The sequence below is a fragment of the Lacerta agilis genome, chromosome 5 (genome assembly GCF_009819535.1).
Source record: "Lacerta agilis isolate rLacAgi1 chromosome 5, rLacAgi1.pri, whole genome shotgun sequence".
NCBI classification, from domain to species: domain Eukaryota; kingdom Metazoa; phylum Chordata; class Lepidosauria; order Squamata; family Lacertidae; genus Lacerta; species Lacerta agilis.
The window spans coordinates 58,081,359-58,652,971 of NC_046316.1; the positions used below are offsets into that span (position 1 = coordinate 58,081,359).

The 571,613-nt window shown below is 41.2% G+C and overlaps 15 protein-coding genes across 29 annotated transcripts in view; 8 read left to right on the forward strand and 7 right to left on the reverse strand.

Moving 5' to 3' along the window:
• Positions 1-1,885: 1,885 nt before the first annotated feature.
• On the forward strand, positions 1,886-13,492 carry AGXT (alanine--glyoxylate and serine--pyruvate aminotransferase). Its single transcript, XM_033150055.1, has 11 exons — positions 1,886-2,749; positions 3,781-3,973; positions 5,315-5,379; positions 5,655-5,755; positions 6,569-6,639; positions 7,363-7,447; positions 8,501-8,596; positions 9,090-9,159; positions 11,839-11,934; positions 12,597-12,725; positions 13,086-13,492. The coding sequence occupies exons 1-11, from the start codon at positions 2,483-2,485 to the stop codon at positions 13,191-13,193; spliced, it is 1,281 nt and encodes a 426-aa protein (XP_033005946.1). The 5' UTR covers positions 1,886-2,482; the 3' UTR covers positions 13,194-13,492.
• A 4,916-nt stretch (positions 13,493-18,408) lies between these two features.
• Positions 18,409-67,791, reverse strand: ARMC8 (armadillo repeat containing 8). Of its 4 annotated transcripts, XM_033150056.1 has the most exons (23): positions 67,515-67,790; positions 62,828-62,904; positions 53,658-53,729; positions 44,108-44,250; positions 43,928-44,025; positions 42,665-42,757; positions 39,624-39,683; positions 36,266-36,346; positions 33,963-34,038; positions 33,783-33,873; positions 32,577-32,637; positions 30,775-30,975; positions 30,162-30,257; positions 29,052-29,134; positions 28,485-28,566; positions 27,363-27,449; positions 26,663-26,755; positions 26,240-26,389; positions 24,714-24,809; positions 23,905-24,000; positions 21,766-21,838; positions 21,248-21,341; positions 18,409-20,470 (listed from the first exon to the last, which is right to left on the reverse strand). In XM_033150056.1, the coding sequence occupies exons 1-23, from the start codon at positions 67,557-67,559 to the stop codon at positions 20,437-20,439; spliced, it is 2,082 nt and encodes a 693-aa protein (XP_033005947.1). In that variant the 5' UTR covers positions 67,560-67,790; the 3' UTR covers positions 18,409-20,436. The 4 variants fall into 4 exon arrangements, with proteins under 4 accessions (XP_033005947.1, XP_033005949.1, XP_033005948.1 ...); XM_033150058.1 differs by lacking the exon at positions 53,658-53,729 and having other exon boundaries at positions 67,515-67,791; XM_033150057.1 differs by lacking the exon at positions 39,624-39,683.
• A 5,119-nt stretch (positions 67,792-72,910) lies between these two features.
• PPP2R3A (protein phosphatase 2 regulatory subunit B''alpha) lies at positions 72,911-100,383 on the forward strand. 4 transcript variants are annotated; one of them, XM_033150060.1, is made up of 15 exons: positions 72,911-73,453; positions 76,747-76,830; positions 78,009-80,387; positions 86,344-86,604; positions 87,473-87,576; positions 89,754-89,856; positions 90,478-90,552; positions 91,188-91,274; positions 91,758-91,914; positions 93,376-93,424; positions 94,424-94,513; positions 95,898-96,073; positions 96,996-97,114; positions 98,252-98,358; positions 99,694-100,383. In XM_033150060.1, exons 3-15 carry the CDS (start codon positions 78,438-78,440, stop codon positions 99,788-99,790), a joined length of 3,375 nt encoding a protein of 1,124 aa, XP_033005951.1. In that variant the 5' UTR covers positions 72,911-73,453; positions 76,747-76,830; positions 78,009-78,437; the 3' UTR covers positions 99,791-100,383. The 4 variants fall into 4 exon arrangements, with proteins under 4 accessions (XP_033005951.1, XP_033005953.1, XP_033005952.1 ...); XM_033150061.1 differs by lacking the exon at positions 72,911-73,453 and adding an exon at positions 74,330-74,760; XM_033150062.1 differs by lacking the exon at positions 76,747-76,830.
• A 10,145-nt stretch (positions 100,384-110,528) lies between these two features.
• Positions 110,529-125,980, reverse strand: MSL2 (MSL complex subunit 2). Its single transcript, XM_033150064.1, has 2 exons — positions 125,695-125,980; positions 110,529-113,122 (listed from the first exon to the last, which is right to left on the reverse strand). Exons 1-2 carry the CDS (start codon positions 125,837-125,839, stop codon positions 111,462-111,464), a joined length of 1,806 nt encoding a protein of 601 aa, XP_033005955.1. The 5' UTR covers positions 125,840-125,980; the 3' UTR covers positions 110,529-111,461.
• Positions 125,981-141,140: 15,160 nt separating this feature from the next.
• On the forward strand, positions 141,141-253,220 carry STAG1 (stromal antigen 1). Of its 2 annotated transcripts, XM_033150065.1 has the most exons (34): positions 141,141-141,347; positions 182,457-182,583; positions 194,845-194,947; positions 206,760-206,924; positions 208,840-208,936; positions 216,359-216,435; positions 217,511-217,715; positions 218,753-218,904; positions 220,127-220,200; positions 220,865-220,988; positions 224,578-224,676; positions 225,239-225,318; positions 226,455-226,562; positions 227,201-227,315; positions 228,284-228,401; positions 230,345-230,448; positions 233,133-233,225; positions 233,323-233,412; positions 233,697-233,900; positions 234,568-234,638; positions 235,024-235,111; positions 235,840-235,920; positions 238,350-238,442; positions 239,421-239,595; positions 240,120-240,259; positions 241,144-241,245; positions 241,573-241,721; positions 242,780-242,908; positions 244,747-244,952; positions 246,850-247,021; positions 248,043-248,153; positions 249,807-249,921; positions 250,897-250,977; positions 251,064-253,220. In XM_033150065.1, the coding sequence occupies exons 2-34, from the start codon at positions 182,555-182,557 to the stop codon at positions 251,085-251,087; spliced, it is 3,774 nt and encodes a 1,257-aa protein (XP_033005956.1). In that variant the 5' UTR covers positions 141,141-141,347; positions 182,457-182,554; the 3' UTR covers positions 251,088-253,220. The 2 variants fall into 2 exon arrangements, with proteins under 2 accessions (XP_033005956.1, XP_033005957.1); XM_033150066.1 differs by lacking the exons at positions 141,141-141,347; positions 194,845-194,947 and having other exon boundaries at positions 182,459-182,583.
• A 5,198-nt stretch (positions 253,221-258,418) lies between these two features.
• Positions 258,419-278,438, reverse strand: PCCB (propionyl-CoA carboxylase subunit beta). Its single transcript, XM_033150068.1, has 15 exons — positions 278,240-278,438; positions 274,723-274,842; positions 273,448-273,516; positions 272,047-272,103; positions 270,617-270,730; positions 269,196-269,306; positions 268,420-268,528; positions 267,212-267,332; positions 265,976-266,057; positions 264,888-265,011; positions 263,611-263,718; positions 262,147-262,247; positions 260,897-260,995; positions 260,340-260,433; positions 258,419-258,864 (listed from the first exon to the last, which is right to left on the reverse strand). Exons 1-15 carry the CDS (start codon positions 278,414-278,416, stop codon positions 258,743-258,745), a joined length of 1,608 nt encoding a protein of 535 aa, XP_033005959.1. The 5' UTR covers positions 278,417-278,438; the 3' UTR covers positions 258,419-258,742.
• Positions 278,439-283,404: 4,966 nt separating this feature from the next.
• On the forward strand, positions 283,405-287,480 carry SLC35G2 (solute carrier family 35 member G2). The gene is made up of 2 exons (XM_033150069.1): positions 283,405-283,670; positions 285,801-287,480. Exon 2 carries the CDS (start codon positions 285,819-285,821, stop codon positions 287,055-287,057), a length of 1,239 nt encoding a protein of 412 aa, XP_033005960.1. The 5' UTR covers positions 283,405-283,670; positions 285,801-285,818; the 3' UTR covers positions 287,058-287,480.
• Positions 287,481-291,239: 3,759 nt separating this feature from the next.
• NME9 (NME/NM23 family member 9) lies at positions 291,240-302,338 on the forward strand. Its single transcript, XM_033148168.1, has 7 exons — positions 291,240-291,306; positions 294,702-294,759; positions 296,413-296,516; positions 299,077-299,148; positions 300,821-300,937; positions 301,701-301,833; positions 302,334-302,338. The coding sequence occupies exons 1-7, from the start codon at positions 291,274-291,276 to the stop codon at positions 302,336-302,338; spliced, it is 522 nt and encodes a 173-aa protein (XP_033004059.1). The 5' UTR covers positions 291,240-291,273.
• Positions 302,339-305,818: 3,480 nt separating this feature from the next.
• VPS8 (VPS8 subunit of CORVET complex) lies at positions 305,819-389,542 on the forward strand. Of its 3 annotated transcripts, none has more exons than XM_033150071.1 (47): positions 305,819-305,842; positions 307,264-307,512; positions 309,394-309,462; positions 309,851-309,981; positions 310,370-310,463; positions 311,272-311,304; positions 312,011-312,065; positions 312,536-312,541; positions 315,754-315,878; positions 317,842-317,928; positions 319,083-319,150; positions 320,855-321,008; positions 321,099-321,158; positions 322,089-322,196; positions 322,670-322,750; positions 324,781-324,951; positions 326,086-326,160; positions 326,657-326,692; positions 327,537-327,627; positions 328,268-328,314; positions 329,178-329,267; positions 329,638-329,684; positions 330,415-330,637; positions 332,399-332,488; positions 335,777-335,828; positions 336,975-337,017; positions 338,354-338,426; positions 341,614-341,733; positions 343,886-343,957; positions 350,198-350,317; positions 351,250-351,306; positions 353,251-353,333; positions 354,259-354,343; positions 354,640-354,738; positions 357,561-357,650; positions 359,035-359,081; positions 361,939-362,080; positions 363,298-363,387; positions 364,426-364,468; positions 366,506-366,609; positions 367,692-367,773; positions 368,835-368,917; positions 375,515-375,595; positions 379,175-379,344; positions 379,992-380,160; positions 387,284-387,364; positions 387,707-389,542. In XM_033150071.1, exons 2-47 carry the CDS (start codon positions 307,354-307,356, stop codon positions 387,854-387,856), a joined length of 4,236 nt encoding a protein of 1,411 aa, XP_033005962.1. In that variant the 5' UTR covers positions 305,819-305,842; positions 307,264-307,353; the 3' UTR covers positions 387,857-389,542. The 3 variants fall into 3 exon arrangements, with proteins under 3 accessions (XP_033005962.1, XP_033005961.1, XP_033005963.1); XM_033150070.1 differs by lacking the exon at positions 305,819-305,842 and adding an exon at positions 305,862-305,906; XM_033150072.1 differs by lacking the exons at positions 305,819-305,842; positions 312,536-312,541 and adding an exon at positions 305,862-305,906.
• Positions 389,543-394,376: 4,834 nt separating this feature from the next.
• C5H3orf70 (chromosome 5 C3orf70 homolog) lies at positions 394,377-417,408 on the reverse strand. The gene is made up of 2 exons (XM_033150073.1): positions 416,991-417,408; positions 394,377-396,702 (listed from the first exon to the last, which is right to left on the reverse strand). The coding sequence occupies exons 1-2, from the start codon at positions 417,196-417,198 to the stop codon at positions 396,146-396,148; spliced, it is 765 nt and encodes a 254-aa protein (XP_033005964.1). The 5' UTR covers positions 417,199-417,408; the 3' UTR covers positions 394,377-396,145.
• A 10,154-nt stretch (positions 417,409-427,562) lies between these two features.
• On the reverse strand, positions 427,563-450,026 carry EHHADH (enoyl-CoA hydratase and 3-hydroxyacyl CoA dehydrogenase). Its single transcript, XM_033150074.1, has 7 exons — positions 449,865-450,026; positions 443,145-443,248; positions 440,398-440,573; positions 439,952-440,063; positions 439,035-439,139; positions 432,850-433,191; positions 427,563-429,028 (listed from the first exon to the last, which is right to left on the reverse strand). Exons 1-7 carry the CDS (start codon positions 449,936-449,938, stop codon positions 427,758-427,760), a joined length of 2,184 nt encoding a protein of 727 aa, XP_033005965.1. The 5' UTR covers positions 449,939-450,026; the 3' UTR covers positions 427,563-427,757.
• Positions 450,027-451,713: 1,687 nt separating this feature from the next.
• Positions 451,714-490,667, forward strand: MAP3K13 (mitogen-activated protein kinase kinase kinase 13). Of its 2 annotated transcripts, XM_033150075.1 has the most exons (17): positions 451,714-451,840; positions 455,397-455,526; positions 465,305-465,450; positions 466,378-466,607; positions 474,303-474,877; positions 476,280-476,463; positions 478,229-478,420; positions 478,538-478,696; positions 478,871-479,029; positions 480,028-480,136; positions 480,997-481,106; positions 483,560-483,676; positions 484,395-484,532; positions 485,781-486,492; positions 486,681-486,751; positions 489,225-489,522; positions 490,300-490,667. In XM_033150075.1, the coding sequence occupies exons 5-17, from the start codon at positions 474,376-474,378 to the stop codon at positions 490,399-490,401; spliced, it is 2,853 nt and encodes a 950-aa protein (XP_033005966.1). In that variant the 5' UTR covers positions 451,714-451,840; positions 455,397-455,526; positions 465,305-465,450; positions 466,378-466,607; positions 474,303-474,375; the 3' UTR covers positions 490,402-490,667. The 2 variants fall into 2 exon arrangements, with proteins under 2 accessions (XP_033005966.1, XP_033005967.1); XM_033150076.1 differs by lacking the exons at positions 465,305-465,450; positions 466,378-466,607.
• A 5,909-nt stretch (positions 490,668-496,576) lies between these two features.
• On the reverse strand, positions 496,577-506,114 carry TMEM41A (transmembrane protein 41A). The gene is made up of 5 exons (XM_033150081.1): positions 505,884-506,114; positions 502,523-502,676; positions 500,603-500,764; positions 499,511-499,649; positions 496,577-498,699 (listed from the first exon to the last, which is right to left on the reverse strand). Exons 1-5 carry the CDS (start codon positions 505,982-505,984, stop codon positions 498,476-498,478), a joined length of 780 nt encoding a protein of 259 aa, XP_033005972.1. The 5' UTR covers positions 505,985-506,114; the 3' UTR covers positions 496,577-498,475.
• Positions 506,115-506,424: 310 nt separating this feature from the next.
• Positions 506,425-524,096, forward strand: SENP2 (SUMO specific peptidase 2). 3 transcript variants are annotated; one of them, XM_033150078.1, is made up of 17 exons: positions 506,425-506,518; positions 508,259-508,314; positions 509,561-509,670; positions 510,755-510,830; positions 511,907-511,988; positions 512,114-512,270; positions 514,092-514,195; positions 515,661-515,743; positions 518,072-518,117; positions 518,835-518,895; positions 520,243-520,407; positions 520,740-520,871; positions 521,815-522,018; positions 522,123-522,202; positions 522,682-522,766; positions 523,381-523,476; positions 523,877-524,096. In XM_033150078.1, exons 1-17 carry the CDS (start codon positions 506,502-506,504, stop codon positions 523,937-523,939), a joined length of 1,617 nt encoding a protein of 538 aa, XP_033005969.1. In that variant the 5' UTR covers positions 506,425-506,501; the 3' UTR covers positions 523,940-524,096. The 3 variants fall into 3 exon arrangements, with proteins under 3 accessions (XP_033005969.1, XP_033005968.1, XP_033005970.1); XM_033150077.1 differs by lacking the exon at positions 506,425-506,518 and adding an exon at positions 506,720-506,856; XM_033150079.1 differs by lacking the exons at positions 506,425-506,518; positions 520,243-520,407 and adding an exon at positions 506,720-506,856.
• A 3,278-nt stretch (positions 524,097-527,374) lies between these two features.
• The window catches only part of IGF2BP2 (insulin like growth factor 2 mRNA binding protein 2), a 57,528-nt gene continuing 13,289 nt past the window's right edge, over positions 527,375-571,613 (reverse strand). The window contains exons 3-16 of one of the 3 annotated variants that reach the window (XM_033150082.1): positions 553,986-554,034; positions 550,374-550,425; positions 548,238-548,301; positions 546,578-546,850; positions 542,655-542,789; positions 540,506-540,628; positions 539,754-539,889; positions 539,368-539,496; positions 537,318-537,386; positions 534,515-534,631; positions 532,948-533,022; positions 531,505-531,636; positions 531,118-531,231; positions 527,375-528,988 (exon numbers count right to left, since the gene is read on the reverse strand). In XM_033150082.1, coding sequence (XP_033005973.1) covers positions 528,863-528,988; positions 531,118-531,231; positions 531,505-531,636; positions 532,948-533,022; positions 534,515-534,631; positions 537,318-537,386; positions 539,368-539,496; positions 539,754-539,889; positions 540,506-540,628; positions 542,655-542,789; positions 546,578-546,850; positions 548,238-548,301; positions 550,374-550,425; positions 553,986-554,034 — 1,594 coding nt within the window. In that variant the 3' untranslated portion in view covers positions 527,375-528,862. The remainder of the gene's footprint in view (positions 528,989-531,117; positions 531,232-531,504; positions 531,637-532,947; positions 533,023-534,514; positions 534,632-537,317; positions 537,387-539,367; positions 539,497-539,753; positions 539,890-540,505; positions 540,629-542,654; positions 542,790-546,577; positions 546,851-548,237; positions 548,302-550,373; positions 550,426-553,985; positions 554,035-571,613) is intronic. The other 2 variants (XM_033150083.1, XM_033150084.1) reach the window with 2 other exon arrangements.

Genomic DNA, 571,613 nt, shown 5'->3' on the forward strand with positions numbered 1-571,613 from the left:
TCTGCTCTCTTCCTAACTTGGGTAGCATAGAGTGTCTGTATTGAAGGGAAGCTAGCAACAATTACCCTTTCTGCAATTCTTACTGCTTGTTGGAGCCTTTTCTTGTCCATCTTGGAGGCTGTGCCATACCAAGCAGTAATAGATGGTGCAATTGAAGATTATTGGCGCTCTTGTACAACAAACCTCCAAACTTTTTGCAAAAAGGAAAGTGATAAATAAATGCACAGGAAAAACAATTGCTTGATACAATGTTGTCTAAATTCCCCTCAGACAAATCAGAATGAATGTTGCCATCTTTGTGCAAACCAAACAAGGGTGAAGTTCAATAAAACAACTGTCTGGAGGTCCCATTGGCCCCAGTCCAATGCTGATCACAGTCAATAGATATACTAGGTTTCATCACCTCAGTCTAGAAATAGGACCTTGTCTTGTAAGGGAATTTTACAGGGATTGTGGCAAAGCAGAAAAAATTCCACTTCCCTTTCTCTCCCCTCATTGTACTGAGGTTGCTCGGGCTCAGCTACTATTTACACTAATTGCATCTTAAGATTTAGTGTCAGAAGTATAACGTATTCCTGGACACCGCAGAGTTAGATGCAGACTTTTCTGGAAGCTTCTGGCTGTTGTGTAATTGACTGGACAGCACAACGCAGGAACTCTGCAACTCACTGGATAACTATATACAGTATTTATTGAAGCAACTAGTATCCATAAGTTACTATTTACAGACTTTACAAAACAAAAGAAACAAAACATAAAATCTTTTCCTACTCTGTCTCTCTCTCTCTCTCTCTCTATACTGACCACTTTCTCACACCAACACCTGCACCACACACTAACCACAAAGCTCTCACACAGAGCTCAGTCTTTAGGACTTCATTGACCAATCACAGGTCGTTGCTAAGGGTCTGAGAGAGAGCAGATCTGGGCTTTCTGCCAACTACTAATTGCTTGGAGATAGACAGCTGCATTTCTGCATGTAGGCAACTCTGAAATCTCTAACATTGCATTCATGAAGTTAATGTCTAGTTTGGCCCTCAAGTTCAAACTATTACAGAATTTGGCCAGTTCTTCCCCCTCCTGTCCGGTCACCATTGTTCTATTACTGCATTGAAGCTAGGGGCAGGGGGTGGGAGGCAGTGAGGTTGCTCAGCAATCATATGAGAGCTCTGAGAACTGTAATATGGACTCACCATGACACAAATGCATGCATCTCAGCTACATACATTTTTAAAGCTCAAAAATAGTTGTGGTCTGGCCATAGAGAAGTTGTTGCACTGCACATTGAAACTCAGATATTTACAGTGGGCTATTGTCTACTGACAGCTAAAGGTGCTCTAAACTGTGATCTTAAGGAACATGTGCAACTTACATTTTTATACTACTCGTACTAGGCCCAGGGGAAAATAATTAGTGAAGTTGTAGTATCTGTCCCCAGACTACATGACAGTCAGGACACAGTTGTGTGTAGCGAATTGTTGCTGGTCTCCTATTAATTGCCTTTTGCCACTTTCAGCTTTATAGTTACCTGGTTACCTCAACGTTCAGAAGCAGTATACCTCTGTGTAGCAGCTGCTCTTACAATAAGTCTGCATGGTACTTATTTCAGTTATTAAATGCACTCATCTGCAGTTCCCATACATGTCAGGGACTGACAGAATGCTGACGAGTGCATACAGGGAGAAGGGGGGCTGGTGTCTGACTCAGGAGAGGGGCTAGTGATTTGTGGGGAACTGTACCAGGCAGGAGGCAACAGTCGGAGGCAGAGGAAGCTTCAGAGCTGAAGGGTGGATCACAGGATGGGTCGGAGGGAAAAGAAGGAGCAAGTCAGGCAAAAAAAGGAACACAGAATAACACACAGGTCACCCTATTTCTTGGGAGGGGGGGGCAGATTTCTTCAGTCAGGCTCTGCCAATAAGCAGGCAGGCACAGTTACTTGTTAATCCCATTATTAATCTAGAATTCACTGTTCCTGGCAAACTACAACCAGCGACTGCTCAACATACCAGTGTTAGACAACAAGAATAAAGAATAAAACTTCAATTTCATATAGTTTCAGTGATTTAGGACAGAACCAAACATAATGGTCCAGTTGTCCAGTTTCTCTCCATTCTGTGAGGGAAGCAACTTCTACAGAAATTGAGGCAGCATAGGAAGCTTCTCCGTGTTGCCCAAAGAACAAGGAAAATAAGTCTCCTCCAGATCTTTATTTGCATGATATTTAACTTTCCAGCTTCTAACAGGTGTAGAATTCCCAGGCAAGGAAGGCCAAAGGCTTTAGAAAGCACAGAACTCTCTGGGAGAAAACCAAGGAGTAAGTAAGTTGGAGGTTGTGTTCTAGAGATAAGCTCATATTCACAAGGAGCCTGGAGACGAATGACAGTCACTGGAATATTTTTCAGAAGAGGAGAGAAACAAGAGGGAGGTGTGCTAGCATTTATCTGATCTAAGATCTGTTTGTTTTGCTCAACCCCAGCGTGCCATGTATTTAAGGTCAGGGATGAGCAGGGTGTTCCTAGTGCTACAAGCAGCAGGTTGGACTCCTGTTCGGCGGCCTCTGGTTTTAACTCAGTGTTGCCGCACCATGGCTTCTCAAAAACTATGTCTGCCACCTCCAGCACCTCTGCTACAGCCACTGTCTGTTCCAGACAGGTTATTGCTGGGCCCTGGGCCCTCCAATTGCCCTCCCCGGATCTTGTCTGCAGGCTCTCGACAGCTCATAGGACACGTCCACAAAGAAATGATCCAGGTAAGAAATAAAATCCTAATTCCTTGTGTGCTCCTACTTCAGCTCCTACTTAATGCTTTTCCAGCTTTCAAGTATCACCCTATTTAATTATTCATTAATCTATGGATTAAAAATTTTTAAATCAAAAGTAATGTTCTTAACTAATACAATCTAGATTTATGGAAAATCATTATTATTTAGCCACAGAATTTCTTGATAACCAGAAGCATGATTTTCTTCCTCTGTGATGGGACTATTATTTCTGGGTATTTCCCCATTTTTAAGAACTTGATTCTACTGACCTCATGTGAGTCTCAGGCTTTCCTCTGATCTAGATCCACTAAGCATATATAAAACTTTGAAAACCCAACTCTTTAAATCTAGACAAACTTCTGCTGTTTAGATCTCATGGTGCTTATTCCTCTGTATGTCAGTCAGGAAGACAGATATTCCTTTGAGATCCATTACCCAGAAAGGATTGCTAACTATTCATGGGAGTGATCCTAGGCTTAGTAGCAGGCAAATATATCACTAAATTGGAGGCATGTAATTTCTGTGTATAGGGGAGTTCCACGCTGACTTGCATTTTGAGGCCCCATGAGAGAGGACTTGTATATAAATACAGACTCCTTCTGTATTTATGACGCTTGAAATCTGCTCTATCAGACAACCTACTCATTCTCATCAGGGTGTGTGAGGCTTTAGGATTCAACATTTCCACTTACACAGGAGCATGGCTGTTCATAAAGTGAGATTAATCAATGTATTATATGATGTAAAGAAATAAAGAAGCAAGAGCAGGATCTCAATTGTGGCTGAGTAACTCTACTGTGGGAGTATTCTCTCCCATAACAGTATTTTGGACTTTGTTCAGCCCTTTCTGGATGTTGTTTTTTGTCCATCAAAGTGTATAGAAACTTTTAATGGGTGCCACAATGTTATCTCTTCCTCCTATGAATGCCACTGTCAGAATCCACAGACATAAATACACTTCCACTGCCAGCTTTGGGAAAGTTTCTTTGAACACTGATTATCTTCTCTGTTGCCCTCAGATAATGGATGAGATCAAGCTTGGAATCCAGTATGCCTTTCAGACACAGAACCCTCTCACATTGGCTGTCAGTGGCACCGGCCATTGTGCCATGGAAGCAGCCTTCTTGAACATGGTGGAGCAGGGAGACAAAGTGCTCGTAGCTATGAATGGATTTTGGGGTGAACGTGCAACTGGCATTGCCAAAAGACTTGGTATGTTTTTTGGAACCTTTTCCTTCAAACTTAGCATTCCTTTATAGTATTATTTATTTCATTTATTCATTGCTTACTGCATAAAATGTTTCAAAGTGAGTTGTAAAACCATACTGGATGCAAAATTTGAAACACCAACCACCACCACTCATGTAAGGGTGAGAATAATGGCTGTATAATATGAATCCAGTGCAACAGGATGTATTGGGGCTACTGCAATCTGCTGTGCAACCAAGCCACAAAAACCTTCTCTTGTGCATGCCATTCTGCTAGTGCGACTTGTACGCCACTATGGGACTGTAGCTTAAGACTAAGTTGAATTCCTCCCAATTTGTTTTTAATAATCAAACGCTTCTTTCCTGCTCCAAGTTTAATCATCATATACTCTGGAACATGAATGGACTTTGGCAAAGGTGCTGCTATGTACTTGTTAATACATGACTCATTTCAAACAGAAGCGCCTGTGGCTCTCTTAACATAACTTGTTGTGAACTGCTCCCAAGTGAGAAGTGATTTGCTGTCTTCCCATCAGTCCACCAGGAATGGTACTCCACCCCTAAACCTAAAACTTGCATTCTCATGTGTTGACTATTTTGGTGGACTTAGTTGAGCTAAATCAGGGGTAGGGAACCTTTTTCACACCAAGGGTCTGATCAAGAGCTGATTCATTCACTGCAGGTCAGTTTTGACAGGTGGGCAGGACCATACACCTCTCAAATCACCTGATGTCATAATGCCGTCAGGTGAAAATGTCAAAGGAGCTCACTGTCATAACCAGTCAGCTAAACCAACAACCCAGAGTCTTCAACCTGTGTCTAGATTGTAATTTCTCCTGGTCCAAACCACTTTTCAAATATAGTTTCAGGGTGCACTGAGACATACTCAGTCCTTATTAGCCACAATAATGCACACATGTCTAATTCCTTTTCAGGGATCAGCAAAATCCAAACTAGTTAAGTGAAGCCCCTAAAAGCTGCTTAGTCAGTCCGTCTTCTTTTAAATCCAAGGAAACTGAAACCCAGTGAAATTACTCTATGAGTGATTTTGAACCAGTCACTATCTCCCAGCCTAACCTACCTCAGAGGGTCATTGTGAGGATAAAATTGAAGTACCAGTGGGGGAAACCATGTACATCACTTTGAGCTCCTTGGTAGGAAGGTGGGATATAAATATAATAATAAATATAGAATAATATATTCTACCTTCCCCTAGAAGGGCTTTATTATTATCTAATTGGAATGAATCTTGATGCTTCCCAGGAGCCTTAGGAACAGTTTTGTCCTTTGCTTCTCCTTTAACAAAGTTCAAGTAACATGATTTGTAATTCATTACCTTTTTTAGGAGCAGACGTTCATCAGCTAGTAAAGGCCCCTGGAGAGTGTTTCACTCTAGAAGAAATAGAGAAGGTGAGTTGTGTGAGCAAAGTAACTGAAAGTAGCAGCAAAGAGCATGTTTATTGGGAGAGTTTGTATCCTGAAAGGCAGGATATTATATAGATAATTTAAATACATAAATACAGCTCTAAGTGAAACCTGCAGTCTATGTCTTTCTTATGTAGATGGTTGGGACAACCAGTTCATAGCAATTTAGCCTCCCACCTACTAGGAGAATATTACTGTTCACCTACTCCTCCCCTGTTTTTTTGTCTTGTCTGACTCTTCCCCCCTGTTGCCTCTCCTAGGGTTTAGTGACACATGCTCCCTTTTTATTTTTCATCACACATGGAGAATCCTCCACTGGAGTGCTTCAGCCCCTGGATGGCCTTGGAGAACTCTGTCACAGGTTAGTGGGTCATGGACATCAAACACTTATTTGCCTCAGAAACAAAGGCCTCAAGGCTGCAATCTAAGCTGCCTGATTTACCCATACCTCATCTTAGTGTGGATTGTGAACCCCTTGTGCCTCCGTTAATTCCCCCTTGCCCATGCAACATTCTCCTTCAACTACTGCTGTCCCACACTTTTCTTTTCCCTAAATCCAAAGATTCCCTATGCTTAGAAAATCTGAATAAGAGAGCTGTTATCAATTGCTTAAACCAAATGAAAGACAGAAGGAACTCCACATCTACTATATCTTTTGGAAAGTTGTTTGTTTGTTCACTGTGCATTTGGACCTCTCTTAATATAGCATAACTAAGTTTTCTTATTACTCAAAGCTCAGTGTTTATTTTGTTTGTTTGTTTAAAATTAATATTCAGTCAACCACAGGAAAAGTACAAGCCTCCATTTTGCTCATTGTGAAACATGGTAACTGGTTGGATAAGGATACTAACATTTACTCTTACATTATTGTGCACTTCCTGGATACCCACATCTGCCCAGAATGGAAAAGAGAGAGCAGCAGGGGAAGACCAACTGAGTGTGTGTACGTGGGGGGCAGGGGGAGGGGAGAAACCCAGCCCAGATGCATTCCACCAAGCTCTGCCAACTGGCACCAATGGCTAACAGTGGAATAGCAATGAATATGACTTAAAAACAACACAATGTGTGGTAGTGGACTTGCACACAGAGAAATCTGATCTGGATGACCTGTTTGCAAGTTAAGCCCTGCCTTCCAAAGCACACTAAATCTCTATTCTTTCCTTCCTTGTTTTAGATATAATTGTTTACTACTGGTGGATGCTGTAGCATCACTGGGTGGAGCTCCAATTCTTATGGACCAGCAAGGTGAGCAAGATGTAACAATCTGTCATAGTAACACAAATGTTTACCATTGATGTGGAAATGGTTTGAGGTTCCTAATCATCTTTCCTTCATCATCACTGGAGAAGGCAAAAGATAGATGTGTATTTGCTAAGAGAAAAGGAATACAAAAGATAGTATAGGAGATGCTCTCTGGCTATTGCCACATTCTAGAGGACGAGTAGGTAAATCTGAAACTAGTATCCAAGCTTCTCCCTAAGTATATGAAAGCCTTCCCCAACTTGGTGTCCTGTAGATGTTCTGGATTACAACTCCTATCAGCCCCAACCAGCAAGAAGTGCATCCAAAACATCTGGAGGTCACCAGGTTGGGGAAGTAATTTATGACATTAGTAATAAACAAACAAGTATCTTGCCTAACTTCTCAAATTTTCCTTCCATGGACTACTTGCTGAGGGTCTTGGTAGACCATTTAATATTTTTCCTGCTTGTTATAGCAATTGTAATGCACTGTGTTAGGTGCTGTATGATTTTTTGTGTTTTTACAGACATGCAATGGAAGCTTGTGGTCCACAGGCCACCATTTGGGAACCACTGCTCTATACATATTGCACTTACATTGTCTTTATTTCATTTTTAATTGCCACAACTTTCCACAAAGAATCCTGGTAGTACAGAACTGAACAGGACATCTGCCAAAGTGAAGGAACACTTATTAACATTTTTTTCTCCCCTGTTGAGCACACAGGAATTGACATCCTCTACTCAGGCTCCCAGAAAGTCTTAAATGCACCACCTGGTGCTTCACCCATTTCTTTCAGCCAGAGAGCAAGGTAAGCAAAAAAATATTTGTTTTGGGGAGATGTTATTTCCAGCTGGATGTTAGGCAAGTCAGTGCTTTATAGGAGACAGTCATTGAGATATGGGAAATGATAGGAGGCTCATTTTCCTCCTAAAGACACTGAGCTGGATCCAAAAATTGACTTCCATGTGCAGAAGGGGTCCTCAGTTAACCAAATAGGTAACTGTTTTACACCTTGGCACTAAAGTGTTGTGAGAGAAGAATGAAGCTCATCCAAAAATGCTCTTCAGCTTCTGCAACAGCTTGTTTATGCTCTGCATAAACTCTACAAATTATCAAAAATGTCATGGTGTTTTCCTACCATTCAATTCTTTGGGTTCAACTCACTGAACTAAGTGAGCCCCACATCTCACAGAATTCAACCTCTGTGCCTTCTTGCAAGCTCCAGGTTCAAGCACCTCATATTATCTACATTTTCCTGCTTGTTTCTAACAAAGGGGCTAAGTGAGGCCACATGGCATTGAAAATCCCACATGAATCAATTCCACTGGGCCATACTATTATATACATCCCAATCTCCCAACTGTGAGTAGTTAGTTTCCATGGAATGAAAGTCACTGGAGACTAATGGCATTTGTGATCTAAAGCTGAATTTACATACATCTCAGCATGAGATGGAAAGTTCACAGCATTACTGCTCCAATAGTCTGCTCCTCCACTCCTCAATGCCAAAGTACTGGATTCTCATGGAGAGAAAATCAATACCTCTATGACTCTTCCAGGTTCTGTTCTGGCATTGCCACTCCATTGCTCTTTCACACACACATTGGCACTATTTAGTCTATGTGGAAACTAAATATGTTGTTGGATTCCAACCCCCATCAACCTCAGCCATCATGGCTAATGGTTAGGGATGATAGAAGCTGAAGTTCAACATCTGAAGAGCCAGTTTCCTCTTCCCACTTTACTGATGCTGAACTGTGAGGTTTACAGCAAATACACTAGGGGTAGGAGGTGTACAAAGAATGTGATTCACTGGTAGATTTCCTTCAGGTGACCAATATTTGCATTTCCATTTTGTCAGGAAGAAGATTTACAGTAGGAAGACGAAACCAATCTCCTTTTATCTGGACATGGAGGAACTGGCTCAATACTGGGGCTGCAATGATCAACCAAGAAAGTGAGAGCTAATTCTATGGCTTCTCATTCTCCTCACTTTTAAAGTAGTTTCCTGGTCTCAAGAAATGGACCAGGCCCTGGACCATTATTGAGCAGCAGATCTGCACTACCATTCCTTCCCCCAATCCTTCTATCATATGGCTGGGAAAGCAGGTGGGGTAAGAGAAAATGCTTTGAATGGAAATATGGCAGGGAACAGATCATTCTCTCACATGCAACTCTTGGGGAGAGAGAGAGAGAGAGAGAGCACACTTGCTGCTTGCTTACAATGAGTCATTCAAAGCACAAAAACAAGAACTGGGCAGTACCTAGTTTGACATAGGCTTCAATTGAGAATATGACAATACTTCCTCGCTTCCCTTTCCTGTCACTATTTTGTTTTGGCATGGGGGGGGGAGGCGTTGATAGGTGGGATATATATTGTGAAGTGGTTTCTGATAGATTGGTCCATGCAAACTGAGCATCTCCCTTACATGTTGCATGTATCTTTGCAGGTATCATCATACTGCACCCATCAACACGTTTTTCTGTCTGCGAGAAGGCTTGGCAATTCTTGCAGAAAAGGTCAGTCAGTGTGGGAGACTGAAAGGCCTACAGGCTGAAGTAGTAGAGAAACAAAGGAAGATACTGAAATCAAGATATTTCTGCTGCTTAGTTAGGAATGGGCATATTAGAGTAGATCCAGATATTATACAGCAATCATATTAGACATGACCCCATTAGTAATAAACTTACAATGCAGAAAAAGTCAATGTGTAGAAAAAGGTGTAGTAGATTAATTTTTGCCCTGAATGTCCATTCAGGACTTCCCAAAGTATGTCTCCCCTATGTATGAAGCACCTTAGTTGTCATAGAAGGAATATAGAACCAGTATCACCCTTTCTTGACTGGAAGCAGAATGAGGACTACTGAAGGCTGATGCCTGCCTGATGCAATCCTAACCCTGCTTACTTGAGTGTAAGCCCCATTTTATTCAACAGGACTCACTTCTGAATAGACATGGTTAGGTCTGCAGCCTTACTTTCTAAGCAAGCCCTTGGTTTATTCCCAACTGGTAAGGAGTATATTACTTTGTATGATGTGGACCCTAAGAAACAAATGAGTACCATACTAATTTTAGAGAGTTTTTTTTTTTTTTTTTTAATAAGAATTTATTGACATTTTTACTTATAACAACATACAACCTTAACCACACCTACATTTATACACATACAAAACAAATACAATTACACATCTTATACAAAAATTGCCATGATTTTTCTTCTTAATTAGACATCTACAAAAAAAAAAAAATTTCTTTTTCCAATCTTGACAGTTGACTTCCCCTGCCTTTTCACCTTCGAGTTTATATCCATAATCTACTTTTTAACCTCTTCATTTAAAAAAAATTAAACTTAATTATATATATAGAGTAAAACATTCATCTTAATCTTCATCTTAGTCTTAATCATCTTAATCTATAAACTTAAACCACTTAAAATGACTTCATTTATACTACATCCTTATAAATCCTCACAAATCATCCTCATCAAATCTATCTCTTCTATCCTTTGAACTGCTGCTAATAACATAAAAACTTGAAATATCTCTTTTCATATTCAAACAAATAATAAAACAAACTATTGTTGACAGTGTTCACCCTCCGATTTCAAAATACCATAACAGATTGCTTTAGATTTTACTTAATACTTCACCCCACACCCCCTCTGTCCATTCTTCTTCTCCTGATGGCATCAGCACTGAACTTCCATGCAACTTCCCTCTCCCAACGTCCACAGATCCAGGCACAGTCCAAAGCTCTCCTTGCCACGAGCTCCGAGGTATCCAACTCTCCCTCTCTCAGCTTCTCCGGTTCTTTGTAGCATTCCTTTTCTTCTTGTAAATACCTTAATTCTCTGTCCCTGGCCCCCGAGCTCACACCTCGGGGACTGGATATAGCAAATCTTAACATCGCCTTGGGGCTGCCACCCCCAACAAGCGAATTTCTTCTCCGAAGTAGCTCATTCATTTCTTCCCATCTTTCCATCCATCCTCTCAGCTCTTTGACAAGATTTCCTTCCAAAGTGTCAAAAGTTTTGTTAGCCTCCTCTGTGGGCAGTTGGTTCCATTTCAGACCCCCACACAAGACTTTGACTTTTCTGTAAATTAGTTCCACCTTCAAGGCAGTGAGCCTTTGTTCATCTGTTAATCCAGAGTTCAATACCAGTTCAAGGACGAAACCCAGCATACTGGCAGAGGAGGAGGAAGTGGGTATCATATTTCTTCTCCTGTCTCTTTGTTCGTCGCCATTTTCCTAAGCTGGAGCGCAAACACCGCAACTTTAAACAGAGATATTTTCCGCTAGTTAGCTTCCCAAGAAAAAAGTTTGCCAGTCTCATGTATCGATTTTAGATACTTTATAACCAGTTCTGTGGCAGCAATCCCTCAAATTGGTTAATTTCTTAGGCTCGAAGGGAGGGAGGCAGGCTGCCTTTCTCCTTCCCCCCGGATCGTTCCAAAAACACGATTTCTGCCAAGATTATTTACTCACGACCACCGGGTTCGTTTAGCTCCATTCTTCACAGGTAGAACTTGGACGCTCACCGCGGGCTTTGCCGCCGCATTTGCATCCCGGTTGGGGCATATCCCCGTAAGCCCGGCTCCGTTGTCCCTTCACCCCCACTCCCCCTTTACAGGGGGGTAGGGGAAGGGTTCGGAGCCTCCGCGGGCACAGCCGGGGAGCCCAGGGTGCGGGACGCTCTTCCCGCACCCCAACCGGAGCCGCGCGCTGCGGTAGCGCGGCTCCTAACCCCCGGGATGGATCGGGCGCCTCGCAGCCGAAGCAGCCCCGACCACCCGCTATGGCGTCGCCAGCCGGAAGTCCTAATTTTAGAGAGTTTTTGGATGCTAGCTGGTCAGAACTGACAAAGCCAATCTCAATTACAAACCTATCATTTTTTTTTTTTTTTAAAGATGAAAGGGTAGTATCCAACTAAATAATTCTGCTAGCACATACACTTTTGGCTGCACAATGCAACTTCCTCTCCCTGCTCACCAAATAACATATTTAGGGGGCACATGAGAAGAGAGAGAGAAAATTCCATTGCACAGTCAAAGGTACTTGTGATAGCAGAACTGTTTAGATAGTTAGATACCCACCCACTGTGTCCATCCTAATATAATATGCCTGCTATGTAGAGATAGTTGTATTTGAAATAGTTTTTATTTCCTACACATGAAAATAAAAGTGCATTTTGTATACAGGGGCTAGAAAATTCCTGGAAGCTTCACAAGGAGAACAGCCTGGACCTGTGTGCTGGGCTACAGAAGTTAGGCCTCCAACTTTTTGTGAAAGAACCGGTAGGATGCAAACCACAATAATTAGCTCCACATTCTGTGCTGAGTAATCACCACTGAAGTGAACAAGAGAACTAAGTTGTATGTGTGCTGCTGCATTTTATAGCACCTGCTGAGATGGATGGAGAAAGGAATAGACAATGACAGTAATTGCAGGCCTGTTGAATATTATATACCGAGGATAGTGAGATATGAGAAAGGAACCAGAGATAAGCCAGAGAGACTTTGTTCTAGCAACATCAGTCTATTAACTTAGGCTGGCGCTAAGGCAATAGTGTTTCCACAGCTGAATGTAGTTTGAAAGCAGGATAGTTGATCATTTACTGCATGAACATCTCACTTTTCAGCACCAATCAACATGTAACCAGAAATGATAGGGAAACCAAAATGTACAGGACGGAATGTGAACCATATATGAAGCCAACTTTTAACATTCAAAAACCATTCTCTCTAGCCTTGCACAGAATCAAGCTCACCACAGACAAATGGTCAGTGAGTGCAGATTCCCAGTGTGAGAAGGTCCCATGCAAGCAAGGAGATAAGTCATTAGGGTGAGGGCATTTCATCCAGATGGTGCAGCTTGCTATGAATCCCGGGAAATGGAAGCATTTACATGCATTCAGAAATTACTTGGGTGCCTTTGGCTCATTCTCTTTATTTTTCAGGATGCAAGGCTTCCAACAGTCAACACTGTCTTTGTACCTGAGGGATATGACTGGAAGGAAATCACTGACTACATTATGAAAAGGCATGCGATTGAGATTTCAGGAGGCCTGGGTGCTTCAGCAGGCAAGGTAGATACTGTCTCGGGGCAGGAAATGAGAAAATAAACTAAGGTGTTTGAAGACAGGACTGTCTGGTTTTCAACAAAAAGCAAAGCATTTTGTAAATATTTTATTTCTCTACATACCTGCCTTTTACTGCTTTAGTTTTGTGTGTGAAAGCAGATGAATACAAACATGTAATCCCCCACCCTAGCCTCTGATGCAGAGGAATTGAAAGAAAAGTGAATCAGTTATTTATACCTCTAATTAGAATTAACCTTATTTACATGGTTTCCATGCCATTGAGATACTGAACTCAATCACTTTCTCATTTAGACTAAAATGAGGGCTGGAACACTTATTCGATTTTTTATATTATCTCATCACTAGGTTCTCCGAATAGGATTGATGGGCTATAACTCCACTAAATACAATGTTGACAGAGTCCTCCATGCTCTGGAAGATGCTCTCCAGCACTGTCTCAAGAACAAGCTATAAGATCTCACCCCGTTGTTTTTTACACAGAAGATCCAGAACAGTCAGTGACACTTAAGACATGCAAGGTATCAGCGGCACATCCTACATAAAGCGCTTTCCCTTTTCTTTATTCCATAATGTACCTATAGTTTACAATTCACAAGAGTAAACTTTGTTTTCATTGCATGCTATATTGTGCACGCTTACTAGTGCTGTTATGCCCTTTGTATTTTTTTTCCAACAAATGTGTGCTCCCATTGTGCAAGTTGTTATATGCTCATAAACTCACACATATGTCTGGAGGTATGTAAATAGAAGAGCCTCTGTAGTTTCTGCCTCTCATTTTGCTGTTGAATCATTGTGTGAAAAAGTCTTGAAAGGATAAGGAAAGAAATACAAAGGCTGGAACCAGATGCCAGTTTTCAGAAGAAAAGCCATAACTTACCATGAAGTAAATGCACTTTCAGTCTGACCAAACAGCTCTTAAACTGTTTTTTGAAGAACTTAAAAAATGAGTGCACATGTGCCTCTAGCGTCAATGGTGTGATGATGCCACCTTTCAGTGTCTGAAAAGGCTACAACATGTACCTAGCCTACTGACAATAGAGTAAATTGGATGAAAGCTGGGGGGGGGGAGGGCGGGAATCACCCCAAGATGTGACTGCATGTTAGCTTTAGACCAAGTTTAAAACAGAAGACGTATCCCTAAGCTACCTGTATGAAGTACAAGATGATAAACATCAACTCTCTCACCCCATGCTGCTTTTAAGAAGTTTGAATACACAACTGATGCCTAGTAGTCTAAGTCATTTACACCTTTGGGACTTTCCCATGAATGTTAAGTTATTGAAAACGAACCAGACACTGTTTGTGTTCTGACCTGAAGTCCACTTTAGAAGATAATTTTTTTCATATTTTTTTGCCAGTTCTCTCTGAATATGGAAAAGCAAAAGGAAGCTGTTCCTCCAAGAGACATTTAACTGCAAAAACTCAACTTCCCAGCCTAAAAACTATTTTACTCAGAGGTACTATGCAAAGTAACTTCTCTCATGTTCATTTGCCTTGATAGAAATGAAAAGCCTACATTTATAGGTTGGGAAGGGGGAGAGTGCAGCAGTAGCTGCTCTTTCTGCATCTCACTCTCAGTCCTACTTAACTTAGCTGCTGCTGCTAGCTCAACCCCTGGAAAAGATTTTCCTATGACTTCATCCTGATCAAGAACTATGTCTCTCCTCCATTCATTCTACTTTGGATTATACCTGGCAAGCAACTCTACACATGCAAAATGCATGTTTACAGAAGAGTGTGATTGCATTTTTCACATCTGCTCTACGAATTCAATTTTCATTCTATTCTAAGAGCACAGTTCTTTATAGCAGGCATGCACATCACCACCTGGATCTGGCTGATAAGAAGGGCACTCACTGCTGGATCAGATCATGGGTTCATTCTGTTGTCTACAGCAGCCAGCCAGATGCTTCAAGGAAACCCATCAGCCAGGCATAAAGACATTAGCCTTCTTTCAGTGTTAACAGTCGCCAACAGGTTTTCCACACCTATCAGCTGATCACCCATTCCCACCACCCTTCTGAGGAATACCCCTCCCCACTCCCTCACTATATTTAAGGGTCTGGTGACTTCCGTTTCAGTGTATCTGAAGAAGTGTGCATGCACACGAAAGCTCATAACAAGAATGGAGAGGACACCTACATACATCACCTTGAGCTCCTCGAGGAAAAGGTGGGATATAAATGCAATCAATCAATGCTTATAGTTTAGAAAATGGGAATTCTTACCATGAATTTTTATTTCGGGATCCAGATGGAGAATATTCCTCTGATAAGGATGACATGCAGAGTCGTACAGTTCTCTGCCTCCTCTCTCAGGGGATAAGCCATCTCCCTCACCAAATCAAGTGGCAAAGCAGACAACCCCACACCCCTAAACAAATTCACTCAAATATGCAAATCAGCAGAGAAAACATGAGAACAGGAAGGAAATGATACCCCAGGCCGAGAAAATGCAACTAGTCAAATAAGGGGCACCCAAACCCTAAAAAGCCCCAAAGACACACAGAGACACACTGGTTTGGGACAACCCCCCAGAACCCCTTACTTCCTATCTCTAGAATGTCCTGTCTCTAGCCACAGACCACCCCACCCCCAGAGGCAGAAATGCTGGGAGTCTAAATAAAAGTTCACCCCCAGCAGACTCCTGTAGGAGAACAACTACTGAGGGAGGAGTAATGACAGAAATAAAAAAGGGGGCAGCATGTGCCCTCAGACCAAAAGAAATAGTGCCCACCCAACTTGCCTCTGCTGAGTGTTAAAGTAGGGGGTCAATGAGGCCAATAGCCCCCAAATGGAAGCAGACCCACTACAAAAACTGAGAGGGAACTGTCAAATACAAAGCAGAATGGAGCACAAAGGATGGCGGGTGTGTGTGGAGAAAGCCCTGCTCCAAAATGGAACTCCCACCTAGACAATTTATCAAGGGACCCTCCTCACAGCTGCCCCATTTCCTCAAAATGTGTGAGCTGAGTTTGCCAAAAATATGGGTGATCTGGGTTGTGGGAAACCTGGAATGACCAACCAAAAAGGGAGGGGCCAAAACTGGGTGATCTAGCAGAGAATGATGATCTGGAAAGCCCAGGCAGATGGTGTAGGAGGCTGCAAAGCAACCCCCCCCCCACAAGCACTCACAGATATTGCGCAGTCAAAGCCTGTTCTAAAAATGCTGCTGCTACCTAGTTTATTTGCAGGACATGCCAAAAACTCCAGAAGCTGCTTCACAGAAATGTGGCTAAGTGGACACTTACAAAAACAAAAACAAAACACCCTCCCACTCTGTAGCCACCAATTATCCCAGAAGGGACTAGAGCTGGAAGGGGAAAAGTGGAAATGTGCTGAGGTAAAAATATAATCCAAACACTCAAAGCAAACCAGAAACACACTCACAACAGTTAAAGAAAAATGAGGGGAGAGGTGGGTGAAAAAAGGCAGGAAACTGACTAAAAAACACAGCCAAAGAAGTGGGAAGACAAGCCTCTATGACAGCCTATCAGGCCCAAATCTTCATGGACCAGTCAGTATCAATTTGGGGAGGGAGATGGCACCTCCTCCTGTACAGAAGGCAGAAGACTGTGTAAGGACCCACCCTGTCAACATCAGGGGGAGGGGTCATTCCTATCAAAGGAACTGTTTACCATCTGGATCCAGCAAACGTGCATTTCATTTGGGATTGCTACATGTCATTGTTTAATGTTGTTTTTTAATGTTTAATAGGCTTTTACATTTTGAATTCTTTTCAATAAGATGCTGGTTCCTTATGCATGAAAAACAGAGTAAATCTGATAGATTTTTGGGAGAGAAGACTTAAAAGTGAACTTATGGTAGTGGGGCCAAGACTATTTTCTCTTTGAAATGGTTTTGATTACCGGTAATCTCCAGCATTCTAAGTGTATGCTTGAAGACAAAGATATACTGACCCTCAGGTCAGTTTCTCCACCATGCCCAGGATCCAGTCAGTTTGTTCAACTACACCAACTGGAACTCAGCCTCTGGAATGGACAGAACGTCTCTTTCACTTTTGTACCCTTCTTTCAAGATACTATAGTTTGGACTGTTCTGCCCGGACACTGAGGTCTAGCACCAAGGGCCTTCTGGTGGCTCCCTCACTGCGAGAAGCAAAGCTACAGGGAACCAGGCAGAGGACCTTCTTGGTAGTGGCACCCGCCCTGTGGAACGCCCTCCCATCAGATGTCAAAGAGATAAACAACTACCTGACATTTAGAAGACACCTGAAGGCAGCTCTGTTTAGGGAAGTTTTTTTATGTGTGACATTTTAATGTATTTTTAATCTTTGTTGGGGAAACCCAGCCACATGGGCGGGGTACAAATAATAATAATAATAATAATAATAATAATAATAATAATAATAATAATAATAATAATAATAATAAATAATTTGTACCCCGCCCATGTGGCTGGGTTTCCCCAACAAAGATTAAAAATATTATTATTATTATTACTATTAGGACTATATATGGGGACGCGGGTGGCGCTGTGGTCCAAATCACTGAGCCTGTTGGGCTTGCCGATCAGAAGGTTGGCGGTTCGAATCCCCGCAACGGGGTAAGCTCCTGTTGCTCAGTCCCAGCTCCTGCCAACCTAGCAGTTTGAAAGCATGCCAAAAATGCAAGTAGACAAATAGGCACCACTCCAGCGGGAAGGTAAACGGTGTTTCCATGCGTTGCTCTAATTTCACCAGAAGCTGCTTAGTCATGCTGGCCACATGACCCGGAAAAACTGTCTGCGGACAAACGCCGGCTCCCTTGGCCTGTAAAGCGAGATGAGCGCCGCAACCCCAGAGTCGTCTGTGACTGTACTTAACTGTCAGAGGTCCTTTACCTTTACCTTTTATATGTGTTCAGTCGAGTTGGAATAAATATAATGGCTCAAGCAGCCTGGGGTGTAAGTGGTGGACCAGAAAATTTTGAGGTCACTTCAAGTTCCTAAGATTCTTCAAATAAAAATGTTTTCCTTAATAAAATGATTATTGGGTCTTGAATTATCATAATATTCACAAAGCTTAAGTCATCTGTAAGTTTCGCAAAGCTGAGGAGAAACAGCTTGGATGTCTGCAAGAGGTAAATGGGGGGAATACACCAGAGAAGGTGTAGTATGGATCAGAATAGTGTTTTTTTTCTTAAAAAATTGTTTAGGGGTACTCTCATTTTGATTCAAGAAAATGACCATTTTATAGTTCAAATAGGGAAAAATAGATACAGTAAATGGACAAAAGTACAAAGATTCAAAAAATGTTTAGGGGTATGCGTACCCCCAGAAAAAAGCACTGAGAACGAGTATGAACAGCTTTGCGACATGAAGCGCACTTTCTTTTTTTAAACTCTGTCCTACATTACAGCACTCCCCAGCATTCAAAGCATTCCCCCCACACCAAATCAGGAAGAAATTTACACAATTGTGACTCCTAGTTTCTCAGCAACTATAAACAAAGCATTTAAAGTAAAAAGCAATAATTTTCACTCTGTGTGTCAACTTGTAGTTTTATGACCCCAAACATCATGACATTTAGAAGAATTTGAGATGAAGCTAGTTATCCTCAGAATAGTTGTGTAACAGACTAAGTGTATATAAACCTGAGTTTTACTGCCTTTCCTAAGATTGTAATCTTTCCTTCAAGTCAGGAAAAAAACCATATCAATAGGGCCAAGTCATTTTAAATATGTTCTCCAGTAAAAGGTCATTTTTTATTTACAGTGTTTTCTATTTGTACATATTTATAGCAACATCAAAAAAGTATTCACAATGCTTCACTGAGTGCAAAATGCCACTTCATTATCACCTACCATCCTAATATTTCACCCACCTTTCCCCAACATTACCCAGATTGTCTTAGCATAGTTTATATCCTTCTTGCACATATCGGGCCACACTATTAAAAAGCAACCTTCAAGTGTGAAGATGAAAATTTGCACATCTCAGCTGTATTCAACACAGTTTTAGGCATATCTATATTTCAAAGTAAATGGATATGCATATGAGTGATGGAGGCATGACAGCAATATTGGAAGTGCAGGTGTAATAATAATCCAGAGTGCAAAAGCAGCAGCCAGGCTGAGGGAGCCTTCCCTTCTTCCCACCCCTTATTTCTAGGGAGTGGCTTTGGACAAACCCGACAAGGAAGTGATTTTTCTCAGTATTATTAAGGCTACAATCACGTTAATGACTTAAATAAGGCTTTATTTCTGAGGTACTAGTTGGCAGGTGGGCGCACACCGTGCAGACCTGCAGAAGTCCAACCCCAACAAGCTTGTAGCAATGACACTGAGAAATGGCATCACCTACTACTATCCCTGAAATCACTATTACTTGCCTTTCAGAGTAAAGCAATACATTAAAGACTTATATAAAAATTCTGGTGTCGTTTTGTAGCCTCCTTTCAGTTTATTAACCAGCCAGAAGCCCAAACTCTAACCTTTGCTTTGACTATAAATGTGATGTGCCTAGTTATTAATTATAAATAAAAGTTTGGGATGACCAAAGCTGGTGAGTGAAATGAGATTAGCCTCTGACTGGTTCTCTTGTCCCTTGACATGAACAACTTTGGACTGAGCCCACAGAAAACTTACTGGTGAACTAAGAGGCCCAAAGAAGACAGTAAGCATTTTTGCAGAATTGAAAACATCCTACTAATCATTTTGTTCTTTTGCTGGAGGAAGTGTTTTGTCCCATCATCATGCACTTCTGGAAAAATAAAAAAGTAAAAAGATTTGGTGTCTTGTTTTTCACCCAGATCTTCTGTGGGGCTGTCCTCTCACGTTCATCACTGCATGGTTTCAAACAGCAGCTGCCAGGTTTGTTTGTTTTTTACTTTAATCAATCTATCATCACAGCTTCAAGTCATCTAAGAACAACACAGCTTTTTTAACAAGTGTAATTTCTCTGAGGCAGCAGTGGCACTGGCACGGGGACTGTATTTTTCTTGCTGGGTAACCCAGCAGGTATGATTTCCACAAATTCAACCTTGCTGTCAAGTGTACTTAAGGCTCCAACTTGGGTTCTCTGAATTTTGCTTTCCCAAGTCCAGGGAGCTGGCGCTAGTAACACACAGCAGTGGGAGGCTAGCGTTAGTCACATTACATGTGCTACCAGTCATCTAGATGTCACTTCATTTTGTTTCAAAAGAGGAAGTACAGGTACATTAAGCTGAGGTTTAACAAATGCATATATTTTACTTAAAAACATTCATCTGATCAAAATAAACTTCATGGGACAAAACTTTTTAAATAACATTTCAATTCAAATCGTATATAATTCTTTAAAGTTTTCATACAGCAAAGAATGGTTAACCCTTGAAAATCTGTAGAAAAAACACAAAAAGGAAAACAAAAGCTCTGAGGTATCACACCCACCCAGACACAGCCACAACTGGCTGTGGTATAAGCAGAAAATTGTAGGCCCAAAGGAAAAAAGATGACTGATTGTTCTAGTAGAGTTCAGGTAGCTCAGGGAAATAATCCCAGAAGAGTCCTCTGAGTAAAGGAACTACCTCAATAAAGTCCTCAAGTGCATTGGAGACCTGATCACTTAAACTGCTCCTGCCAAGCAGCTCCCTGCACCTGAGAGAAATGCAGCCCAAGGTGCCTTGTGCAAAAGATAAGGAATTAGGCGCGGCTATTTCCCGTTATTCCTTATTATATAGCTTTGAGAGTTGTACGGACAGTTCGACTTGTCTTTGATCATGCAAGGTACTGCTGGAGTGCTGTCTTTGCCCTGTAAGGAAAAACACTGTCAGCCACTGGGATGACAAAAGTACACTTATAAAATACAGGATCTTTAACAGTGTTGCTATGCAAACAGCCAACTGCAGTAGTGGAAAACTGAGTCAATGAAGTTTCTCACATAATTAATCAACATTTCTCCTGAACTTCTCTAATGGCTTGTCCAAAAAAAAATCTGCTTCCTTAAAAGTCTGTTTTGGACTGAAATCAACCACTATAAACCAAGAATCACTGGAGAATTTTTGCTGAGATTTGTGAAGCTTCTGCACCAATAGTATTTCAAGCAAGTGACTGCTTTAGGAAGCCAACGATACTTCAGTTAAATATGATAAATAGAGGAATAATAGAAAGGGATACTTCCAATAAAGCAGGCTTTTAGATCACCCTTTAATAATTTGCACTGCTTATTTGCAGTTTGTGGAGGCATAAAGACATGCCAGAAAGATATATAAATTTCAGCCTTTGTTTGAAAGAGGAAAAGCCCAAACTCCCATGGAGAACTTGCCCCTGTAGGGTATGAAGTCAAAGTTAAATCTTCTGTAATATTTCAGACATGTTGATTAAACTATCTTTGAAAGACACAGGGCAACTCTAAGGTTTGCAGGAAAATTAAACAGTAACAATATCCCATTTACAAGAAGTGTATTTTCACTAATAGATCAGCACAGTCAAGTCCAAGTATCTAATCTTATCTGCATAGACCACTGCAATGAGTTTTAAAAGTTACCAAGCTCCATAAAATTTGGTTTTGGAATAGTTTTATACTTACTTATCACAAAGATTTGGATCTGATGACTGACTCAATTTGTGTAGAATATCTACTATTCCAATATCTCTGAGTTTATCCTGACGGTCTTGGGAACCTAAGACAAAAACACTGCATATTGTTAATGATATTTTCCATGCAGTTTGTCAAGAACAACTAAAAAGTTGCAAGGAATGTAATACAATCCTATGCAAAGAATTCTTACAGCCAGAATACCACTTTGCTCCAGCTCCCATGTGCACACACAAAAATGCAGTATCTTATCCCATGTGTTCACTATGTGAATGAGGATTAGGAGATGAAGACCTCCTTTAATGTCACAATCAATTAGGTAAATCAGTACTAGAATGCAGGACCTTCTAGTGGCAGTCCCTTATTTCTGAAACTCCCTGCCAAAGAAGATAAACCAGATCTGTGCCACTGGGCCAACTAGGAGAATTGTACATTTTGCAGTTGCAGTTTATTGACTTTGAGAATTATAAACTTACATTTTAGGGACAATACAGATAAGTATATTTTACCTTCTTCTTCATTCCATATAAGATTAGATACACAAAACATGGCAGCCAGCTGAAGTTTAGCATTCGAATGACTCTAAAAATGAACAGAAAGGTGTTTAGATATTAGAATTGAATGTTTAAAAATGTGTTGTTTCTCTCAAAATTACCACCCTTCAAGCAATCAGAAACAACATTCACAGCGTAAGGAGGGTACTACCAGCCTTCAAGAGGAGGGAAGACATTATTAAGAGGGTGCATCTTGTGCTCTGAAAAATTCAGACGTTTGGAGGAAGGATATTTTACGTTTTATTTGGCAAGGAAAGAAACCAAGGCTAAAGTATAAAGTGCTAACTGATTCCAAAGAAAGGGGGGACTTTGGACTTCCAAATTTGAAACTCTATTATTTTGCTTCGGATGGATTGAAGATGGGGTTATGTTGAGAAATACGGAGATCCTAGACATAGAGGGGTGGAATAACCAGTTTGGTTGGCACTCATATTTGGCATATGGTAAAGTGGCAATAAATAAAGATTTCTTAAATCGTATAATTAGAAAGCCCTTATATAAAGTTTGGGAAAGCCATCGTTGGTTACTTGAACCAAAAACACCCTGGTGGGTTTCACCACCAGAGGTTATAGGAATAAAAAAATAAACATGGGAAAGATCTGGCCAACTTATCATGAGATAATAATAAAAGAACAGGGCATATTAATATTAAGGGCATATGAGGAGATTAAAAAATATTGTAGTAGCTGGCTCCAATATTATCAGATAGCAAATTTGTTTAAAGAGGATAAAAAGGGTTTTGAACAGAGAATTTCAAAGTTACAAAAATAATTGTTACAATTGGGCAAAAAGATAATATCAACAATGTACAATTTATTATTGGAGTGGGATTTAAAAGATGAAGTCATTAAGGAAGCAACGATAAAATGGTCGCAGGACCTGGGTAAAACAATTTATTTAGACAGATGGGGAAAATTATGGACCCAAGATATAAACTTTACCGCATGCTACCTGATAAGAGAAAACATCATGAAGATGTGCCACTGATGGTACTTGACCCCAGTGAAATTGGCCAAAATGCACAAAAATTATTCAAACAAATGTTGGAGATGTAATGCAGAAGTCGGAACCCTAATCCATATGTGGTGGGGGTGTAGGCTAATAAAGCAGTTTTGGATAAAGATCCATGAGGAATTGAAAAAAAATCTTTAAAATTACAATTGATAAAAAAAACCAGAAGCATATTTACTGGGCTTACTGACTGATGACATTCCTAAGGATAAGAAGAATATATATTTTATATGGTACTGCAGCGGCAAGACTTTTAGTTGCAAAGAATTGGAAAACAACAATAGTGCCAGAGCTGCCGGAATGGAGATCAAAAATTTGTGAATTTATGATTATGGCAAAATTAACAGTGTCAGTGAGAGGAGGGTCCACTCAGAAAGTCAATAAAAATGGGAATGTGTGGAAGTATATATGGAGAAATTTGGAAAGGTAAATTAGCTAATAGCACATATCACAGATTATATATCGCAAGGTGACTGAATAACATTATGAAAAGTATGGATATATTTAGGAAAATTAAATAACACAGCAGAATAAGATAATATAAGACCAATAAGATCACATATAGGTGAGGGAAGTAGGGAGGATGGGAGGGGGGAGGACGAGGGGGGAGACTGAAATAATATAGGAAGAAATATCAGAGACTAATGTAATACAGGATATTTGATTTGGTTATTTGTATATTTTTTGTTTGTACATTTTGATGTGGTTTTCAATAAAGACATTTTTATATAATAAAGAAAGAAAGAAAATTCCTAAGTTCCTATTGTGCAACTAAATGAGAGCCACAAAGAAAATCAGTATTTCACTCTGAACTGTTAAAAAGGTAGAAAACCCATCTTTTTACCTGAACATATGAAGCTGTCTTACAGTATGTCAGACCCAGCTACCAGAATCACTATTTGAACTAGCAGCAGATCTCCAGAGCCTCAGATAGTGTTCTCAAGTACTATCAGAGAACCTTTTAAATGGGAGATGCCATTGATTATGTTAGATCACATACAGAAGGTAACACTGAGTTGTGGCCCCTACACAAAGGATTATGTATATGAATGGCAGAAATGCCTGTTAAATAAAATTACATACCATGTAATACTTTATTTTTTGCAAGATATCATCATTTGTCATAATAAGTTCTTTAGCTGTTGTTCCATCTGCTATGTTGGCAAGTATACATAACGTCTGGAGGGGGGAAAGGGGAGGACAGCAATAAAAGGCATTGAAAAAGCAGTCAATTGTAAAGTTATAATGACAGTTTCAATAGTTACTTAACTGAGGCCACACAGTGTTCCTAAAAGTAACTTAAGTGTCAGATCTTGTCCTGGGGCAAGCACACTATTTTACACCTGCTCCAGAGACCCCTTGCCAGCCCCCACAATGGGTTCAGGGCGAAAAGGTAGAGAGGGAACTTGCTCCCTCTCCCATTTGTCCCTTGCAACTATCATCAGGGCTTGCCTTAGGCCTCCTCCTTCCTCACATCTCTCCCTATAGCTCTATAAATCACTGCAGGGTTTTGTTATTTTTACTAGGTTTATTAGCACACTGCTTTCTTACTTAACTTCCTGCCCCAGCGAGCTAAGAGCATCAACCTGCTTATTTCTTTCTGCTGTCTCAACATTTCCCTGGCAACATGTATGTCAGTTTTAGAAATTTTGCCTGTGCGATTTTTTTTTTCCTTAACAAGGATGAGGAACTCTTCAGAACCCTTAAATCTTCACCTTCAAGGTCCGCATGTCTGGAAGTTACCAGTAAGATTTATGCAAACATCCTTAGAATGCTCACCAAATCCAGGTTTTCTAGACATAACATCTACTTCTTTGTTCAACAAAGGTACACACCATCCTACCTATTATGTTATATATATATGATCAAATACAAACAATGCATACAAGTACCTGCTCTTTGACTTCTACATTGTGCTCTCCTTCCAAAATGAGGGTCACTGCTTGCATGATTTGCTTCCCATGAGTACTTATTATCTGATCTATGTGCTGCCAAGTTTCAAAATATAGCATTAGCAAATAATCAGTTTTTTAAAAGTCAGACAAATTTCGTTAAAAAAAACCCCACCCACAACAGAGTTCTTATTGCACAAGGTAATCACACATGCACTCGAGGCTGGGCTTCCCTCGTGCTTGGTCCGGAGGCTGCAGTTAGTGTATTTGGCAAGGACTGTCATAAGGAAATGTTAATAGTGCTGGAAAACCACATCCCTCTACCGTCAAACAAATCCTGCAAAGTACATTTAACAAATCAAAGGAATTAGAAACTTCTCCTGGAAACTGGTGGAATTTAAAAATAGGATCATTACACAGAACAGCTTTCTCGAAGCTGATGAGTTTTTTTAGGTTAAAGGAGATGACTTTAAAAGGGATATATACAGTGGTTTACAAAAAAAAAATACTCAGCAGGCCCACTGAAATGAATGATCATGACTAAGTAACAGCCATTAATTTCAACAGGTCTACTCTGAGTAAAGTTTAGTTGAATGCCACCCCTAAAGTTTAAGTTGCACTTCGTTTAAAGAATGAAATTTCTCACAATCCACTTAGTCAGATCTGGAGATATTGGGTAGCATTCTAAGTATCTATTCCTCAAGGCAAGCATTTCTGCTTTCCTGATGGAGCAGCCTCCTCTATTCATCCCCTTTGTGCTGCTCTAGGGGTTCTCCTGACCCTACAAGAACCAGGGGGTGGGGAGCAGGTGGGACCAAGAGAGGGAAAGCCCTGTTGTGCTAGTAGGACTCATCATGCTGACTCCTGCTAACACAAGTATTTAGTTGAATCCGGCTCATTGCTTATAAAGTTTTAAAACTAATCTGGATAATTTCATAAAGAGTAGCCTGTGGCAATTTTTATTCCCATACCTAAGAAGAATTTTTCTGTTTAACTACTGTACTCTTAAGATCCCTCTCAACACCAACATTCCATGAAGGATCCAAATGAGCAATAATCATGTGTAATTTGGTGTGTCAATTAAGATCACATACCAGCTCAACAAAAATTTATGCTATTTTTCAGCATTCTACCAATATTTCCACAGTCAGTACCATGGATATGTAACAAGTCAAAGATTAACTTCCTTTAAAGATAAAGATATTTGTATTTACAGCCTGATTCACAAAATACTGCATCTCGCAAGAATGATCCCTCTGTTTATGACTTTCAGCTGAGAAAGCTTTTACTCCACAAGGCTCAGAGGATGTGGTACTAGGGATTTAGGAAACACTTTGCTCTAGTCATTCCCATAGCTTTCTTTATATTGTAGATTGATCAAGCTGTGATGAAGGTGAGTGCTGTGTCCTCACTCCAGTGCCAGGAATATGTAATCATACAAGTGAAATCAATTTATAGGAACTGTCCACTAATACTTTTTTTAAAAAATAATAATAATCAAAATGCTGTTTCATTATTTTACTTACCGGGCGAGTAGACAAAAGATTTCTAAGTAGTCCCAATGTCTTCATTAGTACATTTACATCAGAATCAGAGAGTAACTGGAATAATTGCTCTGTACTCAAGCCTCGTAAGATGTCTGCTTTGATCTTCTGTTCTGCTTGAAATGCCATATTCTAAAGACGATAGATAAAAAATAATCATCCCAATTTTTTTTCATTACAAAGACTGTTGCAATCTGCTACACACATAGAAACAATTATAATGTACAAGGAATGTACAAGGAACAGCAAGCAAGTTTCTCCATATCACTGAAAGCATCCTATGGCTCAACAAGACTTTTAGTTTAAGATTTTCCCACTGATCCCATTTTCAACATAATTATGATGTCATCTTGGGGAAAGGAAACGGGGTGCAGCCATAGCTATCAGATTAACATTAATTCTTACCATTAAAGCCCAAACTCCATTCACCCTCAAGGCAAGATTGTCGCTCTGGGTTAAACTACAGAGAAGTTCTATGGCTCCTGATTCTAAAATAGGCTATCAGGACAAAAACAAAACAAACAAAACCACAATCATTTTTAAGATAACCTCAGTTATAAATTTGCCATACATCCAAATACAATTATGCTACTTTTAGGTGCCAATCCATAAAATGCACACTGGTTTTTAAGGTGTTTACTTGCAGTTTGGAGATTTATCACACAGCTTAGAAATATGGGGTGATAACCAACTAAGTAGTGCTAAGAGTAGATCCATTGAAATAAATAAATTTAAGTGACTTTAAGTTCATTTATTTTGATGGGCCTGTGGAGAGTATGGCTAATGCTGGATATCACTCATGATATAAATGTAGCTGAAGCAGGTGGGTAGACTACCAGAGAAATGCACTCAGCTTGTGCCATATCACCCATTAAATTATATTTAGCAGTATTATTCCAGGTGCTCAACAGCCTGGTAAATCTGGGCTTTGAGAAAAAAATACTTCTATAGTTGGAAATCAAAGCTGGAAAGGACCACAGAGACTTCAAATCCCAAGAAAGAACTCTATCCACATCAGTCCAGTGCCTGTTGATTCAGGACACACTTTTTATATCATAAAAAGAACATAACACAAATATATTTTTTCTGGTTAAAAAAACCAAACCTCTTTGCTTGGAGAAAATTCCAAGAGAAGATTGCATAGAGTGGAAGATGCTACCACTAAGATTTCATCTGGAGCATTCTGTAAAACCTAAGGAGAGATGGAGGGAAAACAACACTATTATTATAGTGCAGAGTCTAGACCTGATTGTGGGCTGGGTGAGGGGCTTATACACTGAAGTTGAATCTTGGAAAGATGGGGGACTTGCAATTGAGTAGTTCTACTGTCCAAAATACAGGTAAGTTATCTGTTTTGGATAGGGCTGCACCTCACCTGAAGATTCAGGTATGTTAGTCTGGGAATACTGTACTCCTTGATCTATTATTGTCACTGGAGGCTCAAGTAGCCTCGGTGACCAGGACGGCTTTTTACTAGCTTTGGCTGATGCATCAGTTATGACTGTTCCTGGATAGGGGTAGCTTGGCAGCAGCAGTCCATACACTGGTAACCATGTGATGGGAACATTGCAGTGTGTTCTATGTGGGCCTGCCCTTACATTTGGTCTGAAAACTGCAGCTACCACAGAACGTGGCAGTGCCCTTCTGGCCAGGGTTGCCTTCCATCAAAAAATTAATATCATTTAAAAGAACTGAACTGGCTATCATGTTACTAGGTCAAATTTATACTGCTAGTGTATAAAGCTTTAAACAACTTGGGACCAGCATTATCTGAGATAGCATTCCCACCCACCCCTGCAATATACCTGCCCCTTGTTTTATGGACCCCACTGCCAATTTGAGTTACACAGGCTCTGACATTGTGCAGATTTCATCCAATTCAGAAAAGCTATCCCTATAGGCTTTCTCAGAAGGATGCTTTGATTTGCAGGCAGTCTCTGGCTCCTTTTTCATAACTGTTTTACCTGGTTTTACATATTGCATTTTTATTGTTTTATTTGTTGTTGTTGTTCAGTCGTTCAGTCGTGTCCAACTCTTCGTGACCCCATGGACCAGTGGTATTGTTTTATACCACTATGTTATTTCATAATAACTTAGTAAAGTGCACTCCTGATTGTTCTGTGGCAAGCAAGGCTTGCTGTCAGTGTCAATCAGTTGACAGTGAGCACTTCTGAAGCTGTCATAATAATGAATAACAAACACAATTATTTTTCAAGCATACACATACCTTCATTAAAGGTTTCCATACAGCATGGTCTTGGAAACTAGTTCGGAGTTGCTGCACGGATCGTGACAAACTGTGCAAACATCTGCAAAAGAAAAAATGTAGTATTAATTACAAAGAAGCCTTTTCCAAGGTTCAGAGGATCCCTGTTCAATGGGATGAGGGCAGAGACAACTTTTAGCAGTTGTAACTCAGTTTTCAGAAGCCGTTGCCGCCCAATTTTCAGGAATTCCCCCTTCCTCTCACCCACTACAGCCAGGTCCCTCAACCCTTAAGAACGGCTTTTTGGGTGACAGACAGAGAGAAGAAAGGGCAAGGAAGTCTACTTCTTTCAGACTACTTCAACAAGTTTAGTGCTGAAGCCAACCCACTTCCAAGATCAAAAAGTAATAACGCAAAAATTACTGAGAATTATCTGAAAATTAATTCGTCTTGTTTTTCAAGCCATAGTTATTGTGGATTTGTAGTTTTAATTGTTTTAAAATCAATGTATTTCCTAGCTAATGAAGTGAAAAATAGTAAGGCAAAGCACCCTGGATGTAAGTCTACTCACATAAGGTAACTTCATACCTGACTGCAGCTAAGCGCACCTTGATGCTAGATTCAGACAAGCCATTCACAATCCGATCCATCATATTTTCAGTTTCAATTATCTGAGGGAAAAGTTATGAAATCAAATCAGTTAGCTGGAACATGTGGCGGTAGAATAATTCCATCTCCAACATAGAACATGGCATCTAGTACATTTAGCTCAATATTCTAAACTCTACAGAGAACATATAAAAATGTTACCCAGAAGAAAATTTATTTTCCCAAAATTGAAATTTATGGGGGAAATGTTTCATACCTGTATAATGATACTTAGTGATGCAGATTTACATTTCAATATGTATAATATTTTCACAATATTTTTGGGAATATTTTCAGCCATCACCTTTTCATATGAAAAACTTCATGCTGCAAATAGCACATTTGGACACAGGCTGCAACCCATTTTGCATGGGGGTTCCATTCCTGGCTCCTGTGAACATCAGTGGAGCACGCACAAGTCCACCTTGCCCTGTTCCACCCTCTTCCACGTCCAAAAGGACCTGTAGGCTTGTGGTCAGGCATCAATTTGACGCGTGCAAAAAGGTCACCACTTATACTATGTTTTCTTTCTGGCAAAGAATGTGGTAGGGTCTCCTAATGAACTTCCTTGAAGTCACACCAATGGAAATGCTTTCCCTTCTTAGGGTGTACTCTCCCACCTCAACCTCACTGGATATGGTATGATTGCACATTCATACAACTTTTCCATGAGTGACAACAGCTGAATGGCTATCAGCTGCTAAGAATGGTGACTCTTGTATATATCTAGACCCCTGCCCAATAAAGATGCAGAAAGTTAAGGAAAGGTAGAATAGCAAAGAGGAGTTTTAAAATATGCCTTGCGAAAGTGTCTGAAGGTCAAAAAAATCTGGGGCCTGACTAACAAAGGATGGAAAGCAAGTTCAGTAGAGCTTAAACAAGCAAGAAAAAGGAAGGCCACCAACCTGTATCTCAGTGTACTAAGTCTTTTGCCAAGGACACACAATCACTGTACTTGTCTGGAAGGTCAGGGCAACTGCTTTGACTGGAATATATCACTTCCTGTCTGCAAGCTACTGGTACTGGAAATACATTCACAACAAGACTCACCTTCTTTCTTATATCTTCATCATTCGCTCCAAGTGCAGCATAGAGCTTGAATGCAGCCTGGCGCAGTTCATGAGCATGCTTTAGGTCATGATCAAGCTATTAAAAAATAATACTAATCAAATTCAAGTTATACTTCAATTGCAACCTTTTGGCTATTGATATAACAGTGCCTACTTTCCAATGTCTAAGTAACAAGCGAGTGAAATAAACCAAAGCCTTGGGCAATATACTTTTTAGGTCCCTTCCGCTACCAACTATTAGAGTCACATTTGCACCTGTCAATGTTTGCTGTGTTTGTACCAGTGAATACTGTTCACAGTTTATACAGCTGGCACCATATTCTGTGTCTTGCCCCAAGTAGTACTCATTCATTTTTGTTTAGTGATCCAGTTGGGATCTTACAAAGAATGTACTAATTACAACACCGAACAACCCAGACAAAAAGGCATTTGATTACAGCAACAAAGAAAACTGGGATATCTTATACCTCCTTGCATCTAATTATTAGCCAATCAATGAGAACTCAGTGCTTAGCTACTATATATTTTAATCTTTCACACACAATCTCCCCACATACTTTTGGGAAGTTTCTGAATGTATTGAAAAGACATACCCTTTTTATATCAGTGATGGCACTCACTGAACTCGGATATTTGAAGTAGTCAGCAAGCATTGCAATAAGGTGGTCAGTAATACTGGCGATTCTTTGTAGCTCAATATCTGCTTCAATCAAATAGGCAAGGGTTTCTGCTCCATCTACTCTCTCCTCTAGTAGCCTCTCCTTACTACACATCCGCGCCAAACATGGTAGTGTCTGGAAAGTACAAAAACTATGATTTTTTAAAAAGTAAATCATCTATACATGCTTTTGAAATTTGTTAGGTTTGTCATTTAGATGAACTTTCAGATAAAAAAGACATTTTCTAAGCATAGATCTTCTCAGAGATCTAGACAAGTCTCTGTACAAATGCAAAATTTAAAATAGCCACTGCCATTAGTGTTCCTGCACCATCAAAGTAACTTGTACAAACAATACAAATTTATATGCAGCTAGGAACCCTGCAAAAAAAAACAAACCCAACTCCTTTCTAATATCCACTTAGACTTGGCAAGGTTTACTTGATCTGCCATACAGAGTTTCATGATAAAAGGCCAACTGATTTAGCACTAAGATAGAAGAAAGTTATCAAAAGCAAACTGGCCAATAATTCACTTATGGTAGTGGTCATAGGGACTGAAACAATCTACTTCCCCTGCAATAACTTTGATAAATAAAGTGACACCAGAATGCATGGTAATCTCCCTCCTACAGGCAGCCTTCACAAAATCAAGACCAAGACAAGTACTAATGCTTAAAGATTAACAGTTACAAAACATGATTTATCTACTACAGGCTTGAATTTAATGACTGGGCTGCTAGCCACAGATGACCAGGCTGATGGAAGAAGGGTGGATCTGTGCCAGCCATATAGGAATGAAAGCCCTTTCTTCTGTGAACACGACAAAACTGTATGGGATGGCAGAGGAAGAATACATCACTTTGCCCCTTCTTCACCCTTTTGCTTGGTACAAGTTTTTTCTTCTTCTTGCACTACCCTATGCCTTCCTGATCTAGTGAATAGAACCCAGAAAGGAACCTATTTTTTGTTCTGGTACAGCAACGTAAGTGAATCACTTAGCAAGATGCAAATCAAATACTGTATGTGTAGTAGGGAAAAAAATTTCACTATTCTCCTAAATGACAAATTGATATACAATTCTGCATTTTCTCTCCTGATCTGCAAAGTGCAGAAGAACAGAGGTATTTGTTCATGCTCTGGGACCATCCAGAATAGCTGCTGGAAGAGGGCTATAACCTACTCTCCACACTATGCTGGTCTCCGACCGTAATAAATTATCTATCTATCTATCTATCTACTCTCCACACAACATCAAATCCTTTTCAGATTGCCCTTCGTATCATTCAGTCTACCCTCAATTCCTCAGTATGATTCCAAGGCTGCCCCATTCCCAGGATGGGAAGTACCTCACATAGGAAACTACTGTGCAGCAGAACCATCATCCAAGGCAGTGTACTCAGCATAGTGAGTTCTAAATCAACTTGACTTTAGCCAAAACCTGAGAAGCTGATAAAGGTATGTTGTATTGATGATAAATATGCAAGTTTAAAAACAAAAACAAAAAACCCTTCCGCTGCAAAAGACTCTTCACATAGAACACATTGCTGCAGTCCATACGGTTAACAAGGATATGCCAACAGAAGAGGAAAGAGGGTGTATATTTCATAACCATACTACCAAACTCTAATCACCACCAAGTAGGAACAGTTTTATTAGTGCTTCCTAAATTCTTAGGCGAGACCCTGGTGCAAAAAAACAATTTGCCTAAGTACAGCTGTAGGCTTAATCACCTTACCTTTAACACAATGCAGGTATCATCAGTGCAAATTGCTCCAGCTCTGCACATGTAAGTAAGGCTACAATGAAACATCAAAATGCTGATTAACTGACACATGTAATATATACAGAGAATTGATATTTTTTAAAAAAATCATTAGAAGGCTTACACTTCCTTAGAGAGAACTACAGACCTAATTTACCCATATTGTCAGAAGTATAAAGTATATTTTAGATTTTGTTATGTTTCATTGCTGGATGAACCATTCAGCAGTTAAGGGGACACGTTTTAAAAACAAATGAAATAGTAAAGCTGTGGAAAGCAGAAGAAGAATATCATGACCCTTGTTAGAGCAGATATAAGCTGGTGGGGAAGAAAGCTATACCAAAGTGGAACACAGGAAGCTGCTTTATAACAGGTCAGAGAATTTTTTCATCTAGCCCGTAGTCTATTCTGACTACCAATGGACCACCAGAGCTTTAGGCAGAGACAGCCCACTCCCACTACCCCCTTTAACTATAGATGCCAGTAACTGAAGTTGGAACTTTCTTCATGTAAATCTTCTACTCTACCACTGAGCAAGAGCCCCCGCTGGTAGTGACATAGTAGTGTGAGTGATCAAGTGGACACAACTACATAGTTTAACTATGCACTCTGTGAAGAAGTACTTTGTTTTGTTGGTCCTGACTCTTTGCAACATTCAGCTTCACTAGATGTTCCTGAGTTCTAATGTTATGAGAGGGAGAAAAATTGCACCTGTGTGTGGATCCAGGAGCATTTCAGAGAACGTTACCATCAGCATCCTACCTAGCAATCTAAAGGTCACTTCCTGGGCCTTACAAGTACATTTGCCCATGTCATTATGCCAACATGCACCAAGATCACCAACTCCTAACAGGTTATCTAGACAATAAGCAACATCTACAACCTTACATGAGGTGGGCAATCTGCATGCCCAGGTATTAAATGCTGCTGCTGCTGGCACCAACAAAGCCCAGCCCCCTTCCTCCTCTAGGCAGGGCAGGGAGAAGCCAGGAGGAGGGAGGGAGGAGGCGGTGCCGGCGCCATGTGAGGGAAAGAACGTGTGTGCTGGCAATCCATGCAGTGATTCCTGGACTATCTGCGGGCTGGATCCAGAAGGCAATTGGGCCTGATCTGGCCTACGGGCCTTAGTTTGCCTACCCATGATTTAAAGTGTTACTCCTTGAGCCTGAAGAATATTACCATTTGGCTGATGTGAGCTGCATTTCAATAGGCTTGTCTCTTTGTAACATCTTCACAAAAATCTGTGGTAATAATTCTCCATCCACCAACACTGAAAATGAGAAAATTGAAGTGTCAGGAAATAACTAAATTGTAATTACTTTGTGAATCTGCATACTGACAGCAAAGTGCTCAGCTTACCATTTACGAGAGTCAATGATACCTGGGGGTTTTCAAAGGCTAGAACTGCAAAGCATTTCAGTGCTTGCATTCGAACCTGTATAAAAACACACATTTATAAATTTATGTTTTATGTAAGGTCAGTCAAAGCTACTATCACTTAAAAGATTTGTCAGAAGTCCACTGAAAATGTGGTGCAAATACAGAGGAAGTCCTTTAAAAAAGCTACGAGGGCTAAGTGATTAAGAGCCACAGTTCTCAAACTGGGAGGTAGCCCTGCCAAAACAGAATCTGAATCATCACTAGAGCAGAATTAATCTTCTCCTTCACTCTGAAACTTTTGTGCACTCTAGTTTGCGCAGAATGAGTGCTCACCCGTGTCTCCCTGCTTCCTTCCCAATCAGTATAATGAACGAGTCTCCTTTTTGCTGAACAAGAGTTAATACTGCCAGTCCCACATTCTTCATTCTCCTCCCTTCCATTTGACATGCTGCAAGGGCCTGTCAATCAGCTTCTTCTTTGACTCTCTACCCTTCCTTGCATCATAATTGCATTTGATACTTGGGCAGTTACTTCCCCACATAATGTAAACAGGCTGAGTGCAGCCTAATTTGAGAAATGACCTTTGGCTACTTATAATGAGTCAAAATAAAATGCCCACAAGGTTTCTCACTGCCAATTAATATAAGGCTAAGCACACAGGAGATTTTCACTTTCCAGAGCTATCAGGAAACCCCAGTTTCAGGCAACTGTAACTCTACGAGTCAACGTCTAAATGTACTGAACAGAATATATTTCTGATTAAAACTACAGGATGTTCCATTACGAAAGAATGCAACGGAAGCCTTAATATTTGGAACTTGCAGAGCATTTGTATCCAGTGAATTATCCAGTGAATATTTATTATACAATTTGTAGCAAAGGTCCTCACATCCTTTTACTCAATTTACAAATAAAATCAGAGTTGCCAATGAACTTTGTATAAAGCAGATTTGGCTGGTTCAAAAAGGTCATAGGAAGCTACTTTCTACTAAGTCCTTTCTACTTGTCCATCTAGCCTAGTATTGGCAATTCTGACTGGGAGTGGTTCTTCAGGGTCTCAGGCCAGTCTTTTACTTCACTTGCCACCAAAACAACCAAACTCTTCCTAGAGGCCTCTTCATCCTAGTACTTCCCCAATAATATCTGACGTGGACCAGGTTCCATGCTAGGAGCATGATCCAGAACTGTTCTAGATTACATGGAATATTTTTCAAACATCACGAATCTGAGTAATTACCGGTAATCTAATTTTTACAGGTTAATTTTAAAACTGAACAGGGGAAGCAAATCAAGACCTTCCTACAGAATGATGTGCTGGGAGATGCCAGATACAGAGTTCTCCCTGCGCAGTCTCCCAAGCAGCATGCAGTGGGGATTTACTTTCAACCCCCTTCCTCCATTTTCCTAAATATTAAACATAAATACTTGAATTCGATAAAGTACAACCTTATTTTCTATGTTTTGGAAAGTTAACTTTGAGGAGGTCTAGTTTTCTTTTATTACTTCATGTTATGTACTAAGTAGTCGTCTTGGGCCAAAGTTAATGTTATTCACTGAAGGTAGAAATGACTCAACTCAGTATACACTTTGCTTTGAAGAATTTAATTGTTTGAATCTCTTCTTAATTCTGCCATTGGCCATTTCTGCCATATAATTAATTTGTAATTTGAAGTTTCAGGCACTAACTACCAGTGCCCGTTAAAACTATCATCTCCCAGGGCACCAGATGGAATAAGATGAGCTGGTTTGCCATGGTTTCTTTGTTGGTGATGTTCTGAGTAGTTTATCTTATTTTTGTTTTCTTTTTGGAGGTTGGTGTACTTTTCAATGTTACAAGGTTAATTGCTTATAGCCATTTTAAACATTTCTACATTTTAAATTTGTTACAAGTAGTTGGTATTAGGAGAATAACAAAACAATTAAGTAATGATTAAGCATGCTACTTCATGACAGGAATAATGTTGCCAGGAAGATGCCATCAGAGAAATTTCTTCAACTTTCCTTTCCTCTACCCCTTTCCATGATGTTCCCTTCTACTCTCCCACTTTCTTCCTTTTATATGCCTCTCAAGTATACAACAGAAGAGCACTTTATAGGAAAATATGCTTTGTGATGTTTCCCCATATCTATACACACACTGCTAAAAGTGAAACATTTGCAGTCTCTTCTATACCAAAACAGCAGCTTCTGCTGCACTTACTTCTTCACTCCAGCAATGATGCTGCATCAAGATTCAAACTAATGGCTTACTTTACAGAATAGAGGTTATATTAATGCCTTACTTTATAAGATGTAGAAGTTAACAGGTGAGCAATATTCTGCACTGCTCCATGGTTAAACAGGACTGTCTGATGGTCTGGACCCTATTAAAAAAGAAAAAAGCCATTGCTCCTTAAATGTAAAGGGAGAAGAGATAATTATTTACTGTACATAATGCATACTAAATTGAAAGGTTACTCATTTTCCAAGTTTATTATTGTTCATTCCAAGTTAAGAATAGACTGGATTTTTACAGCATCTTCCAAAATTGCTACCAAAAGAGAGTCAAGCTAAATTTTAAAGACAACTCCAGTAAGGACTAAGATGCATAGTTTTCTGTTGTGCTGCTTTTCCATATAAAGTAGCAGCCAATTTGAGGGGCCAGAACTGCAGGGAAATGTTTAAACCTCCACCAATATCCCAGGAAACTGCCCCCCCCCACCACCACAGCTGTAATTTGCTATAGAAAAGTAGCTACATGGCAGCTGGGTGGTTGTGGCTTCCATTAGATAAGCTGTGGTAACTGCTAATTTAAAAAAAAAAAAAACCTGAGACACATACCCAAAACTGCACATTTAATGCAATGTGCAGTTTAGCTGTAACGAATTTCATTCATTAAAATTGTGGGCATTTTAAAAAGACAAGCAGCAAAATATGAAAGCAAGCTTCTGATAAAAATCCAGGCTTGAATCCAAAGTTGTCTTGAACAAAGTGCTGCCACTCTTAGCCAAATTCTTCCAGTTTTCCCTTCCATTATAGACCCCCCCCCCTGCCCATTATCTATCCCATGCTACAGAGCGGCTTCGGGGGAGCACAAGGGGTGGAGGGGAAGGGAGCCAGAAAAGATGAACTGTGCAAGTGGCCCTTCATTCTCTGGATCCAACCCATACACCAGATATCACACAGTACAGTGCACTGGATTACCACCTCTTGTGGTGTTGAGGTACCTTGAACCCTAAGATCTGAAGCTGCAACAGAATTTGACCCTCAGCTTTCCCTTTATTGCAGGAATCAACTCTAGCTTTAGTGGCTAAAAAGAAATTTTGATGGCATGGCATATCCTTCAGCAGACACCAGGATCTAGAAGTTTACTCTAAGTACATGATATTTTGGGTGAGCAGAATAGCTTCTAGAACCCCACAGGCCATTTTCTTACTTGCATTTTAATATCCTGGTTTAGTAATGCAAGAATGTACAGACAGACTAGGAGTTGTAAACTGAAGAAGAGATCCAAAGTGCTTTGTAAGATGCGCATCTCAAATGGACAAATGATCATTCCAACTTCAATGATAATTAATTTTCATAACTTTTTTTGTGTCTACTTTCTGATAACGCTCCCCCTCCCCCAAATGTAATAGTAACAATATCAGACCAGGTGACAATACTCCCATTTTTCATGTCTAAAGTGGAAGCTTCATGAAGTTAGTAAAGACAACTGTCTACTGGAGACAGAAAATACTGCAAAAGAAAGCTAAATCCACAAGATGGAAAAAGGAACACAGATTGCATGAACTTTGTGGGAATGTGAGAAAAGAAAGCCTTTGAGCTGACAGAGAAGCAGCAAGGAACAAGGATGGACAGGCATATACTGGGAATATTAAAGCATTTGTATCCCGCCTTTCCACTGGAAAATGCTTAAGAAGGTTCATAATTTGCAATTCCCCCCCCCAAAAAAGTCAGATAGTTTAATAAACCTATCCCCCCTCTATAAAAGGCACAGGCAATAATCATTCTTCTCATGTGTGTCTTACATCTAATATCATAGAATGGGAAGCCTGTAACAGAGTTTAAACTGTGCAGCAAATATCCTGCCAGCTCGCCTACCAACTGACATTTAAAAGCAGTATCCTTAAATAGGAAGGCATGAAAAAAGGAAGAGTCACAAGAAATCCCAATATATATGAGTATAATTAAAGTATAGTGTTGTCCATTTGCTGTTTTTATTCTCTTCCCTATGATATTGTACCTATCTGTGGCATTTTATATGTGCCTGTTTTGTTCATTTACAACTTTAGTCTCAACCCACCCTTTTAATAATGGGTTCATGTATTTCCTTTCTCTCCCTCCCCTCAACAAGTCGGTGTTTTAGATATTGTAAAGATTATGAAAAAGTTCAAAAATATAAATTTATACAAAATAGTCAAAGGCAGAAAACTGCATTTGAAAAACATGTGCAACTAGATGGCCTCAAACATACTAGTCATCTTTTTACCCAATTTGTTTTGTTGCAATAAATATCAGAAACCAAAAGATATGCAACTCCAATATGGTGGTGGTGGCTGCCTAAAAAGAAAAAAAATGTTGTTTGGCTAGTTTATCTTTCCTGTCTCCATTCTTTCAACCTCATCCTAGAGTACCTTTTTTAATAGGTAGGTTGTAAGCCAATGGCTGGACTTTCACAAAGAAGCTTCTTCCTATGTTCTTCCTTGGTGATCACTCGTAGTCGAGTAAGAATATTTTACACAATACGACTGAACATAAATTATAAAATATATGCCAGGTTAAAACCTACCTAGTCCAAATTTTTATGATACAGATAAACAATTAGATTTCAGAAAGACAAGGTAAAATACCTATTCACCCCATCAGAAATCGAGGCACTAATTATGTTACTTTACACAACGCATGGTTGTAGTCAATTTAGACTAGTGCAGAGTTTCCACCAGTTTCATCACAGTTTATTTTTGCCACCTACGACGATTGCCCGTCACAACAACATAACGATTTAAAACTTTAGAGTAAGTTGAGGATGTTTGATTCCTCGGTTCTGCTTTGTGTTCAGAGTCTAATGGATTCTCATACTGGGAATAAGGGAAGAGTTTCTTCCCTGGCCAGTTGACTACTGAACCCTCCCACCCCAATTCTGCTCTAATGTGCAATTAGGTTCAACTGACTGAGTCACCCAAAGTCATCTTCCGTAGACACCTACGGAGTGATGTAAAGTTCTGCTCTATTTACAGTACATTGTGTGGGGAGTTGATAGCTGGAGAGCCTTGGCTTGAGGTTGACAATTTGGACTTTATGGCTATTTGTACTCTTCTGGTGCTATGAACATCAACATCCATACTACAAAAACCAGCCCTCCTTCATTTACCACTCAACAATGTTGTTTCTGCCACAATCTTCTCATAAGGCTGGTGGCTCCAAATCAGAGCAGCAAAACTTTTCTCTTACTATTAAAAAAAAATGTGACTCGATTAGCCAATAAAATATATACACAAAATCTGGCTCAAGTAAAAATCTGACGTTATGCAACAAGTAACCAGGTTAACAGCTGTGAAGAATCTGGACTTTTAAGACAGACTTCAGCTACTACCACTGACAATTTGTTTAGTTAAAATGCAATTAATATACCATTTTGAAGGAGGAAAAAAAACTTACATTGGCACATAGAAGTGGCTGAGGCGAGGATTTAAAGCCGCAGCTATGCCAGTGTCGGAGCTGAAGAACAGATATTAAAAGATATAAAATTAAAGTCAAGTATCATTTTCTCCTTTTTAACCTGCAACGTATCTGAGTACTGTGGGCCTAACTCCATTCCCCTACCACCCTGTCCCCCCACGTGGTCTCTCAAATATTGATTTATAAACTGAATTTTGATCTTTGCCTGATGGATCTATGTCCAGTATTTTATACAGTGGACCAATCTAGGCCCCACTGTGCATTCAGGAACTACTACTGAATATAGAAGACAGAAACACATTTCTATAGAAAGAATACATAAATTTCAAAAATCAGATGCACACAGTGATTGAAAACTAGTGTAACGGCTATGAAACTGAGTAGGAAATTAAAAAAAACACCTAGTTTTAGCATAAAGTGTCTCGAATCGGGGATTAGCAAAAGGTAGATTGGAATAAACTGGTAGATCTGTGGGTGAGGTACAGTGAGGTAGAATTTTGTCCTTATTCTACTGTTTGTATTAAAATTTGTTGTTATGTCACTTTGAGACTTTTGTTTGCATACAATGACAAACAAATGTAATAATAATTACATAAAAAAGAAGACTTTTAAATAACAAAATTCTCTACAATGACTGGGTTAGCAATAATGGATTACTATATTTCAGCCTCAATGTTCTTCACTAGTAAAATACAAGTATAAATTGGCTGCCTTTTGTCAGGTTTTTGTGCAAACTCTATTGCTCAGTTTTTAAATCTTTTGTTAGTATCCCCAATCTGTAATTATTCAGATGTAGATTTGCATGTGTAGTCTCCTGAAGGTTCAATAAGATAATAGGCATTCCCCTACAATTTTGCAATTGATTTCAAATGATTTCATGGTTTTAGTAAAAACATAAAAGACTCTATAAAGCATTAAGCAAACTAGTTTATCCACTTCAGTCCCCAATTTGAAACATAGGGAAAATATTCACCTACCTTCCTACAATATTTCTGTTGTAAGGATTACAATGTAAATGAAATTTGGAGACTCTAAATGCTAAATAAATGTTATGCATTATTACAGCACAACCACCAGCTGCTTGACAGTCTGTCCAAATATACTGTCTTGAACTATTTCTGAAACTCTGGAGAGCATAGTTGCAGAATAAAAATGAAGAGGGGAAAAACCTTGATAAGCTGCAAGATACTAAAAACAGATAAACTGACTTTCCCCATCATTCTAATAATATTTCTGGAAACTTTAAAATGGTATATTGTAACTCTTGCAATTTTCTGTATGACCTCATCAATTCACTACTTTTTTTCATTTGTGCTAAGATAATCTATATGCCAAAACATAAGACTTAGGGTGCTAAAAATTATATTTTGATCATTCTTATTCACACAGCTTTCAAAACGTCACAAGAAATTATCTCATTTGCCAATGTTTTGGGTAAACATTTTAGGAAGCATTTTCTGTTCAATTAGCTCTGAACATCAACATACATATTTTTTTAAATAAAAGTTATACTTGTGAAGCCAGCTATTTCAGGAAGTAACCTCTATTCAACTGCCAGACAATATATGGAAAACTTGACCCTGGTAATTTGGGAGTAGCAACTCAAACAGACTCATTTCTAATATGATACACATTCCTTGAAAAAATACTTAATTTGTGTTCCAGTCAGACATCAGCTGCTACAGTTTATTTGTGCTCTGTAACCTTTGCATCTGTTTGAGCTATAATTGCACAAGACCCTGAACAGCAGGACATTTTGTATCTGTCACACAAAACGGGCTGATACAGGCATGCAGAAATAGCAAGGGGTAGTAATGTTCTACTTCCATGATACCGCTTCAGACTGCAGCAGTGAAATCATGCATTTGAATGCCCCCTCCTTGCCTAGTTTTGTCACAACTGTGGATTTAGGATTGCCTCTTCCAAAATTAATCTGGTTCTGAATGCATATGAAGAGGAACAGTGGCGTAATTTGAGATTTCTGGAATGTCAAATCTTCTGCTCCACCAGACTCAATGCAGTAATTTATCTTCAGTATCAAGCATGGGCCTTTCAGAGCTTGATGGGCTCATATGAGTTGCCCTAATCACAACCTGCACTAGTTCCAGACACAAGCGGGGCATAGGAAATGGCAGGGTGAACAATGAGCATCATAGCCTTTATAGGACAGAGATGGGAAAGAAAAGGACTCAAAGATAACAGCCCAACTTTTAAACCAGGGTGGAGCAAGAATATAGCTATGCATAGTTGTGTCACTTTACTCAGAAACCTTGGGACAATGGCTACATCTGTCACACATTTGTAGGTGTCAAATACTGGATACACAGATGAGATAATGCCTACAGAAGAGCAGACAGAGTAGGAACAACTCTCCAGAAAAGTATTTATATTGTTAAGATTTTGGACTGTGAAAATGAGGTTTGAAGCATGTACCACATAATTTCTGCAGATAGTAACTTCCAATTTTCAGGCAGTCAATTTCTTAAAAGATAGGCAGACACACACACACAGAGAGAAGTTTGTAAACAAAAATAAAGCTATGGTTGGTTATATCTGAAATATATACAAGTTCTCAAATACTGTCAAAAAATTGTCCATGATAGCCTGTTCCTTTGATCTCATTCAAGGCAGTTTAACTGTTCTACAGAGTGAAAAATTAAGGAATGGTTCATTCACGCTGTGCTGATTTGAGAGCTTTAGTGAGAAACCTTTATATACAGTCATCCTGAGAAAGGTTTGTGCCTTGCTAATTTTTTAATGAAATGTGTATTTTAACTCATTTTGCTGCTTTTATTTTGCTTTAAGAGCAATCCTGCTTAGCCCTGCAAGCAAATCAAAGAAAATATTCCACGTCTGGTCCACTGTTTCTCTCTCTCTCTCTCTCTCTCTCTCTCTCTCTCTCACACACACACACACACACACACACAGTTATCTTAACAAAACAGTATTTTTAAAGCCCACCAAAAGGGAATACTTGGGTTTTACAGACCCCTGTAGAACGTTTCATGCTCCTTTCTTACTTTGCAGCAATGTGAGAAGATCTGACATATGTATTCTTGAGTATATCGAGACCTGCTGAGCAGTGCCATGAGGTGGGGAATAACTGTAGCATCCTAAAAGAATCAGGAGAGAAAGCTGAACATTACAACTAAAATTTTCAACACCAGCAAGCAGTTATTGTGTATATACTACATGCACTGGGTTATTCCCTTTGTATAAAAGTAAAATCAATGGGAGATACCCAATATCGCATGAGCAGACTTTTACTCGCACAAAAGGATTTCCCTTGCTCTCTTCATCTCTGCAGCCCTCCATGCCCCTTCCAAATCTCCTCCAGAGGATTCCCCAGAGAAATGCTCTGCTCTTCCATCACATGCCACTGGCTGACAAGCTCTCCAGCATCCAATCCCAGAAGCAGACCCAGATCTTAGAATAATGAATATTTATTCACTTCTGGCTGCTCACTTTGCACCATAACAAGGAGGAGATCTGCTAACAGTAGCAACTCAGAAAAAGCAGACACACAGGAGGCTCCAGGGAAAAGTGATCTGGGACAACCTAGCTCTTCCTTTCAGAAATGGAGTTTCTCAGATTTCTAATAAGTCTCTACAAGCTGTACGTTGTCCCGTTTAGTAGTTTCCCTTTGAAAATGAACATAGGAACCTTTAATCCTATAAATCAGAGTTTATTTTCTCAGATATCAGTATTACGCTGGGTTAATGTTAACCAATTTTCCCACTGCAATTGAAACAGGTTTCTTACTAGTTCACATAAAGAAATAATTTGTGAATACATAATCTAGTAATAAATATCTCCCAAAACATAACACTGAATAAAATTGCCAACAGTTTTGAGTTAAAATAACTCAAACTCATTTTACAACACAGATAACATTGCAGTGCAACGTTTGTGTTTGCTTTTCTTCTTGGTGTTTATACTATAGCTTTCACAAACCTCTCATAGGGGTGAATAAGAGAAGATCTCACAAGTTTCTGCTGCAACAGATGGCAGTAGTGACAGGCACTTGCTGCAATACAGTTCATTTTTTGAACTGCCTTATATATTAGGATAGCAGATATAGGTCCTTAAGGGTAAATATAGCAAATACTCCACAGAGTGGCAGAACTTTAGAAATTCTTTCTAGCTTCCAGTTCCCGTGAAGCCAATTCTCCATCACCATCGTTCAAAATTCTTTCAGCAACACACTCTCCCACACATGTTCTAAATGAGCTGCAATATGTGACCAGCTATTGCAGAAAACATACCTGTTGCATATAACTTACCGTGTACAATAGTTCTTCAGGAGTTACAGGGCTGGTAAAAATGGTGCGAAGACATCTGAGGCAAGCTTCAATAAATTTAAGATCTGGCGACAGTAACCCTGTGAATACAAGTTGAGAAACTTTTTCCAGTTCTCACATGCTGTGCAAACAAGAGGATAACAATAATGAAAATGAAGGTACCTTGTAGTAAGGCTGGTATGATATGGCAGTCCAGAAGAGATTTAACATTGTTTTCTGTACCCATTGCAAGGCTTCCTAGCACCACTGCACATTCAGTTTTCAGCTCAGTGCTGGAGGTTTCTTGCTGAAGCAAGTATAGCAACCTATACACGGAAACACAAAAGAAAATTTTGACTTAGCAAAGCATAATTCAAACAAAAAACTATTATATGTTAAAAGTAAGCAGGTACTACGGAAAGGGAAAACACTGCTCTACTCAGTGTTAGCCTAAGTTGTGAGTTAAGTATTATACACAGAAAGGACACAATCCTACTCTGGAGACTGTCCAGTCTACATAAGATGGACTAATGGGGATAAGGAGACAATATCAGATACCAACACTAAGGAATAGAGATGTAAGAACCAAAAGAAAATGGAAGACTGGTAAAAGCAGGGTAATATCTAAGGAATCAGAATAGCTCTCATTATATTGTTCTATAAGAAAGCATTAAGCAAAATAAGTTTGAAACCTTAGAACGAATCTAGAATACATTGTCAAAAAACAAACTAAAAGGGACTTCCAGATGCCCATTTATAAAATGGGATATGCTACAACACAACCGTAAAGAAAGAGCTGGAAGATTTCCCCCCTCCCACTTCTGCTGAGGCATATGCAACTTGTTAGAAAACAATTTTTTTTTAGCCCTGTCCAACATGACAACATGCAACGCTGATAGAGCTGTCACATAACCTAGTTACAGTCAATGCTGTTGTTCTGCTCACAAAGCAGACTTCCACCTGTGGAACAGAACTTCTCCCTCCTCTCCCCTAAAGTTTCCTGCGTAGCCTCAAAATTGGCCATGCCCACCTGCCAATCAGGTGATGTCATAATGACATTTAAATTAGGCCATACCACTGGCCTGATACTGATCTGGCCTTTGGAGCCAGAAAAGTTCCCAACCCTGATCTATGAGATTCATTCGCAGACATACAGAAAGTACTCCTTTATTCTAGACATCAAATTCCATTAAGACTTAAAGGTTAAGGTACCCCTGACCATTAGGGTCCAGTCTCAGAAAACTCTGGGGTTGCGGCGCTCATCTCGCTCTATAGGCCGAGGGAGCCAACGTTTGTCCGCAGACAGCTTCCAGGTCATGTGGTCAACATGACTAAGCCGATTCTGGAAAACCAGAGCAGCGCATGGAAACGCCGTTTACCTTCCCGCCGGAGCGGTACCTACTTGCACTTTGACGTGCTTTCAAACTGCTAGGTGGGCAGGAGCTGGGACCGAACAACGGGAGCTCACCACGTCGCGGGGACTCGAACTGCCGACCTTCTGCTTGGCAAGCCCTAAGACTTACACTGATACAAATGATCTGTTCACAACAGCTGGAATTCACTTTAACTGTAAGCAATTGATGCTACTGCTTTATTTCTTTCTATCATATAAATTCTGTCTTTATTTGGGAAGATGGTGCAGTTATTTCATAAGATGTTCTTTCAACTGAAGGACTTTTAAATCTAAATGTATTTTCAGATGACTACTTTATCAGTCACCATGACTAAGGATCAGTTTTACTTCCCTCATCTTTCTGAGATGTAGATCAGAATTTTGCAATGCAATCTTATCCATGTTCACTTGCAAATCCTACTGAATTTAATGGGTATGACTGCATGGTAAGTGGGGTTAGTTTTAAAGCCTTACTTTATTAGGAATGTATCCCATTTCAGAGGATCACACAAGTTCACCAGAATGCCCTCTTCCCGAAACAGCTCTGAATGCTGCCTGAGGTGCCTAATTCAGTAGCTATAGTGCCATGTGCACAAGCCTTGTATACAGCCAAACTGCCCAAATCAACCAAATTAACATAAAAATATGAAACACTGAATAATATTCGTGCCATTTTTAACTCACAAGAACTCAAAGTATCACCGTCAAAGTGGCTGGCTTAGGTTTGCTTGTCTAAAAGCATGTACAGCTAAATGTGTAGTTTGGCTGTCAGTATCCTGCCACTTCAGACTAAGAGAAAGATTGGGGATGGAAGGTGAAAAGCAAAAGCTGTTGCAGGTAGAATGCCACTGTAAGATACCTAACACCATACCATTTATCCAACCTTCTTAGTCCTGTGCCACCTCACTACTCCTGAAAGTCAACTGTATGACTTTCCCCCTTTAACAAGGAAGGAAGCCAGAACTGAGAGAAGCTTCAAAACCTTTGAGACTTAATCAGCCCCCTTTTGGCCCAAAGAACTAGATAGGGATGCAGAACTTTGTTTGGCTATATTCTTAAGAGAACTAGCCTAATTTGCACTTCTGAGACTAATACATGGACCTGAACACAGTACTTTGGATTTTGCACTTCTCAAAATTTTGTGATACAATTCACTGCTCAAGATTTACACTAAAATATGCATTTAGGATCAAATAAGTTTAGAAATACATACATCAAGATAATTCATATTTGCATTTGGATTTATTTTGTGATAATAAAATACGTATTTAAATATGAATTTTCACAGAAACTAATAAAAAGCAGATTAATGCAGAAACAGAAAGGAACAGAAACTGACACAGACCAGAGAGACTGATCCATTCATTGAACTAGAACATACAGTCATGGCTCTCTGCCACCTTCATATAAGAAATGCTTGTAATACATCATTTATCCTCCTAAAGCCACAGTTTCATCACCCAGAGAATGGTACACTGAGGAGTACAAAACACCCCAACAGAAAGTGATGATGGGGTCATAACAAAATCTGACCCATCTGATCAAACATTCAGAGGTTCAAGGGTTTGGAAGCAATATTCACCAACTCAGATCGACAAGGCACTACACAGAGTCTGGCTAGATAAACTGCTCAAACTACTCTTAATGTGTGCCAAGAATGTGTGCTACTCTTAATGTGTATCAAGAAGATAACTATCTACAAACATTTGAAAGGCTGTCATATAGATTACTCTAATTTGTTTCCTGCAGCCCAGAGGAACTGAACCAGTGGGTGCACAATTATAAGAAAAACAATTTAGACTAAATATTATGAGTAACTGATGTCTTAACAGCTTGTACAGTAGAATAAACCATTTCAAAAGGCTGCAGATTTTTCTTTAGCAGCAGAGATTGAAAGTCATCTATCAGGGATATGGTGGTTGTAGATTCCTGATTTGGCAGAAAGTTAGAAGAATGACCATTAAGATTCTCTTAAAACTCTATAATTCAAAGCCCTATGACAGTTTTCCTCTACTTATAAACATAAGAATACAAACATAACATCCTTTAATCACTCAGACTAGACTTCCGGTTGGACGCTGAGCTGCACAGTCGGGAGAAACCTCGGCTCCGAGGTTTCTCTATCGCTGAGGGGGGAGGGGGAGTCACAACTGCGCTGCGACCCCCGAAAAAACTCCAGGAAGGGCGTCCTGGAGGCATGGATCCAGCCTCCCCTACTCTTCGGTAAGCCCTAGTAAGGGCTGCTGGAGCGAGCGGGGTTGTAGGCTGGGTATTGTGGATTAACACTACCTCTTCAGCGAGAAGTAGCGGCTGCTGGCAGAAGGAGTGCTCAATTTCTCCATGATTAGGATTTATTTGGACTCTGTAAGTACCCATTTAACAAAGAAAAATTCTTTTAAAATTCGGCTTGGAAGGGACTCTAAAAAAAACACGGAGGTTGGTCCCTGACGGTTGATACAGGAAGAGACAGTGCGATATTGTATCCGAAGCTGCTGTCAAAAGTTTGAAACAAAGAAGTCTTCTGTAACTGTTTTTCCTGTAAAAGGGAATTTGGACTTGAGATTTGATTTGACTGATTGGTTTGGGAATACCCCTTTTTCTGAGGTCTCGGAAAATTTGGCAAGAACAAAGTAAAATGGCGCCGAAGGCAGAAAGGAAATAAGTTGTTTTGACTGGAAAGTTGTTTTTCGACCTTGAGTATGGCAAAGTGAAAATGGACGCCGGAATTTCAGGAAAAAAGCGATTTCACAGAATAAAGAACCAGAAAGCTCATACCAAGAACCAACTTAGTTGGTCTCTAAGGTGCTACTGGAAGGATTTTTTTTAATTTTTAATTTTGTTTTGACTATGGCAGACCAACACGGCTACCTACCTGTAACTGGAGTTTTCGTGTCGAAAGCTCATACCAAGAACAAACTTAGTTGGTCTCTAAGGTGCTACTGGAAGGATTTTTTTAATTTTTTATTTTGTTTTGTTAAAACTACTATGTCATAAAAGATTGAACACAAATGCAGCAGGTCTGCACTAACTCATATGCTCTGGGTACATGAACATGTGTTGCAGCATTTTAATTCTTTGGCTCAGGTAGGTATAACTGCACAGCCTTTCCCCAAAACCTACCCTGCACCCCAAGAGTAAGGAACAGTAGTTGAAAAGAAGACTGTCCTAGGTGGTAAAGGGAAGAAAATTCAATATTACAGCAATTCCAAGCCATCACTTCTACAGGTAGTCAAACTCAATGCTTATTCCAGAAACAAGAGTTGAAAAGGTTGCCTGTGATTATCTTTCTTTTTTTTAAGTAAACTTTAGTATCTGCAGCAGGTCCAAACAACTCCAAACACTGAGAATGAACAAGCCTAACAGGATAAGCTTAATGGAAGAAGTCACTCAGTTTATCACTATGGTCAGTTTCTCACACCTAGCATATCAAGTAGAGTCTTGCACAAACTACATAATAGCATTATAGGCTTTGGTCATTATAATCAACTACTTTGAAGTCATTAGAATCAATAGTATTATTATTTTTAGGTATCTCCCATAAGATTATTTTCTTTGTGAAGAATCTAAAGGCACTCTGATCCTCAGAACATTTTCACTAAGAGTATGTCACTTAAAATAGAATCATCTGCTTGAAGCTAAGCTGGTCTGGTCTGGGCAGCACCAAGATCACCTGGGAATCACATGCACACCACTTGAGTTGCACAATGGAATAAAAGTGGGATATAAATGTAATAAAGTTAAAAAATAAAGAGTATTTGAAGACAGAAGTCCAGTGTTACATATGCACTACAGGATTCCATTCACCTGCTAATCAATTTGAAGTGTTAGGCAATCATACATTGACAATACTGACAAATTGCCCTAGAGCAGGGGTGGCAAACTTCTAAGAGACTGCGATCTACTCACAGAATTAAAAACTGGCAGTGATCTACCCCCCTTTTTAGGGGTTCGGATCAAAGTTGTTGAGGTTTTTTTTAGAGAGGGGGTTCGGGAGGCTGAAGTTGCTTTGCTTATTTTAGGGAGGGGGAACGCCACATTTTAAAAGTATTTTGGGGAGAAAGAGAAACAGCAACTCACAAAAGGATCGCTGAGGGGGAAATCAACCTTGGTTTGTAAACTCCGTCTTCCGTTCTCCAACAACCGAGGGCGGGTCAGGCTGAGGGGCCGGGGCCAGAAGGGGGCATCGCAGGGATCTACCAGTAGATGGACATCCCTGCCCAGCAACCTTCAAGCTAAAACCTTTCTGGGCCCTTGCTTATTCTCCCATGTCCTCTCAGCTAAGATGCAGGAAGAAGCAGGAAAATAATGCTGGTTGCTTGCATCTTTATTAGTTTATTGATACAATATGATATGATACGATAATCTTTATTGTCATTGTCCCATACAGAACAACGAAATTGAAAAATCTACATCAAACATGCAAAACCTGACAAGCCTACTATCCTGAAAATGCCTGTCGACTCATTCCCCATCTCACCTATGCATAATTACCTGTAATCTCCTAAACTTTAATACCCTACCTGGTTAGCCCCCTAAAAACTCTTGATGCCCCTCTGAAAAGAAAGGAAGGTCTTGAGAAGATCATTAGAGGAGGATACCCATTTAGTTATGCTCTCCTCATACTTCCACCAAATTAGCTACCTATACATTCTTCACAACTTCAGAGGGAGAGGGGGGGGAATGAAGAGGGGCAGATAAAGAAGTGGTGGTAAAGATGGGGGGGGAGCCCTACATTTTTAACCTCTCTTTAAAATGAAGGTCAACTACATGTATTGTAAGCCAGTGTGTAAATATACACAGATGCAAGCACTATTTGCTTATGAATCCTGTTCCCTTACAGACGATTCCTCTTTCTCCTACTACACAGTAGGTGGAGTTGTTTTCTAAAGTCTAAACTGCAGAGCCTAGGGCTTGCTGATCAGAAGGTTGGCGGTTTGAATCCCCACGACGTGGTGAGCTCCCGTTGTTCGGTCCCAGCTCCTGCCCACCTAGCAGTTCAAAAGCACGTCAAGTGCAAGTAGATAAATAGGTACTGCTCCAGCGGGAAGGTAAACAGCATTTCCGTGCACTGTTCTGGTTCGCCAGAAGTGGCTTAGTCATGCTGGCCACATGACCTAGAAGCTGTCTGCGGACAAACGTTGGCTCCCTCAGCCTATAGAGCGAGATGACCGCTGCAACCCCAGAGGCGACTGGACCTAGCGGTCAGGGGTACCTTTACCTTTACTACAATTAGGCCAGGCTTTTTAACCAAGCATGGATGATTATCTCCTATAATTTGCTTCCACTTCTGCTGACAAGTGTCATTTGTGTTTAAAAATTACATGACACAAATTAACACACCTACATAATTTATTTTTGCATGAATTTTTCTGCTAGTAATGAACTTTGGACATTTGCCTGTTTCAGCATAGCTTCTAAATGCAATCCTATGGTATTACAACGGATAACTGCGGCTCAGGTGTTTCATAGAACTGTAGAGTTGGACAGGATCCCATGGGTCATCTATTCCAATTCCCTGCAAAATACACAAAGATGCATTCTGTGTGTATTCTTCAAAGAAAAGTAAACACACTTTCTGGCCTAACGTCAGGAGATCATGAGATATTTTTAAAAGGTTACTGCATAGGCCTCATGAATATTGCCACCATAACCATCTTTCCTTTCTGATTAATAGCAAGAACATGCTATTTAACATCTACATGTAGCCACAGTGGCCTTTCATCAGTGGTTTTGAAGGGAAGTGTTACCAATATGCAGATGACACCCAACTCTTGCTATCATTGTTCTATCTGAATCAGAAGAGGCGCTGAGGTGCCAGACAGGTGTTTGCAGGCAGTGATGGGTGAGAAATGGCACAACAAACTGAAACTAGGTGGAAAGATGGCCTGTTCTGGATGCAGTTGTATGCCCCTGGAAGCAATCACAGCTTAGGGGTACTCCTGGATCTAATACTGTCCCTTGAGGCTTAGGTGACCTCAGTGGCTAGGAGTGCCTGCTTCTAGCTATGTCTGGTTCAACAGCGACAGAAGAATCTCTAGAAGTTCTACTGTGTGATTAAAACTACATTTCAATATAGCTCACTGCAGATTAACACTTCCAGATCTCTTAATTATGGATAAGAGACAGGATGCATACCTGAGGCTCACGTTCTACCCTTCCTCAGCATTGCATGATTCTTTTCCCTTCTTAGCGCTAAATCTGCACTGTGCAATATTAAACATAGTTTGAAACCAAGATTAGAAGTAGGTATGGTTAATATTTGACAATGTACAGATGCAATGTTAATCATAGCTAGCAATGAGTGGGCAGGATGAGAAATGCACCAATCCAAGAGGGAAGAGCACACATGTCAATCACTGAAAATTCAAGTCACAGCCTACCAAATATTTAGACATCATTAGTTGGTCAAAAAGCTTAAGTGAAATCTGATCAAACAGATGCCATATTTTCCAAAAACAGCCTCCTTCCAGTCTGCTCCAAGTAAACCTCAATGGTCATGAAAGAATGGCAAGTTGTGATTATGAAGAAACTGACTGATCAAACCAGCATAACTCAGGGTCTGTCGTTATGGTGCAGCCCCAATTCACTGCTCTAGAAATATTGGACTATACTTGTACTGAGCACTTTCAAAACAGATTTTTCAGAAGACTCATGGTGTACAGTTTCTTTAATTACTTTTATATTCTGGTAAGCCAATAAATCATTAACAGTGAAAAACAGATGGTATTATACATTAATATACATTTGCTAATGGATTCACAGCTGAGTTATGCCAAATAACACTGCCTTTCTATAAATTGGTTTGTTTTCAGTGACTAATTCATAATAAATAGTCCCTGACAGTCTGATATAAGTTATCAGACACACAAAATTCCTTTCAGACAAACAGCCATCAGTATATTGTGTCCAAGTTATCAAAGCAGAGGTACACATAAATGAGTGGGGTACTGCATTTGTTTTAGTAAGGCTACAAGAATTCAACATAAAGAATCAATTTGTGGTGGCTGTGGAAATTGCACTCCTGTACAGTGATGCTATAGCAGGAAAGAAAAGCATGAAGATTACAACAAAAGTCAACATCCCATAAGCTGTACACATTTCCTTTGCCCAGCACAAGTCAAGAACCTAAGTGGCAGCATTCTTCTTTTATAAGTAAATTGAAACTGCACCAGGTGATACAGTACATTAGTTTAAGAGTTTGTTTTGAAAAATTTCCAAACAAACTCTTGTATGAAGGTAAATTTACAAAACAAAGCTTCTTGAATTGAATTATATTAGAGGAACTTTAACATGGACTGATTTCAAAAGTCATGCCACCTTATGCAGAAATTATGTTTGTTTTTTAATAATAACATCTAATTCATACAGAAAAGGCAGTGTCAGCAAAACCTGACAAAATTCTGAAAGATGGCCTAGTAAATGTGTGCCTTCCATGGAAAAGAGGCACAATTCAGTTAAACTTGCATATTGTATCTAAAAATACATGCTCATGTGTCTTCAAACATCTATTTTTTAATTATCATAAAACTTAACAGAGATTCATGAAGTGCCTGTTCCAAGTAGCTGAGGTATGCTGATTATGTTTATAAGTGACAGTTACTGAAATTGATGTTTATACCTTTATGGGAAAAGTTAATACATAGCAAAATCTAATACCCACAAAATAGAAGAAAAAGGCACCAACCAGTAAAAATGCTAAACAATGTTCTAAGAAATTATGGGGATAATCAGCATCAAGTAGACAGACTGAAATGCAACTATTTTGATGTTTTACAACTAAAGGGTTTTCCAGAAGAAATAAACCAGTTCCCATTCTTTTTTTTTAATGCAACAAGAAGCTAGGAATTCTAAACAAACTGCAAAAGGGATGCAATACAAGACTACAGTCAGCAGGTCTCAGAGTCCTTATGTTTATTCAGGGCTATAAAAAACTTGGTATGACCTACAGAAGGCATTAAACTTTGCAGTCCAAACTGGAACATCTTACAGGAATACAAAAATTATATGTTTTGTTATACATTTCTTATTTTTGGTAAGTGGGATACAGAGAAAACTTAAAGCTGTTTCAAATTGCATTGAATCTTAAGAGGCTTTACTAAGCAAGTGTGTTTAGGAAAGTATTTTCTGAGAAATGTGGGTATCACCCATAAATCCCAACTTTTGTAGTATAAATGTGTCTGCATAATTAGTTTTATACTAGGAACCGGACATACTAATCTCAGTTACAGTGGAGAAAACACAAATGCAATGACAGACAGTCAAATTAAAGTGCCAGTATCTTAATAGCTTAACTTGAGACCTGCTGTGAATCAGTGAAAAGGAGAGTAGCAGAGGACATACCTTGGAACTGCTCCCAAAACAATCAAGTTGGCTTTTTGTTTGTTGTTTCCAATTACAGCATTTTTCATATCTCTGTAAATCCAGAAAGAGAAAGACCCTAGTAAATTATGCTGAGGTACTGAGGGCTCAATTTTGCAGAATTTAGTTCCACCAAAATCAATAGTCTCTTAAAAAGCTAAGCACTAAAAAAACCCCAAGCAACAGTCCCCACGACTTTCAGTAATGATTTGAATCTCTGGTATTTTTCTATGACCCAGTTATTAAAATAACAGAGATGTTCATTCTCACATAGTGGGGTGAGCTGAGGTGAAGAAATAATTGACGAGGACAGTTATCAATATCAGGTTGTCAAATATTGGTCACGGAAATAAGGATGTACAGAGTCAATGCGCAGTCAATGAAAAATGGAAAGGAAATATGTAATAAGATGAGAACCTATCTTGTCTTGAATTTAAAATCACAGTAGAATGAAATACTGAAATATTTTCCTCAGTGGAAATTACAGTCATACAAAGAAAGCTTCCTTGATGCTAATCTTTATGCCAACCATCAACTTTCAATCATATTTATGATGCAGCACCACACACCTGTGGCCACTCTCCTCAAAGCTTTTCTAGCCTTTTCCAGCAATCTCCTCAGTCCAACTTCAATTCAAACATAGTGAAATGTAGACTTATTTCCTATCATCATCCTACCTTTTCTGCATTTATAGAAAGGATATTTGCCTACTTCTTTCTATATTTTATCAGTCAATTTGATACAGAAAAGGAATTAATCTTTTGGAACCAAAGAAAGTGATGATGTTAACAAGAATTTTAGAGGACGACAACACTGTTCGTTCCTCTAAAAACAATTGACAGTACAATTCAAATAACCCTTCAAATATTATGCAGAAGCAACAAAGAATGCTCAAGTGACTCAGTCTTTCCACATCTTTGAGTAATGAGGAGATGAACATCTAGCTATGATAGTACATTTATCTCCCCAAGATGACACTGATCTCTTACGATGACCTTATTAACTTAGTAACTGTTTCCTACTTGAAAGCTTTCCCATCTTTTCATTGGAAGAAAAAGTTCATCAGTTTTAGACTTAGGTAAATATTTTAATAATAAAATTACAGTGCCAAAGTTTCAAACTGAAGGACTACGTATTTTCTAGCATACCATTGCTAAATTTTGTAGAGTTGTGAATTAAAGAGATTAAGGTTGTAAAACTAAACACACTTTCAAGGGAGAAAGCCTCATAGAAGGAAGTCCCACTGTGCTCAGAGTAAGCCCTGTACTGCAAGTCTTTGGATAATTTGCAATAGTCATGAGCTTTATATCATTGAAGTAGGTCAGCCCTGGCCACCAACCACAGGGGGAGAAAGTAATGTTACTCACTAGCAATACTCTTAGCCTCACTCCCACCCCATCTACCCTGATACTGAGGCTGCCAAAACCACATGGTACCTATAGAGGGACTTTTGAATCCCAGCAGAAGGGGAACACATGGGCAGGGAGTCCTGTAATATGAAATCAGCCCGTGACGAAAAAACAACATAAAGTAAAAGCCTTTGCGGATGATTTAGTTTTGACATTGGAAGACCCGGAGGAAAGTACCAATGCTGCACTGCAAGAAATAGAAGAATTTGGCCAACTCGCGGGATTTAAATTAAATAAGAAAAAGACAAAAATGCTGGTCAAAAACATGGACAATGATAAAATTAAAAAATTAGAAGATCTAACAGAAATTGAAGTAGCCAAAAAAGTCAAATATTTAGGAATTTGGTTGACGAATAAGAATATTAATCTTTTTCAAAATAATTATGATTTGGCCTGGAATAAAATAAAGGGAGATCTGGAAACTTGGGAAAGGTTAAAATTATCACTACTAGGAAGAATAGCGGCAATCAAAATGAACGTATTACCGAGAATGTTATTTTTATTTCAGACAATACCTATAATTAAAGGAGTGGCAATTTTTAAAGATTGGCAAAGGAAAATTTCAAGATTCATTTGGCAAGGAAAAAAACCTAGAATTCGATTTAAATTACTAACTGATGCCAAAGACAGAGGGGGGTTTGCACTGCCGGACCTGAAACTATATTACGAAGCGTCATGCCTATGCTGGATTAAAGAATGGATGACACTACAAAATACAAGCTTACTAGATCTTAAGGGCCATGATAACAGATTCGGCTGGCATGCATACCTATGGCAAAATAAGATTAAGGTACACAAAGGATTCGGTAACCATGTTTTCAGAAAACCCCTTTATGAAGTATGGGAAAGGTATAAAAATTTATTAGAAAGAAAAACTCTGTGGTGGCTTTCACCATTGGAGATGATGTCTCTAAAGAAGACAAATATGAGAGAGAACTGGCCAACATATGAAACGCTACTTAAAAAGGATGGAGCAATTTGGAAATTAAGACCATATGAAGAAGTTAAAGAATATGTAAATGATTGGCTACACTATCATCAAATAAACGATCTATTCAGAAATGATTTGAAAAAATATGGCTTTAGTGATGTTAAATCAAAATTTGAAATTGAAATACTTAATAACAATCATAAAACATTGTCCAAAATGTATAAAAACTTGCTGGAATGGGAATTGAAAGATGAGGAGGTGAAGTCGGTTATGGTTAAGTGGGCAAGGGACTTTGGTTATAATATTATGATGACAGATTGGGAAAGATTGTGGAGAGAAGGGTTAAAATTTACGGCTTGTAATGCGCTGAAGGAAAATATATTTAAGATGATTTATAGGTGGTATATAATGCCAGCAAAATTGGCAAAAATGCATAAAAGTGATAACAAATGCTGGAAATGTAAAGAAAAGGTTGGAACTTTCTACCACATGTGGTGGGAATGCCAAAAAGTTAAAAGTTATTGGAATGAAATTTATAATGAGATGAAAATGATATTAGGATACAACTTTGTCAAAAACCAGAGTCTCTATTACTGGGCATTACAGGCATAGGAATTAAAAAAGATGACACAAAGTTATTCCAATATATGGCAACAGCAGCCAGAATCCTATTGGCCCAAAACTGGAAACAGGAAATATTGCCGACGAAAGAGGAATGGGTTTTGAAAATGATGAATTACGCGGAGCTAGATAAAATGACAGGGAGAATCAGAGAACAGCGAGACCAAAAATTTATTGAGGATTGGAAAATTTTTGCAAATTATTTAAAGAAATATACACAATTGAATACGTTAGTAGGATTACAGGAAGCTTTGTAGTAAAAAATAAATATTATTGTATGATGAAATAAACATTAACTATATAAGACATGAAGATTAAAGCAATAATTTATGGAATAAATATAAAAACAAAGGAATCTGTATTGTTGAAACCAGACGGAAGGATTGATGGAAGTCCAGGCCTGAAGAGGCCAAAACACTGAATGCTTAATATGTAATGAACTGTAAATATATTGTATATTTGTGAAACTTAATAAAAAGAATATGAAAAAAAAAGAAATCAGCCCGTGACATGCCAGAGATTGTTGTATCTAAAATTGAAAAATTGCAATTCCCAGCAATTGATCTTTGTAGCCATACTACTCCCATGCTGCAAGCAGAACAATGCTTTTGATTATCTTAAATTTCATACTGTTTTAGAATAATAAAGTGCAAGATTATGCACGACTGTATCAGTAACTGGGAAGGTGTGTTGATATGTTGATGTCAGCTGAGAAATTTATTAAACAGTTTTACACTTAACTGCTTTAATTTTTATCTCCTTCGATTTTAAAATTGTATTTTATACAATTTATATATGTAATATTTTGGATAACAGTAACAATACTGATATTATGGGTGACATTCAATGATGTCTTCCTACTTGTGCAACAGAAATTCATTTGTGCAATGGGACTTTAGTTTCTTGTTTCCCTCTCCAGCTCCCCATGTACTCCCAAAATCTGCTCAAGGGTCTACTAATCCTCCAAATCTGATTCTGGGGGCATGCAGGGAGCTGGGAGCAGGAAGGAGAAGCCGTGTTGCTTGAGTGGACATTCACAAAATTGTATCTCACCATATGCAACTAGGTCACTAGATATTACTTCGTTCAAAGTCAACTAATGAGTTCATGGCTAAAACAGTATTTGTTTCTGGGACCCTCAGCTTGTTATGGGTCCAGGACCTAGATAACTAAGGAAAAATTGTGTCTTGTTCCATGAAGATGATGGAAGACATGTGGCCAGAATGAGTCCCTTTTCTTCCTATGTGATAGAATTCCACAAATATCAAATACATTCTGGATCTGAATATCAAAGATGAAGGAAGTACCAGGATATTGTTAGGATTCTTTTCCCGTGTTGCAGTCATGGGATTTTTTTTATCACATGAAGGTGTATGTTTTCATTCCACATTGTGGGAAGTGATGGAGACAGGATGTTTTTATTACTGTGTTTCCGTGATGTAGGATTTTTGTCCTTTGTTCTTTCTCTTTCCTGTTTGATGCTGATGAGGAAGGAACTGAGTTAGAATGCTCTGAATGTATTACAGTGGTACCTCTGGTTACGTACTTAATTCGTTCCAGAGGTCTGTTCTTAACCTGAAACTGTTCTTAACCTGAAGCACCACTTTAGCTAACGGGGCCTCCCGCTGCTGCTGCACTGCCAGAGCACCATTTCTGTTCTTATCCTGAAGCAAAGTTCTTAACCTGAAGCGTTATGACTGGGTTGGCAGAGTATGTTAACCTGAAGCGTATGTAACCTGAAGCGTATGTAACCCGAGGTTCTACTGTATATGTAAATAAAGTAGTTTAGCTAAAATGCTGCGCTACTGAGTCTGTTACGCTGACTGCCCATACTCTGCTGTTCCTGAAGTGTGCTGATGCCTCTGAGGCATCAGTCGCTGTGATGTTTGGGCTGGAGAAAGACTTTGAGTCTCCCGAACGACCGACCAGGAGGGAGAGTACAGGCATCTGTCTCTGCCGGATTCCTGATCATGTGTAGGACCTCCTGACAGATATACAGTAGTTTTACCAATGATCAAACACAATTTTATCTGGCTAAGTACAGCAAGAAATCTCTATTCTATATACTGATGAAGCCAGAATAGCCACTGCACAAGTATCAAGTACTGTTTAAGAGAAAAATGACAATTGCAAGTTCTGGCACAAACTGATTTGCATCCCCCAACTCCTCCCCATTCTGTGAAGAAAATGGAGGCATTTAATGCATACTAGATATAGGCATGTGCTGTTAAAGAATGGTGAACAGAAGTCATCTGCTTCTGCATTCATAGTGCTATAAGCTTCATTACAAAACCTATCTGCAATATACATTTCCTAATATCTACCTACTGGCAATAAATTTGACAGCTCCACACACGTAAAATTAGTTGTAGTCACCTTGTGAAAACATAACATTATATTTAAACCAAAGTGACACCTTCAAACAAAGCATTTTGCGGTCCTAAAGAATGTAGATCCAGTCAAGCTATGCTCATATGCACTTGCAAATACGGCACATGAATACTGCTTCTGAAGTCTCATAGGTGAAAATCTCTGGAGCAAAAAGTTCCAACTAGACCAATTAAGAGTTTAAATGCTTTGTTTTTGGAACACAGACAGCTAAATGTAGGTGAAATCAAAGTGGTGTCCTAAAGGCTATTTTGCTTAACCAAAAGGGAAGGAATTTAGAGCAATATTCCACCTAAAAGAAGGGTGGCCACCATTTTTACTCCATCACAAAATGGGATATGATAACATGTGTAATACTTTTCTAGTTTTATAGCAGTATGGCATATACACAAATTAATTAACAAAGTCATTGGTCACTGAAGTGATTACATGCTCTTCTAGAACAAAAATGAAAATATTTTTCCCCAATATACTGAGATTTTTGTTCTACTTCAGATTTTTTTTACTTCTGCAGATGGAATTTCACATGAGGATAGCAATTTGGAATTCAGTAAGTCACTAAAACATGCAGAATTCCACACACACATATGACCAACATCACAGAACAAGAAAAGGCAACATAGAAAAGATAGCATTATTCAAATGTTTGTGGACAAAATCTTACAAGTGCTCAACAAATGCGAAATATGTTTCTATGTTCAGAGAAAAAGACATGGTGGTCTTAAGACACTACACTCGCAAGTTTTCAGAAAAGTTACAAGATGTGAAAAAATAGTGCCATATAAATAAATCTCTTCATTATAGGATAGCTATACTTAGTTCTGATAGATGAATAAGCATGCACTATCACAGTGGGTGGCGCTGTGGTCTAAACCACAGAGCCTAGAGCTTGCTGATTGGAAGGTTGGCAGTTCGAATCCCCGTGACAGGGTGAACGCCCGTTGTTCGGTCCCAGCTCCTGCCCACCTAGCAGTTCAAAAGCACGTCAAGTGCAAGTAGATAAATAGGTACCGCTCCAGCGGGAAGGTAAACAGAATTTCTGTGCGCTGCTCTGGTTCACCAGAAGCGGTTTAATCATGCTGGCCACATGAACTGGAAAAACTGTCTGCGAACAAATGCTGGCTCCCTTGGCATATAGAGCGAGATGAGCGCCGCAACCCCAGAGTCATCCGTGAGTGGACCTAACGGTCAGGGGTACCTTTACCTTTACCTATCACATACCCCAAACAGGGAAGCTTCCACCCTCCAAAGTAGGAAATTCAGTTTTTCTGACAATCATAGAATACCTATTAAACATTTCAGTGCAACGAAAGCTGACAAATATCTCCTTCTTTCAGCATACCTGCCACAAAACTAGTTTACATTGTCAGTTTACCAGAGGTACATATTTTGATGTATATACACTAATCCCTTATTAAAGTGTCTGGAGAAACTGGCTAATAGTTTAATATACTAAAACAGCTGTAACTACCAAATGTCCAAGGCTTGGGAAGGAGAGGAGCATTTGAATTGTTCTGAGATTTGCATAAAGAGCTGGAGAAGGGTCAGAAGATTATACATTTTAGGGCATTTGTACATCACTCTTCAGCCAAAAAGGCTCCCAGTTTACATACAATCCAACAAGACAGTCCCTACTCATGGGCTTCCAATCTAAAAAAAAAAAACACAACAACATACATGGGCAATGAACAGAAAGAAGAGGAAAATCAAAATCAAAACTCAGGCACCAATTTCTAAACAGTTGTTCCTGGAAAATTTCAGGGGCATAAGGCGTTTGATGGAGCTGGACCTCCAGCAAAGCTGATGGGATGAGCCTTCTGCTTCCTATCGCTTCCACTTAGGCTGCCCAATGGAATGGCTGCCCCTAGGTGACAGTTGAGGGGAGAGGACTGATGGAGTTGGCCTGTCACAGAACACCTCATGGAATGGCTGGAAAGCATTACTCATTTGAAAGCTATGGGTCAAATCATGTGGGGGACATAGTATCCTCAGTCACATGTGCTATTAGTTTTCCTCCTTTGTGTAATAGTGTTATTTGCAGGAGTGAGATTATTTTTTAACAGATTGGTGAAAGAATCAAATTGAGAAATTTATTTTCTTGGTTTACTTTTCCTGTTCTAAAAAGAACAGCAACTTTTGTTTCAACCTCTCACTGAAATCTTTCCAATTCAGATGGTTACTACAAGAAAGCTAACTAACAAATGGTGGCAGAAATTAGCTTCCCTCCCAATTGCCTTTCCTTGTGTGTCATGCCCTTTATGTTGCAAGACTGAGGGAAGGAACTGTTTTATTGCTGATATTTGTAAGCCACTCTGGGAGCTGTTTTTTGGCTGAAAAACTGAATAAAAATAGTATAAATTAATATATACATTGGTTTGCTACTAAGAAGTATCTTTGTACAACCTAGAAGTATAATCCAGACCCTTCATGGTCATGCCGCCCACAAGCATGAAAAATTATTTCTTCTTAAACATCGTTTACTTGAAGTTTAATCGTTTTGTCCAATGCTGCACCTGTGGGATTCTGCTGCTGAAAAAGGACTTCTGTATCCTCCCCCCTGCCCCGGCCTGGGGTCTTCAAAATCTGTTCTAGGCCGAGCCTAACACTGGAGTGCTTATCTTCAGAATGCAAGGGGATAAAGGCAACAAGAGAGGAAGAGGAAGCTCCACGGAACACATAAAAGTCAGTTGCACCAGCAGAGCTGCAGCACTGGATATAGTCCTAAGCATCCAGACCTTTCCAGAAGCAAGGACTAGTGGATACTAGGCAATGTTATTTTACCAAGAGATGTAAACATCTATGATACTTGGCTTCTAGAGTCATAAATATCAGACTCTTAGAACCCAACAGAGCACAGGATTTGGAGGGCATAGGAAAAGAATACAAGAATAGTTTCTCCTTCTCTGACATGTGAAAGAGATGCTAAAGCTTGAGGCCTGCCATATCGAATTCACAACAGAGGAAGAAACGATAGTTTCCCTCTTGTGTCTGAACTGTGCTACTATATTATTTATAATAATCAATTTCATAAATCAGAGTCTCCAAAAACAACACCAGTCTTACCTCATTAGCCTCATTTGGACTGTATGCTGAATCAGTTTAGCATTATGAGAAGGATCCTGTGTGAGTGTCAAATATATGAGCTCCCTGTCCCAAATGGCTTTTTTGTTTTTGTTTCCCAGTGCATATAAAAGTTATGCTTACACTACTGTAAGCCAGCCCCCCCCCCCAGCTGCAGAGGCAGGAGGAGAAAAACCTGGATCCAGCCCTAGCCAGCTTCACTCCTGTGGCTAGAAGAGTGCCGGCAGTGTGGGGCTTTCTTCCCCTGGAAATGGTCGGGCTGCTTACAGTTGCATCCATATCACAAAGTGCAATAAAATGAGGTGTATCTGTATTTTAAAATATTCTATGTAGGGATTCTCATCCCAAGTGCATGTGAGTACTAGCATGTGACAGCAAAGGAAGAGATTTATATCAGGCTTGGAAGATAAAGCAATCAATACAATTCAGAAAGTAACTTAAGAGACCTTCATACTATCAAAAGAAAAAGATTAACAGTGCTATCCTAACCATATCTACTCAAAAGTAAATACCTCTGACTTCAATGCAGTCAGTACTGCAGCCTTAGTAAAGAAAAGAATTGTTACCTATTCTACATGAAGGTAGTATCAAAATACATTTCATCAGTAACACTTCAAGTAAGTGATGCACAGCTATATACCTGTAAAAGCAAGCTATGGAAAAGCTTCCACACAAACCCACAGAACTAATGGCAAGATAACATACAAGTAGATATTACTTACATGACACCCTGCAGGACATTTTGGGGATCAGGATCAAATAATCTGTCAACATAGTGGCGACTGCTAGCCGTGACTTCCTGGAAGCAAAAACATTTACAGACATTTAGCATTCTAGGAAGCTAACACACTGATGTAATTTAGTATTTTGTATGCATTTTCCAAGTAACTCAGAACAACCCACAAAACAGTAAGCAATAGCCAATTGTGCCTGTGAAACAAACTTCTGCACATGCAGCAGGACTTCCCCTCCCTCTCTTCCCTGCTACAGACCCCACACACCAACCTAGTAGGGGGCTTCAAGGGGGGACAGGAATTCTGCTCAGTGTTGCATACCACCCCATTTATAAATACATTGGTAAGCATGTTTTGATTCTTTGCACTGAAATAAACCATTATGCTTAACAATAATTCCTGTAAGAAATATAAACCTATGCCAGTTTAAGCACAAGCACTATAGACACTCAGGAGCCATGCTTAGTTATAAGCAATTATCAGAAATAGTCAAGATATTGCTTTCAGATTTATTAGATGAACATCATCCACTAGTGAGCTACTGTTCAACTGAAGCCCTTCTAAAAACATTCCCTATGTGTACAGTACTTTCCAAGTTCACAGAATAGATATGAAGAACTAATTTCAGAATGTGCATAAGTATTTCCAGTATCTTAAAAGACATTTTGCTCTGCAGAACCTGCTTTTCTGCTGATTTTTTTAACCCCTAGTTTGATATTAAGTCTGTCAACATTTCTTAGATTATATGCATTTCCAGTCAGATTCTATACATGTATAGTCAGATGGAAATCCTATTAATCCAAGCAACTTGTTCCAAGCAAACATGTGAAAGATTGCACTTTAGTTCCTCCTGGATTGTTAGCGGGCTCTGCATAATTAGCTGAGCTCTTTTGGGTGAGAGGAGGAAGTTAGGCTTAAAGCAGGGGTTGGAAAGGTTTACCTCGCCTGGGCCGGTTCACTGCAGCAGAGATCCCTCCGTGGGCACGCGATTTCCAGCATCTGCACAGACACGATTTCTGGCGCCACGGAAGCGAGTCCCCATGCCTTTAGCGCAGTGCGCAGGAACTCACTGAGCGGGCGGCTCAGTTCAGGAGCTGCTCAGAGGCTGGTTAAACGACCCCCGTGGGCTGCTTGTGGCCCATGGGCCTTAGGTTGCCGACCCCTTGTTTAAAGAGTTGGTTTGTGTGCTTGCAGGGGGTTACAGGTAAATTAGCTGCAGACAGCCACTCTCCTTATTTCTCAGCAAGGGGAGGGCAAACAAAGCAGCTGAGAGACAGTGTGAAATATACAGTTTGCTGGTTTGTGGGAGGGCTTTGGAGGGAGGGGGAGTGAGAGAGCAAACAAAACAGAAGAGCTGGTGCCTGCAAAGTACCTGCAAAGTATCCATTCAGCTGAGCTACCCCCTGGGAAGCTGTCAAGTCTCCACCTTTTGTTCACAGGTATATTGCCTTGTTGAAACACTTTTCAATGCCATTTCAATACCAGTGATTTCTTGCACAGCCCTATGGCTGGCAAGCTTTTTCTTACTGATCTTCCCATAGGTGAATCTGGGATAAGTTCTGGAGGGTTTCCACAGAACACAGTTTAAAGCCATTGGCCAATAGCATACAGATTATACTCCAGTTTCACTTAAAATCCAATTATTTCCCCAACAAATGACTAGATCTCTTTGCCAAGACATTAAAGATTCTAGACAAAAAGTTAATGTGCAAATAACTTTTTCTTTCATAATTAATATGCACATAGCTCTCATATATATACTTTCAAGACCAAGCATGAACAGAGAAGTTGGCTACTACATTCAGCATGCTATATCTCCAACTCCATCATCTTCCTTATTTATTATTTCACATGCACTAAGTCTGACTATTACCTGTACATAAACCAGGGTGCATCTCCCTTTTCAGGTGCCATGAATTAGAATGGGACATTTGATGACTGAAGCAACTGGAAAACTCTGAAGCTGGCATTACAAATTTAAAATATTTTCCAGTGCTTGCTAGAGGTAACACTTCAGCATTTGATGCTGCTGTCTATGAATCTGATTTTATTGGGTTATTACATACATGAGCCCATTCACTCCTAAAATCAAAGTGCTCTTTTGATTTTATTTAATATTTGTATACTGCTTTTCCAACAAGCAAGCCAACCCTATCTCTTACCTAGGGTATATGCACTCCCCTGCCATCTCTCACCCTGGGCATATGTGTGTGTGTGTGTGTGTGTGTGAGAGAGAGAGAGAGAGAGAGAGAGAGAGATTCCACCAACAGGCTCTCACCTTGGGGCAGCCAACATACTGAATAGTCATTTAACCCCATATTGTAATAACAGCCTAGAGAGAAAATGGGGAAACACCCTCACCCCATTCCCATTCCTGTCACCTATGGTGGAGGAGCAAGATCCACAGGAATGCAGAAAATCTCACAGTGGAAGGAGTGCCACCAAAATGCCTCTAGACTTCCAATTTGTTGCTATGCAGCAGGAAGAAAAGATAAAAGGTCCTGCCAGAATTCTGAGGTGGAACTATCCAGAAAATTTGGGATGCAGCAGCAGAAGAGATTTTCTCCAAATCTTTTAATCTAAGTAGCAGTTCTCTATCTATGTGGGTAACTTAATTAGCTATCCAGTTCTCTGAATAACTGACCAACAAGCTCAACCTTGATGGATAAGACTTCAAAATAGAGAGAGGCAGACAGAAACCAGCCTATTCAATGCAGATGTTTTATAGATAAAGTATTTTTTACAAAAAGCTTTTGGCAAAATAGCAGCACTATTAAGTTTACCATTAATAAAAAACTGCCCATAATTCAACTTAAGGTTTTACTTATTTCTCTGCAGCTGATATTTACCCGTAAATGTGGCTATATGAATACCGGAATTATACTTCTCTGCAACTTTTAGGGCCTCCATCTGACTGTCTAAGGTAGCAATTTTTTAATGATGGCTCATGTTTGTTGGAACCAAGAGATATGTACCAGGATTTCCAGAAGTGAAAAAGCATCAAGTAAATAGAAGATCTGCAATAGTCTCAAGCAACAAAGTATGCAGCATCTCAGAGACTAACTATTTTAGTGCAATTAACACTTTGTAGACTGTACCACCCTGTGACATCTTGCAGGAGATGTGTGCGGAATGTTGTGCAAACTGCTCTTATTTTAGGGTTTCACCATCCAGATAAGAATCATAGAATCAGATTTTGATGGATCCCCAAGGCTCAGCTAGCCCAACCCCCTGCAATGCAGGAATCTCAACTAAATCACAGAAAGACACTATGAGACACTAAATTTAAAAGCTTTACAAAGTTTGTTCAACTTGACTGCCCCGGTTTTTTAGTTTGGATCAAGCATTGTTTTACACATCAGAACTATCAAAACAAACTTAAGATCACTACATTAGGTAATAACCCTTTCCTGCAATTAAGAAATATTTTTCTTCTTCTATCAAACTAGGCAATGCTTTCTGCCCCAAGCTAATTCAAGAGGGAGATCCTATAAAATTCTAGCATTTTGCCAGAAGAGTAAAAAACTTTGATTGGGTTTGTAATCAAGCCTGACTGCTGCCAGGGAATGAGCATGGAATCATAAATGAGTCCACACAAGCAAGAGACAGCAAACCAGGATTGAACAGAACAAGTTGACAGAAGTTGACACAGCCCCTGGCAAATGTAATCAAAATTTTCAATTCAATTTCTTACTTGGGTGAGTTGAAAGAAAGCTTGTATACAAGCCTCAAACCAGATAAGTTAGTTTAAATTCATTCACTTCTATTGGTTTTAACCACAACTCACTTCCTGTGCATATGGTTCAACAAGCAACAGAACATGTAGCTACGGAGAAGAGAGTCCCTCTCAAATGGTGAAAGTAGGAGGAATTGCCAGTTTTTGTAATGTCCCTATGGATGGATATTGAAACTGGAAGAAACTTCTTCTTTAAAAGATCTGGACCTACAAGTCCAACAAGTTAAGTAGCCAAGTTTGCAATTATGCTTAAGTCACACAGTACACCTCCAGTAAGATTGGACAGCTGCAGCAGGACCTTCATGAATTTGGCACATGGGCAAGAGAACACAGAGTGTGCATTTAATAATGCTACATTTAGAGGGAACAATCGCGTTGCAATGGGGACTTTCTTTTGTGCATTGTGAAATACAGTAAAAATTAAAAAGTAGTAATAACCACGCAAGGCCATAAATTGTACAGGAAAATAATGCAGCTGGGAAAGCTATTCACTCCCACAAACGAGGCCGGGTGCCATCATGCCTGTGACATCTGAGCAGGGATTAAACGCAGAAGCGGTCTGACGCGGCACGGCTAGCCGTAGCCCTGCCTCAGAGAAGCTCTCTCGTCCACCCCACCCCCGGCCGCCCTCTCCTTCACACGGACGTCCGCCAAGGGGAAAGGGAGCCAGTGCGAAGACGAGGCCGCGGGCGGGCGGGCGGGGGGAGGCGAGGGCGAGGACGGGACGGGCAACCAGCGAGGGCGGGACCCGCGACGGGCAACCTAAGGAGGCAGTCCCTCACTCGCCCCGCCAGGCACCGCACGGCCAGACCCGCCGCCTCCAGGCCAAGGTAAGGGAGAGCCATCCCACAGAAGCCTCGCCGCGGCGGACTCCCTTCCCCACGACCGGCAGCTGCTCCGGCTGCCGCCGTTGCCGCGCCGCCCCAGGCCTCCACTCACCGACAAGACACTCATGCGGAGCGGCGTCTCCAACACACACGCCATTTTGGTGCGCGCCAGAAGTGCTAGCCGGTCAACCCCACGCGAGAGCCGGAGCCACGACTGCTGTTACTGCCGCCGCCGCCGCCGCCACTGCCGCCATGCGCGGCCACATCGCCGGGAGAAGAGCGAGGAGAAGGGAGTACGCCCCGCTCGGCTCGAATCAGCTAACGAAAAAAACAAACTGCTTCTCCGTGAGGCGGACACTGCGCACGCGCCAACGGGGACTGGTCGGCGGTGAGAGATGGAGGGCGGGATTATTTCCGGAAGTACATGGATTTACTCCCACCTGCTTGCGGAATTTAAGGATAAAGAATCGTTACGCGCCAGCTCTACTTTTAGAGACGGTTCAGCGCTGGGCCAATGAGAAACGGAGGGAGGCTAGCTGTGCTTCCTGCTTTTGCGCGTGCGCAGAGCCGAAACCACCTGTCCGAATCTGTCCTTGGACGTGAGTGGGAGGAAGAATTGAACGATCGCTGTTTGTGTGTGAGCGACACAGAATTTCACCAACACCGGACCATAACCCTATAAACTCTTCCATTGACTTTCACTCAGTGTTCCTTGGTTATGGTTACATGTACGGTAATTTCCAGAATCCATACGTCCCCTTATGTTTTATGGTTAGACAGATTGGGTGCTGTACAAAAGTGATATGGACTGTGTTAAAGGGCTGCATCAACACTAGAGGAGCAAGGGAGGAAAAATGATCAAGAATTTTTTCCCCAAATAATTTTTATTAGTTTCCATGTAAATACAGGAACAACATACAACTACAGTAACTTGCCCTGTGGTACATTGTTTCATATGCAGTACATAGTACACAAGCAAGATGATCAATAATTTGATGAATAGCAGAGATAGGCCAATAGTGGAAAGAGAACACGATCCCTTCCAAACATGTACTCCAACTCTGAAGTGAATCCCACTGTTTAATGGGTTTCACTCTCAGGTGAGTGCACAGAGATTGAAATTGTAGGATCCTGGGAGATGAATGGATGCCAGGTGTTATAAAATGATAAAGGGCTCATCATCTGTATGGCTGCCCGGATCTGGCTGGTCAATTTCTAAGCCAGAGCAGCAGACTGCACTTGAGCATATCATGAGTCTATTGACAGGCCTGTTGCAGAATGCAAACAATTAGCTATTACTAAACAAGCAGCTACCAGCAAAAAATGTCATTTAAAATAAAAAACACCCCTTTTGCACAGAACTCCTCTTCCACAAACAACTGTATTAGATCTAAAGTTTGTCCTTGCAGATACAGGAGAAGGGAAAGGAAGAGAGGGTGAAAGGAAGTGGCAGTCTTCATGTGTGTGATTCCAAATTGTTGTCTGGCTTGGAGCAGCAGACATTTTAAAATTATTTAATGCTTTTTTGCGAATCTGGCATATAAAAATAACTTCTTTTTAAAGAATGTGCATGTACCCTATCTAGCTAGTTATAACCCCAGCAGTTCAAGCAATGCAACCAGCAGAGTTTTGAACATATGAGCAAACAAAACTAGCTGCAAACATATGCTTAGCATAGACCTGGAGTGCAGAGGTGCAGGGAATAATGATGATACAACTAACAGAGATGTGACCAATTTTCAGTTAGTCAGTCTTCAAGATCCCAAGACAAAGCAGGGCCCCTCTTCCTCCTCTCTTTGGTAAATGGATGTGTCAACCCATTTTTAATTAATTTTTACTGCACTATGTAAATCTAGTAAATTTTAAAATTTTCAATGGCCACTAAGCACATGCTCAGTCTTTTTGAGTCTGTATTGTGGGAGGCAATGTTTTTTGCTCCTTTAGTATTTCCCCTTAAAGATTTTTACTTCTGCAATCTTTGGGGTTTCTCAGCATGCTGATACTTCCTTCTTGTTTCTCAATAGCTCCATGTTGGCTATAGAGCCACTGTAACTCTAATTTGCTATTAGAGATTCTGACATATAGCAATTTACCATAACCCATAAGATTACCACAGGCAGATCTTACTTAGCTTTGCTGCTTCTAAACTGGTACAAATATTGAAGATCCTGAAAATTAATTTAAAAAAAACAGCTATGATATTTTGCTATATTGTGATTGGAGAAGCAGATTGTGTTTCAGGTAGGGTCCACAACATGCATTATGTCACACAACCTTATGAGAAAAGCACAAGCAAACCACTGAATAAGAGAAAGCTGAAGTTCAGACACAACAATGTGACAAGCAAAACTTTTTGAAAGCTATGTATCATTCTTTGCTACTTCCAAGAAAGGGAATCAAATTAACTTAATATAGTTTTGGTACCCCTGAACTAAATAATTAGTTTCTGAACAGATGGGAGGTCCTGACAAATAGTGGTTGTTGGGTTTAAAAAAACATAACCAACCTGAGCAAGTGTCAGATACTAATTGCAGGTAGGAGATCTGTGCATGTACTGTAATAATGTCTTGCTATTCATAAGCTTAATGCAGGCATTCACCCTAAAATGTGGACCAGAGAAAGTACAAATGAAAAGGTAGAACATACTGACAATAACATTATACTGTTGTTTTTAAACCTGCTATCATTATATAGTATACCTACAGTTAATGTTCTTCGTATGAAACTAAGATAAATAACAATTTCTCACAGCATACAATTTCCCACAAAATTTAGGACTGGGATATTTTTTATGCGCCTGACAAGTTTTTTCTATCACACATACTTTCTTTTGTTATGAACTGACCAGATGTTCCGGGAAGAAGATCCTGATACATTGCAATTTCTAGGTCATAACTCATTGTGCACTAGGACACATATACCGTATATCATACACATGGTGTTTCTACAAATTAACAAGGTGATATTGATTTAGTTTTTTTTTTGAAAACCAGCTTTAATATTTTGTTATATATGGCCCAAAAGGCAGGTTTTGTTCCAGAATTCAAACATACATCAATTTTTGTTAATCCACAAGACTGGCACAAGTGATGCCATGAGCCCTGCAGTGCTGTTGGGATCAGGTTTGGATTGGCAAACTCTGGTGCAGGAGGAGGAATAAACAGGAGAACTGAAGGATGAGAACCTGGGCTGGAGGCGTAAGGGGATTTCCCCTTTCCACGCCAGTTTGAGCCCCTTCAGAAGGCGGAGCAAGGTGCCAGCTCTCCTCCCCAACTGCTTGGGGAGGTATTGGAACAACCAAGGGAAGAGTGAGCTGGGAGTAGCAGGAAGGTGCAGTCTTGTTGCCTAGAACTGGGCCTGACCGTCACACATGGGATCAGACCCCAAGGAGCAATCCCCGTATTTCCACAAGGCAAGTGAGTGTACGATGCCTCGTCTTTAAAAGTTTGGTGGGCAGGATATGGAAACTGGAGAGATCTTTGTTGCTACTGTCCCATTCTGAACTTCTTGCTCTGCTCTTGAACTTCTGAACCATGACGCCTGAGCCTTGTGTCTGCTGCTGAGACAGTACTGTTATTTGCCTGAATAAAGTTTTGCTTACCAAAAAAAAAGGTCTCTTTTTGTGTGTTTTAGTGGCCAGGACAGCCACTGTCTTTTTGCAATGTTTGAACTACTAGAGAATAAGCTACTGTCCCACAGATAGATACTGAGACGGTGTTTTTTTCTAATATTATTTTCTATGCAACAGATCTTGACAGATAGCAGTTCCTATCAAATCATAAATTGGCATAGTATGTTCTATATGATTTTGCTATGACTAGAGCTAATACAGGAAATCCTAACAAGTAAAACAAATGAACAAATGCCAGCTGTGGTGGTTGCTACACATACGGTAGTCTGAGAGGGAGCCTCTTAACAGATCCAGAAACATTTTTATTTATGACCAGCTGTAAAACCAGTACTGTACAAGTACATCCTATCTAGATTTGTTATTTCTGGACTGGAGCAGCAGCTATTGTCTAGACAGAAATACTGACAAGCAGGGCTACTTCACAACAACTATAATATTTTGGTTCACCTGGACCGGAAAGGCAAATGATGTCCCAGGGAAAAAGATCCTAAGGTAGCAATTTCTCACAAGCCATGAAACTCATGAGCATTCTGTCTTGCTCTGCTACTTTGGAACTGGAGAATGAGGTAGGCTATCGTCCTGACCAGAATTCCCGAAAAACCAGCTATCATGATGTTGCTTAGCAGTTTGCCCTCTTTTTTTCTTTCAGTAATTGCCTCATCTTGATTACTACTTTGGTTTTGCTTTAAGTGGTCTCTGATGGAAGTTAGGGCCTTGGCAAAATAGTCTTTTTGTTTCTTAATGAAAGTGGATGCCTTCCTGGTCGCCTTAAATCCACCCTTTAGATTTAGAAAGTAATACGAGTTTAGAAGATAATACACCCCTGACAAAAAGTAGGCTGAGAGTCAGCTAAAGGCAGATTTGCAGTTTCAGTTGGGATACTAGTCAGAGATTGTGAATTGGCTGCAGCATCCCTGAGGTACAGTTGTTATCTCTGATGCTGCCTTTGGAAGAGTGCCTGTTTTGCTTCTCATCCAAAGGAAACTAAACCTTGCCCATAGAACTTTTAACTGCTTGGGAAAGTGGCAGCATATAACAAAAACTTATGAAGTAAGATAAGAGATAAAAATAGTACACTAGGCAGGGGATCCTGACAAACAGCAATTTCTGAAAACCCATTAAGATAGGTGCAGCTACTCACCTATCCACTTTTGTTCACTACTGAACTTGAAAAGGAGTGTGCATTTTTTCTTATTCTATGTGCATGTATTTTGATAAAATGTAATGCATATCAAGTGGTTTAGTAGAAAAGTAATGTGTGTGGTTTTTTTTAAAGAAAATAAATGGCAAACTAAGTTAATTGGTACTTTGCGATGGAGATGCTCCTCTCACTTCAGTAGCCCTGAGCTGGCCCAATGCTTATTTGTTAAATATTGGTGCTGAAACTCCAGTTCTTCATGCCTAGCTGAGTAACTGAATTTTTGGAAGCACCAAGCTTGAGCATTGGTCATGGATGCATGATCTGGACTAGCCTACGGCTTATTTCAGGACACAGAGCTAAATCAAACCCAAGTTCCTTCTTCCTACCCTATATATACAGTACTCACACCACTGAATGGAATAAAGAACCAGGAGCCTATTCCAGCCCTATGGGGAAGGAGCTGATGAGTGAGTACACAAGATGGGTGCGGTGAGTCAAGCAAGTATGAGCCAAATAGCATAGGGCGGATGCACTTCTGGAACAGGCCTGGAGTCAAAACAGTCAGGAAACTAGCTGGCATTTCACAGATGCCAGACTCAAGGGTTCCATGATCTGGATCCAGAACTCCAGAGTCATGTGGTTTAGAAGCGGATAATGAAAAGCCCGAGTTTCCTTCCCCGCCTGGTTTCTGAATCTTTCGAGACCCGCCGCGACTCTTTTCGAAACTTTCCTCTGCTGCAGAGCGCGCTTCCAGCCGAACTCCACATTTTTCTGCTATCGAGGGCGTTGGCCTTTTGTTTAAACGCCCACCTCAGAGCCTGAACTCCGAGAGAACAGCTTGTCTGAATCTCCAAGGCCCTCGAGAGGGCGGTTTCCCTTGGACGGGGCAGGCGAAGAGGACGGGGGGCTCGGCTGCAGAAGTCTCTCCCACCCCACCCGTCGTCCCACTGCCGCCTGGGGCTTAAGGCACGGGACACCGAAATAGTTTCAGGCGGGAGCTATGCGGGGCAGGCGGCGTCCCTAGAACGAAGTCGCAGTCAGGCAGGACTCTTATGCTGTACCCGTGGCCCGGCCCTCTCTTGGCAGGGAACCGCCGCCTTCGCCTCTCCCCTCCCCTCTCCTCTCCAGTCCCACTTGAGCGCGCTCGGCGGGCGCCCCCTTCGTCGCGCGGGAGGGACAGGAAAAGAGGCAGAGCCTCCCTGGGCCCGGAGGAGGAGGAGGAGGGCTGCATCCGAAGAAGAGTGCCCCACGATGGGAGAAGGAGTCGCCCCGGCGGCGGGTAGGTGCTCAGCTACTGTCCTGGCCGCCTCCGGCGCTGACGGCCAACTGCTTGTTATTAATTGCGCTCAACAACTTAGGAAAGTGGCGCCGAAGAGACAGATTCCCCCCCCCCCACGCCCAAGCCTCGTCCGCGGTCTGAATCCATGCTGCGTTTTACTTTGGTGGGATAGGAGGCGGGGAGGAGGGAGCGGCCGGGGCCGAAACAAGAGGCACCTCAAGAATTCCCAACGCCTTCCGTGGCGCTCGGGCGCCTCAGCTGTCCCCAGCAGCTTCTGCGTCCGCCGGGTGAGCGGGTGACAGCCGAGGCTCAGGGAGGGAGCGGGAGCCGCTTTTAACGCCTGGGGAGCGCCGTCGATTTGCCTGCCCCTCGGTCAGGGCCGGCTGCAGGTTTTGGTGGGCCCTCGGGCACAGGTGCCCATGGGGCACGGTGATTGCAGCTCGTTTCTTGTTGCGCCCTTGCTCCGCGCTCTCTCGCTCTCTTTCTTCCTTTCTCTCTCCCTCTCCTCCCGCCCATCGCAGCTCCCGTCCTGCCTTTCCCCTATCTCCTTTACACTTTCTGCCTTTGGGTCTCTTATTGACACTCACAACCTGTGACTGCTCCGACACGCACACGCTGCAGCTCCTTTTCACACACCAACATCCGCTGTCTTTTCTCTCTTTGCACCAGGTCTCCCTTTTGCCCACCTATATATCGCAAGGACTCTGGGCGAGTTCTCAGTGAGAGGGACGGCTGGAGGAGAGCTGCAACTTTTTCGTGCTCCTTATTACTATCTCCCTTGGTGCAAATGAGGCAGAAGTGTTGTTTTGCTTTTCCTAGGCGTCTTTCCCAGCTTGTAGAATTCTCTGAAACAAAGTCCGCATATTCCCTTGACAGAGCTGCTTTGAGGCCACAGAGAATATTTTCTGAGACTCCTGGGCTTTTTGGAGCTGGATGGAGCCGTTGCTCAGCTCCTTGCAGGCATCTCAACTTAGGACATGTATGATCACCCTAGAGGCTCTGATGATATCATAGGAGCCTCTGGAACAGTCACCCATTTTGCTGCTTCAGAGATGCCAAGAAGGAGCTGAGCAACAACACCCTTGTGATTGAAGAAGCCCTCAGGGCTCAAAATAAATGTGCTACATTACTTCTTCCTACACTCCACCCAACAAGAAATAGACCTTCAACAAGAAGTCCCTGTGAATGTTGCTGGAGCTTCTGGGGCAGCCTCATTTCTTGATATGAAGCTGCTGGGAGGAGCCAGATGTTTGCTGCTGCCATGCAACTCTCCCACTGAGAAGTGGGAAACTGGCCCAGCATCTCAGGTTAGCAATGGGTCCTCGGCCCGTTGTGGTGCCACACCTTGCCTATCAATAATAATAATTAATAATGAGACGTTTGGTTTGAAGCTTGGCTACCAAATAGTGGTATTCAGGATAATCCAAAATATGATGATGGGTCATAGTGAATACAAATAAACTGGGACTGCCAGCAGGCCTGCTAGGCAGCAGAAGCAGCCTATCAGCAGTGGCACAATAATCAGCAGCCTGTGAAGTCTTGTCACGGCAGTGGGCGGCGGTGGCAGAAGTGACGGCAGCTTGCAAGGCCTTGTTGTGGCGGTGGCAATAGTGGCCTGCAAGGCCTTGCGGTGGTGGCAGGAGACAGAAGCAGAGGTGGACTGCAAGGCCTTGCTGAGGCGGGCTGCCACAGCTTCTGCCACTGCCTCCAACTACTGCCAGGAGGAATTGCAGGCCTCAGGTACTTATTGCCACCATGGTGAGGCCGCGCAAGCCCCACTACTTGTGTTGCCACAAGGCCTCACAGGCTGCCCCTAACATTGCTGAAATTTCCTGCCACTGCCGCAAGACCTTGCAGGATGCGACTACTGCTGTCACCTCCTGTCACTGCCGCAAGTCCCTGCAGGCCTTTGCCGTGAGGACTTGCAGGCCACTGCCGCTTCTGCTGTCAAATCCTGTCACCACTGCGAGGCCTCGCAGGAGTACACTGAAGATTTGGCTACAGGATGTGCATTGTATTTTATAGAAGCAAGAAGATACAAAGATAAATAGGCAACAGGTATAGTAAGACAGAGACTGGTGTTTGAGTTCGGGTAAGGAAGAATAGGTCATGTGTTTTGAGCCTGGAAAGAAGTGCTTGAGTTAGACTTGGGAAATTAGGTACTGTGTCACAGATCATAAAGAAGCAAAAGGCGTCAGTGTTCATAGACCACATATGTTTTAAAGTTGGGCTTCTAGAATCTCTGGATTTCCTTGGAAGCTTACTAAGAATGCGTTTGTGCTCAGGTTCTGCTTCTGAACTTTCCATGGGCACCTTTGCTAGGCTTTGCCCATGGACCGCTGGCTCTTACAATGTACCTTGATCAGAAAATGTAAAATACTTTGTCCTCTTATGAGTCCTGCAACATGTAGGTAGAGGGATATTTAGGTAAATATTCCAATTTGTGTAGGGAAACAGGCTTGGCCAGTGTTCAGTGCAAACTGAGCATGAACAGGAACAGTCATAGAGTCATAGAATCATAGAGTTGGGAGAGACCCCAAGGGTTATCTAGTACAACCCTCAAGAACTACAATATCAATAATTTTGGGAGTAGCAAGAGTCAACACTATGAACTAAGTAAGACAAATTTGATGCCTCAACACAAAAATGAAGTGTTGTATTCACATAAAGAAATCAGCCCTGAGTGCTCACTGGAAGGACAGATCCTGAAGTTGAGGCTCCAGTACTTTGGCCACCTCATGAGAAGAGAAGACTCCCTAGAAAAGACCCTGATGTTGGGAAAGATGGAGGGCACAAGGAGAAGGGGACGACAGAGGATGAGATGGTTGGACAGTGTTCTTGAAGTGACTAGCATGAGTTTGGCCAAACTGTGGGAGGCAGTGAAAGATATGCATGCCTGGCGTGCTCTGGTCCATGGGGTCACGAAGAGTTGGACACGACTGAACGACTGAACAACAAATTCACATAAAATAGATTCCTAATCTGGTGTCTTCATTTATAGATTTAGAAGCGCGCGCGCGCGCACACACACACACACACACACTTCTGCTTCCTGTTACCGGTATTCTTCTTTCCCTAGAAAAATGTGTAACAAAGAAAAAAATAGATAATGGTGATCCTTGCCTATATTAATAGTTATTTTGAGGGATGGAGATCTATTTATATATAATCTGTGTTGCCATGTGAATATTAATTATCATTTACCTGTGGAATACAATATTGTAACACTGTTGTGTTTCCTTCTCAATTTTCTTTTCTCTGGCTTCCTCTATGGTTCATATTTACCTTGGCAGAAAGAGTTGTGAACATGTTGAGCACTGGAAAAGAACAAGCAGAGGATGCATCATGATCTCCAGACTCACTGTCACAAAAAGCTGGTGTGTGTGCAGCCTTCCTGGCCCTCAACATGCCTCCTTGCCATATTTGGTGTGGGAGCTGGACACGGGGCAGAGGAACTAGGGCACTGAAAGTACCATAAGGAGGCATGCTGATCAGTAGGGAAGTGGAGAATGCATGTTTTGCTGGGGGTCATACAACAGTAATGAGAGGGAGTAAAGACAGTAGAGGTAGATGAAGTGGAAAGAAAGGAGGAAGACAGAACAAACAAACATCAATTGCTGATGCTGCCAACTGATCATTGGCAACGACTGGTGAAGGAATATGAGAGCACATGATGCAGCCACCTTGCTAAGCAAGATTTGGGCTGGTCAGTGTCTAGATTGAGAGACCATGAGAACTGCTTTGAGCTCCATGATGGAGGAGAGGCAAGACAGAAGTGCACTAAATAAATAAATAAATATATACACATGAGCAAGAGGAGGCCATAATCAATCTGTCCCCAGGCGGTAGACTCATAGAACTGTAGAATTGGATGGAACCATGAGGGTCATATAGTTCAACCCCCTACAATGCAGAAATCGTTGCAGTGTTCTTGGTCTGTTAGGGGGGGAAATCAAACAGGGATAATAACATTATGACTTTGTCTGACCAAAAACCAGAAAGCATTGAGCAGGCTCTAGAGTTTCACAGAGCGCTTCCTCATAGTGGATGTTAAACAATAAATAATAATAAAGGGTAGGAGGAGATTATTATTTTTTACTAATAAAGAGCATGATATTAGTTCAATCTGCAGGTTTGTCACAGTCTTAAAATGATGATTCAAGAAACACTTTGGAGACTAAGGCTACTATACAGAAGTATCTGTGTCAAAGGAAGTAATAGTACCACTTTATACTGCTTTGGTCAGACCACACCTGTGTATGCTACATGACTTATCATGCACCCCCTAAACAAGCCTGCCAGCCTCAGAGGCAGTGGAAGATGCTATTGCATTGCCAGTTTTAAAAGTATACCGGTAATTCCGCTAGTAGTCCAGTCAGCTTCTGTTAATGGAATGGGGGGACGACCATTTTTTGCCCTGGGCAGAAAATTTCTTAGGCCAGCCGTAATAAGCATGAATAAGATTATGCACTATAGCAGTAATATATGTATAAAAGATAAAGTAGCAGGTGAAGTCTGATGGCAAGTTCAATATTTTTACAATTTGTCATTGCAGGTATCTTTCACATTAATGGAAGAGTTGAATTGTTTAAGCACACTACATGCTTTTTGCTTCTACATGGCATCTGAAACTCAATACAGCAAATCAAGAGAAAACAATTCCTTCTTTTTTTCTTCAAGTGGGCTGAAGTTCTACAATTCTACCTCTAACATTTGTTTAGACTGAGAGAAGGGGAGCAATTTTTCATCAGTACGGTACTTTTTGTGTGGGAGATAACTTTTCAGTATCTCAATAAATAATGAAATGTAATCAGTGTGCCATAAATTAGCCTTGCACATTTCACTGGTTAAGTTAAATTTCTCACAGACAGCAGCTAACTTACAGTTGACAATGGATTACTTTCCCCCCATTGTAAGATTATTTTCTTAGTTAACAGAATCAGTCTTAGCTCAGTTTATAGTGCAGCCAATTAAAATTCTCATTATGGCAGTAACCTATAGACGTGTAATAACAACAGTGAATTGTTATAGCAGTGTTGTGATAGATCGTCGACTTCAACATGCTGTGCATTACTGTACGGGGGCATGTCAGGTATTTAAGCAAGGAGTTGCATGCATAGTGGCCCACCACAGTGTTTGTGCAGAGCTAATTAAAGTCCCTGCACACAACCTTAGAGGTTCAGATTTGACCCACAGACTTTCAATGCCTGAAAATTCCCTTTCTTTGGCTGGGGATGAAGATTATCATCAAATCCTTCCTAGTAACCCAAGGCTCAAAAAGGGGTCTTCAGTTCAAAACACTGCAAGTCTGAAAGATATCACTGGAGAAGCCATAAATCTCGCTAGTGGGAAAATAAAAGAATTTTCATTTGAAAAACTCAGAAATTCTTCCAACCAAGTAACCTATAGAAAGGGAAGAAAAGTTAAGTCAGACCCATTCAGTAGAAGGTCACTAGATTTTGACTTGATCTATGGCCATTTCAGCAATGATGAAAATTCCCCTCATCCCTTTGGCCTGTCACATAATTCCTCAACAGATGAGAAATGGCAGGTCAGCAGCACCTCAGTAGAGGGAAATGTGAATTCTACAGTTTCCTTACCAATGCAGACTCTCTATGAGGATAGCTTTCTTGCACAGATTTTGGAAAAGCACAAGCTGGATGGTTCTAGTGGAGATATTAAGATGTGCTTGGACATCTTGCTCAAATGCTCTGAGGACTTGAAGAAGTGTACTGATATAATAAAGCAATGTATCAGGAAGAAATCTTCAGGGAGTGCCAGTGGAGAAAGTGGCAATGATTCCTTAGCCAATTCTGAAATGATATATATGAATTTAATGTCAAGATTTTCTTCTTATATTAAAAAACTGCCTTTTGAATTTAGACAGTCTGGGCTAACTGAGCCTGGTGACATGGTAGAACTAATTAATAGCCTATCTGCTTTGCAGCAGTCTAATTTTCCTCCAGTATTTGGCAATGAACAGCCACCTAGATACGAAGATGTTGTGTCCTCCCCATCCTTTGTGCCAAGGCAATCTCTCACTTCAAACTTACGAGGTAACCAGAACAGCACTGACACAAACTCCTCAGCAAAACCTACCCACACTCCAATAGAGATTTCTTCAAAAGTTTTGCAGGAAAACTTAGAATCTACAAATGATGCTTCTGCGCTACCTCAGTTACTATCTGTAAACCCGTCAGACTGCATTTCTCCCACAGAAACTCTGTACATTATGGAAGAATCGGATAGAGAAAAGGCATTGGGCAGCGTATCAAGTGTTAAGAGGAGAGGAAGACGGGTTAATTCAGACAGCAATGAGCAGAAAACAGAAAGGGCAGACTCTGCTGGAAATTCAACTAAAACATCACCTACTTTATTTCAACCTGTAATGCTGCCCCAAACCTCCACCCAAGCAACCTCAGACACTCAAGGATTGGATTGTACTGTTCAGATTTCTAAAGGTGAATCCAGAAAAAATAATCAAGAGGAGATAGACAAACTTCTCCTGGATTTGGAACATTTTTCACAGAAAATGGAGATTACTCTGAGAGAGACTACCACTAAGACTAATCCTGCATGTTTGAAGCATATTAGCCAACCTTTGACTCTGGAAAATAAAGACAAAGTCTGTTCACCTATAGACAAAAGTCCTTCTCCCTCTTTATCAAAACTCATGGAAACCAATGGTCATAAAATGGAGGATGAAGACAAAACCCTTTTATTGCGAATTCTGGAGAGTATTGAAGACTTTGCCCAGGAACTAGTAGAATTCCAAATGGGCAAAGGAAGCTTATCAAAAGAGAAGGAAGTGATGCACATTCTTCAGGAAACTTTGGCCACTCCCTCCATCACAGCTGCTCAGCAAAGCTACATAGGTACATCTGCCAAAGAGCCTGTCCCAGCACTTATTCAACAGATGCCAGAGGTTATAAAGGTAAGAATGCAAATTTTATTTATGTAACAGGGACCATGCACACACAACAAATTTCCCACATGAATATCACTTCTGCATAGAAAAGTACAGTATATATATGTTTATATACTCTTTATGTATGTGTGTGTATACTTGTATGTTTCACTCTGTGTACATACAATGTGGAGTTTGCCGTGTGTGAAAGTGTGCATGTAGGCTGTCTGTAGATTATAGGGATTCTTTTGGCTATTTGGGGGTGATACTGTAAAGCAGGCTTCCTCAAACTCTGCCCTCCAGATGTTTTTGGCCTGCAACTCCCACGATCCCTAGCTAGCAGGACCAGTGGTCAGGGATGATGGGAACTGTAGTCTCAATACATCTGGAGGGTCGAATTTGAGGAAGCCTGCTGTAAAGCAACAATTGCCTATGGGGTACATTTTCATTTTTATGTCCTTCCATAGCCTTACTAAATCCAGTTTTATAGTACTTCAAGCTGTACCCTGCAGAACAACTTCCAGAAGTGTGTGGCCACTACTGTTGCAACAGATGTGTGCAAAGTCTGTTGTAAGTATGGCAGGCTTCACTTGGATAATGCTCACTATGGGCTCATCCAGACTTGTTTTTGTGCTGTGTTTCTTTGCACAAGTCCATGTTTTAAAGCTCCATGTCCAAGTGCTCCCCCACCCCCAGTGCTTTCTCTTTGAAAACCCACTCCTTACCACTGAACTGGAGCAAACAGCAACCTGCAAAAAACCTGAATTGTCGTTTGTTCCAATTCAGTGTTAAATACAGGTTTTCATGGGGAAAGAAAAAGCACTCTGACACTGACCAGGAAAGCATTGACCTGTGCCTAGAAAGTGCAGGGCAAAAGGTAAGTGTGGATGAGCCCTGTGTGCTCTTTCTCAGCATTCAGAACACATTCTGGAATTGTCTCAAAAGTTATGGTATTTTAAATTATTTTCAGTACACAAAAGTTGCTTACTAATTTCTGGTCTAGTTTCATATCTCCTTTAAATTGTATAAGAGAGGCTGGAACTGTAAAAACTGAATGAACATGTTCCCCTCTCCCTGGAATGCTTTCCCCATTACTTTTCCACTGTTATGACTATACAGTATAGTAGGATCACTACTTTAAAAAATTGAGTTGAGCTGAGTTGTTTACTTTACCTAAAATGTGAGTAAGAGGTGGCATGATAGAAGTTTATAAAATTATGCATGGCATAGAGAAAGTGGATAGAGAAAGGCTTTTCTGCCTTTCTCATAACACTAGAACTCAATGACATCTAATGAAGCTGAATGTAGGAAGAGTCTGGATGGATAAAAGAAAGTATTCATTTGGGCAGTGCATAGTTAAGTTATGGAACCTGCTCCCTCAGTAGGTAGTGATGACCACCAACTTGGATGACTTTAAAACAGGATTAGACAAATTCATGGAGGATAGGGCTACCAGTTGCTACTAGCCATGATAACTATGTTCTGCTGGTACAGATGGAGAGAACAATGCTTCTGAATACCAGTTGCTGGAAACCACAAGAGGGGAGAGTGTTCTTGTGCTCAAATCCTGCTTGCTGGTTTCCCACAGGCATCTGGTCGGCCACTGTGAGAACAGGATGCTGCACTAGATGGGCCATTTCCTTGATTCAGCAGGCTGTTCTTATGGATTGTGAGATTTCAAATTTATGCGCTTGGCAGTCGGCTAGTTGAAATCTCAGCAATTAAATGCCCAGAAGACAAAGAGGTTTAAAGATATTTTGGCACAGAAATAGCTTTTAAACTTTCTGCTTTGCTTACCGGACTCTGGGAAACTCTTGCGCAGGCTCTGGTGCTGTTAGTGAGGTCTCGTGGGGTCGTCCAAGATCTCACAAAAGCCTCCAGAGCCCACATGAATGTTTCCAAGATCCCAGTAAGCAAGGCAGAGAGCTTAAAAGCTCTTGATTACCAGGCTCCAAGAAACTCTCTTGAGGTCTCTGGAGGCTTTCACAAGATCTTGGATGGCCCCAAAATATCTTGTGCTGGCTCAGGAAGGTAAGGCTGCTGGTGCAGGGACAGTTCCAGGGGGTTGTTTTGACTATATATGATTGTGACTTTACACATTGCCCCCCTGGAATGTTACCCCTGCACAAGAGCAAAACACAGTCTTACTGTATACTATACTATACACTGTATACCAGGGGTCAGCAGACTTTTTCAGCAGGGGGCTGGTCCACTGTCCCTCAGACCTTGTGGGGGGCTGGACTATATTTTGAAAAAAAAAAAATGAACGAATTCCTATGCCCCACAGATAACCCAGAGATGCATTTTAAATAAAAGCACACATTTTACTCATGTAAAAACAGCCGGCAGGCCCCACAAATAACCCAGAGATGCATTTTAAATAAAAGGACACATTCTACTCATGTAAAAACATGCTGATTCCCGGACCATCCGCAGGCCGGATTTAGAAGGCGATTGGGGCCGCATCCGGCCCCCGGACCTTAGTTTGGGGACCCCTGCTGTATACTATACAGTGGTACTTCGGGTTGCAGACACGATCCATTCTGGCGTGCCGTTCACACCCTGAAAAGTCCACAACTCAAGCGGCAATATCGCACATGCGCCAAAGCGCGATATCGCACTTCTTTGCATGTGCGAACCATGCAGAATGCTTCTGTGCATGCACAGACCACGCAGAGAAATCTGGAAGTAAACACTTCCGGGTGTTCCGCATTTGGAACCTGAAAAAACACAACCCACAGCTATCATAACCTGAGGTATGACTGTACAGTGTATAATACTCAAGCTAGTGATTTTGGATTTTGACTAGTGCCTCATAGCACAATGCGGAATATTGCTTCCATAGTCCAAAGTAATATTTGGGAAGGTCCATAGCAAGTGTTGGGCTTCTGCTTTGTATGCAGAAGGGTTCCGGATTCAATCCCTGGTGTCTCCAGGTAGAGTTGGAAGAAACTCCTGCCTGATATCCCGGAGAACCACTGCTGGTCAATATAGACAACACTTAGCTGAATAGACCAGTGATCTGAATCAATATAAGGCAGCTTGCTGTGTTCCAATGATAGACATACTTGCTTGTATACAGCCACAGTTTCCTGTATGGAAATGTTATCAGACTGTGGAAATTAATCATGTGTGATGCTCCTATTTCAAAACACAGGGATGTTTTCAAAACACAAAATGCAATCACTATGTGTGATGATTGAAAGAAGAAAGTAATTGAAGCCAATTTTTATTTTTTTGAAATATTGAACAGCATATAAATGCTTTAAAATAATTAAATTTAGCATAAGGATAAGCCTTTGATTGAAAAGTGGTTTCCAGCAAAAATAAGTGAAAGAATGATGCATTAAAGAAAATATTTAAATAATTGCTTTATTATGCTTGAATTGATTATCCTGATACTTCCAAAAAAATAACCACCTGCAGCACAATCCTAAGCATATTTATTACAGAGTAATTATCAAAGAACTCACTAAAGCTAATTTCTGAGTAAACATGTATAGGAATGCATTGTTAGTGCTTTTGAATGTGGAAGAAAAATGCTTTATAACCAGCCACGTATTTTTTTTCTTGTGCAGTCCCTTTGAATTGTAGGAAACAGCTATTTTTTTCCTTAGTAAGAGAGAAAGGTGAACAATTAAAGAGTCCTGAGTACTTTTTTTTCATAGTTCAAATTAGAAAAATGTGTGATTGTGCGATGGGCACCTCATAACACAATTTTTCACACAGGTCTAAGCTGCAGCATGTTTTTGCTTCCAACTTAGGCTGATGGCTGTACATTCGCACCTCAAATTTCACCTCTGAAGCTCATAAAATAAGAACTATCTGGGAAGGTGATATATTTAGCTACTTCTGCAGTATGTCTAACTTTAGCACCACTGGTAGTAGATGTGGGTGCTTCCCTTCCCACAATACCTCTGCTGTATCACAAGCCAAGGACAGATTGTCTGACTGTCATGTAGCCAGCAGGGACATAGATTCTGGTGTAGATCATGTCTCTTGATAAAGAATCGCAAAGAGACACCCAGAGGTACTCGTACTCGGGGATTATTTGACTGTCGGGGGGCGGGGGGGAGGTTCTTTGGCCTTGTTTCTAGGTACAGTGACTGAACAATCTTTGCTGTAAGTAAGAAGAAGGCAAGGTATGTTTCACTTAGAATTTGTTGACCATAAAAAAACCAAACTCCAAATCAAGAAAATAGCTCATTGTGGCTGAAGTGAACAAGGACCTCTGCTGGGAAGACAAAAGTTTGCTCAGGAACTAAGCCAGAATGATGATCAAAGAAACATCTCTGCGAAGGGACCCAGATTTACGAGGAGAGTTAGCTTTCCTTGCAAAAGGCTGTGATTTTGTTCTTCCATCCCGCTTTAAGAAGAGGTTGAAGTCATTCCAGCAGGCCCAGGTTTGAACGTGCTTTTCTTTTTATACGTCTTTGTATCTTTTTATTGGATATGGGGACAGAACTGTGTCTCCCTCAGGCTTTTCTATTTTCAGAAGGTTATTTGCACCAGATACCCATAGGTTTAAAAATAGGCCTTCCAGGCTTAGCACACAAATGTCCTATTGGTAAACAAGAGGAAAGAGTTGAAAACTAATTTTCTCTTGAAGATAATAATATTAACACTAATAAAGATTATTAGTTGAAAAGTGTCTGCCACTTGCTGAAGAAAGAACAGCTCCAGTGTGTTTCTGTTTGTTATATGCTACATACTTTCCTTAGTGACCCTAAATGTCAGCTGTGTTGGGAAAGCTTTGTTCTACTCCACTGCTGAGAATATGTTTTAAAGGATAAAACCCAATGACTGTGGGAAAGGTCATGTATGATTGTGCTACAGTATTCTGCTTGTTATCTCTAGCTGCTAAAGTGCCTTCTGATAGTAAAAAGCAGGAAAGGGGTCTTAAGTTTTTGCTGAGAGCTTAGCTTGACATTAACTGGGGAACTTGTAAATATAAGTCTTATGATGCAAACAGGCAGTTTTTGATTCAGTCTGCCACGGAGACACCTGCAAGGAGATGGGTCTGCAGCAAGCTTTGCATCCCCTATTATTATTTGTGCATCACATTTTGGTGTTCTCATAAAACATTGGCACAAGTGGTGTGAACCAAATCATCTTATTGGCAATTTTGTTCCTCTTCCACTGTTCCTGCATCACAATTAGAGCCTCTTTGGGAAATTTTGTAATTGTATACACTCACCTAGCCGTCTTACTAATTTCATCTGCACATAGAAACCAAAACCTAGCTACCCAGTGGTCTTGGAACTGAGCAGCTTTATTATCCTAACTTAACAGTTTCCCAGACAGGATCCAGTTACAAAAGAAATCCTGAAATAAGCTCCTAAAAGAGGGGAAATCCCTCAAAACAGCTATCAAGGAGAGGCACTTTTCACCAGATTTCCATCCCACAACAGAGGTGGCAGAAAACATAAGGGGAGGTGGGCAGGACACTGTTTGATTGGTAAGCAGAAGCCAGTCTGGCTGAGGGGCACTCCAGACATCAGTGCCTTGTAGCAGAAAGATGGGGTGTATAAATCTTCTAAATAAGTACAAATGTTCTCCTATCAGATTATTATTGGGGCCCAGTGACTTTAAGCTACAAGAAACCTGTCCACTTCCTTATAGAGCTTTGAATGGATGCTCTTTTAGGAACTTAGGAAAGTGCAGTACCAGAATGTCCAGTACTAACAAAAAATTACGCATAGATCAGAAGTATACAGAGAAGCTTCATTATGCCAGCTCCACTAATCAAAATATCCTATGTGTTGCTCCTGTATGTGTTTATATATAGCTATTGTTGCCAATTAGCCAAGGTTTCAGGGGTTGTATGCCCCTGAGGGTCTTTTGGATTAATTAGGTGGTGGCACATATGTACAGCTTACTTTAGATACTTGCTCATTAATTTCTGTTTATCTAAAGGGATACACACACACACACACACATTCTATTGTACTATTCTATTAATTTTTATGCGTTATCTTTCTAGGTCCAAAATAAGCAGGAGAAGAAACCTGTGACTACATCCCCAGTGCCTGCAATTTCAGCAGTCAGCTCACAGGCACTTCTGCCTGCGAATAAAGTAACTGTTGGTACTCCCTTGTCCATAAACATTCCACGTTTCTACTTCCCCAACGGACTTCCTAATGTCTGCAGTAGTCATGAGGAGACCATTGCCAAGGTTGAGGCAACCTTTTCTGAGTTTGAAGATGAGAGAGTTCCGCTTAATGAAATGGGGAAAATTGCAAAGGTAAATATTATTGCCAGGCTTTTGGGACTTACGGAAGGTAGAGGCTCAGTACAATATCAGCAAATGGTTTCCAAAGAGAAAGCATACTCCAAGATGAAGTGGCTTTTAGATGAAGTGACAAGATGAAGTAATAAAAATGAAACTTTTCCAAAAGGAATGTTTCAGTCTATTTCCAGTCTCTGTCAATTTCACATGTATTTATTCATAACTCCATTCTACCCTACTTCCACATTAATCTACTGCCTTAAAAAAAACACTGTAAAACTGTAAATAAATTCATATTTAAATATGTATTTAAATCACAAAGTATGATTTAAATACATATTTTATCTTAGTGTACTCATTTCTAAATGTATTTTATCTAAAAATACACATTTTAATGTAGTTTAATGTAGTTAAAAATACACATTTTAATATTTTTGAGTCAAGAGCAGTATCACAAAACTAAAGAGAAGTGCAAACTCCAAAAGAAAGTTATGTTTTGACCTGTACATTATTGCAGGAGGTGTCAGGTTAGTTCATTTAAGAATGTGGGCTGAACAAAAGTCTCTTCCATCCATTTGTCTAAGGGTGAGAGAATAAATCTGGGCCAGCTTGATGCTGTTCATACTGCACATGGTCTCATTCTGCTTTTAAGTGGCTCATATGAAATCAGTAATACTTACTTCGGAGTAAAAAGAAAAAATGGATTCAGATATTAATGTATTGGGTCCAATTTTTAAAAATCTGGTTTAGTTGGATTTTTTTTTAAAGCCAAAAGTTACATTTTCTTCATCTTATTTTCTGTTAAAATGTCATCATAAAGATGAAAAAATGCCCATGCCCGAATGCTAGCTAGCTACATTCTGTCTTATTGTGTTGTTCACAGATATGCTGCTGCCCTCTGTACTGGAAAGCTCCCATGTTCAATGCATCAGGGGGTGAGCGGACAGGATTTGTATCTGTACATTCATTTGTGGCCATGTGGAGAAAGTGAGTACACTGTGTAAAAATATTCTTCTGGAAAAAGCAGCACAGTATGCCTTTCTTTTGCTTGTTTATGTATTCTTTTCTGTGTTTCCACTGTGCCCTTTAAATACAGCTCTCCTTTTTAAAAAATACTGTCTCCAGTTTCTTCCTGTTAATGTATTCTGTATTTATTGACAAATGCTAGTCCTGTTTGTTGGATAAATCTTGTAGTCCTACAAGTTTTGCATATGTATTCATAATTTTCTATGCCAGAAAGGCCCATTGTGACAGGAGTGGGCAAACTTTCGGCTTGTGGGATCTGCTTTGTTTTTCAACTTGTGGTCCACCAACCAGAGCCAGGTGCAAAATAATGGCCCAGGAATGGTGTAGAATTGAGGAACAAGGTGCCTCTGAGCACATGCTCATGCCAGAATGTTGTTTTTAGTATAAGAACTGGAGCTCCCACACAGATCCTTTCACACATATATCTTCCCCAGTTGTCCCCCAGCTTTCTTCATCTCGGCAGCCTAACTTAAGCGGGAGGACACTTTTAGTTATCTCTATTGTAAAAAATATGCAAGCTGCATACCTATGTTGATCTACAATCCATAGATCTACCAGTAAATCCCAGAAGGTGATATCCAATCATGGCATCCTATATGCACAGTGGACTTCCACTCCTGCAAATGGGACTTCCTCTCCTTCTACTTACAGCTAATCACATGACCCCAGAACAAGCTCCAGAGCATTGGCAGAACCTTCAAAGCAGATGGGGAAGTTTGGTCATATCTGCTGGTGCCTTGTTGAATTTCACCAACTGGTCATAATTTTTCTCCCAGCCATTCCTACACCTGCCTTGGAATTTCTGGTTTAATTATAACATCTGTCAGAAACACATCTAATCTTGAGTGAATACTTCAAGTAAGGGAGCTCTGTTTAGCAGTGCAGTGCTTAACCATTTTCAATATTATAAAAATTGCATACCTAACAGCTGGTGGAAGCTTGACTATGCCACCCGCTCCTCCCCATGTCAGCTCCTCTTGCCCCCAGAAAATGTTCCACCAAGGATCATGGGGCCCTTCTAAATGGCAGAGGGGGCAGAGCTGAGGGGGAGATGAAATCTCTGAGGCAACATTTGCAAGCAGAGACTGTGCTTAACTCTGGATCCATAGAGAGTCATTGAAATTAACAAGGACCTTACTGTTAACCTCAATAGAATATAGGCGATTCTTGTTATTGAATGTCTGTCTGAAGTTGTATTACTTTTACTTACAGTCAAGAGAATAAATTGGATGCAGACCACCAACTAATGACATCAGCTACAGCATGCTAATGGATTTGTGTAGTACTTATTGAAGACATTATCACAAATTGTGTTGTACATTATTTATGCTTATATACCAAAGAGTATATATAAAGTGCTGTGAAAATATGATCAAAAGAGTACATGTCTATTTTGGTCCCAATGCATGAATTAGGAAACTAATCCACCTGGCACAGAAGCCAAAACATTCATGTGTACAACTGTTCTTACATTACTTTATGCATGCTTTCTGGTGCATGAGGATGAATCTGTGTACATTCCACATCCACAATCAGCCTTCAAGGCTGACCTAGAAGTGGCACTAAGTATATCACTGGAAATTGCAACTCTCTTTTTTTACTCTATAGTTATCATTGTGAAGCAACTCCCAAGCCAGATAACTTCAGGTGGCTATTTTTGTTGAACCACAGCAGAAGAAAGGGTTAATCTTTCTTTTCTTGTGCAGAGCAGTCATGATCCCAATTGGGACCCTTGTCATGGCTATTTAGAGTATAAAAAGAGAAAGTGAGAGTCAACTTCCAGATATGTGTTTAGCATTATGTCTACTTTGATCCTTAATGTTAATACTATTATTATTCACCGTATTATTTTTGCGTCATCAATATACATGGTGCTTTATATGGAATTTCATAAGCATAAAATAATCAGATTCCCAGCCCCCAAGAGGTTTACAGTATAAAACAGATGATGTGAAAGACAAATAGAGGTTGCAGAGGGTGAGATAAGTGTACAAATAGGTGAATGTGAACAAATGCAGTTGTAGCTGGGAATGAGAATTAAGGGGTTAAGCTGAAGACTTCACAAAGCTGTGTGATTTTGATTCTTTGGGAATTCAAATTGATAGGAGTACTTTTACAGTCTTATTTCTCCTTTGTAGGATACTACACAACTGCCATGATGATGCATCAAAATTCATTTGCCTTTTAGCAAAACCCAGCAGCAACTATTTGGAACAAGAAGATTTCATCCCTTTACTGCAGGTTCGTGTGACTTGCTAATAAGTGTCATTTTATTAATTAGAGAAAAAACGCTTTACATAAGCAAGTCATCCCTTTCCTCCTCAATATACTCTACCCAGAGAGCCACAGCTTAATTCACTCACTGTGAGCTGAAGTTAAGCAAAATGCAAATGAAAGCTAGTCTGGGTCTGCATAGCAGGATGCCCTATTGAGAGAGGCACTGACGGGATCTTCAGTGAGGAGGAGGTTCCATGTGAACACACACACTGGGAATTCTGCTTATGTGCCTCTTGTGAATGTGGACTGAAAATACGTTGTTGCCTGCTATGTTTTATTTTTCTGTCTTTTAAAGTAACTCAGAATGGTAGCCTAGCAGATGTGCATTACCTATGAATCTTAAAGGTTTCATTAAAGATGGTAGCTTTTATAATGCTGCTATGAACAGTTGCCTGCGCAAGTTCTCCTTGTGGGCTTCCCATAGGCATCTAGTTGGACACTGTGAGGACTGAATGCTGGACAAGATGGACCTTTGGTCTGATCCAGCAGGGCTTTTCATATGTTCTTATACTCTAACTGCTGACAGTGTTGTATCATATCATTTCTCTTAACTTTTCTATGTTACATAATTTGGATATCTTTCAGGATGTAGTCGAAACTCATCCTGGACTGACATTTCTGAAGGATGCCCCAGAATTCCATTCCCGCTACATTACTACGGTAGGTTAATTTCATGTACAAGATGTCAGCATTTGTCTAAGAAAAGGTTTGTGATTAATTTTGAGCCGTGCTCAGTGTTACCAGGAAAGTAATTCACATTGTCAAATGGCATAATAATGTTTACCCCTAGCATCTTGTTCCCTTCCCTACAGTCTTTGTTAAGTTGTCCACAATGATAGGCTAGTAATACCCTATAGTATGCAGGGCTGTCTTTGAAAACTGCTTGGAAATAGCAATCAGTCCAAAACGCAGTGACTAAGTTACTAACCAGAACTTCTGGAACTTCTATTGCTGCACTGACTCCTGGGCTGTTTCTGACCACAATTCAAAGTGTTGGTGCTTGCCTTTAAAGCCCAACATGGCTTTGGATCTGAATATCTGAAAGACTTTCTATACCCGTATCAACCTACTCTTGCCCTGAGATTACCTTTGGGTATTTTAGATCCCTCTGAGACTATATGCATATTTTTGTTGTTTCCTATACATGTAGTCCATTTTGTTGATTTTAAATATTGGTCACTGACTGCTGTCAGAAACAGGATGTAAGACTTGTGGGACTTTGAGGGTTTTTTGGTTTTTTTTTAAATCACACAGATTAAGTCCAGTTTTGAGACTTGTATTTAATCTTTTTCCAGGTTATTCAAAGAATATTCTATACAGTCAATAGATCCTGGTCTGGGAAAATATCCCTAACAGAATTGAGGAAAAGCAACTTTCTGCAGGTATGTTATTTTTCTTTTTTTATTCCAATGAGCAACAAGTATTTCTTAAATACTTTCCGTGATAGCCGTTGTTACACAGAGTAGATCAATTGAAATAATTGGACTTAAGTAAGTAATATTAGTTGTTCCCATAGCTTGTTCGGTGTTTTCAGTTTTATGGCTGGATTTAGCAAAAGTTACTAAAAGAGGATCTGGACAGGTTTGTATATTTCTAGTGTTGAAGGATGATAGATATGACACAGTAAGGATTATAGTAGCTACATAAGCATATGGTCACAAAACTCTATCAAGTATTAATTTTGCTTGTTTGTGGATTATTAAAATAATCACAAAGTAAAAGTTTTATGTTTCATACAGTTCTTTTGCTGTTTAAGGTATGTATTGAATAATAACAAAGACTGACAAGATATCATTCTAGTCACAGTTCTTGGTCTGCGCCTTCTGCCTATGGAAAAGAGAATGAATTTGTTCTCATTTTTTCAGACCCTAGCTCTCTTGGAGGAAGAGGATGACATAAATCAAATCACTGATTATTTTTCCTATGAGCACTTCTATGTTATTTACTGTAAATTCTGGGAACTGGACACTGACCATGATCTCTACATCAACCAGAAAGATCTGGCTAGATACAATGATCAAGGTAAGCAAAGCAAGAGAAGCACTGGTGGTGGTTGTTACTAATATAAAATAAATATTCTCTCATATGTACTTTATGGGCATCCCAGATTACTAAACTTGATCTCTCTTACTCCATGTTCTTACAAAAAAACAACAACCTTGCATATCTCTTGCTGTGCTTCAGTCATGTCATTACTGTATTATGCAAAATAGACATGCAATAAAGTAGTCCATGCTCTTGGGAAAATTGGATTGCATATAGCTTTTCCCTGTTCAGTTGCTGAAAATGCTAAACTTAAGGGTGGCTAATAACACAAGGCTGTGTCTATTATGCCATAACCTTGTAGGGAAAGAGATGTAAAAAGTTAAAACCATGGACAGGCACCATATCCTTTACCATCTCAAACATTGCTGTAACGCTGTGGGTTGATTTTGGCCTAAATCTGCTGTGGATTGAAGCATTAAAATGTTACAAAGTGCCTTTCCTATAGATGGTCATCAGTCCAACACACCAGGCAGGACACACTCTTGATGTGATCTTTTTCCCCAAGTGATATGAGGATGGACTAAAGATTGAGGGACTGCAATGTGCTCCCTTGCCATGGTCAAACCATTATCTGGTTAAGTTTGGGCTGATGGTGCAGTTCCCTCCTGTAAGGGTGGTGGGCCTGTTTGGATGGATTCCCCTCAAAAACTGATGGAACCTGATGTGTTCCTGAATGCTTTTTGGGGGGGGGGGTCCAGTGGAGAAAGCTGGTGATGTTGTCGAGGATGTTTTGTGAGATCAGGTTCACCTTATGCAGTCGACTGATGCACACAAGATACTTGTGGCTATGCATCCAGCCACATGCCCCCTTGATCCTTGCCCCTCCTGGCTTATCAAATCTAGTAGAGGGGGGCTAACTAGTTGGGTCCAAAGCGTAGTTAGCGCTTTCCTAGGTGATAGCGTGGTCCCTGCCGCGTTGAAAGAGGCAGTGGTGCAACTGCTCCTAAAGAAACCAGCTCTGGACCCTTCGGATTGGAACAGGTATCAGCTAGTTGCCAATACCCTTTCTGGGAGAGGGTGGTGGATAGGGCCATGGTGGAGCAACTGCAAACATTCTTGGAGGACACAGGTTATTTAAATCCATTCCAATCTGGGTTCAGGCCTGGTCATGGAATAACCTCTTACCCGTATCTGGGAGTGGGTGGCAGTTGTTGTGGCCCATTGCAGCCAGCCGTCGGGAAGCAACAGAATGACTAAATCAAAAGTATTTAGAATCAAAACCATTTTAAGGCATTTATTTGATACATAGTAAAAACATGGCCACTGAGGAAAATCATTCTTCTGTTGCCTTTTGCACATGATTGAAAGCAATTTCTCATATGATTATTCTTCTGCATAGATATCACTTGTGTATAGGGAAAAGCAACAATTGTTAGAACTATTGCAAAAACATTCAAGAACTGAAACTGTTCCTAATCCTTATTTCTTCATCTACAGCTCTGTCAAACAGGATTATAGAGAGAATATTCAGTGGAGCTGTGCTTAGGTAAGAAAGTAGGGAACAATTAAGATCGAAGGAAGAAAATTAATTTTTGAAATAACAGTTAGAATGGGATTCAGGAAGTTCAATGTAGGATATAATCACTTTGATTCCTTGTCTGGGGGTGGCTTCAGATGTGCAGCTTACATTGGCTTTGTTTTAAATCATTTGGAGAAGGGAGGGAAAGGTACAAAACTCAGCGGTAGATCTTGCTTGCAGAAGGTTAAAATCTCTGACATCTCGAGGTGGGGCTAGGATTGTCCCCAGGTAGAAACCCTGGAGAACCATTGTTAGTCAGTGCAGAAAATACTGAACTAAATGGAACAATGATCTGACTCAGTTTAGCTTCCTATGATCTCATTTCCTAAGGCACATGTAATGCTCACATTGGCTGCCATGGGCATTATTTCTCTTTTGAATTATCTCTGAACTACATTGTTGAGAAACAAAATGTAAAGCTCAATTGCACTTTTTATTGTGATGTGAAATTTCCCTGACTCTTACACATCATCTGTCAGAAAATCTCCAGGAATGATTTCTGTCTTCAATTCAGAATAAACTGTTTTCAGAGCTTGAGATACAGTGGATTGAACACACATGCTGTTACTGAACTATAAACCTTTCCCAGTCTGTATTTTAGATACATTCATAAGGAAGCTTTATCTTCCTAGAATGTCAGGGAAAGGTTGCCACATGGAGACTTTGTACAACATAAATGATTATATAAACAGCCCAAAATCTTGCTGCTGAGAGAATGTGGTGTACTTTAATTTAAAAGTTGTCATGTTTGGGTTATTAGTTTGCAGTTTCTGATCTGCTCTCTAGGGAACTCTTGCAAGTTAAATAGTATTGAACTTCAAAGAATCAGAGAGTGGGTATCCAGCACTAACACATCCATGGGCTCTCTAAGGAACTGAAAGTGAAATGTTGAGGTGTATTCAGACATCTGTTTTTTAAAAATCGCCATGTGAACTTCAGCGAGTGTTTGAAATCTGTCTGTTTCAGAGGAATTCAAGTGCACAAAGAAAACCACATGAGCTATGCAGACTTTGTATGGCTTCTAATTTCTGAAGAAGACAAAAGAAGTCCCACAAGGTGAGATAAGTCATCCAGAAATTTGGAGTAGGTAGAGTGAAGGAACATATATACGTTTGCAGGTTGTTAAATGTCTATGTTATGTAACTCCAGGGGCAAACAGCAACTGCCAGGAAGGCATTCTTGACAGGAAAATATGGGGAAAGGATAAACCTCTGTATACAGTACAGCTGCAGCCAAATGAGACTGCCCCATGGTTGCTTTTTGTTCTTGTTCCTTCTCCTAACATTTCCTGTGCACTCTGCACACATATATAGCACTTCCACAGGCTTACAATCTTGGCCTCATGTGTCACTTGCTAATCATGTGCTGGGGATAGGGAGGAATGAAAAGAAGGAGATATTGGCAGTCACAAGCATGCTGTTTAAAAAACACAATGGAATGATTCAGCCAACACAAGTGTCTTCCACTAGTGTGGTGGGGCCTTTTGTCCCTCCTTCTCCTCAAGCCCCCATGCCCAATTGACTCTGGTGGGGTTGGGGAAACACTCAGAACAGCACTTAAGGGAAGGAGGGGAAGATTGTTCTGTCTGGCAAGTGAAATGCTTGCACTGATGTGATGATCTCCTTAGTGCTATGTTGTATATAAAATATAAAAATATTAAAAAACGAATGTAATATGTAGATGTGTAATTGCCCATAGAGACTGAGTGCCCTGGCTGTCACTGGATGAAGAACTTGAACTAGGAGTCAGTTCCACTCCATTGCAGCCCTTAGGACCCTGCAACCCCAGGGAAGCTTTTTGGGAAACATAGAGGGCTGAGGTGGGGTGGGAAACTTCCCTTGTCCAAGTGCTGCATTGGATACCACTTTATGTTCAAAACTGTCCAAAATATATTTCCCAGTACACTCTAACTGTAGAGCTAAAACAATACATGCAGATGCCAGGGACACTGACATAAACTGATTAATGCTACTGTAGGAATGAGCTGCAGTGTTGCTCTCTCCACATGGCCCAAGGCGGCTTTACTTTTGTGGTAGAAAAAGGAGTCACTCCCCAGTGGCTACTAAGCCATGAAGATCAGAAACACATTGTTCTGATAGTTAGCCTCACTGTTATAGCATCACCTCTGCTTTGAATTTATCTAGACATCTTCTTTATCCTGTATTTTGCTGCTAAAAGTGAACATCTTCTCAGTTTGTAATTTCTCTTGAGGATGGAGAACTAATGCAGTTTGAGTCACTGAGCTACTGAGGGTATTTTATATCTTAGCTCATGCTCTAAATTTCTAGATAGAAATTTCCAGTGCAAGCCATTATAAGGAAGGAGTCTGGACAAAGCTTCACTGTGCATATAAAAGCTGTCTCAATAAGGGTTCTTTGTTAGAAATATTGCTTGCCCCAACTTTGCTACAAACAAATCTTATTCATTCCCCTTTCCCTAGTATTGAATACTGGTTCCGCTGCATGGACTTGGATGGGGATGGCATGCTCTCCATGTATGAACTGGAGTATTTTTACGAGGAGCAGTGTGAGAGGATGGAATCCATGGGCATTGAGCCACTGCCATTCCATGACTTACTGTGCCAAATGCTTGATCTAGTGAAGCCAGAATGTGAGGGTAAGACTGATTTATACAACAGTATTCATCTACACCATTTCTTGGGAGTATGATTATCTTTGATCTCCCAGATATATTTGATCTCCCAGACCCCTTTAAAGAGTTACCATACTCTGTCTGCATCACTTCTTTGGCAGTCACCAGCAGGACACTTGATCCAAGGAGATGATAAGATTCCTTGTGTATGGGAGACCCAGAGCCAAGTAGTGATCTTTACTAACCTCCTGGGCTTTGCATCCTCAGCCAATTCCTTAATTAACATTCAAAGCAATAGCAAAAAAAATGGTAGAGATCGGTTCCCACCACCACCAAACAGGCTTTTATTTTCACTCTCCAGGCATTTAGAGGTGGCACAACAATTAGGTGCAGAGGTTCAGAGCCATGAGCTGCTAATGCCACTAATACAAAAATGGCTTTATAAGGTTCTGTAAATGCATGGTGAGCCATAATGTATCTGTGTGATCTCTCACCCACAGACCTGATAGTGATGCCGATTAAGTCAGTGCACACTTGAAAGGCCTTGTCCACAAAAGTATTTGAGAAACGTATTTCAAAATATGTTGACTTTGGGGGGTGAACTCATTTGAATTTTCTCCTGGTGATCAAGCACTAGGGGAAACTTTGTTCACAGCAACTATCTTGTTGCAAACTGCTTTTGAGTCCAATTTTTTTTAACGGTTTATATAAATAAACTCTTCATCATCTCACATGCTGATTCAAACTCAGTTAACAAAATTGTCAACCTGTGTTGAAAATAGATCACCTAAAAGAATGGGTGAATCTGGCCTGAAAGAAATCATCTCCCATTTCTTCATAAATCTTTAAATACTATTTACCATACGACCTGTAACCCAGAAGCCTTGACACCCCAGTCCTACTGAGAACTGCTAGACTGATAATAAAATATGTTCTGGTTTTGCAGGAAGGGTAACTTTGCGAGACTTGAAAAGATGCAGAATGGCTCATGTATTTTACAACACATTCTTTAACCTAGAAAAGTACTTGGACAATGAACAGCGGGATCCCTTTGCTGTGCAGAAGGTATAAAGCAGTTCCAAAATAGTGATTGTTCTGAGAGTTCTACTATGGAAAGGAACAAGAGATGGATACTTTCATGAAGTTCCCATTAGAATTTATTATGGAATATGGTGGCAATGGTCAAAACTATGTATTTAGAACAGAAATTTTCCTAAATGTATGCTTAGTAACCCCAGAAAATATAAGAAGAAGAGTTGATTAAATTTGCTTAGTATCTGGAAAGGTTGTGTAATATCCCATTATATTATTCTTTGATCAGGTACTAGGACAAGTAATGACAAGACATTTCTGCATCTTCAGCAGAAATTAAATGATTAAAACCCTGCTTGCTTGGTGTCATAAGGCCTTTGTACATTGGCCTATTGCACATTATTATTCTTTAACACTTAAAATGATTCTGGTAAATGAGCAGCATACATAAATGGTAAAATCTGTATGTAACAGTAACAGTTTCTTCAGTACATATTTTGGAGGAACAGAAACATAGACTGTTTTCACTTATCTTGAATGTGATCTTTGGCAAGTTTATCCAATTCAGTGACAATTATTAGATGGGATATATAATGTCTACAAATTTAGAACATCAAGTAGGATACAATAATCTCTTTTTCTGGGCTTAAATAGCTAACATTCTTAGAACTCTTTAAACTGGAAGGGACAACAAGAGGTAGCTTACCTACTTATCCTTTCCCCTCATATAGCAACCCCTATATCCTTATTCACCTGATTAAAAAACAACTATTGGTGAAGAATCTGTAACTAGAGAACTATGTTGCTTTTATTTCGCTTCTGAAGTCAGTGGTCTACTGTAGACAATAAATGCCTCAGTCCAGTGTTCTGGGGCATTAAGTTAAAAGTGTATAAAGAAATGTACACAGAGGTATAGCGTATGAAAAATAATTTGTTTGCCCTATTTCTAGTTTTCAGTAGTTGTACTCTTCAGAGTTTGAATTTCCCAACTGCAACGAGGTTCCATGCAGTTTACCAGGAAAGTGAATGGTCAATGCCCTGAGACTCTGTGTGTGTGTGTGTGTGTGTGTGTGTGTGTTCAAAGGCATCCTAGCCATTGCAAATATGTATATTGTGAAAGTGACTTGGTTTGTTCAGTTTTGCATGTTTCCTTCTCACATATTTATTTAGGATGTTGAGAATGATGGTCCTGAACCCTCCGACTGGGACAGATATGCTGCTGAGGAGTACGAAATTCTTGTTGCTGAAGAGTCTGGCAATGAACAGTTACAAGAAGGGTGAGTGTCAATATCTGCAAAATGTGGTTATAATTGCTACTCCCAGAAGCCTCAAAACTCGTATGTTTGAAGATGAAAAGTTGTTTTGAAGCAAAACTAAAAAGAAAAACTGTTTAAAACAGAGAAAAAATGTTTATGAACAATAAAACCTGATGGGTTACTAAATAACTAATCTTGGAATGTCACTGCAATTCTGTTCAAAAAATAAGAGGAAGTGACTATGACAATAAACACATATGACATAGTCATTTAGGGTGTCAGTCCTTAGTTGATAGTTATACTGTTTGCTACTGTATCTACAAAATGTCAAAGCAATTAGCCGAACTGTTCCTAAACTATGCTGGCAGAAATGTTACAATCGCTTTTTCAACCAAAGGATTTGTGTATTATTGATGAATTCATATTGCTAACTATGTAGATGAAAGCTTCCATGGCATATTTAAAGCATGCCCTGAGGCAACTCAGCCTTGGCAGAGAAAGGATATGAGCCTTGATTTCCTTATGTTTTAGTTTATAGTACACTACCAGGCACTGACACAGAAAATTGCTATGACTTAAAATGTGTCTTTCAGGAGTTGGCTTTGGTAAGCAAGATTGAGTGAAAATAAGCAATGTTTTATAGTAGTATGGTTATTCTGGAAGCACCTTCACGTCAGTGAAAGTACTTTTATTCTCCAGGGCCAAACTCTGAAAAAAAGCCTGTTCTGTATATCCTGTTCTGCCCAGCATACCTCTGGAAAAAACTGCATTTTAGGGACCCCTATTCCCCCTCTCCCTGGCAACCGTCTCCCACAATGAGCAGCACAGATGCATTTGCCTATACCTGGGGATTATCTCCAGCAAAAGAGGGTGTTCCGGTTTGCGAACATTTTTTTGAAGCCAAACATCTTATGCGGCTTCCGATTTGAGTACAGGAAGCTCCTGAAGCCAATCAGAAGCCGCACCTTGGTTTTTGAACTGTTCCAGAAGTCAAACGGACTCGCGGAACAGATTTAAGTTTGACAACCAAGGTACCACAGCATGAGGACAGAGAAATCGGCTTCTTTTGCATGTTGTTTTGAGCCTTCTACAAAGTGTATAAACCTATTAAGGTGATAAAGTGAAAAATTGGTAAGCAGTGGTACCAAATGCTTTAGTATGTTATACGTTTAAGATTTACATGGAATCATCATGGCCATTTGGGTCCACTACTTACATTTCCGCCCTCTACACCTGTATAAATACCTCAGATTTATAGCTCTTTTACTTACTGAACAATGATCTAAGTAAAGGACCTCAGTTATAACTAAACATGTAAACCATCTGCATTCTTAATATCTTTCTTCCTTTTTGTAGATCTTTTGATGATGACTATGAAACAGATGAACTCTTATCACTACCTGAAATTGAAGAAAAGTCAGACCACTTAGTTATCTCAGATCTATCAACCTAAACATATTGAAGAAGTGTCTCCAAGGTCTGTTGATATTAAATGGGAGAGTCCACAGTTCTTACATTTCAGGAATTACTTCATTCTTTTCCTTGAGAAAATAACCAACATTTGAAACCATAACACCATATTTTTTAAAAATAAATAAATTACTTGCTTCTGCAGTTTGGTAACTTCCAGCAGTATGGTAATGTGTGTGGACATGGGCTTCTGCAGGCATATTTAGAAACTGTAGAGAAGCTAGGAGGGCTACACTGTACAATGAAACATGGAAAGGGTTGAAAAGAGTCCATGGTCATAGAAAACCAAAGAATTTAAAACAAGTTGAAGAAATTATTTCCTGCCTCATGGATTCTTTTCTCTTCTTTTTATACTTAGAAATTGAACCTTCAGCTTCCTTCTCACCTTGCTACATAATTGTGACAAAAACTACATGTTTTTCTAGAAATGTTTTCAGATTACTCCACTGGATAATCATCACAGGAAGATTGTCAATGAATAGCCAGGAGGAGGGGTGTCCCAAGAGTTTATTTAAATCCAATATAAAGCTACTGGATTTGTTTGTTTTTTAAAGTTTATTCTAGAAAAATCCAGGCTATTTCATCTTAATTGCCTCTCTTCACAGAAGGAGCTTTCCTTTTCTTACAGCTTTGCCAACAAAGTACAAGAGCCCCTCGTACATGTTTAGTCTTAGTGAATGCGATACTCCTACAAATCTCTGTATAAGATCATGGCACATATATCCTCACATAATCAAGTGGTTACTGCAAGGAAATAACCCAAAATACTGCTGCAAGAAATAGCATAGCTCTTTCCTGCATTGTTCACCTTTTTTAAGTTTTTAAAACTAAAATCTAGGGTGTGAACCTCTCATGAATGAGAGGTGCAGGGTATATGCCCTACCAAATATTAAACAAAAACCCTGATAGGGCAGCAAAATTGACTGGAGCTCAGAAAGCTTCAGTAAAAACAATGACACCCTCACCGCCCCAAAACTTCGCTTGTGGTTCTTGCTCTTTAGAAATTAAAACGCTAGATTATGGTGTTCCTCCATTTGCACAATGGGGGAATGTTGTGTGGCGCTAAAGCAGATTTTAGAATTAGGCACTAAATTTCTTTGAAAGCCAGTGAGATTTGCATCCCAGACTTAAAAGCATTGCCTTGGTTCAAGCCCATTTAATATAAATATAGTTTGTGCAGGCTAAACAGTATGGATTGTAAGTTTGAATACTTTGGTATTTAACTTGCTTTTGTCTTAATTCTATATAAAATGTGTTAAAATAATAGGAATAATCATGCATTGAATTATAGGAAATTGTTCCCACTTTTTTCAGATACAAAATCAAATTTAAGAAATGCCAGCATACCAAATTTAACTTCCTCTGCTATAGGTTAAAATTGTACTAGTTTTGGAACCTAATTTCAGTGCCAGTCCTGGAGCATGAATACTGCATTGTATAATAATCTGGAAGAGTGTATTTGAGCATCTGTCTTGATGATGCAGGAGTATGACTCTCGTTTACGGTGTGAGGGCTCTGAAGTTCATCTCGGTGATTTGCCTTGGTCACAAACAGAAGGGGGGCTGTACTTTACCCTGCGTTCTTTATCTGTATGCATGCATACACATATACACCATTTTATGGAAGTGCCAGGTGCAGTTACTGAACACATGCTTTGCATGCAAAAGGTCCCAGGTTGAGTCTCTGGCATCTCCAAGCTGGGCTGGGAAAGAATCCCATATAAAAACATGGAAAACTGCTGCCAGACAGTTCTGAGCCAGATGGACCAATGATCTGATTCAGCATAAGGCATGTTCTTGTGCAGAGCGCTTTTTCCGCACTACTAATAACTTAAGCAAAACCGTTTGTAGTTGGAATTAGAGAAGTGGAAGTTTTTTGGTCAGAGGCTTGTGGTGCTCTCTGTAATAACAACAAATTAACATTTTTAAAGCTGGTTTTCAATAAACATGAGTTTTAAATAAATAAATAAATAAATAACCTCAATCAAGTTTTAATTGCAGACCAGGTATTAACAACAAAGCTTATAAGAAGGGTTCTAGAATGAAAATCCCTTGATTTACAGTCTGATAAATGGTGCAAATGATAAACAAGTATGGGGTTTATCACTTTTTAAAAGGCTACTGATGATAAAGATAAAAGACATTAAATGCTTTCATTTCCATGTCATCTATACCATTTATATTCACACTGATTTTTGTGTGTGGGGGGGGGGGTGGGATTTGTAATTTTAGGAAAATTGGAGGATCCCATAATTCTGAGTTGTTGGAAGAAATACTCAGTTCACAGCTCATTTTCCCCAGAGTATTAGATTTTATCTCATGGCATTTGTGCTAGCTATACAGTTCACAAGATTTTATCCAAAACTTTGATTCCATGCAATTCTTCATTAATACATCAGTTGGTTTTATATATACTATTACATATTATAGAGCAAACATTGGAGAAAGGAGTTGGAGAAATGCAACTTTTTTTTTAGTATGTTTTAGTGGAACTGACACCTATTTCACCATGATTTTTCAGCAACTATTTTAAGTTAGCATTATTCCACATTAGAGTGGCTATTGTCATGCTGCAACTGCGACGTCCAGCCTCCCAACGCAGCTGCGTACTGAACAAAACTTTAGACTAGTCTCATGCAAGTTTCTAGACTGGTCTGCTGCTTGGAAAAGTTTATTGCACTCCTGTTACAATTCCAATCAGGAATGGTTTAATTTGTCAATATGTTCCTCACCCTCCTCCACCCATGCCATGTAGTTTGGGTGAATAACTGTATTCTCTAGTGAATCTAAACATAGCATCTTAAATAAGCACAGGCTTCACATAACGCGTTTCCTTGGTGTTCCCATGATCTATTTCACGCCATTGCTAATTCATTTAAAGAGTTGCTCTGCTACACTGGTGCTCAAGAGGCACCCCTTTTTAAAATCATGCATACTTTTTAGCTAAAAGAGCCGCGGGTGGCACTGTGGTCTAAACCACAGAGCCTAGGGCTTGCCGATCAGAAGGTTGGCGGTTCGAATCCCCACGGCGGGGTGAGCTCCTGTTGTTCGGTCCCAGCTCCTGCCAACCTAGCAGTTCGAAAGCATGTCAAAGTGCAAGTAGATAAATAGGTACCGCTCCGGAGGGAAGGTAAACGGCGGTTCCGTGCACTGCTCTGGTTCGCCAGAAGTGGCTTAGTCATGCTGGCCACATGACTCAGAAGCTGTCTGCGGACAAACACCGGCTCCCTCAGCCTATAGAGCGAGATGAGCGCGCAACCCCAGAGTCTTCCGCGACTGGACCTAACAGTCACGGGTACCTTTACCTTACTTTTTTAGCTAAACACAATTATGCTTATTTTCATTTTTGTACTGTAAAGGGAAAAAAAAGGTTAACTTGAGCTGCCATATCTTACTTGCCATAAAGTAAATGGCAGAGGCAATTATTAGCATCGTTTCACTTGAAGCCAATAGTGTAGATATGCAGATAACTTTAGTGAATAATTTTATAAGTGGTTATCACTTACATTTAGCACTACATTTGAATAGGAATGATGTGTTAATAGGTCAGCTGTATGCAAATTTGTATTCAAAAACACTGTAAAAATTTCTGAATTGTAAAAATAAAGGAATGTTCTTATGGAATATTTGTAGCCTAATTGGAGCATAACTAGGAGCTAGACTCCCTGTATTTTATTCCCAGTTCTGCAAAGCACCTGCTATGCACCACTAGTAAAGCTTGTTGAAATTTGCACGTGTGCAAAATACCTTTTGGACAACAGTCTGTAAAGATATTTTTGGTCAAATTTTGAACTTTTTGTTTTTATCTGCTCTTAATGCTGTATATCCGATTTCTTGTCTGAAGAGTAGAAATACCATAACACCTACCTCATATGAAAGGGGTTAGTATAATTCAGTCTGCTATATTGCAGAAATTCCTTTCAATAAACTGCTCAAGCAATACTTGTTTGGTGATGCACGTCCTTTAATGCCTATTGGGACAAGGTCTGTCCTCCATTGGTTAAAGTGGGATGAGAGAGACACATGGTTACTAAAAATGAATGCTGCAATTCGTATCAAGTTTTTAGGCAGTGTTTGTGTTTTGGAGGTGCCTCATGCACTTTGTAACTGATTTTTCTACTTTATTTGGGCCGCCACTAAGAGGCAGTATTGTGCAGAAGGCAGAGCTGAGCTGAGTATCAGGTTCATTCGTAAGAGTGGTTTTTTTGTAAAATTGGACAAAACTGTCTGGATTTAACACAAAAGCTCTCCCAAGATCGCTCCAAGAGCATCTTGTGTTTAGCTTAAAATATATAGCCTTAAAAGACCAAAAAGTGCATCCACAATGCCAAAATAACTCTTGGGTCTAAGAATATCTTTGAGTATCACAGTATGTGAAGTCTATGCAAAAATATTTTTAATGAAGGTCACAGAGACGATAAACACTAAATAATTTGGAGAAATGCTTGTAATTAATGTTTATTCATGTATTTTAACATGCTTTGTTGTTATGTGTTAAGGTTTGCAGGAACTAAGATGTACAAAAAAAGTTGTGAAACTTGTTTGACACAGTTGTCTGAGGATTACATGTGCTGGGCAAGGCTTTGCCTTAGCTATTTTCCTTTGTATTTCCTTTTTTGCAATTAAAAATATTTTTAAAAATAGTGAGACTCATTAATTTCCCCCCACAATGTGGTGTATCTCAGAAACAGAAATAATTAAAAAGAAAAGATTTGGAATGGAGTCTGAAATAAGTGAGGTTGTACGCCACAGAATTTACTACCACATTTAATCAGTTGGAATAAGAGCAAGGCTACAGGATAGCAAATGAACAAACCAATCTGGACTGGTGTGTAGTCTGGTCTTTGTGCCAAATCCAATCTATTTCAACTTGATTATGTTAAGGTTTTTTTTTAATTGCATGCTTTTTGTCAGTTTCATTTTGGTGTCACACAGATTGCTATTCATATAAAACATTAATGCCCACCATCTTGCAATTCTAAAACAGCAAGCCCCATTTATCCCATAATTTGGAGCATAATTAAAATAAACATGCATAGGATTGCAATACACAAGTTATTACATTGAATGCCATTTTTCAAAGCAGCCCTGATATCAAAGGAGTGAATATTTGGAATACTTCTTATTTGTTAGGCATGTGTGCCAGTGATATACGTAAGTCTGACCACCTCTCAGTCATTAAATGTGGTGCCATAGCATTAAAAAAAAGCTCCACACTTCTGAGGAAGTGAGTGGGTTCCAAGTTAATTTTAATAAGCTGGAGGTACATATGCCCAAGATTCGGAGAGCTCTTCCCTCAGTGTTTCAGATTCCGCTGTGTCACTCGTAATATTTGGTATTTGGGAATATATATTACAAGGAATCTAAGTTATAGAAAGTCAGTTATGGGAACATGTGACAACAAATTACTAAATATGTAGTTAGATGGGTAAGAATCAATCTTAGTATCATGGACTGTCTAATGGGAGTAATGATGCTTATTTTTCCAACATTATTGTATTTCTTTCAAACCCTGCCAGTTTGTGTCCCCAAGAAGCAGCTTCAGAAATGGCAAAGGAAAGAAAATTTATCTTTGGTTCAGCAATGCCCTTGATTAGGAAATCCATTTTATTTAGACCAGCTCAGGAAGGGGTCTCTTAATGTTGAGATGTATTATGAGGTGAACCAAATAAGAAATGTGATACCAGCTGTCTTATTTTAGAAGACAGAACAAAACAGTGAGCCCAACTAGAGAGCCAGGTTATTGGGTGAGTTAATGTTAGAATAAAACAGCATTCGTTGTGTTAGTTCAAAGACCATAGCAGAAGGAATCCCGATTAATATCCCTCCTTTCTGAAAGCATAAATTCCACTCACTTTTCTAGATCATAAATCATTTTACTATGGCAATGTTCAGAGTCTGGAAGCATAGGGCAGGGTTGTTAATACCGAGGTTATCTCCCATGATTTCATCGGCATTTCAAATATTAATTCCTTCTGAAACTGGCAGTCAAGAAAGAGTGCTACTTGCCAGCTCATGCAATTTGAGCAAAAGCTGTTTGATAGTCTAATAGTGATGAGAGATACTGTAGCCAATATATTAAAATGGCTATTAATGCTGTTTATTTGTATTGGTATTAAAAAATATTGTGTACCAGATTTTTAAAGTGTTTCTTTTTACAGATTGTACACTATTAAATATAAATTAAAAAAATCAACTGTGGAAACATGGCCTTAACATCATAATCAAGAGGACTGTAATACATTGTAGTCTAAGCTGCCCTTTAAATATCTGGCAACTGCTAGGAAGGCATAATTAAAACTTCTCCATTGACAGTATTTAACTCTATGGAGATTATCTTACATGTACCCAGACTTCCCCTCTAAGTTGGAGTTGACATGTGGGCACTTGCCTCCACTTGTAATGGAATTGTAAAGAGGTGCAGGAATTTTGGGTGCAAGTGTTTCAGGAAATTAGTTTCATCACAGGCCAATGGGTTCATCTCTTGCCATAATTGGCCTTCCAGGCCAGTACAGTACTTACACTTATAATGGAAACAATTGTTAGCCATTTATTAGTGGCAGCCAGATCTCTTGTGGCTAGACATTGGAAGGATTTGAAAGAGGTAAATACTGAGCATTGGTACCAAATCTGACAAATTGTACTTCTAGAAAAACTGACCCAGTTAGTTAGTGTGGAGAGGTCAAAAGGGTTTTTTAAAATTGTTTATAAAGTAGAATAAAGTTACTCGCCTCCTTTGGCATATGCTCATCTCTGGGTTCTATGCTTTGACCGTTTGTCTACAGTCGTGAAAATCTCTCCAAGACTGTTGTTGGACTGTTGAACATGTGAAGAGGAAAAAATCAGACTGTTACCTTGGTTGCGATACAGCTTGCTCTGCTGTAGTTTGCTCAGTTGTACTTACCAATTTCCTTTTGTGCTCTCCCCGTACCTGGGATATGCAATATCAGAGGGTTAATTACATGTTTGAATGTAAATTGGGGGGTTATTATCATTGTTATTATTGTTTTCATTTATATTTTCATTCTGATGTTTATGTGAGGTTATATTGTCACTTATGTTTTCTGAAAATTAATAAAGATGTTTATTATACCATTCTTCCTTTCTGGAAGGTATTCAGCTATGTTTTACTTAGGGTAGACTCATTGAAATTAATGAACATGTCTAAGTTAGGTCCATAAAACATAGTTGCATACCACCAGTAAGCATTTCCGAAATACAGTAAGCACGTAAAGAATTGCTCTATAAATCTGGTCAAGTTGGATTACTGCCTGTGACTGCATCATTAACTGCAGATACCATTAGCTTATAATAAAGGACTTTATAAGCAAGGTTTCCAGGTTTAAATTAACTGGAGTTTCTTGTTATGACAGACCAGGGAGCTGTGGTTAAACTATGGTTTCTTGGAACAAGCCAGGATAAGAAACCATGGTGTCACCCTGGCTTGTTTCAAGAAACCAGAGGTTAAGCAGTTTGTCTTTGATGGATATAACAAGAGACCAGAGATTAAAAATGGAAGCAGATGCTTCACATCTCCTTGTGGCTGCGCTGCAAGGAGCATTATGTGACACCAAGGCTCACCCAGGTTTATTCCTGTATGACTAAACCGTTCCATTTACACTGGACTATGGCGTCTCTCAGCATCACAGACCATCAAAGAACCTAATGGAATTGGTGGCACTGCTTTGAGATGGTTGTTTCTACCTACTGAAGCATTCTCAGAGCAACTGTTGTCATAACCAGTCATAGCCTAATTTATTTCTTGCCCTATTTATGTACAGCGGTTGGGTAAAATAAGGTTAGTTTGGAGTGAAATGCCAATATATTAGCAACACCCTGTTGTATTTTTAATTATTAAATTTCTTCAATTTCATCAAATCAGTGAAAAGTCTTGGCTCAAGCAGGGGAAGTAGGCTCACACTCCCCTAGAGAAAAAAATTGCACCATGGAGTACATCTCCTGGATAGCAATGGGTGGTAGGGGTGTTGCTTTTGAGCAATTAGGAATGTAGCAGCGAATCTTCTTCAAGAGGGAGATTCGGCTACCATCTATAATGCCTATGTAGTACTCTTTCTGATTTTGAAATATTTACAATATTTATGTATGAGCATATGAATATAAATGGCTGCTGGATCAAACAAAAAACCCATCTTGTCCAGCAGCCTATTTTCATATAGTGGCCAATCAGAGGTCCATGACAGCGTAACAGCTTTCTTTCTGTGTATCCAAGCAACTGGTGCTCAAAAGCAGTGCCTGAAATGGAGGGAGAACATACATAGTCACTGATGACCTTATCATTCATGAAGTGGTTTAACCTCTTTTAAAGCCATCACTACATCATGTGCTGTGTGCTGTGTAAAGAAGTACATTCTTTAGCCTGTCCTGAATCTTGATTTCTGCACAATTGGACTCCTTTTGGGATCATACAAACCTGGTCCAATACTGAAATCCAGAATTAAACATGTTCAAGTGCTCACAGCTGCTCCAAAGTGCCTTTTTCTGCCTTCTTCATTTGACTCCATGCTTGGGTTTTAGTAATTTCCCTATGTGGCAGTAATTTCTGTAGCGCAGTGCAAGTGTTTTTTATTCTGGGAAAAACACTTGTGCTATACTTTACAAACATTATTTTTCAACCAACAACTTTTTTTTTTTTTAAAAAAAGAAGATAATGTATATGCAAAGTAGCTCAAAGTGATCCTCTTGTTCCTTCTGGCAAATGACTATAGAAGCACCTCTTCGCTAAAGCAGTCTAGGAAGCAACATAGAAAAAATGGCGCCCAAGCACAGGGATGCAAGATCATTGATTTGACAGTCCTCTTATTACCAACATATGAGTTATCCCCATTGCTTTATTAAATTTTTGAAGCTGCAGGAAATTAACAAAACAACTTTTAATGAAATGAAACAAAAAGTCTCCTTTAGAAACCAAGTATTCAGAGTATTAAATGGTATCAAATTGTTTCCCTGGGTAGTTTAACAAAATAAAAAATTAAAAACTGGCATTTATTAATCAGCTCAATTTTTAATACACAGTTTAAGAATGTTGGCAGTGTAGAAGAAAATTAGTTTTTAAAACAAACCTGAATTTACCACCAGCAATACATTAAAGATCTGGAATCTCCAATAAGCAGTTCCAAAGAACAGTTGATCTTAATCACCAGCTACTGGAATAGGCTACTGTTTAGTATAGCTGTGAGATAGACTGAAATCATTCCCACATTTGGGGACCAAGGCATACTCATGACATATTGGAGCTCCAGAACTATACTAGTAGCAGTCTTGGGGGGAAAAACTTAACAGTTCTACAGACATTTGCAGAAAATACCCAGGCAGTGGGAATAGCACTCCAGGCTTTTGGTTTGTTTGATTAGTCTTCTTACAGATACTGAAATAATAATTGGATTTACACTAATAAGTAAAGGTTAGAACACTGAAGTAGATAACGGCAGATCCCATTTGGTCCACACAAAAATCACAAATATTTAACTAATTATGTTTTAATAGGACATAGTAAACCTCAAAATTAAACACAGAATTCAGGAGTTTGGGCTGGCAAAAAAAAAGAGACGAGAATACTAAAGAGCATTTTCCACCATTTACTCTCATTATCAAAAATATTTTTCAACTCTTCTTGCAAAACAGAAACAAAAAAAGTACATACGGAACACGTACATCACATCCTTCTTTCTATGGCTTTAACCCCCCCCCCCAAACACACACACCCTGCCCTACCCACAGAAAAGACAGGGGGGAAACAAACCAAAAAGCCAACAAAAACGCTATTTGACCACATTCACATAAAATGACACCATGGTACACTACAGAACAAAAAGGAGGCATCATCCAATTGGTGTCCAAAACCTTTTGCTTACTTTTCAGACCTAGTAACCATCATTGTACATGCTTTGTGCCAAATCCAAAGTGTCTAATGTCATAATTCCCTGGCAATGTCACTTAATGAACAACAAGATGGCAAATGTAAAGGAGTTTTAGAAATTCTGGCATCACTTCTCTTCAAACAGGCTAGTGAACTATTGTCCTTAAAATAGCAGGGTAATCTTTTCCATTCTAGTCAGCCCATAGATACGCAAATTGAGGAACTTAAATGCTAGACCAGAGGTAGCCAACATAGTGACCTTCAGGTGATGTGGATCACAACTCCCAAGAGCCCTAGACAGCATGGTCAATGGTCAGGAATGATGGGAGTTGCAATCTAACATCTGGATGCTACCACACTGGCTATCCCTGTTCTAGGCACACATCTCAACAATAGGAGGCTTGATACAATGGTATATTTTCAATTTAACAATTTGCTGTTTCTTTCATGGTATAATTGGAAATAAGCTAAAAGCTTGTGTATGGAGCAGGATGTAGAACAGCTCCGGTGGGCTCAAAGATTAACTTGCAAAATCCACCACACCAATTCCATGCTTGGCGCATCCCTACTGTTCCAAACTTGGGTACACAGCAGCATGTTAGTCACTTTCAACCAATGCCCTGCTGTGTCTCATCTTGGTGTATCCAGCTGGTGTCTAATCCCATCCAGGACTCCACCCAGATAGGAGCAGATTTATGCAAGCAAGGCTGGGGAAAACAGGCACTTAGATCTTGAACTAGTAGCTGCATGGGAGGACCTCAGCAGAAAGTCAATGCCCTTACAGTGTCATCATGCTGCTATTATTCCAAGCATGTTTGTGTGAAGGGGGAGGGGGTATGCTCTTGCCAACAGCTAAAAACTAACATATACAATGATGTCTCAGTAATTTTGGCATGAGAATTAAATTGCTTTTATTTTGTAGCTAACTAGCACATTCCAAAATATACATTACCTATTTCATAATGAACTCCACAATAATATCTTGAAGATTAACATTTACAGTATGACACATAATGCAAAAGACTAGTGACACCAATCTGCAAATTCTTCCAAAAATAATAATAAAATAATAATAATAAATCTTCAAAGGCTGCTTCATGACAATGGAACTTCTATTAGTATTTTTGAAATATTACTCTAGAGAAAAAGAAACATATATTTGAGAATCTTGAGTATTCAAATCTGACAGAAGGGCCCAGTTTCATAGTTTTCTTTGCTCCAGGACAGCATACACTAGATGGAAAAGTAAAATAACTTTAATTTTTGAATAAGTTTAAAGTGCTCAATTACTAATCTCCCTATCCACAATAACGTGGTATTAGAAGACTGGCTGTGACATTTTTACTACATGAGCTTGACGCTGATTTCCTGCAACACTGACTCTAAACATGGGTACATAATAAATTACCACAACTGTGATGGACTGACTAGAAACCATTGCTGTATATTCAATCAATCTCTGATTAAGCACAAAGCATGAACTGGAACAAGGTCAATATTTGCCCAAAAGTAATTGTGTATTATAAATCATTTACATTAGCATTTGATCTGAAACTATGAGGTGCTGTAAGAACTAAAGACAGTTTCAGGGTAACTCCGCAATTACCGTCAAACTATTTCCCAGACACTAACACACAACATAGCAATGAAAAACACTTGATACAAGTGATTTATATGCAGGAGCTCCGGCAAGTTAAACAGAACCATAGCTGCCCTCAAAATTATAGCAGTCCCCCTACCAAAGGCAGGAGAGAAAGATCAAAAAGAAAAAAATTGACTCAGCAGTCATATCTCATGTCTATAGCTTCGTCCAAGTTCTTATCATCGTTTGTACTGGCAGCTAAAAACGTTGCTACTGGTGACCCTGTCATATTAATTACACTGGTACTTGTGCTGGCATTGCGCACAGCAATGCTTGTCACATTAATGCCCAAGGTAAGCCTAGTCTGCTCCAAAGCCTTTTCTGGCACTGCAAATGCCTCCAGTTTCTTCTCCCCATTAGCCATATATGAATTTTGGCAGCCACGGCATATGCAGTCTAAGCAAGCTTTACGGTTCGAGTAACAAGGACAGCGTTGGCCACGACATGTAAGAACACTTGGATTTTGGGTGGCTCGACCACATTTGCACCCCTTCTTTTCCTGTGGCTTTTTGTACACCGTTTTCGTTAGACCGCCTGGCACATGACTGCTAGCTCTTGATTTTTTCAGCATTCCTGTTTTGGATTTCGGATGGGGTTTCTTGGCGGTGTGGTCTAGAGTCTTTTTCATGCCTTTGTTTGCTAAGAGTACAGTTTTGCCTATCTTAGGAGCGGTGCCTCCATTTGGTACAGCTGCTACAGGCTGCAAAGACATCTTTGTATCCTGTTTCACTGTTACCGGGGCTGAGGCTCCCAACGTTGGGCCACGAAGGATGCTGGAAATTGGAAGAGGCTGAACCTTTTCACTGTCACTTTCGGAACGCGATCGCTTTCTATTTAATTTTACCGCCTTCGGTGTCGCAGCTGTACATGAAATCCCGTAAGGTGAAGCACCCATTGACACGAACATGCTATGGCTAGGTGGTGGAGGACAAAGCTGCAAAAAAGGGCCGTTGGATATATTGGTTTCCAAGCTGTGTTGCAGATTAGGACCACAGACCTCTGCGTTGGAGTCCAAGCTCCGTAGCACTTCCTCAACACTAAGTAGGAGAGAATCACCAGGTTTGGTGTCTTTGCTGAAACTGCAAGTATCACTGCTTACCGCACACAAGTCACTAGGAGAAACTGCATCACAGATAGGCTGAAGACTGCTGGAAATAGCTTCAGTTTTTACATACTGTCCAGGGTGAAGATTGCTAGAAATATTGTCACTTTTTAAGCACTGGCCAGGTTGAAGATTGCTAGAATTATCGTCAGTTTCTATGCACTGTGCAGGGCTACATACATCAATTGTATTTGCATGTTCAGGAGAAGGAATATTTGCTCCAGTTTTATCTACTGACAGCCCATTGCAATTGGGCAACCCATTAATAGTGGAGCCTTTCACATCAGACTCATATGTGCTTTCAGGAACAGAAGAACGGCATGCTGGAGGCTCATTAGCATGCTCTGAGGTTGAAGGTGATGGGGAATGTGTGATACACACTGCAACGGCTTCATCAGATGTTTCTTCTGTATCTTCATGGAGTGCAGCGCCATCTTTAAGCAAAGTCAATAGATCTGGAGAAGTCTCAGCAGCTTTTTTAATATCCCGTGCTAGTGGTGTTTGTGTAATGTACTCACATAGTTTTTTATAGCAATTCACTAGAATGCTTAACTGTTTATTTTCTTCAAACTGCTCATAGTCCTTGCACCAACTACACGATGGTTTCATCATCATCTTCTGGCCTTTACAGGTTTTGCATACATAATGCTGGCATGTGGAATTGGTGGGTGCAATTGGATCTTGCAGCAGATTTCCTAAAATGAAAAAAAGTATTTTAAAAACTCAGATCTGTCACCAAACAAATATTCTCACTCTCAGCCATATTCACTTGGTTTTGTTACAATTAAAGCAAAGCTCAGGAGATTCTATACTTCTGCAATCATTGACAAATATTTGCTCATATTACAGAATTCTTGCAACCATCAGCAAATGACTGATCAAATCCCGCTCCTCCCATGTGTTCTCTGGTAGTTGCACCAAACTAGTGCTTACTAGAGTAGTATAAGCCCTTGAAAAATGCCCTGCACTTTTTTGGGCAAGGCATAGTAAATTCTTTGGCGTAAATTCAGCAAGGTGGCACAACTCTTTTAATATACAGTACTTATACCTTGGCAGCAGAAATGTACTGCCCCTGCTGGAGAACTGGAGGTTTTTTGAATTAAGAATTTCACTGACTTTCACCAATCCTATTTTCAAATGGGAAAGGAAATACACAACATTGAGTCACAAGTAAGAAAAGAAGAACAGAGGGCTACTTCCCACATTAGTTTTGTCAACAGAGATTAACAATTAGGTGAAAAACCATGTATTCCTTAATGTTCAAAAGGTGGCAAATTAGTGGGGTAGTTTTCATATATTTTTATCACTTTTTTCAAACATCAATTATAAAAATAACACAAAGAATACAATGTCTGTCCATCACCACTTGCACATCTTCCTTCACTCACTACCTTGCAGCTCAAAAAACCAGGAGACGGGAAGAGATTACCGCACCCATCTGAAAAGCTATCAGATGTATCGGCTTTTCAATACTTTCAACATGTCAACCAAAAGATACCTGCACCCGCTATTCAATACTTTAGCTATAGTTGTAATATAAAGCTGAAACGTTCTCATAAATTCTTCACATGGAGCACATGGGAGTGCAGTCCCAACATGCAAGGCTGGTCTAGCTTATGAGAGTTCCAACGGGTCCACAAGAAATGGACAGAAAGTTGGAAGGGGCAGAAATCACACAAACAGTGAAGGATGAACTGTTGCTCTTTCTCCACTTAGTGGCTAAGTTCCACAGTTTGTCTCTCTTCTAACCGTATCCTAGGGATACGTAGCAGGCAACTAAGAAGAGAGGTAAAAGGCAGAGGAGAGGAGAGGAGAGGAGAGAGAGAAAGAGCCAGCAGTATCTACCTTCAAAAAGAAATTACCATCCCCTCTAATGTTGCTCTCTGCCTCTTGGCAGGGAATCCTCCAGTAAAGAGCTCACATGTTGACAAGTATAATGTATATCTAGGCAATTAATGTTAAACAAACAATAAGAAATAGCAGTCATCTGAGTAAAATGATAAAAGATGCTTGAAAATGGTCTGTGTGTATCACACACACACAAACACAGATAGATATAAAGAACTTGACTGTGCAAGTCAAAGGACCTGAAACCCTTCCTCAGAAAATACTACAGAGAAAATACTACAGAGGCAGTTACCTATTCTGTATTAAAGAAAGGAAGAAAAATAAACAATAAATGAATCTGCAAGTTATTAAAATGAGAAGAGCTTGAAATAAAAGAAGCAGCAGGCTAAGAAAAATCGCAAGTATACACACAAAAGTCAATTAGGGACAATTCAGTCTCCAGCTACATCCTCCCCTCCTGTGCACACACAGCTTGAACATGTGCATTTCTGCACACAGGAACAGACGATCATCCACTATGTTATTAATTTAAGGGGAAACAGTACATTTACTAAATGCCAACAGTAAGTCGAGCAATATAATTATTAAAGAAAGCAGGCTTATTAGCAGCTTGCAATGCCTGAGCACAATCTCCATCCCAGTTTACTACATTTATAAAAGTATAACCACCACAAAAGTAGTAGAGATTTGGTGAACAAAGATACAGATAAGCTCTATACCTATTCTAAGAGCATAAATGAGCTGGAAGCAATCTTAGGCAATACTACTATTAATGACTCACTGAATTACAAACAACAAAACCCTGCTAATTGAGAGTTGAAATTTTAATGAAGGCAAATCAACTCTCAATTTAAAACACTTATGGGCAACCTGTGGACCACATGTTGACATCATGAATCTTCTTCGGTTGTTATTTAACCAAATTTGCTGCTACCACAGCCAATATAACCTCCAAATTTGCCATGATTACCCCAACCAAATATCCACTGAATTTAACTGCCCACTGCCTTTATTTAATCCAGCACTATTTCCTGCTGCCAACCAGAGTGCATGTGGTAGAATGTCTACATCAAGGTAGTCCAATTTTTCATACCAAGTCAGTTGCTGTGCACGGGGGTGGGAAAGGCAAAAAAATGTACACCCACCCCTGCCCTCATGCTGCCTTCCCTTAGCCAGCTAAGCAAGGCTTTCGGAAGGAGACACAAGGCTCTGGCAGGGTCCTAGAACCCCATACCTCCTTCCCAAAGCTCGGAAAGTGAAAACTAAGCTTTGGGAAGGAGGCAGGTGTACTCTATGACCCTGTCAGAGCCCTTGCGTCTCCTTCCCAAAGCCCAGTGCCTCCTTACCCAGCTTTTGAAAGGCAGTGGGGAGTTTTTTCTGGGGGTGGGGTTATCAAATGTTGTTGAGGGCTGCCAATAAAAGGTTTGAGGGTCACATGAGGCCCTCATGCCATGGGTTGGACCGCCCTGGTCTACATGGTGGTCTACCAAACACACACTATGGTCAGACATTGCAGCTGACTCAAGATCCCAACAGTTATGAGGACGAACTAGGGAGCTGCGCCACATTGTAGTTCCCCAGTGGGTGCTTACAGTGGGTGCTGCTCCATCATGCATCCCACAAAGATAATCTGGTCTAGGAACATGTGCAGAGGAGGGCGACCAAGATGAACAAGCCTTATGAAGAACAGATGAGGGAGCTGGGTACATTTAGCCTGGAAAAAGGAGGTTGAGAGGAGATAAGATAGCTATCTTCAAATAACTAAAGGGCTGCACATGACGGATGGAGCAAATGCCCACAAGAGGTGGATATAGTGTTGGATCAATCCATCAACCTTTGATGGATGATTTAGAAGGATTGGGTCCGGCATCACTTTCGCTGCGTGTGTGTGCCAGTATTCATACTCAGCAGAGTTACATCTCAATGCATCTCCTTCCTTGGAAGTATCTTCGGGGTTGAAGGTACAAACAGTAGGAAATAAACACTCAAGGATGCCATAAAGTTTCAGTCAAGTGTAGAAGTTTACTTGATTGGCATAAAAGCATATTGGTAGCTGTGGTCAAGACATGCTTAGAGTCCAAGACTCTCTCTGCTTCTCTCACCAAAAGACGCAAGCAAGAGACTCACAGCAAGTTACAACAAGTTACACAGAACCACTGTGATCAGTACTTGCTGTCATACTGCACATATCCAAAGAACAGTTCCCGCAGAAAATATCCTTGCATAGACAAAACAATCTCAGCCTTCTGCTACTTCTTGAAACAACTTACCTGTTACTGGAACAAATGATTCTCTCTTTCACACACAGAATAGTCAACATATGGGCGCCCCTTCCTTGACATTTTTAAAGCAGAGGTTGGCTGATCATCTGCCAGGTATGATTTAGTCATGTATGACTCCACTAGATGACCTTCAGGTCCCTTCCAACTCTACGATTCTATGTCACAACATCAATTAGCCAGCTTCAAAGGAAAGAAACACGAGTGCACACTAACCGTGCTCCCAATTCTTTATTTTCTGCCTTTGCAGTCCGGCTTGAACTCAAGCCAGGTTGCAAAGGAAGACCCCTTTGCAAGCATGGATTGGCTACATTGGGACGTTCAATTAGAAACTTTTTCATTCAGTTGATTCCTGCAAAGTTTGCTGCCCATGCCAATTACTGCTTATAGTTGCAGCCTCCCTCAGTGTACTTTAGGACTCCTGATTGTCCCCTTGTCTTTACTTTCCCTACACCTGCTGTCAGTTAGGCGTGGTTTTCAGGAAATGGCCTCACAACCAATAGCAACTCTGCTAGGTCTAATTTGGCTACTAGGTTGGAGGTTCCCCATCCCTTAACCTGACCTAAAGGTAAAGGTAAAGGTACCCCTGACCATTAGGTCCAGTCGCAGACGACTGGGGTTGCGGTGCTCATTTCGCTCTATAGGCCAAGGGAGCCAGCGTTTATCCGCAGAAAGCTTCCCGGTCATGTGACCAGCATGACTAAGCCACTTCTGGTGAACCAGAGCACCCCACAGAAACACCATTTACCTTCCCGCCGGAGCGGTACCCATTTATCTACTTGCACTTGACATGCTTTTGAACTAGCAGTTGGGCAGGAGCTGAGACCAAACAACGGGAGCTCACCCCATCACAGGGATTCGAACTGCCAACCTTCTGATCGGCAAGCCCTAGGCTCTGTGTTTTAGACCACAGCGCCACCCGCATCCCTGACCTAACCTGACCTAAAAGCAGACTGAAGGTAGTTAATGACGTGCTAAATTTTGTTTCAGTGCATTGTATCAAAGTTAAGTTGGAACTTTAATAAAAAGCTGAAAGCATATAAATCAAGTGAGGACACCAGACTCTTTCTGACCCAAAACATACTTTTCTCAGGACCTTCCTCAGAGGAACTGTGAGCATAGCAGCATTCCACTCAAAGAGGAGAAAGGGATTTGAGACTGCCATCACTATGACCTGAACACTTATACATACTGAGGAGCTGACTTGCGAGAGAATTCCAAAAAAGGGTAGCAGGAGAGGAACTACCGGGTAATGGAAAGTGAGGAAGTGAGAGGAATGGAGCTGGCAACTGTTAAGGAAAAGCAGTCTTAAAACCGGTAGTAAGATTCAGTGCAGGAAAATCACATTTAGTATCAAGCATCTCCTAAAAATATATACTATATAGTTTTCAATGCAGATTCTAATTCTAGTTGTAAAAATTGTAAAAATGATCCTTATTCTGGTTATAAAATTTGAGTCCTGAATAAGAGCATTTTACAAAATTGAGACTGGAAAAGGTGAAGTTGGAAAGAAATATGAGAGCCGCAAGTCTAGCAGACAGGGAAAGTGAAGATTTGGGAGTAAGGGTAGGCACCCTTCAGACTTGCCTTATCAGCAAAAGATACACACTTAGAACTAAAATATTCTAAGTTCAAGTTTGTTTTGAGTACCAAAACTGAATTCAGCTCACAATCCTTCTGTGCAATAATTGATTCTAATTATCCCACCACTAGATTTTTCTTAATTTCAGCAGTATATTTTGGGGGGTCATTTTGCTGTTGCCATTGTTAAATGACCGAGTCAGAAATCCTTACCAATCTACTGTGTCATCCAAATACATGTATTTTACAGTAGATCTGGATTTACCTTCTGCCTACTCTGCCAGTACAGAAATCCCCCTCTCAATTGCTGCTCAAGGGACTATTTTGTTTTGAAGCCTTTGGCAGACACTGACCAACCATGCAATAAAAGATGGATTTTCCTCTAAAACTACAGGAGCTTGTATTTTTTAAAAAAATACAATATTGATGGAAAATATCGCACCATATCTTACATCACATGAAACAAAAGGAAAGCTACCTATTATGCATGCAATCCTCCTAATTGCTCATACAGTATTGTTTTCTTTTAGCTTGAAGTTTTACAGATTCCAGGCTTTGTTAAACTGATACCAATGTGAGAACATCAACTTCCTCAAACAGCACTTTAAAACTTCTCTAGAGCACTGAACTTTCCTCCATTTGCCCCATTTGATTGAAAGAGACCCACCAGTAAACCCCCTTGTGCAGGATAATGTGACATTATGAAGTTATAGCCCTGCTGCAACTAACACAATGGATTTTGCAGCAAGATTGAACTGCCATGTTTGCCATGTATATATAATGTGTAACAATTGATGCTGCATCACCACAAAACTGTCACTGTTGCAACTATGACACTGAAAGGTTAATAAACAAGGGAATAGCAGTCACTAGGTTAATTAGGATCCTCCCCACTGTCTGGTCACATTTCCACTCATAGAAAAAAAAAGGTGTCATATCTACTACACTCAATGAACAGCCATTGACACAAATCTGACACTTCCCTCCTCTCACACATTGCAGCACAGGATTCCAACCAGTTCATTTAGCAACCACAACACAGAACCAGCAGTGTATGAGCTGCATGAGATCTGGGGATTAAGATGCCCAACATGTGCCTACATCACTCTGCCCTTGCACATATAATATGCAGTAGATTAGGAGGGTTATGGTGCAGTTCCACATAGGTCATATTACGCTGAACCCTAGAATATATTTTAGGCAATTGTCTCTAATCTTCCACTCTGTGCAAAAGTTTTTTTTAGTCACCAATTGAAGCAAATTCTCAAGAACAAAATAAGTACACCACTGGTCTTTTTTATGTGATCACAGATTAACCATGTATTCACTAAGAAACAAAACTATGTTCATATGCTGCAAATCAGGCAGCTGACACACTGGTCCTGTTCACATGTCACAATAAACAGTTAAATCATGGCTTATTGTGAACAGTAAGCTAAGAACAAACCTTAGCTTTTATTTGTGTCTTATTTGGAGAGACACAAACCATGAATTCTTGTTCACATCTAATCTAATCTAATCTAAACCTTGTGGTTTGTTTCTGCAGCAGGGTTTCCATTGTTGCATTGGATCTCTCTGTTGTGCAACACTGAATGCAGCCTCATAATTCCAAATATAAAATATTGCTCTTTGAGTGTAAAAAAATAAGTTCTCTCCCCTACAGGATGACATAGTTGTACCAAATGACAAACAAAACTGTTCATTTCACTGAAAGGAGCACACTCTTTGATTCTGTTTTATTAAAATTTACATACTGCTTAATCAATGTGTGTTTCTGTAACAATAATAGCCTTTGAAATTTGGTTCTAACATGCCATCAATTCCATTCACCTTACATTTTAAACTGTATCCAAATCTCCATGACATACCATGCATCCTAGACAGAGACCTAAGGATTAGCATTTCCTGAACCCATGTTTGAGGTGGTGATTTGCAAAAGAAGAGTCATTACTTCATCTTGGACTTTGTTCAGTACCAGGTTAACTATCATAAAAATATTGTTTGTGTATGAACAGTCATTGTAAACTAGGGAAGAGCTGGTATTCAACACATTTTTTACCAATCAGTCCCAAGCAGAGGGTCTTCTCAGTAGTGGTGCCCTCCCTATGTAACGCCGTCCCATCAGATGTCAAGGAGATAAATAACTATGCAACTTTTAGAAGATACCCGAAAGCAGCCCTGTATTGGGAGGTTTGATGTCTTATTATGTTTTTTATGTGTTGGAAGCCACCCACAGTGGCTGAGGCAACCCAGTCAGATGGGTGAGGTTTAAATAATAAAATTATTATTATTAAGCAATTATGGCTACGCTATCATACAAATTATCAGTTCTTCCACTTCTAAGAATTATGTGTAATTGAATTTCATTAATAAAAATCAATGTATTTCCATTTACCGGTACTACTAGAATGTCCAGCTCCAACACAAATATCTTTTCCTTACTAGTGTTTCCAACTTAATTACTTTGAAGCCATTTGGAACAAAAGGGAATGTGTTAACAGACTTGAAAAAGGAGACACCTGGGAACTTTCTTATTGGCAGCAGGCCCAGTCCCAGTGGCAACTCACTTGGGGTCCCTTCCAATTCTACAACTCTTATTATTCTAGGAGAACCACAGCACCTCAAATTGTTATTCATATGTCCTATAGCAAAGGTAAGGTCAGGACGCTCCAGCCTATGGGGCAAATGTGTCCCCTCAGTCCCATCTATCAGGTCCTCAATCCTGACCCTTTGCCACTCGCATGGACTAGAAGGAATAACATGACATAAAAACATGGAAGCTATGTTTAACATAGTGAGCCTTACTGAAAGTATATAGCAGTTGAAACAGCCCTTTTAAAGCAACCACAATAAAAGGAGGCCACATAGGATTTCGACCAACTGTGAAAGTTAAACTTGATCCTGTCAACAACATCAAACAGAATGTTCATATTGATTCCAAAATTGAAGCATTTAAAGTTTAGTGAGCAATCCTACAGTAGATAGGGAATAATATTTACTTTCAGAAAAGACCACAGAGCATTTGGTTTACAATGGAAAAAGTAATTTTCTAAAACCAAATTCAAGGCAGCTGATTCTGCATCAAGCAATGGAGTAACAGAACCTAAGTAAATCAAAATACACTATGTATTCCATTCAGGGGCAGAGCTACCTGCCCCAGCACCCAGAGCAGCGCAGGGGCGGGGCTAGTCACCCACATGGCGAGCATCCCTAGCCACCCGCTGCCTGTGCAGAGACCGTGGGGGCGCCACTAGCCACCCACCGAGAGAGTGTGGGGGCGCTGCTAGCCGCCCATGTGGAGAACGTGGGGGGTCGCTCGTTGCCCAAGCGGTGAGCGTCCCTAGTGGTTTGCCACCCGCGCAGCGAGCATGGGGGGGTGGCACAGTGATGTCACCCACCCTCATGGCTGACACCTGGTACATACCACCCGCCCCACACCCGCCTTCCTCCACCAATGATTCCAGTCAGGATTATTGCTAACCTACATTGGTCTGAGTCTTGTGCTTTTATATTCGTTTCCAGTAGGCTTGTGCCAGCAAGAGCACCTGAACCAAAAAAAAACAAAAGCTGGATGTCTAGAAGAGTTTTTCTTGCTCTCAGATCAATTCCTCTTTGCTCTCTGGCATCTACCAAAAGTTTAAACATGCCCCTCCCCCTCCCATTTGACTGGTTACTCTCCCTTCCCTTCTTAGGCTATCCACAAAATGATGGAACAGTGAACTGTGGTGGATGTGCTTCTGTGGAACATAAAAGTAAGTGTGTCAAGGAAAAGTGACAATGCAAGTAGAAAGAGGGACATGGGGCACACCATGAAGACCACAAAAATAAGGCTCCATGGCAAGAATCATTGTGATTTTTACAAGATATGCCCTACTGGAGAACTAGATAGCTCAATTGGTTAGAGCATGATGCCAAGGTTGCAGGTTCGAGCCCCATATGAGACTACTGCATATTCCTGCATTGCAGAGTATTACGACTAGATGATCCTCAGGGTCCCTTCCAACTCTACGATTCTATATTCCACGCAACACTGATTCTATGATTCTATGTTGGCATCTGTCTGTCACAAAAGACAATGGAGTATGACTCCAGGATGAAGTCAAACCATTGCATTAGCAGCACTGAAGTGACCTCCCCAGGCACAAGTCTGGGCAGTGTGTATGGAGGTCCTGGGCTGCCCAGACGACAAGACCCCCATCTAGGCCTCACTGATGTGGTCAAAGAAAAGAAAAGCAATACGTTTGACACCAGCTTGGCTGCAGGAGTTGCCAGAAGGAGGCATACAAGACACCATCCAACTGTCTTATTAGAGACACCACTATGGATTTGTGTATGGTTTACTTCTTAGCCTTTTCTTCTCCCAAATATATCCCTATGAAACATCATTAAATTACAGTCGATATTGGTTTCTACTGATTGCACTGTAAAAACCAATGCTTGCCAGAGCTACCATGGGACATGGATTTGTTATGAAGATCTCCATTTTGTACCATGGTGGCAGTGACAAGCATTGGATCTGTGTAGGCATGTGTAGGCCCTTCTTCATGTGCCTCCGCCACAAGAGGTCTGGAGGGTGGCAACACAAGAATGGGCCTTTTTTCCAGTGGTTCCCTGTTTGTGGAATGCTCTCCCCAGTGAGGTTCACCTGGCACCATTATACACCTTTAGGCACCAGGCAAAAACACTCCTCTTTAACCAGCCTTTGACTGATTTGTATCCAATGCCCTTTTAAAATGTGTACGGGGGGTGTTGGATTGTTTTTGTTTTGATTATGTATTTTGTGTTCTTATATTGTGATTTTATCTTGTGAACCACTCTGACACCTGTAGATATATATACAGATTTTAATAATAGTAACATTTTTATAGATCAATCAATGGAGACATATATCATCCATCATTTGATGGTGTCTTAGGGGAGGTTCCATATAAAAATCATGAAAATACAAGAGGATCTGTTTTTAATCCAATTTCTACGTTTTCTCTTTTTCCATGCCCCACAGCAGCTATTTTGAGACAGGTGCCCACAAAATTCTCTCAGGATTCCACATACCCACAAGTCCAAAAGGTTGAGGATCACTGACCCATGTGCTAGCTTTGCCAGATTTTCTCACCAATGTATCTGTTGTGTCAAATGCCAGCACTACCACAAGGTTGAATCAGTTGCCTCAGGTACAAAGAGATCCATGGACATAATGAAAAGGACAGGTATTTAACCATATAGGGTGAAATCCAACATAGCATTATGGCAATCATTCTGCCAGTGCAATAATTTCTGCTCATGCAACAAAATGTCCCCCCCCCCTCCTCCCAGCGCACAACCTTTAAACCTGCTCTAAGTGTTCCAACCCCCTGGAGCAAAGTTGGGGGGGGCAGGGATTGCCACTACACAAGCATAAATCCTTGCACTGACAGGACAGGTTAGTAGAAAATCACCCATATTATTTATTCCCCTTTCACAACAGAGTTTAACACAGAACTTATGTTAAACTTTGTTTAATTCAATGTAAACCAATGGCTTTAATAGAATGCTTGATCATAGCAATAAGAAATGGATGTGTGGACTCAGTTTTGGGAATGACAAGTTATGCACTGCAGAGGACTATGAGCTACCTGAATTCTCTGCCTGAGATGCCAAGGTGCCTTGAGTCAGCTCCACTCACTTATTTACTGTAGATGAACTTCAGAAGTTATATATATTTTTTAAAAATAATACCTTCAATGTAATTGATAATTTTTTAAAGGAATGTGTGAATGAAGAGCTAAGGACCTGACACACAGTCTAAAATTTGTTCCCTCTTGCAAAAAGCAATCCCAGTCTCTCACAAACTCTGTTCTAAATAGTTGGAAGTTAAAATATTTAACCTATTTCTGCTAATTTTAAGATGCAATGACCACAAGATATCAGTACATTAATCAAGAGTGATTACAGAATATGTTACAATGTCCCTATGCAATTTAAGACTGTTTACATTTTTCTAAGTCTGTACTCCTATGCTCAACCTTACAATGCAGGTTGTTCAATAGTACTTTGGTTAGAGTGTTTCTACACATGAAGTTCTGTTATCCAACTACCAAAACAAACTGAACACCATCAGTACAGGGATGACCTTACCCCTCCTTCCCAGTATACAACACCTTCCCTCAAACTCAAACTCTACTGCCTTGTTCACCAACTCTGAGTAAACAAACAAACAAACCCGTGTTGCAAAATGTGAATCAGCAATATCAAAAGCAACACAATGACCAGAAACAAATACAATATGAAAAACTTTATGAAATGATTCAAAACATCAAAACTAACAAACTGAAGTCTCTGGATGTCTCTGAAAGTCCTTACAAGCTGTGAAGCTTTGTATAATCAGCAAATGTCCAATTCTGATTTGGACATTTGCTGATTTCATAAAGTTTTTCATATTGTATTTGTTTCTGGTCATCGTGTTGCTTTTGATACTGCTTGTTCACCAACTCAGCAAACATTATATATATATCACTTCAAATGTGTTGTTACACAAAGCAAACACACATTACATAATAAAAAAAAATCCTTCCAGTAGCACATTAGAGACCAACTAAGTTTGTTATTGGTATGTGCTTTCATGTGCATGCACACTTCTTCAGATACACCTGTAACTACACATTACATATTTAGCTTCCAAATGCGCTACTGCCAAAACTTTTAACTTCACAGAGTAACAGACCTACTATACACATATGCCTCAGTCTAAACTTATGGCACACTAAAAGTGTTAGCCTTATATCCTATGCACACTTACTTGGGAGTAAAGGTAAAGGGACCCCTGACCATTAGGTCCAGTCATGTCCGACTCTGGGATTGTAGCACTCATCTTGCGTTAATGATGGAGGGAGCCGGCGTACAGCTTCCGGGTCATGTGGCCAGCATAACAAAGCCGCTTCTGGCGAACCAGAGCAGCACACGGAAACGCCATTTACCTTCCCACCGGAGTGGTACCTATTTATCTACTTGCACTTCGTGCTTTCGAACTGCTGGGTTGGCAGGAGCAGGGACCCAGCAACGGGAGTACTTGGGAGTACAGGACCATAATAAAGCAAATCAACATAGGCTATTCCGCTTGGGCGAACAGGCAAAGTATGGAACCCAATTAGGAAGAGTTATAAAAAGATTATAAAGTTTTCAGAAGCCCATCTCGTCCACAGAGCGGCAAAGAAGGGACATGTGAATCAGGTTCTTATTGTTGTCTGTGTTCCTCTCCCTCCCGGGGTGTCCCTGTCATTTACAGCATTTATTCAAGGAGCCGACAAGCCCAATCCCCGGTCAGTTTCAAGGAGGACGGGCTGCGGGGGGAGGACTTTCACAACTTTCGGGAGGGAAGAGCGAGTCGCCCTGCGGGGCGCGCGCGCCTCTCCGCTGCCAGGCGAGGTTTACCCGAAAAGGCGGCGGAGGCTTTGCTCCCTGCCCATTTCCAGTGGGTGTAGCGAGTGAGGCGAGATCGAGCCAAAGGGACGGACGACGGAGGGAGGGAAAAGGAGGGTGCCGGCTCGCCCGCGGCCCAGAACAATAGAAAGCGCCTCACTCACCGCACACACAGCAAGAGAGCGACTGCCGGAAGTAGGGCAGCAGCTTGCCGATTTCGGCCAGGCACTGCGGGTCCTCTCCGGGGCCGTAGTTGAGCACCAGGCGACTGGCGGAGATGTACAAGGCTGTAGCATTCACCGGGTTCATCGCAGACGCTGAGGCCGACGGCTCCGGGCTGAGAAGAAAGCGCGGCTCCGCGCCCGGGCAGGGCAGGCCGAGGGGCGGCTGCGCTCCTAGCCCCGCATCGAAGCGCCGTCAGAGCCAGGGCCGGAGCCGGGGCCTGCTCCTCCTCCTCCTCCCCGCCGCCACCTCCCCTTGCCTGCCCTCCCCCGCCGCAGCTCCTCTTCGCGCCGAGCGGCGGCGGCGGCCCAGGCGACTACTCCAGGCGGCCGGCCATGCCGGCCTTGCTCGCTCGCCCTCCCGGGGCGCCTCAGGCGGAGGGGAGGCCCCGCATGCGGGGGAGGGGCCGAGGCAGGATCCGCGAACCCAGCGCGCAGGGCGACGGCCCGGGCCCGGCTCTGGTAGGGGCGGGGGGGGGGAGGCGCCTCCGCCCGGAGTTTCAGCGCCGCCGCATCACCGCGCGGCTCCCAGGGCCTCCTCCGCGGGGCCAACGGCTTCGCTACTCCCGGCCGTTCTCGGCGTAAGAACCATCCACCGCACCCCCCCAGCCCCAACGTCAATAGCAACCGTTAGATCCAACCGTCACTGCGTAGCCATCACCGCGGCCGCCTGGGTTCGCCACTGCGCATGCGCAGCCATTCCCCCTCTCTATCTCTCTCCCTCTCTCAGCACACCCACCCCCTTCGCGTCTCGTCGGGCGCCCGAGCCGTATTTCCCAAGCGAGCTGGGCGGGGCTCGGGAGGCGCTGAGCGAGCCCGACCAAGGCCCAGTGTCTTCCTTAAAGCCGGTTAGCCGTACCGCTGCCCCTGGGAGAGACGCGGCGCTCGGGAACGTAATCCTCTCACCATTACCAAAACAACGCTAAGCGGCCCTGCACGCTCCTTACGCCAGGCCTTTGCGAAGCTTCCTCGGCAAACGCAGAACCTGTTTTGAATCTCGGCGCTCAAACTGGGACGTGCGAAGGACGGCTAGGGAAGTCTCTGAGCCACCACAGAGTGTTGTTGGCCCGTCGCCGCTGCGAAACACGCAGGCAGACGCGGCCTCCCTGGTTGGGCTCGTTCTTTTAGTAAGTAAAGGCACTGCCGGAATAACCAGATTGGCCTTCTCTAAGTAACCCAAAACAACCTTGCACGGTTAATAAATACTATACTCTCTAAGGAAAAACATAAAAAAGTTGCAGTCCTGCAATGATCCGGTGCACGTTCACTCAGAAGTTCGTTCCGCTGAGTTTTAGGGGATTTACTCGCAAGTAACTGAAAAGCCATACACGTGTACTTACAGTTGGTCAACACCTTTATTAAAAGGTAAAGGGACCCCTGACCATTAGGTCCAGTCGCAGACGACTCTGGGGTTGCAGTGCTCATCTCGCTTTACTGGCCGAGGGAGCTGGCTTACAGCTTCCCTGGTCATGTGGCCAGCATGACAGCCGTTTCTGGCAAACCAGAGCAGCCAAACAAAATCCCACAAAATTGTGGCAAGCTTCGAATCTCCCTAAACTATTAAATTATTCAATTTGTCGCGCAAAGCAGAAAAACAGGAGGAGGGGAAATAAAAGTTAAAAAATCTGGCCAAGATCAGTTTGGATTATTGTTTTTAATTTTAGAATATGGTAATCACTTTTTTGGACACAATCCAGTCTACCATAGTCACCACCCATCTGCAGAATATTCCCATAGATGCAGTAGAATCAGATTGCCATAGATGAATGGAATGCTATGTGAAGGCAATAGATTTTAAAGTGTTATGAACTGCCCTGGAATCCATTTTGAAGGGTAGCATATCAATATAATAGATTCAATAGGAGGACTGTGCATTTCCAAAATTGCCAGCCAGCCAGTTGTTTATCTCCCCTCAATATCAATTGTACTGCTCATTGAGTGGAGAAAATCAATCAATCAACACTTATTGGCATATATAAAATAAAAACAAAAACATACAAACCACCTGTATATATAATAACTCAACAACATACAAGACAAAAAGGAAAGGAGAAGAAAATAAGGAATCCTCAGAAGTCATTGTTAGATAGGCCAGATGTACTGGCTTTAATTTCATAGATCCTATTCAAATAATGAGCCATAACTCTAGTGAGTTCAGGGGAGTCATCCCTCAGCAGAAGCTGGACTGCAAGTTGTTTGTTGCGGAGGGCCCTGAGCCACATAAAGGATATTGATGGGCCAAAATCAAAAATGTTAGAGAGGGCAATCCAGTATCATGTGGTCCATAGAGTCCAACACTTTCTGACCACAAGGGCTGAGTCTGTTCTGGTAGAGGATGCCTTTGAGCCTTCCGAATAGCACGGAAGACGGAAAGGCATTTAAGCGGGCCAGCATAAATACTCTACGATATAATGGTGTAACAAAATCATAGAAGTAGTTAGGCATCAGTACATGATGCAGCGGCAGCCCTAGAAAGGCAGGAGAGCATACTGAGGGCTGAGAAGGGTGGAGTTTTTGGAATTCATTATCTAACAACCTCTGCTTAATAAGTGCAAAAATATGTGATTCCTCAAATGACAAGAGGCAATCCACTGAAAAGTCTAGTTGCCTAAGTTTAAAGATAATATCAGAGAACCAAATAAAGTTATGTTTTATCTTTTAGTAGACAGGATAGTAAGCTTTCTGGTTCTGTGTTAAAATGGATTTTCAACCAGTATTTAAAAGTGATGATCCAACCTCTCGTTTCAAGAAGGTGCTGGCCCAATTCTGCACAGATAGCCAGATATGGAACACATTTTGGAACTCCTATAATTTGCCGAAAGAAGGATGCTTGGACTCCCTCAACTTTGTTACTAAAGTTGGTTATCTTACTAAAGTTGGTTAAAGATTTCTTCTGAGTGTAGCATTGGCCCACAAATGGATTGGCAATAGATTTCAGTCAGTGGGTTTTATGAGTTTAATCAACTTCTCCATCATATCTTGAACACATATTCCAGGAAGGCAATATACCAGTACCTCCTGAGATGATATATCAGGTCTGCACACAACTGCTTCTGACCCATTACTTGGTGGACTTAGAAGTTTTGCTGGCTACATATAACTTGTGCTATAACCTGTGTTGCTCAGTATATGCAGATTGTCTGACAGAGTAATAACCCTATCCTGCTGCTCCATTTGATCCTTGCCTGTCCTGGTTATGAAGTGAAAATGGTGAGAATCTTGGGGGAAAGTGAGCATATCATATTGGAATATATGATAGCAAGGGATGTAAAAACAGCATAGTCAGATATATACACTAGACTCTTGGAAAAATCAGTATCAAAAAGCTCAATATCAAAAATTGATATCAAAAAAGTTGGATAGGAGCAATGACTAAGAATTCTGAAGGTGTTCCAGAGGGATGACAAATTTTGAAGGGATGTTCAATAAGTATTCTAATGGAAGGGAAAATTGGAGACATCTAATGATGCCTATGTAACTGTATAGGCCTACAGGGAGTTCTCTGATGAGCTGAGACCAAAAACACACACAAAAAAACCCACCATGTATAGGGGATGAAAGGAACATTTAATCAAGGATGAATAGCCTGAACCTGTAAGGATGATGTCAGATATTGTATGTCATGCCCTGGCTTGGTTTCCTTGTCATTGGAATATAAAACGGGGAATTTAGAGAAGGAGATGGAATTGCCCTCCGGGCCAACCCTAGATGTTCCTATTAAGGCAGAAGCACGTATGCAAAAAGAGCCCACTGAGTAACTCCCAGTCTGAGGAGGTCATCTTGGCCGATCTTTTTCTGCAGGCCCAGATTATAGATCCTGAGCTTTCACAGCCATTGCCCACCCTAGACAACCATTAGCAGGACTGGCAGCAATAGCAGCAGAAGATATGTTATATGCTTATGATAATACTTTAATCTCTAGTTAATTATGCCTGTTTGAATGCTCATTTTATATGTGACTTGCTTTAGTAATATTTTCTTTTGAAATGTTTCAGATTTTTTGGGGTCAAGTTTTCCATGTCTATTATTATTATTATTATTATTATTATTATTACCCTGCCCATCTGGTAGGGTTTCCCCAGCCACTCTAGGCGGCTTACACGTTTAAGTGTGCAGTCTGTAATGGGCCTCCTTTGTAATGTTTTATTTTGAATGTAAACTTTATATTTTACTTTCTTCAGTTATGTTTTATTCTGGATTGTTTTTGTTTATTTTCCATAATTATGTTTATTTTCCATAATTTTAAACAAATTGTCACCAAATTAATACAAATTCAATACAAATTTAAAAACTAACTCCCCCCCCCCAAAAGGCCCCTCTATTTTCCACCCTCCTTTGCTGCTCCCAATAAAATAACTTTTCCAACTATTATTTCAAAATACATTCATCCCTTCTCCCTACACATCACCTGTTCAATTACCAATTTCTGCTATGGCTTTTATACATTGTTATAACCTGTCCTCAAAATAGTTGAGAGGAGTAAATCTTCCATCTATCTATAATAGTCGTTCATCAATTTTCAAACATTTCCTTCCAATACCTCTTGAGTAACACTTTGTCTGAGAAAAACAGATACTGCTTCCTCCCAGACAACATACACACATTCCTCCCTAACATGGCCTAACATTGCTGCCTGACATCTGTCCCCAGTCATCAACAACTCCGCTACATGGGTGTGGCATGCAGAAGGTGAAAATGAAACCCCTAGATTTTTTTTGGTATAAATATATAATAAACATTCTCCCCCTCTAACACTGCCAATCTCCCAGTGTCACCCATCCTCCACATTTCACCAAATTTAATCCTCAATTTTATATACAACCATCTTATTAATAAACAATCACAATCCATATCACTTCTGTCTGAAAGTTTAAAAAGCCATCAAGATGGTATACATGGTGGTCCATCCTGTTCCTTTCACTGTTCTTTTTTCCAACTTCAAGCTTCAAGGGGGGTGGGCTGATGTAATCTCAACAAAATCCAGATCTCCTCTCCATCCTCCCCGCTAAACTAATAAATCTTCCTGCAGTCCATCCTGCCGATCCTCAGTTCCATTACATCCAACTCCACAGTTTATTTTCTTCTCAGTGCTTAACAAACAGTCAATCCAGTTGTTACCAATCTTTTCTTATTTACTATTTTCATTTCACAATATGAAGTTCCAAGGGGTGCTGAAAATCCCTCAAAAGTCCCTCAAGGTTGTTACTCTCCATCGTTCAGGCAAAGTCCTTAGTTATAAAATAAATCCACTGCGAAGAGGTATCTTTAAAGTCCACTCGTCCTGAAAACTTTGAATTCCATTGCTTTAGATCCCCCCCCAAAAGACTTAAAATATTGCCTCCCCTCCCCTCCTTCCACCGTTCAAGCAAAGCAGAAATTTGTTGTTGTTGTTCAGTCATTCAGTCGTGTCCGACTCTTTGTGACCCCATGGACCAGAGCACGCCAGGCACGCCTGTCTTTCACTGCCTCCCACAGTTTGGTCAGACTCATGTTGGTAGCCTCGAGAACACTGTCCAACCATCTCGTCTTCTGTCATCCCCTTCTCCTTGTGCCCTCAATCTTTCCCAGCATCAGGGTCTTTTCCAGGGAGTCTTCTCTTCTCATGAGGTGGCCAAAGTATTGAAGCCTCAGCTTCAGGATCAATCCTTCCAGTGAGCACTCAGGGCTGATTTCCTTCAGAATGGATAAGTTTGATCTTCTTGCAGTCCATGGGACTCTGAAGAGTCTCCCCCAGCACCATAATTCAAAAGCATCAATTCTTCGGCAATCAGCCTTCTTTATAGTCCAGCTCTCACTTCCATACATCACTACTGGGAAAACCACGGCTTTAACTATACGGACCTTTGTTGGCAAGGTGAAGTCTCTGCTTTTTAAGATGCTGTCTAGGTTTGTCATTGCTTTTCTCCCAAGAAGCAGGCATCTTCTAATTTTGTGACTGCTGTCACCATCTGCAGTGATCATGGAACCCAATAAAGTACCGTATTTTTCGCTCCATAGGACGCTTCGGACCATATGGCGCACCTCGTTTTTAGAGGAGGAAACAAGGGAAAAAATTTTTTTTCTGGTTTTCCTCCTCTAAAACCCATGTTGTTTTTTTTTGAGAATCAGCTCAAAGTTTTACAGCTTTTTTTTGCAAAGGATCAGTTCAGATTTGTGCAGCTTTTGCAAAGGGGGAAAAGCATTGCTTATAAAACAGTAAGCACCAGTGCAGACCAGTAAGCACCAGTAGAAGCCAGTACGCACCAACAAGTAATAGGAAGCAAAAGGAAAGCAAACCAGTACAAACCAGTAAGCACCAGTACAAACCAGTACAGACCAGTAAGCACCAGTAGAAACCAGTACGCACCAGCAAGCAAGAGGAAGCAAGAGGAACACAAACCAGTAGAAACCAGTAAGCACCAGTACAAACCAGTACAGACCAGTAAGCACCAGTACAAACCAGTACGCACCAGCAAGCAAGAGGAAGCAAGAGGAATACAAACCAGTATAAACCAGTAAGCACCAGTACAAACCAGTACGCACCAGCAAGCAATAGGAAGCAAGAGGAACACAAACCAGTAGAAACCAGTAAGCACCAGTACAAACCAGTACAGACCAGTAAGCACCAGTACAAACCAGTATGCACCAGCAAGCAATAGGAAGCAAGAGGAACACGAAACCAGTAAGCACCAGTACAAACCAGTACAGACCAGTAAGCACCAGTACAAACCAGTACGCACCAGCAAGCAATAGGAAGCAAGAGGAACACGAACCAGTATAAACCAGTAAGCACCAGTACAAACCAGTAAGCACCAGTAGAAACCAGTATGCACCAGCAAGCAATAGGAAGCAAGAGGAACACAAACCAGTATAAACCAGTAAGCACCAGTACAAACCAGTACAGACCAGTAAGCACCAGCAGGTAATAGGAAGCAAGAGGAAAGTAAACCAGTACAAACCAGTGAGCACCAGTACAGACCAGTACAGACCAGTAAGCACCAGCAAGTAATAGAAAGTAAGAGGAAAGCAAACCAGTACAAACCAGTAAGCACCAGTAGGTAATAGGAAGCAAGAAGAAAGCAAACCAGTAAGCATCAGCAAGTAATAGAAAGCAAGAGGAAAAGTAACAGAAAGCCCCAAATGGCTGAAAAACTCAATTTCCCAGGATCCTCAGCCCTTGCAAAGGAACTACTATGCAAGGGGCCTGGGCGGGGCAGGAAGGGAGCTAGCTCCCTTATCTCCCTCCCCGATCTCCTGCAATCAGCTGTTGAGCAGGTTCTTTTCAACACTCTCCCCCCCTCTTGTTAGCCTTTAGCTCTTTCTAAAACAGAAAAAGCAGGATCTGCCTTTCCTCCCTGGGCAATTTGGCTCCAGGGACCATGCATTCGCTCCATAAGACGCACAGACATTTCCCCTTACTTTTCAGGAGGAAAAAAGTGTGTCTTATGGAGCAAAAAATAAAATCTCTCACTGCCTCCATTTCTTCCCCTTCTATTTGCCAGGTGGTGATGGGACCAGTGGCCATGATCTTAGTTTTTTTGATGTTGAGCTTCAGACCATATTTTGCGCTCTCCTCTTTCACCCTCATTAAAAGGTTCTTTAATTCCTCCTCACTTAGCGTCTTTCATTCTTTCCAAACCTTTCTAAACAGATTTTATCCTCCAGCATAAATCAGGAACTTTTCAGGGGGGTGCCTCGTGTCCAAATTCAAAGGTGTTCCACAGCTTACCATGGTAGCTTGCTTGGGCTGTCCTTGGACAGAGCCATTGAGCCCAGTGCCCTTACCTTTTTGTCTGGGAGACAGAAATTTCCATCCCCGCTCACAAAAAAGGATGACTGTGGGTCGTGCCCTTTCAATACCCTCAAAAGGTTAGGGGAGACATGCCCCTTACCCCCATTAATCTCCGTCTGGGACCCCTCCTGGGTGTCAGAGCACCGGGTTCACTGCAAAACAGGAAGTCTTATTCTGGATTCTTTTATTTGATGTTTTAATGTGTTGCAAACCACTCTGAGATTTTTTATTAAAAATATAAAGTGGAATAGATGATGATGATAATGTTTCCTCCTCTGACTTGAAGAACTCCAGCTTGGAAGCCTAGTAGAAGTCCGTCAGAGGTGACAACTGCTAAAGCAGACTGGACCCCTTTAAATTAGGAGGTTTCTTTCACAGAAGGCAGAGCTAACTACTCAAAGCTGCAGCTCTTATTTAAGGTTCAGTCTGAGGTTGACTGATACTGAAACGAAATTTGAGTTATGCTCTAGTGGAGTCTCCAGCCTGAACCATGCATAGAACTGTCCAGGGAGCTGTTAAATCCTGAAGTCTACCCCACCCTGCCCATACCTAAACTCTTACCTTGGGTCACAAACTCTATAAAACTGAGGTTGTTCTTGTTACAGAACCATTTTTAGTCCAATTGTGTGTGAAGGAAGCCCCCTGGCAGCAGAGAATTACCGGTAGGTGTGCTGCAAGCATAAATTGCACAACTGATGGTGGAGAATACAGCCCTGCATGGCCAGCTCCAGGCAGCCCATACTGCTGCCACCTCTAGTCCAAGCCAAATACCTTCTAGGGGGAAGTGTCTCATTAGCCTCCCAGACAAATTTGTTGAGAACCCAATGAATGTTTCTTAGCTTTTTGGTCCAATTGCCTTCCAGCTGATGGATTTTCTGGCAGACCAAATGGAAACCTGTTTTGCCTGCCATATGTGTTGGAGCCTTGCCTGCTTCCTTAATGATTATGCCACCTTCCTTGTGGAATTTAAATGGGCATTTGAAGAGCCACATCAGAAAGATACACCCAGTTGGTGGATCTGCCCTTTATGCCAGGGAATTGAGTTTGTGCTTGACTGTGTCAAGTACTGCCCAGCACCTATAGTAGAATGAGGCAGCCCCCACTGATCAATTTCAGGAGGGCCTGGGGGATCGCATTCAGGATGAATTTACTTAGACTGATGTACCTACACACAGCAGTGAGTTGGGGGTCACAGCAATCTCTTTCTGAGTAGTTGACTATTGCTGTGTCATGGGTAGTGTATGTGGGGGGTTTATACCATTGTTATTGGGGTGTTGTGAAGTGTGTGTTGTGGTACAGGTATGTTTGCTTTTGGTTTCTGCAGTTATTGTGTTGTTGACCTGCTGAGTGTACATAGGATCTTAGTCCAGGTATAGTGGCAAAGGGTCAGACTGTTATACTTTTGAAGAATCTGTTAGTGTTTTTAAGAAAGCAAGTCTCAGTTCAGTGGAACTTACTCTCAAGTAAGTGTACCTAGGATTGCAGTCTTGAATGTGTGATTTCTCCTTAGCCCAAAGCACACTGGAAATAAAAATTATTATTGTAAATTGTTGTGCACACACACAAGTTTGTTGCTGCTTATTATACCAGGTGGTTGCCCTTTGGTTTCTCAAATTGCAAGAAAATTAATGTAACTGAATGTATTTAGATAACAAAAGTTGCAGAAGAGGGCAACATTGTGAGAGTGCAATCCCAAACCCTAGGTACATCACATCCTAACCTCTCCCAGCTGGTCTATCACTCACACCCCACCCACAAGTCAAACTGGCTTTAAACCAGTATAAATTATTTACCTTAGTGCATCTACTTATGCCAGCTGCTAGTTTAAATTAAGCTAGCACAAGCTATACCAGTGTAGAGGGCAAAGGGGGGGTATATTAAGGGTGGGAATGGATGTGCTGGGGAATGTGAGAGGGGTAAACAGAGTTATGCTACATCCTAACTCAGTTAATTCACTGGTCCTGCTCCAGAGCTCAGTGACACTAAATTCAAACTTTCACTCCACTACCAACCCCAACCCTGGCCAGAAGCCAGTAGGACACAGCTAAAATTTCACAAGATACATGCCAGTATCTGCCTTATTAGTATTGTTCTGCTAGTTGGCAATATTTATTTATTTGAGGCATTTTTAACTCTGCTGTCAGTTGGAATTGATCCCAGAATAGGTAAAGGTAAAGGTACCCCTGACCATTAGGTCCAGTCGCGGATGACTCGGGTTGCGGCGCTCATCTCGCTCTATAGGCCAAGGGAGCCAGCGTTTGTCTTCAGATAGCTTCCGGATCGTGTGGCCAGCATGACTAAGCGGCTTCTGGTGAACCAGAGCAGTGCACGGAAATGCCGTTTACCTTCCCGCCGGAGCAGTACCTATTTATCTACTTGCACTTGATGTGCCTCAAGCTGCTAGGTGGGCAGAAGCTGGGACCGAACAACGGGAGCTCACCCCGTCACAGGAATTCGAACCCCTGACCTTCTGATTGGCAAGCCCTAGGCTCTGTGGTTTAGACCACAGTGCCACCCGCGTTGAAATTGATCCCAGAATAGCTTACAGATAAATAAAAACCAAGACAATCAGCTCTCAGGCAAGTGAAGAGGGGGGAAACCAACAAACTCAAGCATCAGTTTTTATTGTGGAATGGCTGCTGTTTGCCAATGGTAAAGGAAGAGCCAAAGATGGTTAGTCTTTGAGAAGAACCAGTGGAATAGCCCTGCTTCCCTTCTCTCCCTTTTCTGTAGGATGATGGTTCTAAAGAATGTATTAATCTATTTGCACTGAACTGTTTCTCTTGGAATAACCTCTCCAGATTAATCTTTCTGTGCTACAATACGGGCATACTGCTCCATCAGGTAAAAACAACATTCACTATTGTGCAAGTGGGCTCCCCCATCTTCTCACCTTGCTGCTGTAGGATGAATACATTCAGTGACAGTCAATTGTATCTATTTCACTGGCAGAGATACATTTCACCAACAATTTATACATTTCACCAACAATTTATAAGAGAAATCTCTCAGTTCAAGAATAAACCTCTCAAATGTTTTTTTTTTTAAAAAAACAAACAGCAAATAAACCAATTTGTTATGGCTCTATTGTATGGCAAGAGACTCCAGAGTTCCCAGCTCTTACCCAGGGTTCTGTTTTCTTGATATGAAAGTCGCTGGAGATAGTGATTTCTTCAGGATATGTCAGGATATATGGATTTATTTTACACATATATACAACCTGAACATAGGATGGAAGGGCTCACAGCAGTAACACTCCAATACATCTTGTTTCTCCTGCCTAAACCATGGTAAAGTCACTGGGTGTCTCCTCTCAGCATCAGCCCAATCTCACACACAAAACGGCACCCCTGACCTATTTTTCTCCTTCCTGAAATGACCTGGTATTCAGTCAGGTGAGATGGGAAAAGGCCGCCTACCCTATGTAGTGATGGGGGAGGGGCCTCAGGAAAGCCTCTGCCCTTCCTTGTTCTCCAATTTCTTTGGTGGTGGTTGCCATCACCTCATAAGGAGTCTACAGTCTATCTTCATTCCAGACAAGGGGGGTGGGATCTGGAGATGCTCAATTAATGATTAAACCCTGGGATCCCAGACCAGGGTACCTTGCAATTTACTCAGAACATAAATGCAGCTCTCTGGTTCTCTGCTTTTCCCTGAGAATAGAGCAAATTCGTGGCTTTTTACCAACTTTTTACCAGCTCTTTACCAACTTCTCATTTTATTTCCAAACGAGTGAATCAAAACAGCCTAGGTACATGGGGATTCCCAAATCCTGAGACTACCAAACTTGCACCGACCCTACTAGTCCAATTATGAAACTTTGTTAAGAATATGAAGAAGAGTACAATAAGGACAAACAGAATATTGAAAGCAAAAGGAACCCAGTATCTCCATAACCTGACTACTTTTATCCTGTTCCTTCACTACTTACAAGTAAACAGTGTGGTTAACTTCCTCAGGTGATACAGGCCCCATGATGGAGGGGCCAAAGCTCCAAGGGCAGTTCAGTTTTTAAAGGCTCTCTCCCCCTATTCTTGGAGGGAGTAGTTCTTGATTGTTTCTGACTAAGGAGAGTCACAGTCTTGTTGGGTGTGAGAATCTGTGTCACATTTCCCAGGTATGCATTTTAAGGCATCCTGGGGAATTTGCATACCTTCTCCCATTTTCTCAATGGCAACATAGCTCACTCTTTAAGATGCTGATGAGGGTACTTTACCAGTTCAGCAAGTTTCCTGTTGTAGCTTCTAGCCTACAGAACAGCAGCTCTGGAACATATCTACCTGTCATGAAATCTGTTTAAACCAGCTGTACTCAAGCTTCTGTAGGAATCACCCAAACATCATGAAGCTTCTGCTTGTTTCTTTCACACAGACAAGCTTCCAGAGCCCTCTTGAATTAATTAGAATAGGAAAGATATCTACACATCAGATCTACTCTCTGTACCAAGAAATGCAAACTGACACAATCTAGTCCAGTGGTTCCTAATTTGCTAATTACTGAGGACCCCCTATTTTTCAAAAATAGCCCTCCGAACCTCAGAAGCCCAGTTAAGTCACCCCATCTGCAGAGTTAGCAGCCCCTCACCTCTTCCTTGTGAAGTGTTCCCTCGGCTGCCTCTCCTCTTCCCTCTTCTTGGCAGGCAGCTCTCAGGCAAGCATTGCACACAGCAAGCACAAGAAAGGCCACTGTGGACCTACCTGCCTGCCTGCCTGCTCAGACTACCACTTGTCCGTTCACTCCCAACAGCAAGGGCTGGTGGTCTGGCTGGCTGGGCTCCCTCACCCACTTGCTTGCTTACTCTGAGGCTGCCTTAGATCCTGGCAACCAGCACCCCCTGGCCAGCCCCAGAGGAACCATTTGCCTGGGGAGCTTGTAGCCAGGGCTGCTGCAACAAACAGCCATGCAAGACTTTGGGAGGCAGAGACATGAGAGGGCATCAGAGGAGGGAGGGTGGGGAAGAGGGACAGAGGCCAGTGCTGCCTGCAGCACCCCTGACCATTATTTAAGGCACCCCAGGGTGTCACGGCACACTGGTTGAAAACCACTGGCTTAGCTATTTTTCCTGTTGGATTCCCAAGATGAGACAAGAATCCCAAACTCATACGGCAAGATTCACTGAAAACCCTACCTACAAGCTATGGGACAGCCTATCAAACTTGATCGTCGTTGAAAGCAATTGGAAGTACTTTCAGTTAAAAAGTAGAGAGCATGTAATTTGTAATGATAAGGATGTGAATCTACCCCATGGAGCAAGCCGTTTGTGTGTTCCCTGCTGCCCCCCCCCCCAATTGCAAGAGCCCTAAGAAACTGTGTTAGAGGTTTTTGCCCAATCCCAGCTCACTTGCCATCCAACAACTTTTTCACAGGTTTTTCCCCTACCGGCAAGCAGGTACTGGTTGTGAGCAGAGGATGGATGATGCATGGAAGGCTTTCACTGTGCAATTAACAATATAGGCGAGTCTCTGGCAGGGGATGGTGCCGCGGACCCCCTGGGTGTGTTCTGCAGACCCCCAGGGGTCCCCAGAACCCTAATTGGGAACCACTGATCTTGTCCAACCTCTCAATCCTATAACACTTCATTTAGACTGAGCTTAGCTAACCTGTGGTACTCCAGATGTTAATTACAGCTGTTATAATCTCTGGCAATTGGTCGTGCTGGCTGTGGCTGATCAGAACTGAAGTTCTAACAACATATTGAAGGCTACAGGTTAGCTACCCTGATTTAAATAAGACTTTCAATCTGTTGTGATTAATACAAGAAGAGATTGGTCTCTAAGAGCAATCTGTATAAAACACTTGTGAAGAGCAGTTCCATATTCTATGTGACAAATGTGCTTGCTGTATGTATACCAGTTTCCCACAGCAAACATGTAAAGTGGGGACGACATCTTAATGCGAAAATGCATTTTTTAACAACTGTGCATGTGCCCGAGTTCCCAACAACCTGCACTAGTTGTTAAATGTACAAAGCAGTACAAGGAAAAAAGAAAAGGAAAAAAATAGTTGACAACTGAGTCATACAGACCCTACTTTTTCCAGTAAATAATGTCTGGGACTCTGCTGGATCCACAGCTAGCTGAGCAACCCAAGCAATTGCTCACAGCAGCAGTATTTTTGTCGCTGCTATTAGAGCACATGATTATGTGATCAGAGAGAGAATCCCTTCCAGGGTGAAAGTTGTAGATTATACAAGGCTGTGCATGCTTCAATGGTTGTGCCCCGCATCTTTATATAGTTACTGGATTGGAGTGCACAACACAGTCAATTGTGAAGCAGCAAAATATATTGGACTGCCTCTAGTTGGGGCAGTGTTGGGAATGGTGGCTAATGACATTGTGTAAGGGTGTCATGGGGCTGACAGGCACAGAATGTGTAGAGTAGATAATTCTATTTATTGTTAAAAGTACACTTACAAGTCAGGGAAAGGCATGTCCACCAGTCTAATGTCTGCTGCAACAGAGGTTCTGCCGCTGACCTTGGCTTATGTATCTATCTCCTGCAACTGAGCTGCACACAAACAGGTGTAGACTCCAACTGAATGTAACCTTCTGCTCTTCCCAATCTTTGCCTGGTCCTAGGAGACAGTGGAGCAGCAGATGGAGACAGGAGGAAGAGATGTGTGGGAGCTCTTGATTCTACACCAGCCTGACCTATTTCTCCCTCCTTACTATCCAATCCTCTGCTGTCTATGATTAGAGGACACACATATTCTAACAACTATTGTAAGTTACTGGAGGGGGAAAAAAGACTAAATAAAATATGACCCTATTTACAGGTAATATTCTAACCAGGCTGCAGTATACAACATGCCAGGAATACTGTTATCAGTTCTATGTATCGTTTTAAATATATCAATCTGAGGACAGAATATTGGGTTCTGGTCATCACATAGCCTGAGTGATATAATCTGTTCTTAATCATTTCCCAGTCTTTAGTAGGTAAATTCATGTTCCTAAATTATCTTTTTTTTTCTTTGTAGAAGTTATTTATTAGCTTAGTCACCTGGGACCATTTCTGATTCCCTCCCTCAAAACATACTTTTCATGACAACGTTTGAAATTAATGCGGGAAACTGCTAAAAATAGAAGTTATTCACTTGCACTTTAAATGAATAACGAAATGCCTTGAATATGGCTTTTGGTAGAAGAAACGATCGTAAATATTTATTTTTTCTGTATGCATCCCGCGTTTCCTGAACATATTATAATAGCGATTACTGTAAAAATAAATAACTCCGTCTGCGTTAAACGCTTTGGGCCCGTCATTTACAGTACTTGCGCAGCCATAAAGCTGTCTGCTCCCTCTGCTGTTAAACTCGCGAGCGGCAACACAGCTCGCAAACACAAGAACGCTTCGAGGACGCGCATTAACCCTACCCGGAGGCGCGCATAAAAATGGCGGAGGGGCCGCCCGACCACCCCCTGCCAGGACGGAAGTGTCACGTAGACCACTTCCGTCCGGAGGTGGACTCGATGCGCGCGCAGACAAAAGGTGTACGGTGAGTGAACGGGGCCAGAAAAGTAGCGCGCTTGCGCGCACATTTTCGCGCGAAAGCTGTTTTGGGCGCCTTCCCCGCCGGGCGGGGCCTGCTCGAGTAGTGTGCAGACGCGGCCGGCAGGAGGCGCGCTGGGTCTGGTTGGCGACGGCGGCGGCTGCGCCATTGGCGGGTAGGAAATGCCGCCAGATGGCGGTTTAGGATTGCGGCTCTACTGAGGTGCGGCCCCCGGCACCGCCGCTTGTTCGTTCCGGCCCGGCTTGGCCCCGGCCCGCCTGGACCCTTCTCCCGTGGCACCGTAGGATTCCCGGGGGCGCTGGCCCAGCTGAGGTAACGCAGTCAGCGCGGGCGGAGGGAGGGGGGCTCCGAGGCTGAGATCCAAGATGGAGGCGCGAGGGGCGGGGGCAGCGGGCCCGCTCGCTCTCTCTCTCTCCCGCTCGCGCTATCTCCCTCGCTCCCTCGTTCGCTCACACTCTCGGGCCGGGCCAGCGGGCGGCAGCCAGCGCGAGAGCGGGGAGGGAGGGAGGGAGGGAGCGGGCGGCTCTCGCCGGAGGAGGTGACTCCTCCCGGGTGGCGGCCCTCGTTCCCTCCCGGCCCGGCCCTTCTTTTCCCTCCCTGCGGGGCCGGGGTGACAATGGAAGGGCGGCGGCCCCACGGGGCGGCCTCGCCTCCCCGACCCCGCCAGTGCCTTGACTGGGCCCGGAGCCCGCTGCTGTGCGCCCGCCCCCGCGCGGGGCCTGCCCGCCTTCCCTCCCTCTCTCGTGCGCTCTTTCCCCGGCTCGTTCTCGGCCGGGCGGCGGCGGCGCTGAACGGAAAAGGGGTCGATCGCGCTGCCCTCGCTTTCCCTCCCGGGGGTGGGTGGGTTGTGTGCCACTGGCGACGCCGTGGATGAGGAGCCGGGAGAGGCAGAGGGCCCACATAGCGGGGACACAGGGGTGGCGACCGTGAAAACCGGTGGCGGGCGAGAACGTTAGCAGGGCAGCGCCAAGGCGGTGGAAGGCGGAAATGGGGAGGCCATTTGGGGGGTAGCGTTGATCCCCGAGGGGGCTGGCCGAGGCGGAATCAGAGTAGATGCCTAAAATAGCGGGTCTGAGTTGGACTGAGCCGTTGTGGGAGGTATCGAGTGTTGGCTCCTGGTTGCAGCTCTGGTTCTTGAGGCGGGAAGAGCTTTAGGGGCAGTTTTCTGGTAAACGCTGGTTTATACTGTAGGATGATGGGTTGACGCTGGGTACAAGTTGGAGTAAGTAGAGAGTGGCCACTTAGGATGTTTCGCTTTGGGGGAGTGGAAAAATTGGTTGGTAGGTGACCAAAGCAGTAAGCACCAGAAGTTTTGTTTTGGTGTTTAAGATCACTTTGGATCTTTGTGTTCCTGGCTGGTGACATAACTTAAGAATGTTCTACAAGTTGTATTGACTGGAACACAGGTCATCTTGTGCTAGAGGGCATAGCCTGCAGGAAGACTAGTTGTGACTATGGGACATGCAGCAACTAGTGGATCATATAACAGCAGTAGGGAATGCTAGAATGGGAGGGAGGAGGGACATATTACCTTGCAGGATGGTTTTCTTTACTGATTTGAATAGGCAATGCAGTGCTAACTTGAGAGGAAAACATGTGAGTCAAGTGATTGGCCAATAAAAGTTAGCTTTCATTTTTGTATAATCTTACAACCTTGTACCAAAGAAATTTTTTTCTCCTTTATATTATAGAACATTTTGTTATTGTCAAATAGCAGAACATCAACTCATATACACTATAAACTTATTCACCACACTTTTTTGAGGTAGTGCTCTTCCTAAGGTTGAAGTATTGTGTATTGTTAAATAGTCAATACTTTTGAACATGTTGCAGAATCTCAATGAATATTGTGAGTTTTGATGAATAGAACTAATATAGATAAATACTTTGCAATTAAGAAGTTGATTGGAATGTTTTTGTTCCATTGGAGGAGGAGGAGGATATTTTTAGATTTATTTTCCTTCACCAGAAGGTCCTAAGGTGGGTCACTACAATGTAAAATTCAGAAGTAAAACAGTTTAAAACAAATTACAACCACACCTAGAGTGGGTCCTAAATAAATACGTAAAGTGTGATAAGCTGTTCATGTAAGAACCAGAATGGTTTCACCCAACTCTTGAACTGTTGACGTTCCTCTGAAAATGATTTGAGCAACCACCCATTGGAATATTATATGTTTAACCTTCTGAAAATTTGCTTAAAATAAAATTCTGGGAAATTTGTTTAAATGCAATCTTGGACATAGCTCAAGATTCCAAATTAATTAATTTTATTTGCAGCTTATTTGTTTAAAACTTTTTAACTCTGCTTTTTAGGACAAAAGTTTTCCCCCAATGTTCTGCTCAGAGAAGATCTGTTGAAAATAATGGACATATTGGGACCATTAATTTCAAACTCTTAAATTGGATACAACCTAAAGACCTCACAAGATGACTTACAACCAGCAATTTAAGAGCAGTACAGCGAACAATTCTAGAACAATAAAAACTGAATACCTAGTGGCACCTTGATTAGAAGATCCATTTAGGGGTGCCACATTTTGGGCTCACACAGGGTGCCATATTATGAAAGATTACCAAAGTCCGCCCTTGTTTTGGGGCCAAGTCAGCTTCTTTGAGAGAAGGGTACAGCTGGGTAAAGGTAAAGGGACCAAGCAATGGGAGCTTACCCTGTCACGAGGATATAAAAACTTAGTTGAGTTTGTTGTTCTTGTACCTAAAGCAGGCATGTCCAAAGTCAATTTCGGGGGCCTAATAAGGCCCCAGTGGCAGTTCTTTTCCTGGGGTAAAATCCTAAAAAAAGCAAAAAGCTCAACAACTTCAACCCTAAAAAAAGCTCAAGAGCTTCAGGGTAAAATCCTAAAAAAAACAAACTTCAATTCTTAAAAATGTCAAAAAAATTATCCAGCCCTCACGGCCCTTCACTTCATCAAATCTGGCCCTCTTTGAAAAGGTTTGGACACCACTTCCCTAAAGGATGTAATTGTAAAATCAAACAAGGATTTTAAACTCCCATTTAAACGTGTTAACCTGAATACTTAAGTGTGTGTATGGCTTGAATTCATTTCAGTAGAGCTTCAGGGTTTTTTTCCTGCATTGTGTCGAAAGGTTGCAATCTGGATTTCATTGACATTACCAGTTCACGTTGCCATTTATGGAGCTGCATTTCTATTTTCCCTCTCCCCCAACCCTTCAGGTGTGTAGAAGTTGCATCAGTGAAAGCAGTACTAGATGATTTTGGGCCAGGGCTAGCTGAAATGCAAAATTATCTCTTTGTTGTTACTTAATTTGCTTCCTGTGCAATCCAAAGAACATTAGAAGAGGCATGTAGGCCAAAGGTCTATCTGGTGCAGCATTCAGTTCTCATAGTGGGCCAAAGAGATGCCTGTGGGAAGCCTGCAAGCAGGACCTGAGTGCAATGGCACTCTCCTGGCTTGCAGTTCCCAGTAATTTGTATTCAAAGGCATACTGTCTCCAGCAGTGAAGGTAGGACAAACTCATTGTGGCTTGTAGCCACATTTGGATGTACGTTCCTGGGTGGGTAAACCATAGTAGAGCAAACTAGGAATGACTGTCAGCGTCATGCTCTTTTCTTATCTATCCCCATGCCTCTTCCCTGTTTAGCTTATAATACAGTTCTCTTTTGTGTCTAATATGAGGAACTGTGATTTTAACAATCGCTTTATTAACCAGAATATTAAACCATTAATATTTTGTTAGACTTTTGGGCTGCTGCTATTTGAATAAGCATCATCATTCAGCAGGGGATTGTCAACTACAATATGGCTTGTTGGTTTCTGGTGGATATACCTGATACTGTTACTTATTTGTCTATCAAGATGTTGCTCTACCACCCTTTGCCAAAATAGTTACAGGGTGTTTTCCATCAGAACACGGTAATACAAAAAACACAATACATAAAATACAAATAAATAAATGAGTAACATAACTAGTAAATTCAAACATGTTTGAGCATTTCTTTTGCACAGTCTTCTAAAGGAATCTGTTTGGTTCACTTTTTGAACTATATTGTTGAAACACATTATGGGAAAAGAAAATTATATCTATCATAACTTACTTTATTTCATTGAATTTTTAAAAAATACCATCTTAAATTTTAACACGGTATAATTCAAAAGATATTACATGATTCAAAAGATACTCAAAAGCAATTATAGTGAAACTTGTAACTCAACTCAACTTCGTGCACAGGAAGAGAACCTATTATCAGATGATCTTGCCTAGTTATTCAGTCAAGGCTTGTGATATATGATTTGTTTAATGATGATTAGTATTAAAAGAATTGTCCAAGACACTAATTAATTATGTAGCTGTTCCCACAACATTATTGTAAAGATGAGGTTACCAGCGGTCACCAACTTTCTTGGACGCATGGGTACATTTGGAAATTTGAGAGACTTGTGAGCCCCACCACAAAATGGCTGCCATGGTAAGTGTGCCCAGTCAAAAAGCACACTATATGACACAGATGGGGTCTCAGCCCCAAATGCCAAAAAGGAAATACTTGACCCCACTTCACATAGTAAAATACCAATTTTACTGGTGGGGTTCAACTTGCCCATGAAACTGAAAACAAGGCTGCAGTCCTATGCATTCTTATATGCAAGTAAGGTCCATTTAACTTGGTGTGATTTATGTCTGAGTAAAACTATGTAAGATTACTCTGCATTTCTCATCCACCTCTTGGGTGGCCAGATGCAAAGTACAGGTCCTGAACAGCATTAGAAATTTCCCAGGTGCCAGGCATGTTTTGCGATAGGTGTGGGTGCAGTTGTGACCACTTGGGAGATCTCTGTATGCCAGGTAGGCAACTGACATTTCCATCTGGCTGGCCTGCCCAGCTTTCTTAAGCAGGTAAGCAGAAGAGCTTATTTATTGCATTTATATCCCACCTTTATGAGTACATGGTTCACCCACTCCTCTGTTAATCCCTACAATGACCCTGTGAGGTAGATTAGGAGGCTGTAATGGGTCCTAGGTCACCCATTGAGCTTCATAACTGAGTTGGGATTTGAACTCTGATCTCCCAGGTCCTAGTCCTACACTAGAACCACTACACCACACTAGCTTTCTAGAATACTTCTGCTATGGGGCAGCTATACAAATTAAATAGGTAAATAAATATGGGGAAAGTAAAACATCACTTAGACAAGGATCTGAAATATTTTCCTTGAAGCTTGAATTTGTTTTATTCTGGATTGTTTTATTTGTTATTTTAATGTGTTGTAAACCGCTTTGAGATTTTTTTCTTTAAAATATAAAGCAGTATAGAAATGATGACAATGATAATAGTAATAATAATTATTACTGTATATTCTGGCGTATAAGACTACTTTTTAATCCAGGAAAATCTTCCCAAAAGTCGGGGGTTGTCTTATACGCCGGGTGGAGAATCTGCAGTCGAGTATACCTCAAACTATATTTTAACTGGAAAAGTTGGGGGTCGTCTTATATGCCCAGTCTTATACGCTGGAATATACGGTAATATTCATTCCAGGAAAAAAAGGCTCTTAGACATTTTGTTGTGGCGACTGTAACTGAGGTGCCATTTGGAAATTACCGGTATTTTATATATCTGAGTTTCTTACACTAGTCCTGAACCTTGGACAGTTGCCTTAAGTTCCATGACACGCAACACCTGCTGAAATTCCCACTCCTACAAAGTATTAAAAGTGAAGGAGTCCTGTCTTACTCTCCTATCTTCATCTGTCCCCCTCTTTCCTAGGGCTGGAATCAAAAGCATGCTCACATTGGAGTAACTTAGTGGGGCTTGCTTCTGAGTAGACTTATGTATAATTGTTCTGTTCATCCTAGCCACACACAGTCCCCTCTACACAAGCATACTTTTTCTGTGCAGTGACTAGTGATGTTAAATTCTTGAGAATCTTTTGGAGAATATTCTCAATTAAAGAGGCATGTACATTTAAAGTTGCTGTGTAGACGACACAGAATTTACAGTTTGTGGAGAATATTCTCCAGAGAATTTTCTAGCAGAGAATATTCTCCAGAGAATATTCTCACCTTACATCACTAGCAGTGACAGAGGCACACTAGTTTAACACTGATTCATTTGCTTTTTCTCATTGTCTTTTTCTGTGGGTTCCAAAGCTTGCTCAATCAGAAAGGGAATGGAGCGGGTGCAGACATTGAAGGCTGAACAAGGAGGGACTGGGACCTGAGCAGTCAGGAGAGTAATTGATGAGCAATTCAGCACAGAGGAGAGTAGATCACCTGCTGGGTAGCACTGCATGCCTTTGGGGTGCTGTGGTGCTTTTTCACATCATGTTGGCAACTCCAGAAGTTAACTACAAATAAAATGATCGGTTGCATGTTGGGTTAGTCTGGAGATCTGCTTCCACTCAGGGATAATTGTGAAAGTCCTTGATATGCCTTTTAAAAAAATCTAGATATTTATTTTGATATGCCTCCATAGGTATGAAACAAGTTTATACTATGTTGCCACCAGACACCAACTGTACATGCTTTTATTATGCATTAACAGGTTCACTAACACAACTCCTTCCACCCCAACTCAGCAGCTGATTTGCTGATGCACTTACCTTTACCTGCTGAAACACTGGCCAGGAAATCCAGAAATGCAGAGATGAAGCCATCAATTGCATTACTTGAAAATTTACTGATACGTCTTGTCTTTTTAAAAGAATCTTTCTACCTCACTTTCTTCCAGTAGGTCCTTATTCCTGTTGCCTTTCTTTTCTTTTCAACCAGCTCTCCCCTCTTCCCATTTGCTCTTGCATACTTCTAACTCTTCTGCATCTTTATTTTTGCAATGTGCAGTGAACTGTGCAGTTTACTCCTAACAATTCATTCTAGTAGGTCTTTGCAAGTGCCAGTAAGGTTTTTGCCTATTGCAGGCAGAACTTAAAACCAAGGTATGCCACAAGTTAAGACCAAAGTATGGTACATTGCCATATGTCATATGCCATACATATACAAATACAATGTGTATACATCAATCCCTTCTGCTGCTCAAATGCCTTGGTGTATTTTGCATCTGTTCTAATGAGCCAGAGAACATGCTGCAACATTGAATGGAAGAATCAGGCAAGAGCCCAGCCTGACTGTGATAAAAATAGGTTCACATGCCTCCTACCTGCTATCCAGTTGTGCTGCAAACCCCAGTTGCTTGCACTGTGTATGATGAAGCATTCCCCCCCCCTTCATTAAAAAAAAAACCCAGTGGCTTATATATCAGTAAAAACTTACGGTAAGACAGTACCTGTATGAGGCTTAAAGGTAAAGGGACCCCTGACCATTAGGTCCAGTTGCAGACGACTCTGGGGTTGCGGTGCTCATCTTGCTTTATTGGCCGAGGGAGCCAGTATACAGCTTCCGGATCATGTGGCCAGCATGACTAAGCCGCTTCTGGTGAGCCAGAGCAGCGCATGGAAACTCCGTTTACCTTCCTGCTGGAGTGGTACCTATTTATCTACTTGCACTTTGACGTGATTTCGAACTGCTAGGTTGGCAGGAGCAGGGACCAAGCAACAGGAGCTCACCCTGTCATGGGGATTCGAACTGCCGACCTTCTGATCGATGGGGAAGGAAGAGGGGGAAAAGCAAATTCAGGCATAGTTCTTAAAGTTATAGTTGTTTGATTGCACCTTTGTCCAAGGCAGTGGTGTCTAAACGTTTTTCAAAGAGGGCCAGATTTGATGGAGTTAAGGGTCATGAGGGCCAACCAAAATTGTTGACCTCTTTTTAGCATTGAACTTGTTGAGGTTTTTTAGGATTTTACCCCAGGAAATAAACTGCCACGGGGACCAGATTAAACTGATCGGTGGGCCAGATTAGGCCCGCAAATGGACTTGGACATGCCTGGTCGAAGGAGTTCAGGATGATGGCTGTGAAGTTAACCCACTTTGTTCAAATAAGAATTCTAATGGGACAGGTTAAAGAGAGATAGTTAATGGCCTCGGGCCACCTGGTCAACTCTATGGCTGAGCTGGGGTTTGATCTCCAATCCCTCTGTTTTCATATTTAACTCTCAGTATCAGAGATCAGAGCTGCATGTACACTGAGTCCAATACTACATGTGAGTACTGGATAATGTCCTCCGCGCAATCATGAATTCACAATAGTAGTGATACTATGTGTTGATAGGATGGTTCTGCAGTTCTTCACCACACTAGCTGCTGATGCTCAATATTGTGTGCCACATTTGCAGTTACAGTGCACCTTGGTCATCTTAACATGTTAAACTTTCCCTTTTCTCCAGTTAAAATTAAGCTTCATCTACCGTTCCCTTAAAAACAGCCTTTAAAAACCACATGCTGTATCCCACATACACTATGAAGTTCTACCATGCTGTATTAAATGCTACAATGAAACAAACTAAACCTTTTATCTCAGGAAAGGTGGTAATTTATCAAAAGCAGATGGCTGTGGTGGGTAAGAATCCTATATACAGATGTACTCAACATGTGTAAGCTGCACTCTTTTCTCATGTGAACAAATATATAACTAATGAAAACTGCAAATACCAAACTACAGTCATACCTCGGGTTACGTTCACTTCGGGTTGCGTTTTTTCGGGTTGCGAACACTGGAAACCCGGAAGTGTTTACTTCCGGGTTTCCCCCGGCGAGCATGCGCAGAAGCGTTCTGTGCGGTTTGCGCTTACGCAGAAGTGTTCTGCGCAGTTCATGCATGCGCAGAAGCACGATATCACACTTTCTCGCATGCACAGAAGCACCGCTCGGGTTACAGACTTTTCGGGGTGTGAACGGCACCCTGGAACGAATCGGGTCCATAACCCGAGGTACCACTGTAATTGATTGTAGACTACTGTTTGATCATTTGTGTTTACCCCAAAGTAGCAAGCTAGTATACTCAAGGTGTATGAACGTTTACTTGGTAAATAAGCCTGTTTTAGAGACTGCATTAACATAGGATGCAAGGCAAATTTGAGGGGAAAACACTTGTTTGGTGACTTAACTGATGATGTTTATTACCAACATGTAACTAAAGTGTCATCACTAAGGGGTTGAGCACATATTTTGCATACAAAAGATCCTAGGTTCAAGCCTTGGCATTTCAGGTGGGATTTCTTCTCAGCCTACCAGAAGCCAAAGAGAACTGTTGTCAGCCAGTGCAGAAAATATGGAGCACAATGAGCGAATTGTTTGATCTGATGCAAGGCAAATTCTGTGATATTTCAATTGTTCCTAGCACAGGTACTATGCTTCACAGTTCAGTATGAGATGATTGTATCAATTGGGAGGATGCAATGTGCTAGTCTATAGCCCTATAATGTAGTTCCCCTTGCACAGGGAACAGACATCTGTGTGAATTACAACTAAAAGATCCTGTTTAGTAAAACTTAAAAGTACGTCGATAGAACTCTTAAGATAACTGGAATTGGCTTCTCTGATTAACCAGCTATTCTGGACTCTATACTTTGCTGTTGCCAGAAAGGGTTGAAGGGGTTAATGGAGGGAGGCTGACATTTTAGCTGTGATTGAATAGCTATTCAATGTTGTAGAGTCAAAAGGCCACTGCTTCACCAAAGAGGAGGACTGTTTTTCAGAAAGCCGTCCTTCTATTAGCAAAGAAAAGATCTTACAGAATGATTAGTGGGTGCATGGGGGACACCTTTTTCAGTTTTTAAAGTTTCTGATTGAGACAAGTCAAGAAATAATCATTAAGTAGAGTGTAGTTGAGAATTTATGTGCTAACACAGGAGGTTTAGGGCATTGGACTTGAAGGAAGATTTCCCTTGGCAGTTGTTTATGCCATTTCATTCCTTGGTGTTTTGCTACCTAATATTAAGATATACAAATGTAAGGAAAAATTCCCAGCATCTTAAACTGTGGTCCTCTACTTTTTCTCTAATATATGGAAGGTATCTTACTGTTACACAGGATTTTTCTGTATTTCAAACAGGAAAGGGTCACCTTTATTAACACTTACATAACATTCAGAAACCCTTGTAAAATGCTCTGGGTTGAAGCATTGCAAGTACAAATGTGCATGATTCTGTAAGTAGTGCAAATCCTGATGGCTGAATGCTGGGTGAAAAGGCTGTTCTAATTATTTTTGTTGGCCTGAACCTCTGATTCCTTCCTGCTGTTCTTGTGGGGAGAGAAGGTCTCAAGAGCAGTAGGTGAAGAAAAACTCCCTTTTGTCATTTTGGTATATAATTTTGTATTGCAGTTCAGCATTTGTTGAACCAAATTGATATGTTAGTATCTCCAGACTCTGGATCATATTTCAGGCAATGATTCCTGAGGGTAACAATATCTGTTCAATGTTGCATATGCTCCTATATTACAATCATTGCATTTTAATTTTTTCCTAAAATAAACAATCTGAGGCAGATTATTCTCTTTTACAGATAAAATGCTAGAACAGTGAGAAAGATCAAGTTGCTTAGACATGGGTTTTTCAGAAGGGGTTCATGACCCTCAAAACAGGGTGGATTGATTTACCGTATTTTCCTGTGTATATGACACCCCCATGTATAAGATGCGCCCTATTTTTGGGGACTCCAAATTAAGAAAACACCCCTCAGCACTATCTATATATAAGACAAGCCCCAATTTTAAACCTAATTTTTTGGTTAAAAAAAACCCTAGTCTTATACACGAAAAATACGGTAAATCACAGTTATCTACCTGGTAAATGAGCAAGAAATGATGCTGATTTAAATTGACACTATTCCTAAACAATTCCTAAATCTGACCACTAAACCATGTTAATTTACTAAATAAAGTACTGCTTATACTTAACATATTTTTGTCTCACTGTATACATTTTACACTGTTTCCATTTTTAACCTGTAGAGGTAATGCTTTTAAAATATTCCCATAACCATATTGTGCCTTTTTTACAATGGGCATCCATGACAGTTTAAGGTTAACAGTGCAATCTTGCCTACTAAGAAATAAATCTCATTGAATTTACTCTGTGGCAAGTGAGTGATTGCATCTTAAGTACGGGAATATAAGAACATGTACAGTTAGTTACCTTTCCTCCGATTGTTACTACTTTCTGCTTCACTCTCTCCTGCCCTAGTTTCACCCTGTCAAACAAAAAACGAAATATCCCATGATTGATAAGTTAAAGTAAGGCTTAGTAGCTATTTGAGAGACTAGAGCAATTCCATTTTTTCATGTGACAAATGAAATGCCCATGTTTGGTAGGTAAAATGTAAATATTCAAATTATGAGGAATTGTTGGTTTTTTAAAATAGAAAAATCTCATTTAGCTTTGTGTATCTGGTAGAGATTGGTTCACCTTAAGCCCTAATGGTTGGGCTAACCTGCTTATATCCAGACATTTTTTTATTAAGCTATTAGAAGAGAAACTTGGTAGTTAGTTTTAATCATTTTAAGTTAACTTTTAATGATTTATTAAAAACATAAAAGCAAAATGCTGATTTATATCTCTGTGCAACAAATGCAACATGAAGAACAAGGAGGGGAGAATTAGTAGTCAAGAAGAATGCCATTTTTGTTGTGCGCGTCTTTCACATTTTAAGCTTCACTGAATAGAAGTGGCAAAAACAAGGTAAGATAGGAGCACCAGACCTTAGATGGTCACTATGTACCACATGTGTGTGTAATGATTTTCAGTAACTGAATTGTTTTCAGAAAATGCTTTAGCCTGTGAGTTCTGGTGGCATGTTCAGAGAATATTGGTTAATGCGAAGTCAATCTTTCAAATCAACAGTTGACCTTGAAGCTCACTGTGTGGTATTGGACACAATCTGTCTAACTGACCTCACAAGTTTGTTTGGAGCCTAAAAGATTATAGCGAGCGTTAAGTAGCAAAATGGTGTCATAAAGGAATTGTGTTATAGCTGGAACAAATCATTATTTTTCTTAATTTGTAGCATGTCAGTTTTTTCTGTGCTAGGCAGATATGAAGAATTGCTTTGGAATACCATCAGTAGTATTTTGGATTTGGAAGGCAAAAAATATGGCAGGCTAGATGTAATCAACTGGTAGATAGTAGTCCTACAAGCATTAAAAGCTTCCCTAAGCAGGGCTGCCTTCAGATGTTTTCTAAAAGTCTGGTAGTTCTGTTTGACATCTGGTGGTAGGGCGTTCCACAGGGCGAGTGCCTCCACCAAGAGGGCCCTCTGCCTGGTTCCCTGTAACTTGGCTTTTCGCAGTGAGGGAATGGCCAGAAGGCCCTCGGCGCTGGACCTCAGTGTCCGGGTAGAATGATGGGGGTGGAGACGCCCCTTCAGGTATACTGGACCGAGGCCAATTAGGGCTTTAAAGGTCAGCACCGACACTTTAAATTGTGCACGGAAACGTACTGGGAGCCAATGTAGGTCTTTCAAGACCGGTGTTATGTGGTCTTGGTGGCCGCTCCCAGTCACCCATCTAGCTACCGCATTCTGGATTAGTTGTAGTTTCTGGGTCACCTTCAGAGGTAGCCCCACATAGAGCTCATTGCAGTAGTCCAAGCGAGAGATAACCAGAGCATGCACCACTCTGGCGAGACAGTCTGCAGGCAGATAGGGTCTGCATACCAGATGGAGCTGGTAAACAGCTGCCCTGGACACAGAATTGACCTACGCCTCCATGGACAGCTGTGAGTCCAAAATGACTCCCAAGCTGCACACCTGGTCCTTCAGTGGCACAGTTACCCCATTCAGGACCAGGGAGTTCTCCACACCTGCCCACCTCCTGTCCCCCCAAAAGAGTACTTCTGTCTTGTCAGGATTCAACCTGAATCTGTTAGCTGTCATCCATCCTCCAACCACCTCCAGACACTCACACAGGACCTTCCTTGCCTTCACTGGTTCTGATTTGAAAGAGAGGTAGAGCTGGGTATCATCCGCATATTGATGAACACCCAGCCCAAACGCCCTGATGATCTCTCCCTGCGGCTGCATGTAGATGTTGTAAAGCATGGGAGAGAGGACAGAACCCTGAGGTACCCCACAAGTGAGAGCCCAGGGGTCTGAACACTCATCCCCCACCATCACTTTCTGAACACGGCCCAGGAGGAAGGAGCGGAACCACTGTATAACAGTGCCCCCAGCTCCCAGCCACTCAAGACGGTCCAGAAGGATGTTATGGTCGATGATATCAAAAGCCGCTGAGAGGGACTTCCGGCGAGGACGCCATTGCGGGCGGCTGAGGGTCGTTTCGGCAGCGAAACGACCCTGGCCAGCCTTGGGGGTAGGAGCTCCGCTACCGCACAGCGGGCTCCGCAAAACCGCGGGTCGAGCGTCCCGCGGCATGGGCTCTCCAGCGAGCCCACTATGGCGCTGAACCCTTCTCCCGTTCCCTTTGTAAAAGGGGCGCGGGAGTGAAGGGACAACGGCGCCAGGCTGTGGAGGTATGCCCCAACCAGGCTGGTGAAGCGGCGGCCGCCGCCTGCACTGAGCGAGTTCGTTCTACCTGATTTGGAAGAAAAAAAGAAACCCGCAGGCTGTGAGTACGGAAATAATTGGATCTAAATTCTTTGACATTTGGCGCTCCGGGAGGTACGTTAAAAAGGAAGCCCGTTCCTCCCTTTGTTTAAAGAAGAAAATAACTGTTTCTGACTGTGACTGCTGCTGCAGTAGTGGATACAAAGTTTCGATGGAGTGTTTCTTTTGACAAGTGAGACTGGCTGAATCCCTTTTAGGGGAACTAAGTTGGTGGAAATATTTCTTCTTGAAGTTGTTGGAATGCAATCTTTTCACCCTGACTCCGGGGAAAATGGCGGCGGAAACTTATGGTTAAAGATGGAAAAATACTGAAACCTGATACCCTATGCCTACTTCTACCATGCTTGGTTTCGTTTTTAAATTGGCTTTAGACTCAGGACTGACCCATGAACAAAGGATTATTTTTTTGAAGTTAGAATTACTAAATCAGAAATTAAATCTGTTGAACCAGGATGTCGAGGAAAAGTTATATCCCACAGGAAAGACTCTTGAGAACTTTGTTAAACTGGAAGAAAACCTTGGTAGGGAACTTGAGGAAATTTTTGAAAAGCAAAGTACACTGTCTATGCAACTCTGAGAAGATGGAAAATCCTGTTGGGGTGAGAGACCCAGGGTTAGAAGACAATTTATATCCAGTTTCTGGGGTGAGAGCCCAGAAATGATGGGAAGAAGATTTGTGAAGATGATTGGAACTATGAAATGGAGATGCTGGAAGGTGATGATTTGTGTATCCTGAAGCTCCCTGCAAGGACATTTATGGACTGCATCTGGACCTGTGGATTTATAGAAATTAGAGGACATTCTGGACAATGGTGTTGGAGGGAGATGGAGAAATGTCTGGGGGGAGACCCCGAGATGGCGAAGGAAAATGGTCAGAAAAGGGATAGGGTGAGAATATTTAAAATATAATTAGGATGGCTTATTATGGTACCCTGAAGTCAGTGTGTTAAGAATTTAAGATTTTGAACTAGTGAAGAGATATGTTAATTTTCTTTATTAGCAGCAGTTTAAGTGAAATAAGATGTATGATTTGAGTTAAGAAGTAATAGGTTATTTTGAAGTAAAAATAAATATTAAGAAGTATGTTTAGATTTTTTGGATGATTTAAACTTTAGAGATGAGAAGTTATTAAAGTAAATTAGAATTGGAACCAAAGGAGAGAAAATGGGGGAAGTCACCCAGTACAGATTCAAACAAGAATTTTTTTTTTTTTGTTCTAAACAAGAAAAAGAATTATTGGTGTTTTAGTTGTGGTTTGTATTTGTCTTTCATTATGTTTTGATTGTTGTGTTTGTGTTGTTGTATGTGTTTTGTTGTTCTTTGTTTTATAAAAAAACCAATAAAATTCTTATATATATAAAAACAAAAGCCGCTGAGAGATCCAGCAGAACTAGGAAACAGCTCTCACCTTTATCCCTAGCCCGCCAGAGATCATCGACCAGTGCGACCAAGGCAGTTTCAGTCCCATGATGAGGCCTGAATCCCAACTGGAAGGGATCCAAATGGTCCGCTTCTGCCAGGCGTGCCTGGAATTGACCACATAAGTTGCAATAAATAATTAACATTTTATTTTATTTTATGAAGAGATGAGGCAAGTTTACCTTTTTCAGCTGTGCTATTTTTTGTAAGCGTTGAGCCTCTTCCAAGTAGTAAAAAGGAAGATAACCCATATAAGATTGGAAAACCTAAATTGTGCATATATGATAATTTAAGTAATTTCAGTTGACTGATGGAGATGATTCTATATTAATATTGTTATGGTATAACTCTGTACCGTGTTTCTCATAAAATAAGACGTACCTGTAAAATAAGCCATGGCAGGATTCTCAAGCATTTACGAAATGTAAGACATACCCTGAAAATAAGCCGTAGTGCTGGGTGCAGTTCTGGAGGGCGCCAAGGAAGAGGCGAGGCTACCCGCACCTCCGAGCCTCCTTCCCTCTGGAGGAGCCGCCCTCCAGATGCTGCCCGTCTTCTTTACCACAGCGCCGCACGGAGTGAGAGAGCCGAACCGCGGCAGGAGGAGGAGGCCTGCTGGCTCGGCGCCCGGAACCGGCTGTTGTTGCAGCGCCGCGTGGAGCGCCCCGAGCCAGTGGCCTCACCTCCGCCTGGCCCGGCCGAGGCCTGCCGGCTTGGCGCCCGAAACCAGCTGCTGCTGCAGCGCTGAGAGGGGCGCCCAGCAGCGCCTCGTGGAGTGCCCCAAGCCAGCTGCCTCGCCTCCGCCTGCTGGCTCGGCGCCCGTAACCGACTGCTGCTGCAGTACCGAGCGGAATGCCCAGCAGCGCTGCGCGGAGCTCCCCGAGCCAGCGGCCTCACCTCCGCCTGGTCCGGCCAAGGAGGCCTGCCAGCTCGGTGCCCAGAACCAGCTGCTGCAGCACCGAGAGGGACGCCCAGCAGCGCCACGCGGAGCCCTGAGTCAGTGAAGTGGGTATCTCTCCCCCCCCCCCGCCCATGGCTAAATGGTTTTTAATTTCTGTATTTTATATTCTTTCACCACTTTGACACAACACTTTGGACAAGGGACTTGCTAGGCTGTTCACCAGGCTCCAGAGGGACTCTATTCTTGTATGTTAAACTACCGGTATTGGGATTGGGACTAAATTACTCCCCCCCCCAAAAAAAATACTTGCCATTGTATTTGAATTTCCTTTGTGTTAAAGAAAAAAAATAGTTTCGCAGAGAACGTACATAAGCTGTGCAGTCTTGGCAGCCTGCACCCACATTTAGTACTCTCACTTGGTCCGTTTATAAATCGGCGGTAATAAAAATAAGACATCCCCTGAAAATAAGCCATAGTGGAGTTTTTTGAGGGGGGAAAAATAAGACGGTGTCTTATTTTCGGAGAAACACGGTAGTATAGTATCTGGTTTACAAATTGAAACCAAAATCAGATTAGCAGCAATCATTATTGATAGTAGAGCAGTAGAGCAGACTCTTCAATAAAAAATATGGTAGTAATCCAATTACAAAGAAGCTAGAAATACATCTGTCAGGGAAGTGCCACCTGGCCCGCTGAGGGGAACAGAGGGTCCGTTAGCATACAGAGAGCCCCAACGCCAATTCAGCAGCAGCACCTCTTCCAGTGGGGAAAGCTGCCACACCTCCAGTGGGGAGGAGAGGGAAGGAAGCAGCCAGGTGGGGAGGGGCTAAGGGATGCCACTGAGAGCCCCAGCGCCTCTTCTAGCCAGGAGCCACGAGCAGGGAGCCTGGCGGGGAGAGGGCTTGGGGATGTTGCTGAGACCCTGCGCTCACCTCGCCCGGCTGGTCAGGAGGGAGGCACGCCACTTCCGGCACCCCAGTTGCGCAGAGAGGTGAAATGCAAGGAGGGTAGGAGGAGACTTGGGGTGCCAAAATTATTATGCTGGGGGAGAAGCCGGAAGGGGCCACTCCCGGATTCTGCCAGCGACTGAGACAGACATGGTTTTGGTAGCTCTGCACTGTAAATAGTTTGCACAATAAAACTGCAAAAGACTGTTTGGGCTCCTGCTCCGTTACTCGTGAAGCACCTTCACGCGAACCTTAAAACATCTCATATTTAAAATGGCAAATGTTCTTAAAACATGGTGTTTGGATAGCTATGGCTGGTGCTTTGGTGCATGAAACAGGATAAATTAATGCTTTACCTTCAAAAATTCCTATTTGTATTCAGTTTAATAGTCATCAGAATTCCTTTGGAGATGCTACAGCAATGATAAAGAATATTCATGCATTCATAGACCCACAATAGAGTCCTAATATTATATAATATTGGCAACAAAAGGTGGATTGTTTTTTCCCGAAATTAGAGATTTATATGCTGCCTAGTTAGTTGGTCTTCTGGTTTTTGAAAAGAGGAAATAAAACTTGTGGTTGAAGCTTGGACAGAGTACCATTCCAACTCATTGAAGTCTATGTTGTGAATATTAGAGATTCGCTTAGTACAGCCAAAAATGATTGTCACGGAATTGGGACACTGTAAAAAATAAGACATAGTTTCTTCAGTGTTTCCCAACTTTGCAGAGAATTTTTGACCACCTCATTTACTTTACTGCTTGTCATGGAAGCTAGTTTGATAATTAGAGAGGTTTCTGCAATACTGCCGGCTTCAGCAATAACATATTTTCCCAGTGACTGCATGTTTGGATTATTTTAATTTGAGACACACTTGTAGTCTCTTTCGGCATTGTTGAAAAATTGGAGAGGGAAGAGGATTCTTACTCCATGTTGGGTGGGAAAAACACCGTTCCCTTTCTCTAATTTTTCTCACTTGTGTAAACAATTCAGGAAATGATCAGCCTTTCATTTCATGCTAGGCTTGCAATAATTCTGGAATTCAAGAGGAAGGGCAGGGGCGGAATCTAACTTCCACAAGCATGGAGACATTCAGAAGAAGCAAGAAAGTTGCAAAGTGAAAGTCTTCACATTTTCATGACTCCTCTGTACATGAGAACTTGAAACGGGTAGAATGGGGGTAACTTCAAAGAACAGTTGGCTATTTAAGAGAACTTGAATAGAGGTTTCAAGTTAACTCAGTGGAAATGCACCCTGAAGCTAACTTTTTATCTACAGATTAAATTAAAATGGGCTTAGTAAAAATGGTTGTTGAAAATATTGGGCTCCAGCGGATCTGAAATGTAAAGCACTGCCTACCTTGGATGAATATTGGTGAAACAGGCCTGTGTTAAGGTATTGCCCTAGTCATTTGTACTAGTCATTCATCATAGATAGATACACTTCAAATTATTATAAACATGATATATTCAGTTTACTGTAGAGGATATACTATATTTTTATACTATCTGTGTTAGATGCAGCATTTTATTATGTGGAAACTTTAAAAATTGCACCGAAGAATGTATGTGAAGATTACACCATAGCTTTCTTCAGAACTATTCATTTTCAGTACAGTTATGTCTTCTGTGTCATGAAAGAGACTGCCCTACTTTATCAAACAATTCCTTTCGCTTTGATTTTGTACTGGAGTGTAAATGACATTGTGTGTGTGTGTGTGTGTGTGTGTGTGTATTGGGGGTGGGGGGAATCTTCACAAAATAAGGTGCTTTTTGTCCTACCGGTAGTTACCAGCGCCTGAGAAGTGAAGCATGATTTGCATACGAGAAAACATCTGCTTGCTTTCATGATACATTAAAGTCTTGTTTGCTTTGCATGCCTTCCAGCCCCCACACAATCATGACAGATTTTATGTAGGCAAATAGTAGACCAGAGGTTGATTTTTAAAAAAAGTTCTGGTGGTAATGGAAGATGTTGAAATACAATAACAGTATCAAATGCTCAGAATCCACCATGCAAGTAAAAGAACCAAAACAAAACAAAAACACCAGAAAACAATGAAAGTCTTTAAAATATATATAGATGATCTTAAGGTATTGCATATAGTTTTAAAGCAGTGTTCTGGTTCTTTGTTAGCCCAATGGTTTATAAGGCTCTGCTTGAGCTAGGAGGAAGGAGGCAGTGCTCCTGGTGATAAATCTGCTGAGTAAATATAATATTTCTACTGAATGTGTTACCCCTGAATTACACTAAATATTTCAGCTTATTTTACAAAAGCCAAAGGCAAGTATTAGACTTTTCCAACAACGTTTTGGTCTTGAAGCATTAAGCAAGTATAAAGAGGCAGCTTACATTCCGAATCCAAAGAGTTTAGCAATCCAAAGTTTAGTAATTGAAATTATAAACTTTTGAACAGATGTATCAAGACTTTGAAAATATTATGTTAGCTGGCCTTCTCAGAAAACCCGTGTTTCATATATACACAGTCTAACAGTCCCATGAACTAGGATCTTGAGTACGTGATAGTGACATCTCTTGACAGATTTATCCAGTGACTTACTCCTACACAGATTTTTACATGGGGACAGTGCTTATCGAATCTACAATCATAATATAGAGAGTTAATACTGCCATGAGTAGTTGCTGAGCAAAAAATATATGAATGTTTGAATCAATCGCAGTGATAATGGCCACATCAGATAAAGCGAGGTTGAAGTTTAAATATTCAGCAGATGTGCATCAGCAGTTTGCAGTTGAATACACAGGAGTCTTTGTCTAATATGCTGTGTACCTTTGAAGCAGTGCTATCTCCAAACTAACTGCTGTCTTCATTTCAATTAAGGAGAGACATTAAACATTTTAGGTGAGTCTTCTGTTAACTTTTAAAACAAGTAATAAAACAGTCAGAAAAGCAACATCAGAACAATGGGGGAAAACATTGCAAATTCTGCTTTAGCTATTTGAACATGCCTTCTGATAGTTATCCTCTAGCTTTTCCTTGTTTTCTTAGAAGTTTGGTTTACTAGAGTGACATGATTAGAGATTATGGAGCGTTATGACTTGTAGAAGTCAGTTGGCCCATAACCTATGTTACGGAAATTACCGGGTCGAGAAGGCTCAGCTCCCGGTCCTACGGAGGAAGCCCGTGGTTCGCTGCGGAGGCAATGGAGACCAGCCGGAGATTGGAGCAAAAGCAAAGGAGTTTATTGCGCAACAAGGTTCAGGAGGATCCGAACCCCGAACAAAGGGTGTCCTGGACTTTTAAAAGTTCCCGCGACAGCCCAGAATACACAGCGAAATACATCACAGAAACGTCAGAGATGGGGAGGGGAGAGAGGAGGTTACAGTAAATTTACATAGGGGAAAAACAAGTTTTGCATATCAGGAAGGATGGCAGGAACCGGTGAATGGATCTAGGGTGGGTGAAATACACATTGAAGGTTTCCTCTGCGTCAGGACAATAGAACGCTCCTAGGAGGATGTCTGCTGCCATGGTAACTGATGGACGGGTGCTTGACTGGATTATCGGGAGGGGTGCATTTCCTCCTGCAGCTGGATGAGGACGTGACTCGCCGCCTAAGGGATTATGAAAGCTGCTGAGTTGAGAGTCCAAAAATAGTGCAATATCGAAATACTATACTTCCGATGATCGGAGGATGGCGGGAACCGAGGGGTTAGAAAGGTTATTTTATTAGGAGCAGATAGACACTTGAACCAGGCAAATCGGACACTGCGTTCAGGAGTTGTGGATTTTTACAATAATAAACATTTCGAGCTGTCAAAAACGGGCCACCCAGCGTCTAAATTGTCCATTTGATACATTGTTGCAAGTTATAATTAATAGTTTCCCCAACTGGTTACATTTTGGTTTCGATTCCATTGTTCTCCCAGCAGGGAGCCTGTCAAAACCCACTTAGTGTTCAGTCAAGCGTGAAGGTGATGATTGAATCATAGTAGCTGAGCTGAACGTTCCATTTTGCAGGCTGAGCTGAATGCATGCTCCTGATTGGTGGGTTTGCCGTTCATTGAGAAAATGGAGCGCGTACGGAGCGCTGTTTGACAGGAGCGCTCCTCCGAAGGCAGATTGAGGCTTGGGGGCGCAGATCGGGACATTTAGGGGAAACCCTTTATCGCGAGGGTTTTATGTGGTGCTTGTGCGACTTGTGTGGTGAAGGGGGTACCCGCTCATCGTCGGGGGGGCAAAGAGAAGAAAGAGGCTTCCAGGTCTCGCATTTGGCAGCGCGGGAGTCCCGCGAGGAGGCTGCGCGGTGGGGGAAGGTGGTGGCTGGAATTTTCCCTAACAGTCCCGCATTTGGAGATAAGATTTGTATCTGGTTCGCAGAACCACAAATCCTTTTCTCCACACCTACACCTTCGAGACTTGGTACTCACCTTCCCCACGCGCCTCGGCTGGTCGTATTCAGGGAGAGCGGGCCGGTCATGGTTGGATGCCAACATCGGGTGCAGGCACGGTGGGCTGTCAAAAGCCAGCTGATCGGAGAGTATGATGAGCTGTCACACGGCTGTCAAAGTGGCAGGTAGTCACACTGGCGAGCTGTCAAAGGTGGCCAACGAGGAGACAGGGTGTGCTGTCAAATAGCTGTCAAACAGCTGTCAAACGGCAAGCAGGTAGACCAAGGCAAGCTGTCAAAGTGGTAGGTCCGAAAATGTGGAGAACTGTCAAACAGCTGTCAAGAGCTGTCAATAGCGGCAAGTCCGAAAATGGTCGGTGGGAACGATGTACGGGGACTCGGGAATGGTGAAGCAGGAACTGGGGTGCGATGGACAGGAACTGGGGTGCGATGCTGGGGTGCGATGCTGGGGTGCGACGAACAGGAACTGGGGTGCGATGCTGGGGTGCGGTGATCAGGAACTGGGGTACGATGCTGGGGTGCGATGCTGGGGTACGAGGAACAGGAACTGGGGTGCGATGCTGGGGTGCGGTGCTGGGGTACGAGGAACAGGAACTGGAGTGCGATGCTGGGGTGCGGTGCTGGGGTACGAGGAACAGGAACTGGGGTACGATGCTGGGGTGCGGTGCTGGGGTACGAGGAACAGGAACTGGGGTACGATGCTGGGGTGCGGTGCTGGGGTACGGTGGGCTGTACCCCCGGGTATACGAGGGGTGGGAATTGAGCGCAGTCCAAAGGGGAAGGGCTTCAAGGTCCTGTTGGGGCTCTCCTTATGTTCTCAAGTCGGAAGGAGGGGCTTGAACGAATTGCGGGTCAGTTTGAGCTGGCAGAGGGGCACGGAAAGGATTTGGAGGGTGTGACTCTGCGGTTGGTTGGGCCACCGAGACCTGGGTGCCTTGGGGTGGCCAATTCCCTTGGGGATGAGGTGGCACCATTTGCTGGTTCTCATAACCCTGGGCCCAAGGGGGGTGCGAAGGAAAGGTGGAGTATGATGAGTTTCCTCCGGGGAATGGGTAAGAGTTGGTCTCAACCCATGGGCTCCCCGGGTATAAATATGGGCAGTTTCGTCTTAGGTGCCCTGGTTGAAAACACAGATGACAAAGGCCAGTGGATGGGCCCCAGGGTCGTGGCATGGATGGGCTTGCATTCAATCCTCCCCCTCTTCCTCGCCCCCTGCCTCCTCCCCTGGCCGGGAACCCTGGAGCTGGGAAGTAAGGGGTTTCCATACTGAGGGCAAGCACTGCCTCTTCCCCTGCCCTGGTGTCCATCCTTTTCTTTTCGTCCCGGTTGTTAAAGACGGACTTGGCGATGGACAGTATTTCGCTAAAAGTTTTCCCATCGTAGCCAACTAGGAGATTTAAGGCTTTCCTTATATCTGGCGATGCCTGGTCTTTGAAGAAGCCTTTTACTATTATATCATGGTGCGGATTCTCGGGGTCTATTCCGCCCCATGTTTTAATAGCCGCCACCAACCGGGAATAATAATCCGACGGATGTTCGTTGGGCCCTTGTATTACAGTTTGGACTTTTGTCCAATTTATAGAGCGCTGTCCTGAAGCTTTGATGCCATCCAGGATGGCCCTTTTAAACAAATTCAGGCACCAGATGCCATTAGGGGTATTGTAGTCCCAGGCAGGGTTGGGTTCGATCCGGAGATCTCTAGGTGTCAAGGCCTCCACCCCTTGAGGTTTCCCTTCCTGGTAGTTTTCCTGATTTAGGGCTTCTTCAGCCTTACTGAGGATGTCAGCCTTTTCAGCCTCATTGAATAGGGCATTTAAGAGTACGTGGACATCAGTCCAAGAAGGGTGATGGGATGAGAAAATGGTAGCAATTTGCCGGTGGCACTTGTCAGGGTCATCTCTCAAGGAGGGCATCGTGTTAGCCCAGTTGATCAGATCGGCCGTGCGGAAGGGTTGATGGGTATAGATCATACGTGGGGCCCCATCCGGGTCTGTCGGTGGTATGGGGAAAGCCCTCAGTGGCATCTGGAAGGAGGCTGCTTGGTGATTATTTCCCTTTTTTCCTTTGGTACTTTCCTTGACAGACTGCCGGAGAGCGGATGGGGGAAAGGTGCCATGGTCGCTGACAGGAGTTGGAGTAGAGTCAGGACCCACAAGCACATCGGGCACTGCTAAAATCCCTCCCTGGCCGGTGGGATGAATCAGTAATTGGCCACCCTGAGCCACTACTTGGCTATTGGGACTGGCATCATGTTCAGGTCCCTGTGTCCTGGCCCGATCCTCATAGGGGGGTGGCGCAGGACCTTCCTTTGGTCTCTTAGGATCCTTTCTAGGAGGTTTAATCACGGGCATCTGGAGCGTTGGGGACGGGTTTAGAGTCATAAGGACTTGGGATACAGCCTCGAAAGTCTCCAGATAATCAAGTTGACGAGGCTTTTCCTCCAATAAGAGCTTCTTTAAGGTTTTTAGTTGATCCTGATGGAAGGATCCCTCCGGTGGCCAGCGGAGTTCTGATGGTACTCTCTCAGTAAAAGACGGCCAGAAATTCCTACAAAGATCTTGCAGCTTCTGTCTAGACAAAATCTCATGGTCCGGAATTATCTTCCAATGCTTCATGACAATCGCGAGGGGAGAGTCGGGTTCCGGCTGGGTAAAAGAAGGCTTTCGAGAAGCCTTCTTCCCAGTGGAAGTACGACCATGCCTTGAAGCCTTGGCACCCATCGTTCTTTGGGGTTTAAGAGGAACCTGGGGTTTTTGGGAAAGGAGGGACGGGAAAGGTATCTTTGTAAGTCGGGGTTTCTCACTAAGGGAGTGGGACAGGGGGGTTTCTTAACATAAGCAAAGTACAGTACACGACGTTCCAATAATCTAGCCTGGTCCCTTGCGTTCACTAGTTCGGCTAGCGGGGCGGCTGACCAGGGGGATCTACTCTAAACTACCTCTTCCTTTCCTTTTTCCTGGAGCTCCCTTTTCCTCTTCCTTTCTCTTCCGTTTCTTCTCATCTATTCCTACTTCTCAACCCCCATTTCCACCCATTACAGGGTACCCCCACCTGGCAACCTCCTGCCTATCGTTAACAGCTAAGGAAGGGAGCCCTACTGGACGCCTGCCACAGCAGTGCCAGATCGGGCAGCCCTTTTGATAGGGTTAAACGGTCCGGAAAAAACCTCCCTTGCGTTCGGAAGCGGGCTCACGCACGACCAGCGTGTTTTACATGGCCCGACCGGGGCGGCTGAGGTTTTGGATAGTGCAGAGAAGTCCTTTGCCCCTTGGCAGCTGGCAAAGTAGAAAAAGAGCCCAGTCCCTTGCGTTCGTTAGACCAGCTAACGGGGCGGCTGACTGGGTATTGGAGAAAAAGAGATAGAGCTCAGGACTCCCCTTTCGAGTTGAGCAGCAGTCCACGGGACAGACTGAGAGACAGGCAAGAAATGATAGGCAAGAGAGCAGTAGATTGCGGTTGCCAGGCTTACCTCCCCCCTCCCCCCAATCACCAGTGCACTGGATTTATACTTACGCGTCTTCCACCGCGATCCGCTGGATCGTTGGAGACGAAGCCGGCTGAACTTTGCCTTTGCTCCCCGGTTGGCTCCCCTTGAGACCTGCAATTACCGCCCGGAGGATGGCCAGGGATCCGTCGAGTCTCCACGGGAGAAAAGGGTCCCGTTGCCGGCTGAAGGCTCGGTGGGGGTCCCCAGCCACCACGGGAGAACGCAGGTCCCGGGTTTCGGCACCAAGACTGTTACGGAAATTACCGGGTCGAGAAGGCTCAGCTCCCGGTCCTACGGAGGAAGCCCGTGGTTCGCTGCGGAGGCAATGGAGACCAGCCGGAGATTGGAGCAAAAGCAAAGGAGTTTATTGCGCAACAAGGTTCAGGAGGATCCGAACCCCGAACAAAGGGTGTCCTGGACTTTTAAAAGTTCCCGCGACAGCCCAGAATACACAGCGAAATACATCACAGAAACGTCAGAGATGGGGAGGGGAGAGAGGAGGTTACAGTAAATTTACATAGGGGAAAAAACAAGTTTTGCATATCAGGAAGGATGGCAGGAACCGGTGAATGGATCTAGGGTGGGTGAAATACACATTGAAGGTTTCCTCTGCGTCAGGACAATAGAACGCTCCTAGGAGGATGTCTGCTGCCATGGTAACTGATGGACGGGTGCTTGACTGGATTATCGGGAGGGGTGCATTTCCTCCTGCAGCTGGATGAGGACGTGACTCGCCGCCTAAGGGATTATGAAAGCTGCTGAGTTGAGAGTCCAAAAATAGTGCAATATCGAAATACTATACTTCCGATGATCGGAGGATGGCGGGAACCGAGGGGTTAGAAAGGTTATTTTATTAGGAGCAGATAGACACTTGAACCAGGCAAATCGGACACTGCGTTCAGGAGTTGTGGATTTTTACAATAATAAACATTTCGAGCTGTCAAAAACGGGCCACCCAGCGTCTAAATTGTCCATTTGATACATTGTTGCAAGTTATAATTAATAGTTTCCCCAACTGGTTACATTTTGGTTTCGATTCCATTGTTCTCCCAGCAGGGAGCCTGTCAAAACCCACTTAGTGTTCAGTCAAGCGTGAAGGTGATGATTGAATCATAGTAGCTGAGCTGAACGTTCCATTTTGCAGGCTGAGCTGAATGCATGCTCCTGATTGGTGGGTTTGCCGTTCATTGAGAAAATGGAGCGCGTACGGAGCGCTGTTTGACAGGAGCGCTCCTCCGAAGGCAGATTGAGGCTTGGGGGCGCAGATCGGGACATTTAGGGGAAACCCTTTATCGCGAGGGTTTTATGTGGTGCTTGTGCGACTTGTGTGGTGAAGGGGGTACCCGCTCATCGTCGGGGGGGCAAAGAGAAGAAAGAGGCTTCCAGGTCTCGCATTTGGCAGCGCGGGAGTCCCGCGAGGAGGCTGCGCGGTGGGGGAAGGTGGTGGCTGGAATTTTCCCTAACACCTACCAGACATGGGCCCACCATCTGTTGGTGCTTCACCACAACCAGTGTGATCAGCAGAGTATGCACAACTCCAGCATGGTCTTCCAGCAGAACACCAAAGTTTTTCTGCTTTTTAGTAGTCAGCCTTTTCCAGAAACTCAAGTTAAGAAAACTCCTTTCCCGCTCAGTTGAGTTTAAAGTATAAAGTTTACATTGTGTTAAGAAACAATCAATATCTAAACATTATTACTACTGTAATAGAGTTCTACTCGCTAAAGTGAGGATGGATGAGGCAGCAAGCCAGACTTTCAGCCTTGTACTGTTGCTAGGTTACCAAGTGCACCTGGCATTCTATCTCTAAACAAGATCCAAACAAGGGGGATATGCTAACTCAAGAGATAGACCAAACAATTAGTGTAATTTCATCCCCTTTTCAAATTACACCAACATGGAAGAACATTGTTGGTAGCATGCATGTTTAGGTACTTACATAGTATGTAGAATTAAGGTCTATTGACCTCTGTTAATCTTATTTCTGTGTAATGAGTTTATAATTGTGATACAGCTTTTGTAGCCCCTCTGTTCTGGCACATTTCTTTCCAGTTCAAGGAGCTAGTCCCAGTATTGAATCCACTGAGTGAAACACCCTGGTCTAAGTAAGTACATCTGCTTGCACATCTTCTGCACATGTAGCTCATGGAGCAGGAGGAACTGGAGCTAAATCTGTTTTCCATACAAACCTGACTCTGGACGTATCTCTAAACATATCTGCAAATGGCTCCTGTGTGTTCAGGGAATAAACCCTTCTGGAATGTGAATGCTGGGGGGATTTAACTCAAATGTTGCGCTGGGGAGCTACTTCCTGAAGGAACCAGTAGAAGTTGAATTTTTAATTATTATTTTTTGCAGGTCCATACTTGTAGTTCCCTAAATTGCACACATGCTTACCTTGTTTTGCCTGCTTGTAGGCTCCAACGTAGTATATTGTGTTGCATAATATATTGTCAATGAACTGTCCCACATGTTAGCACTTAATAATCCTAGACTGGTATATGCTCAGGAAAAAAAAACTTTCTGGAGTTCTTTAGAATATATATTTACCACAGCCCAACGTATATTACATTTTTACTCTTAACTCTGTATTTACAGAGAGTACATACCGGGTAAGTGTATAGGTGAGATAAGTGGAATGCAAGCTGGGCTGCAGTAAATATATTCACATCTGTTTCTCATACAAACATTTTCACTCTCGCTTTTCTTCATCTGTATGAACAATTGGGTAGTATACATACATACTTCACAAGATCCTATTATTGGTCTTTAAATGAATGTAAAATACATGCTAAAACATATCTGGAGTATTGTAGTTTTCAGAAAATGAATTAGATTAGATAGAGAACACGCCATGCAAGGCTTTTTATCCCCCATTATCTACATCTGCAGGTTTAAGCAGCTGCAGTAGATTATCAGCATTTAAGCTGAATAAAGATGATGATGATGATTATATTTGTAGGCTGCTCTTCTGACTGGGTTGCCCCAACCACTCTGGGTGCTCCCCAGCAGAATAGTAAAAACACGATAAAACATCAAACATTAGACTTCCGGTGCCGGCGCCATTCTGTGCAGTCGGGAACCGTTTTCGCGCTGAGATGGCTCCGGTGTTTTTCGGGTTTGGAGCTACCGCAACCGTGCTGCGGGCTCCGTAAAACCACTGGTGGAGCGTCCAGTGGACTGGGGTTCTAGCGGGCGCCAGACGTGCCGCCCCGGTTCTCAGGCAGCCCTTGTAAAAGGGAGGCTTGAGTGAACCGGGCAACAGCACGGCGCTGAAGAACCAATGCAGACCGAAGACACAAAGCAGCGGGATCTGCCAGTTTTGAGCGCTTGCAATTTCCTCAATCTGGATTTAAAGGAGGACTCTGTAAGTAAAAGAGCTTGATTTGGATCCTTAATTTGTTTTAAAAATTTGGCTTGCGGAGGGAGATTAAAGTGAGGAAGTCCATTTCTCTCCGTTGCGATAAGAGGACAGTAACGTCAAAGAAGCTGAAGCCATTTAAAACTTGCTTTGAAGTTTAACTCTGATTTCGTGTAACTTAGAGTCCCCTGTTTCTGGGGTAAGATTAAGACTTTGATTGATTTCTTCCTGTGGATTATAAAGTATTACACTGATATTTTTAACCCTCTGGCTAAGGATTTGGTAATGGCGGCTGCTGACCGGCTGGCGCAGCTGGAAAAGTACTGAAACCTTATCACTTCCGCCCAATTAATTCCCACGGACTCTGTAAACCCAACAATGACACCAATCCAGGAGAGAATATTGTTGGAACTAAGACTACTTCAATCACTTCAGCAAAATCTTGCACAAAAATTTATCCAGATTGCAGCAACTTTGGAAAGCTCTGCTTTATTCCCACCTGAAGGCGAGGAGGGAGTGAGAGTGGACCCTGTGGAATGTTTGGAGGATGATTTGGCACAGGCTTTTAAACAAGAGGGGCTTCCCTTGTGTGAGAGGCAGGGAGCCCCCAACGGGAACATTATAGCTGGCTTTTGGGGTGGCAGCCCAGAAGTTCAAGATGTTCAAGAACAACAGGGAATCCAACAGAAACTTGAGAGTGGGCAAATGAAACTTTGTTATGACTTAATTGAAACAAGTTATCAAGAAGAATGCTACACTCTGGAGAAGAAGCTACTTTTGAAGGGAAGTGCAGAAGTGAAAGGGAAAGAAGTTAAATCAACTTTGGATGAGATAATAGGAGAAGGAGAATCTGGACTGGTGGCATGTGGGGGGGGAGGCTGTGGGGGTGGGGGAAAGTTGAAGAATGGGAAACAAATGGGCAGGAGAGGGGTGGGGTAATGGGTGAATCAGTAGAAAGGAAGGATTGATCACGGTATCCGACACCAGAGGGAAAATGGAATATGAGAATGGAAGAAACATTTAGGTATAGGTTAATATGGGTTTTTAATAGATTGAGAATTGGAATCAGAAGAAATATAGGCTATAGCATAACAAAGTTAAGAAAGGATATAAGAGGTAGTGAGGGGTAATTTGAGGTTTGTTTTATAGAAAAAGTTTTATGAAGTTAAAATGTGCTGAAAAGAATAAGGATTAAGATTTAAGATATAATGAGTAGGATTGTATGATTAAGATGTGAGGGTGAAAAGTAGATATTACAATGTTACAAAGTTACTAAAAGAGGTGTGGAAATGAACGCAGAGGAGAGGACGGGAGGAGGTCCCAATGGAATGTTAAAAACTGGGAAAAGAGAATGAGATTTTTGTTTTTTGTAGTATAGGTTTGTATTTTTGCAGTTTGTAGTTTTGATATTTGTTTTCTTTTTTTGTTTGTCTGTTATTGTTGGTGTGATTTGTTTTATTGGTGTATTTGTTTTATTGGAAAATTTAATGAAAAATTTTCAAAAAAAACCCATCAAACATTAAAAACTTCCTACACTAAAGAAGTGTGGGATGCAAACAAAATAGTAAAATAAAATGTGGGAGGATAGAGAAAGGTGGCTTAACTATTATTGGCTTTTAGAATATGGGAATGCTAAATGGAAGCTGCATAACCTATTCAAGGCATTTTAATTCTATGTAACAGTCTTAGAATTTATGGCTGTTATGTTAGCTTGTTTTGAAATTACTGTGGAATGAAAGTAACAAACTTGGGCTTAAAATATTTAATGTTGAAGAGAAGGAAGTCTGTTTCTAAACAGTTGGTGATAAATTCTCCATACTCATCTACTGAAATTGAGATTAGAAGATATTGGGTTGGAAATAATTCAGTGGCAGACAAAGAAGTAGTTGCCAAACCTTAATTTGGTTAACTTCCAAAATTTGGGCATTGCGTCAACTCAAAAGGTCATGATTTTTTGTAATTTTATTTGTTGAGACTGACAGAAGGAAACCCCAGCAAAATAGTTAGGATACTTTAGCTTTCCAAATGGCTGTGATATTTGCTTATATATGTTTATCAGTGTTAATTTGCTCTTCCGTCTTAAATCAGGTGATAGAGGAGATAGGGTAGCAATAAAAAATAAGCATTTTTCTATGTGCCAGCATTAACATTTAAGGCATCTTGGGACTTCTTGCTCTGCTGTAGAAGAATGCTGACACACAATTCCTGGCAAATTTTCAATAGTAGTTGTCTGGGTGGCTTACATGCCTAAAACAAAATTCAATGTTAAAATGCAAATATTACATAAAAATAGCAGCATACTAATTTATATTTAGAGAGAAACTTAAATACTAGTTCATAGTATAACTGAAAATATATAACATAGAAAGAAGGGGTTAAAATTCAAGCTTTTAAGAACACAGATTTTTAAAGGCTTTTGAGAATGAAAAGATAGCGGTACAATACTTACCTAGTGCTGAAGATGACTCTGGGAGGCCAGTCCATATCTAAGGTGCTACCACTGAGGCAGCTCTTCCTTTGCTAGACATCTTTGTTTTGTTTCACTTGTCTCTGGTCCTCAGGATCTGAACAGGCAGGTAGGCAGGCATATGTGGGAGAGGGCATTATTTTCAGTTCATGTGAAAAAGCATAAATGAAAATGGGTTAAAAACTGTCAAATTGCCCAACAACATGTGAAACAGAAACTAACAATTTAACTCCTCCAGCTCTGCTAGGCAGACTCCAGCATACTGCCTGTTTTAGCCCAAGCAAGCAGCCTTTCTCCAGCCTCCCACCATGCTTAAGCCTCATTTTAAAGATCATGCTCTTCTTACGCCTCTTTACTTGCTAAGGGTTGTATGCAGTGCTACACTAGTGGGGTCCCACTGGAGCAGTGAGACAACCATTTCCTCTCCCACTGCATGCCTCCAAAATCTGCCTCAAGCATCTGCAGCTGCTTTTGAGAGGGGACAAGAGAGGAGGAAGAGGAATCTTTGTTGTGTGCACAGAAGTCAGTTGTGCCAGTGTATGTTGCATACAGCTCCACGTTTTTAGATCAGCTTCTTTCCTTATTCCTCTGCTTACCTGACCCTTCTCTTCCTTCCTTGATCTTTTCTTACCTCTATGACTTATGCAGAAAAATCCCTAAGACAGAAAATCAAAGAATAAGTATTAAGGGGGAAAAGGAGCAAACAGCTTAAGACTGATAGGTCCCAAGGCACACAGAGGATGCTTAATATGGGTCTCTTTGATTACTAGTCCCAATGGATCCATGAAAGGGCATGCTCAAAAGAAAAGGCCTTAGTTAATCTAGAGCAGGCATAGGGAACCTTCGGCTCTCCAGATGTTTTGGACTACAATTCCCATCATCCCTGACCACTGGTCCTGTTAGCTAGGGATCATGGGAGTTGTAGGCCAAAACATCTGGCGAGCCGAAGGTTCCCTATGCCTGATCTAGAGACACATTCTAGATCAGATAAGGAATTCTTGATGAGAGAGTCTGGAGCATAGCTGCTATTCTAGCATGGCTGCTGTGAAATCTGGTCCTTGGGGAAGTCTCCCAAGCCACTCCCTTCTCTTACATATATTAAGGCTGTGTCTGTTTTGTATTTTTAGTTACTGCTAGTGTGAGGGTGGTGTTTTTAAAAACTGATTTTATTGTTTTTGTTACTGCAGTTGTGTAGTGCCTTGAGTGTTAATTTCACTAGAAAGACAAACAGATTTTTAAAGTACAGTGGTACCTCCGGTTGCAGACGGGATCCATTCCGGAGGTCTGGCCGGATCCCGAGGTTTTCGCAACTGGAGGACCGCTTCTGTGCATGCATGCGTGGCAAAACCCGGTAAAATACTTCCGGGTTTGTCACTTTCTCATCCCGAAGTTTACGTAACCAGAGGGTTACGTAAATGGAGGTACTACTGTACATGCAGTAACTCATGATGTTACTGTTGCAGGTCTTTTTTAAAAAAATGAAAATACTGTAGCACAATTCTTCCTCCATAACCAAATGTGTATAAAATAAAATAAAATAATCCTTCCAGTAGCATGCACACTTGTTTCCATGTTTCATTTTTACTGGCTTGACAAGATCCTTTACTCTCACTGTGGAAGATGGTCAGTTCCTTAGCAAGGTTCTATGTTCTATGATTTTGATCTCTAAGTGAGGAAGAGAAAACTTAATATATGCCATGTGGATCAGGAACAGTTGCATGCATATTCTTTTCTACAAGTTTGCATTGCAGATTGTCTAATTTAATTTGGCTGAGATCATTGCAGTTTCTAATTATATATTGAGTTTTGCTTGTGCGATGTCCTCATTGCAGAATTCTTGGAGACCACATTTAAGACTTTGGTGTCAAACCATTCTTAAACTCTTAGATAAGATCTCACTACTAGAGAACCTTTTTTGACTTATGGTAGCCTGATATTCTCTCTCTCTCTCTCTCTCTCTCTCTCTCTGTGTGTGTGTGTGTGTGTGTGTAGTAAAAAGACATTCTGTTCTGTCTTAACAAATTATAATCCTACTAAGTATTGTCACAGTAATAAAATAATGCATACATTCTAAATAATATTTGTGCTGCACATGACAATTGCTATCATAGGGATTCAAATTTAGATTTATTAAGCTAGTAGGCTTTCTTTTTGTTTCAAGCATAGCTGCCAGGATAAGGCAAACAGTTTTTGATTCACGTAAGTTAGAGCTGAAGGTAGCTGATAGGAATATTTGTTGGTGCTCTTTTTGTCATCTATCTTTTCCTCTGGGGAAACAGCACCACAGCCAAGACATCAAAAGGCCAGTTCTTGTCACTGATGATTATTATATAGGGAAAGAAGGGATTTGCGAAGAGAGGCATAAGGGCACAGATCTTTGTAAGTGGCCACTTGCAATAGATAGGTATGTATGTTACATATTTTGTGCTGTGATGCAGGTTGTGATGTTAGGATTAAAGGATTACCACAGTGATGGGACGCGGGTGGCGCTGGGGTTAAACCACAGAGCCTAGGGCTTGCCGATCAGAAGGTTGGCGGTTCAAATCCCCGCAACAGGGTGAGCTCCCATTGCTCGGTCCCTGCTCCTGCCAACCTAACAGTTCGAAAGCACGTCAAAGTGCAAGTAGATAAATAGGTACCAATCCGGCGGGAAGGTAAACAGCATTTCCATGCACTGCTCTGGTTCACCAGAAGCGGCTTAGTCATGCTGGCCACATGACCCGGAAGCTGTACGCTGGCTCCCTTGGCCAGTAAAGCGAGATGAGCGCCGCATCCCCAGAGTTGTCCGCGACTGAACGGTCAGGGGTCCCTTTACCTTTACCTTTACAGTGATGGTAATCACAACGTGTTCATTTAGCATTTTGTTGAAATGCCCCAATAGGCAGAAAATTATGTGCTAGGTATCTTAGGGGACTGAAGGGAGGCATTTCGTTTAAGACTTGATTGCTAGCTCAAATTTTGAACAAATTAGGAAATAAATTTACTATATTTGTTGCCTGTTTTAGACTATGTGGAAATTGATTTGAAAGCATAATCTGCGATAAATTGAGACATACTGAGATTCATATTCAGTGAGGTTCCAAGAACATTGCTGTGCAGAGATATAAAGCAACATTGCATTAGTAAAACTGCAGAAAAGTACTTACAAGGTGATTTAATTGATTTTCATTATAATTTGGGTTTCTTGCCTTTTGCAAAATATTAACTTTAATGATATAACAATTGTTCCTGCTTCCAAACAACAACAAAAAAGGATTGAAGAAATTGTGTGCACCATGTTCTTTGAAGAAAAGAGAGGGATTATACTGGATGCCATTCAACTAATTTTACTGAGAGTAGATCCATTGAAATCAATGAACATGACTAAGTTATTCCCATTAATTTCAGTGTGTTTCCTCTGATTAAATTTTAGTTGAATAGTACCAGGATTTATCTTGGAGTTGTCATCTTCCTCCTGTAAACTGTTGACTTTGGTTGTTAATGTGATACTTGTCAAAAAGACTGGAACTCAATGGCATCCCCTAAACTTGGGAACACAGCAGTAGGATGGCCACCCTGTACTAAATGTCCCCTTTGCTTTCATGCTAATGTAAAAAGCACTTCTCTTCAGAGTTGATGTGTGAAGTTATAGATGGCTGTAGTCAAGAGCTCTGATTGGTTTCTTTGTTTCTGGGTTGCCTCCTAGTAGCATGATCCCTGTGCAACTTGGGGCCTGAGTACTTTAAGGACTTACCTCTCCCATGCTTTTATATCTGCAGGGAAAGTCCTGTTGGTGATGCTTTCAGTGGGTGAATCCTGTGTAGCAGTGGCATGAAGCACAGTGGTGGCCCTGGCTTTTGAATTTCCTCCTGATTGAGATTTGGTTACCTTTCACATTAGCAATGTTTAGGTATATTAAAAACATTTGTATTTCACTAGGCTTTTCATTACTAGTTTCTCATCTTTAGTAGAATGCATTGTTTTTTAAAGATTGTCATTGGTCTCTTGATGATTTTAATTATTATTATTTTTTAAAAAAATATTATGCTTTAGTTTAAAAAGTTGTAAGTAATCCTGGGGCAGGAGGAAGGCTGGGTATGAGAAAATGATTTTTAAAATAAATTGTATCATTAATCTTTCAGTGTTTGTATAGAATACAAACTGATTTAGGGCTGTATCAGATTTGTTCTATCTCCATCCTTAGCTTAGCACATTGCATTAGAATATATTTTGGAAATAACAAGCGTCACAAGATTTCCACATGCAAAATATACTTCCTGTTGGAGTATCTTTCATTTTGAGCTATTATGAGTTGTGCTTGCTAATGACAGGCATGTTATATCCACTCTGATGGTACTTAAAATGCATAACATGTATTGCAGAAAGCAGTGGTTGCTATAGCAACTTCCTAGTAGGTCACAGGCAATGTTGTGTATATATGATCTGGCTGTTAATGCACGCTAATATGCCTGATGGAGAGAGGAGAAATATAGAAGCCAGGAATGAGAGTGATGAAACCTCATGGAATTCACATTGGAAATCACTGTAATTTCAGCAGCGATGGTAAATTGATCTATGGAATGTGGTATGTTAGTAGAATTACTGATGCTTAAATACAGAACCAAGATTTTCTAGAGTCTCCCCTGCAACAAAATAAATTAAAGCTATTGGAAATGAAAGGATAGTATGCATTTTATGTGTATCTGGTCATTCATTCATTCATTCATTTATTGTTCTTAGTCAGGAGTCAGCAAACTTTCAGTAGGGGGCCGGTTCACTGTCCCTCAGTCCTTGTGGGGGGGGCGGATTATATTTTTTTGGGGGGGAAATGAACGAATTCCTATGCCCCACAAATAACCGAGAGATGCATTTTAAATAAAAGGACACATTCTACTCATGTAAAAACACCAGGCAGGCTCCACAAATAACCCACAGATGCATTTTAAATAAAAGGACACATTCTGCTCATGTAAAAACACGCTGATTTCCGGACCATCTGCGGGCCGGATTTAGAAGGCGATTGGGCCGCATCTGGCCCCCGGGCCTTAGTTTGGGGACCCCTGTTCTTAGTGATTAAAATTTCTTTATACCTTAGTTTGTTCAGCTTGTACATTGAGTTGAAGCTATTCTTTTTGCTTGACCCCTGAAGATCAAAGTACACTGATTCAGTGCATGAGATGCTATGATGTTGCATTTTAAAAATTGAATCTGGGCCACTGAATGCAGAACACTGCATGATTGAGCTCTTGATATATAGAGCAGTTGGTGTCCTGGAACCATGACATCTATTTGTTTCATAAGCTAGATATTAAAGCAGGGTTATAAATAAGTATGGCCAAACTGCGGGAGGCAGTGGAGGGTAGGGGTGCCTGGCGTGCTCTGGTCCATGGGGTCCATGCTCTGGTCCATGGGGTCACGAAGAGTCGGACACGACTGAATGACTGAACAACAACAAATAAATAAGTATGAACCTTCTAAGGCTGACTGCAGAGAAAATGAAGCTCCTTCCTCTGTAGCCATAATAGAAATACTGGTCTGATTTGCAGAAACAAACCTTGAGTTAACCATGGGTTCTCCAACAGATGATCAAACAAATCCTACTTCATTTCTCCAAAGTTTTGTTTTGTTTTCCAATTGCTCTTGCCTCATGCATTTGTTGGTGGTGAGCATCTGGGGTGGGACTATGTTTAGGAAAGGGTGATAGATTCACATGTAATATCAAGTCATAGTTAAACCGAAGTTCATAAGTCAACAACAAAACATGCCTTAAGATTGTGATTTGTTGGCAGTAAACACAGCATAGTTAGAAAGGTGTTGGACAGGGTTCACACATAGCACTTAGCCATAAGTGTTCAATGCAAACCAGGCCATATGTCTCATATTTATTTTTTAAATGACTTATTGCTCTGCTGGTTGGTAGAAGAGGAATGGATCACACCCACTTTCTTCTGCCAGTTTGCTTGCCCACTTGCATATGCTAGTCCCCTGTGTGTAATTGCTGGGTGAATTGCTAAATGCAAGGATTTATTAAGATAACTTTGGCATAGGCACCAAGTAAAGGGTAGCAATATTTTCTTCTGAGAACTCTGTTGGACTGTAGTCATTGGTATGACTTGATCTTCCATTCTAAATTTAGAGCTCTCAGTTAAGGTGCATAATGCTAACTTTGTGATGAAATACTTTCCTCAAGGGTTTTTCTGCAGTACTGTAGTATTACATCTAAAACCAACAAATAGTAATTACCGGTATTTACTGTCCTCTGGTCATTGAGAGGGGTAGCTTACCATGGGGGAGCATAGCTTCCGTGATATTGCCATTATTTTCAAAAGCTGGATGTGTTGCAAATTTAAAGTTTTAGCTTTCTGGGTGTGGCTTTTACATATATTTTTTTCATTTGGGCATGTTTGAATCATTAGATAGTATTTATTCATTAAAATTAACAATATATCTGTATTTTAGGAGGAAACAAAAATACAGCAACGTTCAATACAATTTCCTAAGATGAAAAGAAAACACAGCTGTAAATCATAAACAAAGTAGAGCAGTTTACAAAACAAAGAATTAAAAATTAAGAGTTAGAGCCCAGAAAAACTTGCTGTATACCTAGGTTTTTTACTGGTGTTTAAAAGTCATCACCACCTCCCCCACATAACTGAGGTAACTGAGGGAGGGTGTTACCACTGAAAAGGTCTCCTTCATGGTTTCTCCAGGTGACAATCCATTAGATGTGGAACAAACAGTGTGTCTCATCAGAAGTTCTTAAAAGATCAGCTTCTACTGTATCAGGGGAGGGCTCTGCTTTGGTATCCTGGTCCCAAGTTATTTAGTGTCAACAACAAAAACTTGACTTGACATTACATAGACATCTAGTGTAGGTATTTCAGCTGTTGTAATATGTATAAAGCTTGGTGTCCCTCTAAGAACTCTAGCAGCCACACTTTGCACTAGCTGTGACTTCTGAAGCAGGTGCATTGTGGTTTTCTAATAATGAGCTTACCACTGTATGCACCACTGTGGAAGGGTTATCCCAGTCCAGAAACAGCCATAGTTAGAGCACCAACTGAAATTTGTAATGGGAGCTCTGAACCACGTGACGTCACCTGGGCCTTTGACAACAATGGATCCAGGAGCACCTGCTTTTTCAGAGAGAGTGTACCACTATCCAGAGTTGTTACACTATCCAATTCTTGTACCTAGGAATCAATATTTATTTATTAGCCCCATCTAGTGCATGACTGCATACAGGCACTGGTTTAGGACTTACTTCGCCAAACCTTTATTAAACATTACAAACACAAGCCATCATAAAACATCTATATATGAAATTTTAAAATAATACTAATAAACAGCCATGTAAACATATGTAATAACGAGGATTTTCATTGGAGTTTCCTCCCACTAAATAGTGCCATTCACCACTCTGAGAGATACTATTGATAAAAAACCTAGCTACCCTTGCAGTTACTTCTGGGTTAATGTCAGACAGATAGAATCTGATATTTTCATTGTGTTGTGATGTTAGACTACCCAAAAAGTGGATAGCATAGCTGGTTGTACAATGGACAGTAGAAAAGAATATGTTATACTATGTCTGGCATATTTTAAAAAATCTGCAATGTCTGTTGTTTCTGAGGAAGTTTAAATATCTGCCTTTGACAAAAGCGGAGGGGAAAATATTCAGTTGAGTGAACATAAAGGGCCTGCATTGGACTGGAATTACTAATTTTGAAATATAAGCGACCCTGTTATCACTTGCATTTAAACCATAAAACTTGGGAGAGCAAATTTTATTTACAGCTCACTCGATGTTTTGTTTTTCAAAATACTGGTTTAGGAAACTGATGGAAATAGAGCAGGATATTGTGAGCATACTGGTGACAGCTTCTCCCCACCTCCCGACTCATAATGGCTGTTCACAGTTGCCTAATCTAGATACTAAATAGCATTGAGGATAAAATTACATCCTCTGACGTGCCACAGATCAACCGTCAGGCAAGTGAGGCACAGTGACCCATTACCAGTCTTTGGAACATATCCCGTAAGTAGGAGTAAATCCACCATAAAATGGTGCCCCAGCTTCTTGAGATGATTCAGGAGTGTTGGAAAATGCCCTGGGGGTGCCCCTGCAGCCCTGAACTCCGCGCTTCCTCTGGTATGCACAGCTCTGGAAAAGGCATTTCCCTTCTTCTCCAGTGCGCTTCTGCGACATATATAAAAAGATATATGCACACTAATCTTCTAGCATAACACAGCAAGAAGCACGAGACATCGTAGAGCTAATCTATGTATTTATTTACACACTATGTACAGACAAAGGAATCATGGCGTCCTCTCTCTCCACCTCCTAGAGGGAAAACAGGACAAGTAAAAAGCCAAAGTACAGTACAATAGTATATACAGCGGAAGAGATAAGACTGTCTTCCGTTCCCACACTCTTCCCAGACAGGCATGTGGTTTACACCAATCTCACCGGAGGCGTGAAATACTAATGAGGATCTCTGGTCAATGAAGACAAAAGCTGCTAAGAGATTTAGGAGAATTAACAGGATCACACTACTCCAACCTCCCCCCCCCCCAATACATCAGGGTGATAAAGGCACATTCTGTCCCCAAACCAGGCCTGAACCCAAACTGGTAAACATAATCAGTTTCATCCAAGACTGTTTGATGTATGGTGTATAGATCCATTCTTATATTGTGGAGGTTAAATTATTGTGCTAGGGTCAAAAATAATATAGCAGCCACGTCATTTTGAATAGCTGGAGGGAGCATCAAATGTTGCCGTTGGATCACCCTATTATAAAGTATTTGATACAATACTGCATGGGAATTCATGGAACTTGAGGGGAAAGAGCATTAATGCAAGCATTGCAAGGTGGAAGAAAGGCAAAAAAACATTGCAAAATGAAAGAAAACAATAGTTTTGCTACAAGGCAAACATAATGCTTTTGGGAAAACCTTAAGGAATTGCTGTACTGCTTCTGATGAGCTAATTAAGTTTGTGGTTAATTGTGGTTATTGAACAGTGATTTAAAAGTATATGTCACCAGGCTAAGCATGCTTCATACTAGCCTCTGAATAATCCCCCCCATAGGCCATATCAGAAGTTTGAACTGTGCAGTGTCCAAATTACAGTACAGTGGTGCCTCGCAAGACGAAATTAATTCGTTCCGCGAATCGTTTCGTATTGCAAAAAATTCATCTTGCGAAGCATGGTTTCCCATAGGAATGCATTGAAATTTAATTCCCATAGGAATGCATTGAAATTTTTGTCTTGCGAAGCACGACCATAGAAAAATTTGTCTTGCGAGTCACCTAAAAAATCACAAAACCCTTTCGTCTAGCGAGTTTTTCGTTGTGCGAGGCATTCGTCTTGCGAGGTACCACTGTATGCTGGTGAAGTGCAGTGGCCTGGTTAAAAAGGTAAAGGGACCCCTGACCATTAGGTCCAGTCGTGTCCGACTCTGGTTATCATACTGTAATAAACCATAGTTTGCCTTAAACCAATGGTTTAATTGTGAATGTGTCTCTCCATGCTGTGTGGGTCCCCATGTAGTGCCAGCATGGCTCAACAAGCCATAATGTTTCTTGTTGTATTATTCAAACACAGATCATGGTTTGTTTCAAACAGACCACAAACAATAAGCCAGAAATAAAGGTTTGCTGTTGGTTTATTTTTGGCGTAGCATTCGTGGTTTGTTTGAAACAAACAAGCTAGAGTTCACGTTCAGTTAACATGACAAGCAGTGTTAGAAAGTGGGATAGAAAAGATAGAAGCCAAATGGTTTCTGTGACCTGGGTTGTGGGCACCAAACAATGTCTAGTTGCCCCTGTGGGGGGCAAGCGGGCCGGCAACACTTTTAATTTATTATTTTGATAAGCATGAACTAATACGCAATTCACGTAAGTGACAAATTGTTAATATAACATTTTTAGCAGAAATTGTTAATACATGTTTAATTTGGTGTTTACAATAAAAATATTGGTATTGTACTTCAGTTTTCAAAACACTCCACTCTTTATTGTAAAATTCCTTAACATATTGTTTATGTTTAACATATACTTGGAGGCTTCAAATTGCATACATTTCAGTAATCCTTGAATGTCAAGCCAGGTGCAAAAAATGGCACCCAGGCTTTTTGAGGTGCTTGCAAATGGAGAATCTTTAGCAAAAGGCACCTGGTGCCCTGCTAATTTTGAACCCTAATGACGAACCATACTATGGTTTCAGTTACAGGTAGGTAGCCGTGTTGGTCTGCCATAGAAGTGTGCATGCACATGATAGCTCATACCAAGAACAAACTTAGTTGGTCTCTAAGGTGCTACTGGAAGGAATTTTTTTTAATTTTTATTTCATACTATGGTTTATTAGAACTGTATGGTCACCATGTGGCAGGGAGAGAAGCCATGCAGAAACTTGCATGGCGAGGGATGGGGGGGTTCACAAAAAATACATGGCTTAAGACAAACTGTGGTTTAACATATGCAAACCAGCCATATATAATTCATTTCAAAGCCTAAAAGCAGTTCTATCTTTACAGGCCTTTTTAATGGTCTACTTTTAATATCTGATATGCTGTGTTTTAATGTGCCTTGTATTTCTACTTTTAGCAGTTTTTAAACTATTTCTTTTAAAATTATTGTTTTAATTGTGCTTTAGAATTTTATTTATTTGGATTTTTAAACTCTACCTTTTTATATGTCACGCAGGGAACAATTGTTAATGGACATTTCATATATAAAATGAACAAATAAATATGCATTTTTCACATGAGGTTATGATTAAGATGCTGTGAAATGCTTCCCATTGGTTTTGTGCATTCAGAACGCTAAATATTATATTGACCAGAGCTAGAAGAACATGTACAATCCTGACTGAGAAATCTACCCACTTTTTGTACATTCACAATGTGGAAGATCCTCTACCTCATATTTGGAAAATACACATGACTTTGATCAATAGAGTCTTCTCCCTACCCTCTACCCTTTGGTTTATTGAATCTGCAGTTTCATTTCAGAATTATGGTTCTTAACTACCTTTTTTATTTAATAGGCTGGATTTGGAGATTTCTTGAAAATAATTACGAGATTGGCTGATAAAGACGTCACCACAAGATACTCGTTGGGTTTTAAAACATAGTGGCCTACATCATGATTACTTCAGAGTTACCAGTCTTACAGTGAGTAGTTCATTTTCTTTCTTCCTTCCTTTAAAAAAACAACAGCCAAATATTCAAAGTGCATTGGTTACCTTTTATGGTAATTGAAGTTCTTACTGTGTGTTTGGTTCTGATGACATATAGCTCTACTTCTCCATAATAATATTGAGTGCGCTGGGTGAGGGCCAGTGAACTGAACTTCAGCCCTAGGAAGATGGAGGCACTTTGGGTTGATAGTTCCCGTGTCCACAAGATGGGCCAGCTACCTGTTCTGGATGGGGTTGTAGATCCTCTGAAAAAACAGGGTTGGGGGTGGCCCTGGATCCATCTTTTTCACTGGAAGCTCAGGTGGCCTCTGGTTGGAGTGCCTTTTACAGCTGGTATGTCAGCTGCTGCTGTTCGTGGTTAGGGATAGTCTGGCCACAGTGATCAATGCATTTGTAACCTAAATACTTGATTATTGCTGTGTGCTCTATGTGGGGATACCCTTGGGCCTGGGTCAGAGTCTCCAGCTAGTACAAAATGCTTTTGCTAGACTGTCAAGAAGGCAGACTATCACCAGCGGATAACTCCAGTGCTCAAAAGTCTGCACTGGCTGCCTAAAAGGTAAAAAAAAACAAAAAAAAAAAAACAGGTAAGGCTGCCTATACACTGTTGGGCCAGGTTGAAGGTACTTGTGTTAATTTACAAGGCTCTTAACAATTTGAGTCCACCTCACTCCTTTATATCTTTAAATGATCACCAAGGTTTTCATGGAAGTCACTGTTAGTGGTCCTCTATGGCTTGGATGCATGGCTCGTGTCTACCAGGAGCTGTACATTTAGTATTGTTGGCCCAAGTTTATGGAATTCCCTTCCAGCTGAGGTCAGACAGCTCCCCTCCATACTGAACTTTCCAGCAACTACTGAAGTCTATTCCAGCAGGCATTTTAATTGATGTTAGATTTTATAGTTTTAAATGATTTTTAAATTTTGTATTTTTGTAAACCGAAGTGAAGTGGATATATATATTGTGTAAATAAATAAAATAAATTACCTGAGTGAGGTTGAGGTTTCTGAGAAAAAGTAACCTTGGGTGTGGTGCTTGTACAAAGGCCCAAGAGTTTCAACTTCAAAAATCCCCACTTGTGTACTGTAAACTTTTTTAGGCAGGAGGCCATGCATTGTTATCTGTGAGATGGCATTCCGGGACAGGGTTTATATAATGTGTTTGATGTGCTGCAATTGGCCGTAAAGTTGATTGGAATCCTGCTCTGTTGGGGTGGAGAAGCAGGAGTTTTTGACTTTTCATGGGGTTCAGTGTGACTTCATTTTTTACCCTTTCTCACTGTATCATTCTTTTATATGATAGCTACATTAGGGAAGGCAATCTGAGCCGTACCTCCATCACCTTTGGGAAAATAGAAAATTCTAGACTTTAAGAAAGCCGACTTCAGAAAATTTAGGGAAATGCTGGGTGTGATCCCATGGTCAGTAATACTAAAAGGGAAGGGACTTCATGATGGATGGGAGTTTGTTAAAAGGGAGATATTAAAAGCACAACTTCAAGCAGTACCAATGAGACAAAAACATGGAAGGTGCCTAAAGAAGCCAGGGTGGCTATCTAAAGAACTTTTAACTGATTTAAGATTTAAAAGGGATATGTACAGAAAAGGGGGAAATCACCAGAGAGGAATTCAAACAAATAGCCAGCACGTGTAGAGACAAAGTCAGAAAAGCTAAAGCACAGAATGAACTCAGGCTTGCTAGAGAGGTTAAAAGCAATAAAAAGGGCTTTTATGGGTATGTCCCTAGCAAAAGGAAGAACAAGGAAACAGTGGGGTCACTTAGAGGAGAAGATGGTGAAATGCGAACAGGAGATAGAGAAAGGGCAGAACTCCTCAATGCCTTCTTTGCCGCAGTCTTCTCCAAAAAAGAAAATAATGCCCAACCTGAAGAATGTGGATCAGATGATTCAGCAGGGGAAACACAGCCTAGAATAAGTAAGGAGGTAATACAAGAATACTTGGCTAGTTTAGATGTATTCAAGTCCAGGGCCAGATGAACTATATCCAAGAGTATTAAAAGAACTGGCAGAGGTGATTTCAGAACCATTGGCAGTAATCTTTGAGAATTCCTGGAGAACAGGCGAGGTCCCAGCAGACTGGAGGAGGGCAAATGTTGTCCCTATTTTCAAAAAGGGGGAAAGAGAAGACCCAAACAATTACCGCCCAGTCAGCCTGACATCAATACCAGGAAAGATTCTAGAGCAGATCATTAAGCAAACAGTCTGTGAGCACCTAGAAAGGAACGCTGTGATCACTAAAAGTCAGCATGGGTTTCTGAAAAATAAGTCATGTCAGACCAATCTGATCTCATTTTTTGACAGAATTACAAGCCTGGTAGATGAAGGGAACGCTGTGGGTGTAGCCTATCTTGATTTCAGCAAGGCCTTTGACAAGGTGCCCCATGATATTCTTGTAAAGAAGCTGGTAAAATGCGGGCTGGACAATGCTACCATTCAGTGGATTTTTAACTGGCTGACTGACCGAACCCAAAGGGTACTCATTAACGGCTCCTCTTCATCCTGGAGAGAAGTGACTAGTGGGGTGCCACAGGGTTCTGTCTTGGGCCCAGTCTTATTCAACATCTTTATCAATGACTTGGATGATGGGCTTGAGGGTATCCTGATCAAGTTTGCAGATGACACCAAATTGGGAGGGGTGGCTAATACCCCAGAGGACAGGATTACACTTCAAAATGACCTTAACAGATTAGAGAACTGGGCCAAAGCAAACAAGATGAATTTTAACAGGGAGAAATGTAAAGTACTACACTTGGGCAAAAAAAATGAAAGGCACAAATACAGGATGGGTGACACCTGGCTTGAGAGCAGTACATGTGAAAAGGATCTAGGAGTCTTGGTAGACCATAAACTTGACATGAGTCAACAGTGTGATGCAGCAGCTAAAAAAGCCAATGCAATTCTGGGCTGCATCAATAGGAGTATAGCATCTAGATCAAGGGAAGTAATAGTACCACTGTATTCCGCTCTGGTCAGACCTCACCTGGAATACTGTGTCCAGTTCTGGGCACCACAGTTCAAGAAGGATACTGACAAGCTGAAACATGTCCAGAGGAGGGCAACCAAAATGGTCAAAGGCCTGGAAATGATGCCTTATGAGGAACGGCTTAGGGGGCTGGGTATGTTTAGCCTGGAGAAGAGAAGGTTGAGGGGTGATATGATAGCCATGTTCAAATATATAAAAGGATGTCATATGGAGGAGGTAGAAAGGTTGTTTTCTGCTGCTCCAGAGAAGTGGACACGGGGCAATGGATTCAAACTACAAGAAAGAAGATTCCACCTAAACATTAGGAAGAACTTCCTGACAGTAAGAGCTGTTCGACAGTGGAATTTGCTGCCAAGGAGTGTGGTGGAGTCTCCTTCTTTGGAGGTCTTTAAGCGGAGGCTTGACAGCCATCTGTCAGGAATGCTTTGATGGTGTTTCCTGCTTGGCAGGGATGGCCCTTGTGGTCTCTTCCAACTATGATTCTATGATTATCTGAAACAGATAATGCTGAGTCTATTGCCTTGTAGAGATAGAAGAAACTTGCATATGTTTTTAAAAGTTCAGAAAAATAAACATTTTTGGGATGTAATTAAGAAGTGAAAATACATTTGGATATTAGTTATACAGTTTGCTGTCAGTCCCAGGGACATCAATAGGAATTGCAGCTTCCTCATATGCATGCTTATATAAAAGCTATAATTCAATTGCAGGGGGTTGGACTAGATGACCCTTTTGGGTACCTTCCAACTCTACAATTTTATGATTATATGAAATGTCCTAATAGCAGTATCTCCCTGGGTGAGAAACAGAGGAAGTGACTGCAGTGAAATCCTGCTTGTTCTCCTTGATCTCTCCACAACTTTTGTTATTGTTGACCATGGTATCCTCCTAGAGTGGCTCATGGAGGGGAGGTTGGGGGCACTGTATTATAGTGATACCATTCCCAGATTTAAGGCCGTTATTAGAATGTGCGGGGTGGGGGGCACGGGTATTGTTAAAGTTGGTACCCTGCAGAATGCCACAGAACATTTTGTCTCCCATGCCATTTAACAATGATGATAAAACTTGTAATACTTGGCATCCAGAGTTCTCACATTTGTTTCATTGATCTACTGTCAGATAAATGAATTTTTTTTGATACTTAACCATTTAGGCTATATATCACAATATATTAATCTGTTCCTTTAATGTAGGGGCTCTAGATAGTTTTCATTTCAAGAATGACTTGCCATATGGAGCTGCTGTTTAAATAGCACAAGTGCCAAGGCCCCTCTAGGAGCATGATAATCAGGTTTTTGGGCATTTGGGATCTTGACCATAGCATTTTAAAATGTCAAACAAGTATAAAGAACATTTTTTCTGGTTTAACAGCAAATTTTCCAATGTTCTATGGAATGCTTAATTTCTGAACCTAGTAGGCTCATTTTTTTCTTTGTCTATAATCTTATGCTTCTTTTTAACTGGGTTACTGGTGTTTAATTCATCTTTTTATTATTTGTAAGCCACTTTGATTATTTTTATTGCAAGGCAAATAGAAATACAAAAAAAGAAGAAATACATCCTTAATCCAAAGTGCCTGTTGATGGGTAGTGGTTGCTCAATATTGTGAGGGAACAGTACTCAGATATTGATTCTGAGACCTTTATTTTTTACAGGTCAGAGCTGTTTCCATTCCCCGCAGTTCAGTTTCTTCCATATAGTTATGCTATTTGTCTTGCTGTCTATTATTTAACAAAGCTTAGAAAACTATTATGTAACTTATGCAAGCTATATTCATTTCAATGTAAAGGACACCCTCAAAACAGTGTTTAAAAAGTTACATTAATTATGCTTCATTTATGGATTTTAAAAACCCACAACAAAAATGTGTATGAGTACTGATTGTTTCACTGATTCCTGTTCCTGACCACAGACAAACATGAACTGCAGCAATTTCTACTTCCTTTGCTGTAGGAATTATTCAGCATGAATAATTAGAGATAAAGAGTAGGCACCTAAGTTTTAGGGCAGATGTACCTGCTGTATTCGGGCAAGTAAAAAAATCGCAAGTCTGTTTTAAAGGTATATTATATGGACACAGCATCTTAGTTTGTTCTGTTCCCTCTTACTGAATAGCTACCGTGTTTCTCCTAAAATAAGACACCGTCTTATTTTTTTTTCGCTCAACAAAACACAGTATGGCTTATTTTCAGGGGATGTCTTATTTTAACCGTGTCGCATCGGTACGCTGCATAGCCACGCCTCTCCAGGCTGTTTTAATGGGAGGTACCACGTCACTATGGCTTATTTTCGGGGTATGGCTTATTTTTGGGGAACAGCTTATATTTCGCAAATGCATAGAAATCCTGCTATGGCTTATTTTATGGCCATGTCTTATTTTAGGAGAAACAGGGTAGACTAGATATACTTGCTGGATGGACTATGGTGAGTTTCTCATGACTCAGTAGAACAGTTCAGTTGAATTCAATGCACGAATCATTCCCATTGTTTATTAGGTGTCCCCACCTAGATATGTCATATTGGAAAGGAGAGAATTCCATGAGATTAGAGAATCCAGTGGTGTGAGTTTGGTACTCCAAAACGAATCATATACAGGGTGAGTCTTTTAAAAGAGGCCCTGTGGAATATGTGTACTCTGTATCCACGAGGCCTCTTTTAAAGGACTCACCCTGTATATTCTGCTGCTTAATACTAATTGCTAATGGTACAGAAGTTGGCAGGGTATCTACCAGCAGATAAACTAGGGAATAAAATAAAATTTATTGGCAAGGCAGGTGTATATAGACCTGGATTCTCATCAGAACTGCAAACATTTGAGATACAGGGGCCACAAAGCCTTTAATACTGCTGTGAGGGTAGGTGAACTGCAAATTGAAATAAATGTTCCTAATCACATGTGTGATTATGCACTTTGATTGTGATGAAGAAATTACACTCAGTTCAACTATTTAATTTTTTATCATTACATTTATATTCTGCCCTTCCTCCCAAAGGAGCACAGGCAGCATACATTCCTGTGGTTAAAAACCAATACAATTAAAAAAACAAAAACATGTCAAAATGGCTAAAAAAATAAAATTTAGTGGAAACGTGCCATATATGTTCAGTTTTTTCTTCAGAATATGGGAATTTAAAATCATGTTATTTGTGTTGCGTAAGAGAATAGCAAGAATATGGTTGCTACAAGATTCTGTGATCCACAGTGCATTTTTGGTCTTGCTTGGTGTATTTCTTCAAGCAACTGCAACTGGTTACTCTGGAGAATATATAAGCAAGTTATTTTCTGCTAACAGCAGAAAAATGCTGCTATTGGACAAAGAAAGACAGCAATCTGCCTTTCTGGAACTATCAGATTGCAGTCCCGTCCCCCCCAGAAAACCCTTTAGTCCTATTCTAGTGATTCTAGTCAAAAGGTTTCTTGATGTACAATGTGCATGCAGTATATGAAGCAACTGAGAAGTTAGTGTTTGAGCTAGTTTAAATATTTAGTGGGAATCTGCTCCAGCTTTTGATAAAAATCAGTACTTGTGCCTGTTAGCAGAATTACCCTGGGACATTTAGTAGTAATGAATGTCAGCAGAAAGTCTCTTTGGTGTTAAGGAGTATAGGTTCTAATCCTGACTCCACCCACATTTAGAAGGGCCCCAATAGGTTTTCAGGACCCAAATTGTTATATTCTATTTTAGTATCCTATGAAACTACAAGCTACCAGAGGCATATAGTCATAGGTATGGCACTCAGGATATCACTCCCTGCTGCTTGCTTCCTAGCCTCATAACTGCTTTAGTCTTTTATATTAAAATCTGCTGTAATATTTTAAATGAAAAAGTCTTAAATTTAATAAGCTAATCTCTTGGTTAAACAAGTTGTGAATTTACTTCTCTGCCTACCATACATACTCTGTTGCTGAACTTGAACAAGTGCTGAACTTGCCTAGTGGTTTGCCACTGGTGCTGTGATGATTTGTCACAGAGGCTCCCTCCTGTTCACAGAGCTGTGATTCCCTCACAAACTCCCCCTAAATATATACCCTTTACCTTGTCCATCCAACTCCTACTATAGCCAATTGGGAAAGAGTGCCTAGATTCAAAGGGTAATGCAGTTGCTGTACAGTAGATAGCTTGCATTCCCAGGTGACTCAGCTGAAAAAATGAACAATTAAATGTGTGAACTAGAAGTGATTAAAGGTCAAGTGAGTTATTTGGGAAGCACAGCATGGGCCACTTTTGTCTAAACCTTACACTTTTCATTATTAAACCTTTTTATGTTTTTCCCAGGGATTGTAACTTCATCATTTGCTTACCGAGGTAGTCATACCAAAAATTGTGACTGCCACAACGCTTTGTCATGGAACCAGAGATCAGGCTTATTTTTTTCCTTTGCTCCTCAGTTTCTAGTTCAAAGCTGGGCAAAGTGGTGGGGACTTGTTGCCTTGGCACTGTGCCACTAAGGTGCTCAGCAACACAGCAAATAGCTCCTAGCCTTCCCAACTATGGTGCTAGGGAGCGGGTTATGATTGCTGCACCTTTGTTGGGACCATCCCCACCCACTCAAGCTCAGTTTGGAGGAAGCCAGGAGCTCATTGTAGAATGGCAGCATGCTTTCCATTGCAAGTGTGGTAATGAATGAAAATGTGGACCCTCATGTTTAGCTAAATCTGCTTTGAAAGCCTCCTTACTGCAGCATTTTCAATTTTAGTCTGTTTAACTTCGCTCAGACTTAACAGCTAGAGCATAACTGAAGAGGATGTAACTTGAGAATATTGTCTCCTCAGTTGTTAAAGTGCTAATCTGTTTGTTATAATGACATCAGGAATTAGGTGTATATTATATGAAGTGGCCATGAAAGCAAGAAAATATTTTTAGAGTTAATAAGTTTGGATTCTTCTGTAATGTTCCAATTAGTCTTGTATGCTCCTTACTGCCTGACCTCTTTCTGTGAGAGTAGTCTTAAACAGCTAAACCCGTCTGTTTTGCTGATAAAACAATTGTGTGGCTTTTATGGCTTAAATCTCTATATTATAAGCCTTGTCTGTGAATAAAATATTTTTTACTTTACACATCTTCCAAAAGTGACATGCAACAGTTACAATACCCTATGTAGAAGGGTTTTTGTTTTTTAACAAGGCTTACACTGCACGGGGGTGTAGTGAGGTGGGCTTATGTGTGCTTTGCTGATGTGCGCGGGAGTCAAGAACGTAAAAACTCAGAAAGCGTTCAACTGGTAATCCATCATTAGAGAAACATATCTAACAATGAGAATAAATTGATCTACTTGGGAAACAACAGGGGTTGAATCTACTGATAAACTAAAATAACCTGCCTGTTTGATGCTGCTCAGTATTGCTTCTTGATCTGTATTAACCATCAATTGGATACTCACATATGGTTTTGGAGAAGTACAATGGCTGACCAGAGCCTTTACCTCCTTACTGATTTATGTGAGCACACAGAAAGGGATCAATTTTGGCAATTAATTCAAGCATTCCAAGAAAGTTAGCATTGTTTGCTGAACCAAATGCTTCAATAGCTCCCCTAAACCCAAAGCCACATTCTGCCAAAAGGGAAATCACTACAACAACTCACTGAAGTATGTGCCTCCAATAATCCTGCTCTGCTTTGATTTGCTCTTCAAGTTTTAATGTGAGCGTTTGACCACGCTTTCTTGTTAAGTTCGTTAGCATAGAGTTCATATGATTTTTAGAGCTTCCTTGGGTTTGAACAAGATAAGCATGATGCCAGTCATCAAATCCAGTAGAAGCTAAAGTTGTAGTTGAGGTAGTTTGGTTAAAGAAAAGTTTGCACACAAAGCAGTAGACCATTCATTTTGTGGGAGAATACACTAGCCATTCTCAAGGGTAGGCCATTTACTTTGGTGTAATAGAATAAATTATTTGAGCAGAATTGGGCTGGGTTTTTCTATGTTCACTTTGAAGTGCTAAAAGGTAGACCTTTCTCAATCCAGAAGGATATTTCCTTGTTATTCAGTGTGGTCCATAAGCCCATGCCATTATTGTCTCTGAAATTACTTTACCATGAACAGTTGGTATTTTTGTGTCTGTAATGCTAGGATTTTCGCTGAGATAATTTACTTTGTTTTCCCATTCTTTAAGATAGTAATGAGCTCAAACTGCTTCTTTTGGTGTAACTATCTTGTGACACGTTCCCTCAGCGCCTTGTGTTATTCCTTTGACTGTAGATCCTGTCACTTCATTGTCACTTTCTCCAGATGTTTCTGTACTTGTAGTGATAGTTATTGACAACAGTTCTCATTGAAGTTCTTGGGAAGCTGTGTTCTGTATGTGAACTGGTTGTTCTTCAGTATGCTCAGACTGCTCAGTATAGTCTACCTGATTTTCTTCTGTTTGTAAAAAAGAATGTTCTGTATATGAGGGATTCTGTAGGGCTCTTTCTGCATGCTGTACAAAGCCATATGATGTGATTGGCTTTAAACGTTGGAGCATTTCCTTCTGTTCTTTTTTTGTTTTCATTTACTAGCACCACTTTTATATCGCTTACTCATTATTTTCACAAAAGTCAAATTTAAATATTATTGTGATTCACAATGATATAAAATTATCCTCCCTTGTTTTCAAAATGCACACTGTAATGATAGCCAGTGATCTGAGCACTTGTATTGCTCCATAGGTGACATTATCATTTGATTTTGAGTAGCTTTAAAGCAGGTGTCAGGAAACTTTTTCAGCAGGGGGCCAGTCCACTGTCCCTCAGACCTTGTGGGGGGACGGACTATATTTTGAAGGGGGGGGGAATGAACGAATTCCTATGCCCCACAAATAACCCAGAGATGCATTTTCAATAAAAAGGACACATTCTACTCATGTAAAAACATGCTGATTCCCAGACCGTCCGCAGGCCGGATTTCGAAGGCGATTAGGCCAGATCTGGCCCCCGGGCCTTAGTTTGCCTAGCCATACTTTAAAGCCTCCATGAACTTTATTAAACAGTAAGTAGGCACCTGTGTAACTGTTATGCAGTCATAGACTGATATATCATGTGTTTAATGTTGCTAAGCAACTGAGCCTAGGTAGTAAAATTTGCCTTTTTTTTAATGGCAAGAGTCCAAGTCCTCCCCAGATTATGAGGCTTTGGGCTATAGCCCACTCAGACTGCATGTAATTCTGGCACTGTTTTCAACTACGGTTTAATATGATGTGTGAACCAGACCAAAGTCTCATTTAGATAGCTCTCAATGCCAGCATTTCTCACACTTGTCTTAGAAATTTTATACATTTCCCAAGGTGTTACATATTGTACAGAAGCCATTTTGTAGCACTGCTCTCGGAAATCCAAATCAGCTATAGATCAATATTCTCCAAATTATGAACAATTTCCCCCTCTCCCCTCCCTTCTATTTTAATATGAAAGTATTAATTGAGGTACCAGTTTCGGGCAAGAATGGTCTTTCCCGAACCCTTTACTTAGGCATTCATGAGTGCTGTGGCATAGATTTATATTACAGGTAAAATACCATTTTGTTTTTTGGCTTTGGGATAAGAACAGCTTGCAGCAATGATGGAGCATCCATAGCTCAGTGGTAGAGCATGTACTTCACATAGAAAGGGTCCTATGTTCAGTACCTGGCAGCTCCAATTAAAAGGATCTCATAGTAGGTGATGGGACAGACCTCTTCTGAAACTGTGGAGAGCTGCTGCCAGTCAGAGTAGACAGTACAGTGGTGCCCCGCTAGACGAATGCCTCGCTAGACGAAAGGCATTCGCTAGTGAAAGGCTGCCTCACAAGACGAATTTTCCTATGGGCTTGCCTCGCAAGACTAATTTTTTTCCGTCAAACCGCTATTCTCCCGTTGGTGCTTTGCAAGACGAAAAATTCACTATACGGCAGCACTCGCAGAACGAATTATTTTCGTCTTGCGAGGCACCACTGTACTGTACTACAGGTATAAGAATAAATAGTCTGACCAGTTAAAAGGTTTCCTAAATCTGTGCTAACATTTGATGTGTGAATAAATGCCTTGAAGGGCTTTCTTCAACCTACTGAAACAGCAAGTAACAAGATCCCTGGAATCTCTGTAGCCCTCCAGATGTTGGTGGACTAAAGCTTCCATCATCCTTGGCAACTGTTGTATAGGATAACATGTTGATAGACATTTAACGTGGGCTTAAATTATGTCCAGGCCTGATATTCAAAGTAGATTGCTTATGTACCCATCAGAACTGAGCATATAGCAAAATTTTGGTGCCTGTGTCAGGGTGTAGGCTGTTTCCTCTTGCTCTGGGCCTTTTCACCATTTTCAGTTTTGTTACTTTTAGTTGTTGGTTATTGTTGTTTGAGGTTCTTAAACCAATTATTTGCTCTGGGCAAGATCTGAACGGTCTCATCACTTCTGTATAATCCTAATGTTGTCAGCTGTAAAATGAGATGGCTACTAATTTCAGTTTGTATGCTATTTGTGAAAGTTTTTATCGGAGAAGGAGAGGAAGTTACAGTGGGAGTTATATACAGTGGTGCCTCGCTAGACGAAAATAATTCATTCTGCGAGTGCCTTCGTCTAGCGATTTTTTCGTCTAGCGAAGCACCAAGGCAGAAAGCAGTTTTCGTGCCGGAATTTTTTTTTCCCCGTCTTGCGAGGCAGCCCCATTGACTTTTTCGTCTTGCGGGGCAGCCTTCCGCTAGCGAATGCCTTTCGTCTAGCGAGTTTTTCGTCTAGCGAGGCATTCGTCTAGCGGGGCACCACTGTACCAGGCATAGGGAGCAGCATGGTAGAAGGCAGAAGTGGGAGAATGTAGCCAAAGCAGTAGTAACCTGATGATTCGTATGGAAACTTCATTTGTTTTGGGCAAACATACCATGTTTCTACAATGCTATTAACAAGAATGTTGATTTTGATTTCAGTAGGGGTTTTTTTAAAGTTGAATTTTTTTAAGTAAGAGGAAAATGTGGTTAAAGATGTATAAATATTCATCATGCCCTACCTGTCTATTATCCCAGTCAATTTCCACCCCATATTCCAAGCATTTTAATGTCATGAACACGGAACTGATCCAGTTGCCTGCTGCATCGTCCACACTCCTTCCTGTTAGTAGTCATCCTGTGAGCTGAGAGCTTCACTTGCTAGACAACATGCATTTTGGGACCAGCTTTACTAGCCCCTTAGTTTTGTTTAAAAAGTAGAGTTGGAGCCAAATATTTACTCAGTTATGCATTAATAATTTGTTTACTAATTTATTTTTAACTGGCATTTTCCTTCAGGGATTCTACAAATGAAACTACTGCACATTCAGATGCTGGTAGTGAACTGGAAGAAACTGAACTGAAGGGGAAAAGAAAACGCGGTCGTCCTGGCAGACCTCCAGTATGCCACTTATTTTTTCTTTGAATACCTGTTTTAAGACTGTTCTTGCATTTCATTTTCTTAATTTCCACATGAAGTTTTCTTTACATATTAATCTGTATGAAAGCTTGCCATGTAATTGGTAAACAAGTAGTATTGGATGCTTTAGTGCAGCAGAAAGCCAGCTTGTAAGAGAAGTTAACCTTTCATATTTTGTTTTGTGTCACATAAATATTATTTTAAGTATTCAAGCAGGTTTGATATGCAAAATGTTTGGAAAATACTTTTTTTTTCAAAATATAATGTTTGCAAAATATATTAAGATTGTTTTCTGAAAACTGCAAGAAAATATTTTGCTTTTGCTGGGTGAATTGTTTACTAAGGTTAAAAACAGTGTGGCACGCCAGCATCTTGCAAGTGGATTTCTGCTTATGCTTATGTTCCTCTCCTCCACTCTGCAGTCTCTTGCATGCCCCCCAGATCTGTTCTGGAGCAGTGGGCTGTCAGGCAGAGAGGGAATGCAAGAGGCTATGTGGAAAGGAGAGGCAGAAGAAATTGCATTTCACAAGTGGAAATCTGTTGCACAGTTAGTTGGGTATTATTGGATGTCACCTATAGCATAATTCATGTTGCTTAATTATTATAATAAACCTGTTATGGAAGATTTGGTTTCTCAGTTGTGCAGGAATGCTAGAAAATGGTTCTTAGTTAAAGGGTCTCTAGAGCACGATTAAATCAGCTATGCAGATAAACCTTTACTCTCATGAATCCTAGGCTGCTCTTGCTACTTTCAGTCTTTGCTACTCTTTTAGGTTCTTATAAATTTCCTCATGTTTCATCACCCTCTCTCTTCTTTAACACTTTTTTTTCCTGAGCTTTTTTCTGGCACATGGGTGGCTTATTGCAAGCTTTACATGCTCCTGGAAGCCAGATTTGTAGTAGTGTGATGTTGAATTCCACCTTCTGTGTCTGCTATGTACATTTCAAGATTAAATACTTATTTCAAATTAACAAATTAGTGTGTATGGTAGTGTGCCTACCTTTGTAGTGTGGAAAATTGCATTTGTTTGTTTTAGGGGCGGAGCAGAGAAGCTTTAATTGTCAGTGGAGAATGCAACCCCTTTAAAGACTGTTTGTGTCATGGAATATCTGACTTATTTTGAAATGCAATTTGGGATTGGGACTTGTTTCTTGCACTATAATCTTTAGAAGCTAATTTACATTTTTTTGGCATTGAATATTACAGACTGTGTAATGTGCTGAGTTTTTAATATTGCAAGCAGCTACTTTTCTTTGACTTCTGTATGCACTACAGGCACACACACAAGTTACGGTTGCTCTCAGCATCCTGATATATGTGCGCCCAGTGTACATAATGACTTTGTTTAAAAAGTCATGTAGTTACTTCAAACGTATATGCTGTGATTTCATTATTTGGTCTTTAAATTGTTTTAATTTGCGTGGTTTAAATTGGTTTAAATTGACATTAAAATTTCTATAGTAAGGCATGTCAGCATGTGCCTTGATAAGAGCTAAGCAAATGTACTCAGTACTTGCTGGAATAGCAGTTAATACAGCCAAAGTTGAGTGCTTCTAAGTCTGATACTGTGTGCTGAAGTCTGATTCTGTCCTGTCCCCGTCCCCCGTCCCCCCCCCCGGTTAATTGTAATAATGTAGTCTGAATTATAAAAGTGTTATTCAAAATGCCTACCCCTTGTTAAGGGAAAGAGCAAAGTTTGCTTGTTAGCAGAAGGGAAAACAGATACTTCTTTCATTTGCATTTAAATTAGTAGCTGATCAGGAGTTAACTAAGTTTTACATGACCTAGAGTCTGCCCTACGTCTGAATAGATGCAATTAGTGCAAGAACCCAACAGTCTCAAAGTATCAGTATACAGTTCAACTTGAGACAACTGTTTTTTTCTATAATGGTGGTATTAAACTGGCTTAGAAGTATAAGTTTGTGTAAGAAAAAAATCCAGGACTCTAGAAGATGACCCTGTTGTTTAGTTATCACTTCTAAAATATGACACACGACACTCTGAAGATGCTTACTGTGCATGTTTTAAAGACTTTCCTAAAGAGCAGACTTTGGTGGGCAGTTGTTTATAACTATTGGTTCAGTCCATTTGCATTAGAATGTCTTGATGTAATCATTTTATTGTTTACACAATATTGCACACAGCGCAGGGAGAGGTCTGGTGCAATTAGTGCCAATAATAAATGTCATTGAAGAAGTCAGCTCAGTGCTTAAATCTTACTTGACTTAAGAGACGTGACGTGTGTGTTTCCAATTAAAATACACTCAGTGTTTGGTAATAAAAGTTGGAGATGAGAAATAAAGTAATTTCAGTTGCTAGCATTCATGCATGCACTGTTAACATTGAAATAATATAAAATAATGCAACTCCCCCCCCCCCTTTGCAACACATGTATTATGCAACATGTATGTTATTTTAGTGAATACAGGCATTGTATTTGGCAATGTTTGACAAAAATAGAAACAGAAAATCTGGTTACCGCTGGAAATTCTCAGGCTCTACTGCCAGTAATGGTTAAACAGAGAAGAGAGAGATGCCATACAGACCTTTAGAAAGACTCTGAGGGCTTACCGTATTTTTTCGTGTATAAGACTAGGTTTTTTAACCAAAAAACTAGGTTTAAAATTGGGACTCGTCTTATACATGGGTGGTGCTGAGGGATGTTTTCTTAATTTGGAGTTCCCAAAAATAGAGGGTGTCATATACACAGGGGTGTCTTATAGACAGAAAAATATGGGTTTTGTTTCAGGAAGCTTATACATAATGTATATTTTTTGCTACATTGCTCTGTGAAATTACTTTGGTAAATTGGTTTTTATATTCTGTGGTGGGTGGGTGTTACTGCTGACTAGTTTGTGTACATGTAGAAATTATTTAGAATTAATACTGTGGGTTAAACCACAGAGTGTAGGGCTTGCTGATCAGAAGGTCGGCGGTTCGAATCCCCACGATGGGGTGAGCTCCCGTTGCTCGGTCCCAGTTCCTACCCACCTAGCAGTTCGAAAGCACCTCAAAGTGCAAGTAGATAAATAGGGACCGCTCCAGCGGGAAGATAAACGGCGTTTCCGTGCGCTGCTCTGGTTCGCTAGAAGCGGCTTAGTCATGCTGGCCACATGACCCGGAAGCTGTCTGCAGACAAAGGCCGGCTCCCTCGGCCTATAGAGTGAGATGAGCGCTGCAACCCCAGAGTCGGACATGACTGGACCTGATGGTCAGGGGTCCCTTTACCTTTACTTTGTATTACTGTTGCATTTCTAAGTTTTTATTATGTAATCTGCCTTGAGAGCTTGGAAAGACAGCCTATAAATTTTCAAAAGAAACCAATGAAATAATATAGAAGTCCCACATTTTCAGATATGTGTTCCTGGCAAACATCCCATAAAGGCTTTTGCCAGATCATCCCTTCCCAATTTCACCTTCTAATTTGGAGATCCTCACCTCACCCTCCAAAACAAAAATGTGTATGAATGATACAGAGACTAAAATGAGTAAAATGGGAGAATTTAATTATCATATGACAGCATGTAACAAGGCAAGTGATACTGTATCTAGACTTTGAATGCTCCTTTGCGTAACAGAAATCCTGAATATCTGGCCAGTGGTCAGCCTTTAAGCCTTTTGGGAGGAAACATCAGCTTAGTGATAGAGCATATCCTTTTCATGCAAAGGTTGCAAGTTCAATCTCTACTGCCTCCAGTTAGAAATGAGATAGTAGGTGATTGGAAGAGCTTATTTGAACTTAAAAATCAGCTACAAAGGTAGCTCTCTTGGTTTATAAGGGAGGGAAAATCCAAAATCCGCTGGGTGATACCTTTATTAGGGCTAACCAAAATGCCGCAAAAGCGTGGAAAGCATTAAAAAAGAATATTAAAACATAACTTTTACTGATGATAAAAACATATAAAATACCCAAAATATTCTGTATACATGCCCAGACGAAAAACTCGCTAGGAACAGCATTCGCTAGCGGAAGGCTGCCCTGCAAGACGAAAAAGTCAATGGGGCTGCCTCGCAAGACGAATTTTTTTTTAAGCAAAAACTAGCGGTTTGCATTGGTGCTTCGCAAGACGAAAAATTGCTCTACAAAGACACTCGCAGAACGAATTATTTTCGTCTAGCGAGGCACCACTGTACACTGATTGGAAACTTGCAATTCAACAACCAGCAGAGAAACAGCTTCTTCACACTGTGAGCTTTCAAATAGGAAAATATGCAGTGCAAAATGCTTCTTTCAGACTTTCAGAGGGAGGAAGCAAAGAAGTAATACATTTACTTATTTCACATGAATCTTTTACAAGTTAGCTGGGAACAAATCCTTTGTATTGGAAATCTTGTCCATACTGATAACAACAAGAAATTTCCTGAATAAATATTGGGGTGAAGATAGTGATGAGTAAGGCTGCTTGTCTTTGAACTCTGTGGCCTGTTCAGGTGCTGGTTTGTTTTTATTTTGAATAGTCAATTGATTCAGCAGTGTTAATTGCAGCATACAAACAAGGAGCCCATCTGTTTTACTTTTACATGGGATTAAAATCATGTATTTTAATTGGAGTGAATCTTGTTTATTGGAAGGCTAGTTATGTATTATTAAATTCACAGTTTTTCGACAGCTGGCTTAGTTTGTTCTGAATTGTTGGTCTTTGAGTGACAAGGCAGAGCAAAGTTTGCGATTTTTGCAGGTGTTGTGAATGGATTGGAAGTAACAAGGCTTAAAGTGAAGAATAGCAAGCAGAATGAGTCAGGGGCCCAAAGAAATGGAGGCAGGGATATTGATGGAAAACAGAACTCAGAATGTTTAAGAGGTCTGAGTTGGATATTTGTTACTCATGAGCTGGAGTAACTGAAAACAATGTATCCTAATGAAAAATGCTCAGTAACTTTGATAACCCTTCCCGCACTTATTATATGCATGTACTTTAAACTGCAGTTTAAATAAACACACTCTTTTAATAGAGCATAAGGAAGGAAATTATGTATTGAATATATGTAACTATCTTGCTGTATTTTGTTATGCTGAAATGTAGTCTTCGCATACTTGATACATATACTTGCAATTGTAAGTGCTATCAGATACTTAGACCAAACACTCTACTGCCACCACTCTGTGAGAGGCTTTCATCAGATAAATAATATCCAAGGGAATATCCTTTTCTGTGTTTCAGTCAGCATGGAATTGGATTGGTTAGAAATACAAAAGGGAGGGAGAATAAAAGTATTTCAAACTGAAACAAGAAAAAGTAATGTTCAAACTGAAAAGAAGCATGACAAAAATAACTATACCATTTATAACAAAGAATACATTTGCTATACCCAGGGTATAAGGAATGGCAGGAGCATATAAATGTTTGGAGACGAAAAACAATATCTGCTGATAGATTGTATATGTATGCTGGCATGTTTGCACACAAGATTGCTTGATGGCTTTAAAAAATGAGGGGGTATATGGTATATATGAATATTGCAATAAAATGGTGGAGAAAAAAGCTCATGTTTAGAGCAATATACAGTGGTACCTCCAGTTGCGGACAGGATCCACTCCGGAGCTCCAGTCAGATCCCAAGGTTTCTGCAACCGGAGGGACCATTTCTGCGCATGCGCACGGTATGGTAGAGTGCTTCTGCTCATACGCACGGGGCGAAACACTTCCGGGCTTGCCACTTTTGCAACCCGAAGTTTACGTTACCCAAGGGTAACGTAAGCCGAGGTGCTACTGTATATTCCACCTGAAACCCCCAACGTGTCCACAATCAGGTCATTGATGAGGAAGATCTTATTCATAGCCAACCTGGCATTCAAAATCAACAGCTGCAGACCCAAGGGCTGGCTGATAAGACAGCCACAGTTCCCTAGGTTGGAGTGGGGGCTGGTACATGACACACAGTCACTAACTGCTTGTGCTGTGTGTCCCTTACTAGGCCTTTTTTAAAAGAATTCAAATTTGTGAAAATTGACCACATCCACTTTTATACCTTAGGACCTCTACACCTCAGCCACACAGCAACTTTGACATGCAGCCCCCAGAGAGTTGACCATAAAAAGGTTAGCCACCCCAATGTAGAGTCTGAATCAGGTCTGCTAATCTGAATTGCTTTTATTGTGTATTTTGTGGTTTTTATCTTGTATTTTTATGTTGTAAACCGTCCTGAAACCTACGGATGAAAAGCAGTATACAAATTTAATAAGTAAATAATAAATTGAGTCAGTCTGTGAAAGGCAGTATGAATATAAGGTGTATTGCAAGGGTGTGAAACCTACTGCCTGCTTAATGATTAGGTCAACCAGGCCTCCCAGCCAAATCACACCTATCTGCAGTTAAAAGCATGAAAGTTGCTTTTGGCAGGCATCTCTGATCAGCTGATCAATGGTGCTTGAAAAGCCCCAAGTGCATCATGTTCCAGGCACCTGACTATTAGTTGATTGACAATGATTTGGAAGTGCTGCTCAATGCGCTTTTGCAATATTCCTTTGGATACCACTTAAAAATTTCATATAGTGTTATACAAGTTTTTTAAATACATGAATGTTCTGTTTTTTAAAGGAGAATTTTTTTTCCTCTTCAAAGGAAGCAGTTCGTATTCAAAGCCCTTCCCCAGCACTATAAACTGTTGTCTCTGGAGAGGGGGAAATAATTCCACTTTTAGGAGCATTTATCACTCGGCAGAGACTTCTAAGGGCTTGTCCCTAACTGACAATGAGCTGGCTGTCAACTAATGGGAGCCTCTTTGAAGGCATGCTCCCAGGGCTAATAAACTGCTTGGCACTAAAAGCATGTCTTTAAAGAAAGTTGTTCTAAACAACAATTAGCTAACCAGCAGTTATACTAACCTTCTTTGAGCTTTGACAGGTGTCAGTCACCTGACTATAACATCAGGTGATTGACAGGTGTGTGATCCTGCCCACCTCCAGAAGTTGGCCTGTGGGAGATGGGAGTGGGTAAGGATCGAGCCTGGCAGCTGGATCCAGTTCCTTACCCCTAGTTTATTGATAAGCTACCTACACAGTAGAGACACAAGTTGTGCAGACCTTGCCTATATTTTGGCACCACTTGCCTTGCTCTTTAAAGTCAGCTGTTAACCAATTATGATAGAAATAATGGCACAAAAAGTAGAATTTGTCTTTGATAAATTTGGTATTTCACAGATTGTGCTTGGCTGGTTCAGGGCTGAAGTACATAATGTGCATCACTTGATTTATGATAACTGCCAGCTGCTGAATGGACAGTAGATTATGCAATCCAGTTTTATTGAAGATAATTGTTTTTGAGGAGGTGTAAAATTCTGCCACATGTTATATGTGGGTCCATTCGCACATGCAAGGCATCACTTAATGCATGGGTCACCAATCTTTTTAGACCAGTGGGCACATTTTGGTTTTTTAGAGAGTGCTGTAAATTCTAGTCATAAAATGGCTGCCATGGGAGGCATGGCATAAAATCAGAGAGAATACTGTCATAGTGAAGCTTTTCGCGTGATTGCATTTCCATACTGGAAAAGACAAGCTGTTTAATTTCTGCCTGTCGTACAGCTACTAAAGGCACACAAACCCCATTTTCCCCCAATGACAAGCCTCAGCCAAAGTCTAGGTTGCCGTCCTATACCCACTTACCTGGGAGTGAGCCCCATTAAACACAAATAGATGTCTGAGGAGACATGTATCCTGTTGTACTGTAGGTTAATTATACAATGAATTCTTAATAACTCCCTAGTCTTTAGCTCCTGCACAACAGAGTTTTTATATTTTGCATTTGTGTGTGTTTGTCTTGTTTAATAATATTTGCAGAAAATAACTTCTAGGAACTACCTGATCTCAAACAAATCCACCACAGAAAAGATGCACCCTGGCTGCTTGGGGCAGAAGTACTACTACAGAGTTTTCAAGAACTAAAATATGACAGTAGCAGGAAAAGAAAGTAGCAGGAAGAAACGGCAGTTGTTTGAACCCCAGGGATTCCTATTGCCTGGTGTCCAAAACAACTCACTTATCAATTACAGGTTTGACTTACTGACAAGTAGAAGCAGCCAGATTGGCTCATTTCAAAGAAATTGCTTAGATAGGGTACCTGCATGCTTTGCTTCATAGCTTTGTTTTTAGGAGGGCTAGACACCTTCTTTAAAAAAGAGTAGTACCCCAAAAGTTCAGTGTCTGGGGTCTCTGCCAATGAAGGCATTTACAGGCACCATGGCATCAATGGTCACTGTACTGATGACTCTAATTTAATGTTTCAGTCATCAGTCTTTTAAATTTTATTGCTTTCACTGTGCTAGGCATCATGCAGATTACAAATCAAAGCAGGCAAGTCCTACCAATATTTCATATTACAACAAAATAAGATAACAAGATGGGGGGTGGGAAGGGGAAAAGAAAATTTTAAAGTATCAACATGAACAGAAAATTATCGCATTTGTCAGACAGCAACAAAGTGCTGATTTCCATGTATTAAAAATGCTGTCAACAGCAGAAAGCCGAAGAACAAGCTTGTGAGTAGGGAGGGAATGGCAGGAATAGAGAGGAGTTGGAGCATGTAATGGTTAAGAAGTAAAGATTCAATCTATGTTAAGTGCAGGATTGAATAGGCAGCCAATGTGAGGTACAGGAAAGAGGAGAGAGATTATCATTGCAAGACCTGGGAAAGGTTGGCAATGCTCCAGAATTAACAAATCAAAGGCTGAAGGTGAGAAACTGGAAAACTTGCCCAAAATACAAGAATCAATGTGTGAAATTAAGCCTGACCTGGAGTTTGGCAGTATTCTTAGAAAAAAACTGAACAAATCTTAGAAACATTATAAGGAAACAACAAGATTTAGCACTAGAATGAATCTGACCAGGAAAAGACAGTGTTGAACCTAAAATAAGAGGAAAACTAGAAGGTGAAGAGAAACATTGTCAATATCTTTAGAAAGTGAGACATTAGAATTAGGTGAAATAAATAGTAATTCTGTCAGTAGTCTATTGCTCAAGTTCATACAGAATGGCCAGGCTATGATTTGGCTGTCAAAAACCTTGATGTCAGCTTGCAGGCTCCCTCCCTCCCTCTGAAGTCAATTTGCAAAATATAGTTTGTCAGCTTTGATCTCTTGTGACATCCAAATTGCCAAACCATGCTTATGGCTATTACTCTACCTACAGAAGTGCCACACAGATGAAAATCAAAATCAGACAGACTAGATCTAACACATGGTTTGGCAAGATATTACAGGAAACTGAGTAAAATACAGGGATGAGAACTTGATGTAACTTGAGAAGATTTGGTAAGAGTGAGGAAAAAATGTTAACTGAATGAAAGTAACATTACTGCCAAAATAATAATTGAAACTGGGGGAGAGTGAAGGGGAAATTTGAGATGGATGTGTCTGAAGCAGGGAATTAAAAGCATATACTTTGGAGAAAAAGCAGAAGCATAAACTCTAGAAGGAAAAAAATAGGTAGAAGGGCAGAAAGAAAATCAGCATAGGAAAGAGAGGTACCATAGACCAGGGGTCAGCAAACTTTTTCAGCAGGGGGCCGGTCCACTGTCCCTCAGTCCTTGTGGGGGGCCGGACTATATTTTGGAAAAAAAAAAATGAACGAATTCCTATGCCCCACAAAAAACCCAGAGATGCATTTTAAATAAAAGGGCACATTCTACTCATGTAAAAACAAGCAGGCCCCACAAAAGACCCAGATGTGCATTTTAAATAAAAGGACACATTCTACTCATGTAAAAACACGCTGATTCCCAGACCATCTGCAGGCCGCATTTAGAAGGCGATTGGGCCGCATCCTGCCCCCGGGCCTTAGTTTGGGGACTCCTGCCATAGACTTTTGGTTGCCTTGGGGCTCAGTTGGAGATACCTTAAGCTGGTAGTTTGACCAACATGACAGAGAGCAAACAGTAAAGAGATTTAAAAATACCCCAGCTACCTAAGCACCTGAGTAGGCTTGTCTGAACAAAAATGTTTTTAGCAGACACTGAAAAGTTCTTATGCCAGAGGACCACGTGTTCACATTGCAAAGCAAAGTTTGCTTTGCATTTCAGACGTGAGGATGTAAAATGGGCATGCTTGCAAGTGGTTGGTGCAAATGCCATTGGATAACTACTTGCACCTCATCTATAGTGATGAGGACTTAATAGAAACAGAAGTATATATCAGGATTTTTATTTCTAAGTTGAAAACAGCCCCTTCATGGACGGAAGAGGGGTTTTGGGTTGTTTTTTGCTCACGGAACCTTTGAAGCAATGCCAGGATAAACTATTCATTGTATTGATTATAACATGGGTTGGCAAACTAAGGTCTCCAGGCCAGATCAGACCCAATTGCCTTCTGGATCCGGCCCATGGACGGACTGGGAATCTCCACCTGGATCTCCAGCATGCACATTCTTTCCCTCTCCCTCCCTCACACAGCGCCACCACCTACTCCTCCCTCCCTCCTCCCAGCTTCTTCCCGCCCTGCCTAGAGGAGGAAGGGGACTGGGCTTTGTTGGTACCAGCAGCAGCAGCGCTCAAGTGGCCATTTTAAGCAGCCCCTCTTCGGAGCCCTTTCGCGTGCTGCTGATCGTCCCTCTGCCGCCGCTAGCCCCAGCCGTTCACAAGACACAGATAAGCAGCCACCAGGGCTCATGGTGCTCTTGCATCATTCCCCCCAAAATATAGTCCAGCCCCCCACAAGGTCTGAGGGACAGTGGCCCCCCTGCTGAAAAAGTTTGCTGACCCCTGGATTATAATATCCCTGTTTGTTTTTCTATTCTACTTTTTGGGTTTTGTAGCTGGAAATAAGGCCATAATACATGACCAAAATGTTCAACTCGAGTTTTGTAGCCTTCTCCCAATTTTCATTTTTAAACTTTGTGATCATGGGCGTTAGCTACCTAAACAAATTTAAAGTAGTGCCTCTTTACAAAGTACTTCATGGTTAGTGGAAATGTTGAACTGGGAGAACTATCTACTGTGTGGCATTCCTTTCATTCATACATATATCCATCCAGGTTTTTTAAGGGAGCAACCAACCAGGGTTGTTGAGCTTTCTGCAAAATAGCTTCTCCTCTTCGCTGTGCTGCCTGCTGCCTCTGGTGTGCAGCCGCTACACTATAGAGGTGCCAGAACTCAGTTCCAGTGAGTTAAGGCTTGAAAGAAGCCCTGCATCTATCCATCCATCCTGCTCTTCTGAGATGAGCAAAGCTGCTTATGAAAATAATAATAAAATACATATTATATATGTTTAAATCTAATGGCTTTGATCCAGAGCTAAGCATGTCAAAGGATTGGCAGAAACAGACTTTCCTTGTCCTGCTTCTCTCCCTCAGAACTTCCTCCCAAGAGCTAGAACTAAAGAATAGGGAACCCTGTTATTCTTTGGTGAGGAGGGCTGGAAAGGAATGGGGATTTCTCAAAAATTAGGAGGCGATGCTTTGTGTGAGAAGCTGCCTCACCAGGGATCCCTGCCATACTCATTCCATTCTATAAGTCCCTCTGACCCTTGAAAGAAGTTTTTTTTTGGAGATTGAGGAGCTAGCAGCAGGAGCAAAAGTCAAGTTCTGTCAGCCACGTTTGGCATGTTTATCTCTGGATCCAGCCCTGTGAACTTAAGGTAAGCAATTGGTTTGTCATGTTTTGCTAATGTCTTGAGATTTTTTCCCCTTTGAAATATAAAGCCATATAGAAGGGAAATGAATAATGAAGATGCATATTTAAAATGCACTGTTTTTCTTGCTGATAATTCAAAACTCTGGACTCTCCGTAATACAACTTTAAGTATAAGGAACTGAATGATATAAAGACATCAAAGTTCTTTCTCCTGCTCTTCTGTTTCCCAGTCTGCCAATAAGAAGCCTCGAAAGACTCCAGCAGAAAAATTCCGTTCTGAAACTGGAATAAGAGGAACAGGTCGAGGAAGAGCTAATGGTCACCCACAGCAAAATGGAGAAGGGGAACCTGTCACTTTGTTTGAGGTGGTGAAGTTGGGCAAAAGTGCTATGCAGGTAAAATTATGGGTGCCTGTTGCAGGCTCTGTTAAATTTTAAAAACTAGATTTAGAACCCTAGTACATTTCCAGAAAAGTATTCTGGTAGTTGGCACCACAAAGTACTTGAAGGAACAGCTGGGTAAATTCCCAGTAAGGAAACACATTGACCAAGTGCAACTATAGTGGCTTTATGCGAGAGGGTGGGGTGGGGTTATCTTGATTATATGGGAATAGGGAATCTCAATTAGTAATGAGTTTTAAAGGTATTCTTAAGAGATGATTCCTTTTTGTTACCAGATTACTGGTTGTAAACCAGTATTTGTAACTTACTATTGTTTTCTATTGAGTCCCTCCAAGTATGTATTTATATCTTAAATAAATAACAAATTCTGTGATTGTTGGCATTCACTGCAGTTCTTAAATAATTATTTCAAACAATTAAAAAAAAGGTTGTGAAGGACTTTTTTTTATTCCAAACCAAATTAAAATGTACCGTGGGGTAGTTAAATGTACCCAAACAAGCCCATGTTATCTAAGTCTATTTCCTTAGATTAGTTTTTGTTTGAAAACCCCCATGGGACTTTTTAAAGAATCCCAATTTATTCTATTGGCACAAAAAGTACCCCAAACACAGGAATTAGTATGAAATTTCAGGGAATACTTTTTGTCACAGCCGTTTTTTTAAATTGTATGAGAAAAAAGCAACTTGCAATGGTAAATGGCTGAACTTCAGGGATGTTATTTACTACTGTGTAGGTGACTGTATTGTGGGTCTACATATGTGTAGACCAGATTTTAGACAAAATCATTGGATGAAACTATCAACATTTTGAGATACAGGTGGGTAGCCGTGTTGGTCTGCCATAGTCAAAACAAAATCGAAAATTCTTTCTAGTAGCACCTTAGAGACCAACTGAGTTTGTTCCTGGTATGAGCTTTCGTGTGCATGCACGTGTATCTATATATATATACACGAAATATATATTTCGTGTGCATGCACGTGTGTGTATCTGAAGAAGTGTGCATGCACACGAAAGCTCATACCAGGAACAAACTCAGTTGGTCTCTAAGGTGCTACTAGAAAGAATTTTCGATTTTGTTTTAACATTTTGAGAGTACAGTAGAGGTGGGGTAGTAATAGCTAAGGTACACAGCAACTGAGGGCTAGTGTACACAGTCTTCCTAAGGAAAAGAGCAGCTGAATATACGTTTGAGGCAGCTGTGCAGACATATCAAAATTAATAGGTGGGCATGCCACATTTGAAGAGATACTATTAGGCCATAATATACTTTCATTAACTTATCCAAAATGCTCAATCCGCCAAATAATGGGAAACCTTTTAAATTTGACACTTGGACTCAAAATACTGTGTGCACAGTAGTAAAAAAATAGTTGCTCTATATATGAGCTACAGTTTTAGTATATGTGTGTTGAAGCAGACACTGTGGGATATGGTTTTGATCAGTAGGTTGTCCAGTTTCTCTGTGTGATGGAAGAAAGACTAAGGATGATATCCAACCCAGTCATTCTCAGAGCAGACACATCAATGACTTGAGTTGGATATCATCTAAACACACTTCCTGAAATAAGATTGCTTCCCCCCTCCTTTCTTTGAGTTACTGCTGACAAATTAGAACTATTCCTCACATTAGTTCTGCATGCTTATAATTTTTATTGTAATTCTCTGAAGTCTGACCTAAATGAAATTAACTGGATTCCTTGTGTACACTCAAATTTATACCCCCCAAGAGTTGACTATGGATAAATGTGGCCTTTGAACTGAGAGGGTTAGCTCTCTTCCCCTCTTGCAAGGGGTTCTGTTTATACAGATGGGATGTCATTTGCACTTTTTGAAGAAAACAACTAAAAGGTTTTTTAAATAAGAAGTTCTGATATGAATATCTGAATATACCTTCTCTTTTATTGACAGTCTGTAGTGGATGACTGGATTGAATCATATAAACAAGATAGGGACATAGCACTTCTGGATTTAATCAACTTCTTCATCCAGTGTTCAGGATGCCGAGGTACAGATAAATGATAAGAGTTTTATAAAACTGTTCTAAATCTGTATAACTCATCATCCAATGTGTTTCTTGAAGGGGGAATATAATATGTGGTGTGTTACCTAAAACCTGGATAGATAACTTGTATATTACAGTATGTATTCATGTGTTTTCCTGTATGAACACATCTATACAGAGAATGGTAATAAATAAGCAAGATGTTTGAAAGAATAATCAAGCTTAGGTATTAACGCTTAGGTACCTGGTAAATATATAAGAGCTTTATTTAACTAGAATTGAGCTGCCGTATTTTGTAATTTTCTTTCTCCATAGTTAAGAAACTTGTTCTTCAAAGTTAAAGAACTAATGTATTTTAAAGGGCATGGAAAAGAATATGGAATGAGGTATTTTCATATTTGTGGTTATGTAGCCAAAGTTACACCACCACTGCACAAGAGAATTATTAGCAGATTAGTGGCAACCCAGAGATTGTCAAATGTTTTAAAAAAAACACCTTTTAGTAAAACCCAACAACAGGGGTAACAACAACAACATCATCAACAACAACAACAACAATGCCCTCTAAGAGGTCAATGACACGGAATCTTGTGTGAGCAACAGTTGTGAGGAAACTGATGTTTTGGTGGGAAGGGGGAATGGAGTGCTTTGAAAGAAAGGAAAAAGTGACACATAAGATATAAAAATGTCACAGTAGAACTGTTTCATCGTCTAGATATGCCATTTTCTGGTCTGAACTGAGAAGCTATTTTAAAATGTCCCCAGGGATGGAACAGAGTTTTTAATGCAAGTTTTTAATGTAGCTAGGACTGAACCCAGTCCTCCATATCCCCAAATGGGCCACTGAGGGTTGACCCTGCTCAGTGGGCAGACTACCGAGTGACTGTTGGGGGCGGAGAAGGAAAACTAGGATAGTGTGGATGGAATGGTTGGAAAACTAAACAGAAGCACTTCAACGTTGCAAGAGTTTTGTGGCAAAATCACATTTGTCTTTTGTTAATTACTGTTCATTCATATGACAGACAAATCAGCATATTTAGATAACTCTGATGTAACCAATAAGGGTCAGGAGCTTTTCCAGAGTCCCAACATTAAAGGTTTTTTTTTTAATCTGCATTTCAAAGTCAAAAGAGAATCACAGTCTCTTGTAGTTTAATTATTATCCTGAGAATGTGCATCCACGTGCATTATAAACAATTCACTCTTGGAACATACAATTTTCTTGAAGGTTCCTGGTATTTTTCTTTTCCCCATTTACAATGTCTTGTAATTTTACAAGTGATGGTTTTATTATTTCATGTGTTTTGTTCTCTTCTTCCCTTCCTTCCTCAACACATTAGCTGAGTTTGTCATGCTGCTTCACATGCCAATAAAACCAGGTTTTATGGCATACTATATTTTGAACAATGTAGATTTAAATCATTTTAATTCAGAAGCTTCAGAATTCTCAGCAATATTAGCTGAGCTAAAATTATCTGGTTGAAGCTAGGGCTGTAACAATCTGCCTGCTTTATTAAGTCTCTTTGTTGTTTTCGTTTTGTGTTTTAAACTGCCTGGCCCTTTTTCAGAAGTAAAGGAAAATACAGTTATCCAAGCATTGTTCTATTTTGTTGAATTATATGACTGAAAGCATACTGAATAAGATCCAGTATGGGGGAGAATCATAATTACAGTAAATCTATATGTCATTCTATAAACTAATCTTAAATCTAGGCCATTATCTTTTGGCTAGTATTCTCAGATAGTTTCTGATTCCAGTGTCTGGTAAAGGGACACCACTGTATCTACAATACTTCACTTGGAATTAATTCTTTTGCTTTGCTGGAAATATGTCAAGCCAGCAATCAATGAATAATTGTTTGATTATTGATCCTATTATTGCTTTTCTATTATTGATAGCTGGTCTTGCTACTAATATTTGAACATTAATAATTGTCCTGTATTATTTAAAAATAATAATACAGTTTTACCTAGGACAATTAGTCACTTTTATGGTTCTCCAAGTTATGTAGCACTAATACAGACTTGGAAAGCGAGAAATTACATAAATTTGAATTCTTAGAAGCCAGACACTTAACTCACAGCTAATTTAATACAACCAAGCTCATGTTCAGAGAAAGGTCATTGCAAGACTGCATTTTACCCAGACAAAATCATTTTTGTAAGGAATATGACTTTTAAAACATTTTATTAAGAAATCCCAGTGGAATAAGACAGGAGCAAACACCTGGAACCAGATAAAGCTAATAACTGAGGATATGAAAACATGATGGCTGTCACATGATTTTATACCCATTATAGTATACTCACTTTGCTTAAGGGTAAGCACTGTGGTGGTGTTCTGTGTGGTTTTCTGTGTGATGTTCATACATTGCTGATTGGTTTTTGAGACTAGCACATGTTGGACATAGAGAAAAGCCCACAGAAGGGAATTGGCAGAAACTGACTTTGCTGTTTCTCCTTCCCTAGCACCCCATCCAGTCTCCAACTCCTGTTGAATGGAGTGAGTTGTGGTGTAGGGGGAAGGGGGATTCCTCTCTCCCCCAAATCAGTCACAGGTATCTTCCATGAGGAAGGGGCAGGGAAATCTGCTTCTGCTAGCCCCCTACTGCAAACCTCTGCAAAATCTGGCCCAGAGCCGTCCCAAATGGGCTCAAACCCAGAGAGTGTAATATGTGATTTGTTTGTTCAGAGGGGACTCTGGGACTGCCAATACTGTACTGTATAAGCAAAGCAATGAGCTAGATATGTGCAGCCCCTACACATGTTTGGCTGACATAGGACTGAAATGTTTAAATCTAGTTTTAGAAACATGACTGACCCATACATGTTAATTTTTGTTTTAAAATTATAGCACAAAAGTGCACCGCCCACAGGACTAGTGTTGTATTTTTACTGTTGCAATGCAACTGCAGTTATTTTCTCCTCACATTTATCCTCCACGATTCCTGTTCTGTCAAGGTAACCAGAACTTCCGAATGTTTAGGAATATCAGTTGATATTCTAATCCTAGTGTCTTTCAATGGTAAATATAGAATGCTGGGCAGATTGCCAGGCTATAAATAGTGATCGCCAAGTCAAAGGAGAATATGTAAATGGAGGACTAGGCAAACCAGAAAAACAAAACAAAAAAAGCCTCACAAAATGATGGCGATAATTTTTTTTAGTAAGATTTTTATTGAAGATTTTTCATAATACAGTAAGATAAAATAAACTAATAAAAACAAAAAGAAAAACAGAGACAAAGAGAAAAGAAAACACCAAAGGAAGACAGAAAGAAAAAAAGAGGAAAAATAAAAAGGACTTCCAATTTTCCATCTGTCAGTTACATAAAAGAAATCATTCAAAATATTAACTCTAGAATGACATCCAACTGATCTATTTTTTTGTTAGGTAATATTTTCCAAATCTTTCAACCCAGGTGTCTTAAGATTAATTCATTTTCTGTTTTACACAAAAAGTCCAAAAGGGGTTCTCTAATTATTGTTATTAATAAATCTAACGTTTCTCTAATTGAATATATCAGCTTTGTCTTCAATAAATTCAACAACCATTCCTCCATATTAAACAATAATAAGTCTTTCAATCTTTATTTCATAATTATTTTCTTACTTTATATTCATTGGCACCCAGTGCCATATCTTCCATTCCCATTTCCTGCTGTATTTGCTGTGGTTTTACATTCAGATTTTTTTTTTAAATGTCCCTTTCATTTACACTTCTTCTATTCTTTTTCCAAGAAAAGTGCCAGAGGTTTGGTAGGTTTCCCCCCTAAATTCACTCCAAGATGTGCACAGAGTCCTTTATCTCTGCCAGCTCAGAATGTCTCTAGACTTCTCCATCCATCCATGGCTTCATCATTAATATTAAACTCTAAGCAGACAAAATGTGAGAGCCTGTTAAGAAAGTTCAGCATTTATAGTTACTCAATTTGCTTTTGTGTGCACTTCTATTGTGCTCAAGCAAAGTCCCCCCCCCCATTTATTCTAATTAGGGCTGTGTCTTGAGCAGTGCTAGCATCCACATCCAGGCTCTTCCAGTTAAGAGGTTTCATATTTGTCCAAATAAGCACATACCGGGGAAAGTTTGGGACTGCTTGCATGAAGAAAATGCCTTGTGTGACCCATGCCTTACTACTTATATTAATGAAATAGGTCTAACCTTCCTTGTGTGTTTACATTGCTGGTCCTAACTTGTCAGGTCACAGAAATGTTCCTTTGTTTTTGATGTTACAGGGGAAAAGAGGGCAGAAAATGTATGTTTTATTAAACGATTGTTACTTGACCATTTCCTTTCTTTATACAGTGGTGCCCCGCTAGACGAAAATAATTCGTTCTGCGAAAATTTTCGTCTAGCGGGTTTTTCGTCTTGCGGAGCGGCAATGACAGCCGCGCTCCGCAAAACGGGAAAAAAAAAAAGACGAAAATTTTTCGTCTTGCGAGGCAGCCCCATAGACTTTTCCGTCTTGCGGGGCAGCCTTCCGCTAGACGAATGCCTTCGTCTAGCGAGTTTTTCGTCTTGCGAGGCATTCGTCTAGCGGGGTACCACTGTATTATGGCAGATTTTGATGCTATAGAAATCTGGTTGGCTCTTTTCTATCTGCAGAACTCATGTGTGGGAAGCTAAATTAGTGAATTTGGACAGACATTTGTACTGAAACATCACTTGGCTATATTTTTCTGCACATGTAACTTCAAAAATCTTGATATTAAACTTTCTGTCATCATGATTGTCATCTACTGTCTGGGATGATACTCCTTGACTATTTGCTTCCAGCTTCCAGGGCCAAGAGAGATACATTATTGCATATGCCTTCCATTGTTAACTGCTTTTCTCTCTGGTCCTTTAATGTGGTGCTAAGGCAGCTCCCTAAGATTTTAAGGACTTAAGTTCAATTCCCCTTGAGTTTATTTTAATTAATATGTTTCTGAGTGCATATTTTCTCAGAAGATTATCAGATTTGTGTGCTCTGTCTATGGAACCAAAGTGGTGCCAGTTCTAGGACTTAATGACAAATTAAAAACTGACAAATCACTGGGCATCCATCCAAGACTTCTCAAAGAACCCCAGTGTGAAATTGCTGACCTTCTTCCAAAAATAAGTAACATCTCTAAGATAGCTTCTATAATTGAAGACTGGAAAGTGGCCAATGAAACATCAATTTTTTTAAAAGAAAGAAAGAAAGAAATGCAGGAGAGATCTGGAAAATTACAGGTCAATTTGCTTAACATCTATTCTTGTAAAAACTAGTAGCAAGCATTGTTAAAGATAGAATTATCAAGCATGTAGAAGATTGAGTTTCAGAAGCAGAACCAGCATGACTTCTGCAAGGATAAGTCCTAAGAGTTGTTGTTTTTTTGAGAGGGTCAACAAGCATATATTAGAGGTGATCCAGTCACATTTCAAAAAAACTAGTCATGGGAAAGGAGAGGATGTTCTCTTGTGGATCAGTAATAGGTTAAGCCACATGAAGCAGAGTGATTATTATTATTATTTATTGAATATATATACTGCCCTGTTTGGCCAAACTGCGGGAGGTAGTGAAAGATAGGCGTGCCTGGCGTGCTCTGGTCCATGGAGTCATGAAGAGTTGGACACGACTGAACGACTGGACAAAAACATACGGCCCTATACCCAGATGTAGATATGAGTCCTCCAAGTATCAGTATTCAGACTTGCTCTTGTTAACTTAATCATTAATAATAGAGAATTAGGAGTGAGCAGTAAGGTTGCCCAGTTTTGATGACACCAAATTGTTCAAGATGATACAAAAAGTGATTGCGAGGAACTCCAAACTGGGTGAATGGGCAGTAAAATGGTAAATGAAGTTAACTCTGTGCAAATTGAGGGGATGTACATGGGACATTTCACATATATGCCAATGACGTCTAAACTAGTGGTGATTGACTAGGAACGAGGCTGTGGGACTGTAGTGGATAGCTCAATGAAGACATCTACCCAGTGTGCTGAGCTGTGAAAAAGGTGAATTGCATGTTGGAGCTAATTATTATTTTCATTCCATTCCATTAATGAATCATTATTAAACAGAATAGGAATTGAAAATAAAACTGCCAATATCATAATGCCATTATACGGTAGAGCTATTATCAACATGCTTGATAATGCCAGAATATGGTAGAGCTTGGAAAGTGTTCAGAGAAGGGCATCAAAATTATCAAAGGATTGGAGAAGTTCTCCTATGAGGAAAGGTTACAAGATTTGAGACTTTAGGGGGAAAGGCAACTAATGGAGGATATGATAGAGTTGTTAAGATTATGCATGGTTTGAAGAAAATAGATGGGAAGAAGCTTTTCTCATACTGGAATGTGGCGGCATCCAATGAAGCTGAATGTTGGAAGATTAATGACAGTACTTCTTCACATGGTGCACCTTTGAAATTTGCTCCCACAAGATACAGTGATGGCCACCAACTTGAATAAAAGAGGACTAGACAAATTCATGGAGGATAAGGTTATCAGTGGAATGAGGGGTATATTCTGTTTTCACTGTTGGAGGAAAGATGCTTCTCAATACCAGTTGCTGGAATCAGAAATGGGGAGAGTACCATTGCGTCCAGGTCTTGTTGGAGGACTTCCCATAGCCATGTGGTTGGCCACTGTAAGAGCATTAGGTTGAGCTTGATGAACCTTTGGCCTGATCTAACTGGGCTTTTCTTACGTTCTTAAACATTAAAACATCAACATTTTAAATCAAGCAGCTTCAAATAGAACATTAGAACTGCAGCAGTTTAAAACAGATTCAGAGTAATCAAATATTAGTTATAAAAGCAGCTTGAAATAAGGAGGTCTTTAAGGCTGGTTTAAAACCATCCTGATGACAGGCCCTTAATCAGGGTATCTGGAGGCAGTATTAAGGGCAAGTTTATATGGATGCAGATAGTCCTTAGCATAACTTGATCTCAAACTATTTAGAATGTTAGAAATCCGCACTAGCACTTTAAATTGGGCCTCAAAACCAACAGGTAACTAACGTAGCTGGTACAATATAGATATTATATGCTCTGACTTCTCGGGCCCCAATAAGCATCTAGGCTTATGGTGGCCAAGTACCAGTCAAAGCTTCTTTAAAGGCAGGCCCACATAGAGCACATTAAAATAGTCTAGTATAATCAGGCTGTTTCATAAGCTTCAGCATTCTTAGTAGAGAAGATGAACAGCCAATCCTCAGAAACAGACACAAGTCCTCTCTTACTGTTTCACTGGTGAAAGGCTGCACTTATATTTCCTGTTATACACAAGTTTTATTGCTGGCTACCGGACATAATCAGTACAATGGGATTTGATGTGACTCCTCATTTGCCATAATGTTCTTTAATAGGTAGTTCAGAATATCTAGATATGCAATATAGGAAAAACTTTTAAGTGGAGTAAAATATGTATGTTATGCTTATTCATTTTATTACAGGCACTGTAAGGATTGAGATGTTTAGGAACATGCAGAATGCAGAAATAATCAGGAAAATGACAGAAGAATTTGATGAGGTATAGTATTAAACATTCTGAAATATTTTGAGTTATAGGTAAAAGTGTGCTAAGAGTTCTCCAGGATAGGACCAGATTCAACAAGTCCTGCTCACACAATGTGGTTCTCCTTCCCCTGCACCCCCCCCCCCAAATTGCTGAGTGGTGATGGTTAGAAGACACACACACAGAGAGAGAACAGTATGCAGGTGAAGGAAAAGAGAGACAAGCAGAAATGATTTTGTTGATGAAGCAATCTCCCTAGCACTACTATGAACATTAAATGGCTTCTGTTGTGTCTACCCTCCAAGCTCCAGATTGAGAGGGCACACAGAGAGCGTTTTCTGTAGATGATTTCAGGCACAGGTACCAGAAACAGGGTATTGTCTAGGAAGAGGCATTCTGTTAAGTATTGGGGTTGCAAACCTTGTAGAGTTTCATAGACCCAAACCAGAACCTTGAATTGGGTGCAAAAATAAATTGGAAACCAGTGCAGGTAAAATAGGTCAGTGTGAAGTGTCCATAACACCGTGTCCCAATTAATATTATTGCTAGATTTTGCATCAGCTGAAGTTGCTAGATCATCTTCAAAGGCCCCCCCCCACAATGTATTGCAGAAATTAAAAAAAAAAAATGGGAGATTGCCAGAGCATGGATCAGTGTAGTCAGGTTATCCACTTCAAAATAGGATTGCAGCTGGGATACCAGCCTTAGTAAAAGGTACTTTCTGCCACTATCACTACTTGAGTCTCTAATGATAATGGTGGATCAAAGAGCACCCAAGTTGTGACTGGTGCCCATTGGGACTGATAGAGCAGAAGGCGGGGAGACCAGCAGTGGGTGGAGCCAGAGCCAAGGACAGGAAGAGCCAACATTCTAATTCTAATTTTGTCTCAAGCATCCTCCCTGTTGAATATTTTCTAATCTAGAAACCTTTTTTTTGTCTTGATACAATGTGAGTGAAATGTGATCTTTCCCCTTAAAATATGTTTCTTACACATAGCATTCTCTCAGTATAGTAATTGTATGTAAAAGTTGAGACTGCTGAAATCTGAACTTATGTTAAAAATAGTATGTGCATTTTGTCTTTCTTCAGGACAGTGGTGATTACCCACTTACAATGCCTGGGCCACAGTGGAAAAAATTTCGATCAAATTTTTGTGAATTCATAGGAGTTCTAATACGACAATGTCAGTACAGCATCATTTATGATGAATATATGATGGACACAGTGATCTCACTTCTGACTGGTTTGTCAGATTCACAGGTCCGAGCTTTTAGGCATACCAGTACGCTTGCTGGTAGGTACATCTTAAAGGAAAGTATAATGCTCCTTTGTATAAGAAGCTAACTTATCCTTTTATGTATATGTAGCTAATTATGTTTTGTAAGCTGCCTTGGGAGCACAGAGATGAAAGGCAGTATATAAGCACTTTAAATAAATAATAAAAGACTATAAACACAATGAAGACAGTACCGCTATATGAGCTGGCAATTGTTTTCTACATTCAGTTGGAGCCACTGACTTTCTTCACTGACTGGGAGAAAGGAAATGACAGGGACAATACTGAGGTGGGAGAAAAACTTGTTCTATGACCAGACATTGCCCCATTTCTACATGTGTTCACTTACAGGTCCTTTGTTTTACCAGACAATTTACTACCGCTTGGAGATTGAGGTGGAATTTGAACGTAATGACAGAGTGTTGGGGGGGGGCATATGCCTCAGACTCCCACACCCATTACTTACTCTTATGGCAAAGGCAGGAGATTAGAAGATTCTGTTTCTTTATCAGTAAACTGAGGTTTGCCATTACCCACAAATTATCCCAAATCATTTAAATCAGCTTGCCACATTTATATGCAAATAAAATGTTTTGAGCAAACCAGCTTAACATGTTTGGTTGCATCTGCAAGCTATGGTTTGTCACTAAGTAAAGTATGCGTTTCTAGACACTTTTTCCAGATGAAGGAAAGGGGGGGTGGAGCATATGTGCTCGAAGAGTGCATACCTGCTTCTTCCTTATAACCACCAGCAATTAATTCAGCCATAGATTTTGAAATTTAGGAGCTGTTTGTCTAAAATGTAAAACAGGTCTGCTATTGTCTATGGAAAGGAGATCAGATACATATGTATTGGGTAGATTTCACCTACAGTTCTTTGATGACATTGAAATAAGACTTTGAGTGGAGACTGGAAGAAGCTATATATGGTAGTCTTGGTTTTTATTTTTGAAAAATTAAGTTATTTTAAGCATGGAAACCAAGCAAAGACAAGCAATTCCCATCTGGTTTCAGGGACTAAAATAGCTGCCCTTTTTATTGTACTTTCTTTCTAGCTATGAAGCTTATGACTGCTCTTGTGAATGTTGCCTTAAACCTGAGTATTCATCAGGATAATACACAGAGGCAGTATGAAGCTGAGAGAAACAAAATGATTGGTAAAAGAGCCAATGAAAGACTGGAGCTTCTCCTTCAGAAACGAAAAGAGGTAAATCAATAGACCTACACTGTTCTCCTTGTGTAGTACGTTTTCCAGAAAGCTAGTTGAAGAAGTTTTATTATATTAAGCTCCTCTGAAAAGGATTCCATGCACAGAAAGGAGAAAAATCATTTCAATGGATTGGACTTGTGAGGAAGTATCTGACACATTTGCATTATGTATCAAGAATTCATATGAGCAGTTCATGTAAGTCATCAGCATGGGACACAAATTAATTTTTCCATACATTCTGTTCATTTGGCAGAACGCTTGAATGAACTATGGAATAGTAACAGAACAAATGGTTTTTTAATCAGCCCACTTCACAAATTAGCACTGAGTGGGAACATTTCATTTTTTAATGCCGTGGACAAGAAATAGAAATTACACTCACATGCTCCCTGCTCTCTTGCTAGGCTGGCCTAGTCCTCTCAAAGGAGCAAACACGATAACTTAAGGAGCTGGCACAAGACTAGCAGCTTGAAAGAAACAGGGAGCTTTCAGACAGCCCTTGCAGCACTTGTTTGAACTGAGCAGGATTTAACCTTCACTCATCAGCTGATGAGCAGAGATTAGATCCTGCTGCCTTGGCTGTGCAGGTGCACAGCCAATGTGTAAGTTAACCCTGTACTCTCACCCAACAACTGATGTCACCAGTATTGTCAGCAGGTGGGCATGGTTATGGGGAAAAGGCCTTGTAGGATGTACTGGACCCCCTGATGGGCCAAGACTGGCCCGTGAGCTGGAGGTTCCTCATTCCTGATATATAGCTTGGGTCATATCAGTGTTCAAGAGATCAACTAGGATATCAATAGGAGCACTGATCCAGTTCAACAGGAAAGTCTCCAGGAAAATATTGGGAAACCAGATTCAGAACTCTGCTTTGATAAACTAATTTAAAAGGTCCTCCCATCTCTGTAGAGTATAGAGACTGCTTCTGCCATAACCTTAACCTTAACCTCTGTACGTGACAGAGGAGCCACCTGATTTCCCCCACTCACAAATCATCATCCTCTTACCCGGAATAGAAGACTAAAGTCACAAATATGATCTACCACGTGCTTCAGGCCAGATGTTAGTTAAGTTAGGCCCATGATTTACAGGTTTCATTAGACAAGGGGGTCTCCAGTTCAGATATTCAGAAAAAGAATACATCTAGGAACCAATTTTCTATTGGAAATGATTATGTTATTAATCTGAAATTAATAGGTAACTTTAATTTGCATTTCAGCTGCAAGAAAATCAGGATGAAATCGAAAATATGATGAATTCTATTTTCAAGGGTATATTTGTCCATAGATATCGGTAAGTGGAACAAGTGCATTCTTAGATGTAGGTAGTAGTAAAATATGTTAAGTTTCCATTTTTGCTTAAAATTTATGAATGTATTCTACAGTAAAAATGGCTTTTCTGACAAAAAATGGTGAACACACCTAAAGCTTGTTAATACATAAATGTAGATTTTATGAAAGCATGTAATTGTAAATTGCTTTGGGCTGAACATTGAATTATTTTTATTAATTATAGATTTTGCATAGTTGCATTATTGATACACTTTGCATATAAGGTTCAGAATATAAAATAGTAGGTTCCTGCCCCTATGGGATTAAAATCTGACATGGGAGACAATAGAGGAAGAGGACAGAGATGATAAGTGAAGGAAGAACATAATTTCAGTTATGCACACATAGGCTTAGTTATAATGGGATATGGAGACTAAGGGATCAGGCCAAAGGATTCATGGAAAATTTAGATTTTGAAAAGTAAGAAATGACATTATTGAAGTCTTAGGGGAGATAGTTTTTGGCATGAAAAACCTCAAGGGTTAAAGGGCAGAGTGATTTCAAGGGCAAAATTGTGATATTAGAGAAGGTTAACATTGTGAAAAATGATGAAAATTTGCTCTCTATATATGTACACACACAGAGAAGAACCAGGGAGACAAATTATTTTCTCCCTTTTTTCTCAGTGATGCTATTGCTGAGATTAGAGCTGTTTGTATTGAAGAAATCGGAGTATGGATGAAAATGTACAGTGATGCCTTCCTGAATGATAGTTATTTAAAATATGTTGGTTGGACGCTTCATGACAGAGTAAGTTTTACATGCGCTAACATAGATCTCCAGAAGCATGCTCTTTTCATGTGCTATGTTCTCATTTAAATGCAAAAAGAAAATTCTGCATTCTTCATATTTATTTCTAGTGATATTGATAGTTAAATTATATTCATTTGTACCTGATTTTCCTGATTTATTTATGTATAACATTATTCATAAGTGTCTTTCTTCGTATTACTTTTCCTCATATGTGTTTGTGTGTGTGGGTGTGTGGGTGTGGAATCTTCATAATTGTCAGAAAGAAATGTAGCAATAGTGATTGAATTTATGTTCCAATTTAGGCTACTTCAAATTTTCCACTTATGACTGGTTCTACTAACTTATATGGATCAGTTTTCACAACTGTGAAGTAATGGAAGTTGTTAAGTTTTAACCTGTTAAAGAAAAATCAGTAGTGCCAGATTGAAGACATTATGTGTTGTATTGGTTTATAGTCTGCAGTTCATTAGCACAGTTCTTTATATCGGGTATTATAGCAGCAATCCCAAAAACACTGGTAGTGCTTCTGAAAAATTAAACTGAGGCTCTTGCCAACATGCATATTCTGTCTGCATTATTGGCCAGCAACATTATCTTGTTGGCTAATAATCATGTTCTGACAACCTGAGGATGTTGATCCATGTTTGAAACTAGATTACAGGCAGCAACCGTCAGATAAGTGCATGACCATACACACATGCATCACACTGAACCTGGAAGTGACCCAAAAACGTCACAAACAGGGGCGGGGGCAGAACAGGTGCTTGCAGGCTTTTTCAGTGGTGTTTCAAATATACGTGATTTCTCATAAATGTGCAGTGCCTTGGAACATAACCCCTATGTAAACTGGGAGTTGCGTGGTGACAGAACAAAGTTTTGAATACCAAGTTGATTAGTCATACCACCTTCCTTACAGTGCTCAAGCACCCATGCCCTGAGCTGCTTGTAGCAGGAGAATTAAATCAGTTGGTACTGGTGGTCTGTTATTTAAGGTGTAGCTCTTCCAGCAGTCCCCTGTTGATCCCCTTTAATCTGGAAGCAGTAAAGGATGTTTCTGTGGTTACTCAGCAGCTGTATCCAAAGTTAACTGTTTCTCCACCTGTGTTGTATGAAAATATCTGGAACTAAGTTGCGCCGTTGCTGTAATTGCTGTTGCCCGCTTTACCTTTACCTCTTATATTAAAATGATGGCTATGGCTGTCAGTGGCACGGTATCAACTGACAGGCTTGCTGTTCTGATTCTTCTTGATAGCTGCAGTTGCCACAGTCTGTCTTAAAATGTGGATGCTTTCTCTGTATTTCAGCCATAATCAAAAGCTTGAATATTGTTCTGGGGAAAATATTGTAGGAGTTTGAATTAATATATAGTAAGTTTTGCCTGATGGTACATATTTGTTTCAGTTAGAGAACATGGCATTTCAATTTTTAAAAAGAGCAGTAATCATAGCAATAATGATGTCATTGCCAATAGTGCTGCTGAGGGAAGCAAAACCTCAGGAAGGCAAGACTTAGGAATGGTACGTGTCGTGATACCCAAGCTGTTGAAATGATACTGCACAGTTCCAAATAAAAGAATTACCCTTCCAGTCCTTGTTACCGTATAGTGTTGAATTGCTTTTTATAGTTACTTTTGGAGAGATTTCTACACCACACTTCAATAAAATCTCCAGGGCAGCAGGAATTTATATATTTTGCCAATCCAATTATCCTGGGAGGAAATTAATTTGTTTGTAATGAAATCTGTAATCATAGTGGATAGATGTGATTTTAGTGTTGTAAGTCATCCCAAGTACTTGGTAGAAAGATGACTAATATAGAAAATAAGTTGTTGTTGTTGTTGTTCAGTCGTTCAGTCGTGTCCGACTCTTCGTGACCCCATGGACCAGAGCACGCCAGGCACGCCTATCATTCACTGCCTCCCGCAGTTTGGCCAAACTCATGTTAGTAGCTTCGAGAATACTGTCCAACCATCTCATCCTTTGTCGTCCCCTTCTCCTTGTGCCCTCCATCTTTCCCAACATCAGGGTCTTTTCCAGGGAGTCTTCTCTTCTCATGAGGTGGCCAAAGTACTGGAGCCTCAACTTCAGGATCTGTCCTTCTAGTGAGCACTCAGGGCCGATTTCCTTGAGAATGGATAGGTTTGATCTTCTTGCAGTCCATGGGACTCTCAAGAGTCTCCTCCAGCACCATAATTCAAAAGCATCAATTCTTCGGCGATCAGCCTTCTTGATGGTCCAGCTCTCACTTCCGTACATTACTACTGGGAAAACCATAGCTTTAACTATACGGACCTTTGTTGGCAAGGTGATGTCTTTGCTTTTTAAGATGCTGTCTAGGTTTGTCATTGCTTTTCTCCCAAGAAGCAGGCGTCTTCTAATTTCGTGACTGCTGTCACCATCTGCAGTGATCATGGAACCCAAGAAAGTGAAATCTCTCACTGCCTCCATTTCTTCCCCTTCTATTTGCCAGGAGGTGATGGGACCAGTGGCCATGATCTTAGTTTTTTTGATGTTGAGCTTCAGACCATATTTTGCGCTCTCCTCTTTCACCCTCATTAAAAGGTTCTTCAATTCCTCCTCACTTTCTGCCATCAAGGTTGTATCATCAGCATATCTGAGGTTGTTGATATTTTTTCCGGCAATCTTAATTCCGGTTTGGGATTCATCCAGCCCAGCCTTTCGCATGATGAATTCTGCATATAAGTTAAATAAGCAGGGAGACAATATACAGCCTTGTCGTACTCCTTTCCCAATTTTGAACCAATCAGTTATTCCATATCCAGTTCTAACTGTAGCTTCTTGTCCCAAATAGAGATTTCTCAGGAGACAGATGAGGTGATCCGGCACTCCCATTTCTTTAAGAACTTTCCATAGTTTGCTGTGGTCGACACAGTCAAATGCTTTTGCGTAGTCAATGAAGCAGAAGTAGATGTTTTTCTGGAACTCTCTAGCTTTCTCCATAATCCAGCGCATGTTTGCAATTTGGTCTCTGGTTCCTCTGCCCCTTCGAAATCCAGCTTGCACTTCTGGGAGTTCTCGGTCCACGTACTGCTTAAGCCTGCCTTGTAGAATTTTAAGCATAACCTTGCTAGAGTGTGAAATGAGTGCAATTGTGCGGTAGTTAGAGCATTCTTTGGCACTGCCCTTCTTTGGGATTGGGATGTAAACTGATCTTCTCCAATCCTCTGGCCACTGCTGAGTTTTCCAAACTTGTTGGCATATTGAGTGTAGCACCTTAACAGCATCATCTTTTAGGATTTTAAATAGTTCAGCTGGAATATCATCACTTCCACTGGCCTTGTTGTTAGCAAGGCTTTCTAAGGCCCATTTGACTTCACTCTCCAGGATGTCTGGCTCAAGGTCAGCAACCACACTACCTGGGGTGCATGAGACCTCTATATCTTTCTGGTATAGTTCCTCTGTGTATTCTTGCCACCTCTTCTTGATGTCTTCTGTTACAATTTTCTATATCATTAATGTTTAAAAATTTCATTCTGTATTATATGAAATGAATGGTTAGGTCATTGGTGCATGGTTTTCTTGAGGATTTGATTACTTTTAATACTTTTGAATATGTTTTTATTTAGCAAGGCGAAGTGAGGTTGAAGTGTCTGAAAGCTTTGCAGAGTTTGTACACCAACAGAGAGTTGTTCCCCAAATTGGAGCTATTTACGAATAGATTTAAGGTAAGTGTGACATACTATGACTGCACAAAAGTTAACCTTCTTTTAAAGTCATGTACAAACAAAATGTATCATAAAGCTTACATTTGTATAAATTGTTCTAGTTGCCGAGATGAGCATTTTTGAGCACTATAAGATAACTGGCTTTTTAAGGTTTAAAATCTCATATGGAGCGTACATGCCATAGTGTGTTACAGTCCAAACTTGGTACTTTATTACTTCCCCCAAAAAAGTTTACGTAATAAATTTCATTGGCTTATGAACAGGAATTTGCTATGGTCCACATGCTCTAGCAGGGCCCAGTAGGGTTTATATCTTGCCTAGCAGCCACCGTACTCAACATCCACTTCATACATACTGATGTATGACTTTTGTGTTCAATTTTTTGTACACCATTGCGTGCAATACTTTTGATATATAGCTTTCTGAGGATGCTTTCATGTTGTTCCTACAGTGTTTTGAGGGGAAACAGCTTGTCATGTTTAACCGAAAAGTTTGCCTGTTAAGACTATTTAAATGTCTTCAGCTGTTTCTTTTGAATTCATGTGTGTTTCGTCTTTCTCAGGATCGCATTGTATCAATGACACTTGATAAGGAATATGATGTTGCTGTAGAAGCCATTCGATTAGTCACATTAATACTTCAGTAAGTATGTTTTAAAGAAATACAATTTCCATTTGTCAACAATATATTATACTTACATTGTGTGATGTAAAGTAGTGCATTATCTAAATAATTATTATTTTACACACTGATGCTCCACTATAGCTATTTTTGTATTACAGTAATCTTCAAATTTTATTTATTTATATTGCATAAAATGCTCTTTGAGTATCTCTGCCCAAAATGTTCAAGGCAACAGGCTCACCCTGTTTGTGAAAAGAGATCATACAAATGAAAGTGTACCTGATGCAGTTCCATCAGTTTTCCATGCTGTGTTTGACGTAAAATTACTTACTTAGGGATCATAATATGTTTAACTGCTGTGATCATTTCTGCACATCAGCAGGTACAATTCTCTCCTTTTCTGATGCTTTGCAATTAATTAAAGCACCTTCCTCAGGCTACAGCTTAGGCCTTGTTCATACATGGATGTACTTGATAATTTTAAGGGATGTTTTGCATTTGTAAGAGTCACTACAGATAGCAGTGTTACGTCCTCTCAGATGAAATACTTCTCAATGGAGAACATTTGTGCAGTCAGCTGCAAGGCATTGCTGTATTTATACCACTTGATTACTTAGTGCCTTTGTAATCAGTGCCTGCAGGATACTCGCCTGAGTTAATTAGCTACTTTCAGTTAAATTCTAAATTACTTTAGTATAAAGAATGCTGTCTTCAGGGGAGCCATGTCTGCTTAGGAAAGCCAGCACCTGTTCTGTAAAAGTACTTTGAGGCAATAGGCTGCGTCCAGAGATTTTGTGAGCAGAGTTATGGTCACTGAAATGACAGTCCCAAAGGATGCTAATGTATGAAGGAAGTAACTTTCACTGATTCCTTTCCCAATGCAGCCCCTTGAAGCCCTAGAAAATCTGCTCCCTAGATTGACCTGGACACCTGGTGTATTCTATAAAACTAATTTTTACATGGACAATAATTGTTGGTTTTAAAATTACATGGTGTATTTCAGCATCCGATGTCATTCATGTACAAGACCTTGGTTGAATTTTGAATGAGACCTAGTTAGGTTTTCGTATATTATCTGTTCCAAATGTAATTTTAGGTAGTAGTAAAGCTGTAGCTGAGTGGTTTGGTTCAGGAGGTATGTTTTTTCCCCCCAGTGGAAGTGAAGAAGCTTTGTCCAATGAAGACTGTGAGAATGTTTATCATTTGGTGTATTCTGCACATCGGCCTGTTGCAGTTGCAGCAGGGGAGTTCCTTCACAAAAAGTAAGCCAATCTAATTTGTCTGAAGAAAATAGCAAAATATTGAGAAGAATCTAGAGAACTACTGTAACGTTCACGTGATGGTGCTTCACGAGTAACGGAGCAAGAGCCCAAATAGTCTTTTGCAGTTTTATTGTGCAAACTATTTACAGTGCAGAGCTACAAAAAGCATGTCTGTCTCAGTCGCTGGCAGAATCTGGGAGTGGCCCCTTCCAGCTCCTTCCCCAGCATAAGAGTTTCGGCACCCCAAATCTCCTCCTACCCTCTTTGCGTTGCACCCTTCTGTGCAATTGGGGTGCCGGAAACAGCGTGTTTCCCGGCTGGCCCCTTCCCCTTCCTCCCCACTGGAGGTGTGGCTGCTCTTCGTGCTGGAAGAGGTGCTGCTGCTCAATTGGCGTTGGGGCTCTCTGTATGCTAACGGACCCTCCATTCTCCTCAGTGGGCCAGGAGGCAGTTCCCTGACAACTACCATTAAAGGCATGGTGTTTAAATGACTAAATTACTTTTATGCTACTTGCTTTTAGGTTATTTTTTAAAAGTTCTTTTCTATAAGACTTTATTTTATTTTAACAGAAAAGTGGCCCAAAATGTTATTTGTAAAACTGAGCCAGAATATGAAAAGTACTATCTTCTGTTTCTAGACTGTTTAGTCGGCATGACCCTCAAGCAGAAGAAGCACTAGCCAAAAGGAGAGGACGGAACAGTCCAAATGGGAATCTTATTAGAATGCTCGTTCTTTTCTTTCTTGAAAGCGAGGTAAAATTATGCTTTAAATTCCTTACATTTTGCAATCTCTTTCTTTACAAAAATTGTGTCTAATAAACTTGTTAATTTCAAAAAGTATTCTGAGTCTCTTGCTTATTTAGTTCTGGAACTAAGATATGCTGATATCCCACCTCATGTTAAGCTACAAATATTGTTTAACTATGGTTTAATGTGCACTATCAGCATTCTAGTATACGCGGCTCAGAAGTCCAAGCATTGTTTCTCCCTTGGAACAGAAGAGACAGGTTCCTTGATACAACTTTTTTCTCCTTCATTTTTTAAAAAATCATTGCCCATGCATAATTCTGTGCAACTGAAAGCTGAAAGCTTGCTCATTTCATTGCATTATACATACATATTAATAAAAGTGCTATTCTTTTATTTTGTTGTAATGAGACAGCAACAGCTACCTGTTTTTGATCTAAGTAAAAAATAAATTTGAAACTGAATATACTGTTTCAATAACATCATAGTCCCTTTTATAGTATACCATGGCTAATATATGAATGGCTAATTCATTTTTTGTCTTCATAATTGCACTAAGTTTAATTTTTGTTTAATTTATCACAGAATCAAATGTTTTCTTCAATCAGAAAGTGTTTCTCACAGATCGCTTAAATCACATCAGTTTATGAAAATGTAATACATAATACATGACTGTCATTCTGCCACATGATTTCTACGAATTAACTGAAGCAAAAAAAAAAATTAATACATTAATTCATAACAGTCAGGCATCCTTAGTGCCTCATAAGACCCATGCACAGGGCTTTTACAAGCAGTGCTATCAAACTCCCTATTGGCCAGCCATGTTGCATCAACTACAGCAGGGTAGGATTATGATGTCCATATTCTTAATTATTGCACCACTTAACATTCTTATAGACTACTACTGACAGATATTGATTGGTATATGTGTCTGAGAGACCTTCTGGTCAATTATTATTCATTATTTCTAGTTGCATGAACACGCAGCTTACTTGGTGGACAGTTTATGGGAGAGCTCCCAAGAATTGTTAAAAGACTGGGAATGCATGACAGAATTGCTGCTGGAAGAACCTGTCCAAGGTGAAGAAGGTACGTATCACATTTATTTTATGAAATCAGCATAGCGTAGCCTGCTCTCTTCCATTTTGGGGCTCTGGAAAAATGAACACAAGTTGACAGTTGCTGATAGTCAGCAGATCACTATATTTTTACTGCAATACAAGTTAAAATTAGAATTTATCTTTATTTTTAAATACTTAAGCTTTCAATTGTACTGTCAATTCTGACTAAGTGCAAGGACCTTGTTTTCTGTATTGTGAAGTGGCTTGTAGCCTTCTACGATCTTGAGAAGAATAACAACAATTTATCAAATCATATCCCACCCCTCTAATGTAAACACATCCCTTGGAATGACTTAAAAGACAGGGTTGGCAGTTAAAAATAATTAAAAACATTGTTTTTCTCTGAAAAAACAGTACTGTAATGCAGGGTGGTCCAATTTTTTATACCAAGTAGGCTGCAAGAGTAATTTGACATGGAACCTGAGGGCTGCACACTGCCTTGTCATACAGGGGGTGGGGGAGAGAATGACGCCAATATTTGGCAGGGTCCTTGAGCCCTCCCACCTCCTTCCCATCTTGTGATAGGTGAAAAGGTGACTTAATTCCACCTTATCTAGGTGGATACATGCTTGCATTTCCCTAGCTTATTAATTGTAGTTACTTCCAGTCCCTGTTAAGATAATCACTCACTCAATCATAGCTGCTGCCACTAGGACAGCATATGCCACTATGGTGCCTTTAGAGGTGTGTAAAGCAGTTTTGCTTTACTGGTACTCCCAGTACTTTCAGTAGGCATTAAAAATTGATGCTTATTCTTCAGTTGAAATAGTATTTGGAAAAAGGGTGCTACAGTGCCCTTCTTCAACAGTTTTCCTTTCACAGTCATATATCCCACCTTAGTTAGGGCACTGTTATACTTCCCAACTAGATAACCTTCACCGGTAATGAGAAGGTTCCATTGGTACTGATCTGAAAGGTGGTTTTCCATTGCCGTTTTCATCAGGACTTCACTCTAGTTTTTGGCTGAAAAATTCACTTTTCAGTTAGGATAAGTGTTCTGTATTTTTCACGTACTGCTAGCTATGCTCTTAGCCAGGCATAGGCAAACTCGGTCCTCCAGATGTTTTGGGACTACAACTCCCATCATCCCTGACCACTGGACCCGTTAGCTAAGGATAATGGGAGTTGTAGTCCCAAAACGTCTGGAGGTCCGAGTTTTCCTATGCCTGCTCTTAGCTGTATTTTTTCTTAGCGATATAGGTATTTTTTCTCTTTGGACATTGGTATATCATTCCTGGGACCCAGGTGGCGCTGTGGGTTAAACCACTGAGCCTAGGGCTTGCTGATCAGAAGGTCGGCAGTTCGAATCCCTGCCACGGGGTGAGCTCCCGTTGCTCGGTCCCAGCTCCTGCCCACCTAGCAGTTCGAAAGCATGTCAAAGTGCAAGTAGATAAATAGGGACCGCTCCAGCGGGAAGGTAAACGGTGTTTCCGTGCACTGCCCTGGTTCGCCAGAAGCAGCTTTGTCATGCTGGCCACATGACCCGGAAGCTGTCTACGGACAAACGCCGGCTCCCTTGGCCTATAGAGCGAGATGAGCGCCGCAACCCCAGAGTCGGACACGACTGGACCTGATGGTCAGGGGTCCCTTTACCTTTACCTTTATATCATTCCTAAATGAACTTTTCAGGTTTGGTGAGTAGATAAACTGAATTATGGGAGCTTGCTTCCCTCAAGTTCTGTTACTACTTTCAACTACCAAGTGGAGCCATTTCCCAACCTAATGATCTTCTATAGGCAATGGAGAGCCACCTTTCAAATGAATTTCAATGGATTGGAAAAACATCAAAGAGTGAACTAATCAATTGTAAAATGCTCACAATGTTAAACAAAGATTATGGGTTGTGATACTTTCATAGACTAGTTGTCTGCATTTCATTGGCCCACTTTTAAATTCTTGTTCTCTCTTTAGCGATGTCTGATCGGCAGGAAAGTGCACTTATAGAGCTGATGGTATGTACCATTCGACAAGCCGCAGAAGCACATCCTCCAGTGGGCAGGGGAACTGGGAAGAGGGTAAGTTATATTATTTTTCACAAAGATCTTTTGTTCAGCCAAGTTATATTTATTTTATCAGCATGCAATAGCTCCCCATTAGAGAACCAATAATTCAAAAACACGTGTTGAGAAATAGTATTTTAATAAAGACTATTAACACTTAAAATAGTATGTCATTGTCCTTTTACAAGGAAGCTCTTGTGACATGCGAGTTATTAGGATTGATTTCCATTGACCAATGACAATTCGCCATTGTTTCTCTTCAGAATTCCCAGGGAGATTAATGGCAGGAGAATACTGGGGGATTTGCTGGAGGCAGCAGTAGAGATGGTTGCATTGACAGAGGTCTTGCACATACTGCTGCATCATGTAACTCATAGGCCAATATATTTGTTGGGGCAGGAGTGTAAGTGGTCAGCTATGCATTGCAGCACCAATGCACTCCAGTATGGTAGTTTCTTTTTTATTTAAAACAGGTTTCTGTAGCTTATGTCTTTTAATGCCAACAGCAGAATTTCTCATATCTTCTGTCATGGTTTCTGATATGCGTTCACTGTCCTCCCTAATACTGGAAACCATGTGATGGGTGTGCTGTGTAGAAACATCATGTTTGTTCAGCTCATAAGGAGTCTCAGCAACCCTGTTTTTTAGTGGTTTCAACTTAGTCTACAACTCACCACAGACTCTGTCCTCCAGTTCCTAAGCCTACCTGCTGTGGAATAGACTGGGACATGGGGCATCCCCCTTGACTGGAGTGCAGACTGCTCCATGAAATGTTGTGGCATCTTGTGAAGCTCGCTTTGCAGGTTTTCTGGGGAGAATCCTTTGATGCTGATCAGGAATACTCTGAATTGTGTAGGCCAGAGTTGCATTCCTCTGGTTTAGAAGAATAGATCCCAGCTTATTGGATGAAGACATAATTTTGGGTTCCACTCTCAAGCAGTTGTTGTGAGTGGCAATTTCCTTGAGATTTTTTCCAAGTCATTCATTTTCTCCCTGCATTGGGTCGCATTGTGGGTGGTAGCGCTGCTGGCACATCTCAGAGAGATGACATATTTAAAATTTTGCTCTTAATTTCTGTGAGGCTGTCTGCTAGAAATCAAAGGGTACAAGGGACTGGATATTCTGGGTCTCTTCACCATATTGGGCCGTACTTACAAGTGCTTCCTTTGATAATTAAGAGTGCCCTTGAATGCTGACTTAAAAAAAAAAAACTTTGAACCTCTAACACTAAATTATTGCCTTAAAAATAATCCAATTTAACATGTACTAACATTAAGTCAACAGGGTTAGGCAAGGGGAGTAGGGTTGGCACAACAATGAGACTTCAAGGCACCACATGAATGGTTTGCCATGTTATTGACTAGAAGGTGCTAATTACTCTGAAGTAGCAAACAGCTAGCAACAGGCTTTTTGTCATGCTTTGATGGAGCTGCTTTTTAGCTTCATGGGATTTCATGGTGTTACCATCAGAAGTGTGATTTTTTTTAATCTTAGTCATTTTTAAATGTTGGCTATGACAGTATTGGTTCCACCCAAAATTATTATTTCCCCCCTCTTTGGCGGTTGCTGTGCACCTCTCCGCTGTACTTTGTTACTTTCCTACTCATCCCCTTATTGATATTATAGATGTTAACTTGACAGAGGGTACTGCAGTCGCTTTGCCTTGCAGTGCAGCAGCTGTGAAACAAAGCTGTCTGCTTTGCAAGGGAGGGCTTGTGAAGGGTGTGAAAGGTGGAAAAGATCCTGTGGCCAGGCAGAGTGAGGAATAAGGTCTTCCGGAAAAGTGACACCAACAGCTTAGTTTTGGGATCCCATTTCATTTTCCAGCCAATTTTGCCTCTCAGCTTTGTAGATTGGCAAGTGACTTGAATGGAGCAGTCAAGCCATGGTTAGGGAAGATGCCTCCTGCTGGAAGGATCAGTCAGGGTTCTCTGAAGACTGACCCTGCTTGTTGTCGGTGGTGGTTGGATCATTTTCCTCTGAAAAATATTCTTCTCATTTGTAGCTTTTCTAGTGTTTGCTTTGTGTCCATTTATGAGTTTAGTGACCTTTTGCCTCCTCTTCCCACCTTTCCTTATGTCATTCAGACTGCTGTGAGTGTTTATCTCCTTTCTCAAGGTCTTCAGTGGTTTTTTCCTTCAGTTTTTTCCCCTCAGACTTTACCCTCCATCTCCCTATCTACTTCTCTTGTATATGCCTCCATGCTTGTTTTTTTATCCTCACCATTGCTGGTCACTGGTTGAGGAGGGAGAATGTTTAGATCTACCCAGCTGGGTGCAAGGAAATCTGCTATTGGTGACTTGTGGTGCCCAGAGTTTGGCACACCCCACGTATTAGAGCAAGGTCACCATTTTGAGTATTTGTGGGAGAATCATCAGCATTGGACCCAATAGATCTGTGGTACCGTGTTATCTTGTAATGCCTGGCCAAAACATAGCTTCATTTAATGGTTTGTTAGAAGTTAACAAAACATAGTTAGGCTACTGAGCAGGAGTCCGATGATCAAACAAGCCAATTTTAACAATTTAGATGGTTGCCACACTAATATAGTGCCTTCCCTGGTCAGCAAGTGCATTTTGTGCGACTTAGATTAAAAGATACTAATGGACAAAGTTCCATTGATGCCTTTTTAAAATGACTTTGAAACGTTGCAGCCAAGAATTGTACTTTGTTTTGTAATATACTTCTAATTTTTATAGGTTTTAACAGCAAAAGAAAGAAAAACTCAGATAGATGATCGAAACAAACTAACAGAACACTTCATTATTGCACTTCCCATGCTACTGTCAAAGGTATATTCGCTGAAGTGTTATTTCCTAATGCTAGTTGCATAATTGCTTTTTGTAACCTGGGTATTTATTTTCCCTTTTTACCTCTCTCTGTTACCAGTATTCTGCTGATGCTGAAAAGGTAGCAAACCTTCTTCAAATCCCTCAATTTTTTGACTTGGAAATTTACAGTACAGGAAGAATGGAAAAGGTAATAGTATATCCAAATAGCTGCTCTGTTTAACTTTCAGATGCCTGAATATCACTAACTCATATTGAAGTGTTTATATTAGATAGTTGTCTAATGTTGCTTTTAATGTATGATATATTCTGTGTTCTTTGATACTCTGTTGGAAGCTGCCCAGAGTGGTTAAGGCAACCCAGGTGGGGCACAAGTAATTAATTATTGTTGTCTTGTGGTACTTTCATGTTTAACTAACATATAGGAATTTATAATACTGTAATAAATGACCAGATTTCCTCGCTCTTCCACAGCATTTGGATGCCTTGTTGAAACAGATTAAATTCGTTGTAGAAAAGCATGTGGAATCAGATGTTCTTGAAGCCTGCAGCAAAACGTACAGCATTCTGTGCAGTGAAGAATATACCATTCAGAACAGAGTTGACATAGCTCACAGCCAGCTCATTGATGAGTTTGTGGACCGATTCAACCATTCTGTAGAGGATTTGCTAAATGAGGTGCATTTGAAATCTCTTAATTATGTACTTTTTTGCTTGTATCCCAGAAAACCAAATGAGAACTAAGTTAAGTATTGGGGGTGTAAAAGGCAGAGGGCCCAGACACAGAGGTGGATGGGAAAAAACATGAGCATATTTAGTCCAAAGCATTTAACTTTTATATCACTGCCCTTCTATGATATAAAGATCTATGGAAACTGTATCACTCATGAATCCTTGTACCTGAGATGCAGCTATGGCAGAGCTGAACATCTCCTGGGCATAGCTGTCAACCCTCCCTGCTGTTTCCCAATGCTATAATAAGAGAATTTCCCGCAAAAAAAAGGGAAAGGTTGACAGCTATGCTCCTGGGAATTCACAGGGAGGTCTCCCTACTGTAGCAGTGAGTTTGAATGGGAAAGGGAATGGGCAGCTTTTGTGCTTGCCACATCTCCTAGCTAAGCCTGAAGTTTGGAGCGAGTTTTGGCTCAGTTTGTAATGGATTCAGGGGTTTGGAACAGGGAAAATTCGTTTCGAAAATGCACAGGATCTCAATTCTGATCTTAGTTGCCATCACTAATTGTAGGTAGGCTATACATGTATGGATTTAACCTCTTAACACTGTACCACTGTAAATTAAGCACAGTATATAGTGTTCAATCCTTGATCCAGTATATTCTGTTTCCAGGGAGAAGAAGCTGACGATGATGACATATACAACGTTCTCTCCACTTTAAAGAGGTTAACGTCTTTCCACAAGTATGTGCCTTTGACATGTTGTTAGCCAAATCAATTGATGTAGTTACATAGCCAAGTTACACGTGATGCACAACATTAGAGAAGATATGAAAAAGTGATATGTAGAACAAAGGCTGAAAAATGCTAAAGAAATTGGAAGGTTTAAAGTCATGTGTAGTACTTAAGCACATATGTTGGAAATACTTCATGAAAAGTTCAGTGCCTCTGAGCAAGATGGTTCTGAAACATACCCATTCTGACTCAAATCCTTGCTTTAAGAGATGATGCACGGTTGAGTTACTAATCTACCTAATCATAGCAATGATTTTATTGTAACAGAACAATTTTTGTTAGGTTTATATTTGGTATATTGATATTTTTTATATTTTTTTACTACTACTTTCAGTGCTCACGATCTTACAAAATGGGATTTGTTTAGTAACTGCTACAGGTTACTGAGGACTGGAATTGAACATGGAGCTATGCCAGAACAGGTAATAATGGCAATGTGTGTTTAGTTTCTACTAAGGAACTTAAATTCCCCCTTCTAAAAGTAAGTGCAAGAATAAGATTAATTGAGAAATACAACCTCATTTTTTGCAGAAATGTAATTTAAAGAATTCTGAGTTACACAGTACTTCAAAAGGAATCCACAAGCATATAAAATGATTAATTTTTGTAGACAAGGCTCCAACATGGAATGTGTCTCCCCTAACTGTAGCAAGGTTTAACTTTGCATTCTTAGAAGGGAGCCTGACTCATTGTGATTTATATTTTGCACTGCTGATACAGCAATAGGCAGGGTTGTCTTTATCTGTAATGAAGAATTTGTCAATACTTCACAATTAAATGTTTCTCCAACCACCTAATGCTTTCTTGTAATTCTGTGATGCCTCCTTGAGGTCACTTGTGGTGACGTTGATGTTGTGCTCTAGTAATCATAGCAATGTTCATATTATCGAACTAAAGCATTTCTAGTTTGGGAATCAACTGGCTGAAACCAAAAGTCAGAATGCTCAGTAAATGTTTCTGTACTGTCTTTTTTCTTTTCTAGCTTCAGATATAAAGTAAATGGCCCCTAAAGTATACTAAAATAGGGGGGATAAAAAACAACACTTTAAAAGTGGGTTATATAACCTGCTGTTTCCCCCCAAAAACTGTTTATGTTCCGAATTGCATAACTTTGCACTTCTGTCTTCATTTTATGTTCATTTTGTTTCAGATAGTGGTGCAGGCTCTTCAGTGTTCCCATTATTCTATTCTCTGGCAGCTGGTAAAGATTACAGAAGGATCTCCTTCAAAAGTAAGAAACATTTGGATTCCAATCTTTCTGAAGGTGTTGTTACTCATTTGATCCTGCTGTGATCTCCACTTTGTGTCCTTCCATGTATCATTGCATGGTTAGTTTTGTTTAGTATTTCTACAATGTAGCAACTCGTACAGCTGTGAACGTAAGTGAGGTACATTGAGATTTTTAAAAGGAATTAATTTGAGTCCAGGATTTTCCCTATATATTAAGTGAAATATTAATGCATTTGCACTTGTTTTTGCTAAAAGAGCAGAGTTTCTCAGACTAGCATCTCATCTAGACACTGATAGAAAATGTATCCCAGGCTGAAGCAAAGTTTTCATGTGCTAGTTTGCTATCTTAGCTGGAACAGAGAACAAGATTTAACTTCTTGAATGTGCTTCAGAAGCCATTGTTAAGCCTTGTCAATTTGATTTATACATCATTCATAATCTCAGATTCTTGTACGAAGGCCTTGCAGCTTCCTCACAGACTCACTATAACTACCCTCTGCATATCAAGTTCAGGAACAGTTACCATGGAAAAATCAAGATTACATTGCATTTTTCTCCTATTACTTCTTCATGTGAATTAAGGCCTGCCTCTAAGGGAATGCTTGATAACCAAATTATCAAGCTACCTCTTTAGTCCTTTGTATCATCTGTTATCTTTTGGACACTAAGTGATGCCTGTCCTGTTCTCCTGTGCTTTTTAGTGGTTTTTTAAGAGCCTGTTACAGGTGGGTAGCCATGTTGGTCTGCCATAGTCAAAACAAAATCGAAAATTCTTTCTAGTAGCACCTTAGAGACCAACTGAGTTTGTTCCTGGTATGAGCTTTCGTGTGCATGCACACTTCTTCAGATACACTGAAACAGAAGTCACCAGATCCTTAAATATAGTGAGGGAGTGGGGAGGGGTATTGCTGAGAAGGGTGGTGGGAATGGGTGATCAGCTGTCTTAATACAATATTAAGTAGCTGTCTTAATACAAAGAAATTTCAGAAATAGACTGGAAAGAGAAGTGGCTGAATTACAACTAATCACCAAACTTAAAACCACGGAGAAACCTGGTCTGAACAAAGACATTGGATTCTTATCTCATTATACATAACAAAGCTATCTTTAGCCATCTCACCTCTTGCCTTTCCCTGCAAGACTAATTACAGCCTTTAAGAGTCGTCAACAGGTTTTCCACACCTATCAGCTGATCACCCATTCCCACTACCCTTCTGAGCAATACCCCTCCCCACTCCCTCACTATATTTAAGGATCTGGTGACTTCTGTTTCAGTGTATCTGAAGAAGTGTGCATGCACACGAAAGCTCATACCAGGAACAAACTCAGTTGGTCTCTAAGGTGCTACTAGAAAGAATTTTCGATTTTGTTTTAAGAGCCTGTTCATGGTTGCAGCTCTTATATTCTGACCCTTTCACTTTTAACTTGCTGGCTGTGTTTTAGAACTATAGACTATTCTATTGTTTTTATTGATGAAGCACCCTTGAAGCAGAGGATCTTTCTGTTATTTTTGTTTGTCTAAGTGCATATGTAAAGGTATGAACTTTCCAATCAAGGTATTAGTCATATCTGTTCAGGGAGCTTTCTAGTCTTCAGCAAAAGTAACATTCATTCTCTGTGTCAAACCTCATTGCTCCCTGATGTCGTAACTTGCTAATTTTGAGAATGTATGTGATTATGATGGGCTTCATGGTTAGTAAAGCTTCCTGTTTTTGCAGAGTTAAGGCCAGAATAAGTGCATCAACAGTCTCAGAGGAAAAGATTCAGGATTCTCATATTGTGTGTGTGTGGTTTTTCTATTTTGGTTTTTTACCTCATGGGGAGCAAAGCAGCTTGGGAAGGGGAGAGGATTGAGTAGCCCCATCTGCTGAAACTGGCAATATTCCACAACTTTTTCACTTTAAAGAAACACACACAAAACTCCCAAATATTGTATTGTTAGATTATAGAAATTATATTTTTCTGTCCCCTCATACTATATGTCTGCTTAAACAAAATAAAAAATAAAAAAATCCCTTTCAGTAGCACCTTAGAGACCAACTCTCTAAGTTTCTCTCAAGTTCTTAAGTCTCTCAAGTTTGTTGTTGGTATGAGCTTTCGTGTGGATGCACACTTCTTCGGGTACCAATGTCTGTTTATTTGGGCTCTGGTTTTAACAGGTCTCTGTAACTTACTGTCATGTTACAATACAACTTTTAAAAAGTGATTCTGAACCACCTTGCAGGACTTGTCTAGGCCAAAAAATTACTTTATTTATAAATAGTGTAATTTGGTTTAGTTTTCTTTTGTCTTTCTGTCTGTCTCAGTAGCTGTCTTGATGTACTGGGGCTTTGTTCAGTAATCCTACTATAATCCTTTTTATTTTGGTCTTGACTAGACAAACTTTGATTAATATGTAAACAATTAATTCCTGTTTAATATTTGCTCCAGGAAGATTTGTTGGTGTTGAGGAAAACAGTGAAATCATTTCTGGCTGTTTGCCAACAGTGTCTATCAAATGTAAACACTCCAGTCAAAGAAGAGGTAAAAGAAATTTCAACAAATTTTCAACATGTCAAACTTAAGTAAATATTTTAAAGCTGTGTTTTACACCATGTTAAAACAATATACACACACACATTCCTTGATTAATATGAATAATAAAGTCATAGACATGTTAAATTTTGCAAAAGTGTTTTGTTTTTTGCCTCCCAAAGTAATTTTTATTTGTTGTGAACTTTCACAGAGGATGAATATAATTAGCCACAGAGTCAAAGATGCTTTCATTGTGTGTGACTAGATTCTGGATGAAGATTAAGTGTCTTCATTGCAAAGAGCTTGTTTTTATCATGTCATGCAGCACAAAAATTAGATTTCCTTAATTTTCATCAGAACTTTAAATGTATAGAAGGAATTAATTAAAATTACTTGCAAGTAACCTTGAGAACTAGGTGTCATTTCAGAATTCAGTGGACAATTCATTTCCTTGCTGCTTCCTTCCTTTTACTCCCATAAGCACTCAAGTTTAATGTAATGTCAAAACCACTCTCATTGAATTCAAGTTCATACTGTACTTTAAAAAAACAACAACTAAGTGTCCAATCTAGAATAATTCATGATCTTATGATCATGATCTATGATCTTATTTTTAAGCTGCTTCTGAATGGTACATAGGCATTGGGATGGAATAGGAATCTCTTTAGAGATAGAGATACATACCTATTTATAGTAGCTATTACACACCCTTTCTTCAGCTGGGAAGTAATGGCAAGGGTTTATTACTCATGCAGCTTTGAACCTTTTAAACATGTACGCCCCAGTTATTGCTGAAGAATAACTTGATCTAAAGCAGCTTTCTTTAGTTCAACATTGCCCTTTATTGGCAAATCTCCTCTGCAACAGCTGAATTGTGTGATCCACCAAATATTTGTGTTGAAATCTCATGCTTCAGATTGCTGATTTGGAATCTGAGCCTTCCTTGATGTCTACAGAGTGATTGACTGCAGTTATTTTGTGTTCCAGGCTTTCATGCTGCTCTGTGATCTCTTGATGATTTTTAGCCACCAGCTGATGAGTGGAGGCAGGGAGGGTCTTCAACCTTTGGTGTTTAATCCAGATTCAGGACTCCAGTCTGAACTCCTTAGCTTTGTAATGGACCATGTCTTCATTGACCAGGATGATGAGAACCAGAGCATGGGTAAATGTTTGTTATCTTGATTTATACTTGCACATAGCTTCAAAAACAACACACCTTACCCATTTATCATGTTTATTTCATCTATGGGCTATAATTTCCCCATATTTATCTTTCCTTATCTGTGTTTTTGTCCTCCAAACCCCATTTCTAGGTTACTTTATGGGAGTGTGAAATGTAGTATTATTAGTAATTCATCTGTTTCACAGAGAGGATGAGCATACCACAAGCTTGTAAATTAGAGATTGAGAACCTGTGGCTTTCCAGATTACTCCAACTCCCAATAGATCTAGGCTGTATGCCCAGTAATCAGGGGTGATGGGAGTTGTAGTCCAGCAACATCTGGAAGGCCACACGTCCCCCATCACTGTTGTACATTGTATTCACCAAATTGCTGCCTGACTGTGATCCCACTTAAACCATCCAGTCATATTTTAGTGAATTGTATTGAGTGCCAGTTGTATTTGTGAAATAGGGTTCAACATCAGTTTCCAAGGTAACAAATATTTTACTACTTTAATGTCTAGAGGGAGATGAAGAGGATGAAGCTAATAAAATTGAAGCTTTACACAAGAGAAGAAACCTTTTGGCTGCCTTTAGCAAACTTATAATTTATGATATTGTAGACATGCATGCCGCAGCTGATATCTTCAAACATTATATGAAGGTATAGTTCCATAATTTTTTCATTTCTCAAAATAATATCAGATTTGTGCTGTGAACTGCATTAACTTCCAGCATGTGGTTTTGCCTTGTTTTGAATGATACTCTTATTGGACAGTGTTAGTACTTGGTCTAGTCTTAATTATCCTTGAATCCTGCATTGCAGGGGTTGGACTAGATGACCCTTGGGGTCCCTTCCAACTCTATAATTTTATGGTTCAATGAATCCTGCAAGATTTTTTAGTAATAATACGGCTGAAATATATTGGTGTGTGGGAGTGATTGCTAACTCTTTGGCCCAAACAATGCAAAACCGACTAACCCTATCTATAGGAAGCTTCAATTCATAGAAATAGAGTGCCACTCATGGAAATAATCCTTCCATGAGCAGAGTTCTTATTCTATGTATGGAAGCTTCTTCCATTGAAGGAACAAAGAGTGTGAATTCAGCACTCTGATTGACATCCAATGACACATGCTAGGGCTTCCGCTTCCTCTCCTCCCCCAATGCAGCTCATCACAAATCCCTAAATTCACTCTAAATTATTGTCAACTGAAGGGGAACAAAATACAGTGGTACCTCTGGTTACGAACGCTTCGGGTTACGAACTCTGCTAACCCGGAAGTAGCTGCTCCTGGTTGTGAACTTTGCTCCAGGATGTGAAGAGAAATTGTGCATAGGAGGTGCGCACACAGTGGGAGACCCCATTAGCAAAAGCACACCTCAGGATAAGAATGGTTTTAGCTTAGGAACAGACCTCCGGAACGAATTCAGTTCATAACCAGAGGTACCACTGTATAGAAAAAATGTACATAAAATTGAAGATAGTCAAGACAAAATGTTGCATGTCACAACTAAAAGAGTGTTTTTTCCCCTCTTTCTTTTAGTACTACAATGACTATGGGGATATAATTAAGGAGACATTGAGTAAAACAAGGCAAATTGATAAAATTCAGTGTGCAAAAACCCTCATTCTCAGCTTGCAGCAGGTAAGAATCTTAGGCATCAAGAATTGTAACTTGTGAAACAGTTCTGAATTAAAGTGGAAGTCCCCCCCCCCCCCCGCCAAAAAAACTGCTACATTTATTGCTGTTGATCACTTCTTTTTACTGCTGTGTTTGATGTAATTGATAGATTTGTTGTCTATAATCATTATTTAATAGTGATATTGGCCTATAGTTTTTTACTATAGTGTTGAAACAAATTCATTTAACAATAAACATTTATTACATGGCAGCTGACACCCATGTATATGCTGCAGACTTCCATTTGAAACACTTGTGTTTAAAATTTTAACCATTCAATTCTTTCTTTAGCTGTTTAACGAGCTTGTTCAAGAGCAAGGTCCTAACTTGGACAGGACATCAGCCCATGTCAGTGGTATTAAGGAGTTGGCCCGAAGGTTTGCTCTTACTTTTGGCCTGGACCAGATCAAGACAAGAGAGGCTGTAGCCACGTTACACAAGTGAGTGGCAAATGATACATTAAAAGCTGTGTGAGAGGTTTTTGGTGTGGAATCATGTCAGTTTGTCAAATAATAAGGGCAATTTGCTGTTCTTTCTATTTATGAATTCAGCATATATGCTTATGAGAAATATGCTGGTGTTGGAGATAAATTTATGTTTGTGTTAGGTTAATATTTTAAAATCCTTGACTGAAGAGCTTAGTCTACCTCATCAAGGATGTGGGATGTATAGCAATTCCATCTCCCTCTCTAGACACTGTCAGATTGGGTGGTAAACTGGAACATTTGACTTCTCGTGCCTAAAGTGACAGAAACTGTCTCAGTGGCTTGGAATGCCTTTTATCAGCTTTGACTAAGAGACCAACTGTGGCATTACATAGACAGATAAATGTCCAAATAACAGCTATTCATGCCCTGGTGTCCCACTTAAATTGCAGCAGTGCATTATATATGGGGATGCCTTTGAAAAGAGTCCAGAAACTTCAGCTGGTCCAAAACCAGGCAAGATTTATTAACAGGAACTGACCGATATGCCTATGTTATGTCCCTCATTTTTCATATGCAGTGGCTGCCAGTATGTTTCCCAGTCCTATTCAAAGTTTAGGCATTAACTTTTAAATCCTAAATGCCTTTGCGACACAGGGTACCTGAAGGATTGCCTCCTCCTATGTATACCAGACCCTAAAGTCATCTTTAGAGGCCCTTTCCCACATTCCCCTGTAGAATGAAGTTTGATGGGGGGGGGGAGACTTAAGGGAGGGCTTTTTCAGGGGTGGTGCCCTGATTGTGGAATGTCCTCTGTAGAGAGGCTCACTTGACACGCTCATTATACTTCTTTTAGTCTCAGGCTTTTAAAATTCTTAAGCTCCTTTCGTGCTTTTTTAAAGTTTGTTGGTGGTGGCTCAATTATTTATGGTGGCTGTTTCCATTTACTTGTTTTGTTTTGTTTTTTTGAAATATGGCTTTTATGTTGAGCTGTTCACTGTACAGAGAGTATTAGTTATTGGGCAGTATATTGTTGCAAATAAATCAGTTATGTCCTTTGAATCTTATTACAGAGATGGCATAGAATTTGCTTTTAAATATCAGAATCAGAAAGGCCAAGAATATCCCCCTCCTAACCTTGCTTTCTTGGAAGTGCTTAGTGAATTTTCTTCTAAACTCCTGCGGCAGGACAAAAAGACAGTGTAAGTACTGTTTTGCTGATTGTATGTTTATTTTGTTGTTGTTTATTCAATTTATATACCACCCTTAATCTGAAGATTCCAGGGCAACATTAAAAACATGATCACAGAAAAATCTTAACGCCCCCACCCCCGCTTTTAAAAGGCCATAGTTTAATGGTTGGATGCCTGGCTAAAGAGGAATGTTATTGATCTGTATACAGGAAGCTAAGAATTATCTGCTGTTTGAAGTTACATGTAATGGCAATTTCTGTAACTGGCTTTGGAATCCACAAGGGTTCAAACTGTTTGGATTCAGGGAACTATGGATTAGCTATTCTTAAAACCATGTTCCCATAGCATTCTGTCTCATACTCTGAAACAATGTAGGCAGGTAATAAACAATAATGTACCTTGATTCTAGAAGAGGAGGCTTATCCTGATCGCTTCTCCTCTTTGTGAGGGTTGGGGGTGCAAGAGTTGAACTGCTTCTACAAGCTAGGTCTTTAGGTTCAAGTCCCTTTAGTTTGTTTTTGTGCTAGCCTGAGGATGCTGAAATTGTATTCTGACTATGCATAATGCTTTAAAAACTGCTGCTTCTCCCTTTATTTTATATTAATTTTTAATAAATTATTTGCACATAGGTTTTGCAGATTTTTAGTCCTTGTATATATGCTTAGTACATTTGTGAACACAGTGTAAATAATATTAAAAGGTAATTTGGCTTCACAAAAACAATACAGTGGTACCTCAGAAGTCAAACAGAATCCGTTCCGGAAGTCCATTCGACTTCCAAAACGTTCGGAAACCAAGGCGCGGCTTCTGATTGGCTGCAGGAAGCTCCTGCAAACCAAAACACTCACTTCTGGGTTTGTGGCATTCGGGAGCCAAAACATTAGACTCACAAGGTGTTCGCGAACCAAGGTACGACTGTATTGGGAATAAATCTACAGTGGTACCTCGGGTTACATATGCTTCAGGTCACATACGCTTCAGGTTACATACTCCGCTAACCCAGAAATAACGCTTCAGGTTAAGAACTTTGCTTCAGGATAAGAACTGAAATAGTGCTCTGGCGGCGCAGCAGCAGCGGGAGGTCCCATTAGCTAAAGTGGTGCTTCAGGTTAAGAACGGACCTCCGGAACTAATTAAGTACATAACCAGAGGTACCACTGTACTTAATTTGTTCCGGAGGTCTGTTCTTAACCTGAAACTGTTCTTAACCTGAAGCACCACTTTAGCTAATGGGACCTGCCACTGTACCGCCAGAGCACGATTTCTGTTCTTATCCTGAAGCAAAGTTCTTAACCTGAAGTGTTATTTCTGGGTTAGCAGAGTATGTAACCTGAAGCGTATGTAACCTGAGGTACCACTGTAATCCTTATATAGCAGCTTTGGTTGGAAGAAGACACTGGGCAGTTGACGAGGATATATTGATTTTTAAATTAATAAATATTATTCTCTTGTATAACCTTGCACAGCCCGAGCCTGCATATAAATATTGCTAGCTGCAACAACCAGAAAATTTCTGCTGCTCTTGTGGATGGAAAAAAATGAAACCAAGTAGCTAAGGGAGTCTATTTCATAGTGTTTGTGTGTGCAGTTTTGTTAATATGTTACATGTGCACATGGGAATCCCTATATGTGTCCACCCCCAAATACATCAGTTTTTAGCTATTGGCAGGAAAACTTTATCCCCCTACAAACAGTCAGGGTAAATTTCCCTTTGAATGTAGATGACCCTGGTATAATGCAGAACATCTGATGGCTAATTAAGGCAAAAGTGATACTGTGATTACAAAAGCTATTTTATTCATTATTTATTTATTTATCCTCTTGCTGTCTTCTCTCCCTGCCACCAGTCACACTTACCTGGAGAAGTTCCTAACAGAACAGATGATGGAGAGGAGGGAAGATGTATGGCTTCCACTGATTTCCTACAGAAATTCATTAGTTACAGGTGGGGAAGATGATAGGATGTCTGTAAATAGCGGAAGCAGTAGCAGCAAAGCCTCTTCAGTGAGAAATAAGAAAGGCCGACCTCCGCTTCACAAGAAAAGAGTTGAGGGTAAGTATGGGTTTGAAGAATGCCTGTTACTTTGTGGACCAGAATTGCACCTGACAAAAAAGTGAAGCTTTCTTTGACTTCATGCTGTTGAAATAGACCTCGGGATATGAGAGTGGCATCTCTTATTGGAGCATCATTTGACAGCAAGGGAGCTAAGGGTTGAAATTTAAACAACCCATTATTTAGGCAGAAAAATAATAATAATTAAAAAAAACTTTCCAGGCCTTTTAACAGAAGTTAGTCAAAGCTTTCCTGGAGATTCTAGTGGCTTTGAATCTTATTAAAAGTCGTATTTTTAAAGCACTTTCATGAAGTTACTTCATATTGTGCATACCGGTAGGTAGCTTCTAGTATACAGATCTTTGTTTATAAGATTTATTACCCACCCTTCACCATAGGGTCTCAGGGCATGTTACAAAATATTCAATTATAAAAACAAGTAATAGAGTTCTAAACAAAAAGAGAATAAAATAGATTAAATCAAAGAGATGGATCCTACAAAACCAAGTAACTGTCAAAAGCCAGGACATAGAGGTATCTTCAACATAAGTCAGAACTCTGTAGGGAGTTTGTGGGAAGTTCCACGATTTAGGAGTTGCCACAGAGAAAGCCCTCTTCTGGGCCACTATTTCACTGCACTTGTGCAGGTAGCAGAACTACTGAGAGAATCCTTCTGCTGATCTTAACACCCAATAAAGTTTGCCAGGATGAAGGTGGTCTTTCAGATATTTGCAGTCTTTTGTCCGATCCTTTTGTACTTGAAAGTTTTATTGATACAGTATAGAGAACAAATTGGCCGGCCTCAAAACTATAAAAGCAAACATTGTGGTATATAAATTTTGTTTTCTCTTAGGTAAGATTCCCAGGATGGGGAAATCATCTGAGATTAGGCTGGGCGAGACTTCTTACAAATTTATCTTGTTCCCAAATATTTCAGCTTGAGATTTTTGAAAAACTGAATAGACCAAATCTTGTAGGGACCTTGTCTTAGTGTAGCGATAGAGGTAATTGAGTAAATGTGTGTACGCATACTTCTACTGAAGGTACATCAGATGGGTTTGTTTCCACATGCAAGAGGAAGAGGAAGTAAGAGCAGTGAGAATGTAGAAAGCTTTGCAGATTTTTTTTGAGTAATCCTAAAAGGTCAATATACTGCTTGTATCAAGAAGTCAGGTAAATTAGTGGATTTGGGGGAATGACACAAAATTCACTTGCCAAGATCACCAGATGCTATATTTATATATTAAACAGATTGGTATGAAATATTCAAAAAAATTATATCCTGCAGAGCAGCTTGCTTAAGGTTTCTCAAACAGTTGGGTAGGAGATTGGGGTTCCTCAATTATTAATATTTTGTTATTTTGCAACATCTGTGCAGCTTTTCAAAACCGGTTTATTATGAAAAGGTTATAAACAAAGAACACAACAAAGTAACATAATTAGAATCTAGCACAGTAAGTTTAAGAAACAAAAAACATAAAAAACATAAACACGCTACCAGTCAAAGAAGATAAGCCCTTTGACTCATGTCTCAAATTAACCAAGAGATTTATGTAGCTGCAGAGGTGGAAGGAACCATGATGCAAACACCATATGAAAAAAAATCCCCTATAATGCTGAAATCCTAATGCCTACAATAAGTCTGTGAAGAAAAATAATTATGCAATACACATTTCTCTTGTAGCGCTTATGTCTTTTTAATGGCACAGAAGTAATACATTAGAGCTCAACCTGAAGAAAAATGCTAGCTTTATTAATCTTCATTTGTTCAGTCAGTGTGACAGAAAACAAAACTTTTATAAACTGTTTAAAATAAATGGTAAATTATCTGCACAAGTTTAAAATGGCAATAGCACTAAACCTTTGTGATGTGTAATAGTTTATTATCTTTTGTCAGATGAGAATATTGAAGGCTCCTGGCTGAATAGAAATGACAGCATCCAAACTCCAGGTGCTCTACAGACTCCACAACTCACATCAACGGTGCTCAGAGAGAACACTCGGCAAATTGGAGAGCAAATTCAGGAACACGAGTCAGAACCTGGATCTGAGCAAGATTTTTTGCACAAGTATGTACCAATTCCAGTGCCAGTGTGGTGTAGTGGTTAAGAACGGTAGATTCATAATCTGGTGAACCGGGTTCGCATCTCCGCTCCTCCACATGCAGCTGCTGGGTGACCTTGGGCTAGTCACCCTTCTTTGAAGTCTCTCAGACTCACTCACCTCACAGAGTGTTTGTTGTGGGGGAGGAAGGGAAAGGAGAATGTTAGTCGCTTTGAGACTCCTTTGGGTAGTGATAAAGCGGGATATCAAATCCAAACTCCTCATCTTCTTCTTCTTCTTCTTCTATTTAAAATGCTGCTAGAATGAAAATTCTACCAGAAAAGCTTAGTTTAAAAGCTCACTTTCATAAAACTAATACAAATGTAGTCTTCCTATGCTTTGCGTTTTTGAAATGAAACAAAGGAATTTGGCAAGGGGGTTTAGTGCAGAGCTTTCCAAGTATTCTTTTAAGTTTTTTGTTTAGAAATATCACCAATTTGTGACTGGCAGCACAACTGCCCCTTCCTTCTAAAAGACACTACAAAAGATTTCCAGGGGAAAAAAAGAACTTGTGATAGACAATGCAATCACATTCCACATGGCAAAAACAACCAGGGTAAAATATTGCATTTTTTGAGGCACAAAATATTGTGCTTTGAGTGCTGCAAGCTGGAAAGGTGGAGCCAGTAAAAAAAAGGGGGGGTATTCTACTTTACTATCATGTTTTTATCACTTCATTACTCCCAGGAGCTATGAGTGGCATACATTGTTTTCTTCCCCGTGCCCTTTTTATCCACACAAAAACCTAGTGAGGTATATTAGTCTAAGACATGCATGGCCAAACTCGGCCCTCCAGCTGTTTTGGAACTACAGTTCCCATCATCCCTGACCACTAGTCCTGTTAGCTAGGGATGATGGGAGTTGTAGCCCCAAAACAGATGGAGGGCCAAGTTTGGCCATGCCTGGTCTAAGAGATGGTAACTGGTTCAAGGTAACATAAAAATATGTCAGGCATCCATCCTGTGACTGAATGACCATATTCTTCAGTCCTCAGATGCAGATATCTTGGCTGGGCCAACAGAAATTAGAAGACTTAAGTCGAAAGGACAGGACGGGAATGAGCTACATGAAAGGACGAAGTGGTGTAAGGCATGCAGTGTAAGTATTCAGGTCCCAGTGCTGAAATAAGTTAGATATAAACTAATAATTCAGTGATCTGTAAACAAAATTTGGTTGTATTAGCCACTTGGCTTCCAGCAACTCTAGAAAGATATACAGTGCACACAAACAAAGCTATGAAGTGGAATAAGGCTTGCCACAGTATGCGTAATAACTCTCATTTGGATTGGTAAACACTGTTGAGCACTACAACTGTACTGTATACTTGTGTAACAGTGATGGTAGTCTCTTCTGCTGATTAAAAGTTGCATTAATGTGACTTGTTGCTGGCCCAAACAGAATTAAAGTACATTAAAAGTATCAAGAGCATACTTAAAGGCTTAACCACAGTGGTACAGTAGGCCAGTTGTGTTGAGCTAGTGCTTTATCTGCATCTCAGTGGTAAAAAGCTTTTCTTTTTTATTATTTAAAAATTGAGATGAGGCATTTGTACTTATGCATCCATTGAGTCTCATAATTTTGCAGACCATGCTTCTATAGATGCAAGGAGATTTCCAAGAAGTTGGGTGGGTGTTCTTTCTTGTGGAAATCAAACAGAGGTCCATATGTTCATGGATAACGAAGTGGTAAATGGAGACTGATTTACAGTGGTGCCCCGCTAGACGAATGCCTCGCTAGATGAAGGCATTCGTCTAGCGGAAGGCTGCCCCGCAAGACGAATTTGTCTATGGGGCTGCCTCGCAAGACGGGGGGGGGGAATATATTTTCGTCTAGCGAAAACCGCAGTTTGCATTGTCGCAGAATGAATTATTTTCGTCTAGCGGGGCACCACTAGTTCCTTGTGGAGAGGAAGAGCAAGAGCAGTAACAGTAACAAGCTTCCCTATCTTATGCTTAAGGGAGGGATGATATCTCTGATGGGGGACATGTGCTCCTTCTGGCGTAGTTTGTCCATCTTTGATCCCCACCCTGCACTCAGCTCTCACCTGTGACTCCTAGAAACTGTCAGGCTGTGTCAGGAACAGCTTTGACTGGCCAGCTAAGCCAGATGACGGTAACCTATGGGTCTCAAATCCTTGGTGAGTTAGGGACTCCTCTGCATGTAAAGATAGGCTCCAGCAGATTGAGCGGACAAGACCAATAGTGGGTCCAGTGGTCAAGAAGGCAGTTTCTGCACATGCTGTAGAGGGGAGTGAGGGGTAGATGGCGCATGTCAAGATGTGAACGTAGCCCATGTACGAGAAAGAAGACTGATCCTAAATCTCTGCCTTGCGGGATATCCTCGGGAGAAGAAAAGGCTAAGGGGTAAGCCCTACAGAAATCCAGAGCGGATTCCCAAAAAGAGTTGGATGATGCCTTATATTCCTCCTTCTGGCAACTCCTATAGCCAAACTAGTGCCAAACATATTTCTCTGCTTTCCTTTGGACCACATCAGTGAGGCAGAGAAGATAGTATTGTCATTGGGGCAGCCAATGAGCTCCTTAACACATGCCTAGGCTTGCGCCCCAGGGAGGTCACTTTATTTCTGCCAACACAGTGGTTTCACTTCAGCCCCAGAGCCACACCCCATTTTCTCTTGATATAGATGGCAACAGTATCTTACGCTTTAGTCAGTATCTACCCAGTAAGACCAACAATTATATGTTTGATCTCATTACCAACGTATTCATATTCCTTTTTTCTCCCAACAAGGCGGGGTCTAATGGAGGATGATGCTGAGCCCATCTTTGAAGATGTAATGATGTCTTCACGAGGCCAGTTAGAGGACATGAATGAAGAATTTGAAGACACCATGGTCATTGATCTGGTCAGTAAATCCTCACTTAGAGGCTTTTTGCAGACATCTGAAGGCGAGCATGTTTTAGGAAGATTTTAATATTTGATGTTTTGGTGTGTTCCTTTATACTTTGTTGAAAGCCTCCCAGAGTGACGGGGGTACAAAATTTGCTGCTGCTGCTAGTCACATAGGAGTAATAGGAAATAAAAATAGTATACATTACTGTACTCTTTTCTCATTTGAGCACTAGGACACCTCCTCTGAGCTGGCTGTCATGGTTTTGAGATGAGATAGTTCAGGGGGCTTGCTTGTCCAGACTTGCCTTGGGGGGTGTGGTTCACAATCTGTTTCTCTCTCTTTCTCTTTGTGCTTTATTGGTATGCTGTGTCTTCTTTCATATTTTATTGCTTGGTCCCCGTCCCCCTCATAGAAGGTTGATTCTCACTTGGCCAAAGGCAAACTGATATTGGGGGGGGGGGGGGAGAGAGATTAATACAAAGCAACTTTCTTTGGTGTGACATTTCCTGCTTTCAAGCATTAGGATAAAGGAACACAATCTCACTTTAGAAGTGCCCAGGTCCCTAAACAGAAACACCTTTCAAGTTAAGATCAATAGTTCCTTCTTTTCCCTCTCCCTGTAGCAACAGCAATATTAGGATACATAAAGTGACATGCAATAATATTAATAGTGTGCAGGATACAGGAACGTGCCCACTGTACCTCAAAACTGGTCTTCCAGTGACACCAATGGGCTCCCCCCCACACACACATCCTGAGCTATCTCTCACTTCCATATTCAGGGATCTGTTGTTGTTGGATAGGTGTTGCTCCTGACTGAAGTGGCAGCAAAAGTTGCCATTTGCACCACTCACTGTTCAGATTGCTCTTAATTCACATTGCCGGTAGTTGCTATTAGTGCTAGGAATAGACAAAAAGTCCTTCCTAACGCTTGCTGTTTTGGCTGCTCCTACTGCCTCTGACAATGACAAAAGATTTCTTTTCCAGCCCCCTTCAAGAAACAGACGAGAACGAGCTGAATTGAGGCCAGATTTCTTTGACTCCGCAGCTATCATTGAAGATGATTCGGTAAGATTTCACATGGTATTGTTTGCCACTTGGAGCCGCAAAGGATTCTCCTGTGCGTAACTTTTGTTCTCAATTATCTTTCCCAGGGATTTGGAATGCCAATGTTCTGAAGTCTGGCGAAGACACTATACAAATGTGGAACTCTGTTCTTTAGAGCTCAAGGCCTATATACTGTGATAGCTTATATGAAAACCACATTTTTGATGTGATTTGGTTTGATTTTTAACCAAATTATTAAGGTCATTTCCTTTTTGTAATGAGAGAGAAGAGGAGCTTCTTTAATGAAACAAGGAATATTGGCCAGTCACCTCAGAAAGGCTGACCTACAAATCATTTGTTTCCCTGTCCTTGACAGTCCTAATACAGGTTTTTTTCCTGGATGGGGAGAAGCTTTTAAATTAAAACAGTTAAAAAATAAACACTGTTCTACACGTTTTCAGAAAACATTGAAAACAAAACTTTTTAACTTTATTTTTCTGCTGTACAACTTCAAAATGTTTTAACATTTGCCTTTTTATGTTTTAGAAGCTAGCCATTTTATTAAATTTATGCCTGTCTGCCATTGACCAGCAGTGATGCTATCAGCAGGCCATCCTGGCTGGAGAAGTGTTGTTAAACGCACTGGATGTGACTAGCAGTATGGTACACTTCTGGATCCTCTCTGACCATTGAGAGTGGAACACTCTTGCAAAAGAGGCTAGAAGTCAGGTGTATGCATCTCTGCCAAAAAGTCAGATTCTGAAAAGAAAAAAACCCCAGATTTTATACTTCTGAGAAGATTTATTTTTTATTTATAATAGGGCATAAAGTAAGAGATGTCCATAAGCCACTTTTCCAACAGACGCTGTGTAACATTCATTTTATATAGCACTAGGGGAACACACAAACAGCACATTTTCTATTGGTACTTGTTCTGTGCATTTTTAGCAACTTATACCAGCAAATAAAATATTCTCAGAAAAACAAACCAGTGGTTCTAAAGTAATCTATTTGCTGTTTCTACTACCTATTTCATGGCCTGTCAGATCTGAGGTACAAAAGCAGCAACTTTCCTGAGGAACGCAAATCACCGGGTGGGGTGGTGGGAGGAGGGAGACAGGAGTCACACTTGCATTTTCAAAGCAATTTTAACTGTACCATAGAGAAGTGTCTAACTTTCCATGCCGTAAATACCCTTTTGTGCTATTTTTGTAAATTAATTTTGCCAGTTAGATTTACTGTATGTGCTGCATAGAAACTTGTGCTTAGATGGTGACGTTCTTAAGCTTACAATGGAATACAGCTACATTCTCAGTGTTAACTGTGCATTATTAAGAGTAATTATTAAATGATTTTCTAAAAAGCAGAACAATCCAAAAAAACAATCAGCTAATTATTTGTTCTAAGATTTTTTCAGTGTCTTCAATGATCTGGACTTTCACTCTGCTTTGATATTATGATTCTTCCTGGTAGCTGCTAATGTAGTTAAAGGACTGATTTTGTTCCTCGGAGGTGAGCACAGCTCCTGTTAATAAGAGCATTTGTAAAAATGAGGCCAAACTAATCTTTTTGGAGTTTAAATGTTAGTGTGCTTTAAAGCAGATCTAAATTGACCCAGTTCTAATATACCTGCTTCAGAGGTGTTTTTTGATAGCAGTTGCAAAATAACTCTAACCTACCTCCCATAAAGGTCCTTTTATTGAATTCAAGGTGCATCCAATGCTTACTTGCCTTTTGGGAGACAAAGACAACATGTAAATCAAATCATTTAGTTGGGATTTCCCCTCCTAAAAATTGTACAGTACTCAAATTATGGTTGCCAAAAACATCTAATAATTCAAGCAAGGCAGTTGTTTAGGAATTGAAAAGTTGCTAAAGTCACTGAATTGGTGCTTCAGGACAAAGTACAGGTTCTCCCAAAACAGTGGACACAAATGGTGCAGTAGCACTTCAGTTTAGTGGGCAGAGTGGCAAAGCTGCTGGTGGTTTAAATCCATCAGAGATAAACCTTGTGCTCCACAGCCCTTCATATGGAAAATTGAATTTTAATTGATCCTTATAGAATTCTGTAAAACAAAAGCCATTTGTTACCTCCAATGGGTTTCCAGTTCAGTTTGCGGTCAATAGGTTTTTAAAAATGTGTCTCCTTGATTGGTTTTGCTAGTAATTCTGTAAATTGTACATTTACAATTTGAGGTTTTTTCCTTTTGTACAATTTAAAACTGATGCTTCACTTTTCCTTTAATAAACTCCTCAAAATCACATGTGCAGTGGAGTCCTTTCCACAAAAGCATTTGAAGATGGGTGCTTTCTGTTTGGTCTGTCTTCCACTAAATATTTTCCTATAGTGAAGCTTGAAAGTGTGCTAATCCTGCTGCTTGCCCAGCATTCTGGGCAGATCAGACATTGAGGGTTTTTCCTTCTGCAGTAAGAGTGAATATGTTTCACCCTTAAGTGAAACATTTCAGCATCTTTAAAACCTTACATTTCCCCAAGCAGTTGCTGTTCCTGACCCATACCTAATGTGTAATTCAAGTAAATAGATTCAGAGCATGTGGAGTTGAGATTGGGGCTGATACTGTGACCTGTAATGTGTGTAGAAAACTTTGCAGAATCCAGTTGATGGTACAGGATTTAGAAGTCTCCTGCTTTCATTGAAAGAACCACCTCCTCATGATTGTGCAATAGGTATGTACAAAAGCCCTCCAGAATTCAGTAGACATTCCTCATTTCTCCTGTCAATACACTTATTGCTCAAGCCTCTCCCTGCCACCACTTTGGTGGTTATTTATACAAAGGAATAACAAGTTCAAAATAAGCATTTAATAAGTCAACTTGGAAGATATGTGGTTATGCTGCACATTGAAATGGGAGTTCCTGTAAGTGAGACCTTACTTGACAGCAAAAGAAAAAGTACAGAATTCAGACAATCTTTTTTGCTGAAATCGGACAGAAACTTGAGTTGGGTTTCCACAGTCTGTCTCGTTGTCTGAGTTGATGAAGTGAAGTACTTTGTTGTTTTCTCTACACCTGGCAAACACCTGAGAATGGGACAACTTACCATCACACGATAGATTGTAGATTGGCTTTGACAAATATTATATGGCTTCTGGTTCCATGATGTAAGATTGGTGGAGTGTAAGTTAATATTTATTTATTTATTATTTTTTTAAAAAGATCTCTCCAGATATGTGGTCTCCTATATTTCTTATTGGCAGAACACCTGTAGCTCCTCTGTATCTTCTCTTGGGTGGGCAGAGGTAGAAGATAAGTGCCTGGATTTTAGCATTTTTGGCTACTTATTTCTACCAGTAGAGTCCAGAAGCCATGCAACACATTTGTACAGCAACTTGATGTCAACCACAGTTGATTCAATAGGTCTACATAAAGTACTGTTATCTATTTGGACTCTTTAAATTCACCCTCTGACAAAGGAAACTTCCCTGCCCAAAGGGTGCAGCAGGTTTACACTGAGCAAGGAGAAAAATTATTCAACTTCTAGAAGTAGTAATCAACTTTTCTATTGTGGCCCTATCCAATCTATTCATTGGCAACAATAATTGTTCTCTTAAACACAGATTATAGAACACATTTCGGAATTCTGTACAATTGTGATAACCCATATGAAAAAACAGCAAGTGTCTGTTGTAAAGAACATCTGCTATTTTTATAGGGTTGTTGAACCCTGGACTGAATATTGATACTTGAGTGATAATATTGGAACAGCAATGCAGTGGAATGTTTGTGGTTTAGTGTCCCACTTTTAGTCATAACTTTCTTTTCTTGGTTCCCTAATAAGTACAAATGTCCTTAGGTTTAAATATTACTTTTAATTTTCATGCCTGCAGCTTTAGTAGTAGCATACATGTTAGGTGCTCTACCGCTGCAAAATGTCTCTGCCCTAAAAGGCTGCCAACCATAGACAGGAAAATGTGGATGAGATTAAAGGAGTTAGTCACAAAGATGCTCTAGTCTTAACAGAGCTCATGTGCTTTTGCCTGGCATTACTAATACATCAGGTGTAAGGTGCCTGTTTGTTGTCTTGGAGATGTCATTTGGAACAACTTGTGACAGTATTCTCTGGCTGCATCAGCCAGCTTTATCTTGCCTTTTTGATATTGTCCTGTCCATCACTAGCTGCTACTCTTATTAGTTCAATTAATCTTGAATGGTGCAAGTATGCTGGCAGGTGGTCTTGTCCAAATTAATTATCCCAATGTGTTCATTAAAATGCTCGTAAATGGTAATCCTTTCTGTTATCGGAACAAGATGAGGAATGCATCCACCTTCTGCATACCAAACAGGAATATTAATATTGCTGACTTGTTAACCTTGTTTCTTTCTGACCTCAAATACATTGTTATGAGTCCATGCTGTTCTTGTTTCTAGCATATCCACTGTCCCTAACCATGTCAATTACATAGTCTCTTTTAACCCTGTTTTGTCTATGGTTAATAACCATTACTTACCAACACACTTGTAAATGTGTTTCAACTGCTGTCTTAACTCGCCCTCTCAATTACAAGAGCTCTGCAGAGATGAGGTGGACTTAAAGGTGGGACTTGTAAATACTTAGGGCTACATGAATACCCGTTTGTATAGTTCTTCTCTAAATTGTTTGTATTGGAAATTTATTGTAGTTTTACTAACAATTACAGAAGAATCTTGGAACAGATTACTCCAATATAATAAACTGTGACCAATTTTTTTTCAAATTACCTTTTCATGGTCTTTGTATTGTGTGTGCTAAATATCTACTTCATCTGAACCAATTCATGTAACACAGGGGGCCTTCTAGTCTGTCCATTATGGGTTAGAACTATTGCTATTACTACTTTTCTGTCAAAGACTTTGAATATTTTTTAGCCCAGTTTTCTGACTATCTTTTCCCCTCACACAAATCCCAGTTCGGTCCTGGATATGGATTCTGAAGATCCATTACTGGCTAAAACTAATTTTCTTCCTGCTAAGTCTGGCACCCCTGATTTTAATAGTCAAACATGTCAAACAAAATGGAAATCCTCACTGCAAAAGAAACTGAGAAGTCTAGGCTTCACAATGCAGGCTCTGATATGAGAAAGCCACACCCACAATTAAGCAACGAATATGGGATGTTCAGCTGCAATGCCACATTAATGAAATGACAAAGTATCTAGAAATTAAAGATAATGGGAGGGGGTTTATTCCAACAAGGTATTTATCCAAAACAGAAATACCCAAATTTAGAAGAGCTCTTGCCCTTGCCAGATTTAATATCTTTCTATCAGCATTACTGCAGGGCAGATATGAAGGCAAACCATATTCACAGCGAACATGCCTATGGGGTTTGAAGGAAGTTGAAACTGCTACTCATGCCCTGCTACACTGTCATTACTACAAGGCTATACACACTATATTTATCACGCCAATCATGCAGTAAACCCCAAGCAGAACTGATGATTATTACTTAAAATACTTTAATAGAGGACGGGGAACCAGAGATTACTTAAAAGTGGCTAAATTCTGTGCTACTGCTATAAAATTAAGGAGACAAGCTTTGAATGAATCTAACGGCCAATGTTTTAAATTAGTGATTAAGGTTTTAATTTACATACTTTAGCTGTTTTATATCTGAATTATTTATTGTGTATTAGCTCATAGACCTTAAATTTTAATCTATGTTTGTATGCTCTCTGCTGTTGTATATGTTGCACTCTGGTCAGTGACTGAAATAAATTGATTCATTCGTATTTTCCCCTGAACTACAGTCCATCCCATTAAGGAGTGTTCCTTGACCCTCAGGAGAGGAAAGTAATACTTTCTCCATCTGGCTTCCATGGGTCTCTCCCTGCATCTAACCCAATGAATGATTTTCTATGTTACTGCTGCTTATTAAAAGAAACCAATTTATTTATTTATTTTTTAAAAATGAAGCTGGTGTATTGGAGCACTTCAGTGGCGCAAAGCAATCTGAACTACTCCAGAAGCTTTGGGTCCAGTCAAAGGATGCAAAAACAGACTTAAGAATTGCTACAATTCACCACAACCACAAAAAAAATGTCAGGAAAGGGGGAAGAAAAAGTGGGTATAGAGTTGGTATTGGCCCAGGAGGATGAATGTGGCACTGCCCCCACCAACCTCAGCCTGCCCTAATCAGTCAAGAGTTTGGCACTTGCATCAGGGAAGAAGATGGGCTCTGCCTTCACCTACTCTTGGCCTCCTGCCTTACTTATGGTTTACTGGTCCCAAAAGACACCAGCCACTACTTACAACCAGCTTACAACCAGGGAAAACTTTACCAGAATTCTCCTTTTTGTCCTGGGGATAAATGTGAAGTTGTCAGTTGGCGTTAACTGAGCAGAAAACAGAACAAAAAGTTTTTAAAAGCCTCGCTATTTTTTGTTCATCACAACTCCCCAACAACTGTTTTATTTAGCTTGGTGCACCTCTACAGCTATGCTATGCACCATTTTCTTCATACAAATCACACACATGTGACATCCCTCCCCACCTAAAATTCTGCTGGATACTTTCTATTAGAAGGGGCATCTATGTCAGCAAACTTCAGTTCTGACAAAAAGTAAAAATGTTATATACCTAAGTTGTTCGTTTCCCCAAGTATATGAAGCATTTGACTGGTAAAAGCAACCTGCTTCCTGAAGTGGGATCATAACAGAATTAATTTCTGATGTGCAGCTTTACTTATAGCTTTACAAGACAGGTTTGTTTAAAAAGCACCACACCTGGATATTACTAGTTGGGACAGGGCAACGCATCCTTAAAAACAAAAACAAGTCTGCTAAGTCATACTCAAATTAGTCCTGCTGAAATAAATTGATTTCAAGTGGATATCACCTGGTGTTTACTAATAAGTCACCTTTTCAGGAATCAAATTTAGTGCACACTACACTTATATTCTGAGCACAAAATTTAATTTTTAGAAACATCCAAAATGTTTTCTAAAAAGGTATGAGACCTCTGCTTGGCTTTGTAACCATGAAAGTAAGGGATTTAAGGTTGTAGAAATTGGCAAAAGGTGCCTGCTCTAATAGATACAACAGAGAAATTTGGCTTAACATCTAGTTTCAGATGGCTGGAGACTATTTTCAAGGTATATAAGGCCAGAATGAATGAACCTCTTTTGGCCTGTGTGGTTTTACCTGGCATAAAGGCTTCTCAATTAGAAGTATTATGCATAGGCACAAAGGAGAATCTTCTCCCACAAGCCTTTCAGAGGCCTAAAACAATCTCTTATAAAGGTAGTAAGGAGAATAGTCTTGTTAGGTAGCTGATGAGACCAAAATCTGACAGATAAGAAATTTATACTGAATAACATCTGCATTAGAAAACCTTGAAATTCTGTAATATTTTCTTGCGATGAATACCATGCAGGTAATTTCCATCTCCCCTTGCAAGAGATAAATCCTGTTTTGCATTATTATCCTCCGAATCTAATCCACAAATAATCTCCCCACAGACAATCTTGTTTAAAGGAAACCAAATAGTTTAATTCCATATTCTCTTAGACTTCTGTTGCAATATGCTGGCTTTACATTTAAGTATGATTATCTATTCTGTCTTTAGACTGTCAAAGATCAAGTTACAATATATCGTGACAACTTCCATATGTTGTACCTTTTGCTTAAATGTACAATTGATTCCTTGTCTACAATCTCATAGTATCCCAACCCTTCTAGAATATAATCCATTTAAAAATTCCACATACTTCAGAAGATTCAGAGTCAGGATTTGAGTTGGGCTCCACTGCTTTCCCAGCAACCTATCATCCCTTTTCCTTAAAACAAATTCAGAGAGGAATATTGGCATGCTTCTTCCAGGGGTTGGATTGTCTTTTGCTAGCCAGGACTTCCAAGTCACGGCAGATTCGCAGTCGAGTTGAAGAAGGTTGGATGATGTCATCAACAAACCCTGTTATAAAACAGGTTTTACAGTTTATTCCCATTGCTCTGTGACTGCTTCTGCAGCAAAAAGCATCATGTAATCATTTAATAGGTTCACATTAGCCTTCCACCAAATCGAAGTTGATGTTTTGTGCAAGCTGCTCCAGAGGAAGCCATGAACTGCTAAAGTGTTGCATATCTTATTCATCAACTTAAATACAAACAAATTCATTTAAAAAAGGATAAATAAGGATTTTAGGGTGTATTGATCACCAATATTTGATTTCATAATTTAAGTCCACAGAAATGTTTCATTTTTCCAAACAAGCAAGGGAGGAGAAACAACCTGTTAAGCCAAACATCTGGAATATAGCTTTGCAAAAACATTTGCCATCATTCTGATTACATTTACATATGAAAACTGAACAATTTTACTGCAATTCTGCAAGTTCTCATCTCTCACTTTTAAGTTTTAAAAGAAGAAAACCACTTCAGAAACACTGCAAAGTATGCTGTTCAACACAGAGACAATTTTACTTCAGAATTACTATAAGTTTGAGGTCTCATCTCAGATGCATAACCTCTAAGCAAAGGGATCGTGGATCTTAAATAAATGCTCTGATTAAACAATCATGCCATAGCTCTCAAAGGCAGAGGATACATCTAAAAATAAGTGGTTCTGATCTGGGCCTGATCATGAAACGCATAGCTATAAATGTTAAAAGAGCATTGGTGGCCTAGTAATTTCTGCTTTGCATTCCGAACAATGCACCGTAATACTTATATACACACACCAATGCATTCTACATGTGGGTGGAGGAAGGTCTGCCAGGCATTCCCCATTTGGCTCCATATCAGTCAAGTCACAGCTACCTGTCCCCAAATGGGGTTTGCAAGCACCATCAATCAGTTGATAGTCTGTGCTTGCAAAGAAGGGGCTTTGCAAGACCTGAAGATCAGCTGCTTGTTGGCGCGTTACGTTCTGTGCCTTTGCCCACATTTTGAAAATTCTAAGAATGAATAAATGTAATGAACTGTAATATGAAAATACATTCCCCTTTGCTCTTTCCTAAATGTTCAATATGCCAGTAAGGTAGCTGGCTAGAGTTTATATACACTTCAACTTTGTAACTGTGCTTTGCAGAGATCAATGTTTAAGAAGGGATAACCCCAAGAAAGAATTTTAAGTTAAAATTTAGAAAACCAGTGCACTATGCTTTGGAGTTTTTTTAAGCAAGTAACCACAGTATTTCAATTCAGATGAAATGGGAAATGATGATTACTTAAGAGACTTCATGGTTTGATTGCCTGCATAGAGGAAGAACAAAGGGGCTGGCAGAGGAACAAAATTCTAATTCATATTATCTTATTAACCTCATACATGATCATCTGAATGCAGCTAAAATGAACACCCAAATAAGAAGTGAAAGAACTCTGAAATCACAATAAAAACTTGAATTATGTATCTGAAGTTTCAGTAATAGACATTCTCAAAACTACTACCTTTGGTTGCTGCAGGGAAAGGATTTGCAAACTTTTCCACATACTCTGCTTCTGCATGTGCCCCCTTTCCCCTGAAAATTATCTGCACGGCTCCCTAAGAAGAAAATATAAGAATATATTATTTCAACCCATAGTTCTAAAGGCCTCTGGAATGTGGGTTTGGTCATCATTAAACCATTTACAACAAGGGTGGGGAACCTCCAGCTTGCAGGTAATCAGGCCTGCCGGCATTCCCCATTTGGCCTCCAAGGCCATTTTGGCCAAGCCACACCCACCTGCTCCACACCTGATGTAGTATGATATCAGGTGTGGAGCAGGTAAAAACTTGGCTCAGCCAAAAGGGGATCTGAAGGCACAGTGGATCAGCTAATTGGCATTGCTTGCAGAGTGCTGGGCAAGAGAGCACTTTGAAAAGGGCTTCTGCAGACTGCTGTGGGCAAAAAAAAAAGTTGTATGCCGTGAAATGATTGACCCACGCGGGAGGGGTGGTGTAACAATCTGGCCTACCTGCCAGACCCAGATAAGCTGAGTACAAATAGGAACAAAGTGAGAATTACCTTGGCACCCATCACTGCTACCTCTGCTGTTGGCCATGCATAATTAGCATCTCCTCTTAAATGTTTTGAACTCATCACATCATAGGCCCCACCATAAGCCTGGAACGGGAAATAAAAGGGTCAACAAGTTATGTACTGTATTTAGTCATGTTTATATACCAGGATAGTCTATTAATATTAAGAGTATGAAAGCAGACAATTCCTACTACAACCATTCAAAAAATTATGTGATATAGTTATCATGAAGCATCCACTCTCACTTATTTAAAGCATTTTCAAATTCCAGTGGAATGGCCTAGCTTTCCTTCTCTCTTTCATTCATCTTTCCCTTTCTCTACTTACAGACTTTTTAACCTATATAGTTTATTCCTTGATATCTTGATATTTTACGAAGGGCCGTAGCTCAGTGGCAGAAGAACATCTGTCTTGGATGTAAAAGATCCCAGGTTCAGTCCCTGGCCATTTCCAGGTAGGGGTGGGAATGTTCCCTTTCTGAAACACTGGAAAGCCTCTGCAAGTCAATGCAGAAAATACTAAACTAGGTAGACCAACGGCCTGACTCTGAATAAGGAAGCATCCTACATTCCTAGAATGTGTAATGTCCCTTAAACATCCCCTCATATTTATTCTCTTGCCATAGCCAGCCCTGGAACTATTTAAGAAATTTGTATCCCGCTTTCTAATTAAAAATTCTCAAGGTGATTTGCAAAAATAGTTAAGCACTTGGCAATATTAGAATACAATTACTAACTATACATAAGAAAAGAGCAGCACATAAAACAGATGATAAATCTCATGCAGCTGCTTCAATGTTAAAAGTGTGGGCCTATTAAAAGACTTGGCCTGGTGCCTAAAACTCATCAAGTTAGGCATCAGGCAATTAGCCCTGGAATAGGTGTAACTGGAAATAACATTATATAATCCAAGACTTCAGGATGAGCTTGTGTATGTATAAGGCAGTTATATTCAGATTCTACATAAAAGAACTTATGTGAGAGTCATTAGGCTAGAAGCAGCTCTGAAGGCAGCATTTTTTAAGGGGAAACAGGCTTGATTATGAGGTATCCAGAGAAATTAAGCAGTATTAGTGAAGCAAAAAATGATGTTATATTATGATAGAAAAAATTGAAACAGAGCTTAGAAGAATTGGTGTTGATGAGGTCAGCTGAGCTCAAGACAAGACAAATATCTTCTATGCAGTCTCAACCGCGTGTGGTAGCTAGCAACTATAAAAGACAATTTTACTTCACCTTCCTTGTGATAATGGTGATTTTTGGCACAGTTGCTTCTGCAAAAGCAAAGAGCAGTTTTGCTCCATGGCGTATAATCCCACCATATTCCTGAGATGTCCCTGAAAACAACAGGAACCAGCAAAACATGGTTAAAGGAAATTTACTATCTCCAAGAGAGGATATTTAATAAGAAACTATACGCCCAGCACTAATTAAGATAGCTGTTAAAAGCCTCTACAAGAGTAGAGGTAGACTGCATGACTGCACCAAACATCAACCAGCAGGCTGGGTATCATGGAGGGTAAGGCTATTTTTTCCTCCACTGTCAGAGACAGTATACATCTATAGAACAGTGGCTGGGAATCTAATGTGGGAAGAATGCTGCTTGCAGGCGTTGCACAGGCATCTAGAAGGCCCTGGGAGAGCAAGGTGGTAGGACTAGATGAACCTTTGGCCTTATCCAGCAGGACTTTTCTTATTTGTTGTTGTTGTTGTTCAGTCGTTCAGTCGTGTCCGACTCTTCGTGACCCCATGGACCAGAGCACGCCAGGCACGCCTATCCTTCACCGCCTCCCGCAGTTTGGCCAAACTCATGTTAGTAGCTTCGAGAATACTTTTCTTATGCTCTTATGATATTAGATAAACAGCCTTGTAGTGAAGCCAACATAACCTTCTGCATGGCAATTCTTGGTTTGACTGAAAGGGATCCACTGAGCCAAAACCTTTTATTACACCAAAATCTTATCCTATTTCTACTGTTTTATTTATATGTGATTAAATGGTACCAATAAATGCATTCTACAAATGTCAGCCTTGTGATTCAGCACTCGCCTGGTCATCTGAGGCAAGCAGCAACTACTTAAGGAGAGCAGGTATCCCTATTGCCTCCATAATATTCAACAGCACAGGAGATAAAGCTATAAATGCAGGCTATATAATGCAGCTTTATTTAATACAGGTCAGTGCCATGAAAAGCTGTATCCACAGCACTCATTCTCATTTGAAAGCTATAGAGCCCCCATAGAAAGATCTAAAAGACTGCTTCCTGGTGTATACAAAGTACTTAAACTAATTGTGTACTTATAGAAGGATGATACAAGGCAGTTCAGTTGGATGAAAAGACTAATGCTTTTTCTTTCTCTAGTGTTTTTCCACATGTTTTTATTTCAGTGGATTCCGCACCACTACTAAACTCTATCCAGGAATAAAATCTCTGTGAGAATGTTCAACACCACAATGATAAATGTTAAAAATGCGACTGATGTCATTTTACACATGTAACAGGAAGGAGGATGCTGTGCAAAGGACAGAGTAATGGCTTTACCCCTGCACTTGAAATAAAAAGTACTGGTAACCCCACCTCCCAATTCCTTGAATACAAGGGACTATTTTCAGTTCCAAAGGTAAGAAGAATCAAGTGAAATATCTTCCACTCAATTCATTTCCATCTTCAGTCAAAGAGGATGCAGAAAAACAACCTACCTGGTAAAAATCCAGGTACATCTACAAAAGTTATCAGAGGAATGTTGAAAGCATCACAGAAGCGAACAAAACGGGCTCCCTTCACGGAGGAGTTTATGTCCAAACAGCCTAAATTTCAGACAAAGTAGACAAGATTCTTACAAGACTTTTCAAGTGACTTCAAACCTTTTGCAGTGGCCAGTGTATACAAAAAGTGATATTCAATGTTCATCATACTCAGGGTACTCATTAAAATTGATGGCTCTACCCTGAGTATGACTTGGTTAGATATCACTCAAACAGGCAACACCAGCAACATTTTACACACCCTATGCAAGAGAACATTTTCTACCTCCTTGTGAAATACTGAACAGAGTTTATCTAACCTGCATAAATGTTCACGAAACACGTACTCTTGCTATTCTCAGGAAGCTGTTATCTGTGACTACATTTTAGCTTTGTAAGCCGTTTACATTAATCTCTGGTGGGGAAGGAATCAAAACAAGTAACATCAATATGGCGGCTGAATTCTATTCCATTCTCTAAAATGCCACTCGCCCCAGCAAACACCAACAATTTATCTTTAAGACCAAAACACTTACATATAAATCCTGCAACAACATGTGTTATGTTGGTAACCATGACCACCACTGGATGTTTCAGACTAGGATGCCTGAAATCTTGGTATAATTGCAGGACTAATCCTATATAATTCACTGATGCTGAAAGATTTCTAATATCTTCAGCTGACCACGGTTATCAACATAAAACATTTCTTTTTATGGGATGTATATCCAAGCAGTTAGTCTTGCAAGTCGAATACTTTGTCAGAAGTGTAAAACGATCCGATGGACTGAAGGGAGGAAAGAAGAGAAGGAAAGAAGCTGGTGACTTGTGGGTGGGTGTACAAAAGGGATGCCAGGAGAGGGAAATGGATTCCAAACATGTACAGAAACGGTGTTATGATAACACCACCAACACACCACTTATTTACACCTAAAAACACATCTCGTTTCATGGTTCTTTGAATACTGGCCAACAGTACTTACAAAGTATGAACAACACAAGGATGTAAAGCAGGTTTTAATCTATTTACAGTATGCACAGAGTGCCAAACCTTTATCTTAATTGCAAAAGAACACTAAACACTACATTAGGACCAATTTTTTAAAGAGAGAACATATCGAGCTATTCAGCAATGATGTTTAAACAGATGCAAGTGTAAGTTTTCCAACCTTTCAATATTCAATATAAATTGACATTACGAAGGTTCTCAGCCACTGCCACCCTCCTCTTACCTGATGCTACTTTGGGCTGGTTGCCAACTATTCCAACAGTTCTTCCATTCATTCTGGCAAATCCAACAATGATATTTCTGGCATAGGAGGGCATGATCTCAAAGAATTCTCTCTCATCAACTATCTACACAAATTAGATTCAAATATCTTACTCTTGTGGAGCAGTGAAATACACACTCCTATAGATATCTGTATCACACAAATATGATTTAAAATTTAAGATAGTTGAAACAGTATTTTAAAAATCTTTTTCAATATACTGCTCTTAAGACGTCTTGTTGATAGTGCTCTTCCATACAGCAGTAAATTAGAAATGTTAGTAAGATTCATTTTGAAATTTCTGACAGATCCTGGTTAGATTTATGATTTCATAGGGTGACATCCAAAATTAAGAGTGTATCATGGGGCTGGAGAGACATATTACCACCCTAAATTTGGCATGTGGCCCCTAGAAGGTTTGCAACAAGACCATAGGGCCCTCATACCAATAAAGGCCACCCTGTTTTAGACATAGAATGAGGTCAAATGATCCTCATACCAACATAAAAGTTGTCTAATTTTATTATTTTTTTAAAATGGAGAAAGATCAGTGACTCACCCTGGAGCACATCCACTATTATTACAACACCTCCAAAGAGTGGTGTCCAATTATAGTTGACTCTCAAAACAATGAATATTGTAACAATATTTTACACTTGCTATGGAAATCAAACACCATGGAAATAATTAAAGCTTTACATCTTCTTTATATATGAAATCAATGAAATCAATGGTAGTTAATGTAGGCATCAAGACCATTTCCTCAGATACAGTGATATAATGCAATTTAGAATCAAGTTTAACCCACAGGTTACATAACCTTTTGTCAAATGGTGAGAATAAAGGCGAAGAACCCTTTTATATATCCAGTTATATTCATTTTACCACTTTTACTAAGGAACACATTTCTAAATAACAGTATTTTTGCAGCCTGCATACATACAAGAAAATGCACCATGTAACAATTCTCAGAGGCAATGGATATTTATGCATCATGTGTAAACACAAAATTATCCAACAGCTGTAATACACTGGTACACAGAGCTTACCGAATGCACAATCTCCACCATGTCATAAGCTTTAGTCGATTCCATCGGGACAATGGTATCCAACTCGGGAACCAACCGGTTGCTTTAAACACAGATCATTGAAAGGAATAAACTTACATCATATCATAATTCATATGAGAAAATTACTCATGTGAGGAGACATGACTACAACACAGGACTATTTGAATTCCAGAATTCATACTTCAATTCCAGAATATTGAGAGAATGAAGGAGATATTTATTTTTTTCTTTTACTTTATTCTCCATGTTTACAATAAAGGACCCTCCAGTATTGAGATGGATCCAAATATGTGTCCTGCTTGCACTGGAGGATGGAGAAGAGCAGGCAATTTTTGTTAATTGCTCATTTCATCTGCAGTCCACTGTGCCCCGCCCCCACCGAAAAGCTGTTCCAGAAGGTAAGGGGACACTTCATATCAGCATGGAACATATTGCTGGGGCTGGAGGGAGCATCAACAAAAACATCTATCCTACCCCCTTATGGATCAACCAAGAGCCTTTTGCTGGATTTTGGCTGCCTTCACAAATGGAAGGGAAATCTGAAATCAACCCATTCTCTTTAGCTGACTTGTTGAATTTTCAGATACTACCTCGGAAAGAACAACCTCATTTTGTTAACCAGCAAAAGGAAGCAATAGGAGGCAAGAGTGTAAAAGAAAATATCCAAAATCTGGTCCATCAACTGAATGGCAACATATACCATACTGTTCCACTGCTGTTAAAGGGGAATTTTTGTTTTCTACTCTTCAGACCCCCAACAGAAATATCTGTGGAGGAGTAGCTATAACACATGGAAGCCAAAGTCCCATTGCATCCCACCTCACAAAACTTAATTGTGAATCTATCCAAGAATAATAAAATCACCCAGGAATTTTATTTCCCAGAAGGGTTCAAAGGGATAGGTGTCTCCTTCAATGATACAAATCGAGAAAATCATACAAGCAAAGACCGAATAACACACGTCCTAAAGATGCATGATCGTGCACACACGGATGGTGCCGAACCCAGAAGTTACGAAATACATCACTCAACATGTCACAAAAAAGGCAGAACGGGGCAGTGTGCACTTATACGCGCACTGCCAACGCGTGTGGGGCCCGAGAACAGAACCCCCACGTGAAATAGGCATTGCCTGTAACTGCAAACATCTGACGGGATGAACTCTGAAACACATTTTGATTCTATGAACATCTATTATTTGTAAATATAACTTACCTAGGGTCCTGGCATTCTCTGACAGGAGCTGGATCCTTATTGCTAAGCGGTAGGTAATTAAAAAATTCTCTGAGATTGAGCAAAGCATCTATGTCATTCTCAAAGGCACAGTGTGCAACCCCTATAATGGGAAAAAAAAAACATCCATCTGACTTTGCAAAGATTCCAATGAACTTTCCAACAGGACAAGCAATAGATCTTCACAGCAAATTCTTAAAGCTCTAAAATGTCGTAGCATTAACTGAAATGCCAGTGGATATTCTTAATGCACACCAAAAGAAATAGTGTCATATTTGATCAACTGTGCCAGTGTTTTACACACATCTACTTCCACCTCAAACATCCATCCTTATCTTGTTCATCTTGCATTTCAAGGGTCATACTGAACCCCTATTTTCAGCCTCTTTGCAAAATAAATAAAGCAGATGGTTAAATGGATCTGAAAGACTGAATGTGTCTGTGGATGTATATGAGTGAGAGTGAGAGAAAGAGATATGGCCCTATCTACCACTGGCAGCCAACCCCAGGAAGGTTAGTTACAATGGAATGTAGCCATCAGGCTAAAAACAGTTTCGCACCCATGTTATTGAGGTTTATAAAGTTAGGAAAGTGGCAGAGAGTGCCCTCCCCTCGGTACTAGAATTCATGTTCAACCAATGAAAGTGACTAGCAAGAAAGATAGAAGAAAAAGTATTTTCACACATAGTCACATCAGCAACTATGAGCCGTTATAGCTAAACAGGATCCCCATGCATAGAAGCATACTGGGTGCAACATGGACAGGGATCAAATAAGGCAGTTCTTATAAATAAGTACAGTTTCCCCTTGACGCTTATTAGACAGGAGCAGCCCCAGTATCTCCATCTCTCTTACACACATTCTCTTACAATACCTCTAACAACAGTCTTCTGTCACCCCCTGCAGTATAATTTTCAGCCAAAGACAACCAGCAGGTACTGACGACTCTGGGGTTGCGGCGCTCATCTCACTTTACTGGCCGAGGGAGCCGGCGTACAGCTTCTGGGTCATGTGGCCAGCATGAGTAAGCCACTTCTGGTGAACCAGAGCAGCGCACAGAAACTTTTACTATGTTCCAAACATCTGCAAGACTAATTTTATATGGCTGGACATATTGTTCTCCAATCACTTCATAAGGGGACTGCAAACAGGAGCGGATGTTAATTATAAACAACTTAACAATTTCTGACCTGATACTGCAGTGTGGGTCTTTGCACCTCCAAGTTGCTCCTGAGTAACATCTTCATTGGTGACTGATTTGACTACATCAGGGCCTGTTATGAATAGATAGGATGTGTCCTGCAAGAAACAACAACTGCCAAGTATGAGGTGCAAGGTGTGACATTCTCTGTGTTTGCATTTTTCATCCCTTAGTGATTTCAAAATAGGAAAACTTAATTTTAAAAAGTCCAAATATTTCAATTTCTAATTTATTTTTATTCAAACTAACAATTCACTCTAATTTAGCCACAGTCCTCAACCGATCACACAGGTGGTACATGGGATTCCCAGTAAAGCATTTGCATTCCTGTATTTGCAAAAAAAATACAGCACAGAGTGTGCCACCTTAACTGCAGGTCCAGTACTACTGAAATTGCCAGTTTTAATATCCTCTCTCTTTTTTCATTTCCAAGCAAGACAATTTTTACAGCTCAAAGCCAACCGACTCAATAGATATTTAAGACACAGCATAATTAGAAGATGTGAAAGGTGACAGCTACATCCTGAAATAGCAGGGCAGTAAAAAAAATATGTTATTCCTTAAGCCAGGGCTTCTAAAGGAACAGAAATACATCCATTTTTAGGGTCAGCCACCACTAGCAAGAAACTCATTGTAACAACTGCTTTCGAAAGATTCACTCTCTTCATGCTTACTCAGAATTAAGTCCCACTGTGTTCAATGGGGCTTACTCCCTAGTAACTATTTTATTATTATAGTCAAAGGCAATTAACATTACATCCTTACCTTTACCATGAATGTGAAATCAGTTAAAGCAGGAGAGTAGACAGCCCCTCCTGCGCAGGGGCCCATAATAAGAGAAATCTGTGGTATTACCCCAGAACATAGTACATTTCTCTGTAAAAGAAAACAAACATCTCCATTGCTTACACATTTTATACCACTTCCAAGTCAAAGTTCCCAAAGCGCTCCTAAATCTGTGTTCAGCTTTTGCAACAAACTATTTCATATAAAAATATAAAGTATGTTGTAGAAATATATTAGCCAACAGAAATAACGTTCGATCTGTTCTAGCTTCATTGTTCATCCACTAACCGGGATCCTAAACTCCCATCCAAATTAATTCAAGTTCAAAACCCTGTGCATCAGAACAAATAAGGCAAGGAAAAGGGAGAAAAGCACAAGACAGAGGCAATGTCAGATAATTAAGTATCCAGGATCAGATTCATGAAGCAGGCTCTAGATGAAGTCCCATGTGGTACTGAATGCCCCATGTGTTAGTGGCGGTGGCAGCAGCTGCTGCTTCCGACAGCTGGTACAGACAGATGCATATGGAGAGCCATTTTTCAGCCCTCTTCTAGCTCCAGGGTTGTACTCACAAGCAAGGAGAGAGATGCTGCTATTGCAGTTCATTCACCCACATAATAAAAATTATTCCCTTTTGCTGCCTGGAGAGCTTTGTGAATGCTGATGGCTGCAGCAGCTCTCTGTTTTCAGGAGAAGGCAAGGAGAGGGCTAAAATGAGGAACTGAATATGCACTACAGTCTTTATGCTTATGGGGAGACATACCGATCCAACCAGGGGAAAGGTCTGGGAGGTATCATTGTGCCTAAAGAGTAACAGTAACTTACAGCATCTGCAAAAGAAATAACCTCCTAAATGAAGTACAGTCATACCTCTAGATACGAATGCTGCGTGTTGCGTTCGTCACGGGTTACGAATGCGCCAAACCCAGAAGTTACTTCCGGGTTCGGAGGTTCGCACATGCGCAGAAGCACTGAATCACGCTTTGCGCATGCGCAGAAGCGCCGAATCGCGTTGCGCACATGCGCAGACACAGCACTTCAGGTTGCGCGCTACTCATGTTGCGAACAGGGCTCCAGAACGGATCCTGTTCGCAACCAGAGGTATGACTGTATACTAATTTCAGGGCCTGTTCCCCCTTAATTGTGACTTCTAGCAGCAACATCTAGAAACAACAGCATCTCATGAAAGGAAAATGGGAGAGAAGATGTGCATTTTGCCCCTGTATAAGGAGAAAAGCCCCCTCCCTGGCCCCTCGCATAAGACCTGGAAGCAGTAGGAAAAGAAATGTTGTGTCACTCATGCTTCCCATTTCATTATTTTTTCAGAATGTCAGAAGCGGCTCCTAGGCTATTCATCTGTAGCACCAAGGATCAACTTGCTTACCTAAGAGGTCTCTTACCAAAAATATATCAGCATAACCAGCCAAGGACTCTACTCCTTCCTGGATCCGGGCCCCTCCTGAATCATTCAACCCAATAACAGGAGCACCAACCATAGCAGCCTGATCCATTATCTGAGGATACAGAAACTCTTGATTTACTAGTGAATTCCTACCACAAGGTTAATTAACATAAAACAGTGTGTGCTTATTATAATTAATAATCATATTATAAAATAGGATCTCTTTTCATTTTTGATCAGAATGTGTCCAAGTCCAATGTCTGTTTCTTGTTACGACATCTACAGATAAACCTCTACTGGCCAGTCAACTACTCCCACCTGACACTATTATTATTAATACACCTTCATGTTCAATAACTCTTCTCTTTAACATCTGTGCTTGATCATCTTAAACAATGGGCTACTTCACACATAACGCTAAGTCACCATTTAGCATCATGAGCCTCAGAGACCCTCAGTGCTTTGCTCAGCTCACTGAGGCATGTCTATAGAGTTTTAAAACCATGGTTTAGTGACATGCAAGCCCGTCCCATCTGATAAAGTTCACTTAAGGATTATATAGTGTGAGAAATGAAAAAAACACAAGATCACAAAAGCACCATAATACAGCAAGATCAAAACTTTATCTAAAAATACTGGGAAAGTAATATATTTGATACCCAAATAACTTTAAGGCAGGTGTCAGGCAAACCTCTCTGAGGAAGGCCCCACCCATTTTTAACCATTATACATCTATCTTCTAGAAAGACTACCAAGAGAAGTACATCATCAACTATTTGTTATATTTAAGAAATGTCCAAAGTGGATACTTCTCAACTCATATCACCACTTATCAGGAATTGTGACCTCATATGTACTGCTGAATGCATTAACTGTGAGGTATTTTATCCTAGCAAGATCTTGGCTTCTGTAATAACAAATAGACTTCTTATCATGAAAAAATAGGTTATGTTTAGAGAGAGGGAATTCAGCAGTACTGGAACTGAATAAGCAATAGGCTATTATGATTTGGGGGCTTGTACAAGCTGAGTGGCTTTAATAATAATAATAATAATAATAATAATAATAATAATAATAATAATAATAATAATTTATTTGTACCCCGCCCATCTGGCTGGGTCTCCTCAGCCACTCTGGGCGGCTTCCATCAAATATAGTTGAAAAGGAACTCCCATGAGTTGAATAAGATGAGATTTCTTTGAAATTCAGGAGTGTTTACACTTACTTTGAAAATGTATCTATCTGTACTGTATTGGAAAAAAAAGGTATCTTAAGACTTGAAGACACTAAGAGAAGGGGATGAAAGAAACTTCAATGTAGCAAGGATTCGTATGAGGCATAACATACTTCTAAAAACACTCCATTGTCGTATTTTGCAGGCTGCAGGCACTTAAGAGCTTTGGAACTATTATCTTCTAAAATGCTTACCTTGCAGATCTTTTGAGCATGTGCTCCAGATAAACTGCCTCCAAACACAGTGAAGTCCTAAATAAAGATTGTATTTCAAAGATCAAATATAACAATAGCTTAGAATGCCAAATATATATACTGGGTTTAGATTCCACCCTCCCTGCCTTGCCCTTGAGCACCAGTAAAACAGACTTTTTTGCACTCCCAATTATTCAGTGTAATTGTCTTCAAGCAGGTTGAAAATATCAACAGACTTCACCCTTATGGAAGGGGCGCAATCTATCCCTACACAGGCAGAGCATGCACATGAGGAGGGACTGAGATACAGCTTAATAGTGCTATCCCCACCCCAGAATATGCACACAGGCATACATGCATTGCAGCTCACCAGGCCCTTTCCTCCAGAGAAGTGCAGTGTATGTCTGTGCACATCTTCCAAATCTCCATCCAGCCCTGACACTTGCCCAAATGCATAGAGTTCTAGTACCAAAGTCAAACTGCATGTACAAACAGCTCAGCATTTAGCCAAACTCAGCCCAAAATTTCAGTCTACCTAAGACTGAAGTATTTTTATTAATATTTCCCCACACTAATCCATCACCTATAAACAACTATAAACACTCTACTCTATTCAGAATCGCTTTTTGCATTAAAAAACATCTTTAGAGAAGCTGCAGAGAGGGGAGAAAGGCATGCACTTCTGTACAGTGGTACCTCGGGTTACGAACTTAATTCGTTCTGGAAGTCCATTATTAACCCGAAACCGTTAACCCGAGACGCGCTTTCGCTAATGGGGCCTCCCGCTGCCGCAGCCCTGCCACTGCGCGATTTCGATTCTCATCCTGGGGCAAAGTTTGCAACCCAGAGCAACTATTTCCAGGTTAGTGGAGTTTGTAACCCAAAGCGTTTGTAACCCAAAGCATTTGTAACCCGAGGTACCAGTGTAATGCCAGAAATCAAAGCAAGTACAAAATATAAAGATCCCACAAGGTTTCTGTAGTGCAAGTCTTTCATTCCCAATGGACTCTTGCAACTCTTCAACTCTTGCGGCAATGAAAATACTGTAGTCAGGAAATATGTTGTATTATAACCAGTTCCCTGTTGTTGTTGTTTTAAACAAAGACAAGGGACTGCAGTATCAGAAGAAAGTAAGATTCTGCAAAGCAACTCTATTCCTACATGTTATAAGGATTCCATAGTCCAAGAACATGCTGTGAAATACTGTATAAATAGCCAAAATGGACAGGTGTGGTCATTTTACTGACTGTGATTAAAATTATATTGAATCGCAGGCATAATACATGTCTGCAGGCTAAATGCACTGCAAACAAAAAGCAAATGTAAAGAAGTACGGTAACAAAAAATGTTTATAAGGCTACAAAGAAAAAGTTCACAACTGAAAACACAAAATAGCAATACCTGGCTGAAGACATATGCCAATCTGCCATTAATTCTACCCTGGCCAGTTACCACACTGTCTCCAGGGAACTGCAAAAGGGAATAAAGAATGTACAACTCAGAACACCAATATGATTAAATAATGAAATCTAATTCTTATAAATGACCAAAGCAAATATTTGCTAACCAGAAAATCAAACTGTTTATTTAGGGCAGACTATACATTTCAATTATACTTTGCTTGTATCATTTAAAACAGTCTGACTTCCATATTATCATGCACTTAGCAGATGATTAACAAAAAAATGATGGTCATGAGGGATAGGGGAAATACATACTTCGAAACAGCCTCCTTTAATGCTGAGTATAATTTATTTACACTCCAGCAACCACAAATAAAAACAAAAGCAACAGAATATAGAATCTATAAGATCATCAAAAGACAGGAAGAAAAACAAGAAAGTAGCCCTAGATAGTCAAAGCAAAATTGTGTCATTTAAGAATTTTGCAACTTGCTCTGTAATTTATAAATTAGAGCCATTCAAGAAAATGATCAACAGAAACTCTGGAGAGCAACCTGGGAAGTATTGTGTAATAGGGTATATTAGTTTCTCTAGATGGCTTTTTTTTTTAAAAAAAAAAAAAAAAGCGCATTTTCAAACATATAAAATTGATTCTACCTTTTCATTATTACAAGAGCAGTATCTATTATTTATAACTTTATTTTATCTACCTTCTAAAACTTTGAAGGTAAGGCTAAAATATTCCAAGGAAAAAGCTTTCCTGTATTTAGGAACAGACAGACAATTCAAATAATTCATCCCATTTTTAGAATTGGGACATGACAGAAATAGCAACCAGAGGAAACAAGGCCCTTGGGCTACCCCACAAGTCAATCTCCATTAAAATCTCCATTTAACAATATCTTTGGCTTGCTCAGTTTAACAGATGAGAAGACAGCTCAACTGAAACAACTGCCTGCCACAATTCCTTCATCCAGACAGACTAACACAAGACCATTATCACCTGGAAAACGAATGAATTGGAAGTAAGTAAAATACAATCATGAAACCGAAAGGGAGTGTAATATATCCAAGTCAGGCTATATCTCTCAAATGCTACATATAGAATGATTAGGGATGAACCAAGCGGAGGTAGAGCATGTATAGATGAAAGAGATGAGAACCATCCATTCTATTAAACCATCCACCATCCCAGACTCAGGCACTAGAATCAGCCAAATATTTCCAAATGACAAACAGTCCCAAGAGTGCGAGCAAAATATATACCATGTACCTTGTTTTTCTCAGCCTCCATCCCAAAATCTGCACATCTGTGTTCCACAAACATGTCATATTCTACAAAACTGTCAGGATCCAGTAAAAGAAGAACACGCTCCCTGGCTGTCAGCTTTCCCTGAAGTGCAGGAAATAATATGAACAAAGTAAGGTTTGGAGATCATTTCAGTACACCTGAGCCAAGCATAACTACAAATATAAAGAGAAAGTCGGATACTAATTTAAGATTTTATTCAAATCCATAAATTTGCTCCTCAGAAAGCAGCTGCCTTAAACTCAATATTGCAATTGAATTGCCTTTTAATTTCACCTTCCCTTCAAATATGGAAATTGCCTCTTCTGGAATGATCATTTTGTCAGAGAGTTACTGATTCACTTATTTTTTTACATTTCCGTCCTTTTAAGTAAGCAGTGCAGAGTTATATATGTTGAAGAGAATAAAACCCATAAAGGACTAGTAGAGGAAGGGGCTAGCAAAGAAAAAGGATTACGGTATATTCACATGTTTAACAGTTTGACTTCAGCAAAACTATTAAATGTAATATCAGACCTTACAAATGTGCTTTTCTAGGGTAGATAGAGCAAGTTAAATAAATCATACTTTTTCTGTTTGGTGTAAGGTAAAGATAGGTATGATGTAGTACACCGGCAGAGTAGAAAAACCAGTCACAAAAAGCTTATACTGTACAAGTTTATTAGTAATCTAAAAAGTAAATGTATAACCGGGCTATCTTTCAGCCTGATCCTTAAAAGAACTTAACGTTTGTACATGAATCATACAGTGAAATTCCTACACTTTATCTTAACCAAAAGGCCAAGAAGTGATACATTAAAATTCCTGTCAAAGAGAAGCTCTAATCCCAATGGACAAATCTTCTCTAGTTTCCTAAAAAAATCATTCTCAGCAGAGATTTAAGTCAACATGCAAAAGTCATTTTAAGAAGCAAGACAGGGGCTCTAAATTACCATCCGCCTATTTTAATTTCTCCATTATTATTGCTCATATATAAATAGGCATCTGACACAAAAATAAATTGCTGAATAAATCTACATAAGTCACATATTGCTATGGTGATTCCCCTACAGCCCAAAATCTTAAGAAGCCTGCAGAAATGTTCATTTTATATTGATTAAAGTGGCACTGAAAATGTTATAGAACCAGCACTTCAAAGAGAGCCTTATAAAATGCAAATGCATAGCAAAAGAAGCTACAAGCAACGATGACAAAAGAAAGAAAATTACATGCCTCTGATTTAACCTTTCATTAGGAAAAAGAAGGGTCATTTAGGCACCATCGCCCTCACTGGCCACATGGCCACTTGTAAGCTTGTCCTGCTAATGACCTTTGCAGAAATGGCTGCATTGGCTGCAAATAAACTACCAGGTCATGTTCAAGGTCGTGTTAGTGACCGGTAAGTATCCCTAAGAATGCAGATTAAGCATAATCTGTCAGTTGCTTCAGTTGTAAATAAATATCTTTTTGCCCAAGCTTTCCCTGATCCATAGGGTCAGACCAAGTTATTACTTAATTCCTGTTTTGATATTACTCTTTTTATGTTGTATCTGTTTCTATGACACTGTCTTATGTTTTAATATTACCAAGCTATTTTAATAATTTAAATAAGTGCTTTACCTTAGGTCTCCAACACATGGTAGGGAAAGAAATATCCAACACGTGGTAGGGAAAGAAATTATTTTAAGATAATTATTTGAGCCTCAGAAAACAGTTCAGATTGATTCCTATTTCCACTGCAAGTTCAAAGGGATATTCAAGCCATAACTGAATTAAAGCAAAACAAGGTGGCTGGTAACATGGGACGATTCTAATGATCTTCAGCATTACAGATGCAGCTACAGGATGAAATATGCAAAGCGATTATTCATTCCTCAACAGACTGAACTGCTGAGGGGGTGGAGCACAGTTGATATAAAAGTGCCTTGCCAGATCATATCAGGGTCATCCATGACTTAGTTATTTCATCACCTAGCAACCTGAAGCCTTGAATTCATACACTTTTTTCCTCCCCTTGCACTCTATAATCAGAAACTTCTGACTGTAGTTAGCAACAAACTATACCTCGTAATTGTGTCCAAAACCAGAAAACCATGGTTTGCACACAAACCAGATTTGCCACTAGCCATGATTATCACTAGCTTCCAATTGCAAAGGCCGAGGGAGCACATGGCCCACAACTGTTCACTAAATCATAGTTTAGTGTTACATCTGAACACAACCACTGTCTCCAGCAGCAGCCAGCCCAATTTTTCCAAGTGCCCACAAGCCAATCACATCCTCTCATCTGTCTGCAGCATCAGGCAGCCAGAAGTATACAGCCTCTGAACGTAGATTCCATTTAGTTATAATGACTCATAATGTTTGGTGCACATATCCTTCATGAATACATCCAGTTTTTTTAAGCTATCAAGGTTAGTGACCATCTAGATGTGAATCCAATAGATTAATCACATGTTGTTCGGATGAATATTTTGTTCTCTTTGTATTTCCAACACTACAACTCCTCAAATTGAAGACATATGAAGAAAATATATATACCCATAATATATCTGCTAACATATCTATATACGTAATATGGGAATGGTAAAAAAAACATCCCGGGAGCTTTGCAAAACATATGCTTCTGATTCACATTTATCCACACTCTCTCTGTGCATCCATAGTTAGGTACCCCCGACCATTATATTGCTGCCTTCCCTTTCTGAAAATGAGAATGGATAACATCTGAAGGTAACTTCACATGTGTATCAGTGTTTTTAAAAAATGTGAGAAATGACAGTCAGTGTAGTTTTAAAATATTTGGGAAACAGTGCTTTTAATGGGGGCTTCAGAACTTTCTTCTGACTTTGCATTCCTGTACAAGTACTTCCAAATCCTCACATATGTGGCCTTAAGTCAGGCACAGGCAAACTCGGCCCTCCAGATGTTTTGGGACTACAATTCCCATCATCCCTGACCACTGGTCCTGTTAGCTAGGGATGGGAGTTGTAGTTCCAAAACATCTGGAGGGCCGAGTTTGCCTATGCCTGCCTTAAGCAGACAAGATGAACCAGGGCTAACTTCACATCCAGGGCTGCTTATTTCACACACATCAGAAGCACATTCCCACCCCAAACAATTCTAGGAACTGCAGTTTAACCCTCACAGTTACAATTCCCAGCAACCTCTAACCAACTCCAGTGCCCAAAATTGAGAGAAATTGTGCTTAGAATGTGCTGTGAAGATAATAGTTTGTAAGTAGCACCCACACAAACAAATTTAAAATTGGAGGCCACTGTAAAGGGTTTCGGACCCTTGTCCCATCTTATTAGAATACGGGCAGGGGCATATTAAACTAAACTCCAGGCGGCGTCCCCGCTTTGTCAGGAAATGGAGTGTGGGACCTTCGAGGGTCGCCCGGGAGCAGCCAGCTGTTGCAAGCCCAACCAGAGGCTCTCTTGCCTGCTATGACTACGAGGGCGAAGCAGGCGCTTCCTCGCTCTATCGCTCGCTCGCTCACCCGCCGGTGCTGTGCATCTATGCGCGCCTGGCCGCCGCCGAGCAGCGCAGCCCGACGCTTCTCTTCGATGCGCTCGGGCACCGTGGGCGCGTGCCGAGGGGGGCTGTTGCTGAGCCGGCGGGAAAACGCCAGGGAAACCCTCGGGAGCCGAAAGGGTAGGATCCGCAGGGCAGCCATGGTTGTGACGCATGCGCGCACGGGGCTGGGGGGGGGCGGATGAGGCGGGCAGGTTCCTTAAGCGTGGAAACAGCAGCAACCATTTGCCCCGCCCAGGTTCCCTTTATATTACTGTTACGCCTGCCTCGCCGCTTGTCTCCTCACGCTGTTATTAACTGTGTCAGAGAGCGCTTTCTTTTCTTTTTCCCCGGCGGGGTGCACACTGCGTATGGAGACGCCCCCGCCGACCGCTTAAAAGCAGTCTTTTAATAAGGAACAATGTGGTTGCACGTCACGCAGCTGGCATCTTCATGCGCTGAACATTTTAGTGTTTCTGCTGCGCAGGCCCGAGACCTTTTTCCCTTCAAGGTTGTGTTTTTATTGCAGGATGTAGTGGCCATAGTACTAGACAAAACAAAATAAAATAAAAAAAATCTTTCCAGTAGCACCTTAGAGACCAACTGAGTTTGTTCTTGGTGTGAGCTTTCGTGTGCATGCACACTTCTTCAGATGCATGCACACGAAAGCTCATACTAAGAACAAACTCAGTTGGTCTCTAAGGTGCTACTGGAAAGAATTTTTTTTTATTTTGTTTTGACTATGGCAGACCAACATGGCTACCCACCTGTATATAGTACTAGAGTGCGTCTCCAGTAATTTGCGGTGCCCCGATGTGAGTGCACGTTACGGATAAGGTTGGAAATAAGGTGAGAAGGAGCTCTAGAAGAAAGGACTACTGCACGGTGCATAGATCTCTGCAGAAGACCGAATTTGAATAGGTGCGTTTTGGCAAGCCACAGTGCTTCTCGGCTCATGGAGACAATCTATGCTGATTTTTTTTTTTTTAACATACAACTATTAAAGACAGACATCCTTTGTTCTTAATTTTGTTGTACCTTTTTACCTTTTGTACATGTGCAATAACTACTTAACCCAGAAGTAAGTGTCACTATAGGACTTGCGCTGCATAAAGGTTCCCTCCAGACTGGTGTTTTTGTTACTTGAGTATTCTGCAATATGTCATTGCTGCAATAATAGTGCATTAGTGGTGGATTTGTACTGGACTGTCTACACATCATTCCACTTCATTAGTTGCCCTGCAATGCTTTCCACTGTTACCATATAATAGACGTCTGAAGAGGCACACTTGCATTATAGTGTGGGACAAATATTCCTCGGAACATTACAGGATTTCAGCAGAAAGCTAGAGGACATGGAAACAAAGCAGCACATCCACCCCAACAGTATTGAAAGCAGGATTACATATATCCACCATAAAAAAGACGGTAGCATAAGCATTCACTATTTTGTTGAAGTATACACAAACACATATTTCAATCTAGCCTTCATGATTCCAAATAAACACTTCCTTTAAAAGTAATTCCAAGGAGCAACATAACTCATAAGAAAACAGCATTTCAGAAAACGCTTTTTACAAAACAGCATGACATCAAGACCAAAAGTATAAGTAATTCAATAAGCATACTACTCTTGTTTGCACATAATGCTAAGCCAAACTGTGGCTTAGCAGGAACAAATGGCTTCCAGGAGAGGCAATCACAATTGTTTTACTCCTCCCCAGTCATTTTGCTGTGCTGTGCTGACCTGAGCCACAGTTTGGCTTAGCATGTGGCCTGAACCCATTACAGTGGATGTTCGGGTTGCGAACATGATCCGTGTGGGAGGCACGTTCGCAACCCGCAGCACTGCGTCTGCACATGCGCGGGTCATGATTCGACACTTATGCGCAAAGCGCGTTTTGGCCTTCTGCGCATGCGCAAAACGCGATTTAGCACTTCTGCACATGCACGCGCACCAAAACCCGGAAGTAACCTATTCTGGTACTTCTGGGTTTGGCGCGGTGCACAACCCAAAAACGTGCAACCCAAAGTGTCTGTAACCGGAGGTTAGCTCTCCCATTAAAAAAAAATAGGGGTGGGAAACAATCAGCCTACGGACCAAATGTGACCTGCCACAGAGCCACTTTCTCCAAACCGTGCCCATCTCTGCCCCATACCTAATATATGCAACATCAGGTGTGGGGCAGGTAGAGACATGGCTTGATCAGCTGTGCAACCAAGTTCTCCATGGAGAACTTTAACATGCAGTTAATCCCTGCAGAAAGCTGGGGAAGTGCTGATTGAGGACAGGGCTTGCAAAGCACTTTGCACAGTACTTCCCAAACACCTGAAAGCTGTTATCAGGAATTTGGGAAGTGCTGCACATAGTGATTTGCAAGCCCTGCCATTTGCCAGCTCCCAAGCACCAAGCAAAGGCCTGGCAAGGTCCCTTGTACTTTGGTTCCAAGCACTTGAAAACTAACTGGTTGTTGGGCACTTTGGAAGCACTGAACCAAGGGACTTTGACAGGTGGGTGGGACAGTCTTCCTGTCCATTACCTGATATAATGATGCCCACTGCCTGGCAAGCAGTCCTGCCCACCTGTCAAAGTTGGCCCATGGGGGTGGGGACAGATAGGGATCTGGAAGGCCAGAAAGATTCCCCTATACAGTATAAGACAAACCTTGGTTACAGCTTGTGTTTTATGTGGGGAGATATAAACCACCAGACCCTATTTTCCAGGGACATTCCTGGATTTACAGAAGCCGACCCAGTTTCTGATTTGACCCTGGAATGTCCCACTTTTCCCTAAAGTGTCTCTGTATTCATCGAAGAAATGTTGGAGGGTATGGAATTATCTGACCCCTAAGCCATCTGAAGGCAGCCCTGTATAGGGAAATTTTTTAATGTTTAATGTTTTATTATGTTTTTATATATGTTGGAAGCCACTCAGAGTGGCTGGGGCAACCCAATCAGGTGGGAGGGGTATAAATGGTATTATTATTATTATTATTATTATTATTATTATTATTATTATTGAATAGGCTGCCCCTGTTTTCATTGGATAACCACAAGCCTGGTTTCTGACTAGATGCTAAGCTAAACCATGACTTAGTATATCGGCAGAATGGGAAGGAACAAAATGGTTGCAATCTCCCCTCTGGAAGCCCATACATTTGCTTGTTTTCACTAAGACATGGTTTGACTTAGTGTTACCTGCAAACTGGGCCTCTTTGATGTGTAAATAACAAATACCTAATCAAACCTACATGTTTACAACAGGTTGAGCAAACCACAAAGCTTCTAAAAGCTGCCCTTTAACAAAAATTGGATGTTTGCCAGCAAAGCACTAAGTGGAGAAGTCTCATAAGAGACATCAATTATTTTGAAGAATGGTATTTCTAAACTGATAATTTCATCTGTACTGCTGTCTGTCTGAGCTTTTCTACCTTCATCTAGCATTTCTGATGCCTTTTTTGCTCACATTCCGAATGGATGGCTTATCATCCATTGATTATAATACAATATTGAATATCATCCAATGATTATATTGTTCCACTCTGTTAGTGGGGTATATAAGGTGTTGGGGGAGGAATAGTACCTCTGGTGGGGCACACATTGTGCTACTCCTTGGGTAGTTTGTCCACCTTGGGTCCTCATCTTGCACTCATCTCTCACCTATAGCTCCTAAAAACTGTCAGCCACATCCTGGGAGCAGCTTCAACTGACTGGTTAAACCAGGTGCGGCTAGCCGATGGGTCTCAAACCCTCTGGAGACTACATGTGAAGAGAGGCTGCAGAGGATTGAGCGGATGAAACCAACAGTGGGTCCAACGGTCAAGAAGGCACTTTCTGCACATGCTGTAAAGGGAAATAAGGGGGGGAGATGGGGCTCCTTCGGGGAGAAGGAAAGCTCTGATCCTAAACCTTTGCTGCCTTGCTGAATATCTTTGGGAGAAGAAAAGGCTAAGGAGTAGGCCTAAACCTGACACAAATACAGAGTGGAGTCCCTAAGATGGTTGGACGACACCTTGTATACAGAGCCGCCTTTCCCATAGGGCTTTGTGGTGCATCACACCAGGGCGCCGGCCTTTCAGGGGTGCCCCAGCGAGTGGGGGAGCTGCGCGGCTTTGCCGGCGGCCTCCCCTGTTTCTGCACGCCCGCCAGCTGCACCCCGCCAACCATATGGCTGGTGGGTGTGCAGCTTCCCTCCCAAGCCTCTGCAGGGATCGCTCTCCTCCCAAAGAGGCTTGGGAGAGAAGCTGCGTACCTGCCAGCCATATGGTTGGTGGGGCACAGCTTCCCTCCCAAGCCTCTTCGGGGATTGCTCTCCCACAGCTGCATGGGGGAGAGTTGCACCCCCCCCCGATGGCCAGCAGTGCACAGCTCTGCTGTCCCCCACGCTATCTGTGGTAATTTGAGGGAGCTGGGCGGATATTTGCACCCTGGCACCGCATCTGCTAAAGACAGCCCTGCTTGTATACCTCCTTCAAGCAGCTCCTGCAGCCAAGCTGGTGCCAAACGTATTGCTCTGCTTTCCTTTGGACTACGTCAGTGAGGCGGGGGGTGGGGGGAGGGTCTTGTCACCTAGGCATCTCAGGACCTCCATACACATTGCCCTGGCTTGCACCCTGTGGATGTCACACTGTAGTTTGACTCTATCCCTGGAGGCCACTCCATTGATCAGTCAGTACATTTCCCCCTAAATTTTAGGCTTTTTGACAGAACTTCTGACCACTGCTATAATCCTGCGTAAATCAGTGGGATTCCAGCAGTATAAATGAGCAGTTAGTCATCTCAGTCATTGTATTAACCACTTAACTAGCAATCATCAGATAGGACCACTTATACTTTAAATTATTTTAATTGAATGCACTTACATAAGGCGTAATAACTTCTACATTAGCATATAAAATCATGTCTCAGAATGTGGATGAATCCAAAGCAGTTACTATGGGGGTTCCTTCCCCTTTATATTATATTCATCGTCTGTTTAAGATGCTAATTAAAAATCTGTCTTTGCAGCCGAGGATGAGGAAGCCATAATGTTCAAGCCCTGAATGTCATGAAAAGCATGCATCGTTTATATTTTAAATGATTGGCTTTTTCCTTCCTTTACCAAAAAGGGATCACAAAAGTCTTGTAATGTGTCATCTAAAACATATGCTCCGCTGGCAGGATTACTAGTAAGAACGATATTTATTCCCCTCCACAATTAGTAGTGACGGTGCTGTCAAATGCCCTTGAGCTCTACTGAGCATGCTCACTTTTCTGGTGGTGTTCATTGCATTTGATTCTTTAGCTGAAGCCTCTCTCTCCCCTTCATTGCTTTTATATGCAGACAGAAGAGACGGTAACCAAAAGAGAATCTATATTATTCCTCCTGCACACTCCATAAACTGACAACATTTGGGTCTGTGTTTCTGGATTCACAGGTAGCTATTCTCGATTCTCCGTTTTCTTCAAATTTAAAAGACAGGAATGGATACACTATCGGATGCTGGAGAGCATATTTTCTCCCTTTAACATCTCTTGGTATGGTGTATTTTTGAGGGATCGATTACTCAGCAGCTTCTAAACAGGTAAATTTTATTTTCTCTTATTTGGTTGTTTTATTGTTTTCTTTTCTTGCATGACATTTCAGCTGTCATTTGGTGTCTGCTTAAGCAAAACCTTGTTTCATTTTAAGTCCATCGTATTTTTGCAGGCATGTAACTTTAAAGCTGTCATCTCTTCAAACCATGAATGGGAAATACCAGAGAGCAACTTTTGAGTGCCCCAGTTTCAACAAAATTGTACTAAGCAGCTGATATTACAGCTAGAAATTATGCCATATATCTTAGAAAGAACACTCTCTCATCTCTGATTTTGTTGAGTATCCATGGTGCTGAGATCTCTTCAACTGACACTCACTAGCTCTGAGGGTACCTCATTCCCACCCTGTATTTTACATCAGCACTGAGGTTGGGATTCATTTTTCAGCATGTCTGCTGTCTAAGAATCTAACTACTTACTGTATTGGATGGGAGACCATGTGTTGAGATTTCTGCATTGCAGGGGGTTGGACTAGATGATCCTCATGGTCCCTTCCAACTCTACAATTCTATGATCCTATGGTTTTACACAGTGTTTTTTTCTCTTTAAAAAATGTTTAGGGGTGCTGTCATTTGCCTCAGGAAAATCACCATTTTACAGTTCAAATCTGGAAAAAATAAATACAGTAAATGGTCAAAAGTAAAAAGATTCACAAAATGTTTAGGGGTATGCGTACCCCTGCATACCCCCAGAAAAAAGCACTGGTTTTACATTTTTATTATAAGGCAATGCGTCTTGTGCCATAAAAGTAAACTCTATACAGTTGGGGGGTGGGGGAAAGGTTAGCGAATGGGTTGGATGACTTAAGTTCGTCCATGTTTGCATAATAAGAAAGCAATTTGAACCATTTTAGCTAGCAGCATTGGTACAATATTTCCAAATACTGTAGTTAGTCTTACAAATTTTAGACCTGAGTTTATGAGCTACTGTGCCTGCAACTACAGGTAACTAACTAACTAACTAACTAACTAACTAACTATATGTTTAGGATTGAGCATGGTGACTTATGCACCCATGCAACATCATAACCTGTAGCATCACACTAGAATTCCAAACTGTTGAAGAACATCAGTGCTGGTCTGGCAGCACAGGTCAACATGACAACATCAGAAAAAGCTACCATTCCTAAAACTGTTGCATTGCACAGAAACAGGTAGAGAAGAATAGAACTGGGGGTGACGTGTATATAGGGCATCTTCATGCTAAAGGTCTTTAGCCACTACAGAGGCGGCTATGTTAGCAAAGCCATATTTCAAAGATTTGAGTGCTGTTGATTCAATTTTACATTTTAAACCTGTTTTGGACAGATTTGACCCTAAAACTGTTTAAATAAACAACAAAAACACTTAATCTGGTATAGCATTACTAAGGAGTATCAACAGCAGTGGAAATAATATTGGAACACAAATACAGCATTCTAGGACGTACCTGCCTACATATATGCAGAATAACTACATATCACTGCAGCTATATAATGTTAACGTATGCTGCATGACACCCCAGTGCAATTGTGCACAGCTGCTGGACCAAACTTTGTTGAGACATATTCTGTAACAAAGCTGGTTTCTGTATCTAGCCATCACAAGGTCACATTCTGGGTCAAAATGGAGTCTATATTTTACTTAAGTGTAAAGAGCCCTTCAGATTGAACTGTTTCTAGAACTGCAATAATAAATTAAAGCATAGGAAAAATGGTATGGGTGTTGCAGGGGAGGTAAACACCAAGCATAAATTGTCTAATAATAGCATGTGCATTAATTATTATAGCACAGCATACTAATCTCATGTCACCACTGGTTTTCTGTAATGGTTATTTATATTCAATCTGGTGTCTGCTCAAGCAACCCCAGCTTACCTAAGGCATCAATAGAACAGTAATAATTTCTAGATGGTACAAAATTGCAGTCAGAACAGGTTTATCTGTGCTGAAATTATTATATTTTGTTTGCTTTTTCCCCCTTTGTGATCAGTCCTAGTTACCTGAGGAAATGGATACTTCACCTTCCAAACAATATCCAGTAAAAAAACGAGTGAAAATTCATCCTAACACAGTGACAGTGAAATATACTTCTCATTATCCACAGCCTGGAGAGGAAGGGTATGAAGAAGCAAATGAAGACAATGAGATTTTTGTGGAAGATAATCCAAAGAGAAGACTGCTGAGTAATGGCCAGCGAAGAGGAAGGTCTTTCTTTGGCACTATTGATATCCCATCTCAGGAACCACAAAAGCCAGAGGCTAATAAGAGTGGGCAAGGCCAAAGTTTTGTAGACAGAAGCTTTTTTCAGTCCAGAAATACTTGGGTAGTGCTTTTTGGATCTGCTTTGGCCCATGGTTGTGTTGCCCTGATAACTAGACTTGCTTCTGATCGTTCCAAAGTGCCATCTCTAGAACTGATCTTCATTCGTTCTGTTTTACAAGTGTTTTCCGTCTTAGTTGTGTGCTACTACCATGAGGAACCTTTCGGACCAAAAGGATACAGACTGCGGCTGTTCTTTTATGGAGTATGCAACGTTATTTCCATTACCTGTGCTTATACTTCCTTTGCAATAGTACCCCCAAGCAACGGGACTACAATGTGGAGAGCTACCACCACTGTCTTCAGCGCCATCTTGGCATTTTTATTAGTAGATGAGCGAATGGCTTACATTGATGTAATCACCGTAGTGAGCAGCATCTTTGGTGTTTGCCTGGTCATGATCCCCAACATTGTTGATGAAGAAGATTCTCTGCTGAATATCTGGAAAGAGGCCTTTGGGTATACCATGACAGTTATGGCAGGCTTAACTACAGCTCTCTCCATGATCGTGTACAGGTCCATTAAGGATAATGTCAGCATGTGGACAGCACTGTTTACCTTTGGTTGGACTGGAACAGTGTGGGGAGCCTCAACCATGTTTTTCCTCCAAGAGCCAATAATTCCACTGGATGGAACAAGCTGGGGCTATCTCATGGGCATCTGCATATGTTCCACAGTGGCTTTTCTGGGTGTCTATTATGCCTTGAACAAATTTCATCCAGCCTTGGTCAGCACAGTGCAGCATCTGGAGATTGTGATAGCCATGATCCTTCAGCTCCTTGTGTTACGCATCTTCCCCAGTATCTATGATATGATTGGGGGAGCAGTTATCATCATTAGTGTCTTTTTCCTTGCATGTTATAAACTGTCTTGGAAGGACTTAAGAAAACAAGATTATGAGGAGATACTAGATTCTTGCATTAAATGAATGCAAAGCTGTATTCTGTTTACTGATACCTACAATTAATATTCATTTGTGTATTCCTTTTGTATAGTGTTGTTGACAGCATACTGCCATTTCTTGTCTGAATATAAAAGGTTACATCTGCCCTAGTATAGCTCAGTGGAGTTGCACTAGAAATTTCTGTCCTGTGTAGGATAAATGTTTTAAAATGTTAATGCTGTGAAAATTAGATTTTCTTCTTAACTAGTATATAAGAAATGCCAATATTCGATATACACAACTCTGTCCTTTAAAATATGTCTCATTAGAGTCTAGCAGGCATAGTCAGACCCTAATGTTTTTATATCAGACTATGATGTTCACTTGTGTAAAGCAACCATTTGTAGGGTCTCAGGCAACGTAGTCTTCAGAAGGAAATAGCAAACTAAGCCCCTTAGCATCTCACAACAAATAACCAGATCTTAAATTGAAGTTTTTACAGAGGTTTGTTGTAGTATAGGTTTTGTCACATTACCTATTCTAGGTTGCTATATGCATATATATATGGTTCCTACATATTTCATCTGGCTTGTCTATTTGCATTTCTTGTATTGACTGGAGCTCACTGATGGTGTGTAGCCTGAAATCTGACTGGACAACCTCAACTCACAGCATGCTTGCTGTGGATTCAAGAGCAGAGAGTGTGTGATTGCAGAAAGAAGCACAGCAGGTGAACATGGACACTGAAAGAGCAGGATGATTGCTCATGGAAACAATATATTGTTTGTTTTTAATATGTAATGTTTTATAAATAAGAATTTTAAAATGTATGTAACAATGATAATGATAATGATGATGATGATGATGATAATATACCTGATCTCTGCAGCAATAATTTTATATGAATTATTCCAGGAATCTCTAATTCAGTGCCTGCCCTGCAAAGGTCTTTATTGGCAGCCATGGGCAGGGGCCCCATAATCTCAGTTATTATTATTTTTTAAGTCAAGTATCTAGCCCTTAAGATATGAAGCAAAATGTGCAGATGTCCTTCTAAGTAATTTATGTGAAATTAGCCAGCATGGCTCACTTTTCAATGTTTTTACCCAATGGTTGAAGTCAGAAATGTGATTTATAAGTTAAGTGACACCAGGCAACAGAAATCCCTGGGGTTCTCCCCCCCCCCTTTCCTGCATCTTTCCTGCTTCTGTTTTATTTTCCAGCAGACCTTGGAATCTGTAGTTTGACCTTCCTGTTTTTCTTGCAGCCAGGACACATCTTTCCTCTGGTGCGCTCACCTGATATTCTAGGTACTCCCTAGAAGTTATTTTCTGCAAATACTACTACAAAATAAGTGCAAGTGGATTTAAAGTATCCTCTTCCCAAACGGAAAATGTTAATATTTTGCAAAAAGGCTTAGGCATGTGTCTTCCTGTGTTAAAGCTGATGTCCAGGCACTCATTAAGAATTCACTGTGTAGTTAACCTGCAGCACAATGGCTCGTATGCCTACTTCCGAATTAAGTCCCTTTGTGCTTAATGGGGCTTGTGTCACAGGTTAGTAGATGCAGGACGGCAACATAGAATTGGGTTTTGGATTGGTATTGGGGAAAATATGGTTTTTGTGCCTGGAAGAACTAAATCTCCACAATCAGAACCAGAATGACATAGTTGACTTCATATGGTAAAGGGGGGGAGGGAAACAGCATCAATGACTGTAATCTCTAATTTTATGTCCAGACTGGAGAGTGATGACATAGTATACTTCTACAAACCAAGAGTAATTGCTCTACTTGTGAGTATGCAATTTCTGATGCTCTTTCACTGCCAGCAGCTGTGGTTAGGGTGTGGTTTAGGATGACAGGGTTTATAAGATTACACTCTTGAACCTTCCAGTTACTGGAAACCACACAGGTCTCGGGCTCTTAGTTTCTACTTCTAGTTGTCCTGCCCAGTTGATATTGATGTTAGAATGTTTCCTGATCCTGTTTATAAATCATGTTTTTGGACCTAGACTCATTCTCTGTGCTTGACCTTAGCTTGATGAGCAAGGTAGAAGGTGCAACATAGACTCAGGTGTCTTAGTAAAAGGTTTTAATCTCCTTAGACTTGGGGCCCTTTCATACCTCAGTTTAATGTGGATTGTGAGCCCCATTTGCCTCTTATTTCCCTATCGCCCATCCAGCATTCTCGCCCAACTACTATACTATTGCCCCACATGTTTTCCATAAATCCAGAGATTATCTATGCTGAATAGGAGTCCAAATCAATTGCACAGAGAACCTGCAGACTTAGGGAGGAGTAAGTGTGTACCTGGAGGAGAATGCTGCAGGGATGAGGGAAAATTAAAGGAGGCACAAGGAATTCATAATCCACATTGATGAGGTATGGATAGGCCCTTACATTCTAGCCCCTGGAGATACCCCGTGGAGCACAATACAATACAGTGGTACCTCGGGTTACAGACACTTCAGGTTACAGACGCTTCAGGTTACAGACTCCACTAACCCAGAAATAGTACCTCGGGTTAAGAACTTTGCTTCAGGATGAGAACAGAAATTGCACGGCGGTGGTGCGGCAGCAGTGGGAGGCCCCATTAGCTAAAGTGGTACCTCAGGTTAAGAATAGTTTCAGGTTAAGAACGGACCTCCAGAATGAATTAAGTTCTTAACCTGAGGCACCACTGAATCCTGTTCTCACAGTGGTCAACCAATTGCCTATGGAAAGCCTGTAAACAAGACCGGCTGAGCACAATAACACATCTTGCCCTCCTTGTGCTTCCCAGCAACTGGTATTCAGAAGTGGTGTGTCAGTTCCAATACTGGAGGCAGTAAGCAGCCATCATGACCAGTAGGCATTTATAGCTTTAGCCCCCATGAATTTGTCTAAACACCATTTTAAAGCTATCGAAGTTGGTGACTGTTAGTACATCTTGTGGTAGCAAATTCCATTGTTTAACTGTGTGTTTGAAGAACTACTTCCCTTTGAATGTCCTTAATCTTTCAAAATTCAGCTTCATTGGACGGTTACAGGTCAAAAAAAACCTCGATCTACTTTATCCACACCATGCATAATTCCATATGTCTTTTTCATGTCCCCACTTACTTGCTTTTTTCTACAGTAAAAAATCCTCAATGTTGTGACCTTTCCTCTCAGGGGAATTGTTGTAGCCCAATGATCATTTTGGTTGCCCCTTTCTGAAGATGTGGCTTGAAGAGGCTTAAGGAAAGAACTTCTCCTCTCCCATCACATATGTCATGTGTACACTTAGGTGCGTACACAGAAATACGTATTATTATTAAGTAATCAAAATATGACTTGCGAAAAGTTGGAAATATTTATCAGGGGAACGTTGGAAACGTTTATCAATGCTCCCTCCCAATGCTCTGTTTCAGTGCATGCACACGAAAGCTCATACCAAGAACAAACTCAGTTGGTCTCTAAGGTGCTACTGGAAAGAATTTTCTATTTTGTTTCGACAATGCTCCCTTATTAGCATTGCCTTCTTGGAAAGCAGGCATTTAATCTAAAAGCCAGTGTTTCATTTGCCAAGCCTCACTTCCCTAGGGGTGCAGCTCAATTGTCAGATCAATTCTTCCTCAGTTCATCCTCCCGTATAAGCTCCCTGACGGGCTTGGCAGTTTCTGCAAGGAGGCGGACTAACCCATCTGCCTGCACAGGAAGGGCCAGGAGCAAAATTCGGTCAGGCAGGCGACGGCGGCTGTGGCTCTGGACAGGGCTCTCCCCCATTGGCTGGTCGTGTTGCTATGGAAACGAGGGACGCTGCTGCTGCTGCGGTGGTGCATAGGAGCCATTGTCGAATTCTTCTAAGCAGGTACTGTCTGCCTACCAAGCCCTTGCAGTTCTTGGGGCAATAGAGTCCCCTGGGAGTTTCAAGATCAGGAAACGAGAGTTTTAAAGTGAGGCTCACCTCTGAGTAATCATAATGCATTAGAATGGCCTGCAAATGTGGCGGTCCTAATGATTAGAAATGACACCACAAGTTACCAGGGCAGCGCTGGGAAGGAAGTGACTAAGGCTGCAATCCTAAACACTTTTAATCGGGAATAAATCCCACTGGACACAATGCAGACTTACTTCCAAGTAAACATATGCTGCAAAAGCCATAGTTGGTGCTTCACAGCCCTAAATTATATTTAATTAGCCAAGTGCCTTGATGATGATCCTCCAGGCTGGGCAGTACAGTACAGTAGTGTTATGTAAGTGACCTGGTGTTTTGGCGTTTTTGTTTTGGCAGCACAATGACCAGCAGGAAGAAAGAATTAGCTTTGCAGGTCAGTAAGTGAGCTTAATGTTTCAAATGTGGCATTTCATTCTGTTAAGAGTTTGGTATTTCCAGCTTGTTTGGAAGAGTGGGTGGTTCGGGCACAATGTTGCATTGTATTCTGCCAGTGAAACCTTCCTACAATGGCATAGATTTAAAATAGAAAGCAGTAGTTCTAAATGGATTTACCAGTCTCCCTGGGCAACAACAAGCAGTAATGCAATTGCTTTCATCATTTGATGAATCAGAAAGGAAATGTAAAAGCTGATTTAAACTAATCCCCACAGTGCACTTTTCCAGGGACTAGTCACTGACACAGGGTGTTATATTGATCATAATGAGGTAAAATAAGAACCAAAGAATGAAGGGTGAGCTGTATGATAATTGGAGCATACTCAATTTTTAAATCTTCAAATACAAATTAAAATACAAATCAAATATCATTCTAAGAAATACACTAAACCAGGCTTAGCCCTTCGTTTGTATGCACAGCTTCGATTCAGGTAGGTAGCAGTGTTGTTCTGACACAGTCAAAATAAATAAAAAAATTAAAAAATTGTCTAGTAGCACCTTAGAGACCAACTAAGTTTGTTCTGGGTATAAGCTTTTGTGTGCATGCACACTTCTTCAGATACACTTCTTCAGATACAGTTAACTTTATCTTCATTAAGACCTAGGGTAAAAATGATAAATTGTCCTTTCAGATTGGCTATGTTGATTTGGATGTCTCCAAAGTCAACAACAACAAAAACTAGCATGGGGGTCAAAAAACAGTATTAGTCCAAATATACATGCATGTGTGTTTTCATTTTTATCCTAGGTTTTAATGAGGATCAGGTTGGCCAAGGGAATGTGCTTACTTAACATTTGGAAGGGATGCGATACCAGTTCTAGGGTTTGTGAGCTGCAATTAGGAGAGGCACCTCTTGGAATGGGCCTCCCTCCTCCTTCCTACTGCCCATTCGTTTGCCTGCTTCCAATCTACAAAATATCCAGAAGGAGATCTCAAAGTTAGCGGAAGTTGCTGCACCATGATCTCTGTTGTCAACTGCTTGCATGCTCAGAGAGAACAGGTGGATGGATAGGCAGAAAGGAGAAGCAGCATGAGCAGGAAGCTCTGAGTGCCAGCAATGGGCAGCCTTGCAAGAATGTAAGCATCAGTATGTGCCCAATAATGTCAACCTCTAATGTTGGCCCTGAGGGGCTGCCTGAGGAAATAATATCACTAGTGATGTGATCTGTCCAGCCTGCACAACAAATACTTTGTTGGAAACGCACGGATTCATATTCTATGTTTCACGAATCTTTTATCATAAAGTTGGTATGATGCATATTTATTTACAAGTAGCCCCATTGGCATCAGTGTCCTTCCTTCTCCTCTAGGATGTGTGAGAAAGTATCTTAGATAATTTGCAGACTTCCATTTGAATACAAATTATACTGGTAATATGCAGCTGGTTGCCAGAAAAGGAATGAGTTTGCATCTTGAGCGCAGCTAGACACTACCCTATAACTGAAACATAGTGGTGTAGTTTAGTCATCTGGTGTCTGGAGACAAGCATGTATGATCTCAGTGGCACTTTGGACGTAAGAACATGAATATATGAATATTAATACATACCCCATCTTTCATTCATAAAGCATGATTAAAGAACAATGTAAGAAAAAAATTGGAATGTGTTTGCAATTCCTTTATTATAAATTGCTCTGTATGGAATATAATCTCTATAAATCCTGCCATCAAGTGGCCAGAAGAAGAAATTGATTATTATTTCAATCCTGTTAACTACTTACATTAGAGTAGACATATTGATTTCACTGGAACGGCTCCCATGTGGCTCTAAGTCAGCTACTTATAGGCTGACCTCAAAGTGCTTTGCCATAAATATAGTGCAGCCATCTGTTAATTAAATGTTTTGAGGTCTGATATGCTGGGCTATACAACAGAAGCAAGAACATATTTAATCTGAAATGAGTTGCTTGAGAATTACTTCCTGGGATGCCTGCAATCACGCAATGAGATTCTATGCATCTTTTTTTTCAGAGGAAAGTCCCACTCAGTCCAGTGGGACTTATTCACAAAGGGGTTTAAACAGTGCTTTTTTCTGGAGTATGCATACCCCTAAACATTTTGTGAATCATTGAACTTTTGTCCATTTACTGTATTTATTTCCCCCGATTTGAACTATAAAATGGTGATTTTCTTAAGTCAAAATGAGAGTTTAAATAGATCTACAGCATTCATGTCTTACAAGCAAATTTCCATTTACCAAAATGTTAATATCCACATTGGGCCGCGTGTTGGTAGCATAATGCTATCTTAAAATTAGATTCATAGAGTTGGGAAAGACTTCAGAAGTCATCTAACTGTCCTGAACTCCTGGCCTACCTGGCGGCAAGTCAGTATGCAAAGTTGTCAGTCCACGTGTCCAAAGTCCAAACCGAAGGCACCATCCTTCAGAGATCCTGAAGCACCCAAGCTGAGGTCCAGCAACATGAACAGACACAGCCCCCTAGCTCTGCTGCCCTTTTTATACTTTGAATGCTGATTGCAGCATCTGGGCTTCAGTCATGTGATCCTCAGCTGTTCCAAGCCTATTCCAGCTGAGGAAACACCTCCTCCCAGAGGTAGTGAGCCCCACATGGCATGCTAGGGAGCTGGGCTGTGGGCCCTTGCCTGCCTCAGCCTCCCAGAGTGCTCCACCCACTGCTCCCTATGCTTCAGAGCCTGCCATGTTCCTGGAGAAAGGGATCCTTCTGCGTCTGGTGATGGGTCCAGCTGTTCTGGTTCCTGTGCACTGACCTCCCCCATCCCCTCGCCATCCTCCGTCACCCCGTGAGTACTTTCTACACCAACCTCTCCTTCACCATCCCCTGCTTGCCTGTGTGTCCCAGTCTCAGCCATACCCCTCTCAGGATCCTCTTCCTCCTCCCCATTGTCCTGCCATTTCCAATCAACCCACAAGTGAAACAGGAAATCCCATGTTACAGCATCCTTGATAAGTAGTCACCTAGCTTCTGCTTAGAAACCTATAATTGAGAGGTCACCACTTCCTAAAGTTTTACTGTACTATTGGATGTTTTTCCTAATATTTAGCCAAAATCACTTTACTTGTAATTTGAATGTGTTTATTTGAGTCCTCCTTTCTGTAGCAACAGAAAGCAAATGAACAAATTGCACCATCTTATGTGCCTTGTTTGATCATCGTACTGTCTTTTATTTTCCTCTCTATATACATTTTGCTTAAAGAAAGTATTTTCATGAAACTGATTTGTGACTTTGACTTTCTGACACAAAAATCTTAGTTGCCCCCTTGCTAATTTACCAAATCTCCTTTCAGGTAGTTCTTAAAGGCTATTCTGATTTATTGAAAGCTTTCTCAGTTATATTTCATTTACACACAGATGGTTGTTAATAATCAGGAACTTTGGGAAGAAATGCTGGGTTCCAAAGGTTTGATTGGTAAGACCTCAGCTGTAAATATGGCATAGATCTCTGTTGCTGTTCATAAATACTAGTACTAGTATACTGTGGCCTCTGATCACCAACCCTCTGCCATTCCCCCATTAATTGCCTAGAACTTCTCTTTTCACCTCTTGCAGCTACTAAGCTTGTTTTGCACCTTCCCAACCCCATTTCTGAAGCTTCTTCTGTTCTATTCTACAGTCCCACTTTACAGCCTTCTTTTCAGCTTACCACTCATGCTCACACCTCCATTCTATTGTGCAACTCCCTTGCACACAACGCTCCCACATGGTAACTTCTTGTATCTTCTTCCTCCCATATATTGCAAGTACTAAGCATCCTTTTCACCTTCTACACAACTATGAAGCCACCATCCCCTCCTGTTCTTCAGGTTCTTTCTTGCCCCTGCTTTCATCTGCAACCCTATTCCTATTGCTCCTTCCTTTTTTTGCAGCCATTTTCACCTTCACCTCTTTTTCTCTCCCTCCTCCTCTTTTCCCGCCAATAACCCCCACTTCCATGTTTCCTCCTCTCTTATTTTGCAGTCTCCCTTTGTCCATATATCTCATTATTATCCCCTTGCAAACAGACCATCCTCATTTTTATGTCTCCTTCTTCCTCCTAATCTGCAGCCCCTTTCCACGCACAGCCCGTGATGCTATGTTACCATATCTTTAAGATGGGCAGAATCTAAGAGCAAACCTGTCAGTTAGCTTGACTTCATTTGAGAAGGTTCAGTTCAATTGATGGATGGTTCTGTTTTAAATCACTACACAGAAAATGACATATAATATTAGGATTTAGATACATTATGTGAAAGAACTATGGAATATTTCAGGCCTCTGAACCTTCTCAAACACAAAGCAGCTGAATAAAGTAAGAGGGAAAAGTTTGTATACAGCAAGAAGAGAAGAACTATGAAAGGAAAGGCGATTTTAAACAACAGATGTTTGAGTAGAGCAAGTAGAGGGTGACAGTGGGAGGAAGATTGTGACTTTAAAACACGGCAGAGGTTTGAGTAGAGCAAGTGGGGGGCAACACTGAGAAAAAAGTGGTGGTTTAAAACAGGTTTTCAGTATAGCAAGAAGGGAGCTTGGTAAGGTTCTGTTGTGTTAGCTTTTTGATGTTAACTTCTGTGTAGTATTCATCTCTGCGATTTCTCCCTTCTCACACTTAAAAAAACCAAACAATTCCCTTCTGAATACTTTTTCTTTTCAGTGTCCTTTCCTTCTAGACCCCATGCCATACCACTGTTGTTGTGCAACCTTCCTTCTTTCTCGCGCCCCTCCCCAACTCTGACCCCATGCAAATCCAGGATTGTGAAAAGGCATTACAGATCCTCCAATGGGTGCTGCATGATGACAGCCTTACATTTATTTTTATATTGAGAGACAGATATAAATACTGACAGTGTTTATAGGGCAGGTTAGAAAAGGAACGAGTGTTCCTGTTGTTGATGTACCACCTTTCACCCAAACCTGTTTCTTCCAAATGTTTTGGACTACAACTCCCATCACCCCTAGCTAGCATGGCCAGTGATCAATACACAAGTAGTGAGAGTTAACTCATTTCATTTGCATGTGCTGAACTAAACTTTGTTGTAGGTTCTGAAATGCCATGATTTGCTAAGTTAGCTTAATCTCTTCATAGTGGTAGATGTTTATCAAGGCTGGTGTGGACCATGCAAAGCAGTAGTAAACCTCTTCAGGAAAATCAGGAATGAATTTGGTGACGACCTTCTTCATTTTGCTGTGGTAAGAGATGGCTTCAAATTTATATAGTAGGGGTAGCTGTTGTTGTTGTTCAGTCGTTCAGTCGTGTCCGACTCTTCGTGACCCCATGGACCAGAGCACGCCAGGCACGCCTATCCTTCACTGCCTCTCGCAGTTTGGCCAAACTCATGTTAGTAGCTTCAAGAACACTGTCCAACCATCTCATCCTCTGTCGTCCCCTTCTCCTTGTGCCCTCCATCTTTCCCAACATCAGGGTCTTTTCTAGGGATTCTTCTCTTCTCATGAGGTGGCCAAAGTACTGGAGCCTCAACTTCAGGATCTGTCCTTCTAGTGAGTACTCAGGGCTGATTTCTTTGAGAATGGATAGGTTTGATCTTCTTGCAGTCCATGGGACTCTCAAGAGTCTCCTCCAGCACCATAATTCAAAAGCATCAATTCTACGGCGATCAGCCTTCTTTATGGTCCAGCTCTCACTTCCGTACATTACTACTGGGAAAACCATAGCTTTAACTATACGGACTTTTGTCGGCAAGGTGATGTCTTTGCTTTTTAAGATGCTGTCTAGGTTTGTCATTGCTTTTCTCCCAAGAAGCAGGCGTCTTCTGATTTCGTGACTGCTGTCACCATCTGCAGTGATCATGGAACCCAAGAAAGTGAAATCTCTCACTGCCTCCATTTCTTCCCCTTCTATTTGCCAGGAGGTGATGGGACCAGTGGCCATGATCTTAGTTTTTTTGATGTTGAGCTTCAGACCATATTTTGCGCTCTCTTCTTTCACCCTCATTAAAAGGTTCTTCAATTCTTCCTCACTTTCTGCCATCAAGGTAGTATCATCAGCATATCTGAGGTTGTTGATATTTTTTCCGGCAATCTTAATTCCGGTTGGGGATTCATCCAGTCCAGCCTTTCGCATGATGTATTCTGCATATAAGTTAAATAAGCAGGGAGACAATATACAGCCTTGTCGTACTCCTTTCCCAATTTTGAACCAATCAGTTGTTCCATATCCAGTTCTAACTGTAGCTTCTTGTCCCACATAGAGATTTCTCAGGAGGCAAATGAGGTGATCCGGCACTCCCATTTCTTTAAGAACTTGCCATAGTTTGCTGTGGTCGACACAGTCAAATGCTTTTGCATAATCAATGAAGCAGAAGTAGATGTTTTTCTGGAACTCTCTGGCTTTCTCCATAATCCAGCGCATGTTTGCAATTTGGTCTCTGGTTCCTCTGCCCCTTCGAAATCCAGCTTGCACTTCTGGGAGTTCTCGGTCCACATACTGCTTAAGCCTGCCTTGTAGAATTTTAAGCATAACCTTGCTAGCGTGTGAAATGAGTGCAATTGTGCGGTAGTTGGAGCATTCTTTGGCACTGCCCTTCTTTGGGATTGGGATGTAGACTGATCTTCTCCAATCCTCTGGCCACTGCTGAGTTTTCCAAACTTGCTGGCATATTGAGTGCAGCACCTTAACAGCATCCTCTTTTAAAATTTTAAATAGTTCAGCTGGAATATCATCACTTCCACTGGCCTTGTTGTTAGCAAGGCTTTCTAAGGGGTAGCTACCTTGATGCATTCCAGACATTGTCAGACTCCAACTCCCATCAATCCTCATTAGCATAGCCAGTGCTCAGAGATGGTGGGAAAATCATATGGATGGATCCTCCAAGAATAGTTGGCAAAGATAAATGCCTATGAGGCAAGCAGATAAAACAGGCAATTCATCTTGCTTCAGTGGGCTAAATAAAGCTGCAATTCTATACACTAAGGTAGGAAACAGTTTTTCAGTCCTGGGGCTGCATTTCCTTGTGCCTAATCTTCCAGGCATAGCAGGTCCAGCAGTCAGCAAAGCAAGACCACAATGGGTGGGAGCAAAGCTGGCAGTGGATGGAGATACTCCACACTCTCCCTCACAAAACACAGCCTCCCCTTCCTGTGAGCTCCTCTCCCCTGCTCTGGCTAATTAGGAAACATTGTGGTTAGAGTTCTCTGAAGCCCATTGTCATACAAGTCTTCAGGCATTAATTATTGCTTGAAGAGGGAGCATGGGTAGAGCAGCGATATGGGGATGCAGCTTTAACCCTCCCTCCCACCCCCGCTCAAGCCCTGATCTTCCAAGGTTCTCATTTGGCTGGGGGAGCCTTCCAAAACAGATATACAAGGCTCTCTGCTGTAGCTGTTTGCCGAGGCCAGAGAAATCACAGGGCTATGGGGGCAGAGCTGAATGTGCATCTGAATAGGTGTTTATCCAATCAGGTATAGGGAACCCAGGGCCCTCCAGTTATTGTTGGACTCCAGCTCCTATCATTCCAGTCAGTGTGACAAATGGTCAGGGATGATGTGTGTTGCAGTCCAGTAATAACTGGGAAGCAACAGGTTCTAGAGCACTCCAGCTCTAGATGTTTTTCTGGCCTACCCAAAGGGTGCTCAGGTAGTTGTGATCATTTGTCCTATTATTATTATTATTATTATTATTATTATTATTATTATTATTAAATTTGTATACTGCCCTTCTTCCACAGATCTCAGGGCGGTTCACAACATAAATGCTTTTAGTAAGTTGTTTGCTTGTTTACTTCTTATTTAGGCTGAAGTAGATTCAGTTGATGCCCTAGAGAAATATCGTGGAAAATGTGAACCTACGTTTCTGTTTTATGCTGTAAGTTGGTACATTTGAAACTTGAGATGTCTTTCAAACCTGTTTGACTTTAAACTTGCTCTACTATGCTCTGGTGTGTATTAACTTTTATGTATTAAACATGTGTTTTGCTCGTATCAATGAATTTGAACTTGCTGGAAGCTGGAGATATATGTTATTGCTGGGAATCATATTTTTTATATTTCAGATATTACCCTAGTTTGTATTTCCCCTCATTCTCTTACGGTAACCTAAAATACTTTCCATGGTAGTTGTAACTTACGTAGCTTATAGAAATGTATATGTTTCTGACCATAAGTTTAAACAAGACAGAGATTAGGATGCTCTAAATATTAAGAATGTAATTAGTAGTGTCTGACTAAATTAGGCATCTTAGGGTAAAGGGGGGGGGGAGAGCCTTCAAGAGAGAATAGCATACTTAGCAATTACCCACTCCTCCATTTGTTGGTGCAAATAGCAACCAGGTTTTCTGCAGTTTGCAAAACTGCTCTGATCCTTGCCTACAATGCAGAAGTGTGGACGAGCCCTTAGAGAGACAGGTTGGCCTTGCGGTATTGGTCTGCTAGGTGGCTGCTATGCACAGGAAACTCTATCAGAAGAACATTGCTCAGAGTATGTAGCTCCTGGGAAGTTGAAGGAACACATAGGACCTGCAAAACAATTTGTGGTGTGGAGTGTTCCCCGTTCAAGATTACAACTACCCCATTCCTCTTCCTCACCCCAGTGTTTTTATCACTCCGCAGTCGGACAGCATTACATGGCCAATTATCTCAATTGGCCCACTCTGCAGGGTTCCCCCCAAAATAGTTATTGTACTTCTGCAGACTTTCTCCTTCCTGTGTGGGAGTTTTGTTCCTTTGGTTATGTAAGCAATGCCACTCACAACCTAAGCACTGGAAATGGAAGGGGATGATATGTTTGCTTCCTGTAGAACAGGTCGTACTACAATAGGATGAATCAGCTAAAACATTTGCTCCAAGTAGTATGGGTGTCAAATAACTTGACTTTAATGGATTGGGGGCAATAAATTATCCCTGGGTAAATTACTTTATGGTGCAATAATATACATGTCTACTCAGAAGTAAGTCCCACAGATTTCAGTGAGGCTTACTGCTAGGTAAGTGGGTTTAGGATTGCAGCCAAAATCAATCTTACGGGTTTGCTAACCAATTAAGGAATTAAATTTGCACATATTTGCATGTGCTTAAAAACATTTGTTGTTATTTTTTTACATTGCAGAGATAAGGGGAATACCTCTTTTATTATAGTTCTTGACTTCTTCAGTTTTTACAAGTGTTTATATTAAAAATTATTATTCTTTCTAATCTGCCTCATTACTTGGGGCCACTTTCTAGCCAGTTAAAACAAGGTTCTGTTTATTAATCAAACCAATGAAACGGTTCAGCCTTGCAACCCTACCTGTGAGGCATCCCATGCTTCAAACCTCTCCTTCCTCTTGTTCTGTGATTCTGGGTCTTCAACTAATAACAGGAGAGGTTGGAAATCAGTCCATGCTTAAAATCTAAAATATTTTTTTGCTGTCTTTATAGCAGCATAGCATTTGTTGGCAGGAAAAGAAAACCCAGACTCTGCCATTGGTAATATCAATGCTTGTGTTGACGCAAATTACATTTGTAAACTATATTGGCAATTATTTTCTATTTTCTGTCAGGGGGGAGAGTTGGTAGCAGTTGTAAGAGGAGCAAATGCACCATTGCTACAGAAAACAATTCAGGAGCAGCTAGAGGCAGAAAAGAAGGTCTTGGATCATGGAGCAGATAGAGTGGTGGTAATCTAACCTCTTCAATTTCATTTAAATTTAAATTTCTTTTAAGTTCCATCTTTGATTAGAGTTGTGGGCAGGGGGGTTGTGGGCCATCTAGTTTAAACCACTACTCCTCAAGGTTGTCTATTGTTGAACTGTTTGTAAAGTTAAGAGGTGTCTCCTAATGTTTGCTGCCTCTTAGCTGGTCCATCAGCTGTTGTTATCAGCTGATGTTCCTAGGAACCCGGGCCGCACCGCCCCCAACACCCCGCCCTTGCTATGCCACTGTTTCCTTGACATCTGATGGGAGGGCATTCCACAGGGACCCCTCCCCCTCTAAGTATGTGTCCAAGTCACTGCTGATCATCTGGGTTATGGCACAGATGACTCAGTATGCATAAACGTTATGGGTTTCAGAGGCTGCAGGAATCTCTGGCACCTGTGGAGAATGTTATGCATCTCTTCCTCTGGGCATCCTCTACTAACAGTGAGAGCATGGGCACTGGGCAGCTTCTTCCCTCAGCTCCTTAGTATTCATGAATTCAACAACGCATTCATTACCCATCAAATTATAACCATTTGTCAATAAAAACCAGCCCCAGAGATAAAAATGTAAAATACTAATAGATCACATTTTGGAAAAATGGACAAAACACACCACCACCACCAACAAAAAACCCCTATTAATAAAAATAACCATTGTCTATTACATAACAGTAGTGTTCATTAAAATGTATTTTTTTCTAAAATAGTCTGCAACCAAGACCCTTGTATGCTTTGATACTAGATCCAGGATGAAGTGATTCCTAAAGAAGTAAGTACTGCCATTGAAGGAGAGGAAGCAGAAGATGGGGAAGAAGATGAGGAGGAGGAGGAGGAGGAGGAGGAGGAGGAGGAGGAGGAGGAGGAGGAAGAAGCAGGTATTTGGCTCTACTCAACAGCATATAGGCAATATCATTTGTATAGTTTAAAAATTATCCTTGCACAAGAAGGTAAGCAATCTCAGATTGGATTTTTGCCACTGCTCTACTTTAGATTTTGTCACTGATATTACTCATCCCAGAAGGAGCATCTTCTGGGTTTATGTAGATAAATGAGGCTTGTGTTGTGCTGTGAATGCTGAGTTGCAGCAAAGTCTAAGGGACTAGGCTCCATTGCTTAGGAAATGTCACTTTCTCTCTTCCCAGTATGCTTGAGAAAACCATTCTTAGGATATATTTTGGGCTATCATAGTACTAGGCTTGGATGCTTAAAAAAAACCCCCGAAAAATTGAAAGAGTATTTAATGTTACGGTTTTATACTGATCCAAAAGGCCAAAGCAATTTCACAGTGTAAATATCAAGGAGATATCCCTCCTTTGATGTTCTTCCAGGGTCTGCTTTCTTCTTATGCTAATTTTTTCTCATGCTTTCTTCCTAGATTAATTCACCAATTGATGTTTTCTGGAACTGGCTTTCTCACTCTCATTTGGAGCTGATGAGTAATGTTACTGACAAGTTTTCTCTAATATAAGTGTAAAAAATTAAATGGCTACATATTGCCATAAGCAGCAGCAATGTGTTTCAGGTTGGAGTTGTCTATGAAAAGAATTACAGATGTTTAGGAAAACCTTGTTACAATTCTGACTATCAGATTAATACTACTGTATTCAAGTCAGCATATATGAGGATATGGACAGTAGGAGAGCCCTGCTGGGCTTATCTAATTCAATATCAGATCAAAGGCTTATTTAACCCTGCATCCTGTTCCCCATATGCGTCTATGGAAAGCTCTAAAGTAGGGTAAGAGCACAATAGCTTTCTGCTGCAGTTGTTCCCCTAGAATGGGCACTCTGAGCTATGATGTCTCTGATCCTAGACGCAATATACACTGATAGATTTATCTTCCATCATGATGATGTGTGTCACACAGGCTTGTCATGTACCTAGGATAGTGCCCCCAGGTGCCCTGGGGAATACTATCCTGTTGTGATATTCAATTGTCAGTCTAGTCAGCTTCTGGGAATGGGGGGCATCATCTTGTCCTGTGCTAGAGGCAGCAAAATGTCTTGGGTCAGCCCTGTCAGTGTGGTGTAGTGGTTGAGACTCGTAATCTGGTGAACCTGGTTCGCGTCTCCGCTCCTCCACATGCAGCTGCTGGGTGACCTTCTTTGAAGTATCTCAGCCCCACTCACCTCACAGAGTGTTTGTTGTGGGGGAGGAAGGGAAAGGAGAATGTTAGCCGCTTTGAGACTCCTTCGGGTAGTGATAAAGCGGGATATCAAATCCAAACTCTTCTTCTTCTTCTTCTGTTTCTTATTGACACCCTGGATCAAAGGCTTTCCAAACAGAACAGAGCTGATATAACAGTTTTGCAAACCCTTTGGATATATGTGAATGAGCAAAACTGTAAACTTGCAGCAGAAACTGTAAACTTTCACAACAGAAATGTTATGATTGATCTTGCACAGTGTTGGTTTTGTTACTGGAATCAATTTTCTAAGCTTAGTAGGGACTGAAAGATTTATCAACATGTGAATTTACAGTGGCTGTTTTGAATTTTGATATGGTGGCTCATGCAGTACTTGCTGGACTGGAAGTGTGACTTTTTGTGAGACAGGCAAACTGCCTAATGCACATTTGCTTCTTGTGGCTATTATTATCAGTGATTCATGCATTTTCTGGCATTGCTTTTCTCTTTGAGAATACTTGCACCTGATTACTGTTTTAATAAAGAAATTCAAATTTACATATTTGTTTTTCTTTTCCATATCCACAAGTTAGAGCTATGATATCTGGCCTTAACAGAAAGTCATGAGATGCTTCATGGCAAAAAAAAACCATGATCATTCCTTTGTGCAAAGGAGGTCCACCACTAGGCAGGGAGCGGGTGGCGTTGTGGTCTAAACCACTGAGCCTCTTGGGCTTGCCGATCGGAAGGTCAGCTGTTCGAATCTGCGCAGTAGGGTGAGCTCTTGTTGCTCTGTCCCAGCTTCTGCCAACGTAGCAGTTTGAAAGCATACCAGTGCAAGTAGAAAAATAGGTACTGCTGTGGCGGGAAGGTAAAAGGTGTTTCTGTGCACTCTGGCACTCGTCATGGTGTCCTGTTGCCCCAGAAGTGGTTTAGTCATGCTGGCCACATGACCCAGAAAGCTGTCTGCAGACAAACACCGGTTCCCTTGGCCTGAAGTGAGATGAGCACCACACTCCAATCACCTTTGACTGGATTTAACCATCCAGGGGTCCTTTACTTTTACTCTTACCATAGAGGTCTCCAAATGGGAAAGAATAGCAGTCTAACCAGGATGCGCCATCATAATTGACATTGCATAATCCTACTACCAAATAAGACTCAATGAGTTCAGTGGGAATTAATCCCAGTTAATTGACCCCTAGTTAGTACCTTTACCTTAGCTGATACCATGCATGCTCCTTAGAATGTAACATACTAAGGTGTATCTCAGTATCTTAATTGGTTTCTTGTACACTCCTACCATAAAAGGTGTAGAGAAGAAAACACCATTCCAGAAAGCACAGAATGGAGCAACATCACCAGCCACATGGTTAGTATCCATAACAATGTGAGCATTCAGCTGCTGTATCTTGACATTCCTGCATAGCTGTCAACTTTTCCCCTTTTTTAAGGGAAATTCCCTTATTCCGAATAGGATTCCTCACAAGAAAAGGGAAAAGTTGACAGCTATGCATTCCTGTCCCAGGACCAGCTGCCTGGGATGCCTAAATATCAGCAAGCTGCATGGGAGGCTACTTGAGAAGGGGAAGTGGGTGGAAGCACATTCCTGGATCAGGGCCTGACTGAGACAGGAAGGGGTGGAGCTTCAGCTCTTGCATAAACTCCCAGCTTGAGTTGCCTCATTGCTGAAGCATCAGTGCTGTTCTAAACTGTAACCAATGACAAATCCTCCTCCACCAGCATACAGGTCAGTATGGCTAATTTGACCCAGCAACACAGACACCCACACCCACCGCCCTGCAACCAACCAACCATGCCCTGGGCCCTCTGGTCTCTCACTTTGTCAGCAAAAATAAGCTCCGGTCATATGCTATGCAAAAGAATGGAAGTTTGTAGACTTAATCAGGGTGGAGGACTGTGACAAAACTAGAATTCCTTCCTTTGGTTCTCCTCCCTGTTTTCCACCCCTTTAATCTCAGGGTGCATTAGCCACCACAGATAGGCTGCTTGATAACTGAGTTAAATCAATAATGGTCCATCTACATTGATTGGTGATAGTGGCCCTTCTGGGTTTCAGATGGGCCCGTTTTTCAATCCTACCTGGAGATGGCCAGGATTGAACCTAGGACCTTCTACAAGCAAAGCAAATGCTCTACCACTGAGCTTTGGCACTTCTGCAACTGTTACCTATTGGCGACTAATATTAGCCCCCTGTCATCCCATCATACATGGCGTAAAATACCCTTATGCAGCCTCCTCCTCCTCTTGTTTTTTAGACGATGAGCACGAGTTGTCATTAGAGGAGGCATATCTATTATATATCTAAATCTGCAAATGAGCGGCCAATTAGGGAAATCCTTTTTATCTAATGTACTCGGATTACAGGCTAAAGCCCCTACCCCACCCCCGCATTTATCTAACGGATCCAACGTCGCCGCTCTGTCAGAACCTATTGAATCAGGAACTGTTAATAATGCACTATTACATGAACTGCCCCCGCCCCCGCTCCATTTAATATTTGAGGTTGTTGAACCTCGGAGCAGCAGCAGCAGTTTAAACGCGTCCCCCACCAAAACCTTAAATCGTATTGAATTAAAAACCACAACAGCCAGCAGCCGCGAATTTACGCTCTCGGATGCATCTCTCCTCGGCGCCAGAAGGGGGCGCTGCGAGATCGAATGCCCGCTTGGCCCGAGCTTGGGAGGCCCCTTTAAAGCAGACGCCGGGCGGAGAAGCTGCGCTTGGGCCGGGCGGAAGTAAGTGGCGGCGGCGGCGGCGGCATCGTTGGCGTTTCGAGGGCGCTCCCGAAAATGTGGGCTGGTGAGCCTTGTTCCTTTGCCTCGCTGTCTCAGGAGTCGGAGGGGGGGGGCGAGGGCGGGCGCCTCCCAATTTCCCAGCGGAGCGGCAGCAGGCGGCTTGGCTGGCCTTGTGTGGGGCGCAGCCCTTGCTCGACGGGGCCGTAAGGCGCAGACTCACCCCGCAACTCCGTCCCTGGGCATGGCGATTCCTGTCGCTTCTAACGTGGCCCGATCCTGCTCTGTGCTGCGGCGTCATAGAGGAGGACGCCTGGGTTTTGTGGGGCAGGGAACGGAAACCCCTCCTCTCCCAGCCTTTGGGGTGGCTGCTGTGGGGCTTTGCTCCCAAACTGGCACCTTTGGGTGGGTGACTGAACATGCCTCTCGTTTGCTTTGCCTCCTCCCCCCCCCACCAACTTTGGAACTTCATTGTGATTACATTGAAAAGCGGCCAAGCTCATACATTGACTGCTGCAAATGGCACAACCTCAGGCTTCCTTAGGAGGAGGCTTGGGTGGTTGTACGCCAAAAGCAGGGATTGAGAACCTGTGGCTGTTTCTGGACTCTCGCAACTCCTGTCAGCCCCAGTCAGGTGGCTGATGCTGGTCGGGGATGATAGGAACTATAGTCGGAAAAACATCTGGACGGCCGACGTTCCTCATTTAATGGCAGGCTTCTGAGCCGTCATTGAATTTGGAAGCGAATGATGGGGTGAGGAAGTCCTATGTTTCAATGCGAGGTCCCAGAGTTTCCGTTGTAGGCATTTTCTAGCTTGTGGGTGATGTAGGGCAGCAGCTGGGATAGGTGGTAGGGCATGAGACTCTTAATCTCAGGGTTGTGGGTTGGAGCCCTGCATTGGGTGAAATATTCCTACGTTGCAGGGGGTTGGACTAGATGAACCTCATGGTCCCTTCTAACTCTATGATTCTATGATCTAATGGTGGCAGTCTGTTTGCTGCTGTTGGAGAAATGGTTAGAGTGGGGGGGGGAATAATATTTCTAAAAGAATTTATACTCTGCCTTTTGGCCCTAACAAGGACCTCCAAAATGGCTTGCAATTTAAATGGTACAAGATGTAATCCAGACATGGAGAGGAGATCAGTATGGTTTGTGTTAGTCTGCACAGCTGACATCTTGGTGTCAATTCATGCCTGTCTTAAGATAATGCATAGCTACTGTTACCGGTACTTTCATATTTTTGAACTAGTACAAAAGTGAAGCAGTTGTGTGGAAATCTCGCCCTCATGTTTAAGAAGGAGTTCTTAGTCATGACTTTTCACTTGTTCACTTGTAGTCTGAGTATAGTCCACTGCTGCAGGTTTTCTCTGATGATTTCCATGTATCTCTACTGTAAATGTGGCACATAAACTGTTCTTTATCAGTTACAGGTGTTTGGGCTCTGGAAGCAGATGTACTTTAAACTTCCCTCCTCCTATCAAGTGGCTGCTTTTTGACAGCTGGGAACAGGAAAGATGGAAGATGAACTGAAGATGGAGAGTCAAAACCTTGACCAAGATCAAGGTCCCTTTGTGGCGGATGAATCAAGTCAGCAGCCATTGTGCCAGGAAGCCCCTTCCCCCAAGCTGTCTGTGACTGAATTGAGTAGAGAGTTGGACTCCAAGAGTGAGCTGGTAAGACATTGCTGCCTGTCTTTTGTCTAAAGAATGAATTGTTGCATTCTGGTTAACGAGGCTGTCCTTCATTATACATTATACATTTTTATGTGCTACTGTTTACTTTTGTAGTGTTTGCTAATCGGGATTTTAAAAAAATATGTTGCGGGTGCTAGTTTCAAGTTCATGGCATAACATCCTATTTACACATGCACAAAACATTTTTATGGGAGTTTTATTTCTTCAGGTTTTTGGATTGGATCATAAAAGTAGAACCATCATAATATCTTGTTTGAGTCATGTAGTTGCAGTGGGTTGGAAACAGGGCTTTCCTGCCTCCTCATACTCCTTATGCTTCCCCAAAAAACCACTCTTGGAGTTAGGGGGGACTCTCTGGAATAGTATGGGATGTGGTGCTGGAAATGAATACGCTTTCAGAAGCTTGCCAGAAACTTGTTTCAGAAACTTGCTTAAGACACACACACACACACACACAAACACACTATTTGTATCTCCTCTAGCTTACAGGGAAAAGAGGCATTGGTTTGTGGCCAAAGTGCTTTTTTAGCATCAGAAATCAAGCTTACAGTGCTTTACTTCACACACTGAAAAGTATTAGACAAACTGCAGAGTGACTGGATGTCATCTACTGTACTGTGCCATCTTATTATCTGCTCTAAGATGCTGTGTCTAGTAGATTTGAATGGGTAGATTTGTTACATCACATGGGTTGTTCTCTTGTCTTATTTTGATGTGGATGAAGATGGCTGAATTCTGGAAGATTAACACCCCCCCCCCCCATATAAGTCCCAGACAATCCTAAAATGAAAGGGAAAAAGTGGGGACTGTAACGTTAATTAAAATGTTCTTAAAGCAAATAGGAATTGAAGATTTGGGGTTTTCATTCGGGGGGGGGAGAGGAGTTTTCAGACAAACAATAATTATTGTGTGTACAGACTTCAGTCATAACGGTTCCCAAAGTGGCTTTCAATGAACCAAAGCTAAAAACAGTTCTCAAAATAATAAATTGCTTAAAGTACCAGAAGGTGGCACAGGATGTATGCATTATTATACCTTCTTCCACTCCCAGATATTACAACTCGGGAGTAGGGACTCTCTGGCCTGCAGGCCAAACTTGGCCCATAAAGCTTTCTCCCAAACCACACCCACTTGCCCCACACCTGGTATCATATGTGACGGATAGCGATGCAACTGCCAAAGCACAATCGGGAACCTTATAATGCTCTCCTGATTGTTCAGTGGCAAAGGAAAGCAGGTTTTGATTCTACTGTCCATTAGCTGATGGACCCCAGGGCCAAAGCCTCCTGGATCAGCTGCACATGGTGCTTTGAAGTCCTGACTTCAGAACTTCAAAGCACCCAATCACTTGACATCATTGTGACCTAGGGTGTTTGACAGCTGGGCAGTCTCACAGACTTTGGGAAGTGCTTATACAGCAGCTAAACAGTGATTAACAGTTTGAGCAATGGAGACTGCGGTTCCAATTCCTAAAGTGCCATCCTGCTGCAGCAGAGGCGAAAGACGTACATGGTTATCCTTTTTCTGGTTCTCACCTTCAGGCTTTGGTGTTTTCATTACCAGAAAGTCCTGGGTTTTATGTTGTGTTTATGATCTGTGCATTTTTTGTTGCACATATCTGGTATTTACATAGAGTTTAAACTTTTGTTCAGCCCTAGATCATCACATTGATCAAATTCCTGTTTTTTCATAGTGTGTGTGTACAGTAGCTCCCAATTGAAATTTTCCTTTTGAAAGCACCAATTTTCAGAAGAGAGCACCCAGGGAAGAGTCATTAGGAGCATGAAGCATTTCACTGTCAAAAGTGGTCAGCCAACATCTTCATGATGAAGCTTAAAAATGTTTCTTTTTTTGATATAGATAGATGACAAGGAGTTTGATATTCCTCAGGTTGATACTCCCCCAACACTGGAAAGTATTTTAAATGAGGTGAGTTGAGCAGGGTAGTACAAAACCCTTATTTGCACACTGTGCTGGAAGAGCAAAATGCAAATGTGCAATTGCTCACAGACCAATTTATCATAACATGACACTGCTCTTAAACTACCTTGGAAAATGGGACCAAGCTCCTCTAAAAATTTGCAAAGCTGTTTAATTGGCATTGTGTTTTCTTTCCTCTCCGTGTGTGCCTTTCTGAACCCACCAGTAGGATTTTATTCAGCAATCTTTGAGCAAAGTCTGTCTTTCATCCCTGTCTAATACCATGCCTAACTGGCACCTGGCAAACCCAGGCAGTACTGCTGTAAGTTATATTAGTGCATTGCAAGGCTGGATATAGCAGGGTTGGCCAGCTATGTTATTTCTGTCTCTCTTTTAGACTGATGATGAAGAAGAGCCATTTGTTCTTGAGGATCCTTCCCTTCTAAATATCGATAACATTGACACTCACTCATATGATACTTCATCAGTAGCGAGCTCTGACAGCGGCGATAGAACACACCTGAAAAGGTAACTGTTTGTTGGCAAATACCTTGATGCGACTCTTTTGTGATAGATGCCATCACTGATAGGGCACAGGATTGGTAAGCAAGAGTTGGCAACTTGCGCCCCACCATGGGAGAGGAGGTATGGCAGTTGAATGAGGGGGTGTAAGGAAATGGCATAAGTGCCCTCCTCTCCTGTGCCACTCATGTCCTCACATCTCCACCCCACTGGTGGCCTTCTGAGCTGACGTATCTGTGGTGTTGCACTGTTACATGTGTCATGGTAGCGTTTGCATGGCAGTAGTGTATCTGGTGTTCTGCTGGCATAGTGGGACTTTAGCCCCTCATCTAGCAGTTTCTCTGGGCTCTTAACTACATATAGAGTTCTGAGAGATTGTCCTTACTTTACAAAGGAAGAAGAAACTTCGTGATTCTTTCTCCATCCATGGCTCTGTGATACGGCTGTCCCTTCTGAAAGGAATCTCTGCTCAGATAGTATCTGCAGCGGTAAGTAGCTTTTCTCCACTGAGGCAGATGAACAACATGGGCAGTACACAAGTCAGAAGAGACAGTAGTTCATGCAGCGGGTAGAAAAGGATAAACATGAAGTTTGTTTTCCTAGTCTGCAACTAACTGGGGTCTAGGGATTTGGATATGCGGTCAAGCACACTCTTCCACTGCCTCGTGTTCTGTTTCTATTATTTCTATTTATTTTATTTATTTCATAACATTTATACACCGCTTGATTTGTAAAAAACAACAGCCCTCAAAGCGTTCTAGTTATTTCTGACAGTCACGTGGGTTAAAAAGAGCTCTGGTGAACTCGCAAGTGTTCGTTTGAGAATCCTGAAAAATCTGATTCTCTGGGTGATTTTAGGACTGGGTGTGAGCTCCTTTTAACTCCATACTGGTGATGGTCACACATAATGGTAAACCCAGGAGGAGGATGCTTCTAGCCACTGCATTTTGTAGCTTTGGGGGGTATTTTCCATCTGTGGGAAAAGCAAAATCCACTCTGGAGTGAGCAGAACCCTTTTCTGTGCAGTCATAACCTGATGAATTCCCATATGGAATTAATCTGGTTGTGGGGGGGGGGGGGTGTCTGAGTCAGAGTTTCATATTCTTAGTGGCAAGCATAGGCTTAAGTTTGGACCAGATGACCCTCAAGACCCTTCCAACTCTACAATTCTATGATTCTATTCTTTCAAATGGCAAGTTGTGAAGCCTCACATGATTATATCTGACATGCAGATTATTTTGTGTTTCACACTTACGATTATTGATGTTAGTTGCACAATATATATTTCTCTTTTAGGCCAAAGTGGATGCTGGCTTACCCACTGCGATCGTAAGTTTATGAATAATTATACAATGCTTGTTTCACTTTTGACGTTCTTAAAGCTTTGTATTTTTGCAGACCCTGTTTCTTTCCAAAACTATTTTATTTGTATTATACTATATAGAATGAATGAACAGATGTGAATAATCCATATAACAAAATAAAGGACCCAAAGCAGTGCACACAATCTGGTACTCCGGTAACCCTTGCAGTAGCTATGATAAGCAACATTTGGATGTAAACCTCAGCTATGGATTGCCAGGCTTGGGCTCCTTAGCCATGAGAAAGAAATGGGAAACTCTTGCTTTTAATTAACTTCTTTTATCTGAGTTTGGCATTACCTGGTCAATCTGCAGTTAGCCTTAACTATGGTTTACTGAAACAACCCAACTTAAAATCATGGGGTGGGATTCATTGTTGGGCTATAATGAAAGTTTGCACAAGTCTAACTGCCACCTAATGTATATGATGATAATCCAGTCCGTCACCTGTTCCAATTATAAAAGTCACTTCAATCAGTTCTTTTTGTGAAATAACCTTAAGTCATTTGGTCAGCAAGTGCTTCTGATATGGCTTCTTCTCAGTCCTTTATAGAAACCTACTCCATGGGTGCATAACCTTTTAGGGTTAATTTCTAGTTTCAATTTTGCTTACTTAAAACATTGACAATCTGATTGCTAGTTTTAATGCTTTCCCTTGGCTTTGCTTTGTTTAGGCAGCATCAAGTCTCATAGCAGTGGGAACATCCCATGGACTGGCACTGATATTTGGTAAGCAAGGGTACCTGTTGAACTACTTAAACTTCAGAAAAATCACTTTGAATTTGATTTCTGTGGCATATTCTATTTGTTACATTAGTACCAATATGTCTAGTCATCTGGTTCAGTAAGCTTAGCAGGACATGCTACATGTAAGTAATGTGATGTATTTTAAAATGATATTGACTTGCAGGCTTTCTGGATTAAAAAAGATTTTGTTCAAATAAGGTAGGGTTGTTGTTTTTATTTTGCTTGGTTCTCTATATGGCATTTAAAGGAAGTGTCTGGATATGCTCTTTTGGCTCATGTTACAAAAAAAACTGATAGGCATTTTGCCTGTTGCAACACCCCACCCCACCACCACCAGAAACTAAATTGAGATAGTCTCTTTCTGAACAGAAATATTTTATTGGGTATTTTTCCTCCCTATTGACTTCTGGCTTTTCTTTTTCTCTCAACTTTTTTCCTCATGGACTGAGAAGGCAAAGGTATAGTACTGTTGCATCGTGCATGTAACTTGCATGAACAGCTCCACATTTTAAAACTGTGCCACAACTATGCTCTGAATTCTGATACGACAGATTACATTTATATTTATTGAAGGTATTTGTATACTGAAGGTCTGGACAATATGTTCACAATGTAATTTTAGGGCATAGGGTGCAGGAGTTCACAGAAAACCCTGAAGCTATTTCCTGTTCTGGGAAACTCCTCTGAAGAAGAGACAGATATTTTGTCTGTAGCTTTTAGTACATCATAGCTTTGATTACCACTCTGGCAAGAGGTTCTGGTCTCCAACTAGGACATATTCAATAACCACCTATACAGTCATGGGGAAAAGAAAGTACACCCTTTGAATTCTGTGGTATTATCTGGACATAATAACAATCACCTGTTCCTTAGCAGGTCTTCAAATTAGGTAAATACAACCTCAGATGAACAACATCACATGGCATATTACACCATGTCATGATTTATTTAACAAAAATAAAGCCAAAATGGAGAAGCCATGTGTGGAAAAACTTAAGTACACCTTACGATTCAATAGCTTGCAGAACTACCTTTAGCAGCAATAACTGCAAGCAATTGATTTCTGTGTGGTTTTGTCAGCTTCTCACATCATAGTGGAGGAATTTTGGCCCACTCTTCTTTACAATGTTGCTTCAGTTCATTGAGGTTTGCTGGCGTTTGTTTGAGGAAACTGGCTGCCTGCCACCTCTGACGGTGTTACTGCTTTTCCCACCTGCCTTTTCCTCTTCTTCCACCATCCGTCTCGTGGGCACTCTTCTTCTCTCCAGAGGCTTTGGCAAGGTGGGGGTGGATCCTGAACCTCGCAGCTAATTAAAATGACGAGGTTGGGAAGTCCGTATGGTTAAGCAAATCCAGCCAAATAACTTGCATTCTGAAAGTCTGTAGTAGGGATGGCTGAGGGCATCCCCGCCCCGCCCTCCAACCCTGGTATATCTGACTAGGTTGATTCCTGGGTGAGAGCCAGAAACAACTAGGAAGGTGTGCATGTGCCTAACCCAGCCTCTTGGTGAGAGATGTATGACTGGTGAATGGTGACCTGGTAAGAGCATGGAAATTATTCATGGGTACATTCGCAGGGTGGTGGGTGGGTGGCAATGTGATATTGAGCTCTCCCTTTCTGTGGTGGTCCACCATTTGTGGAATGCCCTCCCTAGTGAGGTGCGTCTGCCTCCATCGTTAATTTTCAGAAGGAATTTGAAAACATATTGGCTTACTTAGGCATTAGGTGGCTGAAGGATACCTGTTCCTGGCAACTCTGAAGTCACTGGATAAAATAATGTTTTTAACTGTAACTGTTCTTAGAAATTGTGGGTGTGTTTGCTGCCCTGGCTCTTTCTTTCATTCATTCATATAACTGAATGAATGAATAAAAACATCATCATCATCATCATCATTATTATTAATAAATAATACTTGAAACAGAGATATGTGTGTGAAATGATGATTTGATTTTTAAAGAGCATGCTCTGTGGTAAATACAATTAACTTAATTCATTTATAAAAGTATTTAAATACCATTTGCTCACAAAACATTAGGGCTGTGCACAGCAACATAAAAAAATTAAAAGCAGTACAGAGCAATCATTAAAGTGACTGACTACCCAAGGAAATTTTAAACTGCATAGACCTATCGGCATGTGTTTGGCCCATGCTTTCTGGATTTATTTTTTTAGTGTGTGGTGTTTTATTGTGCTACAACAGTGTAAATGAATCCGAGTTTTGCTAAACGCTGTTTGTTGTTAATAATTACAAATAATAGGTAAAAACATATCCTTACACTACAGACTTTATGCATTCACAAGGTTGCAAAACATCCTGTTCACCGCCTAGTGTTGTACTGACATCCTTCAAAGATCAGCATATGAATTTTTTATTTTTCAAAAGAGTTTGAAGCCATATACCTAGATTTTTCCTTCCTCCAATCCATTTTTAAAGTGGCTGTTTTGTAGCTGCTGCTGTTGTCGGACTATTTTTTTCTTTTTAAATACAACATTTTAAAATACAACATGCATATTAGTTTAAGATACTTGGGCATAAACCCAAGTTTGATCACATTAGTGGAAGCAAATATCATGTACTGAAAATGGATAAGAAACTTCACTCAAGTAGCCTTGGGGCACTTATAGTTTTTGACTGGAGAGTCTAACTAGTTTCTAGAGAGCTGCTGAACTAAAATAAGGAAGCTGTGTTTCCGCCCCCTTCCCATTTGAATAGCTGTCTATGCCGTGTGAACTGGGGATTGTTGCAATCTTTAGTTTGGTGATCTTCATGCTCATATATTTGTGTGTATGTAATCTTGCTTCCAAATGAGCGTGGGGTTGAGTGGGAACTGCTTATCTTGACCTATAGGATTTTGTATTTTTCATTTTTAAAAAGATATTTTACATAAACTGTGATGGTGGTAGTGGCAACAGTAGACATTGTCCATTGGCAGCCTGCTGCCACGTTTGTGACTTGGAAATTCCCTCAGTGCAGTGTGCTTCTATGGCATTTTGGGAGGAAAACATGGTGGCCATAGCAAAATAATTTTCTGTTCTATTCTTTCCCCTCAAGCTTATAATTGAGGCATAGCTTTTATTCTACTCTCCATTTTTCTTTTATTCTCTGGTCTTTTTGTATTAAATTTCTAAAATATAATCTTTCTCCTGAAATAACTAAAGTGTTTTGTCATGTTATCCTGACTTTATTATTGACCTACTTCTGTCTCCTTTCTTTTTGCTGCTATAAATAATATTTTCTTTTTATTTTATGTGGCTTATCCTTCCCTTTATAGCGCTGGCCATGTTGCTCCTTTGTGGGCTTCATTGGGTGCCATTCCTCTTCACTGTTAGAATTTTAAATTCTGTGTTTAAAATCACATAAGCAGTTGCTCCTCATTTCTCACTCTCCACAAAATATTTCTTCACCACCACCACCTGGTGAATTGTAAGCATGTTACACCCAACTTAGGTGTCACAAGTAATCATGATTATGCAAACTCGGAAAGGAAGGATGAGGATGAGAGACCAGTTTGTTGCTAGTTCTCCATATCATGGGTTGAATGATTGAAAATGTGATGTCTGAAATGAGCTAATTCATGATGTGTAGAATTACTCTTGATTCTAGGATTGATGTGCTGAACTGTGGTGTTGATGTACCCATATGTTAACTAGGCATGCTTTGTGTTTAGATCCTAACCAGGCTCTTCGGCTTTGTTTGGGCAGTACTGCAGTTGGAGCACAGTATGGGGCTATATCTGCTCTTAGCATCAACAACGATTGTTCAAGACTTCTGTGTGGTTTTGCAAAAGGACAGGTAAGGTTGATATGTGGCACAATACTGTGCATGCTTACTCAGAAGTAAGTCCAGCTGTGCTCTGTGTACCCTAAGGTAGATGTGCCAAGGATTGCAGATACAGGCGACTCCCCACTTACCCGAGGGTTACGTTTCAGGCCCCCGCACGCATAAGTGAAATTGGGTGAAGTGTGGAGCACCCTCTTAAAAAACCCTTTAAATGTCCTCTCTGCTGTTCCCTTTTCAATCCATACCAAAAACACTGTATCCAAAAATATCCACAACTAGAATTGAAGCTCTGGGGCTGACAGGAGGCTGGAGCATGCATGGGAAAACTGCTGCGCCACCCCGCACATCAGCTATAAGGCAGAGAGGCTGAGCAGTGTAAGCAAAGCCCTGTTGTACCTTCAGTCTCCTTGGGGCTTCCTCTGCCTTCACTGTTGTCCTCTTCGGGCTCCAGGGAGGGGTCTCCTCATGAGCTACGAGGACTCTCCGGTTCTCTCCCACCATTTCTGGCTTTGAACTGAATTATTTTTTTATTTCCAGCACCACGCGTTTATGTGGTTGTGCGCAAGTGAGGGGGGTGCCTGTAATCAATGGCTACTGGTTGTGATGGCTTTGTTCTACCTCCACTGTCCAAGGCAGTGTCTCTGAATTCCAGTTGCTGCAAGTGAGGAGACTGCTATTGCACTCAGGTTCTGCTCACAGGCTTCCTATGGGTATCTGGTTGGCCACTATTGGAACAGAATGCTCAATTCAATGGGCCTTTGGCCTGATCTAGCTGGGCTCTTCTTATTTGATTCTGGAGAGCGATGATTTTCTATTTACACCTTTTGTTCTCTCCATAGATAATTTCTTTCTACTGTGGCTTATTGTAGGGAGAAGCCTGATGACCCCAAATATGATATAGATTAGTAAGCAATACATCTATCCCATGTACATGTATCTATGTACTCTGTGAGGCCTTATTTTAATGCCAGAAAATTCAGCTTTTGTTTAAGTCTAGCTTTGATTTTCTCAATAAAAATGTCATAAGAGAGAAAACAACATCCATTTTATTTGTTTATTTTGTGAACTCTATATTTAGTTCCTAGTAGAACTTTCAAAGAATGAATATATATATATAGAGAGAGAGTGTGTCATGTTACTTATTTTGGAAATTGGGGGTGAGCAATCTTGGCAGTCTTGCTCAATCATGTTGCCTAAGCTGGTGGGAGGAAGCTTCTGCTTTTAAACCGATGGACAAGCCATAGTGCAGTTTAGATGTGATATGGCAATTAAGAAAACTTTGTGGCCTTCTCCATCCTTTTGCTCCACGCCCCTTGGCTCGTACAGCCCTCCCTTTTCGTGTTGTTACTAAATGTAGTTGACAATCGTGCCTGACCAGCATAACCCTAATTTCTCTTAACCATAATTAGCTTTCAAACCAGAGTTTGAAACCAGGATTAGACCCCATTTGCTCTCAAAATGTGCTTAGCAGTAATTTTTGTTAATCATGCCAGCTCAAACTTTGCAGTCAGGATAGCTACTGGTAACCAGGAGAAAGCGCTGAGGAGGGGAGGACATAGGAGCCAACTCTAGGGGCCGATAGGACTTCGTCCTCTCATTTTTTTTGAGGGGGCTGCCCCCCAGTTGATGGACATTGCTATTCAAATGGTGTGCAAACACCCTGTCATGTGATCAATTATGCAGGGTGGGGCTTACTTGACCCCCCCCAATATTTTATTCAAGTTGGCACCCCGAGGGAGGAGTCTGCTCCCAGTCTCCAAACCATGGCTGTGGGGAAGCGTGATGTCTGAATTAGACCTTTGTTCTCTAAAACTTTATAAAATGTGAAATACACTCTGTGCCTGGAAAAGTAGGACAAAATAATTGAATAATGCTTGATTACACAAGAAGATGGTTGGCAAATATTTTGTAGGTGTCTTCATGCTTTGTTAATCCAGGCTTGTATTAGAGAAAATTAATGGTCTTTTACTTATAGATTACAATGTGGGATCTGGCTAGTGGAAAGCTTTTGAGATCAATAACAGATGCTCATCCTCCAGGAACAGCAATTTTGCACATTAAGGTAAGAAATATTAATTAATTCTGCTTTGTGAGCTGTGTTGGCTGCACTAAAATTGTCTTAGATCTTTCTGACTATAATAAATTGTGCACACCTAATACAGTACCTGTATTTCTTACCTCAGAATTTGAATTGCATAGGAAAGAGAAGTATATTAAAAATATCCCACCCACTTCTGAAAGGCCACAGATAGTTAAAGATCAATGGCCTGGTTATAGAAGAAAGCTTTTGCCTGGGGCATAACAATATATAATGGTGGTGCCAGGCGAGAGCATTCCACAAACAGGCACATGAAGAAGGGCACATGAAGAAGGGCCTCAGATGATGATTGCAGGGTCCGGTTTAATCATAGAGCCAGAGGCAGTTCTTGAGGAACCGTGGTCCTGATCCCTTTAAGACTTTATAGGTCAAAACCAGCACTTTGAATTGGGCCTGGAAACTAATTAGCAGCCATTGTAATCAGGCCAGGTTTGGCGTTATATGCTCAAACTGTCTTGCCTCAGTAAGCAACCTGGCTGCTAAATTCTGCACCAGCTGAACTTTCCAAATTGTCTTCAGAGGCAGCCCCACATATAGCACATTACAGTGGTACCTCGGGTTAAGAACTTAATTCGTTCTGGAGGTCCGTTCTTAACTTGAAACCGTTCTTAACCTGAGGTACCACTTTAGCTAATGGGGCCTCCCGCTGCTGCCGCCGTGCGATTTCTGTTCTCATCCTGAAGCAAAGTTCTTAACCTGAGGTACTATTTCTGGGTTAGCGGAGTCTGTAACCTGAAGTGTGTATAACCTGAAGTGTTTGTAACCTGAGGTACCACTGTACAATAATCTGACCTACAGGTTACCAGAGCATAGACAACATAGGTTAGGCTATCCCTGTCCAGGTAGCAGTGAAGCTGGGCCACCAACAGAAGCTGCTAGAAGGCACTCTGCGCCACTGAGGCCACCTGAGCCTCAAGCGACAGCAGTTGGTGCAGAAATACCCCCTAAGCTGTGTAACTGCTTCTTCAGAGGGAATGTAACCCCATTAAGAGCAGGCCACCTCCCATCCATCTGGTCTAGGGAAGTGCCCATTAACAAGTGAGGTAATGTTAATGAAAGAAAGTTTTAAAAGTTGCTGAGAAGATAGATGTGTGGGGGAAAAATAATGTTCTGTTCAGTTTACAGATGATCCAACTCTAGCGATTTGCAATGACAGTGGAGGCTCAGTATTTGAACTTTCTTTCAGGTAAGAATCTATGGGTTTAACGTCAGATGACAGCATTGTTGAAAATAGAACCTTTATAATGAAATCTTTTCTAAGGACTTGAAGTGCAGCATTTCAAACACCAGGTTGTGCTCAAGATTTCAAGTTGAACAGACTGAGGAAAAACACTAGAGGCTTTAGAAGCCTAATTCTCTCTTCAGTATCCCTTTTTCATTACTGATTGGAGAGTGTCAGAGATTTGGGACTACTTTTTATGTTTCAAAATCCCCACATAGAAGGTATGTTTGTGTAAGGCTAGCATATTACTTGATTTTAGCTCACAATGCCCATGGCTGTTCATCATGGGAGTATGCAGAACCCCCCAGCATTAGAAGCAGTAGGCTAGGTCTGGTGTAATCATTGGGGTGTTAGGCTAGGACTGGGGAGACTTGGGTTCAAATTCCACTAAGCCACAAATTTCACTGGGTGGCCTTGAGCCAGTCACTGTCTCTCAGCCTAACCATGGAAGGTTGTTGTCAGGATGAAATTGGTGGGGGTATAGAACTCTGTACGGAGCTTCAAGCTTTTTGGAGGAGGATATAAATGTGTGTACTTATGTAAGTTGCTGTGTGTAGATGTGCTTGGGATCTATGATCTGTCACAAGCTTCCTACACAGTGCTTTACATGGGTGTAAGTATTTTGACTTGCCAGTGTTCTGTGGATATGCATTTTATGTAAAGATTAGGTAACACATAAAGGGCCTGAGTTGGATAATTTGACCTACTAAAAAACTTTTTTTTTTTTGCTGCTTGTTTCTTGTTGACCTTGATGTATTTTCTGACTGTGCCTGTGATGAAGGGTAGTCTCAGTCTATTAATTAATTAATTTACTGCTTTTTCCACAAATAAACCTGTGCTCAAAGCTGTAGCACAATAACAGTGATACATAATGAAAATTATAGTATAACTGCAATTTAACAATACAGGTTTAACATTTAAAAATCCATTTAATGAATATCAAAAATTAAGTTGTGCACAAAGTTCACCAGTGCACCCACTGAATATCCAGTAACTTAACATCCAGCAATAGCTTCAAATCTTATTACATTCATACTTAGCAACCCTCCCCCTGCTCCCAAATCTAGTAAGGCAAACTCTGTTCAGATTTCTAATCTGTTCTATCCTGATAGATTCTGGCAAATAGCATTTAAATCACAAACACAGTAAAAAACTCAATATAAATTCTATTTATCGGTGCTTATTACTGTGCCAGAAGCTGCTAAATAATTGTTTCTGCACTAGCTCCTCTTCTTGCCAGTGATCTCTGTAGCTGCTTCTGTGCAGAGACCCATCTTGAAACAGTGTAAAAAGTCGCTACAGACAACAAAAATCACAGGTGCTCTGCTGGTCAGTATCATTTGTGCTGGATTTGCAAATGCAGTTGTTAAAAGCCATTCCTGGAATGACATGCAACACTTTTGAAAGCTAATTTGTATATTCATTTTCCTATACACACAATTACAGGTAGGTAGCCGTGTTGGTCTGCCATAGTCAAAACAATATTTTTTTTAAAAATCCTTCCAGTAGCACCTTAGAGACCAACTAAGTTTGTTCTTGGTATGAGCTTTCGTGTGCATGCACACTTTTTCAGATACACTGAAATAGAAGTCACCAGACCCTTATATATATACACACAAGTCACTGTTGTAAATTGTAGCTGTTTATGTCCTTTTCCTTGATTCTCAGGAGAGTCATGGGTGTGAGAACATGTGAGTCACGCTGCTTGTTCAGTGGTTCCAAGGGAGAAGTCTGCTGCATTGAGCCTTTACATGCAAAGACTGAACTGAGAGACCATCCCATCACCCAGTACTCCCTGCTAGCAATGGCTTCCTTAACAAAGGTGACTTCTACACAAGACATCCTGTTTTAAAATGGAAGAAATTTTGCCGGATGTAGAATGTTTATTACTTATTTTCATTTCTACCTGCAGATTCTTGTCATTGGCTTGAAACCGTCTTTGAAAGTGTGGATGACTTTCCCATACGGTCGTGTGAGTAATTTTGACAAATTAACGATTGTTCAAAGTGCTCTGGTGGGGGATGAGGGTTACTGGGGCCAAACCTACCATGAAGCAAAGGGAGGAAACTGCGTTGGGTGATAGATGCAGCCCCTCCCACTCCGACTGTTTCTCCTCATCCTGCCCCATTCCACCCAGCCATTACCTTCTGTTGAAGGACAGAGCTGTGTCCCACATAACTTGTCCTGCACCCCCAAAATTAGCCTGCCTCCTTCACTTACAGTGGAGGATGTTCCCTTCTTGAATCAACTTCTGGTCTAGGCTGCTTCTGTACATGTGAATAGAGGGCAGGATGCCATCTTGTCCTTTGCCTAAGGCAGAAAATTGTCCTAGGCCAGGCCTGAGAATCTTTTGAGGAGAACCTTAGTTTGGATGTCTAACACAACCTTCCATTGTCTTGTAAGAACTTTATACAACACACACTGTGCCGATGGAGTAATTCTTTGCCAAATTAGGCATACCCATAGCTGTCAACTTTCCTTTTTTTGTGGGAAATTCCCTTATTCCAGCACCGTTTCCCATTGCAAAAAAAGGGAACGTTGACAGCTATGGCTGTTTCCAAATGCAAAAAAAAAATAAAAAAAAATGGAAGGTTGACAGCTCTGGGCATACCTAAGACCATTGAAATCAGCAGGCTTAAGTTCACCCACCTCTGCAAGGACTGGAGATGCTAATGTTGTACATTTCAAGTTGATTGCATCTTTATAAAGCTTTGAAAAGTAAAGTATTTTTTATATATTTAGTAAAGAGCATGACTATAGCATTAGTTGAATCAGCAAGTCTTTTTGTAAATTGAGTTTAAATTAGACCAGTATGTTTCACTTTCAAACCTCCCCCCTCTACAGCCAGTACTTTTTCTTTCATTTACTTGGTGCTAAGAATCTAGTATATTTTCATCTTCAGATGGACCCATCCAGTGTTCCATTGCTAGCATGGCATTTTGTTGCTGTACAGACATCTGTGAATCCTGTGCTTGCCTTCTGCCGAGGAGATGTTGTCCATTTCCTTCTGGTAAGGTTCATTTTATCAATCAGCTTTGGGGAGTTGCTTTCTAAATACATATTCCCTCAGAGTAGTTGGTCATTAGGATGGCCACAGTTGTATTGTAGATGAGTTTCTCAGCTTACTAGTCTGTTGGAAAAGCCAAAGTATCTAATTGTTCAGTTTGACTTTCACTTGAGTGTACGTTGTGATTTGTGGGAATCACTCTTCTTTATTTATTTCCTGAATTATTTATGTACCATAATTTCATTAAAAAATAAATCAGAGCTGTTCTCAACAAATATAATACGGTAAAACAGACACAAGCTAATCACCAGCTGACTATCATGAAAAATGTTGGCAAATTTTAAAAAAATTCTGCAGGTGTTAGACGAAAACACAGCTGAAGGTAGCACAATTGTAAGCAGCCCATGAGCTTGATGGACCAATTGTCTGACATGCAGTTTCTTATGTTGCTATGAATTACCTAATTTCATCACCAGGTTAAAAGAGATGAATCTGGAGCAATACATGTTACAAAGCAGAAGCAGCTACATCTGCACTATGACCTCATTAATTTTACAGTAAGTTTTTACGTTTTATTTTCTAGTAGGAAATGCGAAGAATTTTGTTGCTAAAAAAGAAATAGGCGTTTCTTCCATTTAATAGGCTGTTAACTCTTCAGAAGATGAACCTTATCTGGGTAATGATTGTCAAGGCTGGTCGATTCCTCTTCACATTACCACACAAACGTCTCTTGGTCTTTTATAATTTTTTATTAAGGATTCACAAACAGTATTAATAAATAGTTCTTAACTTCAACTATCACTCCACAGAGTCATTCAGTTCAGATACCTTCTGAGCTCTGCTTCTCCCCTGACCAGCAACTCTCAAAAGGCTTTTCCCGCTCTTTTTCTAACCTCCTAGTGAGGACTGGCTTGTACCTCCCCTCCCCCGAGTTGGAGTCATAATTTAACCCTTGCTTCTGTGAATATTCAAACTCTTTTTCTAACTCTACCCTGACAATGATGGTCAGGGGTGTCGGATGTTTATGTTGTTGTCTCCCTGCTGGCCTCTGTTGGCAGAGGAGCACCACCATTTAGGGGGCTGTGCTGTGACTGAGGCTGCAATGTCACTCATCTCAGAGGCAGAGCTAGCTGCTCTGGCACCCGGAGTGGCGCATATGCAGTGCACCCGGGGGCGGGGCTAGCCGCCCGCATGGGCGGGACGGCGATGTCACCTCCCCCTCAGGGATGAAACCCTGGCACATACCCCCATTCCTCCACCAGTGACTCAGCTAAGCTACTTCCGATTGTTCTCTCACCTTTTTTTAGCAGGGTCCAGGGGCTCAAGGATCCTCCTAGCAAATTAGAAAAGCAAAAAACAACCCACAATCCGACATGACCAATGGCAAGCTGGTAAAGTGTTGGTTGCAGAAATGGCTCATCTGCTCCCCACCTCCATTTTAGATGGCTCTGTTATTTGCTAGTGAATTTCAGCGTAAAATACATTATTGCCACTTTAATAGTTCTCATTGTGTTGTCTCTTGAGCCACAATCTTAATTTCTTCTGATTTGCCTTAGTTTGATTCTAGTAGAAAACTCATCAACATTAACTATTTTTGGAAGGTTGTTTAAGACTGAATAACCTGGAGGTTTAAAAAGTGTAAATGTATAACCTTCAGCTCTCTATATTGGACAAACAGGCCAAACCTGGACATAAATCTGACATCAGGAATCACAAGACAGAGAAACCAGTAGGAGAACACTTCAGTCTCCCAGGACATTCTATACAAGATCCCAAAGTAGCTGTCTTATTGCAAAGGAATTTAAGAAATAGGCTGGAAAGAGAAGTTGCTAAATTGCAACTCATTACCAAACTTAACACCATGGAGAGACCTGGTCTGAATAGAGACATTGGATTCTTATCTCATTATACTTGACAAAGCCATTTTTAACCTTCTCGCCCCTTGCTTTTTCCTGTAAGACCAATTGCAGTCATTAACAGGTTTACCACACTTATCAGCCAATCACCCATTCCCACCACCCTTCTGAGTAATACCCCTCCCCACCCTCTCACTATATTTAAGGGTCTGGTGACTTCTGTTTCAGTGTATCTGAAGAAGTGTGCATGCACACGAAAGCTCATACCAAGAACAGACTTAGTTGGTCTCTAAGGTGCTACTGGAAAGAATTTTTTATTTTTATTTTGTTTTGACTACAAATTGATTTTTTTTTATAAACTTCATTCTAGTTTTGTGCCTTGGGGCTTAAAGGGGTGCTTAAAGTTTTGCTCCCAATGGTTGTGGAGACCATCATATTAAGAAAGAATTTGTCACATATTTGTGGTGATTTGTACATCACACTTGAGATTTTTCTACTTTAAAATGTGTGCTTCTAGTCTTGCTGATCATGGTTAAATATTCCCAGGAAAATTACATGGTGTTCCTCTTACTTATTTGTACTGAGACCCCAACTTCTAAAGTTAGTCATGTTGCTTCCAGTTGTATAATTTGGATGTTATGGCTTTGTAAGATTTACTTAGTGCCCAATAATATCCCCTGTCCTTTTGTGTTATTAATTGTTGGTACCTTTCACCTTTGCTTGATTTCTAGTGGATAAATTCACGCACAGTGGTGCTTCTGGATAGTGTGGAGAAACTGCATGTGATAGATCGTCAGACGCAGGAGGAACTTGAGACTGTGGAGATCTCAGAAGTCCAGTTAGTGTACAACAGCAGCCATTTCAAATCATTGGCTACAGGAGGCAATGTCAGCCAAGCACTGGTACGGCCAAATGAGACATGTACTTAATTAACATGTTGGTTTGTTAGGAATTCCTATCTAACATCTGGTGTGTCCTGAAACTGCAGCTAAATAACACCTCTCTCTCTCCCCTGCCCCCACCGTTTCTTCTTATAGTTCTGTTTTTGTACAATTGGGTTTTGTATTCTTTCTTTATGGCATAACTGCTTGAATTTTAGCATGTAGTGCAGTATGGCCTTGCAGGTAGCAATAGAGAGAAAAACCAATGATGAGAGCTGACATACAGAAAGGACCTTCTTTTCCTTTCCAACTATATACACTTCTACACATCCAAAAGATACCTTGAAACTCTGCCATCACTTTGCTGCACACAGAAATTGTTTGTTTGCTTACATAGCAATCACAGTCTCATATCCAGATTTCAAAGATTTTAAAACTTGCCCATAGTTTTGTTCTTTCTCTTGCCCATTTGGTAAATTTCAGCAGAAATTAGCTTATGTTTCAAGATTCTGCAGTGCAAACTATATGTCTGAAATATATTCAATGCATTTGGTAAATATTAGCTGCCTTGTTGACCCATAACACATCATTAAAACTCTTAGTGGATCACAAATGAATGTTAAATGACTACTAAATGCTCTACTTTGAATTTGTCACCTGCTGTGGGTTAAATCACAGAGCCTAGGGCTTGCTGATCGGAAGGTCAGCGATTCGAATCCCCATGACAGGATGAGCTCCCGTTGCTCGGTCCCTGCTCCTGCCAAACTAGCAGTTTGAAAGCACGCAGTGCAAGTAGATAAATAGGTACCGCTCCGGCGGGAAGGTAAACAGCGTTTCCGTGCGCTGCTCTGGTTCGCCAGAAACGGCTTAGTCATGCTGGCCACATGACCCGGAAGCTGTACGCCGGCTCCCTCGGCCAGTAAAGCGAGATGAGCGCCGCAACCCCAGAGTCGTCCGCGACTGGACCTAACGGTCAGGGGTCCCTTTACCTTTACCTTCTACTACACAAAGGAGAGAGAGAAACGACTGAATAATTAAGCTTGTCTGGCTGCACTTATTTTTTCCATTGCCCTATAATCCTCATATATTTTCTTACTAATGAAAAACACAACTACTGTACTCTTGTACTAAATAAAAACACTCCATGTTTTCTAGGCGCTGGTGGGGGAGAAAGCTTGTTACCAGTCAATCAGCAACTGTGGTGGTCAAATATTTTATTTAGGTACCAAAGTAAGTCTGACCAGGTTCTTTTTAAACTATTTTATTGTTTATTAGGCCTCTTTATCTGCCTCTTATTAGAACGATTAAGTTATTATTACCTCAGTATAGAATTATTTGTCATTTGTTTTAGTACTTGTAAAGCTTGTGTGCTTTGGCAGAAAGGTGGTGTATATAAATAGAGTAAATAGAATAAGGCTATCAATGGCTCCTAGTCATGATAACGATATATACTACCTCCAGCAGCAGAGATGGCATGAGAGGTTTTTTTTGTCTTCACATGTTGCTTGTGGTCTTTTCATCTGTATCTTGTTAGCCACTGTGGAAATCAGGATGCTGGATTAGATAGCCCTTTGATCTGAAGTTGCGGGATTCATGTTTCTTCAGCACCTAGAATAAATGTTGCCTAAGCATCCTGCGAGCTAGTATAGGAATTCATAGTTACTACCAACGAACGCTTAAGTAGACAACTGCATTTACTTGCGCTTTTGCTTTCCTCTACTTTCAGTCTGTCCATGTGATGACACTGAGGAGCTGGAGAGAGGTAAGTGAAGAGAAAGGCCCTAGTGTATTAAGGCTGCAACCTTAAATTCACTTACATAGGACTAAGCCTTTCTGAAGTAAGTTGGGCTTATAACTGAGTAGGCATGTATAGGATGACACTGTAGAGAGCTTAGGTTCATGACTTGGTGACAGGAGGAATGAGCTGCCTTCAAGACAAACCTTTGCAGAGTAAATATACATATTATGGACAGAAAACATTGGTGTCCTGTTAACTGAACGTAATATTTTCACCAACCAACATAATAAAGCATTGCTAATCTAGACTGTGCTGTATTATTATTATTATTATTATTATTATTATTATTATTATTATTATTATTATTCATGAAGCACTGAAATATTACCTCAGTACTGTTGATGCTGTATGCGTATCAGCAATGAGGGAAACTTAAAAAAATGTGAAGAAATTGCTAAACAGAGTTAATGTATCATGTTCCTTCCATCAGCAAACCCTGTAGTTAGTTTTGTTCCAAACTGACAAGTGGATGACAAATAAAATGGATTGGCTTATTATTTTAATTGCCATTAATTATTGCCCAGCTCCATGTTATTTCAAAGGGCAGTTGTTTTGATGTTATGATGTTAATCATTTTTCAGAGTGGATTTGTGGAGTACTATTTGTGAGTGGCTGATTGATCTGAGACACGTGTATGTGGGGGTCATGCACGTTGTAATTTTTTTGGGGGGAGGGGTTGAATGTTTCTGTTCTAGAAATGTCTTCAAACACAAACAGTGCAATTAGAATTGCTAAATTAAATCCTTAATTGGAGATTGCCTTTGGTCACAATTTGTAACAGTTGTTGCTGTTGTGTACCTGACTTCAGAGAATAGACCACCTTCTGAAACAAGACTGCCTTAATGAAGCACTGGCTCTTGCTTGGTCCTTTCATGAAGGGAAAGCCAAGGCTGTCGTAGGTAAGTTTGATTTAGGTATTGTACCACCTAAGTAATCGCTTCAACAAAACCCTCACCTTTTTGTTGAGGAGAAAAGTGTGTTTTTATTTTGGTGTCAAAATCCAGCTTTTGGCACAAATTAAATTAAGAATAAAAATATTACTGGACAAATGGATATGGCAGTACATTGCACCTGCAGGATGTCCCTGTACTTGTAAGAGCTGCCCTGCTGTATCCATAGAGTCTGTCTGCTCCCAGCATCCTGTTCCCAACAGTGGCCTGTCAGCTTCTGGGCAGGCAGGGGATGAAGGCCCACAGGCAAGGGGTGAAGGCAAAAGCCCCCCCCCCATTGCTTACCTTCTAGCAGCTGATCTTAAGAGATATATTGCCTATGAACATGGAACTTTCAGCTTTCTGTCCTGGGTAAAAGCCATTGTTGGTACACCTGTCATCCATAAATTTGTCTAATCCCATGCTAAAATTAATCCTGCTTGTATTGTAATTCTACAGTATATGTGGTGGTGGTTATACACTTTAAAGTTGTGTTTTGAGACATTTAATTTTTTTTTAATTGCCTACTCTGAGTTATAATAAGTGAGGAGCTTTTTCATTTGCAGTCTGACCTTGAAAATACTTGGTATTCTGTTTTGTTTTTAAACAGGGTTGTCTGGAGATGAACAGAAACGAAAGGCTGTTGTTGCAGACAGAGTGAGTTTTTCCTCTTCCTAATCTCATTTCTCTCTCTCTTTTCAAATATGGAGCTACATTCTATATTTCTTTCTTGTACAGTGTTGCTTTTGTTTTCTCAACAAACAGCTTAGTTAGGGTGTGTGTGTTGGTGTACCTCTGAATGTGTAAAAGCAATGGCAATTAAAGGTCAGAACTGCCATCAATGCATATTGTTCTTTTACATCATAAGTGATGCTCATCCTTATTAACAAACACCAGAGTATATAGTTACACCTCCACAATGATTAAACATTGACACTGTACATTAATTGATATTGGGTCCAAACTTTGTGGGAGGTCCTGGTAGCCTTAGTGGTTAGAGGCACCTTTAACAGCTATGGCTGTTCCTGAACTGGCAGAGCCTTGACCACAGTAGTTCAGTCTTTGCTGACTTCAAGGTTGGATTCCTGGCAATACATTCTATGTGGGGCTTCTCTTGCACTAGATCTGGAAGCTGCAGTTAGTGCAGAATGCTGTAGCGTGACTGCTGACAAGAATGAGACACCTCTGCTCAAAGATCTGCACTGGCTGCTGATTCACTAAGTTCAAGGCTATTCCTTTTAGATTCAAAGGATTGTGGATAGGAAACCCAGCATCTATGAGAGAACTTTGGCAGCTGGACAGCCCACCCCCAATTTGCCCCTGTATCCCTTTCTGAACTCATTCCTAGGGCCATAGATCAGTGGTAGAACATGTTCATTGCATGCAGAAGATCCCACATTCAGTCTCTGGCATCTTCAGGTAGGGCTGGGAATGTTCTCTCTCCTTCCATCGTCAAGCACCTTCCTTTCATATAAAGCATGACGGGCACTCCCTACCTCTGTAATCTTTCTGTTTCACAGATGGTTGAAATTCTTATCCATTTTGCTGATCGAACGATGAAGAAATGTCCTGATCAGGGTAAAATCCAGGTTATGGAGCAGCACTTTCAGGTACAATGCTTTTGCTGTGATTTTTCTTTTCTTTTCTATTTCCACTTAAAATTCAGAGGTTAAAACAGTTATGAATTGTTTCAAGAGAAATGGAAGCACCTATATAAAAATAATATTTCCTTGTATAGGCTGCTATCATGCTGCTCTCGGACATCTTGTGATAGACATGGGGTTGATTCTTCTTTGTCAGAATTTTTTTTTTCAAGTCTTGAGGATAATGTGCAAGCAAATATAGTGACTTCCTAATTTTGTGATCTCCCTATATCAGTGCAAGTTTAATCTTTTCTGGATAACAGCTACATAGCAGTAATAGGAAATCAAGTAGTACTTGTGGATTGTTAGTGACATTTTCTGTGTGGTTTTTTCGCAGGATATGGTGCCTGTCATTGTTGATTACTGCCTTCTGCTTCAGCGGATGTAAGTGAGAGCATGAGAAACTTGGTTACTGAATTCAGTAGATTTGCCATATATACTGGACTGCCACCTATAGCTGTTCCTTGACTTAATGACAAACAGCAGGTGTCCCAGAAGAAAAGTGGGATATGAGAGCTGACAATGATGGAACAATTGAGCCATAGGGGAAGCTTTTCTCTGAATTTCCTGTCTGAATGATCTTGAATTACAGCACTGCATTCACAATTGCTTATTTGTACAATTGGGGGTTTCTAAATGGATTTTCCTCTTAAGGCCTCACCTTTTAAAGTTTTTGGTCCAAAGGACAGATGTTTCAGGAATTTCATCTTTGTGAATTCTAGTGCAAATTGATCTGTGCCTTCTGGAGTCATATGCAGATCAGAATGCAATTATCCTTTTGGATTTCACATTCATCTGAATTTTACAAAGCAGTTCTCACATCCAAAAAAAAAAAAAAAAGGTACCAAAATGTTTATTTTAAGATAGGGTATGTTACTAAATGACACTTTGTGGAAAAAATACATATTTATAAACTGATATGTATTTTAAACATGGGACAGAACAGATTTACTGTCTGAACACATGCAAAACTGATACTGGCAGAAATAGATTGACCAGTCCCCCATCCGTAATATGAATGCAGGAAGTGTTTTGGTCTGCTGTGTATGCTGTAGAAATAAACCATTACTAGCTAAAATAAGTTTTTAATATTCACTTGTCATCTTCATTCTAGGGATCTGTTGTTTAGCCAGATGTATGACAAGATGAGTGAAAATTCTGTGGCAAAGGGTGTCTTTCTGGAGTGTCTTGAGCCATACATTTTAAGTGATAAATTGATGGGAATTACAGCTCAAATTATGAAAGATTTGCTGCTTCACTTCCAAGATAAGAATTTAATGGCAAACATGGAGGCTTGCATTGTACATATGGATATCACCAGCCTAGACATACAGCAGGTGATAATTGGTAACCTTTATATTTTGACATGGATGTAATCTCATTCTACATACTGCTATTTAAGTAGGAATGTTTTTAATAGTTAATGTACAGGATGTTTAAAACGTTTTGTTTTGCATTGTGCTAAAGAGATGCCCCTGGGCACTGTAAAACTCTAAAAAGCATTTTAGAACCAGACAAGATCTCTAAATAAATAAATAAATAATAAATACATTTTTATTTATGCCCCACCCTCCCTGGCCAAGATTGGGCTCATGGCAGCTAACACCAAATATATAATACATTAAAAACACAAAATCAAACGATTAATTCAAAATACAATTCGAGTCACATTTAAAATCAAAATAAAATTAAGTGGGAACCCACGAATCATAACTGTAGGGGTAAGGCATTAAAATTTCACCAGGCCCAGCCACTCATGCTGGTCCCATATGGGCTGATAGAAATAGCCAAAGAGGCCACTTACATACAGTGTCCCGTAGAGAGAAGGGGGTCAGATTGGGCCCGGACCAGTTCCATCTTGCATGCCCTGTGATAAGATGTCAAACCTCACAGGGCCCTAGTCTCCTGCAATAGAGCATTCCACCAGACTGGGGCCAGGACTGAAAAGGCTCTGGTCCTGGTCGAGGCCAGTCTAACCTCCTTGAGGCCCAGGACCTCCAAAGTATTATTGTTTGTGGACCACAAGGTCCTCCACGGGGCATACCAGGAGAGGCAGTCCCGTAAGTTCGAGGGTCCTAGGCCGTATAGGGCTTTAAAGGTTAAAAGCAGCACTTTAAACCTGACCCTGTACTCCACCGGGAGCCAGTGCAGCTGGTGTAGCACTGGATGAATGTGGTCCCATGATGAGGACCTCATAAGGAGCCTTGCCACGGCGTTCTGCACCCATTGAAGTTTCTGGGTCAGCTTCAAGGACAGTCCCGCGTAGAGCAAATTAAAATAATCAAGCCTGGAGGTGACCGTTACATGGATCACTGTGGCGAGATCAGGGCGAGAAAGGTAAGGGACCAGCTGCTTAGCACAGTGGAGGTGGAAAAATGCTGCTTTTGCCACAGTTGCAACCTGCTCCTCCATAGAAAGGGAGGTTAATCTACATTAACCAGCTATAATTATATGGATTAATACCAGTTTCAAACTTGGAGTAAATCAAGGGTGCTCTGGTCTGCAAGCCAAATTAGGCTTACTCCATTTGGTCTGCAAAGCCATTTTTAGGAGTCCATGCCCACTCCCCCTCTACTTGTCATGTGTGATGTCACCAGGTGTCTCATGGGTAAGGGCAGGGCTTCAAAGGAAAAATTGGGCGCTTAAAGTGAGCTCCCAACTGTTCTTTTGGTGAAGCACTTCCACTACCCATTAACTGATGAGCAGTGGCTTGTTCAAGGAGGGGGAATTGTTCTCCCTTCCAGTGCTGCTTGAATCTTAAAAAAACTGGAGGTTCAAAGAGCAGCACAGGACTGTTTGAAAGCTTTTCCAAAACAGCTGCATACTGCAGTTTAAGAAGCAGTATGGTTCTATTTGTAAAAGGACTTTAAACATCCCTTTGAAAAGCCGGGAATTCCAAAAACAGCATGTGGACGTTCGAAAGCCCTTTGCTACAAATTATCTCCCTTCCCCCTCATTTAAGGAAACCAGTTTCAACTTTTTGTATATGTATTGCTGAGTTAGTTTACGTTATCTTCTGAGTCCACATTCTGCTTACTATCTGTTATAGCGTTGAATAAATCTTCAAGTCTCAAGGCATATTTTTTGTTTGTTCCTAGGTGGTCCTCATGTGTTGGGAGAATCGCTTGTATGATGCCATGATCTATGTCTACAACAGTGGCATGAATGATTATATTACACCAATGGAGGTAGGAAGATTGGAGCATAGCTGTCAACCATCCCTGCTGTTTCCCAATGCTATAATAAGGTATTTTCCCACAAAAAAGGGAAAGGTTGACAGCTATGGGTTGGAGCCACATACTAAGTATCTTTCATGCTCATCATCAGTTTTCCACAAGATGCTTAATTACCATCAGCCCCAGCCAAGGGTGGCTGATGGTTAGGAATTAAGGATGTTGGAGTCCAACATGGTCTGGAGGCCATCCCATTGGTTTCCTTTACTTCCTTAGTCTCTTGCTTTAGACTGGAGCAGTCCAGTTTTTATTCTTCTTTAACTGCAGTTCTTATTTATTCTGAACACTGTGCATGTGTACGGAGAAGCCACACACACATTCCCTGGGTGACATTGGCCACAGCCATTTTCTCTGAAGTTGGGAGCAATAAGTCTCATGGAGCTGGTTTAAGTGAGTAACTTTCGAGGACTTGCTCTTCAGCCAGTGGTTGTTTTTCCCCCAGACCAAATAAATAACTATGCAACATTTGACAATAAACAAGTCAGTAGCAACCTATTTACTAAGGATGTAACCAACTAGGGCTGCTCATAAGATGTCTGAAAAATTATCACCATTTTATTTTTCTTCTGATAAAAGTGCAAGCAAGCAATAGCAGAACTGAAACAGATTTTAAATTATTGGAGGCTCTTACGCAAAGAACTTTGTGATATCATCACTGATGCTGAGGCTAAGGGTGCATTGTAATAAATTATATGCAGTAGCCTTCCAGAAAGAACTCGTGGATACGAGATTCTTATATGGTTCTGCCTCCCCAACATCATTTGTTGAACATTGTGATTATCTCTTGTTACTTTCTGGAGATAGAATTCAATTAAATAAGAGCATTGGTAGAGTACTGTGTAACCTTGCAGTTGTCATTGGACTACAGCTCCCATCAACCCTCGCCACTGGCCATAATAGTGGAGATTGATGGGAGTTGGAGTCCTACAGCTTCTGGAGGACTACATGTTTCCCATCTGTGGGAACCTCTGCTTATTGCATACCTGTTTTCATTGCAGGGAGAGAAAGTGAGTCAGCTAGACTGTACTATGTTTATTTAAACCACTGGATTAAAATCTCTCCTTTTCCTAGGGAGAGATACTGTATTTAAATAAACAGAGAGCATTGTTTTACTTGTTAGATCCCAACATGGTGGGTGAGTGGGGAGTCATTGCAAGCACTCAGAATTTTATTTTGTAGTTTGGGATTGCTTCCTAGAAAATAACAAGTAAGCAGGCCACTGGAAAAACTGTAAATATGGGTGCCTTAAATATGTTCCTTCTCTCTATTAAATTCTTTATTTGATGAATCATTCAAACCTGTGTGGACACATATTATATCATGGCAGGTCTAGGACTACTGGAAAGATGGTGCCACTGTGGACCGCATGGTGGAAAAGGTCAAATTTTAGCTGTTGTCATGGAGAATTTGAGAGAAGATCATGTAGTGACACATTCATAATGTCAACTACCAGCTACATAATTGCACTGACATTTTGTTAAAGACAGAATAAATCCCTTGTATCTCCAAAATGTAATAACATAATTTCTAAGCTTGTTTGTTTGTTTTTTTGGTCCAGGTAAAAAAATAAGTAGCACGTTGGTTTGTTTATTATAACGTCACCTTAAGTATTCATCATCTATTCCTTTTCATTTACATGAGCAATCATGATGCTATTTCAGTCTTCTTGGAGGGAAATAAGTATGTTATTTCAGTGGTGGTAGCAGTGGTTATTAAGCAACTGCATGAGTGTACTGATATCAGTTTTCTGCCTGAAAATTTTAGTGCTGAAAATGTTCTAAAGGATGGTGGTAACTACTGCAGTATTAGGGCATCTGCATGAGCCAGTTTTGCCACTAGTGCTGGCTGAATAACTGTTAGTGGCAGCTAAGGGACACTTTGTACAATTCACATTTCCAACCCAAGGTAATTTATACGCTGGAAATGTCATCAATTCCGTGAGTAATTCATCACCAGTGGGAAACATCTATTCATCAGTTGTGCCGTATCCTGTGTTCAGGATTCAATCCCCAGCATCTCCAAGTAAGGCTGGGGGAGACCCTGGTCTGAAATACTGGAGAAAGTGGCTGCCAGTCTGTGCAGGCAGTACTGAGCTAGATGGGCCAATGATCTCACTTGTTATAAGGCAGCCTCCTATGCAAAGAAATTAATATTGAGATGGGTAGAAAGAAATCTGTAATTCTATAAAGAGTGTGTTGGATTTGCAAGCCCTGCTACCTCCTAGGTGATATATTTTTATAGTCTTTCCCTTTCTTGCATCTACACTGGTTCCTGTACTGGCCCTTGCATTTAATTGCAACCAGTAATCCCCTGGATGTTTGAATGCACAGAGGCAGCAATCTAGTATAGGCCAGATTCTTATCAGATCCTAGGTTTCTGGACCAAATTTGACAGGTGGGCTGTCCACCTGTCCATCACTAGGCAATACAATGACATCAGGCAATTGTGTGCTTTGAAGTCCTGAAGTTGGGACATCAAAGCATCATGCAGGGTTTGCAAAGAGCCCTGTGTGATGCTTTAAAATGCGTGAGGCTTTGGCTCCCAATTGTGTTCTGGCAACCATACCTCTACCTGTCTCACAGATGACATCACATATGACGGGTCTGGGGCAGGTGGGAATGGTTTGGGGGGGGGGGAAATGGCCCTCCAGGCCAAATTTAAACTCCTGGTGGACCAAGACTGGCCAATGGGCTGGATATTCCCCTCTGCAGTATAGATGAGGAAAGCCCCCTTCTCTATTACTCTTATTGGATAGGAAATCAAAACACTTTTTCCTTGAAAGGAAACCAACCATTCCCAAACTGGTCTCCCCTGAGAACTTCATCGTCACTTACTTAGTAGTACCACATACTGCTCCCTCATTTTCTTAGTGGACAGATGAGCTGCTGTTGTGGCATTGAAAGAGACTGGAGAAGGCAGCAGGTGAGTGTTTAAGTACACTTTCCCACATAGTAAAGCTTCACCTCATGTTATGTGGGCCTGGGGAACACTCTCTTTGTATTACGCTGCCGTTCCAAAACAATTTGCAGCTATTTAAACCAAACTGCCCTTGGCAAAACCACCCATTCAACTATAGTTGCACTCTTTGACTACTTGGCAATTTTCTCTTTTTGAAATCTCTCCCTTTTTGAAGTCTTTTTACTACTGCCAAATCCACTATTAATATGTTGAACAAAAATGAAGAGCAACAAAGGAAACATCTGCTAACCTTGTTTGTGTTCTCTTCATTCCTCCCACCCCCAGAAATTGTTCAAGGTCATTGCTCATCCTCTTAGTGCTGGAAAGTCTCTCTCAGGTACTCTGTGTTTGATAAGTATTTATTGTTTAAATTTACATTTTGAGCATTTTGAAAGGTGGTTTGGTTTGTGATATCTGAATGTGAGGGATTGCTATAGCCTAGCCTACCCACCTCCGGTCATCCTAGTCTCAGCTCACCAGCTCACCTCATTGGCTTGTTCCATTGGAGAGAGCTGCTTTACCACTCATAAACTTACACTTTGGAAATGACTTTCATGTTAAAACTTGGATGAATCCAGCCTATACCTTAACATATATGCTGATCCTACCCAGCTTCTGTGTACCCAAATGAGCTGCAAACCCTGGAGGCACACTGCCAGTGGTGTGGCTTGGTATAAGGCAGCTCGTTATGTTCCATAGTTCAAATGAAGGGGGACTTAGGCATTCTTCTGGCTGACACCAATATCCTATAAGAGGATAGGAATAAACTGCCAAGACCCTGAACCTTCTGAGCAATCATGGTGTCATTCCTTTGTTTTATATAGTGACTATTATCCACGGGTGGCACTGTGGTCTAAACCACAGAGCCTAGGGCAGAAGGTTGGCAGTTCGAATCCCCACGACGGGGTGAGCTCCCGTTGTTCGGTCCCAGCTCCTGCCCACCTAGCAGTTTGAAAGCATGTCAAAGTGCAAGTAAATAAATAGGCACTCCTCTTGTGGGAAGGTAAACGGCATTTCCCTGCACTGCTCTGGTTCACCAGAAGTGGCTTAGTCATGCTGGCCATATGACCCGGAAGCTGTCTGCGGACAAAAGCCAGCTCCCTCGGCCTATAGAGCGAGATGAGTGCCGCAACCCCAGAGTCATCCGTGACTGGACCTAATGGTCAGGGGTACCTTTACCTTTACCTTTACCTTTACCTATTATTTACTAAATGTCAAAATTATAGTTGTTTTTTTTTGACATTTTCAGCCTTTCATGAACCATCTCAAATGCTTAGTATCCAGATGCAATGTCTTTAGTGTAGACATCTGTCCATATGTCAGATTAATGGAACATTGAGTTTGTCAAATTACTTGGTTATTGCAAGTAAGTCATCTGAGGCCCTTTTAGCAAAGCAGGTTATGAACTTTGCGTAAATTCAACTCCAGAAGATAATACAAAGCTTTTGTTTCTCTGTGTGTGGTTTATTTGTTTGTTTTTTAGACGAGCAGGTCACCATGGGCAACAAGCTGCTTGTCTATATAAGGTATGGTACATCCAGCATCTATGAGATAGTTATTTATGTTTTGCTTTCTGTAGTACAGTGGTACCTTGTTTTAAGAACAGCTTAGTTTATGAACAACTTGGATTAAGAATGCTGCAAACCCGGAAGTAGGTGTTTTGGATTGTGAACTTTGCCTTGGAAGCAGAACATGCTGAGTGTGTTCAATTTGTAAACTGAGTCCCCCGCTGCTATGGGAAAGCACGCCTTGGTTTAAGAACTCTTTGGTTTAAGAATGGACTTCTGGAACGGATTAAGTTCGTAAACCAAGGTACCACTGTAGTATAATCTTTTTTGTCGCATAGGGACAGAGAAACCCAACAGCCCTGCCATGCCAGCAGCCAATACCATAGCTTAGGTAGGATTCTGTGCACCCAAGGCAGGCCGCCGCCCCCCCTCAGTTGATGAGCATTACCATTCAAATGGTGTGTGTGTTCCACATCATCTGATTTATTATGTGGTGCAGGGCTTATCTGCCTCCCCCATGTTTTATTCAAGCTGGCACCCCTGCTAGGGATGTCCTATCATCCCACTGCCTCAAATGCACAGGGTGATCCTGAGATGTAGAATGAAATCAAGGAGGCTCCTGAAAGGCGAAGTGTTGTAGAAGTAGCAAACACCCTCACACCGACTGGGTACACACATGCACAGTTAAAGTAAGGAAGTAAAATTTCCAGATACCCTAAATAACTGTGCATGAGAACAATTGGCCATGGAGCTGACCAAAGGGATGGGAACCCTAGAGTTTATCTTAAATGGAGTCCAGGACCTAGTGCAAGATGTAAGTATTGTTGAACCGATTTAGAACAGTGACCATGGTGCTATGAAATTCAGCATATGTGGATAACTGCCAAGAAACTCCAACATTGTTCTGACTTCAAAAGAGGAAACTTAATAAAAATGAGATAAAAAGGAAATTGAAAGGGAAAGTCAAGAGGTTCGGAATACCTGGCAGGAGAGCTGCTATTCAGAACCATCATAATAGAAGCGTGACTGGAATGTAGACCTAAGATCAGGAAAGGTATTATCAGGGCCAAGTGGATACCTGCATGGTTGAAAAGTGGAGTCACTAAAGTGATTATAGGCAAGCAAACTAAATTCTAATGCTGATAGACTGCTTTGGGTGAGTGGGGAAACTGCAGGGGTATAGAACAGAGTGACTGGAACCCTGAACAGGAGCACTCTGCTGCTGTTTGTTGAAGGGTCCCACTTGTATATGAGTAGGAACCTAGGAGCCATTTCCAGCTGCATTTAGGTCTTTGTTATGTTACAGTTCTTAATTTATGGCACTGTTTTAACTCCACCTGTCCTTTCTTAACAGTTGCTGTTTGGCAGGTCGAGCTTATCCACTGGGCAATATCCCTGAAGATCTGGTACCTTTGGTTAAAAATCAGGTGAGTTAAAAATAAACTGCAAAATTCACTGGAAAGGCCAGTGGCTCAGTATTAGTATTAAAGTTTTTGTCCTTGCATGCAGAAGCTCCTAGGTTCAATCCCTAACATGTCCAAGTAAGACTGCTGCTTGGAACCCAGCCAGTCTGTGTAGAAAATAATGAGCTGAATGACTGAAGGTCCGGCAGTTTCCTATGTTCTGCCAGAATAATTTTGCATTTTTGAAAAATTTGGAAGCTGCTCCTGTAGGTGTGCTTAATAAGAAATAGTAATATTATCAAAGGCATAATTTGTTGTGGAACTCCCTTCCCTCCATCTTTGAATAGTATCCACCCACTCTGGCAATGGTTGCCACAGCAATATCCCAAAGTTTTCTGAGCTCAGCTTCACAGACTGCTGGTCCATGTTTGGAAGTCTTATTATAGAGGAAACAAGAGAGAGTGTAGAAAATTTGAGACAAAACAAAAGAGGCAATATTGCAGGAACACAAGCAAATAAAAACTCAAAAGGATGGTTTCCCCCCTACATTCCAGTTGTGTCATATTCTTTAAGACTATGTGCTGATATTAAATTTATTAAGGTTGGCAGATGACTCCCATCATGGATCCTGGTTTATCTATAGCAATCATGTAACAATGTGATAGGAATGATATGCCTTTTGTGCTTAGCCGTTACATTACAGATATCTGATAAGAAGTTGCTATCATCTTGATAATGGTAGCCTTTGATTGTCTGCCACAGCTCTTTGTGATTATCCCTGAGCACTTTTTCATACACATTTTGATTCTTTCCCCTGCCCTTCTTTCAGTGAAGATACAGTCAGCTGGGAGCTGTGCTATGGTTTTTTCTAGGTTTTTTTGTCCATTATGGACTTCATGGGAGTCTAGAGCAGGAATGGGGAACCTTGAGACCCTCCAGATATTGCTGAACCACCCATTATTATTATTAAAACTCCAATTCCCATAATCTCTGACCATTGGCCATGCTGGCTGGCTGGGACATTTGAACAGCCGCAGATTCCCCACCACTAGTCTAGAGGCTAAGTCTGCAATCCTATTCTCACTTAAAGGTAAAGGGACCCCTGACCATTAGATCCAGTCGTGGACAACTCTGGGGTTGCGGTGCTCATCTCGCTTTATTAGCCTAGGGAGCCGGCATACAGCTTCTGGGTCATGTGGCCAGCATGACTAAGCCGCTTCTGGCGAACCAGAGCAGCGCACGGAAATGCCGTTTACCTTCCCGTCAGAGCAGTACCTATTTATCTACTTGGACTTTGACATGCTTTCTAACTTTCTAACTCACCTCGTCATGGGGATTCGAACCGCCGACCTTCCAATCGGCAAGCCCTAGGCTCTGTGGTTTAGACCACAGCGCCACCCGCGTCCCTTTCTCACTTACCTGGGAGTAATTCAAGTTGACTCTGTGGAACTTCCTTTTGAGTAGACATGCATATGATAAAATGTACCTAGGCTTCATTTCAGTTGTCGGGGAGGATGGCCAATACGTAGATCACCTGATTTTTATTTTTATTTTTTATTAAATTTCTATACTACCCATAATCCAAAGATCACAGGGTGGTTTACAATGTAAAAACACAAAAATACATGCCATAGCAAGAAACAAAAACAATATCCCCCACCCAGTTTAAAAGGCCTTAGGATTGCCATGAAGGATTTATGTGACATTTTGTATTTATGTATGATATTTTTCAGAGCAAAGTCCTTGGTCTAAAAAGCATAACATGATGGGAGGCAACATGCAGAATGGAAAAGGGTGGGGACAAAGTGTGGCTGTTTTGTGCATGCAGGCTTCATTTGAGTTGTTGGGGATAAGAGCTAACAAGTAAATCTACCAGATTTTTCTACGCTAAGTATTATACGTTTACAGTGCAACGTGCTCTATCTGTACCCCACCATACAGTGTGCACAGGATTGTCTCCCTGATCATGAAGTGACTTTCTGTTAAATAGCCACAATAATGATATAAAACAGCTTTTAATATCCACATTGAAGCAACATTTTGAAGCATATCTGATCATTTTGCTCTGTATGCAAAGACATTAGCACTTATTAGCTGTGCTCAGCTCAGTAGCATGGCAGATAGTTTGGATGTAGGCCAGGTGCATCTAAATCACTGCCAGTAAATTTCAAGCATCACTTCTGTGTTCCTGTTGCTAAAGCTCCTTGGGGAACTGTTATTTAAACTACAGCAAAGCATTGTGTCTCATGCCTCACTGTACAGATTGATCATATAACCTACTTACTGAACTGGCACTCCTTATCCCAAGTAGTTGCACAGTTGTGGCTCTCTGCAACTCTGCTGTGCTGTTCTGGTCTTGTGATGTTTAACTGATATACCTGTTGCTCATAGTCTGTGATGGACAGCCATAGGCATGGTCTGTGTAGAGATGTCCTGTGCCCAAGGCAGTGGCAGAGCTTCATGCTCCAGCACCGGGGGGCAGGGCTGGCACACATCCCGGGGGTGTGGTGCACCGCCCGCAGGGGCATGGCATGTGTCCTGGGGGCATGGCGCCCAGCACAGGCAGGGAAGCAACCGCGATGGCACCCCACTGGGATTGCGCTGCCGGGGGCGGTGCACTCCCCCCCCCTCCTCTTCCTCTGCCAGTGGCCCAAGACTCCTTCATGGATTTCTGTTTTAAGCACGGTGATTGGATAGGGTAACCCCAGTCATTCTTGCTCAATTTGTCCATGTTATTTCCCCCAGCATTTGGCCTGTGGTTCATAGATTTTCATAATCACTCTCCTGTTTTAAATTCTGCTAACAATCTTTCCTTTATCTTTTATGTCCCAATAAATTGACTCGTTATATTAGGAATAGGTGCATTTTGAAAAGTAATCTAGAAGGCAAATGTGCTTGTTTCTTTTGCCAGAATTCATTATTTAGGAAACCTGTGGTGATAATCTCTCTCAGATGCCAGTGAGCAGCAATAAATGTCAATAATTGTGAAAGTGGATGTAAGAAGCCATGGGATATGTTAAACAGAAGTACTTTGCCTACTGTTAAATCATTGAACTTGTACCAGGAAATAAATGTCCAGCACAGCGGATGGCATTTAAGGAACAGAAAATGCTGTTGAAAATCCATTCTGTATTCTCAAGGAGGTTTAAGGAGCTGGTAAGCTTTGAACAGTTCCTTCAGGTATTCAGTGATTATTAATCTTTCATGGCAGGTCTTTGAATTCCTCATTCGTTTGCACTCAGCAGAGGCACCCACGGATGAAGAGGTTTACCCCTATGTCCGCACACTGCTGCACTTTGATACACGGGAGTTCCTCAATGTTCTTGCACTGGTAAGTGGCAACACCACTTCCACAAAGTTATTGGGGGAGAAATCCCATCACCTCCTTCAATATATATGTGTGTGTGTGTGTGTGTGTGTGTGTGTCAGGTTTTCACTTATCTAGAAAATCTTACTTGTTTGACAAATATAATACAGTATTTGCTAACCTTTTTCAGTATTAGCTGCAACTGAATATTCTGTTTGTCACTACAAACTCTCCTTATGGTGTATAGAATTTCAGGCTTTATGAGCCAACCATCCTATTTACTGTTGAAAGGCCTTTCTGAATAAAGGGAATTTGGGAGCCACTGGCACAAATTCCACCGGGGGTCATACTTCTTGAACATTAACCAATGTATTCAATGCATTTTTAAAATGCATATTTTATTAGGAATAGTCTTTAAAATGCTGTTGTATTGCATATGCAGTTTTGCAGCAAGTAACAGGTTTCCAGGCCAGGTTATGCTGGTGATAAATTTGTTCACCATTATGGATTCCATTACTCTTGGTGGGCCAGATATTATAAAAAAAATTATGTAGCAGTACACTTGCTTAGTGTGTAGTTCAGCATGTGAAAAGCTGCCCTTTTAATTTTTTTATTTTAGAAAGACCGTGCAGTTGCTATTTCTGGAAGCCAGAGGCTGCCCTACTATTAGATACGGGAACAGAGAACCAGAAGACTCTCCTTTTATTTCCATTGCCATTTTTAATATCCAAGGAGAGTGGAAGATGTATGTGTGAGGCTTAGGAGTTAGAAGCCCACAATACTAGATTGGGTTTGGGGGCTGAAGAAGAGGGGGTGGAAGGATGGCACAGTGAAAATCCCATCATTTTAATGGATGCTCATCTCCTTTTCCATTTGTGCTTGCTGCTAATAGTTTCACACTGAACACCCACAAGCCACACTACACCCTGTCATTAGTCATTACAGTGGTACCTCTGGTTACGTACTTAATTTGTTCCGGAGGTCTGTTCTTAACCTGAAACTGTTCTTAACCCGAAGCACCACTTTAGCTAATGGGGCCTCCCGCTGCCGCCGTGCCGCCAGAGCATGATTTCTGTTCTTATCCTGAAGCAAAGTTCTTAACCTGAAGTGTTATTTCTGGGTTAGCGGAGTATGTGACCTGAAGCGTATGTAACCTGAAGCGTATGTAACCCGAGGTACCACTGTATTGGTACTTTTTTCACTTCAGGGATGCAGTACCTTCTTCTTGCTCGGTGTAAATAATACCTCTTTATGCTGAGAACTAATTTATTTTGTGCCTATTGTTACAACTAACATTGTTGCCTGTACTGATGCTCTAGTTTCATTTGCATATTGGAAGTGGGGAAGATTGCCTCTGTAGAAATAATACTGACTCTGCAATCTGGCTTCTGCACTCTGCTGAAACTTTAGTAATCAGAATCTATTATCTTCTCATTTCCAGACTTATAAGCCTCTCATTGACCTCTCTACTGTCTTTAGTATAGTTGATGTTCCTCTCCTGTTTGATTCCCTTAATGCTCTAGGTTTCTTTATCTTGCTCCTTTCCTCCCTGTCTAATAATCCATTCAACAGGAAAGTTTTGTTTGCTTTTTCCTCTCCCTTTGTTCCTTCAGGACCTGTTCTTAACCCTCTGCTATAATAGGCGCATGATCTTAACATCTTGGTTTTGAGTTTGCTACAGCACAGCTATCCCCTCTGGAAATTGTTACATCTATGCACTGCACTTGTCTCTGCCTCAGTACCCCATACCTTTCCGCCACAATATCTTAACAGCCGTCATACCTTAACAGCTTGCATGTTACTGTCAGCTTCTCCACTTCACACTACTGTCTGAGATGCTGCAGGCATCTGAAAACAATTATAGTTTCAGCGAGTTGTGTTACAGGTAGAGGCCAAATGATACTGCCCATCAGAAAAAGCTTTCATTGCAAAGTGCTGTTGTACTTTTATTCCAGTTTCTATAGTCTAATTGGCCACTGACGTCTTTGCAACAAGATTTACAAGCAGAGTAAAGTAACAAGTTCAGTGGATAATTACAGTTGGCGTCAGGGAATGAATGTAGGATGTAACAATTCCCACTGCTAGCTGCTGCATTTTTCGTATTTCCCATTATATGGGGATAAAGGTATAAAGTGTTCCCCCCCCTTTTCTCTCCCAATACCATTATCTAACAAAGACATTTGAAGACTTTAAGAATGACAAGCAAGCCGTAGAGTACCAACAGAGAATTGTGGACATCCTTCTGAAGGTAAGCCCCCTCCTCACCTGTTTTTGTAGTGGCCACAGTAAAAGATGGATTGTTTCTGGGGTGTTATATATTCCTTTATTTTAGTCCTGTCACTGAGTTGGAACGCTTTCTTTGGGAAATGAATAAATGTGCCCTTTGTGTGCCTTGCTAATTGGTAAGAAGTGAATGGCACTGGCTTCACTAGCACCTCTTGTAAGCTACTCTGAGGTACTTGAATGAGAAATGTTTCCTGACTTTAAACTAATGGTGCTCTTTAAAAATACTAAACAAATATTTTCCTGTAGAATGTAGTTTCATGAGAGAATAATCGTGCAATGCCATCTCTTTATTGATCCAATATGCTTCACTGAAGTGCACTAATGAAGCTAACTTACCTTAATACATAAGTGATGGTGTATATTGGTTTCATTGATGGACTATATCTTTATCTTGAATATAATATACACTGAAATGTAATGAGGACAAAGAACTATGGACATAAGTTGTTAGCGCATTGTTGTTGTAAATGGTTAATGCAATGGATATATGTCATATACAGGAGAGGTCGCAACTAAGTTTACCTCTGTGCATAGCTGTCAACTTTCCCCTTTTTTAAAGGGAAATTCCCGTATTCCGAATAGGATTCCTCGCAAGAAAAGGGAAAAGTTGACAGCTATGCCTCTGTGTGTAGCCATGAACTGTTCCAGAATAGGCTTCTTTTGGTCATAACATTTAACAGAAAATAGGTTGCTGTCATAGGTTCAGAAACTGAAAAATGAACCTTGTCTCCTAGTATTTCTGTTAGAAGGACGAAGAACTTCAAATTCAAAGATGGAAATAATAATAGAGAAATAACATTTTGTAACTGAAAGGGTATTGAAAAGAAGAGATGGGTTTCCTGCTAATTGCATCAGTTAACTTGTTTGTCTTCTCTAGATCTAAACATTTCAGTAACTGCTCCCTCCTTGAGGGGGAGTTCATATTTTTCCATGTTCAAACCCACATAACATTTGCAGATATTATAAATTATTAAAGATTTCATAACAGTTGGAATTTCATCTTCTGTTCAATTAAATAAAATTAGAAAAGGCATTAGAAAATTCTGTGATAACCCCACCACACCAGAACTGAAGTGGGTCTGCATTAGTAGCTAAACATTTCCAGCATTTAAATAATGTATCTGAGTATGTCTTATTTACCCTAGAAGGCATAAAATGCCATTTTAATAATAATGTATATTGAACTTCTTTAAATTTTTAAGTACCTGATTCACAGATTGACATACTATGTTCATTTCTATTGTAGGATTCTAATTCTGATATCTTTTCAATTGTGCCTCCTTCCCAGATTTTTAATTATACCATTATTCTTGCCAACAAACCCCTTGATTCTTCACCTGTAATTAAAGTTTCCCAGGGCATTCATTTCTTTAATAATGAGTATGTAGGAACCAACACCTCTAAAATAAAATTCCTTATTTGAAAGCATTGAAACCAAAGCAGTTTCCAACCTCCCAAGTTCTGAACAATTTCTGGTATCTGAAGAAGTGTGCATGCACACGAAAGCTCATACCAAGAACAAACTTAGTTGGTCTCTAAGGTGCTACTGGAAGGATTTTTTTATTTTTTATTTTGTTTTGACTTAAAGGTTAAGAGAGTTTAAAAGTTTAAGTATCAGAACAATACAGGAAGGCACTAAAGGCAAACCTATAAAAGTGTAACATGATTAACACTTGAACAAAGAAAATAGCAAGTATGCAGTGGAAGGTGCAAGGGAGGAGTTGGCAGCCATTATATTTGTGTATGACTTCATTATATTCTGTTGACTCCTTGTGCTGGCTGGGTGAGAGTAAAGGAGCAAAGTTTTTCCCTCCACATATCCTCTCAGTTCTCTTCATCTTTTTTATATAGATCACGATCCTGTGGGCAGGATGTCTATCAATGTGCACGTTATGAGCCAGTGTGGTGTAATGGTTAAGAGAGGTAGACTCATAATCTGGGGAACCAGGTTCGTGTCTCCACTCCTCCACATGCAGCTGCTGGGTGACCTTGGGCTAGTCACACTTCTTTGAAGTCTCTCAGCCCTACTCAGCTCACAGAGTGTTTGTTGTGGGGGAGGAAGGGAAAGGAGAATGTTAGCCGCTTTGAGACTCCTTCGGGTAGTGATAAAGCGGGATATCAAATCCAAACTCCTCCTCCTCCTCCTCCTTCTTCTTAATATATAATACATTATTGTGATTTTGCAAAATACGTGCAACCCGCATTTAGAGCTTGCTCCCCACCTCTAGCAACCTGTGGTAAACTCTGAAGCTCTCTTGCCAAAAATAGGTTTTTTAAAATAATAGGTCAAGAAGGTACCTTTCTACTTTTTGCAGTGTCTTTAGTCCCTATGCACAGCTGCAATGTGTCTCTACACATGGCAGAATACATGAAGGCAAAATATTACTATTGTCCTCTGGTAACTTCTGTGTGTCCAGCACTGTATAACAGATACATGGCCTGCGGCATATTCTGAGATTATTGTAAAAAGAAAAAAAATCAACTACATTTCACTTGACTACAGGATCTTGAGTATCCTGTACTGTGGGCTAACCCTATTAACTGAGGACACTAAGGTTTTCTAGACAGGTATGTCTGAGCTTATATGCTTCGTTAGTCCAACATAGTTTCATGTTGTCAGGTTGTATAAGCCTTAGCGTCACAGGAGAGTCGGGGATAGTCTTTGCTGACAGATGAGATATCAGTCTAAATGATCTTGGTAGGTGAAAGGCAGTCTTGGTATTTTATGAGGGGACTACACGAGCACAGAACAATCTACGGGAGCATGAGAGAAGAAATTATATTTTCTAACTGACAGGATTAGCGATATTACTAATGGTTAATGTATTTGTCATATGGAGTAAACTGAAACCGAGCGCTGCTGGCTGGTGTGTAATGGAGAAGTTGAATAGATCACCTCAGACTTGGAAAAGCAGCAAAGTAGGAAGCAGACAGCAAACTTGGCCACAGGGCGTGACTCATTCATATCAGGTACCCATGGTGTAAAGGCAACAAGGCTCACAATAAACAACCACGAGTAAGCAATGGAACAAGGTCTTATGGGTGTCTTATCCAGTCTGCCTTTCTAAGCTCCACCCACTTGGACTGAAGACAAGCATTTCTTCTCCTTTACATGACCTTCCAATTTGTACATTCCTTGTGCCATTAAAGACACAAGAGCTCTGCTTAATCAGGCCAAAGTCCCATCTATGTAGTCATGTTCTCTCAGTCACCAACCAGTTGCCCATGAGAAGCCCACATGCAGGATCTGAATGCAACAGCTCATTTCCCACTTGTGATCCCCACCAACTGATATCCAGAGACATACTGCCTTTGACACTGGAAGTAGAACATAATTATCATTAGTAACCAATAATAGCCTTAGCCTCCATTAATTTGTATTTTAAAGCCATCCAAGTTGGTGGCCATCACTACATCTTATGGGAGTGTATGAAGAAGTGCTTTTTTGTCTTTCTGAATCATCCAATATTCAGCATGAATGAATGGCCCTGAGTTCTAGAGGGGGATGGGGACTTCTCCTTAGCCACATCCTCTACAGCATACATAATCTTACATACCTCTCTGCCATGGAGATGCCTCCACCATAACTGCCTTTTTAAACTACAAAACCCTAAGTGTTGTAAGCATTCCTCATAGGAGGATACATTTGGTTACCTTTTGCTTTTTCAGATGAGGCGACCACAACTGTACATAATATTCCATGTGCAGTCACACCATAGATTTGTGGATTAGTGTTATGATATTGGCAGTTTTATCTTCAACCTCTTTCATAATGATCTCAAATGTAGAATTCACTTATTTCACAGCAGCTGCTGCTGCACACTGGATTTGCATCTTCATCGAGCTATTCACCATGACCCCAAGGTTGTCATCCTAGTTGGTCACCATCGGTTTATACACCATTAACATATATGTAAAGTTAATATTTTTTCCTGCAATTTAAGCACTTTATACTTGCTTATAATGAATTGCATTTGCCATTTTACTGCCCATTCACTTAGTTTGGATATATCCTTTTGGTGTGCCTTGCATTCTCTTTTTCTTTTAATCGCCCTGAACAGTTTTGTTAATCAGCAGACTTTGCTACTTCACTGTGTTGCCTTTATATTATTAATGAACAAGTTTCAAAGCACAGGCCCCAACACTGGCCCTTGAAGGATTCAACTCTCTACATCCCTCCATTGGAAGAACTGTCCATTTTTTCCTACTTGCTTCCTATTTTTTAACTGGTTATTGGTCCACCTCTCCTCTTATCCTATGACTGGTGAGCTTACTCAGGAATCTGTTGAGAGACTTGTGAAAAGCTTTTTGAGAGTCCGAGTACATAGTGTCAACAGAGTCATCTGTATGCTTGTTGTTAAAATTATTTTTAATAGGTTGGTGAGACAGTGTTTAACCATGCAGAAGTCATGGTGGTTCTGCTTCAGCAAGACCTGTTCAAAACGTTTGGTAATTCTAGCTTTAATAATGCTTTCCACCACTTTTCCCAGAACAGACATTAAACTAACTGGTCTGCGATTTGCCTCATATCCTCTGGATCCCTTTTAAACAAATTCTGTTACATTGGCCACTTTCCAGTTCTTGGGTATGGAAATTGATCTTAGGGACAAGTTACATACTTTTGTTAGATCAGGGATTCCACATTGGGGTGGATTCTGTTTGAATCCAGATTTGACAGTTTCTAATTTGTCACTGAAGCTTAGAACATTGTCTCTTGTCACTACCGTTCTCAATTCTCATACCCCACCCAGTGAAATGGTGCAATTGTCAATCAACCTTGCCAGCTTAGCTGTATCTTGGTTAGGCCATGGGAGAATCTACTTAATTTAGTTGGGAGTAGTATATCCTTTATTCCCTTAAGCATGATGCTGCATCTCAAAATGCCCTTGTTATTTTGACCCTCCTCTTCTCAGGGCACAACTATTTAAGATCTTAACGAGCACAGCAAAATTCACTGTAGCTACAGGAATCCATTTACAAGTGGTTCTTGCCACAGTGTGCTTTTAAGCATGTAGAAAGCAGGTTGTTCAGAACATTCACTCATGTGATGAGGAGAGTTTTAGTCCTAGCCACATTTGTGTCCAAGCAAAGGGGTACTCAAATGCTGCTTAGCGCTTGGCCTAGATATGATAAATCCAGATTTACAAAAAGTAGATAAAATAGTTAATATGGATTTATGGAATGCTTCGTGCCGCCTCTCCGCCCGCCTCCCTCCCGCGCTGGCCGCCCCTCGGGAGGGGGGGTGGGCGAGCGGGGGATGAGGGGCGTGGCGTTGGAGTGGCGCGGGGCTTTGCACGCCCTTCCAGCGCTCCAGCTGGGGCTCCGGGAGGCGAGGGCGGCGGGCTTTCAGCCTGCCCACCCACCTGTGGGGGCGGGTGCGGGTTGGGGAGGGGGCGCCCGGTATACCGGCGGGCTTGCGGGGGCGCCCCTGGGGGGCCTGGTGCCTTGGCGTGGCGCGCCACCAGCCCCTATGGACAAGACGGCCCTGTATAGAATAGCAAAATTTAAGATGCTAATTGTTAGAAACCTGTCATAAATAGCTTTTGGAAGAGGATTTTCTCAAGTTAACATTTCTGTCTGCTCCTTGGTGAGAGAAAATGGAATTTTCCTCCCCACTGATTTATGTCCGTCTTCTCTCTGCCCTCTCCCATTTTACGACTATTTATGATGAGCTGCTGAGTTCTTTCATAGACTGCACAAACTATGCCTACTGTTACCCAATGATGAGTTCAGAACAATGTCGCTGGCTGTTACTGCCAGGCAGTGTAATACGACTTCTCAGTGATAGTGCTATATCTGCTTCTTGTGATAAGGTTTTGGAGCTGATACTTACATCCAGTCCATGATGAGCTGAATTTCTTATGGCAGTGTAATGATAAATTGCTCTCCAGAGTATGGACACTGCAATGCAAGTAAAGTCGTATGAATTTTGTTTGAAATGACTAATGTGCTTGCCTTGTGCTTATGTGATCTAAATATTCCAATTTAGTTATCTGGCTTTCTCATATTCCCTTTTTTCAGAAATATATTTTGGAAATCTTTATATGATTTTCTTTATCACATTGGAATTGGATACAGTTAATCTTTTGCACAGTTAGCGGAGGTATTTTGGGTTATTGCTATGTGTTCTTTGTTCTGTTTCATGTGTGTTAAGTGATAACATGTGCTAACCTAATTAATTGAGCTGCTTCCCCTTGTCTAGGTTATGGTGGAGAATTCTGATTTTACCCCCTCACAAGTTGGATGTCTCTTTACTTTCCTTGCCCGACAGCTTGCCAAGCCCAACAACACACTGTTTGTAAATAGGACGCTATTTGATCAGGTAAAAGGGGGGAGCACAAATAAAGGGGAAAGGTCTGTTGCTGATTTTGTTTTTTCTTTATTTCATTTTTTATATTACTCAATAAAACAAAGTATATATGCTTACAGACAACTAGAAGATAATTTTTCCAGGACTAGTTTGCATAATACCTATATTAAGCAATTAATATTCATTACTATGAGAATTTTGTTTACAAAGTGCCTAAAATTTCACATTATGTGATGCCATAATATAAAATGAAAGGGCTGTGTATCATGTCTTTCTTTAACAGTGCAAAAAAGGGGAGATATAAAGCATGAGAAATCTGATGGCAGTGATTTTATAAAGATTAAGTGGCAGCAGAGACCAAGATACATATTGGAGGATTTCAAGAAGATCAGAAAATCCAGTCTGCAGGCCAAACTTCAATTTGGCCCTTAATGCCATTCCCTCCAAGCTACAGGCACCTGCTCCACACCAGAGATCATATGTGATGTCTGGAGCAAGGCAGGTAGAGACATAGTTGGGAGCCTTAAAGTGTGCTCCAGATTGTGCCTCAGCAAAGGAAAGCAGACTTCAATTCCTACCGCTGATCAGATGGGCAGTAGAGCTGAAATTGCTTTACTAGGCGTGTGTGGTGCTTTGAAGTCCCAACAAAGCATGCAGCGCTTTGAAGTCATTGTGATTTCAAGTCTGGCCTGTGGAGCCCAAAAAGATTTCCTGTTCTTACAGAAGATAAAAGTAAAACTTGAGACTTAAGTGGTTGCCATATTGCTATTTGCTCAATTCATACATCAGAAAATTAATTCCAGGCATTCTGGAGATACTTTTCCAAAATGTTATAGTAGTGCCAGTCATCTAGAGAAGTATTTGATAAGGTATATTTCTGAGATACAACAAGAAGATGCACATCTATATCTATATCTCCGTAATCATGTTTGCTTCTCGTCCAGGTCCTTGAATTTCTTTGCAGTCCTGATGATGATTCACGGCACTCTGAGAGACAGCAGGTATGAATCCTTAGACAAATAATCCATGCTGTTAGATTGGTGTATGGTTAGGGAAGGGAAGGTCATTGCTAAGAATGATCAGGCTATTGAGCAGCAACAGTAAAACTGGCACTCCACACATTAAGAAGTTGTCAGCAGCCGGAGAGCAACAGACAACCTGTATGTTAATGAAGGCAAACGAACAATATCTGCATGATCGTTATATGAATAATAGTTGAATATTTTTATAGCAATGCTGATCGGCCACACTGAAAGCATAATAATAATAATAATAATAATAATAATTTATTTGTACCCCGCCCATCTGGTTAGGTTTCCCCAGCCACTCTGGGCGGCTTCCACCAAATATTAAAATACATTAAAATGTCACAGATTAAAAACTTCCCTAAACAGGGCTGCCTTCAGGTATTTTCTAAATGTCAGGTAGTTGTTTATCTCTTTGACCTCTGATGAGAGGGCGTTCCACAGGGCGGGCGCCACTACCAAGAAGGCCCTCTGCCTGGTTCCCTGTACCTTTGCTTCTTGCAGTGAGGGAACTGCTAGAAGGCCCTCGGCGCTGGATCTCAGTGTCTGGGCTGAACAATGGGGGTGGAGACGCTCCCTCAGGTATACAGGACTGAGGCCGTATACACAATCTGCAGTGTGAGCAAATGCAGCTCAAAACTACACCCATAATGCTTTGGCAGCTGCCACCAGTAATGCCAGTGAAGCTGATTGGAAAGAAAAGGGAGTGTTGCCAAGAGATGACATCTCTGTCTGTATGGTTTACTTACTTGAAAAACAGTTTGGGTTGGAGGGTGGGGAGAACGGGGCAGCAGTTATGGGGAGAACGTGTCCAGTGGCAGTTCAGAAAGAAGTGGACACATGCAATACAGGATAACCATCAGTTCATCTAGTTCAGTATATTCTACAGTGGCTGACAGGACCCCCTCCCCACAGGTTTTCAGATGGGGGTCTCTGCCAGCCCTGCCTGGAAATGTTGGGGATTGAACCTGGGAATTACTTCATGCAAAGTAGATGCTCTGCCACTGAGAGTGTGGCAGGCTGTGTCTGAGTAGGAAGAGAGGAAGAGTAGAAAAAAGTTACCTTTATGGGGCAGGATATATGCCAACCTTAAAGTGCAGTGGTAGAAAGAATTACAAGGAGCAGGTGAACGAGGTAGGAGACGGATCAGGCTTGGAATTTAAAAGCCAAAAATATTGATACCAAGCCTTCAAAATACACTGATACCACAAAACTACATTATAGCTTCCATTTTGCAAACAAGCTGGGCTTTGGTCAAGACAGCTATCTCGGAGTCAAAATGTGGTCGGAAGCTTTGTGAGAGGTGTCTGTTGCCAAGCTGTACTAATTCAGATTGCAGAAGTGAAGTGACATGTTTAAATGTTTACCCATAAGGAAAGTGTATGTGTATATAAAACCATGGTGACAGGGAGGAGGTTTCTAACCTGGGCTTCTTATTAAAAGTCAAAGGACAGGGGGAGGAAATATTTTTGTGGGGGAGGAGGAAAGGGCCCCACTAGAATGAAAACAATGTGTACAGTAGGATCATGTCTTGTGGGGGTGGGTTATGTTCCAGTGGGTAGCGTGTAAAGCTGAAATCATATATAGTCAAAACAACCCCCTGGAATTTCCCATGTAATATTGCCATTCTGAGCTGGTACAAGATCTTGCAAATGTCTCCAAAGGCCATGTGAGTGTTTCCCATGCCTTGCATGTGTTTAACTGGTGTGATATTGGTTGGCCAGTTGACAAGCGCATACAATTGTGATTGCATGTGTTATTGCAATGCTAGCTCAGAGCTCGAAGGCACTCCGTGTAGCTCTCAATATCTGAAAAAGCTCACATATGGGCACAATCTGCAAGTCTATAGGTCAAGAATGTTAGGAACTCTTGATTGTCCAGGTATGAGCACAGCATCTAATAATTATTTCATGCTTATAGGTTCTTCTAGAATTGCTCCAAGCTGGAGGCATAGTACAGTTTGAAGAGAACAGACTCATTCAAATGGCAGAAAAAGCTGAATTGTAAGGCTTTTTTGTTTTTCTGTCTCCCTGTAAACCATTTCCTATCACTTTCTCCCTTTTTATCCTGTCACCTGTGTTGCTCTTTCAGATAATCATGAAGGCACATCCTTATGGGTATCCAGACACTGTTATAGCGTTATGTGGAGAATAAACTTAATCTGGTTTTATATTGTATAGATCCTATTGGATTTTGCAGTGGATCTCTGGCCTTCCCGAGTGTGTGTGTAAACCTCCTTTGTTACCCATGGTGTGTGATGGTGCTCCTTAGTATTGTTCCTGCTATAATTTAATTCTTTTGTGTTTCTCTAGTTCTACACAGATGATCCCAATAGGGTGCCTAATGGGGATGGGGCCTATTGCTCCTGTAATTTCATCCAAGCTGGCTAAGTCTGAAAGCTCCAGGCTGGCATTATCTGCAGGCAATGGATGGATGGAACTAGGAAAAGCACATGAGGTGGTTGCTTGGCAACTGCTTTCAGTGAGCCCTCTGTTCATCCTCAAGTTCCCTTAGCATTGCAGCTAAACCTGGGTCCTTTGCACAACAGTCTAACCATGTGACAAGGTTTCTAGCATGGCCTACAGCCTAAAACAGTAACACGTTAAGCTGACTTCTGCTGCCAAACTTTTGCAAGTATATAGTGCTGCAAATCAATCCAGTCCCAGTCTGCTAGATTTGATTCTGATATCAGATACTGGGAAACATTGGAGTAGATGTGCCATAGAGAGAATATTGTACCTGTAAATGCTGCTTCTGTTGTCTTTAAACCATCTCAGGGCATTTTCACAGGAGTAAACACATAGTTCAAACCTGTAAGAGGGCTTAGGCTGCAATGCTATATGCATTTAATTAGGAGGAATAGATCCCATTTGACCCCTGAAAAGAGCTAACATCTTGAAATGAATAAATAAAATTGTTTTATTTCAGCTATCAAATCTGTGAGTTTATGTATGAACGGGAACATCGCTATGATAAGATAATTGATTGCTACTTACGAGATCCATTGAGAAAGGTAAGGCTGAATGGACACAAAAGTAATCACTGAGAGAATCCAGATGAAATATGCACTTCTGCATGCTTTGTGAGGGGGGAGGTACTTGATTTTCAAGGAGGCTTTGATGTAGGAGTAACCCCTAAAATACATTCTCCTTGCCGTTTTGCATTTACAAGGCAGTTCAGCATGCAATGAATTATATAGGAATTGATTTTTAGATTTGTTGGGTTAGTACATCCATCAGATTAGTGTGTGATTTATTTATTTATTTATTTATTTATTTCTCCATCCTTCCCATGTATTGCCTTTTAAAGGAAGAAGTTTTCACTTATATCCACAATATACTCTCCATTCCTGGATATAACACAGAAGAAAAACAGTCTGTGTGGCAAAAAGCTATGAAACACATTGAGGTATGATCTAGATTAACTGATTATGCATTTTAAGGTAAACCTAATTTATCTGCCTAATTAGGAGTCTGGCAGGTAGGTTGGGTGGCATGCCCTTTTTGGATTATTTATATTTTTAAATTACACTCTCTGCCCAGTTTTAAAAACAAAAACAGAAACCTTAAAAAACAAAGAACAGCTAAAAGCAACAGTTACAGCTGTTTTGTTGTTGTTGTTCTTTTTGTTTGTTTAAAGCACTCTAGATAATAACTTCAGTCATTATGGAACGAAAGACATAGCTATTATGTATTTATGATATTAATTGTTTACTCATTCTGGCCAGTTTGTTCTGTCTGTCTTTCACTAGTCAGAATATCTTTTAATTCAGTACACACTTTGTTATCCATGCTCCCTCCAACACAATCTTCCCAGGAAGAGGTTATTAGTGAAAACTGCATTACACAAAGGAACAAGCCTTTGTTTCTAATACTCCAGATTCTGATCCTGTTCCCAAACCAGCAGTTCTCAAAGTGAATCTGAACAAGAGCAGTTATTTTAGCTGTGAATAGTAAGCTTGGATGTAGAGTGAGTTGGCAGTTGATGAATTGGCCTCTTGGGTCCTGCAGGCCATTCACCATGCAGAGCAGCTTAATGCCCCTGGTAATCAGCCATCCTCAGGTCAACAAAGCCATTGTTAGCACAGTTATCAAGAATCTGCCCGATGGAGTGAGCTCCTGTTGCTCTGTCCCAGCTCCTGCCAACCCAGCAGTTTTCGAAAGCACACCAGTGCAAATAGATAAATAGGCACCACTGTGGTGGGAAGGTAAACACTGTTTCCATGCACTCTGGTTTCTGTCAGTGTTCCGTTGCGACAGAAGTGGTTTAGTCATGCTGGCCACATGACCTAGAAAGCTATCTGTGGACAAATGGCTCTGTTCTCTCTGGGTATCAGTCTGGTTCTCTCTGGGTATCAGCCAGACTGATACCCAGAGAGAACTTGCTGCAAGACAGACCCAAAAAAGAAAATAACAGAACACCACTAGTAATCACATACAGCTCCCAAGTTAAAACAGTACAATGCATCATCAGAGATCTACAACCTCTCCTAGACAATGACAGTTCTTTCTCAAGCTCTGGGAGGAAGACCTTTAATCACCTACAGACAGCCACCCAATCTTAAACAACTCTTCACCCACAATAATACAACAACAGGACTTAACATGGACACTGGTACCAGAACCTGCAATAAACCCAGATGCCAACTTTGCTGCCACATACACCCGGACAACACCATTACTGGCCCCAACAACATCACATCAAACATACTCAGGACTATTTAATTGCTCATCTTCTAACATTGTGTATGCCATCAAATGCCAACAGTGCCCTTCAGCAATGGGAATCCCATTGTTAAAGTCAACAGAGTTGATGTGCAATAAAGCAGTTGGAAAAAAATAATTATTCACCAGTGTGTTGCTTTTTATACATTGGTTAAGTGCCTGTCAGTTTGACATGATAGAGTTTTATCTCTGTTACTCTTCCTCGGGAAGATGAATGGCCTTATCAGGGAAATACCTTGCCTACAATGAGGAGGGGTTCCTCTGCTTGGGAAGTAGGGGTCCTCCTCCTTTCCCTGTCAGAAATTCAGCCTGTCTAGGGGCAGTGATAGATGGAGACCTATTTGCAGGACTGCTGCTAGCTTCTTGTTATGTGGGAGAAATGTAACAGTTGGTCCAATGTGTGCACGTCCTCCGTGTATGTACTATACCTGAAGCTCAGCATGACCAAGAAATAGAACCTGGAAATTGGTTATGTAAGTATGAATTTGCAAGATATTACATCAAGGAACGAAACAGCTATACTTCGGGCCATGTTATGACTTTTTCCATCTTGGGAGCTATGAGAACAGAAGAAAATTCATAAAGATATCAGCATGGTTCACTGTGAATCCTGCTGAGTACAGCCAGAGGAGAACATTAAGAGTAAGGATGAGAAAGGAATGTATGCATGTGGAAAGAGAGAGCTGCTTTTTAGCCTCTAGGTATGTTCTCATAAGATGAAAGCAGGATTGAGTTAATTTGAATTCCACAGTCTTTCATTGGCTAATTTCTATACATGTAATCAGTATTATTTCAGGTACTAGGCATGGAAGTATAAGCTGCTAGTTAATATACTAAAATAATACAATATGTTGAATAAAATGTATGTATGCTTATTGTAAAAACATCCTGAAAAACTGGGCCTACAAACTAGTTAAGCAAAATTGTTCAAACTGGATTTAACTCTGTTGATTTCAGTGACATGCCACCTAAATACATTTTGGATATAAATAACTTGCATTGAGTCCACTGATTTCCTAGGGAAACTTTGTTCCTGTTGAAATGCGCTCAAGAAAACAACCCAAGCTGTTACATCTAGCTGAACAAGACTGCCTGCCTGCTATAGTCAAATATTAAGTTTTGTGTGAAAACCAGTTCACACCATTATCCTATATGTTATGTGCTCTGAAAACAATTATCATACTGGTTACATCCTGACTATTCAGCAGAAAGTTAAGCTAAATTGCTCGAATGTACATAGAAGGCAGTGAGATGGTTGTGGGAATTTCGAATAGAGAAAACCTGTATTTTTCAGCTTCCATGTCTGTTCATTGAAGAAACAGTTGTTACCACGGAGTTAACTACCTCTTATTTTTAGCTGTCACTTTATCACCTTGTTGATTTATGAACATATTTCAAACAGAATTGATTTCTGAGTGTGTTCTATGGTATTTGGTTTTACTGTATGTATAATCTCTGCATTAGTAGGGATAAAAGAGCAATTATTTTTTTTCAACCTTTGCACAGGAGCTGCTGTCAGTGAGTCCCTTTAAAGCAGCTGATCTGATTTCAGTTCACTTCAGTGAGCAGATTGAACAAATAATTCAGAACCTTCAGGTAACGTGTCGCATGTGTCAACTCTGTTTTTAAATCGAGAAGTAGTTTTCTATTAAGAGAGAGCTGCAAATTACTGCATTGGGCAGTTGCCTAAAAATTAGGAATTGTCAAACCAGGACTGGGGCCGCCGAAAGACCATGTCTCGCAAAGGAGCACAAAATCTATGCATGAGGAGTGACAGAATGACCATATTCTTTGGGGAAATGTTCTAAATATTATTTTCTTGGGATTGCACCAGTATCTGCTCAACCGGTGTGGCATACATGGCTATACTGCTAAGTCACGACTATGCTTTTTCCCATGCTCAGAGAAGTCTTACCCTCTTCTTTAAATCCCTCATTATCAGCCACTTTTAGGTTTGTTTTTTTATTGTAGTGAAAAGCTTTTTCCTGAGCCACTTCAAAGTCATTTTTCTCTCCTCCTCCATTACCTCCTGTTCCTCTCTCGTGGTCCTGAAGTGTTCCTGTTAGGAAAAGCCGTTTTTGTAGTAGGGCATGTGCCTTTCTCCACCATACTCCATTGCTCCAGACTTTTTTATTTAATCCCCTTGAGGAAAGGGATGGAAGGCTCCAATACACATATTAAGCTAGACTAGGGCGAAAGTCCCTGGGGAAATGAGCAGGTGGAGAATTTAGCTTCTCTCATCACAGTATTGTTGTAAAAGTCAATCTTCAAATAATAATAAAAAAACAGATATGAAGGTCTGTCCTCATTCTATCAGGTTTGGACAGAAGGAATCTATTCATCACTTAAAAGTTACTCTCTGGGCCAGGCATTGATAGAGCTTTTTTGCAGTCCCTAACTAGCATATTATTTTCATAAATATCCTGCTAAATTCCTCTTACTCGTTAGTGTGCAACAGAAATATAAATGTTCAGCCAAGACAAGGTGTCTAAAATTGTTTTTCTAAACACTCATTACATTCATCAATCGAGAACTTGTCACTGAGCCACTGAAACAGCTGGCAAATAATTTTTTGCTGAACCAGTTAACTTAATTTGCCCCCCCCCCCACTGAATATATATAGTCCAGCTCTTGGATAATTTTGTTACCAACATCTTAATAACTTTAAAAAATGATTTAGGAAATTAAGAGACGTCACCTGAGTGTTAGATTGTTTTGGCCTGAATGTTTCACCTGGAGGTTTAAATAAAAGTACAAAAGGTAATGATATAATTTTCGCCCTCTGAAACATGCTATTTTGCAAATCCTAGTTTTATTTTCATTCATATACACAGCAGGCCTAGTTTTTAAGTTTCTGGGGGCATGATATGCAGTGTTTTTTGTGCCAAGGTGAATCCCTATTTCCATCTGATACAGTTTAAAACAACTGCTATATCAGTTGCAAATGTTCCATTAACCTTTTCTCCTCCTCGTTTGTCAGGATCAATGTTTGCTTTTCCAGTTTTTGAGGAGCCTACTTGACCCAAGGTATGTATACAGATTGCAGATTCCATTTTGATTTTTGATTTTATTTTTTAAAAAATGTTTTTATTCCTGTTTTGTTTACTCCATTTTAGTTTTGCAGTACTTTAATGCATTTAGTGAAGTGTAGGGCTTTGGAAGGCAAAAGAAGTGTGCATGCACACAAAAGCTCATACCAAGAACAAACTTAGTTGGTCTCTAAGGTGCTACTGGAAGGATTTTTTTATTTTTTTATTTTGTTTTGACTATGGCGGACCAACATGGCTACCTACCTGTAACTCATTCCCTTGCTAAAGAGGGGTTGGGCCTGCTTGTTGCCCCCCTCCCCCCAGCAATATGTGAAGTCTTACCCACTTCAGTACTATGCCATTCAGCACTTTGCGTTCTGGGGTTGTTTTTTTTTTAAAGAAACACAATTCATGGGATGCCTTTTCAACTTCAAAACCATTGCATTGATTGGCCCTGCAGTTCTTAAGTTCTTAGATGGATTATAAGCCTACTTAAGTGTCTCTCTCTCTCTTTTTACAGTGAATATATAACAGAGGGAAAGTACAGTAGCTTCAAGTCCAAGAACTCTTTCCTGTGTGTGTTTGTGTGTGTGTGTGTGTTTTTTAAAAAAAACAGTTTCTGAATTCTTTTAAAGTAGCTTTAATTTGGCACTCCAATTATTCACATTGCTTTTGTAATTTATAAAAGCCTTCTTTATGCTTTTTGAAAACCTCTGGCTTAAACTTTGTAAAATCACATGTATTAGAGATGCAGGGCCAAGGCAGTGGGTTTGTAGACGAGAACTGGGACCAGATTTGGCAAGGAATGCCGGTAGTGTAGGAAGCAAAGATATAAAGTAGGCCCACAACATACACAGGGGTTACGTTCCAGGGATCACACCTGCAGCCAAAATCACATATAGTCAAAACACATTGGGTTCAGTTGCGGGTGGGACTGCCAAAGTCATTTTTTTCCCAGAACCCTGTCTCCTCTTTTAATTTTTTTTAGATTTTTTTTTTGCCATGCACATAAAGTTGAATGTGCACAGGTTAAATGCATGCAAGTTGTGGGCTTAAAAAAAATCAAACAGAGTACTGAAGCAAAATGTTCTATTGAAACATGGGCCGCTATAGAAGCTACACTGCCCACTTATCCACCCAGAAGACATTGACCCAGATTCAGTGTTTTCTAATTGCCATTGCAGGGGTTGTTGCGCTAGTATAAGGGCAAGGATAATGTTTGCACTGGATTTCATATTTCACAACAGTTGTGCTAGCAGAAGCATGTTGTGCAAAAATTTGGCACTGCAGGAAGTGTTGGGGCTACAGCAATATGTTGTGCACCCAGCCATGAGAACCATGTTGGCTTTCTGCACCTTTCATTGCGCAAGCCATTCTACTAAAGCAGCTGGTACACTGCTAAGAGACTTTCACTTAGGGCTATGTTGAATTCATCCCATTGTTTTCATCAGATTGTCTGTTAGACAAGGCTTCTCTGTGATGACTTGCCTCCATAGAGACTGAAACATATAGTACCATCTGTAGCCTCATTCTGGTTCCTGTCACAGAGATTTTGTGTCAGCACAACCACATCCAAGATTCTGGGGCTGATTCTGGCATTAAATCTCTGCTAGGAACTAGGGATACCATGATCACCGGTGGAAGTCATCCCACGGAAGCCATTTTCGGGGGCCTCTGTGCAATCAAGTAACACAACTTTCCGTTTTGTGTACTTCTTGTTTGTAAGAGGAAATGTCATTTCAGAGAAAATTACATTTTAAATGGTGTGCGGGTTGCTTATGGGAGCTGTAGCAATATGCTTTGTGGTGCAACTGCTCATCGGTCATGGGCAAAAGCACTTCTGGCTGTGTTTATTTCCCAAGGCAATTTTATACCTCCACATCCCCCCCCCCATCTCCAGTCAACTGGCCTTGTACCAATTTTAGAATAAATCTCTGGCTAAATTAAATGTGCCAGACTAATCCCCTCTGTAATTCCAGTCCCTTCATTGTAGTTACACCACAGCAAGGAATCTAGCCCAATTGCGCTGTCACGAAATCCTCTCTAGTTCAGACAATAGGCTACTCTCTTCAGGGTAAAATTTCAGTTTTAGTAAAACGTTAGTAAAATCACCATCTGGGGTGAGAGACGAACATATGAAGGCAAATGTTTAGCTTGTGGATATACTTTCTGCTCTGATAGTTTTCAAGTTTGCCTCTATATCAAATGATATCCAACATATTAACCTGTTTTGAAAAAAACAATAACCCTGGACCTTCTGTTTGTGCACTGCAACTAATACGCCCTATATCCCTTGTGGTAATGCAGTACACTTTAGCCCTGCTTTATATGACTTTCTACAGTCTTCCAGTGAATAAACCTATTAAGATTTTTCCATTCATGCTGAAATCATTGGCTACTTCCATCTCCTATGATCTCCCTTGTTTCTGTTTCTCTTATTCCTGGCTTTGCTGTTTGGACCCAGATCACTTTACATGAACTATTAGAAGCCAGTCATACTTTATGCCATGAATACTAACAATAAGACTTAGTCCAGTCCAGTGGGGGCAGGTGTGGTGGGGCAGAGCCACCTTCCTGACACTGGTGGTGCTTTTGGTTAGCAGGGCAGAGGTGATGCAGAGGCTGTGTGAGTGTGCTGGTGGGAGCATCAGATCAGCAATGGTCCTGCCAGTGCACAAACACATCCCTGACGCAGCCAATGCCCCAGCCATATCCAGGTGATGGGGGGGGGGGACTGCCCCACCTCTTGCAGCACTACAGTGTCAGTCTCTGTTTTGTTGCCTACTCTGCATAGTCTTCTGTGTTTGTCTGAAATGTGCCAGATCCCAAATGTGATGTGCCATTTGTTGTTTCAGGCAAGGTGTCAATCAAGACTTGCTTCAGCTTTCTCCCTTCGTTACTGAGCAGTTTATTGAGTTGCTGTGTCAGTATGATCCTGGCCAGGTTTTAGAGACTTTGCCATTCCTGGAGTCCTACAGGCTGGAAGAGGCAATTCAGGTAAAGTAGAAAAGCTTGGAAATGGGCTGGAACTGGAGGGAAATATAAGTTTTGTAAGAGCTGTTTTCACTCGTCGGCTAGGCCCTTTCACATGGTATGTGGAAGAACAGGCATCGGTGACAAAAGTGGTTGCATGCATCATTGCAGTCTTGCAGCTTCCCCCAGCCTTGCCCCTGATTTCCATGCATGTGGAGGCAGGCAAATCTATCTGTGTGAACTTCTATGGGAGCTGGAATCCTGTGTGATCTGAATTCTAACTCTCAAGATAGCCTACTTGTGTAGACTTCCCCAGCTCAGACATTGACCTCTAATGCATCGACGTGGGCGGGGGCAGAGAAAGCTGGTTCTCAGAGGCAGGACCGGTTGCAGGGCTCGAAGTGATGCTCTTTTAGTCCCCTTCACCTGCTCTATCATCTCCTATGCCTAACCGTGCTCAAACCTGGACCAGTTCTTACAGCTAAGCGTAAGTGGTAAGTTTCTATCTGGGACTAGTGGGAGCCAGTCTAACTTATGCATGCCTTGATCATGCTGTCCTGTATGCTGTAGTGCTATTAGGTTGTTGACGCTGTGCCTAAACTCAAGTTAATCAGTAGTTTCCTGGTTTAGCTTCCAAATGGTTTAGGCAAGAGCTTCTTCTGTTTGGGATGTGACCCCATTACTTTTTCTGTAGGGGAAGCTATTGCTATGGCAATCTCATTTTCATATATTACACAAGACTACAACTGATGAGGCTTCATAATACATTCTTGAAACTAGAATTCTCTTTTATGATAGGAAAGGCCTTTGAAATTCTTGGGGCCAAAGTGCATTACTCAAGAGTTCTGTGGAAATTTTCCCAGATCTTTTTTTAAAGAAAGAGTAGCTGCTTGGGAGGGAAGGTAGCTAGAGATGATGTGCTTCGCACTTTCCATTTTTACCATTTTTCTCCACTGAATCTCCCCCTTCAAGTTTGTTCTCTCTCTCTCTCTCTCTCTCTCTCTCTCTCTCTCTCTCTCTCTCTCCCTCTCTCTCTCTCTCCTCCCCTTGCTATACTCACCAGACAGAAGAAAAATATATGGGAACCGCTGAATGATCACTTACACTAGAATATTTATAGTACAGCAACTTGAGGGTCCTGAGGTTGTAACCTGAAGTCTGTTTTTTAAATACCCAAACTCTCCCTCTCTTTTAATTACAGAGAGCATAACTAAAATAACGTTTGTATCATTTTTGTTCAGATCACACAGAAATACCAACTCCATGAAGCTTCTTCCTATCTACTTGAGAAGAAAGGAGATATTCATGGTGCCTTCCTAGTTATGCTTGAGGTATAGTTGACTAGAAACTACTTTGAAACGCTTCAGTCACTTTCTGCTAGTAAGAAAAGTACCTGTTTTCTATGGCAAGAGCTGTTCGGCGGTGAAACAGACTCCCTCAGAAAGTGTTGGGCTCTCCTTCATTGGAAGTTTTAAGCACAGGTTGGGTGACCATTTGCCATGGATGCTTTAGTTGAGAGTCCTGCATTGCAGAGGGTTGGACTAGATGACCCTCAGTGTCACTTCCAGTTCTACAATTCTTTGTTTACCCCAGCTTATTCCACATCTCGGAAGACATTTTGCCATATTTTCTCCATAGACAGTCACTTACATCTTTTAGTCCATATTTTTATGATAATAAATATTATCTTTTTGATTATAACTTTAGATTTGGAACTGGAAACCTTTAGAGGGAAGAATTAACCCTTCTCTAACCCCCCCCCAAAAAACATGTCTAATGCCAAATAACTCTGTTTACCTCATGACCTGATGCCATTATTTTGATTGTTTTCTCACAACTGCTAGCAGCAGCAAACAGTGAGGAGCAAGAACAGAGAAATATTACTGTATAATGCCATTGCGACTTGAGTTAAAGTACACATGTTTGGGCGTTACTCTAAAGCAGGTGTGGGGAACCAGACTCTGGCCCTCTAGATATTGCTCAACTGCAGCATCCATCATCCCCAGTCAACCTAGCCAATCTTGGCCTTCAGTTAGCCACAGAATTAGCACTTAAGACCAATACCAAGACCGTAATGATCCAGTAATAGGAGGACATTAGGGAAAGTAAGCTAAATACCAAAGTACGGCTCTTGTTCATTCCAAAATGAAAGGAATGGAATTGCTGTTAACTATGAGATAATGCTGATGTACCAATTGAAAATAAAAAGGTGGCTGCCTTTCTGGTCCTCCTGCGCCCCTCCCCATGTTATCCATTATGTAAGCTCTTCTGAAGTCAGGGAAACTTTAAGGGGGAGGGCAGAATAATTGGCAGTAGAAAATCCTGTATAAAGGCCTTGTGAGTTCAACTGATTATGTGTTTTTCTGCAGTGGCTACAAAGCAAGTTGTTGACACTTACATGTGAAGGTGAAAGTAAGTTTTTAAAATTGAGCTTTCCTCCTTTTTTCAGGAAATGTGAGTTTTTTTGAAGAGAGTAAAATTCAAATGATATCAAGCTGAGAATAAAAGAAGAATTGATTAGCTTTGTATTGCTCTGTCAGAGCAAGCCTAGACCACGTCCCCTTGACAAAGATGATTGCATTTTATCTCTTGCTTCAGTGTTACTAATCTTCATCACACACACTCTCTCCTCCTGGATTAGTGGGCTTGAGATTGTAATGTGTTTTTAAAGTAAGAAATGCTGAATTTGCACAAGTGCATCATACCAGGCTGCGCACCAATACATGGCATACACTGGCAAATGCCCCTGCAGGGGGAACTACTGCTGATGCTGGATCTGGCCAGGGCCCATGTTCCTTTATGTAACTCCACCACCATTTTAATCCCCCCAGAATTTAATGTGTGGGTCCAGCCACATGGGCCTAGCGCTCCAGTCTACATTGCCATTGGGCCATGGAAAAATCACGAAAGTAGATCACATTGACAAAAACGGAGATTTTTCTGGCTTGTGCTTCTTTTTATCATGCAAATATTATCTGTTGCTGGTAATTGCTACACTAGAACCATTTGGTGAAGGGCATTTTAGAAATGTCATAAATGGCCCAGGGAAATAAATGGCTGATTTGGAGATGCTCTTAGGATTTAATTTCAAAGGGAAGTCTGATCTAGACATGCAATGAAGGATAAATTCTTACTTCACAGACTTCTCTACTGCAAACCTCATATGTTTGCTATCCATCTGGTTCTAGTTGGCAAGAGTTTTATACCATGGTCCCAATTTCACAATAGGAAGCTCCAATCACTTAGCAGTATATGCCTGGTGCATATGCTTAGAGGTACAGTAGTTCTCGCTGTCTAGCAGAGTTGTATGTTTGCGCCCTTCCACCATACACATAATGTAATGCACGAGGCACACAATCCACATGGAGACCTGGTTTGCATGTTTCTTGCCTTTCGCAAAACAAAAAGTGGGAGGGAGAAGATTGGACTGAACCAGGCTTATGTGCCTACTTCCTATGCAGTCTCCATCTCACACAAGTAAAGTTAAAATGGGCTGTCAAACAGTTGTTTGAAAATAATGAACTGAATATATTTTTTATGAGAAACTGTATTGCTTACAAATAGAAAATAAATGAGAAAAGCATTATTGAATTTGTCAGAGAAGCCAAATGTAGTCAGTCAGTTCACATTTAAAATATATTTTAGAGCTTGTCGTTGCTCTGTAGGAACTTGGCAGAATGCTATCATAAATGAATAAGGTAGTTTAAGGTGAAAATTTATTTTAAAAAGATTGCTTGGGCCTTTTGGGTGTTTTCTTTTGTATTTCATAAAATCTGCTCAAAGCAAATGTTCGTAGCAACACAAGATCACCTCCTACCAAATATAAGCAGCCATGGAACTCGGGGTAATGTAATTCATCCCATAATCTCCCTAACCTAAGTAAGGTTTTCTAAACATCTTTTGAATATTGTGACGGACTGGACAATTTAGGGATGTAAGACCCTCACTGCTTGCATAACCATTATGACTTTGTTATTGAATTAAATGGTTTTAATAGTTGTATAAACAATAATAACAGTAACTTATGAAGAACTTATGTTTTCAGTAAGAGGTAACTGACTTTTGTGGCATCTGAGCCAAATCTTATGGGCATGTCTGTATGGTTATTTTACAGAGCTCTGCCAGTAAATGTGGTAGAATAGCAGCAGATCACCACCAAGTAATAAACAGCATAGGTGAAGTTGCTCATATAGGAGAAGGATAAATAAAACCCTAAACAGCCTGGTCTCTCTCTCTCTCTCTCCCTCCCCCCCAACCCCCGTCCTGAAGTTTCCCCTCTAAAATATCAACTTGTTCCATGGGAGCTCCCCTATTATGACATTGTTGTGAGGGTATAGAACAAACTTAATATACAGTCAAATTATGTGATTATTTCCCCCCACATTGATTTTAGCTGTCTGATTTAACTGCCAGATTAGTATCTAATTGCTATTTCTTCCTTAAATCAAGGTTCAATAGAATTTCCTTCATTAAAGGATATTGAAGATAGCTTAGCAAAAACAATTGCACTTTGCCAGAGGAATTCACACAAGTTAAATCAACCACAGCGAGAGGTAAGAAGTCTAGGAAGTGCTTGGCTTGTTTTCCATTAAGCTCATCTTATTGTAACTGGGGGGTTGCTGCGAGAAAGATGCATCTAGTTTCCCCCTCCCCCTCCCCCTCCCCCTCCCCCTCTATAACATCTAGTATTTGAGCTGTGACATTGCAAGGCACCAAGTTTCCCTGACCGCCAATTTGACAGCCAATGATGTGGGGTGGGGATATGGAAAGCAAGAACATCATGACCCAAGATAAGTGCTGGTAGTTATTGTAGAAGGGGAAAGGAGTTGCTTGTGTGGTGGTTGTTCTCAGCAACAGCCTTAAGTTTACCATAACATCTCATTTGGTCATGGATGGAAAACCAGAGCTCCATCAGATGCTGCTGGACTCCCAACTCCCACCAACCCCTGCCACTATAATCAGTGACCATGGGCGATGGTAGTTTCAGTCTAACAACCTCTGGAGCACCCTAGGATTCCCCATGTCTGATTCAGGTGTATCCTATACAAAAACCGGATAAGGTTAATTGTTCTACTACCGACAATTGTACTGTTATTCTCTAGTATATTTTGTATTTATAGTTTATTTAAGATGCTTTAATCTGTGTTGGAGAGGTTTGCTTAAATGTAAGACATATATAAATTGTCTTAATAATAATTAGTACTTAATAATAATTAGTTTGACCAGAAGTCAGCCAGAGCCAGCCAATGACATTTTGCTCCCTAAGGCAAAGAACAAGATGGCTGCCCCTTCCCTTTTCCACATACAGAAGTTGACCTTATTGAAAGTTGAATCTTTCTTCACAACACTGAAAATGGAATAGCATCCTCCACAGCACCTGAGACACCTGGCTAGGTTAGGCTCTCGAGACGGACTATGGCATATATAGCTTTGTCCTTCAATAAGGGCAGTGACGCAGGGTGAGGCACAGGAGCAATAACCATGGTGCTGCCAATCCTGTCCTGCACAAGCATCTGCCATCGGATGCACTTGCCTCACTCTGCCTAGTGGCAGGGCCAACTCCTGGGCCCAAACTATTGCCTGATTCAGGTATATGGACTGGCACTCACGGGATTCCATTTTGTTTCTTCTCTAGGCACTGTGGTTTCCACTCTTAGAAGCAATGATGTCTCCCCAAAAGTTATCCAGTTCTACTGCGCTGTGTCATTACTCTGAATGTAAGCACCAAAATATCCATAACAACGTGTAGTTCAGATCCTGTTCCCTGAAGCCAAATAATTGTGAGTGAGAATGTGAATAGCTTTGTCACTGAGCCATAACACTAACAATTCAATAATGGGCAGCGCCTATAAAATATATCAAAAATGTAAGCATAAAGCTTATCATTAGGCCAGATGACAACATCCTATACCTTCAAAGTAGCCCCGAAACTGATTACATTGGTGCCAAGCAACTCCCTCCCTCCAAAAATCTTGTAAACCTTGTCAGAAAAGACCAGAAATCCCCCTCACAGTTCTTCTAGCAACAGCTCCCGTATGAAGACTCCTAGGGCAGGACACTGACGGAGGAAGAGTGCGGGGGGAGTGCACCACCCCTGGCAGCACAATTCCAGTAGGGTGCCATTGCAGCTGCCCCCCGCCCATGCTGGGTGCCACTCCCCTGCAAGCGGTGTGCCCTGCCCCCAAGATGCGTGCCAGCCCCGCCCCCGCCTGCTCTCTACCCCCCCCCCCCCGGTGCCAGAGTATGAAGCTCCTCCACTGGGGCAGGAGAGTGCAGAGTGAGGCTGGCGGAAGCACCCAGTCCTGACGGTTTCTCTCCTCCGGTTTACAGCTGTTGTGTCATGAGTGCATTTGCGTATTACCTTCTGTTTCTGTACTCTAAAGCTCAGTTATTTCTCTCTGTTCCTCTTTTCCATATTAACATTCATGGATTTGAGCATTGACTTATGTGTGGGGTATGACATGGGAAACATTTTTCAACATTAAAGCTTCAGGAGCTCTATTTTCCTTTGCTTTCAGACGTAGATACTGAATTGCCCTTCTCCCTGTGGATGTAATATAGAGGAGTTTCTATGGAAATACCTCTCAACTGGAGAGCATTTGCTTAAGACACCACAGAAATTCATCTGAAATTAAATAATCACAGAAAAGAATTGTCTCCATTCACCATCCACATGCACCAGAGAATCCATTTTCTATTAGATATCGTGACTTAAAAACACACAGTGGAATAGTATTTGCTCCTGTTAGTTATGATTATGATGTATTTATTCTACCAGTTTTGAAGAACTTGACGATGCAAGTGTTGAACAACATGGCAGCATTCATTGCCCTGCCACTGATCTTGCAGAAAATTCTACAGGTGAGATGTAGAGATAATGTACTGATAATGTATTTTTAAGTGAAATATGCCTTTATATGTACATGCTTAAGTCATGGTATAAAGTGGTATTACTTATTTGCCTGATACGTTGTGTTAATATCTGTAAATTCATCTCATTACATCTGGTTTTGTGGGTAGTGGCAGAGAGTGTGTTGAGTAAAGTCAAAGTTGTACAGTGAGAAGGTTTGAAGTTATTAAAACAGCTGCTGTCAATAGGAATTGGGATGGGTATTTTGTAGCCTTTTGTAGAAAATAATTTTAAAATTGCTAAGACTTTCATACTCGGAAGAAAGTGAATCTGAGAAGAAATTTAGAGGTAAGTGAAGGACTGAGGTTCAAACTAAAGGTTACATAAGTTTTTGTCCTCTTTCTGTTACTATAAACATGAATACCTTGGTGAGTGGAGCTCATGATTTGCATCAGGGGTCACCAACATGGTGCCCTGAAGTCTTCCATGGCACCCATGAAGCCTCTGTGTCCTCTTCCAGTTGCTACCCCCTTGGTCATGAGGGAAGGACTAGCTTGCCCAGTTTGGCAGAGCCATAGCAATAGCCTCCCAGCAGAAACATCACTTTCACTTACCAGGAGAGGGAGAGGTAAGGCAGTGGCAAGCTCAGGGCTGCACAGGGACTGTGGAAGAGCCAATCTGATGCACTTATGTAGCCCTGAGTGTATTGCTGTCTTCCCCCTCTTAATACACGTGGCAGCAATGTTGCAGTTCTGCATCACTAGATGCTCCACTCCTGAGTTAAGTGGTTACCCTTTTCTCCCTTGAAAAGGAAAGTTACAGGGTCTGTGTACATTCCTTCATAGGTGAACAAAACTGACTGGAGGAGGTTTGTTCTGATTGCTGTATTTTGCATGTTTTGTATTAGAAGATCAAAAAAACATAATTAAAATGAACAGAACACATTTCAGGGTGTTCCATTTGCATTTTATAAACCACGTAAGAAACAATGCATTTGTTAGCTCTTAATCCAACAAAGCCTAACTTTAAATGGCTTTCTCATCCCCATATTTAGTTTTGCCAAAGCCATATTTGTTTGCTGTCCTTTTATTGGAAAACATTTTACAAAATCAGTGCTCCCTGCTGGAGATACAACCTAAAAAGCAGCTCCATGGCCAGATTATGTGCCTTGCTTGTGGCCTCTACTAAAACAGAAGCCTACTGTTGTGTATCAAATAATGGCTTTTAGATTTACCTTATATTGGACACATGATTCCCCTGAGATAGCTTCTCTGTGGATGATTTATAATACCAAATCTCATGATATCTAGGTTGATAATATTTTTGTAAAATTGCTATCTAGCATTCCTTCAGTGCTTAGGAGAAATACTACTCTGGGGATTTGAACTGGCACTGCTTTTATTTCATCTAAATTACAGCTGCCTTTCTCCTCATCCTAATCACTATTACCAGTTTCTAGTTTCTGCTTCTAAAGGCAAAGTGTGAATTTGATAACTACTTTCTTTTACCCTCCTGTCCCTGGTTTCCAGCTCCATTGATTTTTTTTTGTTTTGTTTTAGTTGTATTTTGGACCTCAGAACAATACTTCCCATACCAAAGTGTCTTGCTGTCAACTGTAATTTATAGAATAGGTAAAATACCTTCTGTAGCATAGGTCTAGAATCAAAACCTGAAGAATCTGATTTAGCAAGCTTTTTGTTAGTTTGAGCTACAGCGTTTGTATGAGGATAAAAGTCCTTGGTACCAATCAGTTCGTTACAGGAGAATGATCTTATTTGTTACGGATTCAGAAGACCTAGTAGCACAACTTACGGTACTTCCTATGCCCCATTTTCATTTTCAGAATAGGAGCCTTTTCTTGATCTTGTGTTTGCTTTAATGATAACCCCCTGAGATGGCATGTGTCAGGCTGCATATGTGCAGCACAATTGGTTGGGTCCTTACTCTCTGTTGGTGTTGTCAGATGCTGATGGAAATAATTACTTCTGGCACTTGAATAATATATCAGACCCACTTAACAAATGTTGGACTGACACAGCATATCATCTACATGACCCGTTCCCAACCTGATGTCCTTGAAATGTTCTGGACTAATACCTCCCAACAGCTCCAGCTAACCTCGCCAGTGTTTAGGGATGATGAAATAGGGTTGCCATATTTAGATCGGTGAAACCATTTTTGGGCTATTTTTATGGAAGATCGACAAAAACGCCACTGCCGACATGGGCTGCCATACACCAGCAGTTTCCCGGACATTTTGCCCAGACTCTGCCGCCAACTGCAGTATTCTACATATGTCCGGGAACATCCGGATGTATGGCAACATTAAATGAAAATTGTAATCCAATGACTTCCGAAGAGTGCCAGATTTGGGGTGGCTATTCTGTATGCACTGAAATGAATTTAGTTTTGTGGGCAGGGAAAGCATTTCTTAGAATCGTGGAACTGTAGAGTTGGAAGGGACCCCTTGCAATGTGGCAATCCTGCCCACCGCCACCCCTGGATGGGCTCAAACCACCAAGCATCTGGTTAACAGCCAAATGCACTGACCTATTGTGCCACAGGAGGGCCCTATGGGTAGAAGATATGCCTGTGTAAGGTAAATACCCGTAGCAAGAACATTCCAACAGACTGAACTATTGAACTGTCTCTTTGCTTAGAAAGATATTTTGAAATGGTCTGTTTTTTAAGAAAGACAATAACATTTTTTTAATGTTTGCTTTAAATAGGCATAATCCAAATGTCATAGCAATACTATAGAGCTGTTTTCAGCAGAAATACCTGGGTTATGATTTCACATTGTATTTACAGTTACTCATTTGAAACGGTATTAAATATGATTAATGTTAGATTTAAATTCTAAATCTGACTCATCAGAGGATTTAGTAACATTAATTCAAAAGGAAAATGAAAGAAATGCTTTGGGGCAATATTAAGGGAATTTTGGGGACATTAAGATAAGTATTATCCCATTAAGAGGATGAGTGGTATTTAAATAGAGATGAAAGGTAAAGTGCTAAATCTTTCACAAAGCCATAATCCCTTGTGAATGTGCTAAAATCAGATATCTTGTGGTTTCTCACTGTATACCCTGTTCCAGAAGCAGGAAACTTTAAGATTCTTGATTTCCATATGCCTGTAGGAAAGTCAAAGCTGTTTCTGAGCACATTTAAGCATAGAATATCTATTTAATGTGATGATGAGCATTCTATATCTGCTGGAATTGAACTGTGGGCAAATAATTATTAGCAGTATAAAAGCTAAAATTCATATTGCATATATTTCGCTTCCACTACTAACCAGTAGGACACTAAGCTAGACCGTCCATTGTTATCATTATATAACCTGTTGCATGTGTTGCTTGAGAAGTAAAGAGACACAACATGTAAATGGCATCAATTTTCCTTGCCTCTAGCCTTACTCATCCACACTACTTTTTAAAATATTGTGCAGCTTGATTTGACCTGATCTCTAGTAAAATAATAATAATAAAAAAATCCTTCCAGTAGCACCTTAGAGACCAACTACCGGTAAGTTTGTTCTTGCACACGAAAGCTCATACCAAGAACAAACTTAGTTGGTCTCTAAGGTGCTACTGGAAGGATTTTTTTATTTTTTGTTTTGTTTTGACTATGGCAGACCAACACGGCTACCTACATGTAACTGATCTCTAGTAATTAAAGATCCAGGTGTTGGAATGTGCTTGTTTATCTGGGTATAGACCTTCTGTGCCTATCTAGTTTAAAGGGCTTTCAAATGAGGGTTTCAAATGTAATATCAGTTCCTGGTCTACCAGCAGCATTTGGGAAACCCAGGGTCTTTCAGGCACCTCTCCTCTGTGGGTCATTTGCTTCTTATTTATAAGAAGCACCTGCATGCCACTCCAGAAACAATGTTCTCTAACCTGCTCACAATAACAAAACATCGGGGGGGGGGGGAGATCAATGATCAATGAAAATCAATGAAAAAAACTTCAGCAGCAAGTATAACAGTGTAATAAGATAAACAACAACACTAGAAGCAGAATATAAAATTCTGTGGAATCTAAAAATAATGTTCCTTCCAGTAGCACCTTAGAGACCAACTAAGTTTGTTCTTGGTATGAGCTTTCATGTTCATGCACACTTCTTCAGATACACTGAAACAGAAGAAGTGTGCATGCACACGAAAGCTCATACCAAGAACAAACTTAGTTGGTCTCTAAGGTGCTACTGGAAGGAATTTTTTATTTTTTATTTTGTTTTTACAATGGCAGACCAACATGGCTACCTACCTGTAACTGGAACTAAAAATAATGTCTTCACCTGGTAATGAAAAGAGTAAGGAAAGTGATGGGGGGCATTCCTTAACTAAGGTGTCACCATGAAAAAGGCCATTTCTCAATTAGCCACCAGTAGCAATTCACTTGGCAGAGGCATCTAGAAAAGGGTCTCAGTGTCTGGGTAAGTACCTTGGAATAAGTGTCTTTCAGGTAACCTGGTCCCATGCCATTATGGGTCTTAAGGTTCCCCACCTCTCCTGTAGCTTGTTTAAAAAGACATCTGGGGTGTTATCATTTTGTCAGCTGGGATTAATGTCTGGAGCAATCCATACATGTCACAATCTTCACTGCCATCTCTTTGCTCCTCTGTCCTCCTCGGTTTCCTTTCTAACTAGCGCTTGGCGTCCCTTGACATGTGCACACTCTTGAATTGAGTGCCTCAGAAAAGAGGAGCTGGCTCACTTAACAGATAAAAATAGCTTGCTATATGTCATGGATCACGTACATGCTGTGCTAAGGGCCCAGACTTCCCAGTTAGTCTCCATAATTTATATGGTGCCTCAGCATGATGCACTTTCTGTGCTGCCGCTTTTTAAATTATGCATGCTAAAATGAAAAGTACTTACTGAAAACAGAATGTGACCCCAGAAGACTCTGCTGCCTTTGTGTGGATGGATCATTGGTATGTGCTACTGCTTCCTTGCAGATCAGGGAAAAGGTTTAGGTTGACCTAGTAAAAAATTATAACTTGTGTGCGTTTGTTAAACAGGAAACTTAAAAAAGCTAATGTAGAGGCTTCCCAAACAAACAAGCGCGTGGGTAACTTCAGCTGTATGGGGATTTTGTAGCCTCATTTGTAGCTCATAATCATTTATGTTTCCTTTAGCTACCCCCTGCTCAGAGCCTGTCCAGACAGCAGCTTCGACTGTGTGTGGCTTAGCAATCTAGCATCATATTGTAGGTGTGGGAAGCAAGTATAGCAAGGGAAAGGGAGGGAAAGTGTTTTAAAACAACAGTTGGTGTTTGGGACTAAGCCACTGGTGCTGATCCAGCTAGTCCCCAAGTCTCTAGAGTGTGGGGAGAAATCTATGTGGCTTTCAGATATTCTGAATTGTCATGTACAACACTTGGAAGAATCCTGAATATACCATCTAAACCTTTAAAAAGAATTTATCACTCCCCTCTAATCTCTACAGGTAGTAGCATAAGCTCCTTTAGGTCATTAATTATAAGGCACAACTGACATGTATTTGAGTCTTCTAGATTAGTCCAGTCAACTTATTATCGTACTATGCAAAGCTAATGTTCTCTGTAAAATTTGTATTGTAGAGAATATCTATCCCAGTCCACCAAAGGTAACTCTCCTTAAATGGTCTGTAATTGTCCTTACTGTTGAATAAAATATTTTATTTCTGCATATTTTATTTTCATCCATTGGTTCTTACACTGACTTTTCCTGCTACATTAAAAAGCCCAAGTGTTGACTTCAAATTTAAAACTGAGTTCAGCTCCCATGTGCTACTAAAATAACTGTAATCTTGCTGCATTGCTTTAAGCTTTCAGAACATATTTCAATAACATATCTGGGTGTGATTTTTTTCCTGCAAGAGCTGCAGATTTTAAAAATGGAAAGCAGAGAGCTATAAAAAGTATTAGACAAGATTACTATAAAAATGTAAATAATGAAAATCCTGTTGACCTTTCTCTCCTGAGGCAATATGTCATCGTGCTTTAATTAGATCTCATGCATGACCACACCAAAAATTGTTTAGAAAAGAATTCTTATTGAATCAAGGAGTTCAGCAGGGAAATTCCATTCTCTTCACTGCATTCCTTTCAGTCGCATGGAAGGATAGGAAAACCCTTTTGGGCAAGACAGGATTCATCTCTAGGACAAGGTCTTTTAGGGAACATTGTTAGGCTGGAACCTTGTAAACCTTGTTGGGAAGCAACCTTGGAATCAACGAACTAAGAGAACCTTTGACAGGTAAGTTTACTGCATACCCAGAATGTGGGGGCTTACACCACCTGTCACATAGTCTTCTGAATCTGCCCTGAGTGAATTTGGGGTTATCTGAGTTATGTGCTGTTACTTCAGTCACAGAGAAATATTTATGTGAATAAACACTAGGCTATATTTAGAAGATATAGATCTCGCTGTTTCTCATGCACTAGCAGTTTGATTAGATAAGAGGTTGTATGTTTTTATCGTGGCCAGAGAGGTCAATAGCTATTAACCAAACATTTCCCCTTATCTGCCTCTCCCCTCCTGCATTGGTGTGTGTAGTAGTTTTTCAGTTTGTTTTCATTGAAGTTGATTAACATCAGCTTGCAATAATTTTTACAGGATCCAGTCTATGGAAGAGGAAAACTGGGAGAAATTCAGGGTCTTGTTCTGGGCATGCTAGACAGCTTTAATTATGAACAAGTAAGTAAAATGGGCTTTTTCTTCCTACTAAGGTAAAGTGATCTTGCTTAAAAATTGAAAGGCTTTTTGTCTAATGGGAGAGGAATTGAATGGCGTTATCCACATTATCCCCTTTGTGTTAATTAACCAAACTGTTAATTGCCTATTAAAGAAATCTTCCACCAAATATGATGAAAGCATGTGTTAATGAGCAAGTTTTTGTTGTCTTGGACATGACAATACCTGTAGGTTATCAGATACCCTATGAAGCTTCCTTTATACTAACTTAGACTACTGGTCTACCTAACTCGGCACTGCCTGCTGACTGGTAGAAGCTGCCTAGGATCTCAAGCAGAGGTCTATCCCTCACTTCATGTTTGCCTTAAGGCCTTTGGAGACAATGTGCAGTGCAACAAATGTACCGTTCTTGCTAAACAGCTGATTTGGGGATGGTAAGATTGTTTCTTCTGGACATGATCATGCTCTCTGAAGGAGCAGGTTCACAGCACAGGTGTGCTTCTGTCGCTTTCTTTCTTTCCAGGTGAGGTAGTGGTAGCAGTGAGGAGTACATCTTGTCACCTTGGGCTGAGGAGCTACCTTTGAATATTTCTCTCATCAGAATTTTGCCACTAATTTCCCCTGATTTGATGAGCTCATATTTCAATTTTCCCACTAAGTGGGGAACTGCATTTTAAAATTTTATCTAATGCAATTTGTCCTCTAATATTATTATATGTTTATTGTTTATTAAATTCATACCTAGTCCTTCCTTCCTGAAGGGTTCTCAGGGCGGCTAACAATATGAAATCCAACCAAATTCAATAATTAAAATGATAGTTATAAAAGATCAGATCCCCACTTACGGAAGGCACCTGCTTGTGCCATCACATGGGAAATTCTGTTCTATTTTACCACACTTAGAGCAAATATAAGCATGTCATTCTAGTTTTCTGAGCCCATTTTTTTGGTCAGAAACCATCTTCCCTCTATGTCTGTGATAGTATGGAAACTTGCATTATTTTCTCTTTCAGATGAATAGATTGTTTACTGGTAGTTGCTATTTATACCTTAGCCTTTTGATCCCTGGATGTATTCTCAATAGGAGATTCTTGTAGCTATTTTTGAGCCCAGAATAGAAAGAAGAAAAGCTCATTCCTCACTTCCCTTGCAGTCATGTTTTCCCTTGGGAGCTTTAGGCTTCTCCTCTCATCCTCAAAGTATCAGGAAAGTTCTTAATTGTGATTTCCAGATATGATGCACAAAATCACCTTTGTAGCTTGCCTTAAAGAAGGGGAAGAGGGACAGAGAGAAATGGCACTAACTCATCAGCAGAGGCAGCCCCTCTGAGTATGAGGTGGTGTAAGGAATTTATTTAATTTTCTCGCTGGGAATTTGCTTTCATGAACCATCAGAAGGCATACTTCAGTACCATTTAAGTTCTGTAGCTGGGAGTCTTCTCTGCCATATTCAACTCTTGCATTGCTCTGGCATTTATTTAGGAATTTGGTCAGGGTGCCTCCATATTGCTTTCTTCCAGTGACGCTGGTACTAAGCAGGAAGTCTGAGAAAGTTGCTGGCTAGGAGACTGAGTGGGGGGTGCCTCCCCCAGTGCCGTTGTTGTGCGTACACACTTCTGTGTAGGATAAGTGTGTCTGTGCGTGAGCCAACCCCAGTAGCACTATACATAAATCACAAGAATGTATGAAACAAATAACTATCACACAAACATATGCTAGTTTTGCATGGGATGGGGCAGTCAGCTTCGAAAAGCTGCATTGCATGGGTTGGATTACATGACCCTTGGGGTACCTTTCACAATTTTATGATTGTATGGTAAGTGTAAGCATTAACTAGGTCACATCCATACCCCACACATTTAGAGCACCTGGCTGCCCTCAAAGAATCCTACAAGTGGTACCTACATGGCGTGTTACAGTTCAGTGTTGTAAGTCAGATATAACCTCATTCACACAGATGAAACAAGCTAAAAAGATTGTGGACCGGGGGGAAGGAGGTGAGGAACAGCATGCCTGGTTGCCCCTGGTTGCCAAACCAAGGTTTGGGTACCAGGGAGTGTCATCTATGCACCAGGCGAATGTGGTTGCAAGGATAAATGTGGATAATCCCATGCATGCCGCCTGAACTTCTGTGGGGAAGGGTAGTGTCAGGATCCTTCCAAGGGTTGCTCATGAGTAACGACAGAGCCTTCAGTTGCTAAGACTATTTATTGTGAATTCCTATTTACAGTGTAGAGCTATTTCCAAACATGACCGCTCAGTCACTTGAAGAATCCGGAAGGGCCGCTCTTCTGTTTCCCGCCCAGCACCAAAATCTCGGCACCCTAAAACGACGACGTCTGCGTTGCCTCCTGACCCCCCCCCCATGCTGTGCTGGCGCCGGAAGCGGCATCTCTTCCTCAAATCCTCTCTGGCTGGCAGTGCTGGGTCTTTGCCCAGTGTCTCCAACCCTCTGCACCTCCTCCTTCCTTGGAGAGACTTCAGGGGAAATCCTGGAGGAGGAGTCCGTTGACAGAAGTGGCTGGGGTTCCCTGTAACTTAGAGAGACTTCCTCTCGCAAAGGGCTGCTCTCCCAGTCCTCCTCCCGAGGAGGACCTCTTTCCCTGCCCTCCTCGCAAGTAGGATCTCCTGCTAGCCCTTCCCCTCGAGTAGTCCTCCTGTCCCACTGCTCCTCGGGAGGAGGACCTCTCCTGGCTCTCCTGCCGAGTAGGACCTCCCCTTGCCCTCTCCTCACGTGGAGCCAGGCGATCCCTGACAGGTAGCATACAAGTTTGACAGATAAACATTTGTATCCTTCCCAATATGATAGCCCTAACCATGCACAGCTCTATAATTGGAGCCCGTCCAGTAGAATGGTGTATTGCACATGATGCAAACATATCGTAAATGGCTGGGGCAACCCAGCCAAATGGGCAGGGTATAAATAAAATTGGTTGTGGTGTTATATCATTTAAACATTGTGTGTGTTTGTTTAGGAGTATCACTTGGATGGGTCCAGTTTATGCTTGTGCTCTGTTGTACAGTGGTACCTCGGGTTAAGAACTTAATTCGTTCTGGAGGTCCGTTCTTAACCTGAAACTGTTCTTAATCTGAGGTACCACTTTAGCTAATGTGGCCTCCCGCTGCCGCAGCGCGATTTCTATTCTCATCCTGAAGCAAAGTTCTTAACCCAAGGTACTATTTCTGGGTTAGCGGAGTCTGTAACCTGAAGCATCTGTAACCCGAGGTACCACTGTAATCCCAAACACCTTCTCATTAGCATAAGAATAGCTTGTTTTTTCTCTCCACTTTACACAAATACGAAATTGGTTTAGCCCAAAGGCTCCAAATGTGTGAGCTAGGAAGACACCATTCTATTGGATACACTCCAATTATAGTACTATAGAGTGACTGTTATAAAATGGCTACACAGTGGCATTTGACAGTGTATATTATATATAAAATAGCAGGATTTGTCATTAAGATACCTAAAAGTGTTGTTTCTCCTCTCATTTAATCTCCATGAGATGTTTTGCCACATGCAGAATTTATGGAGCATGCCTAACAGGTTAAGTGATGTCTTTCTTGTATCGTCCTTGATCAGACTCTTTTGGAGACTACAACCAGCCTACTCAACCATGACCTCCACTGGTCCTTACGTAATTTGAAAGCATCTGTGACTAGAGGGCTGAACCCCAAGCAAGATTACTGTTGTATTTGTCTACAGCAGTACAAGAGAAGACAAGAGACTGCTGACCAAATCATAGTCTTCAGGTAATTGTTGAGAAAAGGCAATGTGAGGTCCTAGAGTTTAATATAGTTAAGTTACATAGAGGTGGTTGTTGTCTTGCTGTACCGTGAGTGGGACTGATTTACTGGGCTCTGTATGCCTTCAGGGTTTGTATTTTTATTTATTTTTAAATTTTATATCTCACTTCTCAACATGTTGATCTTAAAGTGGCTTACAACAATAAAACAGACAATATAGAAAATTTAAAACACAAATTAAGCTTCCAGAATTCTAATCTCAAGAATTTAAAATCTGCCCCAGTGTAAAAACCTCTGAGACTTTTAGCCAGTAGAAACAAGATTTCTGAAGGGCTTTTATAGGTGACTAATTTCTCTTTAATAGTCAGGTGGTCATTTGGCAGTTAGAGATCCAGAAAATGTTTGTGACAGAGAATAAATGGACAAAAGCATGCTTACTCAGAAGTAAGTTCCACTGTATTAAAAGGCTCTAACTCTGTGTTTAGGATTGCAGGCTTAATGTCTTTTAAAAGATGTTTGTTTCCCTTGACAGTAGTGTGACATTTGGTTTATTGGAACCTATTTAGAATTAATTTTACAAAACAAATGTGCTCTAGTGTGCAGAGTATTCTAGTTAATATATGTGTGCAATTAAATTTCTTTTTTTGTAACAGCTGTGGCCACTTGTACCACTCTCTCTGCCTGCTGAGTAAAGAGTGTGGCACTGAAACAGATGGACAGATGAGATGGACTTGTTTTAAATGCAATGCAAGTAACAAAGGAGGAAAACTAAGCGGGACTTGCTTAGAAATGAAGAAGGGAAGTCCCGTATCTCTGGCACAGGTAAGATTTGCAGAAGTGAACTTTTCCTAGAAGGCTGAAGTTAAACTGGTTTTGTGGGAGTTTAGGAGCGCCTCAATAAAATGAGGCTTCTTTTGTCTACACTTCCATCATTGAAGAAGCTTTTGGAATGGTTTGATAAGTTCTTGCTGTGTTTGAATTGAAGGGGTTTCTTTAAAAATGGGACGTGCATTTATTTATGGAACAATGAAAGGCAAATGATGGCTTCTTGTCATGTGCTGCTTTTTGTATGACTGCTTTCCACACGTGCTAGCAACCTAAAAGTCTTCCATGTGTCGTAGTAGGCAAGGCATTTGTTCAAATTGTAGCTGGACATGTCAGCTTGCCTCTTCAAACAGCAGGCTCAGACATCTACCCCAAAGCAGACCTACATGAAAATAAATACTGGGGAGCAGCAGGAATCAGTATGTGCACTGTACCCTCAACTGCCACTTTGGTGTGTTGTGAGGTCTGCAACTGCTGTTCTTGCTCCTCTGGCCCAGAACCAGTGTCTGAGGTGAGGCTGTGGAATTGATTTTGCAGCTCTAGAGACACCATGGCTTCTGATAGTCCTGCTTCTTTGTGTAACATTCCTTCAGGGGTGATCAAGAGGTGGTGGACTATCCTTCTTGGAGGGATTTAAGCAAGCAGACGTTGAATGGCCATCTGTCATGTTATGATTTACTTGAGATTCCTGCATTGCAGGGGGTTGGACTAGATGACCCTCAGAGTCCCTTCCAACTCTATGATTCTGTGATTCTATATGTGGGTCAAGTTAATGTGGGTTCTGTGCATACTCATGTCTGAATTACTCCAAGTGGAGATCAATCCTTCCCGTAGTGCAGTTTCTGTCATGGATTATTTGTGTGTGAAAGAGCACAACATCCTTATTGAAAAATTAAAATGTAGAAAATGCTTTTTCGATACAGTGCTTCTACTAAATGCCTTCCAAAATTGCATTTGGCATTTTTTTTTCATCACAATGCTGACTCATGTTCAGTTGGCAAGCTGCTTAATGATAATTCAGAAGCTTTAAGTAATCCAGCTGCTAAAGCAAAGTAGTAGAAAATCCTGATTTTAGAGTATAAATGTTATACGCTTGAATTGGATAAGAGAGGACTAATACACAACGCAGCCAGAGGATGGTTGCAGTGGAAGTCAATGTTTGTAGCTATTATAAGGAATGCCTGATGTATCTATCCAACAAGATCTCATGGCCTCGGGATTTGACGGCACTCTGTTTCCACAACAACTTGAACAGAAAACAAATTTGCATTGAATTAAGTGTCCAGATCAATGATTCTTCTAGTGACTTCATTGCTTTACTCCATTTGCATTGAAGTACAAGTAATTCAAATAACACTCTAATGGTCAAATAACTTCCTCCAGATGAGCTATTTGTTTGTTGCATGCATCTTAAACTTTAAAATTAATGCACTTCAGCTGTTAGAAACTGTTTGAAGGAGAACATGGTGGACACTTGAAAGTCCTTCAGCCGTCTAAGATACTACCATTTGCTGTAGTAGGTCCCCTACAGCATAGTACAGTACTTCAAACCCTTCATTGTTTGGGCTTAGTGAATACAATGTATAATCCTGCTAAATTTCCCTTCTGTTGTCATTCCATCAGATGCCTTTCTATGGAATATGGGCTTCCCAAAGGCATCTGATTGGCCACTATGGGAACAAAATGCTGGACTAGATAGGTCTTTGGTCTGATCCAGCAGGGCTTCTTTTTGTACTTACAGTATGTGTGTTCATGGTCAAATAGAGGGCACTCTTGGACTACCTGTAAAGTTCCGAGTTTGGGTGTTATATTTTCTTTAGAATGCTTTGAGCAAAAATGCATTAGTGCTGGGAAATGCCACCAAGCATCTGGAGTATATTTCTTAGTACCATTTCTGCTCCTCTGAAATGGACTGTCAGCTTGAATTTTGAAGTAGTGTTGAGATTTATATGTGAACTGACAGCAACCCAACACACTCTGTTCTTTATCTCTCCCTCCCTCTCTCCTGTGAGCATCCTTTTCAGCAACCATATTGAAAAACAAAGGGTATGCCAGGAAATGGATGGTTTAAAGAAATGGGTGTATGAAGTGTATTTCTGTTATGTACTGAGTTGAATCCTAGAACAATAGGATCCAGAATGCAGCAGTCTGATTGGTCCCAGAACAATAGGATCCAGAATGCAGCAGTCTGATTGGTCCGCAGGAGCCACCCAATCCAGCTCCAGGTGGACATGAATCAGCGACCTGATTAGCCTGCAAGAGCAGCCAATCAGGCTCCCGGAGGAAGTGAATCCACAACCTGATTGGCCTACAGGAGTAGCCCAGAATTAGCCAATCATTGTGTAAATAATTATATATAGCAGACGTTTTGGGGAAAGATTCATTCATTGCCAATATGAGCTGAATAAAGAGCATGAAATTCACACTTCACTCCAAATATATTTCAATTTCCAAAGCTCACATTCCATTCCTAAGAGGTTATCCCCAACTTTAAAATTCCTAGGGCAGTTTTCTCTCGGTCTCTTGGTTGGAATGTGATGTGGCTTTTGTTCTTGAAAATAACAGTAACTGGACTTTGTGACAGGCGCAAGCGTACTAGCATTGCCCACCCTTCCTCTCCAGCTCAAGTCAGGAAGGGCAGAGTAAAGATAGAAAAGCAGACTGAGTTTGTAGCAGGTTGCTCCGGGCAAGAGCTGCACACAGCCAGGAACCGCCAGCAGGAACAATTTCAGAAATGACAGATGGCAGCACAGACCATTTTGGCCCAAGGCAACTTAGCCAGCAGCATAAATCTCTGTTGGGGCTACAGGAGGCAGCCTCCCTCTAAACACACTTACTTATCTAGAAGAGGATAATGCTGACCTAGTCTTTATGGACTGATTGTACATGCTAATAACGAGGCAGCTTCCCCAATGATTCCTAGACTCAGAGTGACTGGAGGCCACCATTGGTGACTTAATGCAGTGGCCTGAGTTTCTCTTTCTGTCTCTTTTTTTAGGCGTCTTAACCTGTGCTCTGTGTGCATGTTAAAACATTTATTTCAACCTAGTTACTGATCCTAGTAATTGAAGGTAACTGCCACTTTCTGAAGAGGATATACCAGAGGCTGAGACAGAAAAAAACTTAAAGGCATGAGAAACTTTGCTAGTTCTCTGTGTTTTTCTGGGGCCTTTGTTAATTTAAGCCAGAACTTCTTGGGCTTTATGTGAAAGTGCCTTCCTTTTTAAAGGAGCCTTTGGAGAGTTTTCCAGATTAAACCGAAGTATAAGTTTGTCAGTGCAGTGACGGATGTTGCCTTGAGTATAAATTCCAGGCCTTTCATCTGTCACAGTGCCTGCCATTTATCTGCAGTTTGCCAAATAGCATTGTGTTTTTTTCAATTCCGCCATTGATCTTTACGGAATTGACATGACTTTAGGTTGAAATAATTTTTTGTTTGCCTTTGCAATCTTGACTTGAAGATCACTGTGTATGTATATACACCTTTGCTGAAGGCAAGAGTTCACTTGGATATATATTTTTAAAATGTAAGCTTGACTGTCTTGGTATGTGTATGACTGAAATACATTTTACGTGGCTGTCGGTTCATTACTCACCTACACTGATGTATAGTTGTTGTCCAAAGGTAAGAACTACTTCATATTTGGCCAATAAGTCCTGTAGCTTAAGACTGCAACATAAGTTACCTCTGTGCAGAGAATTCTGTAGAATACTTAAAGATTTAAAGTCTCATGCATGTGAGCTGCCACTCCATTCATATATGAAATGTACAGTCAGTCATAGGTTCCCATCATGTGATAATAGGGCACATGTTATTCACGTCTTGGAATCAATGTAGAAAATCATCAGTGTGAAACCCTTCCTTAATGGTGTGTGAATAAACAAAATCCTGCAACCACTCTGCTCACTCTACACAGTGTTGTTGAGAAAACAAAAATGAATGAAAGGGGAGAGAAGTTACCGGAGCTGAAATGAGACATTGGCTGCAATCCTGTGCATCTGGGAGTAAGTCCCATTGAACCCAGTGGGATTTATTTCCAAGTAAGCATACGTAAGATTGCACTGTTTGTCACACAACCAGGAAATGGGTACATGAAGGAACAGCTACTATTCCCAGCTTGATCTCTGGCATTTGCTATTAAGAAAAGCTGGTAGCTGTACTGGGAAAATGTTTTCCTGACAGACTAGTGAGCTAGTTTGAACCTGCTGCTTGTCAGGATGATTGACTTCTGGGCTTCAGGATGATTGATGTGACTCTGTAGACCATTTCTTGTTCTCACTACTAGAATTGTGTAGTGTAACATCTAGCTCTAGTTACTTAAACCTGTTCGCATAAAAACATAGGCAAGTAATCCTTATTTTAGCCTTATTGCTTATAGTATCTCTTTAAAAGGCAAATAGAAACAATGTGTGTCCAGAAAGGATGTGTTGCTAAACTAGATGTGTACTGCAGGATACAAGGAAGTGTTCACATATTTTGAGATTTGCATATATTTGTAGGATTAGAAATTCTTATCTCTAACAGATTCTTTGAATCTGGACTCTAGAAACATTGAGACCGGAACTTCTGTTTCAAAGATTACATGTCACATTTGCAAGATTCCAAACGAACAAATAAAACCTTTTTAGAATGACTTACAAAAGGGGCTGTGAAGTCACTTTTGCAAATAGGATGTAATCCAATTCAGCCCGATTCTGAGCAAGCTAATATCTGCATCACCTGTTGTTAGTTGCTTAGCCAGCTCCTTACGTTTGAAGTGAAAACTGCAGCCTAATGTGTGTGTGCAGGTTTCGGCATTTATACTCTGTGTAATGACACAGATGTCAGATTGGCTAAGAGATTTCCAGCAGCATTGAATAAAAAGCTTTCGTTGAGTTAAAAGGAAGAAAATGCCCTGCAGTGCTCGTTTCCATGACAACAGGAAAATTGCCCGCAATATATCAGCTCATCAGCCCCAAGAACAATCTGATTGATAGTTACACACAAGTAAGAAACAGCAAATGGAAGATAGTTATGTTACATTTTCTTGTCTTTGGATAAGAACAAATTACCTTCCACTTCTGTGTGTGTGTTTGTTGCAGGCTTCTAAAGAGAGATAATAGATCACATAGCAGCAGTAGATTTGTAGTTGTTAGTATCTGTGATTTGGAAAGCTACTGGCACACGGAGAGTTAATGTGTAGTACAAATTCTTATTCACTCTCCATTTTAAAAAAAATTGTGGAAAATGGACCTGGAGAGTTGTGAAAGTAAATGTCAGCAAATAAGCCCTTGATCGTTCTTTTAATGTTGAATTCTTTATTTTAACTGTTTTAAAAAGATCAAGCAGAGCCTTCAAGATTGGTCAAAAGAAAGTCCTTATTCATATTCACAATACACTAAACTGAAATAAAAGAGAAGAGAGAGGGGAGAAAATACATAGACATAGAACAGTTGAGTCCCAATACTTGATCATCATTTTGTTAGTATTATAATATTGATAATCTGTGGATATAAATCTTAACTGGAATTGCTCTGTTAAATGATGGGTTGGATCCAGAAAAGAATGGCTTGTTCCGCTTGCACAGTGGAGCTTTTCCTGGTGTCCCCCTTCAGCCTCTTGTGCCCCCCTAAAAGCTGCTCTTGAGGGTCAAGACAATGTGGGATGTGATGAGCAAGGAGGCTAGAGCAGGATGGGGTGGGGTGGGGGGAAATCAGCAGCAACTGGGGATTGTCTTATGCAAATAGAAGTGCCTTTGTGCTCTGAAAAGGAACCTTTTGCATCAAACCCGTAAATTTCTCCCAGTCACCCTGAAATTGCAGCTTGATTTTTAAATGTTCTTTTTCCTTTATAATTGTACATAATTTTCATGTTAAGGTTGCAACCCCTGCCCACACTTTTTCTGGAGGAAAACTCCAGTCAGCAGTGGGATTCGCTTCTGAGTCAGCAGATGCACAGGATAGTGCAGTAGCTCAACAATACCGTGTTTTATTCTGTAAGATGAAGCTCTTCCTTCAGTCTTGATAAGTTCTTGGATCTTCTCTTGATGATGTTAATCAAATGCAACACTGTCTTCCTGCTTCAACCTGGGCAATTGAGTTCCCTGGTATTGGCCAAGCCACTTAATTGTTGAATTCCCTCCCCAGAGGTACACATGGCACCTTCAATGTGCAGCTTTCTGCAAATGCTGAAGATGCATATTTTTACCCTGGCCTCTGACACATCTTGAGATGTGTATTTTTAGGACATGTCCTATTCCTCTGACTGTATTTTGTTTTAACTTTTTAATTCTGAATTATAAATTGTTGTAACCTGCCCTGGGACCTGCTGGTAAAGAGTGATTAGTTGAAGCAGTAGTAATTCACTCAGTCTCCATCCCAAATTCCAAAGCAGGAATAATAATGAGTTTCCCAACAAGAATGTTGTGAAGATATATAAAAGATAGGAAGCATAAAACACCAGGTACTGCTACATATGGCATATTGGAGCCTCTTAACTGTTGTTTTTTGGATGTGGTCCACCCAGTTACATAACATGGGTGTCTAGCAAGCTGCTAGATTCAAGAAGGCCAGGAGGAACACAACCCATTTTTCCACATATAAAACCCAGATGTTGTATAATTCCAGCTCTTGATATGACTCAGAAGGTTTCTTGGCTAGTGGCCAGTGAGGTTGGCCAGCTGCATTCCAGTCCACGCACACTATATATCCAGCTAAAAGCAGCAAGTTGAGAATTTCCTAGAGCAACAGTTTTTGTGCTTGTATATCAGACAAGCACAGTTCCTGTCCCTTCCCTTGTCTGTTCTGAGCATAAAATAAAAAGTGTTTAATGAAAATGAAATACTACAAGAATTGACTAGAATATATTTATTACTGCAGACATAAAATAACATTTTTTCATTGTAACTTGCTTATCTTTTAGTTTAATGGGAATATTCTCTGGCTTTGTTTAGGTCAAAATATAGGGCAAGGTGTCCTGAATTAACTATATTTGTTTGGTCCAGGGTCAAAGTTATAAGCATGTTTTCTCCAACTTTCTGTAATGGAACTTCTCAGTTAGGTCTGATAAGACACTAGCGTGTAGATCCCCTGGTTGATGTACATGCTTTGTGTTGGTGACATTGTAATACTTTTTTCATAGACCAATTCTGAGGCCATCTTGGATCCACAGCAAGCTCAAGCTTTTGACCAGCTATGTCGTTTGTACCGAGGAACATCAAGGGTATTATAATTTTATGTCTCATTTTTAATGAAGTAAAACTTGAACTAGTTTGGAGGTGTGTTCTCATATACCACAAGGATGATACTTGGGGAGGGAAGAAAGGGTATATTATCCCCTTCAGGGGTAAAGCAAGTTTTGGTCAATGTGATTTGTTTCAGTAGATGAGGTTGTGACCTGGTAGTTTTTGATTAGCAACTTTCGCTATTTTTTATTTGTACTAAATTATTGTTTGCCCCTTTGAGTAAGTTAATGCTTTTACTGCCCACATCACTCTCCAATATATGTTTCTCACATGATTTCCATTACCCACACTATACCAAGTGGTGTTCCTTTGTTTTGTAGTTGGCTCTTCTGACTGAACTCTCACGGGACCGTGGCGGAGAAAAACATGGGCTCCTTCATATCTCCCAGGGTGATTCTGCACTGAATAGTGTATTCCAGAATGAGACCTTCCAACTTCACCTCACTCCTCCTCCTCTTTTGGAAGACTAATCTCTATTTGATGGGGTTCCAGGGCAGGAGAACAGCACCGTGAAAAGTACTTGACAGTACTCCTGATGGTGGAACAAGCTCCCGAGAACTTCACTTTGTATTAAGTAGACGGGAGGTTGCAACAATGCAGAAACTTTGTAAGGACCAGCTATTATTTTCCCTCTGTGACTTGGTTAACAAAGCAGAAGGGACATAAAAAATATCTCTCAGTCTTGTTTCCATTGGGCTTTGCTGAAAACTATAAACTACTCTGTCAAACCTATGCTGTTTGTCACTGGAGCTGAACACAACAGTACTTGGGGCAGCTGCACTAAGCCCCGGGGATAAAGTGTCTGCAGCCAAAGCTTATTTAAATAATTGGAGTCTGTTCCCTTAGAGAAGAAAACCAATGGAATACAACAAATGTCAGTCATCCAAAGTTGACATTTCTCTCATTTTAATTTAGAACAAGCTGTGAAACTCTACAGTCAGTATTCTAATAGGTAGCTGAATGCAGAGAACCCAACTGAACCCAAGCAAGACAGAACTGCCAAGGATGCCCCAATTGCATGAATTTTTCTGAAATTGCTTTAGCTCTTCCTCTGATTTTAGCCATTGCAGTAAATCTGCGTTGGCCCTTGTGCTAGTGGCTCAAGGTTTGCTGTGACAGATGCTATTCCAGAAAAGTGTCACTCATTAGTATCCCGAACCAGAAATTTTGCTAACCAAGCACATTGTAATGTAGTACTCAGCCAACTTGACAGTGGCAAATATTTGGTGCCAGCTTGTGTGTGTTGTGTGCCAGCATTTCCACAGAGCTCTCACTGTTTCTAGTGTACCAAAAGAAAACAGCACATTCATCATTATGATGGCGGCTGCTGTCGAGTCACTGAGCTGCATGGAAAGGACATCCTCTTTCATTGTATCCCACCCCACCCCACCCCTACCTCATTTATCTATTATGAACTCTATACTGAATTAAAGGAAAGGCTTCAGATGTTGGTTTATGATTCCCACCCCACCCCACCCCACCCCTCTCCCACTCTCTTCTGTGTAGATAGGGCATCATTAGCAGCCTGCAACAGGAATGGGTTTTAACATGAATTTAAGGTGATTTTTTCCTGGTCCTACAGGGTAAAGCATAAGCTTCCCACTAGTGTCTTGTTTAATGTCCTTATATCTCCAAAAGCTGGTAGTTTGCAGTCTTCCCTTGTTTGTTTAAGGGGTTTCCTGTCTTTGTGATAACCTGTCCAAAGGGAGAACAAGTGCAGATTAAAAAGCACATCAAGCAGTTTTTTCACGTGACCTGCTACCAACTGCCATGTCCAGAGGTTATTGCAGTGTGTATTGTGTTCCCTCATCTTTTCTCAGGATGCAAACGGTTCTCCACTACGCATTAATGAAATTGATGCACATATGGCTGCAGATTACTCATATGCTAGAGGTATGTACATCTGGAGTGCCCAATTGAGAAAAGGTTATATGCATACAATTTTATTTATTTAAAACATTCATTGATGTGGGATTATTATGAAATGAGGCCTTCGGTACCCATTTTCTGATCTAATCCTCTTCAGTTAAAGCTTACCTATTTAAATGTTCAGCATCATCCTTGATTGCACCCTTGATGGAAAGGGGGTTGTAATCATGCTGTGAATATATCATTCTTCTTGTGCAAGTATTCAGGTATAAATATGTATGAACACTTCTGCCTCCTCTTGAACTGATGCCTCTTAGTCCTGGCTTATGTTTGTCCATGCTATATAATCAAGCAAGATCTCTGGCACCTAGGTGACCACTGATTTTATGGTAAAGGAATATCAACTCCTGGTAAACAGGTTTTCTTGGTCTTAATCAAAATATGCTTACTGTTCTAGTAAGAAATGCTTCTGCAGTAGGTAATTTAAATAAAAGTGCCAGTATCAAATGCTATTAGCGCACATTTGGTTGCCAAATTTCAAAAAAGATATTGGAGAGCTGGAAAAGGTTCAGAAAATACAACCAAAATGAGAAAGAGCTGACCAGCTCCCAAATTAGGGAATGTTACAGTGTTAGGTCTGTTTAGTTTAGAAGATAGGCAGGTAAGGGGAAAACATAACAGAGGCTTATAAAATTATGCTTAGTGTCGACGAAGTGGATAGATAACCAGTTTTACTTGCTCCTTCATAATGCTAGAACCTGGATGTATCCAATGAAACTGAATAGGACTGACAAAAGGAAATGCTTCTACACCACACTGTTAAAGCTGTGCAAAAGATTCCTGCACTGCAGGGGGTTGGACTAGATGATCCTCATGGACCCTTCCAACTTGATATGATTGTATGAAAAGAGATGATTGCGGGCTTCCTAAGACATATCTGGATGGCCACTGTACAAAGAAAGGATGCTGGATGAGATAGGCATTTAGTTTTACCTGGCAGGAGTCCACTTATGTTCTTACAGGGCAATGCTCATAAGCAAGACCCACTGAGTGGAATTCAGCATCAGGCTCTTCCAGTCTGATGGAGTGATCCCCGCTCTCCTCCCACCTGTGCACTGTTCTCCCGCCCTGAGCCAATTTCAGGGGACACACCAGGGGAGGAGAGGGGGAAAGCCCCGCTGCACAAGCGGAAGTGCTTGTGCAAGGCTTCCACCGAATGAGCTCATTAGGTGAATCCTGCCCATTCAGTTCAATGGAGCTTTATCCCATTAAGTGAGAATAGTAGTATGCTGTCTTAATTTTGTTAGTACTCTTGTTCGACCAAGCACTTGGATCAAAACCAGCTGCCAAATATAATGTTGCTATTTGGAGACTGTGTAGCAGAAGGTTTAACAACTGGAGGCCCCTGGCCCACTAAGTGATGCCAACTGTTCTTTCAGTTGCAAGGCTAGATGCCAAAAGAACTGTGGAGGAAACAACAGCCGTGGTAACAGAATGTGCTGGCAGGACATTATAGGGGAAGGATTTGAGGTGCTAGTCAACTACTTCTCTAAGCATCCCTCAAAAAATAGGCTTCGTTGTGTGTTCTTTGTGCCTCTTCTCCCCAGCCCCAACAGCCAAGAGTTTGGCTTCATTACTGTCCCTTATTTATAAGTGGGAATGTGCTTTATTTATTCAACCTTGGTAATGGAAGTTCAGCAGGAAGAGCGAGGATAGAGGGCAGGAGCAAGCTGACAGCATGAAATGGACAGCTTGCATACAAGAGAAGAGTGTTTTTAAGCAAAAGGAAAATTGTTGAATTTTTTTATGGATGTTGGAGGTCCTTAGGGAAGCTCACACTTCCTGTGTTCACCTTTAAGCTGCAGACATTGACTCCAGATTTCATGCCCTGTTGGGCCAAACTGCACATGGGGAAGGTCTCTGCACCCTTCCTTACAACTCTTCCATATTGGGACTAGTTTTTAAGTATTTCCCACTCTGAGCCTTTGCTAGCAGGCTAGCTTTGTCAGAATGTAACTACTGTTTAAACTGATTCATATAAACACACACATTATTATTATTATTATTATTACTATTACTGTTCACTCTGTGTGTATTTCTGAAAGTGGAATAATGGCTTCTTTCCACTTATAATTCACAAGGATAGTCTACCTATTCAGTTTCTGGAGCATTAACTCAAGTCTTTGATGCCACTAGCAGTGCCGATCCCCTGCCTTTTAATCATTATAAATCATCTGTTTTGGCTAGTTCCTGAGCTTGTGGATTCTAATGCCTAAATCATGCTGAAAATACTTTATTGGTTTTGCATGTATAGAAGGAAGAGTAATCTGGCCTCTGTGTTGAGTATGTAATGCACGATTCTCATGTCCCCTCCTGTTTCCTGCCTTTACAAAGCCCCCTCCCCTGCTCTCTTTTAGCAGTCAGGTTGTCTTACCATTCTCCAGTATTGTTTCTGAGAAAGTGCTGTCCACACTACTCATAAACCGCCCCCCCCCCCAAAAAAAGAACCAGGAGAAAAAGAACCTTTTCACCAAATACGATCAAGCAATCCTGATTGTGTAGGATAGGCTGATTTGAATATGTTTTCATTGTAGGATGTTCATCTTTGTTTAATGTCTAGCACTCTATTAACTGGTGGAATAAGCAAGAACTCATCTATCTTATTTCATTGTAAATGACTTGCAAAGAGGAAAGAGAAGGTTCTACTGATAAAAATAACTTTGCTAAGCTGCCCAAGGTCTTTGCTAATTGTGCTAGAGCAGGGCGCTTTTATATTCAGGATGTGGAAGCACAGTGAGCTAATAGAAAGCTAGGAGATTAGCCAATCCAATAGAGTATTAAGAATTCCACCAATTTTTAGATTTAAAAAGCCCTATTGAGACTGGCAGCAGCACAATACCCCTTTACCTTCTGTTGCATTTAGAAATCTAAAAAATGTCCTTTCTTGAGGCTGCAGCAAAGCAATTTCAGCCATGTCCCAAAGCAAATTTATACATGAACACACAGTTATGACCTTCTGGCTACAATGTTTGGAGTATAGATGGAGAAAAGACTTGTGTAGGCAGAAGTTGGGAAACATCTATGGTGTGGGAGACATCTATTTTATGTCATTCTCATCCACCCATTTCAGTTACAAGTGTTCAGATAAGTCAGTCAACTCTTAATTATCCTATTCTTAATTACCTTTGCTATGGTATTTCCTTAAACTTTTCTGTATCAGCATGGGTTAGCAGTAGGATCTGTTTGCCACTGACTATACTCTGTTCTGTGATTGGTATAAGCAAATAAGTAATATGTCTTTGTGTACTTGTACCCATGGAGAAGAGTCATAATTCAAGTGATGAAGGATGCCCAAATGCAGCAGGTCTTAGGTTCAATCCCCAAGCTGACCCATTAAAATGTTCTGTCGTCACAGTGACAGTATTGCATGGTGTCCTATTTAAAAACAACTCCTCTTAAGATGAGCTCCAATCTTTGTCCCATTTACAGAATTCATGATCAGGTCAAGTCTACTATCAACTGCTTTCAAACTCAAGATGGTATCTGTTAAACTGTTGCAAGACAGTCAGAAGTGAAATAAAGAAGACAGGAGAGGGTGCATTCCTTAAACAGAAATGTTCTGTTTGTGGAGGGGCAGAATTAATGGCCAGATGCTCAATGGAATATATTCTTGTTACTCAAGTCTTAATGGACTAACTTACAAGAAAGCAGAAAATGAGGTTTGGTCAAAGAAGAAAGTATAAATTCTCTTCTCTAGCTATTACAAGAATGATAAAGAACTTTCAGGGTTTACTGTGGAAAGACAACTACAGTATTAACTGCATTGGAACTAAGGAATGAAGAGTGGTGCTAGTGTAGCAAGAATCTAACAGAGACTCTGGTGTCATCTTTATTTCCCAGGTGATAGTTGCCACATCCAATTCAGCTACACTCCAGCAATTTCATGATAATGCACAGCTACACCTAAAGATAGCATCAAATCACACCAGTCCCCATTTAGAATTCATCGTTTTTGGAGCAGTACAGAATTGTGGAAAATAAATTTGCCTCAACGCTGTGCTTGTGCAAAAGCAGTCTTCACATTTATTATTTTGTGAGAAGTTTACATGAAACAATAGGGTACCCTTGGGGAGTACGTTGAGACACAGCATCATGTGCTAAATCATCTAACCAAATCCTGCCATGGCCTGCACCCAGGCAATCTCCAGGGAAGCCAGGCACTACAGGACTTTGCCCATTGTGCTTAAGACTTTTGAACAGAACAAGTTTAACAGATTAACATTGTATGCAGCTATTGCTAATTAACAGTTTGATAAAGACTGTACCCATATAAGTAAATCTGTACTGAATTTAACCCAGGTCATGCCTTAGTTCAGAATGTATTTCTCTAATCTTAGCCCTGGTTTGGTGGCTGCTAGTCTCCAGAGAGGAAGGTTTCATGATTAAGTGTAATGAAAGAAACTAAGGTGTACTTTCAGAAGCTGCCCTGTTTCTGCCCTCAAGTGTAATTCACATTTTTTCTAGCCCCCTCTGCCATTGCCAGAGATCCTTACTCCTTTCACGCATAAGAAAGCCAATTGCAAATGTATACGATGCATTTCAAACCCCTAGCTAAAGTAATGCAATCTCGTTTATGCCTTGTTTTCCCGCTATAAAAGCCATAAGTATGCTTAACAGTACAGCACCTGAGAAAACACTTTAATAACCCCCAAATAATACCTTTTTTTTAGTAAACTCTATGAACTAGAATTTACTAAATTTATAAAACAGAATGTTTTTCTTTAAAAAATTAGCAGAGTATCCTATATCTCCAGAAATGCTAAGAAAGGATTTACCAGTTGTGATGGCAATACCCAGAACTGAGTTCCTTAGCATTTTGCCAAGAAATGCATTTTAATATAATTCATCATAATAAATATTTCATTTTTCTTCTCAGGGTGTTATTTTTATATTTTAAAGTACAATATCAGTTTATATAGTTGTTCATAATACACATTGTAATCTAAACGCTTTCTAAAAAGTGTCTATGTCAGAGTGTAGAAAACTTAGTAATGTGTTAGGATAGTGTTTAAAGAGCAGCATTCGACAACACAGCATAAAATAATCTAATACTGAGAGCTATATCTGTACATATTTATATGTTCATTCTCACCAAGACTTACGGAAAGTGATTTGACCAATGTCAGTAAAACGATGTGGTCACAGCATATTGTTTTGGGACGTCTTGTCATATCTCCATTAGCACTTGACCCTGAAGTGTAATCTATTTCTGACTAAAACTAAACTTCACCCACCCCAATCCTTAGGACTCAAAGGGCCGCCATGCTTGAATTGATTCACAGAGCATCTCTCCCCAGAGGATAACCTGCCTCTGTACAACTAAAGCTGAGATGCAAATACATGAGGGGGTTTAAAGACCTGTCTTACTCACTGTACACTTTTCAGCTGTTCTATATGTTACACGAGAACTTTCAATGTGAATTGGAAGGACACAGTAAAAGGAAGAAAAAGTTTGACCAATTAGCTGCAACTTTTTCAAGTAGACTTTGATTAAATCAAAGTGTTTCAGCAGCTGGAATTAGTCTCTTTTAGCTGGACACCTAAGAGGCATGGAAATGGCCTTTGAGCCAACCACGTCTGGACAAGTTTTTTTTCTCTTGCCTTAATTATCATGGGAGGAGCCATAGTCCAACCCAGCAGGAATGTTGCCCTTATCCAAACTGATATTAATTTGGACCCAATACTAAACTTAAATCTTAAACCATTACTGGCTCAGAGTAAGAAGAAATCAATAGAGCAGTAAGTCAAACAAAACCTTTGCACCCCTATTACAGTACTGAGCTGGTTTCTACCATCCATGTCAATTCATGCACAATTATTTGACTTATGAAATTAAGTTCAGGTGTACATGTATTGAACATATGCACAGCAGAAAGGGTTGGGTGATTTGTTTATTTTTTACAGAAGCTGCTGGTATACCACTGATCAGCTGGACAGACTTTTCTAAATAATGGACTCGTGACAGCTGTCTGCCATGAGCAGATGGCAAGGGCAGATTCACATAATCAGTTTTGCCATGGGTGTGTTCAAACCCCAGGCAAAAACATTTGGCTGGTTTGGAGAGAGAAAAACAAAGTTTGACATCATGAACCTATTTCAGGTTAGAAGCTCTTCAATCTATGCCATACCTTTGCAACCCAGTCCAATTTGGCCTCAGTTGGTAACACATGAATCAATTTAAGTCAGACTGAAGACCAAATGAAGTTGGTCAATTGGCAGTGTAACAACTCAACCTACAAAGATTTTAAATTCTTTATCATTCTTTTCCAACAGGATTATGATTAATAAAGGTATATTGTGCTTATTCTGGGAACCCCCTGAGTTACTATGCAGCTTGCAAAAGGGTGGTGTGCATGCAGGTTATTTGAAAAGGGGGTACACTGACTGCAGAACTTGTGGTGAGAGACATGGGTCTTGGTCTCCTACATGAAATAAAAAACACTAAAGAAGGGCTTTGTTCACCCAAACATTTGGTGTGCTGATGAAAGGCTGCCTCCTTGCTCTGAAGGAGTAATTTGGAACTAATAGGAACAGCTCACAATTTGACCTGATTTTTGCAAATTAACTTCACCATACCAAAATCAGGCGCAGTCTAGAACTAAAAAATACGTCAAATCTGTAACTTTAAAAATATGCAATAGGGCTCTTGGAAATTCAGTGGTTTGATTAGGATCAAACAACTAATTCACAAGTGACTAATACTGTTAACTACATTCCTCTGTGGGTTGTCAAGTGCATTGGAAAAAAGGACCTGTCAGAAAAAAGCTAGTATAAATGCTAGAAAACCAGTATTGTTTTAAGTATGCCTAGCTAGTTTCCAGCTCAGCACTTCACACTGTGGTTTCTATGGTCTCAATCACTTCTAGTTCGCATTGTGAGGGTGATAGGAGGGGACACTCATCCGGTTCCCAGCTACTGTCTGGACTATAATCTTCTTCTGAACTTAGCTCCGCCCCTTCCTCTGTGTCCTCATCACATGACTCCATATAGTGAGCCCCAACAGCATTGATCCCAGAGTCCTCAGAGCTGGAGGGGGAAGAGCAATGATCTATTTTTGGTGTATTATTCTCTCTCAAAATTAAGGCATTGCGTGTGGTGACCTCCTGAGGCTTCGTTTTATTGGGGGGAGCTGGAGGTTGCCTCTGCACGTAACACATCTTCCCATTGATGCATTTCACACGGTAATTGTCAATAAAGAGGTCTGAGATTGTGCAGAACCGTGGGGAATCTGGGGGTAATGGTGGCTGGAAGACAGGTGCAAACTTCAAAAAGTGTTCCGTGAGCGAGACAGATATCTGAATGGTGTTTGTGGTTCCCCGAGGCCGAACAGGTATTTCTGTGCTTGGAAGTTGTTCTACTGGAGTCATAGGCTGATAGACATATTTGCCTGTGAAGGATATGAAAAGATGAATTAGAAGCCACATTCTGCTATGTAGGAACTAGGTCAGGAACAAAATGGGCATTAGGCCCTGAATATCAGTTGCTGAGAAGTAACGTAACAAGAAGGCTAGGAACATAGGAAGCTGCCTTATATGACATACCAGTACGTTCACCTAGTTCAGTATTTATAAAAGTATTTATATACTGTCATTAATAGACGAATATCTAGGCAGTGTACAGAAAAAGGTCATTTAAAATAGTAGCATTGTCGACAAAATGAGTGGGGTACCTTTTTTTAAAAAGTCAAGGGCTACATTCCCATCGAGGAGTGGTTAGGGGCTGCATACTGGTGGTGGGTGGGAACACTCCTCTCTGCCCAACCCCATTTTTCTCTCTCCTCTCCTTCACACCCACACCACATTGACACCATTTCGTTCCAGCCACTTTCCTTCAATGCTTGGTTGCAGGAGCAGGCTTTTCTTTTTCTCAGCCTAGCGCAGAAGGAAAGTGAGCTGCTAGAGCAGGAACAGAGCAATCTGTTCCTCCAGTGGCAGCTGACTTTTCTTCTTCTCTGGATGAGAGAAAGGGTTTTTCTTTCTCCCAGTCTAGCACAGAAGCAACATGTGTCACTGCTAGGCCAGTGGGAGGAGGGTGGGACCATTGAAGGCTCTGTGGGCCAGGTGGTTTCCCCACACTAACTGGCAGCAGCCCTCAGGGGTCTTTCCCAGCCCTCCCTGGAAAAGCCAAAAATTGAGCATGGGACTTTCTGAATGCAAGGCATGTGTTGTACCCACTGCACTACGGTCACACAGGTTTCCATGAGGCATCTGCATAGCCAATGTGAGAAACAACCCTGATCTAGATGGTTCCTTGTTTTAATCCTTCTGGGCTCTTCCCACATCCTTCTTTGTGGCTTATTTTTCTTCACAGTCGACTAAAAGTGAGCTTTCCATAAGTGCCATTTTCTAGGATAATTCTTCTAAAGAAAAGCAATCAGAAGATGTTTCCAGAATCATCAATGCGTTTATTTTGTTTTCCCTACTACACAAATATGTCTTTTGGGAGGGTGTTGCATTTTTCCTTTTGGTAGTATTGGGACACTATTGTGGCTGCAGCTGGCAACGGAAGAAGTTTTAAAGCAGGATATGAAAGGACTCCAAAGCTGTGACTGCCACTGGCACTCTGATAATTCAGCTAAATAAGAAGAAAATAGGATTATGCTGGCTGTAAAATGGGCTCCTATGCTGTATTGAACAAGAAGCTTGAAAGTGCTGCTAAAGGAAGCCATTTAGAATTTTAAAAAGCAAAAAGACACAGCTTTGTTGCAATGAATGAGAAATCTGAGCCCAATTCAAAAACCCAAAAGAATAGAATTTAAATGTCTTCTAAAATGCATCATGAGCAGCTGTGTGACAGAAATGTTATAAACATGGAGGACTACTGTTGTGCTCAGATGCCACTGTGGTAAACACGCAGTGAAAACTTTCTACTGCTCTTGCCCACAACTAATTGGATCTATTTTGAGACAGCGCTTTTCTTTCTCTGACTCTCCAGGTTCTCAGTGATGAATTACAAGCGAAACAAGTTGGCAAACAAAGCAGCCATGCCTTCGTTAGCATCTGCTTCCTTTTCCCATATATATGCACTTGCTAGCACAGCTAACACCTTCCATCTTCTCCATCCTTCCAAAGCTCTTATTTTGTAAGCCCAAGGCATAGACCTTATGAAAACCAGCGCAGTTATGCATTAATGTATCCTTCTAATTCCAGTCAATGCAAAATGATGGACAATTATCTATTTTCAGTGCTAATCTGTGTCAATTACACATGTTAACCACTACAAACAGTGTAGAGTAAAAACATTAAGCAAGTGCCTGACAACCCCAACCTATCTTTAACCACAGGGAGTACCTGAGCTTCAGAATCTGGAGGCAAGTGTTGCGGGTGGACCCTGAATCCTAATAATGGCCATTCTACGATTACAAACATTTTTCAACAATAATGTTACTGTATCTCCATGTGTCTCTGTTATGTTTCTTGCAGAGCACTTGCCTAGAGGGGAAGCAGAAGAGAGACATTTGGTTGTAAGGAATCCAGGAATTCAGCTTTAGCTTCAGGTTGAGATAAGCACAAGCTTTGCGAAAATAAAATTTGTGGCTAGATTATGGGAGTTGCTCCCCTCCTGCCGGCAACAAATTCACTTCAGACCAGAGTCAAGACAACCTGGAGCCCATCGCCATTCTAAAATTAATCAAGATAATAAAGCACGTGCTAATCCCAAATCTTTCTGTTCAGTATTGTGGTCCCTATGTTATGAAACTGCAGTTGAGGTCAGATAGGCCACCCTCCCTGCTGCACTTCTGGCGCCTACTGAAGACCTTTTATATTTCAATTGGGTTTTAAACCGAATTTTGATTTTATAGGTCTAATGCATTTTTATTTCTATTGCATGCCACATAGAGATTGCTGTGATCAAATGGTATACAAACTGTAGAAGTAAAAATCATGTTCCTGGGCAGTCCTATTATTGCCTCTAGACCCTGATGTGAGGCTACAGCACTACCAATGCAGACCTGCTGAGGCCTGTTACCTCAGGGACGTAAGCACGAGGCTCAGAAATCTTCTATACATGCATAATTCAGTCAGGGATGCTGGGAAATCATAGAAAATGAATGCCAGCTGGTTCAGATTGGGCCTTTAGGCCCTACTTTGAGGAAATGAAGGCACTAAACGGCAGGGTCTGAAGGCCTCAGGCTGTAATACAGATTTCTCTTTGTAACTCAGGCCTCCCAGCCACCATTGGTAAGGAACACAAATGAAGAGGGTGGATAGGGCCTCATTCATGGTGAGAAATCCTTAGCAGAGTCTGAAGTCTCCAATCTATGCCATATACGCAGAGCCCAGAACTCCAGGCAGGAGTTCAGATAATTCTGGACACCCAGTGAACATTCAAGAAACCAATCTATTTGCTTTCAATTATTTCTAGATCCTACTTGAAAGTTGTGTTTGCTCATCATTACTCAAATGTTGTTTCCCATCAGATAAGCTGCTACCATTGCATAGGCATGATATAGGCTAATCACATACCTTACTTGAATTGTTTGAGAAGCTCAGCAACATTTTAGACGAGGGAGAAAGTGGACCGCAAACTATTTGCATAAAAAATAGAATAAGATGTCTAAGAAACGTGACACCGTCAGTATCAGATGCTCTTATCAAAACAGCTAAATTTGTGCTTTACAATATGGCCTGGGAGGGAATGAAAGAATGAACTACCAACAAGACTTCTGCTTGTGCAATGGGACTCCCCCCCCCCCCGGTGCATTTCCAAAATTTGCTCCAGACGCCATGTGGGGATACAGCTTAACAAGAGGGGGAAAGTTCTCTGTGCAAGGAGAATCCTAATGGAATAAGAGACTTAGACCTACGCTGGATTCTACCTATAGGCTACAAACTGAAGTGAGCTCTAGAGCAGCCTTTCTCAACCTTGGGTCCCCAGATGTTTTTGGCCTACAACTCCCATCATCCCTGACCACTGGTCCTGCTACCTAGGGATGATGGGAGTTGTAGGCCAAAAACATCTGGGGACCCAAGGTCAAGAAAGACGGCTCTAGGGAATGGAAACACCTTCAAGGTTCTTTTCCAACTTTTTATTTTTATTTAATACAGTGGTACCCCGTGTTACGTACGCGATCCGTTCCGGGTCGTGCCACATAACCCGGGCGTATGTAACGTGAATGAACACACAAAAAAAACCTGGAAGTTCGTGAGTTTTTGCGCTTCTGCGCATGCGTGAATTGCACAGAACGCCTCTGCACACCTGCACGTCGTGCGCGCTCCGTGGAGGACTTCCGGGTCGCAGAGGTCCGTAACTTGAACATACGCAACACGGAGCGTACGCAACATGAGGTATGACTGTATTCTATTTATACAGCATTCAACATTATTTTAAGGACTGTGGTTCCCTCCCACTTTGAGGGTTGTTTTAAAAAGAAACAATAAACAATAAATTTTATGAACTAAATAAATATATCCTCACAACAATAACTGTTGTGAGGATATATTTGTGAGGAAAAACACACGGTTTTTCAAGTGAGTTTCATGGCCGAGAAAGGAGATAAGTCTCAGTCCTTGACCACAAGCACTTTCCTGGTGAATAAGCATACTCAGTCCTTATTGAGGGGTGTGGATTCCTCCTTGAAGTTTTATTTCCTAAATATTTTTTTGTACTCATTTAGTTCTTGGGAGTTTTCCCATCTGCTGTTACTTCCCTCTTGGGCATGACTAGTGCTGCGCTGCCTACATAAGCAGAACTGAGATTGCTATTAATATACAGGAATTTTTTTTTTTAAACCCTAAATCAAACACCTAATATTGAAACCAATGCAATGATACCAAATAGGCAGATAAAACACTGACTTGCTGACAACTCTGTTCACATGTAGGTATTTGCCAGGTTGGTTAAACGTAACCTGTTATTTCTTCCAAGTAAACTGGATTGCACAGAACGTATGTTTCATGTTTTATTTCCTAATATCTTTTAAGCAAACTTTCTGAGAAGTAACTGTCATTGAAAGCAGTGGGACTTATTTCCAAATAATAGATTTAGGGCTGCAATACAGGAAATGCTAAATTTAAAATACTCCAAAATAATGACTGGCTCCAGCTATCTTGCGGAACACTATAGATCAAGATGTTTTGATCAGAGACTGCAGACAGGAGATACAGGATATGTTTTTGATTTTATTGCTGGCTCACAGTCATTACTCAAGGAAACCAACCCATCTGTGCCTCCAAATGCACCAACTGTGGAAGGCTGATAATACCCATCCTTCCAAGACACACAAAGGTGACTCAAAATAGAAATTCTCCCTGCGCAGAGCTGCTGTATTCATACCACAGGTTATGTGGTAAAAATGATACTGCAGTGGACATTATCAGTTTTTATATATGACTGAAATAATCTATAACATACTGGGTCTTTCTGAACATTTCTTTTCCAATAGCCTCACCTACTAAGAAATAGTAATAATAATTGTCAGAGCCATAGCTTTCACATAACCATAGCTTCCACATTTTCTTGTACACTAACATATAGAGGAATTAGATTTTTCATCACAGATCCTGGACTCAGCTACACAGCTGCAAATAAAATGTTTTAAATGTGTTGTAAAGTGCAATATACAAATGTGACACTAGATGGCAAAAATGAGCTATGCAAAAATCAATGTATTTTTTCAAAACTTTTTTTAAAAAAGCATTTTCACAGCATTTTTTATATGTGCGTAGATTCTACCCCGTGATGATTTGTAAGTGCAGCAGATCACTGTTGATTCTCCTGGACCTTTATAATCTTTCAATACCACCAACCATGGTATCCTTTCTGACTGGATGAGTTGGGGACTGGGGGACTAACTAGTTCTACTCCTACTTGGATAGACAATTCTAGGTGATGCTGGGGAAAGACTGCTTGGCAGTTGTGTTTTGGGGGTCTCCACAGGGTGCTATTCTATCCTCCATGCTGTTTTATGTTTACAGGTAACAGTTAAATTACATGTCAGTGGAGGTTTGAGGATATGGCTAGCACTGGTCTATCTGTCTAGGTGAGCAGTGTTCTGCCTATTCTGGATGGAGTTGCACTCCTCCCAAAGTATTACAGTGGTACCCCGTGTTACACACGCGATCCGTTCCGGATTGTGCTACGTAACACGGTCGTGCTTAACACAAACGCCCTGGGGGGGGACAAAAAACCCGGAGGTTTGCGTGTTTTTGTGCTTCTGCGCATGCGTGAAGTGCGTAGAATGCTTTTGCGCACGCTCCTGGAAGGTCTTCCGGGGCGCGGAGGTCCGTAAGTCGAACGTAAGCAACATGGAGAGTACGCAACTCGAGGTATGACTGTATGTACAAAATTGGTTCATCTATGTTACTGGAGGTTCAGGTTGTCTCCGTAGCACGGAGCACCTTTTTCCAGTTTATATTGGTGTACTAACTATGACTCTATCTGGACAGGAACAACCAAGCTTCAGTTTTTCATGTCCTGATAGACTCCCATTTGTCTTCAAAGGCAGACCAATGTACAATACACTGCAATAGTCCAATGTGAAACTTCAGTTAAATCAGAACACAGAAAGACTGCTAACTGAAACGAGACCATGAACATAGCATGCTGGTGCTTAATAATAATAATAATAATAATAATAATAATAATAATAATAATAATAATTTATTATTTGTACCCCGCCCATCTGGCTGAGTCTCCCCAGCCACTCTGGGCGGCTTCCACCAAACATTAAAATACATTTAAAATATTACAGTTTAAAAACTTCCCTGGCTTGAATGGTTTCCCGTCTATTTCCAGGCCCAAGTCAATGTGGTGTTTTTTTTTTACCCTGAAAGTCCTGCATGGCATGGAACCAGAGTACCTGGAAGGTCATCTACCTAGATATCAATAACCTTCTGAGGCCCTTTTCTCTGGGTGCTCCTGCTGGGTTATGTGTGACGGGGCCTTTTCAGTAGTGGCACCTCAGCTCTTGAATGCTCTCCCCACAGAGCCTCACTTGATGCCTAGCTTGATCTCATGCTGACACCAGGTAAAGCCACTCTTACTTTCTCAGGTTCTTCTATCAGTTCCTGTTATCTGGGCTTTAAGTATGTAGGCATTTTATTGATCTATTTATTTTTCATCTGTTTTTTATCTTAGTCTTAAACTGTCCTGAGAAAATGGTTCAGCACATCATATAAATTTTTTAAGCAAAAAAAGCAAAGTAGGCTGATACTTGTGCAGGTAGCTTTTCACAGTATTTGAAGCCAAAATCTTTGCCTCTGCAGATTTTTGTCTATTTGCCATGCTCTTCTTCCAAGGGCCTCGGAATGACTTGCATGTGGTCCCCAGGTGGTCTCCTATCCTGGCAGCGTTCAAGGTCAGGCTTGCTTAGTACTCAGAAACAATCCGATATACAGCATATTTGAAACTCTCAAAGGTTTCATGAGCAAGAAATACTGCAGCTTTGTCAGCGGCCCCTTATATCACTATGTTTATTCAGAAGGCATATGTTCTACTAGTAAATGCACAGAAAATGGCAGGGGTCCAAGACAGATCACATACTATAGTATATAATTATAACCTCCTTCCCCAAATGTATGTCTATGAAAGTAAGCATGCTAGTAGGAATCTCAAGAATTCAGGAAATGCAAGTGTTTGATTTCTAAAAGGAGAGGTACAAAGGCTCACATTTATATTTAAAAAATGCATCCTTTGACCTGGAAACTCTGTCTCCTAATTCCAGGTCTGTTGAGACTTGTTGCAGCTACTGAGTGGCAAGGGAAATGTAAGCTGCTGCAATTTACTCTCCTTTATTAAACTTAACATGCCCGTGAATTGTAAAAATGTCCCATGATGCAACACTGGCTCAAATTAAGCCATAGAAACAATTCTTAGCTTTTAACAGAAGATTATTCACAAAGTCATTTGTCCTGTACAAGTACCTCTAGACAGGCTTGAGCATGTTCCAAAGAAAAGCTTAACTAATACAATGCAGAAAAGAAGCTCAATTCGGTGATGGATTTATGGCCTACGACCCCTATGTGCCAGCCCTTTTGGAGCTCAATCCATCCACCTAAATAAACGTGACTATGTTCAAAAATGTGACAGAGCTAAATGCATAAGAATTATTTCATTAATGATTTCTTGTGGTTGTGCACAATGACATTGAGAACACACTGGTCCAGTACTCTTGAAACAGCTGACATAAGGCAACAACATCCTGTGAAGCTATGGAAATATCACCTCTATAAACTCATTTTGTTTATGAATCCCACCAACGTCACTTGATTATTAGTACTTGATTATTATAAAAGAAAACAAATCTTTGTGGAATAATCTGTAAATTAATGTTATTTGAAAAAATGCATATATAAAACTTTTATTTTGTTCAAAGCACACCTGATTCCCACAAGCCTTATGTAATTTGACAAAAAATGAATTGTGCCTAGGCTTTTAAAAGCGGCCAAGGTAATTAACCCTGACCAGGTGAAAACTCGAACACTGTCTGATGCTTAGAAGGAACCGTAAGCATTAATGGCTACATTAGAAGAATGCATCTATTTCTAAGGAAAGAAATAAAGTGCTTTGTTCCATCACAAACACCATCAGCAGAGCTGTGCTTTCTTTGGGGGAAATGGATTTGCCCTTTTTCCATTAGGAGCAGGTAATTCAATATCACCACTGTGGCCCAATCACAAGTAAATACATGCATTGTGTGAGAGCTCATACTAAAGTGCCAGAAAACTGAGAGTAGCTGCTCTGTAATGAGAGCAACACGTAACATCACATTGCAGAAAACCTACAGCACCCAAGACTTTGCTGGTGAGGTACTCTACCAATTATTTCATGGCTCAAGAGAGAGGCTTAACCTTTCAGATTCCAGATAGGTCAGTGATGGTGAAAACAAGAAGTCTTGTGGCACTTTAAAAGATACCAATTTTATGGTGGCTCTTGTGGGCCAGACCCATCTGCAGTTAACATACACAAAGGCACAAAGGAGGAGAACTGTGAGCAGTGAATCAGTATCTGCATTTGCAAAATGGCATACTAAGGAAGAAGTAGAAGACCTGGCCCTCACAAGAGCAATATACTTGATAGCAACATACCATTCTGGGAAATCAGGGTAGAGACTTGTTTCCCATATTCAGATCAAGAGCTCCTCCATACAATGCTTTTGTTTCTTCCCATAAGTAGGAGAAGTTGACTTTCATAGCTCTCATTTGTTGCAGACATGACAGGTCTTTTTTCAGCAAAAAGAACATTTGCTCACATGGTATAATCGACCTAATCAATCATTTCCACTAATGTGCCATTACATTGCTACCTCATTATTGTAAACTGTTTCCTTTAGGCAGTTACTGGAGGATATTTTTTTCCTCTGTAACCAGTAGAAGCGTAACAGCTTGTTCCTTTTTTATATAAGATTCAACACATACTTTGGATTTTGTATTCTTATCTATGCTTTTTCTAACACCAGATTAAACATGAGTGGTACAGAGAACAGGATACTATTGTTTTGCACCTACTAGGGCAGGAGGCACAAAAACTCCCCTAGGAATTAAAGCAATCCTATACTTGTCTATTCAGAATTAAGCCCCAGTGAACTCAGTGAGACTTAATTCCATTTATATACAGTATAGGATTGTAGCCTCAGATTTTTAAAAATTGGGTGACAGCTCAAATATGTGCATGAAGATAGGTAAGAATCTATGCATTTAATCTAATGTTGGTCCCACTTAGAGCAGACTCATTGACAATAATGGAAATGTCTTAATTTAGCTCCATTAATTTCAATGGATCTACACTTAATATAGGGACACGGGAAGCTGTCTGCGGACAAACGCCAGCTCCCTCAGCCAGGAAAGCGAGATGAGCGCCGCAACCCCAGAGTCGTTCGCGACTGGACTTAACTGTCGGGGGTCCCTTTACCTTTACCTTTACCCTTAATATAACTTGGGCACAACTCTCTGTCTATGCTATCCTAAAGTCAATCACCATCCCTCTCCAATCACATCACTGATTTTAAAGAGAGGAATGTCTTTATCAAATCATAGGATTAAAGAGTTGGAAGAGTAATTTAGACCAACCCCTTGCAATGCTAGTTGTTAAACTCATCACAATATTAGTTTATTTACATTAAAAAAAATCCCAGCAAAACATGTTAGAAACAAGTCAATAGGTTGAGCTCAAAAAGAGTTATTTACTAATTGAGCAGTCTGTATGCATCCCTGCCTCACAGCATCAAATTCTGTTGCTAATTTGAAGGTACCGGTTAACTGTGAAATAAACAGAGGATTTGCTTAAACATTCTTTTTTCTGCTTCTATTGATCCCAGCATTCCAGTTTACCTTTGAACCTCTGTAATGTTGCTCACATATGAAAAGCGCTTTCAGCTTCTGTCTGCCCCCCCCCCCCCAATCACCACCTTTATTAACTTGGAGGTTCATGTTTTTCAAAAAGGATACTTAATAATGAAAACAGCTACATAGTAATAAAAGTTACACTCCAATTTGGGAAATGCTTACAGAGAAGACTCCACTGATGAGCTAAGAAAAGACACAGACAAAACTTGGAACAATTAAGCCTCCTACCCAACAGAATCACATGCATGAGGCTATATTAACTTATGAAAATAAAAGGTACATTGTTCACAACATAAGAAAAAACAGAAGAGATTGAAGATTAAGTAAAAGGTGTAAGGTAGAAGAAAAAATGGATGGGGATATTTGGGAGACAGCATTTTAAACCAGATCTTCGATTTAAAGTGTCAGTATCTCAATAAGCCATAATTCTGCCCATATTACTTGCACAGGTTTGAGGCTTGTCTCGATGCTACCCTTCCTTCAAGAGCTAGCTCCAACATTTCCACAACTTATCTTTCAATTAGCAGGGTGCATTTAGATTTACAGGCTAAATGTGTAACCATTTTGCAACAAATGCCCTTAGCAATGGCAGCATTTCAATAAAGCCCAGGGAACTGGCCGTGTTTTGTATACTTTGGTGATGAAAAGATTATCTGGGTGTTTTCCAAAATAAAATAGAAAAGCTTGTGACTGCTGATCTCCTGCCAAATGAAAAAAGTAAAGAGGCCCATAACACATGTATTAACAAAACTCACAACTGGCCAATTCTATCAGCTTTTACCATGAAATATAACTCCAAACTTTCAAAATTATAGGTGCTCAGTACATGCTTAATCTAATCATCTGTTGAGTTAGTCAAACTGAAATGAAATGATGCACTGGACTATTCTTGTTTGTGTATTGTATTGCCTATTTCCAGGATCCATTTACCTTTTATGGATTATAAATGAAGCTTTAAATTGGACGCAAGGTGTAAACACAGGTAAGCAGATGATTTATGGGCCTCTAAGGCTTCCTGGAATTTATAATATGAGCAGTCACTCAACAAACTAAAAGTCTCCAGCTCATTTCCAAGAGTTGAGATAGCTATAAATATTTAGCTCGAGGGTGAACCACAAGTTCATGTTCTAAACATACACATAGCCAATTTTACATACTTCGCCATTATTTTAACTGAGGTATCATGCATTTTCACCATTTATGCTTCCATGTTATGTGCACAAATCTTTGAGGATATGATTCTCCTCATAAGATGGAGCTTTCATATGCATAATGACAAGATATATGGCTTCCTATCATATACAACAGTCTAGTCAATATTGTATAGTAAAAAATGCTTGAAAAAGTAGACCTGGGAATTCCAGACCCCTCAGTAAGGCACATATGTTAAAGGAACTCACTTGCTGGATCAGATTAAGGTCCACTTATGGTAATCCAACATACATGTATACCCTACACATGAAGGCAATAATATGCTCCTGAAGTTTGCCTCTAGCAACGTGAAGTCAGTTGCCTTTGAACATGAGAGATTTCATTAGAGCGTGATGGACTTATCCTGCATGAATTTGCAGAGTCCTTTTTTCAAAGCCCATGATGTCTGTGGCTATCCCAAAATCCTGTGGTAGGGAATCATTTTGTCTATGTTGAGCCCATTGCCATATTCATTGTTATTCCACCCCCCCCTTTGGATGCAAAGAGGGATCCATGTCATGTAAATTCCAATTCAGTACATATTGTCACAATTTATACTGCCTCCTTTCTGAGGTCTTCAACCCCCATATTCATTATTTACCAATAATGAATGCAAATGAGATTCAAGTTATGTCATTTTACCCATTAGTTTCAGAAGGTCGGCAGTTTGAGTACCCACGAGGGGGTGAGCTCCTGTTGCTCCTGCCAACCTAGCAGTTCAAAAGCACGTCAAAGTGCAAGTACCGGTAGATACATGGGTATTGCTCTGGTGGGAAGGTAAACGGTGTTTCCCTGCGCTGCTCTAGTTTGCTAGAAGCGGCTTAGTCATGCTGGCCACATGACCCGGAAGCTGTACACCCGCTCCCTCGGCCAATAAAGCGAGATGAGCACCGCAACCACAGAGTCGTACATGACTGGACCTAACGGTCAGGGGTGCCTTTACCTTTTACCTAGTTACAGGAAGAATAGGAAGTAATGAAACAGTTAAAAATTGTTGAGAGTATAGAAGGTCATCTAGTCAAGAATCCTTTCCCCAAACCAGAATATTCTATGTAATATAAAGCATGCTAGATGAACCTTCCTTGGAAACCTCCAGGTATGAAGACACCATAACCACAAAATGCTTGCTCCATCATTCAGCCTCTCATAGTCCAGAAGTTCTTTGTGGTATTTAATATCAAGCCATGTTACTGCAATTTAAACCCAAGGCTTCCTTTCTATTCTATTAGCCCAAAGTAGAAAATGCTTTCCTAAAAGCCAAGACTTCAAAACCAATTCTGAGAGTTTAAAGGAGGGTTAGAGCAGGGTCATCTTTCCTGGTTACATTTTTCAATGACAACAGTGCCCCTGCAATTTGTAATACAAGAACTTGCACTTTTGTCCAATTTTGAGAAACACGTGTATACAAATACACCAAAGCATTCTTGAGAGCAACCTTATCCCCACAAAGGCATGTAAACTTGTCTTGAATTAAGATTTTGATGATGTGCGACTCTCAAGTGGAAAATCCATATATTTCTGCTAATCCACAGTTCCCACCCCTCTTTTCATATTCTACAATAAAGTTATCAGCTCCCATTTTGTGATTGATTCTGCTAAGAATTTTAACAGCGTTGAATATGACCTCAATCTGTTCAGATTAATCACAAGAGAAGAAGCAACTTGATTACAAAACTTTAAACACCTGTCCCAGGAGATGCTATTTGATTGTAGAGGGCTCTTTCAACATATCAAACAGAAAATTTAAAGATACATTCAAGGAACGGAATGTGAAATTATATTTTTTTAAATCAAGATAGAAATAAATGCCACTTTTTAACAGTGAGGATAATTACCGGGTAACTACTGGAAAAGATTAAGAAGAAGTGCAGGTGGTATATTATACTGCAGCCTGAATGAAGCATCACTATAATTCATCTCCAAGTGAGTCAGGCTGGCTAGTAGTAATAAATATCCTCAAGTGGATAAATTACTCTGTGATGCTCTCTGGGCTGGGCTATGTGGTCAGAGTGGTCCCTGCTAGCCTTGAAAACCATGCACTTTGACAAAGCCCATAAACTCGCAAGAAAATCATCAACTCAGACAATGTTGCACTTGCAGAACACCTTCTGTAATCACAGCTACTCCTTCATCGGTCCTCAAAATATCCCTTACCAACTAATGTACCACTGGTAGAAAATTATTACTATCTGATGCCTGTGAAACTTAAGAGAATGATGAGCTATGGTCTAAGAAAACTGACAAATGTCTATAATGACTGGATTTCACAAAAATAAAAAGGGGTTCTTAAAAAAAAAATAGAGTTCAGTCATATGTTCAGAATTAGTAGTCTACTCTTTAGCTGACTTTCCCAAGGTCATCTAGCACCAGTCGGTCAATATCAGATAATATTTCAAAAAAGCTATTTCAGGAGATGTATAATGTGTGTGATGTTGCATCCTGCTGTTTTGCATTTACAAAAAAGGGGAGAGCTTAATTGAAAAAAACTATTACAGAGTTCTGAAGCAAAAATCAATGCACTGTGCAAAATTAATCTTTCTATGTGAAGGTTTGATTTTAATCCTTGATATTGTTCCACATCTGTTCATGCCTGCCACTTGAGCAATCCAGGCCTCCCTTCTCTTCATCACAGAGATAAAAGAAACAGATGTCAGCTGTGGAACAGATCTTCTCAGGGCCAATTCACACAACCAGTGGAAATGATAGTGAACACATGATAGCTATCACATTCAGTTTGCAGAACAACTATGTTCACATACTAAGAATGTCTGTGATAAATTGGTTGTAATGGTTTGGTAATATGGTATGATATCTATGTTACAATGTCATTTTTATTTCAGTTGGTATCATTTATCGCCAAATTGTTTGATTTTCTTAGACGCCTTAGGGACACAACTACTAACATTAAGAAAAAAATACTATAAGATGCTCTGAGCCCAAGGGATAGAAAGAGGAATAAAATGAAGAAAAAATCAAAAACATTTTAACAGACTTGTATTTTTAGAATTGTTTGTTATTTAAGTAAGCATAAAGAGGAGGAAGCTATGGGAGTCAATGTCACTACTACCAGAATTCACACCGTATTACATAATGCTATGCTCTTGGAAGGCGTATGTGGCACCAGGACGATTTGATGTGCCCCTCATAATAATGCAGAAATGTACATTATCCAGAGAATCATAATGTTTTCAAGACTAAAATCTCAAACATCTGGACCCAATCTAAAATACCACAAGATTTGCTGCCTTGGATTTTAGGGGACAAAAATATGCTGTAAATAGGTAGCGAGGCTAAACCCCAAAAAGAACCAAGGTGTCAAAATGGACCTGGGGGTTTCCTTCAGTTACGTGCACCAAAGGGAGGGAAAACCTCCTTACAGATAAGCCAGTATGCCACTAGAGATACTGCAGGAAAAATAATATGTTTAGGGCTAATTCATATTGCCATTCCATCTCATATTGTGGACCTTCCATTATATATATTCTAATGACTCAAGCAATAAAATCCATGGTTGTGAAGTTAATTCACATACAAAAAAAAAAGAGTTACTTTCCCCAGCCTCATAGGTTACTCAGTCTAGGAAACTCTCCATACTTTTGCTTGTCCTGTCATTTTCCCCTGGGAAAACCTGCTCTTCACTGCTGAATCGGAGCAAACATCAGTTGGGTTTCCCATGGATGGACATTTGCTCTGATTCAATGATAGTGGGTTTTCCAAAGAAAAGCGTCAGGGCCAACGAAAGACTGCTTGGCCCTATGCTTTCTATGAATGAGACGAGTGGAATGTGGATGAGCCCCAGGTCCACCTATGAAGTCTCTTTCCATCGCCCATTGAAAATTTAAGTATGTTCCAGCTTGGTCATGGTTACCATTTACTGTTCCCAAGCACACAAAAATAAAATTGAGAAGCTCTGCAATAATATAAAATTGCTCCCAAGGCAACAGTCACTTTTTTTTTTTACCAAGAAGAACAATTGTAATTAGCTATACTCAGTATTTCCTTGCTCACATAACTAGGGGTAGGCAATATGGGCTATTTGCCAAAGTTGTATACAGTGGTACCTCTAGTTACGAACTTAATTCATTCTGGAGGTCCGTTCTTAACCTGAAACTGTTCTTAACTAGAGGCATGCTTTCGCTAATGGGGCCTCTTGCTGCCACTGCACCGCCGGCAAACGATTTCCGTTCTCATCCTGGGACAAAGTTCTCAACTCGAGGTAACTCTTTCAGGTTGACGGAGTTTGTAACCTGAAGCATTTGTAACTCGAGGTACCACTGTATACATAAAGGCCAGAGGTTAGAATGGAAAGGCATGATACTGCTTGCCATAAAATATATAGGAAAACAATATATTAAGAGCCCAAAATTGTGGTCTGTTGAAGCTACAAAAACTGCTATTTATAACTTTGCCATAAATAATAATGGCAAAATAGCTGCTCATGTTGTATACTGAAAATTGCTTTTATTTTCCAAAATCTGCTCATACAACAATCTGAGAAAGTAAGACTGCCAATTAATTTTAATACATTTGTAGTGTACATATATGTACTGGTTACCCATTTCCCACATCTTAAAGTTACAAGCCATTTCTTAGGTAATAATATATTTAAATATGCAATATCCCCAAGGGGAAACAAATACAGAGCCTGTGCTAAATTAATAAGGAGTTTATAATTGTTTGCACTGGCTTTCCTGGAGGTAAAGAAGAAGAAATCCAGGGCGGACCTTAAATTACCTTAAAAAATGTTGGCATCAAAGTAGAGAAAGACGGAAAATGACAGCTACTACTGGTGGAACTTTTCATTAAATACTGTAATCATAAACTGCCAATTTTCACTTAGGAACTAATCAGCTAAGCGAACAGGTAACAGGAAGAATTGTGTGGGGTGAACTCTGCAGGCCATTGAACTCATGCCCCCTCTTGTTGCTCTATGTTCAATGCTGTGTCACAATTCTGCTCCACCAAAGACTGAAAAGAAACATGCCACCTTATTATGGAACTCCAAAGGTGGGGACTGAATCCTTGATGAGTAGCGGGACCATCCATACTCCTAGATAAGGACATTCAACTGCTTAATTTTGTATTTATTCGATTTTATTCATTTCTATGCCGCCCTTCATCTGAGGATTGAAGGGTGGTTTACAGTATAAAAATACAAAATATAATTTGTCTAGCAAAGCCTTTGTGATTTTATGGATTCCTATGATATTTATGTCCTCAATACTGACTTGATTTTCTCCCTAAGAACTTTGCTTCCCACTTCCTTTCCAGCCCTGTTTCTCCACGGGCAAAAAATCTCATTAGACTCAGAGTATGTCAACACAGAGATCACTGGTTTAGCACTAATAAATGGGGCAAGTCCTAGAAATGAGAGGTGGTCCATTTGGAACGAAGGAAGCTGCCTTCTAAAAGACCACTGCACCACCCAGTTTAGCACTACCTACATCAGGGATGGGGAATCTTTTTCTGCCCTAGGCTCACATTCCCTTCTGGGCAACCTTTGGAGGGCTGCATGCCAGTGGTGGGCAAAACCAGAGGCAAAAGTGAGTGAAGCAGCTCATGTAATATTTACTCACATACTCCATCCTCCAAGATGGAGGGCACAAGGAGAAGGGGACGACAGAGGATGAGATGGCTGGACAGTGTTCTCGAAGCTACTAACATGAGTTTGGCCAAACTACGAGAGGCAGTGAAGGATAGGCGTGCCTGGCGTGCTCTGGTCCATGGGGTCACGAAGAGTCGGACACGACTGAATGACTGAACAACAACAACAACCATCCTCCATCCAGAGAAGCAAGAGGCATTGACTGAGGTCAATGACCTTTGGTGTATGAAGGAGATCCAGTGAGAGGTGTAGCATAGGGAGTTCAGAGGGCCAGACAGAGGGGCCCTACCTGTGCTTCACTTTCACTGGAAAAGGCTCCTGAGGGTTGCAGATAGGTGCCTTTCCTGGCCCTACCTGGAGATGCAAGGGATCACCTGAATGTAGATCGCATGCTTTGCCACTGAGTTGTGACCCTTCCAGTGTGTTGAATTTTGCATTACATCCCACGCTATGAGACCTCTGCAACTGGTACCAACTCATTAATTCTCCATGTCTAGGATGAGTGCTGTTACCTTCTGACTTGCAGGGACAAAACCTTTCAACTGCAGACATACCGGTCATTGTCTTCCTGGGACAAATAGCTTTGAGGGAATTTTCTTTAGGATCATGAAGCAGAGGGAAAGGGTTAAGCCCCCTCCACCAGGGCTGCTGTCGCACTCCAGATTAGGAGGCCCAGAGCTATTACTGTACTTTTTCTGTGTATAAGACATTAAAAATAATGTTAAAAAGGGGGCTTATACATGGGGGCAATCTTCCCCCATTTTCTGAATTTTGAGTCCCTGTCTTATACACAGGGGAGTGTTATACACGGAAAAATACAGAATTTTTTTAAAAAACAGAACTCTCAAACAAATGCAAATATATATTTAACATAATGTTCAGTTTGGCCCTCCAAGTGCCATTCTGTCCAGTCCTGATATAACTTTGTCTGGATTCCCTCCACTGCTAATTCATGTATGTCAAAATGGAAAGGAGTGTATTGTTTTAATGGCTATCTGCACAGAGTCCTTGGAAATTTTTAAGAGCTTTAAGATCAGTTCCAGATGAGAGTATTTCTACTGAATGCTTTCACAAAATCTTGGTCAATCCTGATATCAGAGAAAGCACCTGATCAGGCTGTGATCATAGTGATGTGCAAGTGGGAGAATCAACTTATCCACTTGATTAGAAGCACTAAAGCAGCAGATTCAAAAAGGCTTAACAGTGTGCTTTACCAACAGGAAACCAAAAACATTATTAGAGAGCATTTAGTGAACACTAATGTGTATGACATCATTAGAGCTTTAGTGGAGCACTGTTCTACTCAGCAACAGCCTAGTTTTGTAGCCTGAAACAGCACAAAGGGGTAAGGTGGGGAAGAACTATAGTTTAAGAATGGTCGTGTCCATATAACTCAGGGTGTGGAGTTGTAGTTCATCCTAAACATGTCCACAGTCCCAAGTGAATTTAAGTTTTATTGCCATTTGTTAACAAGTTGATGCATCACTAGGGCCTCCAAAATGAAGGGGTAAAAAGCAAAACCCAATGAGATCAAGGAGAGGGAAAGGTGAGGCCATTAAAACGTGTGAAAATATAGATTTGGACAAGAAGTACACACCATTAGTTGATAGCTTGACAATTTATTGTGGAGCAAGCAGTTTTCAAAAGGAGATACAACAATCATCTAAATTTACAAATGAGAAATAGTTTAAAAACAGAAAATGACAAGGAATCCTATCCTAATATATAAATTTCCTCAGATCACAAGGACTGGGACATGAGTCATGATGGTTTGTGAGTGGAGAGAAAACCCCACAGAGACTTGGATGGGAACAACAGGATGCTGAAGCAGAAAACTGAAATGCTATTTCTCTGTTGTAACAAGTCCAATGCATCTACCTCTCAGTTTTCTGGCTGTAGATAATGAAATGGCCACATCAAGCAACTGAGATTTACTGTGTGACTTGTTCCAGATAGATGGTGTGGCACTGAGTTTCATGACAACTATACCAATAAAAATGGGAAGAAAGAGCAAATCGTTTATCATCTTTTTTTCTGCATGGCCTGCCCTTCACTCTGGGTCACCTCATATCATTCAATAAGGTGTTTCTAGCTTGGACAAGGGAGGGGTGTGTGTGACTAAACCGAAATACCAAAACCTTAACTGAGAATACATTTGAACTAAACCATTCTTTAGTACATTTTAGAAGCATTCTTTGGGCATAGATTAAATTTCAGGTTGCCAGGGAAGATCCTTTAATAGCTTGGAAACGAGATAGCAGTAAGATTACAGGCTCTATTAAATGCAGCTCCATACTATAAGAGAATAAATAACAGAAACCACCAATTTTTAAAACCACTATGAATCAGCAAGCCTAGCCTGAAACAACAAGCCCACAAAATAAGGTATTTCTGATCTCTCCCCAGGGAGGCACGCCTAGTGCCATCTTTATTCAGTTTTAGGCACCAGGCAAAGAATTTTCTCTTATTTACTGGGGTTTTTGACTCTTGATTTGAAGGGTGGTAGCATGGCCTCTTTGGGTAGGACAGGACCTGTAGTCCTGCCTTTTTCTTCAGCAGTGTTTTTAGCCTTTTGTTTGAACTACTGTCTTTTTAGGGCTTGGGGTTGTTGTTTTTTTGGTTCTTAACTGATTTTAGCATAAGTCACTCAGCCTCACTTTGTAAGAAAACCAACTAACAAATACAATAAAAATAACAGCCAAACTAAACACCTTGCTTCAATCACTAGTGTTTATACATTGATTTCGACTTCATACACATTATGAGAGCCACTCTTAGTGTACAGAATCCAGTAAGGAAAGCCTACAAAAAGTGCAGCCCATCTCACGGAATGTTGGCTCCATTTCCTGCCTGAACATCTGTGTTCATATACAAGGAATCTACAACTCCAGCGGTTATCATTGACAGAAGAGGGAGGGAGCGCCTTCTTGTAGCGACAGAGGCTAGGATTATACAGTATTGGAGGTCTGCTGCTTCTCAGCCCCCCTAAAGATACGTGGAGCGGGGAGAGAGGGGAGTCGTTCTGTTCTGCCAAAAGAGAGGAAGGGCAGGCGCACCCCTCTGCTTCCCTTCCACATTTTACCCATTACTGCCACTAACGCAGCTTTACAGCGAGCCCATCCCATCCCTTTCTTGCCTCATCAGATACATGCAGGCTGGGAGGATAGAGAAATCCATCGTGTTCCGGGTGCCATGCGATCAGCCACTATCGATCTCGCCGTCAAATCCTGCCCTCCGGGCATTACAGAGCCACCGAGGCGAAGGGAAGGAAGGCGGGCAAGAGCTTGCCTGCCTCCCAGGATCCGAATCCCAGGGGGGCGAATAGGGGTCCTTCTCTCCACCCCCACCCCCGCGCTCCGGGATGCTCGCCTGCTCTTCCTCCCTCGCGGCTAGCAAACCACCCAAACGGCGCGCCACTCCCCGCCTCGACAGGAATCTCTGCAGCGTTCAGCCAGGGGGCTCCCTGCGCTTGCAGGGAGGAAGGAAGGAAGTCTCTGGAAGTCCGCGGGCTGCGAGGGGCTAAGGCGCGCTGCTCGCCCGGGCGGCCCGCCCATCCCGCGCCATCCACCCATCTCGTCCCCCCAAAATACTCACAGTGGCACCAGCCCAGGTGGCAGCACCAGTGCAGGCGGAAACAGCGCCCGTGGCTGTGCGTGGTGCACAGCGACAACCCGTCGCAAGGCTGGAAGTCGGGTCTCCCGGCGCAGCTGCGGGCCAGCGCTTGCGCCTCGTCCAGTTTCTCGCTCTTGCCCGCCACCAGAGAAGCGGCAGTGGCGTTGGCCACCGCCCCAGTCCCGCTCATGGCGCTGCTGCTGGTTCTGCCGCCGCCACCACCACCTGCAGCCCGCGCCGAGCCGCGCACCTCCGCCGAGTCACTCCCGCCTGCGCGCACACAAGGCGCAGCGGGGCGGCGAGCGGCGCTTCTGGCCAGGAGGGACGACGCCACGGGCTAGCCCGGCCGCGCCTGGAGCCACCCTGGCTTGGCGCCCGGCTCCGCCTCAGCCGCCACAGCCCGCCCCTCCAGCGGGTGAGTGGGTTGGCGGGAGGGTGGGGCTCTGAATGAGCGGGCGAGGGAATGAGGGGAAGTCTGCCGCGGGGACTCCGCCAGACGCCTCGTGAGCAGGAGGAGGGCGGCAGAGGGAGAGGAATCCTCCCGAGAGACCAAGAGCGGCCAGCCCTCGCCGCCCTCCGAGGACGCGCAGCGGCTCCTGGGCTGGCAGCCCCTGCTTCAGGCGAGGCGAGGGAGGGAGGGGCGCCCGGTGCCCGCTCCCCACCCCCTGGCAGCCAGTCAGAGCGGCAGGTGGGCCTCTCTTCTCTCGAGGGACCGGTTACCAAGGAGCCTCACCTGCCCTTGGGGAAGGAGGGAGAGGAAGCCCCCACCCCACCTGACCCCGGGCTCCAGCAGACCCCCTGCTGCTGGAAGCCATATCGAATGCATCGTCAGCTGCTTCCACAACCGCTGACTGGGAATCAATTAGGTGGGCGGGTTTTTGTTTTGTTTTTTTAAATTTTATTTAGTCAGAGGCAACCATTTCTCTCTTGACAACACTCCATCTGGTACCTAGCGGCGGCCCCGCTTTCCCGGCTAACCTTTCCACGCCGCTCCGATCTCGCCACCCCATCTATCTGGACCCTGCGGGCTTGTATAGGAGCAATTCCGCAACGTAGCGATACGGGACATCTGTTATAGACGTGCAAATGCTCCTAGCAGGGCTCCCCCGTCGGCTTTGCAAGACATACACTAAATAATAAACGCGGGTGGCTTGAAGCAAGCTGATTTCGTATAAATATATCATAAGCTGATAAGCGTATATGAATGAAGCCCTGCTTCTTTTTGCGTGGGGTTGATAATTGCTCCCTCCTTGGCTCAGTGCGTTCCAGAAGAAAAGGAAGGCAAAGCAAGAGTTTGTCCGAAAGGCCATGCAATGGCATTCAGAATGCTCTACTGTTGCATGTCTCTCAGCGGTGCTAGATTTCAGATGCTTTATCTAGGGTTTGTGTTTGCTTTTGGAAAATGAGGCACAGCAGAGACTCTGGTATCTTTATGATACAGTATATGGTTTATTTGGTCCATGGGGTCACGAAGAGTCGGACACGACTGAACGACTGAACAACAACAACAACAATATGGTTTATTCACACACACACACAACATGAGCCTATGATGGAGAGGTTCTCAGCATTGACACTCCAAGCGGGTCTTGTTTCTCCCATAGCTGCAGCCTTGGATGCAAACGGAAATCAGACATCCTGCTCTGACTCTCTCCAGCTTGCTGCCTTTAACCATTAACCATCTGTCACCTTTTTTCCTCTAGATCAGGGGTGGCCAACTCCCCAGAGACTGGGAGCTACTCAGAGAGTTAAAAACTGGCAGTGATCTATTGTTGAGCTTTTTTTAGGGAGCAGGAAAGCCCATTTGGGGGGTGCAGGGCTTTTTTTAGGGGAGCCAAAGTTGTTTAGCTTCTTTGGGGGGAGCCAGTGATCTACCACAGTCGCCCAGTGATCTACTGGTAGATCCCGATCTACCTGTTGGACGTGCCTGCTCTAGATCATATCACAGCCAACCCTAAAACTCTCCTTCAAACTCTGCCTTTGTCTTATTAACTAATTCTGAGTTGGAGGGGGGGCTCCTCCCATTTGCCATTTGGCACAGAGCCCCCTCTCTTTGGCTTTCCTAATGGCAAAACATTTTTAGAAGCCAAATACCTTTGCGAATGCAACATCGCACATGCAATGTCACACATGTTGACCCCCACAATCTTCCTAACAATTTGGTGCCTCTGACTGCAACACAGTCAGATTCTCAAAGCCATGCATTCTTTCCTGTCCCCGCCACATTTTTACTTCCTTGAATATACAGAGGCATTTCTGTCAATCTCCTGTGCTCTGGCCAATCAGTCCAATGCCTGTTCTGGACAGACCTCATAGAAAGAGTGTTCCTACCGGGGCTGACTTTCTGGCAGTCTGATCAATCCCATAGTTTTTCTGTTTAGAGACATATTGGAGGGACCTCTTTGCCATAACTGTACTTTTGGATTAAAAATGTGTGTAATGGTCCAATTTCCTACATAAGTGCTGTGGTAGTGCTATTGCGATAAAAATGGCAAGGTTGCAGTACTACCAAATAAAAATGTTACCAGCCACCACTGAAAATACAACCAACATAAAGCAATAATTAAAATCAACGTTAAAAATAAAATACAATGGAGCAGAAAGACTATGGTATCTTTAATGCCAGAAGTGGGGGAGGTGTGAAGCACTTGAAGGATTTTTTTTTTTTTTTTTGCCTTTGGTGGTGTTGCAGCAATGAAAAGGGCAAATGCAGTGTTAGGAATTACCGTATTAAGAAAGTTGCAAATGATAGGTCAGCAAATAAATCCACATTAAGGATACAGTACTGTGTTTTGTTCTGATTGCACCACTTCAAAAATAATACAGATGAGATAAAAAGGACTGAAGAAAAAGGAGTTAGTTTTGACAGTAATGTGCAATTAACTTTTTATATGACATATGGAGAGAGCACAGAAGTTGTTCACAATTGTCTTTCAGTGTTCAGTAAAATCGTTGGCATTAAGTTCTATTTGCCAGTGAGCTACAGCCAACCACAAGGATCTTGCTTGTGACATGAAACCCTCTTCTTTTGTATAGGAGATGCCGGTCTGAGGTTAGAGTGGGGGGGGGGGGGACATAGGTCGATTGTCTCTCTAATTTCTTAAATGCCAGAAGGCTTTTGGTTACTCTTTTAATAACAGGGTAGAATCAATTACCCTTTGTTATAAATTATTTTAAAGGACAACTATGCAATGCTGGTTGTCTTGGTCCTAGTAGTACATTGTAGAGAGCAGAGTGTTTTGGTGTGATAGATTGCCTGGTCCTGTGCCTCATCCTCCAGATGTTGTTGGAACCCAAATCCTATCAGCCCAAGCCACTGTGATCAATAGTCAGGATAATTGGAGTTGTGCTCCAGAAACATTTGGAGGGCCACTGATTCCCCACTCCTGATTGGTGGCAGCATATTTGACCACAGGGCTCGGAGCTGCCTAAATGTGGTTTCTTCCCATAACTGTGTGGCAGAGCTATCAATTTAAGTAGGTTGAATTGCATATATGCAGTTTTGTTTGTGTCATAATAATGTAACAGGCTTGCCTTCCTTGAGTCTTAATGTTTATTTGGCCACTTTTAAATTCTTAATAGATTTGGTATCACAGGCTGGCCTATTTCTCTTGCAGCACACTTCTATGAATGTTTTCTCAGGAATTAAGTGAGGTTGGATTGAGCTTGGGAGTATACATGCCTACCTGGAGAAAGCATCACTGAACCCAATTGTACTTACAATGGTATTAAAGGAGGCAGTGATGGCCACCAACTTGGATGGCTTTAGAAAAGGGCTAGACAAATTCATGGAGCAGAAGGCTATTCAGTTACTAGCTACAATGGCTATGTACTGGCTCCACTGCCAGAAGCAATATGCTTGTGAATACTGTTTGCTGAGAACCACAAGTGGGCAGAATGTTTGTGCTTATTGTGTTGATTACATTTATATACCACCTTTGCTTCCAAAAATCTCAAGGTTGTGTACTTGGTTCTCCTCTCTGTTTCATCCTGCAACCAGGGGCGTACGAAGTGGGGGGCGGAGGGGGCGGGTCGCCCTGAGTGCCACTCGGGGAGGTGACAAGATGGCCCCTGCCTCCCCTCAGCTGTAGAGTGGTCAAGGGCACGCAGCGTCCGTACGGGCTGCCGCACGTGCACACTCCGTATGGGATATCACACATGCGCAGTCTGTACAGGATGCCATTTGGGCGGCAGCCTGTACGGTTGCTGTGCAAGCGGCAGCCTGTTTGGAGTGCGCATGTGCAGCATCCTGTATGGACTGCCCTGTCCTGAGTCCCGGAGAGGTTCCCTCCGCCACTGTCTGCAACAACCTTGTGAGGTGGATTAGGCTGGAAGATGGTGACTAGCCCGGGGTCACCTAGTTAACTTCCTGGCTGAGTGAGGGTTTGGACCCTGGTCTCCCAGGACATGGTCCAACACTCTAACCTTTACACCACAGTTGCAGGCTTCCCGCAAGCATCTGGTTGGCCACTGTGAGGATGAGATGCTTTACTTGATGCGCCATTGGCCTGATCCACCACATCTTATGTTCTTAAGATCATCTTCATATTTTTGAGCAATAGTTCCACATGGTATCCGAGTACCCACGCAGCTGCATTTCCCTTTACTTCTCTCCTGTATCTTAATTTTTTTTCTTTGATAACTTCTACTATACTTTGCCTTTCCCCTTCTTTCTTATACTATCTGCAATCTCAGTTCTTTAAGTATAGCTAAAACATCAACATGCACACACAAAGCAAGTTTATGGGAATCTAAGGATTGCAGGCATACAAGATAAGAAAAACTAGGGAGAGGAACCCAAAATAACCCAGTGGCCATGGAATGCAGACTGAGTTTGGGGGGAGAGGGACAGAGAGAACAGAAAATCCAAATGGGATGGGAAATGGAATGGAGTATCCTGGAAACAGGAATATTCTGCTCCACAACATTGAGTACCAGGTCCCACTAGCCTCTTACTATATTTGGTTGCATACTTTCAGTGTTTTATCTCTCTCTCTCTTTTCTTCTTTCCACTTTTGGGAGGTTGGGTTATATTGGCCATCTTATTCAGTTTTTTAAATTTGCAATGAATATGAATAGAAGTAGTAATTTTAAAGGATTACTGCAGAATTGCAATACAGTTCTACATTTCTATCACTTCTCCTTCCTAGTTTACTCAAAATGCCTTCAATATTGCATCCAAAATAAATTCAGTTGTGCACTAGATATAACAAAGGGTTTTGCGGGGAGTGGTTCTTTCTCCCTCAGTAATCATACTTTTGTGAAAAGCACTAAAGCAAATGCTTCTTTGAGGTAGTAGAAGTAATCACATCATTTGTGTTTGTGAATGTATATATTTGCTTTTTCCAAGATAAACTTGGCAACGGAGAATGTAATCTTATGCCAGTACAGTATAAGACAATGAAGACTCATTGGTTGGAATCAACATTTGCATACTCCTAATTCCACACCACTCATATAGGTAATAAGTATTGTTAAAGGAAACAGCAAGCATGTGACAGAGGCATCTATGAAGATTAAACTGTTAGGAGAATAGATGCTGCCTGTTCCCGGAAGGAACGTGAATAGGCTTGTGTACTTGAAAAGACAATAGTACTTGAGCTGTGATAATATGCATCATCTCCGCCCCATGCATTTAAAGCACATCCAACATCCATTTATAGGACATGACTTCCCCCAGAGAATCATGGGAACTGTAGTTTATTATGGATGCTGGGGGTTTGTAAATCTGTGGGGGAAACTACACTTCCCATTATTCTTTGGAAGAAGTTGTGTGCTTTAAATGTATAGCACACATCTAGATTCTTCAAAACCAGAGTGCTAAGGACGAGTGCTGGTTTCAAAGTGAGCTTGTTATCTACCACCAGTCTCTGGATTGTGGTGCAGATAATATGCTGGACATTCTTTCCTTGGAGCAGCTAGAACAAGGCATATGTGTGTTAACGGATTCAATATGTGAGCCCAGGTTTTTGCCAGATCCAGCTAATCGTAAATCACAGCATGAACAGAAAGAATTTCCCATCGTTTCCAAGCATGTGGTATTCTAAGATGGTTGCTTTCAAGGACAGATTTCATAGGGGAAAATAGATAATTAGTTAGAGCCAGTCACAGCTGGGGCAAAGATGTCAAAATACAAGCAATTCATTTTATGTTCTCGTCATTAAATATTTTGCAGTGCAGGCATGATTTTAACCTTCCTTTTAAAGACCAGCAAAAATAGCATGCAGTTTGCAATACGGCCAGAGCTAGATGCGCAATACAATCCTGCTGTGTGCAGATGAGAGAAAGAGAGTCATTTAAATTGCTGTTTCCACTTGCTCCTTTGCAAGCACTACTGTGCAGCTGCCAGACTCCTTTCAGAGTTGAGAGAAAATAAAAGTGGTGGATAAACACTGCCTAAAAGGAATTTATTAAGAACTCTTTTTGACAGAACCTGAACGGCCTTTTCCTGTACTCTCTCGTATTCAGAGTATAAACTTGTCTCTGTGCCATCATGAATGTAATACTTAGGTTCCCTCTGGATGTTTAGTACTGCTGGGGACAGCAATAAAAGTCAAGGCTTTCCTCTCCCATAGCATGCTGATGTGATTCCCCCCTTCCCCCCCTTTACTCTTTGGAAAGATCCCTGTGGGCTAGTCCATTAATGGAAGAAGAGTGCACTGGCTTAACTCTTATCTTAAAAAAAATCCACAACAGCTTGCATAAATATTGGGTATTTGTGCAGAGAGAATATAGGAGCTTCAATGCCAACAGCAAAAGTTCCCACCACTTGGAGAACTATGTCATTAAACAAATTATAGCATTAACAAATAAAGTAACGCCTGCGGAAACTTGTGGTACAGACTTATTGGAGCTGTTGTAGAATGGCATCATTTTAATCCACACTGCTGTCTGCCTAAATCTTTCAAAGTGATGTGTTGTTAAAAAGCTTTAGCTGTGTATCATAATTGTTGCTGTTGTTTAGTGGTTTAGTCATGTCCAACTCTTCATGACCCCATGGACCAGAGCACACCAGGCACTCCTGTCTTCCACTGCCTCCCACAGTTTGGTCAGACTCATGTTGGTAGCTTCGAGAACACTGTCCAACCATCAGGTCCTCTGTTGTCCCCTTCTCCTTGTGCCCTCAATCTTTCCCAACATCAGGGTCTTTTCCAGGGAGTCTTCTCTTCTCATGAGGTGGCCAAAGCATTGGAGCCTCAGCTTCAGGGTCTGTCCTTCCAGTGAGTACTCAGGGCTGATTTCCTTCAGAATGGATAGGTTTGATCTTCTTGCAGTCCATGGGACTCTGAAGAGTCTCCTCCAGCACCATAATTCAAAAGCATCAATTCTTCGGCGATCAGCCTTCTTTATGGTCCAGCTCTCACTTCCATATGGAGTGTATCATAATATAAGTTGCAATTATTCTTTTAGAGGTATAAGCACTGGTTTTATATATTGTGACTTCTGGAGGAACTGCATGGCTATTGCAAAATACTGGCCCTCAGTCATTAGGGTGAAGCTGTTGCATCAGGCAGGAAATCTGGATTTATGTGTGTCAGAATTTCACCCCTCTCCCCTAACCATTACTACTGCCTTGACCTAGACTGCCTCGTTGCTCTTCTGAGGCTGGCAAGGAAAAGTCTGTGGTACCAATGCCTAGTGAATTTTTCATATGCAGCACTATCTTGCACATGGCGATGCCATCAAAGAAAGCTGGCATCATGGGCTCTTTCACTGGTAGCAGAAGCATACTCCTAAACTCCTACCTCACCTCAGCCTTCACTTCAAGCTCCTCTTCTGCTGCTTGACTGACTGGGGAACTCTCTGTAGGGCCAACATCCTTCAGAGTCTATTCAACTACAAGCAGTGAAAACGGCTGAAATTATGTCAAATGAGGGCCATGCAAGAAGATGGGGCTACAGGCAAGCTGTCCAGGGCCTAGGACAAGGAATGGTTGTGAGCTGTTGGCAGGGATGGAAAGAGCTTTGGAAAAAGCTCACAGTGTCTAAGGACATGAGAAACACTGAGCAATGCAGGATGTTGACTGAGAGCCAGGGCAGCTTTTAGGAGACAGAACCAACTAGGCACTGGCAGGAAAATAAGGGACTTGAAACAATGGCAGCAAAGGCATTGATGTGAACAAAACTGGGGCAAGAAAAAAGATGGGGCTGCAGACAAGCTATGCAGGACCTACAGTAGGTCTAAGAATGGTTATGCGCTGTTGCCAAGAATGGAAAGTGTGTTGGAAGTCAGAGAAGTGTGGACCAGACAGGCAAGAGGGGCAAAGGGTTGCCAAGTCTATCCAGGAGAGGCTGTCTATAAAGGGATGCACAGAAGGATTCTAGCTGGTGCAAATTCCCACTTCACCAGAGTACAATGATGAGAAAAGCTGCAACACATGGAATTCTTCCTTCTATGTAAGTCTAACAAGCACAAGAACCCTCTTACAGGCTATATGTGGATACTCTAAGGAGGGAGCTAGGTTTAAGAGGAAGGAAATGAATTTCAGAAACTACTTAGAACTGAAACCCATTATGGAGGGCGGAAAGTTATAGTTTGATTCTATTTCTGAGAAAGTAACATTAGTTCTAGTTACTATTCTGTGGTTAGCACATTAATGCAATAGGGTGTGGTCATTTCAAGACTGAGTGGCATGGGAGAAGGATGCACAATCCACTGTTTGAATTTATTTAGAACATTTTTATCCTACCAATTCTCTAAGGAACATACACAGTCCCTCTCCCTTCTATTTTATTCTCCAAACATCATGAAGTACATTTGGCTAAAACCTCACCTACCAAGCTTCAAGGCTGTGAGGATTTGAACCCGGGTCTCCTTGTCTAATGTTCTTAACCAACACATGTCACCAGCTCTCCTGAATAATCATGAATAGAAAACTCAGCATCTTAAGGCCTGCCATATTGGCAATGCCTGCACAGCTCCCTTTGGCCAGTAACCAGAGGCAGATTTAGGGCAGCATAACTAGTTCCACCACACTGGGTGCTGAGCTTAGAGGGCACCTCATATTATTTAGGGACGTTTTTAATATCTAACGCTGTATTGTTTTAACATTCGTTTGGGAGCTGCCCAGAGTGGCCGGGGAAGCTCAGCCAGATGGGCGGGGTACAAATAATAAATTATTATTATTATTATATATAACTATGATGTATGGAAGGTGAGAGGCAGGGGAGCAGCAAATTTTGGCTTCGTACCAAGAGCCACTGAAATTTCAAAGACCCAAGTTTGCCCCTGGTTTGATTTGCCAAATGAGGCAGCCTGGTGGGCCAAATTTGGCCAGTGGGCTGGCGATTCCCAGCCCCAGTTCTAGGTGCTTTGTGATACTAGTTTTGAGTGTGAGATCAGGAAAGGACACTCTAGAAAGGCACATGTGATTCATTAAAATAGCTTTATTTAGGGAAAAAATCCTTGCTGAATCCTGGTGATTTTACTTTTGATTTCCTGGATTCCAGAAATAATTAGTCTGAGAAGAAAGGTTTGGACAATCTTATGGCCTCAGCGCTGTAATTCAGACTCAGAGGTTGGTATAGCACTATTGGAAGCCCTTTTTGCTGGCACCATTGGTTCTTATGGAATCCCTGATACATTATTTCCAGCAGGCCCTAAAATCAATTTTCCTGAAGGCACTTATTCTGTACTTGCTGATACAGAAATTCCAAATTATGCAAGAGAAACAGACTCAGGAATTTGGAGATCACACAGGTTTGAAAAGGATTTAGAGAAGGCAGACAGCAAGAACGAGGCACTTGTTTATGCTAGACTGAAGAGCATTTGAAACATCAGTTGCTGAGATTCATTGGCCACCATCAATGTGTAAGAAGGTGGAACTGAGCTTTCCAAGGCTGAGAGTTCTGTTTCTCAGCCACATTTCTCTTCAGCCGTGTTTATCCACTTCACTGCATTTCATCTCTGAAGTGGTCTTTTTTACTTAGCACACATTAATTGTGGAAGAGCAAAGGTCAGAATGATAGCTATCAGAAGCGGGTGAAATTGAGATACCCTCCTCTGAATTTATTTGGAACTATCTCCTGCCAGGCAGCGGGGCTTTGCATCAGCTCCTCCCTTCAGGAGAAGCCAGTGCAAAGCCACTACACCACCAGGCGGGTGTGTGTGTGTGTGTGTCTCCCCCTCTGCCCAGTAGCAAAGCTGGATAGAGGAACGCTTCTCCTTTTGTTGACTTGGCATGGGGGGGGGGAGAGGCCTTCCACAGAGCTTTGGCATCTGTCCCTCTTTGCTCCAGAGTCCAAGGAGACCAGCAGCAAGCTGGACGGCATAATGGGGGTAACACCCCTTGAGAGGGAGGGGCACCTGAGGTGGCTGCCTCACCCAGCCTCATGGGCAGGTCGACTTTAAATGTGGTCAACAAAGAAATGGAGGGAAAAACAGTGGATGTAGAAAGTCACGTACACTGTATTTTTCAAACTCTGAGCTCCCCCCCCCCCAGTTGTCTTTCCCTTTCTGAGCTGTTAAACCAGAGTCCACGATAATCTCATGGAGAGGCTGAGTAGTTTCATATTAGACATGAAAGTATTATGTTTTCAAGTGAGACCCTCAGGCACAATTCCAAGAAGGTATGATAAAAAGCATGCTGCAAGCAGCAGTATTTCACTCACATAGGCAGGATACATAGATGTGTACATTGTATTAGAATCAGAAGAGACACTGACAATGTTCTACAATGCGCTGTGTTTTAGTTTGGACTGGAACAGTCAAAAGTATTGGAATGGGAAAACCAGACTGCTTGCAGTGTAATTACAACTTGCTGTTCTGAGTTCCCACAAGTGATGACCACTCTTTCAGAGGAGGGCTGCCCAAGGCTACAAGCTTCTGCAGAAAGGCACTGGGCTGTAGTTTGGGTATGTCAGGATTAGCCTCAGCATACTTCTGCAATTTTGCTAGAACCGTAGGCAACCCTACCTCAGAAGCATAGAACATGGGACCACCCCTATGTCTGGGCCAGCCATAGCCATTGATGTAGATGGTATCAATAGCTTCTGGACAAGAAGCTATTCCATCGGATAATATCCGGAAACCCTCATTGGCAAGGGAATATAGGCAGCGTTCCAGGATCTCATCTAGGCTAATGGTGCGTACTGAAATACCATGAGCACTTCTGTACTCAGTAAGAAAACTATGAAGCCACGGATCTGAGTTTGCTACCCTTCCCCCAGGTTTATCATATTGGTACCAACCCTTCCCAGTTTTCTGGCCATATCTCCCCTTCTCGCACAGAATATCAGGGAGTGGGCTGTATCGTCTGCCCTCTCGTTGACGAGGAGGTGTGCCAATAGGCAGGCTGGGTCCAGTCAGGCCTTGCCCTTCCCTAGATCTCCAGCCCACATCAAGCCCAGCAAGGTCTGAAACACGGAAGGGACCCATTTTGAAACCAAATTCCCCCAGAGCTTTGTCTACTTCCTCTGGAGTACTGCCCTCTTCCAAGAGGAAGTATGTTTGCTCAGTGTAAGAATTCAGCATTCGGTTCCCAACAAAACCAAAACAGTTCCCTACCACAACCCCAATTTTGCCCATAGCTTTGCCAACTCTCATGGCTGTGGCAATGGCAGTGGGAGATGTTCGCTGACCATGGATTATCTCTAGTAGCTTCATTCTATTAGCTGGTGAGAAGAAATGGGTACCAATAACTTGCTGAGGGCGGTTTGTGACAGAAGCAATCTCATCAATATCAAGGCAAGAGGTGTTCGTGCACAGAAAGGCCTCAGGTTTGCAGACTGCTGATAACTTCTGGAAGATTTCCTTCTTCAGAGCCATATCCTCATACACAGCCTCAATAACCATATCTACATCCTTCAGTGCACCAAAATCCAGTGTGAACTGAGGCAAACCAGGCATAGAGGCAGCCAGTGTTTGGCCATTCTGTTGCAGTCTTAAAACTTCCCGTTCTAAAAGAGCTGTGATAGTTCCTCTAGCCAGCTCCAAATGCTTTTTATCCTGTTCAAGAGCCACTACAGGAATTTTAGCCTTGACCAGAGATGCCACGATGCCTTGTCCCATTGTCCCTAAACCTTGTGATAAAAAGGGCAGGGAGAGAAAAGAGAAGGAATAATTAGAAATGTTCTACAGAGAGGAGCTTATTAGGCAACCTTTTAACTAACAATAATGTATAGACAAATAAATTGAGGGGGGAAACTATTGAGAAGATCCACATCTGAATTAACATTACCATCCTGAAAAGTAAAGAAACTGCTGCAAGGCTGAAGATGGAAAGCAACGTTAATGTCTGTGCAAGTGAGCTGGGATTATGCATTTCATAGGGGATTCTGTTCAATAGCTACTAGAAATTGCACTCTCCTCCTGTTCTTCCTCTATGCATGAGTGGAGGAGATAAGCTATGTAGCAATTCATTGTTGCTGTTTTGCCAAACTCCAGCAAACTATATTTTTACACAAATCATAGTTATTAGGTTTGGACAAAATGGCTGCAAATCCCCACTAGATACTTCTAGTCTCCTCCACCTATAGAAAGAAGATGATGAGGGAATGTGCAAGCCTAAGGCTCTTGGATGCTTGTGTTCATAATACAAAGTATGGTGTACCATCATATCAGAATGCAGCCAACATAAAGTTGTAGCAGAATAGGAATTCCTCACAATCAAGTGACCTTTTTATCTGATTAAACATCTTTTCTGTCATGAAGTGTGGTGGTTACCTTCTTGCATGTGGCGCATGCTTTCAAAACCTATTGATCTTCATTTATTCCAGAAAGGCTGCATCAAACTCTATTAGTCAATGTTTCCCAAAAGCCTTCTGCTGAAAGCTTTATGGAGCCTTACACATGGTGCTTCCTCAGTGAGATAGCTATCTAGGTTGGCCTGCTAAATGCTCAATACATTCTAGTTTCAGCCCACTGATTTATATTTGGACTGTTTCTCAATGTACGTTCTGGGACAGCTACCTGATGAGGATCAGATCAAAATCCCTTTGTACTGCAGGGGCCAAAGATCAGAATGAGGAAACTTTGTAATAAAACAATATTTAGAACCAGCTGTCAATGTCTGAGGCTTGCTAAAGGGGTCAAAACTATGTGACTAACACTTTTGCTGCACAGTGATTTAATAATGGCCCATATTATCAGGTTTATGAATGTGACTTGTTTTAGCTGGACAAAGAAATACAAACCACAGGGATTAAAAAATTTATCTAAAGCAGCTTTATGAAGAATAGCTGAAATTATGCTGTCAGTAAAACAAGATCAATTCCTAGTAATGCGGGTCAAACAAGGTAGCAATTGGGCTCAGTCCTCCAGTATACTGTGGGATGAAAAATAACTGAATAAAGAGTTTACAAAATCAAAGATGCAATTAAAAGAAAATCTGGAACCTGTTTATCTCTATTTAAATGTTTCCTAGTACTGCTTCTGGAAGTCCTTTCCCCCTCTAAGTCATCTCATGTAGTTTATCTGACCTCAGTACCCATTGTTTTCTAGTTGTATGGTTGATTTCCAGCTGGATCCCTGTATGTATGGGGCCTGTATACTTCCCCATATGGGGCACACAACAGCTTTTTTTGGGGGGTGGAGCTCATTGGGGATTTTTTTTTAAAAAAAAACTCTGCCGCCCACTGCTGTGAACCAAATCTGAATCATAGTGATATCTATAGCTACAATTACGCCTTATTTAAACACACACACACACACACACACACGATCCTGTTTATGAATCTCTCCAAATTTGGCTGTTAGTGGGGAAGGATGAAAAGTCTCTTTTATACACAGAAGAACCTTAGCTTCAAAAGAATATGAGAAAACCAGTTCTAATTAATGCAGAAGATTAATGGAGATTCGAATGGCAGGGCCCAACACTGGCTCTTTGCAACCACCACAGACAAGTGTCGTTACCTTCATTTCGATAATGCTGTCCTTACAAATTAACACCCACACCCTGCTTCTGTATATTACAGCAAAAGAGGACCAAATCAACTTATTAGGTAGCTGAGCACCAGATATGCTCAAGCAGCAATCAGGCATGCTAAATTCATCCTAGCACTGCCTTAAAAAGCATTTCAGATTCAGTTTGCTCGAAGCAGCGAAGCAAGTTTGTAGCAACGCACAGTGACCCATGTATAATGATGGAAAACTTGTTACAGAAAATTCAGTAGGCTTAAAATGTATTGAAACATATTCAGATTGTAAAAGTTCAATTAAAGTGCTGGTTTATTTCAAAGGTCTTTGTAGTCTCTGAAGAATATGCAAATAAGGTGCCAACATGAGGAACAGATGTTGGTAGATGCTAGTGTTTCTACTACATATTCTCTAGATTAATATTAGCTTGGAGTAAGATCCTCCTCTGGGCAAACTATTCTTGCTCCATTCCATTCCAATGATAATTCAGAATTAATATTTCTGTTTTGACCTGTATCTGTATTTCCATAACAGACATATCCATTTTGCATATCTGTCACTTGTCCAGCAGCAAACCTGTCATTTATGATTTCCCATGAAACTCAAAATGGAGACTGTTCCTACAAAAGCCCATGTGGTAATGCAGATCAGGTCGACACACATTTATGTCTGCATACTGAACAATAAACCACATCCCTCCCACATGTGCTGAGCTTCAGGCTCCATGCTGCTTAACATGAATGTCAGTTCTCCAGTGGATGAGTTCATAGCAACTTGAGAGTTCAGGCTTGTTGGCAGATGTAACTTAGGACATAGAGATTTTTGCTCTAAAGGGGTATGAATCATGCAGAGAATGATAATTAAGATTGCAAAGTGGAAGAAGCAAAGGGGCATATGAAGCCACAGTCCTCACGGCTACCTCGTGCGAAGGTGAGCTTGCAGAGAGCTCAGGTTGCACCCACTGCAGCAAAGCACATCCTGTATCTAATAACTGGTGAGGGAGGGAGGGATAGAGGAGGGATGAGATGGCTGGCAGACTCTCAAAATTCAAAGGGGCATTGCTGAGGGCTGGGCTACTTAGAGAGCTGTCTCCCACTGAGTATACCGATCAATATGCAGAACAGCAAAGGACTGTTGAGAGATCTGTGCAGTGCATCAAAGAGCTTCATTTCAGCTGCCTGTATAAAAAATTAATGAAGGCATTATTTTCAGGAGGGGGGGTTGAGAGAAATAGGAGACGGCAAAATGGGAAGAGTGGCTTGCTACAATGAGATGAAAGCTTCTTAAAAGGTACTTGTCAACAAAACATATTGGGATGAATACATCCTCAAATGATTAAGTACGTTTCAGTAAACAGCCTCTGAGCAAGGGAAAAGCAGTCTTTGAAACCCAAGCCTGACAGCCCCTTTTTCTTGCTGAACTTTTACCCATGGTAGCCAGAAGCAAACGAGCCTTTATTGGCTGTGTAGGTGTAGGTGCACCTTCTGTCACCTCCGCATGACACCTGACAAAAATATCTTCTGCATCTGTTGCAGAAGACCTACTTTCAAATGTCGCATTCCAAACACTGGAATTTCATAGATTCAATACATTATTATTATTCTGGCTGAGCAAAACAATCTCCCTCTACTTGACTGATCATAGAAGAGGAAGGGACAATGGGCCATTGGTTTCCTTTTCTCCCCCTGTATTGGGATTTTTACAAAAAGGCATATCAAACTGTCCAGAATTAGAGGTGGCAACCTTAAGTAGAAGCAAGGTGACAAGATTCAAAGGGAGGCTGAGCTCCAGGATCTTTAAACAGTGATGCAGCTACTGAGAAGGGAAGCCAGGAGGGACTGAAGAGGTGATACACCAATTTTGGATCTCCTGCATGCAAATTAGGTAATGCTTAAGAATGAACAGGGAACAAAATAGGAACTTTACAACTGGTACTGAGAACGAGATATCAAGAAATGGCTTAACTCATGGAATCCTATAGTCTTACCTATCACAGCCGCTCTCCGGACTGGCTGAGGGACTGCAGTTTTCCAAGATGCTCCACTGGGCAATGCCCACTTCTCCACCAACCTTTGTGCAAAGAAGGCATATTGCAATGCCTTAGCCTGTCCTGAAGTCAAGAGGAACATGAACAGCTCTCTTTCTCTGCGAATTCCTTCTGCAAATGGCAAGTACACAGAGGCTTTTACAGCATGGAAACACATTTCCGGCGAGAGGCACCCACCGGCCTGCTTCTTCACCTTCACAAAAGCTGCATCAAGAACGGCTTCCATGTTGGGTAGCCTGGGAGTTTGTTTTTGGCAGAGCCTGCGAGGGCCCAAAGGCTGTCCTGTAGGGACGGAGAAATCAAGACGATAAAACTAGTCAGTCCATATATTTTCCTGACAAACTTAAATTAAATTCTTGTCCATCTGCAGCTGAAACAAAGTCTCACAATGCAGCTCTCTGGACATGGCCCTGTAGGTAGGAGTTGATCCACTGTAAAACAGTGCCATCAATACCAATCCCACAGAGTTGGTCCAGGAGGTAAAGCTAAGAAGTAAAGGACCCTGAACAATTAACTCCAGTTGAATTTGACTATGGGGTGCGGCCCTCAACTCCACTTTCAGGCTAAGAGAGCTGGTGTTTGTCCACAGACAGCTTTTCAGGTCATGTGGCCAGCATGACTAAACTGCTTCTGGTGCACGGAACACCAGAAGCCAGAATGCATAAAAATGCCATTTACCTTCTCAACACTGCAGTACCTATTTATCTACTTGCGCTGGTATGCTTTTGAACTGCTAGGTTGGCAGGAGCTGGGACAGAGCAATGGGAGCTCACCCCATTGTGGGGATTTGAACCGCCAACCTTACGAGGATTCCATAGTCAACAGTATCAAAAGCTGTTGACAGAATGAGAAGCAGAGGCAGAGCCATATTCTCCAAGCCCTGCTCTCAACATAGGATACACCAGGGTCACCAAGATTGTTTTGGTCCTAAAACTGTGCCTGACCCAGACTGAAATGAATCCAGTTAAGTATTTTTAAAGTACCGGTATGTTTACTTATAAACACTAAGTTCAATGGAACTTACCACTTAGAGTATTTAATGTTTATTTACACTTTAAAAAAAGTGTAAAAAGGGATATTCTAACCCTTATGCTTGCAGAGAGGAATTTCAAACCTCACTGCAGTAAAGAATTTAAGCACCCTACATTTCCCAAAAGTATATTAAAAACGGAGGCAATCTAAATTGAGCCATATTAAATATTTTCATCTCCCCTGAAATCTGACCTAAGAAATACACAACATTTTAAATTCCAATCACAATCCTAGATCACATCTTGGAAAATATTTTGAGTGTTCTACAAAACAGCAGTCTCTGAAACACCCTGCAGGTTTCCTTATTTTGTTTTTAGGAGATAGAGGTGGGAGAAAATATTGTCATGATTGTTGATAATGATGAGGACGCTCTCTTTGCAGTTCATGTTACTGTCAATATAGACAAAGCCAAGATAATATACATTGTATTATTTATGGGACATAACTCTCTCAAACCTTTACAAAAAGAAAGATGAGAAAATATATCCAGATATTTCAGTGTACCACCTTATGGTACAAGGACTTCAACCGCATATATCAAAAGGCTCGTTTACAACATGCAAACACCTGGTTATTTAGGATTCCTTGTAAAGGCAGGGCAATCCACAGGGAAGCTGAGCCCCTGGAAGCAGAAGAAACTGGAAAGTGAGAACATAAGAATGGTCAGGAAGTGCCATATATCATCTGGTCCCTTGAAGAAAAGCACTTGTCTGGACTTGCCTAATTTGATGCAGAGATATTCCTGTTGTGGTGGTGTTGGGAAAAGATTAAACAAAAATAATGAGTTAAGGGTTTCTACTGGGACTTCTCCTGCTCCAGGTTCAGCACATCTATTCTATAATATAGAATCGTTCCTTTCCCAAGTGGTCCCTTCTATCCATGGCTGTACCTGCCCCATACCTGACATCATGTACAGGGTAGGTGGGCATGGTTTGTGGGAAACAGCCTCACAGGCCAAACTGTAGGTAGTGAAGTGTTTGCTGTAGGAGTGCATCTGAGCCCCACCCCAAACCTGATGCAGGCACACTCTTTGTCAGCAATTACTGATCTTTTCCAATTGATTCTTAGAGATGAGGTTTTTGTTTTGTTTGTTTTTGGCAGGGGACCCACTCAGACAAGAGCACCCCCCACCCCAAACTCTGCTTGAAACGCCATTGAAAAATTACGGCCGGCAACATAATTACAGTAAGGTCTGCTTTGCAGGAAACCTTCCTCAGACATACAGATTACTGGGAACTGAAACGCTCCGAACTTTGTTGTGTCATGTGTAGAATTACCAACAGTTAAATGGTAACCATTTTTATTTTATTTTTTAACATTTGTGCCCCATCTTTCCTTCAAAAAGCCTAGAATTAAAAGGCAGCCACTGTTCAGACTTCATCTGAACAATGGCACAGTAGCTGCCTCCATGAACACAAAGAACTATGGAACTCTGGTAAATTGACGGTATTTGCTGCTGTATGCTGAAAGCAGCATTATTTTCCAGGTTTTAGTGCCATCAGGTGGACAAAGTGAATAGTGTGATGTTAAAAACAGTTGATGCAAACATGGGTAAAGGTAAAGGGACCCCTGACCATTAGGTCCAGTCGTGGATGACTCTGGGGTTGCGGCGCTCATCTCGCTTTATTGGCCGAGGGAGCCGGCGTACAACTTCAGGTTCATGTGGCCAGCATGACTAAGCCGCTTCTGGCGAACCAGAGCAGCGCACGGAAACGCCGTTTACCTTCCCACTAGAGCAGAACTTATTTATCTACTTGCACTTTGACGTGCTTTCAAACTGCTAGGTTGGCAGGAGCAGGGATCGAGCAACGGGAGCTCACCCCATCACAGGGATTCGAACCACCAACCTTCTGATCGGCAAGCCCTAGGCTCTGTGGTTTAACCCACAGCACCACCTGCATCCCTGATGCAAACATATCCCCCCACAAATACATTTTCTGTTCCTTGCTCACGAGACATCTAGCTGAATTGAAAATACCCCCCCCCCCTTTTACAGAGGTGCAAGTTGCACACCACTTGAGTAATATGTGGAACAGGATCACAGGGCAACCCTATGCATGTTTATTCAAAAGCAAGCCCCTTTGTTTCAGTGGGACTTACCAGTAGTCCCTAGTAGGAATAGATGAATTTGTCAATTTTGGTTTCTCATTTTCCCACCCTTTAGCTTAGTTCACCACCTTGCTTCATCAGTTCATAAATTAGTTAGTAGTTGTTTTTTTTAAGTCTTCATGAAAACCACCAGATTTTAGCATGGATTGCTCCTCATATGCACATCTTTGTATGCAATTTTGTCTAATGTTCACATTTTTGCAAAGCTATTTTCCCTTATATAATGCATTTCTGTATGCTATTTTCCTGAATATATGCATTTGAATGCATGCTTTACCCTAGCATGTGCATTTTGGTAAACATAACTTGGCTGGAGAGCTGCATGGCAAAATGTGGAGAACTGCAGATTTTGAAGAACGTCTGATTCAATTCACATATTGTTTCAGAAAGTGCAAAGTCAGTAGGATTGCCTAAAAATGTGAACTGAATCACTCAGTCAGCAGCACCCTGCAGTCATCCTGCTTGAAATATGGACCTCTGTGCATTGGAAATGTCTCACCAACTATTGCCTTCAGAAGGGTAGTGAGAAGTACAGCTTTATGGGTAGCCAAATGTGGAAAGATCTAGTTTTTCAATAATTTGTTTTCTAGTGCTTTAAAAAAATATTAACAGCAGAAGTAAATGCTACTTGCTCATTGAGGTCCTCTGCAGGGGAGCATGCAGAAGCCATTGGCTGCAATCTTATACTCTCTTACCAGGAATGACCAGCATGGCACGGCAGGAGTGTAGAGCCTCTCTCCCCACAGCAGTGTTGCTGTCACTTACTGGTATTGGACAGGGCAGCAATGAGATCAGAGCTACACAAGCACACCAGTGCAGCCCATCTGGTGCTTGTGCTACTCCAACTATGGTAAGTGCCAGTGGCACCACTTAAGCTCAATGGGACTTACTTCTGAGTAGGGATGTATAGGATTATGCTGCTAGTCACCTGTTGGCGATGTTATGTTTGTCGCATTAAGCTTGCTTGAGTTTCATAAAATAGGCGTTTCTTGACTGTGTGATTATTAGACCCGCTCAGTCACAAGTGTTTCTCTGTTTTAAAATTTATAACCAATTGTGTTTTCGTTACAACTGGCAGTAATGATGCTCAACTCCAAAATTATAGGCCAGCCATTTGTTGACACCGAATCTGCATAGACACATTTTCACGAGGTATATGCACCAAGGAATGTGCTGCTCAGTGATTCAGACAGGCCTCAGGTGCTCCTGTAGGGTCCTGCCAGCGTTTGTCCTTTAACTCACTGCACAGCAGATGTCTGGATATCAACAAAGAAGTAAACAGACAAATATATGGAAACTGCTTTAGCTGCAAATGATGGAAACAGAAAGCAGATTTAGGTTAAACCATAGAAAGAAGTTAATAACTGCAAAACCAGATTAGCAGCATAGCAGATTGTTTTGTGCAGGTTATAGAAAGTCCTTGCTTGGAAGGTTCTAAGGGAAGGCTCCCAATCTTCCTTGGGGAGTGTTTACCTCTTTTGGGAGTGGATTTACACACCCACCAAAGCCTTGAGCCATGTATTTTGGCCTGCCAGGAGTATTGTAACTCCTATGTTTTAGCAGACCCAGGCAAAGAGCCTTGGTGGAAAACAGGAGGACATTCAGTGCTGTGATGGCAAATATTACAGGACTGGGAAAGCTATGGCTCTCCGGATGGTGTTGGACTCCCAACTCCCATCAGCTTCAGCAGCATGGCCAAGGATAGTCCGGGATGATATGAGTTGTAGTCCACCAACATCTGGAAGGCCACAGGTTCCCAACACCTGACATGAATTACTGTTTTCAGACATATATTTACAACATTTATATACCACCTAACGTTGAATATGTTAGAATAAACATTAAACAATAAGACAATAAAGGTCCAATAAAAATAAATATGAACAACTGGAGTAACACTTTTGGAAACGCTCTTCCACCCATGAGAACAAGGTTATATTGACTAAGGACAACCAAGGCTTCATGAATTCCTCTTTTTTTTTGCTTTGCTTCTATTTTTATTTCGTTTTCAACCTAATATAAAGAAATACAAATAAAAACCAAATATACATCAAATACAAATACAGATATTCCGCCTCTGGTTTTGTTCCTTCCCTTCATTCTTTGCTTTCCCCAGTCACATTTATATTTCCAAAATTAAGTTATTATCCATTTTATACTCTGTTGTTATACTGCAAGTATTGTATCAAATCCTGTCAGTGTTTTCGTATCTTTACAGTGTTTTTTCAGATATTCAATAAATTTACTCCAATCTGATTGAACCTTTTTGTCACTTTGATTTCTAATTCTCCCTGTCATTTTTTTGCTAATTCTAGATATTCTAACAATTTTGTTCTCCAATCCTCAATTGTTGGTAATTCAGCTGATTTCCATTTTTGTGCCAGTAAAATTCTGGCTGCAGTGGTGGCATATAAAAATAATCTTTGATCTTTCCTTGCAATTTCATTCCCTATTAACCCCAGCAAAAAAGCTTCTGGTACCTTTGGGAATGTATATTGTACCATTTTTTTTTAACTCAGGCTTCATGAATTCCTGTCTTAGTCATGTGATTATTTTGGAAAAGGCAATGTTTTTGGAATGCATTGATCACTGATATTCAGAATCCTATAGCTTTATTTGAAAAACAAAAACATATAAAACAGCTCCACCAGTTAATTGGCAGGGCTTCAAATTAACCAAGGATTTTTGTATGGACATTTATGATTTGGTAATACAGTCTTATTATTTTCCACCAACTATCAGGGCTTTGTACCATTCCAATGTTGTACCTTAGTAAGGTTACTGTCCTATGCACACTTATGTACCAAGGAATGAGCCCCACTCAACACTTCTGAATAAACATGCATAGGATTGCTCTGCTAAATAAAATATTTTCACTGATATTTGTCTATGGCGTTTTTTCCGCCTTTGGGCTTATATTAGGCTGGGCTTCCGGTCATGCCTCTTGTGTTATGCTGCTGCCCAATATAGTTAAGAACTCTTACCTACTACCCTTTCTGCTAAGTTTATGGCTGCTTCGATTGTTTTTCCTTCCACAATCCCATCTAGGATTCCCAGTTTCAGCGCTTCAGTTGCTGGCACATGTCTTCCTAGCATGAAGAAATGGGAAGGAAGAAGAGAGTGAGGAAGGCAGACAAGACAACATCAGGGTTTGCTCCAGTTGGACTGCCCCCTCTCTGCCCCTCATCCACATAGTGTTACCTGACACAAACTGCCCTGTGGGAAGGAAGGAAGGAAGGAACAAGGGAGGCAGGCAGCGACAAGATTGGGACCTACGCCACTTGGACTCCCTCATCCTGAGTCAACTTATAGCAACTGCCATGCAGTAAGGAATATCTGCAGCCAGCTCTAGCTCTAGTGAGGCTGGTTATTTGTTTGTTTGTTTTAAGCATGTCGGTCTTTGTGTATCTGTTGCATTTATAAATGTTGTTAGCTACTTTGCAGACTCAAGCTAAAAAGTGGGATAGAAATATAGGGCGCAATTCAATGCCACGCTCTTCCACTTCTTCTGTCTGCACAAAAATGCAGCTTGGCAGATGGAATCATCACTCCCTGTCCTCCTAACCCTAACCCAGAGCCATTGGGGGGGCATGGGGGAGGAGAGTCGGGAAGTCCTGTTGTGCAAGCACAAATCCTTCCACTATGGGACTGGTGAAGTGATTCCTAAGGGGAGTGCAACTCCACCCAAAACAGTCTGAATGTCCAATTTTGTGACCTCATTACCTAGAAATTTCAGGGATTGAACTTAGGACCTTATACACACATAGTGTGTGCTTGTCACGGTCATTTTCTAACATGTTACTTGCATAGATATTCATTATCTTGTAATGTCAGTATAGTTATCCAGCTGTTAATATACCTGACATCTGTATGGTTAGCATTCACATCTGGAGGGGCTTACCTGTGGTGATGATTTCAATTGCAGCTGGTACTCCAATCAGTCTGGGAAGTCGTTGAGTCCCGCCAGCACCAGGAAGTAAGCCTATTGTGACCTCAGGTAAACCTACCCGAGCCTGGAACAAAGATAGGATATTTGAGATGATTGGTTGAAGAGTTACTGGGGTTTATAATATATATGAGAACATACACTTCAATAGCACCCAAGAACAAAAAACCAAACATAACTGAATAAAAACAAAGGGGGGGGGGGTTGTGGAGCTGCATCACTTTCATTTATCAGTGATGTCATAGTCTTTAATGAGAAATAGGTATCCCTTACCTGGGTTATGACTCTAAGGTCTCTGGGTGGTGTGTGGGTTGGAGGTAATATTCCAAGTTCAAACTCATGGAGCCCTTCCAACAAGCTGACCTATCTAAGTTGTTGGTTTTTAAAAAAAATCACTGTACCTGCTTATTTGCAATCCTGTAATGACAGCCCAGTGCTACTTCCAGGCCTCCTCCAAAAGCCAACTCTTCAATAGCAGCCACCACTGGTTTTTCACTCTTCTCTATCAGAGAAACTACTGCCTCCAAGCTGGGCATGTCTCCTTGACCTATCCTGGGAAATCCTTTGATATCAGCACCTAAAGAAATTGAACAAAACCATGAATATATATACAACCCCTTCAAATAAACTATCCAGAAAAACCCTTCTTCAAATTGGTAGATGACAACCAACAACAGGGCAGATTCACAGACTTCAAGAAGGGTGAAAAGTATAGATGTTAAAAGATTCAATTTGGTGTACAAACATTGTTTCCTGAAAAATGTATCCTACATTTTCTGTCTTTGGGACTCTCTGCAATACTTTGGTGATGGAGAAACCACAAATAACACACTTATAATTGTGGAACCACTGAAATTCCCATATTGTTTTATTAGGAAAAACTTATGTATGAAAACTAGAAGAAAATACTCTAGCTGAATCATACTTTACAGAAATCTTATGCCGTTTGAAGCAAAATTTCATGGAAAAACAGACTACAAAAATTGTGTTGGGATGTAATATATCTAGGGGGTAATTTATTAAGGGTGGATACTGGTGTTGCTCCATGAAAAGTTATCTGTGGGTTTCGAAGGTTGCTTTTTGTTTGCTTTCAGTCGTGTGGTCAGTCTTTCAAACCAATGGAACTACACTTGCATAGCGGATAGTGAACCTGCCCTTGAGATGTTCATAATGCTTTTTAAGAGACAAAATCAAAGATTTTTTTTTATATACAGGCAGGTGTCCAGTCAATAAGAATTCCCACTATGGGTCTCTAGTATAGGATCTTGTATTGATCTGCTGTGCCCAATTACATTCAACATCCTTACTGACAATCAAGCAAAATTTAATCGCTAGTGAAGTTAACACAAAACCAGATGCAAGGGTTAGATGGCTAGCAAGTTCTAGGGTTAAGTCGATGATGCAAACAGATCCAATTAGTCACAAAAGGGCCAACAAAATGTAAACTTTAACATAGGCAAATGTAGTCATTATAAGCAATGTCAAGATAAAGGCAGGTTAGAGCAGTGTTTTCCAAACCTGTGCAAGTGGGTCATTGGGTTTTATAAGCAAACCCAAATTAATTATTGCTTTTAATCCATAACTGGTACAGTATGATGAAACCTCTAACAGCAGTTTGTTTTGTTGGCATATTATAATGCTCTGTTGTCACTTGTAACCAAATGTAGGAAAGGCTTGAGCCTTACATTTTTAAAAACACTGCTCTGGCATCTGGCGGCAGATCCAGTGAGAGATTGCCACAGGGTGCTCATTGGGGGAGTTGTTTTGAGTGACTGTTATAGCTTGCCTCTGATGAGCACCTTTTGGCAAACCATCACTGGATTTGCCACCAGGGTTAGTTAATAGTTTAGCCAAGGGTGATTTGAAGTTTGCTTCATCAACATTTGTCCACTAATATTCGGCTGAAGAAGCAGAAGTTTGAGTGAATGTGAAACCCATGTGTAAGTAATCTTACAAGGTTGTCTTTGTCTGCGCAAATGAACAACAACTCAGTGAACTGTCATGACATGATTCCCAAAGATAACTTTGGGGAAGTGAGGTTATCTGAATTTTGGCTTCATGTTACTCACATCACTCAATTGCTACTGAATATCCTGAGCTAGCTGATGAGGCAATACCTGTGCTATTGCCATTTGATAGTACCTATCTTGTATTTTTGATCTTTGTTGGAAGCCTCCCAGAGTGGCTGGGGAAACCCAGCCAGATGGGTGGGATACAAATAAATTATTATTATTATTATTATTATTATTATTATTATTATTATTATTATTATTATCTTTGTGAGTCAGGCTATGAAGATGAAATGTGGTAGCAGGGTTATATGAGTTGGTACATAGGTGCTGACTCCTTGGGGCCCTGGGTGTCTGAGCACCCATCAAATTCCCCGTGAAAGGGCTGAGCACTCGCAAATTACGGCGCCAGGGCCATGCACACTGCATGGCACCCACAGCTCTGGGCACCCACAATCGCGGGGCCAAGCTGGCACTCCTCAGTTGGTAAGTTGCCTGCTCTGGATGGGGTCACACTTTCCCTAAACATTTCAACAAATTCCACATTAACAGGAATGTTAAGTACACTTTTGCTTGGATACTTCAAGTTATAATTACAAAATACATGAATTTACAGTTGGAATGCCAGAAACTGATGGCTGCTGAAGACAAATGGTCCAAAATTCATGTGACAATAAACTGATGTGTCACCATACCAAGTAAATTAGGGCTATGAGTCATCATACCAAAATATTTGGGAACCACTAGATTAGTGAATGAGAGGAAAACAATAATGTTTGATGTCATCAGAGACTATAATGAATGTGAGTCTTCAGTTCTTGGAACTCTGAGAAATGGTTCTCTATTTTAGTTACAGAAAAATCACTTTATGGTCCTTTAAAAATAATGGTCTGTTAAAGGATCAATAGACATCACAAGATATAAGGACAGGCACCCAAAGCTCTACTTTCATTAGTACAGCATGGCTAGTACAGAATAAGTGTACTAGCATTTAATTAGCCAGGATTATTTTCAGTATATACTAAGAATACAGTTGATTCCAGGCAAATCCATGGTACCAGTGCAGAGTTGCAAAACATATTAATTTTTAACAGGAACAGAAAAAGGTGATACACAAGCATGAGTTCAAAGGCTCTTACCTGCGCTAAATTTCCCATTTGCTCCACAAATCACAACAGCTTTCACTGTAGGATCAGTATTTACATGCTTCACATCTCGTTCTAAAGCCAGTAAAGTTGCAGGGCTAAAATAAAGAAAATAATCACTGAAAGAGCTAGGGGAATATTTGATAGGAGTGTTATAAAAAAAAATCTCTAAAAGAGTATCAGAATTTTTAAAAAACCAACTAAGCAATAATGTGGAATCTCTTTGGTAACTCTCAATGGAGGTTTAATCCATTCCAACCTGGACCTGAACAGCACAAAGAAGTTATGGTGAGTCCACAGGTAAAACCAATGTGCATGTAATGTATTTGTTCATAAATAATGGCAATTACATGGCCAAGTCTTAGAATTGTATGTTCTTCCGTTCATGTGCAGCAATGGCCCCCCCTCCAATAATAGTTTGAAGTAAACAGTAGGCCTGATCCACACATGAGCAAAAAGAGATGGGCAAAGCTGATGATGACCAGAGATGGCAAAGTGGATCATATTACTTCAAGGTGGAGGTGTGGGATATCATTTCTGAATGTTGCTCCTATGTAAAAAGAAAAGAAAAGAAAAGAAAAGATTTGGTAAGTAAAATCTAACACCACAAGAATTCTAGCTGGGCTAGAATCTCTCTCCTGATAGGCAGTGGTTTTTGTTTGTTTTAAATTGCAACCATTTTCTTATTTTGTTTACACTTAGGAACATTACAAATCAATAGCAGCAGCATCTGCATTCTGAAGTTTTAAAATCCATTCTAGTACTTCAGTATTCTACCATGTCATTCTTCTCTGTGTGTAGACTGAAGCCAGTAGTTGGTCAGTTCCGACAAAATGGTCAAAGCAGAAAAAGAAGGAAGAAGTCATTGGGTATGAGGAGAAGAGAGGAGTGAGAAGGTGTGAGTGAACATGAGAATATTTGAATTTTTGTTCTCATAGAAGCTTGATGATGAACAGCAGGCAATATACTCTAAAGAAACATGAAGCAACTATGTATACTGAGACAGAGCTGTTTCTAGAGTATTTAGTGAAAAGGTGATTTTGCAAAGACCTCCCCTTATGAGAAAAACAGTAGCCATACAAACAACATAGGTACATAAATATGTATCCTAGACAGTCCTGTGGTTGTGCTCTGCAATGTGCAGCAGCAGGGCTGGGGGGAAACAAAGCTGCTGCAGTTTTCTCCTTGGGCACCAGCACACAGAGTGGCTAGGGGAACCCAGCCAGATGGGTGGGGTATAAATATAACAACAACAACAACAACAACAACACTTTCTTGTTCACATTTGGAGTACTGTTATGTGCATACCGGGCCATTGATAAAGCATGAAATCTGAAAAGATATGAACTACCTCTAAAAAGGTAAAGATAAAGGGACCCATGGCCATTAGGTCCAGTCGTGTCCGACTCTGGGGTTGCGGCGCTCATCTCACGTTACTGGCCAAGGGAGCCTGCATACAGCTTCCGGGTCATGTGGCCAGCGTGACAAAGCCGCTTCTGGCGAACCAGAGCAGCGCACGGAAACGCCGTTTATCTTCCCGCCGGAGCGGTACCTATTTATCTACTTGCACTTTGACGTGCTTTCAAACTGTTGGGTTGGCAGGAGCTGGGACCGAGCAACAGGAGCTCACCCCATCACGGGGATTCGAACCACCGACCTGATCAGCAAGCCCTAGGCTCTGTGGTTTAACCCACAGTGCCACCCGCATCCCTAGCATGAACTACCTCTAGAGAGAACTAAAATGGCAGCAAAAACTTTGAAATAAATTCAAAACCATGGTGATTCCCCATTACTTCTTCCACCTTCAAGGCCAGTCACAATTAGAAAATGAAGATGCAGTAATCTTAAAGTCATTTGAACACACCAGTTTGAACCCAGGCTGACTGATTTGTTACGTGAAAAACACTGGTGCTACACATCTCACATTACAGTGAACATAACACATCCTAAAAAGGTGAAGGGACCCCTGACCATTAGGTCCAGTCATGTCCGACTCTGGGGTTGCAGCGCTCATCTCACGTTACTGGCCAAGGGAGCCAGTGTACAGATTCCGGGTCATGGGGCCAGCATGACAAAGCTGCTTCTGGGGAACCAGAGCAGCGCACGGAAACGCTGTTTACCTTCCACCCGGAGCGGTACCTATTTGAGATTATTTTATAATGATGTGCCCCAGAGTAAACTGGGAGTAAGTGTGTTTTGCAGACAGGTATTGCACAACTTTAATTTAAAAACACTACTGCATCATGTGAACATTTCAACATATTGCTATAGATAAGGGAGTTTTTCCCAAGCTCAATGCTAATTTTTTTAGTTGTATTTTGTGTTTTGGACACCTTCCCAATTAGAATCTCAACTCCCTTATTGCATGTATGCTCTTGTACTTCTGAAGCATACAGCATGTACCTGTGTGGTTCTTTCTTACAACATATACAGTTCCATGCCATGGCTCCATGATCCTTTGTGTGGGAGAATTTAAGCAGTTGTGGCAAGTCAGTTTGAAACAGTAAAGCAGATCCTATAACGTGGTTGGGCATTAGCAATGCCAAATTGTTTTTGCAAAATTAGTCAGGGATAATATGACTTAAGGTTCCAATCATATGCACACTTAGTTAGGAATAAGCCTTAGTGGACTCAGTTTGACTTACTTCCAAGCAAACATACATAGGAGCGGGCTGTTAGGCTACTATTTGTTATATTCAGCATTTCAAAATGTGGTGTGACAGAAGATATATCAGAAATGTTATATTGCAGGAATATGTAGACTACAGGATCTACCTTACTTGTTATTTAAATTCCAAGATCTACCAATTGGAGTCAGGTGCAAGATAGTCGGGGGGGGGGAGCTCTTACACTTACTAATATATTAACTTTTTGCTTTCACCAGAACAGGGGTTGATTCCTCTCACAAAAATATCCACCCCGCCGTTTTCTTCATATTAATAGTCTAATATTGAGCTGTAGAGCCTTGTTGTTGTTGAACTACTGTGGGTCAAAAACCCACACAGATGACTGCCTACCAACATTGGCCAGAGATTAAGGGGAGGTGCTGTATGCTCAGTGGTGGAGCACATGCTTTAAATTCAAAACGTCCCAAGTTCAATCCTTTGCATCTTCAGGCAGAGTTGGAAAAAGATCCATGCCTGAGAACCTGGAGAGACACTGCCTGACTGTGTTTACAATACTGAGCTAGATGGACCAATGATGCCTTATGCCTTGTATTCTTGGAGTCATTTGAACAAACTCAGTTAGATGACATTTTAATTCTCTATGGAGCTTCATCAGGCTTAAGCAGTATGTGGACCGAGAACTCCCAGAAGTGCAAGCTGGATTTCGAAGGGGCAGAGGAACCAGAGACCAAATTGCAAACATGCGCTGGATTATGGAGAAAGCTAGAGAGTTCCAGAAAAACATCTGCTTCTGCTTCACTGACTAACCAAAAGCATTTGACTGTGTTGACCGCAGCAAACTATGGCAAGTTCTTAAAGAAATGGGAGTACTGGATCACCTCATTTGTCTCCTGAGAAATCTCTATGTGGGACAAGAAGCTACAGTTAGAACTGGATATGGAACAACTGATTGGTTCAAAATTGGGAAAGGAGTACGACAAGGCTGTATATTGTCTCCCTGCTTATTTAACTTATATGCAGAATTCATCATGCGAAAGGCTGGACTGGATGAATCCCAAGCCGGAATTAAGATTGCCGGAAGAAATATCAACAACCTCAGATATGCTGATGACACAACCTTGAAGGCAGAAAGTGAGGAGGAATTAAAGAACCTTTTAATGAGGGTGAAAGAGGAGAGCACAAAATATGGTCTGAAGCTCAACATCACCTCCTGGCAAATAGAAGGGGAAGAAATGGAGGCAGTGAGAGATTTTACTTTATTGGGTTCCATGATCACTGCAGATAGTGATAGCAGTCACAAAATTAAAAGATGCCTGCTTCTTGGGAGGAAAGCAATGACAAACCTAGACAGCATCTTAAAAAGCAGAGACATCACCTTGCTGACAAAGGTCCGTATAGTTAAAGCCATGGTTTTCCCAGTAGTGATGTATGGAAGTGAGAGCTGGACCATAAAGAAGGCTGATTGCCGAAGAATTGATGCTTTTGAATTATGGTGCTGGAGGAGACTCTTGAGAGTCCCATGGACTGCAACAAGATCAAACTTATCCATTCTGAAGGAAATCAGCCCCGAGTGGTCACTGGAAGGATTGATCCTGAAGCTGAGGCTCCAATACTTTGGCCACCTCATGAGAAGAGAAGACTCCCTGGAAAAGACCCTGATGCTGGGAAAGACTGAGGGCACAAGGAGAAGGGGATGACAGAAGACGAGATGGTTGGACAGTGTTCTCGAGGCTACCAACATGAGTCTGACCAAACTGCGGGAGGCAGTGAAAGACAGGTGTGCCTGGCGTGCTCTGGTCCATGGGGTCATGAAGAGTCGGACACGACTGAACAATTGAACAACAACAACAATGGAGCTTCATCTCTGACAATGTTTATGTATCTTTTTCAGGGAACTATCTTCCCACTGGAAAACAAAAAGGCTAAGTCTGGGTTCCATACTGAAACTGTCTTGCTAAACAAGGAATAGACAAAACAGGTTATTTAATAGCAAACAGTAATCCAGTATATTATAATGGCATCACGAACCTGGCTCAACCTAATAATATCCAAAGTCCTGAAAAACACAAGACTTTTGAGTTTACATATTAACCAGATTCTCAGCCCATGACTTTTTCCTTTTCTTTGGATGATTTTTACCATGCCTACATTACATTTAACTAATGTAATGGAATTTTACATTAAAATGTTTTATTAAGAATTAAAATGATTACTTCCTGCTTTCTGTAATGAGAAGGGAAATGGGAAAATGGGACCCAAGGAATACTGCTCAAATGTAACTTCAGGCTAGGCTACTACCTACATTATTTGGCTTATAGGCTTTGTGACATGACTGACTACAATAGTAGTAGTAACAACAGCTGCTGGCAGTTAGCTCATTTTCAGTATGCAAATTCATCTTTATTGAACATTGTTGTTGTTGTTTAGTCATTTCCAACTCTTTGTGACCCATAAGTACCCATAAACATGTGATGTGACTGGAATTCCCAGTTTTTCCTTCTGGGTGAGGTGGTGACTCCATTATAGGCCCACACAGCCCTTAAACATTTAAAGAAAAGCCACCTTGACAGCAGCCAACTGAAAGGCAAGATAAAATGTCCCAAATAAATGAATAAAGCTATCTGAGCTCTACAACAAAGGTTTTATACTTTGGGACTCTGTTATGTTCTGTCAGGCCCTTTCCTAACAATGCTAAACTTCAGAGGAACCAACAGGTAACAGGGAGAAATCTGCCAGTTAATAATTTCTACTGTCACTGATCCCACAAGAGATCAAGGAAGGAAAAAAGTGGGGGGGGGGGAGAAAAGGAGTGTGTGTGGGTGCTGATTTCCCATGCTGATTTGAACTAACTTTTGCTGTAGGCAAGAAACAGTATTTAAGAATAGGATTTTTTTTGTATTAGTCTGGAATTAAAGACTGGAAAACAGTTGTAATTCACATGCCTCGTGTATATATGGTATCTTTTGTCTATCAGAAAATTCAGGACTGAAACTCAGAAGTGCAGGGGGAATGCCATAACTTAGCGTCCTCGCGCTGCTTGTGTGTGCTTGTTTATCTTGAAAACAAAGCTAACGACCCAAGTAGGGTGAAAGTATCTGCAGTACCAAACTCCCAACATCTCAGTATCATGCTGGCTTATGCACTGCTGGAAAATTAGGGTTGGCCAGCAAGAAGAAGGTAGTTGTGGCTGCAATCCTGTTCACAATTATTTGGAAGTAAGTAAACCCCATGAAATCCGAGTAAGGGTGCAAAGGCTCTGCTTACAATCCAATGCACCTAAGAGGAAGCATCACCGAGTACCACGGGACTTAGGTAAAGGTATCCCTGACCATTGGGTCCAGTCGCGGACGACTCTGGGGTTGCGGCGCTCATCTCGTTTAACTGGCCGAGGGAGCCGGTGTACAGCTTCAGGGTCATGTGGCCAGCATGACTAAGCTGCTTCTTGGCGAACCAGAGCAGCACATGGAAACGCTGTTTACCTTCCCACCAATTGTTGTTGTTGTTCAGTCGTTCAGTTGTGTCCGACTCTTCGTGACCCCATGGACCAGAGCACGCCAGGCACGCCTATCTTTCACTGCCTCCCGCAGTTTGGCCAAACTCATGCTAGTTGCTTCAAGAACACTGTCCAACCATCTCATCCTCTGTCGTCCCCTTCTCCTTGTGCCCTCCATCTTTCCCAACATCAGGGTCTTTTTTAGGGAGTCTTCTCTTCTCATGAGGTGGCTGGAGCCGTACCTATTTATCTACTTGCTGCTTTCAAACTGCTAGGCTCTGTGGTTTAACCCACAGCACCACCCGCGGGACTTACTTGCAAGTAAACATAAACAGCTAGTCCAACATCCTGTTTTCACTGTGGCCAGCCAGATGCCTAGCCTATGGGAAGCATGCAAGCAGAATCTGAGTGCGACAGCAAGCGACCCTCCGAGTACCGCCATGCAGAAGTGCATGCAGGCTCGCTTGTTGCCAGGCCAGAGTATCTTTTAGGGGCCGAGCTCTCTGGGGTCGAATCTGCGGAAGAGCAGTTTCCACTCCGCAACCAGGAGCCCGACAATCCCTTGCCTGGGCGAAGTCTTCCCTTGCAAATTACCTGAGCGTGTTGAGTGGAGGATTACACAGTCGAATCACGGCCACTGCAGCCGATCCCCGCGTGTACAGAGCCATGATCTCGCGCGGACGGACCCTACGAGCTCAATAGACGCTTCGAGCTGGATTAAGCAGCACCGAAAAGAAGGCGGCGCCTGTGGGAACCAGTAAACCTGGACTAACTAGACTCCATGACGGGTTGGGGAGGAGGCTGGCCCCGTTTGCGCCCGAGGGGGAGGTTCCAGCTGGGGCACCAATCGTAAATTCGTGCCTGCTTGGACCCACACTTGCCAGATGCATGCTCTGAGACATGCGCGAAGCCAGGATTTTTGTTGGGGGGGGGGGGAGAACCGACGTGATTGATCAGTTAGTTAAGTATTTCTATTGTTTTACTTGATCCAGGGGAGGCAGCTGCCCCCTCCCCCTGCCCTCCTGGTTACGTCTATGCTCTGAAATTGCTCCAATTTATACAACCGTTCACTCTCTGCTACGACGAGCAGTTTTCACGGCGAGAACTCACAGAGGCTGCATTCACGCATGCGTACTCAGGGCAAAATACTTGCAGCAAGTAAGAGCTGCAAGCTTTGGTAGAGAAAAGGTCCATCACGATAGGGGTGCCTGGCGTGCTGTGGTCCATGGGGTCACGAACAGTCGGACACGACTGCACGACTTAACAACAACAGCCATCACGACTACCAGCCAGTTAGCAGTCTCCTACCTACATGAATTTGTCGAGCCCACTTTTAAAGCCGCTGCCAGTCAGTGTTGACAATATAGAGCTAGATGAACGAAAGACCGCCTGTACAACGATAACTTTCGTTCTCTCCAGGATCACATAGCTGCAAAACCAGACAGGAGGGGATCGCATCTTCTGCTTCACTGGGAAAAGGGAAAGGAGGAGGATAGGATCGCTCGCTTTTAGAAACGGGGAAGTCTGGCTGTGCAAGCAAATTTCATTCATTTCTTTCTCCCCCTCCTCCTCTTGCCCACGTCACATACAGAGGCGCAGAGAAAGCCGCTCCGCCCACCCCGCCAGCCCCGCTCTTCTTTCTGCACAGGCAGCCGGGTACCCTTGCGGGAGCGTAGCAGAACAAATAATCGTTGCTTAGCGATGTCGATGAGTGCGATGAGAGGTTTCTACAGCGTTTTGTTTTTGGTCCCATTTTATGTCCATCTCCAGCATAGTCAAGGAGAGACAGAAAGAGAAAACTGGAGACAGATTTATGGGGGGGGGGATTTTTGGCCCCCGTAGGCCAGTTTTGCCAACCCCTGGTTACGCCCCTGAGATGAATACACAAAACGAAAGCAGCTTTTTCACTTAGGTGTGAAAAAATAAAAATAAAAATCGATCACATGACACTTTGAATGGCAATGCCCATCAACGGGGGGGGGGGGTGTTCCCCTCAAATATTTTATTGGGAGGGCTGAAGGAACTTCGTCTCCTAGGAGTTGTTTCCTACGGGTGTGAATTAGTTGATCAAAGTGCAATCCTGTGTGCATCTACGTACTCAGAAGTAAGTCCACTTAGGTTCATTAAGGCTTACTCCTAGGTAAGCGTCTATAGAAATCCAGCTTCCATCTCTGCTGCAGCTGCCGTCGAACCCCTCCGGCGCTATTTATCTATATGAGAGCGCTGTCTTGGTTGGTTTACTGCGGAATAGGAAGCAGGAGGGAGAAATCGGTACTTGGAATAGCCGCAAGCCGCTGGCCTTTCAGAGTTCACATTGGCATTAAAAGCGATTTAGGCTGAACACGCTTTAAGCTGCATCCCCATTTAAACGCCTTTATGTAAGACTTCCAAGCACTGCGCAGCTTCCGGAGGCGTCGTGGAGCCGGAAGTCGAGTACCCAAAACACAAGGTTGGAGGCAAAGAGCGTTTGCTTTAGTGTCAGGTGATGCTGGAAGTGACGCACTGTTGATGGCCCGGCAGGTGGGAGGAGGACCAATGGCCGCTACTGGCTTCAGGACGGCGGTTGGGCGGTGAGTAACGGGGTGTTGTGAGGCGAGCGAGCTATTTGGGGGGACGCGCGTCCTTGGCTCTGGCCGCGGTTTCCCGGTGTGGCGGCGGTTAGGTGCGCGGAGGCATCTCCGTGGTTTGGCCGGCGGGAGTTTCTCGCAGCATTTCCTTGTGAGAGGGCGCTGCTTTTGGCAGGGGGTCCTGCCGGTTCCTTTTCCCTGCTGGCTGAGGGGATTTTCCTCACCTCTTGACACGGATTCCTGGCTACGTGGTGCGGGCAGGACCGCAGCTCAGCGCTGTTGTCTTTGGTGCACGCAATCTGCACATCCGCGCCACCAGGCGTATCCTCTTCCTCGATATTTGGCAGATGGAAACAGGGACGCGCTTGTTACAACCCTGTTCTGATTCCCCAAAAATCACTCCCTGAAACCCCTTCCCACCATTTCACGTGGCTGGATGTTCTTCACCACCAGCTGCACACTCCATTCTGCTTTCCATCGATTAGGATCATACGAAGGTGCCTTACACTGGGTCAGACCGTTGGCCCATCTTGTTCTGTATTGTTTGCACTGATTGGCAGCAGCTCCTTAGTCTTTCAGACAGTGGATTTCTCATCCCTCGCTAGAGGTGTTTGTGATTGAACCTGGGACCTTCTGTGTGCCAAACATATGTTTTACCACTTCCCCAGGTCAAGTGAATCACGGTTCTTTTGGTAAAGATGCGTTAGGAAACCACACATGTGTGATCCTTGATAGAATCATAGAATTGTAGAGTTGGATACCAGTGGATACCATCTATGGCCCACACCTTGCAATGCCCTGTTGCAGAGTAATCCAGGCTGTAATCCAGGCATAGGCAAATTTGGCCTTCCAGATGTTTTGGGACTACAACTCCCATCATCCCTGACCACCATCCTAACTCTCCCAGGAATCAGAGAGGGGAAATTGCCGTTTTAGGCTGTAATCCAGGCATAGGCAAACTTGGCCCTCCGGATGTTTTGGGACTACAACTCCCATCATCCCTGACCACTGGTCCTGTTAGCTAGGGATGATGGGAGCTGTAGTCCAAAACATCTGGAGGGCCGCGTTTGCCTATGCCTGCTGTATGTAATCCTAAATGCACTTCCCAGAGAGTAAATTCTATTGAACTCAGAGGACTTGCTTCTCAGTAAATATGCACAAATTTTGTAACATGCCTGTTCATAAGCCCCATGGAATACAGTGGAAATAACAGCATGAGTCTGTGCTGTTAGCTTCTGTTAAATCAACAGTCTTAATTTTTGCAACATGTTTCTGTACAACTGTCTAATAGCTAAATATGATCTTATAGTTTAAGTGTTTCAAGTTCTTCCTTCTAACGTGTTGTATGTAATTGACTGACATAATCTCCTTTATGTGAGTGCTCAGCAAGGCAGTCCTATTGTTGTTAGTGATTTCAAATCATCTCAATGGCTTTGACAGAAGGATTGTAGATAAGTGTAGGCTACATATTTTATAATTGTTACCTGTACTTAGGGCCAAATCAAATGCCATATTTTTATGCAGATTTTTTTGGGATGTGTGAGATGTTGTCCTTGCCTAGTCAAATGATTTAACATGGTTCCAGATTTAGACTAGCTCATGTTCTGAATTTTCTTTCAGAACACTCTTGTGCTTGATTGTGCACATTGTTTTAAGTATGCTGCTACAATCTGTAATGTATTAACTACTTGTAATACCAAAAACGAGGATTTGTTTAGGGCTGTCATGTGATTAAATAACTCTTAGTTGATTAATGAGTGGAATAATGCATTTGTTAAATTTGCATATACATTAAAACAACAGCTCTGAAAAAAGCAAGCTTTTAACTGATTAAGCTTTTAATTGATTAAATGTTGCAGCTGGTTTTCCATTTGTAAAGTAGAGCAGTGCCAGATAAGTAGGATATAAATTAAATAATACATGGTTGTAACTTGGAAGTGAGTTGCAGAGCTAATTTTTGCATCATCAAGAGAGCTCCTCTGTGACCTTCCTATTCATGTTTGATGCACGGGGTGGGGGGGTGCAATAAAAGGGGTTGAAGGATTTACATTCTAGAAAGAGTTCCTAGTAAGATATGTTACAACAAATAAGTTTATTGAAATTTAAATTTGTTTCCTGCCATATCTTTTAGGCTTAGGTATTTGCTCATGGTGTCCTATTCACATGTTACATGCAAACATACATGAAAACACCTGCCATCAATGAAAGCATGCTTATCAAGATATTTCCCCCAGATTTGTGGCCCACCACAGGGTTGCTGTCTTGCACAGCAATTACCTAAGTGGGGAAATAGCAAGCGAACCCAGAATCAGGTACTGAATAGAGTGTTTATTATAAAACAGAGAGCATTTAGTAGATACAAATTTGTCTAAAGGTTTTACAGTCTGTGCCCTTTTTGTACCACCAGCTTAAATGAACTTGTCCTATGGAGAGAGAAGCAGATAGGAGACTTTCTCAATTGCTGACTGCATTGTTACAGAATTCCCTCCCGTGGGATGTGTGTTTTTCTCATTGACTGGTTTAGTTTTCTTCTGCTTTTAAGTGATAATGATATTAGTCTGTCTAGGTTCTTAATGTTATAATGTTTAAGCATTGCTGCTATTTTACTGCTGATTTTGAAATCAGTTGTTTTTAGATAGTTATTATTGTAAATCTTAGATTTGATTTTTAACCTGTTTTACAATTATCTTATTTTATGACCTTTGTAACTCTGAGAGAATAAACATCTAAATAAACAAAATGTAAAAAATAGTATGCATTAGTGAAAATGCCAGATTTGATGTCCATAGTCCAACTTTTAAAAGTTGATAATAATATTTTAATGTTACTGTGATGTTATTTTTGCTTCAAAAAAAGAATGAGTTCTTCAGTCTTACACTAATTTATCAGGAAGTAAACCCCATTAATGTACCAGTGCCCCATAGTGGTACAACCTTCTGGAATAGTTAAGTTTATTTTATTATTATTTATTTTATTATTGTTATTTTATATACTATTTTAAAAAATAATTTTCTTCTAAAGTGGATTTAAAATAAAAACAAAAGCAATTAAAGGGAAGTGTCAAAAACAATATTAAATCACATTATTGTTTATAATCAAATTGGTTTCAACAAAGTTTGGACAAATGCACTTACTCTATAAACCTTTCAGAAGCCCGAACTGAGAAGATGAGAATAAACTCTATTTGGAACAGTTAAAACCCACTTCTCAAGAAATGTTACATTTCATCATGATTTTATTTAATATTTTTATGCAGTGTTGAGCAAATAAGCTCAGGTTCATGTAATAGTGCAGAGTTAAATCCCCCCATGCTGTGCACTCAAAGCAGGATTTACTCAATTTTGCATTTGTTTCTTGTAGTATTTTTTAAGTTGTCCTAATCTTATGCCTAAGATCTGCACCTTAAATGAAGTTTTCCCTCTATATATCCAACAAGAACATTCCCTAGAATTTGGCAGGAAACAAACATAGTTTATTTACATAGTGTGATCTCTTTTGTAAATGCCATAAATCACAAAATGTGCATATGTTTGATTAACTGTTTGAATTTTTTCCCCAGGGCACTAAAATTCAGATTTTTGGGGATAGCGTCAAACAGACCCAATCAGCAAGAATGCATGGATAATTAAAGCTTCCAAAAATGAGTCGTGAATTGTTACCCTTCTTCTGGAATCCACAATTTGACTACAGTAAGTAGTTATTTTTGCTCTGTCTGGAGTTTTAGAGACGGAATCCTGTCAAGTTAACAAACAAACTATCAAGAAGTGTGCATGCACACGAAAGCTCATACCAAGAACAAACACAGTTGGTCTCTAAGGTGCTACTGAAAAGAATTTTCTATTTTGTTTCGACTATGGCAGACCAACACGGCTACCCACCTGTAACTGAAACTATCAAGAGAGAGAGAGAGAAATCACATTGACATTTAGTTGGTGTCACCCAAAAGGACTTGCTGATAAAGGCTTCTTTATGTTAGGAACATAAGCTTTCCTCTGTTGATATCGTTTAAATATTTATTTGTAGGTTTTAACAGCCATTATGTTTTGTGGAAGAAATTGCAGGTAGCAATCCTGGGCCATTAGAAAGCATCCTGCAACAACATTATTAGGATTAACTAAAATTTCTCAAAACAGTGAGCAAGATTTCCTAAGACTAGATGTTAAGTTAAAAAAAGAAAAAATAAGTTTCAGAACATGGCTGGAAAAGCTCCATGATCTGCAGGAATTAACTGTAGATATGATGAGTCTTCATACATTTTTCATAAATCTGCTTCCAAATTGGGCTTCCAATTTTTTTTTGGCAAGGTCAGGGCAGGCAGAGGTCAAAGAAGGAAAGGAATGAAGTGAGGAAATTGGTTTTGGATTGCTTGTATAGCTGAAAGGACTCTTAACTTTCACATATTTGACTAATCCCATTTAAGTTTCAAAGTTTTTAGGCTACACTCTTACATTCCAAAACTTGTCTTAAGTACGACAACTAGACATTAGTTTTTAACATTTTTCTAAGAATCATAGGAAACCATCTTTTGCATTAAATTTCAGGTCCTGAAATAAAACCACTGATACATAGTATTGTGTTTACAGTCCTTTTTGTTTTTCTCCAATGAAAGTTAAATACCTGTATATATTTTCTGGTCTCTCTTTGATACCTTTGTGCTCTAAATAGGCCTCTCTTTACATTGTATCTCAAGCTATATTTTATCTCCCCCCCCCCAATTTTTATCAAGTTTTTGCAAGAAAATCGCTCTTGTCTTATAAAAATGTACTGAAAATTCCAATAAGAAATAAACAGTCAGTTTCTCCACTGAATCCCCTGGCACTGCTGGTCCATTCCTTCAATGTACTTTACCCATTTCTGTTCAGAACCTTCATCATCCATTCCATCATTGTTGATGCTGATCCAGATTTCTAGTGCCAGGGAAGAACAGGCGGTATAGTTGCTACAAGATTTTGTTGTAACTCAGTTGTCCGTTAATAGATTCCTTCCAAATGATTCACTATTAAAGTTATCATATCATTAGAATTATACTCTATCACCTATATCCAATAGCGTTGAATATATTGAAATCTCCACTAAAGATGGAAAAATGTATGTGTGATCTGTTTGACATTTTCAGTATTTGAATATCTGAGACTGTCTCATTCCCTACAGACCCTCTTGGGTGTTAAGATCAGCCCTATGACTGTGTGATGAAGGGTGGGTAAATTTGAGTTGATAACAATAATTAATAATTAATACATTTGATAAAATATTTTATTTAACATGCTAAGATTAGATTCAATAGTTTATGTTCCCTCAATACAGAAAGAAAATTGCTTTATTGAAGTTTATTTTTTACTCCAAGTTGATAGTTCATTGCTATTTATATGTATTTCTTTTTATCTCTAGCTTTTAATCTAAGTAATACATTTGGGACAGCATTTTATTGTTCTTCCTTGTGCTCTCTTCCACTGAGTTTTTATTATTTTTCTGAACCATCTTCCCATTCCTAATTTTTACACAACTAAATGACTGGATCTAAAAATACTGAAAGTTTCTAACAATAGCAATACCCAGCCCCATGTTTTCAACCTGCACTCTTCCTATGTTATGAATTTATCAGTAATAATCATACCTTAATTTTTGTTGTTTGGGGGAAATGCTCCTAATATGCCATCCAAATTAAACCTTCTAACAACCATATATGGTTCCACTTTTAAGATTATCTTTAATTTTCTGACCATTCATTTCATAGTTTATTTTATAATTGTGATAAGGCTTGCACAAGTCTAATCCCAAACATCTAACAGGGTTATTCTATCAAATAATGTGAGAATTTTGGGCTTATCCCCAACAGAGACATGCACTTTGTAGACGGATATAGTTCTATTCTTCTCAATCAACTATAGAAAATGTACTGAAAAATTCTAAAATTATGTAATCTGTGTACATCATGAGGGTGTAAATCATTTTAAGGATTTTCAGGTCCCATTTATATGTGGAGTTAAAGTGCTTAACTTTGGCAGAATCATACCTTTACTGTTAGCTTTAAAGCTATGAAAATATTTAAGAATGATTTTGCTTGGTTACATCCATATTGTTAAAGTAAAGCATAAAATGATCTGTTTTGAACTAGCTAGTCGTTGCAAAAGACATCGTAAGTTGAATGCTGTATTTGAACAAAGTAAGTTTTGGGGAAAGGTCTGGCAGGCAGTGACCATTTTAGGCACACGTGTGCATTGATCCAAACCCAGAAGTGACCCCAAAACATCACAAAAAGAGGCAGGGTGGCCCTATGCAGGCCCTGCCAACATGGAATGTAACCCTCCCACAAATTGGTTGCTGCTTGTACACATAAGAACTAATGCATATTAGACATGATAGGGATAGTGATATATAACTGACAGAAAATTGGTCAAAATGTTACAGCATTGAAATATCTTTATGGTTGTGTTCACATTTATAGCTAAGCCATGTTTTGTTCAGTAAATCATCTTAACAAGCATATTATGCTCTGCTTTTCCAAAGCTTGGTTTGTTTTCTAGTTCCTCTTGTTTCACGCATTTGAAGCATAGTTAGTATTTGGGGTTGAGTTAAAACAGGTCATGGTTCATATGCCAAAAATAAACTATGGATTCACATAATGGTTTGTTGGTAGAAAAGAACCATGCTTAGTCTGCTGGGTTAGGTTCACATGTTCAAACAAGGCATAGTTTAAATAAAGCATAAACTAACAAAATTATGGCTTTTTGTTATGTGTAAATCAGGCCATTGTCTAGCTCCACAACATAGAATTAACATTTTGTAGGACTCCCTCCCCCCCACCATATGTGGTATATTTAATAATAAAAACTCTTATAGGTAAAAGGGGAATCTTCATCTTCACTTAGTGGTTGGTTCTAATTACAATAGCCAGGGTTTCTATAGCCAAAATGTATAATGTGGAATGTGAGGAACAGTTGTTTGGATTAATAGAAAATATTCTGCTAAATGTGACTTGACAAGTACCCTTGCTGTTGTAAAACTGTAAGTCAATATGCTTTCGAATGATAACAGGTATCCAGAACATAATATTAAGTGCATCTCAGGTTAAAGTTTAAACCAATACTATTACTGTATGCATTAATTTGCTTCTAGTAAAACTGTAGCTTGACAGCTTTTCACCTGCAATCCTTCCTGATAAAGATGTTTAGGGTTAAGGTGTATATTTTAATGGATACTGTTGCCATATTTTTATTGAAATGGCTCAGAATTTGACATACTGTATTTGAATGCTGAACCATTTGCTGAGTTGACTAAAAGAAGGCTTGAGATTTCAATGATTTTTCTGTTGGTTCCTATCTTGTTATTCTGATTTGTTTACCAAGTTTAAGCCAGAGTACTCCAGTTTGGATTTACTGGGGAACTCTGACTTAATATAAACTACAATCTCTGTGCTGAAGTTGGTGTGTAAGGTGAGAACAGGCAAAGGAAGTGTATGTGGTCATGAGGTTGGCCATGTATCATAAATCAAAAGTAGTATATGAAACTGTGGACCATTCTCCAGATATGGCCAGTATTCATCAAATGCGTCTAGTCCGTCTTATACATGTGAATCAGAGCTGTAAAGCAACTGTAAATGGTAATTTAAAATGTATAGCTGCTGTTTCTCCTATACATGTTTGTGTTACTGAACAGAACAGAACAGAGAACTGTGTTCCGCAAAAATTATGACAAAGCATGCATTTGAAAGGAATGTTAAAGTAGTTTATTCTGCAAGTAGGATTTCTCAGCACCCAGGATTGTTAATATAGAACTGGCTTTTCACAATTTCCTTTGCCCCAGTTAAGTCAAGAAGTATTACAGCTGTTAAGAGTATCACTATATGTGTGGGTTTTCAGGCTTCTTCCCCAGCAATAAACTGGGCTGAAACTTCAGTGATAGGAATTTTTTTAGAAAACTAATAGGCTATTGCACATTAACTTTTTGTGGATAAGTTTCTAACCTCTCCAATGGTCTGCCACCTTTTTCTTGTAGGCCTTTGCTAGCGTGATTCCAGTGTATGTTGCTTCAGGCTCCAATTTAGAAAGAAGATGGAATTATAGCTGAAATTCTTCCATAGTCTAGTTTTCTAGTAGGATTGCCAGGTTCCATATGGCATAGAGCTTCTGTGCCTTGAATAGCTGCAATAGAAGCAAGAATTACATATTACCTTTAGGCAACTGTAGCTCTAGCTGCCACAGTGTGCTCTAGTTCATAGTTATATAAAGAGGTTATATAAACAGGGATTTATATATAAAAAAGGAAAGTTGCAAAATGAAGCACAGATCAAAACGCAGAGTTACTTAGACTGTGGCAGTCACAATTAAGGTTACTAGATTGTGAAAATGAAAGGCCAACTATGCCTCAAATAATTGGCTAGAAGAGAGAATTTGGCAAATTCACTTCTCCCACTATAGATCTGTGGTGGTGGTGGTGGTGGTGGGGAAACTATACATAGTAACATTTTCAACTGCTGAACACAGGTTCCCAGTTTGTATTGGCAACATTAATATCATCGGCTGTGTTTGAACTGCTAAACCTTAGTTTAGTACAATATTACGTGAATGAGCCTCAGACATGTCATCTTCACCTTTTCCTCTACAGTGGTACCTCTGGTTACGAACTTAATTCATTCCGGAGGTCTGTTCTTAACCTGAAACCATTCTTTTTTAAAAAAGTATTTTTTATTAAAGATTTTCTTGATTTACAAAGGTAGTGTAATGTCTCTCTCGTATTTTTTCCATGTAACATTTTTACAAATCAATTTCGTTGAGACATTAGGAAGAAAAAGGGGGGAAGAGGTGAGCGGGATGGAGAGATGGGTGGGATGGGGTGATGATGTTTCTATTTTAATATATGTAGGGTTTGGTGTCAGCGTTGTTTGTAGACCACCACAGCCAACCACAAATGAACAATCACACCCTATGCCAACTCCGACCTGAAACCATTCTTAACCTGAGGTACCACTTTAGCTAATGGGGCCTGCCGCTGTGCCGCCAGCACACGATTTCTGTTCTCATCCTGAGGTAAAGTTCTTAACCCAAGGTACTACTTCTGGGTTAGCGAAGTCTGTAACCCGAAGTGTTTGTAACCCGAGGTGTTTGTAACCTGAGGTACCACTGTACTACTCTGGGGTGACTTTTGCTTCTGTTTTTATCACAGCTTAGTGTCCTGTCCAAACCCAAGCAAAATATGACTTACCATAAAACAAGCAAGCATTTGCAGACAGAAATTTGCAGCTTGTCCACACCTCTGTCACTCAGGAGCTAAGTCATGGTTTGGCTTAGTTTTGTGTCCAAACCTGGGGTTGTAATTTGCCCCACCCAAACAGACAAGGAGTGGTACATCAAGAATGTGCCTTGGTTACAGCACTTGGTTTTTTGGGAGTAAGGCAAATCACAAGCTCAATTTCGAATGTAACATGCAAGCCCAGGTTCAAATGTAACTCACCAAACCATGGCTTAGCTCTCAAAAGTGAGGGAGGAGTGACCTAGTTTCAGTTTTCTGCCTGTGAACCAGGATAGTTGCTTGGTTTGGGATGATGGCCAAAGCTTCCCTACCCTTGAGTTAGGTGCTGTGATGAGACTATCCGCTACTTTTAAAATTTGCTTCCCTCTCTCATATTCACTTGTGTCACAGGACACAAGTTTGATACTATTCAGTGGGAATTCTGAGTAAACATGCCTGTAATTGGGCTGTTAACCTACATGGGGAACATTTCTAGTAGAACAGACAAATTTAAATACAGTATACTTAGAAATGCTTATCAATAGATTTTCAGATTAAGAGTTTACTTGCTGGTGAAGACCAAAGTCCAGCATTATGTTTCCAACAGTGGCTGGCCAGATGCCTTTGGAAGCACACACACAGGTCTTGATGATAATGGCTTTTGTCTGTTGCGTGTCACCAGCATACCGCAAAGTATATTGCCACTTGAACATGAAAATTACCATGACTAATAGTTCTCTCTTCACTTATGTTTGTCTAGACCATTTTAAGAAACCAGTAAAATGATTTGTAAGGAGAAAAGAGTTGTGAGGCAGGTGTGCGTGTGCATTCTGTACGCTGGATTCAAGCAAAATCCATAGTGTAATCTTTTTTTCCTTAAGAAATGTGTCATTGGTTGCTAACTAAACTCTATGCTAAGCCTGGGTGATGCATCAATACATTGCCCAGGACTGGTTTGGGAGCCAGAGTGTGATACGCCTTGACCCATGGGCGGTATATCATGGGTGGGGCTTGCCTGCAGCTGACTCCCTCCATGCGCCTGTCCAAACCCAAGCAAACTATGGCTATGAATTGTGTGGGTAGCATGGTGGAGCCTAAATGCTGCAATACAAGCCCTGAGCAGAGAAAAGAACCGAAAGCTGTCACATAAGGAAGTAAAATTCCTGGGCTTACCTTGTGTTCTTTGATCTGTCTCTTAAGTGTGTTGAATTCAACCTTTTGAGTACTTAGAGATAAGCCCTTATCAACCAGCAGTTAAAATAACAAACCCTCCCACCTTGCTGAGTTGGACAGAAACTCCCCAAGGCTTATGGGCTAGAGTAAATGTGTACAGATGTTATATCAGTCAGCCTTGATGGGGACAAAGTTTACACACTGAAGAGATCCACTGCAACAAAAGTTTTGCATTGTTTTATGTAGTCCAATGCAGTTTAAAGTGAGTATTTTAAATTAAAATACTTAGTTTTTAGCTCAATAGATTTATTTAGAGTGAGATCCAGTTCCTGCTAGCAAATGATGCACATTAAACTAATCTGTAAATACACATAATGACTTCTATGGAGGGTGGAAGAGGTGACTGAGTGGGTTTTCCTATTGTCTGTTTTGAGTGAGAAAAGTGTCTCATGCACTCTGATAATTCAATCTGCCATAACTAGCAATGGGACCATAGTAGAAAGAATAAATATTGGCAGTACAAGCTTTAAATTTTTATTCTCTTGAAAAATTAGCAAATGTTTTATAAAGCTGTTGAATTTTTTTCTTCCCAGTGGTTGGACAACTGTTTTATAGAACTTTTCAGTCATATTATTTATGAACATTTATATTTATAATCAGTGGCCTTTTTCTGGGGGGATGCTGGGGTACACATACCCCTAAACATTTTGTATAAGTACCGCACGCTAACCGATTGCGCCACTGGAGCCCTTCCCCTAAACATTTTGTGAGTCTAAGTTTGGCCTTTTTGAGGGGCAGTATTTCAATATGAGTAGGAAAATGAGAGTATCCCTAAACATTTTTTTTAAAGAAAAAAAAGCACTGTTTATAATGAACCATTCCGAAATCCCCCGCACTGTGAATATAGTTTTCCTTGTTCAACATACTTGTATATGATATTCTTATTCTCAGTTATATTTTACTTCCTTAGTTCAAATAATCAAATACTTTATTCCTAATTTAATATATCTTAACTCTTGCGCTTGTAAAGTACACACCTCTCCAACTGGAATGAAAGCAAACTGATTCACCTGTCACCTAATTGTTTTTCTCTCTATATGTCATTGAGTTTCAATTTTCTATACATTTGTTAAACATTTGCATGGGTGGATCTGTTTTTGTTTGAGCACAATTTACTATCTTTTAAGGGAATTCATTTTGAAATATTGTATTTGCTGGAAAATACACTCTTTTGATAAGTTCTGATAACTTTTTTTTTTAATTCTGTAGTCAGAACATGGGATTTTACAGACTCAAATATTAAGGATTGCCTAACCACTAGAAAGAAGGTTGCTCTTTGGAATGTACCTTATCATTCCAGAGTTGCAGCATTCCTCTGATGTCAAATACAGTGGTACCTCGGGTTACAAATGCTTCAGGTTACAAACTCCGCTAACCTGGAAGTAGTACCTTGGGTTACAAACTTTGCCCCAGGATGAGAACAGAAATTGCACGGTGGCAGCAGCAGGAGGCCGCATTAGTGAAAGTGCGCCTCAGGTTAAGAACGGTTTTGGGTTAAGAACAGACCTCCGGAATGAATTAAGTTTGTAACCCAAGGTACCACTGTAGAGTCCTACGTGTTTTGATTTTGTCAGTACAGTTGATAAATTCATTGATGGAGCCTAAAGCAGGAGTCATGTTTTAAATAATTCCCTAGATTGGTGAAATACAAGAAGAAGTTAGTGTGTACAGATGGACCTCTTTATAAATTGACCTGGGTTTCTCCAGAGGTGATGGCAGAGCTGAAACCTGACACTGCATTTTCAAGAATCTGATTATGATTTGGTTCACATGTAATGTAGGTAGACCTAAACCATGGATTAGCACAAGTGCACAGGCTCCCCAAAGGCAGATTGTGGTTGCTTTGCTTCTGCAATGATTTCATGTAGCATATTCTTGGAACCTGGGCTTATACTTTTTGTGCTCCAGATAAACCATGAACTGGGTTGCAGCAAGATCAGGGGAGCAGCAAAGCAGCCACAGTCTGCTCTCTGGGAACTTGCATGTTCCTACTAAGTCATGGTTTGGCTTAGCATCACATGCAAACTGGGAGTATAAGTCCTCAAATCAAAATATAGTGATGATTTGGGAGTCATAAAGATATTGGTTCAGTTCAGATGTACTTATATACTTGAGTATAAGCCTAGTTTTTCAAGCACATTTTTTTGTGCTGAAAAAGCTGCCCTCGGCTTATACTCGAGTGAGGCGGGCGGTGGGGGCGGCGAGAAAGAAGCCCCTTCTCTCCGCTCGTGCCGCCACCCACTCTCCCCAGTTAACCATTCCTTAAGAAGCGTACAAGAACGGCGGTTCTTTACTCTCCCCAGGCAGCTTGTTCCATTCCTGAACTGCTCGCATAAATGCAAACTTGGCAAAGGAGGAAGAGGAAGGAGCAGTCCAAAGGGCTGCTTTCGGGCTGCTCATTCCTCCTCCTCCTCCACAGCAGCAAAGGTGAACTGGCTTATACTCGAGTCAATAAGCTTTCCCAGGTTTTTGTAGGAAATTTGGGTGCCTCGGTTTATATTCGGGTCGGCTTATACTCGGGTGTATATGGTACTACTAATTGGTGTTTCATGAGCAAGCCTTGAGTTTGTGTACCCCCTTTTCTTGCTCTTTCCTTCTTCTGTACACACTATGTATACACTATTTTTGACAGAACTAGGAAGTATAGGAAGGAATTTGAGGGAGGAGGGAGTGTATGATCCCAAGTTTTGTTGCGTGGTTCCAAACTATGTCTTGGAATTATGTTTGAATAGAGCCAGTGAGACACTGAGCTGGTACATTTCACATAGCTGCACGAGGACAAGTTTCTTAAAATATATTTACTAGTTTACAGTATATAGAATCTTATATAATGTAAACATTATGTTTATATTCTGTTGAATTTCATATTTTTGTATTTAGGGAATCCCTTGGATTCAATTCTCTTTGGAAGACCATGTGAAAAGTAAATGCAGAGCCTGGTGCAATTCAAGCCAATACTTTATTTTTAAAAATCTTATTAGTCTTGTTTTATTTGGCTATTTTCAGATAGAAGAATCCAGTGTTGGAATGTCTTACTCTTGCTCTTTGAAGCTGCACTGAGTGTCAGCTTGGTTTATCTACCTTGAAGAGCAAATCAATGCACAGCTTGAAGAGAGGGGATGGGATGTTGCTGTGCCTCGAACAATGATCAGGTACCAGAATGAACCTTAGATTTAGAATGGAAATAATGTGAGAATTACAGTAGCTTACTTTTTCCACATACAACATGTGAAATGTTAGGGTCTGTACCAACATTAACTCTACAATTCTGGAGGAAAGGTGGGATATAAATATCAATAACAATAACAACCAATGTCATACAGTTCTTTAAAATTGCACCTAACACTTCAAATGTTGTTCTCCTTTGGAAGGAGCTGCCATTTTCAAAACCAATTTCTAGGTTTCTCTATATTTATTGTTTACTGTGTTCCCTTTATTATGGATGCAGTCCTATATTATTTTCCTTTTATATACTCCTCACATCTGAGCAAAATGTTTAGTTATTAACTTGGGATTGGATACAGACTTAGTTATGCTTAGAGTAGCTCCCCCTGAAACCAATGGGGTTTGTTACAGTAACTCAAATCCCATTGATTTCAGTGGGCCTTCTCTAAGCACAATTAAGTCTGGATCCAACTCTTAGTGTCATGGTGTATGCTTGAAGTAATGTAGGTCTCTGGTTAATAAATGTACTAGTTTCCTATAGCAGATATCAGATATTTGATAGATTTGTCATGCAAGATCTATTCAGATGGCTGGCTTTGCTGTGATATTGTATGCACTCATCATATAATGAAGGGAGAGAGCTTTTCTGTTTTTCAGCTTTTCTACATGCTGTTCTAATATTCACCTCACGTATCAGCATTGTTTTCATTATCATCCAGTCCCACTTGCCCCACACCCCTCCCAGCTGGCAGGGTCTGTATCATAACCCTTTGATGCTGTGTCGCAGGGGTTTGATTGGTAGCATCTGCCTGCTCTGTGATGAGATTCCTCTGAAGAAAGGCAGGCTGTTGTTGCCTGATTCTGATTGGCTGTCCCACCTGACTCTCCTCTTCTCTTCCCCCCTCCTTTTTCAGAGCACACATCACAGCAGGCTGTATTCTGAAACCTAAAACAGCCCCGTATACATCCATTCATGAATCTGTGACGTCAGTAGTGTCTGTGTTCTCCTTTGCAGCGGGGTTGCAGGATTGTGTGGGTGGAATTTCCTTGCTGTATTTTGCAGATCGGGTTCGGGTTTCGTTTTTCTGCCATCCACATCATAACGCATGAAAATGGAGCAGGACTGTAGAAATTACTCACCGCTGTAAGTATATTAACAAAATCTGTCTTCCTTCAAAGGGCTGCATTTGCAAAATGACCGATGTTACCTTCCTGCCATTTATTTCAGAGGAGCAGATGGATGGTGCATTTGGGGTGTGAGTGGACTGGAAAAAATGCTGAAAGACACCATATTAAAGCCAAGAATATTTCTGTTTCTGACCATTTACTTCTTTGTAGGGAAGTTTTTAATGTTTGATATTGTTGTATTTGGTTTCTGTTGGAAGCCGCCCAGAGTGGCTGGGGAAATCCAGCCAGATGGGCGGGGTACAAATAATAAATATTATTATTATTATTATTATTATTATTTGTAGAGCAAACATAGACATGTTTCATTTGCTGTTCTGGAGGTTGTGTAATGGTCCTTTCCTCTTTTTAAAACGGGAGGGAATGCATTTCTGTGGCTGTCTGAAAAGGCAGAGATTGCAAATAGCAAGGAGAAAAATTGCAACTGATCTTAAAACAGGAGGCTTCTCTCTCCCCCCACCTCCTTGTGAAAATGTAATCTTCAGTGGTGGTGCAGCTTTTTAATAAAACTTAACATGTTTGTCAATATATTTTGACTGGATTTGGGAACAATTTAGGTATTAATGAGAAGTTTAATGATTAAATCCTTCCGTAGAAATGAAAATGGCTTTTTTTAGCATAAAAATAATAATTATACATTTAGTCCCAATGATTTACTGTTTACTGAGATTATCCTTACTGGGGTTTGATTGTACTGCTTGCTAGAGAAATCAGTGAGAGTTCATATGGAATGGAAATGCATCTTACCCTTGAATCTTGCCCTTTCAGAAATTGCCTGAAAAAAGAAGTACCAGAAGTGACAAAAACAAATGTCAGGCAAATGCCTTGGGCCTAATAGTTCTGGCTCCACTTCATTTTTAATGCTCCCATCCTAAGTTACGACATAGTGTTTTCCTGAGTTTATTGCTGAATTTGGAAATACATGTAAAGCTCTATTTTTGACATTGTGCCTAGAATAAAAGACAAGTGTAACAACAACAAAAAATGAGAGTAACAAAGCAAAAAAAGTAAAAAACAGAAACAAAAAACCACCCCACAACCCTGGTTTCCATGTTGGGGGCGGAGTGCATCTTACCGTTTCTCTCCACTGGGACAATGACATCCACCCCCTTGATACCTGGTCGTCTTTGTTACTTACTTACTTTGTTACTTCCTCTCTGGGTTCACATGCCTCTATGTTTCAAAGCAATAGAAACTGAATGACAAATTTCCATTCTTATACAATAAACTTAAATCCATTCTTAATTGATTGGGGGGGACCTTTATGCTTATTTATAGGCATTTAATATTACAACAACTGCTGAATAGTAGATTTTTAAATGTGTGGCTAGCTTTTCAGATTGTAATAAGGCTAGTGCAGCTTTGATTTGTGGTTTGTATGTTAATTAATTCCAAAAAGTGAAGCTTGGCATCTTGTTAATCTCTTGAAATGGATTATTGACAAAGAGCATTGCATCTCTTCTGTCTCTTGTGGTCAGCAGAGGTCAGATTTTCTCTTTTTTGCACTAATACTTGCTACAGGAAGGGTCAGTTTCCTCCTGTGCGCAGAGTTAAATAGTATTCCTTAAGTATTAAAGTTCATTTTAATAATTCTCAACTACTGCAGAGAAAGTAGCTTCAGAGTGTTTACCCTTTTTGTGATATTTTTCTGATAAATTTCATGTTTATCATCGGAACTGGAAAAAGCATTTAAAATTCTGAGATGTCAGAATACCGGTAATTTTTTAAGCCACCAGCCCATTATGGCATACAGAAATTGCTAAATTACAGCACCAGTTGTTCAAATTACATTTGACCAAATGACTAGGATTTTTCCAGCTCTTCTTCCATTGTTTTGCAGATATGCTTTCAGTGAGTTGGTATTAATGAAATATTTGACCATGTTTATAAACTTGTAAGATGTAAGGCTTATTTCATCAATTAAAATTAATTTTATTGGTCAGCTTGTGGTCCCAGTCAAAATACAAAAATTCTGTTGCATCTTTGGAACTCTTAAGGACCAAAGAAACAGTATTTGTCTTAAGGGTATTTAAAGTGTCACTCAAAGCTTTAAGGCTTCAAAAACTTCAGCAACTGCACATGTACCCTATTTCCACATGTGCAGTTGCACATTCTGTAATTGATTTTAATAGCAATTTTGGGGAGTAGGGGAGCCAAGTGGCCATCAGTTTGGAATCAAAATGGGGCCACTCCAAAAGTAAGGTTGTTGTAGTTCATACTTGGAGAGTTGCTCCCTATAAGTATACAGTATAAGCTTGTAAATTAAAAGGCAGAACGAAAGAAAAAACAACAACAGCCTGATAAGTTTCACGTGGGTGGGGGGACTGATAAGAGGGAGGGAAGCTAAGGAAATTAGACTGCTCATGCCTTTATCAGATTACACTAACTTTCCCTGGAGTTGGGGTTTGGGGGGGGGAATACACATTATGAGGTTAAATTCCCCTTTCCTACTCCATAGGCTGTCTCTTACTACCCATAGCACCTAACTATAGAATGCTCAAGTTCAAGGCTGACGTGTCCAAATCTGAGCCCTCTCACATGATAGGAACATAGGAAGCTGCCTTATACCGAGCCCATCTAGCCTAATATTATATTGCTGTGAGTGACAGGCAACTCTCCCAAGATTTCAGGAAGAGGCCTTTCACACCACCTGCTACTTGATGGTTTTGGCACTACAGGGGTAGGCATCAGGGTTTGGATAGAAAAAAGTGTCCTTTTTAAAGGCAATGAGAATGGATGAATAAGTACATGTATAAATACCTTTCCAAAGGAGGAGGATGACTTCAGACAGTATTTTACTATGGCAGGCATCTATTTTCCATACTGTTGTGTGGATTGCTATTTGATAGTTGTATGTGTGGTAGTGAGGAGAAGATGATTGCTTGATGGTTCTGCCTTGGCATCAAAGAATAGGTGTTTGTATGTGTGTGTATCCTCCATGTCTAGGAATTCCCACCTGGGGTAGGGTAGACTACATTACCATAACCTTCAACATTTCTCCTGTGAAAATAGGGACGTCCCATTCCATAATGATAATTTTACTATTTATACCCCACACATCTTACTGGGTTGCCCCAGCCACTCTGGGCAGCTTCCAATATACCATATTTTTCCATGTATAAGACTAGGTTTTTCCCTAAAAAAAATAATGTCAACAATTAGGGGGTGCCTTACATACATCTCCCCCATTTTCTTAAATCTGAGTCCCCCCCAAATAGGGGGTGTCTTATACATGGGGGCGTCTTATAGACAGAAAAATACAGCATATAAAAACAGAATTAAACATTAAAAAACTTCCCTATATAGGATTGCCTTCAGACAGCTTGGGGGTCGGATAACTCCATACCCTCCAACATTTCTCCAATGAAAATAGGGACAGCTTAAGGAAAAGTGGGACATTCCGGGATCAAATCAGAAACCAAGATGGCTTCTCTAAATCAGGGATGTCCCTGGAAAATAGGGACACTTGGAGGGTCTGCAGTACATATATATCTCCATATTAGGGCTGGGTGATAAAATGGTTTTCAACATTGTGATATATTATCTGCTAAACATTGTGCTATACCGATATATCACTATGTCTGAAATGTGGATGTAATTATGTAGAGGTGAATGGGGTAATGTCCTAGCAACTTCTACTACTTAGGGGTCTAAAACTGATGCATTTTACTTACCTTTAAGTATTTTACATTCCTTTAAGTATTGATACAACTGATATTTTATAGTACAGAGCAACAGGGGCAGCAGGAATCATGAGAGAAGAGATGACCAGCTTTACAGTTCTTCCCATATCACGATTTTTTACATAACACACACCCATGCTGTGATTTGCGATATATTGCCATGCCAAATATTATGAAACTGTTATCACGATGTGAACTTCAATACATTGTCCAGCTCTATTCCATATCTTATGTATTTATGCTGTTTATAACAGAATTCTAAATAAAAGAAACCCAAAAGTTTGTATCCAGTTGTTGCCCTGTTGTAAAGACTTTTGTTCTGGTGAGAGATGTCGACTTTTGGAGGAGGAGGGAAAAGCAATTTGTTGCGGATTTCTCCCTCTTTCTTGCAGTCCCCAGTGCCCCCTAAAAATCTGTTCTGGAAAGTCCAACCAACCCTCATAACAGATTTTCAGGGGGTCCTGAGGGCTGCAGTGTAAAAGGGACTGGCAAGAACTTCCTTCTGTCCTCTGTAAGTGGGTGTCTCTCTCTGGAGAAACAGCACTAGGAAGACCATTGCCAAATAGGGAACTGGCATCAAATGGGTTTGATGTCAGTTGGCTAACTAGGCTCTGAAGCAATGGTTCGATCCTCAGTTAAGATTGTCAATAAACCACATTAAACCACAGTTCTCCATTTTGGAAATATTAAGGAACTGGGTTTAATTTAACCAGGTCTGCCACACTTTCAGAAAAGAAAATGCCAAAATATCCTATTTGTTATATTCTGAAAGAGTTCTGTTTTTGAGGTAGTTTGTGGTGAATAGGTTTTGATGGGTGACTTTCACATGCATTTTTGTATAAAAAAAAATTAAAGCCAATGGCATGCTAAAAATTACTCGACTCTCTTTACCCCACTCCCCAACTCCATTATGAAATTAAAAAGATATGTGTTTTTTTTGTCACACTCTGTAAGCTGTATGACGAAAATGCTATCCCACTTAGGCTACTACAATAAAATGTACAGTGTATATAAATGGAAGGCATGTAAAAAGAGGTATTCTGAGTAGCTTCTGCCAGGAACTTTTATTGGTTTCATATCTTAATGTGACAGCACTAGGAGCTGAAGAGAGCTCTTTCTGCCTGCATAATGGTTATACAGAGAATGCAAAGTGGACCCCTTCAGGGAAAAATAGATTAATGAAATGTGTGATAGTGGATTCTCATTTTCATACTATACCTTGTAGTGTAAATATCAGTTCAGTGATACTTCTATAATAATAATGAATGTGCATTTCCTTTTCTAACTTAACTTTAAAGAATACTGTGTTTGATATTACCAGAAGTCATTATGCAACCTTATTTATTTTGTGTGACACTAGATTATGCAATCTAGAGCCATTGGACTGTGAACATGAAAATGCTCTGAATGGAAACAATGCTAAAAATATCTTTTATATCACATGGGAAGATCATACATATAAAATGTATTGTTTACAGAATAAAGGCAACATTTTGTTTGGATTGGATTTTCTTGGGCAATTGAAACTGAGCTTTTATTTGTGTGAACAGCTTACAGGTGAAACTCGAAAAATTAGAATATCGTGGAAAAATCCATTTATGTAAGCAATTGTTTTCATTAGCTACTGGAGTTTAATATATGAGATAGACTCATGACATGCAAAGCGAGATATGTCAAGCCTTTGTTTGTTATAATTGTGATGATTATGGCGTACAGCTGATGAAAACCCCAAAGTTGAAATTGTTAATTTGGGGTTCTCATCAGCTGTACGCCATAATCATCACAATTATAACAAATAAAGGCTTGAAATATCTCGCTTTGCATGTCATGAGTCTATCGCATACATTAGTTTCACCTTTTAAGTTGAATTACTGAAAGAAATGAACCTTTCCACAATATTCTAATTTTTCGAGTTTCACCTGTATCTGAGACATCTTTTTTCAGACTAGAGGAGCAGAATTCAGCCCTTCTGTCAATTCATGTACAGTTTCTCCAATGCCAGAACAAAGATGTAAACATTTTTTCTTCTTCTTGCTTGACGGAATTACAAAATAAAAGTTGTATCTGCAAAAGGGGGGCTCCCAGAAGCATAATAGTGCAACATAACACGACAAATTAGTTCCAGTTACAGGTGGGTAGCCGTGTTGGTCTGCCATAGTCGAAACAAAATAGAAAATTCTTTCCAGTAGCACCGTAGAGACCAACTGAGTTTGTTCTTGGTATGAGCTTTCGTGTGCATGCACACTTCTTCAGACACTTCTTCAGGTATCTGAAGAAGTGTGCATGCACACGAAAGCTCATACCAAGAACAAACTCAGTTGGTCTCTAAGGTGCTACTGGAAAGAATTTTCTATTTTGTTTCGACTATGACAAATTAGAGCAGGAAAGGCACATATAGATGTGCTCTCAGTGGTGGTTCAGCTCCAGGTTGTGAAACTTTTCTGTCTTCCAAAGTTTGCATATTCCAGACATGCTTTAAGACCTTTTCCCAGGGATGTAAAATTAAAATTGTATATTTTTAACGTGTCTTAACTTTTTTTTTAAAAAATGTTACTCGCCTCCTGGTTTATAGAGATAAGTGCATAAGGCAAATAAGGTTTCTATCCCTTGTTTTGAATATAAATCACAAACAACTGCTATAGATTCAACCACTTTGTAAGGGTGTTACATAATATGGAAAGACAGCTACAGTATAACAATACCTGTATAGTAAAACTTAATTGGAGGAACTGGATTGTTCATATTCTAGTAAATGCAAGTCTCCTGTAAGATCAGCTTACTCAAGTTCAGCTTTTTCTCCACTGTTAGTTTCAGCCTGCTTATATATAGCTGTCAGTTCTTCAGTTCACCCTATCTTGTCTTAAGAAACGACTGTGTTCTATGTTAGACTATTCTAAGCTGGGACTAACAACTCAGTAATAGTAAAACAGATAATTGAACAGAAGATCATTCCTGGTACCTCAGTAATTCAGTTTTGTCAGTAATATTTACCTTTAAATGGGTGAAGTTCACACTTGTCCTTGCAATAATGCCTGAGTAAGTCCAAACTCATAGTATCAAACAGTAGTAGTAATAATAATAATAATTTATTATTTCTACCCCGCCCATCTGGCTGGGTTTCCCCAGCCACTCGGGGCGGCTTCCAACAAAATATTACCCAGATGGGTGGAGTAATAATAATAATAATAATAATAATAATAATAATAATAATAAAATACATTTAAATTAAAAATACAATAGAAATTACCTATTTATAAAACAGGTGTGAGGAACCTTTGGCCCTCCAGATATTGTTGAACTATAACTCCCACTACCCCTGGCTATTGGCTGTGCTCGCTGGTGGGAGCTGTATCTCAGCAACATCTGGGGGGTCCAAGGCTCCCCACACCTTATATAGAGAGATACAACACAACTTACCATCGTTTTCCCCTAAATGCACACTTGTTAAAAATTTGCATTACAATTGGGCACAATTGTTTTTGAATGGTTATTATGATAACAAATCCATTTACAAAGTATATCAGTCTTGTTTAACTTTAAATACCTAATTCTACATTAATAAAATTGTTGTTTTACAATGCATGGAATGGCCCTGTTGCAGCTTGGATTTTTCGTGGCAAGCTATGTAAATACTTCAATAGTTTCGTCACATGAGCCAGTTTGGTTTCGATGTCAGGTGACTTAATGTGACAGGTGGGCAAAGTCCAGGATGCAATATATTGCTGAGAGATACCACAACTGTGGGAGGAGAACAGTTGTAACTTCAAGCAGTTGCTACTTCTGTTGTTGTATTAAAAGTTCCTTGGGACAGGATAGCCTTTTTGTTAGGAAATGAATCCTTGGGCTTAAACTGAAGAACAAATAGGTAGTTTACATCAGTCATCTTGAACTTTATTGTTCATTTAAAATATTTGTCTCCAAATGTAATCAGATATATGATTCTCATAACCTTTCTGTGGTTCCCTTTTCAGGTGTTGTGGCCACTTTCTACACTGGGAGTGAGCACTGGTGTTTGTTAGAGCAATATCTTTGACTGTCAACTCCATGCACACCCACAGTACAATGACCAGTTCTCAGGAGCCCCTGAGCTGGTCTTCCTCTACGACTGTGATCAGCAAGACCCTCAATGAAGATAAAGATTTCACTGGGATGCATGGAGAACATATACCCAGTGGTCTCCATCCTTCATCTGAGATCATAGAAGATGTACGAGACAAGGGCTTACTTCACAGCAATGCATCAGAGAACATGAGCAGTCCAGTTGCCACAACAGTATTGACCAGTGTAAGTGAGGATTCCAGGGACCAATTTGAAAACAGCGTGCTACAGTTAACAGAACAGGATGAATTGGAAACTACTGTTCATCAGGGCACCAATGATAATATACCTGGAGAGACCAACAATGGAACAGAAGATATCAAGATCCAGTTCAACAGATCAAGTAGTGGAAATGGTGGATTTCTTGAAGGACTCTTTGGTTGTTTGAAGCCTGTATGGAATATTATAGGGAAAGCTTACTCCACTGACTACAAGCTGCAGCAACAAGGTAAACCTTAAAAGTCAAACCATGTATTTTTGTGGCTTTAAAAATGTTCTCAAATATAAGGGAGGGAAAAGTATAGCCTCCAGAGTGTCATTAAATTGCAGTAGCCTCCATCTCATCTATTTGAATTTATGGATCAATGTTTCATATCCGACTCAACAGTGCTTTCCCCCCCATGAAGTTGTTAACACTAAGTGTCATACTTTTTAACAAAAAGAAAAGAGGTGCCAATACTATGTACCCTTGAGTACCCCCTGAAAAAAGCACTGCCACTCACCTTTCATAATGTCTAAAAATAAGGCAGTCCCAAAACCAAATAGCAATTTCTGCTATTCTGTGTTGCTTCTTGTATTGGGTCATTTATTGGACATTTAGAGCAGTGGTGTAGGATTGGTTGTCGATGCCTGGGGTAGGTGTGCCGGGCAGGCGCCAGAACTTGCCACTGCCGTGACCCCACCCCCAGCAGAGCAAAGCAAAGTGGGGCCGTGCTGAGTCGCCTGCCCACCTGTGCATGGGGACATTGAATGGCCGACACTGCCCTTGGTGGGTGGAGAGGAGCGCCAGGCTGGGCTGCACTGGGGTTGCTTGCATGGTTTGTGCCCCCACATAAATTGTGTGTCCAGGACCATGGCCCCCCAGCACTGCCTACTCTATGCCCCTGATCTGGAGTATTATTTTTCTACCCTGGGATGGGAGGGGGGATGTGGTGTGGGGATGACTGCATGCAAAATCTCTTCCTAGGTGTGGCAAGATCATATTCTTAGTTGCTCTTAATAATCTTTAAAGCAGGGATCCTCAAACCAGATCAAGAAACAGTCTGAGCTCCTTAAAATATAATTAAAGCAAAACAAATGTGCAATTGTTGTGCATGGAAAAGCTGTGCTTGTGGGGAAGAGCTCCATGCATAGTGGGAATGAATACCCAGAACTTCTTTGATTAAATGAATGGTGCCTTCCTGTTTGTACAGAGCTGAAGTTGACTATCACTTGTGCTCTCAAATGTTTGGTGCCCCTTGTAGCATCACCCCTGAGCATCAAAGGGAATTTCAGAGTCAGATATCCCTTATTTTACTGACTTCTAATCTGGAAGCACTTCCAGTCCAAAGCACCTCTTTAAGTAGAACATTTAGGATATTTAGGTTGAAGAGATACAGTGTTTGTCCTCCTATCTCAGTATTTTTATTACGGGAATGCTCACCTAGTTAATTCCTGGGAAACCTAACAGCTAATGAAAGCACTAGTGCTTTTTTTCTTTTAAAATAAAGTATTATATAGATGTGAGCATTTTGCATGCTAGCAAAGTTCAACAGGGCAGCAGACTACAAAGGCACTAACTGGTTGATTACTCTGAGGCTTGTCAAAAGGTAGCTATAGCAGTCCGAATAACAATGCTTGTTTCTTATCAGATACCTGGGAAGTTCCTTTTGAGGAGATTTCTGAACTTCAGTGGTTGGGCAGTGGAGCACAGGGAGCTGTTTTCTTAGGGAAATTCAGAGCAGAGGAGGTGGCCATCAAGAAAGTGAGAGAACAGAGTGAAACGGATATCAAGCACTTGAGGAAGCTGAAGCATCCCAACATCATTGCTTTCAAGTAGGTCATAATATAATTATCTTGACTCTAGAATAATTGGTTTTTTTTTTTACTCATATGCTATATGTCTTCATGTCCTGCTAAACTGCATTGTGGGTGGCACTGTGGTCTAAACCACTGAGCCTCTTGGGCTTGCCAATTGGAAGGTTGGTGGTTCAAATCTCCACGACGGGGTGAGCTCCCGTTGCTCTGCCCCAGCTTCTGCCAACTTAGCAGTTCAAAAGCACACCAGTGCAAGTAGATAAATAGGTACTGTTGTGGTGGGAAGGTAAATGGCGTTTCTGTGCGCTCTGGCACTCGTTGCGGTGTCCTGTTGTGCCAGAAGCAGTATAGTCATGCTGGCCACCTGACCTGGAAAGCTGTCTGTGGACAGACACTGGCTCCCTTGACCTGAAAAACGAGATGAGCGCTACACCCCATAGTCGCCTTTAACTTAACTGTCCAGTAGTCCTTTACCTCTGACCTTTACCTTAAATTGTGTTTAGGTTAAAATGGTTTCCTTCTGTCCTCTATAAACAGTAGTTCTAGCTGGAAAATCTCAACTTCAAGATTAATTAATTTATTTAGCCATGCCTACTTATATTAATTGACTATCCTCAGATGATCAGATATTGGTGAGTGAACAAGCCGGCAAGTGTCACTTAATAGTTGCTTCCTTTTGTAGTTTCCAAACAAACCAAGATATTAAACCAGCTTTAAACCAAGGCTTCATATCCTTGCTTGTTTTAAGCCATTAGCCATAGTTTCCCAGTATATAAATGGAAACTGCAGCAAACTGAAACTTACTGGCTTGTTTCCAGTTCATATGAAGGGAGAAACAAAGTTGCTGTTTACGGATATATGAGGCTCAATCATATCTTGACTTCTTGTGCTGAAATACAATCATGTGAAAGTGGCCATTTTATAAGCATGATATTGGGTGGATGGGAGAAAAGTACAGTAGGTGGTAGTAACACATACATAGTGTTTAAACTTAAAAGTTTTCTGTTGCTGGTAAAATGAAGATTTTATTTTTTTAGTGAATAGTGTTGCTGAAGTTGTTTGCCCATTGTATAAACTGTAGCCATCTTCTACTGGTCATGGTATAGTGGTACCTCTGGTTGTGGACGGGATCCATTCCGGAGGTCCAGCTGGATCCCGAGGTTTTCGCAACCAGACCGACCGCTTCTGCGCAAGCACGTGTGGCAAAAACCCGGAAATATACTTCCGGGTTTGTCGCTTACATATCCCGAAGTTTACATAACCAGAGGGATACGTAAGCGGGGGTATGACTGTAGTTGGATAACATGCTTTGTATTCTGTGGAAGCCTGAGTTTTTCCCAATCCATTATTGCAGCATTTTTTTAAATTTTATTTCCCACTCCTTTCTTTGTGAAAACTTTATTGTTATGTGTGGAAAGAGTTTTAATATGAGCTAATTCAGCAGCATTTCATCCTCCTTATTCTGCCCCAAAACCCTGAATAATAATCAACGCTACCTCATGAATTCAATTTTAGAATGAAACAGAATGTTTAGAATGAAATAGCTCTGGGGAGACATATCTGACCAATTTATTGGTGCATAAAGTGAAAATAATGTGGATTTATTTGAAGGATAGAATATGAATATGAATAAATTAAAAGAAAGAGTGATTTGGTCTCAAAGGTGAGAAGTACTTTTACTGTCCAGGAGAATTAGCAATGGGCAGCATTTTTCATTTTGTTTCACTTGCATGTTCTCATTATTAAAATGTTGTTTTTAATCTATAGTTCTTTTTTATGCTAGGGGAGTTTGTACTCAGGCACCGTGCTACTGTATAATAATGGAGTACTGTGCTCATGGACAGCTGTATGAAGTGTTGCGAGCAGGTAGGAAGGTCACACCTCGCCTGCTTGTGGACTGGTCGACAGGGATTGCTAGTGGAATGAACTATTTACATCTTCATAAAATTATCCACAGAGACCTCAAGTCACCCAAGTGAGTTCTTAGCATGTGGGGAGTGTAAGACATAAAATGAGATTTGACCTAAATTGTAGTTGTGAGTTGGAATTACATTCAAACTTTATTCCCCGTTTTTCCCTTTTTTCTTTTCAGTGTATTAGTTACTCACAATGATGCAGTAAAAATTTCAGATTTTGGTACTTCTAAAGAACTCAGCGATAAGAGTACAAAAATGTCCTTTGCAGGGACTGTAGCTTGGATGGCCCCAGAGGTGATTCGCAATGAACCTGTCTCTGAAAAGGTGGATATTTGGTGAGTAATGCATTCATAAGTACTTATCAGTTTCAGTGTTTCCAACAGAGCTTCTGAGGCAAACTATGTTCTCATGACTTAGCATCACTAGCAGCTTTGCTTTAGAAGATCTGAGGCTTAACCTCCTTGTTATATACAGTTTTTCTGATTTTTATCTCTTTCATTTTCTATCAGGTCGTTTGGAGTAGTTTTGTGGGAGCTTCTCACTGGAGAGATTCCATATAAGGATGTTGACTCCTCAGCCATCATCTGGGGGGTAGGCAGTAATAGCTTGCACCTTCCTGTGCCCTCCACTTGCCCAGATGGATTCAAGATCCTTATGAAGCAAACATGGTAAGGGTTGTTCTATCCACACTGTGCCCAGCTAGTATTGTGCACACTCCCCTTCCAACCCCAGTACAAAAAGGCCACAGTATGCCCACAAAATGAGAGTGAAGGATGAGATCTCTCTCTGCACTGACTAGTGAGATAGTGGCATTAACACTGTGATACTACAGTGGTACCTCAGGTTACAGACGCTTCAGGTTATAGACACTTCAGGTTACAGACTCCGCTAACCCAGAAATAGTACTTCAGGTTAAGAACTTTGCTTTAGGATGAGAACAGAAATCATGCGGCGGCGGTGCGAGGCCCCATTAGCTAAAGTGGTACCTCAGGTTAAGAACAGTTTCAGGTTAAGAACGGACCTCCAGAACAAATTAAGTTCTTAACCCGAGGTACCACTGTATAGTCTGTTCTTTTGTAAAGCAGAGTTTAGAATAATACATTGGCTTGGGAGAAAAAGAACTTTTTCAAGTGTATGAACTGATATGAATGCATTATGATTGCCACAGACAGTAAGGTAATAAGTAGAAGCCATGCCTGCAAAGGAAGAATGGGGACACTTCGAATATGCTCCTAATACTTCCTTTATGACTATAATTCAGCACTTTTTTAATTTTTCCACCCTTTTCTTTTTCCACCATAATTGTTCCAGTAGCTGGAAAGGAAGGGTTGAGAAAGGAGAATAAGTGAAGAAGCTTCTGAAATGGATGCATGGAAAATAACAAAGTGAGAGGATATAGTGTTCATATCTAGCTAATAATCTTTCTACATTAGTGTTACATTGAGGGTTTGGTTTGCCTTGCCAAATATGGGAGGGGGGGGGAAAGGAAACTGACATTTATGTATTCCTGATTGCTGCCTCCTTTGTTTTTCTTTAGGGGGTGGTGGTATTCTAATAGGCAGTGAGAAAGGCCTATTTCAAATGAAACCATCAATTAAAATATTCCAAATAGTTTCTTAATTAAGTTTGGATGGTCTCTCCTGTCTGTTTTTCTTTAATTTGTCAGGCAAAGCAAGCCCCGGAATCGGCCTTCTTTTCGACAGACGCTTATGCACCTTGACATTGCATCTGCTGATGTGTTGGGCACCCCTCAAGAGACTTATTTCAAGTCTCAGGTAAATTATTATTTTTTTAGCACCAGACTCTATTGTTGGCTTGCCATGTGTTCTTTAATGGTATGGTAGGAATAGGAAGAGAAAAGCACAGGCATTCATTTATGAATCTCTTCCCATAATACACCCCAAAGCGATTTACAATATAATAACATAATTGTAAATAAAAAGCAGTAAATAAAAAACAACAGCACATACATAAAATTAATTCCATTCCAAGCTAGATACCAGCTGGGATGAAGATTTTAAAAGGCTTGTTGAAAGAGCAATATATTTGACAGGCATCTAGAAGATAATATAGAAGAATCCTGTGGGCTATACAGTAAGACAGAGTTCCCAATGGTAGGTGCTGTCACACAAAAGGCCTGATTCCAACATTGTGCAGATTTTGTTTTAGTGAAGTATTAAAGTAAAGCATTTTACTGACATGATCAAAATGTCTACGCTGTATTTTAGTGCAAATCCATAGGAATTGTGGTGTGAAATCTAAAGCCAAATAAATAGTTGTTATTATATTTTCTTGAGTATTGCATACTCTCCATGTAGTCTTGGGCCTGAAAAGCAGTTGGCTACAGATTTGAGAAGAAATTGAGCTGTTCATAGGTTTGAAATGGCAATCAGTTTTATAGGCTAGGAGAGATTTGCAATACACGCCTGTACTTAATGTTAGAATTTGAGCTAAAAAGATGAGTCCCTGGTCAAGCCTAGTGATCAGATAGCTTTGTGGCCTCCTACCACAAAAGTACTATTGGAATAAAGAAGCTTGGGTTTCTTGCTGAATGTGTTAAAGTAGTGCAACCCTTTATCGTGCAGTTGTCACTGCCATGAGTTATGCTGTGTATCCATCTAAATTGCTTTGGCAGGCTGAATGGAGAGAAGAAGTGAAGAAGCACTTTGAGAAGATTAAAAGTGAAGGAACTTGCATACACCGGTTAGATGAAGAACTTATTCGTCGCAGAAGAGAAGAACTCAGGTCTGTTGACTTTCAGTGCATAAGAAGAGCTTTGCTAATTCAGATCAATTAACTATCCTGTTTCCAAAAAGAGACTGCCAGATATTTCTGGGAAGAATGCAAACAGGTCATTCAGACTGCCTCTGACCCTGGATGTTCTATTTAGCTATCATAGCTAATAGCTGTCGATAGTTTTATCTGTCAGTAATTTGTCTAATTTCTTTTTAAGGTGATAAGCATCCTGTTGCAGGAAATTCCTTATGTTAACTACGCACTGCATAAAGAAATAACTTTTTTTTTTGGTCCTGAATTTACTGCCAATCTCTTGTCCTGGGTGACCCTGAATTATGGGAGAAGGATCTTAACAGAGTTCTCTTTAGTGAGTACTTCATTCATAGCAGGAGACTCTTCCAGGTGGTTTGCAATCTATCAGAACCACCTTTGTCACCGGGGCATGGTAGGGACCCCAAGATCTCCTGCAATGCTTTTGCAAAGTTTTCTGCAGATAAAGTCGCTCAGATTCGGAAGGTGGTAGACTCCACTGTGGGAGCAGGGCCAGGGCGGGAGAGTGCTAGAGCCCTGTCTAGTCTTGTTTCATGGGATCAATTCCAATCTGTTACCTCCGAGGATGTGGACAGGCTGCTTGGACGAGTGAAACCGACTACCTGTCTCTTTGATCCTTGCCCATCCTGGCTAATAAAAGCGAGCCGGGAAGGGCTGGGCGATGGGCTCTGCGGGGTGATGAATGCTTCCTTCTGCGAGGGAGTCTTCCCAGACCCGCTGAAAGAGGCGGTCATTAAACCGCTTCTTAAAAAAACATCTTTAGACCCGGCCAATATGGCCAACTATTGCCCAGTCTCAAATCTACCATTCTTTGGCAAGGTGATTGAGCGGGTGGTTGCTGAACACTCCAAGCACACCTGGAGGATGCGGACCATTTGGATCCCTTCCAGTCGGGATTTAGGCCTCATCATGGGACTGAAACTGCTTTGGTCGCGCTGGTCTCCGGCGGGCTAAGGACAAAGGTGAGAGCTGTTTCCTAGTTCTGCTGGATCTCTCAGCGGCCTTTGACACCATTGACCATAACATCCTTCTGGACCCTCTAGAGGGGCTGGGAACTGGGGGCACTGTTATACAGTGGTTCCGCTCCTTTCTCCGGGGCTGTGTCCAGAAAGTGGTGTTGGGGGATGAGTGTTCAGACCCCTGGGCTCTCACTTGTGGGGTGCCTCAGGGTTCCGTCCTCTCCCTCATGCTTTTTAATATCTATATGAAGCCACTGGGAGAGATCATCAGGGGGTTTGGGCTGGGTGTTGATCAGTATGCGGATGACACCCAGCTCTACCTCTCTTTTAAATCAGAACCAGTGAAGGCGGTGAATGTCCTGTGTGAGTGCCTGGAGGTGGTTGGAGGGTGGATGGCGGCTAACAGATTGAGGTTGAATCCTGACAATATAGAAGGTACTGTTTTGGGGGGACAGGAGGCGGGTGGGTGTGGGGGACTCCCTGGTCCTGAATGGGATAACTGTGCCCCTGAAGGACCAGGTGTGCAGCCTGGGAGTCATTTTGGACTCACAGCTGTCCATGGAGGTGCAGATTCTGTGTCTAGGGCGGCTGTCTACCAGCTCCATCTGGTACGCAGGCTGAGACCCTACCTGCCTGCAGACTGTCTTGCCAGAGTGGTGCATGCTCTAGTTCTCTCCCGCTTGGACTATTGCAATGCGCTCTACATGGGGCTACCTTTGAAGGTGACCCGGAAACTACAATTACTGGTGACTGGGAGTGGCTACCGACATAACACCGGTCCTGAGAGATCTATATTGGCTCCCAGTACGTTTCTGAGCACAGTTCAAAGTGTTGGTGCTGACCTTTAAAGCACTAAACGGCCTCGGTCCTGTATACCTGAAGGAGCATCTCCACCCCAATTGTTCAGCCTGGACACTGAGATCCAGCACCGAGGGCCTTCTGGCGGTTCCCTCACTGCGAGATTGCGAGAAGCAAAGCTACAGGGAACCAGGCAGAGGGCCTTCTCGGTAGTGGCGCCCACCCTGTGGAACGCCCTCCCATCAGAGGTCAAAGAGATAAAGAACTACCTGACATTTAGAAAATACCTGAAGGCAGCCCTGTTTAGGGAAGTTTTTAATCTGTGACATTTTAATGTATTTTAATATTTGTTGGAAGCCACCCAGAGTGGCTGGAGAAACCCAGCCAGATGGGTGGGGTACAAATTAATAATAATAATAATAATAATAATAATAATAATAATAATAATATATCATCATCATCATATCTAAACTCTGATTTTGGTTTTATAACATTCAGATACTTTCATCATTTGCTTATCTTGGAAGAGGTAGATGAGATGTTTAATTGAGGATAATTCTGCATAAGTACATCTATTAAGCTTCCCTTTTGCCTGTACAAATTGTCCCTTACAGGAAAAGCCACTCACCTGTAGCTCTCCTTTATTTTTCATAGGCATGCCTTGGACATTCGTGAACATTATGAGAGAAAACTGGAGAGAGCCAATAATTTGTACATGGAGCTCAGTGCCATCATGTTACAGCTGGAGGTTCGAGAAAAGGAGCTCCTCAAGTACGCTCATCCACATAGATGTACCTTGTAGCCATGCAGATGACATAATTAGAAGCAGGGATTCATAGGTTTTCCAATTGTTCTAGATTAAAACAACAACCCCATAATGATCTGTTTCGAGATCTGGATGACAGACAAGCATAATTTGCTTCAATGGCAGGAAATTGTGTTCTATTTGTGTTTCCCTTACATAGTGGAAGAGAACTATCGCCATTCCTTAGTATTAACTTTTTCCATAGATCTGCTCCAGGCACTTCTTTTTCTAATCAAGATTGTTGTAGGGAAAGCTTCTTATTTTAGAACCCAACACTTCTATTGCACATCCATGTTTTTTAATCTTGATTTGAAACACAACCAGCACTTATGGTCACATTAGTTGTTGCCTAGATCAGCATACTCCAACCTCTTCAGATGCAGACTGACCTTTAACCTAAACATACCAGTTTTGTTTACCATATATTGGTTTGGTGGTAGTCCTGCTGTTATTGCTCCCTTTAGATCAGGCTCTACCTAGTATTGGGTCCAATCTTCCCAATTTAAGACAGTGGCTTAGAGAATAGCTAGGTTCCTGCCCCCCAATGCTGACATGAGCACTTGTGTGGATAACAGTTTGTAATATTTATTTATTATTCTTTTGACTTGGGGAAATTGCAAATATTCTAAAAAAATTCATTTTATAATGAAAAGATTACAAACTTCATTTTTAATCCATGTGCAGGCGGGAACAAGCTGTGGAAAAGAAATATCCTGGGACTTACAAGCGTCACCCAGTCCGACCAATAATCCATGCCAATGCAATGGAAAAATTGATGAAGAGGAGGGGAGTCTCACACAAGCCTGGAGGCCAGACTAAACGGTGAGCCAAATAACAAAAACATGTTCAAAGGCTTTTCACAATTATGTGCATATATCTGCAAAATGAAGAAGCCACATCTGCTAGGGTCAGCATCCATTATTGCACAAAATGACTGATTGCCATACTTAAGTGGCACTGACAAATCTTCTGGTGTGTAGCATCCTTGAATTAGACATTAATCTATAAGATGGGATATGTGTGTCCTTGCTCATGATCACCAATAACATGGAAGTTTTAGTAATGTAGAACAGGTGCAATTTAAGAGCAGAATGTTGGACCAAAGAGTTTTATCGGTGGTCATTTAGGAATCTCAGAGTGCCCAATGCAGCTTTTATATCAGAGAGTGCAGCTTTTAATATTAGCAAAATGGTCAGCTGATATTTGGTCTGGATTAAATGTACTAAGGGGTGTGGAACCACCACAGATCTGAGAAGTAAATGCCTACAAATCACAGCTGGCCTTTTGTAGCCAAGCATTTTTTTTAAACCAGTGATTTAGCATAATGCTACAGCTAATTCACATTGCTGCAAAACCTGTTGTTGCAAACTGGTGGTCGTATTAGTAATGATAGGATTTATGTTTGCCTGAATTATTAATTAAGCAACACTCTTCGGACTTGATATTGAAAAAGTATTTATAAATGTTGAAATTGTAAAACCTAGACTGAGAGTCTACTAAGCATATTGCTTCTTCAGCATATTATTAAGGCATTTGTACAACACAGCATTTGGTTTATCTTTCTTCTCCCTTGCTTTAGAGTTTTCATCTTTCTGCCTCAATTAAAGTATACTGATGAATATTTGAAAATGTACATATTTTTTCACTTAGGGTGTAGACTTGCCAGGGTCCAGAAAAAAACAACAACTGCTGTGTGCACACAAGGGGGAGTCATCCATAGTACATAGTACAACTGCTTTTGTAACTGGGGAGGGAAATCTATAGGTAGTCTGTTCTATGGCATGGGGTGGGAATGCAGGTCTACTTTTTAAAGGCAAAAAGTCAAGAAGCCAACTGGATGTATGCATGCCTTTGGTTCACCTCAGTGCTGCCTTTGGTACCCGCCAATTCAGAATTTTATTTTTAGTTTAAACTATGTCACCTATAACAAAACCTGTGTTACTTCAATGTCATCTACCTATAGGCATGTTGACAAAAAATGGAGGAAATAATGTGAAAATCTTCATAGAATGGAAGCTTGCATATGTTAATTCTAATAGAGAGCATCCTCGTTTTTGCATCATTTTTCAGGCCTGACTTGCTGAAGATGGATGGCATATCCAGCACTGAAGTGGCTCCTAGTGGCTCTCCCCTTTCAGGAAGTCCAAAGATGTCAACCCTTAGTAGCAAAGCACGTTACCGTAGCAAACCACGCCACCGGCGAGGAAACAGCAAAGGCAGCTACAATGATTTCACAGGGATCTTGAAAAATCAGTCAGCTCAAGATGACTTGGCCCATCCATCTCACCAACATCAGCAACACCCCCCTCATCATGGGCATCACCCCCGAATGAACATCCATGGGCAGGACATAGCCAACTGTGCTAACAACCTTCGATATTTTGGCCCTGCTGCAGCCCTACGCAGTCCTCTTAGTAATCACGCCCAAAGGAGGATGTCTGGTTCTAGTCCTGACCTTATCTCTGCTGCTATGGAAGCTGATTCACGGAGAAATCTAGAGGAGAACGAGAATGGGGAGGCCGAGGCAAATCATTGGGAATGTTGTCAAGAAGATACATACAACCTTTGCCCACAGTGTACAATGGGGACAAATACTGCAAACCAAGGACAGTCACTTGAGCCAGGGCTGGAGAAGTCTGAAGCACCATTGCATGCAAATAAGCAATTTCCTGGAAATAATGAGGAAGGTGAATTCAGCAGCCACAGACCAGTGTCTTCTCTTGGCTCATCTCATCCTGCAAGTACTCCAGGACTGCAGGGTAAAACACGACCCAACCCAAAGGTAAGATCCCTCCCACTATCCTGGAAGCAATGGACAGATTTACATTTTGCTGTTTTCTCATGCACCCTAAATTTCTTAGTTCTTTCTGTAGAAGACTACCTGTGGAGACTTCCCTTCATGAAAGTTGCTCAGGTAGCTGTATGCTTGTAAATAAGTGGCAAATAACATTGCCTTTAATCTTCTACTAGAGTGGAGATGACTCTTCAGAACAAGAAGAAGGGGAAGTAGATAGTGAAGTGGAATTCCCACGGAGACAGAGGTAGGACACTGAACTGCTCTATTTTTATCTTAATTGCTAAACTAAGGTTTGGGTTAACAAAAGGATGGGGAGTTAAAATTTTGGTGGGATGAGGAAGGGTTAACTGGGTTGGGTAATGGAATTAGCTGGTGATCAAGGCAAAGGAAATGCATGCTGATGATGTGTTGACATATTTTGCATCAAGATAAACTCTCATTAGTATAGTGTGGAGGACTGAGAGATGTCCAACCCAGCTGGCACACCGCCCATCAAAAAGTGTTTAGGAAACACTGATAGCCTTAACCTCAATGAATTTGTCTAATCCAATTTCAAAGCCATCCAAGTTGGTGGTCATCACTACCTCTTTTGGGAGAGTTCCATGGTCTATAATTATGTGCTCTGCAAAGTACTTCCTTTTGTCTGTCCTAAATCTTCCAACATTCAGCTTCATTGGATTATTGAAGTTCCAGTGTTATGAAAGAGGGGAGAAAACGTCACCCACTTTCTACGTGCCATGTATAAATCAATACACATCTATCATGTCCTCTCATGCTCACCTTTTCTCTAAACTGAAAGGTTCCCAAATGTAACTTTTCCTCCAAGGGCAGTTGCTCCACTCTTCTAGTCATTATGGCTACCTTTTTCTGAACCCCTTCTAGCTGTACCATTCCTGTTGAGATGACCAGAACTGTATACAGTATTCCAAATGAAGTCACACCAAAGATCTGTATGATAACATTGTGATATTGTGTCAGTTTTATTATCAATCCCTAGGGATCCCTACCATTTTTCACAGCTGTTGCACATGGGGTGACCTCTTCATCAAACTGTCCCCTACAACTTCAAGGTCCTATTTTTGGTTAAGTCACCAACCATTCAGACCCTATGAAAGTATATTTAATTTTTTTGGGGGGGGGGGAATTGCCACCAAGAATCTCTCTCTCTCTCTCTCTCTCTCTCTGTGTGTGTGTGTGTGTGTGTGTGTCTCTGTCCCCCCCCCCCCCCCGAATGACTAGTGGGGGAGGAATCTTTCTGTGGAATCACAACATTCTACATAATACATTAAGTTTTACTAAATGTTATGGTGGTGGTGAGGTGTTAAAGGCAGATCAGCTTGTTTGGCCCCAGAATTGCACACCCTTGTTTTCCTGTAAAATATATCAGCTCATATAAGTACTCTCGGGGAGAAGTAGAATTCACTTAGTAAGATGCTTCAGATCTCCATCTTCATTTTGACTACAGTATTAGTTTTAGCTACATCTTTGCTAAAGTGATTTTTGCTTTGCATTAATGAAACTGTCACCACCTTGCAGTGCTCTCTTGGGAATCCTCTCCCACATTGGCTCTCTCAACTTCAGAAGCTGCCTCCTGTTAGTTTGAATAAATGATTGGTAGTCCCCTCCCACGACATAGTTCCCTAAAATAATATTTTCAGATCTTATTGCATAAGAAAATGCTGAATTTGTAACCTGCTGTTCAGTGACAAAGGCAATATAGGACTTAAAATGACAACAAAATAGGGCTAAATTACATATATCAACCTATTTACCAGGAGAACCTGTAGGCTAAAATAAGACTCAGCATGAATTTTAGGATTAAGATAAAAAATAAGGAATGAAGCCTCAGATTTAGCAACCTGGAGGCTTTCTTATTAAAAATGTTTTTAATGGATTTGCCTCTGGTGTAATTTTAACCTAACTTAGAGTGCAATCTAAGAGAGCATCACAACAGCCTTATGATATACTAGAGGCCTCTCTGTGATGGCATCAAGGAGAGGACAAAAAGGGATAATTCTGGAGGCAAGTTGATCCTTCACTTGACATGTCCCTGGACAATGGGAAGAGTACACCAGCCATGGGGCTGTTGTACCCATTTCCTCTTCCATGGGAACCAATCAGAGGAATTTTTTAGTTTAGAATAAATATGAGTAAGGGAAGGGGACATGATAGAGGTGTATAAAATTATGCATGGATAGAGAAGTTCTTCTCCCTCTCTTGTAATACTAGAACTCAAAGTCATCCAATGAAGCTGAATGTTGGAAGATTCAGGACAGACAAAAGGAGGTACAGCACTTAATTAAACTGTGGAATTCACCATTACAAGAAACAGCAATGGCCACCATTGTGGACAGCCTTGAAAAAGATTGGGCAAATTCACAAAGGATAAGGCTATCAGTGGTTGCCACTCATTATAGCTATGTACTACCTCAGTATCAGAGGCAAGATTTCTTTGAACACCAGTTGCTGGGGGTCATGAGTGGGAGAGAGTTATTGTACTGCTTGTGGGCTTCACATAAGCATCTGGTTAGCCACTGTGAGAATAGGATTCTGGACTAGGTGGGCCTCTGGTTTGATCTACCAAGGCTGTTCTTTATGTATCTTTAGGAATGGACTTGGCTTTCTTCTCATCCTTGTTTGTAATACCCTGCTCATTAGATCAAGTGCTTGCAGCCTTTGAATCAAATCAAACTCATTAATGTATTATGGATTTTCAGGCCACATCGTTGCATTAGTAGCTGCCAGTCTTACTCGACCTTCAGCTCTGAGAACCTCTCTGTGTCTGATGGAGAGGAGGGCAATACCAGTGACCATTCCAACAGCCCAGATGAGCTGGCCAACAGGCGTAAAGATCAACGGGCTGAGAAGCTGGATGAGATGTTGTCACAGACTCCAGAAATCCCCATTGAGATATCTACCCAGTCTGATGGCCTTTCAGATAAGGAGAGTGCTGTACGCAGGGTGAAAACACAGATGTCACTTGGCAAGTTATGTCCAGAGGAACGTGGCTATGAGGTCAGTAACACTCTCTTCATTGCTTGAGGTTAAAATATCAATTAGATGCTTGGAAACTAGGGCTGTTGAATAAATAAATTGCAAGATTTCCAACTGGAGCTCTGCTAGCCTTTGCTTTCTCTATCAGTTTTTTCTTACATCATTCTATTTTTATTTGATGTCCCATTGTTTTACTTCTCTCCAGTGTTTTAGTTCATTGAGAAGACAGGAAGCCTTTTCAGGGTTCAGCTGTGCCAGTTCCCTCAAGTGCCAACTTGACAAATAGCTTATTTACTCCACTAAGGAAAGATTAAAACCAAAGTTAATCTGTGTGGGATTGTATATTTGCATGCTTTCCCATGGCTTAATTTTTTATTTTTTATTTCTTACGGAAACAAAACTAGTACATCAAGCTTTTGGGGCAAAATCGCTTTAAAAATTCAATTTTTGAGATGTTTTTATGCAAAAATGGCACTGCCGACATGGGCTACCATACGTGCCAATTTTCACAGACATTTCCCCGATTTCTGCCCAGACACTGCTGCCAACTGCAGTATTCCGGATATGTCTGGGGAAATTCATACGTATGGCAACCCTAGTATATAAGGACATGGCCAGAATGACATCAGGAATTTTGTGGCACATCCCAGAAAACTAAAGGCTGAACTACACATTCAGATGTGCTTTCGCTTTTGTTTGAGATGGACCAGGGACCATTCTGTCTGCAGATAAAAATGCCATAAAACTAAAGTGCCAATAAATGATTTTAAAAGTTGTTCCCTGGGATTTGTGATGCAGAATCCTGGAGAGTTTGGAGAATCAGGTGGTGACTCTTCAGATGCAGAATGCTCTGATGCAACGGTGAGGACCAGTAAAGCCTGCAGCTCTGCAACTTGGTAAAGATGTATCTCCTCCCTCGTTTGATCAACTGGCATTTTGATTCCCCCAAGAAACCCCTCTTCATTCCTCTGAGAAGCTGCATCTCCACCCCATCACCCAGATAATCTGCAATAACTTGAATCTTTGGAGAAATGTTCTGATGAATTGGTTTCTCGGTGAGCATTTCAATCACGAATGGCAGGGATGTATTTTATTGAATAATTGAGCTATTGTATCATATTTTTGGCATTTTAACACTTTTTACTCTGAAGAGTGAACTGTATCCATAGACAAAATAATTGATTGCAGAAAGAAGTTCAGAAGACTAGCCTATGAAGGACAACAATCTTTTTGAGTCTTAAGACAGCATGCATAAGGCTAGGATCTGATGCTACTTTTGACATGGGACCAGGCCTTGCGGCTCTGAAAGACCGGAAATGAAGGAAGTTAACTCAATGACTTGATCACATCCAGTGAAGCAGTGGATCAGGTAAACTGTGAACAAATGCCATCAGTGTAACCAGCGTAACTTTTTCAATAGGAACTTGTTCACATTCCTGGAAAGGTGCATCTTGAGTCACTGCTCCCCTAGCATGTGAGAGTGGGAACTAATTTTGTTTTTTAATTGGCATTTGGTTGGTTGTGCTGCTGTATTCTAGCCTCAGCCTCTCTCCAGCATTTTCCAGCATCACTGTGCCACTGTGAGATCAGGAGACACAGCATGGAGTGGCTGGTGAATAGAGAGAAATTGAGATGCTGTTTTTCTAAGTTATCTTCCTCTCCATTCCAACCTGCCTTTTATTTGCTTCCTTCAATGAAAAATGAATCGATCAAATTAGTGAAGATCAAGAACAAACAAGCCATGGAAAAGCGTTCTGTACATCCTGAGGACTATCCTGAAGGAAGAAATTGGAAATTTTCCTACCATAGGTCAAACACTGTAAGGGAGTATTGTACTTGGATGAAGCCAAGGGAATAGTCTGGCCTGAACCACACAAGTGGCCTCTGCTTGTTTAGTGGTGTGACTGGTGGAAAGTAACATTGAAATGTGATGATGAGTAGAGAATGCCCTTCATCTTGGGTCTGAGGGAGCCTAAGCCATATTTTCATATTGATGAATTTTGGATTGGAGAGGGTCCAAGACTATTGCCTTTCCTAATTGAATGGTATCCCACTTTCCTTCTGCAATACCTCATTTTTCCTGAGCAACTTCCTGAGGTTTATAATCATAGCTCCTTTAACTGACATGTCCAACGGAAGCAAAACAAAAACACTAAAATGTTCTATTTTGGTTTTATAGCCAAAGTTCTGCCAGTAGTTTTGGCTGTGCCCTCAATTTGTCTCTAGTTAATTACATTCAGGGAAGAACGGTTCATTGTCTTGAGTGTAAAATTGTATCCTAGCCGTTTCCATATTTATAGTAGTGAGTATCAGTTGCACCCCACACTCTCTACCCCCAAAATGAAGGGCAAAGATGGGTTGCATGCTGTTTGTTTACATTTGATTTGATTTTTTTTAATTGTCTAGTGGCAAAATGAAGGGAAATTCTTTACTTATACAGAGAGCAGTATTGTATGAGTTAAATTATTCCATATTTTTAAAATTATGTAGCTGGACTACATGAATCTTAAGTTATGTCATTATTTATTTTAATTTCTATAGATTAAAGGCAGGGTTTATTGTAGCACAACATATTGGTGGCCCCTGTTCAGTTGCTTCATGGCTGCTTATCCCAGGAGGAGGAGGAGGAGCCAAGGTGTTTTCTTAATGTTGTGACCTAATAATGTGTTATAGGCCATGGTTATCTTGCTGGCTGCAACAGCCTACTGACACTAGGGCGGGGAGTAGGCCCATACAAGCAAATTAAAGCAGTCCTGAGCTGCATATGCATGGAGTGTGACATGGTTAGGATGCAGAGCTAAGACCTCTTGGCATGCTTTAGCTCCCAGCTGCAGTCCAAAACATTGTGATATATCGGAATGAAACAAACAAACAAACAAACAAAGCAAATAAGCCCTGTTCACTTGAAATTGACAGTAATTCCTTAAGCTTAATATGCTTACACTAAACTGATCTGAGCTTTGCCCACTCTGAAGGAAATTCTGTCTGGTCACTTGTACTCCTTGGCAAGCCTAAGGGTGAATTACTTTTATTGGGGGGGGGGTGTCCCACAGATGCTATTTATTCCACACCTCAGTAAATACCATTCCATTGGTGTATGGACCAAGCTGTTGGGGAAGCAGCACATTATTGCACCTGTCAAGTCTACCACAGACACCTAGCTTGGTGCTTCTTCTGGGAAGCATGCCTTTCTTGGCATGATCCAAACTATCAGTACAACAACCTTGCAGCCTTTGTTCCTCCTTTGAGTTTCACCACATTCTTCCTGGCCCCTGTGAACAATTACTTTGCTTTGCTTTGACTCTTCTCCTTTCTTCTTTGGCGATCACTCGTAGCCGAGTAAGATTGTCTTCCATGAACATGGTCTTAACAGTGTGTCCGTAGTGTACTATTACTAACACTCTCATGTTTATGGACAGCTTACTCAAAATACTGTTGTTTGGATGATCTCTGAATTGGAAACTGTCTGCTTTACTAATGGAATCAGACAATTTGGCAATAAAGACACTCTTTCTCCCCCCAGCCCAGGATAAAGAGTCCAGTTTAACAGCTGGTAGCTCACTTCATAGCCCAGTTAGCTGACTATGCTCTTGAGAAGTTCATTTTTTGCAATAAGACAAAGTGGGGGATGGTGTCAAGAATGACAAGTAGCTGCATGATGCTTTCCCCATATGAAGCACTTGGTATTGTTAGCCCACTGCGGTCTTCATCTCTTTTCTAGGGCAAGAAGCATTAGTATGAAATGCCTCAGATATATAATGTAGAACTGTCAGCTTTAAAGCATAACTTCTCAGGGTCTTAGGCAAATGAAAAGTCCTGTGATCTTTTAATTAGAGGTATTGAGCCTGGAGTCTTAGGCATTCAGCGTATGTGCTCTCGCACTGAAGTACAACCTCTCCCCAGAGTCTTCAACATTAGTGAAAATGTGTCTGATTTAATGGCCTCTTGTGTCTGTTATTGGTTATTTCTTTTTGTATCTGCACACAGCCTGCATCTGTAGATGTCATCCTGCAGTTATAGTATGTTGAGGGAATACTTAAAGGTTTAAGGAAAATTCATTAAGTTATGACAACCGGGGTCTCAAAGGACATGCTCTCTCCTCATAAATGTATGTGCCCTGTGTTTTCCTTTACATTTTAAAAAATCCAGTTTTGCTTTGATCCCCAAAGAGCTGTTGAAATAAAGGGCATTAATTAAGGCAGCTAGTAAATTGGTGGTTATGAAAATCGGGTGTTAACATCTAGCAACTTGTGTTTGGGTGTGTCTAATACTCAATTGTACAATATTCAAATCTGGTATTTGTGATTTGTGCCATTGAGAGAATTCTTCCAGAGCCATTTCCTCTTTCTTCAATTAAGTTTAACAGGTTTTGCTCAACTGAAAGTCATTTTTAAAAGAGCTGAAAATGTAATCAGAAATAAGATGAATCATCTCATATTTTCCCCATGCCATTTTTCCTTTTGTTATCAGCTCTCAACTTTCGGGTACTCTTAAATGCACCTTTTTTTGAGGGGGGGGGGTAAATTTAGACAATTCTAGCAAATTTCAGGACTGTGGATAGTTAACTGAGGGCTGGGCTATATGTTATGACCACCAGGATAATGGCTGGAAATACCAGACCAGTGCTGAGCTTCTCCCTAGTGTTGCAATGTCTAGGGGCACTCACCACATGATACAGCATCATCATATTGTGAGTTTCCTAGTCCACACTCCATGTAATTGCCACTGCTGGGAACAGAGCACCTCATGAGATCATGCCGTTTCATGCAGAGAGGGGCCGAACTTGCCCCAGTGACGCCATAGCATGTAGCCTGGCCCTAAGCAGAGACATGGTGTTGTACTATTGTATTACAAAAATGCTGTAATTGTTGTGCCTCAAAAAGATAGACTTATCCTAGAATATGGATGGTGAATTGTGCTCCAAAATTATATTGGTTTAACAGAGGTGAGATTTTAAATGGTTGATGTTCTCTTAGAGTATGCAGGTTATGTTTTTAAGTCTCTCTCTTAAATGTGAGGGCTAAGTCCTTTTTAGTGTGGAAACAGACTCTCAGGTATTTGTGTGACTTTGGGCTCTCAAAAGCCTGCTTTGTTCTGTAGGTCTAATAAAAGGTACTGACTATATACCTACTTCTTCTCTGGGAACAACACTCCAAAGCATTAATATTAACAGACACAGACAAAACTATGGTAGCTGGAAATACTAGTAGAGAACACACACTTTGTCCCTTTCCCCTAGAAAGCAGTGTCAAGTTTACTGGCAGAAAGGGGTAGGTAGCCACCGTGCTTCTTCCACACATTACGTTGCTTTTGTGTTCAAGGAGCAAGCAGCACAAGAAATGCTTTGTTGGCACCAACAAAACAGTGCATTTTTGTTGTAGGGTAGGAAAGTAGTTAAGTCTTTATGTAACACTGTTAGCATCTTAGGGATGTCAGTGGAATGGATGGCCTTGTGCTGCAGAGTCTAGATTAGTTCTTAGAACAAAGTTCCCTTTAATTGAAAGCCATAAATTCAACAAATCATGTCATCCAGATTATGAGACAGTATTGCCATGTGTGCAATCATCAGTGGATTAACCTTTTTGGCTGTGTTTTTACTATTCTGTGCCAATGGCATTACGACATTATAACTGCCTGATTAAGGGTTTGCTAATAATGGGATAGCAATCTGCAGTATGTGTACAATAAGCAATGCAAACCAGAGACAACTCAAGGCAACTTACTTAATTAGGTTACAGTCACAACTCATAATGCATTCTTAACTACTGGGTGCAGCTATGGCACAATCAGTGTGGTGACTAATGGGAGTTAATGGTTGTACATGTCATTTGAAACATCATTTCATATACTGTTTTTTTCTCCCTACTCTATGGCTTCCTGAAGCAAACTTGATTTTGTTTTGTATTGAACAGTGTATAACAATTGGGAACAAGACTGACGATCAAAAACAATGCATGGAATAAAAAGCCAGTGTACCTCAAAGTATTATAGGCTCTTATGTCCTGTGCGACTGTAGCTGTGTATATTACACAAAAAGTGAGTGCTTTGGTAAATTGCCTACACACCACTGGATGCAGTTCTGTATTTCCAAAGACTGTTCTCTCTTCCGACCTTGTGCAAAATAGGAACATAGGAAGCTGCCTATACTGAGTCAGACAATTGGTCTATTTAGCTCAATAATGTCTATATTGATAAGGCTCTTCAGGACTTCAGACCATGAGTCTCTGCAATGCTAGGGACTGAACCTGAGACCCTTTTGGCATCCAAAGCAGATGGTCTACCACAATATACTTGTAAAATTGTAATATATAATGAAAGGTATATGTCAATAGTGCAGCAGAATAATGAAAATGACTTCATAAGAGCATACATGGTGAAAATCCACATTATCCTCCTACATTAAAAACTAGGGAGGAGTTTAATGAATAAGGTGTATTCTCTTATATTATTTTCTGATTGGTGACACCTTAAATAGTTTTTTTCCTGAAATACAATCAGTTGGGAGTATGCTGTCACTTGCCCCTTCAGTTACCCGCTTTTCCTCTCTAGCAACAGATAAGTGTGTTTCCGTGGCAAACAACATGATCTTACAGTCAACACTTTCAGCACAATTTTGTTGATTTCTGTAGGTTGTAGTCCAAAGTGCACAGGATTGCGGTCTTAGTTTCTCAATACTTGCCGTGTTTCCCAGATCATCAGATTAGCGCATAATGGGGGCTGTGCCATGTTGTACATGAAGGGAACCTTTCCTGAGCACACAGATACAATGGAAAATCTCAACAAGATTAGGATAAAACTTCAAATTGCTTTTGTGGAGGCCAAGTACAAAGTATTCTGGAATCTAGGACTGCTGGAGAACATAAGCTAGGTGCAAATGAGTTAAAACAGCTACCTCGTGGCTTCTTGCTGAAAGCGGAAGGTAAGCTACTGAGTGGAAGCAGAACTTTCCCCCAGTTAGTTTGTCTGTAAATTGGAAAGGAGGAGCTCTTAAATGCACAGTGCTTAGATGTCACTCTTGTAAAGTAGCTAAACATATACCGTGTTCCTTTTATACAAACAACACCTTACACCAACCGTTTTCACTAACATTTATCTGATAATACAGTTTCCATGTAAACACACACACAGGAGGTAAGGCACTTGATTAAGACATAATTTTTGCACTGACTAATTGAAGTCAGACATTTTTCTTTTGCCCTTGTCTCAGTTCCAAATTGCTACAATTGTTACACCAGTGTTTATTACGATCTCTCTAGCACATAGCACATACATGGAGTCTGCTAATACCATCCTGAGAAGCTTGTCATTAATGTTGACAAGTTTAGCATAATGCCACTACTTTAGTGGAGGATAGCAAAGTGTTTAACAAAGCCACCTCTTTCAGCACAGATATGGTAGATTAATAATTTTCACAAGAAACCCAACAATCCATGCAGGAGTTCCTGAAACATTAACCTAATACTTACACTTGAGGTGGTCAGATTGTCACATCGAACAGCAAAAAAGGGTTTAGGTTAGCTGCCTTACCAACACCTAGTGTTCTATATGAAGGGATTTTATTCATTTTTGTATAGAACATAAAAGCACACATCTTCACCTGCATTCTGAAGTAGTGGTTTTGCCCAGTTAAAACTTCACAGTTGACCTTCGGAGTCCCTTCCAATTCTACAACTTCAGTGAGAATTAGACCCTTGTCAAAAAGGTAACTCAATGAAAGATTTTTGTAATAGTGGCTGTTGACCACTACCAAATACTTTCTAAGGGGGTGGGGTGCAGAATACGGAGATGAAGTGATCGGGCTTCATCTCTGGGCTGATTGTATATTCTTTAAGAAGCAAAGGAAAAAGGATGACCTCACTTGCAAATAAGTTTTCTCACCCCTTAAGCAGTGGATTATCTAATGGACTAGCAACACAACCATGTCCATTATTCAATGAAAACAAAATACAGCATAAGCAGAGAATGTGGTTTTCCAGGATGCACACAAAAAGTGATAGGGCGGTTAAAATGGACGCAAAACCTGAACAGAGAGATATCCCGGAGCCATTTTACATAGTATACTCTGCTGGGGAATTGCAACTAAGTGGAAGATACTCCATTTCATCAGCAGTCAGTACGATTGTAGGAGTACTTTACACCTCGGTAGCTCCCCACAAAGGCAGATGTAGAAGTGGCATCTCTCATCTCCCTACTCATCCTTAACTAGATCTCTTAGATTTGCAAAAGCAACAGCACTGACGTAATTCTGCTAAACCCATTCTACCTTTACAGTAAGTACAGTTGCTGCTGCCAGAGTAACCAAGGTGCTGAGGCTTTGAGAACAAAGCCAGTATGCGGACTTCATTACCACCACTTCTACAGCCTACAAGGAAAGGAAAGCAATAAATCAGTCCTCCAAGCCTCAATAGTTCCCTGAGCCTACATTAACCTAGTTTTCTTCTTTGGGATTCCCAAGCAGGCAGAGGAAGGAAAAATCACTCAAGATGTGTTCCCTCAAGAGAAGATAATAGGATTCAATTGTTGGTGCTGGTATTTCAGCCAGTCAAGCGTGTGTCCCATAGAATGCACTGCGATTGCCAACAGTAAGGGGTGCTTTGTATGTGATCTTTTCCTGAATTTGCTGTCATGTAGGAAGCAGCCTCAAATTTCAAGGCAGGTATTATCATTTACAACCTCTAAGTCAGTGGTAGCAAAACCACATGACATAAAACTGTTCCAATGACAGCATTCTTGTTACAGAACACATTGGAACAGTTGCGAGCACCTTTTAAAAATGAGTTTTCCAAGTCTAATTATTTTTTTAAAAAAACACACAGAGCAGAAATTGTTCTCTTGTCTAGGTTACTGAAAGGAGATGCCCAAGCCTGTACCAGGGATTTTAAAGTTCAGTAAGAACAAAATGGGCTGGTGGGGGGGGGGATTGCACCTTTCCCATAAATAGACTTCTATAATATCTGGCTCTAACCCAGCCCATTCAGCTACTCTTTCTCCCATTGAGGAAATGGGGACTCTGGTTATTTTTGTCCAAGTTGAGATGCTTCTGACTGAATTTCTTAATGAAGGTCCCAGGAATTAATGCGACCATGGCTATAGCCAACATCCTGAACAGAGTACTCCAGGAGAAAATGGCATCAAGGGAGGTGATCTGTGAAAGGATTGAACCAGTCTGGACGCAGATGAAGTTATACGGGATGAGGCCTGCAGAGGTAAGAGAATACTCATATAAGCAAAATTTTCACATTTTTTAGACTTGCCTTGGACCTGTGAATAAGGTAAGAGCTTGAATGTGCAAATGCTGAAGAGAACACGTTTGGGAATGTATAAGGGAAAAAATATGTACACAAAACTAAGAAGGGTCAGCAGAGAGAAAGTACTTGGGATTTGGACAAAGCATCTTGGAGAATCTATTCTCCACTGCTCAAGAAGGATGGGAAATGTTTCTTGCTTGCACAATTAAAGGGTATTTGTCATCTCCCCCAGCAAGAGCTTGCACTACACAAAATATTGTCTTAAGCTACTCCATGAGAAGCATGTTTTTCACTATGTACCTTACAGAGAACTGGTGTACTTTAATGTTACCTTAGGGACATCATCAATTTTCACATTAAGGGAGCGTGTGTTTAAGGAGGATTATAAACTCTACCAGTTTTTCACAGTGCCCTCTGAGACAACAAATATAGAAAAGCCCATAAAAATAGTATTTTTCTCTCTCTCTCCAAATCAAAATCAAATAACTATTTTTTTGCACTATGGTTTGTAATGCTCAACAGACATTAGTTAAATTGCCATTCAAGGGGTTCCCAGACAAATGGGCATACCTCAAATTATAATCACAATGCAATTTCCACTATATTGCCAGAAAATAGACCATCAAATTGGAACATCCACACAATACATGTAAGCTGGAAGTGGTAGGAAATGAGCAAGTATGCACTGCCATTTAAAATGGAAAAGAGGGAGAATAGTATATTAGGTGGTACTAAGACAAATTGAATGCTTTTAATCTTACCTATGAATACAGAGAAGAAGAACTGAGTAACAGGGATGTTCAAGATTGGAGATGTGAGATTCAGAAACCAGTTTGGAGTCATGGGAAACAGCCTCAGAAACAACAAGAAAAAAAATAAGGAATTTCTGTTCTCTTCTACCTGCCATAGACAAAAAAGAAACAAGATCTGGTCAAACTCTCTCTCTCTCTCTCTCTCTCTCTCTCTCTCTCTCTCTGTGTGTGTGTGTGTGTGTGTGTACACACACATACATACACAAATTTTGTAATACAAATATTAGCTTGTATTCAAGGCACTCAAGGAGCTGATATTACCACCAATAAACCTGGTTTCATGAATATATTATATAACCATTCTATACTGGCATAATAAAAAGGGTAGAGGATAATATCTTGAGTCTAGAGGGTTGCTGCAAACCCATTTTTGTTTCAGTAGTTAGACCTACATAGGTAGCAGGGTGAATGTAGCCTTGGAATCCCCTTCTACAGGTGAAACTCAAAAAATTAGAATATCATGGAAAGGTTAATTTCTTTCAGTAATTCAACTTAAAAGGTTAAACTAATATATGAGATAGACTCATGACATGCAAAGTGAGATATGTCAAGCCTTTTTTTTTGTTTTAATTGTGATGATTATGGCGTACAGCTGATGAGAACCCCAAATTAACAATTTCAGCTTTGGGGTTTTCATCAGCTGCACGCCAGTAGCTAATGAAAACAATTGCTTACATAAATGGACTTTTCCACAATATTCTAATTTTTCGAGTTTCACCTGTATATGCAATTATGATATTGCAAGAGGTATAAATTATACATTTCATTGGAAGAGTTTTCTGTTAATTCCAGCTATTGTATTGTAACATACTGGCTGCAGATTCTTGACAGGTAGGCTTGATAATGAACAGCTCAGTTGGTTACAGCATGGTGCTGATAAAGTCAATGTTGCAGGTTCAATCACCATATGGGACAGCTGCATATTCCTGCATTGCAGGGGGTTGGACAAAGCATCCTCAGGGTCCCTTCCAACTCTATGATAACAATGCACTACCCAGTCGCAAAGCACTAACTAAAATCTTATAGGTGATCGGGACTTACCTTCCTTTGAAGCATGGCCACCTTATCAGGAAAATAGGTGGTGACAATTTTTTTCCCAAACACATTGGACAGCCCATAGCAGCAAGTGGCACCCACCGAAGTCAAGGCAGAACACAACAGGAGTCCCATCCATGGTCCAAAGAGAGCCCCAGCAAGGATGTTCTGTTAGAGCAAAACTAGAAAGTGATCCAGTCCAAAATAAACTGTGGGGAAAGCATGAAGGACTCTATGAACCATAGAAACAAGAGCAGCTCTGTTAGATCAGACCAATGGTCTGTGTAGTCCGGCACTGTGTTTCTAGCCAGGAAGTTCACAGAGCAGAAAGGCATAATATTTATGCTACCTCCCTAGCAACTGAAAGCTAGATACACAATAGGTGGAGGTGCTACTTAGTTTTCTTAACTAAAACCCATTTGTAGGCCTGCCCATCAGGAACTATCGATTAGATTATTGCAATGTGATATATGTGGGGTGACCAGACAGCTGCTGATGTGCTCAGTGGAAAATCCACTTTTACACATAACATTTAATGTGGACATTTAAAACTCTTTAACTTGGGATCGGAATACGTAGTAGACTGCCTTGGCCAGTACAGGCCTAGCCAATCTTTCTAAAAGACATTGCTGGCTGATCAGCAGATTGTTACATGGTGACAATGCATCACACATACTCTGGAATGCCTTCCCTCTGATTCATGAGGTGGAGACAATAATATACCTCTTTAAAAGTTAGGTTTACACCCAAGCTATTCGGACTCTCTTAATTTTTTAAGTCTGTAATATATTTGTATTATATTCTCACTTTTATCTAGCTTTTTAAGGAAAATTTACTGATTGCTATTCTTGTATTTTTACTGTTTTTCTGCAAGCCTTTCATTAGAGATTTTTTTTTATTATATCAAACTATATATTTTAAAATAAATAACAGATACATGTCTATCCCTTTAAAAGCCACCTAAGTTTCTGGCCATCAACTCATGTTGCAGAGAACTCCATAAAATAATCATATACTGGAAAAAAACGATTTTCCTTAGTCATCAGCTGATTCAGAATTGTAGCATTTATTTATGTATTTTATTTACTATATTTATATAAGGCCATCCAATAACATTATTTTCTTGGTGACTTGCAGATAAAAATTTAAAATACAATTAAAAGTGCACAATCACAAAATAGGTTAGCAGCATATAAAATCTAGCGGGGATAAAGCTGTGACCATCAATAGGCCTAGATAACTTTGTAAACACATGGTGCACATTTATTGGATTCTGGAAGTCAAAATATCAGAAGTAAGGAAATTGACACCCTATCATTATATATATATTTTGTTTTCTGCCTCCTCTTGCTAACTAATCCTTTTTTCACTGAAGTTGGTATTTGAGCAATAAGCCAGAGAATGGTGGGACATTCATGGATGGTTACTGAGCTTAGTTTTTAAATCAGTTATTCACGAGGACAATCTTAGTTGTTGGAAAATTTAGGCATTAATAATGCATGTTCAACTGTGACAATTTCTTCTGAAGAGCATAGTAACACACTCAGACAGGCTTCCTCAAACTTGGCCCTCCATATGTTTTTGGCCTACAACTCCCATGATCCCTAGCTAGCAGGACCAGTGGGTCAGGGATGATGGGAATTGTAGTCTCAAAACATCTGGAGGGCCGAGTTTGAGGAAGCCTGCAGTGGATTCTGCTGTGGGCGGTCTAAGGGAATTTCCACAAATATAGAATTCAACATGATTTGTATGTGAATGGAGTAGCCCAGGCCCTAGGAAGAGCTGAATAATGTATGGGTGAGTGGCATTCCAGGAGTTATTAGGCAAATCTTCCAAAGGCACTGAAAGTGGGGGAAAGGACCAGATGGGTTTTCAGCAGCATGCTGCAAAGCCAAAATCTTGGAGCTCTGCAGGTATTATACATACCAGAAAACTGGAGCCAGGTATGGCGAAGCACTGTTTGTATAGGTAGGCACTGCAGAACAGCAGCAGCACATAAGTATGGTGTTCTCTATTGTAGTACCGTAGAAACTCTGCAAGCTTTTGCAGTTCCTCTAGGTCTGAAGGAAACTTTAGTGACCTGATAAATAAAGAGGATAATCAGTTCAGTTGTGAACATATGCTGCCAATGAAGGTGTTTTCATTCTATGGACAAACACATGGAAAATTATGAAATAAGGGGAATGAAGCAAGAAGTACCGTATCATCTTAAATATTAACAGATCTATTGCAACATGTGCTTTTGTAGGACAATTAAAAAAGTTAACTACCCAAGTTGCAACAGCACTATGCTTTCTTGCTACACGAGCCCGATCATCCGAAATGTGGTGAGGGAACTGCCACGTCAGGTCTCAGGTTGCCCAACTTCTTTTGGAAACTACAAATTCTATTTCTGTACCACTTAAATCTACATAAGGCTGTGAATATTATAAAATATAAGCCCCAATAGGATGGGAGAAGAGGGAGGAATTGGTCAGCAGGCAGTTACAGAATATTGTAGCCTACAGTACAGTGTTATGCCAACCGGGCAAGAACAACAAATCTATAGCTGGATATGCCTGAGATAGTCAGCAAGAATACTAGCATAAATCAGCACTCATCAGAACACATGCACACTATGAATGCAGTAAAATAACAATTCAACCACACAACTGTGTAGGCACAGGTGTGTGTGTGTGTGTGTGTTTACAGGAAGAAGGAACTAAGAATCAGGAGGCATTAGGAAACTGTGGCTTCAGTTTGTAAGAAAACGTAGAAAGGAATGCCTTCCCCAAGAGAAGATAGGATACTAGGCAGGAACAGAGGCCCATTGTTTCCATCACTCAAAAAGAGTCATTTGGGCTAGTTTAAAACTCCACAAGGGACACTGGTCAGTTCCTGTTGGCTTCTAGGTAAGCCTCTATACTACCGGTACTGAAGGGATAGAGAATCAGATACATCCAGTCATCCATCCTCAGTCTTTCAGAGATAGGACAATGGAGTGCGTGTTGGAAACAAGCAGCAATAAACATATTGAAAATATACTGTCATTTAGTGTGCTTGCTCATGCTGGTGGAAAATTAGGAGAGATATAAGAAATTATAAAACTTAATAAATGATGAACTTTTTATCTGTATTTTAACTGAAGTCTATGTGCATGCTTCTAACATGAATACTAACATATGGTTCCCCTTTGATAGTAATCACCTTGCTCCTTATCTTCTTCTTCCTTTGTTCTAAGAAATAAATCCCTTGTCTGCGGGTCAGCCTAATAAATTTCTCTACCTCACAACTTTACTGCAATTCAAGAATCTAGTAGGCTGTAAACATACTTCAGGTCCATGCAATCAGCCATAGCTCTGGCATTAACAGAATGCCCTTCTCTTAAACTGTGACCACACAGTTATTCATGCCTTTCATTCATTCATTACTTGGTTTCAACAAGAACTCAGCAATTAACTTTTCAAGCAGAAACAAGAGTAGTATCTTTACCTTGTGGCCTAATGCTAACACAGAGCATAAAGGTGCAACATTTCAGCAAAGCAAGGAAGGTACTAGTTACTAAAACTTTGGACAATTAAGAAAGCAAGCCACGTATTAAATTGTTAGTACAATATACATTGGTGAGATTCATCAGAGGCAGCAATTCAAAGTTAGAATCCTTCTTAAATGAAATCTAACAGGAGAGTTATAATTTAGGCTGTATTTTTTTTTCCAGTGCTCAGGATTTGTCAGTCTATGAAATGCATCAGTTCTGCATATCACTAGTTGCTCATGAAAATTCAAATTGGAAAACAATCATGTTCAGATTTCAACATATTTTGCTGAAGCAAACAGTTGATTACATTTTTTAAAATACAGCCTTAATTACTACAAGATACTTGCTGAGTTAGGAATTGCAGAAAAGAATTGCAGTGAATTCTGGTACCTGTGGGGTATGGTGGGCTACTGCTTAGCTTTGATTTTGTGGCAAAGACAGGCCGCTGGTTTTACAACTGTTTAAAACTTAACAGCTATTCAAATTCCTGATATGTGTATAACCTAAAGTAAAAAGGAAATGAGGGAAAAATCAGTGATATTCTCTACAATGAGAAGCTGATCCCCTAAAAACTACTGACAGAGGTCAGTCATAAGGATCCTTCAATTCTCACTAAGCTATATTCGTTCTGGAAAGACCCAAGCCTTTGTGCTTTAAGATCTCTACAACTCTTCCTTTTAGACTTATAGATAGCAAGATGTTGCCTGAAGCAAGGCATCTGAAGTGTGGAGTGCTCTTTATTAAATGCTATTCTGTGGCTGAGCTTGCCATTGCAAGTTCACGGATGTATGAACAAGCAGCAAGAAGTCATTTGAAATATGCACCAAGGCATGTATGATTGAAGAGAAGTACTGTATGTTACTGAATAAATTCTAACATGTTGTGATACCTTAGAGACTTAGAGATTTATTGTGGGACGAGCATTCTTGAAACAGCATCAAAAACAAAACCGAAACACAGCTTATGCTCAGTGGTGATAGATTCTGAAGTATGTGTCATAACACACACTACCATCTGAAGAGCCTTCAGTTATAACTATTAAGTCTAGAGTCCAAATGACCTTACGACTGCACCACTGCTTTTGTTACAATCATTCAATCAATCTGTCAGCAATTTTGGAATAAGAGGGTAGTGCCTTCCAAAGTCCACAAGTCATTACTTATAGCTGTGTACACATACCATACATTTAAAGCACATCCCTCTTTTCCCGCCCCCCCCAAATTCGAAAAAACAATAATCCTGGGAACTGCAGTTTGTTAAAGGGTGCTGGGATTTGCAGTACCTTGAGGAGCAAACTACAGTCCCAGGATTATTAGTGTGTACCTGCTTTAAATGTACAGTATGGTGAAAGGGGGCACCAACTCACTTCAGCTCAACGGGTACCCGAGACCACTTGAACATCTCGAGGCTGTTTCATAACAACTTCCTACACACCTAAACTTAGTTCAGAGCATGCAGCAGCACATTTCCGAGCACCGCACACGCGAAGGGTAGCATCGGATTTCGGCGGCGATGTATTTTTAGGCTCGCTGTCAATCACAGTCGCAGGCGCCCTCAGCAAAAACCCAGGACCTTCTGCTCTCGGGGCGAGTGAGTGCAAGTCAACAATCCCGAACAGAGAAGCCGCTGAGGCATTAATGAAACCGAGGCTCGCTTCTGCTCCTCCTCGCACGCAGCCTGCCTGGGAAGAGCGCGGCATCCCAGCTCTATGAGCGGGGCTCCCGCTAAGCCACAACCGCCTCGAAACAACCGAGGAAGAGTCCCACTCACCCGCTCCCCGCGCGCGGCTCTCCGGGCAGCCGCACAGACAGCAAGTAAAGGGCGGCCGTGGCCGTCCCCAGGACCAGCAAGAATCCTCCGAGGGAGCGCATAGCGGAGCATTCACAACGGCCGCCGGGAGGAACGGAAAACGAGGAGGAACGGAAAGCGCCGCGCGGGGAACTCCGGGACCTGCCCTCGCGTGACGCGGCGCCCTGTCCCTCACACAAACGGAAAGGGATGGACGTGGCGACGCACAGCCGGAACTTCCCGTGAAAATGGCCTCCCGGCCTCCGAGTCTATGAGGCTTCGCTCTACCCTTGGGCTCCGGGTTCCTGTTGGACTTCAACTCCCATCAGCCCCAGCCAGGACGGTCAATGGTGAGGGCTGACGGGAGTTAAAGGCAGCTAAATAAGTGGAGGGGAACCAGGGGGGGGGGAAGGGAAAGGCATCAATGCGGGCTGCGAAAAAGCGCGCGTTCTCCGCGCTTACTGGCTCTGTGGTCCCTACGCCCATGTTCTCTGCACCCGCGTAGTATAAAATAGCGTCTCCCTCTCCGCCCGCCCGTCAGGCAGTAGAGACAGAAATGGAAAGACGCCTGACTGGTGCGCGAGGAGAAGGACTGCAGACATGGAGCTCGGCCCAAAGTGAGAGAATACTATGACCATGCATATGAAGCGCACACTTTGTTTTCTTTTAGTCTTATAATGAGCAGACGGCAGGTGAAAAGAAAAGTTGAGAGAGAGATACATATATGTATATATATAGAGAGAGAAATACAGCCTCCCTTCCTAATATCTTCGTCACTGGCTGCGCGCCGGTCGCGAGAAAGTGACGCAATTCCGGGCCGGTCGCTGTGGCTGAGGCTGAGGCCTATGTACAAATGGCTCTCCGAGGCGCTTCGCTCCTGGCTGCTCCCTTCTCCCCCTTATCGCCGCAACGCGGAGCCATCGCTCCCTCGGCCGCGGAAAAGGCGCTACCCCAGGTCAGAGGGGGCTTTAGCTGGAGCCAGGGCCCCGAGAGGAGGGTCTGGTTAGCCTCAGGGTGGGCCGGTTGTGGCAGCCGCTGGACATGCCTTCCTGCTTGCCTCTTGCTCTCCCCTTCCCGGCATGGAGCTGCGTGGCCCTCTTCGTTCTCAGAGGCTTAGGGAGCTAAATGAAAGAGCTTCAAAGGTCTCATGCCTCGAGCCAGGCCGCCTCTACGAGTTGGGAATACTGTACTGTAATGCCGGACTCTGTGTTCAGCGGGGCTTTGGTTGCAAGCGCTTCGCACGTTTAAAGCACGCCCCTGCCCCCTCCCCCTTTAAAAAAAAAATCCCGGGAACTTTACCCCATGGAGCTACAATTGCTAGCACTTTTAACAGATTACAATTCCCACAATTGGTAGGGAGAATGTTCTTTAAATGTATGCTGTGTGTGGTGTGCTCTGGTCCATGGGGTCACGAAGAGTCGGACACGACTAAACAACAACAAGAAGAAGTTACATAGTGGTGTGTGTGATTTGGTCTATTGGCAACACAGGCTTGTTAGAATCTGCATATTGTATTAAGGTAAAGATGCCAGAGAAGAGAAGTGCAGATATTTCTGGTTGAATAGTTTTCCTTACTGGTCTGGAAGCTAGATGAATAGCTGCAACTCTGGAAAATCTATCTTCAACTTTAGCAAAATTTTACTTCTACGATTTGTTTGTTTGTTTGTTTTTACAAACTTTCAAAATTGTTTGTGCTGCATACACATCTTTGCTAATAATGCTTAAGACACCAAGCTGTATTTAAAAGACGGTCATTGGTTCTAGGTAGACTTCAGTATGCTTTTATTGCTGTTAGGAGTGTGGATGTGGTTACTTGCTATGGCTTTACTAAAGCATATCTGTGTTGTTTGTAAGAATAACAATGGCAGGCTTCATTCTTTCAGAAGGAAAATAGGAACCAAAGTTAAAAAGGAAACAAGTTATAACTTTCCCAATTATAGTCTGAGCAGACATGAAGCTTCAGATTTTTCAGAGTAAGTTTCTGATTCAAGCATGAGATGAAGCAAGTGCCCTCCAAAGTGGTCAATGCTGAACCATTCTGCTTTCTGAAGTGCCAAAGTGGATCTGAACCAAATCTTGTTTTCAGTGCACAGCCCTACTCACTGCTTTTGCCACAGGATACTAGCAAAATGGCACAAAAATGTTGCAGATAAAGCATCATCCTATTTATTGATGTATAGTGCTGTCAAAGGCAGCGGCGGGGGGTGGAATTTAGCTTGCAGATAGGTGATCAACTATTTGATGGTCAAAAACAAAGTGACATTAGCAGCTACAAACATGGGTCTCTTGGCAACAAGTAACTCAGCTTTGCATTGAATGCCTCGTTTCTTAAAAAGTTTTACCTATTTCCTCCACAGTACTTGGTGGCATGTTGAAGACCCCGATGAGAAGCAAGCAAAAAGGCAGAAGCTTGGTAATACCTGTTATATCACTTCCCCTATTTTAAGCGCTTTGGCTTTGCGTGTACTGACTCTATGTCTTCTTTTTTTTGACAACTCCCTGTCATTACTGCAATATAATTATGTAGATCTTAAAATATTTTTAAGATCTCCCACAGAAATTTCCCAGCTGCCTCAAATGGCCATAACTCATTCTTTACTGCATGGAAAGTCAGTGCTTTTAAGACTTGGTCAGGGCATGACACAAATTTATTCAAATATTGTTTATAAATCAATGAATGCAAGGGCATTTTTGTATTGCCATACCTATCCAGCAGAGGCATAGAAGAGGGGCTTTAGTTGGAAAAGAGTAAGGTGCCAATTCAGAAACCTCATATTGGAAGGGCTAACCAGGAATGTGTCTCTGTTCAGACAAAGAAAGGAAAGCCACCAAATTAGGCAAAATCTCTGTTTCTCTGGATAAGAGCAGAGGGACATCCTGCAAATTAGACTTGCAAATCTTGGAGTCCCAGAGAAGTCAACCCAGTTCTGAAACCATGTAAAGGTCTATTGAACCCAAACATGAAGGACTTTGTGACAGTAAGTAGCATCAGCTAATGACTACATTCAATTTTGTAGTGCATTTTGTTTCACTTAGTTTGCTTCATCCATCAAATTGGGTTTCATTAACCTGGTTTGCTGCTCTTGTTGTTTAGTTGTGTCCAACTCTTGGTGACCCCATGGACCAGAGCACGCCAGGCACGCTTGTCTTTCACCAAGTACTAAGTCATCTTTTGCAAAGGGAACAAATACTTATTTCACTCATTTTAATGCACATCAATCTCTGACTTTTGTCTTCTGGGTTTCTGGGGTTTTTCTTGTTCTGTCTTTCACAGCTACAATAAACCTACCATTAAAATTATGGACTGGTCATTTCTTCGTCAGAGGGCAAACGGGCAAATTTAGCAGGGGATCAAATACTCCCCCCCCTCACTGTATTAGTATACATTTTTAAGAATCTTGTATCTAACTTGCACCTTTTTTGCTCCAGTTCATCTTCTGGTTAGCGCAAAAGGATGACAAGATTACTTGTTTCCATAAATATACATATTGCCATGTGTGAATGTATTCTCTGGTACCTCTTGGGCCTTCAATCTGCTAGCCTTTAGCATTAGCCCATGGGAAGGGTTCTTTGGTGTTTTCACCTTATGACTATGATGCTACTTTGTACTACATGAGATTCACGAGAGGCCTCCCTTTTGTCTGTTTAATTTTTCCTAGGTATTTTTGAAACACTGCAACAGGGGATTGCCTCTTTAATTAAACTACCATCCCATCTGACAACTAAGTATTTTCAGACTGGAGACTGGCATGCAGAAACTACAGGCGAGGTTTGTATGCATTCTGAGAAGAGACTTACAGATTTGATATGCACATTCAAACCAAATTAGATCCATTGAACTACTACCCTGTTTCTCTGGAGTGGCAACACTATTGAATTCACCCGAGTGGAAAGGATTCTTAGGGATAGGCTTTCCTCTGGCACTGTACATCACAAGCTTATTTCCCTGCACAATTTTCTTCTCGTCACCCCAGTTCCTTCAAATAAGAAATAGACCTTGGCTGAGAGAGAACTCTTCTTGCCAAGAGTGTGTAGGGCTTCTTGCCTTAAGACAAGAGTGTATGAATGGAAGGCCATGAGAAATGCCCATGCACTACTGGACTGCTTGGCTTTTCTCAGATAAAACTTGCTTGTTGCCCTTTTGGAGAATTGTCGGCCAAAGGGTTTGTAGCAAAAAGAGTCACATTAATTGCCCAGCTTAAGAGAAATAATTGGGGGGGGGGGCAGAGGTTGAATTGGTTCTTCTGCTGAATGAAAAGCAGGGGTGAAAGTGATCTCTGGAGATCTGACACCTTACCATTCAATTATTAACTCAACATCTTATATCACAAAACAAAACCCCTATTCGGCACACTCTAGACTCTTAACGTTATGGCATAGATGAATATAAATGTTGCTAATACATCTCCAAGTGCATTGTTGCACAGTAAGTGCCTGTTACTGTTTTATTCTTTCTTAAGGTATCTAATCTGAGATCAGTGTGTTCATGTCTCCGGTTGTGAAAACAGAGAAATATGAATGAATCATATCAAGTGACACACAGGGTTAAACATTTTTTACAAATGTATTAAAAGAACACCTCTTATTCTGCCAACCCATTAAATATAAGTTGCAGTCTTTTCTCAAGTTATATGAGTGAAATTATTGGGGCTTGTGCATGCATGATTGTGCCCTGGTCACTGATGGCTTAAAATGGCAAAAAGAATGTGGGGATTGAGAGACTAGAAGGCAGTAATTAATGTAGTTTATTCTAATCCAAAGTATTGGAAGAGGAGCAGTCCAGGGAACTGTGGGTTTTGTACATTTGACATGTCTGGAAAAAGACTTACACAAACAAACATGCTTTCTTCAAGATTATTTCAAATGGATCTGGTAATTCAGATGATAAGAAGATGGAACCTTTCTCTGGGATGCAGAAATTTGAATTGGGTAAGTGATGTATATTGTTGCTATATTTCATGTATGATTGCTTTAGCAAACTATTTCATTTTTCATAGCTCCATTTGCCTAAAGTTTGAGGCAACAGAATAAACATACTCAAAGCATTGTAGAATGTACTCTGTCTTCCTTTTTTGTTGTTCTCTCATGTAGTGGTTATACTCCATATATGGTATTTATAACTATTTTTTCACTTGTTAAGAAGTGCTGAGACATTATTGTATGGCATGGAATAACCTGCAATATTACTAGCTTAGGTTGGTCTGCCTTGATTGTTGTCTTTCAGCCTGTGTGTGCATGTACAGCTTGTTCTTCTTTGTCCTATTTTTTTCCTTGTGGGTGTGGTTACCTGTAAGTCAGACAACCTTCTGGGGGCCACCTGCCAGTGGTTAGCAGGGCTGGAGCAAAAGTTGGGCAGATGTGACAGTTACGTTTGTAAAATAGGCTATATTCCAGCAGCATCAAAGTCAGAGGTTTTTATACAGAGGCACACACAATATGTCTCCATTCTCCATTCAGGCAAGCAAGAGGCATTATCATAGTGCTCAAGGACATATTTTAGCTAGGCAAAAGGAGAATGCAAAGCAGGGCTTGAGAGGGTTGTGGTCTTGGAAGGGTCTTGAGGGCCGGATATAGAGAGAGGCCTGGAGAGTTGTATTCGTCTTCTGGGCCAGAGGTTCCCCACTCCTGCTGTAAGCAGATCTGCTTATGTTGAAGGGCTTGATCATGTTGGAGCTTTCCTTGCAAGTCATTTGCTGGCAGGGAGGACTCACACCTGTTGTCTCATATAATGGATGCCAGTCCTTCCTTGCTACTGGATTAGCTTGCAAGGAGGACGACTTTCATATGATTAGACATGCTTATGTGCGGGCATAACAGCTTGTCTCCAAAACAGCAGGCTGGGGCCTTCAGATTATTCTACCGAATGAGTAGGTACTTCTAGGAGCAACCTTAAAGGGCTATATTGTTCTCCTATCTACCAAAGGAAGTTTGGTAATCCTCTGGGATCAGCACAGCAATTGTCAATAGAATTATTTGTGGTAAATCCTTGTCCTCTTTTTTTATAGACACAAAAACTGGTTGCAGTACCAGTATGCATCCAAATGAAGAGATGGTAACTGATTGTCACAGAGTTAAAACCTGTCTGAGGTAAATCTTCTGTTCTTTCAACCCGTTTTGATATGCACTGATTATTATGCACTACTTGGAATTATGAGAACCTGTAAGTTTTTGTAGCATTCTTAATTCTGTAATGCTTTCTTTCATCCTCCCAGGCATGAGTGTAGTGTCAGAAAGAGTAGCAAGAAAAGCTATAATTCAGTTCAAGAGGACTTGCCAGCATGGAGAATTGCTACCCACAAGCATTTCTTAGAAACTTCCCCTCTAGAGCCTGGAAGACACCTAAGGAAGCTTCACTGTACGGTGGAAGAGGCAAGTCCATTGACATATATAGTACTTGTAATGCACAGCAAGCTTGTAATGTACAGAATTGCCTTGTAATAGAGAAGTGGCTACAAGATATTTAAATGTGGTGTGTAATTCAGTAAGGCTGGTTAGATGGTATGTTTTCATCCTTTACATTTTATTGCATCTTTTTTCTTAGATCAGGCCTAGACTGATTTCAGTTTGTGTAGCTGAATTTCCTCCTAGAACTCTCATGGACACCTAATATGTGTTAAATTTTTCTTGTGAGAGAGTTTTGCCAAGAGTACAAACTCACTATCTTTTTAAACACTCAGTTATGCCTTAATTGTTAAGTGATTTGGAGTATGCATTCTTGCTTAAGACCTGGATTCAGCTCAAGCTCTACCTTATCATTATTTGCAATAATCTGAGCAAGCACTAGGTCGTCCCCCAGAAATTGGTCGGTGGGCCATCATGTAGCTTGCCCCTCACCCCCACCTCCACTACACTTTCATTTTTAATAAAATATTGACTGTCCTTTCTGTTCCTCAAAAATAACCAACGTTCTTCAACTTGATTTCAGTTGTATATTGGTTACTGAATTCTTTAATATTCTCTCTGAAACAACAAGAAGCCTCAGTTTGAACCAGTGGAGTAGAGAGATGATAATTTGGGTGGCAGGTCTGGTGATCTAGTTTCCTGTTACATAGGACACTGCCTTATCAGAATATTAGTCCATTTAGCTCAGTATTTTCTATACACTGACTGGCAGTAGCTCTCCAGTGTTTCAGAAAGGGAGCCTTTCACAACCTTTCCTATAGATGTTTGGCATTGAACCTGAGACCTTCTGTATGGCAAGCAAATGCTCTGTCACTGAGCTATGGCCCCATGTTCTTATATAACCATCCTATATGAACTGGAACGGATCAATTGGTCTTGGTCCAGTTGATCAATTGGCTGGATCAGTAGCTTGGTCTATGCATGTTTGCTCAGAAATAGAGCTTAGTATTTTTCCCCCAGGGGAATTTACTCTGAAATAAGGTAAGATTGCTGCCCTGGGCTTTCTGTACCTGAGTTCTCTTTATGTGGATTGCTATTGCTTCGAATCTGTCTTTCAGAGTGATTATAGGTGGCTGGCCTGAGAACTTGCATATTGAGGCACACTGCTGGAGTATTCTTATTCTTATTCTTATTACTATTATTATATTGATTTATATCCCACATTTTTCCCAGTCAGGAAATGATAAAATAGAAAAAAGTTTTAAAACATAGAAAAGATGAACCACTAAAATGTAATTAAATAATATTTAAAATGTCAGAGTAGAGTTAGAAAGAGAGTTAGAATTTTCACAGAGGCAAGGGTTAAGTTATGACTCCAACTCGGGGGAGGGGAGGTACAAGCCAGTCCTCACTAGGAGGTTTGAAAAAGAGCGGGAAAAGCCTTTTGAGAGTTGCTGGTCAGGGGAGAAGCAGAGCTCAGAAGGTATCTGAACTGAATGACTCTGTGGAGTGATAGTTGAAGTTAAGAACTATTTATAAATACTGTTTGTGAATTCTTAATAAAAATTATAAAGACCAAGAGACGTTTGTGTGGTAATGTGAAGAGGAATCGACCAGCCCTGACATAAAGATCCATTAAAACCACAGACAACAATAATTTAATATATTTTGTATTTTTATGTTGCAAACCACCCTGTGATCTTCGGGTGAATTGGGGTATGCAAATTTAATAAATAATAATAAAATAACATCATTGTAACATATGGAAGTATGTTTAGAATAATGCCGGTATGAATGTCATCACCCTTTTAACGATAAATAACTTCATTATTTGTCTCCTCTTCCCAGGGAGTACAGAGAGAGGAGCGAGAAAAATACAAACAGCTGCTGGAACAAGAAAAAGAAAAATGCTATAAAAACCACTCCTCTCCCACAATAGCAAAGTGCTTGGAGTAAGTCCCTAATAAAAACATTTTAATAAAGTCCTAGAATTAAATAATGAAGCATTTTCTATTGAGTAGGCTCATGTGTCTCTTGATGAAGGTTAACATGCATTGAGCAAGACAAAACAGATAATTTCAGCTTATTGGCATTCTGGATTTGAAATATCTCCTTAATTCATGCACTAGGGCAACAATAGTGTTTTTAATATCAAGGAACTAATAGGTATTAGCATCAGTGAATAGTTGTGGTTGTGCAGAGCTACACACTCAGAGGAAGCTGCAGCTGGGAATCTGCAGTTGGGAATCTGGTCACTCTCAGTTGTAGCAGGAAGCCACTTCTTCAGCCATCTCCCATCTCTTGCGGGGGCCCAATTAGTGCCAGCACCTTCTGTCAAGAGTTTGGGTGTAACCTTTGCCGGCTCTCTTTCCATGGAGGCACAGGTTGCAGCCACAGCAAAGGTGGCATTTTTTCCATCTCCGCTGTGTTAAGCAGTTGGCCCCCTACCTCTCTCGCCCTGATCTGGCCACAGTGATCCAGCGATGGTCACCGTCCGACTTGACTATTGTACTCGCTCTACGCGGGCTGCCCCTAAAGCTGCCCCAGAAACTCCTCGGGTGCAGAATGCCGCAGCGAGGCTCCTTACTGGGTCTTTTCCAGGGACCACATTCATCCAGTGCTTTACCAGCTGCACTGGCTCCCGGTGGAGTACAGGTCAGGTTTAAGGTGCTGGTTTTGACCTTTAAAGCCCTATGTGGCTTAGGACCCTCGTACCTAAGGACCGCCTCTCCTGGTATGTCCCGTGTAGGACCTTAAGGTCCTCAAATAATAATCTTTTGGAGGTCCCGAGCAACAAAGATGCTAGGATGGCCTCAACTAGTGGCCAGGGCCTTCTCAGTATTTGGCCCCGACTTGGTGGAACAGTCCTATCACAGAGACCAGGGCCCTGCGGGATTTGGCATCTTTCTGCGGGCCTGCAAGACGGAGCTGTTCCACCTGCCTTTGGGTTGGTTTCTGTTTGATATTTATCCTTCATTCTTTTATTGGTGGGTTATTTGAAAATGAGACTGCAGTTTAATATTGAATTTTAAATTTGTATTTTAATCTGTTATTTTAAATTGATTGTGTTTATGTTTTTGCTGTGTTTTTAATTAGTGTTAGCTGCCCTGAGCCCGGTTTTGGGCTGGGAAGGGCGGGATATAAATAAAAATTTATTATTATTATATTATTATTATCTTCCCAGTAGAGGCATTAGCATTTTCTTCACACACAAAATCTCAGATAACCTAGCTAGTTATGTTATTCTCCTTTCAGGTCCTTTTGGGTTTACCTAACTGAATGATACCTTGTTTTCAGTATCAATATGTATGTGTGTTCAGTATTCAGTATCTGTTCAATGCCATGTTGAATTTGAGGATTCTTTTCCTTAGCTAAAAATATAATTTATCTCTGTTCTTGTGAATATGCTAAACCAAGTGTCCAGCGTGAAGTCCATCAGCCGCTAAAAACTCATCGCTGTGTAGAAATCGATGACCCTTCATTTGACACACCAAGGAATGGTAGGTACAATACAAGCACTATACAGGTATATAATTAAGTATATATAAATCAAACACCTCTAGTTCATACACTTTCAGTCCTACCAGTTTTTCTTACTGCTAGTCTCCTCCTTGTGTTGCACACTAACTTGAAAGGCTTGGGAAAATCACCAGACTTTTGTTGATGCATTCCAGTATATTAAACTAACCTTATTTGCCACCTTAATCATTTGAAGTGATTAATACTTCAGTTAAATTATGCCATTCTTCCCGTTCATATTCTTTTTCCTGCATTTAAAAATAAATAAATGATACAGCTTTCTCTGATAATTATCTGCATTCATAATGTTATAGGAACTCCTTCTAAGCTACTTTTCCCGTAAGAAGACATATTTAAGAGATGCCATGTCTCTGAAAGTTACACTGAATTTCTGGCTAATATTTTGAAAATGGTAGAACTTAATTGTTAATTTGAAGAAGCACACAGGTGGTGTGGTAGCTTATACACATTGCAGGGGTGGAGAACCTCAGTCGCTCAGGTCAAACCTGGCCTGCCAAGCCATTTCCCCTCAGCTGGTTATATCTCCTGATGGGTAGGAGGACAGGGTTCCTGCTGGTGAGCAAAGATAAAGCTAGGGATAAGAGATTGATGCGATCGGAAGGTCGGAGGTTTGAATCCCTGTGACGGGGTGAGCTCCCATTGCTCGGTCCCTGCTCCTGCCAACCTAGCAGTTCGAAAGCACGTCAAAGTGCAAGTAGATAAATAGGTACTACTCTGGTGGGAAGGTAAACAGTGTTTCCGTGTGCTGCTCTGGTTCGCCAGAAGCAGCTTAGTCATGCTGGGCCACATGACCCGGAAGCTTTACGCCGGCTTCCCTGGCCAGTAAAGCGAGATGAGCACCGCAACCCTAGAGTCGTTTGCGACTGGACCTAATGGTCAGGCCGGGGTCCCTTTACCTTTACCTTTAAGAGATTGAAAAGGGAAGGCTTGAGATTCCCAAAGGCTTTCCACAGCTTTTGCTAGTATCCCTCCCCTCCCATTGAGTCTGCAGGAAGATCAGCCTTAAAAGGGAAGGAAAGAGACTTCTCCCTCCACTTCCCTTTTATGCCTCATTCTGCTGTAATTCCAAAGGCTTCACACAACAGCAGAAGGTGGCGGGATGAGGGTAGGGACAGACAAAACTTTCTATCTCTCCTTCATCAAAAGAGAAAACAAGAGCTTTTCCCCACCTCACTGGTGTCAGAAGAGAGGGAAGGAAGCCAGCTTCCTTCCCAAGCACTTGCTGCTACTATGGCAATGGCCAGAAAGTTATCAAAAGCAGCAGGTTCTTGGGATGTTAGGAAAACATTCTTCAAGAAACAGATAAAAGTTCCTTTAAGTTTTAACAAAGGCTTCTAGAATTTTCTTTAGTGTGTGGGAGTGGCACTCTTGGCTTGATTGGTGTCAGCTGGAGGTGCAATTAAAGGGAGGAAGTTGCAGGCGGCAAGTTTAGCATGAAGAAAGCACACACACGCTGAGTTTATACTGTGCTGGTGAGATATAGAAAGAATGCAAATAGTTTATATATTTGCAATAGAAATGCTTGTGCGACCAGTCAAGAAATAAAGAAGCTCTTGACTGAGGACTTGGACTGTGACTACTGTTCTTGTCGTCTGCCTTGCGGGGGGAAAACTCTGCTATAAACAGTAAGATGAGGTTTTACTGAGGTGCTGCCACACTAGCAGAAAGCGCAGCAGAAGTGTGTGGGCGGTAACCTCTACTATGGGAACCCCCGCAAGATATTTTGACTGTGTGCCTGTCAATCACATGGTGTCATAATGATGTCGTGATTAACAGGTGGGCAGCAGTGATTACTGGTCAGGTTTGGCTTTCGAGGCCAGTTCTGATAAAAAACCTAAAAAGGTCCCACTCCTGCTTTAGATGGTTATAAGAGGAGGAAGAGGAATCCTTAATGCTAAAGGTGATGTTAAATATGTTCATAAGTACAGGTACTTTGTTCTCTCCTTTTTAAAATCCACCTTGGTATAACTAGCCAGTCAAGCATATTTTGTTGTTCACCCCCCACAACTTATTTTATTTTTAAAAACAACTGTAAATTAGATATACATTAAGATTGTGTCTTGTCATAAGGTGGCAGAAATAGCTTATTGGTTTTTTATTCTTGAGGATATACTTGAAATAAGAAGCATTTTCCTTGGCATATTATTAAGAGGAGAAATTATTTACATGTGAAATGAGTATGGCAGCCAACATTTTTAAATTTCTTTTCTAAATATGTCACTCAGTGCCATGCTAAAATTACAGTTGACTAAAATACTGTGTTCATTGCACACTTTTCCCCCTTAAAGGTGTCAAAAACTTTGGCTGTCTGTGCCATCAAAGAGCAGCAAACAGGTATGTGAAAATGTTGTTGCAAAAAAAATTTGCTGGTTTTGGCTTTGGAGTTGATTGGTTGAGCATTGATGCAAGGGGAAATGTTAGAGCACTGATACTTAGATGGATTTAGGGCTAACCTAGAAGCCATAAAACAGTATGTGAGCTGTTGTTAGCAATGGCTCTATTTATTTGTTATTTCTCTCTCCTATAGATACATGTTTTAGGACATAAGGAGTAAGAGAGGTACTGCTTGGGGGCAAACCACACTAGACGTAGACAGTGACACATCTTAGAATCATTGAATTCTAGAATTGGAAGGGATCCCGAGGGTCCAGCCCCCTACAATACAGTAATCTCAACTAAGGAATCATGATAGGTGGCCATCTAACTAATGGGATTGTAACCGTCTAGTCAACCTTCTTTCTTATACTAAGAACTTATCACCTGGCAATGTTTCTCTAGTTCTGCACTGTACAACTTTCATTTCTGGAGAGATGAGCCACTCATCTTGGTATTACGGATGTTGCCTCATAACACTTTTGCAGTTTGCTGTTCCTTCATTCTTTCTCTTCCCGCACAAGCATTGCTGCAACTGCTTTTCATGGGAATGAAAGAGCATTGATTTTAGCAGGAATTAAATGCCAGTATGGTTTCTTCTTCATGGGAAAACTGTTTTCCCCTCTGCCTTAGCAAAACTCATCTTTCTTGCCGTGAATTAATCTTTGCTTCTTTCAGTTCAGTGACAGTAGCAGAAAGAACTCCAGAACCTAAAAAGTCAGTAGTACATAAAAAAGAGGTGAGTCGTTTTTCTGTACTAGTGAAGCTTTTGTCCATTGCATAATTCCATTTTTCCATATGATTAATATTTTATGTAAAACCTGGCTCCTAGAACAGCCTATAAGGATTAAATACATCACAAATATACAATGTAAGATGCTAGGAGGAATATTAGAGTGTGGAGAGAGGAAGTAAGGATGTTTGCAGGTCAGAGATTTCACTTCAGGTTATTATGTTTCTTGAAATTTGTTCTGCTCTTCTAGTCAGCTTTGCTGGTTTTATTGCTCCTTGTGGATTGCTGATGTCAGTTTCTGAATCTTTACAGAATACCCAGTCAGTATTGTTGAGAAACAGGGGAACCCAGGGCAGACATCAGTGGTGGACTCTGCAGGATGTCACATATTAATGTTGTACCTGTCTCTGACGATTGCTGATGGCTATCTGCCAAGCTGTAGAAATCAAAACAGTGACCTTTTTCATAAGCACAACTCAGCAAACACACATTGGGTGTTTCAAATTGTATTTTTGGGGAAAGGATCTTGCAACTATAACTTGGCTGCTTTACTAGATGACTAACGTGCTAAGCCTGGTTTTGTAGATTTGGAACTTAAGTAATGCATATACAGTGGTACCTTGGTTCTTGAATTTAATCCATTTGACTCCCAAAACACTTCGAAAACCAAGGCGCAGCTTCTGATTGGCTGCAGGAGCTTTTTGCACTTAAGTGGAAGCCGTGTTGGATGTTCGGCTTCTGAAAAATATTCGCAAACTGGAACACTTCTGGGTTTGCGGCGTTCAGGAGTCAATTTGTTCTTGACCCAAGCCATTCAACTACCAAGGTACCACTGTACCGCAAGGGGAATCCCTACTTTGGGACACAAAAAAGTTTAGGGGTTCAACTAGGTCACTCCTTCCCATACTTGTATTTTTATTTCCACGTACCTCAAGTATGCAGAGATCATGTCTGTGGGAGTCCCTATTTTGCTACCAGATTGATAGACGGAGGATACAGCTTTAGTGGAATCTTAAAGATGGCACTGGGATATATTGAATTTTCCTTTCCCGTGAGCAGGCCTGTCACAGACTTGTATTTCACAATGGTACACCAGTGTGGTGTAGTGGTTAAGAGTGGTAGACTCGTAATCTGGGGAACCGGGTTCGTGTCTCCGCTCCTCCACATGCAGCTGCTGGGTGACCTTGGGCTAGTCACACTTCTCTGAAGTCTCTCAGCCCCACTCACCTCACAGAGTGTTTGTTGTGGGGGAGGAAGGGAAAGGAGAATGTTAGCCGCTTTGAGACTCCTTTGGGTAGTGAAAAGCGGGATATCAAATCCAAACTCTTCTTCTTCTTCTTCTTCTTTTAACAGAGTTTAAAGCATTACTTGACAAATGATCTATCAGAGGATGTGTCACTTAGGTTAAGCCTGGGTCAGGAAGGATCATCATACGGAAGGCATTCTCTAGTTGAGACAGAAGAAAGGAAATATCTGAGCTTGGACAAGGCTACAGAGAGCCTTCCTTACCTTACAGAGGTACCATTCTTGTGGTAGGGTTGATTGGGATAAGTTCCTATCTGATGGACTGTTTGACCAGAACAAATGCCACCGGTCTCTTCTGTCCTCGGTACTATGCCCATGACATTGTTTTTAAATTAGCTTTTCAGATTCAGTTGCAACCCAAGCTGCCATATTCAGTATGTGACATGTTGCGGCAAGAGCTTTAGCATCATTTTATAATCTGAGGAATTTGAGCAAACTAGAGATATCATGACTTGTCCCCACTCCTGCCCCCCGAACATGGGAAGTTTAATTCTGCCTACTGCTCTCTATTTATGCATCTAATAGCATAACACTTGCCCTTCCAGGATATGGAGAGAGAGATAGCGAATGCGCTGAACTGTGGCGAAGACGACGAAATCCTGACTAGTGCCTTCAAGCTGAACATTACACGTGGAGACATCCAGACTCTAAGAGACCAGCAGTGGCTCAATGATGTGGTAAAATACAAGTTTTCAATTCTAGTCAAAACTTTGCTAACTTTTTCTTGTGGCAAGGTCACTTGCTGTGAGGTCCAGTAGGGTGGACTTGAATTCTTGGAAAATGAAAGCTCTTTTAAGGGTTCCATCCTGGCTTGGTAGGGACTTTGACATGATTGGGCAGGGGCATCTGTTCTACACTGTTTTGTATAACAAAGGTCATTCTGGTGTTTGAATGACATTCCATGTTCAAGTTTGCTAATGAGTGCAGGGAAATTAGCTGAAGCACAGCTTCTAGGCATGCTGAAGATCCCTGAGGCATTTCAGCAGGGTTTTGTGTGTATTGTATATTGATGTCCTCCAGAACCTGCTGCCAGTGTCGCAGTTTACACGAGTGCTTCTGAATTAGTGCTTATTTCCTCTGCAGTTCACTTCTCAGTTCTGAAACAACCTCTTTAATTAATTGCTCTGGTTTCTGGACAGATGGCTGCAACGCTTTTCGTAAGAAAAGGGATTCTATTTGCCGTGCATTTCTAGATACACTGGTCCACATTAGTTCTGATTTCTTCCCTGTCTGTACCATTGATATACTCTTGATACACAAGAGAAGCAAAGCAAGCTTCAGAAAAAGCCTTCAGCTCATCTAAGAGGGTGCTGTGGGGTTTTTGCAGACTCGCATGATTCTCCAGGAGGAGGCTCAGGTCACGGGGGGAGGGACACAGGTGGGGGACGTGACAGGAGTGGAAGTACTTAGACTTGCTTTCCAAATATCCTGATCAGACCAGTAACCCAGGTAAAATGTGCAGATTTTACATGGAGTGAAGGTCTTAGCAGTTCTGGAGACACTGCAAATTCTACAGCCCAGCAGTTTAGCCACATGATATCATGACAGCTCCCTCCCCTTTAGCAGATAAACATTTAATCGTTGCTCTTTTCTTCCTTTGATTGTTTCTTGTAATTATAGGTTATTAACTTCTATATGAACCTTCTGATGGAGAGAAATAAGCAACTGGGCTTTCCAGTACTGTATGCGTTTAATACTTTCTTCTACCCCAAGCTAAGTTCTGAGGGCTATAATGCGGTCAGAAGATGGACCAAGCAAGTGGACTTGTTTCAGCATGATATAATCTTAGTGCCCATTCATATCAGAGTACATTGGGCATTAGCGGTGAGCACATTGTTGGCTTTTCTCATTATTTCATTTTTAGAAGGCGAGAAGATGTGAAAGTAGCAAATGTGAGTGTTCCATTAATACTATTGTTTTGATGATAGGTTATAGACCTGAGGAGAGAGACCATCAAATATTTCGATTCAATGGGACAAGATGGCCATGTGATATGTAAGAGATTGCTGTAAGTCAAATTTTTCTAATAGTAATTTACATTATAAGTATATTTTTTTCTTCTTCCCATGTTTGCTCATTTTTGTGTAAAACTCCTAATTAAAGTTGCAGAGACGTCATGCATTGCCAAATAAATAGCCAAACACAAGCAACTGTCTGTCAAGCTGTCTTATTACTGCACCAACTCCTAAATTGCTCATAGATATATTGAGATGTTTACTTAACCCCTTAGATGTGACTGTAATTTTTAGAAATGGACACAAAGTTATTGTAAAACTATATTCACTACTTAGTTTACTTCACAACTTTCTTTAATAAGCTTTCAATTTAAATCATCAAGTGAAAGTATGCTCTTAAAGATATATAGCATCTTCTCGTTCTGCCAGATATTGAAAAGGTTTGTGATGCAAAATTTTGCTAACTCTGTAGAATGATAAACTCTATTTCAGGAGAATCTTGACTGATCTATCTCATGCTTTTATTGAACAGGCATTTTCTTCAGGAAGAAAGCAAAGCCAAGAGAAACATGGTCATAAAAGCTTCATCATGGACACTTTACAGTCTGGAACCACATGTGCGTGTGTGGTTTCACAGCTCTAATGTGCATCTCAGCACATGTTCTTTAAAGTGTTGCTTTGGGTGTACTGATTCTCCCTTAAACCATCATTTATTAAGCTGTGAACAAATGTTGGGTGCTCACCCATGTTGAATGCTGAACTTGTTGAATGGTTTCCATAATGCTTTTTAAATGGGTAATCAAAGCAGTGAAGACTTAGAATCCCTTCACCATAAAATTTCATTATTTTTATCTAACGTGAAATGCTTACTATCTTGAATTAGGCTAATTGGGGAAAAGTTTAAAAATTTCAAGCAGAGTGGATTTCACAGAATGTATAGCTCACTTGGCAAGACTGTGGTGCTGATATGATCTACCTACTTTCGGAACTTTCTCCTGTAGTTTTTAAGTTTTCCGTAGAGCAAACATGTCTAATGTAGGAGAGATATGGGAAATGTAGTACAGTACAATCACATCGTACGTGGGGGTTCGGTTCCACGTATCTATGACACAGAGCCTCTTTAAGGTTCAGTATTCTGCAGTTGGTGGGTGGGGGAGCAGAAAGGAAGCAATATACATATATATATATATATTCCTGCATTTTTCTGTTTCCTCCCTTCCCTCAATCTTAGGAAATTCCACAGCAGTCGAACGGCAGTGACTGTGGAATGTTTGCTTGTAAATATGCAGACTTCATCTCCAGGGATAAACCCATTACATTTACACAGGTGAGTGGCCTGAAACACTTTAGGAAAGCCTAAAGTTGCTTTCCTCCTGCTTTGCCTACCTTGAGGTAGGCAGGGATTTGTTCATGGCTAGTGCTGTCATAGGCCTTCTCGGTGACCCCTATTTCCATGGAGAAATAGCTGCTTATTAGTGGTGTCCCATCTTGCACAACTGCACATCTGGGACTTTGCATATCTGATTCCTTTGTTTGGATATGCTCCCATATATTCTGTTCATGACATGAGGTGATAAACCAAGCTATTGCAAAGACATAATCGGGGTGGTGATGGAGAGAGAATAAACATGAATGTAGTAGTAGACTTTGAGCAGTGACTCCTGCACAAAGGGGAAGTTTGCTTGTATGACTGCGTTCAGTGTTCCAAGGTGGTTTTCTTTTTGCAGCGTCACATGCCTTACTACCGCAAAAGGATGGCATGGGAGATACTTCACCAGCGATTGCTGTGACACCATCCCAGAGTATCCTCTTGTCTGATCTCCGTTCAGAGATAGGAGGTATGCAGGCGTGTTGTTCCAAACCCAAGTACTTAGTTCTGAATTTCCCTCCAAAAGGGCTGAAACATGGATTAAGAAAGGGATTCTGCAGAATCAGCTTAATGGTACCAGAGTACCAGAGTAGTGAAAGACTGTTAAAGAAAAGCAGCCCGACAATTCGATATTGGATAAACAATGAGCAACCTCAGTGACGTGAAGATGGAAAATTCCCATCTTCCCAACGGCTGTACATTACGTACTATAATTTCAAGGCACTGACTCTAATCAGGAAATATGCTATGAGCTCGTATGTCAGTTCCCAGCTCCATTTTTAGGTTAGCCTCACCATAATTTGCCAGCACATCCCTCCTAGGCAAACTACAATTAGAAACACTTCCAAGATGGAGTAGAGAAGGGGTGTTCAAATGTAGGTGGGTGGGTGTATTGAACCTGTGGCATACTCCAGACCACCAGACCAAGATACTTTGGATTGGAAGGTGGAAAACACACTTTTTTTTCCTAAAACTGGATTTGTAGTGATTTTGGAAGATAGAAATTTCCTTTTGATTTGTAACAAATCCATAGCAAAAATCCTAAATGGGGACTCATCTTTCTTTAAAAGGGTTATGATTTGTATGGGACTTATTTATTTGTATTCATATATTTAAATGGAAATGTGTTGGAATCTGAAACACTTGAGGAACTAAAAATGGAAATAAATATTTATCTAGCAAATCTTAATTTGAATCTATTCATCTGATACTGTACTTCATCTGGAAAAGTTTTGAGGTAGTAGTGCTAAGGTTAAAGGAATAACATTAATAGGGGAATGGGTAGAATTCATATATTAAGTTATGGTCATGCTTATGTTTGAAGGAAAATATAATTTAATCGGTAAGAGAAAACAGCTCTACTTTCTTCCTACAGTATCTCCATGTCTTTAGTAGGCGGAAGCACATGTTGCATTCTGGTGAGGAGGAAAAGGAAGTGTTCACTAGCATTGCAAGCTGACGGTTAATAAGTTGTGATCTGACTATAGAGCACACACAGAAAACAAAACCAAAAGAAATCTAATATCCCACTTCTTTGCTATATTCATTATCTGCTTGTCAATCAGTACAGAAAGAAAAACTAACTGGGTTTTAATGTTGTGCAGGCATAAGCAAACTCCAGCCCTCCAGATGTTTTGGAACTACAATTCCCATCATTCCTAGCTAACAGGACCAGTGGTCAGGGATGATGGGAGTTGTAGTCCCAAAACATCTGGAGGGCCGGAGTTTGCCTATGCCTGATGTTGTAGAAAGGGAAGAGTGGAAGGAAATTGCAGTGGACAGGAGACTATTGTGAGGTGATTGTGGGACAACTGGTCTGTGCCTAGTTCAAGTTTGAAGGAACCTTTTCTCCCCTCTCAAAAAAACTGCAATCCCCCTATCAACTCATAATGCTGTTATTTAGTGCTTTGACCAATTATTCTTGGAGGCTGGTTATATTTAACACTTTTGCAGATAGCAGTTGTGCAGTACCATTCTGGAAATTTCTCAGCCCAGTTTTGGCTATAGTTACGTTGGACAGCCTTCAAGTGTTATGCACTTCTGGGTAAGAGTCCTTTATGAATACTGCATATGCAGGTATTTTGCTGTGTGCAAGAGATTTGGTGATGGCTTCCCAATGTATGTCCTTTATCGGAACGCAAGTGAAATGGGAACATATGAAAGCTACCTACCTACATGCTAAGCATGACAAAGCATAGTGTCCTGTATTGTAGAATATAGTGGATAAATGCAGGTGTGTGGCCTGTTAATTTGTAAGCCTTCCTTTCCTTTAAACAGATACCTCCATGCACTGCTTGTCTGTAGTTTAATTCAGAGAAGGGAAAGCTGCAACACTTCAGGCCGGGTTAAGTCTGGTGAAAGGTGCTTTGGTTCCTACCCTGAAATATGCCTAGAATTGAATTAGTGGTGGCTTAAATGTAAGTTTTGCAGCCTGAATTTATGTTTACAAATACAGTATTTATTTAGCACTTTTTAAGTTCTCGGTGTACTTGCAGGCATTCCCAGTAATCCTTACACCACAGTAAGACTACTCAGTCCTTGCATCGCCTCAAACCACTGGGAGGCCATGCCTTAGACATCAGCCCTTTACACACTTACCTGGGACTAAGTCCCATCAAACTCGGAGGAGCTTCCTTTTGAGTACACTTGTATAGGGTCTCTAGCACACAAACATTTAAAATACAGGCAGTAAGCACTCTTTTCTTTTTTTTTTAATAACCTGACACCACCACCAGTAAGCCAAAGCATGTGAAATTTTCACAAGTGGGCTTTTCCATCCACTTCCATAGGGCTCCCCCCCCCCCCAGTGTTGGGCCTCCCAGCTGCATATGGGAGCTGATGCTATAGGACAGGTTATATTTAGAGCATAATTGCCTACTGTTAGTTGGCACATAAATATGTAGCTATTATGCTACAAAAATAATCGGTTAATCCTGTAAGAGATTAGCCTCTTTGTAAACTGTTTATTTTAGCATATGTTAATCCTATCACAGTAAGAAACAAGATGCTGTGTTTGTTTGGCCACTAGCTTGTGCTGGTTCAGTCCTGGGTTGTTGTTTTCTTGTGTGTGTGTATGTGTATGTATGTGTCTAATCTACTTCTAAGCTGGTTTGTTAAAAGTTTTCACCTATGTGGAAAACTAATGAAAAATGATTGCAACTTATTTTCTAAACCCATAGTGACAAGTTAACTCAAATGATACTTTTGAAGGATCACTGCAATTCAAATGAGTTTGTAGAAGTACCTGGGTGACTTTCAAAGTGTAGCCCTTGTTTCTGCTCCCACCCATTGACCTCACAAGACTGCACAGGATCCCCTAGTTAAGGCTGGGGAGGAAGTAGATTAGGGGAGAGGGCTTGCATACCACCCACTGGCGGAGGAAGCCGCTTGGCCGCCCAGGGCGGGGCACCCTGGGGCTTGGTTTCGCTCTGTGGTGTGCATGCGCAGTGTTCCTGCATAAGGCACATGCAGAGCACCGTGCACCACCGGCAGACGCGGGGTGGGGCGGCCTCGCTCCGCAGCTTGCTCGGGGCCCGCTAGTGGCACGTGCCACCCTGGCACTGCAGAGTGCTGTGCACCGCCGGTGGGCAGGCCGCGGGGGGGGGGCGGCCTGGCTTGCAGGCCGCCGAGGTTTGCCGGCGGTGCACACTGCGAGTGCGTGCTGCGGAGCAGCAGCGCCGGCAAACCCCGGGCAAGCCGTCAGCGCGTGCCTTTTACTAGGCGGCGGGGCACGCCAAGTGTTGCCCCCCTCCAAGGTGGATTCCGGGGCGCCCCGCCCTCAACGCCCCCACCTTGCTACGGCACTGATACTTTCCTATTTTCCTTTACCTGTTAAATAAAACTACTGAGGTCAGGCTCTTGTTAGCTGGATATATTTTGTTTTTCACAGAACACTGTTTGAAGTAGAGAAGCTGGCATTGCAGTCTGTTGGTACAATGGTATGTTCACAGAAACCAGTATAACATCCATCTGTTAGCACAGAAAACTCTAACCGTGTGTGTAACCTGTCAAACTCAGGAGTTCTGCTCCAGTGTCTCTTGCACTTCTATCCTTTATTATTATTACTATGTTTCAAGGCCATTTGCTCTCATCTAGCAGAAGAATAATACAGAATAGTCATCATGCAGAATGATGCTTTCTTCCACCTGGCAGCTGTCTTTTGCCTAAATTTATTTCCAACTCATTTTTATTAAAAAAATAAAAAATGCTCCAACTCTCAGTTTTACAAGGCATACAAAATCTCAAAAAGGGACACACAAGAGCAAGGTGCTGAGGTATGAAAACACCTGAGGTAGTTTGTTTGTTTTCTTTTCTTTTTTTTGAAAAAAAAAAAAGTTGCAATTTTCATGCCCTGGGCCAACACCATCTTGTCAATTCCATTTAAAAAACCCCACTTCCCAAAGTATTGGTGGCAGCATCCTCCATGCAAAATGTACCAAGTGTGCTCTGTTTTCCTGCAAGCTGGGTGAAGGTCCCCCCCCCACCCCTTTTAGGAAGCCTAGGTATAACTGAAGCTTGGCATTTGATAAGCAAAGTGGAAGTTGTGGCTGGGTGGTGCTTTTTGCATCTATGATGTGTTTACTTGGAGCACTGCATTGTCTGGTGGTACAAAAGGAGAGAGTGTATGCAAAACCAGTTTGAGATCTATGAAGCAAAGAGAAGATCATATGAGCTGGAGAAAGAAATGCATAGAGATCCTCTGCTAACGAGACGGTATCCCTTCCGTTGGCACATACAGGCAGCAACCCAACATGGCATGTAGCTGCCATTGGTCTTCCTAAAGTCCTTCTAAATGTTGTTCACTTTGGAATTCCACTTAAATTTTGCTCTGGTAATCCAAAGTCCTCCATGCTACTTTCTGATAGAAATTCATAATGGACTAGCTTCTTTCCTTTTTAATCTAGAAAAGCCTGCTTTTTCTAAAAAACAAAATGCAACTGTTAAAAAAAAAGAATTAAAGACTGGAGTTAGTTTAGTTAGCTATATTAATTCTAAAATATATTAATGCTGTCCTGTACAGCAGCCCATGCACTGTGTGGGGAAAAAAATGCTTTCCTAGTAGTACACACATGTACAGAAATTATTCTGATGGGTTGTCTGCAAAAGATTTTGCCTATGTTAGTCCAACTAAAGGGATAGCGTTTTACTGTTAGCAGACTCCATGTGGGCTGTGGTGTGAGGGAAGCAGTTCCCTGCTGGCTGAAGCCAACCCCCTCCCACTCCCTGTGTACTGAAAGTCTTCTGCAGAACCCCAGCTTCTTGGGCAGACTCCAATGCCTCCAGATAGTCTTTGGTTTGCTCCCTGGTCTGGTTATTCGGTCAGGTGTTGGAAGGGCTACATTCATCAGTTGTTGTTGGCTAGCCTTGGAGCCTCATTTGCTGCGCTGCGAGGCAGGGGCTCCCCTGAGGGTGTTTCTGTTCCTGCTGTTTCACCTGCTGGACAATTTCCCTGATCTTGCGCTGTGCAGATCTACACGAGGAGAAAAGAACACTTATTATTAATAGAAAAAGATCAGGCAATCTCGGTATAGCTAGTGGTCAGGATATGCGCAAGCCATCTCCCAAAATGAAAGACCCAGGTGAGGGTCCTCTGTGGTACCCGTGGTAAGTATTCCACTAACATAAACAACCGTGACTTATGTAAGCCCTGCTAGGTCAGTTTATATGAATTATTGCAGTGTATAGCAAGTGAATTCTCTATCTGCAGCCAGCCTGACACAAACACATGCTTTCAGGCAGCAACTCTGTACACCAAGAAAGTGTTGTGTATAATATACAGGTGAAATTCAAAAAATTAGAATATCGTGGAAAAGTTCATTTATTCAGTAATTCAACTTAAAAGATGAAACTAATATATGAGATAGACTCATGAAATGCAAAGCGAGATATGTCAAGCCTTTATTTGTTATAATTGTGATGATTATGGCGTACAGCTGAAGAAATCCCCAAAATTCACAATCTCAGAAAATTAGAATATTAAATGAAATCAACAAAACAAGGATTGCAAATAGAACAATATTGGACCTCTGAAAAGTAGAAGCATGCATATGTACTCAGTACTTGGTTTGGGCCCCTTTTGCATCAATTACTGCCTCAATGCAGCGTGGCATGGATGCTATCAGCCTGTGGCACTGCTGAGGTGTTATGGAAGACCATGATGCTTCAATAGCGGCCTTCAGCTCTTCTGAATTGCTCGGTCTCATGTCTCTCATCTTTCTCTTGGCAATGCCCCATAGATACTCTATGGGGTTCAGGTCAGGCGAGTTTGCTGGCCAATCAAGCACAGTAATCCCATGGGCATTGAACCAGGTTTTGGTACTTTTGGCAGTGTGGGCAGGTGCCAAGTCCTGCTGGAAAATGAAGTCAGCATCCCCATAAAGCTCGTCTGCAGGAGGAGGCATGAAGTGCTCCAAAATTTCCTGGTAGACGGCTGCGTTAACCCTGGACTTAATGAAGCACAGTGGACCAACACCAGCAGCTGACATGGCTCCTCAAACACAGACTCTGGAAACTTCACATTGGACTTCAAGCATCTGGCATTGTGTGCCTCCCCATTCTTCCTCCAGACTCTGGGTCCTTGGTTTCCAAATGAGATGCAAAAGTTGCTCTCATCAGAGAAGAGGACTTGGGACCACTGAGCAACAAACAGACCAGTTCTTTTTTTCTTTAGCCCAGGTAAGACGCTTCTGACATTGTTTCTTGTTCAGGAATGGCTTGACAAGAGGAATACGACATTTGAAGCCCATCTCCAGGATGCGTCTGTTTGTGGTGACTCTTGATGCACTAACTCCAGCCTCAGTCCACGCCTTGTTAAAGTCCCCAACACGTTTGAATGGTCTTTTCCTGACAATCGTCTCCAGGCTGCAGTCATCCCTGCTGCTTGTGCACCTTTTTCTTCCACACTTTACCCTTCTCCATAACTTTCCATTAATGTGCTTTGATACAGCACTTTGGGAACATCCAACTTCTTCTGCAGTTACCTTTTGAGGCTTTCCCTCCTTATGGAGGGCCTCAAAGATGGTTTTCTGCAACTGTCAGGTCAGCAGCCTTTCCCATGATTGTGATTCCTGCTGAACCAGACAGAGACCATTTAAAGGCTCAGGAACCCTTTGCAGATGTTATGGATTGAGTACTGCACCTTTTCACAATATTCTAATTTTCTGAGATTGTGAATTTGGGGTTTTCATCAGCTGTACGCCATAATCATCACAATTATAACAAATAAAAGGCTTGACATATCTCGTTTTGCATGTCATGAGTCTATCTCATATTAGTTCTACCTTTTAAGTTAAATTACTGAAATAAATGAACTTTTCCATGATATTCTAATCTTTCGAGTTCCACCTGTATAGAGCTTTCAAAGCTGGAAGAAACACTTCTTGTTTTTCCTGCAAAAGCTGCTAAGTAGTTTCTGCAATATACTCTTAAGTACCAGAGTATATTACAATTTCCCCATTTTAGGACCCGTGTGCTATGTTTGTCCTTTAACAACTATGAATGTAAATCAATGACATGTAACTTCAAGGCTGTCATTTCATTAACTTGTTAACGTTTTCACAACTATCCTATTGTTGAACAAGCCATTATAAAATACTACACCTGACTGGCAAAGAAGTGACCAATTATTTTGACGACGACTTCCTCATTTTCATCAGGTGTTTGGTCACGGGGTACAATTACTTCTGCACTAGTTAAGTTCTGTAGTTCATTCACCTGCAACAGCACAGAAAAAACTGATTGGAACTACAAAAATGTTATTGGCATAATCAGTAGGCGGAGCAAACATGATTAGATGGCCATGCCACTCCTGCCCTGTGTATCTACTCAGGTTTAAGTAAACCTAAGCAAGCATCACCTCTAATTTTGCTTTTAAGTAACAAGTCTCGTCGTTTGGCATCCAGTGGAGGAGTGGTCAAGCTGTTTGGCGGTTGCAACCCCACAAATTTTTCTACCTCCCTTGACCCCGACAGCAGCAGCCCCACGTACCGTTTTGCCACCTTTTCCTATCACACGACCTGCTGTGGAGGAAGGCACCTTAATGTGGGCTTCAAGCTTCACTTCTTCTTTTGGATTGAAAAAGTTTTCTTCTTTCAGTTTCCCAAATATTCGCCCTTGGGCCTGGGATCAATAAAATAAAAAAGACCAGCTGCTAAATTTCCCAGAGTCTATAATCTGTGGTTATAAAGGTAATGTGCACTCTAAAATAACTCACTTTCTCTTTCCAAGGAACAAGGTTCCTGACTAGGAGCTGCGTGAAAAGTCTCAAACCACTTGTCCTATCAGGACCATGTCCTCTTACTTGCTGTTCTCCCAGATGGTGTGCAAAAATGAATGTAGCTACAACGACACAAGCAGTCCTGCCCTGCTGCACCTAAAACCCAGCCCTAGAAACCAGGACAGACCCATACCAGCTTCTCTACCCTTATTGCAGGGTTAAAAACCCTACCTCCATCAAACAGCCTTTTGGGTCCTAGATCTGTGTTCTTAAAAGAGCATGGCAGCTCTTAAGACGCTACAAATAACCGTTAGATTCTAATGGTAGCACAAGGCCATGTGTTGTCCTATTCTGTTGGGCTGCAGCTGTTCTGCTCAAACAGCTGAATTAAGAGTCAAAGCATAAATATGTGCATACTTTAGCACAATAGGACCTTCATCTAATGGCACTCTATAGGAGCTGCCCATATATGAATTTCGCTGGGGGGTGCTGATGAGGCACAAAGTGAGTCTAATCCTCCAGTAGCCTCCTGAACTGAAATGACGAGCAGTGATACACTTTGTCCTGTCAATAGACTATATTTGTGGGCAGGGGGAGGGAAAAACAATAGTTTGCTTTTAAAACACTAATATATGTTCTTTATATCAGGGCCAGTAACAGCTGTAAAGTTCTGCAAGTTTTAAGAAGCAGCGGGGCAGGTAGCATTCTCCAGTCGGGATTCAAAGTTTCTTTCACACAGCACGGTTTCTGTTACCCCTTAATAGGACTATTTCCCCAAGTTTTAGAGAAAGTATAGCACCATGAACATACAGGGGTGCTCAGGCAATTATTTTGGAACTAGCCGATTTAAGCTTTGATCCTATGCGCACTTACTGGAAAGTAAGCCCCACAGTGGTCTAACTTATGGGGAAACAGTACCCTATGATTATAGGATGACACTCAAGTTTGAAACAATTGCTGGAAATGGAGAAATATGTAAGGGAAGGCTGGTGTGTGTGGGTGTGTGGTGCTGAAAGCTAAGAATGTGGGGCTGTATGATTACTGCTCCCCATATTTCGGGTTAGCAGCAATAGCAGAACACTACAGGCTGGCTGCTTTAGTTGGGTTGGCCACTCTTGCCTTCTTGGACAGCTGTTTCCCTCATGTTTTCAGCAGCTGACACAAGCAGGCCCTGATGCCTTGCACTTCATGACACAATATTGCTACGTACTGACCTTGAATTGTGCTTCTGGAGGCCCAGTAATGATAACCATCCTTTCGCTGGCATCTGGACTCTCAGCTGGTGCAATCTGCAAGTCACAGAGAACACAACACAGTGCAGCAAATTTGTCCCAGTGGCATTGGCCCTTTGGCCCCCATCAATAGCCCTGGTGTAGTGGTTTTACAACAAGCCCTAGATTACAGGATCCACTTAAAAAGCTTCCAGACTAAAAACAGATACTGCACATGAACTCTGGGCCCCACAATACCAAAGGCTTGCTACCTGGGCTCTTTAATTATTGTGATACTGTAGACTAGTTTACATTCACTTCTGGGTTCTTGAAAGCACCTAGCTTAAAGGTAATGCTGCACCACATTTTGAGCAGGGTTTGATTTTTGGTAGGAGAGTTTCAGTGCCAGAGTTGTTGAAACTTCTGTTGAAAAATTGCATTTCTCTCTCTGCAGCATGACTCCTCCCCTCACTTGCCAAGTATTACAGCAGGCAATGGGGAGGCATGCTGCAGATTGTGTTGCCAGGTGCCTCCTTCAATAATAGTCTGCACTTTTAAGAAATGGGAGAAAATGATCCACTGCACAACCTACACGCCTCCCCCCATCTTAGCAGATGCTTTACCACTGTTTGCACATAACCCAAGAAACCACTGGAACGGGGAAGTGGGACACAACACCACTATAAAAATGTAAAAGGTTGCATATTACACACACACACCTCACTTTGGCTCAGTGCTAGTAAGAGAGTCCCCTTAAGGGACACATCCTGTGTTACATTTTTAGTATCAGGAATGAGCTGCAGGAGCACTTCTATGTCCTAAACCTAAAACATACATGAGAGGCAGCCTCCGATAGTATAGAAACAAGTAGTAATGTTAGAGCCTAGTTTGTGCCTAGAAATAGTTTGGGTATATCACAGGCTGCCACCTAAAAATACAAGCCCCAATATGCAATGATTCATATGAGCTTCCCCCAATTGGCTATGTATAACCCAAACTTTACTTGCTAGTGTCATGCAGGGCTAGTCAGGCCCACTCAATCATCAGCAAGCCCCAAGAGTAACGAGTCAGTCTCCACTAATGAGTCATTTCCCAAATATATCAGCTGTCCTGGGTGTGCAGCCAGCTGTCTTTTCTAAACCGATAACTGGTTTCTGAGGAGCTGTCCATAGCCAAGATATGCGGCTGGGCACCTCTCCTGTTGATGCATATTCTCTCTCTCCCCCCCCCCCAATCCAATGGGGCTTCTTTTGTTTGCAGACACACCAGTTGCTGATGGCAATGTGTTTCAACCAGTTTTTTGGAATGCTATCTTGAATTCTTTGGAGGAGGAATGGAATATGAATGCAGTTAAGAAAAACTGCTGATGAAGAGGTGGTAGAACACTTAATGGCAGCGCTCGTGTTGCAGGAAGGTCTTACCACACAACTGCTCCTGGCAGTATTGGCCATGGATTTAAGAAATCAGAGCTGGAGTCAGGCAGAGTTCGGTAGCACTTTGCTTCTGAGCTGGAGTGATCACACAAAAAGACACAATGCAGGAAAGGGCAATGGGTGAGTGGGCTTCTTACCTTGATTGAGGCACCTGCAAATCTTGCCAGCTGTTTAATGTGTTGGCCCTTCTTCCCGATAATTGCACCCACTGCCTGTGTTGGGATGAACAAATTCACCACCTCTTGCTCTGGCAACTGTGGACAGCAAAGGGACATGAAATGCATATTGGGAAGAAAAATGAAGCTTTCCCACCTGTATCACTTTCCCAAGGTGGGGAGCAGCAAGCAAGGAAGCAAGCAAGCCCTGGCTCATGTCAGATGACAGACAAAATCCATCCCAGCAGTGAAATGACAAGCACTCCTCAAGGAAATCCCAGACGGAAGGAGGAAAGGGGGAAAGGAGAATGCAAGGCAGAGTTAAAGCAGAGAGCTATCACCAGGGACTGGGAGTTAAAATACAGTGAGCACCATGCAAATCAAACTATTCAGACAACTGAAGACCTACTGAAATCTACTTGATTTACAGTGCAAACCTATACACGCCTACTAAGGAGCAGGTCTCGTCAAGTTCAATGGGGCAAACAATACCAATGTGGTCAAAGCAAATGATGGGAGTATTAAGTGTATGTGTGTTGCTGTCTACTGCTATGACAGGAGTTTTGGCAAAGCCTGTGAAATTGAGCCAAAACAGTGGTCATGGTGTGGTGTTGTCATATCTTCTCTCAATCGACTGCCCCTCTTTCAACATACAAGGGTGTCGTACCCCTTTGATTGTTGGTATATACTGTAATGGTACAAAAAGAAATAAAACTATTGCTTTCTATTTCCACTTGAGTCTCAGTTACAAGGCGTCTGCAAGCCAAGAACCAACACAGGTTGCCTATCTGAATGAGACAATGCTTAAATCTAAGGGGATTCCTGGACTAGGGAAATTTAGTTAAGAATTTTCTTATCTAAGTACCAATACTTGTTTTGCCAGAATGTGCTTAATTAATGTGTACTGAATTATCTCTTGACACAAAGTCACAAAACTTGACTTTACGCCAATGCTGCAGGCAGCTACAGAACAATGATTCAACTGGAATTTCAACTAAGATCCTCCCAAGGCTACAACCAAGTAAGTACCCTCTGCAGACCACAAAGCCTGAAGAGGAATCAGTTTTTCTTCTCCTTTCTGACATTTAGAGGTTGAAATTATTTCAAAAATTCAAGTGCTGTTTACAAATTCCTCGTGAATTAAAATGCAAGGAAACTGTAAATCAATTTCACGCTATATAAAAATCTAAAAGCTATTCTACAGTCTTGTATATTGTGCTAGCTTACAACTTAGGTTCCATTCAACTGACATGTCCCCTTGCCCTTTCAGTTCCAAACCTTCCACAGCATGATGTAGATTGTGAAACAGTCACATGTGACATTCTTTTGGAAACAACAGAAGAAAGCAGGGAAGTTATAGGGACTGTTTGATTGCACACTTAAACATGCATTTTGCTGCTGCTTTCTATGTATGTGCAAGGACTACTTCTTATTCATTCTAAACACACGGAAGTGCATGCCCGGGATGGGGCAGCCAGCAAAGAATCACTCGCAGGAATAAATGGCTAAACGAACCTGTTTTCAGGCCAAGAAGTGGGGGGAGAGCCAAACTTTGTTTTAAAAAAGAAAGACATAGGAACAGAAAAAAAAAGAAAAAGGAGGTGACTTATGGCAGAGCTTTAGTACCAATTGCTTTCTCCCTGTGATCCAGAATGGGTTTATCCGAATCCTGTTACCTGAATCCTGTTAGAAAAAAAGTGGAACGCCGCCCTCCAAAATGTCAAAGCATCCACTTTAGGTGGGAGGCTAAAATTAACCCAGCAATGCTAATAAGCACCTCCATCACGATCATACTTCATTTACCTTTCTTGCCCCTCCAAGCTTACTGCTCTACAATTTGATGGAATGAAGAATTGAACGCAGAGTGCTAGTAGGGCTTGGCTTCCAAAACCCCAGACACATTTTTTTTTTTGTTCGTGTGAGCAATACCCACACTGCCTCACCTTTCTAGGGTGAAACACCCCTGGCACAGCACCATCAGAAAGAGAATGCAAGCTGCACAAGAAAGCACAAGAGTAGAGCAGAAAGGGAAGAGCCAGGCACTGTAGGGTTCATGGATGAACATTGCCAAGGATTGTTTTAATGTCATCTCCTAGGACAGGAGAATATAGCATACGGAACAAAGCAAGCAAGGCTAAGGCTTATTAGCATTGCCACCTTTTTTATGGATTGGGGCGCCAACCTTTAATGGCTCCATAACATTAGGTGAAGGTGCTCGTGGCACAGAAATCTACTTACTGTAGAGCTATGGAATGACAAAGCCCATATCCATGAAGGTGTCGTCCTGCTATTTGGAATAGGTCACAGCTTAATTGTAGAGTATATGCTTTCTATTCAGACACTCCCAGATCCAATCCCTGGCATCTCCAGTTAAGAAGATCACAGGTAGGGCAGCTTGGAAAACCTCTGCCGAGACACTGCTAGTCAGAAAATACTGGGCAAAGGCAGTCCCAATAGTCTGACAGTATAAGGCAGCTTTGCAAGTTGCCCATCCTTGGCTGTAAGTGGCAGCACTGTAGAAAAAACACGTGTGAAGAAGGTAATAGAGGGGGAATTGGCACCTGGCTCCCTCTGACTACAAGGTAAGAAGCAGGGCAGTGTAGAAGCTCCTCGGTGGCTTTGCTGTGCGTTACTGTCACCAGTGCAACTGAGCGGGCAGAAACATACGGAAAAACTGCTCCGGAACAGAATCACTTAAAAGCCTCCTAAGCGAGAAGACAGGGCGTGCTGCAAAGCAAGGTGCATGGAAGGCCAGCATCCAGGAAGAGCAGGGCAATGCACTTACAGAGTGCTGATGCGGGTATGCGCCAGTCGGCGAGGCTCCATAGAGGCCCGAGAGGTATGCCGCGTGGCTCTACGGCAGGAAAGAAAGTGACAGTCAGTGGGGAGGGGCTGGAGGCAGAAGGCCACATGTCCTAGGCGTGTGTGTGTGTGTGTGTGTGTGTGTAACCGGCATTTCTGCAAGGCCCCCTTGATGCTGACATCACCAATCCCTTTCCAGTGTGACCTGAATGCTTCTCAGCTAAATCCACGAACTGCCTCCACTGTAAAGATTGTGTCCAAGTTGATATGGAACAGTATCGTCCCCCTTTTCTGATTGTGAGCTCAGGTAGCGAGTGCTGACAGGGTTGTAGCCAAAAACCGAGCCACAGAGAAACAAGAGGGAGGAGTCAGCAAGCACGAAAAGGAACCTGAGGTTTTGTGTTCAAAAAGGACTGAACATGCTGGGCCGCCACAGAATGTTACATGTCAGCTGGAAATCTAAAAACGGGGCCAGAGGGGAATGGAATGGCTGGTGAAAGCCTGACCATGAGCATTCCTATTAGTAGGTGAGAAGAGGGTGCAATGTTTTGTTCCAGGTCCCACTTGTTTCCAGGGGGGGTGGTGTCTGTGTGCCTTTCAGTTTAGGAGCAAAATTGGCCCAACCAGTCTCATTTTTTTTTTAAAAAATTGCTTCTACATACTTGGAGGACTAGGGATGCACATGTATATAGATCTTTTAACAAACTAAAAAAAAAAAAACCTTATCTGCTCCTTTTATTTCTCTTTGCGGGAATGGTAGTTGCTGATTTATTAATCTTATTCTTATTTCCCAACCTGGTATCACATCATAAGGGTGTCTGTGGCAAAGTATTTTAAATAAATAAGTTTATTTTAAAAAAGTAAAACCTTCAAAGGCAGCTTGAGCTTCCAGGAGGTCCAGGAAACTGAGGCAGCAGTTCAAGGGGGATTGGAAGTGGGTAAAGAAAAAGCAAGAATGAGCCTCCCTATCATCAATTTTATTTTACATTTCAGATTGCATATGCTAACTGTTATGATCTGCTGGCAGCTACTATTATCTCTTACCACACTGCTAAGTTTCTCCCTCTATAGCAAGGTATTTTTTTAAAATTTACTGTTGCTTTTATAATTTCATTGATTTTGATGATCTGTGGTATTAAAATATTTTAAAATTTTACATACACACACACACACACACACACACACACACACACACGGAGTGTGTGTGTGAAACAGTCCTGCACTGAATCACACTCTTGGCCCATCTACCACAGTAGTGTCTACTCTGGTTGGCAGCATCTCTCCAAGACCCCTCTCTATCTGCAGGTCCTTCCTTTTCATTGGAGATGCCAAAGATTGAACTTGGGACCTGTGGAGCATGTGCTCTACCACCGAGCTGTGGGACACCCCCTATAAATATTTAAAAGCCCAGTACAAGATTTAGCTAGGTATGGTGCACTTTGCACATGAGTGCTGCCACTGCTGAACAAAAAAATCCATGCTGTTCTGCATGGGATTACACATAATCAGATAGGGGCACCCCTGTTTCCCAGTGATAAGCAGAATACCTTCTGCAGCTTGTTTCCAAAGTTAGCTCACCACAGAGGGGTAGAGGTGAGCTATCACCACGAGGAAGAGGGTCACATCACACAGCACCCTGTTTCTGTGGCCAAATGATACCTGGCACACTCACAAAAGAAACCCCCAAGAGGTCCTTGTTTTCTGAACAGGGTAAGCAAAGTCAGCCAACCGGGTAAACAAAATTGATGCAGATGTTGTCTGAAAGTTGCCCTAGGATTTAAAAGCCCACAGGGATGAATCTCCAATACTGTCATCACCAAAGACCTCACTTCCATGCCCCAGCAATTGCACCTGCCCGCTTCCCCCAAACTGTGTAGCAGGGCACACTCCAAAACACTACACTTGAAGCAAAGATCTGCTTGTAGGAACTGGTGGTTGTGTCTCCTCCTTGTCTCTAGAGGGCAGCAGGACAACACCAGAGAGTACATTTGCAGAGGCTCGTACATAACAGGGTAGATGCACCAGCTACTTACAGCAAAAGGGTTGTATGGGGCAGTGACAGCAGGCCTGCGGGCTCCAGCTCCAGAGGGGAGCATGGATAAGCCTGTCGAGAAGATGCCCAATGCATTGAGGTTAAGTCCAGGGATCAGATTGGCTTGTTGCTAGAAAGAAACACAAGGGGAAATGAGAAACAACAAAGTAACCTGAGGAGGCCGGGGGGAAATATGTTTGGGCCACCTAACTTTCATCCAGTGAAGTAAGACCTGAAGGTGTCTGGCATTTTCTTTGGGGGTGGGCAAGGCATTCACACACCTCCATCTTTACTTGCCCCCATGGTGACTATCGGACTCTTACCCCAGGAACACAGGATTCTCACACAGCAAGCACACACGCAAATAGGTTAGGATCAAGAGCTTACATTGACTGCTACAATGTCATTTTCGTAGGCTTCCCGAAGCTTGTTCATGATCTCCACCTCAGCACTGGAGCAGGCCTCAATGCTTCCCTTCACGGTGATGGTCCTCTCGGGGTTATAGATTGTTAAATCCTGCAAACTGGACAATCGGAGAAGAACAAATGTCCTGGGATTTGTAACGTGCCCTGTGGTTGACAGTACAGGCTAGGCAATAAATAATTTTATAAAGCAAATCCAGAAAGTTAAATCTATTGCTGAGAACAACAGAGATCAAGAAGACAAGTTATTTAGGTTGAGCACAGATGGGTGTAAGAGCCTCTTGTTTTTCACTTCGAACTGTCCAGAGGACAATCCCACCACCCGACTCCGTCAGATGGATTAGCTGTAGCACCCACAAATTAGGAAGTATTCCACACACAGAGACACCCAGGGATATGGTATCAATGGTGGATTTTTTTCCAACTGCTAAAAGGCCAAGTTAGCCAACAAGGTACCCTCCAGATGTTGATGGACTTCACCTCCCATCAGTCCTAGTCAGCATGGTCAATAGTCAGGAGTGATGGGGTTTGCTGTTCAAAAACATCTGGAGGGCCCCACATTGGCTACTCATGCTCGTATATTACAAAGAGGGGCAGGTTATTGGATGCCACCCAATATTTTGGGTGAAGGGGTTGTGCTCAGGTACATACTGTAAATTTCTCCTTGGTCTAATTGAGAAGTGTAATTTGACCGCCTACCTGGTCAGCGGTACTTACGGAGAAATGGTGATCTTGGTCCCCGTGTCCTGCTCAATTTTCTTCAAGTTTCGTCCTTCTTTGCCAATCAATCTCCCAACTAGGCTATTGTGTGCTAAGATTTTCAAGGGAATCTCTTCAGCTCTGAAAGATGTGAAAAAACATTAAATCACTTTCTGACATTAGTCTCTCTCTCTCTCCCCCCCCCCCAGTCCTCCTTTCTGAAGTATGTTCCCTAGCTGGACTTTACAGGGCCCTTCAGCAATACAGAGAGATGCAGCTCCAAAGTCTTCACTGTTGGTCCTTGGAGAAGACGATAGAACATTTCCCAACACTACCCCCCAGCATCGTACAGGGTAACTATGAGTATCTGCAGCCTTTTACAACATCCTTGCAAAACCAGTGAGCTTTATAAATACTTGGCCCACGCACATTGTTTTTCCAGGTACAAAAGAAGCTACTGTGAAAGAACAGTATTTAAATTTCTCTCCTCACCTCATTTTTCCAGTGTTCACGGTAATGATGTTTAGAAGGCAACAATTGTTTTAGTTGCATTTCAATGACATAGATGTGATCTGCATAGCAGACTTCATAAACCCCACACCCTAGCCATTACCAACCTTGCAACTATTGCATTTGGGACCCTGCTGGTGAGCCTAGCTATAGATAACTGCTTCCTATAGCCTGCGTTTGACCACAAAGCATATGTGTCTGTGTCCAGATTCATCACTCAAAGGGTTCCAGCCACCTATTAACATGGGCCAAATCAGTTAGTTCATCAGGCCTAGCAATGCAGGATGTAAAAAGATGTATGACTTCTCAAATGTCTACAATGAAACCAGTGTGCTAAAATTAGAAATGGCCAAAAAAGGTGGGGAGAGGAGGTGACATACGCCAATGGTGGCTTTATTTATTTAGTTGCCGTAGAATGAAACACTGGCTGCAATCTTTACATAACCAGGAGTTCCATGATCCAACAAGACTTCATCCATTCCATGAAAAGGGAGGGGGGTGTTAAAAAACACAAAGGAGTCTTTTCAGCTAGCAATGGGGTTAAGGCCTTCACCACTGGACCAAATTAGTATGTGTGCCTGAGTGCAGGCATATGTATTTACATATATTTCATATGAGGTGCTTTAAACAGAGTCCATTACTCCACCTAACACAACATAACCACTGCCTTATAGCAAGTCAGACCACTGGAGTTTCTCCAAGCCCTACCTAGAGATGCTGGGGGTTGAATCTGGGACCTCCTGCATGCACAGCAAATGCTCAACCACTGAGCTGCAGACCGATCCCAAAGCCCGTTACTGTGTCTCCTGATTGGCAGCTGCTTTCCAGAATCTTATACTGGTCATGCTACAGTCAAAAATCCTTTCACTGGAGATGCCGGGAGACAAGGGTGCCAACTTGAATAAAATATTGGGGGGGGGGCAGGTAAGCCCCACAAAACTGATCATGAGACACAGCACACACCCACCATTTGAATGACAATAGCTGTCAACTGCAGGGGGCAGCCCCCTCAAATATTTTATTGGGGGAGGTAAAGGGACCTCAGCACCTAGGAGTTGGCTCCTATGGCTGTAGATTAAACCCAGAACCTTAGTTCATGCAAAACATATGTTCTAACACTGAGTCATGGCCCTGTAGAGAAACTTTAAGCTAATTCTCAGGACACAAGGAGCATCTGCTTATGGTAGGGTAGAAATGCTTATTTAATCAATAAAAACACAATGTATTAATTCCCAAACATATATTAATTAAGACTTATAGACTATACAGAATCCCTACTCAATGTGGATCAATTTGAGATGGTATTTCTTTGCCTTCTCCCGCTAGCCGATTGAGATTCCAGCCATGTTAGACTGTGGAAGTGGTTCTAGATTCAGGTAGGTAGCCGTGTTGATCTGACGCAGTAGAAATATATATTGAAAAAATAAAAATGGCCCAGTAGCACCTTAGAGACAAACTAAGTTTGTTCTTTGTATGAGCTTTCGTGTGCATGCACACTTCTTCAGAGTAAAAGGCAAAAGGCCTTGTGTATGCCCTAAAAGGCGAATTTCTGTGGTATGAACCTTCGACGCACAATGCACAAGACTTGCTATTTGAGGTGCTAAAGGTTCTGTTTCATGCTTTCCCTATCAATGCTAGTGATACTAGTGATACTTACGATTTTGTTTCTTCAGCCTCCTTCTGCATAATATCAAGTATCATGCGACATGCTTCTGAACACCCCTCTGGGGTGGCGTGAATGGTTATTGGTTTCTCTGCGGCACCAGCGTTTTCCTTCCGATGAATATCTACCCTGCAGCAACAGAGCCCATACAAAGAAATCTGCTAGGGGTCAGAGAAAGGTGCCTGAAGCTGGCACCCTAATAAAGCAGCAAAGGAACTGCGTGTAACAGTGTACGAGTTTATTTGACATGATTAACCACTAGCAAGGAATCCATCTTCAAACAAGCACTGAACATAAATAAAGGATAATGCAAGAAAAGCATTAAGATTTAGGGTTCACATTTATACATGGTTCAGCATTACATGAGCAAGCTTCTAGCTCCCGTGCTCCTTCCTCTCATGCTATGATGCCCTTCTTGACTGCCATGTTCATAGCAAACCATTGTATGCTATTACATCAGCAGATTAAGGTATGCACTTGCCTTGCAATGATGCAAAAACCAGTTTCAAACCATGGTTTCCAATTCTGTTTCAGGGCAAGCAGAAACCACAATTTTGCACTTATTGCAAACCCAAGAAGTCAAGGAAGGAGATGAGATTATGTGAGCTTGAACATGTGAGACCAAGACACCAAAGTGTAGGAAGAGTGATGTAGTGGTTAGAATGTCAAACCATGATTACTGAGACGTGGGTTCAAATCTCCATTAAGCAATGAAGCTCGTTGAGTGACCCTAGGCCATTCACTCTCAGACTAACCTAACTCACTGGTTGTTGTGAGGATAAACAATTTAGTGAAAGAAAATCACAGCTAAATGCTTCTCTTGTTTGGATGCCACGCAAATCACTGTTTTCTGAATTATCAGATCTTCCTGGACACATTAGATTATGTTGAAAGGCTACAAAGCAGTAAACATATCATTATGTGCTTCCTCAAAAAAGTATTACCTTAAATATTAATACAATTATATGTTAGAAGCAAGTAAGATTAGCTTAGCTGCAGAAGTTTAGATTTCTTGCTCAGTACATCTCCCTTTCTTATGGGGAATAATGCTCTGGATCCCACAAAGGGAGATTCCCAGGAATGACTGAGTTCTCTATAGAGGATTACTCACCTATCCAACCACTTGAAAATGGATTCTGGATGGAACCAAATTTAAATGAAGCAGAGTGCATGAGTATATATATACTCAAACATACCCTAATACAGGAGCTTAAAAATGATCAGCCCCTGCTGCGAGCAAAAGTGGTATAATCATTTATATAAGGTATGAAGAAACTGTGGCCCTCCTGATGTTGTTGGACTCCAGTTCCCACCAGCCCCAGCCAACATGGCCAATGGTCAGGGATGATGAGAGTTGTAGTCCCAGAACATCTGGAGGGCCACAGCATCTTCATGCTCAATTCACACACAGGACTAGTTCAAACAAGCTGCATCACCACCACCACCACCACCCGTGTGAGAGTGCTGTTTCATGAGTCACCATCATGATGAGAATCAGGGAGACCACAGACACAGACAACCTTCCCAAATTGCTTCTACCCTATACCAGCTAGACTGCCAGTACAGCAATGGCCCTTTATGCTCCCAGAATCATATGTATAAACAGACTCAAAGAATGTATTTAAAAATACATAATTCATTGGCCTTTTGACATTAACACAATTTGCATGCATTTAAAAACCAAGCTAGCATTTAGATTCAGATTGTAAGTGACCTTGCAGAAATGGAAAACAATGCAATATCTTATAAGGCATCTTTGAAGGCTGGTGCACATGAAACAGTCACTATGTGGAGGCTGTTGTAAATGGCTTCCTGTGGGCAAGACAAGCTGTCTGTGGGTAGCAGCTCATCCTGGAGACCATGCAATTTTTCTCCATGCCACCATGAGGCTCGCCCACCCAATAAATAAGTAAAATTAAATCAAAAAGATCAGCCCAATCTATGCGGCACTGCACACAAAACGCCTTGTATTGCGAGAAGCAGCTGCCACACTGAGTCATTTAACCTTCACATGGCACCGGTTTCCTTTGTGGTGGCCTTTGTCTGGGGTGCAATGCAGGATAACATCACACATGTAAAGAAGCCATAGCGTCCCAATATTGGGGTTGGTGGTGGCTCTGAGATGATGAACTTAGAAGGATTCAGTGAGGTATGGGGAACTTGTGGCCCTCCAGATATCGTTGAACTCCAACTCCCATCAGCTACAGATAACATGGCCGATGGTCAGGGATGATGGGAGAGACAGTCCAGCAACATCTGGAGGGCTAAAGGTTCTCCACCGCTGGATTGAACAGACCTGCTAGTCACTGCCATTATCCTGTGGCATCCACATTTACAGTGTGGCAAGAGAGAAGTCGCGTGGGAACTTAACACTGATTTAAAAGGTATAGCTGCTGACTAAAAATGACAAATGTGGAACAAGTTTGGAGGAGAGCCCAGGTATGTAGCAGAGTAGACTGGATGGGATCACACCCATTCATCAGGCATGCATGTCCCACTTCTAGGTCCACCAGGTGTCCATACATCTGATGCAGTATTTGGACAAGACAAAAAAACTGTAAAGTTCAATGACCATAAGCCCAAACCATGCAGTAATTTCCAGGATCACCATCATATAGTTTGCATGCATGGGATGTTATGCACACACGCCCTATGCAAACAAGAAGTGCAGTTACTTCTGCTGGAGCCAGAGGCGGAACAAGTTCAAACTGTGATCAAACTGTGCCCTTTCTATCTCACAGAGGTTTATACTTAGTGTCTCGCCAAAACAAGCTTTGATATATAGAAAAATGGACACTAATCTTTAGTTTAACGTGTCACTCGGATAATAATCTTTCGAGAAAAATGAAGACTGGGGGAAAAGTTTTGAAGTTTGAATTACAATACAAAGTGTACTCTACATAAATCCAGTTCAAAGTGCTACATTCCCAGCATGGCTTTCCTTCTCCAAGGTCTTTGCACCGAAGGAATGGGTTTCAGCATCAATAAAACCCAGATCATACACTGTAATGTAACATATACAGCATTTTACATCCAATGTAAAACTTCCTTTAAAAAACTACTGTGCTCTTAAGAACACCAAGCATCAGATAATATAGTCAAAGGAATTCTTGCTCCTCTCTAAAGGAGATGAGAAGGATCCCTCGTCTTTTTTTACTTTGACTAGCTCAGATAATGCTTTCACAGGAATAGCAAGCTTCCTAATGCAAAATGAAGGTCTCTCTTAGCTGCAGGATCATATATATTTTCTTATAAATACTTGAGCTTTTTGATGGTTTTGATGATCTCCTACTCAGAATGTTGTTGCATACAATATGTTTTTTTCTGGCTAAATCGCAGATGACATGATCAGGGTTAGAGTACAGTTATTAAACTATTCCAGGAAGAGATGGAGGAGCTTACAAAAAAAGAATTACAGTAGCAATTTGATGGCAAAATGATTAAAGTATTATAAACACCCCTTGCACCCCAGTTATGCAGAAGATATTTGGTTCTGAATTGCAGAAACCAGCTATAGGCCACTGGTGGTATAGCAGCAGCAGCAGCAGCAACAACAACAACAACAACAACAACAACAAACTCTGGGGAAAGGGGCTTTGGGTGACAGTACATAACAAAACAGGTTAGTGAAACTATCCAGAATTTCTGCAAACACAGGGCGAGTCTGAAAAGGACAATTTAACCATCACAGTTGCAGGGCTGTAATATCTATCAAGCCACAACTTCCACACAGGTATACAAAACACATCAAAATGGGATTAAAATTTGCTGCAAGAGACAAAGCTTTTGCTACACAATGCACACCAGAGCCCATTGCTCTGCATTTGGCCTTTAAAAAATAATAATCACAAACTAGGGACATAAAGGCTACAGACAGAGCCCCTGTGGAAGGAAATTAAACCATTTGTGGTACTTACTTGGACTGGGTTTGCTTAGTAAGGTTCTTTATGGTCAAGCCCTCCTTTCCTATGATCGCACCAACAAATTGCGTGGGGACCAGGATCCGTAGTGGGAAATCGAGCTGTTTGGGCTGCGAGGAGCCCCCAGGGGAGGGGCCCTGCTCCCTGGAAGAGTGGCCCCCACGCCGGGATCTCTGAGGGGGCTGAGGGGAGCTCACCTCGTCGTCTGGGATGTAGGAAATCTTGAAGGAATGGTTCTCAAACTGGTGACCACTAAGCTTCTCAATTGCTCTGAAACAGAAAAAAGGGGGATTTTTTCCCCTCCCTGACAATAAACTAATGCTAAAGAAAAATCCAACAGCATTCCTTGGTTCAATTCTTTATTTTCTCAGCCCCCCCCCAAAAAAAACTTTCTTCATTTCAGCAGTATGATTTGAGTGTGCTGGTCTTCAACTGGTGGGTCACAACAGGAGCACTATGACCATTTATTATATGGTAAAAGAATAAAAAATGGGTTTCCAAATACATTTTTGGGTCCCGAATCTAAAAAGGTTGAAGATACCTCATTTGGGGTGGGGGAGTTTTTAGATGCTGTTACTATTGGTGAAAAATGAGAGTCAAAATTCCTTGTTGATCTACTTCAAATCACCTAGGAAGTTATCAGTAGATCCTTATCTATCTTCTGCCCAGCTGTGGCTCTTGCAAGTGATTACTGTGAACTATTATTCTACGGATTGTGAAACAGAAAACTCAACTGAAAAGGCTAAACTGTGAAAATTAAAGTCTACTCTTGAGAATATAACTGCCCATATTTTGTGAAAAACACATTCATGGCAAACATGATTAGCAATCACTAAAAGGTTAAAAAAAGGACTACCAATGCCAAATTAGCTAATAATAATTGCTATTAACTTCAACTGAAAGCCTTGAGAGTTAAAAATTGTGGCCAACAAATAGGCCTAAGTATGCCTACTAAGAAGCCCAACCAAATTTGCTAAGTGGAATAAGATTCATGCACTTGTATGTGAGTTTAGGATTGCAACCTTAAATTACAACTAATGCTAGCTGAATTGGGGCCATACTATTTTGCATTTTGTGGATATTGTTTACTATCTGAAGCCAAGTGCACTAAATAAAGGAACCCTAATTCTGTTTTTCTATGGGCGCAAAGGTGGTGCTTGCCAGTCCTGTCCTTAGAATGAAATTCCACTGGTCAAAGCAATGTCGAATCCATTGTCCCGTTTTTCATTTGCTGGAAGTATTTGGCATTTCATACATAAAGGATGGGAACTTTGTGTTCCTTCTGATGTTGCTGGACCACAACTTCCATGTTCCTGACCAAGTGTCAGGTTGGATAGGGTTGATCGAAGCTAAAACCCAGCAACATCTGGTTAGGGCCACAGCTTCCCCATCCCGGTCAAACATGGTGCTCCCATTTCTCAGTAGCTATTCTGCTTCGCCCTCTTATTCAGAGAAACCGTTAATTGGTTGGCACTCAGATAGCACAGATAGGTAGATAGATTGATGTTTCTGGTACAGTGGTAGCTAGGCCATAATGCACCACACACTAGTTTTGTTGCAGTAAATAAAGGAAGAAAATTCAGAGAATATTCTCAGGAGAAAAAACAGAGCAGAAAGATAAGAGAGAGTAGAAATTATACTTAGAACTGCCACTTACACTTTTGCTTCTTCTTTTGTTGCATATGTAACGTTGACAACTGCTGTCTCTGATTCTGTATTAACTGAAGGGGAGTGGGGAAAAACAAATGTTTGGGTTACCATGTGGGAGAATATCACAAGAGGAGCTTCTGTTTTGAATCATATTAATTTATTGAGTTTCTCTCTACCCCATCCCCCATATTCATTGTCATACAAAATGTTTTCTAGAACTTCATATTGAGAATCTTGCGTCCTAAGAAACTCACATGGTCACCTCAGCCCACAGCAGCTGTGTAGGAGACTCAGTCCAGTCTATGATAGGCTGATTTGGAGATGCAGTGCCATTGGCTGAATTTGGCCTGGATTTGGCTTTTGGCACTCCACCACTATCCCACATTTCAGTTAGCTCACAGCACCATGACAAAAAACATATCCAGGAGGAATTTAGCCTGTGACTTTCTATGCACATAAATGACAAAAACAGTTATTTTCCCATGGCTGTCATGGGTTAAAATAATCCTGTGAACCAGTTCCTCCAGCATGTCCCTCTATCAGCTTTCTGCTTAATGAGATGACTTTGATAAGCACTTAGCATGACTGTTGGTTACATTCACAGATTAATTGTCTTGAAAGATTAGCATGATGGCAATCATTTCTTTTACAGGATATTGTGTCTGTCAGGGTAGAATTTGCTGAATGAAAAGAACGAAGCAAGTTGTGACTAGACAACTAACCTAATTTACTGCATAGAGGTTTTAAATCTTAAAAAAAACATAGGCAAAACAGGGGTTTATACTGAAAGTCTTGAAAACCCCAGAGAGAACAGGTTCTAAAAACACCAAAATGTTTTATTATGCTCAAAGTGTTTTTTTTCAGCATTAGAATCAGTAGAAACCAAGAAAGGAGAAAGCTACAGAGGTTTATCTTTGCAAATTGTCCGTAAGAAATGTAAGTTGCTCCCAATGAAGGAATTTTCTAATTCTGAAACACATCAGGCATAATAAAATAACACAGAGAACATGTTCATTCTGGTTTGTTTCTATATCCAGCGCTTCTGGTTTTATGCTGAAAACCTGCCTCCAGACCAATGTATGAACCCCAACTGAGTTTTCTTCATATTTCAACAGAAAGACACTATGAATGCCAAGGAGATGCAGATCATTCTCAATATCACACACAAATACAGGGCACTACTCCTGCCCAAGTTCCAACAAATACAAACAAGCACATGGCATATTGTGGGGCAGGGGTGCCTTCTATTTTCCCTATATCTAGACTAATCTAAATGCTCCAGAACGTAGTAAGATAGTAATTCTCTTGCATCCTCTCAGATACACATATGTGCTCAGCTGTGTGTGGTTAAGTGGTCTAGACAGCAAAGGGGGAAAGGCCAGGAATGTGGAAATCACTTGGCTGTCATAATATGAAACTATCAGTCTTTGTAACGTCTTTGGCGTGTGGTCATCCGCAGACTGTGACTTCTGGCCTGAAGTTTTTAATGCTGAGAGTGTCAGAACCCTGCAGCTTGAAGGAAGAGGCCTAATAGTTTATTTGATCTGCCACTGTTGCAGAAGCAAGCAGGCAAGAGTTTTAGTATCTCAGGCTCCCTGAAAGAATAAAACAACTGATTTAAAAATGCAGTCAGATAAATCAGTAGTCTTGCATCCAGCAAGAGTCTCCTTCAGAGGATTTGGGGATAAGAAAGTGGATGTACGTTTGCTTTGAATCTGGTGTCAATCACACAAGCTCAATAAGTGTTCTCCCGACAGCTAGACACTTCACACATGACAGTGTTTCTCCTGTGCCAATACGTCTGTGTGTCAAAACCAACTTGTGAAGTGGCTATTGGACAAGCTTTTCTTCAGTGATTACCCTGAAGTCCAGAATAATTCTATGATTAGGGGGTGCTTCAAGACAATTTTTCCTATACATGTTACATATTTATACCCTATTAAAATATGTCCCTGTATTTTACTGCACGGTAGACAGTAAGGACGCACATTACTCCAGAGTACTATGAAGCAGATGTTTAATAAGTACAACAGTCCCAATGGAATGAATCATTTATATATAAGCACTTAAAGCTATATGAAAGGCTCAAGATGCCTGAATAAAAACCAATGATAAGAGTGAGAGTAGCAAGACATTTCCTTACCTTGTTCCACATTCTCTACCGTCCCATGCTGAGCTAAAAGACCATCTAGTACCTGAAAGAGAAACCAGGATGCACTACGTGAGGGGAAATAGTGTGGATGAATGAGGCACAAATTTTGTCTCATAACATTCTCACCGTAACAAACCATAGTTCTATAGTTACAGGTAGGTAGCTGTGTTGGTCTACCGTAGTTGAAACAAAATAAAAAAGAAAAACCCCTTCCAGTAGCACCTTAGAGACCAACTACCGGTAAGTTTGTTATTGGTATGACCTTTCGTGTGCATGGTATCTGAAGAAGTGTGCATGCACACGAAAGCTCATACCAATAACAAACTTAGACATGAGTTTGGCCAAACTGCGAGAGGCAGTGAAGGATAGGCGTGCCTGGCGTGCTCTGGTCCATGGGGTCACGAAGAGTCGGACACGACTGAACGACTGAACAACAACAACAAGGTGCTACTGGAAGGATTTTTTTTTTATTTTTTTTTTGTTTCCATAACAAACCAGTGATCAATGCAAGTCTCTTAGGCTCCAAGCCTATGGGAAGACACAATTGTTTCATCAAGGGTTTCAGAGCCATAATAATGTCTGAATTATTTGCCTTTACCTTTGTAAGCTAGAACTATTCCCAATATTTGTTTAAGGGGATTTGGTGTAGTTGCAAGCATGAAATGGCTTTCTGAGGCAGAACCTAACAAAAAGTCCTAGACTTCTCTCAATAATCAGTCACAGCTTGCCCAATAAATTAACCAAGAATCAGAACTGGATCAGTCCTTGGCTCTAACATATATTTGGTAGCACAGGGATGGGGAACCTCTGGCCCTCTGCAGGCCATCAGACTCAAACTCCCATCAGGCCCAGCCAGCATGGCCAATGATCAGGGTGATGGGAGTTGTAATCCTGCAACATCTGGAGAGCCACAGGTTCTCCCCTTCAGCTGCAGCACGAAGAGGAGAGTGGGACTTCCTCAGATTTAGTAACTAAACCAACAACTTGCTTTTAAAAATCAGCCAGGCAGGTTATTCTACAATTATTTCCTGTCCTATAGGGAAGTCTGGTATGAGCATAACTCACTGAGGGCCTAATTGCAACATGTTGTACATAGGGGTGAATTCAGTCATGGGAGGTCTTGCTTCAGGGCATGAGATTGGACACAAGAGGTCCTCTTTGTGCACTGCAAAAATATGGCTCTACAAAGATGCATCCTAGTCACCTTGGCTAACAGCCATAGCAGTAAACCTCCAGGAAGCATTAAAGTGTGACTCTTCCCTTCTAAAGAGCCACAGGCACAGATTGTCAGGAAGCACCCTTCCCAGAACTAAAAATTTAAGCTGTCCTGTTCATCCAACACCTGAAACCAGGAATTCAACCACCTGACTTACTGCCAGTGAGTCATATGAACTTTTGTACTGAAGCAGCAAGGGGGCCTTCTAATCAGAGCCTTGTCATCGTCCTTGTGGGAATGAGGATGACTAAGAAAAACAACTAACACCATGTAGTCATTCCTGATGCTCTGCACCCAGCATGTAGCAAGCTAGTTTATGCCTTATATGACTGACAGGATCAGCATAAGAGGCCCCTTCAGCAAAAGTTCCTGTACCTCACAAAGCTTTTTCCCCACACAAAAGGATGCATTATGGAAAAATCTTTCTGCAACCCTTGAGACTAATGAACCGTAGGCTTTCACATCACACTGCCTTATCATGTGTGCTGTAGTGAAGGATCCAGAGTCAGGCCTTCCCAGTGCAGGGTGTCAACAGAGAAGACAAAGCCCCAGATGATGCTCACAATTTTTTGTCTAGGCCCAGGTGTTCTACCTTGTTGATATAGGCTGTTCTTATTCAGGGGCACCAACTTGCCTCCCACATTGAGGGGGTGCGATCACATGACGCGTCACATGATGATCTTTGCTTCACTCATCACAGCTGCAGCCCAGCTCCTGGGCTGTGGCTGGGGTGTACAGAGGGCACCTGGTGGTCACGGGGCAGCCCCCTCAATATTGGGGTGCACTGCTCCATGCCAAAAAAAATTAGGAGAGCTGAAGCCCCCTATACCTGGCGCCACTGTCTGTATTTCATTTCCCAAAAGATGGACAATGCACACTGCTTACTATTTGGACCACACTGTTCTAATATCCACTGGATTCTTTTGTAGGATGTGGCCACCGCAAGAGGTCATTTAGCTGTCCTTTCTGTGTGATAAACACCCCCCACCCATTTGTCCCATTGCATTTATTTATTAAAACATTTGGATTCCACCTTTCCACTGAGACCCCATGGCAGCCAACACCAAACAAATAAAAATGATGTAAAGATTATTTTGTAAACAAACAAGCAAATCACTAAAAAAAGCAATGAAAAACACAAAGGTACAAATATGCTGGATATCTGGAAAGAGAGTGGATTTCTTATGCAAAGCAAGACCCCTGTTCACATGTTCCTCTTTCCATAGCAGCAGGCCACATACCTTATAGGGGTGTGGTTGTCGGTTTCTTTTGTGTGTGTGTGTGTGGGCTTCAAATATAGTGTGAAACTAAGATTTCCCATGAAGAGAAAGGGGCCTGTTTTATCCTCTAGAGAGGAGGTGGCAGACAAAAACCACCTCAGCATCTGCTCCGGCTGGAACACAAACACACACACGGCACCTTTTTACCACCAACTGCCCTGTGGGAAGGATCCTGATTTTCTTTACTATATCAGTACTGTTTCCTCTTTTGTTTCGTTTTTAAATGCAATTTAATGTTTCCTCTAAGCTGCTTTGGAAGGATTCTTATCCTGAAAGCCAGGATATAAATAATTGTAATGAAATAAATGTTTAAAAACTGAATGAGATAATTACGTCCTATGGGGGGGAACATAAGGGGGGACTGTATGTTCATAATAGGCATTGCAGGCAAGTCCCCAGTTTTATTCAGTTTTGACAAGAAAAATCAGGTGGCTGATTTTAAAACTGCTGTAAGGGACTACAGAGACCACCTGCAAGATAGAGGTCATTAAACTCCCTTTGGGCGCTACAGTGTGCTTCTCTGTCAACACCACCCCTCTGCACACCAGGGATGGGGAATCTATGGTCCTTCAGATGCAGCTGGACTACATCTCTCATGGCCCTTGTACACTGGTCATGCTAGCTGGCGGTAGTGTGGAGTTGTGAGTCCTACCACATCAGGAAGGCCAACTGGACCCTAAATCCCAATTTAGCTAAAGAACATCAAGTCAGTGGAGAAGTGGCAGCCAATGACAATTTCATTCTCTGGAGGACACTTGCTGCAACACCCTGGATAACTTTAGCACAAATACATCGTGAGCCTTTAAAAATGCATGATCTTAGCATTTTGAACCACTGCATTATATGCTATGTATTTTTATACTTGTGGGGAAACTACATTTCTCTCTCTCTCTCTCTCTCTCTGCTGGAAATGTTTATGCTGCAATTTCTTTTTTATGATATTGTGGTTTTAATATTGTATTATTTTTTTTATTAGATGTTGTCAGCTGCCCAGAAAACCATGTTACTGGGTGGCCTGGTTAAATGCCGTAAACAAGTAAGAAAATATACTTATTTTCTTATGGGAAAGGAGGTAGCAGGAAATAATAAAACTTTCTTTACGCTTACCTCCCACTGTAAATGAGGGGGAATGTTCCGGATCTGAATCTTCCTGCTCCTGTAAAGATAAAAAGTCCCCCAAAGTAGAGATCACATGAGTCACGGGGCAAGAAATTGCTTTCTTGACATCACACACACCAACAACTTTAGCTGAGAGATAACTAGGACAGCACAGTGAACCCTTTTTACAAAGCCCCCCCCCCGGTTGTTCCTTAACAGTAGCCAGGCATATGAAGAGCTGGTACAAACTATAACTTCTCCATCTATTGTCTTCCACACCCTGAAGAACAATAAATGTTTAGGATTCTCAGCAACCCAGCCTCAACAAGTAAGTGTAAGTCAACATCAGGAGTGTAACCCAAAATTAACCCATTTGGATATTTAAGAAAATGGATGTTGTGAAATTCACTAAGCCCTGACAGCTATGCTATCCCAATTTCAAATGTGCTTTTATTGTATTCATCAACTGCTTTCACATCAATATATGAATTACAGTTCAAGCTTATGCATATCTACTCAGAGGAAAGCCCCATTAAATTCCAAACTTACTCCTAGTTAAGTATGTATAGGATTACATATTTAGTGATCCTGGCCCAAACTTGAACTTGCAGGCATATTCAAAATATAAGCTTCGCTTTCCTTCATTAACAGCCAAGTGCTATGTTCATTAAGGGAGAAGCCAGGTATGAGATAATACTTTACTTAAAAATGGATTGCACAGCACTATGGAAAATGCTCCAGAACCCAAATAGTTTTATCAAGCATTGGGAATCTGAAATTAGGGAGAAACTAAGTTTGAGTAGTACATTTTGGCTTGGGCTGCTACATAAACATCCCCAACCCCAGGGCATCATTTAGGGAAGGCAAGAGGAGGCTGTCCACTCCCTCCTGTGTTTCAGACAACATATGACTATTCCTCAGAACTATTAGGGGATTTTAGAAAGAGTGCTGGGATTCTTTTCCTTCTCTGTTAATTGTGAAATTAGTGACTGAAATTAAGTGAAGCATGGGAGCCACTGCATTCCTCATTCGTAAATGCGAGTCACTTCCTTTTTATTGAAGAAGAATGTGGAGCAGCTAAAGGGAAAGACAGTGGCCTGAGTGTTCAGCTTGGACTGGCCGTTCCCATCTGGTTTGCCCCTGCTCTGGGTCTTTCTGGAGTGCTGCCTAGCCTAAGGCCTGGGGGTTTAGCACTGGCCCCTGCATTAAAACAAGCCAACAAGGAGTGACTGACCTTCAAACCTTCATCTAACACAGAGAAAGGGCTCCACAAAAATCATGAGCTTATAACAGAAAAGTAAAACTGGGTAAGTGCAGGAGTAGTAACTACCCGAGCCATTTCACACATGGGTATTGGGAAAACCATGTATGGCTGTGTATACCATCTGTTTGGCCACCTCATGAGAAGAGAAGACTCCCTAGAAAAGACCCTGATGTTGGGAAAGATGGACGACACAAGGAGAAGGGGACGACAGAGGATGAGATGGTTGGACAGTATTCTCGAAGCTACTAACATGAGTCTGGCCAAACTGCAGGAGGCAGTGAAAGATAGGCGTGCCTGGCGTGCTCTGGTCCATGGGGTCACAAAGAGTCAGACACGACTGAACGACTGAACAACAACATACCATCTGTTGTTGCTTTTTAAACTTATGTGGCTTTTTGTGTGTTTCTGTGTGTTTATTTGTAAACCAATGTTGTTTTTAATGAAACTGCAGTATAGAAGTACTTTGATAGGTGATAGACAGACAGACAGACAGACAGATGTGTGAACATTGCAGAAGAACATGCACACCCATCGAAACAAACTTGTCACAATGTTTATATGCAATAGAATGCATGCATATTCTTTGAAACTCTGTACATTCATTGAGGAAAAAATTGGGCTGCCAGTTTAGGATTGTTTTGGGGAAGAGTGGGGGAAGATTCATATCAAATCTGGACTGGAGGCCTCATCTTCAACAAAGCAAGAATTAAATTGAAAAACAAACAACTAATTTATTTTAAGACCATTTGTTGGCACTCCATCTCCTTCAGTGAGAAGCAGTGATTGCCTGTGTGTTAACAGGAAAGAAATGTGCTGGTATTACTTCCGCGTCAGCCTTCCCCAACCTGGCACCCTCCAGATGTTTTGACCTACAACTCCCATCATCCACAGCCAGCATGTTTGCAGTTAAAATCCACTGAAGCTGAATGTTGGGCAATTGAAGACATCTAAAAGTAATCACTTTTTCCTGTAGGGCATAATTAAACTAGGGAGCTTGCTCCCACAGGGGGCAGTGATGGCCACCAATTTGGATGGTTTAAAAAGAGGATTAGACAGATTCATGGATGATAAGGGTATCAATGGCTCTTAGCCTCGTCAGGCTCCTGAACACTAGTTGGGGCCTGCTTGTGGGTTTCCTACATGCCTCTGGGTGGCCACTGTGAGAACAGGATGCTGGGATAGATGAGCCATGGGCCTGATCCAGCAGGCTTTTCGTATGTTCTTATTAAAACATATGCAGGGCATTGGGCTGGAGAAGCTGTCCTAGGTGAGCTGCAGAAGGAAGCCATGGATGCTACTAAAGAGATACAACATGCTGTTGTGCATTCCCCAATTCACATGCAACAAATTTGCTATGCAAATATTGCTTTCACCGAGGAAATCCTATGTTTTCCACTTCGGGGGCTTTCAAACCTGCTAGCCCAAGGCCCAGTTAGCTGAAAATTGCTGAGGCCCTCTAGACTCAAAATGGTGGTAGATGTAGGAATAGCTTTTGGCATAATCTGCTCACAATTATTGACATAACTTTCTACTAAATTCTAATCCATCCATTTTTGCAAATTGCTATATTCTTTGCCACAGTGGCAATGAGTTCCATCGTTCATCTTTCCTCAAGCCAAGTGCAGACATTTGCTCTGAAGGTATTGTGGCTTTTCTTTTATACTTTCACCTTTCCATCCCCATATGCATCCCAAAGTATTGCTACCCATCTTCTGTATTTTCCTCTCCCATTCTCTTTTCACACTGAGATAATCCCTTATATCCTCCTCCCCAAAGGAAACCACGGCACTTGCCAGCTTCTTCATCCCTCCTCCCTGGTCCTGTTACATTCAGTTCTTTCTCCTGTATCAGCTTTCGTCTCTTGCCCCCTTCCAGCAACAGAGAAGCTCTATCAGAGATCTTCCCCCTATGCATAACGGAACAGTTGCCAACAACCTTGCATGAGCCAAGACACAAGTAAACAGGAGTGAGCAGCTGAAATTGGCTGGGGGGGGTGTATTCTGCTGAAACTCTTCTTTTTTCTCACACAGGGGAGTGGGGAAATCATAGAAACATTTGCCTGTGCCACTGGGTCAAAAGAGACACAACAGTAGCCACAGGCAGAGTGTTTGCATGTGTCAATGTTCTACCCACACACCGTACCATAAATGCACTTTCATTATGTGAGCCACCCCTTTCGCCTTTATGGCTAACACACCAGCAATATTTGACACTCCAGGTAACGTCTATGAACAATGACTTCTCATTCTACCAGATTACAAAAGGTGAATCCTCACAGGTTCTGCAGCCAATCCCAAATTGCTATAAATGCATTCTCTCTCCTGACAGCAGCAGTGCACATTCAGGGAAAACTAAAACATAGTTCCCCAACAGCAGATAATGGTAAGGTAAGAGCTCAAGTGCAGTCTGAACAGAAAATTCAGGTTCCACTTTCATTTTCTCAGAAATCAAGTGTATCCAAACAATGGAAAATGTCTTCATACAGTGATAGAAATATTAGTGCAAGTGTTGAAACACAAAGCCAGTGGCAAATCAAATTTTCTGCCTGCCAATAATTCACTGAACATTAATCCTCTCATGGATTTCTATGTGAGGTAAATATACACCATGTTTAGTCATCTGCTACAATGGAGAAGACTGGCCAACATTCCCATTCATGTGACTCAGAAGCCCAAATCTTTAGAGTCTTATTCCACATGTCTGCAGTACAGGGTGATGTGAGACAAGGATAGCCAACTCTTGTCAGTGGCCAATCCATCTGGCTGTGAAATACTTACATAAGTATGAAGAACTGGTGACCTGCATCTGCTTCTTTGCCTTTCCCCTCCTCATCTCCTTTCCCCCTTTTGTAGCATGTCTATTAGTTTCTGCTCACAGTTACACAACTGCCATTGTTTTCTAGCTGCATATACGCCAAACATTTAAACCACACTTAAAGCACCTTACTTCCTCCGAAGAATCCTGAAATTACCCACTAGAGCTACAATTCTCAGTACCCTTAAACTACAGCTCCCAGGAGTCTTTGGGGGAAGTTGTATCCTTTAAAATGCTAGCAAACTTTTTATGCTTTAGTACTTTTGCTTCCCCAAGTTGTTTCAATGCCTGGTAGATTTTCAGTTCATTTCCAGTCCAATGATACCACATGCACTATACGTTTGGCCACCACGCTTATCGACTGTGAAATACATTTGTTATATTTTCTTGCTTGCAAGGAAGGTAAGCAGCCCTTGAAACGTTTAAGGACCCTTCTAGATTGTAGCTCTTTTCAGAGAGGTTAGATCAGATACTAGGCAAATTCAGGTTATGCAATTACAGTTGATTGGGAGGTCTTGGGCAACAAACCCGCTGGAAAGGGTGGGATGACACTTGCTTTGAAACATCATTTAACCTCTCTGCAAACAAATCAGAACAAATGCTCATTAAATGGCCAATGCCATCTTATCTCCCTGCAAACTAATTAGGATGAATGCTCAATAAGGAGGTCATCTGGAAGAGACTAAAGACTCAAAGAGAATCAAAAGCACAACTCCTGAAGCAACAGAAACTTTTCTGGAACCTATGCTGAGTCCCATTGTTCCAAACCAGACAACATTTCAGAGGTTAAACTAGGATTTTGACATCAGTTTACCTTAGATTCATGAGAGGAAGCAGTTTCAAAAGCCCCACCAGTAACCTACTCTACATTGTATCATGTTGAAATAGGTACTGTGGAAACATTTCATTATCAGCAAAAGCTGTATATCTCAGTTTGATGACTCTGCGAATTGTTGCTAACTGCCAAGAGGCAAAGCTTAACACTTTAAGTCACATATCAGTGTGATGGCACTGGTTTCAAATTATGTTGGCAAAGGACCAGCCTATTGCAGTCCAGGCCACACTCAGTCTTAATTTTGTCCTTGTACAACCCAGCAGGAAGGAGGATGGGGTCAAAACTAGAAGTAGTTGGTTGTCTACCTGTTGCTGGTCTCCCTGCCTTCCACCCTACTAGCTGCAATGGGCACTAGCCACCACTCCAAATAACTTAATTTGGTTTTAAGCTGGCAAATGAAGGGACATGAAAGGAGAGCAGAAATGAAGACTGGAGGGAGAGGGAGAGATTAGCTAAAGGCAAACACAGTCAAAATGCTGTTAGGGCTTTGCTACCACTCATTCAAGTGGGTGTGTTCTCTATGGTTTTAACCTTCAATGCCAGGTCTCACAAGTTTAGCCTGACTCAAAGTTCCATCACAGTGGAAACGCAACGGCAATGTCAAGGTGCAAGCATGAGTCCATTTGCATCACCAGTGAGATGCTTCGAGGCTTCTAAGCAAGACAGGGGAACACTGGAAGCACCTGTTTTATTATTGCATCAAATGAATCAATAAACTCTGCTCAAGCATAGTTCCCATTACTCAGCCAGAAGCTGAGCATGAAAAGTAAACAAGCACAGCCCACCACACTGGAACACCACCCAAACTACTCCTTCCTCCAAATCACCCCAGTGCTACCCCCACTTACTCCTTGCTGAAGGTCTGCCAAAATAAACATAAAACCTACAAGTCGTAAATGAATACATTGGGTAGCAATGTTCAGCCTAGGCTTCTCCGGATTCTGCACACTCTGTAATAGATGTGTCATGAGAGAACCTGGGAACACTTCCACTCCATCAGAGTTAGTCCACATGTTGTTTGACTCCAGCTCCCATCAGCCCAAGGTAGTATGGCCAATGGTCAGGAATGGTTGGAATTGTAGTCCAATTAATGACTGGAGGGCCACATGTTCCCCATCCCTGCTGTTGAAGTACTAGAGGGAAACTTGCTCTACTTGCTTTCCTGCACATACAGAGCTGCCTATCAGAGTTGGAGAAAGCAGAGCTAGAGATATCGCTGGCCCAGTGGCAGGTATTACTTGATGAGGAATGGGCAGTAATAAATCTTAGATATAAGGAACTCAACATGTGATCTGAGTCCCCCCCTTGAATAAGACCACACCTCCATCCTTCTAACTTGTCAATGGAGGGAAGCATTTCTCGAAAACACCAGCGGAGAAAGGAAACACAAGGCAGCACCCATTTTAAAATAATTTGTAGCAGAGAGTTTCACACTGTTAAAGTCTATTTGTTCCACACTTCAGCCCCCTCTAGGCTTCTTTTACAAAGTCTGAAGCAGCAGCACAGATTACATGGTGTGAAAATAAAATCCGAAAATAAATCAGTAAGGCCTTCTGGAAAAATTGGAAATTGATGGAACTGTTGCAGAAAACTGGGGGGGGGGGGGTCCAAACAACTACGGGTTTGAGTTTTACCGCACTGCAAGTGGAGCCAAAAAGAAAGATGAAAGACTTTAGACGGTACTGCTTTTTTCATGTGGCAAGTGAGAGGTATTTAATAGTTGTCAGCTTGATGACAATGCCCATAAGGAGATTAGTCTTGATTGATCAATTGGAAGCATACTGAACACCTGGCAAAAATGTTACATACAGGTTCTTTATTAGTGCTCAGAGTGAAGCTCAGGGCCATATGTGACCAATTTAAAGCTTTTAGCACAAACTTGTGAATTGGGGGCAGTGGGCTGTGTGAATCACTTACTAAAGATTGCATCGTGAAATCAAGTATGAGATCAAGATTACTGAAAGAGAAGGTTAGAAGCAGCAGCAACAAAGCAGCGGAGGAGACTGAGGGACAGCAGAGAAACAAATGGGCTCTCTAGTACAAAAAAGTACTTTTTTAAAAAATAAAAGGACAGCCAGCTTCAGGGGGAGCTCCAGCACTAAAACAGGGTATGCAGAAGTAGAAGTATGCAGAAGTAGCAAAGGCACACTATGTATGCCATCAGCCATATCACAAATTCCTCTACATGTAGGAAAGAAGGACGAAAATGTGGCTAATAGAAATGTACTATCCAAGTGTGAGCTCAAGACACACCTTTCAGCAAACAACTCTTGTCACAATGCAACAAACTCTTCACAATGCATCTCCAAAGCACCCCTTCCCCCTTACTCTACAAATGCACACAAAGCACACCCATTGATAAATCCTGACAGCACACCTCTTTTCCCACAGAGCTGCAAATTCAGTGTTGCTCCCTACCCCAGAAGTTATAAAATATAAAAGCAGTTGCTTGGAGGAGCATAGGAGACTACCATAGGAGATCGGTGGTCCATCTAGCTCAGTGTTTTTCAACCTTTTTTGGGCAAAGGCACACTTGTTTCATGAAAAAAATCACGAGGCACACCACCATTAGAAAATGTTAAAAAATTTAACTCTGTGCCTATATTGACTATATATAAAGTAATTTTTCAATTTTTCCCACGGCACACCAGGCAACATCTCACGGCACACTAGTGTGCCGCGGAACAGTGGTTGAAAAACACTGATCTAGCTCAGCACTGACAGTGGCTCTCCTTCCTGGCCATACATAGAAATACTGGGGAGTGAACCTGGGACCTGACCACTGAACTACAGCCCGTCCTTACAAACTGACTAGGCATGCTCATCCCTTCCCCCGCCCCACCCCCTTTAGGGAGATAAGCATCATGCATATTGCAACTGGGCATGAGCATCTAGGCAGCGACTGCCAACAAGGTGTGCCCTAACATACCACTGCACATCAGTCTATTTAAGAAAAGTTTGTTTTATCTTAAGGAGAAAACAGAGAACCTCAGGTGGTTTGATTTCAAAGTCATTTTCTATCCTAGTTACAGGTGGGTAGCCGTGTTGGTCTGCCATAGTCAAAATAAAATAAAAATTTCTTTCCAGTAGCACCTTAGAGACCAACTAAGTTTGTTCTTGGTATGAGCTTTCGTGTGCATGCTTAGTTGGTCTCTAAGGTGCTACTGGAAAGAAATTTTTATTTTATTTTCTATCCTGCCACAAGAGGGCACACAGCCCATTGTTTCAGCACAGGGAAGTCTAGATACAATAAACCATAGGGTTGTGGTTTTTTTTTTTTTTTTTTAAAAAAAAACAAACCCCAGAAACAGCATTTGCGTTGAACCCACCAATTTGGCGGGTGATTATTAGATGGAGTTTTGTCCTAGTCCTTCAAATGACAAGCTCCAAATACTACAGTTTTATGGCACAACTGGCTTTGCATGAATCCAAACAGAAGGACTCGTTGAATGTTATTCTATTTATAAATCTCATTCTCTTTAAAAACAACAACAACAGAGCAATTACATTTAAAGTGTATGCTTACGCAGATACATACATTGTTGACCAGCATGCTTTGCTCACAGGTAAACCCTAGTAACTGCTCGTGAAAGTCCATGCTTCTTATGAGAGTACATTCACACTAGCAGTTTAACATTGCTTTCCTGCTGGAACTGATGTTTCTCTTGTGGGTATAATGTTGTTTTGAAAGATGGGGGTTGATTTACCTTTTTCTTGAAAATAAATAGTTGGGTAGCCTGCTCTCCCCACCCCTCCTGCATTCCTTTGCAAAAAGTGATAGGCGCTATTTTTCTTCTTAAATTCAGAGGAAAGACAGAGAAGAACAACAGCCCTATAATGCTCACTGGTGTGAATGTGCAAGCTGTACACAAGTCAAACACTTTCCTGCGGAAACTAATGTGGTTAACGTACTATGGTAGTTAGTACATTTGCACCTGTCTTTTCAAACTAACAAACCGGAATAAATATCCTTTTTTGGTTTCAGTTTCTGCCCCAGTGAAGGGAATCCTCAGAGAAAAATAAACAAAAGAAGGGCCAAACAACTCTTATTCTTGGCACTATGATTTATTTTTTAAAAAAGATAACAAACATGTCTGAGGCCTTTGCCCCTCTCACTGCTGGTTAAGTCTTTTCTAAGAAGATGTTAGTCCTAACAACAACACGAGTATTCATAGCAAATATTAATAATGTCTTCCCAAACATTTCCTTAGTAACCCTTACAACCTTGCAAGACAGCCCAATAGTATCCTCCTTCTGCAGAAAGATGAAATGGGGTGTGGGTTGAGGCCAAAAAATTAATGGAAGGCCTATGGCCACCAAATGAATTCACAGGTGTGGTGGGAGAGACAGGTCATTTGAACCAGGTACCCCACAGCAACTAACAGTACCTCGGGTTACAGACACTTCAGGTTACAGACTGTTCAGGTTACAGATTCCGCTAACCCGGAAATAGTACCTCGGGTTAAGAACTTTGCTTCAGGATGGCAACAGAAATCGCAAAGTGGCGGCACAGCAGCAGCGGGAGGCCCCATTAGCTAAAGTGGTACCTCAGGTTAAGAACAGTTTCAGGTTAAGGACGGACCTCCAGAATGAATTAAGTTATTAACCCGAGGTACCACTGTATACCATACCATTTCTCAAAAGTTGCTATCTTCTGATTTTCACTGAGCTGACATGGACCAGTAGATAAAGAGAGCCGGACTTCAAGTAAAAAAAAAAGGGAGTTTTCATCTCTTAGCTCCAGTTCCTCTTCTGTAAAATGGGAACAATTATCTCACCTAACATTTTCGTGAGGCTGAATGGAGACATGAGGTGGTCCTACAAATCCAAGTGATGATGATCTAATTTTAACCACAGCACTTTTTAGGCGTTTGTTTCTCCACACAAATAGCATATTGAGCATGAGAATATGGAGATGGGCATGCTTTCCCTCCCCAATCCCATCTGCAGTGAGAAACCCGGTCTACTTGTATAGGTTCCCCACACATTTAAGTATTCTGGGAAATCAACTAAAATGCACAACTGAAGCAGGCTCACTGCAAACAGTCGCCATTCAGCTCATGGCAGGTGGCAACAGTGGGGTGAGCACCCTTGGCCCTCATTCCAACTTTACGCAGTGTTGATCACATGGGAAAGCTCTCCTGGAAAGGGCTAATGTCTGCAGGGGAAAGTGTCTCAGCTTAACAAAACGGATACATACATACTTCCCAGTTCTCTTTGCTATCCTTTTGAGGAACAGCTCAGTGGTAGAGGACATAAACTTCTGCATGCAGAAGGCCCCAGGTTCAATTCCAGCCCTCTCCAGGGAGGCCCTTCTGAAATCCTGGAAAACCTGCTGCCACTTGATGTGCACTTTTCTAAGCTAGATGGACCAATGGCCTGACTCCTTGTCATGACTTCTCTAAAGGCAAGAGGCCTGGCACTGAGGTAGCCTTGATTCAGCTGATGCCCCCATTCACTATCAAGACAGAGAAAGTCCAATATGAAGGGAAGCTGCAAAGAAGAGGAAAGCTAGGAAGAGATCCTTTTTCAGACAACGGCATGTGCCCTTCTGCAGAACAATGCATAGCTACCATCCAGGCCCAGACAGCTTGCTAGGAATGATAGGAGGAGGAGTCTGACATCACAGGGCATGCTGGCCAGCTGCATGGCAGTACTGAAGACACTTAAGGAAATGAGTCAACCTCCACCACATCTGCAGAGGCTGACAGTCCTACAGTGGAAGCATCCACAAACAAACAGGTCCAAAGGGCAAGAGGAAGGGGATGAAGAAACTATGCAAATCAATCCTTCCAGATTTACTATCAGCTATCTCTGAGAAGCGGCGGGGGGGGGGGAGGAGTATTGATGGAAGGAGGTTCCCTTTGCTAGCTCCTGGCCTTCCCAAGTTATATTCCACAGATAAAACATCAGCATGACATTTGAGCTTTTCTATTTTGGTAGCACGTTTCACTGCATAAAATGATTTTACAAAACTTCTCTGTTTATCCTCAGAGACACTTCAGAGACTGTTTTGGCAGAGAAAGAAAGAAAGAAAGAAAATGATTATATAAAAGAAAATGCATAATCATATGTATTCACACACCTTGCCACTCCAGGCTCCTCCTAGACTACGTTTGCAAATGGAGATTCAAGATCAGAGTTGTGAAACAGAGACACTCATGATTCAAGTTAGTCTATAACACTTTCCCACTGGAATATGAAAGAGAAACTCGCCTAAGGCTCCACAGCTGAACAAGGATTTAAGCCTGGACCTCGAAACTCAACATCTGCTCTACCACAGCATACTGACTAGATTAGTGAACCTGGTGCCCTCCTGTTTCTCCAGCTAGCATGGCAGTTTGCTGTTCAGAGTTAGAGTCTAAACCTCTAGAGGGCATCAGGCTGGCAACTGAAAGAAGATCATCGCTCCACTCCATCAGAACAAATACTTAGGCACTGACTCCTTTGGGAAGATTTCCCCAAACTGATGCCCTCCAGATGGGCTACAACTTCCATCAACCTCAGCCAGCATGGCATGACCACTGCATGCAGGGCCGTCTTAAGGAGATCGGCCACTGTGGTGCAGTGATCCCTCCGGCGCCCCCGGCGTACCGCCTCTCCGCTGCCTCCCTCTCGCGCTTGCCGCCCCCCAGGAGGGGGGTGGGCGAGCAGGGGATGAGGGGCGTAGCACTGGAGCGGCGTGGGGCTCTGCGTGCCCTTCCAGTGCTCCCGGGACGGGAGGCGAGGGCGACCGGCTCGCAGCCCACCGGGGCCCTTGGGGGTGGGGGTGGGTTGGGGAGGGGGGCGGCTGGTATGCCAGTGGGCTCGATCCTTCCAGCGCCCCCATGCGTCCGGGGCATCTGGGGGAGAGCACTGGCAGCGCAAGCATCCGGCCGCCCGTGGGGGCAGGGGAGGCCGCCGGCGGGGCTGCGCTACTCCCCCCCCGCTCGCTACACTTGAAGACGGGGTTGTGCCGCCGGTGCGCAAGCGCCCACCCGCCCGTGGGGTCGGGTTGGGGAGGGGGCGCCCGGTATGCCGGTGGGCTCGCGGGGGCACCCCTGGGGGCCCGGCGCCCTGGTGTGCCGCGCCACCAGCCCAAATGGACGAGACGGCCCTGACTGCATGTTGACCAATAGGGAGAAATGTTGTTCAGCTGCGGCTTGACATAGCTTCAAGTATTCACCTGCACTGGAACGACATTCAAAAAACACTGTTCCTCTAATGTGGAAACCGTTTTTTGTCATCACAAACAAGCTCAAAAAAACACAACAAGCCTCTAGACCATATATTACCTTCAGAGGAATGATAATACCAGCAGAGTGCTTCCATGCTTGCTGACTACTCTTCCAGTCTCTTCTTACCTGTAACACATTAGGTCTTCTCCCCTCTCTTCCTTTTGTCTCACCCACTGAAATCATGCACATCTTCCACCTCTTTTCAAACGCGCTGGATTTCACTACTAAATTCTGAATAAAAGGCAGCAGGAAAATACTTCCATGCCTTTCTCCTTAAAGACCTAGCTTCAAATAATCACATACGATGCAGGCCATCCTAAATGGTCTAAATGAAACTAGAATTCTGCAGTACACAATGCTCATCATTTACTAAGAGTAAACCTGCATAGGTTTTCCTGTTTACTAAGAGTAAACCTGCATAGGCGTTTCCATGCGCTGCTCTGGTTCGCCAGAAGCAGCTTAGTCATGCTGGCCACATGACCCGGAAGCTGTCTGTGGACAAATGTCAGCTCCCTCGGCCAGTAAAGTGAGATGAGCGCCACAACCCGAGTCATTTGCGGCTGGACTTAACTGTCCAGGGTCCTTTACCTTTTTCAAACCTGCATAGGCACGGATAAAGGCCAGAATGATCATAGACTGTGGGAGGCAAGCGCTTCTGGGGAGAAGCTTGTGGAGAAAGGAATGCAACAGTGCAGTGATAACCATATAAATACTGTTTGCTCATCACCAATGTATGCCAAGGTGTGCACTTGCAAGTTTGCTGCAGTTGATGTCAAAGGGTTTGTCAAGCTGCAGGGTGCTACTAAACATGGTGGTTTCTGATGCATCAGCATAATTCATGCTTCTCCATAATTATTTCCTGAAAGTATTCCAACAATTCATCCAATGCTCCCCGTGACAAGCTGAACAGAAAGGCCTCTAGAAAGCAGCACGGATACGTCAAAACTTGGCTTGGAAAGAAACCCAGCAGGCCTTATTCAACAACACTTAGGCCAATCCTGGACATTGTGCTAGCACATGACTAGAGTAAAAATGGAAGGTCTGGTTCTGTGGAGAAGTGGGTTTGCTGTGCAAGAGCTCCAAATCAAAATCAGCCTGAATGTGCCAGACTGAATTGCACCTGATAAGAGCAAGAGTCTGGAAGTGCCTTTAGTTTCAAGGATTTATTATTATTATTATTATTATTATTATTATTATTATTATTATTGCTATTCTGGTTACAAGCTGTTCTAGCATGTATTCACTGGCTGGGATGCTAGAATAAATCCTATGGAAGAACACTTTTCTCTTTCTCACTCTCTTTCTGCCCTTCAGTACAGATGTGCCTCACACCAGCTGGGAATGCATTCAATTAAATGATCGCTCTCCTTGGTCAGGGGGAATCCACAGTAGCAGCAACTCTGAAAATGAGCAGGCCTTTCCCCATGCTTCTGTCTATTTTCTGAGAAAGGTAGCAATTTAATCTTGCTTGTTCCATTCTCAATGGATGAGAGGTTAAAGTGTTTTGTGCCCAGGTATCCATAGCACCCAATGTAAATGTACGGGATAAGGTGACAAGCAGCCGTCTTGCTGAATGCAGGGTTGACTCTTTGGTTTCTCCCAAGCCTGCACTCTCAGTTTATTGTGAATACTATTGTTACTTTTTTAGAGAGCAGAGTAAAAGGTGTAAGTGTTAGGCCTAATACATGGTTTGTTAAGAGCAGCTCAGCACGATGCATGACACAGAAAATGCCATGATCTAAAAGAGCAGCGACAGAAAGATGAGAACACAGTTATTAAATGTTTATATTTATTGCAATGCTCGTAGGACAAAAATCTGACCTGGACTGTGTACAAACTGTCCCTTTGGTCCACTAGAGAGTCTGCCTTTCCTGGTTTCGGCTCTGACTGTTTCACATTCAAATCACCTTAAACCCATTTCAGAATCAGATGCAGGTATACAAGAAAGGAATGGGGAACAGAACTTAGGACAGCCCTGTTCCTAAAGCAGTGATTACACACACTGTTTTGGTGCCCAAAATAAGAGAAAAAAGGAGCCAACTGGACGGCCTGATATGGCAGGAGCCAGTTCTGGCTTCCTCTCTCCTGCTACACGTGCAGCCAGCAGTAAGTAGTGCTTGGCTCAAAACGTACAGAGCGCAGCTTCTAGATTTCAGCTTAATCGGCCATCGGGCTGCTTGCACAGAAGCGACTGCAATTTGCCCAAATCTAGGCCTGGTCCCAGGGCAGAAATTGAGGTGTTCCAAACCAGAAATTAAATAATGAATTAAAATGAGCAATGAAAGACAATTTGGTGAACAGATAAAACCAGCAGTGTTAGAAGTTCAAGCGCTCAATATGCCCCTCTTCCCCACCCAAAAGTCCGGGCAAAGAGATTCATCCTCACCTGACAAATAAATGGCATCAGTGTTGCAGCCAAGCTATCTCTATTCAGGATCCAGACAAAGGGGGACATGGGGACTTCCCAGCTCAGAAAGAGGGCAGGGGTCTATTCCTATCATGCCATTCCTCACTATCATTCAGCCCAGGAGAATAGGGAGAGAAGAACAGATTCTCTGGGCGAGGTGGAGATGATAATTGTGGCAAGGGTATTCATCAGGGGTCCCCAAACTAAGGCCCCCCCGGGGGCCAGATGTGGCCCAATCACCTTCTAAATTCGGCCTGCAGATGGTCCGGGAATCAGCGTGTTTTTACATGAGTAGCAGCTAGGGCAGATGATTTCTGATCATTTTGGACAGCAGTGTATTTTCAACATATAATGGTATTTGATAGGCAACATGCAAACCTATATATTACTTGACAGATGACAACATATAACATATCCTAATACATGCCGCATCCCACAATGCCACCAAGTATGAAGAAGCTCAGTGAAAATCACAGTCAAAACATCAGCACAATCATGGAGTTATCTAAAATATAGTGCACTGCACTTAATTCATTTCAGCTTGGATATCCAAGCTGTTCTGGATTAATTTTTTAACCAGTGGTAACCATTTCTCTTGCTTGATCTGAAGCACTGCAAAAGCTTCGGAACATCAGAATCTACCTTAAAACAGGTCAAACCATTTGTCCATCCAGCCCCATAACGTCTGGCTCTCCAGGTGCTGGAGACTGAACCAGAGACCCTAAATCTTGGAAGCACACTGGAGCAGCTACATGTACATTTGCACAATATATTCTATAACAGCAGACATTAATTTATTTGGTACTGAATTTATGTTGTGGGGGACCTGATTTTGGATTGCTCAAGGTGACACTTAGACTGTATCCCTCATACATCTCAAGCAGGGGTGCCAACTTGAATAAAATATTTTGGGGGGGTGGGTAAGTCCCGCCCTGCACAACCAATCACAAGACACAGTGCATGCATGCCATTTGAATGGCAATGCCCATCAACTCTGGAGGGGCCAAACCCCACTCAATTTTTTTGGGGGGGGGAGAGACTGAAGGGACCTTAGCCCCTAGGAGTTGGTTCCTATGGTCTCAAGACTTCTAAACCAACAGTGCACAATCTATGTTTGCTGTTCTGCCCAAGAAATGGTGGAGGTGCTGGAAGAAACAGGAGGGACTAGATGTCAGGAGTTGGACTGTTGCCATCTGGGCACATGGAAGGGCTGTAGCTCAATAGCAGAGAAGCTGCTTTGCATACAGAAAGCCCTGGGTTCAATCCCTGGTATCACCAGAATCGGCTTGGAAAAATACCAATCTGAAACTTTTGGAAGCTGCTGCCTGTCAGTGCAGACAATGCTGAGCTAGATGAACCAACCAGTAGCCTGACTCAGAATAAGGCAGCTTCCCATGTTCCTTTCTGCCATTTTACCCTACAGGCTCACATTGGCATCCTCTGGTCACATGCCCTTGCGCTCCATCTTCTTGCTGGAGTTGCTCGCTCTGGAGCCTCTTCAACAGCTCATGCCACACACCAACAATTCAGGCCTCAAAAAAATGAAACTCAGAAATTCCTCACCCGTTCCTGCACAAAGAACTTTGCGAAGCTGTGAAGCTTGCCAGAGGAAGTTGGCCAGCACGCAGTATCGTATAACTTGCTGTGCTTCTCTCGATCGAATGCCGAAACAATGTTCCAGTCAGTCTCCCAGAGCTGCCCGCTGAGTTATCTCTGGGCCGCTCACATAATCAAATGCAGTTTATTCAACACACAGAAAACCTCGAAAACAGCCTCGTGCTACACACTGTCAGAAGTACTCATGAAAAAACATGCCTCGAAATTCAGTTTCTAGCTGGCTGCCAGGTCTATAAATAGAAAGGAAATAAGGCATTTGGTTCACAACCCAGTATTATCTCACAGTGTCCTGAACATCAGCAGCTGCAAGATCAAGGATTTCCCTGGAAAAGTCTCAAAGTACACTGCAGCCACCCTGAGAATTGCTGACCTTGGACAGTCTGTATTCTTGAACAGGAGTTCTAAGATGCACAGCACACTTCTTGTGTTGCTCACTCCTATTTAGGCTACTTCCATAATTCTGCTCTTTCACAGGAAGGTCATAAACTCGGTTGAGCCTTAAGGAAGGATGGGAGGGTGTACTTTCCCCTGTTTATTTGTTTGCTTTGTAGCACAAGAAAATCTTTAATAAAAACTAATTTTAAAAAGGAAGGATGGGAAGGAGGAAAGGAGGAATCTTGTGCCCTAGTACAAAGGGATTTACCGTAACTGGCCCTTTCCACATGCTCTTACAAAGTACTGAACCAACAAGGATATAATAACTCCGGAATGCTAAATGATTCACAGCTAAATACTGCAAGTTCAGATATGATCAGCTAAACTGATCAATTTCTTCTGCATCTGCCATGTGCCATTGTACAAAACCCTGCTTACTGCTCTCTTGATGCTGTAGCATTATTAGATCATGGGCTATGCTGGCTGGGGCTGATGGGAGTTGTAGTCTAACAACATCTAGAGGTCATCATGTTGGCTATCTCTGCTCTACAGCATGCACAGCCATGATTCATATGATCAATAGCATCTAGTACGCTCCATGTTGCGTACGTTCGACTTACGGACCTCCGTGACCTGGAAGTCCTCCCCGGAGCACGCACAGTGCGGGGGTGCTCAGAAGCATTCTGCGCAGAAGCGCATAAACGCACAAACTTCTGGGTTTCTTGTTTTTTGGGGGGAGCGTTCGTGTTAAGCATGCCCGTGTTACATAGCGCGATCCGGAACGGATCACGTGCGTAACATGGGGTACCACTGTACAGCACTGACAAACACCATGACTCTTGCACCATGCAGGAAGCATGGAGTGGGGAACCTATGGCCCTCCAAATGTAGCTGGAGTCCAATGTCCATCAGTCCAGTGCAGCATGGCGAATGATAAGGAACGGTGGGAGTTGTAGTCTAGAGAGTCATAGCCTAGTACAGTCCAAGGATGTTCCTATGCCACACACCATACTACACTTTACCTCTTGTTTTTGGAATAGCTCCATATCCTACCAGAAAGAATGCTGACATTATCCTTCTTGTCCATAGAAATAATCCATACACTCCA

Excerpts from the sequence above, each read along its gene's own strand:
- AGXT (XM_033150055.1), top strand. The coding sequence starts at position 2,483 with ATGTATTTAAGGTCAGGGATGAGCAGGGTGTTCCTAGTGCTACAAGCA. Across the intron at positions 3,974-5,314 it reads TGGCATTGCCAAAAGACTTG|GAGCAGACGTTCATCAGCTA; the intron begins GTATGTTTTTTG and ends TACCTTTTTTAG. Across the intron at positions 5,756-6,568 it reads CTTGGAGAACTCTGTCACAG|ATATAATTGTTTACTACTGG; the intron begins GTTAGTGGGTCA and ends TCCTTGTTTTAG.
- ARMC8 (XM_033150056.1), bottom strand. The coding sequence starts at position 67,559 with ATGGCGTGTGTGTTGGAGACGCCGCTCCGCATGAGTGTCTTGTCG. Across the intron at positions 28,567-29,051 it reads GTGCGCTTAGCTGCAGTCAG|ATGTTTGCACAGTTTGTCAC; the intron begins GTATGAAGTTAC and ends TTTCTTTTGCAG. Across the intron at positions 20,471-21,247 it reads GATCCAAATCTTTGTGATAA|GGCAAAGACAGCACTCCAGC; the intron begins GTAAGTATAAAA and ends TTTTCCTTACAG.
- PPP2R3A (XM_033150060.1), top strand. The coding sequence starts at position 78,438 with ATGGCAGTAACCTATAGACGTGTAATAACAACAGTGAATTGTTATAGC. Across the intron at positions 86,605-87,472 it reads AAATGGGGAAAATTGCAAAG|ATATGCTGCTGCCCTCTGTA; the intron begins GTAAATATTATT and ends TGTTGTTCACAG. Across the intron at positions 94,514-95,897 it reads GACAAAAGAAGTCCCACAAG|TATTGAATACTGGTTCCGCT; the intron begins GTGAGATAAGTC and ends CCCTTTCCCTAG.
- MSL2 (XM_033150064.1), bottom strand. The coding sequence starts at position 125,839 with ATGAACCCGGTGAATGCTACAGCCTTGTACATCTCCGCCAGTCGCCTG. Across the intron at positions 113,123-125,694 it reads GCTCTCTTGCTGTGTGTGCG|GAAATCTGCTGCAAGATCCA; the intron begins GTGAGTGAGGCG and ends TTTTCATTTTAG.
- STAG1 (XM_033150065.1), top strand. The coding sequence starts at position 182,555 with ATGATTACTTCAGAGTTACCAGTCTTACA. Across the intron at positions 235,921-238,349 it reads CAGAAGGATCTCCTTCAAAA|GAAGATTTGTTGGTGTTGAG; the intron begins GTAAGAAACATT and ends TATTTGCTCCAG. Across the intron at positions 248,154-249,806 it reads AGTGGTGTAAGGCATGCAGT|GCGGGGTCTAATGGAGGATG; the intron begins GTAAGTATTCAG and ends TCTCCCAACAAG.
- PCCB (XM_033150068.1), bottom strand. The coding sequence starts at position 278,416 with ATGGCTGCCCTGCGGATCCTACCCTTTCGGCTCCCGAGGGTTTCCCTG. Across the intron at positions 269,307-270,616 it reads GTTATGCTGATATATTTTTG|AGAAATGTACTATGTTCTGG; the intron begins GTAAGAGACCTC and ends TTTCTTTTACAG. Across the intron at positions 265,012-265,975 it reads TGGTGGAGATTGTGCATTCG|ATAGTTGATGAGAGAGAATT; the intron begins GTAAGCTCTGTG and ends TAATTTGTGTAG.
- SLC35G2 (XM_033150069.1), top strand. The coding sequence starts at position 285,819 with ATGGATACTTCACCTTCCAAACAATATCCAGTAAAAAAACGAGTGAAA.
- NME9 (XM_033148168.1), top strand. The coding sequence starts at position 291,274 with ATGACCAGCAGGAAGAAAGAATTAGCTTTGCAG. Across the intron at positions 294,760-296,412 it reads GGGTTCCAAAGGTTTGATTG|TGGTAGATGTTTATCAAGGC; the intron begins GTAAGACCTCAG and ends ATCTCTTCATAG. Across the intron at positions 299,149-300,820 it reads CTACGTTTCTGTTTTATGCT|GGGGGAGAGTTGGTAGCAGT; the intron begins GTAAGTTGGTAC and ends ATTTTCTGTCAG.
- VPS8 (XM_033150071.1), top strand. The coding sequence starts at position 307,354 with ATGGAAGATGAACTGAAGATGGAGAGTCAAAACCTTGACCAAGATCAA. Across the intron at positions 329,685-330,414 it reads TGCCTTCTGCTTCAGCGGAT|GGATCTGTTGTTTAGCCAGA; the intron begins GTAAGTGAGAGC and ends TCTTCATTCTAG. Across the intron at positions 375,596-379,174 it reads ACAGCTTTAATTATGAACAA|ACTCTTTTGGAGACTACAAC; the intron begins GTAAGTAAAATG and ends GTCCTTGATCAG.
- C5H3orf70 (XM_033150073.1), bottom strand. The coding sequence starts at position 417,198 with ATGAGCGGGACTGGGGCGGTGGCCAACGCCACTGCCGCTTCTCTGGTG. Across the intron at positions 396,703-416,990 it reads CCACCTGGGCTGGTGCCACT|GCAAATATGTCTATCAGCCT; the intron begins GTGAGTATTTTG and ends TATCCTTCACAG.
- EHHADH (XM_033150074.1), bottom strand. The coding sequence starts at position 449,938 with ATGGCTCTGTACACGCGGGGATCGGCTGCAGTGGCCGTGATTCGACTG. Across the intron at positions 443,249-449,864 it reads CCTCCACTCAACACGCTCAG|CCCTGCAACTTTACTGGCTT; the intron begins GTAATTTGCAAG and ends TCTTTATTTTAG. Across the intron at positions 433,192-439,034 it reads CTTAGCAGAAAGGGTAGTAG|GACAGCCTTTGGGCCCTCGC; the intron begins GTAAGAGTTCTT and ends CCGTCCCTACAG.
- MAP3K13 (XM_033150075.1), top strand. The coding sequence starts at position 474,376 with ATGCACACCCACAGTACAATGACCAGTTCTCAGGAGCCCCTGAGCTGG. Across the intron at positions 480,137-480,996 it reads AGACTTATTTCAAGTCTCAG|GCTGAATGGAGAGAAGAAGT; the intron begins GTAAATTATTAT and ends TTGCTTTGGCAG. Across the intron at positions 484,533-485,780 it reads CCTGGAGGCCAGACTAAACG|GCCTGACTTGCTGAAGATGG; the intron begins GTGAGCCAAATA and ends ATCATTTTTCAG.
- TMEM41A (XM_033150081.1), bottom strand. The coding sequence starts at position 505,984 with ATGCGCTCCCTCGGAGGATTCTTGCTGGTCCTGGGGACGGCCACGGCC. Across the intron at positions 500,765-502,522 it reads TACCTGGCTCCAGTTTTCTG|AACATCCTTGCTGGGGCTCT; the intron begins GTATGTATAATA and ends TTGCTCTAACAG. Across the intron at positions 498,700-499,510 it reads CTTCTTCTCTGTATTCATAG|GCCTCATCCCGTATAACTTC; the intron begins GTAAGATTAAAA and ends TTACCTCTGCAG.
- SENP2 (XM_033150077.1), top strand. The coding sequence starts at position 506,747 with ATGTACAAATGGCTCTCCGAGGCGCTTCGCTCCTGGCTGCTCCCTTCT. Across the intron at positions 511,989-512,113 it reads AGAGTTAAAACCTGTCTGAG|GCATGAGTGTAGTGTCAGAA; the intron begins GTAAATCTTCTG and ends TCATCCTCCCAG. Across the intron at positions 522,767-523,380 it reads TTTACAGTCTGGAACCACAT|GAAATTCCACAGCAGTCGAA; the intron begins GTGCGTGTGTGG and ends CCTCAATCTTAG.